This window comes from Parasteatoda tepidariorum, chromosome 8 (assembly GCF_982258835.1).
Source record: "Parasteatoda tepidariorum strain Cologne lab strain chromosome 8, Ptep-v5.0, whole genome shotgun sequence".
NCBI lineage: Eukaryota > Metazoa > Arthropoda > Arachnida > Araneae > Theridiidae > Parasteatoda > Parasteatoda tepidariorum.
The window spans coordinates 14094513-14671228 of record NC_141762.1 but is presented as its reverse complement, the minus strand read 5'-3'; the positions used below and the strand labels follow the sequence as shown (position 1 = coordinate 14671228).

At 29.4% G+C, this 576716-nt stretch overlaps 1 protein-coding gene and 2 long non-coding RNA genes across 4 annotated transcripts; 2 read left to right on the top strand and 1 right to left on the bottom strand.

Moving 5' to 3' along the window:
• Positions 1-93111: 93111 nt before the first annotated feature.
• LOC107456822 (dopamine D2-like receptor) lies at positions 93112-551101 on the top strand. 2 transcript variants are annotated; one of them, XM_071180682.1, is made up of 8 exons: positions 93112-93251; positions 295167-295217; positions 345977-346061; positions 404354-405446; positions 522494-522603; positions 537871-538123; positions 541785-542418; positions 550720-551101. In XM_071180682.1, exons 4-8 carry the CDS (start codon positions 405105-405107, stop codon positions 550941-550943), a joined length of 1563 nt encoding a protein of 520 aa, XP_071036783.1. In that variant the 5' UTR covers positions 93112-93251; positions 295167-295217; positions 345977-346061; positions 404354-405104; the 3' UTR covers positions 550944-551101. The 2 variants fall into 2 exon arrangements, with proteins under 2 accessions (XP_071036783.1, XP_071036782.1); XM_071180681.1 differs by lacking the exon at positions 345977-346061.
• On the top strand, positions 318005-327046 carry LOC147805746 (uncharacterized). Its single transcript, XR_015428647.1, has 5 exons — positions 318005-318154; positions 321264-321303; positions 322412-322554; positions 324512-324635; positions 326832-327046. It is a non-coding gene; the product is annotated as an uncharacterized LOC147805746 (long non-coding RNA).
• Positions 369075-437951, bottom strand: LOC107456823 (uncharacterized). Its single transcript, XR_011636745.2, has 3 exons — positions 437754-437951; positions 419469-419618; positions 369075-369781 (listed from the first exon to the last, which is right to left on the bottom strand). It is a non-coding gene; the product is annotated as an uncharacterized LOC107456823 (long non-coding RNA).
• Positions 551102-576716: the final 25615 nt, after the last annotated feature.

Below are 576716 nucleotides of genomic sequence, written 5' to 3'. Positions count from 1 at the left end.
GACGCACTCTTTTTCTATATGCTTTCGTACTCTCATCCAGTGAAATCGTCGAATTATTTTTTCCTCCGCCAAGCTAACCAATCACGCATTGTCTCCTCACAGTCGCTTACAGCAATGTTTGTAAGCAAATCGTTGGTTGCATTGATGATAATTTTCTCGATTTCATTTTAATCCTTTGAATTTTTTTTAAAATTTAAATAAAGGTCTCTTTTTAGAGCCAACTATATATTGATAACGCTTCATTTTCCCGCTTTACTGTTAAATATTTGATTTTCATTCCGAAATTCGAATTGTGCAGGCGGTCGCATTGAAATGCCTCTCTGACCTAATCAAAAATACGTCTCCGATTTTAAGATACAAAAATATATACTTTGGTTAAAAATGAGAAGGAATTATTTGTCCTATTTTAATTTTAATAATATTTGCTGAGTTACAAATTTAAAGGGGATATTTATCTATAGATCCCACCGAAGAAATGAAAGTATTGTAGTTACGTTAATGAAATGTTAAAAAAAAAATTTAAAACAATTTTCATTACTTTATGAAGATAAAATATTAGTTCCAAAATGTTTAAAAAATCTACATATTAACGTTAATGATCCATTATTCTTAAAAAAAATATTATTTTTGTTTCACTAACAAAGGTGCTATGGTAAGTATTGTTTCAAAAGATGGTTGTTTTGATGGCTTATTTATCCAATATCTGTGATATTAAACATTTTTGTAGAGTCAAGCGCACATCTTATATTGCTTGCATTTTAATTCTACTTAAATATTACTTCTTTTTAAACTCTGAATGGCGTATAAATTGAAATTTTTTTATTAAGATGTGCTTACTCGGAAAAAAGAAAACAAAACTTTTTATGATTTTTTTTTTTGCTCTTACAAAAAAGCTATAAAAAATACTCCTCTTAAATAAATACTACTCTTAAGCTATAAAAAAACTGTTAACTAATCTAAACTAAAAATAAATCATGAAATTTAAGGAAATTTATGTATGTTTTCTCTGTAGGGTCAGCAACAAGAAATTTGACAATTTTGTATTTAATCATTGAATATTTTTTTTAATTGAATTTGAAAACAATAGTGTAGATTCAAAACATGATTTAAACATTTAACTTCAGATATTGGTTTAAAAAATGTGTTTAATCAATTTTCCAACTGGCACTATTTCGAAAAATAGTTAAAGAATGTCTCTACACTTAAATGTAAATAAATTATTGAATATCAAACCATAATGAAATTTCCAAATATATTAATGTCTGGAATTATATTCTCTTGCTAAATAAAAATATATTCAACAATACCTGTCTAAGGTTTTTTGGAACACTCTGTATTTGTCTTTTGCTACACTTGCAAAAACTATTTGAAATAACACTTGAAAACATTTTTTTTCAATTAAAGCTGTGAATTCTACATTCTAAATATATTTTCTCTAAATCAATATTATTATTTTCAAAATTAATGCTGTACCAAAACATTAAAATTTTAAATAATAAAAAACCAAACTTTGTTAAATTGTTCAAATAAATTATGTATCAAGATAGTTCATTGCGTAAAATATCCGGTTTTTATATAGTAAAGAAAGTTTTAAAGCTTCAGTAAAAGACAGTGTACCAAGCAACAAATTAAAAAAAAATCAATTCAAATTTATTGAAAATTTTACACAAATGAAATTTTTTATTTTTATGTCAAACTGAATTTCAAAATATTCATTTGTATAAAATGATGGTTTTTTAGCTTACTAAAATAAGTATCGTTTTAAAAAATAAGGGAGAAATATCTCCAGATTTTTGAAGAAAATCAGATTATTTTCTGCAGGCAGCAGTTCTTAAAAAGTTGATGCAAATTTTAATTTTCACATAGTGGATGGAGGAAAGATTTATGTATTCTATAGAATTCAAGTTTTAAGTATTTTTACAAAAATAATATTAAAAAAACCTGAAAAATAATCGCAGATGCAGTATTATAACCCTTCATATTACAACTATAACTGTCATAGTCTATGTTTTACCTTTTAATAGTGAATTATCAAATAATCATGATTTAAAATGAAAAAAAAAAAGATTTTAAGATCTTGAAGTAACTATAATTTTATAAAAATTTTGAAGTACATACTTATAAAAAACTGTTAAGTGATTTAGCGCAAAAGAAGCGTGAACGAACGGGAAGCTATCGTAACATGCAGACAACTGCTTTTGTTCTGATTGGTCCATTCATTTCCAAGTGACGTCAAATTACGCTTCTCTTCGGATATTCTAGGGCAAAATACTGAATTCGTGAAAACAAAATAGTTCCTCATTGTTTTGATAACTTTCAATTAATGGCCAGTCAGATTTTGGAGAACTTTATGAATTTATGTTTCTCAGCCAAGATTGTGTTCGATTTTGGTAGAATAAAATTGCCCCTCAAATGTCGGAACGAAAATTAGTTTAGAGCTACTTTTGAGACTTCGGCCCACGGACTATTTATAGGGTGGGCGACATTCACATATCATACACACACACACACAACAGAGGACAGCACAAAGAGAGAGAGAAACATCCTTGCCCAGAGCGGGATTCGAACCCGCAGCCTATGGCTTCGCAGTCAGGCACGCTAACCGATCGGCCACCTGGCCGGCTATATAAAATATTAATATTATGTAAAATAAATTTTTATCAACTATGTATATAAATAAAAGTGAAAATTAATCTTGCGCATTAAAGTCACTTTTTAAAAAACAGAAATAATTAGATATTATTTATTCAACATAGGTTTCGCTTTAGATAAACGAATTTTTGTTAACTAATTTAAAAAACAACTGTGATAAATATGAGTATACACTAGCCACGAGTTAAAAAATAAAAAAATTTTCTTATTTATTTTTTTAAAAAAACTATGATTTTAAATCATTTAAGCAACTTTTTGTAACAAAAAATATCATGTTGATGCAAACGTTTAATTCGCCATTAAGATACATAACAGTATCATAATTATTGCGCTTTATACAAAGAAAAAAATATCCTAGGATAACTTGTGAAGCGTTTGCGATATTTAGTTAAAATTTGGTGGTTGAATGCAGATCTTGTCTAAGAGCAAATATTTTGAGAGCATATGTTGATTGTCCTACTTTCTGAGCAATTGCATGTGAATTATGATTCATAGAAACTCTGCGTCCGAGAACAAGCTCAAAACAACAAACGCACCAAGTGTTATAACATATAAATATAATTTGAAAAATTATCCCGCTTCTTGTTACTAACGAATTACTTCTTATGGAAATTGTCGACTGAGTACAAACTCAAAATAAACGGACCAATTGTTATAACGATAAAATGTCACAGTTAAAAAATAATTCCACCTCCTGTTACTAACGAATTACGGTTGAATACAAGGTTAAAACATACAGAGTATTATAACAATAAAATAACACATTAAAGAAATTATCCTTCCTGTTACTAACGAATTGTAGCTCATAGAAATTCCGGACTGAGTACAAGCTCAAATTAATTGGAGCAAGTGTTGTAATATTAAAAGAACACGTCAAAAAATTTATCCCACTTCCTGTTACTAATGAATAGCGGGTCATAGAAATTCTTTTCTGAGTACAAGCTCAAAACAAACAGATCAAGTGTTATAACAATAAAATAACGTATTAAAGAAATTATTCGTCTTCCTGTTACTAATAAATTCCGGCTCATAGAAACTCTTGACTGAGTACAAGATCAAAACAAACGGACCAAATGTTATAACAATAAAATAACACAGAATAAAAGTTATCCCACTTTCTGTTACTAACGAATTATGACACATAGAGACTCTGGACTGAGTACAAGATCAAAACAAACGGACCAAGTGTTGTAACAATAAAATGCCACAGTTTAAAAAATTCATCCAGATTCCTGTTATCCAAAGTATACCAGATTTTTAAAAAGAAAGGTTCTTGCAGAATGCTGCACTGATACATCAAACTAATATATTGACCGAAGTACTGAAATAATTGCTTGGATGGTGTATCCTGGCTTAGAAGGTTTTCAAGTAACAGCAAGTAGTTGTGGAACAGACGAATATTTTTTTTGTGAATTTTAATTTAAATAGTAATACATAAAATGAAGAAAATATAGTTTACGTTGCTGTACTGGAACTTTACTGAGCTATGCTAAATATACTAGACAAAATGAGCTAAACTTATTATTCTGTAACTATACTACAACTCAACTGACTTAACTGAATGTATGAATTGATAAAATTAAATCGAAAAGTATAATAAATTTACGTTAAACTTATGTCGAAGGAAAAAGGATAAATAGAATTTTTGCAAATGAGATTTTTCTTGTCCTAAGTTTAAGAAGAAAAAAAAAATTCTTTTTTCGATATCGAGAGAAAGAATAAATAAAAAATGAATTCCTGTCAAATGTGAACAACTCTTGGGTGATAAATTACGAAACTTGTTTTATATTTAGTTAGTTTTATCATATTTAGATTTATTTTATAATATTTAGTTAGTTTTATTGAATGTTCAAGAAATGAAGAGAAGAATAAAAAAAATATCTATTATAACATAAAATAACGGTCGAACTTTTTGAAATTGTAGAAACATTTTAATGAAAGAAATTATTTCCTAAAAAGTGCTGCTTATAAATTTCTCGCGAATTTCAAAACTATTTAAAAACACAAATACTTCTTAAAAGTGTAATTTAAAACATTTTTTTAGCTTTATTGTGCATAAGTTTTCCCAAATTTTAAGCTGCAAATTTTAATTTATGTTTTAATTATTGTAAGGAATTTTAAGAACGAATTTTATGTCATATTGTAAGGCAAATATGACGAATGATAACAAGAAGGCTGAAGGTAGAAATATACGATTTGCTGCATTTTTCGTAGAACACTTGGTTTATTCTCACCAAATTTTGGATTGATTTGGATGTTTGTTAACAGACGGTCCTAAGAACTCAGAACAGTGTTTCAAAATGCTTACCAATTCAGTAACAACATGGCGCATTCTGTTAGACTATATTGGAGCAGGGCCGCCTCGAAAGAGGAGGAGTTATAGTTTAGGGGGCCACGGCACTCGTTTTCTGACGTCACGCATTACGATCCAGATACGTTTCTTCACTTTTTCTTTAGTAGTTTGAATGAAGTCAAAAAGAGATAGCTTTATTCATAAAATTTCAAGCTCTGCTAGAAAGGGATTCTTCGTTTTAGCAAAAACATTGTATTTACTTAGAAATAATTTCAAAAGAATATTAATTTAGTTATTTTTATGTGAAGTAGTGCAGAAAAATAACTTTTTCATCTATCTGAATATTTATAAGTTATCAGTTAAGTTGACTTAAAACGAATTTCAAGAAATTTTTTAAAATATCTCTTCTGCCTAAATTACGTGACATTAATTAGAATTTAATTTATTCTAATTAAACATAATTTATTTTGTGCATGTATTCCAGCTTCTTTTGCATCTTAAATTACCAAACCTTTAACCTCATAAAATTTAGTGCAAATGAAATTATCATCCATAAGAAAAGTTGAATCTGAATGTATAGAGAGATAACTAGCCAATTTAATAAATGTTATGAGTTTCGTTAAAACATTTTAATTACAGATGGTAAATATTTCTTCTCCAAGTTATCTTTTTTTTAATTCAAAAAAATAAAAATGTGATTTAGCTATGATGTTGCTTAACAATTATTTATTGCAAATTATATTTTAAAACCATATAAGTTGAACAACCAACTACACTTTTTATGATTCAACTAAATCTTCATTCAATCTATTGATATTTACTAATAGGAAGTTTTGAACCAAATAATTGGAATACTTTCAGGTAGGAGACTAGTCACATAAAAAAAAGAATAAAAAATAAATAAAAATAAATAAAAAATAAATAAATAAAAATACAGACAAGATATGAAAAATTAAAATAACTGGCGGTGAATCATTTGTTCTTATAAATACTATCTTGCAATAATTTTTGTTTAACTAGCAAAACAAAAGAAACTATTCAAAAGAAAACATAAACCAGTCATGGTTAAAAACAAATATATAGAATAACAAAGAATAACAACCTTCTTTCGAGGCGGCCCTGATTGGAGGGTGCCCCTTGATTCTCGCCAAGTTGTGATCGCGGTTGATAGCCAAGCTGGGCAATGTTGTTTTATTTATGGGAATGTCTATGGTTTTTTTGGAAACCCAATCAAGCCAACACCTCCTAGAAAGAACAGGCCTCAGCACGGGTTACCATAAATATCTCTTAGTAGTCCAAACGTAATGACATATTTTGTATTTACAACCACTGCACAGCTCAGTACCCCTAACGTAATGACATCTTTCTTATTTTTCGTCTACTGCGCAGTTAACTTCGTCACATCGGACTACTAATTTGATCCGTGCTGAGGCCTTTCTACTTCTAGGAGGTGTTGATCAAGCTAAATAAAGTGAGTCGATTTTTTTCCTCTCTTTTCTGTGCTTACTCCATTAATTTTTTTTCCGATTCAAAATGCATCTCACAGGGTTTATTAATTTTGCTTATATTGTTTTCATTGCATTCTTATTAAGTTTCGGTAGATGTTTTATTTATTTACTTATTTTGTAACCGTCGTTGAACAGCTAACCCAATTTTATGGGTTTACGACTACAAATATTCAACTCCGTAGCCTTGTAATTTTGAACCCAATCAAGAAGACAAGGGAACTCCTGGATTGAGTTTTTGGAGAAATTTGCCTTCGTGGAGGACTTTTTAATGGAGCTAACACGCATTTGTGTTACATGGACAGGAAGACCACGAGAACCTCCCATGGTTAGCCTTAAGACAAGGAACTCTAACCTATGATCCGTCTTCCATTGAAGATATTTCACGTCAGCACTGTAGTCGGTGCAAGCCGGATGCGGAATTCGTATCGACTGGGATTCGAACCCGGTTCGCCCTATCCCCTGAGCCATCGCAGCTCACCTGCGTTTTATTGAAATTTTCTAATGGTTTATTGAGAGCTGGGATAGCCTGGTCGGTAGGGTGCTGGGCCCATATCCAAGAGGTCGTGGGTTCGATCCTCGCCGGCCGAAGACTCCCCGTGTAGTAAATGGTGACTGATGCACGTTAAATCTGTCGAGTCTCAAAGTCCTCCATGTTCCCACAACAAATCAACACCTCTGGGGGTACTGATCCAGGAGTTTCCTTGTCTTCTGGATTGGTTCAAAATTACAAGGCTACGGAGTTGAACGTAAGTAGTCGTAAACCCATGAAATTGGGTCGGCTGTTCAACGACGGTTATAAAATAAAATAAAATGGTTTATTGAAATCTCATTATGTTTTGGCCACCATTCCTGTTGGCACGGTGTTCCGCACGAATAGGAACGGCGCCAAACGCTGACACCCGCTCAAATATTTCATTTGGTTCAAATATTTCATAGCCTGACTTGCATCAGAAAGCATTGCTCTAACTCCTATAAACGAAATTTAAAGCAAGATTTAATTTTTTTAAGTAAACAACTACATCTACATACACCTTCAGCAGAGAGTAGTGAGCAATGAATTTCTATATCCTGCCGCTTTTCTTTCATTATTTTTTAAAATCATTAGCTATTTTTGGCATCCCTTTCTTGAAAACAGTGTTTTTATACTTGAGGACCGCTAAATTCTTTGCAAATACCTTTAAGAACAATGTTTTAAAAATGGAATCATAACTCGAACTTGATATGATTTTGTAAGAAACATTTAATTTTCACTTCAATTTTATAACTAGTTTCTTCAATATTTTAATTTAAATTGTCCTTCTACATCATCGAATGATATTCATTTTTTCCCTTACTCCATTTTTTTCCGTATATTTAATGGCTATTAAAAATCCTTTATGTTTGAATTTTTCATCTTACATTTTTTGATAAATATATCACATTTCTTTTAATAGTGCTTTTAATACTTTTGTAGAATTTAGTTCTCGGATTTTGTTACACTTCACAGATCAACCTTTCCCGCTAAAAATATTAAATTTCATATTACTGTTTAGATAGATTTCGGAAACTATGTACACAATTTTAAAGTTGTCTGCATTTTTTCACAACAAGCTTTTAAGAAACCTTAACAAATTGCTTCATCAATCAAGACCTGATACGTATATTTTTTCTCGGAAAATCGAGCATTCAATATTTTTAAAATAATTTCTATTTCGCTATTTTAAGCTTGAATATAATTTCGCATCTACCTTTAGATTAGGCAAACACGATTTCTTATAATCATTGCAATGTTCATAACAAATTGAATGAATCAATTAATTTTGATTTCTGATTGGATTGTTTAGGTTTAATGCGCAATTACTGGATGCTTCGAATAATTTACCGAACTCATACCACATCATGTGAACAAGTGAGTAAAAATGAATGATGGCGCATAATTTGTCTGACATAGAATATAAAAAATAATGGAGAAAGCATACAAAACATAAGTGAATAAATAAGAAATTAAAAAAAACTAACAAACAGGAATTATTGCAACTAGAATACATCGCGATCATGGAATCCGTATTTATCTCATAACGATAATAACCCCTAAAGATAATTTTAACTTATTTTATAACTGGTGTTCATCAATCAACCGAATTCTGAATTTACGACTATCAATATTCAATTCCATAGCTTTGAACCCAATCCAGAAGACAAGGGTACTTCTGTATTAAATATTGAAAGAAATTTGCTTTCCAGGAGGAATTTTTTTGATGGAGCTATCACGAATTTGCGTTACATAGAGATGAAAACTACAAAAACCTCACTCGGTTAGCTCGAGGCATGGGGATTTAAAACCCTGATCGGTCTACTACTTAAGATAATTTACGTCAGCATTGTAGTCAATGCGAGCAGGGAGCTGAATTCGTATCAACCTGTCTGTGTCATCTCATTAGAAGCGACTGCAGCTCCCTAAATATTATTAGTGCCTCGAATCGAATCGTTGCATCAAACTTAAATTGCTTGATTATTTCTAATTCAAACAATCGCAGAAAATTGTTTCATTGCATTTAAATTACATTTATTATTTGATTTTACTTAATTCTAGTGTCCATAGACATTAGAAAATTAATCTCAGATTTAATAATTAAGCTATACAGTTTTACGTTACGCTTTACAAATTTGAACTCTTATTTCATTCAGATGAGACTATGTGATTCTGAAACAACAACGAGTTCTTGATTCACATACCAAAACCAAAAAGTTCCACCATGTTTTGTAGGAGGCCTGATTTTGTGGGAGAAAAGACATCATTGCCTTTCATTTATTTTATTTTATAACCGTCGTTGAATAGTCGATCCGATTTTGAGGTCGACTGTTGATTGAAATGATTAATTTAAGACTATTAATGTTTAACTCTGTAGCCTTGCAACTCGAACTCAATCCAGAAGACATGGGAACTCCTGTATTAAGTTTTGAGAGAAATTTGTCTTCGTTAAAGACGCTCAACGATTTAATGGAACTCCCTGTTACATGTCAAGATATTATGCAATTCACATCACCCTGTCGAATCTGGTTCATCTTATTGGAAGACGAGCTCTCTATCCCCTGCTAAAATATATAGTATTTTCTAACCGTCGTTGAACAGTCGACCCAAATTTTGAGTTTATGACTACTAATGTTCAACTCCATAGTCTTGTAATTTTGAACCCAATTCAGAATACAAGGAAACTCCAGGATCAGATATTGGGTAAAATTGCCTTAGCGGAGGATTTTTTTATGGCACTAACTTGCATTGCTTTACGCAGAGAGGAAAACCACTAAAACCTCCCACGGTTCGCCTGCCAGCAAGGTTATTCTACCCCCCTCCCCAATCCGTATCACAATGAGGATATTTTTACGTCAGTACTGTGGTCGATGAGAGCAGGTCGATTCGACCTGCCATCTCTGAGATTCGAATCCGGATCACCTCATTAGAAGGTGAGAGCTTTATTCCCAGAGCCATCACTGCTGTTAGTGAATTCTTGGATATATTACTTTCAAATGCATCTAGAGCCTCAAAATTTCGGATAGGTAGATATGGTTTCTGTCCTCCATAATACCCCAAGTTGTAAAGATCACAAGAGGTACGCGATCTTTTAGTAGTCCAAACGTTGGAATGCCTTCCTTATTTTGCCCTCACTGCGAAGTTTATGTTAACTCCTTTAGACCACTAAAGTGATCCGTAAGACGGACTTCTCTCTGCTGGTTGACGACGGTTCTACAGTCAACGAGAGTGTTTCTCCTTTGCTGTTAGTTGTTATCGTGTGCTATTAAATAACTTAAAATTGTCAAGATTAGATTGTTCGAAAATGGTGCGTGGTAAACAAAATGTCAAAAATATACAATAAACACATATTTTCTTCAAAAGGAAATTTTTATGCCGCATATAAGTCGTTTTCAGATCCATTTAAAATAAATATTAATGGCATTTTTTTATTCAAATGGTTTTTTTTTAAAAAAGAAGAAAAAGAAATAATAAAAAAAAGGAATCTTATTTAAGAATTATTCAATGGAATTTCTTCCTATCTGAAGCAGAAGAAAGCTAAGTATGTCGCCTCTCTCTTGTATTTTATTTACCTGTGACAGCAAAAACGATTTCTATAGAAGCAATTTCCCTTCCTTTGACAATTTTTTTCTTCAAATCACTATAGCAACGGTTATAAATGTGCCCCACAAGACTGAAATAATATCATTCACTTTGATTTAAAAATAAATATTGCATGCATAAATAAATTGCTCGACTTCCTTCCAGGAATTGGTGTCCATAGAAATTTCAATAAAGTAAATTTTAATTACATTTTGCACTTAAGATTTCTAATTAATTTCATTATTTACTATGGATATTGCGTTTTGTGTCAACATATAAGGTTAATTTCATTTTAAGAGTAAATATTTTATTCGAAATTTATTGTATTTTTTGTATTGATTAAAATACATAACAATATTTCATCTGTTGATGAAATGAGATCCCCGAAAAAGTTAAATTCGACTTCTCATATTTATCATTGGTAAAAATCTATCAAAAATTTTTTAAATTTTTTTTAAATTTGATATATATATACAGATATGCAGGTTAAAATATATTTATTTTAGATATATATATAGTATGTAATGATGTGTGAGAAACTTGTTGTCTCTGTTTATGACAAACGCACGAATTTTAAATTTAACGTCCTGTTAAACTTTTCCTACAAATACCGCATTCTTTGATTTATTATTTTTTATTAAATTAATTAATAATAGTTGGAAAATTTTGAATTGCAAGATATATAATTTTTTACATTTTAACGAATTTAATTTTACCTGATAAATACAAAATTTGAGCGAAATAAGTCGAATAGTTCCTCAGAAATCAAATTTTAAAAAATGTTTTTTTTTATGACGTATTGTGCTGTGACGTATGTGTGTGGCAGAAGTCAAATTCCTGGTCATTGATGCCGTCACTGGCAAACTAGAAAAAGGGCACCAATCTGCCGTAAACTAAGCTTATTAGTATTAACTAGAGCAGGGATGGGCAAACTTTTTTAGTCGAGGGCTAAAAATCGAAAATTGGTAGGCCTAGTAAAAACTTCTAAAATAAAAATAATAAAAAAGCGATATGCAAGTTTTAATTTAAATATTTAATGAGATGAATGAAATTGCGATTTCATTTTTAAAAGTTCCTTTTATTGAGGTTCGAAATGATTCCTTTTAATGAGGTTCTTATTTTAAAGAACGAGGTCAAATGCTTGCATGTTAGTCTACTTCTGAAATGATTTCTTCTAAGGTTCATAGTTGAAAACATTTTGTTCACATATATAAAATGAAGCAAACATAGCACTGATTTTCTGGGCAAGAGATATTAAATTTTAGAAACTAGCTTTTGCTAATGTTTTGCAAAACTGAAACTTCGGCATGTTTAGAAGCTACAATAGTGTGCAATCTTTACATACTCAATAAATAATGTTAGAACTCGCACCGGCAGAAAAATCAGCTCGTTGGAGCTTAAAATGCGCTGTCTGTCGTATGTGAAACCCAATTCACCTATGTCAGATTTCATATGTCTGATCCTCGAGAAAAACAAGCTCTCGTTGGAGCTAGTCTGCGGCTATTCTATAAAGAACTTCTGCGTTGAAAATTTTACCAATTGACTATTTCAATCAATTCCACCAATAGAGAAAGTAAAAAGGTCATCAGTACTTTAAAATATAAAGATCAAAAAGTAATTTTAAACAAAGTAGACAAAATAATGGCTGTATAATATATCTTGTTTATATTCGCCACGGATCAGCAAGTTAGAATTCTATCCGCGGGCCGGATAAAATCTTCCGGCGGGCCATAGTTTGCCCATCCCTGAACTGGAGGCATAAAACAACAAAAACGTTTATAGGGCGGAGATAGCTTGGTTGGTAGGGCACTTGGCCCCTTTCCAAGAGATTGCGGGTTCGATCCCGACCAGAAGAAGACCACCCGTGTAGTAAATCGTTGCTATTGCACGTTAAATCGGTCGGGTCATAAAGTCTTCCATGTTCCCTTAACAAATCCTGCCTCTGGATGTACTGATCCAGGACTTTCCTTGCCTTCTGGAATGGTTCGCAATTACAAGGCTACGGAGTTGAACATTAGTAGTCGTAAACCCAAAAATTGGGACGGCTGTTCAACAACGGTTAAAAAAAAGGCAGCAACGTATTATTCTGTCATAAACTATTCTTACATGTTCTTAACTTAAAATAATATTAAAATTATAGTCTTTAAAAGGTAATGTTTTTTTTTTATTTGACACTGTGCGTATCCAATTTTCTTTTGCGAATAAATATTACCCGAAGAAGACTTATTTAAAATTTAGACTTCTTTTAATCAATAGTTTCCATAAATAACTTATTTTATCAGATTTTTTAAGTCGAGCAGTCGTCAGAAATAGGAAAAATGAGATTCTACTGCTAGGTTTCGTAAAATTCGATAAATTGAGTTGCTTAGAGTTGACAAGTTCTTCAGTGATTTTATTTATTACGATGTTAAAGAAAGATTGCTTCTGTAATTGCAATTTTTAGATTTAATGAAATTTCTAGAAATAACGTTGAATGGAATAGATTTCTAATAATTTTTAGTTACTTTCGCATTTGACACTTAAAATATCTATGTATAGTAATATCAGATTTCAAGATATTTTACGAAATATTTATTTGAAATGATCATTAGAAAATAAGGTTAACCTTTAACCTTTCGCTTTCGTATGGTTGCTCTCAGTCACCAGTCCTTAATGAGAAATAAAAATTGACAACGAAATGCGACCACTGAAAGTCAATTTTAAGTATGAATTATTTACGTATAATAATAGTCAGATGATTTTATAGAACACGGCAACAATAAAAGATTTTTTTGTTTAGTTAAATAGAAGGGAATATTTACAATAAAAGTCGACATTTAATTAAAATTAAAATCACATTTAGTTAAAGCCAGTTAAAATGCTCATATTTTGATAAAAGTTTCAAAGTAATGTTGGGAAAAAATTTCATATACAGTTGCTAGTTAATTCTTTTAAGTTTTATTTTTAATTGCGAAATTGTTCTATTTTCAAAAAGTAGAAATACTTTAATTTGTAAAGATACTGAACTTTCAAACTTTCAATCCAGGAGCTTTTACCGACCCGCTCTTCTGTTTGGCATTTTTTTTAATTATAAAAAACAACTTTATTTTTTACTTTTTTATAGTTTTGGTAATATATTTTAATAGAAATAAAAATACTTGCAATATAATTGAGGCCAACTACAGCTAAGAGTAAAATGTTCAAAAGCGAGAGCGAGTTATTTAAGACCACTGGATTGTAAATTAGCCCCTGTATTTTCTCCCCAATTGAGGCTTAAAGATTGATCATCAGTAAAAGGGTTGTAAAGGCGGCAGTGGCGCAATGGCAATCAAACTTCCACCAACTTGCGATTGGTCTCGAAATTGTGAAACCTTTACATCTATGGTTTCCTTGACCAACGCTTTTTGTTTTAAAGTAATTCAGTAAAAGTATCACTTTCACACTTTAAACTATTTCTTTCTTTTTTCCGAATTTGCATATACTAATGATTTATAACATGTTTCTTTTAAAAACATTTCCCCACAGGTGTTGAACCTGCAATTAAAATTATTTAGTAAAAGAAGCGGCCAGGAGAGCCTGGTTGGCAGAACGCTGGGCTAATGTTCGGCAGAACGGGAGTTCGAATCCAGCCTACCTAAGACTTCCCATGGCATTAAATGGTGACTGGTGCACGTTAAATCAGTAGAATCACCAAATCCTCCATGTTCCCATAACAAATTATACATCTGGGGGGCTGAATTAGAGATTGATTAGTTTCTGGTTCAGATCAAAATTACGATTTAGGGATGAATGAATGGAGGTATTAATGGGTCCGTCTTATAGACGGATATTGCAGAAGTCGAATTCTTGGCCAAAGATGGCGCCACTAAAAAGCAAGAATAATCATATACCTTGCTTTAATGACCTATGACAACAACAACAACAAAAGAAACTTAAATTGATTCTTATCACAGGCCTGCAAACAGTAGCTACTATTATGTCCTTGTGTAGAAAACTTACGAGACTTTTATGAATAAATTTCACGGAAAATTAATCACTTGAAAATTAATTATTGAAAATTAGTTACTCACATTATGAAAAGTAATAAATGCACATGTATGAGAATTAATAAATTTGTTTGAAAGAAATATCTCTGATGATTGAAATTCTACTAATTATTCACAATGAAGTATACTCAATTTAATCCTTGACCTAAACTGAACTTACTATGTATAATTTACCCAACCAGTTTCTTAAGTCTGTTAGTTAAATTAATCTCAAATAATCTCTGCTTTTGAAGTTTATGAGAAACATAAGGTCTTCTTGCTTCTGAATTAATAAGTAATAGTTAGGAATATTTGATTAAGGTGTTTATTCTTAACAAAAACGTTAAGAAGTTGAATTATTTGCGACGATGTTGCGTTAGTGTTTGGAGCTACTTTATTCGTTAGTATAAAGTAAATATTTAAGCTTTCAATATGTATGTTATTATTAAATTAAATTTAGTTATAATCATTAGACTTTGGATAGGGGAGTTCTTTAACGAAAACCCTCAAATTTATTTGTTGAAAAATTTTTTTGAAGCAAAATAGTCAAAATACGAAATAGTTAAACTTTGGTTGAAACTTGGTGAATTTAAGATTGCCTTAGCAATAAATAATAGGGGAAATAGAGATTCTGATTCGCGCATTCCAGATATGTATTTTGCTGTTTCCAATGCCACTTGCCAATCAACAAGCTTTCTTGGTGAAACAAAGCATATTTAAGACATAGGATGCGTTTGTTTTTCATTGTCGCCATCTCTGACCCTGAATACGACTTCATCCACACACACATCACATCCCGTTTATAGGGCGAACCCATTCATACATTCATTCATCGACAAATCGTAATTTTGACCAGAACCAGAGAACGACCAATCTCCGATTCAGTACCCTTAATAGAATGATTTGTTATGGGAACATGGAGAACTTTGTGACTCGACAGATTTAACGTGCACCAGTCACCATTTACTACAAGGGGACCATTTACTACGGACTGTGGAGATTGAACTCATGACCCCTTGGACATGGGCCCAACGCCCTACCAACCAGGCTATTACTGCCTGATGTGCATTTTTATTACATGTTTAGATAATTAAGCTTGATTTTAATTGTATATTTACTTAAATAGTTTTTCTGGTATTTAAGTAAAATAAAGTTTTGTGGTCAATTGTTAGAAACATGACAGTTTAAGAGAAAGTTTGCTATTTTGTTAAAAATTGAGGTAATGAGTCCTTTTTCATATATGATGGAAACTAAGGGCAGTAAAGTTTATTTTAAACTATTGTAGAAATGAGAACAATGAATAATTGAAACAACATTAATGTCCGAAATTTTTATTAAATGCTTGACACTTAATGGTCACTTACATGCAGTTCTGCCAACTATTTTACTTTTTGCAAAATATATTATACAATGCTTTCAGAATTTTTGGTAATTTTGCCAACATTTTAAATGCCTCTCCACGTGAGAGCTTGAACAAAGGGCCTCTGCTTATGAACTTTTAAATCATTTCTATGTAGTGTTGTGGAAAATAAGTTTAAATGAATAAAAAATAATACATCAACACAAACTTAGCTGCTACTAGCATAAATTATTACAAAAAGAGAACATTGGCCGCCTTGTATACGCGCATTTAATATTATGCAAATGAGAAAAAAATTATCATCCAATTGTTAATTAAAGGATTACAAAACTGTCATTTAGGCAAGTTAGAAGACTAAGAAACTTCTGAGTCAAGAATATTACATAAATAAAACCGAATTAAACACAGTAATTAAGGTTAAATAGAAATGTAATTGTCGGCATATCTTGTTTTGTAGCTCTCTTGTAGAGATTTTAAAGTTCAACATCGCAATCTTACATCGTACCAACATCGTAATTTTAAACAAATCAGAAGTACGAACTAAAACTTCAAAAGACATATTCTAGGAAATATTTATTGATATTTACGAGCGATGCATCAAAAAAATAATCTGTGCTAGCGCTATGCATCAAAACAAGCCAAGATAGGGATGCGCAAATCGATCAATCCAGTGTATCAAATCTAAATAGATTTTAAAAAAAAATACTTTATAAGTTTCTCGATTAGCTTTTCTTGGAATTTGGGGAGCTTACTTAATTATATTATTTTAATTTTCTTAGAATAGGTCCAGCGAGAGTCTCGTACGAGAAAATAATGAGCCCCATGAGAGATCCACGAGCAATGAAACCCATGAGCATTGATAAATGATCCCAATAAAATAGTTCCATTCACAATGAGTTGTCCAATCCATGAAAAATGAGGAGAGCAATCCATGAACAATGAAGGATGAGTCCGATACAGTGACGCCATGAACTTAAGTTGGGGGATAAACGTATCTTCTTGGCTAATTTATAAAGTATATAACATTTATTTGCATTACTCAAGAAGGAAGAAAAAAAATAATTGATAACAATGAACATTGCGACCCATGAAACACTGAACAGTATTCAATGACGCCGTGAACTTAAGTTGGTGAAAAAGCTTATTCTCTTGGATCATTTCAAGAAGAAAATAACTTTTATTCGCATTACTCAAAGTATCCCCAATGGAACACGGATCATGGGTTAGAGTCCATTGCTGTCGGGCTAACTATAGAAGGTTTTCACATTTTTCCTCTTCATGACATGCAAATGCGGGCTAGTTGCATCACAAAGTCCTCCCCGATGACTAACTTCTCCCAGTGCTTTGTCCAGGAGTTACCTTGCCTTCTGGCTTTACACGGATGAGGAGTTGAACATTGATAGTTGTAAACTCGCCTCTAAGCAGCTCAATCACCTATTATTTTTGCATTGAAGAAATTTAAACCAGGATAGTCCTGTTAGTTTTTTAAAATAGGATATTTGGTGTCCCGACAAAAAATAAAATAATTACGAAATCATTTTTCTTGTAATTGAGGAGACATTTTGGTCACCTATTGCTTCGCTCAGAAACTTGTTAGAATGCAAAAAAATAAATAAATAAATAAAATAAAATAAGTAAAGAACTGAAACAATAAAATAAATAACTATAAAAATAGATAATAGATACTCTCCATTTTTGATATTTACAGTTCTTAAAGTAACTATTTGGATTTTAAATTTAAACTTGTTTTAAATGCAACATTTCTATTATTTACATTGATTTTTTTTTTCAAATCACCAAAACCATTTCTGAATATGCTAATTTAATAATTATTTATTTTGATCTGTAACAAAAAGAAAATTTGAAAAAACAGTGTCTTCCGAAAGAAACACGTTAAAGAAAAATATTTGAATTAAAGCATTTGGTCTTTAGAAAACATTTAGTTAAAGATAACAAACCTTTTAATTAAACGTTATACTAGAAGTGCAAAAAAGAGAAATTATTCTTAGCACGTATGCAAATTACTTCGAAGTCAGTAACTAAGTTTAATTAACGTCTAAGCCTTACAATGGTCATGAAAACTAAATTCAGACATCATGGAGTTTGAATTCATGTCTTCTGAAATCAAAAATTCTAGATTGTATGTCTTGACTAAAGTTTCTTAAAATGTCTTAACCTCCAAGCAAAATATTTTCTTTTTCTGGATCTAAAAAGTTTAAAAAAGTACGTGATAGATGGTTTTGAAATTATACTGTCTGAATAAAAGTGAATTTAAAAATAAATGTTGGATATTTCGTAAATATTTGATCTAAAGTTCACTCAAAATTCATTCTTATATAAATATAAACGGACTGTTAGCGGTGATGGATCTTTTTTTTTTTTAGTGAAAAGATAAGTATAGTTTATTTAAAAAAATATTTTCTAATCATCAGTATTTTTGAAAAAAAAAACATTGTCTAGCTTTAAACTCTTTAAATCATGTTTAATGATTCAATGATTTCAAAGCCTAACGGCAAACTCCTGAAAGGAAGACTTATTGGCCCGTGTCAAGTTGAAGAGATAGTGAAAATTATAGAAGAATATCACAAACAAACATGGTTACTATGGGATTCAAACCCACTACCTCCGGTTTCAAAATCATTTGGAGAAACGGTGAGACCAGACGGCAACTGAGGCTCCATGTCTATTTATGTCAACATTACGTTATTTCGATGTTCTTTGCTATGAATAAACTTGCATGTAAATGCAGTAATCTAAATACAGTAAGATTGGCTTTTAAGCGCAACCTACATAGTGAGTTCCAAAAACAAATTTCTAAACTTGCAATCAATTTTCATTTCAGCTGTGAGTTTGATTATTACTGCAGAATTACTTACCGTTTCCAAAGTGGCCGTAAGGACACGGTTGTGAAGGAAAAATTAGTAGCCTAATATCCGAAAGTTAGCAGGTAGATAGAGTTAGCAGGTGAATAACATACAATAGCTGAGGCTAGTGCATAATAGGAGTATTACTAATTTCAGAAATACTTTATTACTGAACTATATACGTAACACTTATACTTAATTTACGTAGCAAAAGATTTCTACAAGGAGCTATAGGCGATGTTCGGGAAACACCCTAGAGGCTAATTTGGAGACAAAATTGTGATCCTCTTCAGCGAGGAGAATTCCTTTTGGGTATCCCGACGACCTGTGCGCTAAGTTTAACACTTTAGTGAAGAACGGATTAACGAGGACTGCTACTACGCACCCTCGTTCCCTTCGCAGGACGATCAAAGTAGTTACTCAACCGCTAACTGGCCGCCAGGGATGCTTGACTTGGTGATTCACTGGAAAACGAGTCTTATTATCAGTGTACTGCGGGACATACAAACTTCAAAATATACTGCATTTCGAAAATAAAGAAATCACTATAGCAGAAAATAATGATTCATTTTAATAACATTTCTGCCTTCTGATGAAAGTCCGGGAGGATACAGGGCGTTGGACTCATGCTTCGAGAAGTCATGACTTTGATCCCTTCCGGCCAAAGACAGAATTCAAAAATTCAAAATGGTGACTAGTGGATGCCAAATCTGCCGGGATCACAAATTCCTCCTAGTTCCCATAATAAATCCGCATCTCTGGGGGTACTGGATCGGAGATTGATTGTGCTCTAGTTCAGGTCAAAATTGCGATCTGAGGAAGGGGGGATTGTGTGTGAAAGTGCCCTTCCTGTAAACCGGGATGTGACGTATGCATGTTGTCTCTGGATCATCCTCACGAATGTGCCCCAGACCGTTGCCAATAACCCATTGTGCAGCTCTAGTGCGACGTAAATAAAAAGTACCCAGCCTTTTGGTAGAAGATTTGAAAGAAATTTTTACATCCATTTCTAGGATATTCTCTAGAATTTTACGTTCAGAAGAGATTTGAAATAAGTCCTCTTTTTCGTCATATGAAACTTGTTCCAGCAATAAAAAGTTATTCTTGGACAGATCATTAGTATAAGTGTGGTCCTTGTGTGGCATGTAGTTTCATCTGGTGAATGCTCTGGAACTATACTGTGTTCCAGAAATAAGACTTGAGACTAATAAACAACTAAAGAAAACATTTATTAGATTAAACAAGCATTTCACACGTCCAGCGTGCTCTCGTTCGATACAGCTAGCAGTTGAAGAAAGTACGTGGAAAAAAGCAATTATCGTATCCATGTCGTCACTTTTATACTCTGAAGATCTGTGCCACTTCAGTTCGCTTCACCTATAGTAATCGCTACCGCAGCGACGCCACATGGCACATATATAGTATATATATCACTGAACATTTCATTGCAATTTTCTTGCAAAAGCAAGCGGTTCGACATCCTTTTTTATAGGAACACAGCACCAATTCAGGGGAACAGGGAAGTTTTCTCTCCTTATTTACATACCCTCGGGTAATTTTGCAGAGCAGCTGAATAATTCAAACTTGCCAATTTGAAATTAACCTTCCTAAGTGCCCTTTGAAAGAGATGTAAACGAGTTTGGTCAAGAAAAGCTTAATTGTTTCCCGTATATAGATGGGTACTAAATTTGCCACCTGCATTAGAAATCTGATAAGATGTTGCTATAGAATCATTAAACACTTCGATGGCAGGTGTTCTTCTGCAAAAACGTTGACAAATCTTTATTTACCTTGCCTGAAAAAGACGGAAGTACAGTCGTAGCCGTACTTCATTCATTTTTCCTTTCATGACATTTTTCTCTAATAGTATTTATTGTTTCAATAAACTTAATCTCATGCCCAATTTCTCTCTTTCTTTAAGAAGGTGTTAATGATACCCTTCTCTAAAAATAAGCCCTTTTTCTGGAAATAAAATGTGTCAACAGCACACCTTGTCATATTATATGAAGTGTCGCTAGCTTCTCTCTCAGCAATTGAAATGTTTGGGCAGACACTTATTCGGTACTTTTTTTTTCTCTATGAAAACAGATGCTTGATCTTTTAGCCATATGTGATGACCATCCTTTCCTTTTCACACTGGCTTCAGTAATTTTTGTAGGGCACATTCCTTAATTATTTCTCTGATCCTTTACATATGAAACAAATAATGTTCTCCTTAAGAAACCACTATCTATGAAACATTTAATTTTATTAGCAATTTATGCTTGAATAAAAGAACAAAACCAAGCACAAGTTTGTTCGCATACAGAAGTGAGCAACAATTCCTATAAAGTAGTGAGACAGGCTGTGAGAGAGGTGCCTTAAAAGAGTAGGGCAGTTTATTTACAGAATGAATGGAACACTTACAAAATTGCGAACTAAATTTTTTTTTTTGTAAGTGTATCGATGATCAGGAATGAACAAAATTTTAAAATTGTACGCATTCTAAGAGCAGATTCAGATGATTTTTAATTTTCGTAATTTTTATTTTTATTTCGGAAGATAATTTTTGAGTTGCAGACGAAAGGTAAGCGTAGCGCTTCTGTTTTTTCCTTTTTTAAAAAAAAGCTCATTTTTAATTATTGATTTTAACCAAACAGCTAAACAAAATTTAAAGTTTAAATATAGTATTAGATGCGAAATTTACTGATTTGTAGTTTTGTTTTCTTTGAAAATTTGCTTACAAATCACCCTTTGCATGTCATACGACAAAAACTAGAAATAAAAAGTGAAGGCAATTTCACTGTTTTTTGGATCGCAAGCGCTGAGCTCACATCAAAATCTATCTCAAATTTATATTATTCAAATTTGGAATACCGCAGTCTGATCTGCATAGTTGCCTGATCTACGCGTCAGTTTGTGTCTATGCGTAAAAACTAAACAAATATAAAAATTGCATTCACCCTGAAAGCAGATTCAGATGCTTTTTAATTTTCGTAATTTTTTTATTTTAATGTGGAAGGGGATTCTTGTAGTACAGACGTTTAAAAATGAGCTTATGGCCGGGATAGCCTAGCCGGTAGGGAGCTGGGCCCATGTCCGATAGTTCATGGATTCGAACCCCGCCGACCGAAGTAGTAGAATGGTAACTGATGCACGTTAAATCTGTCGAGTCGCGAAGTCCTCCATGTTCCCGTTACAAATTAATATCTCTGGGGGTACTGGATTGGAGATCGATCGTTCTCTGAATCAGATCAAAATTACGATCTGTGGATGAATGAATGGATGTATGAATAGGTCCCCCTATAAAGGGGTGTGACGTATGGGTGTGGCAGAATTCAAATTCTCAGGCATAGATGGTGCCACTGGAAAGCAGGAACAATCGCACCCCTCTGCCTAAACAGACATACGAAAGAGAGCAAAAGAAAAGTAAGCTTAACGATTTTTCAAAAAAAAAAAAAAAAAAGCGAAAATTGTCAATCAATACTGATTATTGATTCTTACCACATAGCTGAGCTAAATTTAGGGTTTAAGTATCTCATTCGATGAGGAATTTACTGATTTTTGATTTAGTTTTACATGAAATTTGCGTACGAAGCACGCTTTAGATGAGGCAAAAACTAAAAAGTGCATTTGCGATGTCTCTTGACGTGAGGAAAATTCACATTCTTAAATATTTATGTATATAAATATTAAAAAAAAGTGTAAAATTCAGTTATTTCGCAGAATGACTAGATATTTCATGAAATAACTAGACAAGCCAGGTATGGTATTTAATCGATGAAAAATTTCATACTTTACCTAGCTATGAAAACTTAGCAAAGTTTGTGCAATAAAAACAGACTCTTGTGTATTTTAAAACTCTTACGTTTTATTGATTTTAGGTCAAACTAATTCAATGCTCTCTGTTATGATCCATCATGTTAAAGCATCTATTTAGATGTTATATAATTTTGATAAAAAAATTCATTCTGGCTTTGAATAATAAAAAAAACTTAGGAAAAATAATTTTATTTCGTTAGGATTCGTTGTCTGTTAATTTAATTCTGGTAGTCTGACATCTGAAAATAAACTCTTTTCTTAGAAATTTTATAAAATTTTACAATAAAAATTGAAATTAAAGTGAAATAGAATGAAAAAGAAACATATTCCAAGCAGAATTCTTACAGAGCAATTTTGCTATTAATTTCGTGATATATACCAAGTTTTATTTACAATTGTATAAATAAAAATTCAAAAACTTGCGACTATTATTAAATAATACAAAAAATATATATAATTATAAAAATAATTTTTTTTAGTTAAACTAATTTTATAGCTATATGCGTTATAGAGTCTTCTACTTTTTTTCTCAATTAAATGTTGAATTATTGTATATTTCTTACTAGCTTAAACTTCAATTTATTTAATTTTTTCAGTTAACTTGCACCAATTCACTCCAATTTCTAATCATAATAATCTTTCTATAAATTAATTTGCAAAGATTATTTTGTGTATGTTATTCACATACTCAATAATTTACCAGATATTGTCATATTTCTATTACGCATAAGAGTTTACATTTTTAACTCTTCAGTTTTAATTCTTATCAATTAGTTCATTAACTTTTTTGCTTTTGTTTGCATCAGTTCATTTTATATAGATTAGAAGTATTTTTAACATGTTTTAGATTGAAAGTTTGGGATATTTAGTTATCGTTTCACTTACCTAAATTCACATGCAGGTATTACATTTAATTTCGATAAACAAAATTAAATTTATTTTTAATAAAAACTTAAATTACTTTGTATACCAAATATCAAAATTATTAAATGTCATCTAGGTAAAATTAAAAAAAGAAAAAAAAATTCTGCTTGCCGCTTTGAAATCGAACATAACAATTAACTGCGAATAAACAAACAAATATTCTTGCAGCAAAGAAAGAGACTGTCGAAGTAATTTATTTTCTAAAAAAAATATTATTACTAGCTGAATAGAATGTCAAGCAGTTGAGTTCTTTGCAAGAAATCATTCTAATTAATGTTCTTTCAGTTTAAGTTAATTTTTTCTCCATCTAAAGTGTACTTTCTTAATCTTGAGTTATGGGTTATTACGCAGAAGAAGAGAGAAGATTTATCTCATAATTAATAGATGAATATTTTTTCGGGCGCTTCCATATCGGTGAAAAAAATGGTTGCTTTATGTAAAGGCAACTTCTAAATATACACTTTATTATTAATCTTGATACCCTATTTTAGATGCGCTTTCTCATACTTTTAAAAGTAAGAAAACTAATGAATAGGATATTTTATAAATATTAGGTAGGTGCGTTGGAATGTTGGATTTTTTAGTGAATATATAAAACTGCGTATCATTTTTTAACAGTTGTTTGTTTAATCAAAATATGCTCCCTTTGCTTCAATGCACTTTTATAGACGATATTTTAATGCACGGATTAAGAAATTCTCGGCGAAATAATAGAATTTCTTTATTACAGGACTCTTTAAAAATAAGAAGCTTGGAATAAGCGTATTCACGTGATCTTGTACTAACCGATTTTCATCTTTTTCAAATATTTTGAATAGTTTCTACGGGCGAAGCAGTAAGAAAATAAAGACATTTCGAAAAATTCCGTGTCAAAGTTTATTGATTGTCTAGAACGATTTTTTTATGACAAGCATTTATGCATTAAAATCTTGTTAGGAAAATTGTATTGAAGCAAATAGAGTAGAATTCGATTAAATAAAGAGCTTTTAAAAATGATATCATTACAGAAAAATTAGGAGAAAAAATATATTACGTATCTCCTTAAAAGTCCAACAATTCATACCTATTACTCTCTCTTTATATACATATATAGATAGATAAAGTTAAACATATATAGAAAACATGGAAAATAATAAAGTTTATTAAACGAGAAAAATAAAATAATATTTTTATAATTAAATTAAATTATTTAATCCAGCTTTTTAATTAAATTTAAAAGAACGGAAACAAAATAATGAAAAAATATAATCTCCTCATCAGCTCACACGATTATATCCGCAAAAAGGGGTGCTTCCTAATAAAATTATAAATTTTTATTTCTTATTTATTTTAGGTAATTAAAATATACCAATATGTCATTCCCTCACTTGTCCCCACTGTTGATTTAAAAAAAGAAAAAAATGTTTCTGAAATAAAAATAAAAAAAATTTACAAATTCGTGTTTTTTATTTCAGAATATTGAAATATAGAATTCAGAAAATCAATTTTAAATTTAATTTCTGATAAAAATATTAACACAGCACTATTTTAAACTTTGTCCCTAGTGTTTCGCGTCATTCCCTCACAACAATGTTCTTATCACCTGCAATCTTCTTAGAATAAAAATATTTTAATAAAAACTTTAGCAGCTAACAACTGGCATCATAGAACAAAATTGCAGTATGTTTCCATCTTCAACTTAAAGAAGCTTTGCTGTGGAATAAATTTGAATGAATCAAACCAGGAAAATTTTTTTACATTTGTCATTCCCTCATGTCGTTTTTTAGAGTAAAATAAAATACAACTTCATCGAGAAAGTGGATAATTATGTGTTGCTTTCTTGTATGAATATAATTGTATGTGATTGATTTCAGAAATTAATTAGGCCTAACTGTTATTTTTAAATTTTAATAAATTTGTCATTCCCTCACTAGTGTATAAAGTGAGGGAATGATGCTGAAGTGAGGGAATGATTCAAGATGAGTATATTATAAAAATGTTTTTTGTTCAATCGTGCCAGCCAATTTTATTTCCCAAACCTTTAAAAAGTATATAAAACTGAATTATAATAAATGTTAGATATACTTAGTATGTTATCATTTTCAAACTCGAGGTAGCTGTAACTTAGAGAAAAACATGTATTAAAATAAAATATCATTCACTCACTATTAGCGTCATTCCCTCACTTTTTAAACAGTGGAATTGATTAATTTATTTAAATATTAAGTATAATTTATAGGATATATACTTTCTTTATAATGCCATTACATATTTCTATTAATATAAAAAGTTTCTGAGATTTTTATTCTCTTCACTTTTTTGGGATTTTATGAACTGAAAAATGACAGTTTTCGTGAGAATACAGTTATCCGAATATACAGTTATCCGAAAAGCATTAACTAACACAATTATTTTCTCTGCTTACTTTTTCTTAGTGACTTCGCATTATTAAATTAATAAAAACATATTTCTTAATGTTCAATTCATCAAAAATCATGTCCTAGCATTATTCGGGATTTATATGAAGCTTTTAATCGTAGCCAATGCTTAGTAGTCAATATTTTCCACTATTACGCAATTTACTCTCTCAAAGTAAGCAACTAAATATTTGTTTTATTTAAATTACCATTGACTTTAAAGATCCTAAGTGTAACAATTAATAGAAAATAAATATGTACGTGGCAGTCAAATAGTTTCCGCTATAATAATTTGACAACTTGTGTTTACCCAACTTAATGAATTGAAGTTAAATTATTATTCTAAACATGTGCTTCCAGTCATCTCGTACTCGATATAATTGAGCTGTAAGCCAACAAAAAAATACTGATATTATCTTTTATGTGATTGAAACAGATTCATCTGCAATTTGTATTGAACGATGTGATTCTCTAATCCTATGAAAAAAAATTTCATGAACAAATATCCAAACACGCATAGACTGACTAATGAACTCTTCCTTTTATCTGCAGCATGTTGTGATGAATATGTTTTTAAAATATGAAAACTGGCATTTATCGCAAAACTAATTTAAAAACCGTAACTTCTAATCTTTGATATTACATACTAAAAATAAACTAAAGCTACTGAGCTAAAAACACCAAATAGTCCGAAAAGCTTTTTCTTGTCAAAAGCTATTTATCAGTGTTATTTTCAGAAATACTTAACTTAAAATTGCTTAAGCTCTTAAATACTTCAAGAGTTTATTTTCTTACAATTTTGAGTTCAAAGTACATGGTCTTAAAAGAATCAAAAAGTTGGAAGATCAATAATTCGAAAAAATAGTGTCTTGAGATTTAAGAATCCAACCAGGAATGCAATTAAAGAAATTACGCTGATTAATGTAGCCTTATTTATTGTCAAGTTTAATTCTAAATGAAGCCAAGATTCACGCAATTTATTTAGATTTACGGGGCTATGTTTAAGATTTAAAACTGGATTTAGTTGTCCCACTATTAGAATATATGTATATAGTATGCAAGTAATCCTTGCCTTTTTTTCGCTTCTTGTTTTAAAGGAAACTTTTAGTTTTGTGTATTACATATCGTGCTTTTCTTTTTCAAAACAATAAAAACTAATTTGCTATGAATATAATTTTTCCTTCTAATATGATTTTTCCTCCTCATTTTGTGATTGAGAATGTTTTTTTTAAAAAAGCATTATCTTACTCCATGTTATTAAATAGAATTGAATGGAATAGGAGAAATTTTCATATTTACTTGCTCAGAAGCTCAACGATTGAGGACTTATAAATGAATTAATTTATTCTCATTTTGTCATAAGCGTTTGAGCAGAATATCTCCTACTACTACGTAGTATAAAATTTGATATTTCAAAAACAGTGTTTCAAATCCCTAAGATAAAATTTCTCATCCTAAGACAAAATTTAACTCTGAGATAAAGTTCATAATCTTAAGACAAAATTTCGTATTCGTAAAAAAAGTTTCACTCTCCAAATACAAGATTTTATACTTCTAACACAAAAATTTCACTCTCCAAAGAAAAGATTTCACACTCCTAAGGAAAAATTAAAAACTCCTAAGACAAAATTACTTACTCTTAATACAAATTTTCATACTCTTTTGACAAAAACTCTTCACTCCAAAGACATGATTTCTCACTGAAAACACAACAATTCACACTTCTAAGACAAAATTGCACACTCCAAAGATAAAATTCCATACTAAGACAAAATGTCACACTCATAAGACAAAATTTTACACTCCTAAGACAAAACTTCACTTTCATAAGACAAAGTTTTTATCATATTATGAGTTAGATACTTACCCTTTGCACTCGAAGTCCTTTCAACAGTTAAAAAAATGAACGCAACCATTAGCATTTTGAAAGATGTTTTACAAATTTACCTTATAATACCCTGAGATCACTGATTGAATTGTTAACCAAACATTAAGATAAAAAAAGATTCATAATCAGTGGTGGGTAATTTACAGGTGACAGAATTGACTGACCTCTCGAGGGGAAAGGGTTAACCTCTGGTGCTAGTTGTCTGGTGTCTAAATGCAAAACGTCAATAAGGAGAAAAACCACTGTTTTGTGAATATAAAAAGCGTTTGTGGTCTAAATTTTTAATATTCAAAAACTTACTCCAATACTGCATAATCCGGGCTCATTTGTGAAAATTGAAAAGTAGGCAGTGATTTTGATAATTTTCCTCTCGGTGTGAAAATGTCGCCAAACATGTGATATTTAAAAAAGTTTAATAACTAATAAAATATTTAAATAATTTTTTCGTTCTAAAGATCAAATAATTATTTCCGCCAAGATGTTATCTATATAGTTTTTCTTCAATTGTAAGACATTTAAGCTGTGGCCTTTTTACTTTCCTTTGCTACAGACCCCCGAAAAAGCTTGTTAATATCGTACCACGAGCACATACTGTTAGCTATATTTTTTTCCTTTCTGTTCTACAGCAAAATTCACTTTTTTTGAAGGGGTTAAGGGAATAATTTACAATAAATAAAACATCCTCCGAATAACTCAAACTTTTTAACAAATCTCGATAATTACAGCAATGGGAGGCGTCGAACATTATCTGCTTATTTGTTCACACTCTCATTCTCAAGTATTTTCAAAGAAATTTATTTATTACTTCTATTTCAGATTTTAAAATCGATAACTAGAGCAAGGCATAAGTAAGAAAACAACACTATTTCCTCTGCAGAAGTGCTTCGTCTAACATGAACTATGCGGTACTAATTAAATGAAAATTAGAATAATATAAATACGATTCACTGCAAAATGAAGAAAATTGTGATCGCCGAAAAAAACTTTATCGTGTTTTCCTCTTGGACATCTTTAACTGTTAATCCTGAACTGCTCGGTACACAATTTCGCAGGAATATTTAAATACTGCTCAGGCAAATTCTGTGTAAATTCTTTTGACGACCAAATCGACATTAAACAGCCAATCGAGATCAATATTAAAATTTTCGGATTGGTACAATGGTGTTTGATGGAGATTGTAAGCTGCATCAAACACCCGTTTCGGATTCACAAGTTCGTACATGAAATATGATTTGAAAGCTAGGCTTATTTTCAATTTAACATGAATAGTGAATGGATCATTTATATTGCGTGGAAGATAGTCTACGGTCTTGTGCAAGTTACTGGGTTCGTTGACAATGGATCCTTTTATCCCTGACGGGTGATCAACTCCCAGTTCGCGTATTTGCATGAAAGTGATTCAGAGAGTCACCATTCGCTCTTCGGTAGGGTTCAATTCTCTCAACCACTTTGCTACTTTTGTGAGGGATGGGCTTCATGCTAGCGTTTGCGAACGGAATCCTTTCGTTTTTTCCGTTTGTGTGTAACGTTTAAGGTATTCCCGTCTGCGTTCTTTGGCTTTGACTTTTTCAACCTTGGTAAGTTTAGGCCTTGGGGTCGTTTCTTTCTTCACCTTAATTTATTGAAAACGATCCAGTTTGAACTGCAGATTAAAATTTCTGATTCTTAATTAAAACAATGAAAACAAAAATATCGTTCAAATGATAAAATTCTCTTTTATTCACAACTCAAGAAGTATTTATGGGATCTCTCTGGTCCCATATCTCAAAAATAAACTCACCAACTTAATGGATAACAAAACTAAACGTGAAAAAGAATTCTAAAAAAATATCAAACAGCAGCAGTTGCCATTGCTACACATGCGTACTGTTTACTATTACTATTGATTATTATTATTGTAGCTAAAAAGTGAGGACGCCATGAAGTCCAAACCAAGACCTATTTTGCCAATGAATAATGAAATGAAATGGTAATGAACATGTTTAAAAGTGAGAACATTAAATTATTTTTGAATTTTAAACTCAATTTTGATTGTCATCTCTTATTTATTTTAATTTGTTAGTAGACTTTAATGAAAACATATTTTTTGTATATCTTTATGAAAAAAATTATTGTTTTCTAAAAAAATACTCAGAATGCTTTTGATAATTTTATGTTTACTGTTATGCAAGACAAATATTTGAATGTTTTAGATGAAAACTAAGGAAATTATTTCGACGAAAAAACCATTGTTGATTTAATTGTAATAGTTAGGATTCGAAATTTTTTAAATTTTTTTTTTATTTCCAATGAGCTGCATTATCGGTCTTGCCGATGAGCAGACCTAGTGCGTTCTCCAGAGGTGGTTTCCACTCTTTCAGGACCACCACAATGGGTGAGATACCGTTGGTCATGTTAATTTGGACGTCTAGTTTCTGCCACACCAGATGGCAGCACCGAGACTCTATTTGGATGCTAAAGTGCACTAGGAATTTAATTTTGCCGGAAATGCCAAGAGTCAATAAGGCACTCCAGGGATCTTTTACATGCGACATAATCATACGACATGGCCGCTGAGGATTTTCTGCATCCCGAAAATCCGGTGTCTGGGCCGGGGATCGAACCCGCAGACTTGGGCTCAGAAGGCCGAAAACAACCCAACTGCGCCACCCAGCCACGGATTCGAAAAATTAAGGCTGACTATTTCAGAAAATTAAATTTTTTTCCTCTGTAATCCTTAGCTCTGTTTTTAAAACTTAAAGTAAAAATTAAAAATCTGTATATAAAGGTTTGATAGAAAATTTATTTCAAAGTACTAATCATAAGAATATTAATATTTTATTTTCAGGCAAAATGATTAAATTGACTGTAAACGTTCACAAAAGATCAGATGCAATAATGAAATTAAATATTAAAAAAGTGGTAATCTAAAACAAAAGTATTAAATAACTTTTATCTTTATGGTTGGATTTGAATGTGTTGAGCTGATTCACTAATGCATCCAGTGGCTTATATTAGTTAGTTTTAACTAATAATCAGGCTACGATATCAGGTCCCAAATGTACTAAATTTCCAGATCTCAAGTGTACTAGAAACAAATCGAGAAGTGTTTCTTTTGCCAGATATGGATTTTACAAAATGTAAAAAAAGCATGGTTGCTGGTATGGAAGTTGTGGTTTGATGTTTCTTAAACGTAAATGTAACCCTTTGCAACATCTGGGGCCCTATTACCAGCTTCACGGAACTTGATTCCGATCGAAATGAAACTCTCGTGACGTCATAAATCCGTGAATGTCAGTTAAGTCGTATTACGAGCTCTTGATTCCGCTCGGAACTAAATTCCGATGCGAAATTATTACTAATCCCATTCCGGCAGGTTTAAGAGTAAGCGAAATCTAGATTCCGATAAGAGTTTGTTTATTTCAGTGAACAAAATGGCGCTGTTTTCCGTCATACAGCCAGCTATTGCTGAAGAGAGTGATCGTAACACTATTAAGAGAAAGATCTATCGGCTTAAAAGATTTTGGGTATTCCAATATCCCGACAACAAAATTTAGGAATTAATTTAGGTTGGAAATTAGTTTTTTATTAAATGGTGTTACTCATAGGCGAAATTCAGTAGTGGAAATGAATAATATCGGATTGTGGAAATTAATAACAAAAGCTACATAAAAAAATTATGTACGAAAAACAATAGAATCTTAGCTAAAAAAAGGAATTACCAAAGTTAGCTATTAGAATTTCCTATATTGTTCGTAATATGCATGTGTGGAGATTTTACTATCGACTGTGCTATCCTTCAACTATCTAAAGGTACTTTAAGGTGGATGCAAGTTAACATGTCTTATATAGTAGTGATTCGGTATTTAATATTTATAGTGGTAATTACGCCAGATATGCCGGTAAGGCTTCCTTTATTTTAATCTGGATTGTTTTCTAAGTATTCCACAATCATTGTTTGGAGGCGAATATTAATTTTTGTACGTGAAGCCATTTGAAAATACGACGTTGTAATTTCACTCTACACTACTCTCTATACTTCAAATAAACACAAACTTGGCTTTTAGAACACAAAATTGTTGAAAATGTATGAATTTTTAAACTTTCAGTTCTAAGTTAATGCGATTTTAACTCGCATAGAAGCACAGAATACAAACATATCGTTGTCAGATTAATAAATTTGAATTATAATAATTTTCTAATTGGTCAAAGTTAGCCCCGCCTACTAACTTCAATTTCACCGGAATCGTGTGGAGTGGCGATTTCGATTCCGGATTCTGATATGCTCATGTTACGGCAAAGTGGGTTTTACGAAATTGGCAATCCGATGAAAGCTAGTTTCCGATCGGAATCGTTTCCTAGCGGAATAAGTTTCGATGAGTTGGTAATAGGGCCCCTGGGGCCCTATTACCAGCTTCACGGAATCTAATTCCGATCGAAATAAAGCTCTCGTGACGTCATAAATCCGTGAATGTCAGTTAAGTCGTATTACGAGCTCTTGATTCCGCTCGGAACTAAATTCCGATGCGAAATTATTACGAATACCATTTAGAAACTTTGACCAATTAGAAAATTATTATAATTCTAACTTATTAATCTGGCAACGATATGTTTGTATTCTCTACTTCTATGCGAGTTAAAATCGCATTAACTTAGAACTGAAAGCTTAAAAATTCATACATTTTCAACAATTTTGTGTTCTAAAAGCCAAGTTTGTGTTTATTTGAAGTATAGAGAGTAGTGTAGAGTGAAATTACAACGTAGTATTTTCAAATGGCTTCACGTACAAAAATTAATATTCGCCTCCAAACAATGATTGTGGAATACCTAAAAAACAATCCAGATTAAAATAAAGGAAGCCTTACCGGCATATCTGGCGTAATTACCACTATAAATATTAAATACCAAATCACTACTATATAAAACATGTTAACTTGCATCCATCTTAAAGTACCATAAGATAGTTGAAGGATAATACAGTCGATAATAAAATCTCCACACATGCATATTTCAAACAATATAGGAAATTCTAATAGCTAACTTTGGTAAATCCTTTTTTTAGCTAAGATTCTATTTTTTTTTACATATTTTTTTTATGTAGCTCTTGTTATTAATTTCCACAATCCCATATTATTCATTTCCACTACTGAATTTCGCCTATGAGTAACACCATTTAAAAAAAAATAATTTCCAATCTAAATTAATTTCTAAATCTTGTTGTCGGGATATTGGAATACCCAAAATCTTTTAAGCCGATAGATCTTTCTCTTAATAGTGTTTCGATCACTCTCTTCAGCAATAGCTGGCAGTATGACAGAAAACAGAGACATTTTGTTCACTGAAATAAGCAAACTCTTATCGGAATCTAGATTTCGCTTACTCTTAAACCTGCCGGAATGGGATTCGTAATAATTTCGCATCGGAATTTAGTTCCGAGCGGAATCAAGAGCTCGTAATACGACTTAACTGACATTCACGGATTTATGACGTCACGAGAGTTTCATTTCGATCGGAATCAGATTCCGTGAAGCTGATAATAGGGCCCCTGGGGCCCTATTACCAACTCATCGAAATTTATTCCGCCTGGAAACGATTCCGATCGGAAACTAGCTTTCATCGGATTGCCAATTTCGTAAAACCCACTTTGCCGTAACATGAGCATATCGGAATCCGGAATCGAAATCGCCATTCCGTACGATTCCGGTGAAATTGAAGTTTGTAGGCGGGGCTAACTTTGACCAATTAGAAAATTATTATAATTCTAATTTATTAATCTGGCAACGATATGTTTGTATTCTCTACTTCTATGCGAGTTAAAATCGCATTAACTTAGAACTGAAAGCTTAAAAATTCATACATTTTCAACAATTTTGTGTTCTAAAAGCCAAGTTTGTGTTTATTTGAAGTATAGAGAGTAGTGTAGAGTGAAATTACAACGTAGTATTTTCAAATGGCTTCAAGTACAAAAATTAATATTCGCTTCCAAACAATGATTGTGGAATGCCTAGAAAACAATCCAGATTAAAATAAAGGAAGCCTTACCGGCATATCTGGCGTAATTACCACTATAAGTATTAAATACCAAATCACTACGATATAAAACATGTTAACTTGCATCCATCTTAAAATACCACAAGATAGTTGAAGGATAACGCAGTCGATAGTAAAATCTTCACACATGCATATTTCAAACAATATAGGAAATTCTAATAGCTAACTTTAGTAATTCCTTTTTTTAGCTAAGATTCTATTGTTTTTTGTACATATTTTTTTATGTAGCTTTTTTTATTAATTTCCACAATCCGATATTATTCATTTCCACTACTGAATTTCGCCTATGAGTAACACCATTTAAAAAAAAACTAATTTCCAATCTAAATTAATTTCTAAATTTTGTTGTCGGGATATTGGAATACCCAAAATCTTTTAAGCCGATAGATCTTTCTCTTAATAGTGTTTCGATCACTCTCTTCAGCAATAGCTGGCTGTATGACGGAAAACAGCGCCATTTTGTTCACTGAAATATACAAACTCTTATCGGAATCTGGATTTCGCTTACTCTTAAACCTGCCGGAATGGAATTCATAATAATTTCGCATCGGAATTTAGTTCCGAGCGGAATCGAGAACTCGTAATACGACTTAACTGACATTCACGGATTTATGACGTCACGAGAGCTTCATTTCGATCGGAATCAGATTCCGTGAAGCTGGTAATAGGGCCCCTGGACACAATGGCAAATTAAATTCATCCTAAAATAGCATATCTTTCGGCTCCGAATAGGGCTCTGAAGGTGACCAATACTTCATATAAACATACCACAAAACCATAACCAAGCACCAAAGCTTATTTTTAAGGCTCTCTTTCTCGGTAGGTCGGTGTGGTGCACAATGGTCTGTTGGCGTTAGTCTGGGAAATATCTCTGGGGAGGATACGAAGACATGCAATCACAAATCGCAATGCCACTTCCACAATTCAGACATAGATTTGAAGGAAATCTTTCACCAGACCCCTTAACCCATGCCCCTGATCTGCAACCGACCACAAGATTGTTGATTCTACAGATTTTACAAGCACGCATATCACATGCATTCGAAGGGTCTTAGCGGCGGACTCTATATTTCAACGGTTATGTTAGTCACGTAATTTTGATTCTGATCAGACGAATTAAACAACATTTGAGCTGGTACTACTTTCTCAAAATTTCCACACCAAGGAGAGGAGTTTCAGACGCGATACTATAGATTTAACGTGCACTTTGCTGTACACGCCGGCGGTTGTTTTGATGGTTGCCAGGATCGAACTCACTACTCCAACTCTCAAACTAGTTGTGTGAGAGCCGCTTTAACCGACTGCGCCAGCGGAGAGCAATGAATGGATATCTCATGGACGAAAATGCAACAGTACATTATGCCAGAAGCGTACAAAATTGGTTCAACGAACACCAATCTGACTTCCTATGCCTTCCTTGGCTACCGCAAAATCGAGATCTCAATCTAATTAAAATATTTAAGCTATGTTGGAAAGTTGCATCTGGCAATAATCTCTTCTTGCATATAATTTACAGGATCTGTCGGCTAGGCATAGTATTCTCCAGTCGTAAAGGTACTCCAGAAACGTGCAGCTTCAATATCCTCAGGAACACGCACCATTATGTGTGTAAAAGGAACACATTATCTACCCTGTTCAAACGATCGATCCACCAAACGATTTGAGGTATCAAATTCATAGGGAAATGTGTAGATAAACAATAGTAAAGTTTTATACACTAGTGCAGTGGTTCTTAACCTTTTTAAGCAGCGACCCAAATTTGAGAAATATGTTCATGTCGCGACCAAACAAAAGTCAAAATTTTTTCATTGCTTTATTTTAGATCATATTTTTAAAAAATCTTCAATCCAACGATGATGATTTTTTTTAACTTGCAAATTTATTATTTATTTTTTTAATAATAAAGATAAACAAAAGTACTTTTCGATCCAAGGAAAATTTAATTAATAATCAAGTGTTTTTTATAATTTTTATTTGCCAAATTAAAATATATTTATAACTTTTTGAAAATAATTGACATGTTAACTTATTCCTAGAAAAAAAAAGAAATATCAATACATATGTTAAGTCTTTTAAATTTTAAATGCAAGTCATACAGTTTTAATGCTTGGTCATAAGTCGAACTTGGATCACATAACAGAGAGGCAAGGCACTATTCCCTGAGTCACCATGACTCCATTTGTGAAGTTTATGAATTTCGCACTATTGTGTGTTTTAAAAAATGACAATGACGTACAATGGAGATAAGAAAAGCATTAATATCTGTATTTGATTCTGCAACTAAGATATGTACTTTTCAATTTCCTATATATAAAGCGCAGAATGCTCTTTTTTACTTTCTCACCAAGCTGTTAATTGCTAGGCTTCGTTGTTCCAAATGTTACAAATATTTAATTCAGAACATGCAGAGTCCGCGCTAATCAATCACCACCCGCCAAATACGATAAAATCGCAAATTTAAAAAAAAAAATAGTGCGTGGAGTCCCTCCTCGCGGAAGAAGTTAAACTTTGCAACCTGTGACGTTAATTGTAGAAGAATCAGCAGTCGTAGAAGGATCACTAGTTCTATTCAACGACCCTTTTTTCCTGCTCCGCTCGCTTCCGTGCTCTGTAATCACGGTAATATTGTGCATTTTTCCCTCTTGAACCAGTGGAAGTGCTTGTGGTTGCCTCATCGTCTCGCCCTGGAAAATGTATTTGTATTAATAATGTATGTGAATGAGTCATAATGTAATCTCAGAAGAGAAAACCTAACAATCAATAGATATTCAGAAGAGACGTACCTTGACATAACCTTAAATCCGTCGCATTGTCCATGGGATTGTTTTCACTCATTTTTTACAATTGTTATCCACTAAATTTGAAAATAAAAAATACTACCCTATTAAATTATATGTGTATCAAATCAAACTAAAAAAATTTTTATAGAAAAACAATACTTTTATGACTTTTATTATTTTTATGCTAGTGAGAACCAAAACAATATGGAAATGAATGAGGGAAAACTGGATCCTGCCACGTGATTTCCCGGCCAATAAAAATGCGTTAAAATCGTTAAACGTTTAACGCAACCCTGTTGGAAGTCGCATAAGAAGTATAACTTCAAAATAAAATGTATATTCCCCCCTCAAAAAAATAATTAATAAATAAATAAGTAAATAAAAATTAATAAAAAGATATAAAAAATTTCAACAGAAATTTTTCGTAACAAATCCCGTAATTTCTATTCGATTATAGTAATTTCCGTTAGATACGTCGCATAACCAATTAAAATTATATTAAGTCTGGATAATGTGGGAAAACAAACTCCGGACAAGCCATGACTGCTGTGCATTTGGACACGTGCTCTGCACGAAAGGACTTTGACTGTATTGTTAAGAAGTACTGGAGAGATAGAAGCCTAATGACCTAATGACTGGCATTTGTTTAATTAATAATAATGTAAGCAACAAGAGAAATTATGAAAGCATAGGACAATTCACTGTAAAATACAGATTGCTATGTTCTTTGCTGGATCCAGCAATATCACGAAGTAAAATTTTTTCCTACAGTTTTTGTCAGTAAAACAGATAATGTTGCATATTATTAATATATTTTACCTGGAAAAATATTTCCATGTGGCAATAACATACACAATAATGTGACAATAAAATAATGTTTAACCTTACTGCTCTTGTTTAGGAAGTTATCAAAAATTAGCCCCTACCTATTCCCGTTTCTTTCCCTGAAAGACTATTAAAAAAAAACTACTTTTTTCATTCTCTCTCCCATTCACTGCTCCTTTAATCCCCTCCAACTGCAAAATAACTCTTAATTTGAATTTACATTTTATGAAATAATCCGATTTATATTAAATTTGTATTTTGATTTGAAGTGAAAAGAAATCATTGCGAAAAGAAATCAATTACAAAAAATTGTCAAGATTTGCGTTTGGCTAAGAATGCTGGCTTTGGCTTAATAATTGGCTCATTTACTGTCTAGAAATTTGAAGTCCTTAGTGCGGGATCTGACAGGGGTAATACATGTTAAAAGTGGAAAGAAAAAACTATTAAGTAATTCTTTTGGAAAATAGGACATAAATATTTCATTATAAAATTCTCGCAATTCAGTTTAATGCAAAATTATCACAATTATTTTAACTCTTACTTAAATTAAGTTTCATGTGAATTCAACTTATGTTTGTTTCGTTATAAGTTTTGGTTATATTTGTTGTAAAATGCAAGTTGAACTCTAATTTTAAATTCACACTTTTATGAAAATATTTGCAACATCAATCTACACTTATAGAATACTAAATCGTTTGACTATGGAATTCGGTAAATATTTGTGTCAGAACTTTTCCAGTAAAAAGGTTCAAAACACCTGACGTCATTAAAGTTGTTCCTCGAAGTCTCCATCTTAATATGAAATGCCGCTTTTTTGCTAATAATATATTTTTGCAACGGCTGTGAGTTTGCAAGTGACGTGCCAGTTAGGTCAAGATTAGCCTATCTAAAACCAGCACTGTCTACGCTTATTTTGATTTGATTTATTGATTGAAATTACATACATTTGCTGACTTGTGTGCTCAATATATAGGCTTATAAGTCATTGTCAAGTCGAAAATACAGATAGAACAATTCAGAGAAAGACATCACAAAGAATACATCCAGGGTTACGGCGGGATTCGAACCCGCTACCTCCACGCTTAACAGAGGCTTATTTTGAAAATGCTGCAAAACGTCAATATGTGGAAAAGCCACTATTTTGTGAAAATGAAAAGCGCTTCCCAAATAGCAAAATAAGGTTTATTTTCACTCTGTAAAAACCTTTTGATGTAAACCTAAAAAGGTTTCTTATGCGGTTTACGTGTAAAGCTTCTAAACTTAAAACTAGATATGTGACAATCTGCTCTATTCCATGCACGTTACACAAATCCGGAAACTTGGAAAACAACCTTCTATATAAAAACCTTAAATTGAGCTTGAGTTAGGGTTTTCAAGCGCGAAAAAATCCTTTCATAAAGCTAGTCTCAAGGTGAAAATAATCTTAAATCTAGGTCATTATAAGGTTTCTTTACGCAAAATCTTGTAAGTTCAGCTAAAATTCACCTTGTCTTGAAGTTTTAATGGACAATGCAATTTTATCCTGTCGCTAGTTTGACTTCAGCTAAAACATCATTATGGTGACCATTTTACCTAAGTGACAATACTTTTTAAAAAAGATTTAAAAAATGGTTTTTAATCCTTTTAGGATGAAAGGTTTGAAACTGCAATATTTTTGCTTTATCGAGAAAAGGTTTTTGGTACAAACATTTTCGTGACAATGAAGGGAAAATTCCGAAACAAGGTTGACGTAAGGTTACATACTTTCTGATTTTGTGGCCTAATTTTTTAATATTTAAAAACTTACACTGTTGCATTAGATGAACTCGTAAAAATTTGCAAAAACTGAGAATAAGGCAGTAATTTTGATAATTTCCATCAATTGGAGAATTTTAAAAAATTGGAGATTTTAAAAAAAAACGTTTAATAACTTTTAAAATATTTAAGTTATTGGTCTGTTCTAAAGCCGATATAATTCTTCACAGCAAGATTATACACAGTCCAGTCACATTAATGTGACCACCACCTACTTTCGACTTAAACCTGAAATAACCAATCACAAAGTGAAGGTGGCAGCACATTACAGTGTAGTGTATATATTGGATGTCCTAGGGCAGTAGTCCCCAACCTTTTTGTACCTAAGAGCAAATACCAGAATATTGGTCGAATGGCGGGCACCATTTATTTTTTCAAGATAAATTTATAGTTGGTAGACATAGGTAATATTACGCACTACATATAGTGCACAAAAAAATTTAATTTTAAAAATTAATTTAACATATGAATATAATTAGTATTAATTTTCTTGTGAAAAATAAATAATTACTAAATTGCTTTCAAAACATATGAAATATAAAAATTATTTATAAAATACAGTCAATGTGGTGTTAGGCATGGCATTTCGCTGGCCAGCGCTAGATAATTGGGAGAATATCATGCTATTTTTAAGAATGGAATTTATTCCTTCAATCATATTCCAGAATTTCTATCTTCGATTCTTCTCGCTTTACTCGAAGAAATTCTGAAATGTATGTTGCTATTACGGTAACGTTTATTTGGTTGGTAAAAGGATTAACAAAAAAGTTATCAAAGGCTCGATGATATTAAATTGTTGAAAGAGCTTTTTAAATTGATCTTTAAACAACTGGAGGTTGGTGACAAATGTTAATAAGTCAATTTCACTGTCACCTAACATTTTTTTCATGTTTGGAAAATGCACAAGAGACTACATTTTCAAATGTGATATCCACAAAACTAGCTTAGCTCTGAACGAGTTTATAGCCTTTATCATTTTTGCTTTATGTTTGTCTTTTTCCTGCAGCTCCAAGTTTAAATTATTTAGTTTTTTCCATTATGTCCATTATGAAAGACAAATCTGCTAGCCAAAGAGGATCTCTCAGTTCCAAAAATGTTTGATTTTTGGCTGCAAGATAATTTTTTATTTCTCCAATTAAATGTAGAAATCTATCAAGTACTTTGCCATTACTGAACCAGAGTACCTCAATATGTATTTGCATAGCATTTATTGGGAAAATGGAAAACTGAAATATTTTATCGTTGGGCACAAGCAGCGGGTGCACCTAGATCGATCGACGGGCGCCATGGTGCCCGCGGGCATAGGGTTGGGGACCCCTGTCTAGAGCATCGAAAAGCATTTCAGTCGTTGGTGCAATGCAGAAACGTAGCGATTTATCCGACGTCCAAAAGGGCATGATTATTGGCTTTCGGACCAAGGGTGGAAGCATTTCGGAAACGACTGATTTTGTGAACTGTTTGCGTGCCGCCGTGGTAAAAGTATACCGTGCATGGCAAAATGGCACTATACAAAACAAGCGACGTGGCACATGTGGTGCACCACGGGCCAAAGATGGCAGAGGCGAACGAAGGCTACGGAGATGCGTTCAGACGAATAGACGTGCAACTGTTGAGCAACTGACCGCCCAAATGAACCAAGGGGCTACCAAGAGTGTATCCTCAACAACTGTTCAGCAAACGTTGCTGCGCATGAGCCTCCGCAGCAGACGTCTGGTTAACTCACCTATGCTGACTGCTGTTCATCGGTGACGAAGACTGGAATTTGCACGCCAGTACCGCAACTGGACGTCCACAGAGTGACAACAGATGGCTTATTCCGATTAATAAAATTTTATGCTCGTCCGATTAATCACATTTTATGCTAGGCGTGAATCGTCTGAAAGCAAACACCCTGCAACAATTGCCGGAAGGCTGCAGGCTGGAAGAGGGAGCGTTATGGTTTGGGGAATGTTTTCCTGGCATTCACTGGGTGCACTCATCATTGTGGAAGGCACTATGGATCAGTACAAGTGCGTATCTGTCCTTGCGGACCACGTCCACCCCTACATGCAAATGATTTTTCCTCAGAATGGTGGCATCTACCACCAGGACAATGCGAGGTGTCATACAGCTCGCAGTGCATGTGCGTGGTTCGAAGAACACCAGGATGAATTTACCGCACTCCCCTGGCCAGCAAACTCACCGGATTTAAACCCAATCGAGAATCTGTGGAACCACCTCGATCGGGTTGTTCGTGCCATGGATCCTCAACCGCGTAATCTAGCGCAGTTGGCCATGGCACTGGAGTCGGCATGGCTCAACATCCCAGTGAACACATCCAGAAACCTAACCGACTCTCTTCCTGCACGTCTCGTAGCGGTTCGCTCTGCCAAAGGTGGTTATTCTGGATTTTGACAGGTGGTCACATTAATGTGACTGGACTGTGTATATATTTATAGTTGACATTGCTTCAAGAGTAAGGCCTTTAAACTATGTTTTTTTTTATTTTCCTTGGAGACATAGCTTCGAAAAACAGCTTTAGATCATCTTCCTATATGCATATGAGTAATAAATGCATAGACTTAAATTTAAAGTTTAATCTACTTCAGGGTTTTAAAAAAATGTATCGAAAATATTTCCCCCTATGCGACGATCTATTAACAAGGGAAAAAAGTGCTCTAGAAAATTCCGAGTAGATAATTAAAAACCATTAATCTGTGATACCTTAGAAACTTAACTCCTAACCACTAAGGATCGACAAATTAACAATTTGAATGTAGCAGTTTCAATAGATGTAACAATTGATTGAGATTAGAAAAGAATTTTTACATTTATTATTTTAGGAAAGAAAAAAAAACCGTAATTATATCGTAAATTCTTAGAAGCGTATCGCGAATTTGAGAAAGAAATCATTATAATTAATGTTTCTTCTCTTGTGAGTCGATAATTTTTCATCAGACTTCAAAATACATACAATTAGTTTAGATTTATGGGAGTTTTTTTTAAGATGTTGATTTGTATTCGACCTTTAGGAATTAAGGTAAGAAATATTGATTTATAGCATTTTATTGAAGACATTCTTTAATGCTTTTTCCTAGTGATAATGATAGAGAAACTGTGCGTAATTTCTTTCCTAACTATGCGATAATTTTTATAGAAAGTCAAAATCGCTTATAACGGGCTTTTAGTTAAAGAGATCTCTGATTTGACGAAAAAAGAATGAAATTATTTGGTTGGTACCATTTTTAGTCTATTGGAGCATAGCTCGCTTTTAACGAACGAATTCCATCTTTAGCGAACAATATTTTGTGATAAAGGAACAAGAATTAGACGCTTTTTGAAATTGGAAAAAGAGTTGATAAGCTTCGAAGGGTTTTAAGAATTTTACAGTTATTTATCCGTTAACGCTACTATCATCGCTTCCTGGAAGTCTATTCTCAAGAATGTTTTTACTGAAATTAAAACAAAATGTGAACCATTTATTTGGTAATTGTTTGGCTTCATTATGGTTACTGTTGGCCGGAAATTCTGCTTCTTCAAATTATAGTTCTTATTACTATACATTTAATAAAAATACAAAGCTGAAAAATGATTTTAACCAAATAAATACCATGCTCTAAGGGAGAGTGTCTTAAACTGTGGGTCGTGACTACAGTTGGGACTTCGGGACCTGCAGCAGGGGTCTCCTAAAATTTTAGCGATTATGATATTCCTTTAACTTGTAATAATTATTTAATAATTACACAGTATTTTTACACACTTTTATTTGAAAATAGATATTTCTGTGGGACGTTATTTTTGTCTTAAACTAACTGTAAAATAAAAGTGCTGATCAAATCTAAAAAAAAAAGTATTGAAGAAATGCTTTGTCCTGTGGTGCCGACTATTCTGTAATGATTATATAATCAAAGTCTGGAATCTATAATTAAAATTTGGTTAACATTTCCATTCATAATAATACTCACATATATGCTGTTAGAAGTAAGTGGATTTTCTCAGCCGTGACTTACCAAGTGGCTATACTCAGGTGGCTACATCAGTGGATTAATATAGCTGGGTAGATGTAGCTTCCATTATGTTGCTTCTTGCAATTCATGTAACACAAGGATTTGCGCTCGGTGCTGAACAAGGAGACAGTTCTGTATATCGTAGTACTTTTATACTGTGCATGAGAGAAAAAATTTAATACTTTTTTTCATCATTTTGAAGTGAATCGTATTTGGCAACTAATGAAGAAAATCTGATCAGAATATCCTAAAAATTAAAAAAAAATTAAATCAATTTTCAAACTAGTTTTCGCACTTTTTAAGGAAAGCTAAAAATGATAAGAGATTTTCGACAAATGTTATTTTGTATCATAAGACAGAAATAAGTAACACATGATACAAAATAACATTTATCGAAAATTTTCGACAGATGACAAATGTAACATAAGACAGAAATAAATAACACATGATACAAAATAACATTTGTCGAAAATTTCTTATCATTTTTAGCTTCCTTTAATTTTTATATTTCAATAAACGTTCATGCACCAAAGTGTGATTTAATAATAGGAGAAAACAGACGAAAGAAAAGATACTTATATGGGGGATGATCCTCAGCATTGCAGGTGTCAATTTTAATAATTTATTGTGTAATTGTATGAGACGGAATATCTAGAAAATCCCTTATTTCGAGCTTTATTTTAAAAAAGAAAGAAAATTACTTAAAATTGGTTGAAACTTTTAAAAATATCAAGATATTCAAATTGAACTTTCTTTATTCGTGCCAAATAGGATTATCTTCAAAACTAAGAAAAACAAATTTTTTGTTTCTTACGCCCATGCATATATAATTTAATTACTTGTATCTTGCGCTGTTTCAAACGATTTTTTTTCCAAATTTTAAAACAATTAATTTTGCAGTCAATCTTAAAATGCTTTAAAATTTCTATTTAATTTTATTGATTAGTTTTAAAGTTATAGCAAAAACACATAAATAAAAAAACTAGTTTTTTATATACACCGAAGAGACATTGCATTATGACCACCCTGTTAATAACATGTAGGACCACCTTTAGCCCTCAAAACTGCTAGCACCCGACGTGGCATTGATTCCACAAGGTGCTGATACGTAGTCTAAGGTATATGGTACCAAGCGCTCACCAACTGGTCCTGCAATTCCCTCACATTGCGAAGGGTTAGCGTGGCAGCATGAATTTGGTTTTCCAAGTAGGACCACAAATGCTCTATTGGATTAAGGTCAGGTGAATTTGGGAGCCAAGACAGTGAAAGTCACTGGAATGCTCCTCGAACCAATCCATGACGATTCGACCCTTATGACTTGGTGCATTATCCTGTTGGTAAACACCATCCCCAGCAGGAGAAACTGTTGCCATGAATGGGTGAACCTGGTCTGCAACTATGTTCAAGTAGCTTACAGACGTCAGGGATTGTTCTATGAGGATTATGGGTCCTAATGTGCCCCATGAAAACATTGTTCCTGGGCGAGAAACCATGAAAACCTGGGCGAGCCTATTGTTATAGATGGAGGAGGATCATAATGTAATGGCTCTTCGGTATAAATACCCATTGTATTTTCATAAATATGTAATTTAGACTTGCAAAATTTTGCGCAAATATTGCATATAATAACCAAAATAACTGTACAAAGCCATTTCTACATTTTTTGTCATAGGGTGTGTAGAAACATTTATTTTCCGTTTGTAATTTATTGTCGGTCCCTCAAATCTCTAAAAGCGTTCAGCTTTATTGACATGTGACCTGAAGTTATAAAATGATTCTGCTATTATTTCTGGAGAAATAGAAAAAAAAATATTAGTATAGAAACGTTTCCATTATTTTGTCCACCCACTGTATTTCGTCTTTTCAAAGTAGTCGAATTTTTAATTTTGACTTCTGAAGAATTATTTGATCGATTACTTATGAAATTAAGATTTTAACATTTAAAATTTGGATTTAACATTTACAATTTGAATTTCAACATTTACAATGTGGATTTTAACATTTAAAACTACAATCAAACATTCCAGAGTGTGGAACTCAATCATATTTTGAAACTGAAGTACCTGATTCCTTAAAAACACAAATAAAATTAATGTATATAAAGGCAGAAAGAGCTTTTGGGTCTAATTTCGTTATTTGAAATGACGGCCGAAACAAATTATCCACATATTTAAGATTCTCTCAAGCCACGTAAAAATCACATTATTAGATCATGAGTTATTCAGGATGATCGTTTTTTTGCGCTATGAGGGGTGTTATTAGTTATTCAGGGTGATCCTTTTTCTTTGTTTAAATAAAAAAAAATATTTGTAGATATTAAGTTTTAAAATATAAATATTGCTGGTTTTCATTTACCGATAGCTTTTTGCATAACTAATAAAAAAATAAAATTACTTGAAAAAAAAAATGTTATGATATATTTCTAAAATATAATAATAAAAATATATTACCCAAATTTCATTTTATTGTATTCAAATGATAAATTTATTTGGGAAATACTGTTCCTGGAATATTTCTAAAAACAATTTATAATAACATGATTAAAAAAATTGTTATCTGCAGAGTTATTATCATTTATAATGTTTCATTTACATTACGTCTGGAAAGGAATGAAGTTTCGCAACTTTATTCGCTTACACATTTTTGATGAATAATTTTCTGTCATGCAAAACTTTCAAAATGCAATTAAAAAAATATCCAAGGAAATATGTTTCGAAACATGAAATATTTTTAATGCATTTTCTGTAAGCCTAATCTTTCTTATGGAAGGTCTTTAGGTAGCTTTTTCTTGAATCAAAAAATATTTTTCAGAGGAAATGATTTATTTGAATTTTATCCTACCTTAAAGTATTCGTTTTAACCAAAAGTTTTTGGACAGATTTTATGCTTTGATGCACAGTTTATGTATGTTGACGTTTGCTGTTTATCAGTACTATATTATTTTTGTATGTATAAAATGTTTCCGAATTTGAAATATAAGCGATAAATTTACTGTACTAGTTCAGACTATAAATAATATTTATGATCCTGCTTTTTTCTCTGTAGCTTAGTGGTAAGCACTACTAGTTTAAAAAATATAAATATATATATTATAAAACATTTATAATTAAAAGTATATTATTGTAACATATTTGGTAACCACCAAACAATGATTTTTTAAATTTGCAATTATTTAGGTCTAAGAGAGACAGTTTATCATAATAAACAATTTACAAAATCGGTCATTGATAAATTTTTGAATACGAATGGAAAAAAAAATTCTAACTGCTTCTTTTAGGTTTTATATTTCAGTTTAAATATAATTCCGATAATATAACAGATTTCTTTAGTACCTATCAGATTGTTTTATGAAATTGAAAACCAGCAATTTACATATTTTTACTTGTAACAAGAGAGTCAGAAAGTATATGTTACACTGAAGAGCCATTACATTATGACCACCCTGCTAATAACATGTAGGACCACCTTTAGCCCCCAAAACTGCTAGCACCCGCTGTGGCATTGCTTCCACAAGGTGCTGATAGGTAGTCTGATGTATCTGGTACCAAGAGCTCACCAACTGGTCCTGCAATTCTCTCACATTGCGAGGGGGTAGCGTGGCAGCACAAATTTGGTTTTCCATGTACGACCACAAATTGAGATTGGATTAAGGTCAGGTAAATTTGGGGGCCGAGACACGACTTGAAAGTCACAGGAATGTTTCTCGACGATTCGACCCTTATGACATGGTGCATTATCCTGTTGGTAAACACCATTCCCCGCAGGAAAAACTGTAGCCATGAATGGGTGAACCTGGGCTGCAACTATGTCCAAGTACCTTACAGACGTCAGGGATTGTTCTATGAAGATTATGGATCCTAATGTGCCCCATGAAAACATTGTTCCTGAACGAGAAATCATGAAAACCTGGGCGAGCCCATTGTTATAGATGGAGTGTGGTCACAATGTAATGGCTCCTCGGTGTATATATATATATATATATATATATATATATATATATATATATATATATATATATATATATATATATATATATATATATATATATATATATATATATATATATATATATATATATATATATATATATATATATATATATATATATATATATATATATATATATATATATATATATATATATATATATATATATATATATATATATATATATATATATATATATATATATATATATATACGGATATATTAATGCAATTCGCACCAATAAATAATAATTGCAAAATGGTTAATAAGATAGCAGAATTAACTTTACTTTAAATAAATTTATCTTAATATATAACGGAGAATTACGTTATTCTAATAACAATAATAATAATAACAATCCTCTTAAATTCTTAATTAGGAAAAAAGAATAAAAACGCAATAATAACAGTACGGGGAACCTTTAAATTAGGAATACAAAAATATTTATAGGAAAACAATACCATTATGACTTATATCACTTTTATGCTGATAAAACCAAGCACCAATATGAATATTAATGTGGGAGAATTGGATCCTACTAGACTATGTGATTTGGCGGCCAATAAAAATGCACCATCAACAATTGAAAACTGTGACACCATCATTAGATTTTTATATATTGTTAGATAATCGCAGTGAAATATTGTCTCCCTCGAAATAATTCTCGTAATAGACTATATGCAGCGTCGGTGGCGATGGTCAGTTGATTATTCCGATACAAATACAGTGCAGGAACTGGAACGCTGGAAAATCGCTTTGGTTATCTGTTTAAGTAATTTAAGGTTTTTCAGTGTTCTAAAATTACACTCCTAGAGAGGATTTTTTTTCTCGGAAAGTTGCAAAGCTTAAATGTACTCAAGTAAAAAGATTGAAGTAAAAGATGAGCAAAAGATACGTAAAAGATGAGTAAAAAGATTAAGAAGCCATCAAAAAGTGTTTATTGACCGAAAATACATTTATTGACACCGCTATATGACAATATACAGTCATCTGAAGCAAGATGCAATAGTATATCTGCAAGTGACGTAGTGTGGATCTCTCGATCCTGATTTGTTGTTGAAACTTTGCATTTGTTTACTTTGTAGCGTATCTACCACTACAAAATTACAATTACAATTCACTAGTATATAAGACATGTTAACTCGACTCTATGTCGGGGTACCTTTTCATAGATGACGGTTGACATGGTCAATAACTACTCTCCCCACATTGGTGACCTTCGGACGTTATGTGAACACGCCTACCTTGGCAGTAACGCCCACTTCGATATGAACACGCCTACCTAGACAGTAACGCTTACTTCGATGAATGATCCACATTGAACAGTTGACTTGCTACTTGTGACTGCGACATTATCCACCTCCTCGCACTGTTGCTACTCAGTCTCGTCTCGATCACGCACAACGTCGGCTTGCATACTTGTGATTACTCGACTGCTAACGGCAACAGAGGAGCGACCACGACCGTGAAGTTAATACACCTCTCACATTCAGCACTCAAAAAATACGGTGATCTTAATACAGCTCTCCCGGCTTCTCACAAAACAGCAATGAATCAACTAGTGGTATTCGTTCATCGAATTCTATCACAGATATAATTCTAGTGGGGGAGTACTGTAGCGTATCTACCACTACAAAATTACAATTCACTAGTATATAAGACATGTTAACTCGACTCTATAATAAATCTAATCAAATAATAAATCTAATCAAATAATAAATCTAAGTTAAGTAAAAGAAGTAGAAGAGAAAGAAAAATATTTCAACTAATTCGATTTGCGATATGGCTCTGTATTTTATTAACTTATCTTTTACTAACAATCTAACTTATCTAGAGAAACTTCACTCAACTTTAATATGCCATTTTGCTGAGAAAGATTAGCTGGTGCTGACGTCATAGGTCAAATGTATGGGTATGAGAGACACAATTGTTCTTGATGTTTCGTATCAAAATCGCGATCCTTCCTGTATTTCAAATTAAATTTATTATTTAAACTCTAATGAGTTGTGGAGTGGTTCAGATTAAGCTGTTCTCCAATCACCCTGACCATCAAAAGTTGAGCATAAAACGCATGATCTCTGAGTCCATCGACTATTTTTTCCATCAAAATTTTCAGTTGAAGTCCTTTTGTTGCAGGATTTATCTTTCTGAAAATTCTTTTTACCAATGAATTTTTCTCCTTGCTCCTGTTGGAGTTTCGAAAAAGTTTTAGTTGACTAAAATCTGAAACAAAATCTGATACCAGACAGTTTCTCAATTTTAATGTCGTTAATTTTTATAACGCGCTACAAGAACTGATTTCTCCAGAAAAATTGTTTCAGAGAATAAAATTTTTCCTCCGAGTTCACACGGGGCTTAGAGTTGCCAGATCGAACGTTAGATTGCCAGTTTCATTATTTAATTTACGCATCTTGTAGCTGTATAATATCTTAGAATATTCTCAAAAAGTTATTTTCTACATACTCATGTCAATACAAAAGTCACTGTATCATTCTAGTTCAATGTATGCGTTTCTATTTATAAGTCTTTACTAAAATATTAAAACCATGATTATGCAGGTCATTTTATAACAACAACCCATAAGACATAGACTTTTATAATCGTCGTCGAAAAGACAATGGAAAAATAATCACTAAGTGTTGAAAACTAATAATTAAGCAAGGTAAAACCAAAGCTATCGAATCAGTATAGAGGCAGTTTGGAGGAAAACATTAAAGCCTGTTTGATTACTTAGTGAAATTTTTAGTGCTGGTAATAATAGCTATCAATTCCTCTTTGGTAATCAAACATATTTTGATGTTTCCCATCCTGCAACTATCATGTTTTCTCATCTTCCTCAGTAGTGACACGTTTGATTTGATAGGGTCCTCGCTTTTTTCTAATTAAATACTAATTGACTGTTCATTAAATATTAAAAAAGTTAACTTTTACTATTTATAATGGCATGGTACACAATGAAAAACACATAATACGAAAGGCAAAATGCAAAAGCATAAGGTTACAAAAGTAAGAGAGAATAACAATCGTAAAGAAAAGCTAAGTCAGTGCCTTAAAAGTTTTCTAAAAAGTACTGCATATTTACAGAGATGGTCTCAATCCCTTCTGGTCCTGGAGATGTTTTCTCTATTCATTGGATCTACTGAATTACAAAAATTGCAGCCAGTGTTCAAAAATATGCCGATATTCCAATTTCGCAACACGCTTTTCTGATAAATCCCTATAATAAAAAACGAAGAACTTATTTTTTCAGTAGAATTTAGCTTGTGGAACTTCAATGATATTAAAATGATTCAATAAAGTCTTTGTTTTTCTCCCGTCTACCCTCTACCACGAACAATCTAGGAAGATTGGAAAAAATATGCCATCGGTTGAAGAATTTATGCAGTTGTAATTGCTTCTCATGTCCCTGTCCCAAATTGTCGTAGTCTTGTTCTAGTTGAAAACGATGGATTCTGTTTTAATACCTTTTTTTTAAATTTCTTATTTCAATAAATATCATTTATATTATTTGGATCTTAAATCAATTTTTGGTACAGTAGTTCTAACGTTATACTTTTAATGTTATTGTACATTAAGCACACGAATATACAGTGACAAAAATTCGCACTGAGATGAAAATTTACGTATTTGAGTTTTGTTTTGAAAATGTACGCATAAGTACTCCTCAAGGTTAAGATTTAGGTTTTATAAAAAACTAAAAGTAAAAATAAATGTTTTTTTAAATGATGAAAATTATTTATTTCGTTATTGCGTAACACTCTGTAAAAAGGGGTTTCCCAAAATTGCGAAAAAATAACTCCGACGCAAATAATAGTCGAATGTGCAAGCCTTACGTATTCAAAACTGAAACAGCATTTACTCAAAAATCAAACCTTGTAAAATCACAAAGAAGAAAAGCAGAATGGAGGAAGATTCTAGGGAAGGCTCTGGCACACAAAGGGGCTGTCAAGTCAATAAAGGAAGAATTTACTCATTTTTGAGCAAATTGCATGGCTTCAAAAGAGATGTGGAGGGAGAAAAGTGTGAGAAATGTTCATTGGTTTCCGGCAGGATACCAACCAAAGACCTCCAGATTCGTAGTAGATTCCTCTAGCCACCATAGTTATACAGTCCAGTCCAGGGACAGTTAGGAAGCTTTATATAAATGCAACCCCAATGGCATATCATAGCATAGTAATTTCCAATTTCAATGATGCAAAGAGTTCTAATTTAAAATTTTTTGTCCCAATTGCTTAGAAAATAGGTAATTTCAATTTCACTATACCTTAACTTTTAAAAAAAGGGAATGTTTGTCATGAAGAGTCATTGCGTAACCAAAAGCTTCCTAACTCTCCATGAACTAGATTTTACAACTATAAGTAACTAGGGCATCTTTTCAAAAATGGAGGTCCTCAGCTCGAATCCTGTTGTCAGTTAACGAGCATCACTCTCGCATACTTCTCTTTCCACATCGCATTTGAGATTATGCATTTTACTCAGTGAGTATATGTTTCAATTTTAAGTATAATTCGACTATTTTTCTCGCAACTATTTTCAGATCAATTTGACTCATTTTTGCTCTATTTAAAAAAAAACCTTTTTTTGCAGTGCAGGAATGAACAATAAATGTTTGATGCGTATAAGGAGTAGATGGGTACCGCCGAAATATTCGATGCTTTCAACTCAAATTGCTTTCAACTCAAAGGAGGCACTTACAATAAAATAAATTGAAATATCATACGTTCATAATAATTACAACTTGAAGTAAAAAGTTAAAAAATAGGAAAAGTTAACAAAACAAGTCATATTTCACACTTTTTATTCTACTTGGAATGAATTGATGGCTAACATAAATTAACGAAGCCATAATTTCAATCTTACTTGGATTGAAATGATAGCTAATAGAATACAAGACGCGTACTAGAATATATATGTCAGTATAAGGCAAGTATTAATAAACTGGAGAACCTTGGCTAAGGGAGGAATGTCTTGGCATAGGCTTGTTGAGAAGGCCAGGGCCCATCCTAGGCTGTCGTGCCAATGAGAAGAAGAAGATAAGGCAAGTATTAATTTGAATTCAAAAGGTGTTATTATAATTGTTACAGTACTAGAATTGGAAAAATAAAATTATTGAAATTTGATAGAAAAAATTGATTGAAATAGATGAAAATAAGAATTTATTAGTTGTATATAGTTGAGTAAGTTACAATGCACTGTTTATGATGGAAGGTAGCTAACTAACATAAAAATTAACAGCTAAAATTACATTTAACTTTGGGGCACGAATTAAAAAATAAACAATGTTTTTTAATTTTCATATATTATTTTTATAAGATTTTTTAGAAATGTACTTTATGCACATTTTTTTTCTGAGAAAACCTCACTCTCAAATCTTTTTATAAAATTTAACTCAAGACTGAAGAAGAAAAAAAATTTAAGAAACAAAAATATTATAATAGAAAAAAATATTAAACATTGTTGCGAGGCTTTATTATAAAGGATGAGATTTTAATTTAATCACGATACTGCAATATTATAAGTCATGTTTAATGATTGTTTAAAAAATAACATTCAACAAAAATTAGGTAGCTTAGAAAAAGCGTTGAAGAAGGTTTTTTTTTTTTCGTTTTTTGTGAAATGAAGGGAGGGAAATACTATTTGTTTTTGAATAAAATTAAAAACTTGATGACTTTGAAGCTATAGATTGTGTTAGGGAAAAAAAATTAGCATAGTCAGTCTCTACATTTTCAAAAAGCATTATATGTGCCCATGAGTGGCGCTCACTTTCTATTACACGATACATAGTAAAACGTGAAAAAACTGATTTGGAAACAAATATTGCACTTTGAATAAAATTGTTTTTGATTCAAGCGTTGCTAGTTGAAATCTTTGCAATGCCTGGTAAATTCATGTACTATTTTCAACTTAAATTATCAGTGTGTATGATGAAAAACATCTACAATGCCGGGCAAAAATATTACAGCGCATGTGATGATATAATATTGTTTTTCATGAATATATGTTTTTAACCATGACAAATATACTGTTGTTAGAGAATAAACCTGCACCGTAATATAATAATTTTAGCTGCACTGTTCGAAATTTCTCGGTAGAAATTGCTAAATAGTAATTCGTTTCTATATAGATACAACCAAGACAGTAAAATAACCATAAAAAAAGATGATGTTCAAACTGTTAAGTGTGAGAAAAAAAAATTTACTGATTGTTTTTGCATAATACGGTTTGAAAACAGAATTCTTGCCTCACCCATTAGGCCTACCTTTTGAATCCATTTTGTTCCATACAACTAGGTAGACTGACAGGGTTATTCATCAAGTCAATCTCATGACCGACTGAACAGGGATTCGAATCCCAGCGTTGATACAATATGTCTTCCATTCCTTCCATACATGAAGAGTTTTAAGTATCCAGAAATCGTCAATCGTGGACTATTAGAATAAGAAACCATTATTCACGCATAAATGGAGCAGCAACAATAGAGCTCCAATGTCCATTTAAGTTTTTTTTTTGTTTTTGTTTAGAAACTATGCTAGTAATAAATGGTTACAAAACTGTACATTCACAGTTTTTTAACCATACCAGTTAGAAACTTTTTCAAAATTGTAAAGGTAACGAAATGTTCCTAACCATAAATACAGTGGTTAATTGGAGGAACATCCTGCTGCCGGTTACCGTTAATTCCTGAATGAAAATTCTAACCGTGTGGTAATTCTGGTTGGAGATGTTGTGGTAATCCTCTTTTTGCCTGATCGGGCACGTGCCCACGATCTAATTTAATCACTATCCACTCACTTTCTAATGATTGCAGGTAATTTTTTTAGCAATCAATTGCATCGGATACATGTCCTTTTAGGTAAAGTAACTGCTACACATGTTTTTCTCTCATGTTTCCTTGTAGACGTGGAGCTATCCTTGAAAAACTAGATCAATGAGTGCAAATTTTTTTGTTGTTGCACTATTTAAAAAAGCTGTTGACGCAATACTTCAAAAGCATTTACAAAAATCTGTAATACCCTAATGTCTTGCTTTTCGGCAATCATGCTAATTTTATGTGCTTAAAATAATGCGTTAACATTACAAAATAGTTTTCACAATTGTTGAAACATTCTAAACAGTACTGAATGTTTTTTTTTTGTCCTCCAGTTGCTGACGTAAAATCAATATCGTTAAATTGTATTTATGTATAAGTATGTAATGTCAAAGACTTACAGTTAAAGGCAAAAAGAAAATTATTTCGTTCTATAAAATTTAAGGTATCTGACTGTGTGAAAATCTATAATTTTGACGAAAATTCCGATTTTTTTATTATCCATATTTTAAACTTAAGTTCATTAGCTTTCCAAAACCGTTTAAAAACTTTTTCTTCTTATATTTAGAAATGCATTTTCGGTATTTAACAACTACCACGTATTTCTTATTTAATAATTACCACGTATTTCTTATTTAATAATTACCACGTATTTCTTATTTAATAATTACCACGTATTTCTTATTTTATGAGAAGATTCCCCATCTTGACGAAGTTAAGGATCGTGTACAAATGTTCAATCATAAATTAAAGAGGATTGCCAGAGTCACCTGGGGTCTCAACCATCATGTTCTAAAAAAGATCTACCTCCAGGCAACCGAGAGAATCATCATCTAAGCGGCCTGTGTCTGATTTAGAAACACAGTCAAAATAAGAGAAAAACTAAAATCAATTCAAAGAATTCCGCTTATTACCATTACCAAATCTTATGGGACTGTCAGTACTGATGCACTCCAGATACTGGCCGGGGTAAAACCAATCTACTATAAAATCACTGACGAGATCTACATTAAAAGAAATACCTCTAAATGGAGGATAGAAGATATCAATTGGCTTGAAAATCATCAATGTACTTTTTTGATCACCTCTTACTACCTCCCAAACTGGTTCATCCCTCAAACTCACTAGCTTTGCCCTGGGAGAAATTTCTTCCAACTAACCATGGCATTGAAATATTCACAGACGGGTCGAGAATTCAAACTGAGGACAATGGCATACTTATAAATAAAACTGCATATGGTGTTGTAATGAAGATAAGTGGCAAAACCATCAGTACCATCTCGGCGCGTCTAAGTAACAACAGCAGTATTTATCTGGCTGAGCTCCTTGCAATCCAGTCAGCACTCCAATGGCTTAAAAATCAGGATTCTCCAATAGCAAGCATTTACACAGATTCCCTTTCTCCACTCATGAGCCTGGAGGAACCACGTAAACATCTCAAACTTATAGAAGACACCAAAGCCATGTGGAGTAGTAGACCGCACTGGTCTCGCACCAACCGCAGTGCTGACGTATTATATTCTCAGTTGTAAATAGATCATAGGTTAGAGTCCCCGTGCCATCAGGCTTAACGTGGGAGATTTTCGTGGTTTTCCGCTCAATGGAACACAAATTAGGGTTAGTTCCTTCAAAAAATTCTCAAACGAATGCAAATTTCTCCCAATACTTTATCCCGGAGTTCCTTTGATTTCTGGATTGTGTTTAAAATTACAAGGCTACGGAGTTGAACATTTGTAGTCCTATACCTGAAACTAGGTCAGCCGTTCAACGACGGTTATAAAATGAAATACTATACTGCGGAGGCGTGGTGTCAGAGGGGATAGAGAGCTTTCATTTTTATTTTGTATAAAGAGAGGGTTGATAAAATTTTACTTTTTGTTAGCTCGCTGTCGAGAGGACACAAAACTGTTATAATTCTACCAATTTGAATAATTCATGATATCACAGTCATGGTCAGTAATGGACATTAATAAAGTGCTTTTCAAAATAAAAACAATTACTTTAATCTTTATTTTGCACTTAATTGTCTTAAACTAGCATAACAATTTCCGATTCAAATGGCATCCACTTTACTCGATTTTGGTATAGATTCAGACATATCTCTGTAATATTAATCCGTATAAGATTTTAAAATAAAATATTTAATAACATTTTAAATATTGTTTCAAAAAATTGTGTACATATTTTAAAATTTTGTTTTTGAAAAAAACACCTTTTTTTAAAGTAACAATTTATGTCGATATTTTAAATTAAAAATACTAGTACTTTTCGCCTAGAAAAGTGACGAAAGTATTAGTAAAAGTACCAAATTTAAAAAATATACGAATTTCAGGTAAAAGTACTGCCATGTATATTCTTAAAGATACCAAATATTTATTTCTATTGTAATTTATAGCCCGTACACATGTCGTTTTAAAATAAATATAACAATTTTACAAAGCTTTCATCACAGCTTTTTAAAATATTTTAGATATCTTGATGGATAAAATTTTCCTGCCGAATTGTAAGCAGTGAAAGTTCATGTTCACCTTTTGCAATCGCATAATATCTGTAATATTTTAGACTGACTATACCAGTGCAATCACTCAGACAAAAGAATTTTTGCTTACCTTTGCATCCTATTTGTAAAGTGTTTTGAAATACTGATTTTAATTATTGAACCCAGAAACATTAAATTTCCTTTAGATAACTATTTCAGTACTGGTGTACAAAAATGCATTCCCTTACTTTAAAAATACAAAAAGTTTTGCCTCGCAAAGATGCTGTTATAAATATGGAACACTTCGCTTTCATTGGCTTATAAATCTCAGCTGAATTCATTTGGCGGGGATTTCTTTTTATGTAAATAAATTGAATGCATTTGATATATGAATTTGCATTTAAGGAATTGATGCCTTTCATTTCTATTTTCGTTTACGTTAGCAAGATATTTCACATATAAATGGGAAAAAACTTTTTTTAATATATTAAATTTTGAATGTTGTGAATAAATAATTTATTTTGAAATGTAATTTTTATTTCTCGAAATTTCTTTTGTGGGAATTTTTTTCATATAAACATGATTAAATCTCTGACTAAATATTATTTGCTATGTAACAATGAAGAATGTTAAATATTTCTTTCATTGGTTTTGAAAAACAGGTAACATGCTCTTTACGTGATGGATAGAAGGACCTGGGATAAATTGTTTTGGATAAAAAAAAATAGTCGCTAAACATACAGGGTCATCAGAAAATGTTCGGACAAGGTTTGAAGGAGGTTAAAGGAGATGAATATGCAGTACAATGCTGGTTGGGAAACACCACGTGAAAGTGATAGAGGACGCGGTGTACGTGTGTACAGATTGATTGAGCTATAAATTGAGCGTAATTGAGCTACACGTGATTGAGCTATAAATACTACTGCATAACTTGGGCAGTCCGAAATATTTCCTCTTCTTGAAACAGGTCTTACCCGAACTGCTGGTTGGTGTTTCACATTGCATTCGGAGACGTATTTGGCTCAGTACGATGCTGCTCTGGCACACTTTAGCTGGTTTATTAGGAATTACTCGGACGATACTTATTGGCCACAGTAGATGAGTAGAGCTGGACCTGTTCCCTGGACATCATGCTTACCATATCTGCCTTGCTTGAATTTTTATCTGTGGAACCACTTGGAAAGAACTATTCACGATACCCCTGTGGTTTCCAACGTAGATGATTGACTGTTACTGCTGAGGATAAGCAAGTCATAGTTGAAGAGTTCGCTTTTTACTTTACGCAGCGCCATCTTTACGTATGCAGATGCGCACTTCACACATGCACAGTTCCGTCTACCACTTTCAGGTGGTGCTTCCGAACAGGTAATTTCCTGCGAATACTATTATATTCGTCCCTGTTAATCGCACTTAAATTTTTTGCCTTATATTCTCCTAGCACCTCCTTTAACAAATTAAAGGTAGGTGATAGTTCAATTATTAGTTGGTAGTTTATGAATGACACCGGAAATTAAACTGGATTATAGGTTTCCAAAGTCTTGATAAAAATTGAACTCAGTTGTTGAAGCGTGCGAAAAATAACTGAATAACTAAATATTATTTACGCATGTCTGGATAGCTAGGTGGTTGAAGTCATTGTCCTGGCGGGACAGAGATATTGAGTTCGATTCTCAGAGCTTGACTGAAATGGAAAAATGATTAAATGTTGGTAGTATAAGCTATTAATTATTATTTTTGTAACTTCTAGAATGTTCTAATTCGTCATTTCCTGTTCCGTTATTTAGTTTTATAAATAACGGGTTTCAAATCGAAACGCCAGATGCCTTATTCCTGTACGTGTGAAGGTTCTTAATAATTTTTTTGGAAACTTTCTAGGCTGTTTTATATTCATTGTACGTGACAATATAGTAAAAAAACATTAATTTCTAACATAGTAGTATAATATTTATTTTTGCAAAGATTTGCTTATTATTTAAAAGTATATATGTCTCTTATTTTCAAAGTATCATAGTTAAATTTACTAGAAATTCTCGTTATGAGATGTCAAAAGTAATGTGCATATTGATGGTAGTAAATTAATATTTGAGCAAAAACTTCAAAACATATATGAAGAAAAATGAATGGTGAGAATTTGCGGTTATAAAAAAACTCTCTCATGTTTCTCAGACAATTAAACTGATTTTTAAATGCATTTAATACCACTTTCTTGAATAGTGATTCCCCGATTTTGATATCTGTTCTTTTTCCAGCTTTAGCATAAATCTACGACCCGTAGTTTCTTACTTTTCAAAATCAATTTTGGCAAGATTTTTAAAAGATGTATATATTAAAAATGGTGATCATGGAATATACTACATATTTGCATAAAAATTAGGAATCCGGAAATTGCATAATTGAAATAAAATTTATTCGATCGAAATAAGTTTGGAATTTTTTAGAATTTTTGAAGTATTCTGCAATATGTATAATGCTTTGAAAAGTCATGATTGAATTTAATATTTTTAAAATATCTACTACTTTTAATAAAATATAAAATTTTAATAAAAAAAAAAACATATTTTCATTCTAGGGTTTCCTCCCTGCTCTTACGATATTTGAAAATCTTTTGTACTCCGGAGGATGAGGTTATTTAAAGAATACTTTGACAATATATGCATGGTATATGAATAAATGTTTGAGATTTATTCTATTTCCTTATCCACACGAGAGGGCATGCGATAAATTTGAAAAATGTTTTTCCTTGAAAATTGGTGGGTGGTTTTGAACAAATTTATATAAAGTGAGTTAGAAAAAACTATTCAATTCGAGAGAAAAAAAAATAACTATCCGCTTAAGAAAACTAAAAATTGAATACACATATCTTTGATGCATTTTCATCATTAAGTTTATCCGTAGTTGTTATACAGGTCGAATTATTTTTTTCAGCAGATGTAATACTCAGAATAATAAATAAAAATATAATTTATTTGCTATAGCGATTACCATTATAACATATTTAATAAAAAAAAGATTACGCAAAACACGTATTTAGAAGTATATCCTTTAAAATATATTTAATATTAAATATTATAAAATGTGTTCATTAAATATATTCAATATTCTTCAGCATGAATAATACTGTTGGCAACAGAACGCGTTTCATTTTCACGCTCAATCATTTTATTTTATTTTATGACAGTCGTTGAACAGCCGTCCCAATTTTTGGGGTTTATGACTGCTAATATTCAACTACGAGGTCTTGTAATTTAGAGCATAATCTAGATGACAAGGGAACTCCTGGATCAAGTATTGAGACAAACTAGCCTTCGTGGAGGACTTTTGATGGAGCTATCCTGCATTTGCGCAAAGTGCAGAAGAAACACGCGAAAAACTTCCACGGTTAGCATAACACCATATCGCGAACTATTATTTTCAATTTTAGCGATTATATTATTTTTATTATAGCGATAACGATATTAAAAATATATTCTCATGATAACTGTGATAAATAAAGACCCCTGATAAATGTCACTAACCCTCAAGAAATACCTAAATTTTCCGATATATGATGAAAATATCGACACTCGTTTAAATACCGAAATTATCTTGACTTAATGAGTAAACCATCTTCCATGAAGAAGAGAGAATATCTAATCCTTCAAGCACGGTACTTCACTGTTCAAGTACTTTGGCGACTAAGCTTCTTTGCTTGACGTCATTTCTTTTGTTACGGGTGGCGATAAAATGACGAATTATTATTATTAAACTATTACATATACTATTTTTCAAAATTCCATTTTTTTCTTCAAATTTTAATTATATTTCAATTTTGAATTTTAAAAAATAATACTGAAAATCATCGTTGACTTTTTCTGAAAAATCAAATCTACACATTAGAAAGACTGTATTTCTTATCTATTATAAAAAAAGATAGTGTTAAATTCCTCTCATATTAGTTCCTTTTATTTTTTATTATTATTTGTCTCGTGAATGTTTAATTTGGTGAGTTAACTTGCGATTTGTGATTCTTTTTAAAATTATGATTATTAAAAGGTTTTATGAAAGTTATATTTTTTCTTCTTCATTTGGCGGGAGAACATTGTCCAATATAAAAAAAAATGTGATAAAGAGTATTGACAATATCTGGCTAAATCGTAAAATGACCATATTTTCTAACGATATATCGTGATATTAAACATTTCGATATCACTCAGTGCCAGATGGATGACCTTTAATTATAGTTCAAAATGTTTTGCTTTTGATGAAACAGCTGGCATACGGCAGTCATATCTTTCAGCAAAAGACAGTCATATCTTTCAGTGGTAGATGGATCATGGGCTGAATTTCCCTTGTTGTTAAGCTAACCGTGGGAGTTTTTCTTGGTTTTTTTCTGCATGTTGCTCAAATGCGGGGTTGGTTCATCAAAAGTCCTCCACGAATGCTAGTTTGTACCAATACTTTATCTAGGAGTTTCCTAGTATTCTGCATTAGGTTCAAAATTACACGACTTCGGAGTTGAGCATTGGTAGTTTTGAACTCAAAATTAAGGTCGACTGTTCAACAATGGTTATAAAAAATAAAAATAAAAACTTTTGAGTCTTGTCTGTGTTCTTAAACATGCATTTTTAACTGTGTTCTTACTAAAAAAGTTCGAACATTTATTACATTTTGAAGAGAAAAAATGGTTAAGGGAAAAAAAGGTTTGAAACTTGTGGTTTAAGTTTACTTAAATATTTCTCGATCTTGAAATATAAGAAATAATTTAGAAATATACAAAATATAAAAACAAATAATTTTTTGCAAATATTATAGAGAATTATTGCAAATAAGAAATCCCATGAATTTTATATATTTTTTGGAAAAATCCATGTATCCAGAATAGTACAGTGTGCAAAATAAAATTGTGAAAACCCTGAATAACTTTGGATTTAATGATCGTATTAGGCATTGGATTTAATGATTGTTTCAAGTATTAGGTCTCAATGTTAATGTTTCGAGGGCTTTCACTGGAATATGCTAAATAATTATTACAGATGATATTTTAGTTAACGAAATAAGATGCAAAAACGTACTTTCTATAAATAACCATACTTAATTTGACTGATTTTTGTCCCGTTAAACAAGAAGTGTAGCCAAAATCTGAATTCATCAGGAGTGCTGTCGAAGGAAATTTGGAAATCTCTTAAACGTTTTTAAATGAATCGAAAAAAATTATACACATATAGTCATGAAATTTGCTGCTCCAAAGATCATTACTTGGAAGAAAAAAAATTATTTTAAATAAATTATTTATCTCTTAATCAATTAATAGTCGAAAAAAATTGAATTTTAAGATTGATGAATTTAAGATTAAATTGAATTTTAAGATGAATTTATTGATTTTTACACCATTTTAAAGATTGTAATTTTGGACGATGAAAAGCAAAATTTAATCGAAATCGATTGAATAGTTGCATCATCAAATTAAGGAAAGTCGTAAATTTAAAATTTAATTTTTATTTCGTTAGGTGATATACATCGTACGTTTAAAAATCTGACTATTAGATTGAAAGCAGCTTTCGTTCTAATGATCGGATTTTCACGCACTAAGTATAATGGCACTAAGCACATAATGGTTCTTGTGGGGGACCTCAAATGCGCTAATTATTTAGTGCTAACTATTAATTAAGATACGAAATTAGACACAAAAATATACTTTCTCTGAAAAAACATGCGTATATATATATATTTGTGTTCTAAACCTTCAAAATATAGGAGGTAGCCGCAATTTGAGAGATATGTTCCCCATAGTTTGATCAGGACAGCGATCCAAAGCTCGAACCCCTTAAAGTTAATTTTGCCTTTTGCGTTATTAGAAATATTTTTAAAAACTAATTAATCAAATTCCAGAAAAATTTCACCCACTCATAAAACCCATTTATCAAAAGATAATTCCATGCAAAAACAATTTTTAATAATTATTTATTATTTTACCTTATTCAATTTAATTGGGGATGAAAAAAAATTATGAAAATTATGAAAGAATTATGAGGTATGAATTTTTTAGACCATATTAATCTACATATTTTTCTAAAATTAATTATCTAAAAAAAATATTTAACGACAATGAAGAAATATTAAAAATTTGGCTTAACCGCGCGCAGCATAAAATTTCATTAATATTTTTATCGCTAATTACCAATTGCTATTATCTTTTTTTAATTATTAAATTATTAAATAATTTTTTTTAATTATACTACGATGTTTCTTTCTTAGTTGTCTAAAAATTTATTCCTAATTTAGTAAGGAAATTTGAATAAAACATTTTATTGAATAAAAACATTTTATTCAATGAAGGGTGAGTTTTATAAACGTGTGTTTCTGATAGAATGTGATTATACATCAGATTGTGATTATATTTTATTTTTTATTTTTTTCGCGATAAATGATACAATTTCAATAATATACATACATATGCATTGATTTGGAACAGTATATTTGCCAGTTTCTCCAATATATATATTATAATTATTAATACGAATACGTAGTAAACATTTTTAAGCATTTTAAAATTTTTCAACCTCTTATATATCATCTTAATCTTGAAATAAATTTTTTAATTCCAGTCAGCACGTGTTTCGTAAAACTATTTTATTAACTATTTAACTAAATTTGAGCATTTTAAAAATCTTATTCTTCACACTACCACGTATATTATTTTCCATTAACATACTAATGAATTTTTTTAGTGCTTTAATTTAGGTTCTCCATTAAATTAATATTCCTTTTTTAAAATATTGTCAAGTTTTTATTGAAAGAATTATCGCTTGCTAGCTGAGAATAAAATCTTGTTAAGAAATTAAAAGCATTCTGCTGTTTAAAATTATTCCATGCAATACAGTTGACTACTTACTGAGCAAATTATTTTTTCAAAAAATGAAGATAAATTGTATTTTTTTATTGTTTCCTGTGACTTTAACATAGATTATCTAAAATAATGCTGATATTTTATAAATCTCTACAAGGAGTATAAAGATACCGAACATAATATCTCAGTATCTTAAATGCCCTAACAGCTTAATTGTGAAATAAAATTTTTAATTACCTGGCCAAGTGTGATTAACAGAACTAGTCAATTAATTATTTCAGTAAATTTTTTTGTCTTTCTTTATGCTACCACGTATATTTTTTCCCAAAAATTTACTGAACTATTTTGTTTAGTTTTTATTGGTACTTAAAGTTTTTCTTTAAATTAACACTTGTTGTAAGTAATTGCTAAGTTTTTTTTTATGTCTTAGAACTAGAGCTAGTTAGCTCATACGATTGTAAGAACATTTTCTATGTTATAATTACTCAGTAGAAAACATCTGACTGATCGTAGTAAATAAGTTCAACCTTTTTCTCTAAGACTAAACAAACAAATTACGCATTTATTTACTTTATTGTTTCTTATTTGTTTGGTTTGTGAAAAGTAAATAGTGCAACGCAGAAAACCACAACTATTTGCTTTGTTTTTTAAATGAACAAATCTGTACTGCAATTTTATTTTGACGTTTAAACTCATATATGACACCGTTAATTGAAAGAAAGCCGATCTTTTTTTTAAAGAGAAGATGTTGAAAAAATTTAATTTTGTTAAAATTAGTTTTCAATTTTAGCACTATTTCCAGGATATTATTATAGCATAATTTGTTATTAAGAAAATGTCTTATATTGCTAAACAGCAAATATCAAACATTTAAATTTGTAAAAAGATTCCAAAGCCGTGCCAATTTCAGAATCATCTTCTGATTTGAAAAAATGTAATAAAAAATACTCAATTTTCCAACTTATTTTGATAAAAAGAATTCGCAGCGGGAAGGTAAACAAGCTTTTTACAGAAACTGTGAATACCAATCAATTTTTCTTGTATTTCTTAATAAGAGGATAAGAATAATATTGCTCCAAAGAACCTACTAAATAATTTTATTACTTTAAAAATTAAAATCTGTTTGGACCAAACATATTATTCCATGTAAGCTAAAGCGAGAAAAAAATTTAACTATTATTATTTATCTAAGCTTATTCCATTAATTAATGATAACGGTATCAAGGCTAAGCATATGCAATGGAAGCCCTGTTTTTCATACAATAAATGCATTATATCATTTAGCTTGAATAATTTATTTTAATCAAATTATTTAATAATTATAAGCAAATAAGGTTTAAAAATAAACTCAATCGAAGTACGCCTAAAGTGTACCCTAAAATATATGTAGAATGAACATCGGAATCGATAAATAGAAAAATACATTTCAGAACAAATTCGAGTAGGATGGAAACGCTAACTTGTTTGAAATAGCTGTCCTTGTAACTATTTAATTTTGATTCCGGGTGCTAGAGGACCAGGACCACTTCACAACGATTTTCACATACTACTTTTGAAATTTCAATTGTAAACGAAATTTTTCATATAATTAAACACTGTTATTAAAGCAGGCAGTTAAATAATTATAGTGCATTGCTTTTTATATAGTAATTAATTATTATTTTTTCAAACTAATAGCCTATGCCGATTTTTTAAACAATGCAACATATTATTTCAATATGTTATTCTTAAACATAAAATATTTCAATATTTTTAAAATTCCGCTTAACATTCGGCAATTTCTACAGTTATGGAAAGGAAATATAAATTATATAAAACCTTGTGAATGTGCATTAGAATTATTATACAATCTACCTCTTTTAGGGACTTTTCTTTGTTTTTTTAAAACTTTCTTGCCTAGAAGACTTGATTAAAGCTGTATAAATAAATATCTCTAATTTTTTGTATACATGTATATTTGATTTTAATTTGAAATCCTCGCCTATATGAAGTAAACGCAACATAAAAAAGCCAGTAATGTCAGATTAGAAGTTCAAGTACTCAAATTCTAAAAGCTTGGGAAATCATTAATTTATTAATTGATTCAAATTTTCTTTTTAAATGAGATAAAAAAAGAAAAAGCAACTTTGATCTTTGGTCAAAAATCAGCTGAAAATTGTCTATTTCCTAGAAACTTCGGGACATTTTCCGGTAACTATTAATAAATAAACTTCTTCGCTCCGAGCAATCACAGAGCATTATATAATTTTTTTTTTATAGTCTTAACTTGGTTGCTTAGCAACGGAGTAAAATTCAGTTTTCCTCTCTTGAATTAGTTAATGGGTTATCTTAAAATATTCGTTTGCGGTGGTGACTTTGCTTGGCTGTTTTTTGGGTATATCGCCAAATATATATAACTTGTTATCCATCCCCCCAATTTATGATCCAATCTTGTTGAAAATTTGTCAATTTTGTCTTGAATCCAGGTATGTAAAAATAAAAAAAATATATGTTTTTTCAGAGAAAGTGTGTTTTGTGTTAGTAATAGTAATTAGCATATTTGAAGTTACCCCCAGATACCATTTAATACACTTAATACGTGTCATTAGATCATTAGAACGAAAGTTATTCAATGTAATATCTTCTTTTTACACACTGTAGTACATACTATATTTTCTTTTCTCGCAGAAAATTTATAATCTCTTAATTATCACTAAAAAAGATTAATGGTTCTTGACAACCCAAAGATAAAGTTCTTCACAATAACTAAAAAGAGAAATTTTTAATGAATAAATGAGTTTTTTAATCACTCTCTCTTTTTAACTACTTTGAGCTGTTTTAAGGATTATCATAAAAATAAATTATTTTATTAAAATATCATTAGTACCAAAAATTATTTCTTAACAGATTTTAAGCTATCAATATTTCTTTTATCTTAATATTTTTTCAAATTTATAAATATTTTTTAAAACGAGAGGAATTAACTATATTTTTTTAGATAAAATATGTAAGAAAAAAGCACTTTATGTACATTATTTCAATCTTTGGTAAATTAACAGATAATACTGGTTAGCTTGTTTTCAGAGTTTTTACATAGAAAAATAACAAATTCTTCTAAATAACTTGTTTAAAAATATTGTTCTGAAAAATTATTTTGAAACTTTTCATAAAGCATTAAAAGTGCGTTATAGTTTGAAAAATTATAAGTAAGTTTTTTTTATAAAAACAATTTATGCTGTCATGAAATATTTTTTTGGAAGTATAATTTTCGGTTTTATTAAAACTTTTTAAGATTGAAAGATTGACATTGGATTATTATTTCTCTTCACCTCGTCTTCTGAATTCACTCAATTCTTTTGTCATTCCGTGTCGAGGAACGTAATTTTAAATCTCTTATAACTCCAGTGTCGCTAGAGTTCTGAAATTTGGTCATCGACTACAAGGAACATTTTTCCCCCATTCCGGTAAATCGTTTGAAAATTTAATTAGCCATTATTGTAAATTAATCTGTAGACATTAGAGTAAATTGGCTCCCAGATTAAACTTATGAATAAAGTCGCTCTTTAATGTACATTGTTATACAATGTTATATTTTACAAGTAAGTTCTGTCAAGAACGTGAATAGCATAAATATCTGTGCTACGTCATCAAATTAGCACTCCTAAAGCTATCTTTAACCACTTGTTTATTTTATTTATAGATGTGATTTTAAAACCAGTTTCCGGAGGAAAAATAAGCTGCAATTCTTTCTGACACTTAATGAATCCTGAGACGAAAGAATATGAAATAAAATAATTTGAAAAACACATTCCATCTATGGTTTTCCACGAAGAAGTAATCAATAAAATATTGACTGTAATTTTTAGAAATCGAATTTATATAGTTTCAGATAATTTTGCAGGTATTGTGTACATTTTATATGAAGTTTATGTTAATTAATTACAAGAATTTTTATAATTTTTTTTAAAAAAGGAAATGAAGAAAATTCGGTAATTCATTTGCATTTATTATTGTTATGCAAAAAATACCGACTTTTCATTTGATTTTTTAAAAAGTTCTTTTAGAAATTCTTGCAGTATAAAGATAAACTTTATATAAGATTTATAAGATACCTGAAAAATTAGCTGTGGCTACATTAACTAAATTTTTATAAGTTACGTGCAATTCCTTATTTATTACTTTTTTGCGGAAGCAAATAATTTTTTTCAAATAATTATTTTAAATTATTTTATGTTACTTCAAATTCAGTAACAATTATTTTGAAAAACGAAACATTATTTCCTGAACGACGTATGCATTGGGGTCAATAGTGACTTAGTATTTTTTAATACTTATTGCCTTGTTTACAAAAAGAAGTATTTCATAGAAATTAAATAAATATTTCCAAATAACTGAAATTAATAATATTTCATATTAACCTTTGCATACGTGTGGTATAACACGTGGACCACATATGCTGGTATGGCTAGGTAAACAGTGAGTAAAGGGTAAATAGGGTTGCCATACTCATAGCATTAATCTTTTAATATTAAGCAATTTGAGCCTAAATAGATTAAATATAGAACAGCAATTAAACATTTTTTGCATGCATTAAAAATAAAAACTCATAATTTTTGAAAAAATTTATTTAAATTAATCGACAGTTTTTATTTTCTAACTTCTCATTTTAAAAATTAATAGGAAAAGTTATCTAGATTTGTTGAAGTTTACACCTGTCAGGGTGAAAGATTATTTTCTAACTTTATATTGTATCCCTTTAAATCCCACTACATTTAAAATCTATTAGATAGATTTATTACATATTAAGATAACAAGTTTTTAAAATCAATTTGATGAAATTATAATTAAGTTAATTTAACACTTTCATCGCTGCCATTACGCATCTTTGTCTCACACTGTGTACTTAAGAGTTCCCCCGCAGCACAAAAATTGAAACAAATAGCAGATTCCTTTAAAATTTAATTATTTCAATCTAATAATCAATTGCAATCAATAACCATATTCACTAGTACAACAACATATCACAGCAAATATTCCCTGAAGACGAGTTATCTCGTTCGCCATAATGAAAAAGTTACATGAGCGAAATCGATTTTTTACATAAACAGTAGATCATTGAATCTTTTAAAAGGAATCTCTTCATTCTTTTTTAAAAACTAGACTTGAGATGGTATTATTGTTACTTAACAAGCAACATCGAATAATTTTAAGAAAATTTAATTAATGCAAGAAAATTTTTGGTGACATAGAAATATTATACCTCGAAAAGTAAATGCAAATTTTCATTAACCATAATATATATAATCAATGAAATTTCTTAAGAGTTATAGAATTTCATGTAACACTGTTAGTTATAGCATTCAATAATAAAAGTTTATTTTTTTAATATTTAATATCATCCAACTTTATGTACTTTAGAAGAAGAATATATAATCGGTATATAATTATTTTGGTTTAATGAGAAGGAGATTACCCACGAGGAAGGAGATATCGATTACTTTTTGTAATAAGTAAATTCATGTATTAATTTTTTTCAGAAAAATTATGTATGAATATTAAGAATTTTAAAGTGATAAATAAATAATGTTCCTTCAATTTCCTTAAAGAAAATTCAAAATGTTTGCTTGAGCATTAAGTTATATATATATATATGAAAGCATTGAATTCTAACCGAAAACGATTTTGATCGAGGAACTTGTAACATATATATTTAGCAAATAACAAATTTTTCAAATGAACAATAATAATCGATATATATATATATATATATATAAATATATAAGATCAAAAAGAAAATAAAACAAAGAAAAATTATAGACATATGAAGAAAAAAAGGGGGAAGGGGAATAGTAAGTAAAAAAATCGCAAACAACAGTTTAAAAAAAAAAAAAACATTAAATTTCATTTAAGAAACTGGAAAAAATAAGATATAATCTTTTCATCAGCCCACACGATTATATCCGCAAAACAGAGTGCTTTCTGATATTGTATCAATAAAGCTAAAGCAAAATATATTAATACAATAGTGTGAGGAGCACTCAAGAAATTTTTTTACAAAAATTACAACAAATAAAATAGAACACAAAAAATAAAAATAAGTAAAAATAACATGTAAAAATAACATAAAATATATATATATAACTATTGAATATTTTACTGTAAAACCTCTTTAACAACGTGCTCAAATTTCAGAATAATAAAAAATTCTCAAATTTAATATTAGTGTAGATGAATAATTTTTGACAAAGAATAATGTAAACTTTACTTGATATGTCAGTAGATATCCCATCCAAACTTATTTTTATTATAATCCATAATGCATACAAAACTGCAAAGATATTTTAATAGCTTACTCATAGTTTAAAATGAAAACAAAAAAGGCTTTAAACTTTAAACTTAAAATGAGTATAAAAGATTAATTTTTGATTAAGCATATTCAAAAATATTTCAATTGCAGAGAAAAGCAATAAATTCAAGTAAGCAGATAAACAGCACTTGGATCTCCCAATATTCAAGCAAAAACTACATCTAACAAATGCCTATAATCAATTAAACTGCATTTTTATCATATTTATAAATTATTTTGAAATGATCTTTTCATTCATTACACATAAAATTCTCAATGCAAATCACTTTTTTAGGAACTCAATAGTATGACGTAACTATTTCAGACAAACTTTACTTGATATGTCAGAAGATATTCCATCCGGACTAATATTTATCATAATCCATAATACATACAAAGCTGAAAACCACTTTAATAGTTGAATTCAAGATGATAATAAAAAGTACATAAAACATTTAACTTCAGTTCATTTTTGATAAAGCATGTTCAAAAACATTTGAATTAAGGTATGAAACAATAAATCCTGGTAAACATACAGACAGCATGAAGATTTCACAATTTTCACACTACCCTCAAAGTATCTAAATACAACTCAAATACATACTTTGAAATAATCTTTCTTAACATATAAAACTCTAAACTCAAGTCATTTTTTTAAGGAACGTAATAGTATGACGTAACTATTTCAGACAAACTTTACTTGATATGTCAGTAGATATTCCTTCCAGACTTATCTTTATCATAATCCATCCATGTCACTGAGAAAGGTTTTCTCCATAGCAAAGTAAGAATCTCCCTCGCTTCCAGAAAATGTCCCAAGCTTCCATTTACTCAGTGAATGGAAAGAGGCGTCACATGATCTATGTCAAGTCAGTGGCAGCTGTCATAAACAAAGCTTCCCAAGCGTTGCTGCGTCGATGTTAGAGAGAAGAAGCAATTTGTCCGATTATGCACCCTTCTTTGGCCCAACGTTCGAAAGTACGATCTCTATTGTAATGGACGTTCGATTTCAAGGACTATTTGGCTTATTCAGCATACCTCAGAAACCGACATCACATAACACTAGAAATTTCATCAACATCCGGCTTAGGCTTAAAGGAATCGTTTGATATACTGCGTTGCATTTAGTTATACGCGAAAATATTTACTATTCGATATATTAGAATACATGTTTAGGATATTCTTAAAATGCAAGTTATTTTGCATACATATTTTTCTTTAAATATAATGGAACATGACCGACGACGATATGATTATGATAAAATAGGCAGACGATTTTAAAAAGCAATTGAAATTAAATATACAATTTGATGTGTTCTGATTAAAAAACTAGGTTTTATTTAGACCAAATTTAGTTACTAAGTTTGCCAACCGATGGCACTGTTAGACAGAAGATGCAGTTTTTTAGATTATACATTTTACTTTGGTTCAACTCTTGACAGCACGATCTCATTTGTAGCTGACCGGAGGTTCGATTTCAAGAACTAGTAGGCTATTCGATGTACCTTAGAAATCGTAATCACACAACACTAGAAATTTTCATCAGCATTCGACTTACGCTTAAGGGAATAGTTTCATAAACTGCTTTGCCTTAGGTCATACTTAAAAATATTCATTACGAAATGCATTAGAATATATCTAGCTTATTTTTAAAATTTAATTTTTCTGCATACATATTTTTCTTCAAAATTGATCATGACCAACGACGATAGGTTATGACAAAAGATAGCAAAAGATTTTAGAAAACAATAAAAAAGAAATTCGAAAGAAATATACCGTTTGTTGCGTTCTCATAAGAAAACTTAGTGTTATCAGGGACTAATATAGGGGATATATCTATGGTGTTATTAAGACGAAATTTCAAATTAAGTTACCAAGTTTTCCAATAGATGGCACTGTAAGAGAAAAGAAGCGATTTGCAGATTAGGCACCCTTTTGTGAGCCAACGTTCGATAGCACGATTTCTATTGTAATGTAAGTTCGATTTCAAGAGCTGTTTGGCTTATTTCTGCATACTTCGAAAATCGTCATCGTACAAGACTAGAAATTTCATCAACATCCGTCTTAGGCTTAGAAAAATCGTTTTATAAACTGCGTTGAATTTGAGTGTACGCGAAAATATTTAATATGATGTATTAGAATATATCCGGGATATTAGGATATTCTTAAAATGGTAGCTATTTTGCATACACCTTTTTTTTAAGTACGAATGACATGGTTATGACAAAAAATTACCGTGATTTTAAAATTAAATGAATTAAATCAATTAAAATGAAATTAGATAGAAATGTACTGTTTGTTGTGTTCTGGTTAGAAAACGAAGGTTTATAAAGAACAAATTTCAAAGCTAGTTACTAAGTTTTCCAACAGATGGTATAGGGTATTGAAATATTTGTTAAGTAATCTGTTGAATGTCCAACTATTCCAGCTAATATATTCCCAAAGGAATTTTTTAATATTGCTTTTGGTCTTCAGTCCGTTAATGCAGCAAATGATGATTATTTTGAAAGTTTCGTTTTATAATTTTATTAGTTAAATTTGCCATATATCGACGAATTCCGTAACTAATTTTGAAAATAGTAGATAATGAAGCAATTTCATAAGCTCAACGCAGAAAACTGCGCAAATATCTAACCGTCCGTTTTTCTATAATCGATTTGGCAAGTTATTATTCCATTTTAAAGCACTAAGTACCAGCTTTTTCGAGGTTTAAATTTCTCTGAATAGAGTGATGTTTGCTGTGATTTTAAAACTTGTTATGTTTTCTTTAATATTAATACATGTTTAATTAGCAATACATATTTGTTTGTACATACAATACACTTAACATGTTTTTCACAAAGCCTTATTAATTTCTGATGATATTTAAAACTTGCATAACTTTCAGTAAAGTACATTCTTTGATATTTAAAAAAAAGTTGGGAATTAACAACTTTAATTAAATCCCTAACAGAAGCTTTATTTAAATAAAAAGGTATTTAAAAATTCCTGTGATTCATAAGAGTTCTTTTGGATCAAAGTATTTTAAAATATTCCCAAATAAACTTTTTGTCTTACTTGAACTTGTAAATGCTCTGACCATGAAAGCATTCCTCACAATCCACACTGACCCTAAAAATTTAATAAATAAAGCTTTCCTCTGCATTACTTTTATTGGCGAATGGGATGCAATTAAAATAAGCTCTTACCCAGCAAATGATCTTTCTCAAAGCTTAAGACCATAAAATCAGCAGGAAAACTGCACCAACTTTTAAGCCTTTTCCGATTGCTCTCCTATCCCATTAAGTGAAACAAAGTCTTCGAACAGATTGAGATTTAAGATTAACTTTTAAATCAGTTCCATTTTGATTCAGACTTGCAAATTAGGACAAAGTTTAAGACTCTTAAGGGAATATTGTTACATTTCCAAAGAAAAATAGTTTTTAACTTTTATATGTACAATGATTAACGAAATTTGATCTTTGTAACGTAACGTGATAGTTTATATATATATATATATAGTTTATATATATATATATATATATATATATATTAAAAATATATATATATATATATATAACATTATATATTTTATATTATATATATATATTATATATATATATTATATATATATATATTTTATATATGTTATATATATATATTTTATATATATATATATATATATATATATATATATATATATATATATATATATATATATATATATATATATATATATATATATATATATATATATATATATATTACTGCTCTACAATAATGGAGGATTCACTTTAAGTTTTTCACTTTTCTTAAATTTCTCAAGAATTAATCAGAGTAGTTGGTAACTTTGGAGTTATTTAGTCCATACAATTTTTCAAATTTAACAAAAAGATTTAAAACTTTCAGAGGTTTGTGGGAGCAACTATAAATAATGAGAAAAAAACAATTATTTCTGAGCACAATATGCCAGAAATTCCAGCAATAAGCTTGTATCCTGTATCGATGGCTTTGGTTTTTATTTGAAATAACTGTATAAAATTTTGTAAGCTTAGGTTAAATATTTATTGAGATATGGATATTTTCATAAAAAACTACTTTTTTTTCTTTTGTTTTTTGCTATAATTTGAAAAACATTCAGTAATATTTAACAAAATATTGTGACCAATAAAAAATTAAATACAAATATTTTATTTGAAAATTTGAAAAATAAATTGATTAAAACTACGCAAGATACGAGCATTTAAATTAGATCTTTTGTATTGCGCATGAGCGAAAATATTTTTAATATTTCTTTCTTAATTTTGAAGTGAATCGTATCTGGTAACTGATAAAGAAAGTTTTGCAAAAAAAGTCTGGTAACTAATAAAAAAGTGGAGCCCTGACACAGTCAGTGCTCCACTTTAACTTATTTGAAATGTTTTCCTTTTTGATTTTTCGTATGTTCCCGTTTTTGTTCCTGTTGTAACTTTTCTGCTTCTCCTGTTGTAGTATTGTATAGGTGATATTTAATATGTAATTTCCTGTTGATGTTTTTTGGTATTCTTCTGATTGCTGCAAACCTCTCAGTTCTTTTATGAGGTAGTAACTTTTTTCATCTTAAAATTTTTTATCGAAATATTTATCCAGTTCTGACATTAGAACCATACCGCCGTTAGAACAAGGGATTATGTACTTTTTCTGATCAATTTTTACTATTATAGCAATTGTATCATAAATTAAATAGTAACGCTAATGGATGTTATATGCTAAGATTTTGAATGAGCGTTGCAACAAAATATGAATAATCAAGATCTATAGAGAAGTGTTGAGGTCAAGTGTCTAGCTAAGGCATGAATCAGCCTTAGTATCATTTTAAAATTTGAGAGAACACGGAGCATGGAACATGGATTATTTTGTTCGTAATACTTAAAAAAATTTTCTGAGAAAAACGCAGGCAATAAAATTAAGTAAAGTAATAATTTTCCTAATCCAATTATAAAATTAATGTAAAAACAAAATTTTTTTTGACGATATGCGCCTCTTTAAGATAAAAGCAATATTTTTCAAATTTTGCACATTAACTAATTATCATAAAAGCGGCTAAAAAGATACTATTATTTGATGTTAAAAGTTTTAGTTCTTAATGGCAAACCCTAAGAAAGTTCAAAACAAGTTTTATAGACGTATAAAACTTAAATATCTCCTTTTTATATCAAAGTTGTGTGATGCTAGACGCTAAAACTGGTAAAACCTATTTTATTATTATAGAACTGAAAATAATAAAAAATTTGGTGACTTGTGTGTTTTACTTATGGGGCAATTGAAAATTTGAATTTCCTTAAAGCTTAATTCAATTTATATATATATATATATATATATATATATATATATATATCACTTCCCGGCAAGAAAAGTGAGGCAGGTCAAAATGCAGCAATTTTGAGGTTATGTCAATAAAAAATGTGTAAGCAGTGCCCCATCAAGCTCAAAAAGTGTCTCATCTCTAACTCGCAGTTTATCCAGCTGAGGGCAGTTGTGTCAGTTTTGTGTCTAATTCAGAAGAGTTATAGTATTCATTAAGTTGATATTTCTCAAATGCTGCATTTCAGAGCTATGGTATTTTTCTTGCTGTGGTGCTATATATATATACGCACACACACATATATCTCTCTCTCTGTCTCTCTCTGTATATATATATATATATATATATATATATATATATATATATATATATATATATATATAGATCCAAAATGAAGATAAAACAAAGGAAAATTACAGACATATGAAAAAAAGGGGGGGGTGAGAAAAAAATAATGAAAAATAACAAACAACTGGGAAAAAAAGGATAAATTGTTTTTAAAAAATCCGGAAAATAAAAGATATAATCTTTTCATCAGCCCACACGATTATATCCTCAAAAAAGAGTGCTTTCTTATATTGCATCAATATAGCCAAAGCAAAATAAATTAATACAATAGTGTGAGGAGCACTCAAACAATTTTTTACAAAAATTACAACAAATATAATCGAGCACAGAAAGTAAAAATAACACGTAAAAACAGTGAAAATAAAATAAAATGAAAGGAAAAACAGAATAAAACATAGATGAAATATACGCTTCATCTATAAAGTGAGTAGAGAATTCAAATGTACTTACATGAACGGGAAATTTTTCAAGAATGATTTAAGAAGTATTTTCGTAACAAGATTGCCAGATTGCAAAATATGAAAACAGGAGCGCAAATTGAGCTTAACTAGAGGAGTTTTATTTTAAAGTGCCGTTCTTACTGCATTGCTGGAGTGCGTTTGATTTGTTAGTTAGTTAACAAGGATGGGCCCGAAATGGATGTGCGCAAGGTAATATTATACTGAATAATTTAAAAAAGTTGACCATAAATAATTTTAGAAAATAAATATTTATTTAAGAAAAAAAAATATAAAATAGAAAAGAGAAACATGAATTGCCTGTTTTGGACTTAATTTTAGCCACGGATTTGCACGAAATAGATTTGCACATGGAAAAATTGTATAAATTAACAAAGAAATTTTCAGTAAAAAATTTTAGCCACGGATTTACCCGAAATGGATTAGCACATGGGAAAATTTTATAAATTAACAAAGAAAATATTTAGTAAATGTATCCACAAAAATATACGATTAATTCAATGATTTTATATAGAATTTTATTACTTTAGTTGAGTATCCATTGTTTATTATCAAATTTTGCAAGAGTTTATCGATTTGTTCTTTTAATAAATAAATATTACTACATATTCTTTTAATTCAATTCATTTCATTAAAAGTGGTATTTATATAGATGCTTCTAGAAACAATAGAATTCCAAGTAATTAGTTTATTTATATTAAAATTAAAATCACTTCTTTTATCGTATAAATCAAAAAAGCAGATTTTTTCATCTTTAATAATACCGAAATCCAAAAAATTGAAATTAATCTTATCATCATGATTACGAAGCAAGATTAATTCCTCGGGGTAAATATCATTTAATAAAATAATATAATCTTGAAAATTAAAGATAATTAAGTCATCAATATATCTAAAAACAAATTTAATACTAAGAGTATAATTTTTTGCATGATAATGCAAAAATAAGTTAGCTAAGAGAGATGAATAATTAGATCCTTGTGATATTCCATCAATTTGAAGAAAATATCCTTTTCATTGTGAAGATAATTATTAAAAAGACAAAAATTAATCAGAATTTCCCTATAATCAAAATCGCAACAAAGGATATTTTTAAAATCATAGTAATAATTCAAAAGGACATCTTTTAGTTTAGAAAGGGGAATGCTATTGAAAAGATCCTAGAAATCAATAGAATTAATTTTATTATGTTTAATGAATTCTGAAATCGGTTGATTATTAGTGATAATCCAAGAAAAACCTTCTTCAGAAATATTGTTAGTAATTTTATTAAGTAGTTAGTAGTAAAATGGTGCCAGGTTTTGTTAGATAAGTATTAGATCCACATGTGATAATTCTAAATTTTACAGGAATGTTTTGAAATTTAGGTCTAATAATTAAGTAAGGAAATTGCAGATTGCTAATTTTAATTTTTAGCCTTTTATATAAAGCTTAAAATTTTTTTAATTACATTATTATTATTGAAAATACTAAGCTTAAAATTTTTACCCTTTTTTAAAAGCAAAGCAAAAATTTAGGGAGTATTAATATATCCGATTATGAATGTCACTGTGAGGAAGAGAAATATTTTGATTTTGTTAATAAACATCATTAACATATTATTACTCTTAATTTAATTATTATAGAAAACCTAGAACTTAGGAATTTAATGATAGGCATCAAAATATTGTTTGATTGAATCAATACATATAAAACAATGTTCATGCTTATGAAGTCGTTTATTTGTTTTCGAGCATCAAAATTTTTTTTTTTATTAAACAAACGCCTTTCGGAAAAGGTTCATGGTTAGGAAGTCATTAATAAATTTTCTTTGATTAAATTAAAGTATTTTGAACTAATTTTATGTTTAAGAAGTCGTTAATTTGTGGCATCAAAATTTTTTTATTAAATCAATACATTTCAAACTAAGCTTATGTTGAGGAAGTCGCTAATTTATTTGAGGGCATAAGAAAATCTTTTGATTAAATCAATTCATTTTAAACAAAGTTCATGTTTAAGAGGTTCCTAATTTGGTTGAGAGCATCAAAAAATCTCAAGGTGAGAATAGACGCTTATTATTGAGTGTTCAAAAAATGTTGACTTTTCCATCCTTATAATTTATGAAGATAAATTTTTTTCCAGATTTCCATTGTTTATCTACCGAAAATAGAATTATAAAAATAAAGTTCATCACAATATTTCAAACAATCTGAAATTTCTTAAAAGGTCTTTTTTTAACTTTAGATTTTTACTTTCGTTAATTGATGTGCATTGAAATATATGTGTTTTATTCTTTTCATTCTTGAAAAGATTTATTTTGTTTTTTTAATCATGAAGGAAAATTTTTTATTAAGGATAATCCACATTATATTTTTCAACCCAAGGACCATAAACTGGTACCAGTCGGTAAATTATAAATTTTGTCATTTAATTAATATCCAATATAATATTGACCATCTTTCCTTACTTATTAGTGGAAATACTTTCGTTTCAATTATTTCATATTTACTTATTTCTTTTGCTAACTATACTCGGTAACATTAGTTTGAATTTGCTATTTTGTTACTTTAATATCAGCATTAATATTTGCGTTAGAATTAATATAAATTTAATTTAAATTTAAATAGGTTTAGGCTCGAAATATCTTTCATAGTAAAGAGTGTGAGAATGAGCAAAAACAAAATGATCAAATCAATTGCAAAGTAATTTGATGTACTTAAAAATATGCCAATAGTTCAAATTGGGAACCTTTTCGAACTAAAAGATGGAAGTACCAGATTGTACTAGGTCTTCAATCAAATCGGGTTGAGAAATATTGATTCTCACTATAATTTACAGACAAATCACCACAATATGTTGAAAAGTTATATAACTATTCAGTAATACTCCAATTTTAGATCTAACACACGAATCAAAAGATATGTATAAAAATATGCATATTTTATTCCGTTATGTTTTTAATTAAATCTATTATTAGTTCTTTATTTTAATTATCATGAATGCTTAAGGAAAGATAATTTACAAAATTATATACAAATAAGTTTACACAATATTCACGTTACTTTAAAAACTATTTATCAAATCTTTAATTGTAGTTTTTACGTATTACAATCAGTGTGCAAAGAAACTTACACGTTTTACGCTTTATATATATATTTAATTAATAAGCATTAATTATGATAAAGAACATCAATGAATGAAATTTTAAAAATGTAAAAATATTTAGGTTCAAAGTATTACTAAGCTTTATTTAAATGCAGTGTTTAATTTACAAAGTTACCCCTGACCAACATCTTTTGGGAGCGACTTATATCCTTAATTTTAAAATTTCTAAGGATAGTTGCGCTGTAAAGAATTCCGGGTAAAACGATGGCATTAAGTCTCGGCACTGCGGGTGAAAAAATTAAAATTCATTTTACAATAAAATTGAATTTTACAGTGAAATATCATGTGATAAATTTTACAGTAATATTTTCTTAATTAGAGTGATTCAGTTATTTTACGGAAATTTTATTACTGTAAAAATTACGGTATATCAGCTCTTTGTTCCATGCAATGTTCCGGCTAAAATGATTTTTACTGCAAAAAGTATCCTGACGATGAAATGCACGCAAAAAGGAATTACGCGTTTTACAATTGAAAATAAGTGCACTGTAAAAAAAATCCTGATCAAATTACATTAACAAGTAGCAGCATTCAGGGCACCAGTGCTTTTTAGCTTAAAATCCATTTTCACGTTAAAATCATTGAATCACTGTAATTAAATAAACATTACTGTAAGATTTCCGGATAAAATTTCACGATCAAAATAGATTTTACTGTAAAATAGATTTGAACACTCAGGGAGCATTTGTGCAGGTGCTTTTTACCGACAATTTTAACAGTGTAGTAGTGAAATAGATTGGAAGCTGATTCTAATAAATGTCATTACCATTTAAGATATTCAGCCTTAAGACTAAATTACGCACCCATTTAATAAGTTTTAAGTACTCTGAATTAATACTACTATTTAGGGTATTCATCTTCATGGTTAAAATACGCACCCATTTATTAAGTTTTAAGTACTCTGAATTAATACTACTATTTAGGGTATTCATCTTCATGGTTAAAATACGCACCCATTTATTAAGTTTTAAGTACTCTGAATTAATACTACTATTTAGGGTATTCATCTTCAAGGTTAAAATACGCACCCATTTAATAAGTTTTAAGTACTCTGAATTAATACTACTATTTAGGGTATTCATCTTCAAGGTTAAAATACGCACCCATTTAATAAGTTTTAAGTACTCTGAATTAATACTACTATTTAGGGTATTCATCTTCAAGGTTAAAATACGCACCCATTCAATAAGTTTTAAGTACTCTGAATTAATACTACTATTTAGGGTATTCATCTTCAAGGTTAAAATACGCACCCATTTAATAAGTTTTAAGTACTCTGAATTAATACTACTATTTAGGGTATTCATCTTCAAGGTTAAAATACGCACCCATTTAATAAGTTTTAAGTACTCTGAATTAATACTACTATTTAGGGTATTCATCTTCAAGGTTAAAATACGCACCCATTTAATAAGTTTTAAGTACTCTGAATTAATACTACTATTTAGGGTATTCATCTTCAAGGTTAAAATACGCACCCATTCAATAAGTTTTAAGTACTCTGAATTAATACTACTATTTAGAGTATTCATCCTCATGGTTAAAATACGCACCCATTTAATAAGTTTTAAGTACTCTGAATTAATACTACTATTTAGGGTATTCATCTTCAAGGTTAAAATACGCACCCATTTAATAAGTTTTAAGTACTCTGAATCTCGAATTAAGTACTCTGAAGTACTCGAAATTAATATTACCGTTTAGGGTATTCATCCCCGAGACTAAATTACGCACCCATTTAATACGTCTTAAGTACTCTGAATTAATATTAATGAAATCTTATTATGGTGGCTTATATTTAATTATATATTTATTATCACATACTTATGAAGGAGAAAAAAAGATAAACAAAAAAAAAACGGCTTAAAAATGAAATGAAGTGACTCTTATAAATATTATTCAATTGAGTTATGTAACTCTGGAGAGATGGAGTTACCTATTTTCATATAATCTTTTTTTAGTAAAACTTTCTAAGACTTATAAAATTTGTTTTATATGCACCAGGGTATTCAACGAAATAGTTATTCGTTTGAAAGGATGGGATGTTTTGAAATAGTTGTAGAATTTTTATTGATAATATTTTCATCGATATGAACAGAAAAAATTATTTTATAACTATGGAAAGCTACTTATTTATACTAATGTTCTACAAACTATTAATAAAATTATCTATAAACGGTTAACTATTATGAAACATTTTTTGTAAAAAAAATTAATGTATATTTGATGAATCAATTAATTATTCTATCAGTTGGACTGAAGAAAAAAGGCAATACTCTCCTCCCTAGTATTTTTTCGATAATTTTAAGAAAAAATTCTTTAAAAATAAATTGAATCAAACTAAAATATTTGGCAGTCCCCTTCATTATAGTAGCACAAAAATATTTTTTAAATGGCAGGTTGAAATAGCTTAAACTTTTCAAATTGTTAAACTGTTTTTAAACTGAAACTAAATAGTTTCGGCTTTTGCAACACAGGCTAAAGAAAGTAAATTTTTCAATTAAAATGCTTTATTTGTTTACTTAATTTATATCTAGTTCATACCCTTATTTAGCATACTAAGAGCAGAATTTTTTTTCCAAACTTCATGTGTTCTATAGATTAAAAACTTTTAAACTGTGGGTCTCTACTCCAAATGGGTTCGCAAGACCTGCAGAAAGAAGTCATCAAACATTTTATCAATTTTGATATTTCTTTAACTTATTTTAATAATTTTAAAAATACGGAATATTGTTACTCAATGTATCTGAAATAGATAAATATAAGAGAAAACTGACAACAAAAAAAACGAAAAGAAGTTTCGACAAATTTTTGTTATTGTATTATATTTTTAAGCTTGTTACGTATTTGAAAATATCACATTGCTCTAAGTCTTAAAATTAGAAGTTAAAGTTGATGACCCAGAATTGCGAAGTATACTACAGTACAAGCAATGAAGCTGACAGTTCACTGACTCGTGTGGTGAATTTGCTTAATCCTAATGAAGATACACGAAATTTTCATGAATTACAGAGGCTTCCCACGCTAAAAAGGAACCCTGCTATATATATTATATATAACTAGGAGGCTTCGCCCCCTGCTCGCTGGCGCTCGCCAACCCCCGGAACTGCTTTCGCAGTTCATTTCGGATTGCTTCGCAATCCGATGCTCGGTGGCACTCGCGCATTGGATACGTTCTTAACGTCTAGCTTTTGTATACTTTTTTGACCACTGAAGTTCCGAAAACATTAACTGTAGAAAACTCTAAACCTGTGCATTTCAATATTAATTTGGAATTGCAAACAGTTCACATATTTTTCTTAATCACACTATTCTAAATTTCAGTTGTTGAGAAAAGTAACTTTTGAAAGCTTTGTTTTAAAGTCTTTCCCATCAGAGGGCTAAAAACCATGTGTTGTAAAACAATATGAAATAGTACTGAAAGCCAGATGTAAAGCATCGGCTTCGATGAAGATAATTTTGTGAGAATTTTTTTGATAATTCGGTGAGAATTCACCCGATTAGACATATGATATGCTCACTGCGTACTCTTGCGCGCCGAAGCCTATCAAATAAAAATGAAAACTGTTGCCAACGCGAGAAAAGAAATATCATCGGTTTTATTGATACATACGTATTAGCGTTTTATATAATATAGATTCTAATTTTTAACTCTTCTACAGTTATTCTGTTTATTACTTCGGTCCACGTATGTGGATCTTCGCTTCTTAGCTTCTAAAAGGAGGCTATAAGGAAATTTCTAATTTTACCTTTGCTGAAACATTCGTGGATATTTAAGCTTCTGGGGATTTTGCATCAGCAGCAGAACATGCAAGTTATTTGGGAAGAATTCCAAAAAAACAAAAGTGATTTTCGAAAAATGATAACAAATCAACGTGATTGAAAATGTGACTAGTTTTAAACAATTTATAATTGAGTTATTTTGAAATTAATATTTTTCTCTTAACTTTATAGTTCTGTGATCTGCTTGAGGCTTTTAAATTTACATTTACTTAATATTTAAAAATAACACAATCAAGAGCATGTAGGTCCACGTCTGTGTACCATGTCACGTATGGTGAAATTTGTGACAGCGTGGTAGTCAAGTGAAATCACATAGTATTATGAGTATTTAATTTTATATCTACTCAGTAATATTTTTATGCGTATTATTCCAAATATGAAAATAATTTTGAGTTTAATACACTTATAACTCACAGCATATTAAGTTAGTAGATAATGTTTAAAAACAGTGTTCACAGGTAAGACATTGATCACGTTCCACTGCGTTGCAACTGTTAGCAGAAAGTATGCTAGTTCTAAAAGAGAGGTGTTATCAGGTGTTGAACTTCCCGAAAATAACTCTTCAAGCAATTAGAAACAACACAGTAAATTGGTAGGGAAAAAAATACAAATTTTTCTACTAAGAAATTTCAAAACATTCGAGTTGACTGCCCTTTATTCATCTACACCAAAAAATTGTGTGAATAGAACACTTTATTCCGGATTTGAACCAAACAGGGCGTTTATATACTGTTTAAGGTGTGTAATTTAAATCTAAACACTTAAAATTGAATAATTTTGCACCAAACTCTTACGTTTTTACACCATTCAAGGAATATTTCCTTTTTTTAAAGCAATGTTGGCGCGCTTTGAGTTTCAAGAAACGACAAGTAGAATATCGCGTGAAGTTTGTTTACAATCAAGAAAGAGCTGGGGAGTTCCTTTTTGTCATTTTCAACGCAGGTATTCATGAACTCAATAACTGCATGCATGTTTTCAATGAATGTTTTTAGTTGTGTAATAGAGATAACTTTATTTTAGTTTTTAAATATCTGATTAAATCTCAGAATTGAATAATTTTATTATGTATATTTTTTATCTACTTCTGTTTCGTTAAGTCTAATTCCAATTCGTCCAATGATTCTCTCGGTACAATGCGGATTTTTTTTTTCTGAAATTAATTTTATTTTAAGAAAAAGTGTAACTATGCATTCTAAACTAAAGATTCTCACTTTATTTACAATTATAATGCTCGAATACGCTATCTGTGGAGAAGACTGATTCCATGTCTTGACCCTTCCCCCTTTCCCTCTCCTCCTTTTTTTCAGTTGATACGATATTTTCACCCTTCTCAATATTTTTCGTGTTTAATCGAGAAAAATACTTTTTAAAAATTTCAATTGCGTTTTTTAGAACTATGTTCAATGTAGTTTTTAGTTCCATAGAGTTTTCCTAATTTAAAAGTTTTTAATCAACTTGAAAATTAAGATAGAAGCTTCCTTCTTCTATTACTCTTCACACGCTAATGGTGAAAGCATGCGAATTGTTGGCACAGATAGATAATTCTGCTGTACGCCGCTTGTATCCCTTTTTGATCGCCAATATTTAATTGCAAAAATTACTTTACTGGCTTTTTTGTCTATCCTATCTTACAGTAATTATAAATTTTAGTGTTACTGAATGAGAGTTATAGAGGCGGCTGCTTTAGAAAAAGTAGTGTAAGCAAACTTTGGTGTAGTGAAACGCTCTTTCCAGTAGTTAGGTATGACGTTTTACTAAACCACTTTGGTATAAAGTATTTGCCATCATTTTTGGTGCTGAGATGCACTTATTTCTTTTACAGGGTATACATAACGAAGACACAGTTTGCTACTAATTTTATGCAATTTCTGAAAAATGGCAGCAATATTTAGACAAAAATGCAAGGCAGTGGGAGTGTCCCTGCATGATTTTTCCATATCACTCTTATAGCAGACAAAGCTGAACTCGACCGTAACCTTTGGTTTACAGGCTGAAACATTACCACCGGTGAACTAGATCTACCAGATTTTGCATCTCAACTCAGAAGTTTCTATTTTTTTCCAGTGGGGGACATCAGCTCCTTTGTAAGTGTTTACATAAGTTAAGCGACTTTATTACCTTGAATATTCACATTTTGTTTTAAAAAAATTTTTAAAATTTTTAATGGCAATTGGTACCCGTAAAGAGAAATCTTTAATATGATATTTGTTTATTTGCTGCTAAGTGATAGCTGCAAATACAGAAACAAGTACAAAAAAATTCATTCAAATTGCACAAACAACTCTCTTCTAGAATTTAATATAGTAATTAGTCTTTCTAATCTATGAAATAAATTGGTTGTTTTTCCAGAAAAAAATGGTTTATTTTAAATAATTAATAAAATTTTATTTTTTAATTTATCCCAAAGGAAAATCGTCCATCTTTTATATATTTTTATTTTAATTCCTTTTATTTTAACATCTTTTATTTATTTTCATTTTATCATAAATTTTAACAAATCCTCATTTTTATAATAAATCTAATTTAATGTTTATTAACTTAAAAATCAAAATTTTCAATTTTACAAGTTTCTTTTTAATTTTCGAAAAAACGAAACTAGAAACCGATCAAAGCCTGTTTACATAGAGGGCGCTGTTAACTTTCCCTTAGCAATTATGGACTCATATGACAATCCATTTTGGGATATTGTAACAGCCTGTCCCATAACAGTTAAGTTACGGATCTAGTTCAGCCTTGCAACAAATAAAACAATTTTCATATTGGTTATCAACAACCTTAATGTTTTATAGAAACAATTCATTTATAACACAAACTAATAGAAAGCTATGTCTCTTTAAATTTATTCCAAATAAATTAAATTAAGTTTGTTTTTTGTAACACTTTAACATACTGATAATCAATTGCTAGTTCTGTATCTTTACAGATATTCTTGAATCAAGCAAACGGTACAACTAAAATCTTGTCCATCAAGGAAGATTAATGTCATTTAAAGTGACCTCTAGAGATTTAAGCTGACAAGGGGGCTGGGCAGTATAGTAGAACACATTCCTCATCCATGATATGTAGATGAGCTTCAATTAGTTACCAAGTGATATTAAAAGCCCATTCATCATACATATTTTTAGTCATCTAAAAATAAGATTAATTTACATAAATGTAAAAAATCGCAGTTTTAAACGCTACATTAACGGTGTGATGAATGAAATGTTATAAAGCAGCATTAAAGTTTTTAAATGTTAAAAAATACTGTAATAATAAAGATTAGAAAATTTAATTTTTTGCTTTTTGAATTTATTGTAAAACTATCGAAAAATGCATTATCAATTTCTGTGCACATTAATTAATTTTTTACAGCTAATCTGTCGTAGATTTTAACTTTGTTATAGTTTTTTATAGTTTTGATTCGTAATTTTGTTTTGTTTCCAATAAAAGTTTTTATATTTTAAATAGTCAATTAGCTGGTTATTGAATATGAGCTTCTAAATACAGTAATATAATTAGGGAAGATAGTAACAATGATTTTAGTTCTAGAAATTTAAATATGATGTCTCATCTGGGATTTGAACCATTAAACTCTTAACAAAAAGATGGATAGCTTAACCATTGTGTCATGAATTCACAGAATCTAAAAAGTTTTATATTTTCATAAGTAAATGAACTAAAACACTTATACACTCAAGGACAAGAAAATTAGCGCACCAAGAAATAATTGCGACCACCCATTGACGTTTGGAGTTTTGCCGCGCACTAGGAAACTGGACTGCAGCGGAATGGAACCAGGTCGTCTTTAGCGACGAATCCAGATTCAATCTCAGCAGTGGTGACAATCGTGTTTGTGTGTTGAGACTCCGGGGTGAACGCCTCAATCCTGCCTTTGCTATTTAGCGACACACTGCTCCCACAGCTGGTGTGATGGTATGGGGTGCCATTGCCTACAATATACGGTCACCCCTAGTATTGTTCCATGGCACCATGACAGCCCAGCGGTATGTCCACGAAATCCTGCAATTACATGTGTTGCCACTCATGCAACGGCTCGCAGGAGCCATTTTTCAACAAAACAACGCTCGGCATCATACGGCAAGGGTGTCACAAGACTGTCTCCGTACTGATACTACCCTTCCTTGGCCTGCTCGATCCCCAGATTTGTCTCCAATCGAATATATATGGGATCATTTGGGACGGCGAGTTGGGCATCCCACGGATTTGAACGAACTAGAGGCAATGTTACAGCAAATATGGAACGAAATGTCTCAAGACATCATACAGAACTTGTATGCCTCAATGCCCGATCGTATCGCATCGTGCCTTCGCACTGGAGGGGGTCCAACGGGGTATTAACTCCTCCGTTCTTTTGCCTTTTTCTCTGAACTAAATTATCCTATTTCTTTGATTTTCCAATCGTTTACTTATATCAAAGTAGTCATTACGCATGTAAAATGTGGTTTCATTTTGACTACTCCTTCTAGGTGCGCTAATTTTTTTTGTCCATGAGTGTATAATAATGAAGCATATTTTACCTTGAGGGTAACACTAGTGAAAACTCACATCCTATCTAAAGCTTTCAAACATTCTTTTTAATTTAAGCTTAACTTCATTTCAATACAGATTTTAAAGATGTTTCCCTCCCTTGATAGAGTTATTTGCTTTACGATAATGCAAATTCTTTTTACTGTACTCAGTTACTCAAAAAATTATTCTCGAATAATTATTTAAATGATAATCAATTTCAATAATCATTATTTCTATAACCATTTCTACTAAAATGTTTATAATCCTACAATGCATTCGTAAGAACTGATGTGAGCTGAGAATCGCAGGGAGAAACGCTTTCAGAATTCAAATAGATATATCATATCCAGAGTTCTCATAACCGGCAATGAACAGTCAACCCTATTCTGAGCTTATGACTATGTTCAACTCAGTAGCCTTGCAATTTTGAATCCAACCCAGAAGACAAGGGAACTTCAAGATCATTCCTTCCTTCGTGGTGGATTTTTTTGATGGAACTAGCCCTCATTTGCGCTGCATGAAGAGGAAATCCACGAAAAGTCAGTCAGACGACAAAAAGATTCTAACCCTTAATTCATCAACCACTAAGGATATTTTGCGTCAACACTGCGGTGAGTGAGAGCCGGGAGCAGAATTTGCAGGGGATAAAGCGTTCTTCTTCCGATGAGGTGAACCGAGTTCGAATTCTAACGATGACTGGTCGATGCGCACTTCGCATCCGGCTCGTACCGACCACAGTGGTGACGTAAAATATCCTAAGTGGTAGACAAATCATGGGTCAGAGTTCCCTTGCCGTCAAGCTAACCATGGGAGGTTTTTGTGGCTTTCCTTTCCATGTGACGCAAACACGGGTTAATTGCATCAAAGAGTCCTTCATGTAGGCAAGATTTCGCAAAATACTTGATCGAGGAGCTCCCTTGCCTTTTAGATTGTGTTCAAAATTACAAGACTACGGAGTTGAACATTGGTTGTCGTATACTCAAAATTGGGTCAGCTGTTCAACGACGGTTATAAAAATTCAATTACTGTCTACATAATTAACAATTTAAATACGTTTTACCACCGGCACCTATTTCTGCTTTTTATACTCCCGTAATGCATTTTGATTTATACAGTTCATTTAGAATAACATACGAGCTACTTTGGGTGGAGAATTTCTTCTAGAATCGAGTCCGGAATTTGCAATGGAACGTAAAGTAGCAACAAATTGCAGAACAAAAAAACACCAAAAGTCTTATCTATGGCTCATGGGCAATTGAGTCGCATGAAATGCGGGTTTGAGAAATAAACGAATCTAAAGCTTACTCTGTTCGAAGTCTTAAAGAATTTTATTTTTGATCTTCCTTTACTTCTTGAAAGAGGATAGTCACAAATCATCCTTCCTTCGTGATCAATATTCACTGTATATATCATCGTTTAACGAACTCCAGGAGTCTGATGCAGCTGTTGGATCAGGGAGGAACCGTGTTTTGTATGAAGTGCTCTCCTCCAAGTTAGTAGGGTGCATGGATGGAAGAATTACAAAGGAAAATAAAGCCGCATTGTTTACTGTAATCAATACTTTATTGGGATTTATTATAGACGAGATGGTATTTTTCATGGTTAGGGAAAAAGGCATGCACTATATGTTGAATTTCAGTTTATATATAATTTAACATTCGTCTACAGTTTTTACTTCAGAATAAAACTTTCTTGGTGAGTTTAAATCAAATTTTTGGGCAAGCTCTAGATAGGTCAATTTATAATCGTTTCGAATCATCCATTTTTTATAATCAATATTCGTTGCATTGTTAACGAATTTTGTAGTCTCTTGCAGCTGTTGTGTCGAGAAGGTAACGCGTTTTACTTAATGAGTTTGGTCTAAGTTACTATGATGAATCGGTTAAGAAGACAATGGACGTTTGGAATGAGAAAAATTCTTTACGTGCTCTAGATTTGCCTTTTAAAATATTTCACACTTTGCTAATTAATAGGACACAAACCATTTGTTGACATATTACAGGAGTTTAAATTTGTAAACATCGTTGAATTAATTTGTAGTTATAGTTAAAAATATTGCACAATTTTTCGAGGCTTCAAAAAGTTTGCATCAATTTCTGCTTTATTTTCAGGAAACATTTTTCAGATATACTTTTTGATTTTAAATGCATTTGATTGGGTCAATATTTTAGTTTGATTTCTAAATATTTAAACAACTATTGGTGTGTTTTATTTTGAAGAAATATTTCGGGCTATTAAAGTTAGCCCCTACTTAAGACTTTTGATCTAGTTAGCTGAATAACTTTTGATCTGAAAAACTGTTTGATCTAATGATGGAATCTTTACATTTCAGGACTCAATCCTAATGGTTTGATATAGAAATGATCTTTGATTGTAAGCAACAACTCGCAACGGAATGCTGACATAAATGCCAACTGCTCCGGACACACCAATATAATTAAAGAAACGGTAAATAATTACAAGCTCAATTTTATAAATATTTGAATATTTTTGCTAGCTTTTTGAAAGGTATAGAATGACATAACTACTATGAGGTGGTGAATTATAAAAGCGTGCGAATTATTTAGAAATAGTGATGGATAAAAATATACTAAATTGAATTTATTAAACCAAGAATCACAATTGATAAACTACCACTTTAAAATATTTATTTGCTGTCTGGAGCAAGTTGGCATCTCTGTGTTAAAGACGCTTGAGACAGGTCAATTATTGTTTTGACAAAAGAAACAAAGGATGTCTCCCAGACGTCTTCGTATGTCAAGGGGTTAATGCAAACGATATTTTAAGTTACGTAATAGGACTCAAAAACGTATTTTCTCTGAATAAACATGCCTTTTTTTTCTTCGGATTCGGAATTCTGACCCCCAAAATATTGGAGTAATCAGGGAAATATCGTCCTAATAGTTTGTCCCGGAGAATGGTCTAAATTTTGAACCCTACAATGTTGAATGAAGCAACAAAATTTCCACTTTTAGTGAAATCGGACGAATAATTCTAGAGAAATCAAATTTCGAAAAAGTGTGACGTTTTTTTTTCCTTCTTTTTTTGTTGTTGTTAAATAATACCAATATTTGGTTAAATTTTCAAAATGATCGAACAAAATTTGGTTCAATATTTTTATATAATTGATGATGTACATAATTCATGATTCAACTTCCTATGTTATTGAAAATTCTTAAAGCTTTTTAGAGTTATTGAATTTCATGAGAAATTTATTCTAAAACTACATATTTTTACATAAATTTAATGATAAATGATATTCTTCGTTATAAATAAATGATATAAAACAACACTATTTGATTTTAAGTTACTTGATTTAAAATTATTATCAAGTTAGGAAATTTTTAATAGTTTTGTATTAAAAATCACAAAATAGTACTTTTTGTTAATATTGTAAATTAAAAATGACAAAATTGTGCTTTAAAATAAAAGTTACTTAGCAATGAAAATTTTAAAATTAATTGTCATTAAGTTTAGTTTGGTTAAATTTACAAAGAATACAATGCCATTGTACTAATAAAATATCTTCGCAAGTGTTGTAAATATATCTGTAGCATCTTCAGCAAAGGAAATGATGCGACAATTTATTACAAAAGCTATGCTCTAATTACCTGATTAAAATTATGTGCCTTCAATTAAGGATATTTTATGATAGGCCTCATAACCTATCACTCGCTGTCATTTCAATTTGACATGTGAGCTGAACTAACCTCTAAACTAAGGATTCGAAAATAGATTACAGGAGTAAGTTAAATCGGATATTTCGGTATGCACCCTTACCCATAGTGGCATGAATTAGTTTTTTAGGTTTTGTAGTTATTTAAAATTATTTTGATTTTAAACTTAATAAGTTTTTTAAGGTTCTAAAAGCATTAGTCTCTTTATTACTCTAACTTAACTTCTAAAAACACGCTAGAAGAAAATTTATAGTGTCATCTTTACTGAAATATTCTCATATAATTAAGCTTTCTGGGGATTTCGCCATGTATGAAGAACATGTAAGTTATTTAAATAGAATTACACATTTCTGATTTTTGAAGAAAAAAAAAGAGTTACATCTGAAAATGTAACAACTTTAAATATTATATAATTTATTTATTTTGAAAATATTTTTTTTTCTTTCGTTCTGGGATCTGTATGAAGCTTTTAAATATATATTTGCATAACATTTAAGAATAATACAGTCAAGAACATGCAGGTTCCCGTGTGTATACCTTGGTACAGAAGGCAAAATTTATAACTGCTTAGTTGTCAAATGAAATCTCATTGTATTATGAGTATTCACTTTCATATCTATTTAGTAATATTTTTACGAGTATTTTAATTGTTTTGTGTTTTTTCCATAATTTTAAAATTTTGCCTCCAAGAGATAAATATTTTTTTGTAGTCAATGTTAGATTTTTTTTCAATAATTATTTATTTTGCGCGTTTTAACATAATTAAAATAGTTTTGAAAATGAGATTTCATGCAAAAAGGCATTGGTAATCCTTAGTATTGCATCTCATTAAAAATTTCTTTTCTTCAAATAATTCTTGCATTTATTCGTCATTCTATTTAATAATTATAAGGCATTCATTCTGTTTAATCGAAAAAATTATGATATTTTGAAAACTATATAGGGAAATTTTAATACTCTAAATTAAACCAACTTTATTATAGCAATAGTTGAAAACCTATTTTTAATGATATGACTAAGGTTCGAATCCCAGAGATGGCTGGCCGATACGAATTACGCACCCGGTTAGCACCGACCATAGTGCTGACGTGAAATATCCTCAGTGGTAGATGGATCATGGGTTAGAGTACTTGCAGTTAAGCAACTGTAGAGGTTTTCATGAAACGCAAATGCGGTTTAACTACACAAAAAAATCCCGCACGAAAGCAAAATTTATTCCAATGTTTGATCCATGAGCTCCCTTGACCTCTGAATTGGATTCAAAATTATAAGGCAGCAGAGTTGAACATTAGTAGTCGTAAACTCGAAATTGGGTCTTCTGTAAAACGGCGGTTATAAAATAAAAACATTCAATAAAATCATATTTCTGAACTCATGCAGGACAACTGTACGACAAGTTGAACCGAATTAAAGCAATTTTTGTCACTATTTGTTTCTGTTACGTCATAATAATACGGTTAAACTTAAAATGTGCCTAACCTGGTTCGAAAACACTTAATGACTGGCATTTTTTTTTTTAAATTTCAACAACAAGAACTCCACAAAGTCAAAAGTGAAAAACAATTTGGACACGGGTTAAAATTATAACGCTGACAAATTGAATACCGATTACAACAAACCTCATGTGAATCGGTATTTTAATTTTAGTGATAAATTAAAATACAATTCTTTAATTTTAACCTTAATTAAAATAGAGAAAATTATTAGGATTTAAAGAACAGTAGTAGTTTTTTAAGAGTAAAAGCAGCATATTACAGGGCTTAATTTAGATTAAAACTTGAACAATTTGTTATATTTTATTAAAACGATATATACAGGCGAAGTCACACATCCAGAATAAAAGTCGAAAAGACCGCAAGCAAAAATTGGATTCGAACGAATTTTTACACTGCGTAGCGTATTTTCAGCAACAAAAAAAAGTTATAACAGAATTTGCTCTAAAACAGCTTTTCCCGAAAGTTTTCAAAGTTTCTTTTAAAAATGTGAGAAGGAGGTAACTTTCTGTGTTGTTACCTTAATAGAAATAAAAAATAATAATAAAAGTTTTCGATTTTTTGAAGAAAAGTTGATAATTTTCTAGCAGAATTTTCCGTTCTGGCTTTATCAGTTCAATTGAATCAAGAGTGGAAAGTAAGGGCCGAGTTTCGGGAAAAGAATCGGGAAGCTCGTAAAGGAGAGGGCGCTCCCGGAGCCGGGAAAATCAACAAAAAAATTGTGAAACTCCCGTTACTGCCCGTTTCCTTAGTTAGAATCGAGCTGTTGCTCATGGCCGGATCACAGTTTCTCAGACTCCGAGAAACCGGAGAGAGAGTTCTTTCTTATCTTTAATTTGAAATCTTATCCCTGATAAACTATCGCTCTTTGCACATATTTTTCGTAATATGTAAGTAAACTTTTATGTAAAAATTCTTTTTGGATAATTTTTTAATATTTTTATATTAATATAAGTGACTGTAAATATAAAATTTCAGTCACGCAAAAATTCTGCTTTAACAAACTTAGCATTTTGTTAGAAACTTTATATTTGTTAATATATAACGGGATCATGAAATTAATGACTTCTCATATTCAGTTATTTTAATTTTCTCTTAATTGATTCCCGAATTTGCTATATGTAATGAATATTAAGTATGCATCTTTTTCTTTATTTAATACATATTTGTCATTAAATTGAAATAGTTAATAAACATTTTTATCAAAGATGCTTCACTTATTTTTAATTCATGTTTATATTTTGTTAATATTTTAATTATTTTTTTATCTTGCTCCATTTTTTTATATAAGTGCAAGAAAATTAGAAATGAAATTATACTTCTTTTAACACAGTTTAGACTAGAACTTATAGTTATAAGTTCTATATTTTGAAGTGTTTTTACCGTTAACAATTTTTTAACAGTTAATATCAGTATAATATTTGTGCATAGGTAGCAGAATAGAGTAGCTATCAAGTTCAAACTAAATTCGATATATGATAGCTTTTTTTTCTTTTAAAAAGAAATTGGGTTCCAAAAGGAAACATATCTCGAAAGGTTTCTTGTTGATCAAATTTTCCTAAAATGCATGTATTATATTTAAAAAAAAATACTACTAATATTAATTTAATAACTCTAAAAATTCCAATTACTAATAATAGTAATTTTAAATTACTATTAAGAGTTTTTAAATTCTTAACATATTTGTTTCGTTAAAGCTCTTACTCGTCATGTGATATTTTCTTTTGACTCGCATTTGATATTGACCTGGGCAAATCAAAATAAACTTCTTTTTTTTTCTCGAAGCGGATCAGTTTTAAATTACTTTACTGAGTATTAAAATTCTCTCCATATTTTGTTCCCGTCAAAGTCGATATTTATTTTTTAATAGCTTCTTCCAACGTTTTTGGCATTGACACCGAGAAATAAGTAATAAAAAGAAACGGTTACTTGCGACCTCGAGAGAAAATCGAAGTTTTCTATGAAATATACATTAAGAGAAGAAGTCAAATTTGAAGTTTTCATTTTAAAATAAACTTTTACCTAATAAGTATTTTGCGTAAAAAATATTTCTTGAAATAAAAAAAATAATATATTTTTTAACGAAAACTATTCTATTTAAAGCGTGCTTTTGTACTCATTCTCTTCTTAATTAATTTTATACTAATTAATATATTTCTGAAGTCAAAACTGCTCTATTTGGCGTATTTTTGAAGTTAACTTATGATTTAACTTATTAATTTTACATTAGTTAATAGATTTTCTTGATTAAAACTGTTATATTTGGGCGTACTCTATTAGTAATTTTCTAACTAATTAATATTATAAAAATTGATGTATTTTTAAGAATGAAAACAATTCTATTTTCATTTATTTTGTAGTCCCTCTCTAACTAATTAATTCTATAAACTAATTAATATGTATTACGTTAATATTTTAATAAATACAATAATTATAAAAATAAATTTTTCCTTATAAACTAGCTTAAGTTTATATTCTAATGTTTCTTTATTACAAATTCTCATTCTGCTTCAAATCTTTCAAAATTTTTAAACTTTTTAATTACAATAATTTTTTTGTTATGATCTGATATAAGTCTACATTAAATAATGCAGAATGTGTGAGAACAAAAAATATTGACGATTTTTTAATTTTTGCAACTTTTTAACAATTTGAAATTTTGAATATCATAAAAATGTTTTTTCGTAATTTATCTTATTCTTAAAGAATGTGGTCTAAATTAATCTTTCTTTTTAAAATAATATGACCTAGATATTTTTTCTAATTTATCTAAAAAAGAAATATTGATGAACTTTTATTTTTTACAAGTTTTTAACGTCTTGAAATTTTGAACTTCGTTAAAACGTTTTTCATAATCTTATTCAAATGGAGTTTGATCTAGTTAAATTATCTTTTGAAACAATAAATAGCAATAAACCCAATGTAATTCCTTATAATTTTTAACAAAAAGTAATTATGAAATACTTATTAAGAATAATGTTTATCTGTATTAGAAAATGTAATTTCTGAACTAAATAGTGTACTTACAAATACCTTTATCAAAACATCTTGAAATTAAATTCGAAATAAAATATTTTTCTTATTATATATAATTTCAAAATCTTCAATCGATATTAAATATAAAGCTACATAGACAAAGTGTTTCAGTAAACACTGATTCTATAAATAGATGTTTAATGATGGTTGATTCAATCTTCCTCGTTTATCTTTCCGATTACAATTGATTGTTGCATTAAATTTGATTTGAACTTATTTCAATCTACATTTCTTAGGAGAAATCATTTTGTTGAAATGTTTAAAATAACTAAAGTCATCTACTGACTTTTGTACTATAAATGTTAGTACTTTAAATGTTACATTGTTATTTGATTAAATAATTACTGCATGTATTAAGCAAATGTTGAAAATACATAGCACTGAATCATATATCAATTACAAATCATACAATAGCGACACGTTGTGATATTAAAATTGATTTAAACTTATTTCAAGGTACTTTTCTTAAAAGAACTCAATTTATTGGAATGTTTAATATAAGTAAAGTCATGCATTGGCTTTTGCATTATCAATATTAGTACTTTAAATGTTAAATTATTATTTATTAAATAGTTGTTACAGGTATTACGTAAATGTTGAAAATATATAGTACTGAAATATATACCAATGTTGACTTTATTTATCGAAATTGATTCTGATTGAGTCATACTAATAAATTCAGCACTGAATCAAATATTTATCTTCTCTTTCATTTAGTAATACGATTTGAATTTAGGCTTGAGTAGAAATGCATTACAAATTGAATTGCTTTCATTAAAATGCATAATATTTTGATAGATTTAAACAAGAATCTACTTTGCTTTTACTTCGGTTCATGTTTTGTTAAGCATTAAACATTTGTACTTGAATTACATTACTTTGTTGATTTTACGTAAGAAGCCGAAATGACTTCTTTAATAGATTGTTTTGAGCTTTTCGTAATTGATTTCTTACATTATTATTTTCTTTAGTAGAATTTGCTAATGTTTTCTAGTGTTAAGTTATTTACTAGTACAAGATATTAATATCTAAATTAGTTTCGTTGTGTCAATTTTAAGGATATATATGTGCCAAGATAGCGTTTTTTGTTTAATAAAAGAATTCTTTTTGTGCAAAACAAAATAGTTTTTACATAAGGCAACAATCGTTAAGTAAAAAGGAACTACTTTATTATTCACTATCTATTTTACGAAACTACCTTATTTTTAAAAAATTAATATTGCTGTAACTAGATAGAAATAGATCTAATGAATACTGTAATAAAATTCTTCTATTTTATTCAGAATTGCAACTGAAACAAGCGTCCGCAGAGTGCTCAAAACATGAGAATCTCGAGCAATATCTTATTTTATAACCCTCATTTAACAGTCGAATCAATTTAGAGTTTTCAACCATTAATGTTCAAATCCGTAGACTTGTAGTTTTGAGCCTAACCCAGAGGAATATCGGGAATTCCTGGATCATTGGGACAAACTAACCTTACAAAGACTGTTTTTATATAGAAATAACCCACAGTTGCGTTACATGGTCAGACAAACCAAAAAACCACCCACAGTTAGCCCGACGGCAAGGAGATTCTAACCCATGATCCGCCTACCACTCAGAATATTTTACACCAGCATTGCAGTTGATGCCAGCCGGGAGCAGAATTTTTATCCCTCAGCCACTGCTGGGATTCGAACATGGGTCACCTCAAACTTTGAAGACAGAGATTTTCGTTCAAAATGGACGTTCGACGACGGTTGAAATTAGATGAAGGATAGGTGAAAGAGTAACCAAAGTCGGACATTCGCTGGGCTATCAAATTTTTTCCTAAATATAAAATTATAGATATAAAATTATAAGTATTAAATTATAAATATAAAATTTACTAAAAATGAAACTCATCTCTAATTAATCTCATAAAAAAGTCTAATATATTAAAAGAAGACATTTCTTATATTTACAAAATTTTTTTACGTCATTACTTTCTTACCTTTTTAGCTAGTTAATCATCTTATTTGTGATATTTTATATAACATTCCCGATAAAAATAAAAACGAAGGTCCCGAATTATATAGGTAATACAGCTTAAGTTTAAATGCATAAACTATTGAAATGGACATAAACTGCATTACTGTGTCTTTACATTCTAGTTTAGGACATTATACTAAGTCTATGCAAAATAATTCATGTACAAACTCAGCAATTTAATATAATGGAACCGATTAAGTATTGATATTTATTTAAACTGCGAGTGGGATTAAAACTGATGAAACATTAATTTTGATTGCATAAGTTTAAATTATTATAAATATATTAGCATTGACAGATAATGCAAATTTTTTGTGTGAGTCTTTATGTCCAGCGCTTGACCAGTGTACTGCATGGTATCGATCGTACCATGCAATTCGAGCTAAATTTCATCTCATTCTGCGTCAAGCAATCTGAGATTACTTTCTTGTTCAGAAAACTTAACGAGCAAAGACCTCGTTTCTTCTTATTTGAGAAAGAAAAATATCAGAACACGATAAAAGATGTCTATTAGGATAGCTGCAAAGAAGATTGTGGTCATTTGAAGTTCGTGATTTTACATTTCCTCCCTGTTTGATGCATAGGTTTATGGTTAATGAATGTATAATTATGCAGTTGTAATGTTTTTTTTCCGAAAAATTATGAACCGGAAGGATATGAAATTTTTAACGTAAGTTTTTTTTAATAAATTTGTAGAATTGGTGCAAATTTTTAGTGCACAGTTAAGTTGTTACTTATCCCACTTGCCAATTAGCAGGCCTGCTATAGGAACCCAAGCAAAGTTTTAAGGCAGATGCTGCGTTTCTTGTTTTACAGTGGCGCCTTCTATGGCGAAGAATACGGCTTCAGTCGTGCACACATCCCAGCCCATTTCACAGGAAGAACCCATTCATTCATCTAAAGATCGTAATTTCGATCTGAACCAAAGAACGATCAAGCTTTGATTGAATACCCCCAGAGGTATTGATTTGTTATGGAAACTTGATGGACTTTATCACCGTGGCAGTTTTAACGTTCACCAGTCGCCATTTAATACACGGGGCTTCTACTACCAGTGGGATTCGAATTCACGATCTCATGAACATGAGCACAACATCCAACCAACCAGGCTATCCCGGCCCAGTGAACTACCATTTAGTGTAATACCATATTGTTCTGTTTCATAGTCTAAGTTAAAACTTTTTGTAACTTAGATTTCAGTTGACTGTTAATAGAAATGGTAATAGAATTTTTTCATTATTGTGGATTATTGGAATATTTCCTGACTAGCTGGAATACATAAATTTTAAATGTAACTTCCTGCCTATGATAAAGAAAGCTTCAATTATTTTCCGACCAATACGAACACAATTTATTGCAAAATAATCTTGTTTACGAATGGCTGTGACAAGTAATAAATAATTATTCAACAGACTGAAGTTTCATAAGCGTATTGCAAATCTCTCTTCGAGTTGCACTAAAACGAGAGAATCTTGTTTCAAAATGGTTACAGCAAGTAATAGATAATAGTTCTTCAAATAGACTGAAGTTTTATAGAGGTATTGATAATTCTATTGTATTTTACGCTAAATTTAAAAGTTGGGCATTTAAATCTTGCTCCTAAACGATGTGAATAGTGATGCGTAGTTATAAGATGGAATTAAGTTTTGTGCACATAAAACCCTAACAAACTCTTTGTGCTCATCAGTTTTTTAACTTTTTTATATATAAATTTTGTTCTTTTCTCTTGCTTTTAAAAGGATGTAAAGAACAGTAAATAGTCATTCAATACAGCAATACACCAACGTCTCTTAACGAAAATTATTAAATAGTTAATCAACTGACTAACGTATTAACGTAACAGTTATTATAAACTTGCAAATTCTGTCGTGTTTTAAGCAAAATTTATAAATTCTGCAATTAAATCTCACTTCTAAGAAATTGTGAATAAAGATGCACAGTTATAAAATGGAATTACGTTTTATACACATAAAACTCTAACTACTCTTTGTGCTTATCAAGTTTTTTAGCAAAATGTGTAATTCACTAGCGCTTTTAAAAGGATGCAAAGAATAGTAAATAGTTGTTCATTAGACTTAAGTCATATAACAAAAATTATTAAACAGTTAATAAACAGTTATTCATTAGGCTAACGTAATAACTCATCAGTTATTATAAACGTGTTACAAATTTATAAATTGCGTGACGTAGAATTTATTAATTGCTTGTAATTACAAATTTATAAATTGCGTGACTTAGTGTTATTTCGAAATGATTGTGAAGTGAGATAAATAAGTATTTATTAGACTAACGTATTATAAACGCATCATAAAACTGCTTGCATGTTTTGAAGCTACATTTATCAATTTTGTAATTGAATACAGATTCAAGAAGACTGCGATGAATGCTAAAACGTTATTCATTATACCACGATTTTGAAGACAAAATGGATCTAAAAGGAATTAAACCTTCTTTAAAGCAATAGTATCTCGAAATGGAAATTAGGGAAAATATTTTTATTGTCACTAATATTTTGATTACTTCTAATCGTCTAGTCCAATAGAAATGGTTGACAGTCTAGTCAAAAGTCAACATACTGCATGTAATATAAAGTGTTACGACAATGAATGCACAATGCTTTAAAATTTTCGTACAACTTGCATAACTTTGGATCTAATGGTCAGAATTTCACCTACCAGGGCTCAAGTTTAATAGTTAACGAGGGTTGCCTCAAATATAATAATCAATTGGTGCAGACGATATTTTAAGTTATGGAATAAGACGCAATATGTACTTTCTCAAAATAAAAAATAACTTTGAGAAAAATAGATTTCTGACCCTAAAATTCAGGGGTGTATCAGCAATCTGAAAAATATGGTCAAAATAATTTGTTTTGGAGGGATGTCGAAATTTGGGACCCACTAATGTTAACTATGCTTTTCGTATACTTCTCCACTACTCTTGAATTTGTTTAAGCGAATTGAAAAAATTTTGGAAGCAATTTGTTTTTGTAAACTTTATTCCATAAAAAAAATTTTTTGATACTTTATTATTTTATTTAATAAAAGTTGAAAAAAATTGGAATTGTAAGGCACTCAAATTCTTACACTGTTTTAACGAATGTAACTTTTTAAGTAAGAAAATCTGATATTTAAATTTTGGTATCTCGGGAACTATTTAACAATTTAAAAATTTTCATGCCTTATAATTCTAAATTTTTGGATTATTATTAATTAAAATGCTGAAAATATTAAATAATTATAAAAAAAAAACATCTTTTCGCGGAATTATTTTCGGATAAACGCATTTTATAAGTTGGGTGCGAAAAGTTTCAAATTCTCTTTAGTTCTCGGGATGTAATGAAAAGTGAAAAAGAGCAAAATTAACATTTAAGGATCTAAACTTTCAACCGCTGTATTCTCTTAGCTATTGGTACTATATTTTCCAGATTGCGGCTAGTCCAATAATTTGGGGGCCATGAATCCAAATCCGTTGAAAAAAAGATACGTTTATTCAGAGAAAGTATGTTTTTAGGTCCGATTTCGTAACTTAGAATATCGTCTACACTAATTAATTAACAAAAATTTGGTCACACCCTCGAACCATTAAGATTAACATTAAGGGTTAGAAATAACATCTGGTCGGAAAAAATGCATGTGCTTATTCATAAATTAGCATATGAATAGGCATATGTGAGGTCATTATTTTCACTAGCATATTTGAGTTCACTCCGGTGAACTATTAGGATTGAGTCCTAGTATTTGAATATCCGATCATTAGATAAAAAGTTATTCAAGTAGTACTATTTTTTTGCTGCTCAGAGCACCAAAAATGATTAAACATAAACAATTTTTTCGAATTTATTTTCCAAAGAGGAAAATTTTATACTGTGTGTTTAATACATTTCCTTATTCTTTTTCTGCTATTTTTGTTAAAAAGGAAGCTCACATAAAGAAAATAATAAATTTTTTTAAATAACTATCATTTATAAGAAAAACTTTATTTTTCTGACGATTTAGTAATTCTAAGAAGCTAAATTTCAGAAGGAGCTCATTAAAAAACCAATTTTCAATAATAATTCAAATAAATTGAAAACTGATATGATTTACTATTTGAGAAAATAAATAACACAGTATTTTTAGACAGTTTGCAATTTTTTCAGAAAATTGATTCCATATGTGCACATTTTAAGAGATAAGAATAAGCATAAAAATTATAGATATGCAGTTTCGTAGATTTGTATTTATATATATATAATAAAATAAAGAATTTATGTGTTTGTCTGGATAAAATCCTAAAATAGTCCACCTCTTGGTGACTTTTTGAAATCTCGCCAAGTTGGTGATTATAACTGAGATCAACGTTGCTTGTTGATTATTAAAAGAAAAATAATTATTAAAATTATTACGATGATTTAACAATAATAACAATGATTTAATAATAATAACGATAATTTAAATAATAACGATTATTCTAACAGCAAGAGATCAAAAGCATAAATGATGGAAAAATAAAACATTTCACCTCTTTTCTAACGAAATACAACTTTCGCGTAGGTATACATATCAAATAACCAATCAGGTTTAAGAATTTTGGTGCTGTGATCGGACGTTCAAAATAATCTCCCCGAAATATCTTTCGAAACCTAGTTTGCGAGATTTCAAAAACTCGATTGGCGAGAATTGAAAAAAATCGCCACGGGATGGGCTATTCTAGGATCCACCCCTGTGTCTGTTTACCTGATTGCGAGTAGACAGTAAACTCTAAGAATATGAAATTTAACATGAAGCTAAATGAGAACAATTGTAAACAAATGACGCACGCGCGCGAAGCCTGATTTCAATTTTTTTTAAAATTCAGAGACATTTAAGAAATGGAATTTTCTCATTGGTTTATCGGAAGTCATTGTTTTAAAGTAAACTATAAGCGATTCTGTTTTATCAAATATTTGAACAATATCATCAATGATGTTTTCAAGCTTATAGCTCCAATAAGAAATTAATTTATTGCTAGTTCTGTATTACTTATTTTTTATTTGTTATACCGGTAGGTTATCTGAATGTTCAACGTGATCATGATAGCATAAGCGGAGTACGTCACCTGATTAATATTTTCGAGATTATCTGAAACCACATGTTTATTTTGCTTATAGTTGCGCTTTTAAAATGTGTTACAATAAAACCAAATAATTAAAAACCAACGATAATTGAAATTAAATAAAATAAGGAACAAAAACGCTAATATTATTATTGACTTCAATGATAATTTATTGTTACAGATTGAAATAAAAAATAAGCTTTATACGAAGAATCAAAATTGATTAAGAAATTGCTCTAATTCGCTTAAAAGGGCACATTAAAGTCGCCTTACTATTAATGATATTTAATTTTGGTTATAGGTACTGCTGACATCATGGTAATTGGTGTAGTTTCAGTAGGTACCAAATATAACCTTATGCAGGCACGGAATATTTTATTAGTAAATCTGATGCAAATTACAACCACTCCAAACACTGAATATAAGTAAGGACAAAAGTAGTTTGATTGTGGAAAAGTTTAAATGCCATGAGTTGCTTCGAGCAACAGCATTATGCCAAATGATACTGAACACGGTTAGTCTATATTTTGATGGGATGAACTACGAAAAATGTGTTTTGTTTAATCTAACATCGTAAAGTCTCTGATAAGAGGAGCAAATAATCCATACAAAAAATAAATAATCGGTGTGTTTGTGTCTATCTGTGTGCCTATATATCAAATTGCGGTTATACCGTAATCTAAATAATTTAAATGAGTAAAATTGTAAACAAATACGAAACCTTATTTTTTATTTTTTTTATTATATTTTGAATTCAGAGACATTTTAAAAATAGAATTTTCAAGCATGCTTAGCGGAAATTTTGTCATTGTTTTAAAATAAACTGTAGACGGTTCAGTTTTTCGATTATTTTAAAGATAACACAGTAATGTTTGCTAGCCTATATTTTTAAACAAACAAGATGTATATCGTGTACTCTGTTACACTTGATTATAATTTGTTTGTTATGGCATTGTTATTTGAATGATCAATGTGATTGTCTTGAAATAAGCAAACTACATTACCAAATTATTATTCCTAACGTAATATGAAACCATATGTTTATTTTGTTTATAGTTGTGCTTTTAAAGCTAGCTTTTATAAATCGAAATAATTTAAAATCAGCAGTAATTGAAATAAAAAATACATTTTGTACTGAAACGGAAAACTAATGAAGAAATGAAACTAATTCGTTGAGGATAAAGATTCGTTGAGGAAAATATTATTGCTGGCGCTAATGACAATGAGTTTTGGTAAACTACTAAGTGAAGTGAGATAATAAGCATTGGTAATATGCACTATTGGCAGCATTGTAATTGGTGCAGTTTTAATACCAATAGTACCAATATAGGTTTATGTACCAAATATACTTTTACTTAAGTGCAAAATATTTTTTGAGTAAATTTGGTGCCGATTGCAGCTGTGTACCAATACTGTACATTTTTATGATAGATTTTCAGCCCCTCAAAGATGCAAGTACAGGAGAAAGTAGCTGGATGGTGGTAAATTTGAAATATCATGAGTTGCCTAGAGCAACAGCATTATGCCAGATACTACTAAATACATTTAATCTTTATTCAATGAGATGAACTACTGAATACATGTTTTGCTTTATTTAATAACGTAAAGCAACCGAGAAAAGTGAGAAATAATAATAAATATATTAAAAAAACAAAATTAGTTTAATAATTTGTTCCGGTATTTGTCTTAAAGTTTGGTGTGCGATTTTTTAGTGTAGCTCAGAACTGATTAATCTTGATGATTATTTTTTCACCATGTACGAGGAATGGGTATTCAGCTAGTAAATGTATATGTAATAATATGTATAAAAGTAAAATATATATGTTATAGCTTTCTAATGAAGGAAGTTGAAAATATTGTTCTTCATAGGATTTTTATAAGCAATTAAACATGGTTAAATTCTTCATAGGATTTTTATAAGCAATTAAACATGGCAAAAATTCTGTTAAAAAAACTGTATTTAAATAAATTTGCGAAAAGTAAAATAAATGGAAGAAAATTATTTTAATTTAAAACTTCTAAAACGTTTGCTACAGAAAGGGGAAAGTAAAAAGTAAGAACATCTTCAAATATTCTCCATACAATAATAAAAATATTTCTACATTAATTAAACCGTTTTTTATTAACTTTGTTACAATGTGAATCTATTTAAATTCGATAAATTAGAAAAGGCATACGTTTTTTTTCTACTTTTTCACTTTGAAAAAAGTTTAAAATTTTAAATCAGATTTATTAAAGCAGATATTAATTAAACAAGAATAAAAATCTGTTTTCAGACAGATTTAAAACGTAATTAAAAACAATTAATGAGTAATGATTAATAAATTTAAAACTATTAATGAGAACACATCGAGATGCGTTTGAAATTAAACAATGGGATGCCTACAAGTGACGTAGTGCGGGTATCTCGATCTTGATTGGTTGTTGAAATGCGACATTTGCTTACATTATCAACTGTCTTTCCATTCTGTCTCGAGAAAGCCCAAGTCTGACAAGTATCAATTCTCTTAAGTGACACATTCTCTATTCTTTCATTATTTCAATTCTCTCACTTTATATTTCTTACTTAACACCAAAGACAGACATGAAGCCATGTAGAATATAAACAAACTAATCATGCATCGAAGTTGCCAGGTACACAGAACAAAAATATATTATGGTTACAATGAAATACATAAACAAATAATAAGTAAACAAATAATAAATCTAAGTTAATTAAAAGACGTAGACAAGAAGGAATTATATTTCAACAAATTGGATTTGTGATACGGCTCGATATTTAATCAACTTAACGTCAATTAACATTCTAACTTATGTGGAGAAACTTAGCTCAACTTTAACACACCATTTTGCTTTTAAGCCATCAGCTGTCACTGACGTCACAGGTCACATGTGTGAGTATCTGTGGTTTTTTTCTTCTTGAAGTAAAAGTACCGAGTTCACTTCAAGTATTATATTTTTTTTAACATTAACATCAGTTTATAGAATTATATGAACTTATTATTTTAGGACCCTTAAATAGCAAACAAATATCAGTGTTGTTTTTTTAAACATAGAGAGTTCATATTGTTGGCATTTGATATTTATTGTTTCTTTGACTAATATAATCTGTTACCATTTTATTGAAATTGGCAATATTTATTCAATTGGAGTACGAATGTTAAAAAAAACCTGTTGCGTAAGTTCAGTTTACTTCAACAGAACTGAAATAACACTGATCGCCAACATGAACGCTATCTATCTGCTTGTATCTGAGGTAATATGCTCAAACACTTGAACGCAGCTTTCAAATAATTTATTGAAAATTTAGTGACTTTTCATTGCTTTACAGGAAGCATTAATAGAGAAAATACAGAAATAATTGCGCTAAAATAAATTGCGATTTACGGGAAATTTTAATTTAAAATTTAACATTGTTTGAAAGCTCATAAATGGTTTTGCAATTTCCAGAATTGCATCGTAAGTCAAGAATAAATTTGAATACAATTTTTATACATCATTTAGACTCAATTTTTTCGTTTATACATCCAGCTACTACCAAATTAAATTAAAAATGAAAGTTAAACAGCACTCTCTGATGAGCACTCCGGTGGATAAAATTAACCCTAAATTATTCATCGATAGACTAGTTTCCTTTTTTTTTTCATGAAATAGTTGATAGAATGGATGTCCCTTACTTTTACGGTTCATTTCATTGAATTCATATTCATTCAGTTATTTACTTATTTACGTTTGAATTATTTCCCAAATTATTGTCTTTATTTCTGCTCTATTTTCTTGTTAGTCTCATCGCAGCTTTGTTTCCTTTGTTCTTCTCATCTTAGCTTTTATTGTTTGCTGTTTGCAAACATAAGAAGTGTTCTCTAACCCTGTAGTTTTGTTTCTCTTGTTCGTCTCATCGTATCTTTGTTTCTTTTGTTCTTCTCATCTAAGCTTTTATTTTTTGCTGTTTGAAAACACAAGAAGTGTTCTCTAAGCCTGTAGCTTTGATTCTCTTGTTCATCTCATTGTATCTTTTTTTTTTCTCATCTTAGTTTTTATTTTTTGCTGTTTGTAAACGCAGAAGTGTACTCTACGCCTATAGCTTTGTTTCTCTTGCTCCTCTTATCCTAGCTTTTTTTTTGCTCCTCTGATCCTAGCTTTTTTCTTTTTTTGTCTACCTAAGAAGCATACTCTACACCTATAGCTTTGTATCTTTTGTTCGTTTCTTCATAGCTTTGTTTCTTTTTGCTCGTCTCTTTATAACTCTGTTTCTTTTGTTCGTCTCTTCACAGCTTTGTTTCTTTTGTTCGTTTTCATAAGAAGTGTTCGCTGCACCTTTACATTTCCTTCGTTCGTCTCTTCATAGCTTTGTTTCCCTTGTTCGTTTTCATAAGAAGTGTTCGCTACACCTTTACATTTCCTTCGTTCGTCTCTTCACAGCTTTGTTTCTTTTGTTCGTTTTCATAAGAAGTATTCGCTACACCTTTACATTTCCTTCGTTCGTCTCTTCACAGCTTTGTTTCTTTTGTTCGTTTTCATAAGAAGTGTTCGCTACACCTTTACATTTCCTTCGTTCGTCTCTTCATAGCTTTGTTTCTTTTGTTCGTTTTTCCAAGATGAGCTCGCAACACCTTTACATTTCTTTTGTTCATCGCATAGTATCTTTGTCTTTGCTTCTGATGTTTGTTTCCTCATAGCTTTTTTCTTTTGTTCGTCTCCCCAAAAAGTATTCTCTACATTTGTAATTTTGTTTCTTTTGCGCATTTCATCTTCAAAATTTGAAAGAGAATTCGAAATTTTCAGAAATGTAAGACCATAATAATTTTCATTTTTAAAACATATTCTCATTTAAATTGCGATTTTATGTAACATGGATTATGATTTTATTAAAAGATGATTTTGAAATGCTTTAATACTGTATCGATTCCACTGCTGTTATTTTAATTTTAAAAAAGTAATTGACATTATTATCTAGTGATTTTAGTGAAAGGCACTGTACTAATATTCACTTCAATTATGCTTAATTCTGATTGGTAGTATGACTTTGGAAAATAGGTGCTATTTCAATTTGTATCAAATATACTAATATGGGTATTTAATAAGGGTTTCTAGATACCTAATATAAGTATTGTGCTAAGAGGTTATGTACGGCTCCCCCCAAACGTCACATAACTGCAGAAAATTGTGACAATTGTATGAGTAAGGTGGCCGGCAGCAATAACATGTCACATGATATTGAATATATTTAAGCTTTTCTTTTTGATGGAATGAACTTCTAAAAACATGTTTTGTTTAATTTAGTTACATAAATCCACAAAAGAAGGGGGGAAATAATAATAGGCAAAAATATTTGGTATTATTTTAGAGTAATTTTTTTATACCTTTAAGTTTTGCTCATGGTTTCTCAGTGTTAATTAATACCAATTTATTTATTATTCATTTTTCTTTTACCTCATTTAAAGAATGGGTATTGCGCAAGTAATAAATAATTTCAGGTCTGTTTTCTTAGTCTAACATGGATACAGTTTTTCCATACTATTGCTACAATAAAGATAAGCGATGAAAAGAAAACCGTAAATAATTTCGCCATCTCATATTTCACCCAGCATGTCCGAAAGCAATGTAGTTGAATGAAGTGTGTCTATTCTGCGGTAAATGATGATGAGGATTTTGCATTTGCGATTAAGACACCAAAAGAAATCTTGCGTTTTGAGAATCTTACTCGTTCAAACTTATTTATTAAAGTGTGTTTTAATTATTTGTAGCAATTATTTGAATTTTTTTTTTTTTTTTAGGCAGTTAGACAATTTTTTTACGATGAATTGAAATATTTTATGTTAAAAAAAATAATAAACTTGTTTATTCGGGAAAAACCTATGGAAGAAGAAAATATTCGAAGAAAATTATTTTTAGAAAAACTTATATGCTAAACGCAAAAGTATTGGTATTATTGATGAAAAAATCTTATTAAAAATCTCCAAAACAAAAGGGAAAATATTTGCACCCATTAACGAGTTTTTGCAGATAAAGATGCCTACAATCGAGTTTTCTATAAATAAAAGAAAAAAAATTCAACCGAAACTTTAATTTTTCTTTTAAAGTCATCTATAAAATTGATTAAACAAAAATTATTAATCTTACGTGTACTGCAACTTTTTCTTTTCTGTAATTTCAATTGCTCAGAGTATATGATAAAATTATAATAAGGATTTTTACTGTAACACTCTCGTATAAATTCATAACCGCAAAAATACTGGAATCATCCGATTTGAACAGTGAGTAGTTATGGTAATTAAAGACTGGAATCCTAAAAAAGGCTCGATTAAAAAAATATACATATACTCCCATCGAGAAGGACGCATAAAAAACGAATTCTTTTTGTATTTTTTAGCATTAGGAATTGTAAAAGTATAACTCCACAGGAATTTATTTTTTAAAATTATTTTGACCATAACACCAATTCCAGCTTTTTTTACAGCTCTATTTAATCAAAAACGAGTTTCATTGGTGTATAACATGTTTATCAACAATTATTTTTAATTTTAATACCTCAAGAAAGCTCCGAAAAAATTAATTACAGTGCGACAGTCTTAAAACTATCTGGAAATACGTCTTCCGTCTGGAAATACGTTAGGAAATACGGTGCAATTGTAAGTAGTTTTAAAACTGTCTGGAAATACGCCTTACGCCTGGAATTACGGTGCAATAGTTCGTAGTTTTGAAACTATCTGACAATGCGTCCTTATTTTATTTCTACTTTCTGTTTGAAATCATGTTACTAAAAATTATATAATGCAAAATAGAGGCAACTGAAACAAAAGAAAAGTGTGAAATAATTGGAGAATATGCTCGATTGTTGTAAATCTATACTATTATCATGTTGTTACTATTATTATTCATTCAAATTACTTTTTATGCCAAACAATATGAATGAATTAAAATTTATCTTAACCCATTGCTTACGGTGCTTAGTGTGACGAAGCATGCCATTTTGGTTCACCTGTTATACCAGCCGTAAAAAAAAGGTTAAATTTAATCAGATGAATTTCACAACGAGAGAAGCACTTAGTCTAATAACGTTTGAGTGCAATAAATGATGATGAAACAAATGGAATTTTGAGACTATTTCTACTGTGTCGGAATATTTCTTGCAATTTTGTAGATGATTATGCGCTGATTAAGGCTGAATTTCACGCAATATGTATACTATTTAATGTAAAAAAATTCTAATGTGATCTTGATTTATTTGGAGGATAGCCTGACTAATATTGTAGACGAATATTTAAATATTATACTCAAATCCTGATAAATTCACTAAAACTCTAAGTTATACGTCTGGAATTCGGATTTGAAAATCTCTTTTTTTATTTAATGCAAGATGGATCTAGAAAATATATTTGCAACATTCTAGAGTGCTCAGACTTATGTATGAAAATATACACTATAAGAAAGGGTTTCTCAAAATTGAGGGAAAATCTGTCGAAATATCACTCAAGCAAATGTTGGCGAATTTAAAATCTCATATGTTCAATATTAAAACAGCATTTACTCAGTATTTAGCAAAATACATAGTCTCTAAAGTGATGTGGAAAGGAATTTGTTAGAAACATGTTAGTTGTCTGCCGATAGGATTCGAACCAAGAACGATAGGATTCGGAGTAGGATCTTCTAACCACTATAGTTGTATGACCTAGTCCAGGGAGAGTAAGGAAGCTTTATATAAGGGCTGCTGAAATGGCAAATCATGACATACTAATTTCCAATTTCAATGGTACAAGTTGTCGCAATTTGGAAAATATCCTTCCATAGCTTCTCAGTAATTTTAATGCGACTGCCAATTTAGCTACATTTCAAACTTTTTAACAAGATTGGGATATATGCTATAGTGCGTCATTGCGGCGACCATTAACATAAGTAACATAAAGTAACATAAAAACATAAAAAGTAACATAAAGTAACATAAGTAACATAAGTAACAAAAGTAACATAAAGTAATTCAAATGAAAAGAAAACGAAAATTGCTATAATTTTTTTTTTAGCTTATAACATTTTAAAGAATCTTCTTTTAGAATATTTAATATAGTAGAATAAATATTTAATATAGTAGAATAAAATAAGATTAGTAAACTGAAAATGGTCGATAGTACAGATTAAAATCTTTATTTGCTGCTGTTTTTATATTTTTTTCTGAATTATAGATAGATTTTTCATGCAATAACAAGTTTTGAAACTCTCTTGAGTTTTTATTTGCTAATTCTAAGTACTTCGGCACTAAATTTCAGCAAAACTAGATAATTTAAAAAATTATAAAATTATATAATAAAAATAAAACTAGATAGTTAAAAAATAAAAGATGATTTAAACTTATTTTAATAAATCTTATTCAACGCTGGATCAAAAATATAATAAATTTTTTTATTAATACCAAGCTATATAATTTTGTGTGAAGTAATTTAATTTTATTTATCACAAAAATTATGAAATTTAGAAAATTTTAGTCATGCGAATTTCTCTTCAAATTGTGATAGTTTTAAAGAACATAATTTTCTGACTTCAAATTGTGATAGCTTTTAAAAACATTATTATTTTGACTTTAATTGGGATGGTTTTTGAAAAAAAATTTATTATTTTGACTTTAAATTGTGACAGTTTTCAAAAGCATACTTATTTGAACTTTAAATTGCCATAGTTTTTAAAATGGTGTACCAGAAAATGAGTTAAGACTTTTTTCCCCCAATATTTGAGAATTATTTATTGGAGACAACTTTGTTGTTGTTGTTTCGAATCCCAGATGGAATACTTCAGCTATACCATCTCCACGCAAACAAAAATCTTTAAAAAGTTCAGAATTGGTTTCATTGCTTGTAGTGGGAAGCTTCAATTCCGAGGTCCGGGGGACCGATGGGAGAAATCTGACTTAGCCTTAACTATTAAATTTTCTAACTATTTTCCAACTATTCAAATTAATTAGAATTGATGAAAGTTAAAACTTTCAGTCTGAAGCCTAAGGCCGGCAGTCTCGAATATCCTAGAAGTAGCTTTTTCCTCAAACCTAATGAATCGTTAGGTTCTTTTCATTTAGCAACCACTTTTTTGCAAACTTTTCCGCTTTTTTTTCCCGCTGACAAAATTGTATTAGAAACAATCTAATAAATATAATTCAACTATGAAAATAATATGAATATGTGACAAAATTTAGTTAAACATACTGACTTTAAAGTACTTTATTCAAAAAAATCTGGGGACACAAAATAACTTTATGTATATGTCACGGGCAATGTAAATAATTGGGCATTGTTTATAATGGCCGGGCAATTTAAAAAGTGCATAAAATGATATGACAAAATGATAAATTATGTTGCAATTATTACATTGCCCGGTCATTATGTATAATGCTAAAAGTCAAGTGGAAAATTTGTGTCACACACAGCCAAAGGGTGTCTTGGGATATTCATCCACTTTTAGATGCACCTGGATAATTTTTTTTAAAATTCTTTCCAGCACATGCGCTGTATAAAGCAGCTACTTCAATTACTCTTATCTGGTGCAGTTTTTATTATTTTTTTTTAATTTGGAAGCAATAATTTCGGTATCAGTTTAAAATTGATTCAAAAGCTTTGTTTAATTTTTTTTAAATATTTAAGCTATAGCAAAAGTGGCACTAGACCTAGTATATATTTCGGACATTTACCAAAGGTCTAGTCATACTAGGTCTGGTTAAGTGCCATTGCCCGGTATACATTTGCCCGGTATATCCTACACTGATTTTTTTTAAGGTTCAGTGCCACTGCCCGGTATACATTTGCCCGGGGTATACCCTACACTGATGTTTGTTTAAGGTCAAGTGCCACTGCCTGGTATACATTTGCCCGGTATACCCTACACTGATGTTTTTTTAGGTCAAGTGCCACTGCCCGGTATATAATTGCCCGGTATACCCTACACTGATGTTTTTTTAAGGTCAAGTGCCACTGCCCGGTATACATTTGCCCGGTATACCCTACATTGATATTTTTTTGAAGTCAAGTGCCATTGCCCGGTATATATTTGCCCGATACTCCAAACACTGATGTTTGTTCTAATCTATCGTCAGTAAGTATGAAAATATCGAATAAATGCAATTATATCCACGAATAAATTAGTATCAAATTGGATGTAATAAATATTTCGGACATTCACCAAAGCGACTAATTTGATTGTCAGCATTCACCGGTGAACATTGGCCAGCCAGAATCACACCACACGCACGTGGTTGTCCCATTGCTGTCAATTAATCAAAGTGCCCAAAGAAATAATAGCGGTATTTATAATGACCGGGCAATGTGAGAAATTATCGTAAAGTAATTCAAATTCATCAAATTGCCCAATTTTAAAGGTCATTATTCATAATAACTAAGCATTATGAATACAGACCTAAATAATTACATTGCCCGTAACATATACATTGAAACTTTGAAATATTTAAATTCTTCAAGAACTCTTCTTTCGCATGAATATTTTTACTACATATTGATAAATTCTGAATGATCAAAATTTTGAATAGACATTGGACATTTTAATGAAATTTCTGTTACCAGAATCTTTCTGATATGATATACTTTTATTATTAAACGGTCTTCAATAAATAAAAACGATGGGAAACTGACCGGTTGCTTATTTAAGTAGTCGCCATTCTATTTTTCTGACTGGCCATGTGGCGAGCGGTTATTTTCATGTCCAGCCCAGATTGCCTGCTCTCTTTAGCTGAACATAATGGCATGGCCTCCACGCTTAGGTTGGCATATCAGGAGTATATTTCCAACGTACTTCGCCCATTTGTTCATGGCACATGGTTCCCATTTGTTCATGTACTTCACCCATTTGTTCATGGCACACTGCCAGGTTGCGGCAGTAAACAGGATTAGGGAGGGAGAGACAACTTCAACTCTGTTCATTAAGGGTTTTTGACTTTTTTTCTTGTTGCAAATGGAACATTTACGAATTTGCGAGTCGGGAAAAAGCGCATTCTTTATAATGTAATAAAATTTTAATTTAAAATTTAATAACTTGAAAAAGAGTTCTACTTACTAGGCTGATATTACGACATTATCTATGTTGTTGTTGTCGTTGCCCTTTAAGGCAAAGAGGTTGTGATAGTTCTTGTTTTCCAGGGACGCCATCTATGGCCAAGAGACTTTTATTTCGACTTTGCAACTTATCTTACAAACGTAAGTCCAGCGCCTTACCGATCAGGATATCCCTGCCGACATTAGCTATAAAAAGCACAAATTCCGCATTTTTATATAGAGGGCATTTTAAGTACATAATTAACTTCAAAGAACTAATAAAACTGGTAACATGAAAGTTGTAGAGGGCGTTCCGAATTACTTCAACTTTCAGAAGGCTAACTGTCGACGTTTTTGACAATGGTCAACAATACAGTTAACAAATTCAACAAGACGCGGGATTTTTGGATTTTTAATAATAATTTTTATTTAGATATCTCGAAAAAACAGAAATTCCGTGAAAAAACAGAAACACGCTATTACAGTATAGAATAAAATTTTAACGATTGGTCATTTTTAGAATATTAGGAAGCATTTTTACTAGATTTGATTTGTCTGGTGTGCCTGAGTGGAATGCCCCTTCTTCGTAAAGGGAAAAAATGGTTTAATATAGTTTGTTAAAAAGTTAACAGTTTGAGAAAAAGTTTGTTATTAAAAAAATAGCTCCAAATAATTTGTTTACAAAAAAGTAATGAAATAAATAGAAAAGAAGGGTGGAATAACTCCATTTTCTCGAGTAAGGTTAAAACCTTTTCAACTTTTTCAACTCTCTAAGTATGGCAAAGATTTAAGCCGCTTCAACGATTTGAAACGCTTCACAAGTTCAAAGTCTGGAAACTCACAATTAATAGAAAAATCAGGTGAACAAGGTTCTAAGCTAGTTTTGAATCAAATTAGTTAAAAAAAACTTCAAACGCTGTAAAAAAAGAAGAGTTGTAGCTCTCGATAACAGCACCACAAAACTTAGGCATAAAAACTTTATCTATTTCTAAGCTTATTCAATTACCTTTTTCCTTAAGGTTGTCGTCATATGAAATGATGTTTTTTTTTTAAATGATATGCTATTTCTATAACTGCTGTGAGTTTGCAACTGTTACTAATGACTGTTAGGTTATGTTTAGCCTATCTAAGACCAGCGCTGTCTACGCTCATTATCAGAATGGCGCAAAACGTAAATATAGAAAAAAGCTACGGTTTTGCGAAAATGTAAAGCGTTTGTGGTCTAAATTTTTTAATATTTCAAAACCTACTCCAATGCTGCATTACGTGGGCTCATAAAAATTTGCAAAAACTGAGAATACGGTAATAATTTTGATAATTTTCATCCAGGAGGAAAAAACTTCGCCAAATGGCGATTTTTTAAAAAGTTAAATAATTTTTAAAAGTTATTTGTCTGTTCTAATTCCCAAATAATTCTTCACGAGGCGACAAGGGATATTTTTTTTTGAAATTATCAGGGGATTTGCTTGAAATTTTCAGAATACATTTATGTTGTTAAAAGCAACTTTTATACAAAATTTCAAAAAATATTTCAAAATTTAAGAAATTAAAAAATTGAAATTTTTGAATTTTTTATGTTTTTTAATATTATTCCTCGCGTCTGAAATTTTGTCAAAATGACAAAATTCTTTTAAAATATTACATATTAGGTAATATTTAAAAAATTGTTGGGAGTACTTTTTTTTATTTTTTATTATAGAAACAAATAACATTAAAAGAACAGTAAAGAAACTACATTTTTAGGAAAAAATCATCATACCTCTATAAAATATCATGTATAAAAAAAATTCTATTCACCTAATTCAAAAAACTTTTCCAACAAAATGTTAATAATGTTCATCAATATATAGCATTAAATTCTCATGTCAATAGAATGAAAATTCATTACGCTGGAACAGTTTGAAATTTGTAAATTTGTCAAAAAAGACATTTTGAGAAAAATGACATTTACCACTTTTTCATTGCAAATTTTACTTCTGAACAAATATTTCTTGTTTTTAATATAAATACCTATAAATATTGTCTAATGAACTAGTTTAATAATAATATACTTTAAATTTCTTTAAAAAACTAACAAAATATTTAACTAATTTAAAATAATTTTAAACTAAACTAATTTTAACAGTTACCTACAGGCAAAAAAAGGTAAACAAAGGGGTGTGGTCAAAACTGAAATGGTCATAACATCATCAATTTTACTCTTATTCCGGAAACAGCTGTTTACTAAACAAATCAATTAACTCCACATTTGGAGTTATATCATATTTAAGCAGCACAAATACTTATTTTAGACACAGAATTTTATAATTATGTTAAGTTCCCAAATAAGTAAATGTTAACTCATTCAATGGACAGAGTTTTTTTATTTAATTGAAGAATTATATTGTGAAAATATGCATTTTTTGTCACAATTCTCTCATTAATATTTATTGAATTTTTATCTTTACGTAATCAATTAATTCACTGAACGAATCAAATTATGATTTTGTGAAAGCGAGTCAAATTAGTAATAGTGTTTAATTTTCTTAAAATAAAAATTGAAGAAATGAAAAATTAACTATATCATTTGGTTGATTAATATTGTTCTAATGACTTGTAATGTGTTTAAAATTTAAGAGTGTACTTAAAAGTGTGCTTAAAACTCAACAGATATAATGATTATAAAAGCATAAATTTTTTTATCGCAATAGTGATTCAGCTGCATTTTTTTTATCTCGTTATTTGGGTGTTTTTAAGATAAGTTTAGAAACTTTCGAAAGGTAACCTTTGAAACTAGATGGCCACTTACCTGTTATTAAAGAAGGATAAAGTTCTAATCAGTGATCGATAAAATAGACCGCGTTTGGTTCTTCGAAAATTTACTGAAATTAAAATAACAGCAATGAATTGTAAAATTATTTGCTTGTAAAAATTAGTGCTTAGAAAACTTAAAATAGTAATAGTTTAGTAATCGTACTGGTAACACCAATCCTACTACGGGCCATATGGACATTTTTTCATGTACAGTGCGGGACAAAAACAAACCACCATTAGTGACCTTTGATCTAATGATCGGATCTTCACGTTCTAGGACTCAAATTTAATGACTCGAGGAGTTGATTTCAAATATTCTAATTAATAAAAGCTGACGATATTTTAAGTTGCAAAATCAGACATAAAAATGTACTTTTTCTGAATAAACATACTTGTTTTTTGACGCATTCAGATTTCGGACCTCCAAAATGACGAGGGTAGCCGCAATCTGGGAAATATGGTCCCAGATAGCCAAAATTAGCCAATATTTGGCCAAAAATAGCCAATAGTTTGGTCAGGAGAGCGCTCCACAATTTGGCCCCCTTAATATTAATTTTACTTTTTTCGGTATTTCACTCTACCTCGAGAACTTATAAAGCGAATAAAAAAAAACCTTTTGCACACAATCATAAAATTCGTTTATCCAAAGAGAATTCCATACAAAATATAAGTTTTAGTACATATTTATCATCATTTTTATTTTATAATGATAGAAAAAAAAATTTGTATTGTAATCTATGAAATTTTTTACAGCATTTTAAGGACAGTAATTTTAAATGGCAAAATACAAAATTTGAGCGAAATTGGTAGAATGGTTCTTAAAAAATCGAATTTTCAAAAAGTCATATATTTAAACTTCGATTTCTCAGGCACTATTCGATCGATTTCACTTATATTTCGTATTTCGCATTTTAAAATTGTATTCTTTAATTTTCTTTTAACAATTCAAAATATTTTTTTAACAATTCAAAATATTTTTTACTATTATAAAATAAAATAATGAAAAATAATGAATCATTACTAAAGTTTATTTTTGCATAAAATTATTTTTGGACAAAAACTTTGATAATTCTGTGAAAAAATTGCTCAATTTGCTTGAAAATTTCGCGAGATATGGAAAAACACGCATGAAGTAAAATTAACTGTAATCGATCCAAACTTGGGACAGCTCTCCTGGCCAAACTTTTGACACCATGATTCCTCGATTGCTGCTCTCCCTTACATTGCGAGGGTCATAAATCCAAATCAATCGAATAAAAGAATTATTTTTCAGAGAAAGTACATTCTTGTGTCTACTTAAAAAATATCTACGTTTATTTTATTGCATATTTGAGGTCACCCTGTTGAACCATCAAGATTGAGTTCTTAGAATGTGAAGATCTGATCATTCGAAGAAAAGTTATTCTGCGTGGTCCGTTTTCCATGTTGCTCATTGTTCATTACTTTTTCATTACGTCCTTCTTTCCTTTGAAAGTTTCTGTCTGAAACTTCGTTAGCTTTGTACAAAATCTAATTTTTTTTAGAACAGTACTTTTATTTATCAATTATGCTAGTTTAGGGAAGAGCGTGACATTACATATCTAAATTTACGCATGAAAATAAGCTCTTTTTTTTAAATCTTTAGTTTCTTAGCTCGAAATATTGCAGGCTTTAATGCACATTTGTCATAATTCATGTAAATTAAGGACGTAAGGAGTGAACATTTGATTCAAGTGTCAACGAATTCTTTAAATGAAGATTTATCTCTATTGACGTAGTAAAAATCTGATTTTAATTGGAGGTTCTAACTTGAATTAAATTCAATATGGCTCTGGAAAACCTTTTAAGAATGAAGAAATGCAGACGAGGAAAATTTTTTTTTCTATTTTAATGCTATGAAATAATTTTAAAATGTGTAATAAAAGAATTTCAAACTAAATTGTGAAAGTTTTCACATAAAAATATTAACATTATACATTAACATACAAACAAAAATATTGACATTCACATAAAAATATTGACAATATACAGAACAAACAGTTTAAATATATTTTTGCATCTCCATTTTTTAATTATTTTTATTTTTACATTAAAATTAATATTGGTTTTATTTTTCCTGCCATTCACAGTTTGCTCTTACCTAAAAGGAAAAAAAATGAAACACATGTATTACGTTTATTATGAAAAGTAACAAATTAATCTCTAAAATTATTCAAATCTATATAATAATAAATACCACCAAAAATATTCAAATCTATATATTATCAAAAGAATTAACTCCATTTATGAAGAATATAAATGAACATGAATCTCAAAAACTTTTTAATTAAGAAATAATGGAGAGGATGAAAAATGCTTTTTTTTATTTTAAACTATTATCTGAAACAATTTTAAACAATCCTATTATCTGAAACAATTTTAAAATGTTTAATAAAAGAATTTCGAACTAAATTGTGAACTGATTGAAGTTTTCAAATGCGAATCACTGTAAAAATTTTAAGTATATATATACTTCCTGCATCTCTTTATTTTTAATTGCTTTTTGTTTTTACATTAAAGTTATTATTAGGTTTATTTTTCCAGTCCTTCACAGTTTGCTTTATTTGAAAAGAAAAAAAAAGGATGTAATGCGATTATTATGAAAAATAAGAAACTAATTTTTAAAAAATTTTTCAAATCTCACATATTTCAAGAACTTGAAAGAAATATTATAGAAGAGAATTAATAGTAATATTTTTCCGACTTAAAACTTTTTAATATATTGTTTTTCTGTTCGATATAAAAATGTATAAAATATACTGAAAAAAATTTTTTAGAACATTCTTACATCTTCAAAAAATGCCATTGTATAAAAAATTGCAATTAATTGCAAGCAAACCTGTTGATTTCCACGTAATTTCCCTATCGCCGTGCATTTTTTTTAAAATCTCTGTACATCTCAGTTATTTTAATTAATTATTTTGTAGAAGAAAAAAATCAGATATGTGTGTTTTTTGTCTGCAAATGAACAATAAATAAATGATATGTTTTAATTACTCTATTTCAATTCAGAAATAAGATATCGCTTTTTTAAGTCGTCGCATTTTTTTTTCTCCGAAAGAAAAATATATTTCGAAAAAATCAGAATAAATTTCGAGTTGCTCCGTTAATTAAAAAAAAAAAAAAAAAAATCATTAACGAGGATATTAAAATCTAGGTCATACAGATAAGACAATGTATAAAATTCTGAATAGATCGTTAAAGTTAAATGTATTCTAAAAATGCGTAAACAATAGAAAAAATAGAATTAAATCTTAAATTACTCGAAACTTCCTTAATTTTTTCATTTTGTCATCTATTTGAAGAAAAAAAAAGCTTGTTAAGATTTTAAATCTTATTATAATTGCATATGCCACTTGCCAATACCAACAAGCTTGCTTGAAATCAATTGGATTAAGGCAGAGAGTGTGCTTCCAGTTTTTCGGTGGGCCATCTATAACCAAGAATACGATTTTGCCACACACATACGTCACAGTCTTTTTCACAGAGAGGACTCATTTACACACCTTTCATACATCCGCAATTTTGACTTGAACCAGAACGATCAATCTTCAATTCAGATCCCCCAGAAGTATTAATTTGTTATGGGAACTTCGAGGTCTTAGTGACTCCGACAAATTTGACGTGCAGTAGTCACCATTTCATACACGTGGGGTCTTCGTCTGGCTGGATTCGGACTCTTGTTCTCACGAGTCCAATGCCTTACATACCAGGCTATCCCGACCCTTTTGACTCCTAATCTGAGTAATTGTAAGTTCGCCAAGCTTCGCCCATATTTGTTAAAGCTTTATATATTACCTATAACCGGATCTGTATAATATACCCGAACGCGCAAACGCTGTTTGTGAAAAATTTGTCACCATCGTGGTGAATTTTTTTATGAATACTAAAAAAGAAAAACAATCCTCCTCATGAAAGAAAAATTGTCTTTTTGAACGACCCAGAAAAAAAAAGATTCATTTTTACCCCTTTTCCAACCAATGCAAACACGATTTAAAATGACATTAACATGATTAAAGATTTAAAATGATTTAAAATTATATTAACATGATTTAAAATATGAAGCTTGATTTAAGATCGCTCATCGTGTTTCGCATTTTCACGACTTTGTAACAAATATTGTGTTTCGTATTTACGAGATTTAAAAGCCACTATTGTGATACGTGTTCAAGTGAATTGAAAATTAAACATCGGATTTTGTAATCCCTCGATTTTAAAATGACTCATAGAGATTCGTATTCACGTGATTTTAAAATCAAATATCTAGATCCGTATTCACGCAATTTTAAAACTAAAGGTCAAGATTCGTAATTACATGTTTTAAAATTAGCACATTGAGATCCATATTCACACAATTTAAATAAATAAATAAAATCTCGCATCTATATTTTTATTAAAGCGTTGATAATATTCCGTGAATAAATGCTTCCCTCGTACACTTTTTCTTGTTCAAATTTCAGTTTCTTAAAAAATATTTAGAAAGCGTTTTTGATCATAACATTTTTAAATTTCAGTTTTCAATTCTTTTTTTTCTTTTTTTTTTGATTTTTACCAAACGCATCCCTGTTTTGCGAATCAGTATAGAGTTCTATAAAAAATAGACAGTTAAGAAAAAAGCAAACAATTCGCGATTTCAAACAACGAAAGGGTAAAAACTAGTTATAAAAGATAAAAAGTGCTTGTAGAAAGTTTCTCCATTGAGGTTTCATGTTTGCGGAAAGTTTTCCATTATATATAAGTCTGCATATAACGCCTTAAGGCTGTTTCGTTGTCGTAATAAACTTTATTGTATAGGCTACCATCAATTTATGCCATCATCATAACACTCTATATATCGTGTTAAATGTAATAGTGTATTAAATGCCCTGCATTTTGTAGGTAAAGTACGAAATAGTAGTATTTTAATATATTTTACCTGTATTCTGTAAAAAGCTTGTAAGTTTTTCTGTATTCATTCCTTAAAATGCATTGTCTATGCATGGAATATAAACCTTTTCATGCTTTGCCTGATGATTTTAGGCTACCTATAGAAGGCTGATTTCATATATTAAAGGTAATGTACACGCTACTGTTAATGACCGAAATCGGCGGTTGTTTGACTTGCACCGGTGAATGTTCAGAATTGAATAGTCGAGTTGGTAAATGTCCGAAATATATATATACTAGGTCTAGTTAAGTGCCACTGCCTGGTATATGTTTGCCCGGTATGTCCAACATCAATGTTTTTTTAAAGTCAAGTGCCACAGCCCGGTATGCATTTAACCGGTACACCGAACACTGATGTTTCATCTAATCTATCTTAAGATGATATTAAAATATCGAATAAATCTAATAATATCAACGAATAAATAAATATCAAATCGGATATAACAAATATTTCGGTCATTCTCTAAAGCGACAATGTGATTGTTGACATTCACCAGTGAATGTCGTCATTCTCTTTATTTTAGTCATTCATGGTGCCATATACATTACTGTTATCGTGTCTTATTCACTATAAGAGAACTTTTTTAAGAATTTGATTTTTAAGTTAGAAGTGTTTTAGATGTTCAACAGAGTATTATATTTTATTGAAACGTTGATCCCGGAATCAATTTGGCATTACGATAGAGTGTAGAGAAAAGTGAGGTGAGTACGATGAATAGAATGCTTGATAGTTGAATGATAAAATTGAGCTGTCAAACTGACAGTTGGGAAAGTGCGCGTCACTTAGACTCGGGCGGAAAATTTTTCTAGAAGCTGAGGCCAAAGCAATTCAATGTTGCATTAGAAAAAAGTTTTTCTTTCCTTTCCTTTTTTTTCTTCCTTAAAGGGACATAGCTTTCTTGCAAATTCTGTCCCTTACAACTAGCTACCATTATAGAAACAATAGTGGAGTTACGAAGTTTCTTTGCGTGGTTATGTGGTTACTCTACTGCAGCGGTTCCCAAAATATGTTCCGCGGAATCCTATGGTTCAGTGGAAAACTCACAGGGGTTCCATGAGTTAAGGCTTTTTTTTTAAATCCATAATTATTTCTGAATCTTTTAATAGGCAAATTGAATTTATTCAAAGCTTCGATTATTTTTATGAAATAATTCGAAAGTCTTCGAAGACCTATAAATTCAATTGCTTTACATAAAATCTAATTTTTGGACTGTTATTGATAAAGTAATTAATAAATTTCTTTTTTCATTATAAATGTTTCCAAATTAACGTGTTTCTTTTCTTTTCTCACATCCTTCCTTTCTCACAAAAATCATGATCACAGCTGATCATGATTTTTTTTGTCGGGTTTCTGCCAAAATAAGCTTGATTGTTTAGGGTTCCGTAATGGAAAAAAATTGGGAGCAACTGCTCTACGTTACAATAATGAAACAGGCACTTTCAGTTTTATGATTTTTTTTCTTTATTTTTTTCAAGAAATACTTCATTCTTACATTTTACAACTTTGAAGATGGCACGTAGTTTCTAATACTTATCAATAGAGTTCAATACTTTCAGAGGTTTGAGGTTCCTACAACATATTATGAGCAAAAAAGAGGGTTTTTGGACTTTCTATGATAGAAAATATAATGAAAAGCTTGTAAATTGTATCCATTACTTTGATTATTAGATTCAATCGCTGCATAAAATTTCGTAAGCCAAGCGTTAATTTTCATGAAAATATGGACTTATTTTTTTTTATAAGAAAACAATAATTTTCGTTATGTTTTCTTTCCATATCTATAAAAATGTTCAATGAAATAAAACAAAAATTGTCGATAACTTTTACATTAATAACAGGAAATTTTAAAATTTCAGAATTATTCGTTAAAATTTGTGTAAAAAGATATGAACATATAAAGTATTCCTTTTATACCGCACATTCGCGGAAAACTATTATTTCTTTCAGAACTTCGTGTTTTTTTTTTTTTTTTTTTTTTTTTTGGTAACTTACCAAAGAAAGTTCGATTTTGAATTTCGAATATTTTGAATTTTTACAATGCTTCTAGCAATTTTTAAGTAGCTTTTGTAAATTGTAAAAGCAAACTGTGAATGGTAACGGGTTTTCCACAAATTTCATTTTGTAGCATAAAACAAAATTTAATATTAAGTTATTAAACCCTACAAAAATTGTCGAGAAAACGAAATGTGATTGTATAAGGAAATAAAACAAGTGAAATTAAACATACTTTAAATATGGGATGGATCCCCATAATGTCGGTGTCTTTTCTTCTAAATCTTGTCTAACTGTACAAAATGAAATTTTTTTGGAAAGCCCTTTACCATTCAAAGCTTTCTTACGAAATGTGCAAAAACTGAAGGAAAAAATTTCAAAGAAATTTTTCTAGTGAGAAAACATGGTTTTGGATAAACATTTTAAAATTGAGTTTATAATAAATTTAGAATTCCTGTACTCATAGTTTTCTAAAAATACTTTACGTTTGTTTGAACTCCAATTGTTTACAAAGTTGTGGCAGTTCTTGTGCAAGGTGATTACAGTGAATAGACTAATGATGTTAAGTCTTTAAATACGTTTATCTCAAAATCAGGGTTTTCCCCCCTTTTACACCACTTTAAACGCAATATTTCATGTTGTTTTTAAAGTAAATGTCTAAAATTTTTCATGAGTGTTTATGATTATAGCACACATGTTTTGTACTACAGACTAAGAGGGAAATGTAGAAATTAATTCTTTTCTTTCGCAAAAACAAGTGAGAATTTTTTAAAAATTTTCTTCTTTGACTTCATTGATCCCTAACTCAGTAGTATATACACTTGTTTTGAAAATAATAGTTCAAAACATAGTTATATAACATAGTTCTATATAGCCATCTATATAGAATCCTCGAGAGATTTTTGCTATGGGCGATAGACTTTTTTTAACACAATTTAGCATATATGCAAAAAATGCCTTTATCTAAAAATGGATATTTAAAAAAAGTTATTAGTAACAATTTTTTTTGCTAGTTTTATAAGTTTTTACACCATAATAAAACATATAAACTGGTTTTTGAAATTTAATATATTTTTAAAAAAAGCTGTCGGAACTAGTCGGATACCTTGAATTAAAAAAATATTCAAATCGAAATTTTTTCATTAACTGCAAAATACGATTCTCAGCAAAACTAAGAGAAAAAAACGTTTTCCGCGTATGCGCAAAATAAAAGAAATAGTTTAAAGTTTAAAGTCTCATATTTTACCTCATTTTTTCACCCAATTTTTAAGGAATTTTTTTTCTAATTTTAAAGTGATATTTTTAATATTAATTAAAAATTCCTCTAAAATTTTTGTTCGATTTCATTGAATATTTTTACAGTTATAATAAGAAAATATAAGGCAATTTTTTTTTATTTTTTATAAAAAGATCCTTATTTTCTAATTTTGAAACTAGGCGTACGGAATTTTATGCAGTTATTGCGTATGTTAACTTATGTAATCGATATAAGTTACAAGTTTATTGCTGTATTTTCTGGCATAGTGAGTCAAAAACATTCGTTTTTCTCGCAACTTATTGCCAGTCCTTCAAATCTTTGAAAGCTGTAAACTTTATTGATAATGATATGAAAACGTATACTTTAAATCCTCCTAAAGTTATAAATTAATTCTTTCAGTATTTCTTGAGAAAATTGAAAACAGAATGTCAAGAAACTGGAAGTGTTTTATTGTTGTCGAATAGTGTAGATGGTTCTGCTGATATGTCAGACACCTAGTTGACGGTTCTTTTATCATACATTTCTTCTTTTTATTTTCATTTTCAAGCAGAACACTTTGTCGATAGAGTAATAAATTTGATTAGTATTAGTAAAGGTCACTATATTTAGTAAAGGGGATACAAATGCAAATCAATCCCATTTACCGGCCGTTATTTTTACTTGCCAATGACTTTTATTAATTACTGGTAATGATCCATTCATGTGTTGTTCAGTTCTGATTTACTTATTATTTTTTTATGGCAACTCGCATGAAGAGCAAGTATTCTGCTAGTCGTCTTCATGAAACATTATGATGTATTAAAATATAAATTATATTTTACAATACTTAACATTTATCTAAGTAATTCCACTTCTTGTTGAATTATTAAATTCCTTGACCTAATTTCAGGGTCATATGCTTTTTTTAATTGTTTTGAGTATAATTAAGTAACTTTTATAGATTATAATTACAAGATATAAAACATAATCTGTTTTACTAAAGGCGGACTTTTACCTTTAAATAATTTGCAAGCAGAATTTGGCATCTTTTTCTTTGACTAGATTTGCGATGGTGTAGATCTGAAATTTATATTCTTATGAGTATTTGTATTATTCCTTTAATTTTCAAGAATAATAAAATGTTGAAATTAGTATTAAGTAAACAATTTATAAAATTATTAAAAGATTAAAAATATTAAGAGATTAAATATTTTATTGATTAATATTCGACTCTTATTTCACATACCAAATCTTTCCCCCTAACTGAAAATCTTCTATTCGTAAATTATCTAAATTTAGAAATACAAGGTAATAAAATCATTGTGAAATACATTCTAATCGCAACAACTTGAGTTTCTGTTTATGACAGTACATGCAGAATTGTATTTGAAAAGCTGAAAAATATGTATGATTCACACGAGAAAATAAATTTAAAAAATAATGCCACGTTAAAGCCCTATTCTTCTTTCTGTTGGCAATATCCTGAAGTTCCAAGTCACTTTAACAAATTTATTTTCCCAAAGTCGGCGCCAAGTTGCAAAATTGCGTCGCTCCTCTTACTTGGCAACCGTTTGCCTTAGGCCAAGTGGTTTTTCTTTTTCAAAACTGGTACAATCAGTGTTTTCTTATTTTGGGCTTGAATCAGTCAGTGCAAACATTAGTATTCAAGAAGACTTCGTTTATAAAATTTCCGTTCGAATACTTTCATTCAAATAAGCCGAATACTTAATGGAAAACTGTATAACATTCAGTAGCTTTCTTTCAGCTTTTATTTACTTTTCTTAGAAAATACAATCTAAAGTACTTAAAACATTTCTCGATAAGTATTTGCAAGCAAATATTTTCAAATATATTTCTTAATGGAAATTGAATCGCAAGCAATTTTATAATTATTTGCATTTCAGGAATAATTCGTCAAAAGCAAACTTTACAAATTGTTAATAAAATAATCAACCATCGTATTTATAAATATTCAGTTGCATTTTTTCAAAATTTTATTGTCGTTAAGAAATACTTAAATTTTATAGTTTTGGGAAACATATGCTAATGTTGATGGCTAACTTAACATACATGTTAATTAGAGTAAATACATTTTTTAACAATTAGGTTAGGAACTTTGTAGTGTTTAATTTATTTAGGTTCAAAATTTTAAGTTTCACCATAAACATTTAAAGTTTACTAAATCTATTCATTTAAATTTTTTTAATAAATATTCTTTTTAGCATTTGTATCATACATCTTCTATTTTCTGTTTTAATTTGAGAAATCCAGAACATTATTAGTCCATCTAAAATTTCATATTCGTAAAAAAATTGCTAGTGAAATTTTATTTAGGAAATATAATTTGTAATTTATAACTCAGATTTTTGCAATGAAAACTATATGTTTAGCCGTTTAAAATCATTAAAATTTTCATATGAAAAATTAATAAGTATAATTTTTGCTGACTCTAAATAATTGTCTTTTTAAAATTTAGTGATAAAAGCTTTTTTTTATTAAATACATTATATTAAATGTTAAATAAAGTTTAGTAAATGAAATAAATACATAGAAATGATACAGTTTTAGAAGTTTTAGTTTTAGTTAAATCCTTTAATCAAAATATAGCATTTGTTATTCATCGTTAATAGATATCAATTTTTTAAAAAGTAGTTATTTTGACAAACACATTTTTCAGCATATATTCATAAGAAACTGTTTGTGCTTCTGTTTACTTCTGTTTAATTTGATGAGTAAAAACGTAAACATTAAATTGTTTTTAATGAGCGCAGTTTGCGTTTAAAAGAAATAAAATAAAATTTTATAATACTTAATATTTTGAAATGATTAAATTTTCAACTAATAGATTTCTCAACGATATTTTTATCATTACATTCGAAATAAAACAATTGTAAATATGCGGGTGAACCAAGTTTACAAGGGTTAGAATTTAATTTTTTACGAGTTTTTTTCAAATGAAATTTTATATAACATGGTGTTATTTGTAGTTGTTTCTTGTACGAACCAAGCTTGTCAGCATTTGACCTTTTGAGAATTAAGTCAGGTAGGTGGGCTTTTAGTTTGACAAGAGAACATCACAAGGATGAAAGTGCGTTTTAACTCAGAGCCCCTATAGAGAGATGGCAGAACCACTCATACTTGAAGCCATTTTCTCAATTCAGACATGGATATAAAGGGGAAGGAAATTTTCTCCAGATCCCAGTACCCATGGTATTACTTACAGATGAACCACATGGCTCTACAGATTTTAAGAGTACGTATATGGCTTGTATTCGGTATAAAATAGATTTTGCTCTCACTGGGGTGGTCATTTTTAATTTCAAATTACTTTGCATTGTCTTAATTTCAAACTTGAAGGTTTGGTTTCAGCTTTTAATATCTTAAGCATGACATTTAATTTTCTTCTTGGGTACTTGCTTCTATACCGAAATTTAAATGTAACAGGAATTCAACGCATGTTATAGAGACCACATTTATGATAAAGGAATTTTATTTCAAAATTTTAAAATAAACTGCATTTTACTAAGTGTAATTTTAAATAGAAATGGGAAATAACCTGAAAAATGTAAATCGGTTCTTTATGGTTTTGGTTGAAAGGAATATGCTGTCCCCTTTTGTTAAAATTAATCGATCCACAAAAGCGAAATCACTATAACTGGTATCTTAGTGTTAAAAGTAGTGACGAATAATTAAATCTGTATCAATTAATGATACATATTAAATTTCTTTATGATAATTTCGCAGAATTAAATTTTGATGTACAAAATATGAATATACTTTATAATTCATATTATAAATTAATCCCATTTTAAATTACTAGGTTAAAAACTGTACAAAGTTTTATCTGATAATATCAAAACCTTATTGATTTAATACTAAGAAAGACTAAAACGTATTATCTCTTTCATCGAAGCAACTTTCAACAACAAAATATATTTTTGTTTCTTTTCTTCTTTCAGATTTCATCTTTAGGGTTACTAGAATCAAATTATATTTGGAACTTCTTATTAGATGTGAGCAATGTAAGACAATACTTCAGAGGAAATAGATTAATATTAAAAAAATTGCTCTAAATAGCTTGCTGTAATATTATACTGAAAATATATATGTAACAAAAAGAAGAAGTTGACTATTTAAAAATTGTATCTATAATTATAATTTCTTTCTGTCATCAAACATTTTTTGTTGCGAAACATCACTAAATATTCTTCAATATATATACAGATATAAATTTTTTTGCATCTTGCTTTGCATCTCATTATTTCCTTTTAAATATTCTTTAAAAATATTGTACTTATTAATAATTTTTCTTTTGTTTAAAAAAATTTTTTCTTCATGTCGTCGTCGTATTTAAAGTTAATGGAATTTATAATTTACATAAAAAAATAAATATACATTCGTGAAGGAACAGTTCTAAATTTTAAACAATACGAATTTAGATTAAGGTAATATATAAAGTACTATTTTTTGTTATTATGCATCGTAAAATAGTCGCTGGCTGAAATCCGCAGCTATAGCAATTGAACAATGGGCGTAACCGAAGATTTGATTATTTATGGTTATTATATTCCTTAATACTGAACTTGGAAATTTCAAAGTAATTTACATGACAAACGGCATGTGTAATTTTAGTATGAACATCGGAATTTAATGACAGGTAGCCATGAAATACGAGAACAAAGAGGTCATTTGTAAGCATGGGGCTCTCAGTAATCCTTATATATTGTGATTAGTTCTGAATAATATTGTTGGATATAACTAATCTAAGCGTAGTCAACTAATTTTCTGAACTTTTGGTTAATGTTTAGTAGTTAGAAACTTAGAATAGCAAGGGGAAAAAACAGCGAAATAATTTTCTTCCTTAAATGTTTTTATTATATCTATATCGGATATTCGGAATTCCTGTCAAAGAAAAGATAAATTTGGTCTAAAAAGATCTCTTTATGATGCAAAACTGAAATATGTATTTACTTATAATATAAAATACCCTGCTATGTCGATTATGCAAGTCCAATAATTCCTTTTACCACAGAAGTTAAATTGCATTTTTCTCTAGATAGTTCGAAACAAAACTAAATTGAATTTTGCTTCAGGTAATTGAAAATAAAATTAAATTGAATTTTGCTCCTGGAAATTGTTAATAAAATTTAGGAATTCTGAATAATGCAATTCTTTTTAAATAAAAAATAGTAGAAAATTAAATTGTAAAAAATCGGTATCACTTTGGGAAAATCTTGAGGTAACTGGGATTCCATAAGTTTTTCTTTACTGAGAAAAAAAATATTATCAAAACTTCCAGAATACGGTAAAATATAAAGTATTTCTGGTTCTATTGGATTACTAAAAATCTCGTTAACTAAGCACCAAAGCGCTTCGAAATGATTTTAGTAAAGTTAACAGTAAAATGTGCTTTTTTTTTTTGTAAGCAGTAAAATTTTGTAAATAGGGTCAAATCTGGTAGTTTTATCATCATACCTTAGAGAGCATGACACAAAAACCACTTATTCGTTAAAGTTTACTTTTCAGTTTTGCATTTTCTACTAATTGTGCAATAATTTGAATTATAATATGGAAAACCAAAATTTCTGGTAAACCGTTGTCAGGTGAACGGGAAATTAACAATTGAATGGTTTAAATATCATCTAATTTGGTTTTTAGGTTTTGGTTCAGACTCAGATTCTTTTATGAAATTAACTAAATGCCGTAATTTGCTTCGGAAAAATAAAAATAAATAATCCTATCAATTTAATACCCTTGCAGCAAGTATTTCGTTCTTTATATAACCTTTTAATTTCTTCCTATATCGGAGACTGTTGATTACAAGATGTTTAATCAGCTAGTACGTATTGGGTTTCTTATGAATAAATATTTGAAATAGTTTTAGAATTTCTGAGATGTTTGCTTTAGTATTGTTTCTGTCGAGTCCAACCGGCTATAGAGCACACATACCTTTTACTTTAAAAGTTAAATCAAAATACTTTATTGAAATCTGTAATTTATATTTGGAAATAGTTCACATTTGCTGCTTTTTCGAAGATTCTAATTTGAATCCTGGCTTTTCCCATAAAATGTTTCTCTCTTACCAATTTATTTTTCTTCCAAAGATTTTTTTTAAACGAAAAGCAAAACTCGCCAAAACATGACTTTTTTTTTCAAAGAAATTGTTTTTCTTTAACCAAAAATAATACAATTTACAACTGAGTTTGAATGCATAAAATGTCCCTTCTGTCTCTGTTAAAGCAAATTTTCAATTTAATTAAAAATTATGTTAAATATACAAAGCATTTGTTTTTGTTTCTCAATGACAATGTTATAAGAAAAGTATAATATATTTTCGCAAGCCTTATTATATATTCATAATTTATCAGACAAATACTGTCCCTCAGTTTATTCAGCAGTATTGTAACTTACCATAAAGATTATTAACTTGAAAACTTGAAATCAACAGATTGAAGAAAAAAAAAGTAATAAATTATCCGTGGAACTACTAATCCTTCAAATGCAGTTGCAATATAGATAATTTTCCGATTCAAAATAAGTAAAATGAAATAAAATTTTAGTCTCCATTTGGAATTAATTTGATAGATTTGTTTAGATTATATAATTAATATTTTTTTAAATTCTAATTTTAAGAACAGCACACAATGAACTTATGAAGCTTAATGAGTTTCTAATTATTTATAATGAGCTTAACCAGGTCTTATTTGAAGTGCTATATTTTTGAAGATTGTGTCCGCTCCTTTTTCTTTCCTTGCTGTCATTAAAATAAAAAGTAAATGCTTCATCAAATATTTGTGGTCCATTACCATAGTATATTTCATAATGGTCAGTAGTGGGTAGAGTATTGATACTACACTAAAATAAGAATTATGAAATATGAGAATATTGCAAAATTTATCGCATTTCTGGCTCTATGGGTTTCGGTAAAACTAAGAATAAAATATATTGTTATAATATGTGATAAAATTTGGTCAACAGCTCGTTGAGGGTCAGGGGTTCATGAAAGTCAAAACTCCACAATTTCGCACCTATCGCCATAATTGTGGTAATGTGGTCAATACTTCGAATGGGCAATTTTAATTTCCCAGACAAGATGGTATCCATGAATCTGAAGCTGGGTGAGCTTCAAGCCGTAACTGGGGATCGAACCTAATAAAAAAATCAGTGCCTTAGCCACTGACCGTTGTCTCGAAAAAATTTACAATATATGGTAAAATTTGGTAATTTTATGAGTATTCTTCAGAGTAGGGCATAAAAACCATTTATTTGGTTAAATTTAATTTTCAGTTCTGCCTTTTTCGCTAAATATGTAATAGTAAGAACTTTTTTTTCCAATGCTCACCCATTTGACACTTATCATTCAAATGTCAGTAGGGAAAATTTGTTGACATCTCTTTCAGAGGCACCATATTAGTTGGGCCAACGTTGCACCTACAGTAAGGAGAGACAGTACAGAGAATGAAAGATCATCCATGCATCTAGGATTCGAACTCAAGAACATTCTGGTGTGATGTCAGCTCTCTGATCTCTACACAGTCCTGTCTACTTCAGTCCGGAGAGATAAAATTTTGAAAACCTGAAATTGTGAACTGGTATGAACGGGAAAAGTACCGAATAAATGGTATAAATAACGAATATTTGGTTTTATTAACCGAAATTATGTTTTTTTTTATAAAGTATATCATTGCCATACGGTACAGTATTTTTACCAGAACTCATTTTTCAGTGTACCAATTTTAAAGATATACTTCATAAATCGTGTTTTACATTCCTGAATATCACATTTTCTGAAGAATAAAACATATCTAACACACACTTACAGATTCAGGAGAGTTGAAAATTTGAAAATATTTTACAAAAGGTATCAAAATATTGATCCAGTTTTCCAGCTTAAAATCGTCGCAAATCCATTCTAAATGCAGACTTTTTTTCAAATATTATTTCTCAGCTGGATGTGAGATATTTGCAATGAAGAGATAGATGGTTTTCAAAGGAACACCTTGAAATCAAAAGAAAGTTTTCAACTTTTAAGAGGATTTCCTTGATCCGTTTTGGGGACATTTTCTTTAAAATATAAATACGAATAGTGCCCATTGAGAACAGAAGCTCTAGAGTAGATATTGGAAATTCGTGTTAAAGGAATGATAAATTTGGCCTAAAAAGATATCTTTATGATGCAAAACTGAAATATGTATTTGCTTATAATTTAAAAGGTCCTGCTTCATGTATTATGCAGGTCCAATAGTTCCTATTACAATTGAAGTTTAAATTGGATTTTGCTGCAGGTAATTGGAAATAAAATTAAATTGAAGTTTGTTCCAAGTAATTGGAAATCAAATTAAATTGAATTCTGCTTCAGGTTATTGGAAATAAAATTAAATTGCATTTTGCTCCAGGTTATTGGAAATAAAATTAAATTGTATTTTGCTTTAGGTAGTTGGAAGTAAAATGTATTGAATTTTTCTCTTTGTAATTGGAAATAATATACGAGTCAATTTTTCTCCATGTAAATGGAAATCAAAATCAGGAATTCCAAATAGAAGACAGGATTTCCTAATAATGCCACTCTTTTTTTAAAATAATTTAAAAATAAATAGTTTAAAATACATTGCAAAAAAATCTATACCATTACTTGAAAATTTTTAGGAAACTGAGATTCCATAAGTTGTTTTACACTGATAAAAAAAGGTATGCTGAAAATTTCCGGAATATTGTAGAATTTACCATGTTTCTGCCTCAATGTTATTTAAAAAAAAGTGTGATAATTTTACCTAAGCTGTTTCGTAATGATTTTGGTAGGATATAGTTGTATTTGTGATAAAATTTGGTAATATTATACCATAGAATATGGCTTTTCAGCTGCAGTGTACTATCTCCCCGAATTTAAAGTTTAATTACTCAAATCGGTTAAAGTAGCACTTTTTCTTTCAAGTTAACATCAAATCGTGAGTAAACTTACACTGTAAGAACTTTTAATGTATCTCAACTCCAAAAATGGGACAACTTTACACCGAAACACTTGAACTTTTACGGAGATCCATAAATTTGGCTAATAATTATTTTATATTTGAACTATTTAACCACATTCCCGTGGGAAATAAGGGTAGGGCGTGTTTGAAACATATAAAAAATGTTGCTCCATTATTAGAAATTTAAACCCGAAATATATTGCAATTTTAAGGTAACAATAGTATGGTGACTAAGATGGTGGTTTGTTTATATCAAGTGGATATGTGAAATGCGAGTTCTTTTTTAATTAAATTCTCAAACCGGTTGTAGCCTATTTAAACCAAGTAAGTTTCAGTTTTCTTTACCGGTTGATAAAAAAAAAAATTGAGTTCGATTATATGACAAGTAATTTCAATATTCTTGTTGAATTGATATGATAAACTAATCACGTAAACTGTTATAAAATGCATGTATGATTTTAGCTGCATAATGGAGAAATTTATGTTCTCAAATTTACAAGAATGTGTGAGCAGTATATAATAGCAATATTAAATCTCTATTCTCTTCTGTGTTGTTCTAATTAATACAAATATTCTCTCTGAGCTGTTAGTATGTTTGATTAACAAAAAAATTTTATTCTAATAATTTGCATAAATACGCTTCCGAAATTTGTGATTCTGACTTTATATAGAATCGCAAAAGTCATTCTTATGTATATTTTGTTTTGCTGTAATTAAATTATACATTTTAGTGTTAATGAATAACAAACTATCATTGGTTTTCAAGTAGTGGAACGCTTAATGAAACACCACATAGGTGTAAAGTAGTTGCCACTATTTATGGCTTTCAGATATTGGAATTTCCTTTTCCAGTGTAGGTATTTTTCACTACACCAGGAACTATCTTTGGTTTTCGAGTAGTGGAACATTTAAAGAAACGTCACTTTGGTGTGAAGTAGTTGCCAACATTTTTGACTTTCAGATATAGGAAATTTTTTTACCGTGTTGGCGTTTTTGATTACAAGAGAAACTTTCTTTCGTTTTCGAGTAGTGAAACACTTAGTGAAACATAACTTTGGTGTTATGTAGTTACCACCATTGACGGTTTTCAAATATAGGAATTTCTTTTTACTGTGTAAATATTTGTCACTACACCTGGAACAATCCTTGGTTTCTAGCAATGAAGCACTTAATGAAACATCACTTTTGTGTAAAGTAGTTGCCATTATTTTTGGTTTTCAGATGAAGAAATTTTTTTTACAGTGTAGCTGTTTCACTGCACAAAAATTGTACCATAACTATAATGCAAAACGGCATTAAAATATTAATAAAATAATTTCACTTTTAAAGTCACTAAATAAGAATTTTCAGCAAATGAATAAAAGATTGTTTTGTGTAAACATATCCATTAAACTTATGAAACAGTATAGTTATTAGTGACATTCATTAAAACAATTCAAAAGTGCAAGAAAGATTCAATAAGACCTCATTTGACTTTAAAATGCGTTGTGAATGTAAGAAGAGAAAAAAGTAGATTTTCTGTAAGGATTTAGAAACTAGAACTGCAGGAATTCGTAGCTTAATTTAGGTATTTTAATGTAGCTTGTTAAAATATGCTTTTGAACCTTTGAATTTAAATTTTTGTTTATGGTAAACAAACGACGTTAAATGAATCAGAAGACATTTTGCGTTAATTTGTGTTTAAAAGAATTAAGTAAAAACTCACAGAAAATCAAATGCTCAATACTTATTTATTAAGTAAGTCATTTAAATTAAAGGAATTTGCGCTGTAACACTTTTGGTTCAATTTGTAATTTGTTTATCGTGCTTTTCTTTTAAGCAAGTACAACTCAATAAATAACTAGTTTTTCCTTATAATAATGTAATAAACTAAAAAAAATGCTGCATGTGTATTTAAATTACATTTTCTTACGTAGTATTAATAACAGCAATTAAGAAATTTCTTTCGTAAATGAAACGTAATTAGCAAAATATTCTATTACTATTTGTTATCTATTGTTTAAATCAATATTAAAGTATCAATTTATTTAAATAGGGATTTTACAATGCTTTCCACCCTCATCATTGTAAAGGTAATTACATAATTGCAATCTGCAAACGAGTCATTGCTTCTTTTTCAATCAAGAATTTTGAACTAGGCTTCATTCTTTATAATGTAATAGAATGTATAATTATAAACGTGTTTACACTAATTTTGAAAATGTTCTGAAATTGTAGCTTGTATAGATGTTTCAGAACCTAATTTGTCTTAACTGTTTTATCCCATACATTGCGGTAATATACACCGAAGAGTCATAACATTATGACCACCCTGCTAATAACAAGTAGGACCACCTTCAGCACTCAAAGCTGCTGGTACCCGCCGTGGCACTGATTCCGCAAGGTGCTGATAGGTAGTCTGAGGTATCTGGTACCAAGCGCTCATCAACTGATCCTGCAATTCCCTCACATTGCAAGGGGGTGGCGTGGCAGCACGAATTTGGTTTTCCAAGTAGGACCACAAATGCTCTATTGGATTAAGGTCAGGTGAATTTGGGGACCAAGACATGACTTGAAAGTCACTGGAATGTTCGTCGACGATTCGACCCTTATGTCGTGGTGCATTATCCTGTTGGTAAACACCATCCCCCGCAGGAAAAACTGTTGCCATGAATGGGTGAACCTGGTCTGCAACTATGTTCAAGTAGACGTCAGCAATTGTTCTATGAGGATTATGGGTCCTAATGTGCCCCATGAAAACATTGCTCTTGAGCGAGAAAAAATGAAATCCTGGCTGAGCCCATTGTTATAGATGGAGGGTGGTCATAATGTAATAGCTCTTCGGTGTATACATATATATATATAAACACTATAGCATACTATAATATAAATGTATAGTATAGTATAGTATAATGTATAGTATAGTATAGTATAATGTATAGTATAGTATAATGTATAATATAGTATATGTGTATAGTATAGTATAGTATAGTATAATGTATAATATAGTATATGTGTATAGTATAGTATAGTATAGTATAATGTAATTTTTTATACTACATTATACTAATACTATATAAATAATCTGCTGCTAATTTTTACAGCGCGATTCAGTTTAACAACTTAAATGTGCTGCTTATTTGAACCGTTTTATGGTTCTAAGGTACCTATACGTGGCTCAAAGGTTGTAGCAAAAATGTCTATGAGCATGAAAAATTTATGTTGGAAAATAAAAACTCAAACACTATATTTTTTGCTGCTATATAATCCATAGAACTGTTTTAAGTATACATTTCTAAACTGGCTTCTCAAGGTTGGGAGCAAATGATTCATAAGAGAAAGAAGAAATACGATCTTAGAATTTATACTCATAAATAATATCAAAACATATTTCTTTCAGGATATCAAATGGACGCCCTTTTTCAGATAAATTTTAGTTCGAAAATTCAGTTGACTTAAAAGAGAATATTTTTTTTCCCTTTTTAGTTACCCAAAGAAAGAGAGAGAAAACAGTTATCAATATAAATGTGTTTTCACGAATGTAGTTTTTATATTTATATTTTCTCAATTCGAATGATTGGTGTTCTGTTATATATATGTTTTCATCCATTTTTATGGAAATTATAGAGAATTATTGAAATATTAAAGTTTTTATATGCATTAATCAATGCAATGCGACATATAATTCGTTGTTCATTTCATCTTAAGATAAAGTGTTTCATATGTTTGCTCATATTTAAGATTTTGAAGAAACTAAAAAGTTTTCAGAGTAATGACTGCGAAATATACTGCCATAACAAAATAAAAGGCTTCTTTTTACTCACAATTACAATCACAACTAAGGAATAAATAGACCACTGCAGCCAAATAAGCGGCACTATTACTTGTTCGGTCCAATACCGTGCAAATGATGGCTCATCATCATCATCATAGTCGGCCAGACAGCCCAATGTGAGCCAATGCCTTCCTCTGAAGATTTCTCCATGACGACTTCTGATTCATCTTTGATCTCCAATTCTTTTCATTTGAAAAAAGAAATTTGGATATGAGAATTGGAAGCAAATGGTGGTTAAGGTTATTTTATTATTGTCATCATGCTTGTAATTAATTAATTGTTATTTATTAGAATTAGTTATTATCTTTAATTATCCTAAATAATTATAATAATTAATCCTTATAATTATATCTGGTAAACTTGAAATATTTCCGGACTGTTAAGGGTTGAGAAAGGGTTTGAGGGCCTTAATTATTTAAATGTCGGGACCACTTTTTAGTGTTTATTTTGAAAAACAAAACATTAAACCCTAATTGTCGAATTGTATATCATATTCAGTCTGTTTTGAGTAATCTATGTAGTAATTGCTTCAAAATAAAATTAGTAAATAATTGAATGAACAGAAAAGTGAATCTTACTTTATTTCTTAATTGAACAACTATTCAAATAAGGCCTTCATACAACAGTGAATAAAATGTAGCACAAGATACAAATGGTATATTTATCATAAAACATCGTGCAACCCATTAACTATCTTATAAATTTCAAGCAAAATATAAGTGCCTAATTTTTTATTCAAGAAAGTTATAAGAAAAAGATGTATGCACAACATATGTATTCAATTTGATTTTTGGAATTTTTTTATCCTGAAATTTAAAACTCCACACCTGACTACATAATTTACACAATACTAAAGCATGTTTCACAACTGAACAAAAACCACGTGTATTCAAAAAAACAATAGGTAGCTGACATAAGAGTACGAAATATATATCCCAAATGCATATATTTAGATAGTGCTGATATCTAGTTTAAAATGAGCTATCTCCAGTTACATTAAAGATATTTTTCTGTAGCCATCTAGTGTGTAAAATAAGAAACAAAAAACAGTTCCAGGCATAAGAGATGGATACATTTAAATCTTTTTGGTTTACATTGAACTCTAGCTCGGAAATATCACGGGCACGAGAAGTTGGACACGAAAGCTCAACCTGTGACTTTGACTGCAGGGAGGGAAGGAGTTATCTTATTAAGTGATTACGTTACTTTTTGATTCTTATGAATTTAAATTGCTCCTTCATAATTGTAAAATTCAAAAGTTAGATTTTTTTAAGCAAGCTAATATATGTTTGGTAATTTCTGTTAGTGAAATGGATGATTATGTTTTTTGTACCTAAAATTATATAAAGTTAAATTTGAAAAGAATGCCGTTTAACTAGTGTTTATAAATTTAGAAATTATCCTTAGTTTTTACTAGATGGTGCATCATACTCATTAAAGCAAATTCTTAAATAATTCACTTTTATCTCATTTTCAGTCTCAACCAGCTCATTGAAATTCATTTTATAGAAACGAAAGATAACTGCTCTTGCCACAATTCTTCAGATCTAAATGTTATAATAGAAAATATGGGTTATTTTTTTCTGTAAAAATTTATAGTACAAAATGACAAAATTTCTTCTTAGTAGAATTATAAAAGGCTAATCTTGGTGAAGGAATAATTATCTTTTTAACTCATATATTTAAAAAAATATTTAGGGTTGGTACAGCAGCTGCATTAAAATAAATATAGTATTAATGCAACATCTTCAGAAAGATAATTGATACGCATTTGTTAGTTTTTAAAACCTTTAACGCAGATGAGACAACTATGACCACTATGTATATTTTTTTCTATCGCTCTAACTACAAGAAAAATTTATATGGGCGTTTTTCATTTATAAGAAAAATCGCTTTAATAGCCAGTAAAAAAATCTGTTAGATTATTTGAAAAATATAAAATCCAAAAATAAGGAGTTTTGAAATAAGGAAAAGTATAACAAAAATAAGGAGATTTTTTTCATTCTTATTCAAACATTTTGTAAATTAATATGTAAATGAACGATTTTGTAAATTCGAGTTAGATTTCCCAAGGAAGTCATTCTGTTTGCTTTTTAATTGAAATTAGAAAAACAATGATCTATATAATGACACAATTCCTAAGAATTTTGTGACTTTTTGTACGACATATAATTTTTTTATTGTTAATATTTACTAATAACTTATTATATAACTGTGAATAACATAAAAATGTAAACAATTTATTTTAAACAAATTTCTTTGCACATTAGTTATTCTTTCATAATCCAATCATTTTGACTGCTTTTGGGCAATATAGGTATATACTAAGTTTCAGTCTTTCTAGTGTGAAGGAAATTTCAATGGTGAATAACTGTTTCTCTTAGACTGTTGGTGAATAACTGTTTCTCATTTGAAAAATTATTGCATGGAAGGGAACCTTTTTTGGAAGATTTTACCTTTAACGCAGAGAAAACAACAGTGTTTCATGTTGTATTTTCTAATCATAAATTATTAAAATCCTAAATAAATTTCTCTCTTATTTCGACCTAATTTAATACGAACTAATGGAGAAAAAAATTATAAAGAAATTCTGCATCAAAGGGTTAAGAGTCCTCGTGTTTTTTATAACATTCCGACCGGAATGGGTGGTAGTCAGGGAGCTGATATTACTTCAAAGGTCCTGGGTTCGAATCCTGGACAAGAATGTTTTTTCATTCTCTGCACTATCTCTCCATATTGTGGGAGCAACGATGGCCCACTTAATAGTGTGTCCCTGAAAGAGTGGCCAACAAATCTGCCCTACTGTTACCTGAAAGACGAGTGCCAATCCGGTGGACATTGAAAAATAATGTACTTAAAATAAATTTTTGCTTGTTTTCATCCTGATAATATTATCTTTAAAATAAAAATACATGGCTTATAGATCAAGTACTTTAAAACACTTAATAAACAAATTAAATATCAATGTAAAATAAATTAAAGAAATAAATATTTCATTCACGTAAATTTTTATAATAAAAATATTTCCATTTTCTATAATACTTAATCATGAAGGATTATGCCAAAGACATTGGTATTCTTTTCTCAAATCTTAAATAAGCTTAAAACTAGATGGTTTAAGATTTAATGAGCAAAGCTCTTCATTATAATTTCGAGAAAAGAACTTTATTGTGTACGTTTCAATCTAACTTCAAATCCCAGAACTAACGAAATCTGCTGTATTCTTGCTATAAAAGTTTTCAAAAGGAACAACAATATTCTTTCTTTGGAACTGTAAAACGGTATTCTTAAAGCAAGAAATAATAATTTGCATTTAATTTTATCATATATGTTTTAAGCATTTTATTTATGGTTGATGATGTACCAGAGTAATAGATATTACAGTGTTTAAATAAAAGTGCTAAGAAAGAAACAGCTATATTCTGGTGCGTATGCATTTGTCAGGTACATTATCTCTAAACTAGCTTGCCCGGCAGCTCGAATTGCCGACTTCATTTTCCTGACAGGTACTTTTGTTCGATAGATCATTTTCCCAACAGGTTCGTTTGCCCGACAGTTTGTTTGTTCGACAATGCATGTGCGCGACAAAAATGTTACGAAAAATTCTAACTGATTGACAGATGTAATTGATGGTATTGATGATTAATTTTAGAAAAATACTAATCATACGGCCACTTTCGCATTTTACAGTAGCAATCTCTTCAGCCAGGATGGTACAGCGTTGGACTCTTGTTCTAGAGAAAAAGAGTTTAAATCCCACCGGCTGAAGAAACCCCGTGTATTAAATGTTGAATAGTGTACGCTAAATCTGTTGGGGTCAGAATGCCCTCGAAATTCCCATAACCAATCAATGCCACTGGGGCTATTGAATTGGAGATTGATCATTCTTTGGTTCAGGTCAAGATTGCGATCTTTAGATGAATGTAAGGATGTATGAATGGGTCAGCCCTTCAAAACTGGCCGGAACGTGTGAGTGTATGGGACTGAAATAGTTTTCTTGGCCATAGATGGGGCCACTGAAAAATAAAAAATCCACCTTTTGCCTTAAATTCGCTTGGTTTCCCAAGCAGGCTTGTTGGCATTAGCAATTAGCAATCGAAACAACAGCAATAGTCGTAATGTCATTTTAACGCTTATTTTATTATATTTAATAATTGACGTCGAACAGCCAAAATAATTATGAGTTTATGATTACCTATGTTCAACTCCATGGCCTTGTAAATTCTTGAGCTCACCCAGAAGACAAAGGAACTTCCTGGATTTAGCTTTGGGTCGAAGTAGCCTTCGTGGAGGATTTTTTGATGGAACTAATCCTCATTTTCATTACACGGAGAGAAAACCACGAAAAAGTGCACCACGAAAAGGAACCTATAATCCGTTTATTACTGGGGATATTTTACGTCAACACAGTGGTCGGTGCAAGTAGGGTCTAATACCTATCAGAATGTTCACACTGTCATAATGTCCATTAAATGTAAATCACCTTGAAATACTTTTGCATTAAAGGAAAATGATGCGGCTCTTAGATTCTTATTCCAAATGACCGTAATCTGCAGTCAAAATAGCAATTGTATAATTATGATTAATAAGTTTTATAAGCAATTGCGAACAATATTAAAATCCGTAGTTATTTCGTTTACATGCCGGCCTTGTCGGGCAAGCGTACCCGACGGAAAAATAAATGCAATTGTACATGTTGGGAGTATGAATTGTCTGGCAAACGCCTTCAAGAAAACGAAATCGGGCAACCAAAGGACGGGCAAGTGATTCGCGTATTCATTAGTTTCTAAGTGTAATCATATTTTCTACAATATCATTATTTTGTCTTTATTATTAAGTAAATTAATGGATTATGCATAAGGTGTTTAAAATTTTCTAAATTAAATATCTAACAATAATTTGTGAAATATTTTGTTAGAGTTTGTGTATAAATTATATAATGATGAGTTGCAGCTTGCTAAACATATAAAAAATAAAGAAAAAACTAACTTTTAATTCAACAGTTTGCTATATTTTTTTACCTCCAAATATTTAAATCTTTGAAAAAACTTAATTTTCTTTTAAGTAAGCCGCTATTTTAATTTATATAATTAATAAAGCTAAACCAAATTGTGTGGGGGAGAAACTCTTAATTTAAAATAAAAGAGAAACTGTGGCCTGAACAACGCTTTTAATTCATAAATTATAAATAAAAAAAAACACTTTTTCCCTTATGGGTACAAATCGGTTGTGAAAAAATTACTCCCTTAATTTTAAAGAAAGAAAAAATCTTTTCATTTCACTTTTTTAAATAACTCGACTAAAGAGATAAAAAAAAACTAGAACTTACCAGGGTAGCGCTTTATGCTAGTTTAATATCTAAGAGAACGGCTGGATATAATAGTTTCTTCACAGCAGTAAGCACAAAGGAAGTAAAAAGTTTAATTAGATGAGCTGGAATAAGAAAGTTTAAAAAGTTAAAAAAAAAAGCGTGTATTAATTCAGGCGTGGGCTGAAGAAAAACTAACAATTCTCACCGTTTTATTGTGCCTGGGTATTTTTTAATTTAACGCCTCAGAAAATTTTTATTTTGCCATCAGTTTTTGTGATCGATGCACTAAGAAATAATGTTTTTTTTAATAGTTTTAAGCTTAGAAAATTTAAAAACAAATTAATGCGGGATTTTTAAACATGTTTGAAAAAGTGACCAATTGCAAGTGAATGATAATTTATTATCTAAAGAATTCTATAAATTTTTTTTTAATTACTAGGGTGTTTTTTGGTGTTGAATGCTAGATAATATTTTATCACTCAAGTCCTAGTTTTATCAAAAAAATGTCAAAATATTTTGAAACCTATTTTTAGCTTTAAAATGAGTGTATTTAATGTTTGGAAATAGTAGTTAAAAGAAAAATAAATAATTGGAATTAATCAAGAGCAGTTATAAAATTTTATTTTATATCCTTAAGACGAGTAAAATAATTTTGCTCCATTTAAAGCTATAAACTGGAAAACGGCATGAATTTAAAAATGTTATATAGATAGTATTGGAATTGCAACAATTTAATTTGAACATTCATATGCGGGAATTATAAGTGGAAAAAAAACTCCTAACAGATTAGTAACATGACAAGTGCAATTATCGTTCATTCAATATTTCTTTAAATGATTTGTTTAATCTTATTGTAGTAAAATTAACCGTATGAGATTTTAGAATTTTTTTCCTGTGTAACACAAGTTCTAATTAATTGCAAAAATATAATTTATTGCAATTTTAATAATTTAGCAAATTTGAAATTTAGTTCATTTATGATATATTTTACCATAAAACAAACTTTTTCGTCCTATTAATATCAAGCATTTTTTTAAAAAAATGTTTTAAGCGTCGTTGAAATACTTTTTTGACGAAAATAGTTTTTCGAAAATTTGATTATTATGCTCCCATGCCAAATTAAAATTTTTGAAAATGATAATCATGGTAGTATCATTTAATCATCATAATATAATTTCTCAAAGTTATTCATATTGCAAAAATTACCTTAAATGTATTAATTTAAATATGCAATAAATTTAAATGATAATTTTATTATAAAAACAAATTTTTTCTTCTTATTTATATTAAAATTATTTTCTAAGAATACTTAAAATTCCGTGAAAGTGTAATTAAATCAATTAAAGTTGATTACCACTGATCGAAAATACTCTTTGTACTCGGGTATATCACCAGATTGAATTCTTGCATATCGCAATTTTGTCATGAATTAATTAAGTTAATCATGCGAAACATGATTCGATATTAAATCAAAGAGGGAAGAAGCCAATATTTTAAGGTATTCAACACTCTCTAGAGATCAAAAGTCTAATTAATTAATTTAGTCTAGAATACTCCAGAAGCTCAAGATTAAATTTAGTTTCATTTGAAGTATTAGTTTTGGAAATCGGCGCTTTAAAAAGAAAATAGTCTATGTTGATTTAGAGGAAAACTAACGTACGAAAATAACTTATTATAACTAATAATAAGAAGAATCGAAGTATCAATTTTTAGTTAAATATTTTCAAATGAGATCGAAATGACTATCTTTGTTACTATTCACCTTCAGTATTTATATCAGTGTTTTTCGGAAGATAATAATTTTAAGTATTTTTAAAGTATTATTTTTAAGTTGTATTATTTTTACGTATTATTGCTTTGTTACATTTTGAATAAAATGTCGTTAGAACTGATGAAAGTGCTCTTTATATTAAAGCGAATAGATGCCCTGTATTTAATGGAACAAGTGTCCTTTATTATAGTGGCCTGTATTATTTAATCGAATATGATAGTCAGACTTTTTCTATACAATCTAATGATCAGCTTCTTTAATATATGTTCTTTATTTAGGGTTTGTGCCCTTTAATTATGGATTAATCGACCAAAATTCATATAGTAGCGAGTTCTAATATTTTTTAAAAACTATTTTTGAGAACTTTTTCTCTTTACTTGGCAATTCAATTACTTATGAAAACATTAATCATTTCATAGAAACAAAATTTAAACAATTAATTATGATTATAGCACGAAGAAAAGAAAGCAGGTAAAATTGCCATAATCTATGGTAGTGGTATTTCAGGCAAAAAAACATAATTCTGGGGAATAAAATCAATGCATTCAGTATTTATGCCATTCACTTGGTAATATTTCTGTTTATATGGCAACAGTTTATCGGAAATTCTGGATTTCAATGTTATATTTCTTATTGCCACTCATTTATCAAAAAATAAAAAATTGCAAATTTAACTGAATAAAGGATTCTTAAACCATTTTCTAAGGTAACATATTAAAGTTACGAAATTTTATCACATTTGCGCAACTTTATCAAGCATTATTAAACCGTATTCTATTGTTAATCTTACCAAAATCAATACCAAAGCGCTTCGGTAAAGATTATCTAGTTTGTTAGGGTTTCTACAGAGTCAGAAACACGGTAAATTTTACCATGTTCTGGTAGTTTTGATCATACTTTTTTTTAAGTGTACTGATTAAGTTATATTCTTCGTAATCAATTAATATCCTTGGAAATGAAGTAGATAGTTACGAAAAATTATTGAACATCACAGTTTGAATGAATAAGTTATGAATTAATGTTAGGTTGCTGTCCATTAATTCAGCAAAAAAAAAAAAACATTAGATCCTAAGGATGTACGAATTAAATTAATCCTACGAAACATGCTTTAAGATGAATTCAAAAAGGTAAAATTCTCATGTTTAAAGGTAGTTCATACTCCCTATAGATTAGAAGTCTAATTAATTAACCTAATCTAGAATAACCCTGAAACTCAAAAGTAAATTTATCTCAATGGGACGTGTTAGGTTTGGAAATTGACGCATTAAAGAGAAAATAGTCGGCGTTGATATAGAAAATGATTTACAGAGCAAAATTAATTTATTAACTCTTCATAAAAGAGCGAGGTAGTAAAATAACAGTTTTTAATTAAATATTTTTAGACGAGATCAATATGTCACGTTTAGTTACCATTAAATGTCTGGAATTTGAATTGGATATTTCGAGAAGTTTCAGTACGTTTCGCTTTTCAGAAGACTAGATCAGTTTTGACATGACATATTAAGTTACGCTAAGAAATTTTTTTATGAGACTTACAAAAAAATCATTAAACAAATGTATTAATGTTTTGTACTCTATGTCAATTCCGACGGTTCTGCTACTTTTAGTTACCATTAACCGTATGACTTAAATTAGCTTTTTTCGAGAAGTTTGAATTTGTTTTGCTTTTCAGAAGACAGACACAATTTTGAGATGACAAGTTGAGTTACGCTAATAAATTTTTATGCGACTAATGTTTTGTACTCTGTCCCTCCACATTAACAACTCCCAGGTTCTGATGCTAGTAATACTCTGTAAAAATTCTAGTTCAAATTACGGTAAATAGAACCAGCACTTTGTGTGCATCGTTTGTAAAATCCACTTTACCGAAAAATCTATTTGTCCTATATTTTTATAGTAATATTTATTTTATTAAAGTGATTCAGTGATTTTACAGTAATTATTACTTTACAAATTATGTTAGATCAGACTCTTTGTTTCGTAACATGTTCCGGTAAAAAATAATTTCACAGTAAAATGAACCGGAAATATGAATGCCGGTAATTTTTATCGTAATTTAATCCGGAACAGCTAACCATGCAGGTATCTTGATTCGTTCTGCATATTTTAGTATCACGCAATTTTTCTGTCCAATGAGAATGCACGAAACAGTAAGAGCGCAATTTTCTTTTTATAACTTATTGAGAGAAAAAATAAATGTAGCCCCTTCGTTCATTGACTATCAATAATCTTCCTGAAAAAATAACATTTAAGCAACCAATTTTAAATAATTGCAAATATAATGACAAAAGATCAGACAAAAACATCCTCCAAAAATTTATTACGCAATATAAGTCGTAAAATCGGGAAAACACATAATTCTGTCAACGTTCAAAAGACTATATATTACAACATTGAAATATACTCCATTAAATGGGTTGTCTTGGTATATACTTGATATATTTCTTCAATTTTTTTCCTTTAATTTCAATTTTTGGCTTTTTTATGAGCTTTCATCCAGACATTAATTTTAAAAGTGATGAGTTTATCACCCTTCTTTATTACTTTCAATTGTAGTTGTGAAGTCTTATAAACTTTTGATTATTTTCTTATTTTATATTACATCAAATGCTTAGATATTCATTCTTTAAAGATGTCCTGTGTTAAAGAAGACAATATCACATTTTGCAAAGTAAACTAGGATTTATTTTAAATACATGAATTCCTTACCATTTTTCTCATTCTTAAATTTACTTAAATGTATAATAAAATGCAATACTTTTTTTGCAATAAAATAAAAATAAAATACAAAATACAATAAAGAATAAAATCCGAGAGAAAAGAGCGAAGAATGCAGTTTCTCTCTTTTCTCTGCTTATAAGAGAATTTAAACCAAAATTAAATGGAAAGGAGTAAATAAAAATAAGATAGAAATACTTTTTACGAATAATAGTACTGAAATCTAAGACAAATTTCAAATCAGTTTCAAATATTTTTGTGATTCTACTCAAATGCACAATATGAGAATATTTTGAAACATTGATATAACTTAACGTAATTCTATAGTTTCAATAATTTTTACTGAAATGGCGCAAAAAACGTAACTTTTGATATACTCACGTTCATAAACGTAATTTATTCATTCATGCTAAGAAATTTTTATTTCTGCAACAATGGACATTATGAGAATAGTTAGAAACATTAATATAAATAACCGCAATTTTATCGTTATTTAGAACTTTTACTGAAATGATGCAAGAAACATTAATTTTTAACATTCAAAAAATTATTTCCTTTTTTCATGCTATAAATGTAATCATCGTTCCCACTATAATAGTACAGAAATAACAAAAATATAGCAGGGACACTAAAGTAACCGTATTGTGTTCACTATTCAAATTTATTGTCGTAATTATAACCGTTTCTTTTAATCAGTTATTAGAGGGCGCAGGGGACCGTTGGAGTAGCCGAAACTTTTAGAAAAGAGTTGCAAAGGCCTTCTAAATGGATTATCCTTAAATGTTTTAGTTCATTAAATTCATAAACCCTTATGAATCGCATCTTTATTTTCATTTATATTCCAAATACTTATTTTAAGCGTGTTTTTTGGAAATTTAAATAAAATTAAAACTCACGATAATCGAAATTTAAAATTTTAATTTTCACATTTTGAGCCAACTAATCGAAGAAATTTGTTGATTGAAGTAAATCATTAATGTTGTCTATTGATAACGCTTAACAGAATCATTGTTTGGTGCCTTTCGAGTTAGTAGAGGGAATTTATTCTTTCTTAAAAAATAGGTGTTTTGCTTCATGTAATTGTGTAGAATTTCTAGGTAGTATAGCAGAAAATAATAATTAAAAAAAATATTTAATGTGTTTTAACTGTGGTGATATATGACAATTTTGAACATGACTGCGTATTATTATTTCAAGTCCATAAGTCAACAAAGTAAATAAATAGTCAAAATTATTAGAATATGTTGACATCTACGGTGTTTTTGACTCTATTGAAACAATAAAAAACTCGGTAATGAAGAACCTGAGTAATAATTTTGGTAACAGTTACAATGAAATAAGTTTTCGTAATGTGTGATAAAATTTTGGTAATGTAGTAAAGTTTGGCAATATTGTCATGATATCTTAGAGCTTGGCATGAAAATTTTTTTTTGATTGAATTCACTTTTCAGTCTTGTTTTTTTTACTAAATGTTTGGTAATATGAACTATAAATTGAAAAATAAGAATTTCAGGTTAACCGTTACTAGACGAACGGAAAATTAACTAATAAACGGTTTAATTACTATATATTTTGGGTTTTTGAGTTTTGGTTGAGATTTTTTTTATTAGAAATTTTATGTTTACATAGTGCGGTAATATACTAATTTTTTTTCTCCCTATAACTGCTGTTTTGTAGCAAACATGGTAATTTTGTTTAATTTTGTCATGATACCTTGGAGCATCTCAAAAATCATTTATGAAATTGCTCTTCAGTTTCCTTTTTTTTACGAAATGCTTGGTAATAAGAACTATAAATTTGTAAAACCAGAATTTCCGGTAAACCGTTACCATATGAACTGAAAAATTATCAAATTATAGGTTTCAATTTGGTTTTATTACATGTTTTTTTTAACAAAATTGTCGTAACTATGCAGTATGGTAATTTTACCAGATTTTTTCTCGGTGTAATCGTAGTTAAATCAATTAGCTCGGGCACTAAATTTCCCATTTTACCTGTTTGTAAATGGTAAATAAAATGCGACAAAAAGAAAACGATTAATATATAAAATATAAGCAAAGCACACATTATGCAAAAAGACTTTTATTATTTGACGAAGTACATGTAAATAAATAAATCGATTATTTAATATAAAAACATTTGTTCCACTTCCGAAAAGTTTTAGGATTCCATAAGAAGAATTTATTTATTTTATATATAAATTGCTCGATGCTCTAAATTAGTCCCCCTGTTTTTAAAAATTTATGACATAAAATCGGTTAAAGTTATCAATTTTATTAATGATAAACCATGCAGAAAATTTGTATAAAAAAACAAACATTTTTCCTACGAGAATTTCTGTTTCTTATTCAAATTATTTTCAACTCCTGGCTTAGTGAATAGTTTGCTTAGGAATTTAAAATAATGAAATATCTTACAAAAATATTGCGATATGTTTTTGCGGTTTTGAAAAAGTTTTGAAATGGTGTTTCAATTCATTAGAAGATATCAAAAGATTATGCTGTGATTTTTAACTTTATTTACCATTATTATTATTTTGCTTTATATGTTTATAATATACAGTGCCTTCAGCCGAAAGAACTTAGACATTAATCAATCAATAATAAAAACATCAATCAATAAGTCTCCGATCTGACACATAAAGAAAACCACAGCTAACAGAACCATAAAGGATTTCTGGATCGTAGTAGCTTTTAAACAATAATTGTCGAAATTTCATGGCATTCTGATTATTAGTTTAGAGGTTACAAGTGGTTTTAGTGACCCTAGTTTTGTAATTTTTAAAACAATGGATAAAAACTTATTTCGTGCTTTGATTAAACATCGTTTTTTTGATGAGAAAACATACTGGTAAACAAAAAAAGGGGCTTGATAAGTGTTAAGGAGACACCTCGGCCACAGGGAAATAAACTATTAGTGACTGATATGCTGAATTTGATTAAACGTGGTTGTAAAAACACTGATTATGCTGAACACTCTGGTCGTCGAAATCAACCATTGTTCCAGAAAATGTCAAAAAAGTTCAATAAATAATTTTGAAGGAATGCAAAGTGGTGTGAGATATCTGACACCTTAAGAATATCAGAAGATAGTGCGTTTACGATTTTGCATGAAAATTTGAACATGCTCAAGTTGCTTTCGAAATAGGTGTCGTGTTTACTCACACCAAGCCAAAAAAAACATTGTGTCGACTTTTCAGAACGCTCATTGGAACTTTTCTTTAAAAAAAATAAAGGATTTTTTCCGTCGGTGCGTGACAATGAATGAAACATGAATCTACTTCTACACTCTGGAATCAAAAAGATCTTCAGCTGAGTGAACAGCAGGCGGAGAAAGTCATCAAAAGCAACCCAAAACTCAAAAATCGGTTGGCAAGATTGTGGCCTTCACTTTTTGGGACGAACATGATATTTTGTTCATCAACTATCTTGAAAAAGACATTGCATGGCATTATTGGAACGACTGAGTGAGGAAATCGAGATAAAACAGCCACACATGTGAAGAAAAAAAAGTTCTGTTTCACCAACAGAATGCCCCTTGTCACAAGTCGGTGAAAACAATGGATAAATTGAATGAATTACGCTTTAAATTGCTTCCTCACTCACCATACTCTCCAGATATACCTCCTTGGGGCTCTTTTCAAATCTAAAAAAGAAGCACCATTGAAGGAAGCTTGACTCAAGTGAGGAAGTTTGAGAGCAAAGACGAATCGTTCTACAAATAAGGCATCGAAAAGTTAGAGGGAATGTTTCTTTCTTGAAGGGAGTATGCTGACGAATAAAGTCGAATTTCTAAAAATAACGTTTCTAAGGCGAAGATAGTTAAACCGGAGACTTGTTGAGTGATGTGGTGTAAAAAGAAATTCTGGGAGAAAAAATTATGCACTTTAACATGAATTTGCCTTAATAATAACAATGATAATTTAATATAATTTTCCTAATTTAATCACATAATATTTCGTAATTTTAATATCAAATTTAACAGCTTAATTTAGAGGTTACTGTCCTTCCTCAAAGATTTTATTTGAAAAACTTTATTAAGAAAATTAAATTTTTATAAAACATTTTTAGCGTTTAGTATGCATTGGTAATAATTTTTGTACGAAACTTTTGTATTTCTGTAGAAGCAATTTATAAAAGATTGAGAACTACGTTGTCAATATATACACCTAAATGTTGCTTAAATTTCACTATTATGTTTAAATTTCATAATGTTATTATCATTTCATTCATTTCATTTTGTTGTTTAAATTTCAATATGTTATTAGTAATATGGCAATTTTAATTTCGTAATATATTATTGTTTGACATTTTGGAGATTGTTGGTTCCAGGAAGATGATCCAAATCGATTGTATTATCTGGGATTGGAAACAACAATATAAATTCTTGCTACCATTTATCCATTTTATATTATTAAATTTTAATTTTAATAGGAATTATTTGTTATAAGTTGATTGCCAATTTTATATTTAAAGGAATTAACAAAATTGATGTTGAAAATATATAAAAGATATTTTCTTTTCTTAAAAAAAAGGATTTTAATTCATAAAATTTTATTTGGTGCTTTTTTAAAAGAGTGTTTAACGCTATAGATTTTTTTTAAAACTGAAATTATTTAAAAATTTATTTCGTTGATGCTTTAATATTTTTTCTTTTAAAATTTAGTATATAAAATGCATGGAAGCTTTTGCAATAACTTAATTAATAAAAATAAACTTATAACTTAATGTGTGTGCTCATTAAAGTGCAAGGAATTTGGATTATCATTCTAACCGAAGAGAATATGTAAAGATGCAATAGGATATATTTTATTTTTCAGTTTAAATTTATTAAACTTTTTAAAAAGAAGTTTTAAATTGTATAGACGTATGCTTGAAATGTTAAAAAAGTTTAATTTTTCTTACCAAAATCTATTGAGCTAGAGATAACAACTATTTTTTTATTCTTTCTAGATTTAATTATTAAGTTTGCTTTTGTTTTGAATAATAGAGACAATACATTTGTTTGTTTCTTAATAAAAAATTTCTGTCAGTTTACTTTGACTAATTGAAATCATTTTGGCAAAATCTTTAGTAAAAATAATTTAAAAATAATTCATTTGTTTCAAGAAGCATTTAAAAGAAAAATGGCACAAACATTATTTGGCACATTTTCCATTATGTACAAAATGAATTTTTGTTTCATTTTTGGTTCTCTTTTTATCTAGAGAGGTACAAATAAATCTTTATTTTTTATTTCTTAGCAAATTCGTCGAACTGAAGATGTACTCCAAAAAAATTAATATTTTCTCACGAGATGATAAGAAATGATTTTTCTATATTGATTTTAACTTTAATTTTCAAAAGAGCTTTGCAAAAATAATATTTTATACATTTTATTCTATTTGTTCTTTAAATTCCATACAAAAATAGTTGTTATCTGAATAACAAAATTAAGTTAGAAGTTTATCTTTTCTTGAACAAACTTTTGAAAATTTTCCTCTTGTTCAGAATTTCTCATTTTTGATATAAATAAAATGATCCTTACCAGTAGCAAAATAAATGAAAACAATTATTTAATTCTGCCAGTTGACAATTTTAGTGGCCAGTTTAGTCAGTTTCTATAACACGTCTCATCACGTCAGTTAAAAGTTTTTGTTTCCCTGAATAAGGTTTGGAAAATTTTCTTCTTGTTCAAAATTTCTCATTTTTCGTAAAAATAAAATGATATTTACCAGTAATAAAATAAATGAAAACAATTATTTAATTCTGCCATTTGGCAATTTTTGTGACCAATTTAGTCACTTTGCGTCGCATCACGTTAGTTAAAAGTTTATGTTTTCCTGAATAAGGTTTAGAAAATTTTCTAATTGTTAAAAATTTCTCATTTTTCATACAATTAAAATAATCCTAACCAATAATAAAATAAAATAAAATAATTTCTTAATTCACCTCGCTTTTGACTACCAGCTGGGTCATTTACACGTCCCTTCGCATCTCCTAATTCTGTGGTTTGCCATTGTAGTAATATGTTATTTCAGTTCTTAATAATAAAAAACTTCAAAGTTTGACTGTCATCATCATCATCATAGTTGGCCAGACAGCCCAATGTGAGCCAATGCCTTCCTCTGAAGATTTCTCCATGACGACTTCCGATTTAAAGTTTGACTGTATCGGATTAAAAATTTTAACACTTGCCTACTTGGCGTAGAGATATTCTCGCAATTTTAAAGAAAGTAGATTTAACAACAGCCACGTCAAACAAATTCAAACATGTGAATAGGATGACAAAAAATAGCTTAGATAGTAGTTAAAACCAAATATTTTAATCTCAATTTACCAGTAAATCATTTTAGTTATATTAAAATGTTTTGGTTTGATATTCAGATAGAAATGTGACCCACGAAGAGCTTAAAACACTCAGATATTACGAAAGCCACATATTTCTAACTTTCTTACAATACAAGAATGGCCACCTTATTCACCAAACTGGGACTTTCCCATTTGGTTGTTTATCTTCAAGACAAAGTTTTGCACTATATCTTAATAATTTTTGACAGCCTATAAAAGATACATTGTAAGAAATGGGACGGAATATAAATTAGTGAATTGTAGATTGTATCCGAAAATCTTTGAGATGTTTGCAGTAGTGCGTCAATTTTAAAACTTGCAGAAAATTTGCATGTCCCTGTTTATTTGAAAGTTCAACTTTTGTATTTTAAAATTCATTAAAATAATAGTGATATGCACTCTCGGAAATAATAATCTCTCTTTCGATGATTCAGATATCCTTGAGCTATATTTAGTTAATTTTGAAAATAATTTCATCACGAAGTCACGAGATTTGTTACGGAACCAGAAACTCTCAAATATATGATGAAAATGTTTCCTCAACTCGAAACCTCATCGTTGGGTATTATGGGAGAACGTTAGCTGGAGTGACACACTAGGACGAAGAGTAGACAATCGAAAAAAATGCCCAAAAAGGCTGACCGGCAGTATCCCAGGAAGATCCCGTGTTAAAATTTCGCTTCGGACAAGGGTGTAGTTTATTCCCTCCGTTCTATTTGTTTTTCAAGTGTCATTAAGGTGACATTGACCCAGCTTAATGGTCCCGCAATATTAGAAAAATTAAACACTTAGGCATTTTTTGTACAGTAAAAAAATTGAATGACGAAATATATTTTTTACTATCTAAGAAATTCATTAACTCAAAAAAGGGACGATTGTTATTTAGTCACTTTGACAAAATGTTTACTCGGAGCATATAACAGGAAACGGGTTTTTCAAAAACAAAAAAAAAAAAAAAACAGTTTCGCGATATTTGAGTATCCATTTTTCATAGTATGAGTGTTCGAAGTATTTTCCGTCATTATTAATACAGATCATAAAACGTAAATCTAGTTAAAAATATTCTTAATCTGTTCAGATGTAGCCTAAAATTGTCAAAAGAAAATATGCCAAATTTCTTTTCATCGGCATAACGCAATTAATTCCTTTAAGCATGAACTATTTTTTCTGATACATGACATTTTATGCTTTTTTTATACATACTAAGTGCAAGATAACCTTCATAAAGGTTGCGACATCTAACCTTTAGAAGAAAAAAAGAATTTGTTCCAGGGACGTTTACTGACAACAGCTTATTTGTTGTTCTGGTGTCAGCAACGTTGTTCCCTTTGTTCCCGATTTTGATCTTTCTTTAAAGAGCATAACAAAGAAAAACATGTCGTCGTATCCTCATTTTTGTGTTGTTTGGAGAACATCCGTTTTATGACCTACACCGATATTTCAGTATCTTTAATGACATTAATGATCTTTATTATTGACGATAAAAGCCTGCAGAATGACTTTCATAATTGATTCCAAATAATCAGGGATCATTCGTCTCGTAATAGCCAAGAAGGTTTCATGGAACAAATGATTAGGGTTATCAAAATCCTTTTCACAGAGAGCAAATCATTTAAGTAGTTTTTTTTCTTCTCTCATTATACTTTAAAACTTTTCAGTTCGAAAAGTATCTCTGTTTCTTAAATTTGTGTTTAACTTTTGGATGTGTAATTTGTTTACTAAAACAAAATCATATAATTTTTGAAACGCTATAATTATAGCTTGAATATTTTAATTTTAGTTTTCGTCTGGTGATGTTAAAAATGTTTAAGTTGATTTAAACACTAATGTTAAAAAATTATCATTGTTTATTTATCTTAAAATTGTGTTATCTTGGTCTACAGTATATTCCACCTAATTATTTTGATTATTCGCGATTATTGAACTAGAAGAAAACCAATGTACACCAGACATGTATATTAAGTAAGTCAATATCTTTATACATCTTTACAAATAGTACATAATTCTTTTTTCCATTAGGGCCGGAAAAAAGAATTCAAAAAAGTAAAAGAAGGAGAGAGAAAAGTGTCACATCAGAATAAAGCCACTTCTGATTGTAGCCAAAATAGTCGCCAGGTTTATTTATGACTTGAAATATGCGATGTTGCTGACCATTTACCAAGTCCTGGGGCACCTGTTTCAATGATGGTAGCCTTCAATTCTGCCACAAACTTAAACTGACCCTTTTGGTATATACAGCTCCACTGAAGATAGTCACCCACGTTTTCCTTATTAGTGTTTAGGGAAAGAGCAGGTCAATCATGAAAAGCACCCTGTTATCCAGACACCACAACTGTTAATATTTTTCAACGTAAATTGAGGCATTAACCTACCGATAAATCAGGCTTGAGCCACCAATTCTCTCTAGAAATAGCAAAAATAGTTTCTAGCATTTTTTTCTTGTAGGGGGGAAGCTACGAACTTATTTCCATAGCCAAGCCTTTGCACTCCTTTAAGGAACCTCCAACGTGTGCAATGGAGAAGATTCTTTTTTTTCACATCGAGTGTTCTGTTTATCATACATACGGTTTGCGATATAAAATTATTAAGCAGTGAAGTTAAAAGTTATCCTAAAGCATTAGAAAGTATGAAAAAAATTAATGATTTAGAGAAATTTCCCTTACAACAATATTTAGGTTTATTTGATTAATAAATTAGGTTTATTTGAGGTTGTATTGAGGTGTCAACCTTAATTTGATGTTTATTTGAATTTTACTTCAAAAACAACCTTAGAAGATCAACCTCCCATGGTGTATAATCAAAGTGTATGAAGTTGTCTTATTCACACTTGAGGTTGTTTTGAGGCTGATGGAAATCTACTTTAGAGAAAACAGCATAGAGAGATTATTTTTGAGGTGCACGGGCTATGTTTTCTGCGCTTCAAGCAAAATAAGTATATTTGAGGTGTGTATAATTTCACCCAATATCAAGTAGACTTATTGCTGAGTTATATGTAGAGATAATTTTATGAGGAGTAAACCTGGTTGAAATTGAGGATTATTAATGAGGTTATTTTTGATTCAAAATATAATCTCATTTTATACCTCAGGAGTAAATTTTTACGCCCGTCAACCTCAAAATAACCTCAAAAACACCTTACTTTTTCGTAAAGATTGTGTGCAATAGGCTCGGCATGAGAAAAAATATTTTTTCTCCAATATACAGCATAGTGAATGTATATGCTGTTCAAATTAAACTGGTTTCACCCCGTTTAATTTGAACAGTATACCTTCACTACAGCAATATACCTTCACTACAATTATACTGTTCAAATTAAACTGGTTCCCCCACCTTAGACAGCCTAGTGGTTAGCGATCACCAAAATATGCTAAAATTCCATTTATTTTCTTTTGTAGAGAGAATTGGTGATCCAAGAAGGATTTTCTAGAAGAATAATTTACGTAAAAATTTTCTTCCTAGTTTTGGTTTTTGGATGAAAGAGTACTTTGCTATGTAAGGCATGTCCTTTCCTTTAACTTCAACCCCCCCGTGACGTGTTGGCTATCGTCAGTAAGGATGTATATACCAAAGAGGGCAGTTTCAAAATATGGCATAACTAAAGGCTACCATCGTTGAAATCTGGCATTATATGGATGTTACTGCCCTGCAGGTATTGGTAAATCATAAATGACATCGCCTATTTTTAAGCATTTATAAATGCGGTGGGTATTTTGGTTATAATCAGAAGAGGTATTTTTTCGATAGGATTTTTTCAATACTTTTCTCCCTTTTTACACTCATTAATTTTTCCTCCAGGCCACGTTGAGCAGGAATTGAGTTACTCCTTATAAATATGTGTTTGGACATCGACACTCTTAAGGGGTGACAGCAAAGTAAATGATTGAAAAAAGAAGGATTTTTTAAAGAACTTTGCAACTACCGTAATAAATTTAACTTAGTGCATTATCTTAATTTTATCTTATTGTAATTATTTTGATCTACATTTTACCATATCACAAATACAAAAATTTTGAAAATTAGCGCTTGTATACAATATTTTTAAATTATTTTTTAAAATTCTCTTTAACTTGCCGTACTTAAATACTCAACTCAGAAGACTACTATCATTATTTTTATTTGCAGTTTTTATAAGTAAATGAACTAAAAATAACACACATTATCATCATCAGAAACATTTAAGATAGCTTAATCAGTTAATAATATGGAAAAAAAATTGCTAACTAGGATAATTTTTATTAGTTTTATAAATGATGTATATTAAGATAATTGAAGTCTTGTAAAATATTTAATTCAATAGGGTATAAAAATAGTTCGGTTTTATTTAATTTTTTATGAAAAACAATATTAGTTTGTTTTTTTATTTCAATTCTTCGTTCAAATGCGGATTAGTTCCATCAAAAAGTCTTTTACGATGGCAAATTCTTTCCTATATTTAATCCAGGAGTTCCCTTGTCTTCTGTATTGGGTTCAGAATAGCAAGATTATGGAGTTGAACATTGGTAGTTCAACTCCAATGATTAGATCAGAGGATCAGAGGGTGTTCAGAGGGTATTGATCAGAGGATGTTCTTGGGGATAACCCATAAGATCCCGGAACCTGCACACTCCACCTTGGGTGTCTCATTTCTAATAATTTTTATTCTCATGTATTTTTTGGTCTTACCTAGCCGTTTTTATCTGCTACTATTTTAATGTTCACTATCGTATTTTATATTAACATTTTTACTGTATTTTACTATCTACTTTTTATTTATTGGAGGATTGTTACTATTGTATTTTAGCCTTTTGTTGCAATCCGAATGTATTTTTAGCCTTTGTATTCTTAATGTTTTATCCTACTGTACCTTTTATCACATCTCCTTTTAACTCATTTGAATCTTTTAAATTGTATTGCTTTTTCCCCTTTTGGGTATACATTCTATGTTTTGACACTGTCAACTTTTACTTTTATACTTGTCATTGCTTTTGACCTTTTATCTGATGCTTTTACTTTTAACTGCCTGTATTGTTTATGTTTTGAGTTGTTGTTGTCCACTCTTGGACCTGAGTTCAAACAGTCCTAGCCTATGTGCTGCTTTGTGCAGCCAACTAATTGCTGAAATATGTAAGGGTTTGTATAATAATACAAGGGTCCGTTGACCTCTAGACTTAATATTTTCTTAATTTATTAGGATCCTTTGACCTTATTTAAATTCGGTGGTTCCCCTTTTTTGTGTTTTAAATGTTTAATTATCATTATTCCTTGTGGCATATTTTGAACAACTTGTTGTGTATCCCTTGCTGAAATCAAATTGTCGGGCTGTTGCCATGTAACTTATAATAAACTGATCTGAATTTTAACAAATGCCACGGTGGGGCTTCGCCGGGTTCCCCGACCGGCACTGATTGAGCCTGCGCCCCCTCTTCTGGGTGGGCCTGCCGCGGCGACGGTACAGATTTTTAACGCATACCCTGAATTAATAGGGTGGGTCGTTATATATATTACATTGGTAGTTGTAAACTCAAAATTGCATCGGCTGCTTAAAAAACCAACGACGGATTTAAAAAAAGTAATAAATAAAAAATGTACATAATTTTTTTTAAAATGGTTATCTGTGGTCTAAAATTGTAGTGGAGTGCACTAATATACAGAGTTTGCAGTTTGTAGAGAGGCATGCTAATCTACATAGAATTGCCGTGAGGTACACTAATATAAATATTATTGCAATGTTGTTCACTAATATACATAGCGGGCCGGGATAGCTGGTTGGTTGAATGACGAGAGTTCGAATCCAGCAAGACGAAAACTCACCGTGTAGTAAATGGTGGCTGATACACGTTAAGTTTGTCGGGTCACGAAGTTCTCCATGTTGCCATAACAAATTATACCTCTAGGGGTGCTGTATTGCAGATTTATCGTGCTTTGGTTCTGGTTAAAATTACGATTTATGAGTGGGTCCGTCCTATAAACGGGAGGGGCGTATGGGTGTGAGAGAAGTCTAATTCTTGACCATAGATGGCGCTATTTGAAAATAGAACCAACCGCATCACTTCTGCCTTAATGGCCTACGACAACAATATGCATAGAAGTACACAGGACTGAAGTGAATGTCTGAATGAAGTGAAGGAAGACGTCTGTTTAACATCATCAATAATGTCAACTCCCCAGGTCCGGGCGGGCTGGACTTCATGATCTGGAGAAGGGTCTTTGATGCCGACCCAACAATCTTAACTAACTGGGTCAATAAATGTCTGGTGCTTAACCATTTTCCGAACAACATCAAATCAGCAACAGTAGTTTATTTCGCAAAACCAAGCAAGGATCTAACAAAACCAGATGCCTACAGGCCCATATGTCTTCTACCAACAATAGGGAAACTCTTGGAAAAAATTATTTATCAGAGACTGATCCATCACCTGGAAAAAAACAACAAACTCAGCGACTGCCAATTTGGCTTCAGAGAAGGCAGATCGACTGAGTCGGCTCTAAAAACTGTAATTAGCGAGGCCAAAACAGCCAAAAAGAATAAAAATTGTAAACGGCAATACTATAAATCTCTAATATCGGTCGACATCAAGGGCGCCTTTGACTCCATACAGTGGACACACATAATACACAGATTAAATTCTATAAACTGTCCGACTCAGCTCACAAACATAATCAACAGCTACCTCTCACACAGGTCAGTTGAGTTCAACGGGGGTACCGATATAATTAAAATCGATATCTACAAGGGTTGTCCACAGGGCTCCTGCCTAGGACCCCTACTATGGCTTATCATTGCGGATATCTTTTTACAACAGTTCAAACACGACCATGTTAAAACACAAGCTTTTGTAGATGACTACAGCTTCATTGTCTCAGGCAAAACAAGGAAACACCTAGAATCAAATGCTAATGAGGCAATGACACAATTCAGCAACTTTTGTAAGGCACAAAGCCTAAAGCTGTCAATTAACAAGTGCAACTACATCACTTTTAATAATCCTTTCAAGCAGAGACAACCAATAATCAAAATAGACGGTAACGCAATAAAACCGGTAAATCACATCAAATACCTAGGTATAGTATTGGATCACCATCTAAACTACCTAGAACACATTAAATCACTAAGAACAAGAGCCACAACACTACACAACAATCTCATAAAACTAGCCCCAAGGACCTGGGGCATTAATACTAAAATGCTCAAGCATTGGTACAAGACTGTAGCAGAAAAGGCCTTTACGTACGCTGCAGCAGCTTGGGGTACGGAACTAAATAAAACCGCGATCAAAGAACTGCACAAGGTGCAGCGGCCCCTACTAGTCAGAATAACAAGATCATTCAAAGCAGCACCCACACCAGGTCTGAATGTTCTGGCAGGTTTACCGCCATTGCACCTGCAAATCCAAAAAGAAGCACTACTAGCTAACACACTAAGATTCAATCAAGAAAACACACAATACAATATAAAAGCGGGTGATTATCAACAAAAGATAAAAACACATATGGTCCACCCGGCCCATAAGACTAGCCATAAATACACTAACCTACCAACAAGTACTAGTACTAGCAAAACAACGACGGTACAAATCTACACCGATTGTTGAGGTTTGAGTTCGAGATTAGTTAGATAGTTTGAGTTTCCTGTGCTGGCAACATCTTATTGTTTTTATATTCTTCTTTTATGTAAATAAAAGTTAAGTTTTCAGTTTGTTCTACGTGACTTTCAGTCTGATTTGCTCTCAACAAAATCCAACATTTGGTGCCGAAATAACTCGGTAAGTCATACTGAACCTTTTATAATTACTTTCGTCGAAAATCTGAATTGGAATGGCTACCGGTATTGAAAAACTTGTAATATTTAAACGCAAACGAACAACGCTACGTACCGCCATTACGAAACTAACGACGAAATTGAACGATGCTGCTAGTACACAAACTGAAAAAGAATACAACATTGAACGTTTACAAGATAAAATAAAAGAATTAACCTTGGCAGACGATGAAATACATAATTTTTTAAATGATGAAGAATATCAGGAAGACATAATAGAATGCGAAAGATACACAGAATATGCTCATTTGGCGTTATTTAATTTCAAAAGAACAGCGAATCGGAACACGAATTCAATTTCTGAAACATCGCCAACAGCTGCCAATATAAATAATTTTTCAGCTTCACCTTCAAATGTTACAGTAAAGTTGCCTACAATAAAAATAAATACGTTTTACGGCGAAATTGAAGAATTCCATAGTTTTTGGGAGCGTTTTGAAAACTGTATCGACAAAAACGAAAGTTTATCGCTGATTGACAAGCATGTTTTTTTGCGGGGATATTTAGATGGAGAAGCAAAACGAATAGTTGATGGAATTAATATAACTGCAGAAACATATGCAACAACAAAGAATATTTTGAAATCGAAATATGGCGATAAAGATAAAATAATACAGGCTCATCTCGATTATTTAGAAAACCTAAAACCTGTCAGAAATCACTCTCCAGCAGCAATAAATGAGTTATATATTGATTGTAATCGAAGAATACAGGCTTTAGATGCTTTAGGAGAAAAAACTCAATCATACGGAAGAATTTTGGCTCCTAAAATACTTCGTGCTTTTCCTCATGAAATCTGTCGTAACTGGATTGTACATGCCAAACGTGAAAATTTTGGTGAAAGCGATATTTCAAAATTAATGAAATTTTTATCAGAAGAGGTCGAGGGATCAATTACTGCAAGTAATATTAAAGGTTCACTTGCTCCAGACTATCCTATTAAATCCTCCTTAGAAAATTTTAATGTGAATTCTAAATCAGTTACCAAAAGTAAAATAATGTCACCATTTTGTCCTTTCTGTGAAACTGTCGGACATTGGCCTCAACAGTGCAATGTTGTAACGGACATAGACGTGCGCATACAGAAATTGAAGACTAGTAATAGATGTTTTTTGTGCACTAACCGAGGACATACCAAAAAAAATTGCCCCCGAAGAGAAAAATTTCGCTGTGCCAAATGCAAGAGAAAACACCATACATCAATATGCAAACCCCTAACCAATGAGCAGCCTGTGGCTACATCTACAAACAAAATTGATGTATCGTCTTCCAATTTCGTTCATTTGCAAACTGCACGAGTTTTCATAACTGGGCCCACTGGCATTACAAAACTGACACGTTGTCTATTGGATGGTGGAAGTCAATCTAGTTTCGTTTCTTCTAATCTTGTGGATACTTTAAAACTTCCAGTAATTTCAACCAGACATTTGGACATTCAAGCCTTTGAATCCCCAGCTAATGTTGGCTACATGCGAAGACAAGTCAAATTTCAGTTATCAAGTATCTGGGACAAATCTAAAGTTAATATTACTGCATTTGAAAGCTCCAACAAATATGCATCACACCTACCTTCAACAACGGATGTTTCACTCTTTGCTAAAAACAAGCGAATGAAACTTGCTGATCCAGATGATTCATTGTCGAACTTACCAATTGAGATTTTAATCGGTGCAGATTACTACTGGATTGTTATGAATTCTGAAGCTCCAGTCAGGTTGTCGGATTCTCTGGCCTTGGTCCCATCAAGTTTTGGTTGGGTACTTAGTGGAACTCGATCACACGCAACAGTTTCCTTCATTTCAACGGTTCATAATGTTGATGTGGATACTTCAATTCAGGAATTAGATAATGTGGTACGAAATTTCTGGAACTTAGAGAGCATTGGCATACAACCAACACAAGAAAAAATAAGTCCTCACAACTCTGAACTCTTAACGAACTTTCATCAATCTTTTGAAATCATCGATGGTAGAAGAGTTGTAAAATTGCCTTGGAAACCAGAAGTTCAACTTTCGTCGAACAATTATGAAGTCGCAATTCAACGATTTAAATCTTTAACAAGGAAACTGCATGCAAATTCAGAATTCAAAGTAAAATATATTGAGCACATGCAAGATTACATTGATAAAAAACACGTTGAAGTTGTCTCAGAAACACATAATGAAGAACGTTTATATTACTTGTCCCATCACGCTGTAAAGAAAATCACAAATGGAGAAACTAAGTGGCGTATAGTTTTTGATGCATCTTCACATTCTCCAGGTCACCCATCTTTGAACGACGCTCTTGAAGTAGGACCAAATCTTCTTCCTGATATCTCAGCCGCATTGTTGAGATTTCGACTTTCTAAAATAACAATCACTAGTGATGGGCGACAAGCATTTCTGCAGATGATTCTAGCAGAAGAAGACAGAGATGCAACACGATTTATTTGGTACAATACTACATATACTCCTGAAGGAAAACTCTGCACTGAAGATAAAATTGTAACCTATCGATTCACACGTCTTCCATTTGGACTCGTCTCTAGTCCTTTTTTATTAGCAGCTTCTCTTCGTGAATTGGCTTCAAAACACAAACAAGCATATCCTACAGCAACTAGACACATTGAGAATAACACCTATATGGATGATTTTGTTACGGGAACGTCTACGGATACTGAAGCTCTGATTCTTTACCAAGAACTGCAGCAACTTACATCACTTATTAGCCTACCATTAGACAAATGGACTACAAATTCTAAGACTTTGAAAGATATGTGGAAACAAGAAAACGTCTCGTTTAAGGATATCACGCAAGTCTTGGGTGTTAAATGGGATACTAACAGTGATGTTTTTCAAATTGATGTGCAGACAAAAATTGTTCAAGCATGTAAAGAACCAGTAACAAAACGCTTACTACTGAAGTTGATGTCAAAGTTTTACGATCCTCTAGGCTTGTTTGCTCCAGTTACAGTAGTTGTGAAGATATTATTTCAAGATACATGGCTTAGTGGTATTCAGTGGGATGAACTATTACCTCCATCTGTAGCACAGCAGTGGCACAAGTGGATAAATGAATTACACTATCTGAATGAAATATGCATCCCAAGATGGATTGGCTTTTCCGAAAATTCCGACGTTACCATACATGTATTTTGCGACGCTTCGGAACGTGCATATGGTGCTTGCTTGTACGCGCGTCACGCAGATGATATTTCTACAGAGACCCATCTCATTTGCAGTCGAAATAAACTAGCCCCAATCAAAAGGGTCACCCTTCCGAGACTTGAATTGTTAGCTGCACTACTAGGAGCTCGCCTACTCCAGTATTTTTGCAAGGAAACGAACATGAATTCCCACACTGCCTTACTATGGAGCGATTCTACTGTAGCTTTAAGTTGGATAAAGGGAAATCCTAACCAGTGGAAAACATTTGTCTGCAACAGAACAACAGAAATCCTTCAAAACACTACTTCAGCACAATGGCGCCACTGTCCCGGTACAGATAACCCAGCGGATCATCTTACTCGTGGTACCTTTCCATCACAGTTATCGATTTTAGAATCTTGGTGGCACGGTCTGAAATGGCTAAAACATGATCCAGAAACTTGGCCTATCAAAGTTTTGTCTACACGTACACAACCTTTAGTTGAAGCTGAATCACGAAAAACCAAATTTCAATCCTCCTACGTTGCAACTACAGAACCCATCATAGACATATCTCGTTATAGTTCTTACACGAAACTTCTTCGTGTGACTGCCTGGATACTACGTTTTGTATACAACTGTAAGACTCAGCAACGCATAACTCATGAACTGAATTGTAATGAAATAGAGAAAGCTAAAAACTATTGGATACAGACTGTACAGAATCAATGTTTCTCAGCTGAAATAAATGCCTTAAAAGCTAAACTTCCCCTGCCGAAAAAATCCAAAATTTCCTGTTTCTATGCCTTTCTCGAAGATAATTATTTGCGCCTTGGGGGAAGGCTGCAATTTTCAAACATTTCTTCTGACACTCGACACCCTTTATTGCTCGATGGTAAACACTATTTTGCCCACCTTTTGATCCAGCATACACACATACGACTTCACCACTTAGGTGTGCGTATAATCCTGTCCGAGTTACGTTCAACCTTCTGGATTTTAAGAGGACGTCAAGCTATAAAGCAAGTTATTCACAAATGCCTACCTTGCAAGCTGTCCAAAGCGAAATACTGAAAACAAATCGAAGCTCCTTTACCTCCTGAAAGAGTTGTACCTTCTGCTCCATTTACTACCACAGGAATTGATTTTGCTGTACCCGTGAATATTCGATGTTTGAAATCAAGAGACACAGCCTACATAACACTATTTACTTGCGCAACAACACGGGCATTACACATCGAACTTGTGTCGGATCTTACCACAGACAAATTTCTTTTGGCACTACAACGTTTTGTTGGCCGCAGAGGACTCCCACACACAATCTATACCGACAATGCTACCACTTTTCATGCAGCAAATAAGGACTTGATTCTGCTATGGCAAGTTCTGTCATCAGCTAAAACTCAGCAATACTATGCCCAAAATGGCATAACTTGGAAATTTATCGCCCCACGAGCGGCTTGGTGGGGAGGCTGGTGGGAACGCCTAATCGGAGTTGTCAAGCGATGTTTACGAAAGGTACTCGGACGAGCACTTCTTGACGAGGAAGGTCTGTCCACGGCCCTCATTGGAATAGAAGCCGCTCTGAACAGCCGACCATTGATATACGAAGATGACAGTTCCACAGCCTTAACACCAAGCCATTTCTTGACAGGACGGAAACTAACGGCCATTCCATCCAGCCCAAATAACAACACAAACCTAAGAAAAATCTACAAGCAGCAGCAGGACTTACTCGACTGTTTTTGCAAAAAATGGTCTAAGGAATATTTGCTTCAATTGCGGTCATTTCATCAAGTTCGTAATCAGGACAATATCATTAACATCCGAATTGGCGATATTGTACTTCTACAAGAAGATGTCCGACCACGTCACATGTGGAAGAAAGCTAGAGTGGTGAACTTGCATGAAGGACGAGATGGAAAAATAAGATCCTGTGAGCTGAGAGTTAATGGTCACAATATAACCCGTCCGGTAGCTCTGGTCATCCCCCTCGAGTTCGACCAGGGTGGGGAGGATGTTGAGGTTTGAGTTCGAGATTAGTTAGATAGTTTGAGTTTCCTGTGCTGGCAACATCTTATTGTTTTTATATTCTTCTTTTATGTAAATAAAAGTTAAGTTTTCAGTTTGTTCTACGTGACTTTCAGTCTGATTTGCTCTCAACAAAATCCAACACCGATGGCTCCAAAACAGACAATGGCGTGGGAGCTGCATTCTGTGTTTACCACAACAACCAACATACAGATACATACAAATTTACGTTAAAACAAGAAAACACAGTGTTTCAAGCAGAGGTTTTAGCCATCAAAGAAGCCATCAATTGGTTAGAGACACACAGCTGCAAAGATGCAACAATTTTCACAGACAGTCTGGCTAGTATACACGCTATTAGAAAAACGAAACAAAAAGACCCACACGTGGCAACAACACAAAGACAACTAGAACACCTAGTCAGAAAATGCAACACACAAATACACTGGGTGGCAGCGCACACAGGTAACATAGGCAATGAAGCAGCGGATTTAGCGGCTAAAGACGCAGCAGCAGGTCACGGGATTCCCAGCGGTGTTCTGCTTCCACCATCGAGCCTGAGAAATAAACTTAAAAACATCACACAAAAACTTTGGCAAGCATACTGGGACGAAAATGAAAAAGGCTATACAACAAAATCATATTATCCTAAAGTAGACACAGACCGACTCATAGGCCATCCAGCAGCAATACAATTCCTTACAGGACATGGCTTCTTCCCCTCATTCTTACACAGGATGCAGCGAATAAACACAGACACATGCCCATGCGATGACACAGGTACCCCAAGTCACTACCTACATGACTGCCCACTAACTGAATCATACCACCTCAAAAAACCCAATGAACAAGGCAGAACGATATTTGCAGACAGTTTCAAAAACAAGCATATTATGCAAAAACTAATAAATATTCTAGACATAACCAGAAACATCACAGACAATATGTCATAAACCTTATAATAACTTTGTAAAAATACTGGCAGCAAATACAATGTTGAGGTGTCAGGGCTCCAGGCAAACCATTGCTGCAGCATAAAAACACACTCTGGCCCCACCCCTGACCAGCAAGCATTTGGCAGGCAATCAGTCAACACAAGCTGTTGTCCGTGAGGCAAAAAAAAAAAAAAAAAAATAAATAAATAAAAATAAAAAAACTTAAGCTCGATCCACACAAACAAGAGATGGCTTAACTGTCTATAAATGCACACACAATAAAAAACAGTAATCTATATCATGATCCGCTAAAACACTGCCTCAACTACTACTCATAAGAAAAATAGGTAAAACACGCAACACAACATAAACAAAACATACATACCACACAAGCCTCACCACTGACCCTGCTCCCAGTCCCTGGGGACAGACAGTGAGTCCGGAGCTTTTCAGCTACCCGTGATGGCCATTTATGTTAAATGTTTAAAAAAAAAAAAAAAAAAAAAAAAAAAAAAAAAAATGCCTGTGACGTGGCTAGCTATTTTATATTGTACTGTTATTGTCGATGTCCATTCTTTGTGGCTGTAATGTAACGCTGCTGGTTATCTATGTAAAATTAAATTGTCTCTACTAGGCCGGGATAGCCTGGTCAGTGGGGTACCGGGCCCATGTCCAAGAGTTCGTGGGTACGGTCCCTGCTGGTCGAAGACTCCCCGTGTAGTAAATGGTGACTGATGCACGTTAAATCTGTCGAGTCTCAAAGTCCTCCATGTTCCCATAACAAATCAATACCTCTGGGGGTACCGATACAGAAGTTTCCTTGTCTTCTGGATTGGTTCAAAATTACAAGGCTACGGCGTTGAACATTTGTAGTCGTAAACCCAAAAATTGGGTCGACTGTTCAACGGCGGTCATAAAATAAAATAAAAATAATGTCAACTACTTTAATTCAATTCCAATTAAACAAGTCTTCTGGTTCCTAACATGTCACGGCCCTTTTCCTTCTTTCTTTCATTACCTTCATATCTCGGATACAAACCTTTGTACCTGTGGTCAACCAGATACACCAGAGCATTACTTATCAACTTGTCTTTACACAATATCATGGCATACACGACTTTCAAACATTAATAATTTACATATTTGGCAAAAACATTTTCTTACAAATAAAACATTAAACTCTAAATTAATTAACGTAATGAATTTTCTAGCAGAAAATGACGCCTTATTAAAATTTTAATTAAACCTGACTTTTTATGTAATCCTGATAGTGTTTAACAGTTTTTGATTTTGTCCTTCATTATACATTTCGTCCTCGCTTACATTTGCTTTATTTGCTTTCTTTTTGCTTCTTTTGTTTCAATTATTATGTATATAACAAAATTCGCTTCATTTATTGTTCTCTTTGCTTCAAATTTTTTTTTTTAATTTTTTTATTTCATGAATTTAAGTAATGTGATACGAATTATTGTCATCTTTATTGTCATCTGTATCATCTGTATTGTGCAGTTATGAGCTTTGTGCGAGCTAGACTGTCGTCCAGACGTGGACTATTTGGTTAAGGGTTTTGCAAACCTAGGTACGTGTCCACGTCTGGAAAAAAAGAAAAAAAAAGAAAAAAGGACTGAAGTGAAATACACTAGTATACATAGTATTGTATTGAACTACATTAGCAATTTAGTACTAGCTACAAGAAGCAAATAAAAAAAATATAAAAATAATAAATTTTTATCTTAATATAATTAACTTTTCTCTAAGGATATATTTAACTATAAATTTGTACTCTCAAGATTTATAGTTAAACTTGGAAACATGATATATTTATTTTTTTAAATCAAACTTTCAGGTATTCATATGGAAATATTTGTTGTGGTTAAGCATAAGTAAACTGAAACTTTTTACAAACCAATTTTTTGCAATATGCTTTGAGGATCCAAAAATAATTCTCTTAAAACTTGAAATATTGAGCCACCTGAATATTTCAAGTATTAGGTTTTAATCTTACAAATATTAAAAAAGAATTCTTTTTGTTTATAAGTGTCTAAGAGTTTGATATACACTTAAGATTTCTTTTCAACTTTAAAAAACATTTTTATGTAACTTTTACATTAACGACAAATTTTATTTAAAATGGACTCAAATGTATAAATTTATAAAATTTATAATATCAAGGTAATCACATGTATATACCACATAAACGATGAGCATTAATCTTTAAAATGCTTATTAATTGGATACCTGCAAGCGACGACATCGTAGTATATCTCGGCATTTGTTTATGCCGCAATTCAGAAGCCAATCAGGATCGACGCAAACGTGTGACGCCGCTTACGTGTATCCAATTAAATCTGATCCCGAAATTGATTCAGCTTGATATTAAACCAAGCCTAATTGTTGTTTTGTTGACTAGTTAAACATAACCACGTGATTAGACCCAACCATGTAATTTAAATCACATGGTTGGGCCTAATTACATATTCTTCATGCATACTGATATTAAAATTATTTATAATTTACAATTTTATACGAAATAATTTGTTTTATTTAAATAAAAGACTATTATTAAAATGAAAGGAAAAACAAATATTTAAAAGTTTTCGCTTATGTAATGATTGCGTATAAAAAGAAATTTTAATTAAAAAACGAAAACACTTTCCATTTCAAGAAATGAAGTACCTATTTTTTTTTGTTTAAAACACTTATTATCATCGATATTGCTGACTTACATTGCACAAAACACGCATTAAGATTTGATGGAGAAAAAAAAAACATATTTTAATTAAAATTGAATAGATCTCTTGAATTTATCATGTACAAGTAATATACATTAATCATTCTTTAAATAATGACCAACAACATTCTTTCAATTAATACTGGAGTTTCAAGGGGATAATCTTACGGATGATTAGATTTTTCTTTCCTTCAATGCAATTTCTAGTTGCTTCACTGATTTCTTTCTTTAGAGAGGAAAGGAAAAAAATAATAAAAAAAAATAAAGAAAGGTCCATTCTTTTCTTTAATAAAGCTTTATCTTTTTCTTGCTTCATCTCTCAGTATTATTTAATACAGTGCATTTTGCTCGGAGTGATATTTTCAAAACTTCTTGTTTAGAGGCTCTTTGCTTTTCCCCGAGGAAACAATTATCAATCAGCTGACGTCATTTTCCTTCAGATACAGATGGGAAGAAATATTTTCTTTTTGCTCACGTATTGTGAGAAATTCTTCTATTATTTCTTTATATATTTTTCATATTACATTTGGTACGTTGTTTGAGTTTCCAGTTTTTTTTTATTTTCTTTCTAAATATAGATATGTATTCTATACACATCTGTGTTTCTATTACACAAAGGAATAGTTATGGATAGAAGAAAAAAAAATGTTACAAATTAGTTGATCAAGAATTTACATTAGCTTATTATTAGATTAAATACACAGCTAATTAAGTAAATTGCTAGGGAATGTAATGTATTATGATATGGTGTGAAAAAAAGTATCAAAAGACACTATCCAAAAAAATGTTTGTAATAATTTCTTTAAAAAAAATAGAGCTTTTTTTTTCCTTAAGGAAACATTTATCAATCTGTTTTATCACAGAATATTAATGGAAGAATTGCTTGATTGCTGCTCTAATTTTTGTTTTCATTACTCAAAAATTTTGTATTATTTCGCTTAATTATGACGATTGAGGTGGTGTAACTCTATATTTTAAGCTCTTTTATCAACTCCAAATATATATATATATATATATATATATATATATATATATCTCATCCACATTTCATATGTATCTCATCCACATTTTGTTAGGCTTATTTTAAATAGTTTTACTAAAACCTAATTAAGATTAGACTAAACGAATTTAGTCTATGTAATTTATTGCTCAGTTTCTAACTAGCTACATATATTTAGGATAATTGTAATAATACATTTGGTACCATTCGACATCGTAATATTTTTTATATATCCACTCCTTTAAAAGGCAATAGACTGTTCCAGGAAAATGGTGGTTCAATTATCTATTGATAATTATGATCTTTCTTTGAAACGCTTAAACCATGAACTCGTAATCTTTATTACTTTTATTTGTTCCTTTATTTGTTTTCTGCTATTGAGTAAAATTTAAACAACGTATCTAATATTTTCTATCATTCTTATGATTGGTATGTTAAAAGAGTATCGCAGTTTGCTACATTGTGGTCAATTTTGGCACTTTCACCCTTAAATCTTGCTTAAACTCAACAAACACTCTACAAACTAAGATAAGTATTAGTTGTAAGGAATGCAGATAGCCTAGGAATTTAATTCTGCTTTGTGGTTTGGTGTTCTTCCTTTAGTAGATATCGAAGAATCGTAAGTTTTGAAATTTAAGTACTTTAAATTGTGAGGTACCATACAATTTTATAATATAATATAAAAAATAGCGTAAATTAAAAATGAAAAACTGCCTCTTGTCTATTTTCAGAAGAAATAAACATTTAATAAGTTGCAATTTTTAATCAAATACAGAAAGAGAAAATTTTATTTTTGTCAAGTATTCTTACTCTTTTTTCGAGTTTCGTTTATGAACTGTAATAATCCCCCATAAAATTTCTTTATTGAACCAATTGTTCTGTAAAACGGAAACTCATGCTTCAATTTAGTTCAAAATATTTTTTTTTAAATTTAACTGTTAATTAAAAATTTTAAATTACTTTTCAAAAATGACTATGCAACAGCATAAAACTTATATTTTCTCATAAGCCTTGAATCCGGAATTGTTCCTAAACTTGTATAATATTATGTATAATATTAGTGTAAAAGCGCAACAGGCAAATATAATTCTTATCTAATGATAATCTGGCTTATTTTAAAATATGTTCCTAATTTAAAAATGATTTAAAAATTTTAAATTAATTTTCATAAATTACTATGGGGTAGCACGCACGCGAGTGCACCGTCCCGTAGCTTGCTACTTAGTAACACGCACGGTTGATCACAGGCCCGTTGCAGCTTACAATAGCATGGAAGTTAATATTTTCTTAAAACCTCTAAACTGGGAATTTTTCTTAAACTTATATTTGCGTGTAACATCGGTATAGAGGAACAACAGGCAAACAGATTCCACACCGAATGATGATATGAATTATTTAAAAACATTTTCTCAATTTAAAAATCATTTAAAAATACTAAAATACTTTTCATAAATTGCTATGAAGTAGCACGCTGGCACACAGCTCCGTTGTGGCTCATTACGTAGTAGCATGGAACTGAAATTTCTTTTAAATTGAATTTAGAATTGTTCCATAACTTAGATTTACTTATAATATCTGTCTCGAAACGCTATATGTAAACACTTTGAGAAATGCTTCAGCGCAAACCATCTCGTATCTAATGATAGATATGCAACCCGCATATTGGAGATCAGATTATAGTTATACAATTGAAATATCATTCAAATCAGTTTGTACCTATGTTCGCCTAATTGACATTAATAACAACCCAACATCTATTCAATTTATTAACTTTAATCACACTGCCGGAAATGTGTCATTCAAGTGCACTGGCGTTATCTATTTTTGGCGCATTTAGTGACATTCTGAAGTAGACATCTCCACCTGCAATATCTGTAGCCAGGCAGCGGCCATGAAAGCGGAATTCACATTCAGTGAGCGGCGAAATTAGGGAATTCGGATCTCGGCATTAACTGATCTCTGATGCATGTCCGATCATGTTTGTGCTTCGTTAGTTCAACTATGACGTCACTTCCGAGAAACATCTTAGAACCAATAGATAGTGGAGTTTGTAAGGAAATTGTATTTGGCACCACATGCTTTGTTCTCTATCGGAAAATTCCAAGATATTATTGTTATTTTCGTTTTTCTGGAACTTTGTTTACGTACACGATGACGTCAGAGAGAAAGTTGTGAAAGGCTTATTATCTTAATGTGAAAATATTTGCAATAAGATAGTCATTACTTTTTGTTAATAAGTCTGTGAAGATGTTGAAACTGACGAGAAAGTTGGAAATATTTTATTAACATAAATTAATTTTCCGGACTGTGATAGTTTAGAACAAATTTTTAATATTTATATCCTAAATACTTATATATATATATATATATTTATAATTATAACCGTCACAGAATAGCCGACTAAATTTATATTTACGACAACCAATATTCAACTCCGTAGCCTTGTAATTTTGAACCCAATACAGAAGACAAGAGAACTCCTGCATCAAATATTGGGAGCGATTTGCCTTCGTGGTTCGTGGATAACTCTTTGATGGAATATCCCGCATTTGCATTACATATCGAAGAAAGCCAAAAAATCTCCCACGATTAGTCTGAGGGCAAGGGGACTCTAACCCATGCTCCTTCCACCAAAGAATATAATTTTCGTCAGCACTATGATCGGTGCAAGCCGGGTGCGGATTTCATATCGACCAGCCCTCGAAGCCGGTAAGCCTTACTGGAAGGCGAACGTTCTATTAACTGAGCCACCACGATTTGCTAAATAAATTAAAATAATTCTAAGAAAAGTTTGCAGAATAAAATTGCTGAAAAAAACTATAATCAGTAGATTGACAGCTCATGGAGGGCGAAGGCTTACTGTGCGTATCCCAGTTTTCTAGACATTAGGGTCTTGGATGTAGGAGCATATGTTCCAGTTGAGTGGTCAGCCGGATGCTGAACCTCCATTGCTCACTCCCTTAACATGCTCGGTACTTATTTAATAGACCCACTGAAGGGAAATAAGTTTGAGTCAACCTTCCCCAGTCTGAGTATAGCACCAGAGACCCATAGCACAGGAGCGCGAGGCACTACCACTCAGTCGACGGGCGCCAAAAAGTCAAGTCATTCTTTAACGTACATTATTTTATGAAACTTTTCAAAAAACTCTAAAATTAAGTTTAAAATCATTGTAATGTCCTACATGCTTAAGAAAAAATCTTATCTCTCACATGTTAAAACAGTAAAGATATTTAGATCAGTACTGATTTTTTTCCGATTATTGTTTGTAATGTTTGTTGCTTCTTGTTTGTTGCTAATATTGTTTGTTGCTTCTTCTTTCTAGAATTGGCAAATATACTGAATAAATACGTTAATAAATAACACATTTCTCACCAGTTTCACTTTTTGCTATAGTTTTTGCTAAAATAGTAATGAAACGCAATAAAAATGTTATCCCGCAGTGGTGAACTGATGGAACTCAGCTGATCACCGAAGTCAAGCACCACTGGTTGCGTTCAGTGTGCGGGCTTGTGAGGTCTTTGATCAACCCGCCTTAGTGCCGAGAGTGTGTGGTATTGGTACTCGTTAAATTGTTCTCCCATAAAGTGCTCGACTGCCGGCCAGGTGGCTGAGCTGTTACAGTTGTGTGTAATGTGTGAATGTGGCTCACCCTATGAACGGGCATTTGTGGCAGTGTGACGTGGACCGCCATGAATTAGGTTCACAGGTGCCCGTTGGGTAACGTTAAATGAGCAACACTTCCGGCATCTTCCGAGGTGAAGAAGTTCACTACCTGCCGTTAGAGAAAAAAGAATAAAGTGCTCAACCTCGCGCAGGTCATCGATGCACTGAAGCAGGGGTGCGGTTCCTTTTGCAGAGGATCAAAATTGTGATGGCATCTCTCCGGATCAATCTCAGGCATGCCTCATAAACCGTCGCTAATAGCTCATTGTGCTGTTCTTGTGCGACGTAAATAAATCACAACATCAGCAATAAAAATGCTTGACATAGAATTTGTTAAACACAATGCTTTTAATGCATAGCTTAAGACTATGATAGTACATACATTTCCCTACAATGATGGGAGAGACGTTTTCAGCTTTTGAAATTGTTTAATTTTTTCGAGAAATACTTTTATTATAACTTTAGAGAAACTTATTTATAAAAATAATATGGAACTTATGTAGAACTTACTTAGTAAAACTTATTTTATAACTTTAGAGATGTTTCGTTCCTTCGATTTTTCAAACTTATTAGTACGATTTGAAGCGTTCGGAGGTTTGGGAGATCTACAATAAATTACAAAGAAAATAAGTATTTTTGAACACCTTAATCCAGAAAATCAAGTAATGAGCTTGGAATTTGTGTCGTTTACTTAAAAGTGTTATTTGCAATAATTGTACAAAAATTAATTAAAATTGTAAGCGTAAATATTTATAGAGTTATGGATATTTTCATATTTTTATTTTTATTTTTTTTGCTTTATGTTTATTTGTTAAAACTTTTAAAATATTAAGCTGGGAATTAAACAAAATTTTTGGAGCAATTTAAAATTAATTATAAAAGTATTGATAAAAATTTTAAAAAGTACTCTAAAACTGCGCAAGATGAGAGTATTCATACTGCGCATGCGCAGAGAAATACGCAAAAAAAGTTTTTTTCTCCATAATTTTGCAGTGATTCGTATTTGGTAACTAATGAAAAAATTTGATTTGAATATCTAAGAAATTTAAAAAGTTTCACGCAATTTTCTGAGAAGTTTTTGTACTTTTTGAAAGAAAGATCAAAACCATAATGAATTTTCCAAAAATACTACTAAGCAAAACCGGCATTTTAATTGCTTACCTCCCTTAAAAGTAACTTTCCTTTCTCAAGTTTTTTTTCTTCTTATTATACTATCCCAGTTTGGTTTTTGTATGACTATTGTAAGGTATTATCGTTTGTTACTAAATTTTGTATTGTGATGCAAAATAAAGTTTGTGGAAAAGTAATAGCTGCTAGTATGCGTAAAAAAAATAAATGGACCCCCTGAATAACTTTTGATTTAATGATCTGATTTTCACGCTCTAGGGCTCAATCTTAATAGCTCAAGGGGGTAACTTTGAATAGGCTGGATAATCACTGATGACGATATTTTAAGATGTGAAATCAGATAAAAAAAAACATACTTTCTCTGGGTTAACTTACCATTTAATTATACAAATTTGAATTTCCGATTTACGTAATTTAAAGGAGAGCCACATTCTGGAAAATATGGTTCTAATAGTTTATATAATAATAGTTTTATCTAATAGTTTTCATAATAGTTTAAATAATTTTTTTTTTTAAATATTTTATTTCAATAAATAATTTTTTTCTTCGCTCTTCAATACTCTTTATTATTTTCCATGCTGTCTCCATATTTTTATCTTATTTTATGAGTTCTATATATTTGTTCTATAGACTGCAGTTCTCAGTATATAAAACTTATTAATTTTCTTTGTTTTTCTCTTTTTTCTTTTTCTCCTTTTGTCTATATATATATATATATATATATATATATATATATATATATATATATATATATATATATATATATATATATATATATATATATATATATATATATATATATATATATATATATATATATGTAATAACAGGGCTACATCCCTGTTATCAGTGTTGTATTTAGCTTGAAATAATGCAGTCGTAAGCCATCAGACGTTCTAAACAGGTTTATTTAAATGTAGGCTGGTATTGATAACAGTTCACATCCACACTCCCTACGGGAGGGGAATGGACAAGACTTCTGACAATTCCGGAACAGCTTATTAGGATCACATCATGATGAAAAGGACACGCAAAACTAGCTTTCTTACGTTTTATACCAACACAGATTTGAGGTAAAAAGGCACACTTCGTACATTCCTTGTAACCTTACGCATTAAGGAAAATAATTCACTGCTTCCTAATATGGAAGTGACAGAGGGAAAGATTCTAAAAATAACTCTTCCTTTGAAATATAAATCTATTTATATTTCAATGGTATGTTTTCAGCCTTGAATTCCCAAAATAGAATCTCTCTACGCTTATTCTTTAACAAAGACATTTTATGAAAACGAAAGAGTTTCAATTCTTTTATTAATACAAAAGTATTTAATTTTTTTATTACATATATATATATATATATATATATATATATATATATATATATATATATATATATATATATATATATATATATATATATATATATATATATATATATATATATATATATATATATATATATATATATATATATATATATATATATAAAGTGTGTGTATGTTTCCGGTTTACCTGACCCATAAATCAAATTTATACATTGCGGAAATGTATTTTTGAATGATAGGATAGTAAAATAATGGTCTGATATTTGAATAACCTGAGGAGAAATGGAATGAAATTTTCTATCCCCACTTTATGAAACGATCAAATATTGTACTAGAAAGTAAGTTCCTAAAAATAAACTCAACCCTTCTTTGCTGAAGTAATTTATGGGGACTCTATCAAACTTGGGAATGCGTCGAAAAGAAAATGGGTTACAATGAATGGAGTAGGGTACTCAAAAATTTCTTTCACTTTTAATGGAAAATGCATTTTTCAAAATAGAGTACCTGGAAATACAGCTCCTGAAAAAAAAAAAGCTGTCCTATCTTTCATACAATAGAAAAAAGTTGTCTCGAAGCTCTCATATTTTCAAGTTCCCAGTTCCTCTTCGTAACATATTGTTTTATTTTTCACAAGTAAAACTTGATTTACAACTTTAGTTGATAGTAATATTTTTAAAGTGCTAGTAGTTGGGGATGGTTTTATCTTTACATTTTTTAAAGTTCAAACAAGGTGTTTTCGAACCTTTTCTTTCAACCTCGCCTTTTTTTGTTCGAACGACGGATGTAGAGTATTGATGTTCGGCTGCCACAGAATATTCGACGATTACCGAGGAAATTAACAACGCTATCAGATTTATTTTAAAACTAAGTAATTACTTTTAATTTATTTCTAAGCCGGCGTTGAACAGCTGAGCTATTTTTGGCTTCACGACTTTCAAAACTTAAGTTCTAGTTTTGAACCCAACCCTGAAACAAGAGAACACCGGAATCAGGCTTGAGGGGACTTATGAAGGACTTTCTGATGGAATAATTTCATGGGTGAACAATAAATGTAATATTTTCAATTACATATTTAATGAAAAAATGCCAATATTTTATTTAGTTATGCGTGCTAATTATTTATAACAAGCTGCTCATTTAATCATAATTCACAAGATCATGCATATAGTTAGAAAACTTAACATTCACCACTTTCGCATAATAATTTCAACATTGCAAAATTTCTTTAGTTATACTTACAATACCTTTCTTGCTACGATATTTCTGGTAAAAAAGAACCTTAATTCTGGTAATAAAAGTCAAAATATACATTATTTAAATCATTCATATTGCAATTTTTCCATACATATCGTAACGGTTTACTGAAAAGTCCGGTTTTCCAAACTGTAGTTTTTATTTCCTTATATTTAGTAAAAACAAATATAAAACTAAAAAAAGAATTAAAACGGATAAATGATTTTTCTGCCTTGCCCTAACGTTTCATAATTTACCAAACTTTCATTACCAACATTTTATCACAGATAATCTGAAAGATTAAAATTCATATCAATAAATTATTCATAATAATTAGTTTTGTAAAGGCTATTCATAGCCTGTACATTATCTAAGTAGTCAAACTGAGAAAAAAATTCTGGTAAAATTGTCTTAATGTATGTTAATGACATTTCTGGTAAAAGGAACAAACATAATTCTGGTTAAAAAAGAAAATATACGGTTGATAATCCATCTATATGGTAGTTTTCTATTCATATCTGTAGGGTTTACTGGGAACTCTGATTTTCTAAATCATAGTTGCTATTACCACACATTTAGTAAAAAGTACAAAACTAAAAAGTGAATTTAAAAAAAAAAAATTGATGATAAAATAACCAAATTTTTCTACATTTACCAAAATATCACAAAATATAAAACTATATTTTATTGTTCAATTTTACTGAAATCATTAACAAAGCGTTTTTGAAAAATTAGCGAACTCTTTGGTGTTATCATCGAGTCACAAACACGTTATATTTAACCATATTCTGGTAGTTTTGATCATTCTTTTCTCAGTGTTGAAGTGTTGTTTTTGAGAAATAAATTATATTTAGTACTCTCCTATTAATTACCTATTACAGTTTTTCACACAGTAATATTATTTTATTTTTAAATATTAACACAGTTTTGACAATATTTTTTTTATCTCAGTGCATGTAATCAGTAGTGTATAAAAACAGGCAAAGTGCATAAAAAATAGTAAATATAAAGATATCACCCTGAATAAAGAATGATAAATATAGAGATATCACCCTGAATAAAAAATAATAGATATAAGAACATCACCCTGAATAATTTTTGTTTCAATGATAGTATTTGCACAAATTAAGGGCCAATAATACTGGTTCGTAAGACATACATCAAATATGCTAATTAATTACTACAAACGGCATTTAAAGTTACAAAAAGACAAATAAACGTAGTTATATACATTTTTATTCAAAAATCTAAATAATAACCTATTTTTATTCTCAGAAAAATAAATCCATTTTTATTCATAAATGAATTTTTATCGTGAATAGTTCTTAAAATCATATTCAATCACTTTATTAGTTGTTTCTTTTAGCTTGGAAATATTTTTTTAAATAATAATTATTTTTTTCAATAGAAAATACTTAGGATCAAGCGGAATTTTTGCGAGTATAGTCAAATATATACAGGTTTAAACACTTACCAAGAATCGAACTAAAAAAATAATCCTTTATTTAATTGATGAAATATAAATGTAAATGACATACATTTTAAACAGTATTAGTGCATTATGATGAACTAGTTTTAATTAAATTATTAATGTACACTAACGGTTCTGCACTTAAAATGTCGTAATTTAATCTGCACTCTTCTCCGCATTACATAACCGGTTTTTCCATGTCATTAGATAGGGAAATAGTGTATAGAGGAAAAACGTTCTCCCAATTTTGCCCATTTGCTAAACCGCCAGAGGACAATTTTTGCTTTTTAAAGAAAGTTGTTATTCTTAACTTAAGGATAATTTGAAATAAATAAAACTTTATATAATACATCATTAATTCAATCGATATAAAATGTTTATGATCAATGAATAAATATACGATTAAGCACTTCTCAAGAATAAACACAAACAATTTACTTAAATAATATGAATGATTTCCTGTGTTAAGTTCGTACGAAAGATTAATTGGTTCAATTAATTGGTTTATTTAAACTTGAAAATACTTCAAGTTGCTTGAAAGTAATATAATAGATCATAAAATTCTTCGATATTAAATTTTTATGATTAACAATGAATAATCATTAGAATGAAAACCTTCCAACACTAAACACAAAAAAACCCCACTAAAATAATATGAGTGATTACGCGTGTTTAGTTGGTACGAAACGTCGCTCAAACTTAAATCATTGTATTAATTTATATTACCATTCTAATGCTCAAATAAATGAACCTAATTGTGAAACCTTATTAGGTCATTCAATTAACTGACTCCTCTAAGTTTAAAAGTACTTTTATCCGTCATAATTAATTCCGTTGATGGTTATTAAATCCGTTGTCCGTTCGAATGTTGTTAATCATGCTGCCACGTTTATAACACTCTAATGAACACAAAATAATCACTTTCTACAAATAAACACATAAAATTAAATTATTTAATTGATTCCATACACTTAGTGTGAATGATACATTGTTTATACTAGATAGTGTTTGAGTTATTTTAAATCATTCGAATTAACAAATTAATTAATGAACTAAGTAAATTTCTAAGATAATTTTGGAATGTTCAATAAATTGATACTTCTGAACTTAAAAATATATTTAAACTAATAGGATAATATGTAATATGCAATGAATAACGCCAATACAAAATTAACTATTTATGACTAAAAATACTCGGTTAGCAAATTACTATTAACGATACTCGAATAAACAAAAATGATAAATACTTCCCAAGAATAAGTACACACAACTTGATAACTTGATTATTATTGATTTTTTTTTGTTTAGTTTGGATTTGGATGGTATATTATGTAAACTTATTATTACATTAATATAAATTTATACTCATACATAAATAAATAAACCTAATTGTCAAACCGTGTTTGGTTATTCAATTACTTCATTCTTCTTAATTTAAAAATACTTTTGCTCCGCCATAATTAATTCTGTCAATAAACCTGTTGTCTGTTCAAGTGCTGTTAATTGTGCTGTCACGATTAACAGCACTCTAATAAATACAAAATAATCACTTTGCAAAAATACACACATAAAATTTATTTAAATAATACAAATGATTCCATGCACTTAATTAGAATGATGCTATGTTTTCCCTTATAAGTGAATTTTTTTAATCAGTTAAATACTCTAATTGATTAATAAGCTGAATTAATTTCGAAGAGAATTTTTAAATGTTCAACAAAATTTATTCTTCTTAATTTAAAAATATGTTTAAAGTAGCAGGAAAGGACATAATAGAAAATGAGTTACGCCAATACAACAACTTACTATTTATGATTAACAATGCTCGATTAACAATTAACGATTAACAATACTCTAATAAACATAGGGATAAATACTCCCCAAGAATAAGCACATATAGCCTGAATTACATAATTAATCTCATGTGTTTATTTTAGACGGTGCATTGTTCAAAACTCACCGCTTCACCATTATAAATCCATTTTAATACATACAAATGAACTAATACACTGAATAAGGATCATGTTTGTTCATTCATTTAATGGATTCTTCATAACAAAAATATTTTAAAAGTAATGAGAAATTATTTACTAGATAATTAATTCCGACCATACCTGTTGGAGTGATTATGCAAATTAAAATATTAGCATATGCTAAAGTGCTTTATTATAAGTTCTCTCACACTTGCTACGGTGTTGAAATTTGGAATTTAGACACATTTAGACAGACAGCTCAAATATGTATAAATTAGAGATTCACCCAGCATATTTGCGATCATGTATCAACTAGATCATTAGACCTTCATAAGCTTCCTAGAGTTTGATAAACATGCTTACTGAGTCTAATATTCAAACTTCATAGTTAAGCTTAAGATAATGCGGTAGATAAATAGAATAACATTAAATATATTTTGAAACCTCTTGATTTAAAAAAAAAACATGCTTTTAAATGCTGAAATATACTGGTTATCATAAATTAAGGAAAAATCACAAAAATAGCGATAACTCTTTCAAAAGTAAGCCAAACCGTGCAAAATTTGCATATGTTGTTCACTAAGAGTAGCTGAGTAAAATTGCAATATGCAAATTAGTGGCGCTGCACTCGGCTTACGTCATCTGCCTGGAGCATAAAAGTCCAAGTTTGAGAGAAAGCACACAAATTTTACTGTGATTGCGACATTGAAAATCTGAGATAGCCAATTCGTAATAATGACCTCTAGGCATCATTTGCCTGAAGAACTACGATGGAGAGCCATCGGGAGACTAGAGGCAGGGCAGAGTCAATCAGAAGTGGCCAGATGGCTAAATGTGAGTCCATCTGTGGTTCATAGACTTTGGAGGCAATTTCAAACCACAGATTCGTCATCTAGGAGGTTCAGTCAAGGACGGCCAACTGTTACGACCAGTGCCGATGACCGATATTTGACATTAAGTGCACGCAGGAATAGAACCGCTACTCCGACACATCTTAGATCCTCTCTTGCTGCAGCCACCGGAAGGTTGGTGTCAACGTCAACTCTGCGCAGAAGGCTCCACGAAGGTGGTCTGTATGCGAGACGACCAGCCATTTGCGTGCCGCTCACATCACGCCATAGGAGAGACCGTTTGCAGTGGGCCCGACAACATGTCCACTGGACGTCAGATCAATGGAGGCCTGTTCTCTTTACGGATGAGTCCAGGTTTAGTCTAGAAAGTGACAGTAGACGTTATTTGATATGGAGAGAACCTAGGACCCGTTATCATCCATCAAACATCCGTGAAAGAGATGCATACGGAAGAGGCAGTGTCTGTGTTTGGGGAGGCATATCCTTAGGAGGGCGCACATACCTCCATGTCTTTCCAAGGGGAACCGTGAATGCTCAGGTTTATCGAGACAACATCCTTGATGCTTATGTGCGCCCATATGCCGGGGCAATTGGTGATTGCTTCCTGTTACAGGACGATAATGCAAGACCACACAGAGCTCGCATTGTTGATGATTATCTTCAACAGGAAACAATTACTCGCATGGAGTGGCCAGCTCGATCCCCGGACTTGAATCCTATCGAGCACGTTTGGGATGCTCTAGGGAGGCGTGTATCTGCCATCAATCCGCCCCCTCAGACCCTTGCCACGCTTGCAACTGCTTTACAAGAGCAATGGCTCTCACTTCCTATTGAACTGATAGACCGCATAATTGAAAGCATCACACATCGCTGTTTGTGCTGTATTGCTTCTAGAGGCAATCATATTCCATATTAAAGGTACTTTTTCTATTGCAAACCGATACTTCCAATTTGTTTATTTTATACATGTGCTAATTTCTATACTACTATTAATGTCTGATAATTTCTTTTTATGTTGTTTAATACCTTACTATGTGTTGTATATTGTGGGTAAGTTTCATAAAATTCCATGTGTAATTTCTTGAGTTATCGCGATTTTTGTGAATTTTCCTTAATTTATGATAACCAGTGTACTTTTTCAGAAAGTCCATTTTTCAACCTGTGAAATTTTATTAAATAATTGGAGATAAATTCGATGTTAATATTTAGAAATTTTCAAGATGAAATACTAGGCAAAAAAATATACTGTATAGTTAGAAAAAATCAAACAATCTCTAAAGCACTATATTGCACTCTATATTTAAGCATCACAGCATTAAATGAAGTATACTCGTGATGAAAACATTGTCAATACTTACATAATTATCACGATATTATCGTTAGACTGTAAGTATGGATAATTTCGGAGATATTTTAGTATTTGATACCTAACCTTTATCGATTACGATTTTATTATGTTAATAAAATGACTCATTTCGGCGGTCGGAAGTTTTTTAATACAAATTGATTTTAATTTCAGAAATTCAGTAAAAATGTTTTAATAATCCAATGTTAGCTTTTTAATTAATGTATTTAATTCTTAATGAATAGTTTTTTCGCAACGAAAAGTAAAACATGTGAGAAACGTTATAGTAAGAGCAAAATGAATGTTTTTCGTATGCTTCTCCAGTATAAAAGAGGCAGATGATTTAAGTATCGGATAAATTATCTAACGTATTGGCTATCTTTAGCCCTATATTAATTAAAAGTCTAGTAACCAAAGCATGATAGTCTCCGAAAAATTTAAATAATTCCTGACCGGCATCGTATTATTACATTTTTGCGACGTTTCTTATTAAATACTTCAGTGCGAAAAAAACCCGCTTTGAGCTAGAATACATTTTGGTAATATGAATTTTCAGGTTGTATGATTTTTAATGGCTCGTGGGACTGACCTCAATTGGGTACTTGCACTTCAAGAATAAGAAGGTCAGGGATACCCACACATGTGACCTAGTATGTCAGCTCCAGCTGATCGTTAAGAAGCAAAATGGCATGTTAAAGTTCAGCTAAGTTTCTCGACGTAAGTTAGAATTTTAATTAACGCTAAGTTAATTATATACATCACCGTATCACACATTGAATTCTTTGAAATATAATTCCTTCTCGTCTGCGTCTTCCTCTTAGCTTAGATGCATTCTTTGTTTATATATTTTATTATGACCATGATTTGTTTTTGTTTTGTGTACCTGGCAATTCCGATGTACAATTAGTTTGTTGATGTTCTTCATGACATCCTGCCCGTCTTTGTGTTAAGTAAGAAATATATAGTGAAAGAATTGGAATCTTTATGAAATAATATTGGATGTGCCACTTAAGAAAATTGATACTTCATTGGCTTCGCTTACTCGGAGTGGAATGGAAAGAAGTTGCTAATGCAAATAAATGCCATATTTCAAAATATACCCATTTTGCAAAATATTTAGAGCAGACGATACTTTAAACTAAAAAATCAGACACAAAACGTACCTCCTCTCACAAACAAGTAGGGGAGAGTCGGGTAGCCTCCCTCACTTAAGGAGTATTGCTTATATTTCTGTATAACATTGAGTAATAATCAATATTTTTGTATGTTTCCATTGTTTTATCATCTAATTTAATAATGCAAAAAGAATAAACCAAAAAAAGAGTAGTTTAACTTTAAAAAAAATCGAAATTTAAGAAAACATGTTTTTCAGCTCTTTTCAAAATGTGTCGGGTAGCCCCGCCCAATTTCAAAAATTATGTTTTTTGACTGTTTTTTCACGTGTAAGTGAGAATGACCAATGTATTGACAATAGATAAACCTCATTTATCATTTTTATCACAAAATTATTTTATTTATTGCTTATTTATATACTTTTAGATAATTCTATCATTTAATAACAACAAATGTCATACTTTTTATCATTATTAATGTATATTAATATTTCATAATATTAATATAAATTTATATTAAATATTTAACGAAAATTATTTAATTTTAGTAACAATAATTAATAACAATAGTTTTTTTTTCAATATAAATTTATTTGGTTGATCTCTTCTTATAAACTTAATATAAAATACTTCTTAAAAAAGTACAAATTTACTTTGTATTTTGATTACTTTCAAATGCTTCTGTAGACTGATTCGTTCACAAATAAGTGAAAATAAATAAGTAAGCGAATAGCTTATCATAATATTTATGATTTCTTGATATTAAATTTAATTTGGATATATCAATTACATTTTAAAAATATTTAATTTGCATTTTTAAATATATAAATTTATGTTTCATATGATATTAAAACATATATCTGTTGTTAAAAATGCATATATCATTCCAATTTAAAGCAATCGAATAATAATCTTTGCAACCGTACATTTATCGACGAAATAAAATTGGGCGGTGATACCCGACATTCATGTAAGCGGGGCTACCCGAAATCCAATTTTTTTGTAAATTTGTAATTACTCGAAAATTTTTTCACATATAAACTTCTTTCTTTGTGCAAATTAAACTTCAGACTACATACTTTAATGCTGTATGTATAGAAAAAATAATTTTTTTAGTATTAAAATGAAGTTTAATCTAAACATTCAACCAATTTTTCTTAATTTCTAGACTCCTGAATTCAAAATATTTTCAAAACTATTGTTTACCATGTTACCAGCTGCATAAATACTTGAAACTTTGAAAATAATATTTTTTCAATATAACAATTAATGTCCGATGGCCCATTGACTTGAAAAAATATTCTATACATATGAAATTCACAGTGAGCGGGGGTACCCGCTGAGCGGGGCTACCCTCTGGGCGGGGCTACCCGACTCTCCCCTCATTGTTTTAGGAGGGTTTGCATCTTTAATCCTCAAAATAATCGCAACTTGGAGGAAAAAAGCCTCCATAGTTCAGGGAAAAAAGTGATTGAAAGTTTGATAAAAATTTCAATTTTTTGCGTATTTCGCTAACTCAAAGTAGTCGAAATTTTGATTTCTGAAGAACTTTTCAACTGACTATTTTTAAAATTTCAAATTGCGTAGATTAAACTATTGCATAGCTTTCTATAAAAATTTTTATCGACCATTAGCAAATTAAAAAAAAAGGAAATATTATTGATTATTAATAAGTGTGAAAATTTAGTTTTTCGCATGTATTATCTTTGAATAAACAAGTTTTATAATTTTACACGAAAAATATTCGATTTTCTTAATAGCGATGCATAGTGAAGTACGCAAAAAAAAGAGGAAAAAAAAGGAAATAGCATTAAAGAGCTAAAAATTTTCTGTTCTCCTGCCGAAACTAATCGGATAATATTTTCCAAAGTTTAGGACTCTACTTTTTGAAAGTTAAGTATCTGATTTCTTAAAAAAGAAGTACGCTATTGTGTTAAATTTCGTAATTCTTTTCCTCTAATTTATGCGTATACTTAAGTTTAATATTTCAAATCATTAAAATCACGTAAAAATTCGATCATTAGATCATAAGTTATTCAGCATCATCACTTTTTGCACACTTTAAATTTATTGTTCTTTATTTAAATCCAAAATAAATATTAAGTTTTAAAACATAAATATTGCTGATTTTTTATTTATCGATCACATTTTTCATAAATAGTAAGAAAAATACTTTTTTCATGATAATTTTCAAAAAGCTTATAGTAAGAATATGTTTCACACATTTTGTTTTCTTAAATTGAAATAATAAATTTCGATGGTAAATGCTGTTCCTGGAATATTTCTAAAAGAATTTATAATAACATAATTAAATATCGTTTGACTTATTTCAATAATTTCGAATGCTTTATTTATTTTCCGTCTAGAATTGAGTGAAAATGTAAACTTTATTTGTCTGCACATTTTTATGAATAATTTTTTAATATTATGGAGTAGTTTGCAATTCTGTCATGCAAACATTTCAAAATGCAATTAAAAAAATACGCAAGTAAATGTTTCGAAACATGAAATATATTTAATGCAATTTTTGAAAGCTTAATTTTTTTTATAAGAGGTCTTTAGGTACCTAAATAAAAAAGATATTTTTCAAAGGAAAAGATTTATTTGAATTTCGTCTTACCTTAAAGCAGGGGTGTCAAACTCGCGGCCTGCGGGCCGCATGCGGCCCTAGATAAACATTTCTATGGCCCAGTCAATATATCCGAATCAAAATAAAAATAAAATACAAATGTGAGTTAGAAACGAAACCAGCATATAAAATTATAATATACTTTATTTATAAACTATACGGATCATTTTAAATTGTCCGCTCGAAAATGTAGAATTCTAATTGGCTGAAATGGAGTCCGTTTCACTTTAAGCTATCAATTAGATAGTACATAATCAGGTTTATCCTATTGTAGTGACGTAAGTGGGTTATCTTGCTCCAAGGTTCTCAATCAATTCTGCGATTTGAAAGAAAAAATATGTAAGTTTTTACAAACTATAAATTAACATACAAGCTTGTTCTCCGATCAAATATGGTTGCAAGATTTATCTTTTATGGTTGATATAACCAAACACTTATCCGATTTAAATTTATTGTTACAAGGAAAGTATCAGATCATTACGAACATGTTTGACATAATTAAAAAAGAATTCAAATATAAACTATTTCTTTTGAAAAGGCAACTGAAAAATGAAGATATAACGCACTTCCCAACGTGCAACAAGAACAAATCGAGCTTAGATGATACTGCATCGCATCAAAAATACGCAGAAAAAGATTTCGAATCTTAGAACAGAATTTGAGACAATGCTTAACGATTTTAATTCTTTGGAAGACAAATTTTGTTTGTTTCCTTCGATTTTCTCAATTAGACTCAGTACCCAGTAATATGCAAATGGAAGTGATTGAGATTCAGTGCGACTCAAATTTGAAGGCAAAATTCATTGAAGTGGGTGTGCCTAAATTTCACGAATATTTACCAGCAAGGTTTGAAAATACCCGAAAATTCGCGTATGAAATTATTTCCAAGTTTGGAAGTACTTATCAGTGAGAGCAATTATTTTCTGCAGTGAATGGAAGTAAATCTCCTGTCAGAAACTGTATTAATAACGCTCACGTTGGGTCAATTTTGAAAGTAGTCTCTGCCAATAAAATGTCTCCCGAAATAGAAAAGATAATAGCAGAGAAGAGATTTCAAGTATCAGGATGTAAACAATAATTTAACTTTATATATGTTTATTACAATTCAAAATAAAAATATTTGTTTCTATGAACATTGATTTTTTTTTGCGGCCCACCTAAAGTTAAGCATTGTTTATTTTGCCCAAGTTAACTTTTGAGTTTGACACCCTTGCCTTAAAGTATTCTTTTTAACCGAGAATTTCCTGGTACAGATTTCATGCTTTGAGGCACATAATCTATGTGTTGGCGTGTACTTTTTATCAGTGCTACATTATATTTTTTGTATACTAAATAGCTATCTAATAGCATGTTATTTCTGTATCATGCAACGTTTGAAAATTCCCGGGAAAAATGGTTGAATAACAATTTATTTAATTGTTATTTTATCATACTCCAACAAAACAGTCAAGTAATCATAAATCAGATGGTGTTCAAACTGTAAACTGCGAGAAAAACCGTATATTAACTGCTTGCATCTAATACAGATAAACAACCTGAGTTTTATAGTACCAAATAGGCCCATCTAAGGAAATCACTTAGTTTCTTGCAGCTGGATGCATATTATAGCCGAGAGAGCTAAAATCTCACTCTCCCGAACGACAGAATGGCAAAGGAGTCCCAGCGTTGACACCACAAAATTTTCTCTATTCCTTTCAACACATGAAGAGTTTCCATTGTCCTACACGCCACACTTTGTGACCCTGGGAAATGGGAATACGATACTCACATACTCGCATAGATGGCAGCAACATGAAGCTGATTCTTACAAAAAAAGTCTAGCATTTGTCATCTCTTACGGTAGGTGAAACAATCAGGTAAAATAATTAAGCCGCATTCCATGGTTCATTTGTTCGAACACAAAACAGCAACCTAATTCCAAAGCAGGCCCGTAGCCAGGGGGGGGGACCGTCGGGACAAACCCCCCCCCCGAAATTCTGGGATTCAAACTTTTTAGTCTTTCTTTGAGCCTTTCAGTAAAAAGAAAAACAAAAACTGTCGAATCAAACCTTTTATTAACTAATTTTATTTAGCATATTTCGGGATATTAAATTTTCTTAAAATCCCCGTCGCATGTCTTTGTAAACTTTGTTTACAAACTGATTATAATTATTATGTAATATTAATTGAAAAATAAAGTATTATGTAATATTTTTTAATTACTAGTTTAAGTTTTACAAACAACAGAATAAACAATATTTGTTACAGCGTTTTTCACCTACTTTGTATGTCTGAAACTGTCCTTGCTTCTTACCATATCCCCCCCCCGAAAAAATATCCTGGCTACGGCCTTGCTCCAAAGCCCATCACTTAACAAAAAGCCTAGATCCAATGACCAGTTATTGTAAATGATTAAAGAAAAAACGTCTAGTTTTGTATTCATGTTCTGCAACCGTAGGTACTAGTTGTAAACTTTTTTAAAATTGTAAGGATAAAAAATGTTCCTTACTGTAAACCTTACGGTTAATTGGATGTGACTGCTGCCGGCTATTTTACCGTAAATTTATAATGAAATTTCTAACAGTGTGGAAATACACGTGTAAACGTAGTTCCCTCTTTATGCACGCGTATCTCACAGCACACTCCATAACGCACCTCATTACGCATTCCATTGCGCACCTCCTAACCCATTAACTAAAACAGCTGTTAGATGTTCATTGTTTTTCCCGTGCAGCTAATATAATTGATAATTTACTGGGCTGACAGTCTCTTCATTTGTGTTAATTGTTTTGTGTTCGGTCCTGTATTTGTTAATATTTTTTTTGTATTTATCAATAATAGCACTTAAGAATTATAATACATCAGCTTATACAGGACATCCAAAATCTACTTAATAATACTAATGGCCTCCAAATCTTATGGATTAAAGCACATAATAACAACGATGGAAACGAACAAGCTTAAAACTTAGCTAAAGAGGCAATTAATAAGGGTCAATTTTTCAACATCAAAGTTCCACATTCATTCATTCAGCTTAAAGCTAAAACACAAATTAAGAAGGACTGGCAATCCTACTGGCATCATCACAAACCGTAATCAGGGATATTAATCAGAGAAATTTTACCAGATGTCTCATTCAAACCTTTAAAATGGAATAGGCAGCGAATCCTCTTCTTTACAGAGCATGGTCTCTTTAAAGAGTATCTAAAACGCTTCTGCCTAGCTACTGACAACACATGTGCCTCTGGAGGAGCAGGAACAGTATATTACGCAATAGAATGTCCGCTTACCACATCCTACCACTTTAAACAACCAAAGCTAGAATTCCTCATAGTCTGGAAGAGATCTGTTATAAGAATTCAAAGTTGAAACAGAAGGCAGCCAACCTGATTAATTTTCATTTAAAATGTTTGGTTATGGCCGGTTACTTTTTCCCATACTATTATAATTAAAAGAACAAATATACAACTATGTTGATATGTTTATAGCAAATTTATTTCTCAAAAGCGCTTGAAAAATTTGTTCTGAGAGAACATGCAATTCACTCGAAAAATAACACATCCCCCCCCTCCGTAATCTATTATAAATAAATGTTAATTCTTGTTATGCAAATTCCGAATTCAATTTCCTCAATTTCGAATGAAAAACAAATTCATTTTCAATTTTTATATGATACTAATTAATATGCTAGTTACATTTCTCGAATGAAAAAAATGGTTAAATCAGTTTAAAACTTTCAAAAAATATAATATTCAAGACGTATGAAATCTGCTCCGCCATTCCAATATTATTGTGCTGCAACTCAGTACACTAAAATTTCAGAAAGGTTTTTAATCTCCCAAAAGTGCATCAAAACTTTTGAATGCTTTTAAAAATTTTTTCAATGTTATTTATTCAGCCTTTAAAATCCTTTCAATTGTGCTTTCTTTGATGTTATTTTATGCATTCTTTGTAATATATTATTTCACATACACACAATGTTTTGAAATATTTCAATTTAATATCAAACATCTTTGGGAGGTTTGATAATGGATGAGGGAAAAGCGATCGTGAAATAAATGTTACATATGAATATTACAAGCTTCTTTGATGTGTTTGTTGCCATATTATTTTCGAAAAATCCATATTTCTTGAAAATAAATGTGTCTTAATTTTGTTTTCAGTATTCATCACTTGAATTGAACTATGAAATTTAAAAATTATTTTCCCCTTGTGTAAAAAAACTGCGCATTTTAAAAATCAATTTTAAAAAAAGTGTGCGGAATAAATATGTGTTTTGTTATATGTATTTTTCCTAGAAAACCAAATGATTATTCTTAATAAGTTTTAAAGCTAGTCAAAAGAGGAAGATGCTAGCTAAGAGAAACTCTAAATAACCTCCATAAGCAGCCAAATTGATAATAGTTTGGGGATAAAATATTTCACACATCTCAGAGAAAATAATTCCGTTGAAATGATCTGACTTGCAGAAGAAAAAAGTGTTTCATAGTTGTTTTTTTTTCGTCAGCAGCGCCTTTGTATTGCATATCGTAACTAATACGTTATAAAATTAGCGCATATTGTAACTAATCTTAAAAATTGGTAAAAATAAATTTTTGGTTTTCTGAACAAAATGCTGCAAGGCATACATTCCTATTTCTTTTCATTCCTTCCCTATATGTTTTATAATCATGGGCTTTAAAATTATTTAGCGAAACCTGTTGCACAAAACGCGTGTACCAAAATATGTTTTTGAGGAAAAATACAGCAGTAAACAATTATACGATAGTATTTGGGCTATAACTGCATGTCTATTACATTTCAAAAAATTTCTTGTTAGAAAAGGTGAATTTTAGTTATAATTTTTTTTTTGTATAAAAATAATTAGCACAATTGATTTATATACTTTCTTAAAAAAATTATTATGTCGTACTAGCCAGAAGAATATTATTGTAAATAATTAATGCCATTAAGCCTATCAAGCTCATAATTGTTTCTAAGCTGACCAAATATATCACCGATCTAATTTTATCTCCATTATCTAAAACCAAATTTATTATATATAAAATAAGGAAGCAAAACTATTATAACTTGCCTATCTTAAATTTTGACCACTGAAATAATTCAGTTGTGTCTAGAAATGTTATGGTAAGGTTTTCAAAATCTTTTGCAGTTCTCGTAGAAATTTTTTTTTTTAAATTTTTGATATTATTAGATCAAAAATAAACTTTTCACTGAATGAATGCAAATTTATTAGAAACTAACATAAACTCCTTTTTAAGTTTACCATATGAAAAATTACTGAAAGTTTTTTGAGGTCCCATTGTTAAGATAATTATTATAAATAAATGATTAATATAACTATTAAATTCACAGATACCATTCACAGGAAAAGATTTCCCTTTGTAGAAATAGGAAATTCTAAGCCATATAAAAAAAAAGAAAACGAAAGCGAAATCACAATGTCCCGAAATCACGGCATTGTTTAACAAGAATCACCAATTTGTCGTAAAAAAAAATTGCACTTTGTCTCAATTTATACGCAGACTGAAAGTAACAAGATTTGACAAGTGTCAAAACAATTCAGGAAGTGCAAGATTATATGTTACTTTTCGAGAAAAGCAGACTTTTCCAGAGCGATGACTAAATCCACGCTTTATACATTATTCAACAATGTCTTACGGTACATTGTGAGGGAAAAGAACTATCCTTTTCCTACAGAGTGTTTTATATGCTAAACTAATTTTTTTTGTTGAAAAAAGATGGTTTTACTTTTTACCTGAGAGAAAAAAAAAGAGATTAAAAAAAAGAACAGAAACTGCCTCAATTTTAAAAACTTCTTTTTTCTCGCATACGGGGTGAGATTTTTCAAAGTATATCAGGCACTACTTTGTCTCTTTAACAGATAAATGCTTTCAATCTAGTTTTAGAAAACTTTTTGAAAACTTTTGATAACTGAATTCTTTTTTAAAAACTTCTAAGGGCAGGAGAATTAAATGATAATATTTTATATAGAATTAGGGCTATCTTAATTAATATGTAATAAATGCACACTTTAGTATGTTATTTATATGTAATAATTTTAAGTCTATTTAAATAAAATTGAGCTTAGTTTGTTAGTTGTAATGCAATTGTTATTTGATGTATGAGATTTAAATGTAATGTAAGTAGTTTGCAAGAAATAAAAACACATTATATTGCAAAATTTGTGATAAGTGAAATCTTTTATTATAGCTTCTGAAAGCAAGAGAATTAGATGCTGATATTTTTTTATATAATTAGGATAATTGTAATTATAAATGTTCACTTAAAATTTTGAGTACATTCATATAAAATTGATCCTGGGATGTTAGTGTTAATGTAATTGTTATGTGACGTATGAGACTTAAATTAAATGTAACTAGTTTGGAAAGACTAAAAACACATTATACTGAAAGTTTTTTTATTAAATATCTCAGCAATTAATTTTCCTAAAGCTCACAAAAGTGCCTCAAAAAATGAGGGATAATATAAATTTTATCACTAATTTTTCTCATAGTATTAATTTTTTGATTCGAAATTTAATCAATTTAAACGGTTGATATTTAAAAGCACATTGTTTTTTTCGGTAATGTTTTTTTTTTAATTTTAAAGGCAATTAAATATAGATTGATTAAAAAATAATCAAAATGCATTTTGTTTAAAATAAATTCAAAATGTGAATCAAAATTGTATCTACTTTTTAATTTTATTTAGCTTAATTTCAGGGAAAATAAGTAACCCAAAAATGATAACTTGAACCAATTAATTAATTAAACTCAGATTATTTTAACCTAGGTTTGCTTTGAAAAATATTACTTTAAAATTATAAAACTACTCTTAAAAGGCAGTAGTTTCAAATTCTGCCTCTAAAAATTCATTTAATTATTATATAAATTTAAAATGCTTGTTTTCATTGAAAAATTTCGATTTTGTGTACATGTATGTTAATCTCTAAAATGAAAAGAAAATTTACAGAGCAAAGCTTAAATAATAAAATCAATCTTTTCCCTTTCATATTGTAATCAATATTGAGCACAGCGAGAAAACGTGTTTACATTTGATTAGGATTGTAAATAAAGTGAGATATTCTCTCATACAAATATTGTTTAATTTTAGAGAAGTTTAATGGGATCATATATACACTGGTTATCATAAATTAAGGAAAAATCACAAAAATAGCGATAACTCTTTCAAAAGTAAGCCAAACCGTGCAAAATTTGCATATGTTGTCCACTAAGAGTAGCTGAGTAAAATTGCAATATGCAAATTAGTGGCGCAACTCGGCTTACGTCATCTGCCTGGAGCATAAAAGTCCAAGTTTGAGAGAAAGCACACAAATTTTACTGTGATTGCGACATTGAAAATCTGAGATAGCCAATTCGTAATAATGACCTCCAGGCATCATTTGCCTGAAGAACTACGATGGAGAGCCATCGGGAGACTAGAGGCAGGGCAGAGTCAATCAGAAGTGGCCAGATGGCTAAATGTGAGTCCATCTGTGGTTCATAGACTTTGGAGGCAATTTCAAACCACAGATTCGGCATCTAGGAGGTTCAGTCAAGGACGGCCAACTGTTACGACCAGTGCCGATGACCGATATTTGACATTAAGTGCACGCAGGAATAGAACCGCTACTCCGACACATCTTAGATCCTCTCTTGCTGCAGCCACCGGAAGGTTGGTGTCAACGTCAACTGTGCGCAGAAGGCTCCACGAAGGTGGTCTGTATGCGAGACGACCAGCCATTTGCGTGCCGCTCACATCACGCCATAGGAGAGACCGTTTGCAGTGGGCCCGACAACATGTCCACTGGACGTCAGATCAATGGAGGCCTGTTCTCTTTACGGATGAGTCCAGGTTTAGTCTAGAAAGTGACAGTAGACGTTATTTGATATGGAGAGAACCTGGGACCCGTTATCATCCATCAAACATCCGTGAAAGAGATGCATACGGAAGAGGCAGTGTCTGTGTTTGGGGAGGCATATCCTTAGAAGGGCGCACATACCTCCATGTCTTTCCAAGGGGAACCGTGAATGCTCAGGTTTATCGAGACAACATCCTTGATGCTTATGTGCGCCCATATGCCGGGGCAATTGGTGATTGCTTCCTGTTACAGGACGATAATGCAAGACCACACAGAGCTCGCATTGTTGATGATTATCTTCAACAGGAAACAATTACTCGCATGGAGTGGCCAGCTCGATCCCCGGACTTGAATCCTATCGAGCACGTTTGGGATGCTCTAGGGAGGCGTGTATCTGCCATCAATCCGCCCCCTCAGACCCTTGCCACGCTTGCAACTGCTTTACAAGAGCAATGGCTCTCACTTCCTATTGAACTGATAGACCGCATAATTGAAAGCATCACACATCGCTGTTTGTGCTGTATTGCTTCTAGAGGCAATCATATTCCATATTAAAGGTACTTTTTCTATTGCAAACCGATACTTCCAATTTGTTTATTTTATACATGTGCTAATTTCTATACTACTATTAATGTCTGATAATTTCTTTTTATGTTGTTTAATACCTTACTATGTGTTGTATATTGTGGGTAAGTTTCATAAAATTCCATGTGTAATTTCTTGAGTTATCGCGATTTTTGTGAATTTTCCTTAATTTATGATAACCAGTGTATATATAAATGATTAACAGGCGTTTTTCTTTACTTGGAGGACAGTGTGCGTCAGCTTTAGGTATTACTTATTTCCTTGTTTTTAAAATTTCCTTAATTTAATAAATTAAGGAAATAAATAATTTAATAAATTAATTAAATAAATTAAAGGAAATAATTTAATAAATTAATTTAATAAATTGATCTCTTTTAATCATTCTTAATCCAGTTTTAATTAAATTAAACCAATTATTTAATTTTTATTACATTTAATAAAGAGTAAATATAAATTTTTATTCTCTTTCTAACAATCAACAACAGTTAACTTTCTAATTCTTTACAAATGTATAACTCATTAAATTGCTGCCGCGACTAAATCGAAAATCAAAATCTATTTTTAACTTTTTTATTCCTTAAGCTGCTTTATTTCTGTAACCACAATACTGCTTCTGTTACAGGGTTACATTAATTTCTCATTTTTGGTGATTAAAGTGTAGCCAATTTTTTCATATATTAACATGAGATGTCATGAGATTGGGTGCATTGTCTTTTCTTACGGCAGTGTCCTTTCTCTATAATGAGCCTATAATTGTTCTCGTCTATAACAAGAAGCGTTGATTTAATACTACTTTTAATATAACTTTTGATTACCCTAGAAAGTCATTTGGATGAAATATTCTTTTAATTTTGTATCTCGAACTTTACAACAACTACTGAATAAAAAAGTTTCATCATGATTATGATCCTGCTTACCTCACAATCTTCAATGAGCCATTTACACGCACAGTTCCGTACAAATAAATTTGCCATAGCAACTCCTAGTCAAAGTTTTCTGAATAATAGTGTTATGTTTAAAACGCTTTGAATTTAAAGCTATTTTCCTATAGGATTTATTTTGTTCAGTTTGAATATATTACTTTTGAACATACGTATTTTGTTAATCCCTTACAGTACTATGTTGATCTTACATTATTGATCAATTTTACTCACTTAAGTAAATAAACTTTGAAAAAGATTGAAATTCAAGCAAATATTTTTAGTAGTGTAAAAATGTTATACAGAAAAAGAACTATTCATTTTTTTCCCATAATACTGTATATTAGGCTCATCCGGGAAATAATAATTCCAGTCAGTGTCTTTTAGAATTACTATTCCGACACGCTTATGAATTTAATTCACTTTTGCTTAAACTTTTTATTTGATCAGTAGCATGCTGTTGCATTTTTAAATTATTCAATGTAGTACTTCTGTTCCGAACAGTGTCATATTGAAATACTATTCCGGCGTGCTTATAACATTTAATCCTCTTGCGTATAAACTTTTCATTTGATCAGTAACACGCTTCTACATTTATTACAAATAAGACCTTGTGCATTTTCTTTCACAAATTTGTTCTTAAAATTATTCATTGTAGTATCCCTGCTAAAAATAAACTGCCGAAAATCTACAAAAAAAAAAAATAGAGTTTGAAGACTGTGCTGATTTTACCAATTACTCTACAGAATTTTTGAAGTGGAAGCACTGCAATATTACTTCAGTTTGTATACTGCAGAAATTTTGTACTATTACCAACCTCAAAATTTTTACAGTAAATATACAGAATTATCAGTATTTAGTGGTGCCATCTACGTGATACTAAAAATTTTATTTTGAAGAGGAAAAACATTTTTTTTTTAAAATTTGATCTATTCTCTTGCATGATCTATTCTCTTATTAGGTGAAAAAAAGCAGTTTATAAATTTTCTCAGAGTTAACAGTTTGAATAGTGTCATTTTATTGTTATCTAATTGTTTTGTTTGCATACGGAAAAATAACAATTAAATGAATTATTATTTATACCTTTTTTACCAAAACTTAATAACAATGTATATTTGAGATTTTTCTTCCTAAGTTGATTATAACGTTGTTGCTTTTTTCTCCCTCTGATAAAAAATCTGAAGATCATAACATTATTTATGATTTAAATTCTGCAAGAAGTTTAAGAACATAATTTAGGTGTTACTTAAGAACTAATTTGAAATTTCATATTATTTCATAATAATTATTTATTCGAAAATATCATCTATTTCTTTATTTTTATAAACCATTTAAAGAGTTTTATCCTCGAGTGAAGAGTCATTTTTTTAAAAAGAAATCTACTTATTATTTCCAGATAAATAATTAACATTTTTTCAGATTTTATACTTAAAAACAGTACTAAGAACGAAAACCATTTACTGGCTAGATAGAAATCGTGGATGCATGAACTATAAATGATCTCGATAAAGAATGGAAGCTTACCATTATAATGTTCACAATACTTAAAATTAATTCAAGATAATTGAAACTCTTAATAACATACATATTTAAGCTTGCGAAAAAAATTTACTTACGCGATTATATACATTGTTTTAAAGACAATTCCTGACTCCCTTTTAGGAATAATTTGTATTAAAAATGGCTTTCAATTTATTATATATCCACTTTACGGGCAATTTCGAGTAATTTAAAGCTACCCATTGCTCATTTGGGCTTTTTTAAAGTTTTTTTTTTTATGTTTCGTTGTTGGTTATTGTTTACTGAAAGCAGGATTGCAGGGGAAAGTCCAATGCAATTAATCTCCACGTATACGTTTTTCTCAGTTTTTCTGCCATTTTCGACAACTTTTGTTACTTTGTCCCTTTCTTTTATGGCTCTTTTAGGACTTTGTTTCGTTTCTTCCCTTTTTTTTCCCTTACGAACACACCCCTCAAGGGATGAAATTGGATACAGAGTCAGGAAAATAAGTTACTGAATAGGTTTTCCTTCTTTACACCATTTCTTTCTCGTTTCTTACTTCTCATTAAGTGCAAGGTGTTGGAAGTTTAAGACACGTGTTTATGTGTGTGTATTTATACTTTATTTCAGTTTATGATATCTTAACCCTTTGACGCAAATAATATACTAGTGTCCCTTTAATATATTTTTTCACGCTCTACTTACAAGTAGTATATTTTGTTAATTTTTAATTATAAAAAAAGTCTAATAGTTACTAAAAAAACTGTTACATCATCGAAATTATATTGGTACTGAAATATAAAATCCGAAAAAAATTAGTCAGAATATTTTTTTATTCACATTTAAATACTTATAAATAATAGATTTCGAAAATTACAGAATTTTCAATGATATATAATTGCAGGGTCATCGCGGGGTTAACTAAAATGCAAAAAGTGCTGACTAATGAAATTCAAAATTTTATTTAAAGAAATTAAAATTAGCAACTTTTATAGTATATTTTTTTCAGTTAACTATTGAAAGTAAATATAAAGAATGTTTTTGTTTTAAATATGAATAATTTGAAATGCAAGTCGTAGTTGTTGTTCAAATTAAATGATTAAGGAGATAATAAATAAGTAAAAATGAATTGATTTTCTACCATTTTTTACAGTTTTACTCACCTGGTGTATCCCTGTAAATGTTTAGATTGCCACCATGTGATTTGGAACTAGCCCTTTATTGTATTTTTTTAAATCTGCTTTCGAATAACTAATTATTTAATAATACGGTTTGCAAATAGAAAGAAAAAATGTATTCAAATAAAGTTTATGCTCCTTCTCCGTATCGTTTTAAAAGTCTTAGGTCGTGCATATCTCAAGGTATTTAAATCGTTAAACAGGGACAAAAAGCTTTGAAAGAGGAAGTGTTAAATGAATTAGAGAGCTTAGAAGAAGAGTGAGATAGCGTCCTCAACCTCAAGGGAGAGAGCAATAAAATAAAACGTTAAAAAAGAACGTAAAAAAGAAGAAGAGATAGCGTTTAGAGAAAACGAAAGACAGAGAGAGAGTTGAGAAAGAGGAGAGATTCAGGGAGATGGTAAGAGACCGAGAGAATGTTGAGACAGAGAAAATGTTGAAGAGAGAGTGTTGTTAATAGTAGAACGTTTAGAAAAAGAGTGATAACGCGTTCAAAAATAGATTAATAGAACGTTAATAGAGGGAATGAAAAAAATATTGAAGAAGATGGGCAGAAAGCATCTAGAGAAAGATATTTTTCTGAGAGATAGTATGAGTCAGAGAGAGCGTTGAGATAGAGAACATGTTGGAGAATCTTGAAAAAGTGTTGAGAAAGGGAGTGAGAAGACGTTAGGGAGAGGAAGGCAAAAAGCGTTGAGTAAGAGAAAGAGACAAAAATTGCCAAGAAGAAAGCAAGAGAGTCAGGAGAGAAAAAGAAATCTAGAGAGATAGCTTTCAGAGAAGGCGGGAGAGAGAGATAGAAAGGGAGATAGAAAAAGAGAGAAAAAGCGAGAAAATGTTATTAAAGAGATATGACATTTAAAGAAGAGAGTAATTTGAGAGGGAGAGAGAGAAAAAAAAGTCTAAGCTGAGTGATATGGCATTGTGAGAAAGGGTCTAGAGAGAGTGTTGAAAGAGAGAGAGTTGAGAGAGAGAGAGTTGAGAGAGAGAGAGTTGAGAGAGTCAGTATCAATCGAAAGAGAAGCCACCGACCACACTGTTGGCATGAAACAACTTCAGTAATAAACGGATAATGGGTTAGAATCTCTTTGCTGCTGGCCTAACCGTGTGGATTCTTCCTGGATTTCTTCAAATTCTATTCTTGCAAACACAGGTTGAAGTATTTGCGTTACATGTTGAAGAATGGTTGAAGAATGTTACGCATGGATCAAAGTTGCTTGATCCATGCGTAACATTGTCTTCTGGGTTGTGTTAAAATCTTCTGGGTTGTGTCAAGTATTGGTTGCCGTAAACTCAGAATTGGGTCGGCTGTTCAACCCCGATTATTAAATAAAACGTTAAGAGGGCGTAAAGCGAGATAGTTTTTTACTCGTAATATATCTTTTTCTATGCAAGTCAAATTCCTAATTTGGAAATTACCGGGTAACAATTATTGAGCTATAAAATGTTTAAAAAAAATTAATTAAAAATGCTACAGAGTTTCGAACGTTTTCAGAAATTTTTCAAATTTAACAATAGGTGTTCGGATTCTACCGACTGGACAGTGCAGTGGTTAGTGAGCTGAACATACATAAGAAAGGCCCTGGATTCGAATCTCGGACAAGGCATAGATATAATTCTATTCTCTGTACTATCTGTCCTTACTGCGGGGTCTCTAAAAGAGTGGCTAACAAATCTGCCCTACTAGTACCTGAATGACGAGTATCAAACGGGTGAGCATTGGAGAAAAAAGATATTCGGATTTAAGTTTAGGCATATTTGATATGCTTGCTATCATTAGCTGTGATGTAAAATTCTGTAAAATTCGCTGAAGTGCAGAGGCTTTCGATGATCTCTTGAATGGCACTTATTGAATTGAATATTTGCAACTCAAAACGAGGTGAAGTGATTATACTTAACCATGAGATTTAAATCTGATTTAATTTGATGCTTGTAAACGACGTCACGCATGTGCGTCGAACCAATTTAGCGTCTGAATCGACAAATGCCACGATTTATCTACGACGACGTCACTTGCAGGCATCTAATTCAGAAATTGTTTTAGGGTAATTGCATGTACTGTGTCTTTAATATTTTTCCATAACAGTAAGTCACAGGAGTTGAAATCAGGAGAGAAAGGTGGCTTTGATGATTGATTAAAGTTTATAAATACTGTATTTAAAGTTGAATAACAATGCGACTATGCAAGAGCATTTAGTCTCGAAGATTTAACAAAAGTTATATAATTAGGACACGCAGAAGTTATATAATTCCTTTAGACTTTCTCTTTGACAACAACGCTAAAGTTTATTTATTTGCGTTACTTATTATTATTTTTTTTGAAGCACTATGCAGATTATTTCTTATAAAATAGAAGTATGCACAGAGATAAACATTCGTAATATTACAGTACTGTATGGCAAAGACTCTCCCGTTAAGAAAGTTGTAATTCTGGTTCATGAAACCAAAATGTTCAGTATTTAATGAGTTAATTTGGTATTTTTTTTTCATTTTTTATTATTATATATTTTTTCTCTTTTCCAGAAATTCTGATTTAAAAATTATAATTCTTATTTTCACAGATTTAGCAAAAAATGCAAACTGAAAAGTTAATTTCACCGAATAAGTTGTCTTTATGCCAGGCTGCAAGTTCTGATGATAAAATTACCAAACTTTACATTGACTAAATTTTGTCACATATAGTTTAAAACTATATTTTACTGTCAATTTTACCAAAACCATTACCAAAGTGCTACATTAAAAATTACCGAGCTTTTTGGCGTTTCTATTGAGTCAGAAACGCGGTAAATTTTACCATATTCTGGTTGCTCTGATTACACAATTTTTTTCTGTGTGAAGATTATTCTTCATTAATTAAACTTAGCCAGGACTGCTGTCTCCTCGGATTACTGAAAAAGACAAAACTGAATTATCTGATTTTTTTTAATTTATGGTAGCTTTTGCTTCTTGCAATATTTTTCGACATAATCAGGTGCAACATTTTGTCTAATAAGCTAGTTATATCAGGGGGGAAGGTACAGAAATTTCAGCAATTATTCCTTTAGGCACTCTAGTAATACTCATCCTGTTGCTAGATGTTTAATTTATAAGTACAATAGTGATTCAAATTAGTAATAATAATAATAATATATCTAAATTCTTTATAGATATTATTGTATAGTATTTAAATTAAGTATTGAGAAGACGTGAATTTTAAATCAATACTTGTTTAGCTATTGGAATATGGACTTATTATATTTAAAACAATATTTCAATGTTTTCTAATGAAAAAAATCTAATTTAAAAATTTAAAAAATATACTAGTGTTTAAATATCTTGCTTAAAAATATTTTACACTGTTTAGAGCATTCTTATTTGTTCTTTATAGTCTATTTGTAAACAGTTTATGTTTTGTTTATGTTTAATGTTTTATTATCTTTACCGCGATTATACTAAATCCAATTATTATTAATATTATATTAAAACCAACTGAATTATGTTTTTTAAGCGGTATCGAAAGTCAGTGTTTTTACAAAAAGATTGCCCTAAGGTATAATTTTTCAGAAATAATCTTTCAATTTCAAATTGAATATAACTTTTTGTGATTTTTTTTTAGAATTGAGATTTTGAAATAAACGAGCGAAAACTCTTTCTCAAGCTGAGTAAACTATATTAATATTTTAAAGTGCTTATATAAACTTCTCAAATTTTATGCACTTCAAAAGGAAAGTTATATTTTTAGTGCAGATAGTTTCAATAATTTTTCTGGAAAATATTTATTCAAAATTGTTCAAGATTCAATTTAAATTCATTTGTTTGGAATAATGTAGCAATAGAAATCAAAAATATATATATTTTTATAACCCAGTCAAATTAGATTTTCGGTTTGAACTAATTGTCAGAAGACTGAAAAGGATTTGATTTTACTTTAGGCTTCTCATATAAGAATTATATGAGTTAGCGAAGATTTTCTGATGTGAGCTTTACGTTCAAAAAAACAAAAAAAAAGGCAAAATGCGAACTTGTTTTTTAATTTATAACATCTTAAATTAAAGTGTGGAATTTTTCATCGAATGATATCCTTAAGTATTAAAATCGGTATTTTTTTAGGTTTAATCACTTATTCGATTAATAATTCCACTAATAATTCGATTTTTTTCTGTTAATTTTCCACTCGGTGCATTTGAAAGAGAAATCAAACAACATTCAATAGGAATAATCCATAAGTTTGAAAAATATCGTAAAATTTATTTTACTATTCTTTAAGATTTTAACTTATTTATTTTAGAGTTATGCCGGGATAGAATGTTTGATAACGCGTTAAGCTCATGTCTAACAGGCAGTGAGTTCGATCCGCTTCGACCGAAGATTTCTAGTGTAGTAAATGGGTAATCTGACACGTTAAATCTGTAGGGTCAAAAAGTTCTCCATGTTCTCATAACAAATCAATACCTCTAAAGGTACGGAGTTGAAGATTGTTCTTTCCCTGGATCCGGTTAAAATTACCATCTGTCGATGAAGGATTGGATGTTTGAATGGGTCCACCCTATAAATGGACTGTGAAGTGTGTGTGTGGCTAAAGTCGTATTCTTGACAATAGATGGTGCCTCTGAAAATTAAGAAATGCACCATCTGTCTTAAATTTGCTTGGTTTCTCGAAGCAGGCTTGTTGGTTTACAAGTAACATTAGAAACAAGAATACAACAGCATTTCAGATTTATGCTCTGAAAAAGAAATTCTATTTTTTTAGTGGACGGCACTGAACTTTCGTTCTTTGCTGTGGAAGATGTTGAAAGTGTTGTTCTTTAACGATACCTGTGGGCACATGTGAACTCTAGTCTCGGAGTTGAGTGACACTACCCACGCCACTGTGCCACAGATACCCGTTCATAGAGTGGGCCTCATTCGCACATCACAGGACAACAGAGAGAGAAACATCCATGCCCTGAATGGGATTCGCACCCGCAATCATTGGCGTCGTAGTCAGGCACTCTAACTGCTGGGTCACCTACCGGCTCTCTGAAAGGAATATTTAAAATATTTATGAAACCATTCTTATTAAATAAAGAAAATGATGTTACTTGAAAATTATGAAGGGAAGCAAGACGTTTTCGATGTCGAAAAAATGATTTTTTCAACCATATCGGCAAGCCATTTTTTCTTAATATTAAATGCATTTTAAAACTTTAAACTTTACATTTATGACAACTACATATTAATATCATTCAATAACAATAAAAAGGAATTTAAAATGTTCATAAATTTAATTTTTATAAATATTTGAAAATTTAATGTAAATATAATTTTTCTTTTAGCAGACATAACTTTCGGTACGCTCTTACAAAAAACAAATCATTGTAAAGTTATTAAAATTTTTATGCTTGTACATATACCTTATTTACATTTAATTAACTGTATAAAGTTTATTTTTTTCATTATAATTTTGTTATACAGTGGAAGCTTTTTAAAATTTGAACGAATTTTTGCATTTTTTTCCGAAATACTACATTTATTTTGCTTATATATAATATATTCAGTACATATTATGAAACAAACTATTTCACCTGATTTTTCAAACATATTTACATGAGTGTATAAATATAATATATTCAGTACATATTATGAAACAAACTATTTCACCTGATTTTTCAAACATATTTACATGAGTGTATGCCAACTTTTTGTTGATTTTTTATGTAGAAAATTTTTTGAGCGTACCGAAAGCTATGTCTGGTAAAAAAAAAATCATATATACATTAAATTTTCAAATATTTATAAAAATTAAATTTATAAACATTTTAAATTCCTTTTTATTGTTATTGAATGATATTAATATGTAGTTTTCATAAATGTAAAGTTTAAAGTTTTAAAATGTATTTAATATTAAGAAAAAATGGCTTGTCGATATGGTTGAAAAAATCATTTTTTCGACATCGAAAACGTGTTGCTTCCCTTGAATCAATCGAAACATCATCTATTAAGTAATTAAGTACCCTTAAAAGTTATACTATAAACTTATCAAAAGGTGTAGAAAATTTGAGCTGGATCTACTTATTGATTCTAAATTTTATCTGTAATAAAACTCTTTCTTTTTTTTAAAAAAAAATGAATGACGCAAGTAAAATTTCATTTTAGTTCTCTTACTTTTTACCTGAGTTACTTACTTTTGGCCTGAAGTTTCATGATTACAAAACAAAAACTCGCATTTAAATTTGCTCCATACTGATACTAAATTTTACGTGTAAAACTTTTTTTTAAAGAAAAAATAAAGGAAGAAAATTTATTTTTCATTTGCTTCTGAAACATACACTTATTCAAACAGAACTTTAATATAATATTTATCTTATGCGTTATTATTGCGCGTCAAACTTCGAATGATAATTTTAGTCACCTCGAATTACAATTATACATAAACAGGTGTAAATTATGAATTGAATCAATCGAATACATCAACTGAGTACTATTATACGATAAACTTTTTAAAAGTTTAAAAGAAGTATAAAGAATGTTTGATTGAGATCTAAATGCTCCTTATTGTGAAACAGACCCTATTTCAAATTAAAGAGCACTGAATTCCTCACCAAATGATATCCTTAAATATTTGATCAGAATTTCAATCGGCTTATTCGGAATTATTAGTCAAAAAAATGAGAAATTGTTCAGCTTTCGGTTTTCTATTTCTTTTTATTACTTTTGTTCTGTTTGTTACTTTTTCTTCTCTTAGTTTTTGTTCAGACACAGCTTTTAATTTCGCCACTTTGATCACATGCATAACTTAGTTTTAGTTTGTTAGCTTTTGCTTTGAATTTGGCGCAGTTGGAGGCCTGAAAACCTTGTTTTAAAAACTTTTTTTAACTAAAAAATACAATTTCAGAAGCCGTCTAATCGAATGAAAAGAAATTAAGTTTAAACTTACATTTGACCACTTACCTTTGTGTGCATTAATCATTATATCAAATATAATAAATATCGGTGTTAAGAAAACTAGATGGCATTTTCGTAAGTTAAAAAGTGATAGCAGTTAATTTTTTTTCCTTGAAAAGCCATATCATTTAAAAATGGAATGCAAAGAAAAGAAGCATGCGCTAAATAATAATAAATAACTTTAATGAGTGAAGTCCTCTTTATAGATATACCATTGAAAAAGTAATTTACATTATGGAAGAATTATTATTTTTTTTTAATGACAGAAATAAACTTGGCATTTTGCATATAAACTTATATAATGTTATTTGCATTTAATGTGTAATTGTATACACGCTTAGTAATTGGATTATTCTGCAATTTCTTCTCAACCCTTGAGAAGTTATTAATAATTTCAAATTTCTTTTTGAAATAAATGTCCGTTAAAGAAGGAGGCACATGATCAATTTGACCATAATATGAAAGTTATTTCTATAATAACTTTTAAAGTAAGGTATTCATATTTTGGTTCGATCTTCGGGTCAAATAAAAAAAAAATCGTTTGAGCCATAAATTGGTAGTGATGCAAAATAAAGTCGGCTGTTTTAAATAGTAGTTTTATTTCTTGGGGGGAGTGTTTAAAGACGCATGATTGTGAATCGTTTAATAAGTTAACAAATCTATTATGATATTTTTGCGTTGAAAATGTTTTTTTATTTATAGTTCTTATGATGTGTTTTGAGAGGAAACAAAATTTCATTATTTTCTATTATAGTTCTCTCTTTACTGGTTAGCTGTTCTTTGAGACTTTATCATAACCAAGGACTTTATCATAACCAAAGATTTGAGACTTTATCATAACCTTTGAGACTTTGTCATAACCAAAAGAAGCATATAAGAGAAAGAAAAGGAAATTTTATTTGTTACAGGTAAACTAAGAAGGTTTTGCTATTACTACACGAAACCGATATACTACATAAAATGATAAAGATTATTAAAACAAACGGTGAGAAAACAAAAAACCATAGAGTGCATTATTTTCGGAAGAAGTGGAAAAATTTTCAGTGATGATAAGAATTAATAGCAAAAGTTCCTTAAAGCATACGGGAAGCTGAAGTTAAACAATAAGATAACTGATTTAGTTTCCCTTAAACAATAAAGGTAACTAACTTAGTTTCCCTTAAACAATAAAGGTAACTAACTTAGTTTCTTTTTAACCATCAAAGAAACTAAAGTTAAGCAATAAGGAAACTACTTTCCTTTAAACCGTAAGGGAAACTAAAGTTAAACCATAAAAAAACTTAGTTTCCTGATCGTATTCATAAGACCAAGCAAAAGGGAAACCATATTCTTCGTTTTAGATTAATTGGGTGGCAGTTTTTTAATTATTTATATTTTTATTTAATTATTTTCTTCTTTTAGTGTTGAGTTTGTCTATTAAAAGAATATTCGATACTTAATGGGAACGGGATACCCGGTTTGTAGGACGTTGGGCTCGTATTCGTAAGAACGCGAGTTCGAATCCCGCCGATCGAGGCATACCCATGTATTAAATGGAGACTTGTACACGTTAAATCAGTTGGGGTCACAAAGTCCTCCAATTTCTCTTTATAAATTAATGCCTCTGGGGATACTGAATCGGAGATGGATCATTTTCTGGTTCGGGTCAAAATAACGATTTGAATGAACGAATAGAGCATGATTGTGTCATCACTGCAAAACGGGTTGTCTAGTGTATGTGGCTGAAATCGTATTCTTGGCAATAGAATTAACGCACTCTCTGTCTCAAAAATTCACTTGACTTGACGCAGGTTTGCTGGTATTAGCAAGCGGCATGAGTGTCAACAACGGCAATTTGAAACTTTGATTTGCAATAAAAGAGAAGAAAAAAATCGTACCATTAGATTAACAATTTCAATTATTTTGTCATCAGGCATAACGTTTCAGTAGAAGTTTAAATACTCTAACGTGCCGGAAAGTTCTAAGAATTTTAATTGATTACAAATAGTATTGGAATATAAATTATTTATATAACGGGGATAAAGTGATTTAAACTTATATTGTAATCCAAACGAAAGTTCAAATCAAAATTTAGGGCTCTCAATCTGAAAGGGGTTGAAATTTATATTTACGATTAATTCCTTTCTGCGATAGTTATAGAATATATTTATTTGTCGTTCATGGAAAACAATTCAAACGCGCTTTATCATCCAAAGCATAACTTAAGTTAAAATTTGATTATTTATTCGAGTGTTGAATTGATGATAAACTTTTGTCCTAATATCCTGTTAAGCTCTGTTTCTAGTGCTCTAAAAACGAATGGAATTTGCATTGTCATCTGACGCAGTAATCCAATTAATGCGAGTGCTTTAGAGGGTTGAAAAATTTCCTGAAATTTGATTACAACATTCCATCGTTAATAAACAACAAAAACTAGTGAAAATATAAACTCAGAACGTAAAAATAAAGCATATAGTTCTTCAAAGCCCTTAAGCAGTTTCAGAAAAGCATGGAAAAAATATATGGTGTATTAATTTTCTCATAAATATAACGTGTCAAAATTACTGTGCACAAAATTAATTAACTCTAATACCATCACTTGTTTCTACTTAACTTCGCAAGATTGAGTTTGCTTATTAACCACTCCAATGTTTCAGCTATTTATTAAACAGCATGTTCATCAAGAAGTTTCCTCGAAGTAATATACCCTGAAATCAATCCTCTGAGATATGTGTTCAACAGATCAATATCTTCTTAACTAAAATCTGAACAAAGGGGGTGACAACCTTCGTGTTCCTCTTAATTAACGAAAATATGAAATCAGAAAACATCTTTCATAATTTCCTATCTATTATTTATCCACATAGAAAACACCTCCCGCCGTGAATTTATTTTTAGCTTCCATTAAAATCTTTGCTGTACGTTTCACGCGTGATGGTTGGAGATGCTGCTTCTACTAAGAAAAATCAACAATTCCTTTGGTCTATCTTACCCTCCCCCATCCCCGACTCAAATTCTAAAGATGCTTTCGATCAAGCTACGGGATCGATATGGCTCTAAGGTACTAGCTAAAGCAAAGCCACAGAAGAGTATTTTATTTCCAACTCTTTGCACCTTTTGGCTGATTTTATTTTTCCATTTACCTTTCTGATTCTTAATCAAAACTTTTGGTTTTTTAATTTTTTTTAAAAAAAAGAAGTTTTGATCATAAATCAAATTTAATGAATTTAAAGTACTGATTTTCATATACAAACTTTATTAATAAGTTTTTAATTTAAAATCATCAATTATTATTTTGAGTTCGTTTTCCTTCTGATTCTTAATCAAATCTCATGGTTTTTCACTGAAAAAAAAAGAAGTTTTGGATATAAAACAAATTAAATGAACTTAAAGAAATGATTCTTATACACAAACGTAAGTAATAAGTTATTAATTTGAGATTATCAGTCATTAATTTTCGCTGGTTTCCTTTCTGATTCTTAATCAAAGCTTATGGTTTGTCATTTAAAAAAAAAGATGTTTGGGATACAAATCAAATTAAAAGGACTTAAAGTACTAAATTTTAAACGCAAACTTTATCAACTGATTATTAGTTTGAAATCAGTGGTAATTTACGCACGTTTAGTTCATTAATTATAAACCTAAATTCAGCAAAGAAGTAAAACCTTTGCAATGTTTCGCTGATTTTATTTTTTCACTTACCTTTTTAATTCTTCAAAACTTTTGGTTTATCTTCAGATACTGATTCTCATACACAAACTTTATTAATAAGTCATTAATTTGAAATCATCAGTTATTAATTTGCTTTCTTTTTCTTTCTGATTCATAAACAAAACTTACGGTTCATCATTTAAAAATAGATTTTTTAGATATAAATCAAATTAAAAGAACTTTACTTATTTTCCCAAATTGTATTAAAAGGATATTAATTTAAAACCCTCAATTTTTTAGCATTCGTTACCTTTCTGATTCTCTTCTTACTTAATCAAAACTTATGGTTCATCATTTTAAAAAAAGAAGCTTAAAATAGAAAACAAATTAACTATAATTAAAGTAGTGATTTTTATTAATAAGTCATTAATTTTAAATCATCAGTTATTAATTTGATTAGTTATTAATTACCGCTCGTAGAGAGATCAATAGTTATAAACCTAAATTCATCAATGAAATAAACTCTTATCGCTTTAATGCTTTTATTTTCCCATACAACTTTATGGATCTTAAAAAAGTTTTTAGTTTATAAATAAGTTTAGGAAAAAGATGACACAAATCAAGTAAACTAAACTGAAAGACTTCTGTTCAGCAACTGCATTAATGAGTTTCTAATTTGAGCTTATCAGTTATTAATTTAAGTTAGTTATAAATCTGACATTATTTGTTATTACTTTGAGGGTATTAGATATTATTTTAAGTAAGTTATTGATAGGAATTTATAACTTATTAAATTGGTATGTATAAACCAGAATCAAAAAAAGAGGAAATACTTTTTATACAATATTCAAAAATCCATTATTATTTTCCAAATTTCCACATTTTCCTAAAAGCAAAAAATGTATTATATTAAAACTCATTATTAAAATTTGATCTCACAAAATATTAATATTAATATTTTTATGACAAAACAGCACATTGAGATGGGATAGATCAGCTTCTCTCAAATGTAATGCATTACACAAAATAAAAAAGAAGCAGAGTATCTGGATAACTTTTAATCTAACAATCTGATCAGTGCCTGAAAAAAAAAACGAAAAACCTAAAAGGCTTTTGATTTGTTGATAGAATTTTCATGTACCATGTTGTTTAATGCTTCAGTTGCTAATCAATGAATGCTTGAATATTCTAAAAATTAAAGAAAAATAAGACACAATTTTTTTAATAATTGTATAAACGAACTTTCTCTGGTTGAAAATGTATGTTTTTTGACCGATTTAGATTTTTAGTTATTTTAATATGAATGGTAGAATCTGGAAAATATGCTCAGAAAAGTTTAAGCAGAAAAACAGTCCAAAGTTTGGTGTTTTTATTATAAATTATATGCGTTTCGTGAATTTTAATCCGATTATACAGATTTTATTTTAAGTTGAAAAATAAAACACAAAACGAACTTTCTCTGAATAAACATGAGTTTTTTTGACCGCTTAAATGAAAATTTTTATTTTTATTATAATATTAATGATAGGATCTGGAAAATATGCTCAGAAAAGTATAGGCAGAAAAACAGTCGAAATTTCGATGCTTTTATTATAAATTGTTCATTTAATCTATCTGTTGTTGTTGTTGTTGCTAATTCCCATCTGGTCTGACGGGGTCAGACCAGATCAATGAATCCGTTGATATTCAGAAAATCCGAAACCAGAATGGGAGAGGAATGAATGTCATTCCAGTCCAGCCCTAAACAGTTCAAGATGTGCTCAGGTGATGCCTGGTTTTGTTGGCATTTAGGGCAAAGAGGAAAGACTTTTTGATTTGCAGAAAATGTGAGACATTTCAGGTGTCCACTGGCCAGTCGGGATAAGCAGGTGTTGGTTCGCCTGTAACCAGGGAGAGATAATCTATCTGTAAAACTGTTTACTAACATTGAATTGTTTCGATATTAAACAATCTTCCTGTTTAGTACTACGATTTAGTACTAACTAGTTAAGAGAAACTACTTTTTTTCGTTTGAAAATTAAAGGTATAAAATAAAAAAAATCTAACATATAAAAACCATTTCTTATTCAGTAAATAACTTTGTAAAATTTTACTTCAGAAAAAAATTATCTTAATTTAAATAATATGCCTGAAGTAATATTACAAACTTTCGCTTAATATACAAAGAATGTCATTTTAATTTGCGTTAATGTTACTTTCTCGTCTAAAAAGTTTAATTGTGTTTTTTTTCATTTTTTTAAATACAAAATATTAAAATAAAATGTTTTATGCAGTTATAAACAGTGGTTATAGTTTAATAAAAGTTATTTTTAAAAATATAGTTCTTTAAAAGTATAGTTCTTTAAAAATCTTGTTTGAACTTTTACTTAATTTTTAGAAAAAAGTACAAGATTACTGAGTAGCTTAGTTGAATGTAATTAATAAACTTAATAGCAATTTTAACTTTATAATATTTCTTAACATTGCTCCTTAAGCAAATGTTAAAAAACTAGTTTGCTTTTTTTAACTAGTTTGGTTTATTTAAACTAGTTTGGTTTATTTAAGCAAAAACATATATATACAGAAAACAAAATATCTAAAAGTGTAACTTTGATTTCCTATTTTATTAACGAAATGTCTCGACGATAAGTATTATCGAAATGTTAAGTTCCAGCAACTTATTTTTTGATTATAGCCTAGCAACTAAAAATGATGGCTTTTAAAATTACTTAGTTAAGAATAGTATACATGTAAATATATAGTATAAAGGCGTCAATTTGTCAATCAAGGAAAACTTAAAAAAATAAATGACAGGATATGAAAGGAAGGTACGATTAAATATGAAAATAGAAGTCACATCTAAGGCTACATCACGTACATATATTTTGCTGATGATTTCGCGTGCACTGGAATGAAATTTACCACGCATAATTTTGTCTGTTGAAATTTTATATCATACTTCCTCAACTGCGTGAAACTATTAGCTAAAACTAATGATGGAATTTCGTGAAAAAATTAAAGGCCATTCAAATGATTTTTCTTGTATTTCTATTGAAATTTTCGAAGACATTTATATAAAATATTAAAAAAGGCAAACTCTAATTATCGGTTTGTCACATTAAAACTTTTCTAACATTTGAATGGTCGATAGGAGCATATTTCTGTCTTTTTATTTTGAAATTGTTGCAAAGAAAAAAAAGGGAGCTATATTATTGTACATGTTAAATATCTTGCTTGGCTTGCTTCAGAGACACTGATAGCATAGCTGCACATGCGTGTCCGTAATTTTATATCACGTGATAAAGCCTGACCATACAACTCCGGAAAGAGATAAACTAATAACCCAATTTATTTCTCTCTTCGAAACAATACATCGTCGGAAACGAAATACATTTCTTATAATCAATAAAAACAAAGTTGAAATTCCAATACCTTGTGATATAACACGCTCATAAGACACAGTTTTGCCTCTGATTATGCAGATATATATTGCGTGAAACATCCAATACCATCCATCAGAAAATAAGATAACTTATTTTCTTCTTTCGGCAATCTGAACAGACAACAGTCCAACTAAGTTTGGATTAGTGGGTAATAAATTGCTCACTGAGAAAAAAAATATGGTCAATTCTACCACAATATGGACAAATAAATCACCTTTCTATTGTATGGGAATATTAAAAATCGCTGTAATTTGTGCCAAAGTGCTTTGCTAATGATTTTTTGTTAAATTAACAATAAAATATGTTTTATTTACCATGTTCTTTAGTAGTAAATCTAGTAAATGCGCTAAATGGGGAAGTAAATGAGGTAATGCTACCAGAATATGGCAAAAATGTCCGTAATTGTGACCCTGTGGAACACCAAAAAACTCAAAATTTTTTACCGAAGTACTAAGGTAATGGTTTCGGTAAAATTAACAACAAAATATTGTTTTTTATTATATTTAGCATATTTAGCATTTGAAACCTATTGCCTTTTTTCTCCTATGTAGATATGTTAAATACGTATATATGAGTTGTCCATCCATTGCTCAATTTTGATGTATTATATTTTGTTAAGTTGAATGAATGCTCAAGGCATTTTTTTCATAAGGTTTTGCTTGGTCTCCGCATTCTTATATGTTAGTTTTTCGTAATCTTAATAGAGGGCAGCATGATCTCTTCCACGTCACAGAACTATGACATATTTGTTATGTTTAGTAGTTGTTCCAGATTTGTAAATGAAAGTAGGGAGTTATTAGGCAATTTTCTTAGTTGTTGTAAGATACAAAGTGAATTAATTTCAGTCGTTCTTCTCATATATTAAGTAAACGTTAATTAAGGAGAATGTATAGAATAATGTGCCCATTAACGAAAGATCAATACGGTATATAATTACAAGACTTAATGATTATTGAATTTTTTATTTCTTACTTAAATATGTTTCAAAAAAATAACACCCAAACAAAACTTTATTGATTATTAATATATTATACCATCATTATACTTATTTGTAGACACATATTTTTTTATCTTGAAGGACAATAAAGTAGATCGTTTGAATTCTAAATTGAGGGCATTGATTAAAAGTATTAAAAAATACATTGCATTAGAAAATAAAAAGAAGATAGACTGTTTTAATTTTTTTCTTTAATTTGGTGCTAGTAGTTATTCATATGCTTGTAAATATAATTATCTAAAAAGAAACAATTTATGAAAAATATAAGCAGAAAAAATTAAATATTGAATAAAAAAAAATCTATATAATATAAGATTGTCTGGATAGTAATTTCATTTTTTTTCCAACAGAGGACTTCATTCTGTATTTTCACAGTCAATTTCACATTTAAGCCACATAACTATTGCATATTTTAGCTGCAGATACAGCAGGGCTGGATTGGATTTTAGTAGCGTGTTTGGTTGGTGCCATTTCAAATATTTTTTTTAACGGCAGGAACTTATCTGATCGTTCTTTGTCATGGATGTTGTCGGAAGTGTTGCTCATTTTGCGTCGACTGGTGAGCTCCTTGTGGCCGTGAGCAACATTACCCGCGCCATACTACCACAGATACTTGTTCATACTCAAGTCAAAATTCTTGATGGTCCCATCAAAAGTTTGATGGTTTAGGTTGGTTTCAGTGAGATTCAAGATGGTCCAACATCATTTGATGGTCATCTTCATCCAACATTTTCCATTACGTGTTCATGCATTTTGATATGCCAACAAACTTCCATCGTTACATGATGAAAAATGCTACATTAATACTATGATGCTTAACTATCAGGAGAAGTTTGACTCTCATGGACCACCAATTCATGATGAACTGCAATAGTTCATGATTCTATATATTTCCATTAGATTTAATGGGAATTCTTGTTGGTTCTCAGGAATATACCATCAAAACAATTTTGATTTTTTTGTTTTACCATCATAAATCACTTCGAATTCTTACATTAGAATGAGGGTTGTTCATGATCATTCCAACATTGGATTTCTAAGATAGTATGATGGAAATTCGTGATGGTTTAACATGAATAAACCATTAAAACAAGTTGTTATTCTTATGTTGGACCATCATAAATCAGTCCGAATTCCTACATTGGGATGATGGTTGCTCAAGATCGTTCCAACAATTGATTTCTAAGATACTATGATGGAAATTCGTGATGGTACAACATGAACAAACCATGAAAACAAGTCTCGATTCTTATGCTTGACCATCATTAATCAGTCTGAATTCCTACATTAGGCAGATAGTTGCTTATGTTGGTTAACATAAAAAATATAATGGTCAGTGAGGGAATTATTGATGGTTAGCATCAAGATTATGTTGGTAAATCAATAGAAAACCACCAAAAATTTTGACTTTGGTAGGTTTGTCCACATTTGCACATCACGCACAACAGTGAGCAAGGCACAGCAAGACCCTGAGTGGGATTCGAACCCGCAGCCATTTGAAATATGGAAAGTTAAAACAGTAATTTCGGCATTTTTTACTTTTTCACTTTTGAAAATTCTGCTTAAGCAAGAAAATAAGCATTCGATAAATACGAAGAAGATTCGTTGGCAGTTAGCCAGTCCTGACATTGGTTTGCAAAATTTCGATCTGGAAATTAATACGCACGAAGATGCACCACGCCAGTTGAAGGTCATGAAACACAGTAAAGACATTAATTGATGCAAACCTGTGACTAGTGAGGTCGTTAAGAAGATAAATTTATTGAATTCTACCGTTCATGTTCATTTGAAAAGCCAACGGTCTAATCTGAAAGCTTGACATATGGATTCCTCATGTTCTTACGGAAAGAAATTTGTGTAGTTGTGTAGACATCAGGGAATTGCTTCTTAAGCATCTAGAAAATTATCCATCGCCAAGGATTAAAAATGAGTTGTCTAAAACAATGCTTTTGTCAGTACAAAGATCTTTAGACGGTAAGTCTTTATTTCAGGCAAGGAAGGCGTGTGGAATTAAACTATACTGTTAGAAATGCCATTTTAAAATTATGGTAAAATAACTGGCAGTAATCTGCCCATCCGATTAATCGTATTATTTTTTACCTTTATGGTTCAAAACCCGTTAACAACTAGTTTAATTATAAAACCATTAATACAAAATTATACTGTTTTTTAACCATTTACAACCACGTGCTTTTAAAGAAATTTAACTGAACTTAGAAACTAGGTTTTTGTTGGGGAATGGCATCGGAGAGTTCAGGAAACAAATTGAGGAGCGCAGCACACTGGAAACTCCTTATAAGTTGAAGGAAAAGGAGGAAATGTTGTGGTGTCAATGCTGAGACTCGAACCCCCGTTCTGTCTGTCATGAGACTGGCAAATTATCCCTTTCGGCCAAACTATGCACGCAGTTGAAAGAAACTAAGCAGTTTTATTAGGAAGGGTTAGTTTTTGCAATGAAATTCTGGTTGTTTAACTGTCTTAAGTGAAAGCAGTTAATAAACGGTCTTTCTCACAGTTAACAATTTGATTACTATCTTACATATATGGCAGTACTTTTACTTTCGTTACTTGTACCGACGGTGCAAGTAAAAAGTACGTAATTTTACTTGTACTTCGTTACTTTTTAACTTTAGTACTTTTACTTGTACTTTCGTTACTTTTTTAGGGAAAAAGTACAAGTATTTGTAACGGAAATATCGAATGAAATCGTTACTTTTTTCTAAAACTCGGTAAGCTTTCTAAAAAAAAAAAAAAAAAAGAAATTAAATTTAAAAATAAATGCTTATGTTTTTTTAATTTATAAAATTAATGTGCAATATATCTGCATTCACAGCTAACTTCGTGTTTAAATACCTTCAATTTCTTTTTCGTGCAAATCCATAAAAAGTTTGATACTAAAATTATATTTGATTTTAAAATTATATTATACGATAATATTATAAAATTATATTATAATATTCGTCCGAATTTAAAAATAAATTAATATCCATAAGTTTCAAAATTAAAAATAATTAAATAAATAACAACAATTTTGCAAAAACATTAAAGAACATAAGAATTATTCAATAAAATTTTAGGTTACTTTGAATTTTCGATTTCCTAGAAATGTACTTTTAAATCGTTACTTTTTTGTTTAGTACTTGTACTTTTACTTGTACTTTTTACTCGTTACTTTTTTAAATAAGAACTTTTTACTTTTTACTCGTTACTTTTTTTGTTTAGTACTTGTACTTTTTACTCGTTACCTTTTAAAATAAGAACTTTTTACTTTTTACTCGTTACTTTTTTTAAAAATACTTGTACTTTTACTCGTTACTTATTAAAAGTAACGTTGCCATATATGCTATATTATATAATGTTATTTGACTGCTATCTTTGAATATGACAAAATAACATTTAAATAAATTGTTAGTTAGCCATTTTTTCCTTGAAATTTTTTTACAGCGTACTACGCGAAAGAGGTCGGAATATATTTGACCACGATAAATAATTCAATAGAATATTTATTCACTATTAGAAAAAATAATAATAATGAATAAATAAATATAAATAAAGTTATTTTCCGAACAATCTATTGTACATATTTGTATAAAAAGTTAGCCTCTATTCTTTTTTTAAGTATGAAACTTTAGAACTAAGTATGAACTAAGTATGATATTAAGTATGAAACTTAGAAACTTTAGTTCGTAACAACAGAAAAGAAAATACATATTTGTATTGCGCTTACTTTATTTTTCTCTGCGAAGTTCTATTTATTAATACTCAAAATAGTTAAAATGGACGTTAATAAAAAAATTTGAAGAAAATCATTTATTGTTCTATGTAAAATTTTGAAATATTGAAAAATTCACACTTTACTAATTAGTATGCTAAATACCGTTTTCAAATCGAAACTCTTGTTAGCGATTTATTGGAGTTTCAATTTGTAAACTTGGACAAATATGCAGCTTTCGTTGGCAAGATTTCTTTTTTTCTCATAATAAAATAATTTAAAATTTTCGTAGCTTCAAATACTTCTTTGAGCATACTGCTTTGCTTAATTACTATACATTTTTTTACATACTCTTAGATTTGTCTTATTGAATTTTAAGTGTATTTTACTGGCCCAGGACTGTGATTTAGCTTCTAATTTTTGAAGCAAACATAACTAAATTGTTAGATAAATATCCCCAAGAATCCCCAATCAGCAAGATATTTCTTGTTTAAAAAGCTTCGTCAAAAATATGCAGACGGAAATAAAAGTCAAAATGTTCAAACGCGCAAAAACAGGCACGCATTCTCAAGACTTTGCAGTCGTGAATGAGAAGAAACAAAAGTTATTTAAAATTTAAAACGTAAAGCTACCAGTGAAAAAGGGAAAGAAAGATGAGGAGAAAACTAGATAAACCGCAGCAGCCTATAGTGTGACAGAAATAAAAATGAAAATATAGAACAAGAAAAACCATTATTGTCGAAAGAAATGTCTTCGGGTGAAATGCATTTCCATACTCTAGAGGTTGTGAAGAACTAATGCCGTTAACAAGGGAATTATCATTCATATGAATGAAACATGATTTCGGGGCAAAATTTAACATTAACATATATTTAATATCATAACCAGTAATCGACTAATAATTGTATTACTGGGTATCTATTATGGATGCCTCAATCCTTTAGCACGGCTTTACATTTTCTTTAAATGCTCTCATACAGAATAGTTAATCAGTTATATGTTAACTGCAGCGCACTTCTTTTTTTCTTGATTTATAATTCTGAATGACGGATCTGCTATCGCTACTATGTTTTTGACGCTATAAAGTTGTTCACTTTTTAATTGGGCGAACCTTAGGTATTCGAAAAATTCGAAACAGTTAATTTCGAAACAGCTTATTGCGAAACTCACTTAATTCCTATAACATAGTTCGCCTAAGAGCTTTTGTAATCAAACATTTATCTGTTTTAAGATACTGTAAACCGGGGCGAGTCTACCCATTTTAGTTTTATTTAATTTTCACTATTTTAAATTGCAAATAAAAAAGTTTTTACCGACGGAGGACTTAGTTCAGACTCTAAGGAAGATGGCGCTGTAGTAGTTTGATCCGTTTTTATTTATTTGGTGTCTTTTTAACCGACCTGTTCAAACGTCTTTTGAGAGATTTATATTGAAAATCAGCAAACTTTTAGTTGGTGCTCAGTAAGTATATTTTTATTATTACTATTTTCACTTTGGTTAAGTGATAAACTTATCTAAGACTAAGATTACATTAATTTTATATGAAAAAAAACCCAAACAGAATGTAAGTTTTGCTGTTGTAAAGAAAAAGCCAGAATTCGCGGGGCGAGTCTACCCATTCGTATTTAGTTTTAATAAAGCATAATAATATAATTTAGAACTTTGTTTATATTAAAATTAAGTCATTCTAAATGAATTTGAGTATATTATTTTAATTCTGCATTGATAAATTTATCATTAATAAGAAAATTTATACGTTAAATATAAATGTAAATATAAAATATGTTTATTTTACCTATTTTTTCAATTTTTATATTACAAAATTAAGTTTTTTTAATTTAATGCAAGTTAAATAAATTATTATTTATAAATTATTATTACCTACCAAAAGAATGGGAAAAGGATTTTTCATGATTCCCAATATTTGAATTTCGATTTTGTTAATAATCTTTAATTATTATTATTTATTGAATATTTAATTGTAAATTTATATTAATTTTAATTTATTTTTATCAACAATAATCAGAAAAAAAGTTATTTTATAATGTTAATGATTATAAAAACAAAACTGTGATCAAAATGTGATAATCGATCAAATACTCAATTTGTGTTATTTTATGAATAAAAAAATGGAAAATATAATAAAGTTATGAATTTTACTTCATAAATATCCTATATAGTAACTAAAATAACAATTTAATAGTAAAATTTGATTATTTACAATGTTAACATTCATTTTATTAGAATGGGTATACTCGCCCCATACGAGAGATTTGTCAGCAGTTCTATAAAAATATACAGTAACAGCGTAACTGTTAATATTTTCTAAAATCGATTTCACAGCTTTAAAGAGGGATAAATAGCGATTCCGAAACACCTATTAAAAGCCTTTTTTCTTTAATATTTACAAAAGTTTGACCACTTGAAAGTTGACAAACTGAAAAAATGGGTAGACTCGCCCCGGTTTACGGTATCTCTTTACTTTTGTTTTGTATAGTAAAAATATTTAAAACATTTTATAAAAATTTTATGCCGAATGCTACACGAAATGCTTCAAAAGTGCAAATGCCTCGAAAAAAAAACATATCATCGCAGAGATAAAAGCAGTAACAGAATTCAAAGTATGCATTGCATTATTTCCTGAATGTTGTAGAATAGTGTTATAAAACATTCTTTTTAAATAAAAAACGAAATTTTTTAATGTATCTAATATAAAATAATGAAATAAAAATTGAGAGATATACTTATGGTATAAAAGAAGCATAGGAAGTTAAAGTTTAATTAAGTCTATTTAAAATGGTAAATTTTAACTGCTGGAAAAAAAAACGTTAAAGTAATTCTGAAGTTAATCAAATATTAAATGAACAAAAACATATTTTTTTACCTCCTACACACAAATACATTTTTAACACTCAGAAAATAAATGATATACTTAAAAATAATAAATACAATATTCTTTTAATCTAAAAATATCCCTGGTTAAGATTAAACAAATTATAAATCGATCATTCATCTGGTTAGGAAATGAAATAATTATAGCTTTTATAATTAAAAGCAGTTTATAATAAATTCCTTACATAAACCAGTAAATTTCCAATAGTATATGGTAATTTTTTTTCTTTTTAATGCAATACTTCTTCCTATTACTATCCGATCCCCTATAGCGTTTGCAGATTTCACTGACATTTTAATTTCCAGTGATTAATGCCTCCAGTTCATTTTTTAATGCACTTCCTGTTACTGTCAAAATTTATTCTTCTCAATTCCATTACCAAAGCTTAGTTACCCTCTCTTTTAGAAGTATGCAAACTCAGAATAATATTTCCGCTGATTGGTAGAACTTTGAAAGAGGAATATTTCCTTAAACTTTGGCGAATTCATCACACATTGGAGATAATAGAATATATTTCGAGAAAAATAATAATTGGCGCAATTAAAATACATTGTTATTTCAAATTGTGTTTACTACAAAATTTAAAACCCAGTTCTCTTTATTTTTACCAGCATGTTTTTTTGAAAACTCTTATCATGTTATCCATCTTTTTCACTCTTTAATGCAGAAATTTGATTAATTATATTTTTGATATTTTTTAAAATTATTTTATATTAATTTCAGTCAAAATAATTAAAAAATATTGAATTTCAAGTTTTAATTTATGGCTATAAAATATATCGTCAAGCTCATACGTTTTTTTTAAATTTTTTTTTTTTTAGTTTCATTAAAGATAAAACTAAAAATAGAAAAATAAAAAAAACATAATAAAATCTTTTGCACTCAATTCGCTTCCGAACAACATTTTTTCACTTTTACCCTTATTTGCAGTTATTTAAATTTAAGTGAAATGGTTATTCATTAATAAAATTTGCAAAATTAATTATTGATAAATTTTTGATAATAAATGAAGTTATTTTCAAACTACTTTTTTTTGGATTTTATATTTTAGTACAAATATAATTTTGATAAACTTACAAATTTTTCATTAACCATTAGACTATTTTTTATAATTGAAAAACACCAAAATATTTCTTTACTTACAATTGGAATATTTGCCTATAATTACCTATAAATATATATTAAAATATATGGTTATAAAACATAGTATGAAACACCAGCATCTTTTTTGCTTTAAAAATATTATCTTCCAAGCACGGCTCACTTAAAAACAATAAATTTTTCTAATTTGCACTTATCTAAATCAGTTATTCATCAAAAACTTTCTAACCGAAACTGTTATTCATCAAAAAACTTCTTTAATTTGCAAAATGAATTATTAAATATCAATAAAAAAAGAATTTTCAAACTACATTTTTTTTATTTCTTATATTTTGGTACAAACATAATTCTGATAATCTTACAAATTTTTTAGTAACTTTTAGATTGTTTTTTATAATTAAATACCAATATTTATATATATATATATATCATAGAATTATCAGAAATCATAGAATGCGTGTTAAAATTATATGTTTATTGTACAGCTCATTTACTTACTTAAAGGACTTATTGTTCTACTTATTGTGGCTTATAATCCAGAAGATTTGATTGTTTTATTCTCAAACAATAAAATTTGCATTTCATCAATTGAATCCAAATTGTTCTCTTGAAAATGCGGCTCCTGAAAAATTTAAAATTAAACATTAGGTTTTTATTTTAATGTAATTCAGTTATTTTGGTCCAATTTGCAAACATTATGAATGGTATGGTGAATATTTAAAAACCAACATTTTGTTACAGTTACACTATTTTACAAGTTACGTTATGAGTTATACAAAAAGGGAAGTAAAAATATAACTTAACTTAAAAATATATAAACAATTATAATATATATAATTATATATATTTAATGATATATAATATATATAATGTATATATATATATATATATATATATATATATATATATATATATATATATATATATATATATATATATATATATATATATATATATATATATATATATATATATATATATATATATATATATATATATATATATATATATGTATATATAATTAATACATACAATAAGAATAATTAGTTATTACCTTATAAGAGAACTAAAAGGATCAACACAGCCGGAGAAAATCAAAATCATTAACTTTTTTTATTTCATCTTAAAGTATTCTTCTTCAAGCATTTTTCTAGTGATGACATTTTCAGTTTGGCGCTGTTGAATCTTTGAATTTTATATTTTATAAATTTTTCTTCCATTTTCATTGTTATTATATTTGCGTCTTAAATTTTATCTAATATATATAATTCTCTTACGTGGCTCCCAAATTTTGGCTGTATTTCTTTTTCGCCGGTGGCAACGTTTGCTTTGCTTTGTTTACGTTTTGAAAACACCAAAGCATTCTGCCTTTCAATAATGTGTTTCTGATCTAATATATAATTCTCTTACGTGGCTTCCAAATTTTGGCTGAAGTACTTTGTACAACTGAATAAGATTCTTTTCACAGCACTCAAATATTTACTTTATTTTCTTCATTTATAGAGAAAACAGTCGGCAAAGAATTCTGTTAGGTTAAAAAACATTTCGCTAAAAAATAACGAATTCTAAAAGAAATAAAAATAAACAACTTAAAAAATAAAAATGCTGTTCCCAGCCATAGAATTTTTTGAAAGTTAACTTAGCAACATAAATCAAAATGACATAGCGCAACTAGATCAAAATTATGATACCTGAGCGCTTGACGTAACAAATCCTTCAATTCTATAAGTGTTGTATCGCCAAATGCCCAAATTAACAGTTGTGTTTTTAAAGAAATTCTATAAAAAGTTTTAAATAAACAACCTACTTTTGCAACTGCTTCTCGAAGAACTTGGCTCATTGATTAAAAATATTGTTTTAATTTTACAGTACTAACTTTACTTCTTCTTTCATTATTGCTATGACCCTCTTTCATTACATTTTACAACTTCATGCTAAATTTGAGGACTTTAAGTTGTTTTGTGGTTAAATACTGAGATTTAGAAATGTGTACATAAAAAAAATAATATTTAGAGGTTAAGAGTTGCCTCAGGAAAATTTGAATTGTTGACATTGAATTTAACAATGGAAACAATCGTTTTTGCGAAAAATTGAATTGTATTGTTGACATCAAAACTAAAAATATTGTGTTTCAACTGAATAATACTACCTTAATTTATACTTTAGAATTGCCTCGGAGAAATTTGAATTGTTAGCAATGACTTAAACAAAAAGTTTTATTTTAACTGACAAATACTATACTATAATTTTAACTTTTTCTATGACTATACTCCTTTTCTTACTTTTTTTTTTGTTTTTTATACTTTTTATATTTTTATGATAAAATAAAAAACTTAAAATTGTTCTGCTTCTGAACACTGATGAAAACACAAAATGATGGGCATCATCAACAATCAAAAATATATACATTTATTTTACAAATTCATATTAATAGGGTGGCGCCCTTCGGAGAATTAAAAATACAAGATTATCTTCATAAAAGGCGATCAGTGGCAGACTACTATTTCATATTGTTTTACAACACATAGCTTTAGCCCTCTGGTGGGAAAGACTTTAAATCAAAACTTACAACAGTTACTTTTCTCAACAACTGAAATTTAGAATAGTGTGATTAAGAAAAATATGTGAACTGTTTGCAATTTCAAATTAATATTAAAATGTACAGGTTTAGAATTTTCTACAGTGAAAAGTTTCTTCAGTATTCAAAAAAGTGTACAAAAGCTAGACGTTAAGAACGTATCCAATGAGCGAGCAAAGCGAGCATTGGATTGCGAAGCAATCCGAAATGAAACGCGAAAGCAGTTCCGGAGGTTGGCGAGCGCCAGCGAGCAGGGGGCGAAGCCTCCTAGTTATGTATAATATAAAAAATTATAATTATCTTAAAAATATATTTTAGATTTAGTTATTTCATTTTATCCACCTCATACTTTTAATTAAAAACAATTGTGCACACGATTTGTAAATTGAGATTCTACTTAAAATAACTAAAAGAAGTTAAAGAGTATTAATATCAGATAGAAGAGAATCGCAATACAATAGCTGTTAACAATTAGTCAACATTTTTAATTTTGTGACGATAGACTTAATTAGAAAATAAAGTAAGCGCTCAACTTATCTTTCTTTTGAATAGTTCAATATCTCTTAATTTTCTGTGTATTTTGTAATCCTTTTCTTAACAAGTTTAAGTTTATAAAGTTTGTTTGAAAAGTGCTGCTGTAATCGCAATGTCTCTATATAATTAAATTAAAAGTAATTATATTTAATTTGATAATTTTTCAAATTAAATTTTAATAAAGGAAAAATAAAAAGTAAAGCGTTTGTAAAATTTAATCAAGTTAAAGAGCTCAGATGCATATAATCTAATTAAATTTCTTTAATCTGGATTTAAAAAATAAAATAAATCTATTTAAGAAATGTTACAAAAGCGGTATTAAGTAGGCACATGTTGAATTTTGTAACAGCTTATTTAAAACTCGTCTTTAATTACGTTAGTTTAAGCAATTATATCTAAATTTAGATAGGAGGACAATAGGCTGCAGATTGGTCGCGAATTCATAAAATGAATTTTAATTCTCGAAAATACTTGATGCTTTCTTTCTGCAAATGAACCCATCAAAACATTATAGAAAAAGAAATTTGAATAGATTTTTGAGAAATGTGTTTGCCACATGATTGCTCATTGAGTTCCTCATTGTTATTATATTATTACTATAATTATTATCATAATCATTATTATTAATCTTAATTACGATAATATTATAATTCTAAATTATGATAATTATTTCTTAAACTACGATAATTACCTGTGTTTAATTACAGCTAAGAACATAGAGTATGTTTTGTTCCCTTATTTTTCAAGAAAAACAATTCGTTAATGTGATTGCTTGAATATATTTTTCAAGCTTAAGCGTCTTTGTTTTTGGAGCTATAAAAAAAGTTAAACTGCAGAGTTCTTCATAGTTATTATATTATTACCATGATTATTATTATTACTAATCTAAATTACTATAATTTTTATTAATGTTCTAAAATTTAATAATAATTATTATTAAAAGACGACATTCTAATTGCGATAGTTATTTCTTTTCAGTTACCAATTTTTAACTTCAGTCATAAACATACAGTATGTTTCGTTCCCTTATTCAAAAGAAATAATTCGTTAGTTTAATGTGATTGCTTGAGTAGATTTTTCATGCTTAAGCTTCTTAGTTTTTGAAGTCATAATGAAGTTAAATTATAGAGCTCTTCATTGTTATTATAATATTACTATAATTATTATTATTATTAATCTAAATTACTATAATAATTTATATTAAGAAATCTAAATTATAATAATAATTATTATTAAATTATGATATTCCAAATACGATAATTACTTGATTTTAATAACCAATGTTTAACTACAGTTGTGAACACGCAGTATGTTTTGTTCCCTTATTGGTTTTTTAAAAAAAATAATTAGTTAGCTTCACGTGATAACTTGAATAAATTTTTTATACTCAAGTGACTTGTATTTCGATTCTGAATTTCTCATGATTTAACCAGTATGTTTACCTCCAAATATCAACCTCCTTGCCCCTATGTCATTCATACAAAAGCGGTGAATAGAGCAAAATTCCACAACAAACTCTGCATATATGCTTGTATACGGGAATGCATTATTCTGCCACAGTATGATTCTAAATATTTAACGCTGAATTCTCCAAAGCTAAATGCGTCGTTTGGATAAACAGTTTAAGCATAATATTCAATCATTTTCAACGTTTCATCTATCGTTCTCGAAAGAAAATTTCTTGCTTAATCAATCATTATATTTCGCAGGGAAGTTTAATAAACTTCCATATTAACTCAGTATTTCACCTCAGTTAATCAATACTGTTTGGCGAGAAACTTCACGCACAGGCTGGAATTTGATAAATTTGTAGCTCTTCAGTGTTTCGGACGAGCTTTGTATTGTGAGATGTGTGAAGGAGATGCATTATTCCCTTTGACTGAGCTAAATATTAAATTGGCGTTTCTTTTTTTTTTAAATATAGAAACAAGAATAGTGCAAGAAAACATGACAAAGTTATAGCTTTGGTTTTTTGCGTGATAACCTTTCTTATTTTCAGCCGAAATAGCATAAAAGATATCTGAAACGTTTAAAAAATTTTATTAAGTTAATCATAAAGCTTTTTATTTAGTCTCTAAACTATATAAACTGCCACTTTTCTGAAATCGTAGTTAAAGTTTTTAAATTACGCATCTGAAGCACAAAGTAAATAGTACAAAATGTTAAAAATATTTTAATAATTATGGAGTAAACATAATGTGCCGCCATCTATTAACAAATGAAACTAATCTACATAGCGAAGAAGGCAGAGCAAATTTATGTGAAATATTAGCAACCGATCTCCATTTTATTTATCTCATATCTCATTCATGAATGTGTGACGTGATATTTTATAATATTGTTTTACAAAGTGATATTTTAAATGATATTACGATTTTAAAATATTTTCTAAGATCTCTCATAATTGAATGATGGTGTATGTTCCTTGACATAAAAACTGAAGTATGTTCAAAGGCTTAGTGCTATGAAACTTAAGTTGCATAATAGTTAGGTAACAGAAAATAAAATGTTTAATAGGAAATGAGAATGTCGGTACTGTTTTGATTACATCGGAAAAGTTAATCTTTATTTACAAACTGTAAATAAATTACAATTAATTAATAGATGAAGTACAATTTTATCATTATGAATAACAATGATGCTTAAATAATAAAAATCTCTTTTTTTAAATTTTCCTGAAAAATTGAATTGAAAATGATTAAAATAAAACTAAAACTATTTTTTTGCAAAACTTGATGAATTAATAGGTTTTTAGAGACAAAAATATTTTAAATTTTTATGTGGAAAAAAAAATTTCAAATTTAAACTATGTTTTTTTTTCAAAACAAAAGTGAAGCATTTTTAAATTAAAAGATCATTTTAATCAAACATCTACATCTTAAAAAATAAATAAATAAAGAGAATTAACAGTATCGGACAAAAAGATCTAGCGAAATTCAATTGAGAATTTAGTGATATTTTTCTTGATTGACTCCAGTTGTTTCTTATTTTGCGTTGTCTATCCCAAATGAAATATCGTAAAACAAAGCAGAATTCAGTTGTCAATATTTTTGAAAGATGAAGCTCAGAAAATAGTTTCTTCTCAGAGGAGATTATATATATTGAGTAAGACATGATACGCATCACTATTCACGATAACTATATATACCACAATAATCGCTTAATTACTTTATTTGCTATTTATCGTCGTCAATGATTGATATGTATCTTGATATTGTAGGATTTTACCCACTGGCACAATAGAATGTCTCACGAGAGTCTTTTTATATTAATTCAAAGCTAAAAATATATTCTCTTATTAATTTCACGATCTAAAATTCGTTCTCTCACAGCAAACCAAAGTCACTATTCAAACTGAAAGATACTTTTCTGAAGTTAATGGAAAGCTCATTAAGGAAAGCCTAATGATTTCCTATAGTCTCTTACTGGGACTCCTCTGTTGATACGTTATCCACTACATACAAGGGCTGTGAGCCGTGATGGCTCAGGGGATAGAGCGTTCGCCTTCCAATGCGGCGAACCGGGTTCGAATCCCAGTCGATATGAATTCCGCATCTAGCCTGCACCGACCGCAGTGCTGACGTGAAATATCCTCAGTGGTAGACGGATCATGAGTTAGAGTGTCAGGCTAATCGTGGGAGGTTCTCGTGGTTTTCCTCTTCATGTACCGCAAATGCGGGTTAGCTCTATCAAAAAGTCCTCCACGAAGGCAAATTTCTCCCAATACTCTCTTGTCTTCTGGATTGGGTTTAACGCAATTTTTTTATTTTTTATTTATTTCTTTACAGCCGATTTTTTTCTTCAGAATCCCTGAGTAGAATACGGAACAAACTAATTTTACATAGCTTTTCTTATGATTTAATTACTAGCAAAACTACTGCCCGAATGGCCAAACCCTAAGACATTACTTTAAAATATCAAGTCTTGGTGGGAATACTATCACGATAACTGAAAAAAATATTGATAATACATGATATATGATCCAATTCTGCTTTTTTTACATTGTATATATATGACATGGTTTATCTATATAATATTAATTTTCCTTTTGTTTCTTGTTTGTAAGTCACGCAAAGAAAATAACTCATATTTTCGGTTTGTTACTTCTTAGAAAACTTTTCCACAGCTATACTATGTTTAAACTTATTTTCATAACAAATGAATTCAATATCTAATGAATACGTTATTCACGAATAAAACGTTCTATCTCTTATTCAATGAGACGTGCATGCAAACTACCAACTCATTCGAATAAATGTCATTAGTTATCCTTGGAATATATTATCATTCACACTTGCATTGAGTACGACAGACCTCTATTATGACGACCAATGGCATATCTCTTTCTGTTAAGCTTGTCTTATCCTAGATTTTCCTCAAGAAGTGTAAAAGTGGCCAAAAGCGTCGCCATGCCCATCGAGACTAATTGGATTTGTTATCACCCCAGGTTGATGTAAGAGTCGCAAAGTGGACACATTCTTGTTAGAGTGAAAATTTAATTTACATTTATGAGTGAATGATTAAATTCGCAGAATTTCTAATGATAATAGGGGCATGGCTATTATACTAAATACACGGAGGGGTAATATTTATTAATATAATAAGTTGAAAGGAAACGAGTTGCTAGAATTGATGAATTCATTGAATAAAGTTATTTGTATTGCCCATTAAGTAAAGTAATAGAATTTATGTAAGTGATATATAATAAACTAAATAGAAGTAAGAAAATACCCATGGAGTGATATGAAAAATGCTAAATGGTTAATTTAATGAACGCTTAAATGTTTTAATCTCAATTCATTTAATAAAATATTCTAGGAAAGAGAAATACGATGAAAGTTAAAGTACAATAATTTCCAATATGTTTTGATATGAACTATTTAAACCAGGGTTTCTTAACCTGTGGTTCATGAACCCCTAAGGGATCCATGAGTTATATTTTGGGGATCCGCTGACTACTCCTAATTTTTAAAACGTTTGGAAGCCTACCCATTGCTTGTAAAGTGAACTATGACAGCTATAATTCCGTTTACTACAGTGTATCTTTGCGAAGCTGGATTTTCCTCACTTGTGACAATAAAAATATAACATCGAAATCGATTGAATGTTGAACATGACATACACGTTGCTTTGTCGAAAACCATTCCCTAATTAAATTTATTAATTAAGGAAAAGCAGCAGCAACCTTCACATTAAAAATTTTAATTATAAAAATTTTGTATACCATTAAAATAATAAAATTAAATGTTTTCTAATAATTGATGTTTTTTGCAATTATTTTTTTTCACAGGGGGGTGGTCCGTGACTTCTGAAAATATTTTAGAATGGGTCCATTATATCAAAAAGGTTAAGAAACGCTGATTTAAACAAAACTAGCGGGAAACCTATCCTCGTCAGAGTGGTCACTAAATTTAGTCACGAAAGTTTTCTCTTAGTATAACCACATGATATAAAGTTTCTGCAACTACTTGAAAAGATAATCTTTACCGTGAGCATAGATGCTTAAATTTTAGACTTTTCAAAGATGAAACGGTTACTATCTGCAACTGATTGATAGTTTTCCCGGGGACAGTTTTTCGTATAACCGCTAATAGATTTGATCATTCACAAAAGCAACGCTTTAAAAAAGTTACTGATTATATATAACTGATTGCAAATCATCAATTGATGATTACCGAATCTCGCACCGACTGTTGATGACTCCTCAACTGACGTAATTGTCATATCCTTATTCAGTAGCAACAACATAGACATCAACAACAACGTCAACATAGTTAGAAATTCGAACCATTTTGAGTTACTTCAGTTACTTTTTTTATTTGTGAACTCAAAATACACAATCAAATTTACATTTGATGAACGCAAGCACCCACATTCAAAACTAAATGAATAAACAAAACTATAAAGAAATTCGTCAATAACTCGTAGTTAAAATATAAACAGTATAATATGCATTTACTTTAAGAACGATAAGTATTTTTTATGATTTAAATTGTCTCCTACCTAAATGCTTCCACAAAGCATTTGCCTACAATTATGCATACTTAACATTTTTTTAATGTTTTAGCCACATAATGCTAAAGCATTTAACTTTCTTTATTCTGTTTTTAAGGCGAATGTCATAAAATCTATTAATTTCTTGTTAAAAGTTTCTTATTGGCTCAGTTTTTCAAAAAAGTACATGTTTTTCCTCATTTTTCATAAATAAATTCAATAAAACTGAGGAGGCCACACCATTTTTGCTGCCTTCACAAACAACGTAAATTGCTTCCTTAATTTCTTTTAAATTGATTCGTAAACTAAGCTCGCTTTCCTCACTGATATAATTATAAGCCTCTTTTGTCTAGCGTTTTGTGATTGTAGTATTGAGTACTAGTGTAGGAAAACACAGCAAAGTTTATTTCTTTATTTAATCATAAATTTGTGAAATGTATAAGAAACTACAGGAATAAATAATTGAAATTTTTCTGGCACGTTTTTCAGCAAGTGTATTAGTACGCCTCTTTATATTGCATAATTTTATAAGTAATGTACATAAATTAAGTATATTAATAGCAAAAATATAGTTTATCAATTTGTCTATGTGAACAGTCATCGTTCAATTTTAACTTACAGTACAGTTTCTATACAGTGTTTTCAGCTTACTGTTGCCAGCACGAGTAAAGAAATGTTATTGGTCTTGTGACAACATACTTACAAAATAATGTTTTTTTTTAATACTAACTGAATACCCTTTAATACTTGCAAAATGAAAAGGAGAAAATAATCAGTTAATCAGTGTATTGAACAACACTATGAAATCATGCACAAAACTGAAAAACATATATTGATGCATTTAATGTGGCTAAACAATTCACAATTTTTAAAACTTATTATTATTTGTTGCTCCTTACGGTGTCTTTACGTTATTAGATTAAGCAAAACATGTTTTTAGTAGTTCATTCTATAAAATAAATATGAACTGTATTCAGCAACATTAAGCATAATGCTGTTGCTTGAGGTGAACTTATGATGATCAAAATTTAAGACAATCCAGCAATTTTCGCCCTAAATTGTGACTTTCGAGGGACTATGAAACACCACATTCCACAGTGTCTATAAAAAAGCAAGTACAACATTAATGAAGATGTGATGGACACCACCTAAATGTAATGCTTTGCACCTGTGTTAATACATTTGGCACATATTAAAACTGTACCAATTATCATTTAATAATAGTTAAAACAGTACAAACAATAGTATCTACTACCAAAACTAACCGATGATCCGCCTACCACTGAGGATATTTCATGTCAGTACTGTGATTGGTGCAAGCCGGATGCGGAATTCGTATCTAACAGCCATTGCCGGGATTCGAACCGAGTTCACGTCATTGGAAGGCCAACGCTCTATACCCTGACTCTTTTTGAGTTCAGCAACAGAAGGAGCCACTCATGCTCCCCTTTTTATTATTATTGATAGATTCTACAAGTAATACATTTAAACGAAACGCTAGTCCATCGCCATCAAGAGTAAATTTTAATCGGTGTTCTTAAATTATTGAAATAACTCTAGAAATTATTATTGTTTAAAATATAATGATTATTTTTCGGAACAACCTTATTAACGTTTCTGTAACTTACCGTTTAAAGCTCAAGAATACAAAATACTACATTTTAATCTCTAAGAGAAGAGAAAAATTAATCTTTCAAATAACACTCAAAACGATTTAATGCTTAATAAATTAATCAGAAAAAAAGAATACTACCACCTTAATTCGAAAATAATTTATTTCAAATATAGATAATATAAGTCTCTCAAGTGCAGTTGTTCTTGGTTAAAATTGTTCGTAAAACTTGTAATGGACACATTTACTTTTAGACACATGCTGACGATATCTGCCTTTGCTAGACCATTTATTAAATAAAATTTAGGCTTACCATTAGCATTATCTAAGAATACAAACATTACAGGATAAATATTTTTGTTTCACGTTAAGCATGCTTCATTTAATTTACGACTCTTTTACGAATCTTCCTATTCATTTCCCCTACTATTTTCCCTATGTCGTGTTTTTAGGGCTCTTCAGGGAAAAGTATTGGGGAAAAAGGAAACAATATCCATATCTTCAGATAAATGGCCTCAAACACAGCCCTAATCTCGCGTGGGTTTTGAATTGCATGAATAAGAATGTTGATCATAACCGTATCTGCAGAATGAGAGTTCGGTTCGGGATTTGGTGGATAAACTCATTTCGGGAAAACATATTTTCATAGGCACTCATTTCGTTACAATTTAATCTGCTTCTTTCGTTTCCAGTAATTTCATCGTTGGAAGTTTATTTTATGAAGTTAGTCGAATGTTTTTTATTAGAAATGTATGACTGGAACTGAATGTTTCACTTAATCTCAGAAAAGATTAATTATTAGAACTGCATGCTTTGTGTTAATTTAATATAAAGTTGCTTTTTTTACATGAACTTTTTGAGGTTGCATTAACTTCATAGTTTTCCTACTGGTTGACATTAATCTCTGTTGTAAAAACATAACGAGAAAATAATAGTTTCTTTTGAAGAAAGAAAAAGACAACAATACCCATTAACACAACTTGTAAAATAATATTTTGAATCGACTATTAGCCTATCGACTGATATTTAATCGAATGTCAGCATAACGACTTAAATGAATCATAGCAATTAGTTCGATAAAATCTGGGCATAACTGGGTTGCAGTGGTTAGGACTAGGACTGGGCTATAAATCGATATATCGCGACATATCGATTTAACGCCTATATCGGCAAACCGATACAGCGACTTTCATTCCAAGCGATGCATCAGAAATCTGATTTAAGCCGTCGAGTGAAGAAGACGATATAACGATAGAGCGATATAGCGATACACGCAAGGACTTTCTCTTACGTTCCGATGCCAACTCGCTCTGTGGAAGACGATATTGTTTCGTTATGTTGAGACGGCCTTGACTGATGAGCGGTAGAATCAGAATCACTTTTGAGACCTTATATCGTTATATCACATGTTCGTTTTCGCAACTTCGCGATTTGAAATCGTTTCTTGTAGATTATTTTCAATGGGATTAACTTCGTGATCGCCGTCGTAACCTTGTTCTGAACGCAATCTATTATTGAAAAGAATTTATAAAGAAAAGTTTCTTCATTAATTAGGTAAGTTTTTTATTTATTTTCTGACAAAACTTTTTTTATATTTTTAAATGTGAAAATTATCGGAAATCTAATTTAAGGCACCCATAAGGAATTAAATTACAAAGTAAATAAATTTGTTAGGTTATTTTTTTACTTTCTTTTAATTTATTAAAAACCTTCCGGATAAAACTTCTAATAATTTAATGGGCTTCTATTACTGATTTTAAATTTATAAATCTTGAGTTGTTTTTATTTTTAGAAATAAAGTTAAAACAAAACTTATTTTTTGGACATAAGTCAATAAACTTTATTTGTTCAAAAGAATTTGAAAAGTTTGCGAATTTTATTCATTTCTTTTTTTTTTTTTATCAATTACTACTTCGTTTTATTAGAGAGTAAAATCATTATTTTTTTTTAATTTTCGTTTTATATTATTAGTTAATTAGCTAAATATATTACCGAATATCACAATTCTTTTGTTTTTATTTTTAAGAATTTAATTAAGAAACTTTGCCTTACTTTACTTCCTAATTCTTTGCCTTACCTTACTTCATAATTCGGTCATTATTTAATTTAATTTAATTATTTATATGAAATAATAATAAAAATAGTGTTTAAGAAGCATTTTTTTTTTCTAAAATTTATTTAGCTCTTTGTTTTAAGCATACAAAAAATTTTTTAACGAACTTATTTTTTAAATTTTGTTCCTATGCTGTTAGGTAAATATATTGATAAATTTCACTTTTATTTATTTTTTTATTTTTAAACTAAGAAATCTTTTGTTATTTGCGTGATCATTTTTAGAAAATATAACAAAACTTGTGTTTACTTCTTCATTAAGAATGAACATTACGATCGAACTTAATAATTCTGTAATTATTTACGCATAATAGTACAAGCAAATATTGATTTGTTAAAAAAAGTTTCTTTTTTTTAAAAAAAAAATATATTTTTAACACTTTGTTTTAAGTGTATAATGAATTTCTTAACAAGCTTTTTTTTTAATTTTTTAAATTTTCTTTCAATAATTTCAGCTAGATATCTTTATAAAATTCCCTTTTTATTTTTAAACTGAGAAATCTTTCAGAGAACGAAAATTTTAAGAAATTATTACAAATCTTATGTTTACTTTTTAGTTTAATATTCGAACATTTTTAATTTTAAACTTCGGCTTTTAGTCAATCTAACTTTTATTTTAATTAAAATATATTTTGAAATTTTAAAATCATCTTTTGTTTAATAACAATATTTTTTTTCATTAAGGGTGTTTTAGGGGTTAACTTAAATTAAGACTGCTTATACCTTATAAACGATAAAGAAGTGCAAATATTTCATTCTGTATCTACACACATTTTTTCAATAAATATTTTAAGTAAGATTTGTACATCTTAGTCAATTTATTTAATATCTTTCTTTAGCAAAACATATATATTTTCAAATTTATAAATTGATTTAAATCAATATGCGTATGAAGTCTTGATAGAAATCTGACTTTCTGTGCCTTAAAGTAAATGAAATTCAAAAATACTATATCGCGATACATCGCTATATCGCGATGCAAAACTAACGATATGTCACGATATATAATTTCTAATATCGCCCAGTCCTAGTTAGGACCCGACATGCTGCTGAAACAGTAAAAAACTTTTTCTTTCATAAGATAGAAAAAGGGTAAGAGATACAAAGTATTTGTTAGATATATGTTTAAAAGTTAATATTAAATTATTATAGAGTATTAGTTATTAAATAAAATTTGACTACCCTTAGGAAAATTTGCCATAGGTTTGCCATAAAAAAATGCCATAAGATATTCCTATGGGTTTTTGCCTATGGTAAAACTTTGCCATACATGTATGGCAAAAATTTGCCATATAATAAAATGTCATATGATATTCCTATGGGGTTTTGCCTATGGTAAAATTTTGCCATACACTTTTGCCATACACGTATGGCAAATTTTTGCCATAAAACTAAGATGTGCTACAGTTTCTGAAGAAATATTTTTCCATAGGCTATGGTACACCTTTGCCATATAGCATATGGTAGCATTTCTCGTTGATATTTTACCATACATCAAAAAATAATTACTTACAAGTATCTTTCCCAATGGATATTAAAAATGCAAAACTTAATAATTGTAGAATAAATATATATCCAGAAAACCTTTTTTAAAATTTCTTTGATAAACGTCCCCTGTTTTACTTGCAGGATCCTTTCGGAATGCTGTTCTTATTCAAATAAGTTTTAAACGGTTAGTACTAACTGTTAGAAAATAGGTCTGGTGGTCGGAGCGAGTGGGAACAATATTGGTTATGTTGGTTAGGAACAAAATATATTGAGTACAGGCTACCAATATTTGTTGAAGCTGTAAAAAAACAAGAAAATAGAAAGTGGGTCCGGAGGTCGGAGCGAGTATAAAATTCGTTAATTTGATTGATTGGTATCATAATTAGTTAGATAAGCGTCAGATATTAGAGGAACCTAAAAGAAAGCGATGTAAAATAATGGTTCGATGGTCGGAGCGAGTATAAAAATGTTTTAAATTTTGATATGTGATTCTAAGCTAAAAATTAAACAGACTATTAAAACAATAAAATACTATGAAAACTCAAAAGATAAAGAGTGGGGCTGGTAGTCGAAGCGAAATTTGTTTAAAATAGACCAAATGGGACAAAAGCCGAATATGTAACGGTACAACCAGTGGTGGCATGTGAACAAAATTTTATCTATAAAAAAGATGGTTTTAGACTATGAAAAGCTAAGAATAGAAAACAGGCCAAATTAGTTGATCCCCTACTAGTGAGGGATATAAATCTCAGAAAATTTATGTTGAATAGTGTTAAGCACAGTTAGAAAAGAGAACGCAATATAGAAGCATTGGTAAATAGAAAACATGTTTAAGACATGATTAAAATTGGTAAAATTAATAATTGCTATTGACACTTGGTCAGGGATAGTAAATAAAAATTAATTGGGTATAGGGAATCGCTATGACAGAAAAGTTGCAAACTTAAGAAAAGATTAAATTGTTAAAAGCATTTTTGGTAATAGCAGCAGATGATATGGCCAGGGACTGTCCCGTTGATGATATGGAAGCAAAATAATTGTCAACCAGTAATTCAGCAAATCTAGTTAAGAGATGACCCTAAGCTATGTATAAATATGTAACAGAACATTGTACAAATATATGTGGATACTTAAGAAATATTAATTGTAAGATAGTAAAACACAGAGACATGTTTAAAAACAATTTAATGGCGAGCAAAAATTAAACACAAAATAAAATTATAAAGCCCTAACATATGTAAGATAATGTAAAAAAGCATTGCAAGAACCTAAGTGGAATTAAAATCAAAAACTAATGAGAATGTAAATACTAACTTTGATATTGATATATGACAGCAATAAAATGAAATTGTCACAGAACAAGTCAAAAGAATTTTAAAATTTTAATTATTAAAGAAATGATGATCTGGCTTGATCATAAGCACTTAACTGCGTTTTTTATCATGAAGATTGTTTACAAATTGCTATGGGGAATAGAACACCATTAATGATGGAGAAGTGATGTGACTTTAAAAATTTATATAAAATCAGAGGGAGGGGATAAAAAAAAAAGATGTCGTTTAATCAGAAACAGTTGGGAGAAAGAAATATAAAAATTTTAGATACAAATATAAACAGCAAGATATTAATTAAAGTGTACAAATTCAGCGTAAACAAATGGCAAAATTTAACATAGCGAAAACCTATACCCAATGGCGACATAATTTTAAAAAGATACAGATAATAAAAGTACCAGATAGGTGGAAATTAAAAACTTAATAAATTCAGATAGATAATCACATAGGCGTTTGCAATAAAATGTTTATGACCAAGAGTGAGATCGAAAAAATATTAAAATAAGTCGCGAAAGTTAGCGAAAGATTCCACTTGTAGCGGATGACACGTTAATATGGCGGACTCTAAGCCTAAAAGAATGGAACATCGGATTTCAAACACTCAAAAATGGGAAAATTGGCCGCCCGGAGGCCGGAAAACACTCACCAGGAATGCTTTGTGGAATTACATGTTGAATTTAATTAACTTCGGGGTGAAAAATGGGTATTTATTTCTTTTAGAAGATGTTTTTGAGTGCTCCATAGAAGTTATTGTTTCGTTTGTGGGGATCTAGATCAGCTTTTCTCTATGGCGATACAACTCTTTATGGTTACCATTGGCCTATGGTATACTGCCATAAGAATTTCTATGGTTGCCATAGGCCAATGGTGACGTGCTACAGAAATCCTTATGGTTATCATTGGCCTATGGCATACTGCCATACAAATCTTTATGGTTACCATTGGCCTATGGCATCTTGCCATACAAATTTCTATGGTAGCCATAGGCCTTTGGGGTTTTGCCATACAAATCTCTATGGTAACCATAGGCGTATGATATCTTGCCATACAAATTTCTATGGTAGCCATAGGTTGCCATAGATTACCATAGGCTTCTCTATGGCAAATTTTCCTAAGGGTATTGAATTAATGTGCTAATATTTAGTTCGTCAAGAAATTTCTGATAGCTTAAGGCTTTGCACAAGTGACCCAGACCCTTAACCCTGGAGAACCTTAAGGGTTCATTTTATGACCCCATGCAATCTTTAAGTTCTTATTCCAGGGAAACTACGAAATTATTCATCCCTTTTTAATTAGAAGCTGAGTTTTTCTTTCTTATCTGCTTTTCCTGAATAATTATAAGTTATTTCCCATATTATTCCTGCCCCCTATAGACGTTTTATAAGTTATTGGTGTCACACTCGAGTCTTTCCATTTGTTCTACAAATCAATTAATTTTTTGTGGATGCATTATTTTTCGTTCTCATTTAAAGTGATTTCTACTTGTTGCTTGTCTACAATTACGTTCACAGAAAAAAATTACAGAATAATGAATAAAACGAAGAAATTATTTAAAAAAAAGAAACAAAAATTAATAAAAATCCGAAAAATATACCGTTTTAAAACCATAGGAATGAAAATCTTCATATTATCAAATTAATAAATTTCTTTCTTAAGACCGATGAGAGCGTTAGCGACCAATATATATTATTTTAGAATTATAAGAATGAAAATCTTCAAAATAGCATTCATTTCTTAAAATCGATGAGAGAGTTAACAACTATATACCATTTTAGAATCATAAGAACGAAAATTTTCATATTTGCAAATCAATAAATTTCCTTTCTTAGAACAGATGAGAGCGATAACCTATATACCTTTTTAGAATCATAAGAATGATAATATTCTTATAAAAAATCAATAAATTTCCTTTTTTAGAACCGATAAGAGCGTTAACCATTTTAGAATCATAACAACGAACATCTTCATATCATAAAATTAATTAAATTTTCTTTCTTAGAATCGATGAGAGAGTTAACAACTATATACCATTTTAGAATCATAAGAATGAAAATCTTCATATTATCAAATTAATAAATTTTCTTTCTTAAAATCGATGAGAGAGTTAACAACTATATACCATTTTAGAATCATAAGAATGAAAATCTTCATATTATCAAATTAATAAATTTTCTTTCTTAAAATCGATGAGAGAGTTAAAACTATATACCATTTTAGAATCATAAGAATGAAAATCTTCATATTATCAAATTAATAAATTTTCTTTCTTAAAATCGATGAGAGAGTTAACAACTATATACCATTTTAGAATCATAAGAATGAAAATCTTCATATTATCAAATTAATAAATTTTCTTTCTTAAAATCGATGAGAGAGTTAACAACTATATACCATTTTAGAATCATAAGAATGAAAATCTTCATATTATCAAATTAATACATTTTCTTTCTTAAAATCGATGAGAGAGTTAACAACTATATACCATTTTAGAATCATAAGAATGAAAATCTTCATATTAGCAAATTAGTAAATTTACTTTCTTTAAACCGATAAGAGCAACACATACCAATGACAACTATATACCATTTTAGAATCATAAGAATGAAAATATCCATTATAGCAAATCAGTAAATTTCATTTCTTGACACCGGTGAGAGCGTTAAAAACCAATATGTATTAGAGTCATAAGAATAAAAATCTGCATATTAGCAAATTAATAAATTTCCTTTCTTAAAACCGAAGAGAGTGTTAAACTATATACAATTTTAGATTCATAAGAACGAAAATTTTCATATTTGCAAATCAATAAATTTCCTTTCTTAGAACCGATGAGAGCGTTAACAGCTATATACCATTTTAGACTCACAAGAACAAAAATCTGCATATTACGAAATCAATAAAATTTCATTTCTTAAAACCAATGAGAGCGTTAACAACTGCATGCCATTTAAAAAAAATTACATAAGAATGAGAATCTTCATATGAGCAAATCAATAAATTCATCTTCCTAAAATCGGTGAGAGCATTAGTAACTGTATACTATTTTAAAATCATAAGAAATAGAATCTTTATATCATCAAATCAATAAAAATTTCCTTTTAAAATTTCAAAATGTCCTTTTAAATGAATGAAATTCATCCATCCTTTGGAAAACAAAGCAGCGATTGTTTCATTCCATAGCAATTGCTTTGAAAATCAAGGTTTTCAAATTCAAAGTTAACATATCCTAGCAATTTAAATAAGTCGTAAGCATACATAAATCCATTTCAGCCAAATAAAACATTTGTTAAAATATTCAAAAACACCTTAAGCAAATCTCAGTTTTAATTAAGATAGAAACTACCACACAATCCTTGGATAAAGAGGAATTTTAGAAACTCTATCTTTGAGGGAATTAGGACTCTACAAGTATTCCAATTAATTACATCACAAAATGTCCAATGCAGCGAAGAATAATGATTGCATTATAATAACTTTCAACGAGTTGCCGTTATTCTTTTATGAAAGAATGTTTACTTAATAAGTTCTCTTTAAATGGCTCAAGTAATTGCATAGTTGAAGGTTATAAACGCTGTACTTTGTATACTCTAGAAATATTTTTATGAAGCTTGCGTTGATAGTAAATAACAGTTTACGAAGCCTTGTCAAATAGTTTTATAGTAAAACTGGGTTGTAAAAATGTATTGAAAATGAAATATATGCTATTGACTAGAAGTCACTTATTGCATCGTTTTGTTTATTTAAATCTTTGTCTTTTAAATTAGTTCTTCTGACAGTTTTATTTCTTGTTTCTTTCATATCCCGATATTAAATTCTTTTAATTTATTTTCTGAATGCTTTCTTTTTTATTGAGGCATAAAAATGTTGGTTACAATACTGTTTGCTTCCTTTTTTTACATTTCTGCTCATGTGCTATGTCTCCATGATTTCAGAAAAAAATTGGTTGAGGGAAGGGAAACGAAGATAAGTGTATATATAAATTTGAAAGAATTTTTCACAATATTTTTTACTACTTATTTTTTGAAAAAAGGCACGGTCCGTAAGTGCACTTTTTAAGACCTAATACACAGAGAAAAGTAAAATTATAGACATAACCACCGGAATGTAGAAAATTTTAACATGTTTTTTGCTCTATGGAAAAACCAAAAAACTGGGTAAGTTTTACAGAAGTACTTTCGTAATATTTATGAAAAAGTTAAAATTAAAATATGGTTTCAAAAGGCATGATAAAATTTGGCGAAGGTATAATTTGGTAATTTAATTATGATAACTTAGGTAAGGGCATGAAAACAATTTATTTGGTTAAATTTATTTCAATGCTTTGAATTTTCAACTGAATGAGTGGTTATTAGAATTAAAAGTTTGCCAACCAGAAATTTTGGTCAAACTTTACCATATGAGTGGTTTAAATACAGTATATTCATATTATTATCATCTAAACTAGCACTTCCATGCAATACGATAATTTTACCAGAATTTTTTTTCTCCGTGTAGTAGCTGAAATCTTTATTAAAAAAATTTTACTGACAATTTTTCAAATTACCAAAATTTGGTCTTAATGCGGAGCTGTAAAATATCCTACGAGATTTTCTTCGGTGAGCCGCAACTCCCATGTTAAAATTTTATCCCATTCAATTCTTTTAAAAATACGAAAATCTTAAAAGGTCTATTATTTCTCAGTTAATAAGAAGAACCAAACGAAAAAAAAAACATAGAAATTAAGGCAGGTTAACATTGAAGCTTATATGAAAGCAGACCACACTCTGAGGAAACAAGCGGTAATTAAGAGACATACGAAAAACATTGTCCCATACTTTTGCATTAGATTCTGCACATCACCTCTGCTCATCGTCTTCAACATGCAAGTATAGGAATTCTCTACCTGTACGCCTCTAACTTGCAGCTTGCGTCTTCAGTGCTTGGCCTGCCTAAGCCCTAAACAGTTCATGAAAATGTAACTTGTATGATTCTAGATGAAGCAGAATCCTGTCCAAAGGTTTATTTATAGTTTTTAAGAGACTCTTTCATCAAAAGAAGCGCAGCAATTTTGTAAGTGAGTTTGTGAGTTGCTGCGATAAAAATATTCAGTTTTAAACTTAGTCCGAATTATTTGCCTTCAGAATTTTGCATTTTAGTACAGTTTGTTAGTTTGCTTTGCAAAATGAACGCAGATACGCAGAAAAATGTTAGACATTTTCTTTTATTTTTTAAACAAAAATGACTAATGGAATTTTTTTTTATCTGTCCCATTAAATGATAGGATGTAGGGCATATGTCCGAGAGGTCGCTAGTTCAATTTTAGAGGGCTGAAGACTCCCCGTGAGTAAAATGGTGCCTGGAGCAAGCTAAATCTGCTTGGGTCAAAAAGTTGTCATAACTAAAAAATACTATTGGGGGTACTGGAACGAGATTGATTATTCTCTGGTTCAGGTCAAAATTACTATGTGCGGAAGGATGAATGGCCTGTTAATGAGTCCTCCCTGTAAAATAGGCTGTGATATATGTATGTGTGGCAAATGTCGAATTCTTGACCACTGGTAAAAAAAAGAACACCTCTCTAACTTAAATACGCTTGCTGCCATTGACAAGTTGCATAAGACAAAAACAACAAATCAAATAAAGCGAGATGTGCCTGTAGAGGAAAATTAAATTTGAAGCCATTAGTTAGTTAATCAAATTATAAAAGCCTGCATAAAATAAGTCGGAACAAATAAAATAATTCTAAGGATAACCAAATAATTTGAGATATTTTTAGGTCAAGTATGCTATAAAAGTTTCAATATAGTATCTTAACGTTATTTCAGTATACTGTATAATAATTTCGTAATAATGTTAATAGTAATGTAGCATACTGTTACGATAAACATTAAGGCCCAATGTTTTACTTAAAAGTTAACTTTTCCGACCTAACCTATTTTAAAAAATCGCCTAAGTATTTTTGAATCACAAATATATATATATATATATATATATATATATATATATATATATATATATATATATATATATATATATTCATTCATTGATACTTGGAACTACGCAAGACTCGTTTCTTAAGATTCATTTAAATTTCGACATTTTGAAACGTTTTCTTAAATTTCTTTCTTTTTACATACTTATAGTTCATTGCACTCACCAGTTGGAGTTTATCCGTATTTTATATTTAAGAAGGAAAAGAAAAAATAAAATGGCGCCAAAAAGCAATAGAAGTGAAATACTTTTCCTAAACCTCAATTTAAATGGGAAAACTCAAGTAAAGCCTGTCGACGTGGTTTCTCATGGAGGACTTTCCAACAGAAATCGTTTTAACGCAATCTTACCGTAGAGCGTAGACATGTTACTAACTTTTATTGAAAAAGAGAACTTAGATTGGACTTCAACATGTTCAACAGCTGTGTGTGGTTTTTCGAGATTATGTAGATATAAGACTCTAAGATTGGAAAAGAGCAAACACTTTCTCTCTTTATTCTTATTCCAAGATTTTATTTGCATTTCCCAGTATTCGGTGAAGAAAGAAAGAAAAATCTTGCATTATTCTTGCTGTAGAGTTAACTTTATTTGCCGATATATCTGTCAAGCTTTATTCGAAAAGGAAAAGAAAAAATGAAACCAAAGAATAATTTCCATTCGAATAAGATATTCTGCGGAAACTGCAATAATTAAGAAGATAGATATTACTCAGTTCCTGTAAAATGATTAATGTGATATCCCTTACAAAATAATAAGGTATTTTTGAGGTTGCTTCGAGGTTGGGAGATGTGAAAAATACACCCAGAGGTAGAAAAATAAGGTTATGTTTTGCACCAAAAATAACCTCATTCATAAATCTCAATTTCAAACTCATGCACACCTCACCAACTCAACCTCATATATAACTCAGAAATAATTTTAATTTAGATCGGGTGAAATTATTCACACCTCAAATATACGTATTTGCTTGAAGTTTGGAAAAAAATAATAATTACACCTCAAAAACAACCTCCCTAAGCTGGTTGCTCTAAGATAGGTTTCCATCAACCTCAAAGCAACCTCAAGTATGAATAAAACAACTTCATTTACCTTGACTATACACCTTGAGAGGTTCATCTTTTAAGGTTGCTTTTGAAATCAACTTCAAATAAATCTCAAATCAACCTTGATATCTTAATACAACCTCATATAAGTCTCAAGAATAACTTAAATTTTTTAAGAGATTCTTAAGTTAACTTTCAAGTTTAAATTTTGCATCTAAGTCTTTCTTTAAAATATTTATTTCAGTTGGGAAGAAACAATTTATGTTGTTATTTATTCAGGTTAACTCGGAAAAGTCAATTTTTTTAAACGTAGGAAACTGGATTGTACTAAACGTACTAAGGAAAGAATTCTCGAAGAGATTGGTAAAATTATGTAAGAAAAGTGAATGATAAAAGTAAAAATATGTTCTAAAATGGAAAACAAAAACTTGAAAAAGTAATGATAATAAAGATATAAGATTTAATAAATGATTAAACAATAAGGTGATATGATGGCGTGAAATAAGAAACTGCAATAAAATGTAAATCAGCAGAAAAAATCAAATACAAATTTAACTAAGATATATCAAAACTTCTGAAGTGTTCAAAAAATCTTAATTATGAATAAATTTCTTAATTAAGAATAGGAAGCAAAAGTGTTTATTAAGAAATATCACGCTTTATTGCTGTGCGTGATTCATAATATTTTACAGAAATACATATAAAATAAAAACAATGATCTAAAAATGGGAAACATGTGTTGAATACTGTAAAATAGATATAAAAATGATGAAACAAGTATAAAAATGATAAGTTAAGAAATAAGCTTTAACCCTAGTTGTATCTTCGTCCTTTATTTCTGAATTGTGCATCTTGACAAAGGTTCTAAAATCTTTTTTTTTATATTTATTTCCTATTTTTAAGAAAATTTCTTAAAGTTAAGAAATAAGCTTTAACCCTAACGCTTTTATAAGTTAAGAAATAAGTTTTAACCCTAGTAGTATCTTTGTCCTTTATTTCTGAATTGTGCGATCCTGACAAAGGTTCTAAAATCTTTTTTTTATATTTATTTCCTATTTTTAAGAAAACGCTTATTTCTTAAAGTTAAGAAATAAGCTTTAACCCTAACGCTTTTATAAGTTAAGAAATAAGCTTTAACCCTAGTTGTATCTTCGTCCTTTATTTCTGAATTGTGCATCTTGACAAAGGTTCTAAAATCTTTCTTTTATATTTATTTCCTATTTTTAAGAAAACGCTTATTTCTTAAAGTTAAGAAATAAGCTTTAACCCTAACGCTTTTATAAGTTAAGAAATAAGCTTTAACCCTAGTAGTATCTTTGTCCTTTATTTCTGAATTGTACATCTTGACAAAGGTTCTAAAATCTTTTTTTTATATTTATTTCCTATTTTTAAGAAAACGCTTATTTCTTAAAGTTAAGAAATAAGCTTTAAACCTAACGCTTATTTCTTAAAGTTAAGAAATAAGCTTTAACCCTAACGCTTTTATAAGTTAAGAAATAAGCTTTAACCCTAGTTGTATCTTCGTCCTTTATTTCTGAATTGTACATCTTGACAAAGGTTCTAAAATCTTTTTTTTATATTTATTTCCTATTTTTAAGAAAACGCTTATTTCTCAAAGTTAAGAAATAAGCTTTAACCCTAACGCTTTTATAAGTTAAGAAATAAGCTTTAACCCTAGTTGTATCTTCGTCCTTTATTTCTGAATTGTACATCGTGACAAAGGTTCTAAAATCTTTTTTTATATTTATTTCCTATTTTTAAGAAAACGCTTATTTCTCAAAGTTAAGAAATATGCTTTAACCCTAACGCTTTTATAAGTTAAGAAATAAGTTTTAACCCTAGTAGTATCTTTGTCCTTTTTTTTCTGAATTGTGCGATCCTGACAAAGGTTCTAAAATCTTTTTTTTCTTATATTTATTTCCTATTTCAAAAAAAACGCTTATTTCTTAACTTACAATTTTTATACATGTTAAATAATAGTTAATAATTTAATACTTTTAAATTTCGTTTCTTTTATAAACGGTTACAGTTACAGTTTTTTTTCTATTTTGGAAAGCCCCTTAAACTTTTTTGCTGTCTGCATTTTATGAGATTATTTTATGACGAAATGATTATGATGGGATTTAAATCACTATGGACATTAATTAACTACGTTCAAAGAAAAAAGGTTTTTTTTCCAATAGTTCAAAAAAAAATTTCTAACTCAACACCAACTGTTATTTGGTCTTTATAAATAATTGCTAAAATTTTAGTTATAATTCACAAAATTAAATAATATTTTAAAATTGACGTCTAATTTTTAAAATATTAAATTAAAGGTATTTGTCAGTTAAGATATAAAAGGTGTCATAAATACTGAACCAATAAATTCATTTAAACCGTATTAATATTTTTGGAAGAATTTTACATTTTTGTCAAAACACAATAATCATGTCTTTCATTGTATTATTTTAACATCATCTTATCAATATTACAAAAAGAAGAGTTAATCTATTTAATTTAGCATAATACTAATAAATTAATATTAATATAATTTTGTATATTTTACTTAAATTGAGTATGATTGAGGTATAACAGTATGTTGTATGGTTGATATTTTAATTGAATAAATAAATTCTTGATGCTTTCAATAAAAAATTCCCTTTTATCTATTCTTTTTCAGTTATAATATTGAAAGATTTTAATCATGCGTACTTTTGAAGTTTAATAAATTAAAGCAATCAAACTACGGGGCATATAAAAGGAAAAAAAATAAAGATTTCACTGAATTATTGCGTAAGTATTTAAATTGTATTAAATTTGATTATTTAACAATTTTAAACTCAAATGAAACAAAAAAATATTGAAAATTTTTTTTTTATACGTATTAATGAGTGATAATGTCAATAACATATCTCTAAGGAGAAAAATATATAATCATCAGCTTATTGAAATAGGCGCATTATTGTTATAAAAATAAGACTAACAAATGAAATTAATTTTTAGTAACTTAACTTATAACTAAGTTAAAACTTAGTTGTTACAATTAAAACGGTGAAATTCCGTGAAAGCAGAAAAATTTTGCGCAATTTAAAAAAAGGATAATTAATTAAAATGGATTGAAAATGGAATAAATAGTATTAAGTAAAGAAAAATATTAAATATCTAAGCAAACCATACCTATTTAAAACTAGCTCATTACAAATGAATTATAAAAAGAGGTTTAAAAAATACGGTTTAAAAATATTCAAAAATAAAATTTTACCGTAATAAAAATTCTTGTAAACAACACTGACAATAACAGGATTTAATGAATAAAATGTCCTTCGTGAGCTAATGTATGAATTTCTTTTAATGGAAAAATGAGCCACTTTGAAATAAAATAAAAAATTTTAAGTAAACATTTTAAAAAAAAAACTAAAAAAATATTAATAAGATAAAAATAAGCGAGAATAGAAATTACAAATCGAGCGTGTTGACACTTAACCATCCGAACTATTACCCAGAATGGCAACTGATCACACATGTGATCAGCGACGGCCAATCAAAATCGAAAGCGGCACAGAGGCCGCGGCAAAAAGAGTTTCGCCACGTGAGCTATGTATACAGGGCTTTAGATCAGGTTGCATGTGAGTTTTTAGTTATTGATTAGTAAACTGCAATGCTAATAAGCGATTTCTAGTAAATTTATGCAAAAATGTTTTAATATATAGATACAACTATATTCCGTATTGAGTCTAAAAAGTTGCAAAATATACAAAAAATATGCAAAATAATGCAAAAACATACGAAATACATAAAAAAATGTATAAGGCAAGGTAAAAAATAATAAATAAGTGAAAAAAGAAGAATTAAGTATTTAAAAAATAAAGCGAAAATAGTTTAATTCCTTGGTAAGAAATGTAATTAATGGAAACATACTTAACATCAAAATATAGGTGAGAAAAACGCGAAGAAATGCGAAATAAATATAATAAAAAATATAAGTACAAAGTAATACGATGGGATAATAGACTTTATCAAAAATGCCATGTTTCTGTCCTTGGCACTAATTATAATTAATATGTATATATATATATATATATATATATATATATATATATATATATATATATATATATATATATATATATATATATATATATATATATATATATATATATATATATATATATATATATATATATATATATATATATATATATATATATATATATATATATATATATATATATATACTGAAAATTCAGCAGCAAACTATTAGTAACATTTTAGTTAAAAAAGTGATTCCTGTCATATTTTCTTCTTTAACTATCATTTATAACAGCTAAGCCATTAAAAGAAAATACCGGCACAGTTTTCGAAAAAAAGTTTTAAACATTAAAACTACAAAGACGACTTCAAAATATCTTTTACGTCACTCTAACAAACTTTCAAAAAAAGAGGATTAGAAATTCAAAAATCAATATAAGGATTTTTCCCCCGTCATGAAAAGGGTGAAAACAAGCAACGATGTCTAAGTTTTTTTTTTCTTTTGCTACTTAGTATCTCTTTTTGACGTCACACATGAACCTGACACCTCATTAATGGTCCCAGAAGATTAAAAGGACAACATTTTGTTTGATTTTCTTTTTCTTTTCATATTCTGCCATTGTCTTCTTTAAGTAACATATTAGTAACGATGACCTTTTGATCGAGTATTGAATGAAAACTAAATTTGAAGTACATTATATTGATGGATCCTTTTTTTTTAAAAATTTTACAAAGCGTTTTCATATTACTTCATTTATAGATTAAATAATTTGGCTGCGAAATCAGATGATACTCTTATTTTTGGGAGCATCTGTTATAACTATTATGTATTTTTTACTTGGACAAGAAGGGGCAGGCTTTGTTCATAATACTAATTTTAGTCACAAGATATATGGGAATAGTCCTTCTTTTTCTCCAGTCAACTGCGTTTGTAGGAATATTGTCTTTCTTTTATAGACGTATAGAAATATTGCTTTTCACTACATATATAAATATGAAAATATTGCTTGTAAGCATATTGCTTATAGGAATATTGCTTATAGGATTATTCCTATATTGCTTATAGGAATATTGCTTATAGGATTGTTCCTATATTGCTTATAGGAATATTGCTTATAGAAATATTGAACATAGGAAATGTGAGAATATTCTTTTAAGTGTAGGATATATGTAAATGCTGTATTTTTCCTACAGGATGAATAGGAATGATGCCATGGAGGTGGGATGATGCCTATGATGTATTCGAATATTGCTTTGAACTACGAAGATGCATGGCAATATTAAATCTACAATGTGTATGAAAATAGTTTTTATCAATAGGATGTATATACACTGAGGTGACAAAAGTCATGGTATAGCACTATGCAAATACTCAGATGTCAGTACTTCAGCTTGCAAAATTTATATCTAGGTAGTGCTTTGGCAGAACTTTTATTTGTGCTTGAAGGTTATTCATCTGAGAATGCTTCTGGTGAAATTATGATAGCATGACGAGAATTAGCAGACTTTGGATGTGGAATGGTAATTAGACGTATGGGACATTCCATTGCGAAAATTGTGAAGGAATTCTACATTTCTAGATCTAATGTTTTTAAGTGTGCCGAGAATACGTAATTTGAGGCTGAACCTTCCACCATGGACAAGTCTACAGCCTGCACTTAATAACCGAGACGGCCGTGTTTATTGACAAGTAACATTGCATGACATAACAACAAGCATCAATGCTGGACGGGAATCGAGAGCCTTTACTAACAACACGATGTCAAATCCAGCACCTCTCCTAGGCCCATGACCATATTTTTTGAACCCTAAACCACTGGAAAACTACAAATTGGTTCGGTGAGTCATGATTTCGACAGGTCAGAGCTGATGTGAGTGTTCGAGTATGGAACAGAACAACACCTCCTAGGAGAAAGAAGGCCTCAACAGGGATCAATTTAGTAGTCTAACGTAACGATCATAATCTGCGCAGTGATGAAAAATACGAAAGATCTCATTACGTTTGGACTACTAAGGGATCAAATTTTTTGTTTATGGTAACCCGTTCTGAGACCATAACTTTTCTAGAAGTTATTGCTCAGACCCCATAAAATAATGAACCCAATTTGTCAACACAGCATTGAGCTATCAGGAAGTAGCTCCATAACGGCGTGGGCTCCTTTCTTATGGCACGGACTGGGTTCTATGATCCAACTGCGCCATTCATTGTTTGGTAATGGTTATGCATAGGTACATGAAGATTTTTTACAGTCATTCGTGGACATCATGCACAAACAAAGATACGAAATTTTTATGGGTGTGCAATGTGCCATGTCACCAGGCTTTAATTATTCGCGACAGACCTGAAGAACATTCTGAACAATTCCAGCGAATGTTTGGCCACCTACAGTCCCTGGCTAAATTATGAGACGCATGATAAGATTCTATGTGAAATCTTAATAATCAGGTAATACTATAGGGGAGAGTGGGGTCAATTGTAACAGGGTACGATTGTAACAGAGCAAAAATTTCGAGTGTCGGGTTCTAGATTTGGTTCCTAGGTGGCGCACAAGGTGTATTTAATAAATCTACATGTACACCCCTGATGTCAGCCATTTTTATGTACTTTTGAAAGAGTTACATCACAAAAGATATTTTCACGCTACGTAAGTACTTTTTTTGATATTAGAATATTATATTGCAACAAAGTAATTTTGCTTAAACAAATAAAAATTATTAACCGAATATGTAAGTGGACACCTTAATTAACATGTCAAAAAAGGAGATTAGTTTTGTTAATTAACTAGCATTGTTTTTAACAAATGAAGCTGAAATGGCGTCTTGGGGACGCATGTAACAGCAAGTAAAGGGACGATTGTAACAGCTGAAAATAAATAATTTTGTGTTTATAAACCATTACTTAACTCTTTAAGAACCACTAATAGTTTCCTATATCATTTATAATATGTTACATGTGGATTATTTTATTTGCCACCTTTCACAGCATAAATTAAAATTTTTAACCCCTTAAAGTTAAAAGTTTAACCCTTTAGGTTTCTGCTCATTATTATTTTTACTCCTAAAATATCACTACTATTTTGACCAATAAAAAAATATATCACAACTATGATAATATGTATAATTAACTATGTTTTAGTTGAATTTATGAACTGTTACAATTGACCCCGTAAGTGGGGACAATTGTAACAAGTGCACGACTGTCAAAAATTGTTAATAACTAATATAATAACATTCAAAATAAGGTATTAATTTTTTTTTCTAGTAGAGGATAGTCTACTTTACTCGTCTGTCAATTAATACTAATAATATATTGGATTTTTTGTTAGCTGAAAATAGTTAGGTAAAAAATGTTACAATTGACCCCACTCTCCCCTACAGTTTTATTGTTTTTACTTCGCTGAAACCGGTTTTCACTTGTATATGCTCGTAAATCAATTGGTTAACATTGTAATGCAGTACGTTAAAAATAAATACAAATAGGAAGGATATAAATGCGTCTAAAAATTTGGTGTAATTATTATAATATACTAATACATATAATACCTGATATAATAAATATTCTATATTTATACAATATATCGTCCAATTTATCCAATCGTCGAATTTATATTATACATCGTCTAATTCAACAAATTGATACACGGACGTAAACAAGTGCAAACCGGTTTCAGTTGGCCTAGAGACGATGAAGCTGTATTGTATCACCTGATAAAATAGATTTTACATAGCATCTTACAGTGCGTCTAATAATTTGGCCACGGACTTTAGATCAATGCAGCAACATCAATGAAGCTACATTGAACCGTTTACGATAAGGCATTTTAAAGGAGTTCCTTTAATTTTCATTTTTACTTTTGTTCATAAATTCCAATCAAGATTTTAAAAAATGTGTTTTTCAAAATTCAAAAAAAAAAAAAAAAAACACTTTAACTAATATATCATTTGATCTAGACATAATGAATACTTTTAAGCAAAGTATTTTCATCAAAATTTTTATAAAATTTTTTGAGCTATATAAACATTTCTCACTTTAGTCTGATCAACTTCAAAGATCGTATTTTTTCTCAAAGGAATAAAATCTGATTAATTAATTCGGAATTTTTATTTAAATATTTCATCTTCATTAAAATGTTAAGTAACTTTTATTTTGATTAAATTATTTCATAACTAAATGTTTTGAAATTGAATTAGGAAAACTAGTTTCCAGATAGATAATTATAAACAGGATTTTTTTTCATAATCTTGTAATTATTTTAATTATGAGAATTTCATCTTAGATATTTTTTTTTTACTTTTGTTCCAAATTAATAAGCTCAGTATGGGAAACCATTGAGCCTAGTCACGCGTGTAACGTGTCATTTACTCTTAAAGTATGAAGCTTAATAATTATATGAATCAAAGTAATAATCGTACGAAGTAAAAAAGAATAAATGCTTCTATTTTTTCGTAATTTGAAGAACGAAACTCATTTTTCTTGCATGAAATTTATATTAATTTGCAGCATCTGGCCAAAATCAAATAAAAAAATTATAGTGAAAGAAATGAAGAATGTTTTGATTAAATAAATAACAAAAGCTTTTATTTTTTGCATTATTTAGGAAAAAAGAATAGCGTGTCATTTTCATTAATTGAATAAATTATGCTCTCCATAATTTGAACACATCAACGCATTTTTTTTTTTGGTTTATTAAATAAATTGATTTTAGAACAGCAACAAAAATGTGGTATTATAGCTTGCACAAATTGCGCCAAAATATTTAAATTTACAAAAAAAAAAGTAAAGTGAAAGACATATTATGGGAAAAAAATTAAATCACTTGATATTTTGTTTAAAAAACAATGAAGTAATAAAATATTCTTAAGAGCACCTTATGGTATTAATGGTGGTTAATTAATGAGTTTCAGGCAAAAGGAGTGTAAAATTTCAAAAAGAAAAATATTTGGTTAAATTTTACATTAATAAAACTTTTTTTTAAATAAACAATATTAAAAAAATAATTCACTTTTAGTCGATATAAAAACTAGTAGAAACTGAAGCTTTACTGAAGTAATTACTTGCATCATCAAAATAAAATGTTTCCAAGTTTGTTTGTTTTTAAATTTTGTTTTCTTCATTTTTCTTTTCATTAAGCAATGAACTAATTGTATAAAGTAATAGAAGAACACGTTAAATGCCTTTTTTTTAAAAAAAAATCATCTATTTCAAGCGGCTAAAAAAATTCTGACCGTGAGTAAAAAAACGCGAATTTCTTAACAAAATATTTTTAAAGAAAAGAGGTTTTAAATGGAAATAGATATTTTGTAAACTTGCTCATTATGCAAACTGTTTTGTAATTGCTCTCTTTTGTACAAATAGTTATATAGTCAAAAAAACAGTTCAAAAAAGTTTATAAATTAAGGGTCAATTAGTATTTTGTCAGGAATAAAACAAAAGCGCTATATAAATCTTATGTATCAGCACAATGGATGATGAGACAGATAACCTCAAAATTAGTTCTGTAAGAAACATAAAGAAGTTGAAAGATGATTATTCGAAACATTTAAATTAAACCAAGCAGTCGAATTGATTTTGATGCTTTCCACCTCGCCTTATTCAATAGTGATAGGACAGATTTTGCTTCTTCCTCGTTTCAAATTTGATTTGTGGACGTTACGCGCTCTTAAGTATATACATTTTGGAAAAGAATTTAAAAACTACACTTTTATGGAAACCTGTATTTCTATAAATTTTTAGTTTGCTTTTCCTTAAAAATATAATGTCGCCTAGTATATTTATATCCTTAAAAACTCAAATAAATAGAGATTTCATGACCTTCATGTGCCATGAGGGTAGTGTTTTTAATTTTGCGTCAGAAATAGTATCTAGCATAATTCAATTTTTCTCTTTAAGCATTTTATGATATAGGGATTTTACGTTGCGTCTCCAGTTGCACAAGAAATTCGCACACTGTAGATTGTATACAATTCATCTATACTTCAACTAAAATTTTTTGTTATAAATGACTTTGATGAATGATTGGTTCCATGATCCTAATTACACTCTCTTCCTGTTCTGTTTGTTATTCCATTATTTGTTTCTGTTATACCCTTTTCATTATGTTACCTAAAAAGCATGATGCTGTTAATTGAATTTTATCTTGAATCTTGTGTAGTGTAATCATATCCGACTTTTGTGACTTATAATCCTACATTTTCTTTATTCCACTTAGTATTTACGACTGGTACTAGCGTGTTTGAAAGCATGTTTGATTTGTTGCAATTTATCATCGTCAGTATGTCCACGAAGAGGATTTTAATACAATAACGTTCACTTTTGTATAATTGTAGTTTTGAACCTAACTTAATGGACTAAGGAACTCGTGTATCAGATATCCGATCGGTAGAGCAACGTTGTGCAGTGAAAAGTTGCTGTTCTTATTAACGCCTTAACGATCGGTTAATTTTCAAGAAAACGGTCATAAAAGTGCCTTTTTTTATTCAATCAGAAATACACGTATTTGATTAGTGCTTACATCTAGTTTAAAATTAACTAACTATCTACAATTAGCTTAAACATTTCCTGGTGCTCCCACCTAGTGTGTAAAATGGGAAATAAAATGTTTTCAGGGCAAAAGAAATTCATTAGTTTTATTTTTAATGGTGCGTTACTACTGAACAATAAATTCAGTATGAAATACTTTGTAGCCCGGAAATATCACGGAAGCGAGAAATAGAGGACGAAATCTCACCCCGCCATTTTCACGGGAGCGAGAAGGAAGGGGTTAAAGAGATATAAGTGTTCCATGTTATGTAGGTTGAGTTTGCATGTTGCTCAAATGTATGTATTTCATATATTAGGAACTATGTTTTAAGGTGTCGACTGATTTCTGTGAAATGAGTCAAAAATCAATATTTTGTATAAAAATATGGTCCTATGTCTCCCTCTAATATTGACCTATAATATTCAAACTATACCATGTATTATATTACCGGGTACTAGTGTACCCCACCCGTGGAAATAATTATAGGCTTATTAAGGGGTACACAATGCGGTTTTATAGGTTACAATGCATGTGTATAAAGAATAGTGTGTTGAATAGCGTTAAAATGAGGAAATTCAAAGTCAATAGTCAATATAAATAATTAATAAATGAATAATTAAATAAATAAATAAAATTTGTTTTGATTGACAGAAAATGTATGCTTCGTTTGTTAACTCAGAGAGTTCAAACTCATAGAAAATATCAATCAATAAAGTTACAATTTACAAAATATTATTCAACTAAAATTTGTCCTTTGATGAAACTTAAAATGAAACTTTGATTGTCGGGCCATATTATTAGCTTTGTAATAACAAAAAAAAATTTTTTTCACATTTTCCTCTTTACCTAAACAAGGTGTTCTGTAATCGTCATTCTTTATGCATATTTTTACAATCATAGTTGAACATTTCGTGAAAAAGAATGTGCAGGGAACAAATGAATATTTAAAATGAGAAAAAAAAAGAAAGCTTATTCTAAGAGTAAAGAGATTGCCCAGAATACAATTTTAAAACTGATTTGACAGTCAGAGAAAATCGAGATTAGGTGAAAGTTAATAATTGAAAACTCCTTCAAACAAGTTTTGATGCTTTTAAACCCGCCTTCCTGTTTTGGTAGTTGACATATTTCGAGAGCTTATGTCTTATCGTTATTTAAATACTCATTTGTGATCCTTAATATGTATTGCATTTTTTACTTCACTTTTGAAAAGAATAATAAAAACAGATTTTAAGGGCGTTTATTTTTGTACACCCTACATTTATTTAGTTAAATTTTCTAAAAAAAATAGTTATTAAGTAGACTAATTATTAAAATAAAAAAAATCAAATCAAATAAAAATATCCCCTATCATACGTCAAACACTCCCACTCTTCCAGTATAATTAATTTATACTGCTTACTCTACAGTTTAATAAATCTATGATGTACGTCCGGTCAACGTTATCAAAAATGTCACGGATAGAGTATTGAAACAAATATCTGTTGCAAAATAATCTTTTAATGTCACAGGGTTCGTCGCGTTTCGAAACCTGGAAACTCTCCTCATTTTGTGAGAAGATACTCCCACAGAGCTTTGGAATGGCAGTGATTGATTGAATTACGGAAGTTTGCTTTTCATGAAAAGAACTAGATAAAGATACAAAGCTAAGGCTATGACCTTATCATCTGACCTTTTGAAGAGAACAGCTTCAATTTTAATATCCCTGCTTAAATGAATAATAGATTAATAATTTATGAAATGTGAGAAGGATTGGGATGTTAGCATAAATTAAATACGTCTAGATTCAATTCATAAATTTTATACGTTTTTGAAAAGAGCTCAAAATTTACGGGAAATCTGTCAAAGTAGTTTTATATGATTTTTCAAGAATAGAAACAAACTGAGGAAAATTGATTTGCAAAATTTTTTATAATATGCTTTGCTTGCCAAACTTGGAGTTGAAATTCGGGAATTATTGCCAAACTTCCATAACGCTTATTGCTTTATACACATAATTTTGTTTGAGATTTTTTTTCTTTCAAAAATATTATAACTAGCAAGATTTTTTTAGGAAGCACAGAATATATCGTCTCACTATTTTAATATCTTGTTATTGTTGTTGGTGTTCTTTCAATTGCTATTTGCCAAAGTCAGCAATCCTGTTTAGGAAACCAAGCAAATTTAAGGAAGATGGTACATTTTTTTGTTTTTCAGTGGCTCCATCTATGCTCAAAAATGCGATTTTCAGACGTAATTTTGGTCAGAACCAGAGAACGATCAATCACCAATTCAGTACCCCCAGAGGTGCTGATTTGTTATGGGAACGTGGGGGAACTCAACTATGCCAATAACGCTATGCGAACGATATTCTAAGTGACGAAATCAGACACAAAAACGTAGTTTCTCTGAATAAGCATTTTTTTTTTCAGAGGGATTACGATTCCTGACCCTCAAAATATAGGGGATAGCCGCAATCTGTGAAAAATGGTCCCAATAGTTTGGTCAAGCGATTGGTCGAAATTTTGAACACCTTAGAATTAATTTTTCTTTTTGTCTATCCCATATCTAGAGAATTTTTTAGGCGAATTAAAAAACTTTTGCTCATAATAATAAAATCAGTTTTTCGAACATTATTCTAAGCAAAAATAATTAAAACTTTTTAATAAGTATTGATAGTTTTTTATTATTTTATTAATAAAGCATCGGAAAATTTTTAAATTATAAGGTATAAAATTTTTACATCATTTTAAATAATTTAATTTGATATTAAAAAATACAAATATTCTTTCCAGCTCTAGTTTTTAAATTATGGCTTATGTTCAATGTGCTTTCTGTGTACGTCAAATACATGGTCAACATACGATATATAGAGTACAAGTGCAGTACACAAAGTGTTTTACTTTACTTGCAACAGCAATACATAGAATTCAATAGTATAAAAAATGAAATTAAGCCCTATACTGAATAAATAATCAATTGCAGCAATAGCAAAAGTGTAATTTTTGCTTCGAATGCAATATCATTTAAAAACAGTTTCAGTCATTTTTTTCCGCAGCGCACGTTTGATTTTCTCAAATTTAGTAATGGCTTCAGATTCAACGTTTGTGTACGAAAGGCACCATCTATTGTTCCGAAAGAGAAATATTTTTCTATGGTCTGTTTAATGTATATAAAAATTTTCCTCTTCACTTCGAACTGTCAATATGCTGGTTTAGACGGAGTAACTTTAATTGCAACCACCTTGCGAAAAATTTTTAATTTTATTTAGAATTGCAAACTCATCTGAACTCATCTAAGGGACTCATCTAAATTTATCTATTGATATTAAATAATGATGGCTGAGATGAAAGTAGTAAGATTACTTTTAACCCGCTGGCAGCTTACTAAATGAGGAAATTCAGAGAATGTTTTTCCACAATATACTAATTCTCTATCTTAAAACATTGTAAAACTGGTTTACTATGCAGAGCAGACTGCAGGTTCAAATACGACTTTTTACGCGCAGAATTGTTAGTGGTCTTATAGATATTAAAAAATGAAGCTGTAGTTAAAGTTATAAAATTACTTTTAAGTATCGTTATATTAAAAATGAAGGCCGTGATGAAAGTTAGATGATTACTTATAAACCTCTGACGATTCTGCACTTAATTTCAACTTGCAGTCTTCTACGCATAGCAAAACTGGTTTTCCCATGTCCTTCGATAGAGAAATAGTGTACAGGAGAGAAACATTCTCCCTGTTTTTCCTTTTCGCTTAATCACCAGTCTGTGTTGCTGACCGGCCTGTGTAGGGGGCAGGGAACTTTCCTTGCATCAGAAAGGTTCTGGGTTCGAATCCCGGGCAAAGCATGGATATTTCTTTCTCTTTGTGTGTTCTATGTCCTTTCTCCTTTGTCTGTGTGAATGGGACCCACCCTATAAAAGGATTTGTAGTTGTGTGAATGCTGTGGCAGAAGTCGAATTCTTGGCCCTAGATGGCGCCACTGAAAAACAAGAACAATCGCACCCCGTCTGCCTAACAGGCATACGACAAAAAAAAACAACAACAAAAAACACACACACAGTCTGTGATAAGTATCGATATTAGGAATGAAAGCTGTGATGAAAATTATAAAATTACTTTCAAGTATCGATATTAAAAAAATGAAGACTATGATGAAAGTCGGAAGAGTACTTTTAAGTATCGATATTAAAAATTGAAGGCCGTGTTGAAAGTTAGAAGATTGCTTCTAAGTATAGATATTAAAAAATGAAAGCTGTCATGAAAGTTATAAAATGACCATTAAGAATCGGTATATAAAAATTGAAGGCCATGATGAAAGTTAGAAGAGTACTTTTAAGTATAGATATTAAAAAAAAATTAAGGTTGTGGTAAAAGTTAAAATGGTAGTATTAATTATCGTTATTAAAAAATGAAGGCTGTAATGAAAGTTATAGGATTACTCTGACATTAAAAATGTTTTTTTTCTCATATTTTTGCTTGGGAAATTTATAAAAAAGTTGTTAGTTTTCAAGTAATGTTTGGGAACAGTTTTAAAAGATTTTCTACAGCTCTGTCGCTCTTAAAACCATTGAATTGGTGACTGTAAAGGTTAAAAGTCTTATACTTTTTCAAACTTTACGGACACTTCCACAACATTAGTTTCTTTAGTAGAAGAAAAAAATCTTTCAAAGCCTTATTAGCCTTATAGAAATGCTTCTAGACAGTTTAAGCAAAAGAAAATCCATCCCCAAAACAAGAACTCAAAAAATATTAAAGGGTATTGAAGAATTAAAGTTCAGTTTTCATCCTTTCTCGAGATGGGATTAAATAAAATTTATCCAATAGAGAAACTTTAATTTTTTCCCTCTAGACAACTATTTAACTAAAAAAGAAGAAATAAGGATAAAATTTGGAAATAAAAAAATATAAATAAAAGATTTAAATTATTGTTAAAAATTAAATCGCACTTTTACAGTTGAATCGCATAATTATGAAGTCCATGAGTCTATTTTTAATTAAAACTTTCTGAAAACTTATAAGCTTTAGAGTTAAGGGTATAATAATAAATAAATATATAATACTTAGATAGAATAAAATTTTATAATGAAAAAAATAAATCAAGGTAAACCTTTGTACCTTATGATACATTTTTGAGAGCTAATGACTCTTAGAAAACAACAACTATATATTATTAAGATAGAATTGAATTTTATAATGAATAACTACAATAAGATAGAACAGAATTGTGTTATGAATAAAAAATAATAATATACAACATAATAAAATAGAATAAAATAAGAAAGAATAGACAGATATAAAGAGAGAATTCATAGATAACAATGAATGTTCTACGTGCATGATAGTTCCAGAACTATAACAACGATAACAGAACTATCAGTTATTATTCTATATTTAGGCATAGAGGAGCACAGATATCGGTAACCGAAACACCTGTGAGGGTGCTTAAAATTATAGAACAGTTGTACTAAGAGAACCAACGTCCAAAGTTATAATTTTCAATGGCTGAAAGTGAGTATGGTGCATTAAATGTTTGCTGTTTAACGAGGGTTTTTTAAGTTCTGTCGTTAAGGAAAGTAATAAAGCCACAGTTTAAGTGCCTTACACTTGAAGCAAAACGGGTATTTTAAATTAGGCATACATCAGATGGCTGTGACGTATTATCTGGGTTTTAGTAACTATTTAAATATTTAAAAAGTTATGAAACTTTTTTTAAAAATTGCCAATTTGGAGATAATTTTCCACCCATAAGAAATATTTTCAAAATCACTGCCTAGTTCTCAGTTTTTACGAATTCTTATGAGCCCAGATAATGCAACATTAGTGTCAGTTTTGAAAAATTAAACCACAAACGCTTTTCATTTCCACAAAACTGTGACTTTTTTAAAAATTGACGTTTTCAGAATAAGCATGGACAGTGCTAGCTCCAGATAGGATAACTTGTCATAACAGCCGTGAGTAACTGTTGCAAACTTACAGCAGTTATGAAAATAGTATATTATTCGCATAAAAGTATAATTTCATATGATGACGAAGCTTTCGAAAACCTACCTTAAAGAGAACTCTTTTACAACAAACAGTGGTGAGAAAAAGCCCTCTGGAGTAGTGTGCATCATAATCCGGTTTACCTAGACCCAGAACAAGCAAACCCAGTGATATGTCATACATCCATTACTGACAAACGTGATAGCTAATACATTAAATACATTAGCGTTAGCAGCACTACAATATTATTTTAATATTCTTTATATTATTAATGGCAGCAATACAATATTATTTATAGCAAGACACATTATTAAATATTTCTTCTAAATTTTCTCAAAATTTTCAAAATCTTCTTTTTCTCTCTTCAAAATCAGTCGTATGCCTCCTGTTATCCACTTCTGTTGCCTATTGAATAATGGGAATGACTATCATCGCTTTCCTATTCTTGACGTTATCACGTATTTTTCAATTGGATTCACTTTTTAACACCTAAACTGTTAAGTTCATTGAAAATTAGAATAAAATAGTAACAAAAAAAGAAGAAGAAAAAACTCAAGTGATTTTTTGGAGCTTAAGGAAATAGATTAACATCAATACTTAAAACATGAAAGTATAAAATTTTCGGTTTCATCAGATACTCGAAAAGTTTTCTTACAACCATGATCATATTTATCAAAATCTATTAAACCAATTATTTTTTTCTAATTGAAGAATGTAATTGTAAGGGACTATAGCACGAAACAGTTTGATTGCATTTAAAAGGAAATTTCCTTGATAAATCAAGCTGAAAAAATTTAATAAAAAAGATTTTCAGTTAAAAGTTCTCAAAAACACAGAAATTATATTAAAATAATTTCTATACATGCTTTAAAAAGAGTCGTGTGCTATTTTTCCGAATTTGATGTTGAACAACCCAAGAAATTGTGTGAGGAAATACTTTTTTTTTCAAGCTAACACCAAATCGAGCATTCATATACAATTCAGAGTGTATAAATAAATCTAAAACACCTTCAATGGGAAAAGTTTTCGCCAGGCCCACGTGCTTTCACACTATACGCTAAATATTTTCACTCTCGAAAAAACAATGTTGGCTCACTTATGATATTGTTTTGTATTGTTTGTTTTCATTAGAATATAATACATTTACCAAAACAAAATTCCACTTTAAAATATGCATGTATGTTTCTAGTTGAGTACTAAGTATATTTATATTTTAGTTTTTAAGTCTCTCTAAACAGTATAAAAAATTTTATTTCGTATTATTTCAATCTACTTCGTTTTTGTTCAGCCTAATTTGAATTCGTCTTAATATTCTTTCTACACTACTCTTATGTTTGATTGTTTGTTTTTATAACGTATTATTTCGATCCACTTTGGTTCTGTTAAGCCTAGATCGAATACGTCTTAATATTCTTTCTATGCAACTCTTATGTTTGATTTTATAACGTATTATTTCGTTCCACTTTGGTTCTGTTAAGCCTAGATCGAATTCGTCTTAATATTCTTTCTATGCAACTCTTATGTTTGATTGTTTGATTTTATAACGTATTATTTCGATCCACTTTGGTTCTGTTAAGCCTAGATCGAATTCGTCTTAATATTCTTTCTATGCAACTCCTGTGTTTGATTGTTTGATTTTATAACGTATTATTTCGATCCACTTTGGTTCTGTTAAGCCTAGATCGAATTCGTCTTAATATTCTTTCTATGCAACTCTTATGTTCGATTGTTTGATTTTATAACGTATTATTTATTTCGAATAACTCAAAAACTGTTGTTGAAAGCTACAAAATGTCAGACCCTGAGAATTTCTCAAATAATATTTATTTTAATAATGTTAATAAAAAAATATTTCTACAATTGTACATTCTACTAACATTTTTCAACACTTTACATATTCAAGTTCTTGCGAATAAGTTTAAATGTGAAAATGTAAGGACAAAATTGTAAATAGGAATCTGTTATTTAAATTTCACAAAAAGTGTTCATATCTTGCTATGGCTCGTCTATATAGATAATATAAAGAGTAATATTTCCCTTAAATTTAGCCCCTTTACTTATTTAATTCTATGTTCTTTCTTACTTATAATTATTTCATACTTATTACAGTCAAAGCTACTCCCATACTTAATAAAGTCACATAACAGAAAATTAAAACTGTTCTTGAAATAATACTTGTGAAGACATTTAAAAAGTATAAGCTTAAGGAACCTTAACGGATTTTTGAAACAATTCAAAACAATACGGAAATTGAATTTAAGCACTTGAGATATTTTGTAAAAAAAATTTTTAAGATCTATTAACGAGTTATGCATTTTTGTATAAATAAAAATGCCTTTCTTAGTAGGATTAGCATAGACACAATTTCTAACATTTCTGGCTTAAATTCTTTCAAAAAGTTAAGTAAAAAAAATTAAGACAGATAGTTGCAGAAATTACGACATAATTCAAATAAAATTTTCATTTTTACCCTAGATATATAATTGCTTGAAAGCTTTTATTCCTTTTGAAAAAAGTTTTTCAACTATATTTTTTCTTTCTTTCTTAACCACTGAAGAGATAGGGCTTAAAATTGCAATTTCGAAAGAGATACTTATGCGGGATTTCCCTCTTGGGGAAATACACATGTTGTGTTTGTTTAAATTTTTTTCCAAGAAACTTATTTGGAAACTTAAAAAAGTTCTTTGAGTCTTATGGTATTGTTCTTTTTTTAATCTTTGTCTTTATTCGCAGTTAGGTTTAATGTTTAATTCTATTTCCTTAGTGATTTAGAGCCAAATGATCACGAGCATTTGGGTGAGAAAATTGTGTTTTTTTAATTTATATGATAATGTAGAGAAAATATGCATTTTATAAATGTGAGAAATAGTTATAAATTTAAAAAAATGTACGTAAAACTATTTAGTTTTTTAAAAATTGCAAAACCCCCATATGCAATTATTCGCAATTAGGTATAATGCTCCATTTTATTTCATCCGTGATTTGAAATCAAATGATCATGAGTTGTTTTGGGGAAAAATTGAACTTTAAGTTATTTTGTATGATGATGTAGAGAAAATATGGATTCGGAATTAAAGAATTAGGTTAAAATGTGAGAAGCAGTTATAAATTGAAAATAAAATGTATCAAAACCATTTAGTTTTTCTTTTCTGAATGCAAAATCCATATGTATATTTATTTACCGTTAAGTATAATATTTCATTTTATTTCATCCGTGATTTGAAACTAAATGATCATAAGTTATCTTGGGTAAAAAATTTAAATAAAGTTAATTTATCTAATTATGCAGAGGAAATAATCAAATTTCATTCTTATAAATTTTATAAATGTGAGAAATAGTTATAAAATATAAAATGTATCAAACATATTTTTGAAAGATTCATTTATTCGAAATTAGGTTTAATATTCCATTTTATTTCATTCGTGATTTAAAGTTGAACCCATTCTCCAATGTTTCATTTCGTAGCCTTCGTAACTTTGAAACAGACTTAGAACACCAAAGATTGCTTGGATTAAGCATTAGGGCAAGTTTGTTCCTTATTGGTATAGAACTAATCCGCACTTACGTTACCCGGAGAGGAAGGCCATTAATACCTCACACGGTTAGAACGACAATAAGGGGATTTTAACCCATGATATGCCAACCACTGAGGAAATTTTTACGTAAGCACTAGGGTCCGTGCGAGGCAGAATTCAAATCAACCAACCATCTTTGGGATTTGAATCTGGGTTTCCTTAGTAATAGTCAAGAATTTAAATTTAGAAAAGAAATAATATTCTTTTTTAGTGAACGTACGTTTTCATGCCTGGTAGAAAAAAAAAAGTGGTAAGTATTTCGTTAATAACATTCATTTCGTAGAAGCAAGATATTTTTTCTCTACCATATTATAATACGAGAGTTATTTTTTAAGTAAGGGCCTTTTGAAATAAAAACCAAACGAAAGAAAAGTTTCGAGAATAAAAGTTACTTTCAAATTCTACATATGTTTCGCTTTTTTTTCAGCATAGCTGCCAAGTTTGTTTAAAAACTTGTCATACCTTATATCTAGACTCAGAATGCCTTCTTTGTACAAAATTGCCGCCTGCTTTGTTAACCAAGAGGTCACGGCCGTTTTCGCGAATTCATAATCGTTGTATTGGTTGTCACCAAAATGATGTTTGAATTATTCGGAAAAGATGAAAAAGGCTCAGCGCAAGGTCTGGGCTGTAGAGAGGGGTGGTCCGAAACTTCCTAACCAAAAGAGTCCAATAAAGATGGGATCTGAGCAAAGGAGAAAGTCACTGTCATAGAGGGGCAAAATTCCCTGTTACCATGGCAGGGAATTTGGCTACTTCACAAATCTGCCAGTGAATGTATGTAGAAGGCTGGTTTTTTGCCTAACAAAAAAGGTTCACTAACCGTATCTCGTGTGAGATGGGCGATTTGATTATTTTAAAAACACAGAACTGACCGTAAAGTTTACCTACACAGCTACAGCTAAACACAGTTGTTCCTAAGGAATGCCAGGACACGACGCAACCACTATAATTAAAAGTTATCCAAAATTAATTCCTTTCAAACTAAATAGCTTTCGTAAATTATATCTATTTCTCATGATAAGTATTTCTCATAATAAGTATTGTCTGAAAAATAAATCAGTTTTCCATTATACGTAGATATTCTGGAAAATATCCAATATATTTTTCATACTACGTAGAAAAAGATGCAATTATTCAGATATCGCGAAGAATAATACAAATCTTTAGATTCCTACTTACTTTAGTGATACAAAATCCAAAAAGAAATAAAAATGAAGTGTAAAAAGGAAAAATATACTTAAGTAAACCGAATTTATTAATTTTAAGCTAAATTGTTTACTAAAATTATGCATATTTCCTATAATAGGTAGATATCAAGAAAAATGTCCAACAATTTTATAATATTTTTTAATAATAGGATGACATAAGGAAAAATTTTCAATGTATTTTCTGTACTGAGTAGATACAGATGCAGATTTTAGAATATTGCGAAAGACTATACAAATTTTTAGATTCCAATTTATTTCAGACAGACAAAATCTAAAAAGATAAAAAGATTGTTTCAAGCTAAATTGATTTCTTTTAATATATATATTTTCTACAATTAGTAAATATTATGAAATATATGCGATAATTTTCCATAAAGAGTAGATATTATGGAAAAAAAAGAAGTCTAAGAAACTAAATATATACTTAAGCTGTCCAGAGTTATTTACTTGGAGCCAAATAACGCTCTCGTAAATCATATATACATTTCTCCAAAATGTAAATATTACGGAAAATATCCCATATATTTTATATATTAAGTACATACAGATGCAAATCTTTATATAACAAGATGAATAATACTCATATTTTGATTTAAATTTATTTTGGAAAGACAAAATCCACTAAAAAGAAGAAGAAAAAAAGAAGCCGAAAGTAAAAATAAATTTAAGTTATCCAGATTCATTTCATTTTAAGCTAAACAGCTATAGTAAATTATTTATATTTTCAATAATAAGTAGATATTTTGGAAAATGCCAAGATCCCTTTGGATAATTATAATTAGATATTGATGATTAAGATATTATTGATAATATTCCAGAATATTATTGAAAATATTCAATATATTTTCAATTCTGAGTAGAACACAGATACAAATCATTAGATATCACGGAGAACAATACCAATCTTTTGATTCCAATTTATTTCGGAAAGAGAAAAAAATCAAAAAAGATGAACAAAAGAAGTTGAAGAAAGTAAAGATATATTTAAGTTATCCAGAGTCATTCATTTTAAGCTAAATAGCTCTCGTAAATCACTTTAATTTCTTTTTTTGCACCCGAAAAAGGATGAAAAGGACATGAGCATCCTCAGTTAGAAGAATTACTCGGTCATGCGAGAAAAAAAAAGAATATCGTTTAACTCGACATCGCATCTGAGTCGTGAATATTTTAGTATTATCGTTCCAATTGTTAAATGGAATAGAGATAAAATTACTACTGAATGCAATGGAATGCATAATCTGTTCTCTGCCTCCGGAAATTATTGCTTTCTTTGATACCTTTTCTGCAATTTAGAAACTCTCAGTTCTAATTCTTTTTTTTACTTGTAAGAAGCTTAAAAGAAATAATGAATTTCGTATTAGACTTTTTATCAACTTTCTTATTCAATTCTTATTCAACTTTCGATTTTGTATTTTTTATTGGATTATGGAATAGAATTGAAAATAAAGCTTTTATATATTATAATATATAAAAGCATTTTAGGATATATATATATATATATATATATATATATATATATATATATATATATATATATATATATATATATATATATATATATATATATATATATATATATATATATATATATATATATATATATATTATATATTATATATATATGTATATATATATATATATATATATATATATATATATATATATATATATATATATATATATATATATATATATATATATATATATATACATATATATAGTATATATATATTTCAAACACAATTTCAACTGCTTATTTATTAATTTTTTTAACGATATACATATTTTTTACTTTTTCTCAAAAAATTTGGTGACTGTTAAATTAGTTTATCTATTTTTAAAACATTTTTCACTTTTGCTCCAAGCTGGTAACTTTGCTTTCTGATTTATTTTATTTCAAACTTGACTTCGATTAACGATATTTATCTCATGATAAGAATTCTTTATTCAGAAATATCACATTTATCGTAAAGGATGTGTCTTGATGAAGACCTATACCTTTTTCCGTTTTCCCATTAAAAGTTTTTCTATTTTATTATTATTCTTTGTGTTATATATATATATATATATATATATATATATATATATATATATATATATATATATATATAACACAAAGAATAATAATAAAATAGAAATATATATATATATATATATCAATCATAAAATGTGGCTTATTGGCTATCAATTTATAGGAAAACAGGGCGAATAATCAAATAAATAGGCATATTATGATTTCAGATGACTTATATTTCACTCTAAAGAGGGACTGTTTTCATAGTTCAAGTTGGGTTTTTCCATAGTGAGAATGTTAGGATCGGCTACGAAATATTATAAGTCATGAAAATATTAAAATGGTACACAAATTTGAGCGGCCTCTTATTTTATCTGGGGATTCTGAAGGAAAATTGGTTACAAGATTTTCGTTAGCGTAATTGAACTTAATCCAAAATAGAAACTATAAAGATCTTGATTCATTTTAATAAATGACGCCATATATATTGACCATATATATTGATAAGGTTAAGTTGGTTGTACAATTATACCGATTAGGGCATTCTACTACGAACCAGGAGGTTCCTGGTTTGAAACCTGCCGTCAGTCAACGAACAATATTCTCTATCCATACAAATATTGAGATAGTGTATTTTTCTCAAAAATGAATATATGTTGCCGTTAAAGTATGAAATCCGTTATTTTATAGAATACCTAGTTATTCCATGAAATAACTGATCGTGTCCGTTAAAGTGTAAAACTCTCTTTTACTTTATGATTTTACTAGTTATTTCATTGAATAACTATCTGCAACCCGTTAAAGTGTAAAATACTGGTCGGTTGCTACAGCTCAAAGTTTAGGTACTGGTCAGGGATTTAAAAAATGTTCGTGTAAAACCCAGTGTGTCAACAAAAAATGTTTTTGCTTTAGAAATAATGTTCTTTGTAATTCCAAGTGTCATTTTAGTAATCCTTGCTGTAACAAATGATTTTATGGTACGTTTCCATAAATACCATTTATACGCTGCATAAATTAGATAAATTGCTTCTTTTTCATTTTAATTGTCTATCATTAGTTCATTTATAGAATACCTAGTTATTTTATTTTAGATAAATTGTTTATTTTACACTTTAACTGTCTCTCATTAGTTAATTTATAGAATACCTAGTTATTTCATAGAATAACTATTTAAAGTGTCAAATTAATAACATATTACACACTTTAACGGACACGATCAGTTGTTTCATGGAATAACTAGGCATTCTATGAAATAACTGCATTATATACTTTAACTGTAACATATATACTATATAAATTTTAAATACATGGGGTTTTCGAACTCTCCTATTATTTGGTAGGAGCTATTTTAGACATTTTCTGCTCAATTTTAAGAAACCCTTTTTTACAGAGGTAGTGCACTACCGATACAATTAAAAATATACTCAAAATAACAACATATTTTTTAAAAGTGGAAAAAAGTAATGATTGGATAATAATAATATCAGCATTCTTTTCCACAATTCACAACCTCTTTTTAATTTAATTTAAAACCAAATACTTTTGAGCTAAAATCTTTTTATTCAATGAAACAAAATTTATGTGTCATTTTATGCGTAACACAAATTTCTTTTATAGGGTTATATTTTGATACAATGTGATCAGAAGCTATCATTTAATAATATTAGACTGTAAGACAAAGGATGTCCATTACGCAGTGACAGATATAGTTTCTTTTTTTTTTTTTTGGAAAAAATTCGATTACGATAAAGAGTTAGATTCCAATCGATTGGCAAGAAAGCAATTGGAACAACATTTCCAGAAGTTCTGTTAAATGGAATAATTCACTTAGCAAAAAGCCCCTCCTTGCAATTTAGAACTCTGCTGCTAACTTTCCTTGCTTTTGTAAATTATGTCGACGGAGAAAACTGACCGAACGAAGTGGTTTCGGATCTTTCGGTAATTTGTAATGCACTAATATTTTATTTCTTCCCTCCATTAATTTTTCGTTTATATTTTGTTGCATTAAATTACAATTTTGTCATTGCATTTCGATGACTTCGGAAAATTCTTTTTTTTTTTCACTGTCTGCTTGTCTTTATTAGTGGAAAAGATGTCTACATTTGTCATTTTCAGTCTTCATATTTGTAAAAAGTCGAGCAGAATATTTTGAAACCATATTAAATTTCTAAACTTAGTAAGGAAATATTTGTGAAGCTGCATGCATTTTTGTACAGATAATAAGAAAATGTAAAAGTTTGCAAAAAATATGATGCGGTTACTTTTAAATCAGGGTTTTATAGCAGTTTAATCCAAATTCTTTATTGTATAGTGGGTGTAGTTTCGTAGTAGAATTTAAGTACAATTTTTAGCGTCTGAGATACAATCCATATTTTTTATGAAGGAGGAATATTTATCCCAGAAAAATAAATAAAACTAATTTAGCAAAAAATAATTTATTATGTAAATCGTTATAATGAAAATGGCCACATTCCAAAATTATAAAATAAAGAAAGAAAGTCCCTTAAAGGGATCAAGATAATCTTACTTGTTCTATCGTAAAAACCGTGAATTAGCCGTAAAAACCATAAAAACTTGTAAAAACCGTTAATTAGCTCTTGGGTTGACGGCCTGAGCCTCCAGTCCTTACGCCATGAATCAAAAATTTAAAGTAAGTGAATTGTTCTCAGCTGACAGTTAGGAGCACGAGAAGGGATCCATATTTGGCGATTTATCGAAGGAAAACATAACCAAAGGTAAAGTCCACACCCCGTATTCAATATTCAATTTAAAAATAGTTCGAGTAAAGTTAATCGCCAAAAAGACTGTGAGAATTAGTATAACCATGTAACGGAAGCATTTTTGTGGTAATAAATAAAGACTTATAGAGAAATATTGTTTTGAATTTAGTCACGACAGTGAATTAATGAGTTTCACATCTGTACTGAAATTAAAATGTTAGCCGTTACATTGATTGTTAAGAAAATAATAAAATATTTGCATTAGCTTTTTATAAAATGTAATAAAAATTAAACAATTAACTTAGTTAAAATTTGATTAAGAATTACTAAAAAAAATTAAGAAATTAAAGAAATTTTAAAAGCTAGGAAATATATAATTCACATTGTGGCATCACTCAGGGTATGAAATTTCAGTTTTAAAGGTACTAAAATTTTTATTGTGGCATCACACAGGGTATGGAATTTCAGTTCTAAAGGTACAAGATATTAAATTCTTTTTTAATGTTAGCCATAGTAGTATACAGAACTTTTTGGTGACCAATATCATAAAAAAGTGTCTAACTTAAAGCATATTTATTGTAGAGAATATTTTTTCAAAAATAATAAGGATACCATATAAGGTTTTTTGTAATTCCAATATCATAATTAAAATACGGAAAGTATAAGAAATGGTCTCATGCGATTAACACATAATGTTTGTATACTGCTGCTTTTTGGATTTAAAATATCACTTGTTTTGACCTTTGGGTTGTTTTCATTTATTTAAATTCTGAGTAAATCCTTCTAGCATATTTCAAATCCCATTGTCTCAAAGGTTTGCCAATGTTGCGTTTTCATATTTTCTGAGATTTTGCAAGCAAACGGTAATTCTGGGGAAGATATAGATGATAGTTTGATTTCAAACGCAACACTCTTTGTAGCCCTAAATATTGGTTCGCCAATTTCGAGAGGAAATTCCACGCCCAGTTTCAAATTCTACTCTAAAATAATGCATGTTCACCACTTATAAGAGGTTATTAAATAGATGGCTTTCACAGTAAACGTATGGCTGTTACAATTCAGTAAATATGTGGTAGAGCAAAACGTCGAATCCTAGATCAATTTTAATTTTATTTTTAAATACATTACACAGAAAGTACTAATTCAATAGACTTAACTAATTGTGAGAATTACATAACAATTTTGTCTACTTTTATGGTTTTTTTGTGAGCTAATTCAGTCATGCATCTCAATTTTTTTTTCAAGTTCACAAAACTCGGTCCTTGGATCAACCACGTGTTGTACTTTAGAACATTGGATACACTTTAGATAGCTTTCTTTTTCTGAGTTCTTGACTGTTACACTTAACAATTGATTAATATTTGAAATTCAAGAAATTATAACTTTTTTTAATGAAGTTTACAAATAGCCTACAATAGCTGCAAAGAATTAATTTTAAAAATCTAACTTTTTTGAAGTTCAATTTCTTTTGCTCTTTGCTTCTTTATTCAAGCATTTGGTTTGTAAAACAAGATTTAGTTATATTTTTTCTCCCCGACATCCTATTTACAACTCACGGTACATCCAAATACGTCTAATTCAATTTTTTGCTGTCTAATGAAAATTTAATTACAACAAGGTTCTCTGCTATTTGCTTTTACTCCTATTCTGTGAAATAAATGCAAACGAAAGTTTTTCGTCAACTTGTAATATGACTTTATTTTTTTTTTCAAAATAATTGAAGTTGTATACATAGATTTTGCTGTTTGCGCATTTTGCCCGCCTAATTTTTAGCATTTATAATTTTTTTAGGGTAATAGAGAAATGCTAATTTTTCACTAAACTTTTAACACATTTTGAATAATTTTTCTAACTAAGTAATTGATGAACTGGTTGACAGAACATATCCCACAGCTAATGTTTAGTCAGAGATATTTATTTAATTCCTAAAATATTAATTTAAGTATAAGTCGATCAAGTGCACATTCTTCCTAACTGTAAAATATTTTTAAAAATATTTCTCGTTAAACTCCTCAGTTAGTAATTCGCTTATTCTGTAAAGCGCTAAATTTACAAGTACTATGTATATATATATATATATATATATATATATATATATATATATATATATATATATATATATATATATATATATATATATATATATATATATTTATTTATTTACTTATTTATTTATATAATAAGAAATACTTATAAAAATAATTTAAAAAACAATTTTATGTAGTGAATTCTTCAAAATTATAGGAGAAAAAACGAATATCAGTTAGAAAGTATTTAAAAAAAGAAGGGAAAAAAAGAAAAGAAAATAACAGCGATTTGCAAATACGAAAAATCAGGCTTTGAGGAGAATAAAGAACGTCAGAAAATATTTTGCTCATAATATATAATAAGGAGGCGGTTTTCGTTTATTTATTAGTAAAAAAAATTCAATTAAGACCCTTACATCTGATTTTGTGAAGTAATTTGGACTTTAAAATTAAATTTTTTATTTATTTAATAGTATAAAAGGGCTTGTTGCACTTTAAGTATAAAAAAATAGTAAAATAGTGTTTTGCATTAAAAAAAATAAACATTTTATTTTAAATAAAAAAAAATTAAGTTTACAAATTTATGATAGTGTACAAAAACATGAAAAAATAATTTTATTGTTCGTGATAGAGTTTAAGGGTTTAGTTTTTTGAAGCATGACGGAACATTCAGTTTATGTAACCAAAAAATATAGTTTTTTGAGCATTGTTGTTTCGAATCATTAATGGATTTTGTTTACTCAACAGGCCAAGCAGTTTATGATTAAAAAACTTTTTCGAACCAAGACAACGAACAACTTTTTTGTTGTAAAGATGAAGAGCTCTTCCTACATTTTTGGACAAAATTGTGGGATGGCGTGCCATGAAAAAGTGTTGAGCAATTTATTTTCGGATAAAACCTTCTATGTTTATCGTAGTATTGAAAATACTTCAGTATTCTTCAGCTTTATACTAAATCTGTACTACACTTATTAAGCATTGTCACATCTGTATTACACTTATGGAATGATACTTTTATATTCTGCTTAATTTACATGAAACCTTTACCTATAAATTATTTACTTTTATTTATTTTCCTATTTAAATGAGTTACAAAGAAATCTCTTTAATTATGTTTTTAAATTGTCATTACATTTCTATTTTATCAGAAAGAAAATTTAACTTGCGTAACTTTTTGTTAATTTAGTTTTAGTTTATAGTTTTCGTGATTAAATGCATAGAAATCAACTTGTAAAGTTAATGAAACTACAAGCGAAAGAAACTAAACATGTTTCAATGTAGTGCATTTAAAGAAAAATATATTAGAGGACATTTGAAACATTATTAAAAATGATTAAACTGAAGGAGATATGTGAGGTTTATGTGTTTAAAAATAAATATGAAGTGCAAACTGGATATAATGAGTGTTTGAATAGTGCTTAAATATCTGATGAATTGGAGGAGATATATAATGCTTGAATGGTCATTTAATATGATATAAAATGAATGAAATATATAATGCTTGAATGATCATAAAAATATGACTAAAGGTGTATGAGATATATAATGCTAGAATGAGTTTTAAATATCTCATGAATTGGAGGAGATATATAATGCTTGAATGGTCATTAAATATTGTGTAAACTGGAGAAGATACATAATGTGTAAATGGTCTAAAAATATGAAATGAACTGGAATGAATATATGAGTCTTCAATATTTGTCTATAAATATGAGATGAACTGTAAAGAAATACGTTACGCTTGAGTGTTTGTCTATATATATTATGCGATTTTGAGCTTGAATGTTCGTCTATGAATATGAGGAACACAAATGGAAACATGTAAGGCTTGAATATTTTTTTATAAATATGAAGCGAAGTGTGAAAAGGTATAAGACACTTTCACACTTCGTCTATATACTTCATATAAGACACTTTCACACTTCGTCTATATACTTCATATAAGACAGTTTCACACTTCGTCTATATACTTCATATAAGACAGTTTCACACTTCGTCTATATACTTCATATAAGACACTTTCACACTTCGTCTATATACTTCATATAAGACACTTTCACACTTCGTCTATATACTTCATATAAGACACTTTCACACTTCGTCTATATACTTCATATAAGACACTTTCACACTTCGACTATTTGTCCATAAATATGTGTCAGATTAGGTAAAGGTCAGAAAGGCTGGAATGCTTGTATAAATATGAGGTAGATTGAAGAAGATATATGAGATTTTATGTTTTTCTGAATACAAAAGGTAAACTGATGGAGACTTACTTGAACGTTTGTCTGTGCATGTGAAGTACGCATTTGAAGGACTGTGTTGTAGAAGGAAAAAAATAATAAAGACTAATTTTAATGAATTTCTAATATCTGATTTTTTTTTCTTAAGGATATAACAATAAACTTCCTTTTGAGTTACGATAGTTTCTTTGGAATGTAATTTTCTTATAAAATGGAGATAGATGTGCGTCCTTGATGTGAAACAGTGACCGTTTTATTCAGATTCATTGTTTTTATAACACCGTTTGCATAATTCCATTTGCACAGCATAATTTCGTTTGCTTTATTTGAAAATAAGTGTTCCATATCCGGTTCATGTAGCATTAAATTTTAAATTATTTTATAAATGAGTTGGCATTACTTTATGACGAAGAACGTTTCTTTGAATTAACACACAGTACTAGTATATACTACATGTATATTACTATATAATGATCTTTAAAGCAAACTTTAGAATTTTCCTTTGTGTTAAGCTTTTTTTTTTAATTCTACGAAGTTTTTTTTCTGGTCTACTCAAATGCCATAACTTTTTTCAGCAAGAAAGTTTTACAATTCCTAATGTAAAATTTTGTGTTACCATTTAATAAAAAGTGAACTATGTATATACTGCGACATATATTTACTATGTATATATTGCTATATATTGCGTCAGTCATTTAAAACAAAAAATATAAAAAGGCAAATTACCGTAAAAATCTAAAATTGTTGGAGAGAGCACACATTTTGACAATAAGTTCTAACACTATAAAAATAAAGTTTAAGTGTGTGAAGCTTTATTTTAACTTTAATTATTTCCACATAAATTTTTCTACACATGATGTAGTTTATCTTGGAGACTTAGAGAATTGTTTTTTAAGTGGAAAAGTTTTAAAGCCTTTAACTGCTCTTAAGTAATTAACAAATAGTTTCAAGATATACGTTTCTACGACTTTTTTTATTCTCGAGTTAAGGAAAGAAAACAATATATGTATATTTGCGCACTTCTTTGTTATTAACATAACAATGCAAGCTTTTATTAGAGAGTAGTTCATCTAGTTTCGTTGTGCAAGAAAAAAATAAACAAACCTCTCGTAACAATAGATGCGGAAAAGACGCAAACTTTTTCTCTCGTAGATTAAACATTTTTATGAGATACTTTAATAAAAACGCATGAAAGAGATAAAAGTTTTCTTTATCATCCCCGTAACTCATTAAAGTGTAGGCTTTACAAATTGATAAAAAAAGGGTATTATTTTTCTATTGTGCCTGACGCTATAAAATGTGTGGGATTATTTTTAGATACACATAAAGTAATCATATATTATTACCTTCATTGTCTCTGGGTACTTTTCTATATGGTCAACAAACAACAGCAATGAATTTCATTTATGTTTCTTTTGTTAAGTGAGTCTGAATTATTTTTTTAATACTGATCTAAGAAAACAATATATTATAAAGAGATTTTATTTTGGAATGAATTTTGCGATTAAGCAAATTAACACCTAAAGTGGGCTCAATCTGATCCTAGATTTGTATCATTTTTTGTGCTTAAGATATACATGAGGAAACTATTATTGAGGAATGCTACTATTAAAGTTTGCTTTGTAATTATACCTTGATAGTAATTTTTCGATGTTCAAGTTGTGTTCAATGTTCTAGTTAGATAAATATGCACAAAATATTCCAATAATCTGTAGATATTTTGTGCCGATTACCGGAAAGATTAGTACGGAATTGAAAGTCTTTCTATTTCATTAACATGTTGACGCTGAATTCTTATTAACATATTTTTAATACTTTTCAAATTTTGTAAACATATTTTTAATACTTTTTCGAAATAATTTAGATCAAAATTATTCGAAAATATTATATTTAAAATTGAAATGATTTGTGGTTATGAAATACAGAATGTAACACCTGCGTCTTGATCTGTGCTAAAGGTAAAATTTGTCAAACACGGCTCGCTTACAAACAATAAATTTTCAAATTTGCCTTTATTTACAGTTGTTTAGATCTGAGAAAAACAGCTATCTATTCAATAATAAAATTTCTTTAATATGCAAAATCAAGAGTTTTCAATTTTTTAAATATGAATGAAAAAAAATTAAACATCTTCCTTTTCTTTATTTTATATTTTAGTACAAATATAATTCTGATTATCTACCAAATATATTTTTTGGTATATATGATACTGATTTTTAAAATTAAGAAACACCAAACTGTATTTTTGCAATACGTCAGAAAAAAAATATATGAATGGGACACCACCGGTGTTCTATCTGCGTCAAAAAATCTGATACTGATCTAAAATAGATTTTTTTTTTAATGAAAAGATTTTATTTAAAAAATATCGTGCAACAATTGGTGATTAATTAAATTAACACAATAAACTGAGATCAAAACTGATCCCCTTAATAAGGTCCATCTGATCCTGGATAGATATTCTGGAACTTTTCTTTTATTTGTCGTTTTGAAAATAATAAACATATATATATATATGGTTCAAAATCTAGAGAAAACAAGGGGAAAATTACTGAACGATGAAAAAAGGGGAAAAAACCGAAAGAAAAAAAAAATTCCGAAAAAAGGGTAAAAAAATTTCAAAAATTTTTTAAAAAAATCCGGAAACTAAAAGATATAATCTTTTTATCAGCTCACACGATTATATCCACAAAAAAGATTGCTTTCTAATATTGTATCAATATAGCAAAAGCAAAATATATCAATACAATAGTGTGAGGAGCACTCAAGAAATTTTGCCAAAAAATTACGACAAATAAAATAGAACACAATAAGTAAAAATATCGCGTAAAAACGTAAAATAAAATATAAAGAAAAAGCAGAATAAAACATGAAAAGAAATCTATAAAGCGAGTGGTTAAATCAAATGAACTTATATGAACTGTAAATTTTTCAAGAATGATTTAAAATATATTCGTAACAAGATTGCCAGATTGAAAAAAATGAAAACAAAAGCTCAAATTGAGTTAAAAGCGTAACTGGAGGAGTCACGGATTTGCCCGAAATGGATTTGCACATGGAAAAATTATATAAATTAACAAAGAAATGTTTCAGTAAATGACCAAATTATTTTTCTCAGAGCACCATAACCGACATTTTTCAGTTTTCTTTTAAGAAATTCACGATGAAAATAATATTGAGGAATGATACTATAAAAATTTCTTTTATAATTCCGTCTACTAGCATATTTTCACATTTTAATTTGCTTGTTAAATCCACTCTGATAACTAAAGACTTCCTTTAAGACAAATCTGGTGTGTTAAATATTTTTAATGCCGAGGAATTTCCGTTTTGATCTCTTTTATAAATGTTTTAACGTCTGACATTGTATCAATGATTTTTCTTGTTTCATTTCCGGATTAACGATTAACTACTTAATACGCAAATGAGACACTGGTGTCCATTTCACATATTTTTCAGACGGTCTAAGTAAAAGCAAAAATATATTTTGGCATTTTCTAATTATGAATAACAGTCAAATAGTCATTAAGAAATCAGTTAGATAATCGGAATTATATTTATACAAAAATATGAAATCCATGAAAATTAGTTTGAATTGTTTTTCACTCCAAAGCAAAAATTTATCAATAATTGATTTCTTAAATGAAAGAAATTTTAAAATAAGTGCAAATTCAAAAAACTTATTTGGTAGTGAACCGTATTTGGAAGATTTTACCATGAAAACAAAGAAAAAAGACAGCAGGGTTTCAGGCTGAATTTCGAACTTGAGACCCAGACGAATCGGGAGCCCCGAATGCAGTAAAATGATTAAAAGCGCATTTCATTTCACTGGTCATGCAAAAACAAAAGATTTCCATTGCCTCAAGATGTTGGTCCACGGAAAGTATTTTATTTCCTTTCTACCACCCAAATGAAAATAAATGGAGACGTTCCCCTATCCGCCACCTAGAGATGCACCCTACATTGGTTACAATCTCCCTCTACGGATGATCCTACTTTGCAGTGTGATTTTTTTTTAATGCTTTTACTTATTGTGCTGCTTATATAACTATATGAGGCTACTTAACACTCTCTTTTTAATCACACCACACATATCACATCGTTTTAAATATTAATATGACAGTCATTGTGGCTCAGGAGATGGAGCGCTCGTCTCTCAATGTGGACACCCGATTTTGAATCTCAGCTATGACTGGTTGAAATGGATTCTGCACATGGCTAGGACGACCACAGTGCTGACTAAAAATATTTCAGTGGTAGATGGATTATGGGTGAGAGTCCTCTAGTCGTCGGGCTATTCTTTTCCCTGTAACGCAAATGTGGGTTTTTTGCGTTAAAAAGTCCTCTAAGAACGCGAATTTCTCTCAATACTTGATCCAGGAGTTCTCTTGTTTTCTGGATTGGGTTCAAAATTACAACGCTACGGTAATGAAATTTTTTTGTCATATATATTTAAAATTGGGTAGGCTGTTCAACGACCGTTATAAAATAAAATAAAACTTCAATATGAGTAAACATTTGTAATATCAGTACTAGCGTACTTTAAACCATGGTTGAGAGATATCTCTATAAGTCTAAATTTATGTAGTAAAGCAATGTATACAATTTACACTTTTAGCTAATTTACCTCTAAGAGAAAAACTTCTGGGAAGATTGCTACACTGTATGGTAACGATACTTCTGTTAAAGGAAAACATATTGCCATCTAATTATGCCAAATATACCATTTTTAAACAATCATTTTATGGTTCCATCCGTTCATGTAGCAACGATTCACCGGAAATTTTAGTTTTCAAAATTATAGCGCTTATTATAACACATTTAGTAAAAAATGCAAAACTGAGAAGTCAATTTAACCGAATAAATAGTTTTTATACCATGTTCTAAGGCATTGTTTCTCAACGGGGGTGTTGGGAGTATGCTGAGGGGCGGTGTTTGGGCACTAGAGGGGCGTTAGGTATGTTTTGGGCGGTAGGGGGGCGATGAGCACTTTGTCAATCAAATTTAATTTTAAAACTTACAAATAAAATTATTAAATAAAATTTATTTAATAAATGAAATTTAATTTATTTAATGAATAAAATTTAATTTATTTAATAAATAAAATCTAATTTATTTAATAAATATAATTAAATTAGTTTAATAAATAAAATTAATCTAAAACTAGTATTCAAGACAAAAAAGACTAAATTAATATAATAAATTAAGAATATCCGATACACCTTTTGTACCACCAAAAAAAAATGAACTCATACGACCCCTATTCTCCGATCCGAACCAACGCAGCACAGCGTATGAGTCAGTAGTTTTTGCTTTCGACTGATTCAAGCCATTTGGCGAAAATCGAAGTACAATAGCTTTCGGTATGAATGTTTGATTTGACCGGTGCTGCTTAAGATGATTTTCGTTACCTTTCTTACAGTTTTTTCCCCAGCTTCGATTCGATCTCATTGTTTATATGGCCAGGTATGTGCGCGAATTAGTTCTTTACCTTGAATTATTAATTAATTTGGATAAATAGTTGATTTTCTTTCCTCGTGTGTATTTTGCGGCCATCAACAATATCGGTTAACAAAAAAAAGTGTCATCAATACCGTGCCACGTATTTGAAGTTAGTTTGGATTTGTTCAATCGCTGTTGAACTCTCAACTGCCCATGTGTTTACTTCGTAACAAAATTTTATCTAATGAGACAATAAATTCTTTCCGTTAGCAGGAGCACTTGCAAAAAACTCATCCTGACAAACAAAATAAAGATTTGTCATTTTTCACGAACATCCAAGAATTTCTGAAGGCACCTTCGGTTTCAGGATTGCTAGCAACCTCATCCCAAAAATGCGACGATGATTTGATAGCTTTTTATAATATATCAAAATTTACTGCTATTTCTGGGAAAGCTAATACCATCGGCACAGAGTTGATACTGACGGTTGTCAAGGAAGTTTCAGAAACAGTTTTATACCATCCAGCCACATCCTATGTAATCAAAAATTTCCCACTAAGAAACGATACAGTGCGGGGACGAAATGGTGAGATGGCTGAAGACGTTGAAGTTTCTTTATGCATACTTTTCATATCCAAAGAATTTTCCCTTTAAGTGGATAAATCAACCTTTCCATGCAATATAAGCTTTACTGTAGGCATAGGTCCGGTTTTTTAAAGGTAAGAAAAAGTATTCAAGAGATGCTTTTTGCAGGAAGCTTGATTGTGGATATTGAAGGTAAATCTATTTTTAATACTGCCCAAGATTATTTTTCAGAGAAAAACATTCCTCTTGCGAATATTATGTCGATTGCCACCAATGGAGCTCCTGCAATGATGGGTCGACATCGTGGGTTTATCGCCCTTTTGAAAAGGGAAATACCTGATATTTTAGCTGTTCACTGCGTGATTCACAGACAACAATTAGTAGGAAAATTCTCAGCGACCGTTTGCATCAGTTATTGCAATACATCATATATTTGTTGTGAACAAAATTCACAGTAATGCTCTTAACGATTCAGACAGCTGTGTATGATGAAGAATTCAATCGCTTACTACTACACACCGAGATTGTCTGACTTTCCAAAGGTGCCTGCCTCATAGGTTTTGGAATCTTTTCGACTCAGTGCTTGAGTTCCTCAAAAACAGAGATGTTTGAGAGACAGATTGCTAGAATTTATAAAAGACTTTAGCGGACTTATTTGCAAAATTTAATTGCATTAATTTACAACTTGAAGTAGACAAGCTCAATTTGATCCCTACAAAATCAGTCATTTCTGCCTTTCTGAAAAAACTCATTTTGTGGAAGCAGAATTTTGGTTGGAATGAGTTCAGGCAAGCAAGCGAAATTCGCACTGATGACGCGCAAGAATATTTTCAATACCTTGACTCTTTGTACGTGAACTTTCCTGACCGTTTTAAAGATGCTTTGTTCCCTGGAATTCCCTCAATGGGTTATGAACCCTTTTGTGATGAAACAGCAGAGGTTCAAATTTATGAGGAATTGGTTGTATTTTAAACTAATGAAACTTTGAAGTGGTGGATCGTCTTATAGAATTTTGGCTTCAAGGTAACATCAGTCGCCTCTTCTCTGGACTGCGGACTATCGTTAAAAATTTTTTAAATGCCTTCCCTTCCTCCTACCTTGTCGAGCGTGGATTCAGTGCTGTTACGGATCTTGTCATAAAAAAAAGAGAAATCAACTCGAAATTGTGCAACGACGGGATTTGTGTCCTCACTTCATTAAAAGTATTGAACCGAACGTTAAGGAACTAATGTTTCGTTGATACTACGTTTTAGTGTAAAAAATTGTTTTGGGTGTTTTTTTAATTATCTTAATTATACTTTTTAAGCATAGGCTTCTTTGTTACATATTTTTTTCCATTACCGTATTTATTTTAATTTTAACAAATAGACTGCAATTACCTGCCATGAGAAAATTATCGAGTTAATGTACACATTATTTAAAAAAAAAAAAAACAAATTTAATTCTTAAAAAATTGCTTATTGTTGTCTCTTATAATTCAACACACCTCGCTCTGTCACCATGCTCTAAAACAGCTGGATTTTCGCAAAGGGGGGCGTTGAAATGTTTTTTTTTGCGCTTTAAGGGGGCGGCAACGTTAAAAAGGTTGAGAATCTATGTTCTAAGGTATCATGACAAAAATACCAAATTTTAAAGCATTCACCAAATAGTATGACATACAATAAAAAGTATTTTATTGTTAATTTTTTCAAATTCTATACCAAAGCATTTCGATAAAAACTACCGATCTTCTTGGTGTTCCCATAGAGCCATTTATGCAGTAAAATTTACCATATTCTGGCTGTTTTGACAATGCTTTTTTTCTCACTGCAGTTCTTAAGTTAGATTATAAAGCTAAAATTTTAAGAATTCAAATTATTAACAGAATATTTATTGTAATTTCAATACGTAAATATTAAATTTCAAGAACGAAATCGCGTACGAAAATTTAAAATAACGAATGGAGTTTTAAAAGAAGTGATTAATTATCCAAAGTAATTCCCAATTAAAATTATTTATAATTGACAATTATTTATTTTCTGTAAAAAATAATAAGTTCTCTTTCGAAAACACTCATAAAATATTTCACTAAGAGAAGCAGTATGTGAAGTTTATTTATTAATGTCTTATAAGAACTTTAAGTGAAATGTATTAAAACATGCAGCACAGAAGAAAATTCAAGATATAATTTAATTTTAAACTTTTTTTCTCGTAGTTCGCAAGCAGTTTTGGAAATTAATGTCGTTCAACATTCTTGAATAACGAGAAAATTTAAATTAAAAGTCTCTCCATTAAACAAGTTTTAGCATTTTTGTGTTTATGACAAATTATTCACTTAATAAAACGTGACATTCTGTTACTTTAGAAGCTCCAATTTGTAGGGATTTAACTTTAAGTTTAATGGCAAAAACGTGCACTTTAAAAATTTGTAACCATACATTGAAAATTATTTTTGAAAAGGTTTCTTAAATTTTTAGCTTTTGCCGCGATATTTAGGAGTGACATTGGGAGTTATTACATTTAGTTCAATGTTACTTGATTAAAAACGTCATTAGCTTCAGAAATATACAAATTTGAAATTACAGCTGATATGTTAATATATTATTTTAATCATATAATAATTTTATAATTATTATTAGTAATATAATGTAATAATTTTAAAGCGTGTCTAGGTTTGTCAACTAGAGGTAAATTAAGACTCAAGGAATATGATCCGTTATAAAAAATACGAGAAATCATCTATCGCAGCACGTTGTTGGAAACTTGGGAATAAACCGGAATTCAACAATGTCAAATCAATTTCCACCCCAGTTACATCAGTTCATTTTGATGTCTTGGAATCCTATTTTATTCATATTAAGGCCGATTCCTTTGTTAACGGCATTTGTTCCTTATTTACTTTCCATGGCCCGTGGAAATGCATTTTACCCTGATTTGCTCTTTTCGGCCACTGTGGTTTCTCTTGTTCTGTTTTTTAAATTCTTTTCTCTCTATCAGCTACTGTGGCTTTTCTAATTTTATGCCACGCCTGTGTTTTTCTATTTTTCGCACGCAACATTACGTTATATTTCAAATAATTTTTTTAAATTTTTCATTCACATTTGGCAAATTTTGCAAAAGGGTGCCTATTTTTGAGAGCTTGAAGCATATGAACTGTTGCTTCCAGTTTGTATATTTTTGAAGCAGGTGAAATTTTTAATGAAGTATTACCCTAATGCTTCAGTTTCTTGAAATTATTTATTTAAAATTTAGTACAATGGTCTAGGTGTTATTATTTTACATAAATATTATTTATTCCTATATATTTATCCCTTATTTATCCCATATATATTTTATTATTTACATATTTTAGAATATAAGAAATTCTAACATTTTGTTTTTGTTTACCTTTTAAAAATTGTTTTTTTTCAGCAACCAAATAAAAAACAATAGGCAATATTTACAAAATTTTTAACGGAATCTAATAAAGCATGTTTATTATGTTTCGATTTTTATCTCGTAAAGTAGCTAGGATATTGCATTCCTATTTGGGTATTCTGCAAAATAATAAAATTTTGTATTCGAATGTCCAGCTTTATAAATATTGCATATGCTAAATATTTATTTTTAATTTAATAATAAGTATAGTGAATCGAAATATATTCAAAAGAAACGTAAAATCAGTAATTATGTGATAATGATTATTTCATTCATTTCTTTGCTGTTCATTTGTACACAGAGGAAAAATTAGTGGAATTTATGATAAAAAAATATAATTGTGGTTAATAAAACCAAATTATATAGCTCTTATTAGCATATATTAAATAAAAAATATAAAATTGAAAAGTAAATTTAGTCGAATAAATGGTTTTTATGCCACGCTGTCTAAGGTAGCAAGTTAACATTATTAAAAATTACCACAATTATCAAATTTTATCAGATATTATAAAACCATAACTAATTATTAATTTTACCAAAACCATTACCAAAGTACTCTGGTAAAGATTATCAAGATTTTTGATGCCTCCAGAGAGGAAGAAGCATGGTAAATTTTACCATATCCTGGTTGTTTTGACCATCCTTCTTTTTTTCTTTAAATTGAGAAAACATTCAGCCCAAAATTTTTCCTTTTTCTATAATTTCTCAATGATTTAAATTATTTTTGAAATCCTAGCGGGACCTTATGTTATTTTAATTTTTTAATCATGCAAATTTAATAAGAAATCGTTAAAATTTCAGTGTACTAATTTAATTTCTTATCTTCTAATTGCTAAATATATAGTAAAAAAAAAGCTATAAAAATTTTACGTAATTTCGCCATGAAATACTGCTTTTTTCAAAGTAATAAAGCTTCATTCTTTATTCTAGCTCATAAACAGAGAATATAATACACATCAAATCATTTCGTCAATACGCCACATAAAGCGCCAAGCGAGGGAATTCATTCATTTATGTCTATCGATTTTTAATTTCAAGAGCCACAACCAGAATCCATAAAATGTTGAAAGCGTTCGCAATCTTAACCTTGGGCATCATCTAAACTGAATAAAAGCACTTTCTTAGACATTACGTCATCGTTAAAGCACCATTATTTGAAACGTAATTAAGAAAGTAGTTTCCAAAACTTGTTGTGAATGAAAATATAGTTTGTCTCGGTCTCTTCCTTGTGATTGGATAAATTATTATAGAATTTAAATAATCGATTCTGAATATCTAAACTTTACATAATGAGTTTATTTATTGAAATACATTCACATTGTCCTACCGAAACTACTTTTAATAAATTTTATACACACATTTAAATAAAATTATTATGTGTTTTTAAAAATGTTTTTTTTTCTAAGAAACACATAATTTTAAAACTTTTATTGAATGAATCTGTGTTATAAGACAATTAAATCGTTACTGCAAAGATGTTTTTAATATAATTGCAAGTAAAATTTCCGCAGAAGTAAGCACATCATTATAATTTAAAATAAATATATTCTATATTTTTTCTAAAAGCTTATCTAATGCAATATATTTCCTTTTTGGAAGTTAAATCTTACAAGAAAAAAATAAAATATAAAACAGAATACTACAAGAAAATAGATAAATAATTGAGCGTGAAAAACCCAAACAATATCAGAAATGCATTATAGAGATTGGACTAAGATTAAAAACGATTACTAAAATCTTGAAACCTAAATGGATAAATTCGTATAGAGCTAAAATAATCGATTTTAACTATGTAAATTTTCATAATTCGTGCATTTATTAAAATGCATTCACATTTTCCAACCAGACCTATTTTTTTAAAAAATGTGATAAGGTCTTTTGCAGATATTTAAATAAAATTCATATGTATTTTTTGAAAAATGTTTTCGTTTTAATTTATTAAAAACAATTAAATTAATTAATTTTAACAAATCCAAAAACACTGATGTGGACACCGACATTTGGTAGTGCGCTTTTCGGAGTAACATATTTAATTGATTTCAAGATCGCATGCTAATGCAATTAAGAGAAAAACCATTTCGAATGTGAAATACTTGTATATTAAAACTGGTGTAACCGACAGAATTTTGAATGTAATCATGCAAGCGCGCATGCATAGCGTCATTCAGATGCCGTATGTCACTTTGTGGGATGAAGCTCCTTGTACGTTGCACTTGATCAATTAATACGGGAAAAGTTAATGCTAACTGTAGATGGCGCTGAAATTGTAATCCAGTGACGACCCATAAGTGCTCGATTGAGGAAAAATCTGGTGGTCTAGCAGGCCAAGGTGGCACGTAGACATTCTGTGGATCTACATTACTGTACGATGTTGGGTTACAACAGTAGTATGAGGAGGAGCGTTATCCAGTTGAAAATTCCCATTTAAATACCACTCATCAATTTCAACAAAACTGGTTGAATCACCAGGTTGACGAACAAACTTGCAGTCAAGGTGTGTGGAGTAATCATGAGAGTGCTCCAGCTGTCATAGGAAATTGCTCCCCTGACTATAACTCCAGGTGTAGGTCCAATGTGTCATGCCGGAAGCAGGTTGATGGCAGGTGCTCACCAGGCCTCCCTCTAACAATATGTGGCTATCACTGGCACCAAGGCAGAACCAACTTTCATCAGAAAACACATTAGATCTCCACTCTGTCTTCCAATGAGCTCTAACACGACATCACTCACGTCGTAAATGGTAACAGTGCGTTGTGTCACAGCAGTGCCAACTGCATCTAGAATTTCTGATACAGACGCAGTACGGTTCTCCAGAGCTATATGCCGTAAACTGCAGTCCTTCCTCTGAGTAGTGCGGCGTGGCAGCCAAGAAACCGGTCTTCTTGAAGCAGAACTTTCTCTTGACCACTACTGTCAATAATCATGCATAGTGGATATATTTCACCATAGTCTTTCTGTAATATCGCGGAAAGAAAATCCGTTGTTTCTCACAAGCCTATTACACGACCACGTTCTAAGTCAGTAAAAATGGTTTCTTCGTCTTTTTAAAGGCATTATTGTCTAACATCGACTCACTATGACGAAATTTAACTAAAAAATAACGCTTTCGAACTGTAGAACACGTATTTAGGGATACCCTGATTTGCAGGTTCACAGTTGAGCTGAAAGCGCCAAGCGCGAAATTAAAATAAAACTCATCTTTTAGTTGTATAAACAAGCCCATCAAATCTAGTTTATCAAGAAAAACTCCTTCCAGGCGTTGGGATTTCTTTCCGTCATTGTGTAATAATTTGGCTGAAGGAATCTGCATTCTGAAATACTTAAATGGTTTTTGCAAAGATGTTTTCAATATTATTGCAAATGAGTTTTCCGTAATGGTAAACACAACATTACAATTTGAAACGAATACTAATGAATTTAAAGGTTTAAATAATTTATTGCATTTTCTTTGCGAAGTAGAATAATACAAAAATGGAAAACTTAACAGAAAATTACACGCAAATAGATAAATCATTGAGGGGAAAAAAACCGAAAAATATCAGTTATGCAATATAGAAACTAAGCTAAAGATGTGATAATTTGGCTGAATGAATCTGTTTTAGGAGATAATTAAACAGTTATTGCAAAGTTTTTAATATTATTTCAATTTATAAATATCATTTTATTCATTTAATATTATTGCAAATAAGTTTTCTGCAATTGTAAACACAATAGAGTAGTACAAACAAATAAATAAGTCATTGAGTGGAAAAGGAGAAAAGTAATCCTGAAACAGAAGATTCATTTACGCATCTAAGTTTTATCTTCTGTTTCTGGAAAAAGTTTATATTTCTAAAATTTTCAATTCTTCAAGAATAAATGGAGAAAAAGTTTTTGTTTTTTTGACCTTATTATTGATTTACGCTTATTTGATTCAAATCTTTTTTTATAGTTTCTTTTGTTGCTTAGTTGCATAGTTACGTTAAAACAGTTTCCATTTCCTTGACAGGAAATGAAAATGTGAAGTATTTATGTTTTCTTTAGATAATAGTTCATAGCTGAAACACATTTTACTCAGTAATTAATCTAGAGCTAATACATTTTTTTCGGTGTATGCTTCTACAATTTTTGCATGTTTTACATTAATATATATTGCAAACTTCTAATAATTCTTAATCTATTGCCTCCAAAGTGTGTATAGATTTTACGTAAAAAACTTAAAAGTCATAAATGTAAACAATTTTCGATCGAATTTGGTATTTTTTGTCTTACTATTTATTGCAATATTGGAAATAAAGGGATTGAAGTGGAAGAAATATTGCAAAATAAATCTATATTTTTCCGTTTAGAATAAAAAAGTAATAAGTTTATAATAGCGTCCACTATACTTTAAGTGAGGTCAAGGTCTATAAATTGGATAAAAATAACTGTCAATAAGTTTACAACGATTTCAAAAACTAAGATTAAACTAGATTATCCAAATTGAAAACAAAATTCTGAATACGAATATTTTGAATTTTTTCATTTAAACTTACTTAGTTTAAAAGTGTTCGTAACACTAGAATTGTACATGCACTAAGAAATAACTGTAAATTCTTAAATAGAACTGTTTAAAGATAAATGCAGATCTTTTTCTGTTTTTAATAATTACCGCGAGTTGCCAAAATTTCTTTCTTCGTATATATTTGACAGTTCAAAGCTGTTTTTCATCAGACAGTTTTTTCTATGTTTTTCACCATAATCATATACTAGTCAATTCAAATTCTAGTTTTGGCCATTCAGTTTGTTTACCGTAAAATGGCTTCAGATTATTTTCTGTACTTGATCTTACTTTTCAGAAATTTTTTAGTGGTTTTAAACACCATAGAAATAAAATTGCGATTTGAATTGATTGTCGCATTTATACTCCACTTGATTACTATCTGTATTTAGATATTATTTTTTAGTAATTTAAATTGCCAGACATTTTTATAAGTATTGGCAGTATGGTTTTAGCCAGCCAATAGTATAAACAAAGTACTATTGGCTGTATAGTTTAGTTTTATCGGGCCAATTCTTATAAAAATGTTTATTATGCGTATACACTATATTTTTATGGGTTTTAACACTTAAATACGATTTTAATAGGTAAGATTTTTAACATAAAGTCATTTTAAGATTTTTCTTCATAACTTAACAACAGAGCTGCCGTGGCTCAGGGGACAGTACGGTAACTTTCCAATGTGCTTAACCAGTTTGAATCCCGGTGATGATTGGTCATGCGAATTCTTCTCTTGGCTCGAATCGACCACGATGCTAACATAATTATTTTTTTGAGCTTTTTTCTTAGTTAAAACAGTGTTCAGATAGAGTTTGCTTGTTGAAATAATAATACTCATCTGCACAAAAAACATTTAAACATAACCAACAGATTTTTTTTTACCGTGTAGTATGTTAATTATTATAATTATTCATAATTCTGCACTAATTCTATGTCTACAAGAGAATATAATTCTATATATACTAAACTATAATGGTTTATTCTTCTCTTGTTCGTTAACTGCTTAAAATTCAGAAAAGAATATACTTGAATAATAAAGCAAATATGAACTGATGCACAGTGCGCCGAAAAAAAACAGACCACCCTGAATAACTTTTGAACTAATGATCAGATTTTCACTTTCTAAGATTAAATCTTAAAGATTCGAAGAGGTGACCTTAAATATGCTAATTAATTAGTGCAGACTATATTTCAAGTAACGAAATCAGACGCACAAGCGTACTTTCTCTGATTAAACATACCTACTTTTAAACATACGACTTCTTCAAAATTTTATTTCTCAGGAACTATTCAACGGATTTCTCTCAAATTTGTATTTCCTCATGTACAGTTAGGTACTTTAAAATGATGTAAAGAATTGTGTAGCTTAAAATTTTCCGACTGTTATTTAAAAACATGTAAGAAGTAATAAATATTAACTAAAATTTAATTTTTTCATAGAATTTTCTTTGGATAAACGAATTTTATAATTGTGTGTAACTTTTTTTTAATTTTCTTAAAAATTTCTCGAGATGTGGTGAAATACGCAAAAGTAAAATTAACATTAAGGGGTTCAAACTTTGGATCGCTCTCCTAAGAAAGCTATGGGGACCAAAATCCCCAGTTTGCTGCTTACCTTTAAATTTTGGGGTCAGAATCCAAATCCGGCCAAAAAAGTGAATTTTTATTCAGAGAAAGTACGCTTTTGTGTCTGCTTTCTTAAATTCAAATATCGCCTGCACTTATTAATTAGCATATTAGAATTCACCCTGTCAAACCTTTAAGATTAAATTCTCGAACGTAAGGTTTTGATCATTAGATCAAAAGTTATTCAGGGTGGTCCATTGTGTTTGCCGTACTGTACGTCCCCATGAACTATAAAATGATTAATCTTACTTTCCTTTAAATGATCTCTGCCTTGAATATAATATTTATTCTGGTTAGCTATACTTAGATAATGAGATAAATTGATTAAATTCTGTTTGAATTGACTCTTCTAAAAGATTTTATGAGACCATATCTAATATAAATATGTAAAACTCATACGTAAAGTTACCACTTGCATAATATATAAAACAAAATGCAACTGGAAAATCAAAGAATAAGATAAAAGTTTCTTTAAGATAGTTCAACATTGTATTGAAAAAAATGCAAAAAAAAGTTTACTTGAATTTCAGATATTGAAATTGAAGAACAAAGAAAAACTATTGCAAAGTGTATAAAATTTTAAAATACACTAAAACTATCGTATACTTTTACAGCCGTGAACACCACAAATACAATATTTCATTTCGAAAGTGTTTTAAAGAATTGTTTTCTTCTTCCTAATCAAAAAGTTTCTTTTTAGGTAAAAGAATATCCGAATATTTCCAGTTCTCTATTTTTTAAATGTATTTTATTGGAGAAAAAGCCTGATAAGGAAAAGAAGAATTTATTATGAAAAATTCCAAATTAAAAAAAAAAATCCCTTTCAGGATCTCCCTTTGAGATTTAAAGAGTGTTTAAAATTTTTTTATGTCCATCGAATATTTTAGTTGTTCATTTTATTGTTTCACAAACAAGCAGAGTCAGTCGTTTTATATGCGCGTAGAGTAGATTTATGATTTTTCTGAAAAATGTCAAATTTTATTCATATGAAGAATGGATGAAAGCTTTTCCAAAACAATCTATTCTTCCAACTCATTTTTTTGAATATATATTGAGAAAAAAGTCAAAATATTTTGTTTAATGCTTGAGGGAACGAAACCAGTTTTTTTTCCAGAAAAAGGAAATCGAATGTTACCTTTTTTTTCTACTCTCCCCATACTTCTTATAAGAAATTAAATAACTCGAAAATCCAGGTGGTTTTAATGGTATGTAAAAACGATTTAAGTGATCAACACTGACTTTTAAAATTCTGAAATAAGTGATAGCCCACCCCGGGTGCATTAAAATTCTGAAAAACTTTGGGAATAAAAAAATGTGTTTAAATCAGGCTTGATTTAGTTATTAAGCATAATAAAGTGCTCATAAATCAGAATAAAAATATTGCGTAAAATATCTGATTAAATCAGTTATAAAGTATGCAAATGTAAAACGCATTATTTGTAAAAAATTATTAAGCATCTTTTCATTAGTAAGTTTTATTTTTTCTGAATAATGCACGCATGGGGTGACCTCGGGATCATGATAAAATATGTATATAGTTTTCAAGCTGGAATTGATTGATTTAACTATTTGGTATAAAATAATGTAGAAATTATTAGGTTTAAAAGTTTATTAAATATCTCTTCACGTGTAGATATTTTTTTAATCTGTTTGATAATGAAGTCATGCAATATTGGGCTTCTGATAAAGATTACATAAAATTTGATATTAGTTCTAAATTAGAGGAAAAGGAAGAAAAATCTTCTGTTTTCAGTCATAAGATTAGAATTTGTAAGCATTTATTAAATATCGCTTGAACCATAAGTATTATTTCTTCTGAATAATTCAGGTCTCGGGAGAGCTTGGGCTCGTGATAAGGCATTCATGAAATTTTTTATTACTTCAAAATTAAAAAATAAGTATAAAAATCAGATTTATTTATTAAATATAAAAATAAAATTTCATGGGGTGTGAAAAGTTTTAAAATTTCTCTTGATCTAGTTAAGATTCAACTCGGGTGAAATATGAAATCTTGGGGCTCTTCAAAAAGTTTTCATAAAATTATGAACTATTTTTGAAACAAAAAATTGTATGAAACTCTGCTGGATTTATTTATTAACAATGAAAAAATGTAAAAAAAAATATTAAACAGCCTTTAATTTATTAATATTGTTTAATTAGAACAAAACTAATTAATTTTTTATAGATAATTCCTCTAAATCTTGATATATTTTGGCTTGATATACACCGAAGAGCCATTACATTATGACCACCCTCCATCTATAACAATGGGCTCGCCCAGGTTTTCATGGTTTCTAGCCCAGGAACAATGTTTTCATGGGGCACATTAGGACCCATAATCCTGATAGAACAATCCCTGACGTCTGTAAGCTACAGTCCAGGTTCACCCATTCATGGTAACAGTTTTTCGTGCGGGGGATGGTGTTTACCAACACGATAATGCACCATGTCATAAGGGTCGAATCGTCGAGGAGCATTCCAGTGATTTTCAAGTCATGTCGTGGCCCCCAAATTCACCTGACCTTAATCCAATAGAGCATTTGTGGTCCTACTTGTAAAACTTAATTCGTGCTGCCACGCTACCCCCTCGCAATGTGAAGGGAATTGCAGGACCAGTAGGTGAGCGCTTGGTTCCAGATACCTCAGACTACCTGTCAGCACCTTGTGGAATCAATGCCACGGCGGGTGCTAGCAGTTTTGAGATCTAAAGGTGGTCCTGCATGTTATTAGCAAGGTGGTCAAAATGTAATGGCTCTTCGGTGTATACTTACTATATTTTGGGCATGGGGGTAAAAAACAATTCTTAACGTTCTCATGGTTGGAAGACTGGACCGTTAAAAAGGAGGCTGAGGTCACATTTTCTAAAACATTACGCAGAGAAAAAAAATTCTAGTGAATTGAATTTACTGTAAGGTAATGATATTTCCTTAAAATTAAAACTTTAATTCTAGTTACTGAAACCAAAATGCACGTTAACTCACTGGCGGTTTGGCGAATGGGCAAAATTGGAAGAATGTTTCACCCAATACGCTATTTCCTTATCTAATAACATGAAAAAACCGGTTTTGCTATTCAGAGAAGACTGCAATTTAAAATACGGCTTTTTACTAGCAGAACCATCATGAGTTAAGCCTTTAATTTGGTAATTTTTTTGATCATATGACAATAATTAACAAAACGTTTCAGTAGAAATTTTGGAGATTTTTGGTATTACCATAGAGCCAGAAACATGGGGAATTTTACCATATTCTGGTAGTTTTGATCACACTTAATTTTTTTTCAGGATGCAATTGCTTATGTAATAGAATGTATAAAAATACTACCAAATAGTAAGAAAAAGAGGTTCTGAATTTAAAAATTGAATTATCTAAGTAATGATGACTTTTTTGAACAGTCTTTCAAATGCTAAAGTACGTTTCGGACTAAATTGGAGCGAGGGAAAAACATTGAATGATACCAAATAAAATCGCTTACATTGTAACATAAAAGGTAGGAAAAATATGATAAAGTGGAAAAACACCCTTCTAAGTTTCAGCATTACTTTAATTTCAATTGGGGGCAATTGAAATTGAAGCAATGCTGAAACTTAGAGGGGTGTTTTTCCACTTTATCAGATTTTCCTACCTTTTTAACTTCAAAACGAAAAATTTCAAAAAAAAACTTTAAAACGTGTTGAACCATGATGTTGTTTAAATTCGCTAGAATAATCATACGGTCTTGGCTGAATCATATTATTGTAATCCTTTGCGAACTCAATAACCCAATGTTAAAATTCAAACTGTGAATGATTCGAGTTGAATTCAATTTATTTTTCTTCATGTAGCTTTTATACATATTCTTACTTACAGAATTTACTGATGTTTTAAGGTTAGACCTTGGACCGGTTTTTATGGTTAAATGCAGATGCAGCCAGGTTAAATTATAACAAATAATAATCTCTTTTCTTTCGACTAATATGTGATGACATTCATCTCAAGGGAATGAAAGGAGCAAATATGGCGCAAATACAACCAAACAAACAAACAAACTGCGAAATTAAGGTTAATACTTATTTGGTGATGCATAATACGCTTGTAAACAAAGGTTAATATATTTTAATAATGCATGTTTTAAATAATAAACATAAAAATAATAATTCAACAGTTTGCTATATTATATTTCTGTTTATTTTTATACCTTTTTTATATAAAATATTTATATAACCTTTCTTTCAGATCATTTTCAAGATGCCATATATATAAAAAAGGATAAAGTTAAAGTAACAGGTAATATTTTTGTTTGTAAATTTTGATGAATGAGTTTATATTTTAAAGTAAAGTATTTTGAAAAATGTGAAACTTTTGATTTAGATTTGTTTTAAAGATTTGTTTTAAATTCTCGTTATTTAGAAAAAAAAGTAAGTAAATTCACGGGGGGCCAAAAAATTTTCCAAAGTTTTTCAATTTTCTTTCTCAAGGCAAATTCAGACAGAGAAGCAAGTGCTAAATCAATGTATTCACATTTTATAGAAAAGTATTTCAAGCATACATCCATACTTAGAAAAACGTTTTTTACTATATTAATAAAATTTCATGAAATTATTTTAATATAATTAATGCATAATGATTTCTTGGGCCTAACTGTAACCAACTGTTGCTTTGCAGTTTATATTTTAAAGTTTGTTTCCAACTTTACGAGTTGAATTTGAAATTTGAGCAATATACATAACAAAATATGCAGTTAATAACATGAATAAAAATGCATTTTAATGCAGTTTATTTTCGAACAAAATCATGCAATTTTTACACTTAATTAATTTTACATGAATGAAAAGAAAAAAATTACTATTTTTTTCTAAAAAATATCCTTTATAGTTTTTAATAAAATTAATATCAATTAATTTTAACAACTAATCTTAAACTACGATCAATAAACCTAAATCCTATTTCGGAAAATGCAAACATTTATTTTCCGAAATATTCCGTTAATAGGACGTCATCATTAAATGATCAAGCAATTTATTACCCATTCAGAATATTCAAGTTTTATATTTATCTTACTTTAATTTATATTACAAACCACCCGAGTGCAAGAATAGAACAAAACCGTTTCAACTTTAAAGTTGATAATGTTATTTAGATGCAACATCAAAGTCAAATCGAATGATGATTCGGCTATTTACAAAACTACCACCAGATTCATTACAGCCATTAGCAATAAAATAATGGGTTTTAGAAATAACGTATGTATAGAAATGCATAATCGCATATTATCTCTAAATACATATTATCTCTAAATACATATCTCAAGACTGTTCAATTATCGCAGTCATTGAATGGCTGTCAGAAGATACATAATTTATCGTACAAAACTCAATTCTGCATGGTATAAAGATTTAATGGCCTGACAAATTTTCGTAATTGCATGTTTGATAAACGAAAAATAACGCTTACGCTATCCTCGGGAGCTTTACATCAAAAAATAATTGCGTGCACTCTCATTTGTCCTGTTTTCCTGTCTTTAAAATTCCTGTGCAATATAATCAGGTTATTAAAACAAATATCTCAGTAGTTGCTTTGTTGTAATTTGAAAGAAGGAATAATTTCAAGATGAATAATTATTCCTTTGAGATTTGTTTGAAACTGTGTTAATATCTTTTATCTAAAGTGGAGATCTGATTGAAATTTTGTATTACACTTATACCTGAGCAGAAATTAATTTAATTAAACTGATAGGTGTCGTTAATGAGTGTAGTCCCTTGGTCGTTCATAAAGTATGGTGCTTAGATTTCAGTTTAGAAAAGTATTTGTTCTATCAATTGTTTCTCTGCAAGGTTGTGAAAAAGAGAGATAAGTTATGCTTTCAGTTATGTACATTGTACAAAAAGAATATACGGACCACCCTGAGTTATTTTTTGAATAATCGGTCAAATAGTTCCTGAAAAACTGGATTTCAAAAACGCAACTTTTTAAATGATTGAATTCTCAGGAATATTTCGACCAATTTCTCTCAAATTTTGCATTTTGACATGCAAAATTACATTTTTTTTAAATAATGTAAAAAAATTGCCTACCTTGCAATTTAAAATTTCGTCTATTATTAAATAAAATTATAACAATAATTAGCATTTACTAAATATAATATAAATATTTTACATGAACTTACCTTTTGATAAAAGAATTTTATACATGTATGCAAAAAATTTTTAATTCGCTTAAAAATTTCTTGAGATATAGAGAAATGTGCAAAAAATACAACTAACATTAAGGGGTCCGAATTTTGAAATGCTGTTTTTACCAAACTATTTGGACGTCTATATTTTCCAGATTTCAACTATCCCCTATATTTTAGGGATACCTGTTTACTATTACCCTGCTTACTTTAAATACTAATAATATATATTGTACAGGAACTGTAAATTTAACTGTCAGGCATAAGACCTAGTTTAAGATCAGTAATTATGAATGGATGAAAAAGCTTCATATTAAGTAGTGGTTCCATCGAAAAAAGTTTTATAATTAGGGTTCTACAGTCAAAAAAATTGGGTACCGCAAGATAAACTTTTGGCTTTGGAAAGAAAATTATAGGGAAATAGTAACCTTGAAGCCTCCTTTATTTTTCCTCCAAAAAAGCTACGTGTATTTAGCTTCATATAATTAAGATTCATGACCAAAAAGTATTTCCAACAATTGGCGGAAAAAAATTTGACTCCAAGAAAATTATTATCTTTATAATTAGAACACTGATAAAATCATCTAACAAAGTTTGAGGTCCTGTTTACACTAAATACAAAATAAAAAAGGAAAATATCTTTCCAACAATGTCATGTAAAGTCAATTTGCTGCCAAAATGTCAAAATAAGAGAGAACTGTAACACCTGTTAAAATTTAACTAAGCTGAGGGCCGACGATGCGGAAAAATATTTTTAATTATAAACTATAAGATTACCTCGGCAAATTGTTTTTAAAGTTTGTGTTCTTCAAATTAATATTATGATTATTTTCTATGCATTCAATGTACTAAATGGTATGGATACAGCTGTTATGTGGTTTTTAAAAATTGAATAGTAAACAAATGACGTGACGTTTTGCAAATTTTCCGTGTAACCTATAAAATGTAAGTTTTATGATATTTATATATTTTTGTAATTGTGATTAAATATTAATTCCTTATCAGGCCATATACATTTTTAAATACACATTGTACTTGTTTATAATATATCAAACTTATATTATAATTATAAGCTTTTCAATTTTTGAATTTTTAAATTCAGCTTTTGTTTTCATTAATTTGTTAGTTATTGTTTAACTTTATTGTTTGGTGTTAAAACACAGTTAAAAGTCATTTACGACGTATATGTATAAAGACATTTAAATATAAAGTCATTTAACTCATCCCATTTTATATTGTTAATATTGAATTTTTCTGAAATGGCTTTTGAGTGATAAATTAGTTTTAATTATTATTACCCAAACATAGAATCTTTTAAATAAGTCACTTAAAGCTAGTACAGAAAAATTAGTTTTCTAACTTCAGATGAAGAAACAACAAGAAAACAGCCAAAATGTACAAAATTTTTTTTTAGTATATGTAAAATTGTTTTTTTAAAAAGAAACCTGGAATCCTGAAATAATTTCTTGAAACATACACCTCTAGTTTAGATTTGGTTTGTCACAAATCTTTTGACCTGTTGAAATATACAACATTAATATGCTAAAAAGAGGGATAAATTTGATAAAACAGAGAATCCATTCTTCTAGTGCGTAATTATAACGGAAACTTGTTAGTTAACTATACTGCTAAAAATATAGCTTTTAGAATAATAGTAAAGCGTTTACCATAAATAATGCGAGAAATGATGTCGAGATTACTATCAATCGAGTATCTTGTTCTTATTCGCTATGGTGTCATGGCTAGTTTTTCAATATATTTTATTTTTGAATCATTCACACTGTGAATATATGACAGAGGGGTCCTGGAGTTAGTGCAGTAACTTACATACCTAATTCCTTCAGTTCTATTTTTGATGAAGAAACTGTGTCGTTTAGTTGGTTTATTATATTTTATTTTGAACCGGCGTTGAACATCCAACCTAATTCTAATTTTATGAGTACCAAATTGCAACTATGTAACTATCTGATTTTGATCCCTACCCAGAATACTACCCGTATTTGCGTTACATGTAGAAGAGAACTACGAAAACCTCTCCCTGATAGCACAACGGCAAGGGGATTCTAATTCACGATCCGTCTACCACAGATGATATTTTATGTCGAAATCGATGCGATCCGAGAGCAAAATTCGTATCGGCAAGTCAATACGGGAATTTTAACATGCGTCACCTCATTGAGAGGCGAATACTCTATATCCCCTGAGCCCCCGCGGTCCAGTTTGATTTATAGGTAAAATTCATGAGGTGATTTATGTAACTGGAGTTTTTGCAGTATATATTGAGTTAATATTACGATTTATTGTTACATTGAGAGCAGACAGTAAAGTATACTGGCATCAAAAATTACTGAAACTAACTACCTAAAATCTATATATTTTAAAATAAATTTATTAATTTTTCCTACATCTACAGCTATTTATGTATTCTGATTTGCTTAAATGGGAAATGGCACATAATGTTAGGTAGTTTTTATAGTATTTTAAAAATAGTTTTTAAAATATATCGAATGTTCAAATAGTTTTTTTTTTAAAAAAATCGCATTCTTCTAGGTTTGATTGTGTTTATTAATTGTTTTTACTAAATTTTCTCCTAGTTTGGTTTCCTTTATCGAAAATTAAATTATGCCGTATATATGTATAAGCTTTATATTTATTTCTCTTGAGAAACTGTATGAACTTATAAAATGGAAACACTTCTTTTTGTTTAAATTTTTAAACTGATAGAGCATTATCTCTGATATATTTTAAAACAATTACTTATCGGAATATCGATTTATTATGATTATGAGTAAGTTGTTAAATTTTGTATTATAAATAGAATTGATATTGACTTAATACAGATGTAATACATATTTACGCTAAATGACTTGCTTTCCAGGCATATTAAGTTGATCTGAAAGACAAACATTTTGAGCAATTGGACAATTAGTTACGATTCGAAATGTTTAGTAATCACTTTAAAGACAGAATCTTCGTATGTTTAATATTAATTAGAATTAAAATTTTTCAAACTTATCAAGTTATTTCAAGTTCCTTTATGCAGCAACTGCGTATCAATTTTCACTTATTTTAAATTGAATCAAATCAAACTTTAAATGATCAAGCAGAGAATAAATCAACCTTAAATTCTGCCAGCAATACTTTTCGAAGAGTAATTGCAATTATTTATTAAAGGATGCATTAACTAAATTTATTAATGATTTAATAGACATTTAATAGATACTATAATAGATATTTTTTAGATATCAATATTAGGTCATTTTTTTAATATTTAATGTTTCGTAAATATTTTTTTAAACCGAAAAATTTAAAATATGAAGTTTAAAAAATAAAATAAAAGTTTTTAAAGCCTTTTTCTAGACCGAAAAACCTAATCTGCAGGTTCTCTCTTTTTTAAAATATGCATAATTGAATTTCAATTTTCAAGATACGAAAAAATCTCTTTTATGCAATTTATCGTGTATTTAATCTAGAGTAGGGAATGTAACAAAGTAAATGTCATGCTAGCTCACCGGGTCTGGTTTAAAACTATGGATCATGAGTGTAAAGTGATTCAGAATAATGAAGGATTATAATTGTATAGTGGACAAAAACTAACGGGACTAACTTGAATAACTTTTGATCGAATGATTTGATCTTCAAGTTTTAAGACCAAATCTTAATGGTTTGAGAAGGTCACCTAAAAATATGCTAATTAGATAGAGCACATAATATTTTAAACTACAAAATCAAACACGAAAGTGCACTTTTAATAAATAAATCTACTTTTTTCTATGATGGAGTCGGATTGACTCTGAAAATATAGAGTCTGATATCTGGAAAATGTGTTCCCCCAAGTTTGGTCGAGGGAGGAGTCTAAAAGTATGAACCCCTCAATGTTAATCCTACGTTTTACGTACTTAGCCATATCACAAGAACTTAAAAACATATTTTTTATTCATTTCTCTGGAAATATTCGACTGATTTCGCACAGATTTTAAATTTTGTCATGAAAAACTACATTCTTTAATGTAATGTAAATAACTTTAATACTTTACAATTCAAAATTGCTTTGACTATTATTGAATAAAATTACCAAAAAATAATAAATATTTCCTGAAAATTATTTTTTGCAAGGGATTATCTTTGGATAAGCGAATTTTATATTTTAATGTAAATTTTTTTTCAATTTGTTAAAATAGTTTTATTGTTTTATCGTACCTAGATTAAATAAATAACTTCTTTTAATTTCCTGCAGTACGCTTTTAATTAAATTTGAAAAAAAAAGTCCTTGGCCATTAGATAGTTTTAAATATTTGAAAGTAAAGCATAATGGCAAGTTTTTCAGACAACAGGGTCTTCCGAGTGCTTAAAATGGAAATCTGACAAGCTTTGATGCAAACAATATATATTCAGTGCAAAAATATGATCTAATAAGCTCACTAAAACAGCGTGCAATCTAATTAATGAAACGAAAATAGCACTTAATCTAATAGGTATCATTAATAGTTAGATAAAATCTAAAAAAGATAAATAAAAACAACATTATAGTGAAAAAAGCAATTACTGATCTCCTAACTGAGCTATTGGGTTCATATTTTCCAAATTGCGACCCTTGGATATTATTGAAATTGTAAATTAGCTCGTCATGATATCGCCTTGCAGCAACCATTACATGAAACTTTCCAACTCTTTTTGCACTAGGATGTATAAATATGGTGGTCAGTGAAACCCGAGGTCCTCGGTTCGAATCTTGCCGGATGCCAACGAACATCTCTCTCATACATTTCTCCATCCACATATTTTCTGAGACTATGCATTTTGCTCCAAAATAAGTATATACGCTTTCAAATTATTGTTTGCATCGACAATTATTTGTTTCGGAGTTACTTTGCTGAATTTAACCCTTTTTTGCACTGTATTTTTCAGTTCCATTTTCACATACCAAAAATAAACTTCATTAGCATCCGTTATTTAGATTTTTTTTAAAATCAGGATAAATTTTTTAAATTGAAATAACAAAAGTTCCATAGAATAAGCCAAAGTAGACATGTGTTCTCAATAAATTACTATATCATTTCATGTAAATATTTTTGAAATTTTAATTATAAGTGTATATTAGTTAAATTCTATATATTTTGTGAATGCGTTACATTAGCTTTTACAAGTAGAGTGTCATATTAGTTTGTAAATAACTATTTACTCTACAAAATATTTTAAGTTTTTAACTATTTCACCCCTTTTTAAATTTTCTTATTTTTTTAACCCAAACTAGATAAATATTAATTTACTTATCCATTTTACAAAAACGAATATTAACTTGACATTTTAAAAATAACTCTATAGTTCACAAACTACAATTTTGTATTTTTACATACAATAAATATGCAAAGTAGGTACTTTTCTTTCTTTTAAAAATTTAATTTCATATTTGCTTTCAATTTAAAAGGAATATTGAAAATTTGTCATTTGTTCGTTGCCTTTCAGCAATAAGTCATCCTTCAAACCTTGAAGGAGAGTCCCGCAGCTGCCTGTATCTGATTCTCTTTTCGAACGCTAACAAGTGCACCGAGATATGAAAAGATAATAAAAATCATTTAAATAGTTCATTAAAAGACAAGGTTTTTTGTTTTTATATTTGAATTAAAAACAATGAAGTGGTTTTATTATAAATTCAATAAATTTTCCAAACTTAAAGCAGAAAGATGAAAAGTTTCTAATATAAAATAAAAGTAAATAGTCTGCATGAAACATATTGCTTAAAAGAAATATTTAGAGATAGAAATAGTTGAAATTTTGAATTTATGAAGAAAGAAATTTTGAAAGGAATATTAAAGATTAAAGAAAAATAAGTTGAATATGCTTTTTGTGTATTTATTTTTATGTATTAATGTGTTTAAAGGCAATATCAACATTAGTATGAAATTTAAATAATACAAATGTAATAATCATTCACAAAACTTTCAAGTATTTCATTTTGTCAACCATGCCACACTAAAATGGAATTTCACATTAGTTTAAATTTTAGAAATTTCAATTCTGTAAATGTTATTTAACAAATAGATGTATCCTATATAGAGGACAATATAATGTATCCTTTATAGAGGACAATAGTAAAATCCCCTACTATAGGCGTCCACCTGAGAAACTCAATTACATCTGGGTTTCTATGAACATAAGTCCATAGTTTGCTTTTAGAATTACTCTTCATTGGACATAAGGTTTATTCACTTGATGGCGCAACCTTTAGGAAGGAAAATAATGAACTTAAAAGTGAGTTTTGTATTTAATGCAAAAAAGTGTCAAAATGAGTCGAAGATTTTTAACAATTAAGGACACTCATGACTAAGGCCCGGATTTTGATGACTTTTGCATTTTCTTTTTTTTTTTATTCAATAACAAAAAGATTCCTCGTGCACCACTGAAAAAGTACAACACGAGGCTTACAGACGTAAGTATGGTATCAAACAATGTAGGATATTTAAACAGATATACATATTAAAAGGGCATGAAAAATTAGGGAGAAAAAAAAATAATAATAACAATAATAAAAGTAAAAAAAAAAAATAATAAAAAAAAACATTTGCAAAAAGGATGAGAACAGGAAAAATAAAAATAGTACATAAAACAAACTGATTTATAAGATTGCATTAAAAACTGAATCAATGAATTTGCAGAAAAGTTTGAAGACGGTTTTGTTTCCCACAAAAGTGCGAAGAGGAGGGGGATAGTTAATATTGAGCGACTTTAAGGCAATTATTAAGTTTTTTCTATTTTTCTCAAAATGTGAGCATTTTACAATGAAATGCTCAACGTCTTGTGTTCCTCCAATATTGCAATCACACAGATCACTGGAACTTAAGCCAAATCTTTTCAAATATACCTTGAAGTTGCCGTGGCCAGTGAGAAATTGCGTCACATGAAAGTTGCAGAAAAAAATGTTGATTATTGACCCAGCAAACACATTAGGTCGGTAACTTTGCGGCCCGTTGTCGGTGATATCGGCAACTGTCGGCCATCGGACCGTCTTATATCGGCATTTTATTGGCATGGTATTGGTTGTATCAGAGTCGGTTCAATGCAAGATTTCTTATAAAGTGCCGATAACGTATTTCAGATAACAATATTTCAACGGAGTTAATATAATTGTGCCGATATCAAATAACGATATCTTATTTGTATCCATGCTAACGGAATCGGTGATTTTACTGGTGACCGATATTTAAAATATATATGATGGGATACATGAAATCAGAGCAAAATTTTAAAACACTTTTGTATTAAAAATAAATATTATTGAATTAGATATATATTTATGCTAAATTGCCTCGCATTTTTTATTTCTTTATAAAACAAAGTTTTTCTATAAAACTCAGGCAAATTAAGCTAATTTTCTAGCACAAAAGTTATTAACTATTATGCCTATTAATTTATTGTTTTATGTATTTTCATCACAGAATTTTGCTTTTATGTGATGGTTAGTTTATTTCATTGAATTTAGTAGAAATTTAGTAGAAAAATTAGTTTATTTTAGTAAAAAAATTAAATTAAAACTGCCAGTTATTACTACAGAACAAGTTTATAATCTTTAATTGCACCCAAAGAGGCTGCGTGAGGCTACTCTTTCTCATAAACAAAAAACAACGAATTTAATTATGGAAAATCCTGGGTATTTATGCGTATCGAATTTTCAATAATTAATAACAAAAGGAAAGCATGGAGTGGTAAATTTTACTTTGAAATGAAGCTTTATATAATAGTAGTAAATTTTAAGAATATTAACTCTTAAAATTAGCTACGTATGCAAGCCGGACAAGTTACGAAAACATCATACTTGAAAATTCAAGAGCGTTTTATTTAGGTGTTAAATTTAAGCGTACATGTCGTGCCGTGGCTCAGTGGTAAAGAACCAGAATAATGATAGGTCGTCCCGGGTTCGAATGCAGCAGCTAATTGCTAGGTATTTTAGATATTTTCGAATTATTTATTATTTTTATTCATAAACAGCATTATTTTACTTATTATTTTACGTTCAATTCTAATTTATTAACAATATTTAAATAAATGAAAAATAGTAGTTGACAATAATTTAGAGCAATTTTCTTAACTCTTTTTAATTAAGATTCTGCTTTAATATAATGTTAGTTTAAAAATAAATTAATTCCTTTTATTTATTATATTTTTTCACTTATTACATATTACCTGATATTGAAATTACAGTAATAATTTAATCTTTCACTAAAATGACATTAGTTTAATTTGCAATTTTTATAAACAGTGGTTATAAAAATTTCAAAATTATATTTTCAAATGATTTCTTTAAAATGCATTGGTTTCGAACAAGCTTGTCTTGTGATTTCTTTTTTTATAAACAGTCAAAAAAATCGAAAAAAAAAATTCTAATAAAGCGTTTACAGTTAATAGGATAAAATATATTTAATGGAACAAAATCAAGAAATAAATTTTGGTGAAGAATTAGTAAATAAAATCAAAAAAATCATTTTGAATGTTCATGAAATAAGTTTTTCAGCAAACCAACTTTAAAAAAGGTTGTTGTTAATATTTATGTGCTGTTAATTTTTAAAGGTAATTACTAATTTTTGTTTCCAAATTTTGCATTATACTTATTAAATCTATTAAATTAATAAAAATCCTTTTCTTCTTTTTGTAACTATTTAAAGCTCTGATTAAATATATTATTTTAAGTATTATTAACTTATTGAAGATTGAATTATTTATTTTATTATGTAATTTCAATAACAAAAAAATATCAAATAAGTTAAAAAATGCAATAAAATAAGTGAAATTATTTAAATTTATGTTCTATTTCTAATTGTTTTTTTTAAAAAAAGTAGTAAAAACTCTCTTTAGCCTGTAAAGAACTCCAAGAGCATCGCTGCTACGCAGGCATCACCAGTCCTTTTTATCGTTAATGATTTTGAGATTTAACGTATCTGTAAAGTATGCTTAAATTATCGAACGCGTTTTTCTTAAAATTACCTGACTATTTCATTTTATTATTAAGTTTCATTCCAAAATAAATTTTTCAATTCATGCCCTATCCTTTTTTGGTGAAAGAAATAATGAAATAAATAAATAATAATAATTAACACCTTTTAGTTAACAACACTACATGTAGATGGCAGAACTATATATTTTGCTTCTTTTATTTTCTTCCCCTTCTTTTTTTTCACATGAGCATTTTTTTATTATTAATTTTTGTACTTTTGACTAAAATATAAAGCATAATAAGAAACTTTTTAGCAAATTTAAAAATTTTCAGTGATAATTAAAATTATGTTTCAAATTGTACAAACTTTGGAAGCAAAATATATACTTGCCGATTTCTCTCATTTAAATGAAAGATTAGTTTTTAATATATAGGATTCTCGTCAGTCTTACAATTCTCTATATTAATTTTGGTTTAAAAAATTTAGTTTACAATGATTTTGACTACCGTCATATATGTAATCAATCGAATAAATATAAGACCTGCTACTCAAAATATAAAGTTTTCAAGTGCTGGCAAAATGAAACAAATTGAAATTATTTTAATTGTTATTCCGCTACCATCATAAGTTTTAAACAGTGCCATAACTTCTGCATTTGCGTCTATGCATGTATCTTATATTGCAGCGTGAAAGAAAATTATACTTAAATTAAAGCAGCTCTTACTGCTTGTCGATTACAAATTTTTGTGACATATTCCGGGTGAGAACTGTTGCCTAAAAACAACTCATAATTTTGCTGATAGTTTGAAAACAGTCAAAATGTCTACATATTATTTTCTAGTATTGAAATCAGTCGGTACAAAAAATCCTTTGCTTTACTGACGATAGAGACTTGACCTTATTTGATTATTTTAGTTCAAAAAAAAAAAAAAAAAAGAACGTTTAACAGATGGCGCAAAAGCAACAAAACCAAGACAACTCTCTAAGCTCTAACCAAACATTTTGCAAAAGAGGGTGCGATTTAATTTACTTTAGAATGACAATCAGGAATTTTTATTGAAGTACTTCTTTAGAATAGTCACCCATTTGGTAAAAACGGCTTTTGAAAATGTAGATGCAATTTACGCATTTTTCTCTTCAATCAGGGATTCAACCTAGGCAGGAACATACTCTTGTAGTGCGATTCTCATTGATAGTAGTTGGTTAATTGGATTAAAAAAATTTGTTTAATAACTAATGATAATTAAAAATTTTATTTTAGGTATTATCATTACACGTTTATCTATTAAATTTTACCTTATCTATATTACAATAATTTATTAATCGTTCAAAAGCAGGGTACAATAATTTAAAAACAATTAAAAATAACAAAGAAAAATAAATGTTAAGAACAAAAATAATAAAAATAATAATATAAAATTTTCAAAAACCTTAATATATATACATAAATTAAGTATAATAAATAAATGAAGATATATTATAAATTATATAAATTAAGTTATATAATACAGTATAAATTAAAATAAAAAATTAGTATATATTATAATAATAAATTAATATTCATTACAAATATCATGATATTTGTAACTATAGACTTATTTTTTAAAAAAAAAAATCCTAGTTAATATTGTTTTTTTATCATAAAAGCAATTTCATTACCATTCGGGCCGCTACGCCATCACTGTATCTACTTAAATGAATATGGTAACAGTTTATAATTTCCAATTTCCTTTTTTCCTCAGGAGAGGATAACTAGCGCATTGAATAATTATTTTCTAGGGGTGGAAGACATTCACCAAATTAGTCCTAATAACTTATTTTCCAATCAAGTACTTTCCGCGTTATAAATTCAAAGAAAACATGATTAAAAATTTAAAGGAATAAATGTTTATCTTAGAAATTTAAAAAGCAAGGGCAAAGATGTTAGAAAAATATTATTATTTAAGGATTTATTTAGTTATTTAAAGGATTTTCATAATTAGCTACATTTATTTAAATTAAATAGCTTAATAAATTAGTGACAAATCTCATTAGAAATATAAAACAAATCCAAATATATACTTATATATACATTTTTGAAGCATATACATAATCGCGCTAATTCAAATGCCATAGCTGAACACATATTTTACGAATATTTTACAAAAGTTATTGAATATTTTACAGTGAAAAGCAAACTTTTGTTACATTTTGTGTTAAAAAATTATTTTTTTTGTGTTAAAATAGCATAAACTTTTGGAAAGAGACATTAAAAAAAGATAATTTTCTTTATAAATAAGATAAATTTACTATAAATAACTATAAGATAAATTTTTTATAAATAAGATAAGATATTATTTTCAATTCCATATTTGAATTTATTGAAAATCAAATATGGAATTGAAAATAATAAAAAATAGTCAAGGACTACGCCCTCAGCTCACTTTGCTTACATTTACCCATGATTGCTTCGTGCGAGTGTTCTAATTTTTTAAGATAAAGCGATCAAAGTTAAATTAAAAGTTAGTCATCTAAAAAATTCTGAAATATTGTATTTTTGTAACGCAGATTTGATACGTTATTATAAATATTTAAGTTGACTGCGCAGATTTGTGAATAATGTTCATTGTAACTTATTAAAAATTACTATTTAATAATTCTAAATTGATTAAAAACTTACATGCAGTTTTGAAAATGCTTATTCTAAAATGTTGTGTAAGAGCATCATAGTATTACGTTTTAAAAGACCAGGCTTAGTTTTAAGCCTTTAATTTAGAGTTATTATCAAAATCAAAAAAGTAAAAATTGCAGAGAATATTACAAAGAAAGAATGATATATAAAGAATAAAGGAATATTTTGCTGGTAGATACCGTTAAATAAGGCATAGAGAATTATTTTACGCATAAAAAATACTTCTCTAACATTTACTAATTTAATGCTGATGATAACAAAAGAGATTTACCGTTTCTCTTTTAACTAACTAAGATCATCGCGTGATTTTTTTACCCAAGGAAGATGCATCAACAATAATGTGAATTATTTTTCACCATTATGTTAGATAAGAAATGTATATTTTTACTTCAATAGATAATCTTTTTACAAGATTAACGTTTCGCGTCATTTGTTCTGATAATTAATGAAAACTGTCCTTTGATTTAGTGTTTTCAAAGGGGAAAGTATCAATATTAGACTTAATAGTATTGAGATTTAGTTGTAAGATTTATTTTCAAATTTAACCCCTCTCCGAAACATCACGAAAAAACACCTACATTCAAACTCCTGCGAGGTGTTCTTTTGTGACTCTCCAGGTGTGCGGTTGTTGGGGTTCGTTGGGGAGGGGAGGAACACAGGATTGACAGTTAACATCAATTAGTTTACTCCCTATTCATTGTCGAAAAGTCTTCTATCAAGATAGCTATTCTTAACTCTGAAGTTCGCAGATAGAGCTCTTAGAGAAAGCATCAAATGCCACCTCTTCTCAAACTTAATTGAAAAACTCTGTTTTAGATCAACGTATCCTGTGCTATAATAAAATGCTAAACGCTCTTTTTTTTCGTATAAAAATGATTTTCAAAATTGGTGTTAAACTAGTTATTAAATCAATGCGAATTTATAATTATTTCAAATTAGGATTAAAAATAAAACACCATGCTTTTTTGTAGAATTACTATACTTCATTTGCTTTTTTTCATGGCCGCACCGGTTTCTCTTGTGCATGTGTTTCAGCTTATATTTTTTGAATAATTATAGACTACCTATTATTTTATTTTGTTTAAGCATTTTTCTTCCCATAAACCCGATTAATTTCGAATCGAAATTATTCTTTTAAACATCATGTCACAATAACATATATATATTAGAGGCAATTTGACTTTTGACTCTTTAAAAAGGAGCTAAATATAAGATTGGAAGTTTTTCTTTTAAATTTTGTTCGTTAGGTACTTTAACTAACGTCTTGTGTCCTATTTCTTTTTTGCCCTCTAAAACATATAATTAACTATTGACTCCAATAAAATAAAATATAAATAAAATATTTATATATAAACATGTCTGTCTGCATTAAAACAATCATGTCAAGTATAATATGATAATTTTTATGCTAATTATCATCGAAGTAAACATTTTGCTTAAAATTTTATTGCAAAAAATGGTAAACATTTCAAATAATTAAGCAATAATTATTCAACGTCTGAACCTCAAAGATGTTCTATTTCTAATATAAATTACAACGTTTTTTCGCAGCGCATAATTAATTTCCTTTTGGAAAACTCAATGGCTCTCGCCTGTTCGATTTCGATTAAGAAACATACGCTCTTTGAGGTTAAAAATACTGTTTGAAATTTCTTTAAACCGTGATAAGGGGCCAAATTAAGCCATACCATAGTAGAAATTTTGAATTGCTCGATGCTATGGTTAGAAGTGAATATAAAATGTGGATAACTTGATGTCTCATTGCGGTTGCATACCATAGTAGAAATTTTGAATTGCTCGATGCTATGGTTAGAAGTGAATATAAAATGTGGATAACTTGATGTCTCATTGCGGTTGCAGCAGATTCACATTTTATTACATGGCAATTTTAAAATTTCGTCTTCTACTGATGTTTCTGACATCATATGCATATCTTGTTTTTTTATTTTAGAAAATAAAAAATGTTTTTACTTCATTCATTGTTTAAATTTTTTCTGATATATTTTATTCATTTTGTGAAAAATTTTATCATTATTTTTAAGATTTTAGTTATTTCACTGTTATTAAGCTTGCAACATATTAATTTTATCCATTAAAATTATTCTCGGTAATATAGGACATTTTATATCATTAGATAAAATTTTAGTTTTAAGAAAACTAAAGTCAAAAGGTTTTACCTAAAAGATTTTTAAATTTCACGGGATTGATGGTTATATAACTGCCACGCTCCCTACTCCGATGTGCTGTTTACTTTAATATTTTTGTTTTCTATTTTTCAGACAATTGAGAGTAAAAAAAAAAAATTTAATTTAGTAAAAATCATCCAATATATAAAAATTGGTATCTTTAATATCTTAATCAAGTAAAAAATAATATCTTTAAAATATGAATTAATTTCTTTATCGTTTATATGCTTTTTCTAAAAACAACATTTAAAAACAACTGAATTTGTTTCGTTTTATTTTATCTAAACTTTTGCTTTCGCGACAATAAATATTTCGTAGCACCTATTCGATTTTTACATACATTCTAACGTAAAAAATAGATAAAAAAGTGAACAAAAGCAGATTAATTAATAACATTTGAAAAAAAATACGGCACTAACTATTTATTTTTTTAAAAAATTATTTTATTAAAATTATCTAAGACAAATGTTTCAAAAAATAGATGTAGAAAGAAGGCATACAGTTTTTTTTTTTTTTTTTTTTCCGGGAGGAGGCAGGTAAACCTCATTCACCTTACAATAGGGAAAGAATTTCCGGCATCTGTTTCGAATGAAACTGGTTTGAACCAAATTTCTTTTAGTTTTCATACAAAGCGAATTGACTGAGAACTGTAAGACGAATATATATCTGCTGCGTAACTGAGAAAATAATGATATACAAAACAAAACACTTCCATTATATAGTAAAAGCTACAATTTATTTTCTATTGACCATCCTGGCTGTAAAGGATTGCAACCAGCTAAACGCATTTTCTGAAACATAGCTGCTGGGCTTCATCTAACCATGAACTAACGACATTCTTAAATTTATTGTTAGAACTTTAGTGCGGCAGAAGAAACAAATTTCGATTTGTTGGCAAAATGGGTTAAGGAAAAAAAAAGAGAATGAATAAACACTTAAGCAAATTTATATACTTTCAAATCAAGAAAAAAAATCTTATTTTACTGAAAAAATGAAATGAGAGAATTTTAACAGTTTTATAATTCTTCTAATAAAAATGTCAAAAAATTACTTGAAAATATTACACTTATAAGGCTAAAAGTAAATTATAAATGATAATTATGTACATTTTAACTAAAATGGCAGTATTCTATTTTTAAAAAATGATTTCTTTAAACTAAAAAGAAAGAAAGAAAATACTAAATCTATCAAGCTTATTTTTAAATCATAAACTAACCATATATCGCTTACAATTCTCTCCTCGAATAATGATAAATTAAATCCCTCAAGTAAAATATGAGAACTTATGGCCAGGTGATGCAGAAATAGTTTTTGTTATAATTTCATATTAAGTTTAGGAAGGCGATGGCGCTATCCGAAGGCCGCGGAGTGCCCTTGTTGACATAAAAGGAGAGCACTTTATGTGAAGGCTGAGTTTTTAAAGATATAAAATGCAGGTCTTGATAATATTCAGTTTTATTAATAATTTATTGAAAAAGATAAGATGTAGTGCAATGAAACGCTCTAAAAAACGAATCAAATTTAATACTTTTGAGCGATGATTCTATTTTTTAATGATTATATTTTTATTCTAAGAAGCTCACTTAAGAATATGCATATATTTCATACAGACTATTGATTTTTATGCAAAATTAAATACAAAAGTGATTCCTCGGAATAAAAAAATATTTTTTAAAATAATGTTGTCAGAACGGTAGAAATAATTTGGAATATATGACCTTCATAGATCAGTGAAGAGAAAGGTTGAAACTTTTCATCCCTTAATGTTATTTTCACATATGCCTATTTATTACTCTTTCTGAATCTAATTGTGGGAATCAAAAAATGTTATTACTCAAATACTAAACTCTCTTACACTAAGACAATTTGCCCCAGTAATCATTTTGATATTGTATTACTTTATCATTAATTAAGATTAGAAATTGCTTTAATCTTCGAAAAATTACTCAATGAAAAACGGGGGATTGATCGTATTAAATTAGCATGCCTTAACTTTTTTAAGAATGAAGACATGATTTATTTGCTTATTTTTTATTGTTTATCATTTGTATTGATTTGCATCATTTGTATTAATTAATTACCGTCATTCGGGGCTACTTTGTGCAGGATTTCGCAGTTTTTGAACTTTGACATGTAAAAAAACTATATTAATTCAAACTTTAGTAAAATTTATCGATATTATATTCATAACTGGACTCAGACGAGTGAATTTGATAAATATTGGCATTATTTGTATGTAATATTTACGAGTAATAAGTTAAAACATACCTTGCACAAAGTAGCCCCCAAATGGGGCTACTTTGTGCAGCGATAGGAATTCAGTTTAATAATCATGTTTTTAGTAAAATATTGATATAAAATTGTTAAAAAAGTTCATTGTTGACATTTTTAAAGACAAAAACATCAAGATATGTAAAGATATTAGTTTGAAAATAATTTTCAGCGTTAAGAGACCATTTTTCTGAAGATTTTTTTTCTTAAAAATAATGTTTATTTCAAAACATTTGAGTTTAAACAAAAGCAAACTATATACATTTTTAAACATTGAAATGGATGAAATTTTAAAAATAATAATTATTACATATTCATTAACATTTATAATATTGTTAAATTTGAACATAACATCCTTGAATGAACATGACAGAACTTGCTCTTCAGTTTCTGTCAAAATTACCCGATGTCCTATAAAATATATTTTTATGTGTTAAATCGTTTGATTAAGTCATTAGAAAAATCTTTGTAGAAGAAAAATAATAGTTTACCAGGAAGTTTAACGTGTTTCTTGTGAATTTTTTTAGAGATAGTATTTCTGTGGATTTCGTACTTCCTAGAAGCTTCTGCAATCGACATACCACCAACAACTGCTTGCAAACATTGTTGCAGCTTTTCTAAAGTGTAATCACGGTAGTTTCTCGTTCCAGGTATTTTTTTATAACGTCTGACCATTTTTCTGTCGAAAAAAAAAACGAATGAAACTTTGCACAAAGTAGCCCCAAAATGCATTTTTTTTCATTTTCCATTTATTTGTTATTAATTTTCAATTTTTTTTAACGCTAACATGATATAATTGCTTATTAATATATAAATAAAAAATTTTGCCATTACGACAATTTTTTTATCAACGTCTTTGCATTTCACAGCTAAAGTTTCCACGCACACTTTTCGACATTCGACGTCTTCGGAAAGTTGTTGGCATTGGATGAACGAAACACACTCTGAGATTGTTTTAAAATTCGAATAAATGTTTGCAGTAATAAAAGAGACTTCTATCTTCAAATTCCACACATTTTTAAAGTGAAATAAACATAATACTCAAAAGCAGCACTTGAAAAATGCCAAATTCGAATTTGCACAAAGTAGCCCCCGCTACACAAAGTAGCCCCGAATGACGGTATTGTAGAAGCTTTTTAAAATTAAGAAACAAGACACTAAACCATACTTTAAAGTATAAATAATACAATAATACAACGGCTGGCGCCTTAACAGAAGAAACGTCCGTGCCACAAAACGGTGCTAATCTATTTTAGAGTAAACTAAGTTTTCAAAATTTGTGTCCGTCTTTGTAAATATGCGCTATCAAGTTTGTCTTTTTTTTAAAAAAAAAAAAAAAAAGGGGGGGGCCGATATGACCGTATTGTCAGAAATTTTTGAAGCAATAAATGCGATATTTTAGAAACCGTAATATGTCTCTTCAAATGAAAATTATAATAATAATCATGAGTGTAGTGGAGGGGGTATGTGGGCTAATTTTCCCCCCAACTCCCATTTATCCTAGTTTGCAGTTTTTTATTAATTGTTAGCATTAATTCTTTGCGAAACACTTATTATGTATTGTAATTTCTTTTCGTTCTGTTAAATTTTGTTAAAAAATAAAATAACAAATAAAAGTTCTATGAAGAATGAGTACCAAGAAAAAAAGTTCTCATTAACTCTAAACTCTGATCCCTTACTCCCCTCTACAAAACCATTCTAAACGTTTGATAACAGCACGTCTTATAAAATGTATAACGTTACTATGAGGAGCATCGTTTTCGAATGTAATTTAAAATCAGTTAGTCGTTGCATATGACTAGGTCAGACCGAAAAACTACTCCATGATTTAGATAATAGATATAATTCTTAGCTAGAAAAAAGTTTGTTCTAACTGTCTTTAAATGATTAAAATGTTACAAAACATTAACAATTTTGCAGCTGTACTGAAAGTTGTTAATATGGCAAGGATATATAGCTTGAGAAGGAAGTTTTTTTTCTTCACTTACTTCAGTAGATATATAATGGCAGCGGTATCCTGAAAAATTTGCATTTCAATATATTGGGATTAAGACATTTGTCATGACGTTTTATTTCTTTATTTATTTATTGTTTCTTTATCTATTTTTTGTTCGACTGTTAATGGTGAGCGAATGACGTATTTTTGACAAGGTAATTTTGGTTGATTGGATTGAATTAAATAGTGTTTAAGAACAGAAAAAAAAAAAGAATGACATATAGCGCTAAATAATAAGCATATCTTTAAAAAAATATTTTAAAATTAAATGAGGTTAATTCTTAATTTTTTTATCAAGTGATATATTTTGCATTACGAAATTTGCATACACTTGTGAATATTATATCAGTAATGCTTTAAGAAAAGAAAGAAAAAAACTAGTACTGTAACAGAAAATTTAGGATGAATGCATTTTCCTCTTGATGCTCCTTTAATCAAGCAAAAAAAAAAAAATTTATAATAATAAAAATTTTTAAAACAATTTGTAAACGATGCACAGACTCTTCCTTTCAAATAGCCAGATGTGCTAGCAACAAGGTTCTATTGCTGATTCTCAGAAAAGGATTCTACCTTATTTGAAGACAAGGGGGATCCTTTGCCCAAGGGGGGAATACTGGATACAAGGATGTAGACGTAGATGTCTTGCCAAAGGGCACAGAAACATTTCTGAAGGTCACGGCTAAAAGAGAGCTGCGTATTACACATGCTTTAAAAAGGAATGATATCAAAAACAATTATTATTATTATTATTACTATTGCTATGCATCACATAAATTTTTAATCACCAAGAAAATATAAAAGTTAGTTACGATTTCGAGCCATTTTTTTTTACATATAACCACTTCAAGAAATAACTTTTATTTTATTCAAAAAATTGGATAAAGAATTCCTCCATTTTCTATTTACTATTTTTAAAAATTTTTTTGCACACAACTATTTAAAGAAATTACTTTTATTTTATTCGGAAGATGAGATAGATAATTTCTTTATTTTCTGTTCAATATTTTCTAAAATAATTTTATTTTACAAACTTTTTATCTTGAACTCCGGCATTTGTTATCAATATTGCTCAATAAACACATAATTAGGTGAGAATTACTAATTAGTAATTAAAAAGGTAACGGAAGCAAAAGCTCGGAAAAAAAGTTACATGAAAGAAAAAAACTTTATTATTGGACGCCGAGGCCACTATCACTCACCGAACCTCGGTACTATTTTCAACCTCACAACAGTTCTTATGAGATCGCTTAATGATGTGAGCTGGCTCCGATCTCACAGTTTGCCTTAATTTTATTAAATACCCCACTTTTACGCTTAAGAATATTTTATGCTTTATTTTAAACATATTAAAAGGTACACAACCCTGTTCAAATCGCTATCACTCACCAATCTCAGAAATTCTTCTTGCAGTGAATTTCAGACTAATTCGCTGACTCATTTAATTTACCTTACCTACAGTGAGATTAGTTGGCGATAAAGTGGTCAAAGAATGAACAATAATCAAAATATTGGTGTGGAATGATATTTCTTCCTTCCGTCCTAAAACCTGTAAATTTCCTTAAAAATTTAGCTCCGTAAATCTGAATGTAACAGTTGTCTAAAGACAGCATACGAAAATTCTTTGAAGATGGAGGGACTTTCTTCTTTTGATATTTTAATTTTCAGGAAATTTTGAATTTTATTTTTCTGGAAACCGAGGGAGGTTTTCGTGGTTTTCCTCTCCATGCATATTCGGGTTAGTTCCATCAAAAACTTGATAACAGGAGATCAAATGGTTAATCTTTAAATATAGCTATGAATATAGTCATTTTAATCATATACAAAATTAGAGATTTAGATTTTAATCATTAAAAATCAATAGATTTTAATCATTAAAAATCAATAGATTTTAATCATCAAAATTCTTAAATATCAAGGAAAAAATAGCTACCATACTTCTATCTCCCGCGATAGGTAGAACTACCAGGACTGTGTCTCAATATACATTTAAAGTTGACACTTAAAATTTTTTAAAAATTTCTTTCTTAGTATAGTGAAAAGTTCTCTTACGAATTAGTATTTTGAGTTATATATGTGTCAATATTTATTCCCTAATATGGCTTGGATAATAAATAATTTAAAATAAATGTGTACTTAACAAGATACCAAGATTATCCACTCTAGCCCTGAGTAGTAGAGCTAGTGTGTGCGAAAACAACATTTAAAAAAAAAAATTGGAAAAAAAAAACTCCTTTTTATGTTCAGATATTTACCAGAATTTAGTAATGCGTTCAAGTCATTGTTAAGAAAATGCCTCATGAGTTAAAAATTTTATTTAATAAGCGCTTTTGACAAATTTGCATTAAATGTCTATACTAGCTCCCTTTCATCTAACGTAATTAATTTATTCAGAAATTATTTTATATTTCCTCTGTTTAAAATCTCTTATAAATAACGAATGGTTTTTCAATTATTAAAATAATTATTAAATCAATTCTTTTAGTATGAGCGGGAAAAATATTTTTTTTGGATGGGTGATTGAATTTCTACATGCTGGACATTTGGACATTACAATCTCACCGTGAACTTGTTATGCACCTTAAACTTTTCTTTTATATAAATATGAATAAACCAATTACTCTTCTTTGATGCCGAAAATAATTCTTATATTTAATTATTTTCGAAAATAAATAGTACTTTAGAAATTTATTCTAATGGATTTACTAATTACATATCAAAAGGAAAATATTTAAAAACAAATTTAAATTATGAGTTTAATGCTGGAAGGAATGTGAAAAAAAGTTCAAAATTAAAAAAAATACTCCTTGGAAGGAGACCCCTCCTCCTAAACGGGGTTTTTAAAATATACCCAATAGGAAGACATTCAAATGTGTGGTCCATTTGCGAACTGGCGTTGTTCAGTCTCGGCTGTACAAAGGGCTAATGTATTTTGGAAGAAAAGGTGAGATGCCCTGAAAAATTCTCGTCAAGGAACTTCATGGAAGAACGTTTATTTCGGGTAAGTAATTTCAAATGCTTCTGAATTAAAAATTGTTCGAAATGTTAAAATTTCTAAAATGTATGCTATTTAAAAAAAAAAAATTCCTTACTATTTTACTTAAAAGTTTTATAATTGTTTTGCATGCTCATGCAAAAGCTGCACTACAATGTTAGAACGTTTTAAAATATGCTATGAGTTTAATTCTGATTGAGAAATATTGTATACTTTTAATGTTAGAAGATATACTGTCATTTAATTAAAAGTAATTTCAATTAATTACATCAATCATTTCCAAAACATTGTTGAAATTAAGCGTTTGATTTCTTAATTGATTAATTAACTTTTATTTTATTTTATCCTCTCAAAATTGTATTGATAAACCGTTTTAAAAAAGATAACTATGAATAAGATAAGACAAACCATTCTTTTAAGAAAAAATGATTGTCATTCAAATTTGAAACTAAGAGAAAAAAAGCCTTGCATTTTGAATTAAGACTTATCCTCCTTTTATTGGATCATTTTTGTTTACTTTACTTAAAAATGATATTGGTTCGCCATTCTACTATCTAAACTTGAAATAATAAATTTGGTAATTAAAACTAAGATTTTTCCCTTTCAAAGCAATTACATTATTTTTGAAAGAAAATTAGATTGTTATTGCTGCAAAGTCATAAGACTGTAACGTTTGTAAATGTTTATAATGTACTATGTATATAAAAATGGACAATACTGAAATACAATGTCTTAAATTTTCTTAAAATTAATTTAACATTCACTATATGTTACGGTGCTAGGATAATATTGATGATTGTAGTTATCATAAACAATTGTTTTTAAAAGGAAAATGCTCAGTTTGAAGCACAAATTTAATTCTTCATGTTTGAAATGATGTATTCTTGGCTAAAGAATACCTATCTATCCTTGCTTGCCATGGATGTATTAATATAATTTCATGAATCTAATTTTTTTTAAAAGAAAATGTTTATTTTAAGTGCCCAAATTCACTTTTTTCCTATTTAAAATGGTTTATCATTAAAATTTAATCAATCTGATTATTGGTTTAATTATCCAAATTTGTTTTAATATTAATAATGATGTACTACATATTATTAAAATATACAAAATTTAGGAAACAAAATTCTATTCTGAAAATTAAAGACAATACCTAAATCTAAGTAAATTATTTTATTTATTAAAATTGTTACTGGTTTATTTAAAATTTAAGGGCCTGTCAAATAATAACTCAAAGTATTATGGGTAATAATCTTATGACATTGCATCTTTCAATAATGTAACTGTTTTGAAAAGGAAAAGACTTTTAACTGGACAAACATATTTTTTCATGTTTAAAACAGCTTACCATTACAGTATACAATTGTATAATAAAAATTGTAGAGTAAATAAAAATATTAAAGAAAAAAAGTCTCAATACTAAGTACAAATTAAGTAAAAATAAGTTTAAAGAGAAAAAAAACTTTAATATGTAATGGTACTATAATATTATCTTATAATAATAACTTTTCAGCAACCTATTTGTTTTCAATAGGAAAAGACTTAGTTTAAATGTCACAATGTAATTTTGTAATAGCAAAAAAATGAAGCTTTCTAATCAGCATTGCAATTTTTAAAAGGTAAATAAATACAATTAATCAAATATTAGGAGATTATAAGGCTTATTCAAAATGCAATGCTTTATTTAAATAAGGTGTGGATATGACATTCATTTATATTTTAAAAAATGTTTTACCTTACCTTATTATGTTTGACCTTACTTAACCTTATGAAGTTTTATTTTGTGGTTAACTATTTAAAATAATTTATCTATTGAATTTTTAGAAGGTAAAATATTTTTTTGAACACAGTTTTTTTTAAAAAAATTTTACGCTTAATATACAATACTTATTGAGTAATAGATGAACTCTATGCATTAAAAATATAAAGTTACCCTCATATTCTTGTTCATAAGAATTATTCTACCTATTTTTTGAAAATAATTAACACTACATTGCCCCAGGAAGTCATTTTTACTGCTTTTAATTTCAATTATAAAAACAATGATTTATATAATGACACAATTTCTTAGAATTTTGTGCAACATGTAATTTTTTTATTGTTAATATACTAATAACTTGTTATATAATTGTAAATAATATAAAAAATATTAAAAATTAATTTTAAATAAATTTCTTTATTTATTCTTTTACCATCCAGTCATTTTGACTGATTTTGGGCAATATAGGTATATACTAAGTTTCAGTCTTTCTAGTGTTAAATATGATAGCATGTATGAAAATAGATAAAAAAGAATAATAGTAAGTAAATATATATACTTATACACTAAATAGTACACTTATTGAAAGCTAAAATTGAGTTGCCGTATCCCATCTTTGTTCTTACGGCTTAGCATTAGTCTTTGATTATACAGTGAAACCTCTCGGGAGTGAACAATCTCCGTAAAATGGTTATTAATGGAAATTGGTCGTTCTTGAGCTTACCTCTATTGACTATGATTGAGTAAATGTTATGGAAGGTGGATGATTTTCTGCAAGAGATTTTAATTCTTAGATTTTAAATATGAGAAGAGGTTTGTTTGTTTGAGATTCTTAGTTTTTTAGAAAATATTTTTTTTTCTTAAATTTAAGTCTTAGCTCTTAAAATAAATAAATGATAGTATTGTCTTTAGAGCACAATGACTGCACCATGACCATATCTCTTGTAGAGATCGGAAAAAAGAGCGCTCTAAATAAGAGCCACTTACAAATAATATTAATACATTTAAATCTACTTATTTGTTTCGTTAAGATTTCTTCTGTTGATAGTTTTTTCGTTTTCCCCTCTTTGACCTTATTACAGTGGTTTGGGGTAGGTTTTGATGGTCTCGTTTAAAGGTTTTCTTTATTGTAAAGTCTATAGAAAAAATTCCGTGCTTTCAAAAGTGGTCGTAAATAAAAGAGGTCGCTACACAGAGTTGGTCTTTCTCGGTGGTTTCGCTGTATTTAAAAAATTAATTATTTAGTTAAATTTATTTAATTTACCCTTCGAATGTTAGATTTTTTGCTACATTTATTAATGTAACTTATTTAATAGATAAGATGTAAACTTGAATTTCTTTTATATCCATCTGTAGGTATATTGAGGGCAATCAGTATGGAATTTTTAAACACCGTGTAAGTAACTGATTATAATATTCGGTACAACTTTTTCTTATCTTTATTTTTCTGTCTTTATTTATTTTAACTTTTACCAATATTTATCTTAACTTTTATCAACTTTACCTTTCAAAATTAAAGTTAACGATTTCATATATAAGGTGTATAATTAATCGCATGATTACTTTTGGACGCGTGACTTGTTTTAGTAAATGTTAAGAAAATGTAGTTTTGTATACGTTGTTTTAATGCATACATCGTAAATTAGAAACATGTTCTTTCTGTACTCTTAAGAGTCTGTAAAAAAGGATTTATAAGAAAAATAATAAAAAGAAACCTGAAAATTTTCCCGCTAAAAAAACTTAAAAATTACCATTACGCAAAAGTTCTATACTGTCAAAAGTATAAAATAAAACAAAAAAAAAAACTACTATATCTCCTAAATATTGATATTTCTTACAAATTTTCTGTAATAAATTATTTCAATAATAAATGTAATAAATTCTAATAAATGTAATAAATTCTGTAATAAATTATTTAAGTTTTTATTAATTAATTCATTTATTTTTACTTATTTCATTTAGAAACTAATCAGATTTTTTATCTTTTTCAGTCTTAGTAATTTTTCTTAACTAAGATGATTGAAGCATCACTTTTCATTTCGAAATGTTACATTTATTTAAATTTGTAAGGAGCTTTAATTAAAATAATATATGTATTATCAATTCAGAAAGAATTTCTTAAGCATAATCTGATTTTTGTGTGTGTGTAAAGTAAAGAGAGTAAGAACTTATTCACATTATTTTCAAATATTTGACTAAAATTTAGAGGATGCATCAGGTTTGTATAATCTTAAGTAAAAAATAACAAATTTAAAAATTATTTTAGCTACTACTGGGGGGGGGGTAGAATTTGAATAGATTCATTGTTTTTTTTTTCTTCATTTTTTTATTATATAAGTCAACAATGGACAGTGATAGCACAATTGTTTGCAGCTATATTGACACCAAATAATGAGGTCTGATATTCTAAAACTGTTTTACGTTTTTCTTAGCTTAATGAAATTATTTTAGTAAGTTTAGTTTACTATTATTATTATTAGTAAGTTCAGCAATGTTAATTTCAGATGTAACACTTTGGAGCGATTGGAGGATTGAGCAGATAACTGTCGCAACCTCTTTTACAATGAATTGGAAAATCTCAATTTAGTTGGCATCCCCATGACAAAATCAATCCAGGAATATCTAAGGATCATACAATTAATTGCAGGTAATATTTTATGTCATAAATTTTACAGCTGTAGTGCATGTTATGTTATTAATTTAAGTTGGTAAGCTCAGCAAACATTCTATTTTATCTTACCTCTAATCTTTCTTAACTATTTTTCAACAATTAGATTAAAAAAATTAATATTTTTAGTTTCAAGTGCTTAATTTGGAGAAATCAAATAAAATCTCATTGCTTGAAAAGTTGTTAAATAAGGTGGCTGCCATAAAATAATTTTTGAAGTGAAATATATACCAATATGAAAGTTGAGTGAAAAAGAGTTTTGTGTTTTAATTTTTTAATTTCTAAAATATTACTCGAATGCATGTTACCATTATGTATGCTCATAAAAAGGTTTTTTAACTATTTAATGTTTAAGTTATATGTCTATTCTAAAGCCCAAATAATAAGTAAAATAGTGATTATAAATTGAAATTGAAGCTTTCCTTCAAATCTTAAAGCATTTAAAGTTTGACTTATTTACTATACTTCAAGAAAAAAAAAAAATCATGTTTACGGCAGCGCCATCTCGTAGCACATATTGTAAACATTTAAATATTTGAGTGAAAGAGATCTGATGTGCTTTTTTCACACAAAGAACTTGGGAGCTACCTACGTTACCGGTGGAAACAATGAGCTCAATGCAACTATGAGAACCCTCTGGTGTGTTTTTAATATTATTATTTTTTTTTTTAATATTGAGTTTGTTAGATTGATGTTTTTTTTCTTCCCTGGTGATCTAGTAAGCAAACTATTGAGTTTGTCTTCGAAAGATAACAAAATAAATAACGAAAAAGAATGCAAATTCTTGATATGCAGTAGATCCATGTAATGAATCGAAATTTTAAAACAATTATGCTTTTCACTTAAAAAAAAACTAAAAATAAAATAATATACAAGAATTTTATCATAAAAAAAGCTTAAATCATAAAAATTGTAAAAACTTAACTGAATTATATATAAATTTAAAATTAGCTATATTTTAAACGGAAAAGTTTGTTCCTTTGTTTCTTTTATCACGCAAGGAGACAAAATTTTAAAAATCAATCTTAAGAGTTGTTCAAAAATTTAAATTCGCTGAGAGATTTAAAGAATGGAATTTTCAGATTGGTTTATCATTAGGTATTGTTTTATTTTAAACTGGTCAATCTGTTTTTCAAATATTCCAAGAGCAACATCAGTGATGTTTGCATATTTATTTACTATTTACGTAAAAAAGTACTCATTGAACTTCTTTTTACAATCTATTCTCTATTCATTAAGTCAGATAAGCTTAATAATCAACATGAAGGTGGTAGCATATTTGAAGAAAGTCACTAAACTAATATTTCTGACATTATCTGTGCCTTCTAAAAGTGGTCGTAAATAGAAGAGGTCTCTACACAGAGGTGGTTTACTTATTTTATATAGAAACTAAACAGATTTTTAATTTTTTGCAGTTTTAGTAATTTTTTTTTAACTAAGATGATTGAAGCATCTCTTTTCATTTCGAAATGTTAAATTTATTTAAATCTGTAATGAGCTTTAAATTAAAATAATATATGTATTGCCAGTTCAGAAAGAATTTCTTAAGCATAATTTTTTTTTTTGGGGGGGGGGGTGAGTGTGTAAAGTAAACAGAGTAAGAACTTATTCACATTATTTTCAAATATTAGACTAAAATTTAGAGGATGCATCAGGATTGTATTATCTTATTTAAAAAATAAAAAATTTAAAAAAATTTTAGCTACTACTGGGGAGGGGGGGGGGGAGAATTTGTATAGATTTATTGTTTTTTTTCTTCTTTTTCTTACATTAAGTCAATGAATGATAGCAATATAGCTTTGCAGCTATATTGACACAAAATAATGAGTTCTGATATTCTGAAACTGTTTTACGTTTTTCTTTATTTAATGAAATTATTTTAGTAAGTTCAGTGTACTATTATTAAAATTAGTAAGTTTAGCTATGTTAATTTCAGCTATAACACGATTCGACAGAATTTTGAGCAACCTCTTTCTTCAAGATCTCAATTTGGACCCCATGACCCCCTCTCCATGACAAATCAATCCAAGAATATCCGAGGATCTTACAATTAATTGCAGGTAATATTTTATGTTATAATTTTACAGATGTAGTGCATGTTATGTTATAAATTTAAGTAGTTAAGCTCAGCAAACATCCTATTTTATCTTACCTATTATCTTAACATTTTTCTATTACTAGATTAAAAAATTAGTATTTTTTGTTTAACGCTCTTAATTTGGGGAAATAAAATGAAATCTCATTATTTGGAAAGTTGTTAAATAAGGTGACTGTCATAAAATATTTTGCAAAGGGAAATATATACCAATATGAAAGTTGAGTGAAATAAAAGTTTTTATGATTTTGTTTTTTAATTTCTATAATATTACTCGAGTGCATGTTATCATTATGTATGTTCATAAGAATTGAAAAGTTTTAAGAATTATTCTTTAATTTTGATAATTTTTATTTAAAAGAAAAAAATCTCAGCAAATTGATATTTTTTTTCAAAAAAGTTTATTAAATATTTAGTGTTTAAGTTATATGTACATTCTAACGCCCAAATAATAAGATAAAATAGTGATCATAAATTGAAATTGAGGATTTTCCTCAAATCTGAGGCATTAAAATTTTTTGCTTATTTTTGCTATACTTAAAAAAAATCATGTTTATGGCAGCGCCATCTCGTAGACATATATTGTAAAAATTTAAATATTTTAGTAAAAGAGGTCTTATTTGCTTTTTTCACACAAAGAACAGAGGAGCTACCTACGTTACCGGGGGAAACAATGAGCTCAGATGCAACTACTCAATAACCATATAAGAGCCCTATGGTATTTTTTTATTTTTAATATTGAGCTGGTTAGTAACAGTAAAGGTCCCCTGCTTCCCTGGTGATCTAGTAATAGTAAAGGAAACTATTGAGCTAGTCTTCGAAAGATAACATAACAAATAATGAAAAAAAAAATTCAATTCTTGATATACAGTAGATACATCCATGTAATAAATTGAAGTTTTAAAACAATTTAGCTTTTAAATCAACAAAAAAAAAAGAGGAAACTAACTTAAAATAAAATAATTGACAAGAACTTTATCATAAAAATAGCTTAAATTTTAGAAATTTTAAGAACTTAGCATGCTTATATAAACATTTATAATTAGCTATAATTTGAAAGGAGAAGTTTGTTCCTTTGTTTCTTCTATAAGTCCTAAATCATTTTAGCTACCCAGAAATTCAGATCATGGCTGGGGGCGAAATTTTAAATATCAATCTTGAAAGTTGTTCAAAAATTTAAATTCGTTGAGAGATTTAAAGAATGGAATTTTCAGATTGGTTTATCATTAGGTACTGTTTTATTTTAAACTGAATAATCTGTTTTTCAAATATTCTAATTGCAACATGAGTGATGTTTTCTCACTTATTGATCTATTTAAGCAAAAAAGTACTTCATTGAACTTTTTTTTACTCTCCATTCTCTATTCGTTAAGTCAGATAAGCTTAATGATAAACATGTAGGTGTAGAATATTTGAAGAAAGTCACTAAACTAATATTTCTGGCGTTATCTGAAAACACGAAATTATTTTTTTTAATGTTATGCTTTTGAAATCTGTTTTTATTATGGTAAATTTTGACTATCAGTCATTAGTAATATAACTTTCAAAAATGTATAAAACTAATAAATACTAATTATGTAAAGTTGCCATTAAATACAACAAAAAAATAGTAAGTCAAATAAATTTAAAATTATTCTTTCAGTTTTATAAATTTAGTGAGTATCGGTATATGCCTTTCGGTTTTGTAAATGATTTCGTAGTGCTGATTAACACCAATTTATAGATTATTTTAAAAAAAATTTTGTCTCGTGAGAATATTCAAGTAGTTACGCATTAAAAAGTCGAATTTTTAAATGCATTTCTAACATTAATTTTAATTGGCTTCGTTGCCAATTTAAAATGTTATTTAGGCCTGTTTTGAGTTTGGTTCATTTTTTTAACTATAATAACTGGTATATAACAACATTAAATAATACCATATAATGCTTATACACTAACTTTAATACCATTATCATACCAAAATTACAATAAAAATTACTTTTGTTTGCATTTTTTCTGGAATAATTTTTAAACAGACATATTGTAGTTTAAGGTTGGATTGTGTTCTCTTAATATTCGATAAGTATTGATTAATATTTTAAAGTGTAAATGATAATTTCTCTTATTTTTTTTTGCTGTTTATCTTATACAGAAATCATTAAACGCTAAAATTGAATTATAGGTGCTGTCGAAGTAAATTCCCTGACGTCACACAAGCATCAGTAACAAGGTGGCTGAGATAACGGAGACAGAGAAAGTGTTTGAAAGAAAGGAAGAAGAATTCTGAATAATATTGCTGAAACTGGAAATAAATAAATTTTATAATACTACTATATTATTACTATTATTTATAATACTATTGATGAAATAAATTTCTGAAAACATTTGTCAGTAAAAGCTTTTATATATTGTTGAAATAAATGTCCTCAAACATTTATTTGCTTATTTCCTTGTTAACTGACAATTATAAACACTAACATTAAATAAATATGCATACAAAAAGATATTAACCAGATAATTACATTGAAAATAATGTGCATTTTCAATTAACATGTAATCACCACTTAAAATTAAAAATTATTTAAGAAGAAACACAAACTAAAATAAAATTGTTTATTTAAATTTTTTAAAATTGATATTAATTATTAAATGAAAACAAAAAATTATATAACTAAACTATATACTTTACAATAACACAAAAGAATTTTACTTAATACCTAGAGAATAATTTGTAATAACTTTAAATTTTTTTATTTTAAATTGTTTATAAATAAGATTAGGAAAGTTAATACCTCGACTTTTTACAAGCGTAGTTAATGCAAAAAATAATAAATGAAATATAAAGTTCTAATTTAAACTACGGAAAAGAATGTAAAAAAAAATATTTAACTCTCTTTTATTATATTTTTGTTAGATGAATCGATCAAACTATAATTTACTATAATACAATCTCCTATTATAAAACACAAAAGGGTTAGTATGCTTATAAATATTAGAAAAGAAGGAGAGCTTAGTTTCATTTCAACAAATCATAAAAAATTTGATACAAAGCTATATTTTAAAGAAAATTTTTGTTGTTACATTCAATGCAGCCCTTTGCAAACCACTTAGTTTTTGTTAAAATGCTTCCTAATATGAGTATCCCAGAATTGAAATAAATATAACTATTATAAAAAAGTAAAAGTTTTAATTGTAATTAAATAAAAATGAATACTAGATCTACCAGGCACTAAGGAAAAAAGTAGCTGCAAGAATAACAAATCTACAACGATAGTCCTAAAAAGTATTAACACTGCAAAAAGTTAAAGAAGAAAATCTAAATATTAATGGAAATTTATTGGCTACTTGTTGGCTCAATATAAATTAATATCCTTTTTTATAATGGGTCACTATCGGAAAGCTGAAAACAGCCGATATTGGTCCATTATGGAAATTTATTGGCTACTTGTTGGCGCAATATAAAATAATATCCTTTTTAATGATGGGTCATTATCGGCAAGCTGAAACCAGCCGATATTGGTCCATTATAAACCAGCGTCATTTTAATGTTGGGTCTCTATCGGAGAAATTTTAATGTTTCTGGACAACTGAAAACAGCCAATACAATTCCGATATGCACTTGCCAAAAATGGCCCGATAAAAATGTGTCAAATGGCCGACATCGACCCGACATCATTGATCAGTATCGGCTCCAGCTGCCGGCCGGCCGGACACTTTTTTGCCGCAGCCGATTCGGCCAACTATGTTGGGCCGATGACGGTGCTATCGGTCACTGTATATTGGCCCGTTATCCCGCCTTAAATGTTGTGTTTGCTGGGGAGTCTTTGATTAACAGATGGAAAGAAGAGTTTAGTCAGTGAAGCATTTGTAGAAGCTTGATATTGTTCATTCCACACAGTTTGAACTTTATGTCTGGCTGAAAGTCTAAAAAAAGATTTTGGGGGACTTATATCACAAATGTTCTTTGTCCTTTAGAGCATTTTTTTAGATTTATAGGGCATTTTTCTTTAAATTTTTCGGCGTACTTTGCATTTTAAAGCACTTTTTTAATTTTTTGTTAACTTTTTCCAATTTTTATTATTTTGTTATAATTTTTTATTATTACACTGGCTTCCAAACAATGAAGAAAATCTCTAGGATATTAACAGGTGAAGCAACATCTTTTCAAATTGAAGAATAATTGTCAGTAAGTGAGACCGTCTTTTTCAAGTACACACATATAACATCAGTAGACGTTGAAAGAAGCTTATCCAGGTATAAAAATTTACTTTCAGACAAGAGACGCTGGTTTACATTTCAAAATATCAAAGAAAATTTAATAATCCAACGTAATTTTGATATTTAGTAATATTATGAGATGGAAGTTGTTATATTCATTAAAGTTTTTATACAAAATGAAAATGTTTTGGAGTCAATATATTTTCTTTTTTTTGTTATTTCAGGACATAAAACATATTTTTCAAACTTTAATGAACAAGTATTGCATTGCTTTATATTTTTTGAAATGACTCATAATAATTTTAAAGAGTAAAACATTGTCTTAGTTCAATATTTTTACTTTATTTAAGTCATGTCATAAGGCATTTTCAGCGCAATTTTCGCATTTTTAAGGGCATTTTTCGCACTTTTTAAGGGCATTTTTTGCACTTTTTAAGGGCATTAATTGAGATTTTTTTGGTCATCAAAATCCGGGCTCTACTCATGACTATTTAAGGCCATTATGAATCATTTTTCACATACAACCTCTCATGTGTGAAAGGAACATAATTTATAAATGCAACAGTAAATGCCCTACCACATTTTTTTTTATAAAGGCACCTTTTGCATCCCAGTGTAATAGGGTGTAATTTTCAGCGAATAGAATTTTCTTGTAGATCTAGTAATGTGCGTAATAGTTTAAAAATTATAAATGTTCAAAATACGAAAATTTATGTACGTAGGAAACTTTAAGTATCTAAGAAACTTTAAGTACGTAAGAAACTTTAAGTACGTAAGAAACTTTAAGTACGTAAGAAACTTTAAGTGCGTAAGAAACTTTAAGTACGTTAGAAACTTTAAGTATGTAAGAAACTTTAAGTACGTAAGAAACTTTAAGTGCGTAAGAAACTTTAAGTACGTAAGAAACTTTAAGTACGTAAGAAACTTTAAGTACGTAAGAAACTTTAAGTACGTAAGAAACTTTAAGTACGTAAGAAACTTTAAGTACGTAAGAAACTTTAAGTACGTAAGAAACTTTAAGTACGTAAGAAACTTTAAGTACGTAAGAAACTTTAAGTACGTAAGAAACTTTACGTACGTAAGAAACTTTAAGTACGTATGAAACTTTAAGTATGTAAGAAACTTTAAGTACGTAAGAAACTTTAAGTACGTAAGAAACTTTATATTGAAGAATTTTACGAAATTTTCAAACAAATCAGTGTAAGGAGTGTAGTCTTAAGATGCCTGGATATTGTTCGCATAATATGAGTTTGGGCTTTTGTTGAGCGAGCAAACTTTTACCATGATTTTTGACATACGCTATTAAGTAATTTTTCTTTCTAGAACAAAGTTTAACATTAAACATTGTTTAATGTAAGCATTTCCTCATTGTAATTTGTTGCCATTCAATATGTAAATCTCATACAAGTTTAAAAGATAAGATGTCATAGTTGTAGTTAATATTGTTAATTTTATTTTGTGTATAGGAGTTGAACATTATTAAGGAAACACTTCTTCTTTTTTATTATTTCTCAATTTAAATGTAACTCTAATATAACTTCTCATTTTTTAATGTAACTCTATTTTTAATATTTCTCTAGTTATACTTAGAGAATTATTTTAAAACTTTAGAAGTTCTCATACATATGGATAAAGTTAAGAACTCTGAAAAAATTTAAGGATCGAAAATAAATTGCGAACAAAAAATAGTGTTTTCAAAAAATATAGCAGTAAGATTACTTTGGTTTTGATATGCAATAACAGCTCATTTCGTACACTTAGCTTAAATATTCAAGAAGATATAAACATTTTTATGGAAAACTAAATTTAAACTAATCTGTGTAGTTTTTTACATATAATAATGAAAGTAATTCATACAAGTTGCGGGTTTATTGCAAGATGTTTTGTCATAGGGTGTTCTAAAGTATTCTTTTTGCGTTTGCAATTTTTTGCCGGTACTTCAACCCTCTAAAAGGTTTAATTGTTACGTGAGAAAAATCGCATGATCACTTCGAAAGTTATAAAATATTTTTAAATTATTTTTTGAGAAACGTGAAAAAATGTGTTAGTATAGTGAAAACTGAAAAATTAACATATATAAACAACTAACTATACTATATCAATGTTATCTCAAAATTTTAAATACATTTACAAACATTGTTAAATTACCAACTTTAAAAAAATTAAATTGAACTACCAGGAACTCATTTGACACTTTCCATAAGGATAAATATTGACCTTTAGAACTCAATATTTAAATCTCATAAGTTTAAAAGATGATATGTTACAGTTGTAGTCATTATTAGTAATTTAATTAGATAGAAAACAGGAAAAAAACATCCTTAATCACTTTTACTAATATTTTAATTTTATCTTAAATTTCGCTACATTTTTGAAAACATTGTTGAATTACGAACTTTAAAAAAATTAAACTGAACTATTTAGAAATATTTTGACAGCTCCTATTAGGACAAAAATTAAACTTTGGAACTCAATATTTAAATCTCATATAAGTTTAACAGATAAAATATCACAGTTGTAGTCTATATTAGTAAATTTTATTAGTTAAAAGTAGTTCAAAACTTAAGCTTGCTGACATTTGAAACTAGTTTGTTTCGAAAGGAATGTCAAAAAATCGCTATAAAGTTGTCAGGGATCATTAATCATGTCTGATAAATGTAGTTTACAGAAGCATTCGTATTTGAAACGCAGACACATCGAGATAAATAATACGCTACCTGAAATCCATGAAACAACTCTAACTTTACTAAAACACATAATATATCAAAGAAATCGAATTTTTATTAAAAAGCAGGAAGCATTTTTTTGGTGTTATTTGAAATAATATTTACGGAAAAAAGTTTTAGCATAAAAAAACATTTTTAAATATTATTAAAAGTTAGATTTAAATTGTTTTGATTATAAATTGTTTTGAAAAGATTAACAACTTTTTATTTTTACGTTTGAAAATGAGGCTATGTTTGGTAGAAAAATTGAAGTAGTTAAGAGGATAATTCACTGAAAAATGAAAGGATAAGTAAAGAGGATAATTTGAACTGTTCGTGTCTAAGTGGAAATATCTCAAGATAAAAAATAAGAAATGGGAAATATTTATGGAACTACTACCGCTTTTCGTATACACAGACTATATCAAAAGAATTAAATTCGGAACACAATGTTTTTGGACCAATATTTTGTCATCTTTTATAACGTTAGGTACACAGTCACTAAAGCAAAAGTTTAGTTTTGTTTGAGAAAAACCAAAAATTAGGCCAAAAATTGTTTAACCATTTATTTATTTGCGACACTAGTCGCACAATGTCACAAATGGATATTCTTGGAACATTGTGTAAAAGGGTTGTGTAAAAACCCATTGACCACTGTTTGGGTCAGTCCTTGTCTGCTTGAAACTAATATCTTAGAACTGATATTTTGAGCTCATAAAAGATGTGGGCTTAACATGATCTACTTTAAATAGGGGGTGGCTCAGAACTTTGAACATATCTGAATATTTACAGAAGTTCTTTTATTAATTTGGCAAAATGTGATCTGACTATACTTTGTTAACATTTCCAAAGACAGCTGATCATTGACTCCAGTTCTATACCCACAAAACAATTAATGCGTTTTTGAGGTTTATTTGAGGGTATTTTGATATGTCAAGGTTAATTTAAGGTTTATTTGTAGTTGATTTAAAAAGCATTCGTAAGAGATCAACCTCTCAAGATGCATAATCAAAGTGTATGAAGTTGTTTTATTCACACCTGAGGTAGTTAGAAATCTACTTTTGAGCAACCAGCTTGGAGAGGCTATTTTTAAAGTGTACAGGCTACATTTTTACACTTCAAGAAAATCAGTATATTTGACGTGCGAATAATTTCAGCCAATCTCAACTAAAAGTATTGTTCAGTTATATGATTATGGTTTTATAAGGTGTAAATGAAGTTGAGACCGAGGTTTTAGTAATGAGGTTATTTTTGGTGCAAAACACAACCTCCTTTTCTGTACTAGATGCACTTTTTTTTACATTTGTCAACCTCAAAATAACCTTACTTTTTTGTAAGGGTTACTAAAAAAACATTAAATAACGTAGTTTGAGTCATGGGTAAGAGGCCCCTTGCTTGCAAGCAAACCATGAGAGAATTTCGAGGTATTTATCTCCATGTAAAAAAAAATGCTGGTTAGTTCCATCAAAAAGTCAAAAGCAAATCTCGCCCAATACTTGTTTAAGGAGTTCTCTTCTTTTCTAGATTGGATTCAAAATTACAAGGCTGCGGAGTTGAACATTGGTAGTCGTAGACACAAAATTGAGGTGACTGTTCAACCACGGTTATGAAAAAATTTAGCTTTAAGATATAGCTCCTCCATTTCACATCATTTTCAAAACAGGATAGAATAGATTGATGACTGTCATTTCTCTTTGTTGTAATAAATAGGAATTTATTGGAGTTTTTTTTGTATCAATACTTTTCAAAGAAGGGTTATTTTTCAATAGATGGCACCACTATGATAAAATTTAAATGCAATCAAAATTATGATATTTCATGAGAAATTTTTATTTATTCTTTTAAAATGGGATTTTTGGGGTAAATTGTGGATATAAATTGTATTAACATTTAAGGAGGTTTAGATTATCACTTTTAGGGTGTATTAGTGGGTTTGTAGCTGGTTTTTCTTATGGATCTTTTTTTTTTGTTCTGACGTCCACTGGATGCGGGATGACTGTTGAGCGAGTAAACAGGTCAGTATGGATTATTCCGCCTTGCTGAGAAAAGTATAAGAGGCGAGAAGAGTGGCTGAAAAGGTAGTAAGACGGGAGTGCCTGAAAAAGTAGTAAGACGGGAGTGCCTGAAAAAGTAGTACGACGGGAGTGCGGATCGTGCCCGATGGAATGTTGAGTTGAAACATCACCGCTGACAGGATCTATCATGGCTGTTAGAAGTATGTTCTGAGCCGGTATCATCAAGAATGAGTTTAGATTTAGCTGGAATCTCGGAATGAGTTGGTCTAGGCGGAAATGCTGAAAGGTTGATATTTGGAGAGAGAGCCTGGATACCGCGACTAAGTAAGCCACATTGATCGGATGAGCTGTTGCCTGGAAAAGAGTTGATCTGAAGCCTCAGAATAAAACGGGATATGATAGACGGAGTGTCGCTAGATTCAAGACGGTTGACAAGAAGTGAGCGTTCCTCGGCAGCAAATCGAGTGTTTCTAAAGAACTGAATGGTGGTCGGAAGGTCGAAGTTCTCCTAGTCCACAAGTCTAGCTGCAGGCCCGGTGGGCGTTCCAGAAGGTGATCTGCAAGTTCCTTTGTATTTATAAACTCTAATTTCTTGCCTTTTTAGTAACTTTTTAGAAGAGCATTTTATTCCGTATTTTAAATTATTTCTATCCCGTGTTAAGATACTTATTTTAAGATGAGCCTTGAATATTTATTTTTAATTATCTGTCGTAGGAATATAATGACCTAAAGTTAAATGTTTTTGTAAATTTAGAATGAGCTAGTAATTTTATTTCGTAAATGCCTCGTTTAGTGTGAATTAATTTAATGTTATGCATATGAAATTTAAAAGTGCTTTTTATCGAAAAGTTTTATCTTGAGTATAACCATTTGGAAATTTAAAAGTGTATAAATTGAAATTTTGAGTGCACGTGAAGGCATCTGGAAATGATCGGGATTGTGTTTTTTGATAATTTATAGTTATAATAAAATTTACTTTTTATTGTTAAAAGTTTCATGTACTTCATTATTCAAGTGTCTATTTTTGAACCTGGGTAACCGTTACCAAAATTCAATTAATAAATCACAGCCTTGCCAAAGTTTGAAGGGTAACGGTACATTGCATAATATATGGTTGCATAAAAAGTATTTTCTCCAAACCAGAGTAGAGCACAAAAAGTTGCATCACACCATCAACTACATTTCTAGTCCATCTCTATCTTTTCTAAATAATGTAATCTTAGATTTATAGTCTTTACTTCGTAGCTTAATAACGAATTTTAACATTTGATTACCAAACTCGAAGAACAAATTAAAAATAATATTAAAAAAAATATTGAATTGGATTTCTTTAAATTTATAGTATCGATGTAAAATTGGTAGTTGTTACAAATAATTTTTATGAGTCTATTGATTATCGCTAATTATTCTTATTCTTATTATTACAATTATTATTATTTGAATAATTAAGAAATGGTTAGAATAATTTGATTCACATAAAAAATTTTAATTCTTTTTTTCACTTGTTATATTCTTATCTGTCTTATTATCTGTAGATTGCTGTCAATTCCTATTTGTTGATCTTATTTTGCACCCAATAATATTTAGGGATAAATAAATTCTTATAAGAAGATTTTAAAGAGGAATTCATAATTTTAAATTTTAAAAAAAATTTCAAGTAAAACAAACAGAAAATTTTAAATTAATCGAATCTATTTAGTTGGTGCTTATCTATCGATTCGAGCATATTAGTTATATGCAAATTAGTAATTGAAAACTATTGATTTGAATGCATTAACTTAAATTAGTTAAAATCAATTGATTCGACTAGGTAATTGGAACTAAATATCTATTCGTTACAGTCTGTGACCTTACCAACAAGCGTGAGTTAAAATGCGTGTCAAAGATTCTATAATACTTTAGCACAGTGATAAGACAGCACAGTGAGGATTTAGCATAGTTTCATTTCTTGCTGAAGTGGGATTTACAAACAACACTAAAAGGAGATGGTTAGTTCGTGCTGTAGTTTAGACCTTTTTTTTGCATATAATTTAGTGTTTTTGTTATGCCTTTGTTTAATTCTGTTTAATTCTTATCTAAGTTACTACTGTATTTGTAGTTCTAGAGATAAGAGTTTTTTTTTTTTTTTTGCTTCATTTTTATAAAAATTATTGAATCTAGATAGAATTGCGTGAATTCACGTAGAAGAAAATCAATAACATAAATCTCAAAAAATAAAAACTTTTTCATGACATAAACAAACTGCAGAGGAGAAGTCATAATTATTTCCGCAGCGGGGAATTATTGCCATTTTGCTGACGAAATGTGTCACTTTCTCACATGCTCACATGCTATATATATATATATATATATATATATATATATATATATATATATATATATATATATATATATCTCAAATTTAACAATCAACTAACATTTTCTGCTAAATATACCATAATATACCATAAAATATACAATTACCCAGGTGTTTTGGAAATATCTAGTTCTAATAATTCCCATATATAATTCACTTTAATCATCTGACTTGGTTATTACCAATGATAACCGGCCAATATTAATAATAACTGATTTATTAAATTGACCGTAATGGGCGATTGCAGCAAGTGTTACTGCGCACTGATGCTAGAATATGCGCAATCCATTCCAATGATTAAATTATGGCGAAAAGCATCATTTCACTTTTTTTTAGTATTTCACGTATATATTACGACACATTCATCTCATACTCTGTAAATAGAGCAAATTGTAAAACAAATATAAATAACATCGAAGCTTATACGCAGAAATAAAAAATAAATGATTTCCTTTCTGTACCTTACAACTAAAAAAACGTTTCAAAAGCCAGAAAGTTTAACAACAAAAAAAGACACCCGGATCAATTTTAAAATAAGCATTAAAAATTTCCTCTCATGACGTTTATTTTTTTCGAAATATACAATCCACTTTAAAATGCTAAGCAAACTGCTCTTAAAACACCTTAAAAACACTCCATACAAGATTACCAAATATTCTACATGGGAATGTGCCGCCATAATCACCTTTTATCGCTGGAACATATCTGCTCGTTTCGAGCTCTCTCTCTTTAAAGTGGAATGTTTCAATGAAAAAATAAAATAGAAGAAAAAGAAATGCCATTACTTTCACGCTAGAAGTCTTATGCGCCGATTGATAAAAGAAATTTCGTTTTTATCCAGACATATTTTCATTTTATTACATTTTTAAATCTCGTTTTCCTCTATCTCCTTTCCTTTCCTCATGGTTCTCTTTCAGAAAAAAATCGTTCTTTTTCGGTGACATCTAAAGCAGTTTAGCGCGGTTTTGTGGCTCGTTTTTTTCATCGAGAAAACATAGGGATAAAAGAAAATATAAAATGAATTTTTCCATTCTAGTTGCCGTGTTGCTTGTGGGAAAGATAAGTTTGTTTGCTTACGTCCCATATTTGTAAATTTTCAGTGCATTATGTGTGAGATTTTTAATATACGCCGCATGAAAATTCTGTAAAGAAAACATCATGTGTTCGCTCTTAGAAATTCCGGAGAGTTTTAAAGCGTAATATTATTCAAAGTTGCGTAACCTTTAGTATGGTGCTTAATTGAATCATATTATGGTACATATTAAACTTGATTGCTTTATATTGCGATACAATGAGAACGGAAACAAAGTTAGCTTTGGAAACTTAAACTCACCCTATTAAGTTTCCATGTTGAAATAATTTTTTCTGAAAATGTATCAGACGTGATCGACGGTTTCAATAATCACTTACAGGAAGAAAAAAGATAAAATAGAAAATTGCTGAGTTATCGATGTAAAACTAAGTAGCTTCTCCGCAATATATTTCAAATTTAATGAAAAGATCTTCAACAGATGGCGCTGCTGATTTATAAAACCTACGAGAACAATGCTCTCAAAATAATTTGCCATATGCAACAACAATGTGACTCAGTTGGAAGGGAAATCACCCACACTACTATTTCAATTGGGATTGCCTGATATGAAGCTTATCATTTTTTTCATAATTTACAAAGAAAGGCGCCATCTATCGTCATATTTTCAGCTTCAATGAGAATAAATACCAGGCTTCTTTCTTCCCATCCTGTTGCACAAAATTGCGTTTTTCTTTAACCTTCTGAGCTTTAGTCCTAACTTTTTCTGAATAAATAACTATAAACATTTTTATTACTTGAAAATCTGTTTTGCCCACGTTATTCAACGAAAAGGTGGTGCATTACAGGGAAACTTAAGTAGAATTTTTCCTTACGGCTCAATGCTTCGAGCTTTTATTCATTTTTCAAATAATCGGTTAGTTTTGAAACACCCAGTTGGTTAGAATGTTATTCAGTCCATTGAGCTGTGCGATCAACTCTAAAACTTTTGCTGTTTTAACTTATTATCTGAAAATCAGTCCTCAAATTTTTGAGATTCTGAAAAAATTTGAGTTTCAAACCGTTTTTTCCCCTATAAATAAGCTAAATATCATCAACCTTAAATACTCTATTACTGATATTAATAGCTGAGATATTTATCAATTTATCGACAGCGAGGCCTTGCGTACATCGGACAAACTAAACGTACATTTAAATTTCAACTTAAGGAACATAAAAGACATGTTCAATATCAGAATCTTAAACTGTCTTCCACCTATTCAAAATTCTATTTTGGGGTTTCAGTTTTTTTCCTACTAAATTCATTCATTTTTGCTCTTTTTCTGCTGATCATAGCTGCTGGCAATATTTCCTTATTTTCGAAATTTTTTTATTAATTTAGGTAATGGAACTTTCCAGAACCCCAACCTTTCCAAATATTTTGAAATTCGTTCTAGTTTAATTCCTTTACCTCGTCATCTGGGGCTGCCACTCAACCAACAAGAAAATTTCACAGTTCTTTAGTGACATCACGAAGTGTAAGGCTTAATTTTACTGTACCTATCATCAGCAGCTATCTTACACTTGTTACAGTCATATATATAGCTATATTGCTATATATATATTATCTCTAACAATAATAAAATCTTAGCAAAAAATTGGTTTACAATTATGAATTTAGTTCACAATGAAAAATATTCTTATAAAATACTCTACTGTATAATAATGACATTTCTAATGAAAAATACTAAAAAAGATTCATAATAATCCTGGTAATGAAAGCAAATTATACAGTATTTAAACCATTTTTTTTGGACATTTTCTTCGTTCTTATGGTAACGGTTTGCCGGAAATTATGGTTTTCATAATCATAATTCCTATTACTACATGTTTTGCAAAAAATACAAAACTTTGAAATACATTTACCAAATAAATTGTTTTTATGCCATGCTCTAAGTCATCATGATAAGATTGCAATATTTTACCATAAGGTACCAGGTTCTTTGCTCCTATAGACCTAGAAACACGGTAAATATTACCATATAATGGTAGTTTTGATCATACTTTTTTCCTGTAGGAAGCTCCTACTTCATAAACAAACTATCTCGGTGTTTCATTAGAATGCTCACAACGAAATTTTAATATTTAAAGAAAAAAGAACTTCGAATAGTTCCTTGCAATTCTATTTGAAATTTCAAAAAAATAATAAATAAAATTTAAAAAAAGCGATCCCAATTCACATTTAACACACGCTAACAAAAAGAATAGCAATAAATTGTATACATAGGGGAACCAAAAATAGAATTTACCTTCAAACATAGTGATATTTGTGAATCAGTATGTACTTATTTATTTTTATAGGCCTTTATCGTTCATGTCTCATTATAAGTTGACCATATTAAAAAATCCTTTTTATTATAAGTTGAAAATGTTAAAAAAGATTTTTTTTAATTAGAAACGATGAAATTTCCAATAGCAAACCCTTTCCTCAAAAGTATTAAGCAAATTAAAATTCTTTGACGTAACTGAAAGAAACATTTCGCTTGTAGGACGTATGAATACCATTTGCTGACGTCAAAGTTATTTTTGAACAAGGTAGTGAAGCTTTCTCCTCAATGAGATGTGGATCCAGCCTACTTCCATCTGTTTCTTATCTTCCAATTTTGAATATTTTGTTCAAGTTTGTTTCTCATCCTCCATTGGTTAAACATTTTTTTTTCATATTGCAACGTGTTTGTCTCGTTACATTTCTGCTGCTCTTTTGTGCTTAAACATTGTTTAAGTGTGGTATGGTTATTGATTTTTTTAGAAAATACAGACATAATAAATTATAAATACATTGCGAAGGAATTAATAGTTCTTTAAAGATTGATCCTAATCAAGCAAAGAGTTCAAAATCTTAAAAATGGAAGATTAGATGTTACAACAATTTTTCGTTCCAGAAGAATTAAACCCATGTTCATTTCGGTTCCTGCTGTTCGATTTTTACAAGGAATTTTATTTTCATACTTTCTTGAAATTTAGATTTCATCAAGTATGAAAAGAAGTTAGTTCTCGGAGAATAATTTTGCAAAAGAAAACAGCTAGCTAGCGAGGATATTCCTACCAAGCAAACATATCATCCTTTTGCAGCCAGATTGGGCAAAAAATCAAAACATCTGAAATTTAATATAATCCGTAAACATGCTTTGATAGCTAAGAAAGGAGATAGCCAAGAGGAGAAAGCAAGTACCGTCTTTCAGACTGTGTGTCTAAATTTTCCAAAACATTTACTGACTCAGAAAAGGATGAAAGAATTATTAATTGATTCCTGCATTAAAAATTTAAATGTACTCTTGAAGGTTTTCCAAAAGTATTCCGGTAAATATGCCCATATTCACAGTGGAAGACGAAAGGTAAAAAAGGACTTTAAAAATTCCATTGAAAAGAGACCACCTTCTCAGAAGGAAAATATTCATAAAGTGTCGCTAAGAAAGCAAGCGGGAGATAGACACAGCTTTATCGGTACAGTTCAACAAAAAATCCTTCTAAAAAGAATCCATCGATCAATTTAAAGGTTGAAATGCCACAGCGGTTAAGGCTACACGGTACCCTTTTTTAAAAAAATTTTTTAAGGGCTGTAATATTAAAAGTAATAATAGATTTTCATTTGTATTATATTATTAAACTGATTTTCAAAAAGAAAAGGGAAATCGACAAACCACAATTTAAAAAATTTAAATTTTTTTTAAAAATTCAAGATTTTTTTAAACTTTTATAACTTTTTTAATTTTCAAAATTTTTCAGTTATTTTAAATAATATAAATATCTTAGATTATTAGGAACAAAAGTTAGTATGGATTTGATGCTCTGATACTTAGTTGAATCTTAATTATTTTTATCGTTACTAAACACGTGGAAAACCCGAAAATTCTAAAAACTCCAACTTCAAATTTTTATTTAAAAAAATTTATACATCTCACACTGAAATCCATACTAACTTTTGGTCTGTATATACATAAAAGTTTCTACAAAAAATTTCAAGGCTTTATCTTCAAAGGGAAAAAAGCCTTAGGGAATCGAAAACAGTGGCATCAACAAAAAAGAAAGTCTGAGAAAATGACATTTAAAGTAAAGAGAACCATAAAACCAAAACTAAAAATGCTTGTACAGTTCTACTTTCTTAATATATTATAAACAAACTTATTGCTGGTCCAAAAACACTAATTTACTTGAATATTAATAGTATTATATTTTTTCACATTTAAAATTTATATGTAACCTGTATCGGCTAAAATACACGTAACATTGGTTTAGACAAACAAAGCAATAGGATTAAAGAAATAACTAGTATAATTATATAAATTTTCAATTACCTAAATGTTAAACCTTCAAAATTGAGTAGATTATAATATAATAACAATTTATATAATAGACATTATTGTTAATTATATGAAATAACCAGGTTTGTACACAACACCTTCTAATTGTTTTTCAGTTTTGAGGCGTCGCAATTTAGCAAGTCTAATTTTTTGCTGAGCTGCTTTGTACCTCATAGAGTTAATTTTGTTACGGAAATATGTTCGTCTATAATCCTTGTATCTAGCAATTTGCTTGGATGAGGAACTTGCAGTGAGACCATTCACATTCTGCAAAGCTTCTAGAGATTTTAATGTTCCAACGTTATATTTGGAAACAGCACTTGACACAGCAATCAACACACGATTTCTTGAAGCAGTATTTTCCTTAGAACACTTATTCCAAATTGCAGAATGCAATGCATCGTTAGAATTTTGAGTTTGGCCTCTAACACATCTGCTCAACAACTCGTTTGAGGCAAAGCGCTGGTAAACAGGTAAGATTTTTGGCAAATGTTTCTCATCTATTGGTGTCTTTACCCAATCTTTATGAACTCCTGGCGTTTTGCCTCGAGATAATGCTGACTGGTAAAAGCACCACGAGTCTGTACCAGTGGGACACTTTTTATGCTGAGGCTTCTGGTCTGTTGATATTGCATGATACAGGGTAGCAAATATTGCAGTTTTCATTCCTTCAACATTGCCTTTATTCTTACGAATTGCATTCGCATAGTACCTCGTCAGTTTCTTTATGGTCTCTTCTTTTAAGCTACCATGCTTCTTTCCACCTAATGTAACACCTTTTATTTTCCAAGTTTTCACAGACTGCCTTAATGCTGTTCCTAGCCTTTTACTGACGTGATTAATACATTCTTCTTTTTTTATCATGCACTCATCACCGCATCCAACAAACACCGAACATAAATAAACAACAATGCTTCTAGAAGTGAAAGTTGATAACTTTTGGAGAAAGTGAAAATTAATAATCATCGAAATAAAATAAGTCTTTTTTTGAAAAAAAAAGTTTTAAAATTAGATTTAAAAGAAAACGAAACTAACCACGCCCCCTCGCTTGTCAAATTGTGAGTCTGACACGACACGGAAAAATCCTAATATCTCTAAAACTAATTAGATCTCAGATGCAAAATTTTTCAACTTGCTTCCCAACCACATTAGCCACCCAAAAATGCAAAAATATTTTTTTGTATATTTTTGCGAATTTTAGGGTACTGTGTAGCCTTAAAAGAACAAAAACTAAGATAACTGAACTCATTCGTTTAAAGTATTTTCCTTGCGAATAATAAACAACAAAACTGAGCTAAAACAGTTAAGATAAAAACGATTCGGCGAAAGTGTGACGTGGCACATCACAGTAAAATTCATATTTATATAATCAAAACAGTAGTATAGGCGTTTCTATATCTTTATTGACGCCTAAATCACATGGCTTTGTTTTATTCATGGGTTGCTTTTATATTCTCAAGTTTCCTGTCTTATGTATTTTAAATTACTAGGAGGCTCCGCCCCTGCTCGCTAACGCTCGCCAACCCCCCGAGAATTGCTACGCAATCCTATGTGGTTCACCCCGTGAACCATAGCTCGCTGCGCACGCTCGCCAATGAACACAATGTTCTAGCACAAAGACATAGTATATTATCATCAAAGACATGGTATTTTATCATCAAAGACATAGTATTGTACTATTGTAGAAGAATTCTATCAATGTTGTTATTGGCTTTTAAAAAAGTATATTAGCTATTTAGATTGTACATGGTGAAAAAATCAAAACATTAGCTAAATGAGAAACATTTTAGCAAAATAAATTATCAAATACTGCAGTTACTCACCTAAATTCAACTAAATATGTATAATAAATTAGTTAATGCTGGAAATTCTGAAAGTTTTAGAAAAAAATTTTATTATTTAAAAATATAAACTTTAAACCCTAATTTTTCATTGAGAGATAATAACCCTCAAAAAGTCTTTCATTTTCAAGAACACAAATTTTTTTTTTTATCGCCAAATGAAATATTTTTTGGTGATCAGCATTATTGAAATCAATTTCTATATTAATTAACATTTGTGATTAAGTACAAAACATTTTAGAACAAAATAAGGATGTTTTACATACAATAAATTAAAATGCATGGCTGTTAGCATTACCCGAGAAATACCACGTGGAGGTCGCCATGCTGCATTTCTAATCGGTTGAGTTTTGATTTTGGCAGTTCCTCTTGCCTACTGCCATAGAAGTTTCAATTAAATTTTTTCTAAAAAACATTTTTTTCTGCAAAGCTCTAAGAAATTAACACTAAGTATTTAGAATTTCTTTGAAAACATAATTATAGATTTGGCATCTTGGAGCAATTACTGAAAGACTGTCAAATGACTTAACTCTTCACAGGTCAACATAAAGTTGTCCATGACTAAAAACTTGTTTAGTCAATACTAAACTGATTTTCTCAAAAGTCTGACCTTGTGACTTATTTATAGTCATGGAGAAGGCCAGCCTAATTAATTCCTAATTGAGTTTAAAGTAAATATTATCATGTTTTTAGGGCATGAATCTGAATTCAACAACCTGATAATGCTCACTCTGGTTATTATTTCCGTTTTTAAAAGCGCTATATGTTGAGCCATATCATGTGACATTTGCCATGTGACATTTTTAGCAGCAATAATTGGTCGATTTTCTAACGCTGCCATTCAGGGAGTTGTAATGAGGCTTTTTTTTTGGTGCCGTGTAAGAGAAATATATATATAGATGGTTTAACTTGGTTTGAAGCTAGGTATCATTTAATATTTTAAGTGGTAAATTAATCAATATTATGCTACAAATAATTAATTAATTAATTAATATGTAATCACTGAAATTAATTTCTCTGGGAGCGCAAATCTGGTCATACTTTCCCCAGACGCTTCCAGCCTCTAGTTGCTATTCATGGATTCTTTCAAAGGCTTGGATTCATTCATATGCTCAATTCTTGTGATATAACATATTTCGAAGTTTTTCACAACATATTAAGGTCTTTAAGTACGAAAGAAATTAATAATTGTAATTGTTTAAACTAATTTAAGACTGTGAATAATATTGAAAAGGAATGAAGAATCTTTATTAGTTATTCTGTCAGATTAAAAGGGAAGTTTATAAAAATTTAATTTGAGGATATTTTTTTAAATGATGGAATCAGAATGCAATATCAAAAAAATGTAATATCAAATGATTTTAAATTGGATTCTGTATAGCTTCAGAGTAGCGAAAAGATTGCTTGCATTAATCTCATATTTATGAAATATCTAAAGATTAATTTATAAATTTATATTTTACATTAATATAAAAAAAAATTCTTTTCAAAATAGATTAGAATACTTTTTTTAAATCAGCCAGAGTGTTACTTTAATAGATGGAAATTTAAAAATTTGCTTGTTCGTATTTCGAAAAATCAAAAGTTTTTATCGAAAGATTTTGCTTCAATAGTCATGGATAGATATTACGTAAACAATATCAAAATTTTTAATAAATAGCTTTCAAACATTATAATGAAAACGTTAACGACTCTCTTTATAAGAAAGTTATTCTATTTATTTTCTTCGCCACGTTTTTTGTCTATAAAATCAAACATAAATATAATTATGAAATACATATTATACTTGTTCGCCTTCGAATATTTTAAAAACAATAGATAGCTCTTTCATTAATAAATTTATTTCAAATTGTACCTAAAAATTAAGAAAAGGAAAATACTCATTAGAAAATTTTTAATGTCGCGTTTTAAAATTATAATTGAATGCTAACTATTTCTTTGATCAAACTAAATAAAAACGAAATTCTTTGAAATTAGTGAACTTTTCATTAATTTATAATTTTTTTCAATTTTAAAACGTGATACTACCGAACAATAAAGGAATATAATGCAGATCCGAATTTTTATTTTAATGCTACAAGTTATATTAAGATAAAGAAGATATGAATTATACTGTCAACAGGTTAATAATTTTAGGTACTCGTACGTGGACCTCTGGTTTTAACTAAGTAAAAAAAAATTTTAAATTCCACCTAAATGAGGAGCAAACATGCATGTTTTTATATTATGTTCTATTTAAATACAATGATGAATAGATTAAAAAAAATCATTTAGGAAAAAAATGAATTTAAGAAATATATACAAAAAAATACATATAAAAAATTATATATAAAAAAATATATGTAAAAAAATATATATAAAAAATATGTGTAAAAAATATATATAAAAAAATATCTATAAAAATATATATAAAAAAATATTTATAAAAAATTTAATGATAAGCTTTATATAAGCATAATACAATACTATATTAAATCTTAGATTCAAATCTATTTTTACTTATGCAAACCATGCAAAATAAATAATTATTAAAAATAATTTAACGTTAATTATTAATAAATATTTAGTTCCTGGGAGCAATATTTCAAAATTTTGAAAAGAAAAAAAAGTTTTAAAATGCATGTACGTACAGTGAGCACAATAACAATCGAAAATAATAATTTTTTAACTAATGATCGGATCTTTACGTTTCAGGTCTCATTCTTCATGATTCGAGGTTTGATCTCAAATATGTTAATTGTTTAGTGCAGATGATATTTCATGTAATAAAATTAGATACAAAAACGTATTTTCTCTGAATAAACATACTTGTTTTTCGACAGATTCAGATTTGTACCCCAAAACATGGAAAGTAGCCGCAATCTGGGAAATATGATTCCAATAGTTTGGTCAGGATAGCTGTCCAAGGTATCTAATTTACGTTAATTTCAAATTTTGTTAATTTCGAAATATCTCAAGAAAATTTTAAGCCAATTGTACATTTTCACGCACCATTATAAAATTCATTTATCCAAATACAATTCCATGGAAAAAATATTTATCATTTATATTATTCATTTATTAATAAATATTTATCATTTATTGAACTGTATACTCGATATATAAAAACTTGTATACTCGGCTCAGATAGAAGAAATTTTGATAAAGTTTCCTTCCTTTCCAAAAAAATAATAAAAAAATAAAAATCAAATTTTTGGCTAATAAATTTCGTTTTTATAAATACAGCAGCATTTACAGAGAAAAAAAAATCTGTTTATAAATGTTGCAACTTATATGAAGGCATATATTACTTGAAAAAATTGCTTTTATTTATAGGTGTTGCAGCTTTTTTCGAACAAATTAACATTTATAAGCTTTTTAATATTAAAAACTGTATCAAAGCTGTACATTTTACGCGGAGAAAAAAATTCGGGCAAAACTACCGCACTGCATGGTAATGATATTTCTGTGGGAAAAAAATACACGGTATTTAAATCACTCATTTAGTAATTTTATATTCATACTAGAACGGCGTACTAGAATTTATGGTTTTCAAAGTTTTTTTTTCTTCCAATGAGCTGCACAATCAGTCTTGCCGATGAGCAGACCTAGTGCGTTATCCAGAGGTGGTATCCACTCTTTCAGGACCACCGCAATGGGTGAGATACCGTTGGTGTTCAAAGTTATGATTCTTATTTTCACACATTTAGTAAAAAATACAAAAAAATTAAAAGTTTAATTTAACCAAATACGTAATTTTTGTGCCATTCTCAAGATTACATAATTACATTAATAAATTTTACCACTTTCTCCAAATTTTATCAAATACTGAAGAAACTTTTTTTGCTGTAAGTTTTACCAAAATTATTACCTAAGTGATTCGGTAAAAATTGCCATGCTCTAAAGATACTATAAAAATACAAAATTTCATCAAATTCAACAAATTTCATCACACATTATAAAATCATATTCCATTGTTAATTTTACTAAAACCATTACGAAATGGCTTCGGTAAAAATTACCGAAGTGCTTGTTGTTCCCATTGAGTAGTTAGTATAGTTTGATCCCAGTAGTTTTGACCATACTTTTTTATCAGTGTATAAAATTTTTCCAGTTAAATTCCTTCATTGCATTTTTATAAATTATGAATGTTTCTTGGCTTAGATCTCAATTTTCGTAATTTTTTTTAAAGTTTTCTGAAATACTCTTTTCATAATTTTTGTATTGAATACTTTCACGTAAATATAAAATATTCTATTTCTATTCTCAAAGAAAAAGGAAAAAATTAAAAAAAATTATCTGAATTTAATATAACGAAAAAAAATATTTCTATATTTCTTTTCAAATTGAAAATTTTGAAATTCAGCATTAAAGTAATTGTTTACAAAATCCAAAAACGCTATCTAAAAAAATGTACAAATAGTATTTTAAACGAACGGAATTTTTTTTTTTTTACCACTGAAGCGATTTGTGAAAGTGCTTCTCTTTCATTCTCTCCTTGATATAATTTGTTTGAAAATTGGTTTAGAAAGTAAAAACTATTTATGATTTCATGAAATGTTTAGAGGCTATTTTTTTTCTGCGAAGTTATTTTTTTCTGCGTGATATGTTAAATCTATTTAAAGAAATCGATCAGAAATTTAGGTTCTGAGAATTTAATTTATACTCCTCTCTTGTTGCCGGAATGGAGATACAATTTAAAGAAAAATAAATTATTTAAAATAAAAAAATTTTAAACTTTTTGATTTCAATTTATGATCTCCTCGAAAAAGTGAAATTCAAAAAAATATTAAATTTACTTTAATTTGTTTTATAATCAGTTATGACCAGAACAGCCCACACAATTCTGAGTTTACAACAATCAGTATTCAAATCCGTAGCCTTGTAATTTAGAACTCAACACAGAAGTTGGTCAAGCCTTGGGTCAAGCCTTGAAACAAAGCTGCCTTCGTGGAGGACGTTTTGGTGGACCTAAACCGCATTTACGTAACTCTGAGAGATAAACTATGAAACCCTACCACGGTTAGCCCGACGGCAAGTGGATTCTAACCCTTGATCCGTCTACCACAGAGGATATTTTTTGTCAGCACAGTGGTCGGTACGAGCCGGAAGTCAGAATTTGTATCAACCGGAAGATCCCTCAATTGGGAACATGGGACGTCATCTCATTGGGAGGCGAACGCTTTATCCCTTGAGTTACTGCGGCTATATCAGCATTTTTTACTTTTTTTTCATTTTAATAATTAATTGTATCTCCTGTTAACAATTTTCGGTATGCTAATAGTATTTTTATTATTATCATTATTATTATTTTATATATTTATTTATTTATTTACTTATTTATTTATTTTTATCTTGTAACCATCGCAAATACTGTATTTGTGTTCTTTAGAAATTATTTTCGAATTCTCGATTAATTTATTGTTCAAAATTTCGTAAAATTTTCTAACTATTCATGTTTCAAGTTTCCTCTTGTTTGTGAACTTTTCTTTACGGCTGCCTCGCCGTAACTCTTCCTTCGGAAATTGTATCTGTTTTCATGGGCTTTGGACAAATTCTTGTACTTTTCATCATCACAGTATGTTTGTTACCTTTCTTCAATGTTTTTATTTTTTTTTGATGCCTCGTCTATTATGTTTGAACACTCCAACTCCAAAATTCTATTTTCTGAGTAACTACTCTTGTTAATTTTAAGATTTTACTAAATTCTTTGAGGCCTTTTGGTGTTGCCATGGATCGCCATCAAGCCTACCTTTTTGAATCCTCTTTTTTTTTTACTGAGAGGTCACGTGCGTGCACTTAGAGTCTACAGTATTCTCCGGATGCCTTCTGATGGGGGTGGGACGGGTTTAAGCTTTGATATTTTTTTTTATAACCGTCTATGAATAGGCGACTCAATTTCGAGTTTACGACTATCAATGTTCGACAGACATTGGAACTCTTAGATCAAGTATCAGGAGAAATTTGCTTGCGTAAAGGAATTATTGATAGAACTAAACCGCATTTCGACAGTATCACCACGGTTAACCTGATGGCAAATATACTCTAACTGATGACCCGTCTACCACTGAGGATATTTTACGTCAGCATTGTGTTAGGAGCGAGTCGGGTGCGGAATTCACATCACTCAGCCACCCCAGGGATTCGAACCCAGGTCACCTCATTAGGAAGCGAGTGCTCTTTCCTCTGAGTCACCGCTACTCATTAGCATATGTTGATAGAAATGTGTTTGGCTATTATATGACAGTTTAATTTAAATAGAAGAACAATTAAGTTCTTGGGGATTTATATCCAGTGATCGTCTGAAGTTCATTCCTTCCTTAAGATCAGCACGGACCAGCTAACTGGATGTAAGGATGTCCGGTCCGTCATGTTGATCATTTAACTCCAAAATTTACCTCACAAAAATATTTTTATTTTTCTCATATGCATGGAGGTACATATAAGACTCAGCACAAAGCAGTTATATTTAAATATTTTAATATTATTCTTAAAAAAATCATTTGTTTACACTTTTCCTCATAAATGAAATAATGGTCAATTCTTATACCATAAAATTGTATAAGAATTATTAAAACAGAATAACTAGAATTAGCTATTTCCACCTTTTCAAAATGAGGGTAATTCCTTTACAAAAGGATTATTACAACAGCTAATTAAGCATTTTCAGATATTCAATGCTAATAAAAAACGTAGACAAAAATTTTTCAAGTTGTTTGTATTTAATACCATCAGAAACATAAAGTAAGCATAATCATTTCATCTAAATAATATATATTTAATAAAAGAGTAAATGTAATTGTTTTTTTATTTATGCAAGATTACAGATTTTCTTAAAACAGCTAATTTAATAAATGCATGATCAAACTCTAATTGAGAACACAGTCATTACAAGTTTATAGATAGAAATAATTCTGAAATACTAATGTTATCTAGAAAGCATTTGGGCTAAAAAATGACATTTCAAAACTTAAGAGAAAAAAATTCACTAGAAAAACGAACGAAAGAGTAAATCTTGCACACGAAAAGCATTTTGTAGCCAATAAATATCATGATTGCGTGATTCCACAAACAAGTAAATAGTTTTTAGGATTTTTTTTTATTTGAAATACTATTAACTTGTGGTTAATTAAGATTTAAAAAGAAGAATTTAGCTCATTTTTTTTACAAAATGAATACTTAGCAAAATTTATAGCCAGCAGTTGTGCAACAAAATGATTTAATGCTTATAGTAATTTGTATATTAGTTTATTGTTACTTTTTAAATGTTAAGCCAAGCTAAGTTAAAAGTTTCACTTTTCATAACTAAACATTTTCTACTAAGAATTGAGAAAAAAAATATACATTTAAGAACTACAAAGTAATGTTTAAAAGAAAGTGTTTTGAGGAAAAAGCATAAAAGCATTTTTAAAATCTGATAAAGTCTTTAATGGAAAAATTATTGAATCCAGTTTGATTGCCTGATAAAACTTGAAAGTATTGTTCAGGAACATCTTTAACCTCTTCAAATTTCTTACGACAATTAAACAGGTTTTGGCTTTTTTAAATCCATCCTTCTCAATAGTAATTCAGCTTTTTTCTTTTCCGTTATAACTGCGAATATCTTCACTTTTGTATTCTTTATTTTTAGAACATGATTCGAAAAATACAGATAAAAATGAGGATTATACCTTATAAGTAATGGTGCATAACTTTGTTTACGTTCCTTTAATTAAAGAAAGCTTAAATAAATTGACTAAAATTAGGGGAATTAAATTGTAATTTTAAAGACATTTTTATAATTAAACAATATATTTTTTGATCATGCCTTGATAAAATATACTATTATCAAAATTATTTAACAATGACAGAATTTTTTTAAAAAAAATTAGAATTTATAATTAAAAAAATTGATAACATTAAATTATTAATTATAAATATGTCTAGATCTAATGTAATTACAATATACTTTATATTGAAAAAAAAATTGTTTAGAACAAAAATGAAACCAATATGGTATCTTAAAATGTATTCAACTCTTAAAAAAGATTTCAAAAAATGTTGAAAATAAATATAAGGCTTAATGTGGGTCTCAAACCAGGAACCTTATAATCAAAAATATCAAAATTTTTTTGTCCTTATAAATTTTCATTTAAAAAAATATCTTTTATTTTTTAATATAGATTATTTAAAGTACGTACAAACTAGACAAGCTTCCTCAAAATATATAATATGTTATTATTGAGCTACATTGTAGAAAATTATAAATATACATAAAAAAATTGTCTGTTTGTGTGCCAGTATAAAACTGTTTATCTCTCAGAAAAATACTGCTGTTAAAAATCTAGCTCTTGTTTCTAAAACAGATAAATATTGTTATTCAAGAAAACTCCGTCATTGTAACAAAAGTAAACCCTATTATTTTAACAAAATATTTTATAAAACAATTTTGTTGCTGGTGTGAAATAATTATGCCTAACCAGTCACCACTGACACTCGAACCTGGGACACCTCATTAGAACGCGAACGCTCTTAACTCTTCTCACTATGAAGAAACATTTTAAACTACTTTCATCTTAAACAACTAACTTATAGTGTAGAAACGTTCAAAACTATAGTCGCCCACCCGTACAAAAATGACTAATTTTCAAAAAAACTGTATTTTAAAAAATATAACAATCAAGAAGATTTCCAACTTGGCAATAAAATTTAGTCACAATTTTATTTATACGAGGTTCAAAACAATACATTATTGATGAAAGAGTAATAGCAAATATAATAATAATCACAAAATTGCATGATAAAAACTCGAATTTTAACTGATGGAACTGAATTTTAACTTTGCGTTTATAAATAGGATAAAAAAAAACTGAGAAGAGCAGTTTTGTCGCCAAAACTGCTCTAAATTGCAAAATATAGTTAAAAGAAAGAGAATTTATAACAGGGTAGAAAAATCTACTAAAAAGGTTTCCTTTAATTTTAAAATTTATATAACATTTATAGAATAAGTGATGTTGATAAGTTGATAAGTACAATGATAAGTTTATAGAATAAGCTAAATTATAGGTATATAAAATAAGTTCTAAACTGAAATAAAACTTTGTGAAATTAAATAAAAAACGAAGTTATTCTTAATGAAGATTTAATTAGTATTTTTATATCCAGTGATAAAATTAACTTTTAATGTAAAAGTACTTTTTAAGGAAGAAGAAACTTTTTCAGTGTCAGTTTATTTTGTAATTAGTATAATTACTTACGACATTTTCGTCTCTAGAGGTTATTATTATTCTATTTCATTAGCTTGTTCACTTAGGAAATATTTCTTAAAGGGAAGAATCATGCATCCCTATATTCTTCAAGAGAATTGAATATTAGGAACTGAAATATATTTTGAATATTTTTTCTTTTTATATGCAAATTTCTTGGTACATTTTTACGGTTTTAAATTGAACCATTATTTTAAACTAAAACGCAAAAATTTTTGTTTAATAATATCCTCCGTAATATTTCCTTAAATGGTATGTTTCTTTATATTCTTAGATTTAATGAACAGTTTAGGTTATTATGTGCACTGTAAAAAGTTCCTGATAAAAGGACGGTATAAAAAAATACTAGCAATCATGATTTCAATACTTTATTACCGAAAAATCTAGCTTTAATTGTAAGATTTTACACCACAAAAAATCTGATATACCTTAATTTTTACAGTAATATTTACTGAATCACTGAAATGAAATAAATATCACTGAAAAAATTACTATAATATATTACCAGAGCCATGGCGGCTCAGGTGATAGAACGCTAATTATCCCCAATATAATATTTTACCGGCTCGTCTCCCAATGACTTGGTTCACATCATTGGGACGCGGCCCAACTATAGCTGGCCTATACAAATTCTGCACGCAGCTCTCACAGACCACATTGCTACCGTAAAATATCCGCAGCATATATGGCAACGTTACTTTTAAAAAGTAACGAGTAAAAGTACAAGTATTTTTAAAAAAAGTAACGAGTAAAAAGTAAAAAGTTCTTATTTTAAGAAGTAACGAGTAAAAAGTACAAGTACTAAACAAAAAAAGTAACGATTTAAAAGTACATTTCTAGGAAATCGAAAATTCAAAGTAACCTAAAATTTTATTGAATAATATTCTTATGTTCTTCAAAGTTTTTGCAAAATTGGTTTTATTTATTTAATTATTTTTAATTTTGAAAGTTATGGACATTAATTTACTTTCAAATTCGGAGGAATGTTATAATATAATTTTATGATATATTCGTATAATATAATTTTAAAATCAAATATAATTTTAATATCAAACTTGTTATGGATTTGCACTAAAAAGAAATTTTATCTATTGATTTTAATTTTTAGTTTATTAGTTTTATTTATTTAAATTGCCATTGATTTAAAATTGTTTTACTCTATAGAAACGCGTTTTAAAAGCACAAAAATAAACAAAGCAAGCATGGGGTTTCAGATAGCTTTGTGATCTTTGAGCTGGTAAAAAATAATTGAATGTGCAGTATAAGTTGAAACAGAACAGTCTACAGTTTTATTTGTAAGAATGGCTAATGCTGAAGTCATGCGAGAAAATCATTTTCCGAACATTTCTGCCAAACGGAATGATTAAAATTTGTAAACGAATTTTAGTATCAGTGGCTAAATTAATACCTTCGAGTTTTCAAGAGTTAAAATAGTAAAATAGTTTTCAGTAGCACAAATAGTTCCGAAGTTTTTAGAGATTTGACTGGGCGTTGTTTGACAAGGTCGGGCATAGACATAGTTTTAGGAAAAAATGTACTAGGTAAAAATGTATTTAGTAAAAAATGTATTAAGCCAAAAATGTATTATTAGTGAGATCAAAAAGAAAATTGAAAAACGTAATAACAAAATCCAACAATTTTTATTTAAAATGTATTAAACAAATGCATAAAACTCGAAAATGAATGAAAATAACTTCTTAATTAATATTTTTATTCATTTTGCAAAATAATTGCATTATGACAGCATTTTTTTTAGTCTTTTTTTTAGAAAGCTTACCGAGTTTTAGAAAAAAGTAACGATTTAATTCGACATTTCCGTTACAAATACTTGTACTTTTTCCCAAAAAAAGTAACGAAAGTACAAGTAAAAGTACTAAATTTAAAAAGTAACGAAGTACAAGTAAAAGTACGTACTTTTTACTTGTACCGGCGGTACAAGTAACGAAAGTAAAAGTACTGCCATATATGATCCGCAGTAGTTGACGGATTATGGGTTAGATTCACATTGCCTTTTGGCTAACCGTTGATGGTTTTCGTGGTTTTCCTCTGCACATAACAAAAATGTGGGATAGTTCCATCAAAAAGTCTTACCCAAAGGCAAATTTCTCCCAATACTTGATACAGAAGTTCCCTTGTCTTTTGAATTGGGTACAAAATCACAAGGCTACCGAGTTGAACATGGGTTGTCGTAAACTCAAAGATGGATCAGCTGTTCTTCGACTGTTATAATTAAAATAAAAGATACTATTTTACCGTAATTTTAGCAGGAAATTTAGTAGTGTACTTATTGATGATTTTCAATCCTTAGAGCTTATCCTGCTATGAGAGCTCTATCAGAGTGCTTATGAGGAAATCCTGAGTATAATGGTCAGCAACCAAACTGCAAACCCTACCGAATTTCCTCTTTCGGGAACAAGCTACACAAATAAAAATGTTTAATTTTTGTGTGCAAATTCTTTCGTTTTACTTACTCATTACTTTACATACACACTATTAAAAGCAATAGTTCTTGAACCTTTCATAACTGATTTCTAATTTTTTTTTTCTCCAGCGAGCGTTTTTCTTTTGGCAATACAATAATACAATATACTTATTATTGATAATATTACAAAAAAGTTCTTTTTAAGACAAATCTGGACTTACTTCTTACAGATAAGATTAGGGACCTTGATGCCCCATTAGTCTTTTTAGTGGGACATATGTTGTCTAACCAGCATCCCAACTGTGGCAAATAATAAAATTATAAACTTTCAGACTCATGCAAATTATGATTCAAAACAACGTAGAAGGGAATAAATAATACCATAAATAAATAATACTATGTATAATACTTACTTTTTCTTCGCTCTGTTTCAATTATTTTTCCCACGAAGTGAAGCATAAATCTTCAAAAACATGTGATTTCTTCAAAGCTATTATGCTGCTATTAAAACAGAATTTTGGAAATTTAAAAAAACTTCTGTGCAAATCTAATGTTAAAATTGATTGTATTTAGTCTAAAAGCCTGCCCAGATTGTCTGATGGGTCATATATCTCCCATCAGTTTCGAAAGGGGGAAAGTTCTAATTTTTTTTATTTGGTACAATGGTTAAATATTGAATATTTAGAAATCTTTTAACTTTATTGCAAGGCTGTGCAGCGAACACTGATACACGTATAGGTAATTGTTATTAAATTTTTGTAATTGCAAAATCAAACGGTTGCTCACAAAGGGACGCTAAATGTTTAATTATTATCGTTATCCTGGCGCATTTCTATTTGCTTATTATTTTAGTCATTTGAAGAAAAAAAAAGTGGGCCCATGCTACATTTTATGGAATTTTATTGTAATTCTATACTGTATTACATTTACGTAATATTTTTGCTTACATTTTTCTTATTTGTTAACAATTTTGTTTTTACTGTCTCTTAACGGGGTCTTATAAATATGCTTTGTCCCCACTGTGCCATTGAAGCAAAAGTAAAATCCACATCAATTCTCCCTTCCATTTTTGCACAATGACAAAGGAATAAAAACCCACTTTAACACGTGGTCTAACTTTATGGGTTATACTAAATCAGAAAGCTAGTCTTTTCGGACACTTGGATCTTAAAATGAGGTAATAAACAAAGTCTTAAAAGGAACAGGAAAAAGTGCTGAGAAACTTTGGAGATACAATTTCAACTTCATTTTATTAACGTCAATTCTTGTAGAAATTGAAGTTTTAAATTACTATCATCAAGACTGCCCTAACTATCTTCTATTTGTTATTTTTTAAAGGTTAAATATTTAAAGTTCTAAATTTTCTAATTCAGAGGTATCTAGGAATTCAAATTTAAATGATAAATTGATATTATTTAATAATTCTTTAAATCTTTGTTCTGTTTCTTACATTTATTTTATTGTGTTTTCTTTTATAGCATTTATTTTGTCAAAAATACGAAATTTTTTAAAATATGATTCTCAAGAACTATTAAATAAATTTCGCTTATTTTTTATAATATACCAAATTATATTCCAAAAAATAAAGTAAAAAAAAAATTTCACCTTACAATTAAATAAAATAATAATAAAAATGAAAAGAATAAATATTTACTAACAGTTATTTATTATTTTTTTATACGGAAATTTTATAATTGTGGGCAAAAAAACTTTTGAATTTGCTTGGAAAGTTTTTGAGGTATGACGAAATCTTCTTCGTCTTCAAGTGAAAGTACCCAGTTGTGACGTAAGTGTAAAAAAAAATTATGTAAGAAATTTCGAAAAATGACTTTAATTTTTTTTTCATTAACGATATTAATTTTTTATTTATTTATTGACAATGGTATGCATTTACTAATACAGATATAAGAAGTATGTAAAAATACACGCATCTAATAATTTATTCAAGTTTAGTTAAAAATTAGTAAAAATGACCAATTAATAATACAAATTTAAATAAAAAGACTTAATTTCAATGTTTTTCTTTTGCTTCCACTAATCTCAAGTTCAAATCAAGTTACTTTCTGAAAAAGTAGTTCAAGTGAGCGAATAAAAATAATGCATACGCTCAGCTTTGTAACTCGAATAATCGTTTACGGATTGTGATGATCCGTTATAATTTAAACCGGTCAGGTGGCAGAGCGGTTAGCGTGCCTAACTGCGAACCAATGGTTGTGGGTTTGAATCCCACTCATGGCATGGATGTTTATCTCTGTGTGCTCTCCTGTGTTGTGCGATGCGTAGTGTAACATGTGAATGATGATGGCTATGAAAGGGCTCAGTACCCTATGAGCGGCTATCTGTGGCAGTGTGGCGTGGGTATAGTTCGTTCACCAGGAATTGGCTCCCCCTCCACGCTCAAAGAGTTCCTTTCAGCGCGGTAGTAAGAAAGGAAACGTCTCCGCGCTTAAAATTTAAACAACCCTTAATGCTCACAAAACGCAAACAGTGAATTCTTTTTCAGTCACTTACTTCGCTTTATCATCTGCTATTACACCTTTCGTTACTCTAGCTAATTAAATATATTGCCGCAAACTATCTCAAAAAGGATAAACTATCCGCAGAAAAGAGAGAAATATCATCAAATTTATGAAATATTTGATGTTAACAAATGCCCATAAAGATTGCGAAACAAATAATTTTGTCATACGATCACCAAATAGCAAACTTTGTTTAGGATAGTTCACATCCTTCTCCCGAAAATAGCGAAATAGTATCGTCGGATAACACGTGCTGAAGGTAGAGCCAAGTGCCAACTCCTGGTGAACGAACTATAATGCTGCTCACCTATGTCACATGTGCCCACCGGGTTACGTTAAATAAGCAAGATTTCCGACATCTTCTAAGGCGAAGAACGAGAGTTTTGTGCCGGCCATTTAAATTTAAAAAAAAAGAAAAAAAGCGTGTAAAGGACCTGTGGTAAATTCGGTGACAGCTTGAAGCTCACACCCAGCTGAATGGATACAAATCTAACGAAGCTTGGTGAGGGTGCCAACAGGAAAAGGATATTATGTTTAACAGTAAGTAAAGGGATCTGGTGTGTAATGCAAACACTAGTGCTAACTCTGTTTGTCTTGAAATTATAGAGCTTCAAACTATATTAACCCCTGGGATGATAGCTGATTATTGTAGATTATTTTTTAATATTCGAATTATTAATCACTATTTAAAAACATATCTGCCAATTAACTAGAACTGACTAGTGAACAAAAAATAATTACTAATAATTGATTAGAGTTACAACAGTTAATATAATTAAGAGATTTAATAACTGGTAGTCGTTAATCAGGGTTAATAGCTACTACCCGTTGATTATAGTTTTTTACTAATTAAAATTCTTTGAGCAGCTTTTATTTTTCGTTTTTATAATTTTTTTTTTTCAAAGACAGGTTACTTCATAGTTTGATTAGAAAGGTGAAGATGCATTCATTTAAAAATTTAAAATTTTTACAAGCTAAGAAATTCAAAATAAGAACTTGAATGTAAATGCGCAATTTTCACTTTTTATATATTTTAATTTTAAATTAAAAGCATGAAAATAAGTAATTTAAAAAAAAATTAAAAAAATGTAATCAAAGTGAACACATAACAATTTTGTTAAATACACTGGTTAATTTAGTTTAAAACTTATGCATTATTATATAAAGCTCAAATGCAACTTTTTAAACATTTTAAGTCGGAAGGAAGTAACAAGAATGAAACGTCCGTGGATTATATGTCCACGAATAGAAATATATCTATTTTTAACAAGACAGTTGTTTTTTAATACGGTAGTTGTTTGATAAGTATATTAACGACAGTGTGAAAACAGTCATTTAATATATACGTGATTGTTAATGTAATTCCTAATATTATTAAAATAAGTTTTCAAATTTAAACTCCAGCAGCATTTTTAACAGATATAAAGCTGTTTCTTAATTTAACATTATGTATTCACCTTACGTGCCAGGTAATGCGTTTTTAGACATAAAAATATCAAAAGTAGTTTTGGCAGGCCAATAACTTTGTCGGAAAGTTCTTGAGTCACGCTAATTGCTCTGTAAAACTACAGCTAAGTTCAATTTCTTTCAAAAACTAGAAAGAATATTTCAAGTCTTATAACACTTACAGCACTTTCATTATAAACTGCGATAATGTAGAGTTTAAAATTATAGAAAAAATTGCTTTTTAATTTATTTTAAAAATAACCTTATCTAGAACTTTATTTGAATTCAAAAAGTGGAAAAGATTTCTGAATAAAAGATTTTAGGCCAAATATCTAATCCTAAAGCAACTTTTAATTTTGACTTCATTAGGTAAATTCAACCTTGGACAAATTTGGTAAAAATTTCAAAGCATAATATCGCCGTGCCTTGATTTTTAATATCGTGAAAGTTTGCTCGATATACAAATTGCATTGAATAGAATCTTAATACTGTTTCTCTTGAATGGTAAGTATTGCGAATTTTAGTTTAAGGAGTTCGAAATTTGTAGAATGCTATCTAATTAAGTTCGTCATGTTAAGCAAATTTTCTAGATTTTGATGAAAAATTTATTTTTTAATTTCAGACTCTTTTTAAATAAAGTGAACTTAATAAATTGTGACATCATCTAGTATAAGCTATTATAAGCATCTAGCATGAATTCTTCATTTGCCAATTGAAAAACTCCATTTCTTAATAAGTAAATAAGATCGACATGCTTCACTTACTCGAAGCAGATCACTCATTCGAAGCAGATCCTCCACGTTTTAAGGAGGAAACCAAAAAAAAGTGCTAACAAAGAAAGGAGAAAAAAAGTGAAGCAGAAAAACAAAGCGCTCAAACCCGCAGCAACTGAAGACAATGGCGGTGACTGAAAGAAGTAAAATAATGACAGGATAGATTTCCAAGCCGAATGAAGAGTTATGTGAAACTAATAACATGAACAGGAGAATAAACAACTAAAGGAGAACAGTTTTTTAGAGAAACCATCATAAGTTTATATAATAGTGACAGAAATAAAGGAATTCTTTCTTATGAATCGTCTCTTCATTCCGCTTAGGAAATATATAACCACTATATATTTGCTTCTGTTAGATACCATCAATCCCTTCGGCTACCCAGTTTTTTCTTATTCAGTTTTTTTCACCTTTAATTTTCGCTGGCAAGCTAACGTTTTTTTTCTTCTTCAAAATAGTTTTGAATTTTTTTCCACGTGATCTGAATTTCCAAAATGAATGCACTGTTTAAAACGCTCAATACATCTCGAATCTCTTCTTTTTCGGTACCCTGAAATGGGGTTACTTTGTTACATATTTTTAGTTTCGAGGGATAGTCAGTTTAAATTGCAAAAAAGATAATTTTAACATTTTACTAGTGATGTTTAGTAAAAAATAGTTCTAAATGGTAACAAAAATTTAAAAAAAACTGCAAATGTTTCTGCATCGCCTAGTTATCCTCTTCTGAGGGATAACTTTGGGTCATTAATCTGTCGCCTTAAACAAACTAAAATATTATTGTAGCACAAAATGATATCTGATTCAAGAAATCACAGTCACTGTCACTGAGAATGACAAAAAAATTGAAACAATGTATTTTATTTTGCAATGGAAGCTAATTAATTTCTGAAAATACGAGCGTCACAAAGTTGCCCCACTTGTCACAAAAATAATCTCATTTTACGGTTCTTTTGGAGAAAATGATGATTTCTTACTGAAAAGTTTATCTTACCGGTTTAGTTTCAAGGAAATCTAATTTCACTGAATACAAAAGCATGTTTTCTATAGAATTTTACTATACCCTGTAATATAACCAGTTGTGTTTTACATATTTCTTTTGAGATTGAAATGCTAATATTTTGCATAATAGAACACGCATAAATTTATCCTGAAAACCATAAGATTCATGCAAGATTCTTAATTAAACTTAAGTTTATTACATACTTGAAACATTGATCCAGTTACTAACTTTCCTATTATTCAAAATGAAAGATAAACCACTTAAATCACTGTTGTTTAATCTAAATGTAATAAACTGTTAAGAATTTATAAAATTCTTACAATGGATTACATTCATTCCTAAGTAAAATGAATATATTTCTACAGATCATCCAAATGCTGAGGGGCAAATTAATTAAATGCACAAAACTAATTTCTGAAAATAACACGTAGAATTTGAAATTAATATCATCATTCTACCATATTTTAAGTGGTATATGAACTTCTTAAAATTTAGGCATTCTGAGCGAAATTACAATTCATCTTAGCGTGAACAAAGGAATTACAACAATAGATCTCCTTCACTTTAAGGATATTACTGCACCGTTATAAATTCTTGGATATTATTCCTTTATATTACATTCTTGATATTAATTCCTCAAGATCAAAACAAGGCTTAAGACTTAGAATTTAATATCTAAGTTAACGGTTTACGTAATTTCGTCGTTCCAAGCGTAGCGGGATTTGTAATGCGGGGTCACTGCATTGTGAGTGCAGAAAAATCTCATAAATTTAAGCACAACTAAATAAATATTAGACTGAATATAAAAAAAAAATCTTTGCTATACTGAAAAATGAATTTAGAAATTAATTGAAGAATCTATGGCGTGATTGTTTCTTATGTTATAAAATGCATCAAAATAACTAACTGAATTAATACATTTTTAGGTGCAAAATATATATAAAAAAATAGTTCGTTATTTTAGCTGTAGAAAGCTTTGATAAATAACAATCGTTCAGATAATTGTGAAGAAATGATTTAGAAACAATAACATAGAAGGACGGAATGCTTTAAACAATTTATTTGAAACCTTTGTTAAATGAGCCATTGTCAAACTAAGCATTTTCTTTTTCACGCAAAAAAAATGCTTGTATTTTATTTTCGAAGTAATTTTCTTGGGAATAATGAAAAAAATGAAACTAACCAAATTAGAATAATAAGTTCAATGCGGATGTTTTGATGGGCTTTTAAATTACATAGCGTTCAATGAATGAGAATATGAACTTAATGGACCGTTTGTTATTTCAGAGGTGTCGCTATTATAGAAGGTAGTACTTATGAATGCAGAGTACATTTATATAAGCGTAAGCATTGTAGTTCAATCGTTTAGATGTCAATGTTCCAAAAATGGAGCATAATTTACTGAGCGATTAAAATCGGAATAATATCAGTTTTCATGCATTTAAAATTTACATTATGCAGAGTTGTTACATTTAGTTTGGTTTATTTTCCATCATAAATAAATTTTTTATGAATTTCAGAAATTTGATAAAACTTGAATTATTCTGTCTGTAATATAATTTACCGGAAATCCAATGTTTACAGTAAGCTTGGAATATTTACAAATGTTTAAACATATAATGTAACACCATGTTAGGCATCAAATTTAATATCTAATTTTTAAATTTTGATACCAAAATATTAGTTTAAAACCTAATGATCCATTAAATTTGATAAAATTTGAATTATAATGTTTGTAATATAATTTACCGAAGATCCAATTTTTTCAACACTCTTACAATGATCGCAAATTTTAAATGTATAATATAACCCTAAGTTAGGCATCAAATTTAACATTTTATATTAAAATTTTGATTTCAAAATATTAGTTTAAAACCTTATGTTCCATTTTTGGAACATTGGCATTTAAAGTGTTACATTTTCAGATTTCAAGTGATTCATTGAGTTAGATGTATGTGCTTCATTCAACTGGTGTTATGACACTCATTCAAAATAAATAATGATGTTTAAGTTGGAAAAAAATGGTTGAAAGTGGTTAGGTTCAATTTCTTTTGACATAAATGTGCAGGTTGCTAATAATAGATTTATAGTGACAGAATACTTGGAAAGTAAGACAAGATATGCACTTTTTCATACTCAGTGTTTTTCTCTTATCTCGAAATTCTAACTATTGAAGAAGAAAAAAAACTGCCTGATAAGGTAATGGCTTTCAAGGGGTTGTTATACTGTTTTGTATTATTCGAATTGTATAAAGTTGAAACTTAACACAACAATGATACACAATGATAACACTTCAATAATGATATTATATATATTTTTGCTATTGATAGTTTTTCCTTACTGATGGTGATTTATTGTACTTGATCCATTGTTACCTAGATGATTTGTTACCTAGTGATTGTATAATTATTTTATATGTTCCATTTGCAAATTGTGCTTGCTCACCATGTCTAAGATATGCATAACGGCACTACAAGCAATGGACTTGTTAGAAAAAATTTCTTATTCAGATTATGAAGATCTAGATATTCAGCTGGAGTTCGATGAACCACAAGTCTTAAGTGATTCAGAAAATTTAGAGGAAAATAATTTAGAGCTTCTCATTCCATTCTGTAATTGCAGAATATTCTTGAGTTAAAAGTATTATTCTAGAATATGATGACGAAATTCAAATTCTAGTATTAAGAGAAAATAAACAATGAAAATAAAGAAAGAAAGCTCTATTATGAAATCAAATAATAAAGTGAAATTTGATGAGCTAAGAGAATTGTAATATACGGAAGCAATTTCGTAAAAATAGTGTTATTACATGCATTTTCTTCTTTACGCATTAAAAACAACAATACCAGGAAAATATGTAGAATATCTCGTCAACATACATTCATCTTATATTTTTTAAAAAAATGCTGTAAATGTTAATAAATTTACCAAAATGATATTTTGCACTTTCTTGGTCTTCTAAATGAGTACCATTTTGTTCACCGGTTCATTTTACTAATGCTGGAACAGGGCTGAAGTGATTTTGATCGCATTTATTTTATTTTATAACGGTCGATGAACAGCCGATCCAATTTTTTGAGTTTACGACTACAAATGTTCAACTCCGTAGCCTTTTCATTTTGAACCCTAACCGGAAGAGAAAGGGAGTCCAGGATCAAGTATTGGGAGAAAATTGCCTTCGTGGAGGACTTTTTTGATGAAACTAACCCTCATTTGCATTACATGAAGAGGAAAGCCACGAAAATCAACCACGGTAAGCCTGATGGCAAGGGGACACAAACCTATAATCTGTCCATCACTGATGATATTTTACGTCAGCATTGTGGTCAGTGCAAACCGGATGAAGAATTCATATCGACCTGCCATAGCTGGGATTCGAACCCGGTTTACCTCATTGGAAGACGAACGCTCTATTCCCATAGCCATCACGGATCGATCGCATTTATTAAAAACATTCAATAACGAGAAACATCCATTCCTTGAGCGGAATTCAAACCCGCAGCCATTGACTTCGTAGACAGGCACGATTACCACTTGGTTGACCTTTAGAAACTGTAGTGTAAATTAAAAGTTGAAAAAAGTTGGGTAAGTTGGTCGGTTCTGATAATTCTTTCAAAAATCATCACTCTAAGTTGGTTTATGGTTCAAAATCATATTGTCCGCTGTTTTAATTTTTAAAAATATTGACTGTTTATCTATATTTGATGCATATCTTCCATGATTCTTTCCAGTAATATCTTTTTAACTGCTTTCTTTTTTTTATAAAAAAAATCTTACAAGCAAATACATATATGGTTTCTGAAATTATTATTTCTTTTATTTATATTCAGTCCTTCTTCAAATTTTCTTCAATTCTGTTTTGAATATTTTTCTTTCAACTGTTTGAAAATATTAAAAAGGAGAAAAAGAGAAAAGAATAAAGCGAAGTAAAGAAAAATAATTTAATTGCCTGCATAGAAACATTCTAGAAAACTACAGTGTGACGTTACACTTCATTTTGGAACTTTTTCGAGGCTTTTATATTCCTTTAACTTGAACTATCAAAAGCAAATTTTCAAAAATATATAAAGAAATAAAATTTTATTCTTTTTCTCTTAAGAATTTTAAGGAATAAACTAACATTCTTAACTGTTTTATCTGGTACATTCGAAAACGATATCAGTTTTTAATTGTGATAATTAGTTGAAAGTTATGATTGAAAGGCTTGATTGAGAGACTTTTCCATACATAAAAACTTTAAATTTTAATAACAGTGATGCCGCTAAAACTATTTTTTGTTGAAGTTAAATTTCTAATGGTTGCCTTAACATCCTAATAATTTAACATTTATTACCGTGATGGTTTAATGTAGACAAAAGAACTGTTCACGGGGTGATACGAAACGAAGCTAATCGGTAAATGAACATAGCATTTACTTTAGCTCACTAAAATGCTACAACACATAAAGATAGATCTTACCGAATTAAAGAGAGATCATGATACATATCTTACGGATTACAAAGAAATGCAAAGTGTCGATATGTTACGATTATCTCCGATGTTACTTATTTTTAAAATATCTTATAAAGGAAAATTTTCTGATTATTTTTCTTACTTTCAGCCTTTCATCCCTTCAGTGGCTCAATAAATGAGTACCAAGCATGCTTGGGAACTAAACACTGGGGGTTTCGCGTTCGGCTGACCACCTAACCGGAGCATCTGCTCTTGCACCCCAGAGCCCAAGGTCAAGAAAACTGAGAGGGGCACAGTAGGCCTTGGCCCTCTATGGGCTGTTGCGCCTCTGAGTTTAGTTTATTTTTCGTACACTAACTAAATGGAGGAACATTACAAAACAGTAGAAATAAAATTCAGTTAATGTTAAGAAGCAGTGCCTGGGACACTCTTAATTTATAATTTTTTAAACTTTAATCGTGAAAGACATATTTTATAAAATAAAAAATACATGAAGTTTAAAAAAAAGACAGGAGTGATAAGTTTTACAAGTTACTTTTTAACCATCTTTATTCAATGCCATCTTTTGAAACATACACTCACGCAATAAAGTATGTTCAATATATTTCAGTAAATCGGAGTCTGAAATATCCGAGGGATTTTGGTTCTGAAATGATAACCATTACAATAAATGAACGCAATAACAGAATTAACGTAAACGCAAATTTCAAGATAAAGTAATAAAAGATCCAGTAGAGTACTTTCAGTGAGAAAATGTCTTTACCCAACGGTAATTATAACTTTATGCATTATCTTCTTCCACTGACTTGGGACTTAAAAGCCTCAACAATGCAACCAATAACAGGGAAAATCGATTGCATTTTGGGGGAAAATCAGGGATATGAAAGATTCATATTTAAATATTCCATACGAAAACTTCCCTAATGGGGAAAAGTTTCAAATGTCTCATATAATCTGCATGAAGTCAGCTTTACTAATGCGTTTCGCAGTAATCTGATAAAAATTCACAGTTGAGTTTTCAAAAGTAGTTTTTTATATGTTTTAATGGACTATTTAATGCAAATGCTTTTGACTAACTGAATTAATGCTGTTTTGATTCTTTTCATTTTTATATAAAATTTTGAAAACTATTCAAGCAAATGTACTGAAATTATTTTGTAAGGAAAAACTGAATAATTTAGAGAATTCCGCATCACCATATAAAATTTTAATCGCAGCTGTTTACAAAAGAGAATTTCGCTCGGATTTAAATCCGAATAATTGAAACATTTGTTTCAATTACGAAAGTTTGGCTGCTTTTTAAGTGAGAGCAATTTAGAAAACTTTTAGCCACTAATGCAGTCTTGTTTACTACATAAACTTTTAATATCAAAATGAGCTTAATTCCTAGAATATTGAATTATTTAAAGCTATGAAAGCAACTTAAAATTTATGGTTATATATCTTTTCACAGAAAATATGTACCAAACTTAATGTCTCCTCATTTAGTCGATATTTTAATAACTTGAAAGTAGTTTAATTTATTTCTTATTTAAAGTTAAAATTGTAATTAAACTAAATTGCTCTTACAAACAAAATATAAAATCTTTATAAAGGCAATATGTATATGGTTGATTCTAAAACCGGGTGTGACAATTTACAGTAATTGCACGGAAATCTAATATCATACAGCAAAATTATGATTTTTAAAAGATTAGTTATTGCCATTATTGTTAGTTTCTCAGAATGATTTTATGCTGGATTTAACTATTATATACATTTAAAAATGTATGCTGAGTTTCAAATTGCCATTTTCCTGGCTTCGTATCACTGATATTTTCCATAATCAATTACTTTAAAATTGCATAGACATTTTTCTCAGTCTAATTTCTTACTTCTAAAATGTTAAAGGCATTTTTGTAGTAAGTGTACATGGAATGATTTCAAAATATTTTGTAAAAGTAAGTTTTTCTGTCATTAAATTTTACATCACATGCATATATATCAGTTTTCTTGATCACTTACTTTCATTTCTCTATCATCTACAAGATTCTATTGCTAATTTCTTTTTATTTAAATGCTAAGCCATTTTGTTAAAATGAATCGTCGAGTAGGAACAGAGAAAAATCTATTTCAAGACATTTTAAAAAGCAAGTATGCCATTTTCCTGCCTCCTCTAAATCATTCATAAAATTAACAGAAGTTTTCAGTCAGCGCTCTATTTTAAACCCTTGTTCTTTAGAGCACAAATTAAAATCTTAGACCTAAATGCAGAAGAGTATGGAGCTAAAATAAAATGTTAGCCCTAAAAGTCGAAGAACATGGAAGTAAAAGTAAAATGGTATTCGAAAACGTCGAAGAACATGGAAGTAAAAGTAAAACCTTAGGCCTAAAGGAAGAACGTGGAAGTAAAAAGATATAAAACTATAAAATGCCAATCTTGACTTTTATTTCCTGGCACTTCAGCGGCAGGAAATAATTATAAACTGCATAATGTTTGTAAACTGCATTACTTTCTACTCGCTATAAGGTATTAATTAGGGTTACCAAAAATATTTAAAAAAATAAGAACTATTTTGAAGATTTTAAACTTAAATTTTATTCAAAAGTGTAGTGAATCACCATTATAAAATAAATAAAAAATAAGAAAAAATGATTTTCCAGTAAGGATTATTATAATCACGTTAGCCTTCAGTTAGTTCAAAAATTTTAGTACGAAAAGGGTGATTAAGATTAAGAAAGAGAAAATTAAGATTAAATTTACATCCATTCTTATAACTTTTATTCGTATTGTAATAATAAAATAATTTCGTGGTATATATGTCTATGACTCCAGAACTAAAATTATAAAATTTAAACAGTGCCAAGGAATAATTTTGGTCACCAATTCAAAAATTTGTTCTAACATTATGTTATTTGTTCTTAATTACATTTTGTCATTTGTTCTAACAATGCTCAGGAGCGAAGTGTAAAAACTATTTTAAATCGTTTTTATTATTTTTTTGTAGTTTACAAAATGCAAATTAATTACTTTGACCTACTTTTCCAAGTGATCAACTTCTCAAAACATTTTCAAGAGTCGCAGACTTTAATCGCAATTACATTTCATAATTTTGTAATTATGGTCTCAAAAACTTTTGCCTATGTTTTCTTTCGCACTTATTGGAATAAATAACTCACACGATAACTTAAAGTCTTATTATATTTAGTTAACACTTAAATTTTATTACATGGAACAGAGGCGTTGGAACGAAATCTATCAAATGCGAATGTTCATCAATGCGTACAGTTTATTAAAACTCGTACATAATGAATTAAAAATAGCAATTTTTAACCTTTTTTTACATTTTCAAAATTGTATTTAACGAAAAATAATTTAACCAAAATATAAAAACGTATACTTCAGTAAAAGTCGTATGAAATTTATTTTGCTGAATAACAGATTCAGGGATAAAAATCAATGTTTTTTATTTTATTTTAATATTATGAAGTCTCAAAGTTTTTCCAACCAAACTAAGTACTTTGCCACGAGGATATATATAGAAATAAATCGATGACATCATTTTAAACAAAACAAAAATTTCAATAAATAAACTTTTTCCCTAAGACCTTATGATTAAGTTCCAATGCAAGTTTTTTATGACTCTCATCAAATGTCGAAGCATATGCTTCACGATATTTTCAAATAATTTATGGAAAAAAAGAAAAATATGAAACTCATCTTTTCAAATAAAACTCTTAAATTACAGAAGAAATAACAAAAATGAATTGTGACGTGAAAGAAATTGAAAAGAGAAAAGGGGACCACCCGGAGGCTTCGTGAGTTTTGGAAGCAACTCCCCCCCGAATGTATCATTCCCTTTTCAATACTTACCAGAGACAGAAATCTTTATTTTTATTTTGGAGAAATTTGCGTTTTGCCCTCAAACGCTGAATTTCAGCTCATTTTTTTTTCTTCTTGGATTTGCGAGAGGAAACATTGAGCTTTGTAGATGATGCACTTTTATGGCTTCCGGGCCTAGTGTCTAAATTTGTTCACAACTCTTGTAAGAAGAAAATGTCATAGAAAGAAAAAAGAAAGTTGTTTTTGTTTGCGTTAGAATGCCTTTCTTTGTTTTATTTTGATATCAAACTCGATTTTTGTAAATATATTGAAGATATGCGCGAGTTGACTGGAAACTTGTTTTTATCCCTTTTTTAGCTTTGAGTAAAGAAATGGTGCCCTCTTTGTTTGTTTTGTGTTGTTATGTTTTTGAAATTTTTGTCGACAATTTTCAATTTTAGAGTGTTTTATTTTTAATATTTTCTTAAAAAATGGAACTAAATGCAATAAAAGTACAATGAAAAAGTTTCAAATGCACCAAAATACACATCTTGCTTTTTTTCTTTCTTTTATATATAAAAACTTGCGTTTATTGAAATTCGAAGAAATTTCTCTCCTGTATTTACTCTCAGAAATAAAAATTTCACTTCCATAGATCCAGTAATCATTGAGCTGTATTTCATTAATTTGGAGAATTATCACTTGGTTTGTGGCAAAACGCCAATGACAAAAATATTTTCTCAAATCGAAACCTCATCCTAATGCATTAAGGGAGATTGTAAACTTGAATGACGAAACTAGAATAAAAACTAGAAGATCGAAAATAGAGTGACGGAACAAGTCGTCCATCTGTATGGTAGTCAAAGAGTTGGCAGCGTTCCATGAAGATCACTGGTTCGAATCCTACTTCAGGCATGGGTGCAATTTATTTGTTTTATCTGTTCTTCTTGTGTTGCTTGGGCAACAGTGATCCACCTCCTATATTGTACCTACGATAAAGTGCTTATTAGAAAAGTTAGATAAATTAAAGGCAACAAAGTTTTTTAATTACTTATTTTTTTATTAAAAGGAATAAAATGACGGAATATTAATTAATTTTGACAAAATTTGTTTTCTCGAGGAAGTGACGACGTATTCAATCGAACGAAACGAAACTTTAACGAAATTTTCGCTCGAAGCCTATACCATGAAACGGTTTCGCCACAAAAGAAGAAATTTTCGTGAATTTTTATAATGGATGTTGGCAACAAAGAAGGAAAACTGAATTATCATTTAAGTATGCAGACATAAGCACAAAAAAAGCATCTAATAAGAAACATTCATGAAATAACATTTGCTGAAGAAAGCAATATCAATATCTAATATGAGCGCATTCAATTACATTAAATAAATCTTTAATTCATATATTCCCTGGGTGACGTTCTTTAAGCCATTGTTTAATATGTATAACATGATTTCTTCGAGTTTAAAAATTTACAAGTGTGTGTGTAATGTTTCTTCAACAGCTCACTTTCATGCTGCTGATGTTGAATAACGTTGCTACAATTTCAGTCTAATTTAAATCAATAATTTTAATATATTTTCTTTATTTGCTTTTTCTTCGACTCTTATAAAAGATAAATGTAACCATTTTTCCAATTCGGGTGGTTGTTAAAAACTGACACCAGTGATATTTATAATTATGTTAACAGGTACTACAAGAACTGGTATAGTAGGTAATTAATATACTGATATATATAATAATAGATTTTAGATCATATGATTTCTCGGCTCGCAGCCCAAGACAAAAAAATTATGATTCTTTTCCATTGATAGACCAACATAAACGTGATAGTTACCATCTTGAATTTCCATACTAACCACTAAACAGCTTGATGGGACCAACAAATCTGCCCAACATCTCAAGTTAGGAATTGGCGCTTTTTCATGTTTGGTCAACATGGCATATCCATATCAACTTCTATAATGGGCATATCAAGAACATATCAATCCTTATAATGAGCCAACAAAAAAAAATTCCATCATAATCCAACCTACTTTACTGGTTATCAATATAATTTTTCATCACAAAATATCACGGTTTTTGTTGGCACCATCAAGACTGCCCAACACCCCGATATTTAAAATGACTCAGATTTATGTTGGTCAATCACACTCTCTTCGCTTCGGCTTTGGTGAGCGGGGGCGTCATTCATTGCAAACAGTGGATCTTACTTTTACAAGAAAAGATCCACTGTTACTTTGATAACAGTGGATCGACGCATGGTGAGATAATCAAGCGATAATTATTCTTGCTGCTCACCACAGCAAGCGAAGAGAGTGATTTCACCATTGCTGGTTTATTCTTTATCTCTCGGTTAAAAGAAAATAGACTTTTAATTTTACTGGTATATTCCGTTAAATGAATGTTCAATTTATTTAACAGACAATTGGTATTTATAACAAAACAAATCGATATTTGTAAAATATAGTTTTTATGTTAGCATTACTTTATATATATGTTAAAAAATATTAGGCACAAAATACTGGCAGCATGAGATGAAGAATACATTATTATTCATTGTGAAATAGTTTATCATTTATGGTTTATTTTAACTTATTCTATCATGAAATAAAGAATGAAGCTCCGATATTAATAGTAAGCATAACTTGGTAGGTTACTAAATGTTAAAATAATGCGTCCCATCATCAAATGATGGGTGTTGTTGGTTCACCAATACCAAGCATCTTTTGATGGTTGACCATATTAAAACAACATTTTCCATCATAAAATTATGAAAGTTGACCCAAAAATTTTGAACATAACTTTTCGGTTGACCATCATAGTACTAAAGCAATATTTCCATCATGAAAAGTTGGAATTTGTTCTCCAAAGAATTTCTAACATAACCATGTTGGTTAACCATCATAGGGTAAATTATTATTTTCAACACGAAATGATGGAAGTTTCTTTCTCCATCAAAATCCGTTACCACATGATGGGAATTGTTGTATGATGGTTACCATCAAATAATGTTGGGCCATCAAGAAGCCAACATTAACCATCAAAATATCTTGATGGTTTCATCAAGAATTTGGTCTTGGGACAAGAGTAATGGTAACCAAGTGTACACAAACCAAGGGTTTCCCAGGTTTCCCAGTGTTTTACATTTTTATTTTAAAACGAAATCAAATCTATACTGAAATATATTCGTATCCAATAAGCTAACAAAGCAAGTTCGACAGTTTTTCAAGGTTTTGCTTTCTAATGGGTTTGTTTATTATAAATTAAATAGATAAGAAACTGTATCTTTTTTTAAACCACTTTTAATATTTTTGTAAAATTAAATTGTTTTAATTGCGATTGCAAATACGTAAGCAAGCATTTTGCAAAAAATTCATGGTATTTTCAAGAATTTCTTTACTCAGTAATGCTAACAAACTATTAAATACTAAGATTTAGAATTTGTAAACAATAAAATTTTATATTGCATTTTTTATTAAGGCAAAGAAAAAAATTGCAATTTATTTGCTTGCTTATAATCAACTTTAATGCATTAGAGAAAAACATTTAATTTAATTTAATGAGTATCCAAAAAATAAGTTCTGTATGTAAATTGAAAATATATAGCATCAGAAATAAATCAACAAAACTGGAAATAAGTTTTAAGTATATGGAAGCAATTTGAAAGGCCTTAGTTGAAAAAAAATTATCTGGCTTTTAAAATGCATTTAAACATAAAGTGAAATTCGACTTAAATGTGTAATCGAAGTTATTTGTTAATATGTTGTTTCTATTAAATATTTAATTAAAAAAAGGATAACCGTTTTCATACTCAATGAAAAAATAAAATAACGTAGCTAAAGAAATAAAAAAAATTTTCCTGGAAAAAAAAGAAAAAACTCTTTATAATTAAATTATTTTTTAAAATAGAAAATATTTGTACAAAAGCAGGAAACAGAGAAAGAAGATTATATTTTCGAAAAAATATGCAGTTACATTCAATGAATTAGTGCTCTGTAAGGTCAAATCACCGTTTTATGGTGAGCTGTATTCAGGCAGTGATTAAACTGCTGCAATAATAAGTTTTATCTAATCGTAAATAATTTTTTATAATTTATCGTGTGCGCACATTATGCTACAAATTACCTTAGAAAAATTTAGGAAAAATTTTACTAAGGTATATACACCGAAGAGTCATTACATTATGACCACCCTGCTAATAACCACCCTGCTAATGACCACCTTTAGCCCTCAAAACTGCTAGCACCCGCAGTGGCATTGATTTCACAAGGTGCTGATAGGTAGTCTGAGGTATCTGGTACCAAGCGCTCACCAAATGGTCCTGCAATTCCCTCACATTGCGAGGAGGTAGCGTGGCAGCAAGAATTTGGTTTTCCAAGTAGGACCACAAATGCTCTATTGGATTAAGATCAGGTAAATTTGGGGGCCAAGACATGACTTGAAAGTCACTGGAATGTTCCTCGACGATTCGACCCTTATGACATGGTGCATTATTCTGTTGGTAAACACCATCCCCCACAGACTGTTGCAGACAGGAAAAACTGTTGCCATGAATGGGTGAACCTGATCTGCAACTGTGTTCTAATAGCTTACAGACGTCAGGGATTGTTCTATGAGGATTATCGGTCCTAATGTGCCCCATCTTTATATATATATTTCCTCTGTGCGTGTGTTTGTCACTGAACTCCTCCTAAGCGGCTGGACCGCTTTAAATAAAATTTTCTGTGTACCTTCAGAAGGATTCGAGAATGGTTTAAATTCACAATTAGGTCCAATATCAATTTTTTTAGTTAATTTTTTATTGAGTGGGAAAAATTCTACTTCTTAAAAGTTATACTTCTTATGCGACTTCCATCAAGAAAGCGTTAAACGTTTAAAGCTACATTTTCATTGGCTGGGAAATCACGTGGTAGGATCCAGTTTTCCCTCATTCATTTCCATATTGTTTTGGTTCTCACTAGCATAAAAATAATAAAAGTCATAAAACTTTTGTTTTTCTGTAAATATTTTTTTAGTTTGTTTTGATACACATATAATTTAATAGGGAGCAGGAAAAAGAGTCGTTGAATAGAATTTGTAATCTCGTGTTATTATTGTGTTTGAAAAGTTTTGAAGTGTGCAAATGGACAGCGTGTTTATTTCACCGAACAGAATGCACTACAACAAGCTTTAACAGCTCCAAAAACAACTCTTACTGAATTTTTCAACCTTTGTAATCGACAAGATATTGTTGGTGAATTTACAAAGGCATTAATGTATACTGATGTTCCTAAATTTTTTACATGGAATAAACAATCAAAAAGTTGGGAACCACGGAAACGAGGCACTCCAGTCCCAGGATTTGCCGACATAGTTATGACAAATACTTTAGGACGATTATATACAGTTCTTCCTAAGCAACGCGAATGCTTTTTTCTGCGTTTGTTATTGGTTAACGAAAAGTCAACGGTGCTTTATACGGCACTTTATTTGATGCGTGTCGTGAGTTACATTTATTGGAGGATGATAACCATTGGGACCTCACACTTGCAGACGCAGCACTGAGTTCATCTCCACAGCAAATTCGTCAATTATTTTCAATAATATTGACAACGTGTTTTCCGTCTGAAGCATCTGCTCTGTGGAATAAATATAAAGACTCAATGAGTGAGGATATTTTGTATCGGATTAGAATTACTAATCAAAATCTCAGTATTGAATTCTCCGCAGAAATATATAACGAGGCATTAATAATGATTGAGGATATTTGTTTTCTTATTTCGAACATGCCGCTCATGAATTTTGGTATGCCAGCGCCAAGCAGCAGATATCATCAACAGCGACGTGAACACCAGTTCGATATGACTTATCTGGCTACTTTTGTTGCTAACAATGAACGATTGCTTACTGCTGAGCAACGAAATGATCAAATTAACGTGTCAATTGCAGCACAACAAGGTGGATTTTTTTCTCTGGACGCACCAGGTGGCACTGGTAAAACATTCCTTATCTCACTAATACTTGCGCTCATTCGATCTCAAAATCATATTGCATTGGCAATTACTTCATCAGGCATTGCAGCAACCTTACTTTATGGAGGAAGAACAGCACATCCAGCACTTAAATTACCTTTGAATATTCATACCAATACCGAATCAATGTGTAACATAAAGAAGCATTCAGGCATGGCTGAAGTTTTGAGAAAATGTAAAATTATTATCTGGGATGAATTTACAATGGTCCACAAGCATTCGCTTGAAGCTCTCGACAGGTCCCTAAAAGATATCAAAGATAATACTCGGCTTTTTGGTAGTGCTCTACTGCTGCTTGTCAGATCATGTTTGAAAGAGTCTTATCTGTGGCGAAGTGTCAGTAAATTATGCCTTACTCTTAATATGCGTGTTCAACTTCAAAATGATCCATTAGCGTCAAGATTCTCTGAACAACTGTTAGACATTGGCAATGGTAAAATTCCATTCTATGAAGATACACAATATATTCGACTCCCACAGAATTTTTGCAACATGGTGCCTACCAAAGAGGAGTTAATAAAAAGTATCTTTCCAGATTTGCCACATAATTATACTAATCATGCATGGCTACGTAAACGAGCTATTTTGGCCGCAAAAAATTTAGATGTTGACGCAATCAATTTTAAAGTACAACAATCATTGCCTGGGTAGTGAATCCTGATGAAGTTGTCAATTATCCTGCCGAGTTTTTAAATTCACTGGATTTACCTGGAATGCCACCCCATAATTTGCGATTGAAGATTGATTCACCTATAATTTTGCTTAGAAATTTGAATGCTCCAAAATTGTGTAATGGCACGCGACTGGTCATAAAAAAAATCATGGGTAACATTTTGGAAGCAACTATTTTAAGTGGAAAATTTAAAGGTGAAGTTGTACTTATACCGCGGATCCCAATGATTCCTTCAGATTCGCCTATACCATTCAAACGTTTGCAATTTCCAATCCTCTTAGCATTTGATATGACTATTAATAAGTCACAAGGTCAAACAATGACAATTTGTGGCTTAGATTTAGAAAACCCGTGCCTTTCTCACGGTCAATCATATATTGCGTGTTCCAGAGTTGGAAAACCCTCGAATTTGTTTGCGTATGCTCCTGAAGGATTAACCAAAAATATTGTACATCTAATGGCATTACGATAACTTAAGTTTTTTTTAATTGAAAAAATATATCTGTTATAAAATAGTTTAAGTTTTCACTTTTTTACCTTTAATTAAAATAAGCTTAAGTTTTGATTTAAAACAACCTCTACATTTAACTTCGCTGATAGTATACACATACTCACACGCTATCGATTGGTCGAATTGTGATAAGATATATGTAATGACGTTAGATAATATAATAACTTTTTAATAAAAATTTGCATAAAAACGATCCAGATTGTTACAGCTTATTCAAAAAAATTTGAAATTTTCCAATTAAAGACGTGTGTACAGGACATCGTCTGTCGGGTCCGCTGGTATATATATATATATATATATATATATATATATATATATATATATATATATATATATATATATATATATATATATATATATATATATATATATATATATATATATATATATATATATATATATATAAATCTTTCATAACTGAAAATTTGAATGCTTTAAGACAATTTTTTTGATTAGCGACATATGTTCAGATATTATACAAATTACATTTATTATGAGTCAATCTGCAGTTTTAATCTTTAAAAAAACTCTTTGTGTCGCTTCTTTTTCCCCCATAATTTTCTTTCGATATTTTTACATGCCTGTGAGCTTGAAAAAAAATGTTTAAAGCCAAACTTAAAAATATTATACATATACATATTTTTAAAACTGAATTCGCAAAATCGTTGTCGAACATGTATTTAAACATGTCAACAAAGCATTTAAATCAAAAAATTTGAAATTGAATTTAAAAATTTCTCTTAGTTTTATGTAAATAATTATACAAATTTTTTTAAAATTAAAATTCTAATAAATTGCAAAATTGCGAAAAACAATATCCTTACTACTAGAATAAAATTCAAAGTTGTATATATTGTCAAATTCTAGAAATTATGCAAAAATTACTCTATCAAATTATTTCATCAACTTTTATTCTTACTTTATTTGAATAGCGTATTTGAAATCCGTTTTATATTTCAGAACTTTAAGTTTTAACAAGACATTTCATATTACAACTGAATTTTAAAGCCATTACACTAATAAACTAGAAATTTCGTATTTATATTCTTATCGTCAAATTAAAGAGTGAACAACAAATATTTTTGCCTTACATTTATTTCCAAAAAACTCTTCCAAAAGAAGTTTTGTGATTCCTGTCTTTGATTTCATGGAATTTGTATAATTTTAAGAAAGTATTTTTATTAAATCTCATTAAAAAATCGCATTTATAATGTTTTTATTTTTTATTTTCTTTAGATTAAATCTTTGTATTGGTGGAAATATTTAGTTTAATGCAAAACAATATGCAGAGTCGTATTTATTTCGAATTTTTTTAAAATATTCATTAAAAACTACATTTTTAAATATTACAGGCATAAGAATGAAAGGTTTTTATCATAATGATTTACTTTTAAATAACAGATATTCTTTCCCTTAAATATAAGCCAAGTGAATTTAATATTTAAATGTAACGAAAGATGATAAAATCCTTTCAAATCCCACCTTCTTCTTTTTAAATTACTTTAAGCTAACCTCTAAAGAACAAAATATTGTTTTGCATTTATTTTAATAATTATCTGTTGCGAGAAAAATAGCTGAGAATTCAAATAGTTTAGAGCAGCAAGTTCTTAAGAATCTTTCTGAACCACCTAAACATATAAAACTGTAAAATGCTGTAGGTAACATAGTACTAAAGTTTAACAGGCTGAATAGAGATAAAATTGTTTGTGAGGGCAGTTTCAACTTCTTTCGACGTTTGACATTTTTAACTTGCAAACAAGATGGACTTCAAAATGTCGACACCTTCAGGATGAGAAAGTCCTATCTTTCGTTTGAATCTCCTGCAGCGTAAAAGTTTTTTCGAACGAAACCTCATAAAATTTAGATGACTTTCTTATCCCATCTAGACTTTGCTGACAGTTTAGGTTTCGTAAGTTCAAAAAGTTTCGTTTGTACTATTACTATTGAGTTGTCTGCGTCATTTTCTAAGTTTACTTTAAAATTTTGGTTTTACTACACTGAGAAAAAAAATATGGTCAAAACAACCAGATTATGGTAAAATTTGCCATGTTTTTTAGCTCTATGGAAAAGCTAAAATTCTCAAGAGTTTTTGCTGGAGCGCTTTAGAAAAAATATTGGTAAAATTAAAAATAAAATATGGCTTTATAATGAGTGATAAACACTTATAGAGGAGAGATATAACCATTATGGTTACTCAGCCTAAGGTTGAGAGTTATGTCCTCCATCACTTTGCCACCCAGGTTTATGCAGACCATACAGACTTAACAAAGATCATACAGACTTGATTAAAAAACTTTTGACTTCAAATTTGCTTCAAAAATATTCAACTTTTGGCTGAAAAATTGGCTTCAAAAATATGCAAATGTGTGACATTGGCCAGTTCGTACAAACCAGACGCTTTTTAAAATTTAGATTTAAGGAATACGATAGATATGTATGTTATCAAGATTACGATAAATCATCAATCGCTACGCATTGTTGGATTCTTGGACATGAATCCAATTTCGACAATGCCAAAATTATTTCAGCACCAGTCACATCAGCTCAGACGGAATCGTGTTTCATTTATCTGACCACTGATGGCAATAGTTCCTCACCATCTCCATAGCTCATGGAAATGTATTTTACCCCGATTTGCATCTCTCAGCTACAGTGGTTTTCCTTGTTCTGCTTTTTTTTACCATTTTTATTTTTGCTTCGCTATCGACTAGTGCGGTTTTCTTTTTTGTCTCATCTTTGTTTTCTATTTTACGTATGAAACTTTATGTTTATTATTACAAATCACTTTTGTTTCTACCCATCCACGTCAGGGAATTATTTTTCAACGCTTGAAACATGTTGACTTTTATTTTGACTGCATTTATTTGAAACTAATGAAATTTTTAATCAAGTGTTATCTTACCGCTTCAGTTTATTGCCATTATTTATTTAATACAATGCAGACCGTTTTGTATTTTCCCAGATTCAATACATATTTTTTGAATGCTTATAGAAAAAGAAAAGAAATCACAAGTATGTATATATATATTATTAAAAAGAAAAGAAAAACTAATAACTTTGTTAAATTGAGAGAAATCATTAATAATAAAAAACATATGAATTGCTTTAAGAATCGAAAAGGATTTTAAATTTGTGGAAAAGCTTCTAGATACGTATCTCAGATTTATTATTTAAGTTGTTTATTGCCATTTTTTTAATTCGAACTAATTCGATAATTATTCCTCAGATTTTGATAATCTATTGGTCTTTTCCCAACCTAAATACTGATATTTGACCATACATGGCAATACTTTTACTTTCATTACTTACTTGTAAGGAAAGTAAAAGTAAAAAGTAGTACTTTTACTTGTACTCCATTACATTTTAAATTACACTTTAACACTTTTACTTGTTTTTACGTATTTGTAACGAAAATGTCAAAAGAAATAATTACTTTCTTCTAAAAGGTGGGAAATTTCTTAAAAATTTCCCATGAAAGAATTTTTTTTTCGATTTTTTTATTTATTTATTATTTTGTAATTTATAAATTTAATGTATTTCGCATTCTAGCTTACTCCCCCCCCCCGGAAAAAAACTTTTAAGGAATGTTTGCAAGGGTGAGGGCGACTCTTTTGAACCTTCAATAAACAACTTTTTTGCAAGAGTCACTACAAATTCCAAAGAAAAAATCAAATTTCCAAAAACGTTAAAGTTTTAAGATAAACATAATCTGAAACTCTTTTTGTACGCAAACATTGAATTTTAATGTTTGGTTTAGTTTTTGGATATTTTCAACGATTACTATTTTAAAGAACTTTATAACAAATCTTGGAAATTTATTTGCTTATGCTAAAAATTTACAACGATAGTTGCTTTTACAAATTCAGTTAATTGTAAAAAATATTTTTTATGAAATCTTAAGCAAACATTAAGATTAAAGATCAAAGATTAATTTTAAATGTAATTTACTTTAATTGATTTAAAGTTGTTTGATGTTACAGTTGGCATTATTCAGTATATATATATATATATATATATATATATATATATATATATATATATATATATATATATATATATATATATATATATATATATATATACGTAAAATCAGGCTTTTAAAAAAAATGGACGTACACAGTGCGTGAAAAAAACGGAGCACCCTGAATAACTTTTGATCTAATGATCCTATCTTCACGTTCTAGAACTCAATCTTAATGACAGAATTCAAATATGCTAATTATTAAGTGCAGGCGATATTTGAAGTTACGAGTAGTCGCATTATGGGAAATATGGCCATAATAGTTTTAGCATAAAGTTTTTACCCCTTAATGTTAACTTTACTTTTTGCATATTTCGCCATATTTCGAGAACTTTTTAAGCGAATTGAACATTTTTTGTACACAATTATTAAATTTTTTATCCTTCGAAAAAAACGCTTATTTCTAAAAGTACGGTTTTGTGTCTGATTTCATAGTTTCAAACATCGTTTGTACTTATTAATTAGCACATTTGAAGTCACCTCCTTCAGCCGTCAAGATTCAGTTCTTGAACGCGAAGATCCTATCATTACATCAAAAGTTATTAAGAGTGGTCCGTTTTTTACTTTACACACTGTACATTAAATAAACATTGCAAGGATTAAGTACTATGTTTCATGTTTTTCGCTCAGTACAAATGTATTGATTAACATATTGGCCGAATTAGAAAAATATTATCAGTTAAGAGACATGTTTAACTCGTAAAAGTTAAACAAATTAACATTTTTCTCATGGATATTACGAAAAGTCTGCTTTTGACTTTTATTTTGGAAAAGTCAAAGGAAACTTTTAGGAAAGAAAAACATTGTCAACGACTCATAATATTAATTATAAGAATTTGATATAATATTTATTACTACCTGATAAAAATTTTTTTGTTCATAAAAGTTTTTGATACAAAAAGAAAACAATTCAAATATATGCTAAAAAGATCATTTCTGTGTTTCTAAATACTTTTTAAAATGTTCTTAAAAATTGTCAGTAGTAGGTTAAAGCAACAAACATTCAGGTAAAATTTCCGTATCGGGATCTGCGGCAGAATAGTCGCCAAGTATTGGCAACTTCCGGGACGCTGCTAGCGAGAAACGAAAAAAACAAATCACAGAACGGAAGTAAGCTAGGTACTGTTTTACTATCTGCTTAGAGATTAACCTATTTAGTTACTAAGAATATAATTCATGAGATCTCAAAAAAACTCTATATTGGTAAATGTCGAAAAAATAAACTGAATTATGTTTGAAACTGAAATAATATATCAAATTTATATTGAAATTATAACTTTTTTAAATGTTCTTCTAAAAAACCATTTCTTAGCTAATGGATTAAAATAATCGAAAGTTAAAAATTAGTTTAAGACGATTTTAGTACTTACATAACTGTTTTGTCTACTTAATAATTAAGACTGAAATTAAACACGAGACACCATAAGCGCTAATAAAAATAAATGTCAAAAGAAAATAAATAGAATACATTAGATTTTAAACTGAAGACCTCCTATAAACTTGAACATGCGGGATCTCGAATTATTGATTTTGTTTCTTGTTCCGAAAGTAGTCTAGTTAAAGTTTCTCGGGCTAATTAAATTGCGCAAGTTCTTGGCAGCTTATGCCGACTTATTTAACATTTTATTTATTTACCTTTTGAATCTACTAATTAACCCTCAGCTAAACTTCCCCGCTAAAATTCTTGAAATACTCAACTCTAAATAAATTATTAAAAACTGCGGAATTTTGAGACAAGTTGAGAATTGGAGATGCTATAGATAATTATATCTCGCTCATTTTCCATTTCCTGCTCTGGATAAACAAAACTTAATCAAATAAGACACTGAATTAATATAAATAAATTATAAATGATTGATTACGATGTATTTGATGTTTAAATTTAATTAAAACAAAACTTGCTTTCGTTTGTAGTTTAGTTGATATGAAGTCCATTTATGAGTTGGTATATGCGTTAACGCTTACAAAAATTTTAAGTGTTTTTTAGGTTTATTTGAGTTTATTGTGAGATATCAAGATTGATTTAAGGTTTATTTGAAGTTGGCTTTAAAAACAGCCTTATAAGATCAACTTTTCGCTCTGTATAATCATGGTGCATGAGGTTGTTTTATTCACACGTGAGGTTGTTTTTAGGTTGATGGAAGTCTACTTCAGAGCAACCAGCTTAGCGAGGCTATGTTTCAGGTATACGAGTATTTTTTTCTATACTTTTAGCAAATAAATATATTTGAGGTGTGAATAATTTCTACCAATCTCAACTGAAATTATTGCTGCGTTATATATGGGGATGTAACGATAAGTTTATGAGGTGTAAATGAGATTGAAATTGAGGTTAAAATTAGCAGACATAATTTTTTGCTCTAAAACATAACCTTATTTTCTACCTCAGGCGTACTTTTTAAAATGTGTCAACCTCAAAAACACTTTATTTTTTGTAAGGGAAGTTCTCTTTTAATAATTTAATTGTATTGGTTATAAAAATTTTTTAGCTTTGGAAATGCTAAAAAAATGTTAAGAAAATAAAACTTTAATTATAATTTTAGACAAAAAATTTATCAGAATCTTTCTGAATTTAAGTTGTGTAACTGAATTTCTAGCTGCAGTTATTTTACGTATAAGACTGATGAAAATACGGTAAAAAAAACACTGTTCTTACAAAATAAATTAAGAGTAATACTTTTGAATAATGATTAATTATTATTATATTACTACAAATTAAAACTTTTCTCTAATATTTTAATAATTATTTATTTTTATGTTTTAGACTACGCAATGCGTCTAACTGAAATTTATATAAAAATGAATACTGGAATATTTTTTCAAGGTAATGAATAGAAGTGGTTCGAAAAATGGTGTTAATAATAAGCTAATGGTGTTAATAATAATTTGTGTTAAAAATACCCTGTGAGATCAGAGTTTTAAGCGTTATGGCTTTCTTTTCAACACTGCAATGCGATATTTATATTTCTGTTTCAATGTCAATTTTTATAAAATCTAAATTACTTACTATTTTACAAATTAGTTTTCTCAAAACAAAGAATCCAATTCAGAGCCCTTATTTTGGAATTTAAATTATTATCCAAATATGAAAAGCATTTAGCCAAATTTCAATATTTTTAGCTAAAGGCAAATCTTACAACATTTTATAATAGAGCCATGATGGGTCAGGGGATAGAGAGTTCGCCTTCCAACGAGATGAAACGTTCGAATCCCTGCGATGGCTGGTTGATACGAATTCCGCATCTGGTTTGCACAGAAAAAAGTGCTGGCGTAAAACATCCTGAGAGGTAGACGGATCATGGGTTAGAGTCCCCTTTCCGCCGGGCTATTCTTGGAAGGTTTCCGTGGTTCTCCTCACCATGTAACGCAAAGGCGGACTAGTTCCATCAGGAAGTCCTCCACGAAGCCAAATTTCTATCAATATTTGATCCAGGAGTTGCCTTGTCATCTGAATCGGGTTTAAAATTATAAGGCTACGGAGTTGAACATTAATAGAAATAAACCCAAAGAATTGGTCTGCTGTTCAACGATGGTTATAAAATGAAATAAAGTAAAAATATTTTATAGTTGATTTTTTCTCATTGAAAACTTTTAATCAAAATACAAATTTACTATAAATTGAATTATTTTAAAATCTGCGAATTCAAATCAGGAGTCCTTTTGCAGATGGAAATGAGCAATGAATTGGAGAGAAGATGAAAAATGTCTATGTTGTTTTACCGTCTTTTAGGAAAAGACTTTTTGGGCTAATTTTCGATAACTTCTTAGACTGAAGCAGTAATATAAGAAAAAACCCGAAGCAACATATTACATTATTGCATATGTTATTCTCACGAAACATATTTCCTGTAAAAATAGTTGGATGATTATATGCATCTAGGTACCAATCTGCTTTATAGCCACAACCTGTAAGAGGGAAAAAAAGGAAGAAAAAAAAGAAAGAAAAAATGGTCTCGCGATATCGCGTGTTTAGTCTACGAAAGTGGTAATCTGCATTTTACGGTAATTTGACTCATGATGAGATTATCGCTCTTGTCGCTTACATTATCTGAACTTAATGTAACCTTAATTGGTGATGCGACGTATGTAACAGAAAATACTTGTAATCGAATAAAAAAAGACAAGATTTGTCCAAAAAAATTCCTTTTGACCCTTCCTTTTATCTTCTTTTTTTTCAAGAGCTAGGAATAATATATATTTCTCTTTTCGGTAGAAAAATAGTCTTCCAAACCTTTCGCCAAAACAAATTTTTTCGCTAAATTCATGATTTTATCAAATTTGGCAAGATGGTGAATACTGAGCGGGTGCCCTGTGCCATTGAGTTGATTAGCCGCACCAACTGCTTGTGAATGGTTCAATTCTCATATAGAAAAAATACAACACAATTTTTACTGTTAATTTTACTTTTAATGTATTTCGTTACATCTAAAAAATTGTGTTGTTGTTACTTATCCCCTTGGTCTAGGGCCCTAGACCAAGTCCAGAAGATCATGTCGCATCAGAAAGTCATAAACAGTCTCTCCATCATTCATCAGTTGCCTCATAGAGGCACCAATGCAATCCAAAAGATGAGCTGGTGAAGCGATGGCCGAGCAAGGACAATAGGCGATTGCCATTGCTCGAAAATTGTTGGAGCGAATTTAAGAACAGTGCACACAACTATAAACTTAGTTTAGAAAAAGATAATTAAATGCAAAAAATTACTTTTACTAAGTATTTACTGTTTGTTGTTTTTTTATTTAATAATAATAAAAAAAAATTAGAATTATATTGTTTCACATCATTCTAAAGAATGTATTCTTAAATGAGAAAATACAAAATGTGAGCTAAATCGGTCGAATAGTTCCTGAGAAATCGAATTTTTAAAATTCGTTCTTTTCAAAATTCAGTATCTCAGAAACTATATGACAGAATAAATTCATATTTCGCATTTTGCTATTCAAAATTGAAATCCTTAAAATATAATTTTTAAAAAATTTATGCTTTACAATTTAAAAGTTTTTCGACTATTAAGAAATAAAATAATTAAAAATAACAAATTTATAGTAAAAATTATCTTTTGCATACGGAATTACGTTTAGATAAACGAATTTTATAATTACGCGCAAAAAATTTCCATTCGCTTAAAATGTTCTCGAGGTTCGGTGAAATATGCTAAAAGTAAACTCAACTTAAAGGGATCAAAACCTTGGACAGCTCTCTTGACCAAACTATTGTGACCCTACTTCCCAGATAGTCTCTATTTTTGCGGGTCAGAAATTCTACTCCATCGAAAAAAAGTTATGTTTATTCAAAGAAAGTACGTTTTTGTGTCTGATTTTGTAATTTAAATATCGTCAGTATTAAATAATTAGCATAGTTAAGGTCACGCCTTTGAGCCTGTAATAGTGATTCCGGAAACGTGAAGATCCGGTCATTAAATCAAAAAGTTATTCAAGGCGATCCTTTTTTTATTTCGCGCACTGTACATGTAAATGTAAAATAAAAATCAAATTTTTATTTTTATTTTTGACTTCAAAAGTAAAACATATTAAAAAATGTACATTTCCTGTCACTTCCTAAATAGTTTCAGCGACAAATTTATTTCAAGTTAAATGAACGTTATTTTATTCGTTCTGCAGATCATAAAAATTTTTATGCAGACATTTGTATTCCTGGTTTGAATTGACTTTGTCATTAGGTACATCGGAGCAAAGCTTTTAAAAGCCACATGGAAAGTTTCGATTACTTGCAAAAGTTGAGTCAGATAGAGAACTTTTACAGAGCTAAAAGAGAAGCAAACCTCTTTCAAATATACATAGCCACCTAGGCAGAAACTACTTTCGCTTCTAAAACGCTGCATCATTATGCGTTAATGCAAGAAAGTGCTGCTTTCATTACAGAATACCTGAAATGTAAGAGAAGAGAATGATCATTTGTTGCCATAGTAACGAAGCCTTACAACTCTTCAGTCCATTTGCACATTTTTCTGATCAAATTTTTCAACTTATTTTAAATTGTTGAATACTTTAGTCAAGAGTCAATGGGTTGGAAAAGGTTCATTATTTTCCTTGAAAATGTTCTTGGTGAACTTGCAGAGCTCTGTACGTTAAAAATAAATATAGGGATTAACAGAGTATTATTTGAAACTGCTCCAATAGAAAAACTTTTGACTTAACTTCGTACAATTATATGAAACTTTTTTTTTATTAAACATACAATATTTATTAAAATAAATATCTTATATTAATTCTTATATCAGGGAGTGGACCTTACATCAGAAAGGTCCTTGGTTCGAACCCCAGTCAAGGCATGGATGTTCTTTCATTCTCTGTACTATCTTTCCTTATTGTGGGAGCAACGTTGGCTCACCTAATATAGTGTCTCTGAAAGAGTAGCCACCAAATCTGCCCTACTAATACCTGAATGACGAGTTTCATTCGAGTGGGTTCACGAAAGAAAAAAAAACGTTAATGATAACAAAAAGAAACGTAACATTTTGAGGAACCTGGTGCGCTGCAGCCAGACCGTCCAGTTTATTTTTTTAATATTTATTTTATTGTTTACTAACCCATTTTGTTGTAAAAACTAATTCTAATTGGCGCTTCAGACATAAGAAATGTTTTTTTTATTATCAATCTAAACTGATTCTCTGTGAAGTTGGTTTACGACTTGATTAACATTAGTTGATATTCATCAATTTGAAGAATTCAATTTGGATAATAATTTTCTTCAATGAACTTCAACTTATTTCTTTCGCTCTATTTTCTCCGAACAACCATTTTTTTCCAAGAATCAAGAATGCTCTTCATTTAACAAGATTTTTTCCTTGATAGATCTGTAGGATTTTAAGGGGGGGATTCATGATCACAATCAATATTGACTTGATTTAGATTCTTGGAAATACCATTTATGTATCATAAAAAAACTTTAAAAAGCAAATCCATAGTTTACGATAGAGGTACAACAGACTAATTAACTTTTTTCAAAGAATTTGAAGCAAAATTTCTAATTAAATCTAACCTACAACATTAAAAATATTTTTTATTATCAGCTGTTACGTTTCTTTTTCCGATTATCCCACTTATTTGCCTATGTATAAATTTTACACATTTTTATTACCCTTAGTGTTTAAACAAATTTTATCCAGTATTTAAATATAATTTGAACGCTAAAGCCTATTTCATATTGAAACGAAATGTTGATTTATTTAATTTGCAATTGATTGTTAGCAAGCTGTTTAACGTGAAACAAAAATAAAACAGAAAGATAAAAGAGTTTTTTTTAACAGCTTCGTATTCATTCTATTTCTTAAACAATTTTAAACTGAAGTGCTTTCATTGTATGTTTAATTTGTTATAAATTGGATGCATTGAAATTTATGTTAGTCAAACAATGTTCGGAAGCGTGTAAATTAATGCCCACTTCAAAGGCTTAAGTGCTTCTCTTTAAGTATAAAATAAATTTAAAATAAATTTTAAGTACACAAAGAGCAGTCACAGAGTTCTTTTTTTTTATGAATTCTATTAATTCTAAAAACCTTTTGAAGGAAAATCAAGTTTTAATGACTGACTTAGTAACATCAAATTACTGACTTTGTTTCTGTTTTTTTGGAATGCTGAGATATTTTTAGAGAATATTTAGAAATTCTAAGTTTGCTCAATGTAATTATTTTTGCAAAGAAAATTTTCCTTTTATTTGATAATCGTATTGAATGTGAAATCCTTCATTACACTACTACAATTTTCATTCTAAAATTACGGTAAAATAACCGGCAGCAGTCTGTTTATCCGATTCTGGTTAAGGAGATTTTTTACCTTTCATGGTTTTAAAATAGTTTACAACTGATACGGTTAAAAAACCGTAAATTTAAAACTATACGGTTCTGTAACCATTTACGACTAGCATAGTTTCTAATCCATAAAAACGAAATTTAAACAGACATTGGAGTTCTGTTTGTACTGAGCCACTTCTGCGTGAAGGATAGTTTCGAATGTTTAGAGTTCAGTGACACCGATTGAAAATTGTCCTTTTATTTGATAATCGTATTGAATGTGAAATCCTTCATTACACTGCTACAATTTTCATTCTAAAATTACGGTAAAATAACCGGCAGCAGTCTGTTCATCCGATTCTGGTTAAGGAGATTTTTTTACCTTTCATGGTTTTGAAATAGTTTACAACTGATACGGTTAAAAAACCGTGAATTCAAAACTATACGGTTCTGTAACCATTTACGACTAGCATAGTTTCTAATCCATAAAAACGAAATTTAAACAGACATTGGAGTTCTGTTTGTGCTGAGCCACTTCTGCGTGAAGGATAGTTTCGTATGTTTAGAGTTCAGTGTCTCCGATTGAAAATTTTCCTTTTATTTGATAATCGTATTGAATGTGAAATCCTTCATTACACTGCTACAATTTTCATTCTAAAATTACGGTAAAATAACCGGCAGCAGTCTGTTCATCCGATTCTGGTTAAGGAGATTTTTAACCTTTCATGGTTTTAAAATAGTTTACAACTGATACGGTTAAAAAACCGTAAATTCAAAACTATACGGTTCTGTAACCATTTACGACTAGCATAGTTTCTAATCCATAAAAACGAAATTTAAACAGACATTGGAGTTCTGTTTGTGCTGAGCCACTTCTGCGTGAAGGATAGTTTCGTATGTTTAGAGTTCAGCGTCACCGATTGAAAATTGTCCTTTTATTTGATAATCGTATTGAATGTGAAATCCTTCATTACACTGCTACAATTTTCATTCTAAAATTACGATAAAATAACCGGCAGCAGTCTGTTCATCCGATTCTGGTTAAGGAGATTTTTTTACCTTTCATGGTTTTGAAATAGTTTACAACTGATACGGTTAAAAAACCGTGAATTCAAAACTATACGGTTCTGCAACCATTTACGACTAGCATAGTTTCTAATCCATAAAAACGAAATTTAAACAGACATTGGAGTTCTGTTTGTGCTGAGCCACTTCTGCGTGAAGGATAGTTTCGTATGTTTAGAGTTCAGTGTCACCGATTGAAAATTTTCCTTTTATTTGATAATCGTATTGAATGTGAAATCCTTCATTACACTGCAACAATTCTCATTCTAAAATTACGGTAAAATAACCGGCAGCAGTCTGTTCATCAGATTCTGGTTAAGGAGATTTTTTTACCTTTCATGGTTTTGAAATAGTTTACAACTGATACGGTAAAAAAACCGTGAATTCAAAACTATACGGTTCTGTAACCATTTACGACTAGCATAGTTTCTAATCCATAAAAACGAAATTTAAACAGACATTGGAGTTCTGTTTGTGCTGAGCCACTTCTGCGTGAAGGATAGTTTCGTATGTTTAGAGTTCAGTGTCACCGATTGAAAATTTTCCTTTTATTTGATAATCGTATTGAATGTGAAATCCTTCATTACACTGCTACAATTTTCATTCTAAAATTACGGTAAAATAACCGGCAGCAGTCTGTTCATCCGATTCTGGTTAAGGAGATTTTTAACCTTTCATGGTTTTAAAATAGTTTACAACTGATACGGTTAAAAAACCGTAAATTCAAAACTATACGGTTCTGTAACCATTTACGACTAGCATAGTTTCTAATCCATAAAAACGAAATTTAAACAGACATTGGAGTTCTGTTTGTGCTGAGCCACTTCTGCGTGAAGGATAGTTTCGTATGTTTAGAGTTCAGCGTCACCGATTGAAAATTGTCCTTTTATTTGATAATCGTATTGAATGTGAAATCCTTCATTACACTGCTACAATTTTCATTCTAAAATTACGATAAAATAACCGGCAGCAGTCTGTTCATCCGATTCTGGTTAAGGAGATTTTTTTACCTTTCATGGTTTTGAAATAGTTTACAACTGATACGGTTAAAAAACCGTGAATTCAAAACTATACGGTTCTGCAACCATTTACGACTAGCATAGTTTCTAATCCATAAAAACGAAATTTAAACAGACATTGGAGTTCTGTTTGTGCTGAGCCACTTCTGCGTGAAGGATAGTTTCGTATGTTTAGAGTTCAGTGTCACCGATTGAAAATTTTCCTTTTATTTGATAATCGTATTGAATGTGAAATCCTTCATTACACTGCAACAATTCTCATTCTAAAATTACGGTAAAATAACCGGCAGCAGTCTGTTCATCAGATTCTGGTTAAGGAGATTTTTTTACCTTTCATGGTTTTGAAATAGTTTACAACTGATACGGTAAAAAAACCGTGAATTCAAAACTATACGGTTCTGTAACCATTTACGACTAGCATAGTTTCTAATCCATAAAAACGAAATTTAAACAGACATTGGAGTTCTGTTTGTGCTGAGCCACTTCTGCGTGAAGGATAGTTTCGTATGTTTAGAGTTCAGTGTCACCGATTGAAAATTTTCCTTTTATTTGATAATCGTATTGAATGTGAAATCCTTCATTACACTGCTACAATTTTCATTCTAAAATTACGGTAAAATAACCGGCAGCAGTCTGTTCATCCGATTCTGGTTAAGGAGATTTTTAACCTTTCATGGTTTTAAAATAGTTTACAACTGATACGGTTAAAAAACCGTAAATTCAAAACTATACGGTTCTGTAACCATTTACGACTAGCATAGTTTCTAATCCATAAAAACGAAATTTAAACAGACATTGGAGTTCTGTTTGTGCTGAGCCACTTCTGCGTGAAGGATAGTTTCGTATGTTTAGAGTTCAGCGTCACCGATTGAAAATTGTCCTTTTATTTGATAATCGTATTGAATGTGAAATCCTTCATTACACTGCTACAATTTTCATTCTAAAATTACGATAAAATAACCGGCAGCAGTCTGTTCATCCGATTCTGGTTAAGGAGATTTTTTTACCTTTCATGGTTTTGAAATAGTTTACAACTGATACGGTTAAAAAACCGTGAATTCAAAACTATACGGTTCTGTAACCATTTACGACTAGCATAGTTTCTAATCCATAAAAACGAAATTTAAACAGACATTGGAGTTCTGTTTGTGCTGAGCCACTTCTGCGTGAAGGATAGTTTCGTATGTTTAGAGTTCAGTGTCTCCGATTGAAAATTTTCCTTTTATTTGATAATCGTATTGAATGTGAAATCCTTCATTACACTGCTACAATTTTCATTCTAAAATTACGGTAAAATAACCGGCAGCAGTCTGTTCATCCGATTCTGGTTAAGGAGATTTTTAACCTTTCATGGTTTTAAAATAGTTTACAACTGATACGGTTAAAAAACCGTAAATTCAAAACTATACGGTTCTGTAACCATTTACGACTAGCATAGTTTCTAATCCATAAAAACGAAATTTAAACAGACATTGGAGTTCTGTTTGTGCTGAGCCACTTCTGCGTGAAGGATAGTTTCGTATGTTTAGAGTTCAGCGTCACCGATTGAAAATTGTCCTTTTATTTGATAATCGTATTGAATGTGAAATCCTTCATTACACTGCTACAATTTTCATTCTAAAATTACGATAAAATAACCGGCAGCAGTCTGTTCATCCGATTCTGGTTAAGGAGATTTTTTTACCTTTCATGGTTTTGAAATAGTTTACAACTGATACGGTTAAAAAACCGTGAATTCAAAACTATACGGTTCTGCAACCATTTACGACTAGCATAGTTTCTAATCCATAAAAACGAAATTTAAACAGACATTGGAGTTCTGTTTGTGCTGAGCCACTTCTGCGTGAAGGATAGTTTCGTATGTTTAGAGTTCAGTGTCACCGATTGAAAATTTTCCTTTTATTTGATAATCGTATTGAATGTGAAATCCTTCATTACACTGCAACAATTCTCATTCTAAAATTACGGTAAAATAACCGGCAGCAGTCTGTTCATCAGATTCTGGTTAAGGAGATTTTTTTACCTTTCATGGTTTTGAAATAGTTTACAACTGATACGGTAAAAAAACCGTGAATTCAAAACTATACGGTTCTGTAACCATTTACGACTAGCATAGTTTCTAATCCATAAAAACGAAATTTAAACAGACATTGGAGTTCTGTTTGTGCTGAGCCACTTCTGCGTGAAGGATAGTTTCGTATGTTTAGAGTTCAGTGTCACCGATTGAAAATTTTCCTTTTATTTGATAATCGTATTGAATGTGAAATCCTTCATTACACTGCTACAATTTTCATTCTAAAATTACGGTAAAATAACCGGCAGCAGTCTGTTCATCCGATTCTGGTTAAGGAGATTTTTAACCTTTCATGGTTTTAAAATAGTTTACAACTGATACGGTTAAAAAACCGTAAATTCAAAACTATACGGTTCTGTAACCATTTACGACTAGCATAGTTTCTAATCCATAAAAACGAAATTTAAACAGACATTGGAGTTCTGTTTGTGCTGAGCCACTTCTGCGTGAAGGATAGTTTCGTATGTTTAGAGTTCAGCGTCACCGATTGAAAATTGTCCTTTTATTTGATAATCGTATTGAATGTGAAATCCTTCATTACACTGCTACAATTTTCATTCTAAAATTACGATAAAATAACCGGCAGCAGTCTGTTCATCCGATTCTGGTTAAGGAGATTTTTTTACCTTTCATGGTTTTGAAATAGTTTACAACTGATACGGTTAAAAAACCGTGAATTCAAAACTATACGGTTCTGCAACCATTTACGACTAGCATAGTTTCTAATCCATAAAAACGAAATTTAAACAGACATTGGAGTTCTGTTTGTGCTGAGCCACTTCTGCGTGAAGGATAGTTTCGTATGTTTAGAGTTCAGTGTCACCGATTGAAAATTTTCCTTTTATTTGATAATCGTATTGAATGTGAAATCCTTCATTACACTGCAACAATTCTCATTCTAAAATTACGGTAAAATAACCGGCAGCAGTCTGTTCATCAGATTCTGGTTAAGGAGATTTTTTTACCTTTCATGGTTTTGAAATAGTTTACAACTGATACGGTAAAAAAACCGTGAATTCAAAACTATACGGTTCTGTAACCATTTACGACTAGCATAGTTTCTAATCCATAAAAACGAAATTTAAACAGACATTGGAGTTCTGTTTGTGCTGAGCCACTTCTGCGTGAAGGATAGTTTCGTATGTTTAGAGTTCAGTGTCACCGATTGAAAATTTTCCTTTTATTTGATAATCGTATTGAATGTGAAATCCTTCATTACACTGCTACAATTTTCATTCTAAAATTACGGTAAAATAACCTTCAGCAGTCTGTTCATCCGATTCTGGTTAAGGAGATTTTTAACCTTTCATGGTTTTAAAATAGTTTACAACTGATGCGGTTAAAAATCCTTAAATTCAAAACTATACGGTTCTGTAACCATTTACGACTAGCATAGTTTCTAATCCATAAAAACGAAATTTAAACAGACATTGGAGTTCTGTTTGCGCTGAGCCACTTCTGCGTGAAGGATAGTTTCGTATGTTTAGAGTTCAGTGTCACCGATTGAAAAGTGTTAGGATACTAGAAACGCTTCATGTATTGAAGGAAAGAAAGAAATATTTAAGTATCAAACCTGTAATTCGAACCCCCATTCAGCTGCTCATGAGATTGACCAATTACCCCTCTCAACTACAATATGTACTAAGCTATACAGAACAAAACGGCTTTATAAAGTGGGCCTGTATGGTGCGGATAGAATTCTATATAAGTTGCTATTTAGCTATTTTTTCTCCGGATTTTTACAGTGTAGATCTATGTAAATTGTACTAATTTTAACAAAACATCATTGAAAATAAATACAAGAAATTAAACGAAAAATTTAAAATGTCAGTTTACTATGTCATAAAATAGTTTTTCAGTTAATGAAAAATTACTTACAATTGCAAATATTGCTTTAAACTAACATTGTTATAATACTTCAGTTGATTTCAAGAATCCAAGCTCAAACTGATTTGCATAAAAATATTTTATTTTCCCACTAAGATTGCCCTTACAAACTGTTTTAGACAATTGTTGTGGGCAACTTAATTAACTTAATTTAAAAATCCAAATGAAACTTTGTCATTTGTTTGAAGGAAATTGTAATTTCTTTCACCACATGCCTTTCAAAATTCCGAATTTAAACTAATTAAAAACTCTGTACTCACCCAATCTTACCAATTCCAAATTTAATAAATTCTGATCTAGGTAAAAATAATTTGAAAGATTAAGAATTTTTAGACTTGTATATATACAGTTAATTAAAATTATAATAATTGAATTAAAATTTTAATTCAATTTGTTTCAAGTTTTGGAGAATTTTTACAACGACATAATATGAATTTGTGTTTTTTTTTTTTTTTAAGTGAAGCCTAAATTCTCAAATTCTATGCCTCATTGCCATAGTTAAGCTAATGGTTAAATTTTTGTAATTAAATTAACAAAATTTCATTCGCGTTATTTTCGGCACTGATTCTGGATTTTAATAATATTATAAATAATAGTAAAATAAAAGGCTTGGAGGTGACAGAGGTTCGAATCCCAACGGTGGATGGTTGGTAGAGATTATGCTCCGTGATCTCACCAACCTTGGTATGGGCGTTAAATATCCTCAGTGGTAGACACGCATCATGAGTTGGAGTTCTCTTTGCATAGGGTTAACCGTGGATAGATCGTTCAGCTCGGCAGCGCCTTGCAAAATATAGAGCTTTTCCATTGGCTTAGAATTTGCTAGTAATAAAAATAACACTACTGCAGACTTTTTTGTCTTTCAAATACTTTTATAATTACATAAATGATATTTCCTTACTTGTAGCTTTAATTGAGAAAAAGGTATTTTTTGCCCGTTCTGTAATATTTTGACTGTAATGAGTAAGCCACGAACAACAACCAATGTTAAATGATTCTGAACACAGTTTATCTTTATTTAAATAGAATGAACTACTAACAAGTATTTTTTAACAAGTATTTCTTTATTATTATTATTAACAAGTATTTCTTAATCTAATAACGTAAAGTCACTGGTAAATACAATAATAAAAATGGAAATAGTTCAGCTTTATTGATTGTGCTGGCATATGTCTTTTAGTTTTATGCAGGAATTTGTAGTGTCGTTTAAATTGATATATTTTTTTTCTTAATGGCCGGCACTTGGGATGCATTGTCTCATTGGCCTCTTAATGCCAGAATTGCTACTCTCTTCTCGCTACCCAGTGGGCACCTGTGGCGAAGCCACGGCGGTGGAGCAGCGTCGCCCACGTCACACAACCACAAACCCGTTTATAGGGCGGTACACATTCACACAATCACACATAAAGGAGAAAGGGCATAGAACACAGAGAGAAAGAAACATTCATGCCCTGAGCAGGATTCGAACCCACAACCATCGGCTCCGCAGCCAGGCACGCTAACCACTCGGCCACCTGGTCGGCAATTGCTACATAATTGCTTAATTTTTTTTGCCCATTTGAAGAACATGGGAAATCAGCTAGTTTCAAGTTAAAAAAAAATTCTTCAATTACGATGAATCATAATTAAGATAAGGATATTTCTTCAACATATCCAATAGGTTCCGTTACTGTAGAAATGTTTTCAATCGATTGTAGAGCAAGATGGAAAATACGATGTAGCTGCTTTCCATCTTTTAAAGCTTGCGGTTTTGTTGTTTCTTACTTCACGCTCAATAACTTTAATGATTAGCTTCAATTTTATGACTTTTTAAGTAAAAGGTGAAGGTTTTATTTAAATGCAAATGGTGAGAGTGGCAAAGCTTGACAACTCCAGCAAAAATAATTCAAATCAAAATTCAGATCATTGGTTAGATTTCCCTTGCAAGAAGGTTAAACGTGGGAGTATTTCGTTTTTTTTCCGCTCTGTGTAAAGCAAATACGGGTTAGTTCTATCAAAAAGTCCTCCACGAAGGCAAATTTCTCCCAATGCTTGTTTTAAGAGTTCCCTTGTCTTCCGGATTAAGCTTAAAATGACAAGTCTACGGAGTTGAACATTAGTTGCCGTAAACCAGAAATTGGTTCAACAATTTTTAAATTGTTGAAAGTATTAGATATCTTTGGTTTTTTAATATTTATCTAAGCAAATTTTTTACATGAATATCTGCAACGTTAATCGCTAATCCAAGACAAAATATAATTGAGAATATATTTTTAGAACGTTACTTACCACTCAAGAAGTTTCAAAACATTGCAAACATTTGAATGGTTATATAAATCAAATTATAAATAAAATTTAATCATAACATTATCTATATTTTCTGACAGCAACATTATTAATTAAAATAATTAAAATGTCACTAACTCGAATGTTCTAAATTTCTATTTGTAAACATTTAAAAAAAATTTATATTGGACAGCTGATTTCACAACATTTTTTTGCTTAAGAAATAAAAAAAAACATTTGTTTCGATAAAAATTTAGTACTTTCAGGCTATATTTTAAGAATGTCTATGGAGAATACATATTTAGATAGTAAGATTAATGTTTTTGAGCGTCAGTTAAAAATTACGTCAAAGGCAATTAATTAATATTCTAAACCTTAAACTAAGTTGCGTATTTCAGTCCTTTTTTTTATTCGTCTTCAAGTGTTTAGTTGTTTTCTTTTCGTAGTTTAAAAAAAACAAGTAGTTTGGAAGTGACGATCATACTTTGCAGTGTTTGTCGGAAAGTAATAAAGAGAAGGAAAAAAAATAAGAATGCGATTTTTAATTAAAAAGAATAACTTTATTTATTTTTAGTTTGTCATTTAACATAATATTAAATTTTGTCCTCGGAGAAATAGCATGTTATACTTCATTAATCATGACTGCAGTTTGAAAATATTTATCTTAAAAGAAAGTCCCACAGCAATTCCAAGTATTTTTTTAAATTTTTATTTTCCAATGCTTGTTTAAGTGTTTAATTTAAGAATGAATTTTTATAATTAAGAAAATGCATTTTTCTTAATTAAGTTTCCAAAAAGATTAGACATATATAGAAATTAAAACAAGTATGAGATTTTTTATTTAAATTCGTGTTTCTAAGCTTTTCACAGATAGTGCAAAGAACTGATTGTATTTTGCATGCTTTACATTTTCGTATACTGATCTCTTTACAAAATACTCTCTTAAAAAAAAAGTAATGCTGCTGTTTTTATAGGTACACATTCGCGGACCTCCAGTTTTAAAAAAGTAAAATGATATAAATGTTTAAAATATTAAATTGCACCGAAAGTAGGAACAAACATGCATACTGTTACAGAATGGTCCATTTAAATACAGACTTAATAATTAGTTTGAAAAAAATATACATTTCAAAAAAATATGAAATCTTATCTAAGTACAATGCAATACTGCAATAAATCTCAGTTTCAAAGTTACCTTAATTATGCAAACTAAGCGAAATCAATAATTATTGAAAAGATTCCAACATTAATTGTAAGAAAATATCCACTCTATATGTTAAAGAATGAAACTTCAAAAAAGTATTTATTTAAAATACTAAATGAAAAAAATTGTGATCGCCTATTGGAAAAATGTTGGTTTTCTATTTTTTGTCCCTTTCCTGCTTCAACTTTAACCTTTGGGACCGTTTCAATCAGTTCGGGACCCCCTTCACTTGTGATATTCTCCTGAATTAGTATTGAAAGCGATCCAGTTTGAACTACTAGGTTCGAATTTCTAATTTTTAAACAAAAATGTCGTTCAAATTCTCTTTCATTCACAACTCAAGAAGTATTTATGGCATCTCTTTGGCAGCATATCTCGAAAATAAACTCACCAACTTAATGAATAACAAAATTAAAAGTAAAAAAGAAAAGAATTCTAAAAATATTACCAAACAGCAGCAGTCGCCGTAGCAACGCATGCGCACTGTTTACTATTACTCTTGAACACAGTTGAAAAGTGTGATGAAGTCCAAATAAGGTGCTCACGCCCTCAAACACAAAACAACATCCATTTTGTTAATTGGTAATAATATTTTATTCTTTGGGGTAATATTTTAAAATTATAGGACAAAACACAAAAAATTAAATTTTTTAAATGTATGCATGTACCTTATTTTTTTACAATTAATTAAAATACATAAAAATATTACTAAATAGTTGTAAAATTAAATACTCATGATATTATGAGATTTCACTTGACTACTACGCTAAATGTCGCAGTACCTACCAAGGTACACACACATACGTGGACCGTTTTAACTTACTTTAAACACGAAAACATTTCTAATATAGTTCTTACAGCCGAGATAGCATGGTTGGCAGGGCACTGGGTCCATGTCAAAGAGTTTTTGGGTTAGATCCCCGCCCGTCGAAAACTCCCCGTGTCGTAAATGGAGACTGGTGCACGTTAAATCTGTCGAATCACGAAGTCCTCCACGTTTCCATTATAAATCATACCACGGGGGGTACTGAACCGGGAGTTTTCTTGTCTTCTGGATCGGTTCAAAATTACAAGGTTACAGAGTTGAACATTAGTAGTCGTAAACCCAAAAACTGGGTCGGCTGTCAAACGACGGATATAAAATATAAAATAATATAGTTCTTGGGATCAGTGGGATGTCAGGCAATAGAGCTCTCGCCTACCGATTTCGTGAACCGGGTTCGAATCCAAGCGATGACTGGTCAAAACGATTTCCGCACCCAGCTTTTACCGATTACAGTGCAGACGCAAAATATACCCAGTGGTAGATGGATGATGTGCCAGAGTCCCCTCACAGTCAGGCTAACCGTGGATAGTTTTCGTAGTTTTTCCCACCATGTAACGCAAATGTGGGTTAGCTCCAGCAAAAAGTCGTTCATGAAGGCGAATTTCTCACAATACATGATCCAAGCGATCCCCTGTCTTCTGGATTGAGTAAAAAATTGCAAGGCTACGCAATGGAATATTAGTAGTCGGAAAACCGAAAAATTTGTTTGGCTGTTCGACGACGGCTATAAAATAAATTAAAAAAATAATATGTATTTCTTGGACGTCCTGGTGTCTCAGGGAATAGGGCGCTCTACTTCCAATGAACTGAACCCGGTTAGAATCCCAACTTCCGCACCCGGCTCGCACTGATTATGTTGACAAAAAATATCCTTTGTCATATTATGGGTTAGCGTTGCCTTGCCGTCAGACTAATCATGGGAGTTTTTCGTAGTTTTCCTCTCCATGTAACTCATATGCGGAATAGTTTCATCAAAAAATTCTCCACGGTAGCAAATTCCTACCAATTCTTGATCGAGGAGTTCCTTTGTCTCCTGGATTGTGTTCAAAATCGCAAGACTATGGAGTTAACTCGGATGTTCGTAAAATCTTAAACTCGACTGTTTAACAACGATTTTAAAATAAAATAAATATGTATTTCACATATTCAGAAATATAGTATTTTATAAAATCCAATTTTAACTTTATGCGCATTTAGCTATTTCAATTCTAAAATAACCTTTAACTATTTTCCAATGTGAACTATTACATTCCATGCCTATCTCAATACCGTCTAGTTAAGGTCAAGCGAAATATATTAATCAATGTTAACTTTTACATGCTTTCAATCTTGTGACTTATTTAAAATCTGTAATATATTTGAAACGTTTAATTTATTTTAAAGTTATGACTCATTTTTAATTCAAACTTGTAATATATTTTAATTTTGTTAATATTTTTCTATTATTAATAGTTATTTGTTAATTACTTTTCTTAAGATAAAGATTAAAAGACTTTTTATTTTTCACTAATAAAGAATGAAGCTAACTAAGAAAATTAATATAATTTTTCATGTAAATAATAATATATATTTATTTTATTTTGAACTTAGTTTCTTAGCTATACATTATAATTTTAAATTCATTCACATTCGAAGTAATTTGAAATTGAACCCTAAATTGAAATGAGTTGTAAGACATGTAAGTTAGTGTATGTATTATTTATGTTTCACATAGAAACTTGATTTGTCATTGTAACTTGAAATAGTCAATAGAATAGTCCAATAAATCCTTGAACCGGTTTATAGTTAAAATATTAATTAGGAAAATAGATGCAACTACTACATCATTTAAAGGTATCAATCAAAGTATCAAGTTAAGCATGTCAGAGCTAATTTCAAGCCAGATAGTTTTCGAATTCTAATTTATTTACATAAAAATACAGACATTGAATTAATAGTGAAATCCCTTTATTGATTTTAGTACAACAATGTGTAGCTATTTATGGAAACTTCTGTACTTCAACCATGGATGTATCCTTTCATTTACGTTACCCTACCGAAAAAGGTATTTAAAAGGACACAAAGTTAAATTTATTACCAACATGTTGTATTTCAGAGAATTTAGTTTTCTGAGGAAGAATACATGCAAGTATGAGTTCCACATGTATGGTAATGTTATTTTTGGCAAAAAAAATTAAATAAAATATAATTATGGTAATAAAATTGAAATATGCGGTATTTGAAGTATTTATTTAGTATTTTTCCCAATCATATGATAACGCTTTGCAAGATATTCCAATTTTCAAAATTATAGTACTTATTACCACGCATTTAGTAGAAAATACAAATCTGCAAAGTAAACTTAATAACTGTTTTTATGTCACGCTTTAATGTATCATGATAAAATTACATTTTTTATCATTTATCAAAAAACCATATTTTATTGTCCAATTTGCCAAAAACATTACTGAAGCACTTCGGTAAATATTACAGAATTTTTCGGTACTTCCATAGGACCAGAAACACGGTAAATTTTACCATATTCTGGTAGTGTTTGACTATACTTTTTTGTCAGTGCACATTTTTGAGAAATACTTCCGAAACAAAAAAAAAATAAATAGGATACTTTTGCTGTGTGAGATGTAGCAAGCGTTTGGAAACATTAATTAAATCTTGCATGCATGTTGTGAAAGTAAAGCTGTACCCGAATGTATACTTTTCACACTTTATAATATAATTTTCGTATTTCATAATGTAATTTTCATATTCTGCATAATTTTGATAATGAATTTTTCGAAACTTTTCTGAATATCTGTGTTATGAAGATTTTTTTTCAAAGTATGTATCATTGCTCTACTTTTTTAGCGGGTACTGGAAATAAACTAATATCTGAACTAGTTTGAGTGCTTACAAGAAGATGATTTCCTTATGACGTTATCTGATGTCTGGGAGTATTGTTGTTTTGAAAACCCCATTAAATATTTATTTACAGGCTTAAATTAGACGTTCTCAACATAGTTTTTAATTTTCCGTATGAATATACATCTAGGCCTCTCCGGATTAAATTTTCTCATTGTAAAAACATATTAGATCTCATTGTAAATGCATATCAGATTAAATTAATTTAAGCTATGGTTGGGGCACGTTTTTCGGCTTGAAGATTTGAACCTAGTTAAGAAACTTACCGTTTCGAAAATTGAAGGAACTAGAGAAAAGAAGAGGGAGACCAGCTACAAGATGGTTGGACAGTGTTGAGAAGGAATTAAAACTGTTGGGAATAAACAGGTGGAAAAATCTATCGCAAAGTCGCCCTCCCTGGAGGCAGCTAATCGAGAAAGCCTTGGCCTGCTTTAGGCTGCAGTGCTGACGAAGAAGAGGAAAAAGCTATTATTATTTATCTATGCACATTTTAGTCTCCCGATCTGGATCATACTTCGATGTAACGAGATTTCTTAAAAATCGTATTGAACATTCACTTTTGAGCTTTCACTGTTTTATAGAACAGTAATATACAAATTATCGTATTTCAGATTTCGATTGAGTGCTACAAGATGATGTTTTCATTAGAACAGTAAATGTTACTTGCTTTGTTAGTTGTTTTGAAAACTACATTAAGCGTTTATTTTTGGGTTTTCATAATAATTTGCCAGTATATTTTTAAGTTTCTCGATACGAATCTACATCCAGACATCCTCGAAGCATATTTATTTTATTGAGAAAAAAAAACATATCAGTCCTTTTTTTTTGGTTCTAATGGCATGATTATTTAACTACTCTAAGTTCATTTTCCCGAACTGGATCACGCTTATATGAAGAGAGATGTCATAAAAATTGTATTGAACATTCACTTATGATTTTTCACGGTATTATACTACTGTAATATACCAATCAATAACTGAATTGAGATTAGGATTAAGTGCTACAAGAGGATGTTTTCATTTTGACAGTAGATGTTTCTGGCTTTGTTAATTGTTTTAAAATCCCATTAAACATTTACTTTTGGGATTTCATAATATCTTGTCAGCACAGATTTGAGTTCCTCGATACAAATTTGAATCTTAATATCTCCATAACCCACTTATTTTATTAAAAAAAGCATATGAAACCTTCATTTTATGGTTTTCATGGCATAATTACTTATCTACCCAAATTTTAGTTTTCCCATCTGGATCATACTTCTAAACTCCTGTTTGTGAAAATTGCAACACCATGAAGGAATCGTCATAATTGAATGAAATTTACTACACAGTTGAGTGGTAGTGGTACAAATAAATTATTAAACATTCAAAGCAAACAAACAATAGCAAGAGATCGAAATCAGTATTTTGTGTAGCCACCACGCACCGCAATAAGCGCTGCTACACGACGTGGCATGGAGTCAAGCAAATTTTGAATATCTGTCTGAGGAAGAACATTCCATACAGTTTGTATGCGTACCCAAAGTTCGTCTGTATAAGCAACAGGACGAGGATCACGAACGAGGCACCGACCAACGAAATGACACACATGTTCAATCGGTGACATAGCTGGGGAATACGCAGGCCAAGGAAGAATCTGTGCCTGTCGCAATGCAAGGAAGCATTGAACAGTCCTAGCAATATGACGGGCATTGTCTTGCTGAAATACAGCGCCTGGAAAGGCTTGAAGGAAGGGAACAGCTTGGGGTTGTAAAACTTAATTGATGTTCCGGTTGGTTTTCAGATTACCCACAATTCGTAGCAATTGAGATCGTCCATGATATGCTATGGCACCCCAGACCATAACTCCAGGTGTTCGTCCACTGTGGCTTTCGATAATGCACTCCGGAAGGTGGCGTTCACCGGCATAGTGTCTGACACGAATGCGGCCATCATGGTACCACAAATTAAAGCGGGATTCGTCAGAAAACACGACACGCTGCCAATCAGCATGCCAGTTCCCATGCTGATTGGCCCATTGTAGCCGCAGGCGGCTATGGTTTAGCGTGATGGTGATCCTGCAAAAAGGAGTCCACGCTGCAGTTGACGTCTACGAATTGATGAAGCACACAATGAAACACCTGTAGCTATTGACCGCTGTGCTGCCAGTTGTCTAGAGGGAGCCGTATGATCTGTCAGCGCCATGCGGACTATCATCGCGAGCTGACGTGACATTTCGGGGTCCACTCTCGGATTTCCGAGTTGTCTGACACTCGTCCGTCCACTGCTTCCTAACACGCATCACTGTGCTTCTGTTACGCTGCACACGAGCGACTACTGCACGATAAAACAATCCAGCTTCACGAAGGCCGATGATTCTCCCTCTTTCAAACTCCGTAAGTTGTTGAAATCTCGCTCTGTTTCGTCGAAGTAACGTCGTAATAAGTAACGTCTGAGCTAACGTTTACCACTAGCAGATAACCACCGATAACCATAACCGCCTCGCTACAGCCGTCTATTTATTCGGATCCATCCGCCGTTCAGAGGGCGCTGCTTAGCATACGCGTGCGCTACGTGTTTGAAATTCAAATCATTTGCATATTATGCTCTACTTTGCATTTCCTGAAAATTTCAGCTCACTCGCGGTGTTTCAATTTTCACAAACGTGAGTTTATATATCGAGATTACTGAAAAATCGTATTGAACATTCACTTTTAATTTTCCATTGCATAGCGATCGTTTATCGTTTCATCAACATCGTATACCGTTTTAGCGTCTACTCACTCTATTTAGATGCTACCCTTTTAGGAGCCATCTTATCCTTAATAAAAACTAGAAAAATGTAGGTGAAATGCGAAAAATTGAAGTGAATTAATTCGATATCATAAAAACAATATCATTAAATTATGCTACCCTCGTTTGCTTTTAACATTTATTAATTAAACACTTAATCATTAAGTAGTTAAATAAGTAAATAGTTTCAAAACTATTTAGAAACTTTCATGTCCTGTATTTTGTATTTTAATACAAAATATATTTTAATACTAATTTAGAAATAAGAATTACTTTTTTTTAATATGCTTGAGAATGAACGATTCTCCTTTTTTAAAATTATGAAATTCTATTTGAAAAATGATTTTTGTTATAAAATTTCGAGTTTAGACGAATTTTTCTTGTATTTGAATTCATTTAGTTAGCATAGTATTATTAAATTCCGCTTCTTAATTAGGGCTGTGTAATGAAGATAATTATTCGGTATAGTTTATAGTAGTGTTTCACGTGTTATAATTGAAAATATTTAGTATCAGATGTGTAGAATACAATGCTTCAATATGTTTCAATTATTTAAATAGGCATTTTTCTTCTTTGCAGATTTTTCAAGTATTTGATATCTGCTGGTTGAAGAAAAAATTTTTTACTCACAATGAGAGGGAGAAGATGCAAACATATTTCCACCCAGGTTTGCTCTGTGTACATACAACAATTTAAAAACATGAATTTAATATACTGCAGTAAGTTAAACACAAAAACGTTATTGATGTTTTCGAAAAAGTAATACGGAAAAAGCAATGCTTTTCATTAGAATTAATGCTATGTTTGAATCCAATATTTCAACATTGAATCATTCGGTTGCATTGTGCTCTTTTTCTGTAAGAACTTCTCTTGTTGCATAGCAAGATCCTAATTATTTTTAAGAGCTATTCAATCATTGAAATTTATGTGGTTTAATAACTTGAACCTCACATTATTCAATCATTTGAATTTATATACGTCTTTCATAAAAACTTATGAACTGTAATCTTCAGAATTTGCACACTTTAATGCTTGAAATTCATTCTTTAAAAGCATTTAAAAGCTCAATAATTTTGTCCTTAAAATTTGTCAACTTCAATCCGTAAAATTGATAACCACGAGTGTGGGAGAAAAATGCTCCCGATGTTTGGAATAAAAATTAAAATCTGTCAATAAAGGATAATATTTGAAATGAACGGCAACGTAAGCATGTAGATGTAATTCCTTGCATAAAAATACAAAGTACATATTACGAATTACAAATCATGAATCTTCAAGAGCTTTTAAATTATTTTGAACTTTACTACTGACAAAGAAACTTAAAGCAGCTATGGAAACAAGAGGAAATTCCTTTTTCGAAAACTGCAATTCATCTGGAATCGAACTTAATGAAACTTTCCTAATATCTGACGATTTTAATCTCAGCATTATTTCGAGTAATATATCAAAGAATGACAGTTACCAAGAGATTTATAGAGGAGGTGATAAAATGTATTGGGCGTTGCTGTTACTACCGTTGCCACTTGTAGCTGTGTTTGGAAATATTTTAGTTATCCTGAGCGTTTATAGAGAGAGAAGCTTACAGACTGTGACGAACTATTTTATCGTCAGTTTGGCTTTTGCTGATTTGTTGGTGGCAGCCGTTGTGATGCCATTTGCAGTTTACGTTCTGGTGAGTTGAAACTTATTAATATCTTTTTTAACTTCATATTCTTATGATTAGTTATTTTTTAAATGTTGTTTCCAATGCCACTAGCCAAATACCAGCCTACTTGGCCCAAGCGAATTTAAGGCAGAGGGTGCATTCTTGTTTTTCAGTGGCTCCATACATGGTCAAGAATACGTTTTTAGCTTCACACATCACATCCTTCTTTAAAGAGAGGTCCTATTCATTCCTCCTTTCATTCATCTACAGATCGTAATTCTGACATGAACCAGAGAACGAGCAGTCTCTTATTCAGTTCCCCCAGCGGCATTATTTGTTATGGTAACTTGGGGTACTTAATAACCCGACAGATTTAACGTGCACCAGTCACCATTTACTGCTCGGGGAGTTTCGAGTAGCTGAGATCAAACTCACAACCTCTGGGACATGGACCCAAAGCCCTACCAACCAGGCTATCCTGGCCCATTTTTAAATACTAATTAATAACTGTCTTGAGATCGCCTTATAACTTTAATTTAATTAAACAAATAACTTTTTTAAAATTTACTATTAACTAAAAAATCAAATAAAATTCATACTTGATTTTGATTACTAAATTATTAGATTAAACCCAGATAGCACCCAACTTTTCGGCAAACGTGGTATTTTCATTTTTATTCGGTTGGCATAAAAAAGTTGACTATTTACTCCCAATTTAAATCTCGTAAAAAAATATTAGTATGTAAGGCATGTTTCCTTAAAGATTGATTAAAGGCATGCAAAGTCTTTGACAAAAATCACATTTTTTAGCTTTTATTGACAAGTATTGTAAACACCTGGTTTTTTTTTTTTATTTATTTTTTTTATTCTAGCTTTTTGCCCAGACTCTCAAAAGCATAAAAACTTAATGGTCAGGCCATTATGTTTTCAGCACAAAGTGTTAACGAAAATATATAAGAAACTAAGCGAAAAGAAAAACTCGTTTCAGTGATGGTCATGAAATCTAAAATAAACCTTGAGAAAATGAATTTAACCTCAGTTTTTGAACGCTTTCTACTCTTGATTTGCGCATGAAGATTAATCTACAATATTAGAAGGTCTTTCTATTCTCTTTTAACCCCATCCTTCTCACTCCCGTGAAAATGACGGGGCGAGGTTTCGTCCTCTATTTCTCGCTCCCGTGATATTTCCGGGCAGGAGTGTTCAGTAGTAACGCGGGAATAAGAATAAAACTAATTCATTTCTTTTGCCACGAAAACATTTTATTTCTCATTTTGCACACCAGATGGCAGTACCAGGATATTTTTAAGGTAATTGTGAAAGAGATGAAAACAATAAGAGACGTTGGCCTCTGTATCTCATGCTTTGAAATTTATCACACATGAAAAAATTGCAAATCTTTATTTATATTATACGTAAGTTTAATGAAAGTCTTTTTTAATATTTTAAACACATTTTTTTTTAAATTTTCCTAGCTTGCAGGAAAACCAACATTAAGTCATAGTAGCCCAGAATGTTAACTTTTCCTAAAAATTTAATTTTTTAAAAATTTCAAGATAAAAACAAATCAAAACTTAAAAATGAATATATATATATACACATATTTTTATATGATTTTCAGAGATAAAAAAAATAAACACTTTTATGACCATTTTCTTGAAAATTAACCGAACGTTAAGGAGTTAAGGGAGAAGCAATCACGATTCAAAAGGGCTATTTATGCAAGTTGAATGCGAAGTTTGTAAACTAGCATAATTAAATTGAACATTGTTTCAAGCTTGCATGGTTTAATTGGTAATTATTTATAAATTTTGTTGGGATTTGTGATGAAAGTTGTTGCTGATATTAAAATCAACCCTACGCTGACATTTAGGAAATTATTGTGCTGATTACATAATATGGATTACATAATGTAAATACTGATTAAAAACTTTGAATTGGCCATCTAAACTATTTATTCGAATTAATGTAACGGAAGATTAACCAATTAATTCCGTACCCCCTCACTTTCACTCTGCTTCTTAGGTGCATGCGATGGATCTTATCACATATGATGCTCTGCTAAATCTTTGTATGCTGCTCACTCTATAAATTGTTTTTGTGGTGTGGCATACCACACCGAGCAGCTCCCCATGTTAGTTACCTATGCGAGAATCTAGAGATTTCTTTTCCTTTGGTTCAGCATAACCTCAGAATGAGGTGCAGCTCAAGAAAAACCATGGATTATAAAATTAAAATTGTAGTGAAAATAAGAAGTTCGCATGGGACCCTATTGCCTTTTACCCTTTGTGAGTATTCAAAAACGAATTACTTTGTAAACACTTACGATTTCCAAAGGACTCAGCGAATCAGTGCCAGGAATAACGGATTATGACCTTAATTCATAAAGAAAACTAGTGTGAAGAACAACACTCAATTGCCCTTCACAAGCAAAAACCATTAGTTCCCATATGGTGCTCTGCGGAACCTTAGGGTTCCGTGGAAAGTTTACTAGGGTTCCGTGAGTTTCGTGAGGGGTCCGTGAGGGAGATTTTTTCTCGACCAATCCTAATTTTCGAAGACTGTAACGATGTTTTTACAATAACGACAATAAATTATTTATATAATATATTGATTAATTTCATGAAATTATCTAAGTAACAGACCAAAGAATGAGGAATTACAAATTTCAAGTAAATATATATATATTTTAAATAACAATATATTGTTATAAGAATGAAACTAAAAAAGAATAAAACTGAAAACTAGAAGCAATTACGAAAAGAATATGCACTTACGAATAATTGCATCGGTATTTATCATCAAACTTTATAATTCAAAATAAAATAATCAAATTCGAGAATAAAGTAATATTATAAAGAATATTTATGAATGTGAATTATCATTGAATGGAAATGTGAAGTATGAAGAATTATGACTTCTTATGAAGAATATTTACAAAAATACCTTTCGATTCCTTCCATATATGAGGAATAAAAAAAACTGATATCCATTCTCACAGAATATAACAGTTATTTTTCAAAAACACATAATTCAGCTTATTTTATTCAATTTTAGTTTACGCATTATTTATATATTAAGTCGGGGTTCTGTTGAAAGTAGTTCTATTATTTAGGTTTCCGTAGCGGAAAAAATTGGGGACCACTAGCCTAGGGGACATCAAGAAAATACCCACTTATACCTATCATGTTATTATAAATGTATTTCATGTACTGATGTTTTCTCTAATCTATCCGTAATCTACCGTAAGAAAAAAAGAGCAAAACTTCAAAGTAATACTTAATTACTAAGAACGAAATCAATGATTAAATGTAATGTATAATGTAGTTATTTATTTGGCGTATAAATCATATTTTGAAATTTGTTTTAAAGCCAAACTAGTTTGCATAGACATTTATGAAATCAGCATCTAAAACAGGAATACAAAGTGACTTGTTTTCCCTTCACCACATGAAAAGTACAGAAATAAGGAAATTCTGGTAAAATTACAGTGCCCGGTAATGACATTTCTGGTAAAATAATTCTGGTATTAGAAAATATATATGGTGTTTAAATCATTATTAATTTGGTAATTTTCCGTTCATATGATATTGGCTTGCGGGAAGTTCTGGTTTTCAAAATTATAGTTCTTATTACTACACATTTAGTAAAAATATGCAAAACTAATGAGCAAATTTAACCAAATAAATGGTTTTAATGCCATACTTTAAAGTGTCGTAAAAATTACCATCGTTTACCACATTTAGCAAATTCTATTACATATTATAAAGCGATATTTTCTTATCAATTTTATTCAAATCATTATTGATGCAATTCGATAAAAATTCCCGAGATTTTTAGTGTTCCCATACTGCCAGGAAAACAGTACATTTTACTATACTAGTGAGCTGCGCACCCTGCTCGCTGACGCCCGCCAACCCCGAAAATTGCTACGCAATCTTATATGGTTTGCTTCGCTCGCTACTAACTTAGGTACATTGCAAATGCACAAAATTCTGCGGATTTAAAACAATCATTCCAATCCATATAACAACTTTTTTTAAAAAAAAAATTACATCTCTTTTGTAAATACTAAGTCATTAAAATAAATTTGAATTCAAATAAATGACATGTTATTTGTTAAATCTATTAGAAATGTGCTATAGCATAAAATCTTAAGATAAAATTTCTAAAACAGATATCTCTTTAAAAAGGTTAAAATTTTGGCTATAATTAAGTGTATTAAAAATTGAAATAAGTGAATTGTAATGGAAAAGCCTGCATAAACAAAACATTATGTTTTTAATAAACAATAACCATGAACGATTCACAACTTTGTTAAAAACATAAGTATAAGTCTTAGAATAAATTCGTGATATAAATCAAAAATCGTCAAATAAATTCGTAATATATGAATTGGTGAAAAAAAGCTCTTTCGACCAAATACTAAAATAGAGATCTATCAACAAAGAAATGGTTATTTCAATTCTCTCTGGTTATTTCAGTTTCTGTTTTCAAAAGCGCTATATGTTGAGCCACCTCAGCTAGATTTGGCACGTGACATTTTTAGCGACAATCATTGGTCGATTTTCTAGCGTTGCCATTCGGGGAGTTGTAATGAGGCTTTTATTTGTCGCCGTGTAAGAGAAATATATATATAGATTTCGGTAATTTTTAGCACAATTCCTTTCCGCCTGAATTAAGACATCACTTAAAAATCAAATTTTGAAACCGTTAAAATTGTTTTCATCATCTGTGTCAGAGAATTTTACAAACAATTTCTTTTTTTAGTTTTTAGCGATAAATATTAGCCTACGCAATCGTATGAAATATAAACTACATTAACTATTAATCCAGATATTTTCAACGATGCACTGCTAGAATTTGTATTCCAAATTTATGGCAAAATAACCGGCAGCAGTCCGTCCATTCAATAAACTGTAAAGTTTACAATAAAGAACATTTTTTTCCTTTACGGTTTTGAAACCGTATCGAACTAGCATGGTTATAAAACCATGAATACAAAACCATATGGTTTTTCAGCCATTTAGGACTAGTTTAGTTTCAAAACCGCAAAAAAAAGATATTTAACAGCTTTAGCTACGAATTTCATTAGATAATAGGCATTGGAAAGTGTAGGATTCAAATTAAGGAGTGCAGGGCACTGGAAGTTCTTCATCTGTTGAAGGGAATGGGGGAAATTTTATGGTACCAACGCTGGGATTCTAACCCAGGTTCTGTTGGTCATAAGATTGACAGATAAGCCCTCTCGACTATAATGTATTCGCAGTTGCAAAAAACTAAGCGGCTTCATTAAGTGGGCCTAGTTGGTGCGATAAAATTCTGATTGTTTAACCATATTAGGTCAAAACAGTTAATAAACGATTTTTCTCACAGTAAACAGTTTTATTACCATCTTATTTATCAGTATTTGACTGTTTTGGTCTTAATATGGTAAAATAGCAATTAAATAAATTGTTATTCAACTATTTTTTCCGAGAAATTTCTAACAGTGTAATCTATTTTTTCCGTACACTCCGTTATAATAAATTCAGACCACTATTTTTTATATATATATATATATATATATATATATATATATATATATATATATATATATATATATATATATATATATATATATATATATATATATATATATATATATATATATATATATATATATATATATATATATATATATATATATATATATATATATATATGTATATATATATGTATATATATATACACACTCCTGAGCAGTTGAGCAGTTTGCTTCTCTTCCTATTATGGTTTGATTAGATAATAATATCTATCTTATTATATAAAACGCTAATACGTACGTATGTGACAATGAAACCGATGATATTTCTTTTCTCGCGTTGGCAACAGTTTTCATTTTTAATTGATAGGCTTCGGCAAAAATGAACTGCGAAAGCAGTTCCGGGGGTTGGAGAGCGCCAGCCAGCAGGGGGCGAAGCCTCCTAGTGATTTTATAATTCATGTTATCATAATGACATTATTGTGTAAGGAAATCTTTTTTCGTTTTCTTTTTATTATTGAAGAAGAATTAAACGTTGAATAAATATTCTAGTCAAATTCTGATTTATCAACTGGCTATATAGGTAGTTTTTTCTTAGAAAATTGGAAAGGCTCATATCATATTTAAATGGACCTGCATAATAGATTGAATTAAAAGATTTGGGATATTTGTTTCCATTGTGGAAATTTATTTAATCAAATATAATTTGATTACAAGAACTTTTTCTTGTTATAGTAATTATGCAGAACGAATGCACAAAAAGTAACAGTTTTTTTGCGTTTACTAGGAGGCTCTAATCTATCTATCTTTCATTTTTTTAAATTATCAATTCTTTCTGTTTGTTTCTTCACAAATCAAATAAATGCGGGCTTATAAAAGGAAAATCGCCACAGAAAATTTTTTCGATAATAATAGGTAAATAATTATTATTCAGGGAAAAAAAATTCCAAAGAAAGCACTTAGATGCCATAAATTTCAAACAAATCAAAAGTTTTGAAAAAAAACGCTCTCGTTAATTTTATAATTCAAAATAGTGCTGTCAGCTCGTTACGTTTAATCTCTGTAGTTACATTTCAGCTGGCAGAAGATTAGCCAGCATCGTTTATTTTACTAGAAGTTTAAAAATTAATAAGTCTCGAATCAATAATTGAATCATATTTTATAGAGTTCATTGAATTACTAGCTTTTTTCCTACACACTATTGTAATTTCAAAATTCCAAGTCTTATATTTTCTGCGATGTAAAATAAAATGTAACGCATATCAGAGAAAAATGAGAAAAAAATTCTCAAAAAAAGTAGTTAAAATTGCAATAACTCGTAAAATTTAGAATTTCAAAAATCCCTGTGTTAAGTTTATATAAAAATATGTTCATTTCATTATGCCGAATTTAAAATCTGCCTTATTCCTGTAGCTTGAGAACGGCTCACATGGTGCTTTACCCATCAAGTTTAACAGCTAATAATTCTCTAATTAATTCCTGAATGTTATTTTTTTCACCGTAATTTTTGTAAATTTTTTGTGCACCTGAGTAATTTTAAGTTTCTTAGCTCGATATTTTTACCAAAGTTGAAGTTTAAGTAAAACAGCGCTCTTTACTGTTTTTTAATATAGAGAAATATTTTCTATAGCTTTCAAACTTTTTGTTTTAACTAATTACGTTAAAACTCGTATTTGTTGAGATACGATAGAATAAAAACCGATTGCACTTGTACTATCAGTGAGAACTTTCCTGGTATTCGTTTCTAAAGTTCCAACTCTGAATGATTTTAAGAAGAAAATGTATGCTTCAAAAATGCATAGAAAAAGTTGCAACTTTACTAAATTTAATAAACTAAAGAGAAATTACTTGAATAAGCAAAGTATTATTTGAAATACATTTGAATAAGAAACCATTCTTGAATAAGCGAAGGCAAATTTTTTTAAAAACACCTTTTTAACTGCCACAGGGAACATATTTGAAACGTTTCAACACAAAATGTTTTGTTCTGATGTGAAAGATAAAAAATTGCTTAAAATCTTTTCGAATAGTTTTATTAAACTTTGCCTTTTACATAAATATCTCCGTTCATACATAATCTACTATCTATCAAGAGATATGATAGATTCTATAGTACACACACTATATTTTTATACATATTAATATAATAGTTATGTGTGACTACATTAAACCTCTTTTCACAAAGATCGTTGCATACTGAGATATGTTTCGTATAATGTCAATGTTTGTTTGTTAATGCCGAACACATAAAATGTCTCTCAGAGGTGATACAGTTACTCAAAGAAGTTAGTACTTACTTACTTATCCTCTACGTGCCTTGGCCTCTACGTGCCTTAAGGCCTCCAGCATATCCCTCCAACGCCTCCAACGTCTTTAGCAATAGATCTTGCTTCCTCCCAGCCAGATATTCCACATTCTTTTAATTCGCCCAAAAACATGCGCTGGATGGTAAGTCTGTGTCTTCCTCTTGTTCTTTTACCATCAGGGGCCCATGTAAGCACAACAGATGAAATTTTTTCTTTGGGCATTCTAAGGATATGTCCGAGCCAGCTCCATCTTCGTTTTTTAATTTCATCTTCGATTGTTTTTATTTTAGCTTTCTTTAATAGATTTTGATTTGATACTTTGTAAGGCCAGAAAATTTTAAAAATAAATCTTAAACATTTGTTTTGAAAGGTTTCTAATTTTGTATTTCGATCTTAGTCTGTTTCCAGGTTTCTGCGCCATATAATAGTACTGCTCTAACAATAGCTTTGTAAACAATTATTTTTGTCTTTATTTCAATATTTGACTCTCTCCAAAATTTACGTAATCCCTTAAAACATGTTCTTGCTTTGATTCAAAAGAAGTTAGTAGTTAGTAAATAATAGTTAGGGACAGTACCATGATAATATAAAAGATTTTTGCATAGTTATGTAAAAAGAATTTTACATTTATACATAGTTATTGTGAATTTTACATTGCAATGGATTTTAGGGAATTTTGCAACTGCATTTATACAGTTAGATGAAAAGTGTTTATCAAACTAAAAATGAAATGCATTTTACATGATAAAAGTTTTTTTCTAATGAAAAGATGTTATCAGCTTATTTGTTTCTAAGTTCCAAATTACGAGTCACGAGAAACAAAGATACCAACGAAAAGAAAAGTGCTTATAATAAGTTCAAAGTTCAAATCACAAAGACAATTATTTTAACATAATGAAAACTATCCATCAGTAATTAAATTGTCTTTTGAACCGTTGTTGTACAGTGCACAAAAGAAAAAGGAAAGCGGACCACCCTGAATAACTTTTTATCTCATGATCGGATTTTTACATTCTAGGACACATTCGTAATGGTTCGAGGGAGAGACTTCAATACTAGAAAAGAAGTGGAGACGATTTTTTAAGTTTAAAAATCAGACACAAAAGCTTTCAGTACTTTCTCTGAATAAACATAACTTTCTTTCAACGGATTCAGATTTTTGACCCCCAAAATATAGGGGTTAGCCGCAACCTGGGATGTATGGTTTCTAATAGTTTGGCCAGGAGAGCTCTCCAAAGTTCGAATCCCTTAATGTTGATTTTATTTTTTGCGTAGTTTGCTATATCTCATGAACTTTTTAAGTGATTTGAAAAATTCTGACACAGAATTATCGTTTATCCAAAGATAATTCTATGCAAAAAATAACTTTTAGTAAATACTTATTATTTCTTTATTATTTTACCTAAGAATAGTCGAAAAAATTGTGAATTGTAAGGTACACAATTTTTGCATCATTTTAAATAATGTAATTTTATATAGAAAAATACAAAATGTGAGCAAAATCGGTCGAATAGTTCCTGAGAAATCGAATTTTCAGTATGTAACTATTTTAAAATCCAATTTTTCAGGAAAAATTCGACCAATTGTTCCATGTAATTTTGCCATGTAATAATTACATTATTTAAAATGATGCAAAAAATTGTATACCTTCCAATTCAAAAGTTTTTTCACAAATATTAAATAAAATGATAAAAATAACAAATATTTACTAAAAAAATTTTTTGCATGGAAATATCTTTGGATTAATGAATTTTAAACTTGTGAACAAAAATTTTTCGATTCGCTTAAAAAGTATGCCTAACAATTCAAATTTGTTTTCGACCATTCTTAAATAAAATAATGAAGTTATTTCTTGCATCGAATTATCTTTAGATTAACGATTCTTATAATTGAGTGTAAAAAGTTTTCAATTCGCTTAAAAAGTTCTCGAAATGAAGCTAAGCACACAAAATCTAAAATTAACATTAAGGCAAAATCTAAATTTAAGGGGTCCAAACTTTGGAGCCCTCTCTTGATCTAACTGTTTTGACCATACTTCCCAGATAGCGACTATCCTTTTTAATTTGGCGGTCAGAAATCCGAATCCGTTGATAAAAAGGTATGTTTATTCAGAGAAAGTATGTTTTTTTTGTCTGATTTAGTATTTTAAAATATCATTTGCACTTATTTTTTAACATATTTGAGGTCACCCTCACGAGCCATTATGATTGAATCTTATATCGTGAAAATGCGATCATTAGATCAAAAGTTATTTAGAGTGGCCCGTTTTTTTTTTCATTTATTCTTTTTTGTTATTATAAAGTGCTTTAGGATATGGCATATTTCACTTAATAATGCCTTTTCCGATGTAAGTCAGTGCAATATAACTGAGATATGTATCGAATTATGTACTGATATATATCGTGATACAATAAAAGTTATCATAGGCAATTTTTCCATCTTGCGTAAACCATCATTATGACAAACGCATTAACCCATCGTTACCACTATCGGAAATCCTTTGAAAATGATAAGTATTTTACATAATTATTTATTAAAAATAATACTTAACAATATCAAATATATTTTTACATAATCATGGAAAATATATTTTACATGATTAGTGAAATGCATTTTACGTAATTGTAAAAATGCATTTGATCAATTGCATAAAATTTATCCAAATAAAGTAAATTTCATTTTACAAATTTCCATCAAAGGATATAGTTCCCTGCATAATAACTAACTGAAAAGTATTTTTTAATAAGGAAATGTTTTGCAGCCTTTTTTTTTATTTACAAATTCAGAGCTATAAGAAACAAATATTTTTTCCAGCGAAAAAAAAAGTGCTTATAATCAGTTTAAACTTTACGTCACAAAGACGATTACTTTAACATACGGAAAACTAATGATTTGTAAGTAAATTGCTTATTGAACTGATGTTGTAACATAGTTATTATAAAGTGTTTCAGGATATAACGTATTTCACTGATAATGCCTTTCAAGGCATAAGTCAGTGCAATCTAAATGAGATCTGTATCGAATTATCTGCTGATATATATCGTGATACGATAAAGAAAGGTATCTGCAATTTTTCCATCTCGCGTAAGCCATCATTATGACCTTATCATCAGCGGAAATCCTTTGGAAGTGATAAATAGTTCTTGATCCATGGGTTCCGGCGGAAAGGAACTAGTCTATATCGCTTTCCAGAACATTTATCTGTTGTCCCGGTGAGAAGGAGGAAAAATGCAATTTTGGGCGTATAGAATATCGAATCCCTGGATAGCGATTCCAAGCAAAACTTTAAGTGGAATGTTGTTGGCGATAAGTCGTTCACCAAGTAGGATTGTAGTGGTTTATTAGCGGAAGGAAACTGGTGTAATTTCAATTCGGATAAACAGAAATATCCGTTGTGAGAATGTTATTTGTTTTTGGCGGAAAAAAAAAGTGTAAGAAAGCCTCATAAAAACGAGATAAAATGTTTCTTCATAAACAAAGATTGCATTTCCGGTAGAAGGAATCATGTGTTATTAGTTTTGTTTCCTTGAAATTTGGAATTGTTGAGATTTGTTTGATAGACATTATTTGCCACTATCTAGAATCTCATAAACAGATTTTTTTCGTTTTATGTTCATTTTTTTCATTTCGAGGGAAAATCTAATGAAATAAAATTCAAAAAAAAAAAATCAATCTAATGTTAATTGGGTACTTGCACTTCAAGAAGAAGATTACAGATACCCACGCATGTGACCTATGACGTGAGCTCCAGCTGGTAACTTATAAGTATATCGGCGTGTTAAAGTTGCGCTAAGTTAGTCCACATAAGTTAGAATGTTAATTAATGTGAAGTTAATTAAATACAGCGCCGTATCGCACAACAAAATTGCTGAAATATAATTCTTTCTCGTTTATCTCTGTTCTTAACTTATATTAATTATTTGTTTACCTATTTTATTGTAACCGTGATATATTTTTGTTTCGTGCTCCTGGCAACTACGATGCATAGTTAGTTTCTTTGTGTACGAAAATAATGAAAAAATCGAAATATTTGTGAAGGAATATAGAATGTGTCGCTTAAGAGAATTGATACGTAATGGGCTTAGTTTACTCAAAATAGAATGGGAAGAACAGTTTCTAACGTATAATCCCACGTTTCAACAACCAATCAGGATCGAGATACTCACACTACGTCACTTGCAAATCCAGTGATATGCCAGCTTTGTTCATGCTTAAGCCAATTTTCTTCAAAAGTTATTTTTGAATTCTTTTTTCCTTCCTTAATCTAAGGATTTTATACCGGATATTTTTGCTAGTCTTTCCGTTCCCGAGGTAAATTGAAAGAGCTTAAATTTTAAGTTATTCTAAACTAAAATAAAATCATTGATGATTGCTTTTTTTGTTGTTTGTTGTTGCAAATAATTTTTATACCAAGTTATATAAATAGTTCCTGATCCATGGGTTTCAGCGAAAGGGAATTACGTTATACCGCTTTCCAGAGCATTTATCTCTTATCCTCGAAAAAAGAAGAAAATGCTATTTTTGGCGAACAGAATATCGAATACCTAGATCATAATTCCTAGCTAAACTTAAAGTGGAATGTTGCTGTCAATAAGTCATTCGTTTAAATGGATCCACTTCGAGTAGATAGAAAAATAAGTAATAAAAGTTTTATTTCTTTTTGGAAAAAAAATCCTCATAAAATTAGATAAAATAATATGTAAAATTGATAAATGCCCATGAATAAATAGTAAATTTCTGGTAGAACAAATCATAGGTTTATTAGTTTATCATCTTTGGAATTTGAATAGTTTAGATTTGTTTGTTTGAACATTATTTGTGAAATTTGAAACTGCATAAACAAATTTGCTCAACCTAATAAGCACCTAACTATATTTAATTTTTAACATTTAATTTTTTTCCTTCTTGTTTTTATTTAAATATTGAGATATTATCACTGATGGAGCCCATCGCGTTACATTACTCTTGCAGAGAATTACATTTAGCGACGTATACAATTAGCGAAATTTAGCGACGTTTTACATTTAGTAAGGTTACGTTTAGCAAAATTTAGCGACGTAGTACTTCATAAAGCAAGCTATTGCCTATCAAAGTTATGTGATCCCCTTATCCGTGAGACTTAACGCCCGTCGTAGGGCCCTACGGTTCAAAAGTTACGTCCTTCTTTCTTGTTACATTCACTCACATCGTTTTCGAATCTGTACTGAAGGAATGCGAACCACTCTCATCTAAACATAGATGGCACCACTGCTGTAATACTCTTTATCTCATTCACTTGAGGGCAGCACAAGTTTAACAAATTAAACTACAAATATGACTTGCAACTCAGTAAACAAATAAATTTTCAAACATCAAAAATCGCAGAACGCGCAGGTATACGACACATGACGCTCACATCCTCTCCCTCCCTTTTATCTTGTCATTTGGAGGGAAAATATCACAGCTGTGTGACATTTAATGAAGAAATTTACTCTGTCTAAGCTGAGTCAAAGATTGTATAGTAGGGAAAAGATGAGAAATTTCTAAAACCCGCAAAACTTCCCTGCACCGGAAGTATCTTATTATATAAAACGCTAATACGTATGTATCAATAAAACCAATGATATTTCTTTTCTCGCGTTGGCAACAGTTTTCATTTTTAATTCTTCATTTTCATTTTTAATGGCTTCGGCGCGCAAGAGCACGCAGTGAGCATCATATGTCTAATTGGGTGAATTCTCACCGAATTATCAAAAAAACTCTCACAAAATTATCTTCATCGAAGCCGATGCTTTACATCCGGCGTTCAGTACTATTTCATATTGTTTTACAACACATGGTTTTAGCCTTCTGGTGGGAAAGACTTTAAAACAAAACTTACAACAGTTACTTTTCTCAACAACTGAAATTTAGAATAGTGTGATTAAGAAAAATATGTGAACTGTTTGCAATTTCAAATTAATATTGAAATGCACAGGTTCAGAATTTTCTACAGTGAAAAGTTTTCGGAACTTCAGTGTTCAAAAAAGTATACAAAAGCTAGACGTTAAGAACGTATCCAATGAGCGAGCAAAGCGAGCATCGGATTGCGAAGCAATCCGAAATGAACAACGAAAGCAGTTTCGGGGGTTGGCGAGCGCCAGCGAGCAGGGGGCGAAGCCTCCTAGTTTATCTATTATTGCACAAACGTATGTAGCCATGGGTGGTTATTGCAATTTAAAAGAAAAAGGTTAATAATACTTTACCAAGTTGGAGAACAGAAGGCGCCGCAATTTAGAGAGGAACATCACAATGACACAAACAGGGTTGAGGCTGGATTCACCATCTCTACCTCCACACCCCCAATTGTTTGACGGAAAGGGGAGATCACTTGGCTAAGGAGACCAATCACTGAAAAAAGAAGGGAAAGTTTCTCTCTTATTCTGACAAACGCAGGCATTGTATGTTAAGAGAAAGAAAAAAGTTGTTTAGCATCCAAAGCTTAAAGCATGATAGATCTTACATAACATAACATAACAGAATAAAATAACATAATTGAAATAAATCGATATTATAATATCAATATATCAATATAAATAAATGAATGTAAGGGAGTAATGTAAATGTAGGCAAGTTATTTTAAAGAGTCTGGGCCTGCTTGTTGCTACGGAAGAAAGAAAAAACGCATTTTAAGTATCGTATGGCATTTTATTATTTTTTATATTATTTTATTAATATCCCGAACCTAGGCAAAATCTACTATTTTAAATGTTTTCCCCATCTCTCTACTTGGAATAGTTTATCCCCATAATAGTCGCCGAAAGAGTTCCAGACAGCTTATGAGGGGAGTTTTAAGTTTAGATAGACAGCAAAAGTTCTTTGGCTGGGTGATTACTGTGAGGTTTCTGCATCACACTTGTTCTACATCACGCTGTTTTAACCTTTTGGCGAAAACTTTTATAACCAGAGGAGCACATGCAATGCATAATTCCATCCAAGAAACTGACTCTCTGTTTGGACGTTATTTGAGTCTAAGAACTTTTATTTTCTCAACTTATTCTGTAAGAAGAATATACTTTTCCAAAACTTGAACCTTAGTCCCATGCTATGCCTGCAAAAGAATCCTGATCACATTTCCTGAGCCCAGCAAACTCTCTGAAGGAAGTAAGTAAGGAAAGTAAATAATATAAATGGATTCTTTTGTCTTGATTTTAATTTCCAGTCTTTTTGCACCTCTTTCCAGGATTCGGGACCTTTCAATCTTTCTGAACGAAGGATTGTGGCAATTTTTATTTCTTATTTTAAGAAATGGAAAAAACTGAACTGTTTTTAAAAATATAATTCATTTTTAGTTTTTCTTAAATATTTATATACTCATACAACGCAATGCTCATAAACGTAATTTTTACAATTTTTAACTTTTGATCTTGTATTAATATAGTTTGTTGAATTTAATTTATCCCACTAGTATAGCCATACTCTGAAGGTTTTATATATATATATATATATATATATATATATATATATATATATATATATATATATATATATATATATATATATATATATATATATATATATATATATATATAATATATATTAAACCAAATTTTTAAATTCGGTCAATAGTACGATAATTACACTTAATTGAAATACAAAGACAAGACTGTTGAACGGCTCTGAAGGTTGAGAGTTCAGTTTTTCAGAGCCCGCTACGTACATTCTCCTCAAATACGAAGCCATGGTTGTTGTTTCTTCCTTTTAACTTCCTTATTTACTTTTATTTTAAAATGATATTCCTTAACATATTAGTATTTTAAATATTAGTTCATATTATGATCTGTTACAAAAATGTAAAGTATTTTATCAGGAAATGCGTTACTGTAAAACCTTCAGGAAATACCATCTCTATGTAGCAACCTCCACTATTTACGACCCATTTTAGGAGGCGCGGAATTTTTTTTCTCCATACACTTAGTGATAATGAAGACCTTTAGAAGAGATCCTCAAAATCTCTTCCAGTGAAATCTCTTCCAGTCCGGGTAAACCTCAGCACCAAGTGTGGAAGTGGTCAAATAAAGACACACGAAGAAATATCAATGCAAAAAATATTAACCATACAAATATGTAGATTAAAATGTATTCAAAATGTTTGAGTGAGGCTCTTACTTAGAAAGCTCTTTTTGAAAAAGATCTTCAACCTCATGTTGCAGTCAGAGTGTACTAAGGACTATCATTTATTTATTTTTAGAGCTGAAAGTTAAATTTTTTAAAAACAAATTAAAAAAAACTAAGCATCTTAAGCAGACAAACTTCCGCTCATCTTTTAAAACTATATCTTATCATATGAAATTAAACGTAAACTTAAGCAAAAAAAAATTAAGTGCTTATTTATTTAAAATAGTCTTATCATTCATAATTAAATTTGTTTTTACACATAAGTATATAAGTAGGGGTCATTTTTATTGACGCTAAATTTTATTCATCAAACCGTATTTCATAAAGACTACAAAAGTGGCAAGTTAACGCCCAAAAATGAAACGGACTAAAATTAAAATTGCTTGCTGAAAATCATGTACCTTCCTTAACATTTTAATTTCAATAGAGGTAACCCCTAACAACGACCAATTCCATTAACGACCATTTCAATGGGGAACAGAGAGTGGTCGCTCACGAAAGGTTTCACTGTAACTAATATTCAGGCTACCAAGATGTTAAACGATGAAAAAAAAATAGGAGTTTAAGGTATGGGGTTCATTCACTATGCTTTTCTCAAAGTAATTTTTAAAAAATGACCACTATTATGTGGTTTTATAATGTTTCGCATGATGAAATCCTTGCAATTGAGAATCACATTCTTAGAAATTTTAATTTCCTTTTTCATACGATTTTATTTAAAAAAAAGATAGCTAATTATATGTTGCATCCATCAGTCGTTTCTCTAACAAAAATTAATAAATATTTTGAGCCTGAAGTACCCCTCTAAATAAGTCCAGTAAATTAAATTTTTTTTCCAAATGTAAAATACTGTTTAAACACTGTATTTGGAACAAAAAATCTCTAAATTGCATCTTTCCCCTACAATATTCCATAGTTTTTCTTGTAAGTAATAAATAAATGTCATTCCTTCTACATAATGATAATAAGTCTCCCGCAATGGAGGTTTCAATGGTGGCACTTTTTATGAAAGAGAGCTTATAATCTGAACACAGATAAGATTTATAATGTCAGCTTACGTTTTTCACCATATAAATCAGAGTAAGCTTTCCTCTGAGAAGGTAGATACTTAACGAACCGAGAAATATATTTTCCCCATAAGGTCGTTATCTACACCAGGGGTTCAAATTTGATTTTTTTCCCTTCCTCTAAATGAGAAAAATGAGCTTCTGCCTAAATACTTCTTTTAGTAGAAGCAGGTTCTAATTAGTCTCTTATGTTCGGTGGTTAAAATAAATTTTTTGGTACCTGCCTTTAAAATGTCATGCTCCAAAACGATATAACAAGCTTTGGGAAATTAGTTTCATTTTCGTGCGTGGGTTAGATACTATGCTGTATTTTTTTTTAAAAAAAATTCTATTCTAAAGATGACGAAACTCATTCAAACTTTTCAAACTTTCTTTAAAATTAAATACTAATTATTTTTCAGAATTTGGGTAATAGTTTGTTAACCAGCTCTTGAATTCTATGAGATTAAATGTATTGAGGCAATTTGAAAAAAATAATATTATTCTCTGTTAGAAAGTATGGAGTGTATTGTACCGTAATATCTTTCACACCTTCTCCAAGCTCATGCCAAGTAAACCATATTTTCATATCGTGAGGTGTAAATTTTTTTTAAAAAGTCAAAGTTAGTTGATAGTTTACTGATTGTTCAATATGTTAAAAATATCGCACTAATTTGGCATCCTTTGTCCATTGTTTGTTTTTATTCCACAACAGTAAAAAACAGTAAAAATCCAATAGCTTGTGCTTTCTCTTAGCACCGATGAAAATAAAATTCTAATACAATCCTTGGTTTTTATTAACTTTTTATCAAACGAACCAGCATCGAAATCAATTCAATTGGTAACGAACGCTGATATAAGGAACTATTCTATTTATCAAAGTGTGCACCTACATTTTCTCTAAACTTTTGATAAACAAGCAACAAGTAGGATAAAATACACTGGTGGACAAAATTAAGAGATGGAAAGCATTTTCGCACATTCATTCGAGCATGCAAGATACCCGCACACCGCTCCCTGTGTTTGACAATGGTTCCGTGAATACCCAGAGGTACAGGCAGGAGGTCCTAGAGCCCTGTGTGCATCTTTTCAGGGGCGCTGTTGGCAATGAGTTCATTTTTATGGACGACAATGCGAGACCACATAGGGCTCTCATGGTTGATGAGTATCTGGAAAGCGATGATATTTAACGAATGGATTGGCCAGCCAAATCTCCTGACCTGAATCCTATTGAACATGCTTGGGATGCTCTTGGGAGAGCTATTGCGACGCGCCAACCTCTGCCCAGAACCATTCTGGAGTTAAAAATTGCTCTGGTGGAAGAATGGGAGGGTCTTCCACAAGTTCTCCTTAACTCCCTTGTTAACAGCATGCATATTCGTTGTGCATGCTGTCTGTCTGTCAAGGGTGACCATACACCATACTAGAAGCAGCACACACTGTACAAGCCTCACTTTTATTGTCATCTTTTATCCATAAGTTCAGACTACATTGGATTTATTGGCAATAGGTTTTGCCAGTAAATGGCACTTTCATTTTTGTTTTGCATACTTTATTATCATGGAATAAGCTATATCCATACCAAATTTTATTTATTTATATTCAGTAGTTTTTTAGATATTTGAGAAAATGTCTTCCTTCTCTTAATTTTGCCCACCAGTGTATATGGCAAATGATAGTCAATAAATTCATTAACGACCAGTATCACAGAGTTTCGGAATTAAATTAGAAGTGGTAATCAATGAAAGCTAAAACCGGTGAGTATGGAGGGTGATGAAGAAGTTCCAAATCCTGTAGTTTGTCATAGTCATTCGAGCTGTGAATAATTTGGCAACGCTATTCAGAGGACAGAAAGTGATCTGATGACCAATATATATTTCTTGTCGTTGATTCAGTTGCGGCATTTTTCTATTGTGACTGATATGTCAGTTTTCATAAAACCATAACAGATCACATCTGTGCTTGCGCACCATACCCTCACTATTAGCTGGTTTTTTATATATTACGCTTTTGAGTGTATCTGATTCATTCTTATTCAACTATCATTAAAGCCAACTTTCACTACAGCCAAATACACTGGGAATGTTTCGTCTGACATGTGACGCTGAAGTCACCATAAAATCTCAAACTTTGTAATGGGGTGAATTTCCGACTGTTCTCTTTTAAATATAATAATTATTATTATTTTTAATAAAAATTCTTTTTAACTTTTTTAGGGCTTACAATGATTAAGAAAGTGATACATGTAACTTACAAAAAATTTGTTAAAAATTAAGTTAATGTCAAATATTTAATAATAAGCTGTTAAACTTAACACATCCATTCTGGAAAGTTTATCCTCGACTATCCACTAAGCTCGATTACTATGTACTTAGGTCAACTTTAACTGACACATGAATAAATTTAACACATTTTTGACGTCGGCAATAAATTTACTAACAGTTTTAGGGATCAAAGTGCAGATATTATAAAGCAACGTTGAATTGATATTTCTAAGAGTGAATGAGATTTTTTTTTTAATTTCATGTTAATTTGTTTCAGGGTAAATTATGTAACGCATAAATAATTTTTAATGCATGTTAAAATTTTTTTCCATAATTTGACAAAGATTATACGCAGACGAAACACTTTTTCAGTTAAATAACCGTTTTTTTAAACACTTACTAAATTTTTAAATTTTGATGATTTTAGTGAATTTTATTGAGCATAATATTTTTCACCAGGCGTTGAAACTCACTTTCTTTTATTAGCAAGTTTCTTTTTTTTTCTTTATTCCAAATTCCTACAAAAACTTTTAAATAGCATTCGCATCTTGCCATTAGTTAATCAAAGTTTTTAAAAGTTTTAGCGGTATATTTCCAGAATTACATTATTAAAAAATGCTATTTCATGTTTTTCTGTAAATTTGAGAATCTTATGGTGGCTCACTAAGATTGGCTAAAATTTTATTGTAAACTTGCATTATTTTAAGTTTTGCAGTGAAAAAGATTTGAAGAAAATCTGAGAAATGCAAAGCTAAAATTCTGACTTTCAGGGCATAAAATACACGGGAGTCATCTTTGAAGTAAGCTTATTATTTGTACATTTTTTGCAAAAGCAGTTAAAAAGCAGTCAAAATGACTTCCTTGGCCAATCTAGTGTTAAATCAGTAGTAAATCTTAAAAAGTAGCCAAAGTACGTAAATCCAGTTTGAAAGAAAAGTCACGTTTTGAACGTAACAAGCATTTACTTAAGGTAAACGCGTCATGAAATCTCCAGCTTCAGAAATCGGTGATGCAATAATCGATATGAATTTATATTTTTCGAAAAAAAAATATATATTCCAAAAGATATCGATTATTATATATAGTCTTGTAAAAATTCAGTAAAAACATGAATATTGAGGTAGTATTATAAACTAACTATAACTAATATTTTAGGGAAAGAATGATTCAGTAAAAAAGTTATTAAAACTTGACGAATCGTTAACAACTAAGACGAATTAAAAACACCAAAACTGTTTAAATGCCGGAATGAACTGTGGGGAGGAAAAAGCACTTAAGAGAAACACCTTTGCTTTATTGAGAAGTCAAATTAGTTTTAATGCTTTTAATCCCACATTCCTCAACAGTATTAATTCGTTAGATTTCAATAACATATGCCTGTTTTTCCTCGCTAAATACTTGTATGCCTTTTCTATTGGGCGTACTGCACTGGCTCCATTTTTAAAGAGGTTCTAACTGTATACAATAAGGATGATCATTACGGACCACACTATACATCTGATTCTTAAATCATTAAAATGCTTGTAAAATTAAATTTCCGGTAAGAAAACTGTAAATAACTAAATCTGACAGGAAGATCAATAGCGGCTCACGGTACAGAGCATTCGGCTTCCAATGAGGTGAAGCGGGTTCGAATCGCAGCGATGGCTGGTTGATACGAATTACGTACCCGGCTACGTAGTTTAACATTAGTTGCCGTAAACTCAGAATTGGGACGGCTGTTCAAAAACTGTTATAAATAATAACTGTTATAAATTAAAATAAAACTGTTATAAATTAAATCTGACAGGAATCAATTTAAAACCATGAAGTTGTGGTAACAACTCGATTTGGAGACTTTGTGTTGTTGACGTACCTAAGTTGATCTCTATTATCAAGGATCGAATTTATGTCAGATAACATAAGGTAGAAAAACCTTTGCTACCGAACTTGTATGTAAACCTTGTATGCAATAAATCAAATATGTCCAATAATGTTAGTGAATGCAACTCTAAGCCTTTCGTGAATTGACCGGAATTTTATCGTCTTTCTAAAACATTATTTTTTCCCAATTAGTTTAGTATTACAATTTCATTGAATCATTAAAATGGTATTTAAAAACAACTGAAACTTAAAGCTAACCTCAACTCATTTGTGATTAGCCCATGTCTGCAGTTTCTAACAATAAATTAATGGTCTTGTTCGTTTTGGTTAGAGCTTTTGTAATACATTTATTTTGTAATTCATTTATTTTTTAAATTTTAAAATATTAAAATTATTGTAGTGAATTTTAAAAATGCTAAAGTGTCTTGACAAGGATGATTGATAAGATGACAAAAGAAGTTTTAAAATTTTAAAATGAATGCATTAAAAAGTTTCCAAATTCAATAAGTTCTTGCATATAGCTATTTTAATAAATTATTAATAATAAATAATGACATATTAAAAAGTTTGACATAATAAAGTCATACTAAACTGTATACTTCTTTCTTTTTATAATATTAATATATTTTTATTTAATAATATTATTTTTTTCATTATTAATATTTTTAATATTAATAATATTAATAATATCAATATTTTTAATATTAATTATTTGTTTAAAATATTCCTTCATAATTATAATGCTCTTTTTTATAATATTCATAATATTATTCATTCTGGTGATAAATTCTTTTTAAATGCTAGATAAATTTTTTAACATTAAGATTCATCCATTATATATTTAACACAATTTTAAACATTTAGATTCATCTATCTATATTTTGATTAGTAATATAAATGCAATGATTTATAGAAAAACTGGCGCTCTACTGGCGATGGAGAGCTGGGGGTCGTAAGTTCGCCCCTTGCAGCCGACAAATAGCCGTCTTCATGCCAAACGTTAAATCTATCCTGAATGAAAGTATTCTCTTCTTCTTTTTTTTTTTTTTTTTGTGTGTGTTTTGGAAATTTGGAGAGAGTCATACAAGCTCTGGAACTTCCCACGTCGTCTGACTTGGGTCAAAACTACGCGACATGGCCATGGTTAAAAAATAGAGCCCAGGAAACGAGGGATAGGTGCTTGGCCATGGTTGGGTGATGTGTTATAAAAACAAAAGCAGTGACTCTATCAGTAACAGAATAACAGTAAACAATATTAAGTTTTGGCGGCAATGCTTAGTTTTATTGGCAATGCTTAGCTTTGTTACTTTGCTTTTTCTAGGCAATGCTGAGTTTTTTTATTTGATTGAGTCTGAGCAATGCTTACTTTTGTTACTTTGTTCAGTCTGAGCAATGATTAGTTTTATTATCATGCGTAATCTGAACAATGTTTAATTTAGTTGTTCTATGAATATATGTAATAGTTATTAAAATATTGCTTCTTAATTAAACATTCGTTTTTTCCCTGTTTCTAAAGGAATAGTTTCTTTAAGTGAGTCACGAAATATGAATCATTTAAATAATATATTTATATTACCAAATTGCATATTGCTTTATATAGTTATTATGATGCATTATTCTAGAATTAGTATTCGTAATTTTACGGTTTAAAAATAAATCAAGAAAATTTCAAAATATTTTCAAAATAAAAGCTTATTCTTTGTTATTATATAACATTATCATTGTACTGCATATTTAACATACAAATTTCAGTACTATATTTTTTCTCTCCAAAATATTTCACTAAAAATATATTTACGTAAAAATATACACATATTATGTTATATTTTCAAGTGCCTAAGAATAAATAAATAGAAAGTTAATTTGTAAGTTGTTACGGAACTGTAATATCAATAATGTGTTACATTTTATAGTATTTAATATTTTTTCAAGAATACATGTACATGATTTGCTGAGGAGAAATTTTTTCAGAATCGCATCATTAAAATGTAACCAAAAACTTTTATATGTATTCGATGTTTTAAACACAATATTTAGTTTCACTACTACTTCATAGATGGCAGCACCAAAAATTGAAACTTCTTCATTTTAAAACTTAAAACTTAGAAGTAAACTCACTAAAACTTTTTGAAAGTATTCGATGTTATTTATTTCAAATTAATTGAACATAAATACCTCACTTATATTGTGCTTCTTTTGCATTTAGAAACTTCTTCTTTATTGCACGTTTATGGTTTTTAATTTAAATAAGTTAATAAAATATTAACTATTTAGATTTTGACAAAAATATTTATTTTTTGGAGAGAATAAATAGTCATGTAACGTCATATCATTTTAAGCGAAATAAGACTTCATAAATAAATACTTAAAAAAAATACAAAGCCTTGGTTTATACGAATCGTTTTAAATAAACGATTTAATTAAATGTTTGATTAATCGTTACCAGTAATAAATCATTTTAATTATTTTGTAAAATAAATAATTAAAGCATTAGCAAAAGTCTTTTTAACTTCTTTTCTTTTCTTTAGTTTGAAATAATAGTTGTAGTTAATTTTATAAGTAGCTGATAATGGTGAATTATATTATTAATGGTGAATTATGTTATTAATCTCTAATTTAGTGTAATTTTTTATTTCTTTCACTTGCTGCAAATGAGTAATTGACTTTAAATTTAAAACATTTGTAAAAAAAATCTTTATCGAAATGCAAACACTAAAAAAATATTGACATCAAATGAACGAAAAAAAAAAAAAAAAGAAAACAGGGAGAAATTATTTAATTACGTACTAAATTTTTTTCACAAAGTATATAAATACAAAGTAGATAAACATAAAAATAGTTTATATATTTGAAGGAAAATGAAGATGAATGAATTTCTGCAGTCTCGTGAAATTATGAAAATTGTAATATTGTAATATAATTGTAACATAAGATGTATACCTATCAATGAGGAAATACAGCAAATATATATGAAAAATATAGCGAAATCATGGAAAATAATAAAATAAAAAATTTAAAAAGCTGGAAAACAAAATTTTTTTTAAATAATATATTTAAAAATGCTTTATTTTAATAATTTTTCTTTTTCTCTTTTCGTTATCCTTATTATATTATTTTCCATGCTTTCTCTATGTTTTTAACTTCTTTTATGATTTCTTATACTTGCAGCTTATGAGCAGTAAAAAAAAAAACGTAATATTTTTCTTAAATTTCTGTGATATATATGTATATATATATATATATATATCTATATATATATATATATATATATATATATATATATATATATATATATATATATATATATATATATATATATATATATATATATATATATATATATATATATATATATATATATATATATATATATATATATATATATATATATATATATATATATATATATATATAACGATATATTTAACGAAACGTTTTATGTAATTTTTTTGTTGAAATTTTCTTTTTCGATTTATTATTCAAACGAAGCCCGTTCTCAAGTTTTTCCCCTTAAAAAAAACGAAATCCCGAGAGAATCTTCTCACAAAGTACTCTAACCTATCATAATTGACACATTATCCCTTCTTAGAAACGTGAACAGATTTACTTGTGATCTTTTCCTTTTAAAATCCTTAACGTAAAAGCGATGCGAGTCGTGTTCAGTGTGATATAGATTTTGTTTCGAAGTTAAAAATACGAATAAAACGAAAAATGTATTTTTTTAAAGAGAAGAAGAAAAACTATTGCCAATTAATTATTTTTTTCTGAAAATTTAAAAATTTTAAAAAATTTTAAAAAAATGAAAAAGTCAGAAGACAAAGTAAGAAAAAGATGTAATCTTGTCGTCAGCTCACACGATTATATCCGCAGAAAAAGAGCTTTCGAATATCGTATTAACATAGCTAAAGTAAAAGATATCAAGAGTTTAGTGTGATGAGCACGAAAATAATGGAAACGATAATGAAGCATATTAAGCAAAAGATAGACAATATATAGAATACAAAATTATATATATTTATATACATATAATCTTCGACTGGTTGTTATTACTTTATAAAATTTGTAAGAGCGCCTATAAAATTGATTAAATGTAAAAAAATCATTTACATTTCTTTTTAACTCCAAACATTAGGTATGCCAAAAGTTATTAACATAATTAACTTGTTTTTGAAGTAATAGGACAAATGTGATATGCTAAACAATCAGTTTTACGTTTTATTTTAAAAAAATAAAAAAATTTTATTAATCAATTTAGGTTTAATAAATATTTATCCTTTAAGTGTCGAGTTAATTTGGTGTTTTACTATTATCTCTATTTAATTCATAACCGCTTGCATGAAAAAAAAGAAAGGTTTCACTAGATTCTTACAAACACCAACTTTAAATATATTTGAATACTATACAATGTGGATCATTAAAGATAATCTTACTCATTCATGTGAACAGAGGTACATCAGGTAATTGAATTATGATATGCATTTTGAAATTAAATTAAGTAAAATTACGGACCTATTAAGTAACATTACTAACTCTTTAACCATTTTAAGCTATACTAACATTTATTTATTGCCTTAACTCTTATCTGGTAGTGGTTGAATTCCTTTTTCGGAAATCACATATTCGAAGAATTTCATAGCTGGTTGCCCGAAATTGCGTTTTTCCGCTTTGATAACAAGTCCGTATTTCAGAAATCTATAGAATATTTCCACCAAATGTTTTAAATCCTTAGTTCCATTTTCAGATGCAACGAGTACGGCAATACTTAAATCTAACTCTCCGATAATCTCTAAAATGTGTTCGCGACATTGCACAACCCAAACGACAAAAAAAGTAATTCAAACAATTCTAGAAGAGTTAATACAGCTGTTTTTCGAACATCAAGCAGTAGCAACTGATACCGGGGGACTCTTGAATAATCAATAGTCCAAAAAATATTAAATGTATAAAATATGAGCAAAATCATACGCATGAGGAATCGGAAATCTATCTTGATTAGTTTGAGAATTTAACCGCATAAATCGCCGCATGACCTCTAATCGTTCTTTTTGGGTATCATGTGATCATATGTAACACGTGAGCAAGCAAATATGCTTTTTTTGCTGTTTACACCAAACTTTGGATACCATATACTGAAATTCTCGTTTTTCAGACTGTAATTTTTAAGGAGTTAATCTTCGAGTTTTAGAAAATAGACTGGTGCACCACTAGTTTCAATATGATGCTCAGGGTTTTGTTTTACCTGAATTGGAGATTTTTGGTGACGTGGTTTGGTTATATGACCAAATTTTTTAATCAATTCGATATATAGGGCATTACCCTGAACAGTTGCAATACTTAAAGATTTTAACTCAGAAACAGTTTTCCAAAGCTCAACTGTAAGTAACTTTTTTCGCTATTTGTCTAGCTATAAGCCATAGTGTCCAAGAAAATTTACCCCTATTATAGGTTTTAAAATTGCCGCCAGGATAAGCGGCCACTCAAATTTTTCTTTAAATCTTCAATTTAAAATAATAAATTTAGTACCAAAAATTTTAATTTTAGTTCCATTTGCGACTTACAAAAGAAAATGTTAAAGTTTAACTTTTTGATTTCTTAGTAAGATATTAACTGTCGAACCAGTGTCATTAAATACTCTTGACCTGTTATTTTACCAAAAATAAATAAGCGCTGCACTAAACCTTTACAGTCAGAATGGAAAGTTTATTTAGTTTTTCGAATCAAAAGTGATAGGTTTTGGAGTTTCTGAGCTTTGTTACAAAATTAAAAATGCCAAATTTCCGAATGATAGAATTTCGAACCCACCTTATTTGCGGGAAAATGGTCCAAATCGAATTTCTATTTTTTGAAGTCTCTGTTCTATTGCTCTTAAACGTTTTTCAATATTTTGAATGTTTTGAGTTTCAACATTAAATATAACCTTGGCTACAACATCCCCATTAGAAATTTCGAAAATACTATCAGCCATTTAAGATAACGATTATAGGTTATCCTTACTTACTGGCAAAGTTTGATGACTTTATAAAAGTAGGCGTTGTAACCATGAATTTTTTAAAACCTCAGATGAGTTTTTATCAGACGCTAAATTTCGCATTTCATGAAAAAGCTTTGAGGGGGCTTTAATCGTCTAACTCAATACCTGAAAGCAATTATTTTAGCGCAACGATTCAGAATCAGCATTTTCAGCAATTAGTCTAGATTTTAGTCTACATTTTTAGTATAGGCATCACAATCAGGTTAGTTAAGTACAATATCAGATACACAAGTTAAATCATCGTTTCATATTTCTGAAATGACGTAATAAAATTTGGTAGAATTATAATTAATAAAATTAGATCTAATATCTCGCAAGATATTTTCATTAGATCAAATATCTAAAATTATACAAATGCAATAAAACAAATATATTGTCTAAATCAGAATAGAATCTAAATGACATTGATCTAGACCGATTTCATAATAGATCAAATTGGAATGAATTAAGTAGACTATATATATGGATTAATAAAAAATGCAATCAAATGGACCTAACAAAGGGACCAAAGTTGACAAAAAATAAATTGAACTGGAATTGAGGCATCAAAATGCTAACAATCATAAAGAGTGTTCATAGTATATGGGAATGATCAAATATCTCGAAATATATACATTTGATCAAAAATCTAAAAAGGCACGAATCAAGAATTTATAATATTTTTAATTGGTGCATTTAAAGATGCTATACTCAACCCCACAAGTTTACATCAGGGTAGGCGAAGAAAACTTCCAAATCTGAAATAGGAACCCTTGTTCTTTGTTGCAGATTTGAATTTACCCGAAATAAAAATTCCCCAATTTGACGCATAGGATGTAGTAAGCAACAGTACCTCGGGGAATAGAGGGAGAGAGTAGCTAGGTGTTTAGGGGATTGATAGAAAAAATTTTCCGTACAAGTATTATTACATTTTTTTTCAATTTTAACGATATATTTCAATTTTAAATATAACGTCATGATAACCATTACCTTTCAATTAGAGCACCTTGTATTTTAAAAATTAAATTTTGAGTAAATAATTTAGTATAATTATTATTCATTCAAATAATTTCTCAGTAATATATGAATTTAGGTATTTAATGTATGCTGACAAAATAAAGCCAAATTTAAAAGTACATCTCCTAATTCAATATGCTAATTTCGAAAGGGTTCTTGGAGCAATTGTTACGCTGTTTATTTTGAGCTGTGAAAAATACCACGCGTAGCATTTCATACCAAACACACCATCATCAATAAACACAAGTCATAAATAACAAAGTTCCAACAACTCTTTAATTGCTGTGCTCCTTGGGCAAGATATATACAAATATTTCTCTAAGCATTGTTCCCCCATCGAATAACACAGAGGAAAACTGGGTTACTGTGCGGAAAATGATTCTCAGCCCATTTATGGAAAAATGGAAATTTTGGTCGCGTGGGATTTTTCCTTAACAGCAGTTCGAAACAAACAGAAAAGGAAAAAAAAATTAAGAAGGCAGGTAAGAATTAATAGACAAAAGCATCAGAACAAAATTCTTAAAAATATCCTGATGAGACATTTATTAAGTAGTGGCTTGACAACGCATATATAAAGTCGTAGGCTAATTAGAAAATTTCCAATTTCCAATAAAATTTAGGATTATAATAGTCAGCCTAATTTTCTTTCGGCTAATCAGCAGCAAACAGAAGAGGGAAAAAAATTAAGGAGGCAGGTAGGAATTAAAAGACAAAAGCATCAGAACGAAATTCTTAAGAATTTGTGTAGGAGACATTTATTCAGTAATGGTTTGATAACGAATATATGACGTCATAAGCTAATTGAAAAATTTCCGAAATTTTTAAATTTTCCTAACAAAATTTAAGATTACAAGATCTGTGACTTTAGGATATTTAAGAAATGAACAAAAAATTACTTCACTGAATTGTTGGTTATTTTTTGAGATTAATACATTTTTGGTTTCATATAAGTAATTTTCACTGAGAGTTTTCAAGAAGTAAGAGGGAAAGATAAGAGAGATGAGATAAGACAGATAAGATGAGGGAGATAAGAGCAACAAACCTAAGATAATAAGGCTATTTAAAATAAATCTTCACTATTCTAGGCTTATTTGCTACTGACTGAAATAAATCAAGCTAATAAACATTTACCTATTAGTTTCTTGACTTAATATAACCAGCAAATGTGCCCTTACGATAATTAGTAACTGAGCGAAAAATTACTGAACTGTCTTTGAATTAAACAAACCATTAATAAACATGTATGTTAGGTTTGTTTAATACATGTATTAAACGAACATAATATAATTAGGATATTTTAAATGAGCCTTTACTTCTCTTAGGCTTATTACCTACTGACTGATACAAATCAAGTTTTCAACATTTGACTAATCAAACATTTGCCTAATAGTTTCAATGCTTATTATAATCAGTAGCTCACGGGATAGAGCATTCGCCTTCCAGTTAGATGAACCGGGTTTGATTCCCAGCGATGACTGGTAGATACGAATTCTGTACCCGACTCACACCGATCAAAATGCTGACGTAAAATATTTTCAGTGCCAAACGGATCATGGTTAGAGTCTCCTTTCCATCGGGCTAACAGTGAGAGGTTTTCATCTTTTTCCCCTCCATATAACTCTGATGCGGGTAAGTTCCATCAAAAAATCCTCCATGAAGACAATTTACTCCCAATAATTGATCCAGTAGCTCCCTTGTCTTCTGGATTGGGTTCGAAATTACAAGGCTATGGAGTTTGACATAGGTGCATTTAAATAATTGGGAAATTTGCGAAAAATTACTTATACTGAATTATCTTTCACTTCTCGCAAAAACCTAATAAAATAAGGATATTTAAATTTAGCCTTCATTGATCGAGGCTCATAACAATGAAATGTATATTTTCTAATGGATAATTTTCCAACTAGTCAGCAATATTATAAACACCTCATTTAAAAAAGCATTATTCAGAAAAAAATATAACTTTACCTTAAAGAAACAAAAGATGAAAACTTTTTTGAGATAAGAGTTTCAATCAACTGTCTTACGTTTGAAATTATACCTAAACTGAAACGCATAATAATTTATTGAAAAACAATTTCTGTTATTGCATATTGATTTATCTTGGACTAGATATTTTATATGTACCTATCAGGAATATGCATAGCGAAATACATACAGGAAATAAATTTCCATGCATTTTATATTCAGAATCTATCGTCTTCAGCAATAACCGACATTGGAGCTTTTACGATTACGTGCTTTCCAATTTATTTACGGCCTTTCAATAATTTATCATCCTATTCTTTTGAACTTTTCCACAATTCTTTTGAATTTGTTTCGAATGCTTTACATCGTTTCGCTTTATGAAATAAGTATTTTGTTCTTTTTCGCTTTTCATATGATACAATGTAGTTTTGTGTCACTATGGGTTTGGAGCTGTTTTGAATAATGGAAGCCAAGATATGATAAATATTTATTGATGAATTATTTTTTTTTCCTGTCGCAAAGTTTAAAGTTTCACAATAAGTGTTTTGAAGAACTTGATATTAAAATTTTGCCATGGGAAAAATAGTTTATAGATTGATGAAATTTGTCACTGCTTTATTAAAATAGATTATTTTTAGACTATGCAGTTTTAAGTAGCAGTAAGTTTTTTCAAAACTATTTCTCACAAAAACAGTTACAAAAGTTAATTTATACATTCTCAAAATTAACTTTAGAAAACTTAGGAATTACTTACTTTTAATTTTATAACCGTCGTTGAACAGCCGACCCAATTTTGGGTGTACGACTACTAATGTAAAACTCCGCAGCCTTGTAATTTTGAGCCCAATCCAGAAGACAAGGAAGGTCCAGTACCAGTACCACCCGAGGTGTGATTTGTTATGGGAACATGGAGCACTTTGTGACTCTACAGATTTAACGTGTATCAGTCAGCATTTACGGAACGAGTCTTCGGCCGACTGGGATCGAGACCACGACCTACTGATCATGGGCCCAGTTTCCTACCAACCAGGCTATCCTGGCCTAGTTAAGTGACTTTTGTAATTTTTGAAATATATTAAAATATTAATAACAAATTTTATCACTCATAGCAATTATTATTATAAAAGTTTAATTGAAGTCTGGGTGCAAAATGACTGACCCATTTTGAACACAAATTCAAGCAAATATAAAAACGTATTTGAGAAATAAAAATTTTTTTTAACATACTTACTGCATAACTATTAGAAAATCGAAAAAAAAATAATTAATAAATAATTAAAAACAAAGTATTATGTTGAGTTAGTTCCAAATTTCGCCAAAAGGTGAGTTGAAATTTAAACGTTCTGATGAACTGTTAACTAAAAATCCTAAATTCTTCAAAAAATTTCTTCTTAAACCTTGACAGATGGTACTTTGTGTTCAATATGCTAAAATTTTGTTTAATAAACGAAAATAAATAAATTCCTGCGTGCAATCAAAATTACATCCATGATATTAACGATCGTAAATCTTTAAGGATACTAGATGAAATTTATGGAATTGTCGTTTCATGCACTTTTAACTATCCTATAGAAATCTTATAACATAAGTACTATTTGCATCACATAATTTATTTCTTTAACTTAAGTTTGAAACATGTAGATAAAAGGAATATTCATGATTGAAAAATTACTGTGAAAAACGTGTATTCTTAGACAATGATTTAAACTACATAAAACTAACACATGCTATTTATATATTTTTTAAAAACAATTTCATTTATATTAAGGGCATAATTTTCTTTGTCTAATTACGAAAATAAAAAGATAGAAAGGAAAAGAAAATGTTTGGCCAAAATACCATATAAATTTTAAGCTATTCTTACAAATTATGTGGTTAAAAAAAGACAACTTTTCTTGTACAAAATACAACGCATATTTTTTTTAAATCTTTATATTTATCATATATAGCATATTCAATGCTTCAAAATTGAATTAAAGAGGCAACTAAAAATGAAAACATTGATTCACTTTCAACAGTAAAATGCAATTCTAATTTAACTATGCACTTTTCCTTTCGTATAGATAAATAATTTTACGTAAAAAAAGCAATAAATAAAATTAATGTCTACTTTTTCGCGAAATATGAAAACAGTAAAAGCAGATTCTAATACTTTTCTCTATAAAAATAAGTAGATAAACTCATATTTATCCAAGTTTACTTTTTCACAGCAGCTGTTATTGAATGGCACAGTGATTCAGTAATTTGTTTTGGCGAAGAAAAGCCTTTTTCAAATTAATCACCATTTCTGGCTTCACAATCCGACCAACACTTAACAACATGAAAAATGGAGTGTTATCTGTGACATATGATGAATGATGTCATACAAGTGGTTTTCGAAATATTTACTTAGATTAAAAGGAGGAACAACTCTATCAAAAGAGATCTATTTATCTCAGGTTGATTCTTGCCAGCAGAAATTAAATCAGATTCTTTTCATAAATTTTGACTTTTGGAGTAAATTACAGTAAGAGTATTATAAATGTTTAAAGCATTTTTTTTAGTGAGGAATAGGGTACAGTTAACTAGTGGAGTAATAACTAATAGTTGAAAGTGCTCTGCTTTATAAGTTAAAGTGTTCATAAATGTCTTCTTTTAAAATTATATTACTTTTTTCATCGAATTAAGTACAATATTTTTTTTAGAAAATATTATTCAGTATTTATGGTGGTCCGTTCTCCTTTCCATACATTTTGCTTAGCCTTATTAGAAATGGAATGTTATCTATGACAAATGATGAATCATGTCGTACAAGTGGCTTACGAAATATTTACTTATATTAAAAGGACGAATGACTCTATCAAAGATTCATCTCAGATTGATTTTTTCCGGCAAAAAATTAAAAAAGATTCTTTCATAAATTTTGACTTAAGGGGTAAATTATGGTAAGAAGATTGTAAATGTTTAAAGTAGTTTTTTTTTATTAAAGAACAGAATACAGTTAACTAGTTAAAAGTGCTATGCTTAATAAGTTAAAGTGTTTATAAATGTCTTCTTTTAAAATTATATTACTTTATGAATCAAACTAAGTGCAATATTTTTTAGAACATATTATCAGTATTTATGGTGTTTCATTATCCGTTCCATATTTTTTTGCAAAATCTCATTTGAAATGGAATGTTATCTGTGAAATATGAATAATGTATTACAAGCGGTTTTCCAAATATTTACTCAAATTAAAAGGACTGGCAATTCTATCAAAGAGATCAATTTATATCAGGTTGATACTTGCCAGCAACAATTAAATAAGATTTTCATAAGTTTTAACCTTTAGGGTAAATTACAATAAGAGGATTAAAGTAGTTTTTAATTAGAGAACAAAGTATAGTTAGCTAGTTGAATGAGAGCTCTGTCTAATAAATGCTCTGCTTCATGAATGGTATCTTTTAAAGTAATATTAATTTATGAATAAAGTGCAATATTTTTTTGGAACTTAATATTCAGTATTCTAGGAGTTCTGTTTCCCATATCATATATTTTGTAAGTCCTTATTAAAAATGAACACAAATGAGTATGCATGCGAAGGATTCTAAATTAAAATTGCATATAAAAAAAAATCAAAAATGCTATCGAAATGTAACAAATGTAACAAATTACAGTTGAGGAAGAGGGTGTATAGAACCTCAAAACATATTTACTTACAGAAAAGAAACAGGGAGAAGTCAGAAGATGATGATTAAAAACACCTTCAAGTTCATTTTGCACTCAAAACAGTCAGTTTTTAGTGATTATGAAATATTTATTGACAACCAAAACTGAGAGTACTCTTTTTTAAATCTATTTTTAATAATGATTCAAAAAAATATTCATAATGAGTGGTCTTTGCGGAATACCTAGTATTTGGTATTGAAATAAATTTGTTTTCGCATGATTTGTTATTTCAAATTTATTAATCAAAAAAGAAAGAAAACTTTTTTAACGTTATTTATCCTAGTGTGATAGAATCGGAAAACGCTTCACAATATTTTCCAAGAGAAATATTAATGATAGGTTTTGTATTATATACAATGTGTATTAACTTTTATACAAATGCAATTTGAGTGTCTTTTTTTTCTCCAAATAATAATTTTCTAAATGTACTATACCTTAAGACGCAATTGTGTTGAAAATTAGAGAATACAATTTATTCAACACACTTTAAAATGTGTTAAAAAGACGTAAACAATATTGTTTTCTAATTATAATTTATCCTAAATTTACTTTCTATTTTTAAAGTTATTCAGTATAATGTTTAAATATTTAAAAATAATTAAGTAGATTTTTTAACATTGAATTTAAAGTAAACAAATTTTTATAAATAATTTTAAATAAATAACAGCAAAAATAAATTGTACGATCAGTTTCTGTACTACTAGTTTAATATGTGTCGAACAACACATATTAACATATAGATGTTTTTCGTAAAAAAATTCAAGGACTTTCAAAAATAGAAATTAATAAGCATCAGATGGCAGCACTGAAGCCAGACTTAACTAAGACTTTACTATAACATTTAAAATTTTAACTTTCCCTTATAAATAGTTAAGTTCGTACAACTGTTGCTACTATAAAATTTGATATTAAGATGCCTTTATAAAGTTAATTTATAAAAAGTAATCACGAATATTAAAGTACGTACAATTTTTTGACAAAAGTATGGTATGAAATTCGCGTCATAAGTAATTATTTTCACTAATTATTTAACAGTGATTCTTTTCATGAAAACAATTATAGTTATTTTTATATAAATGAAATATACAAACAAAACATTTTTTCTCCTTTTTTTTGAAATTTATGCTTACAAAACTTATAAAGCCGTTAAAAGGACTACCTTTAAAATAATATTTAAGCATATAATTTCAAGTGCGCAAAAATTCTTATATCTTCTTACTATTGTTATTGGAAACCGTTTGTAAATTAAAAGCTACAAATGTAGTTTTATTTTTGATATATTTAACTGGAATAATACTAAACGTCTCAGCACTATATGCAACATAAAATCTAAAAATGATATAAAATATTTCAAATAGAAATTTATATTCTGAAAGCAATGTAGAAAATAAGCCATAAAATTAAACTCGACTATTGAAATAGTATCAAGATTAAATAACATAATATTTTTGTCATTAAGACTTTAAGAATTACTTTAGGTCCTTATTTTGAAATTGATTTTGCTTAAATATACTTAAGTCATTTTAAATCGGGTTTGGTATTAATTTCACTTAGAATTCGAACTAATTTAATTTTACAAATCCTTGTGCAGTCTTATGTTTTCCTCCTAAAGCGCATTGTATTTAAATGTATTGTTGTTGCTTGGTCATATGCAATTTTTCAAGCTTATTAAAATTATCTTTTATATCATTACATTGCGTATGCAACAAATTTAATTAAATCGTTCTTTTATTTTTCTACTTTTTTTGTGTTTATTGAAAATTTTGTCTGCCCTTGTCATGGAACGTTATTTTGAATCTCTCATAACCCCCGATCCGTTTTGGGTCAGAGTTTTGAAATTTGGAAATTGACTACGAGAAGCGATTTCAGTTCCTTAACCGAAAAAAAAACATTTAGAAAGTTTAATTATTCCGTTCGGGAAGAGGATATAACGCTAGCCATTGCTATAAATAAAATTCTAACAATTCTGTTTAAGATTTTATCACCCGCTCTTCAATCTTAAATTATTTTTTACAAGTTCAGACATTAACGTAATTAGCGTGAATCACGGTACGTTACCGAATTTAGTATCTGTGAAACTTTTTGTAACCACGTGTTTATTTTGTTTAAGGTTGTGACCAGTTTCTGGGATAAAAATTGACTCACAATTGTTTTAAAAAATTCAAAGAATCGTAAGACAAAAAAAAATAATAATTTAAAAAAAATATAAAATCATTTCTAGGCAAGTTATGAATAAAATATTGGGTAAAACTTACGGAAATCGAGTATATGTAGTTTTTGATCAAGTTTAATTGAGTTAAATAATTTACCACGCATTGCATTCATTTAATACAAAATTATAAAGAAAAAGAGCTGAAAAAATTTCTTATAATATTTTTAAAGAAGGCAGAGGCAAAGTCGGTTGTTGATTTGGATATAATACTGTTATTAAAAAAACACTGAGTTTTTATTTACTTTCTTTATAAGCTTCATAAGAAAGTTTTGCAATACATTTTAGGATAAACCTTATAAAATAGACATAATACTAAGACAATTAGCCAAAACTGTATAAACTCTATTTTTATAAAATTTAAACGATATTTAAATTATAACTTTTTCGTGTAAATCGATAGAAAGTTGCTGTTTTTGTAAACAAATTTAAAATATTTTATTGCGCAACGAAACTACATACATATAACAGTAAAACTAATTTTGGTCAGCCATGTTTGATCTGAACTATTAAATATTGAAATGGAAACATTACCAGTTAAATTATCTTTTTAAAATATTTTACATACCAACTATTTATACGGATTTAGCGTTGAATAAAATGAACTAAAATAATATTTTAAAAATATTAGCAAACGTTTAAATTGTTTTAATTATATTAAAAACTGAATTTTATGAATAATTATTTTTTCATATAAAGAGAGTATTCTTGCTGTTGAGTTCTAAGTTCATTGACGTAAATCTTTGGAATTCTAAAAGTATTGTTACTCTTTCTTTAAATGAACAAATTGGTCAAATGAAAATAGAGTTATAAAAAGACAAAACGAAGTGAATGACGAAAAAACTAAAAAAATTCTTGATTATAATATTCTTTATTGAAACATTAACTGCTAAAATTTTCTAACTTGCTCACCCGAAAAGATTTGTTTTCTTTTTGGATTTTAAATTCTTGTAAGCAGTGAATGATTTTTCGCCTTTGTTAAAACTACAGAACCCGTAATTGGAGACAATTATTGTATATCAAATTGACAAACAAAGCGTAAGTTATGTATATGTTGCCAAAAGATCCCCCGTTACAATTAAGTCCTATTTTAAGAATTACAAAATTAAACTGTGACCACACATGAATTACCACTTGCATGTCATTGGTATATCTTCACATGTGAAATATTATTTGATCCATCAATTTTTAGCATAATATTTATATTAATATTTTCAAATAAATGCTAATAATTTATCACACATCTAGATATTATTTATCGATCATAATTTAAGCATAATTTAGCATAATTTATTACAAATTATATTCTATTGCAAGTTTGGAAGAAACAAAAACATCATTCCTATATGGGTCATTCTCACAAAAACAGTCATTTTCATGTCCCCAGTATATTTTATGTTTGTTTTACAACTTACGAAAAAAAAATTTTCAGGGAAAGTGTCCTTCAGAATGCAAGCTAACAAAAGAATAAAAATAAAATTATCAATTTTTATTTTTTATTAATTTTAGGTAATAAAAATATACCAATATGTCATTCCCTCACTTGTCCCCACTGCTGATTTAAAAAAAGAAAAAAATTGTTTCTGAAATAAAAAATTTTTTTTTACAAATTTGTGTTTTTTATTTGAGAATATTGAAATGCAGAATTCAGAAAATAAATTTTAAATTTAATTTCTGATAAAAATATTAGCACAGCACTATTTTAAACTTTGTCCCCAGTGTTTCGCGTCATTCCCTCACAACAATGTTCTTATCACCTGCAATCATCTTAGAATAAAAATATTTTAATAAAAACTTCAGAAGTTAACAACTGGCATCATAGAACAAAATTGCAGTATGTTTCCATCTTCAACTTAAAGAAGCTTTGCTGTGGAATAAATTTGAATGAATCAAACCAGGTAAAAATTTTTTACATTTGTCATTCCCTCATGTCGTTTTTTAGAGTAAAATAAAATACAACTTCATCGAGAAAGTGGATAATTATATGTTGCTTTCTTGTATGAATATAATTGTATGTGATTGACTTCAGAAATTAATAAAGCCTAACAGTTATTTTTAAATTTTATTGAATTCGTCATTCCCTCACTAGTGTATAAAGTGAGGGAATGATGCTGAAGTGAGGGAATGATTCAAGATGAGTATATTATTAGATTTTTTTTGTTCAATCGTGCCAGCCAATTTTATTTCCCAAACCTGTAAAAACTATTAAATATATAAGACTAAATTATAATAAATATTAGATATACTTAGTATGTTATCATCTTCAAACTTTAGGTAGATGTAACTTAGATAAAAACATGTATTAAAATAAAATATCATTCCCTCACTATTAGTGTCAGTCCCTCACTTTTTAAATAGTGAAAATAATTAATTTACTTATTAATTAATTTGAAAAAATAAATTAATAAATTAATAAATTGATTTATTAAACTAATTAATTTATTTATTAAATTAATTAATTAATTATTAATTATTATAAATTAATAATTATAAATTAATTATTTAAAAAATTAATTAATTTAAATATTAAGTATAATTTATAGGATATATACTTTCTTTATAATGCCATTACATATTTCTATTAATATAGAAAGTTTCAGAGCTTTTTATTCACTTTACTTTTTTGGGATTTTATGAACTGAAAAATGACAGTTTTCGTGAGAATGACCCATATAGACAGCCCTGTTTGCATATAAGTACAAACCAAATGTATGCCAAGTTCCAAGCGCGAACGTACATCAACGTCGCCAATTCTAATTTAAAGAAACTGATGAAAGAATAATAAATATTGTTTCTTGTAGGGCAATATACAATATTGTTACAATACAATATTGTTTCTTGATTTGTTAAGGGTATGTCAGTATAAGACGCGCCATTTTAACTGATCGAATCAAATTCAATGTTCTTGCAACGTCATAGTGTTGTTTCGTTTTCAAAAGCGAATGATCTTTTTATTTATCGAAATATGTCGCCAAGTCTAGGATTCCAGTAAGACTTCGAAACTATAATTTGTTTTTTGAACACTTCTATGATATATATTGTAAAAGATAGTACGAATTAAATATCTGTCTGGCGTATTTAACTGACTTATTTCTGATTGTACATTCATCTGGAAATAAAAGGACAGTTATTACTGAACTGCATTTAATCTACGGGGAATACGGACAAAGTCTATATGTACCCCAAGCAAATACAAATAAGAAGCACAAGTACACAACCGTTGAACTTGCATACTTGTACTTGTACATTCTGAAAACAAAAGCGCAGTTATTACCTATAGTTTGTCTAAAGTAAGAACTCCCCTATCCATTCGTTTGCACCCGTTTCGGTAACTATGGTAACGAGTGATAACTATTTCAAGTAGGGATGGGGGTCATTATTTGAGACAGGTTTTCGCTCAAGTCAGTGAGAGAGAGTGAATTTTTGTCATCAGTCTATTGTGTTAGCCCTATAGTGAAAAGAAGCTACCCTCCCTGAAATGCGCAATTCTTGCTTCCAGAGGACCAGGTGTCTTCAGACTTCATGGCAGGGGGGGGGGTTCTTACCGTAGACAAACTATAACTGCATTTAATCTGGGAAGGTAGAAGAGTTTATATGGATCATAAGCATTTTGTAAATGGAAATATTTTATGCCAATGGCCTAGGTATACAATTATTTGCAGTGTTACGTTTAAAATGTTCATAAACGTCTATCATTATAGCTACTACCTGCATCTATTTATTACGTTTGGTGCATACGTAATTAATAGATGCAGGTGCTTTGATGCTAGCAAATTTCGAGGCAAGTGGAAATTTTTTAAGTGTAAACTTCTTTTTTTTTTGTTGAAGCATATAAGTTGTTATGTTCAGCATTGTTGCTGGAGCCCACGCGCCAGTTTTTTAACTGTAATAACTCTTAAATCAAAGAACGCATAATGCGCAATTTTCTTTTTTTCAATGCATAATGGTTGCGTCATGATTGATAAATCAACGGAGAATGAGAAGAATACAGAGATTATAACATTTTAAGACTTAAACTTTAAAAAATAACATGTATGATATATTTTTGAATTTGAAATATGCTTTAAACTTTAAGTGTAAACTTTTAAGTTTAAAATATACTTTGTAAAAAATAAATAACTAATAAAAAATTAAACAAAATGGCGAGAATTTAGTTTGTCAACCTAATATTTTAAACAAAATTTATTTATGCAATAACTGTTATGCATTTTTTCGCAAGAAAACAAACACCACATTAATTTTTAATTACAGTGACATATTTTAAAAAATATAAATAACTAATAAAAAATTAAACAAACTGGCGAGAATTTAGTTTGTCAACCCAAAATTTTAAACAAAATTTATTTATACAAAAACTGTAATGCATTTTTTCGTAAGAAAACAAACACCACATTAATTTTCAATTACAGTGACATATTTTAAAGAATATAAATTGAGTACTGTGCAATGCAGTTTAAATATCTTTACAATAAGATTTCCAATTTTTTGAAATTGAAGAGACTGTTATAAAAACTGAACGTCCTTAATTTAATGCAAGAATAATTTGTTTAAACTTTTACAACTCCAATCAAATGGAATTCTCAGTTTCTTTGATCTTTGATTACAAAATTTTGCTTGTTTTACTAAGTTTTTGCCCTCAATATTTGCTTTTCATTTTTCAAATAGAATTTTTCCTACAAGCCTTTTATTTCAAACGGGTTAATTTTTCTTCATTTCATGTCCTAGATAATATTTTTCTTAAGCTGAAAGGATTTATAAGCAATTATAGCGTGGTTATTTTATGTGAGGACCATCATGTTTTGTTTGTTATATCTAAAGAAACTTCAATTACGTTCCTTTTGTCTCTAATATTTTTTTTTTTTTGAAGAAGAAGAGATAGAAGTCAAACAAAAGATAAGACTGAAGGAATGAAGGAAAATATATATATATATATATATATTTTATTTAATTTATATATTAATTTATAATTTCATTTTTTTGATAGAATTTGGAATTATATTTTATACTTTCTAATAATTAGATTTTGAATAGCTTGAAATTTAAAAAAATGACATAACATTGGATTATTTTGCCCTTTTCATTTACTCCGGAAGAAATATGCGTCAAAATACACTGCCGATTGTTTCTTAGGTAGTTAACTATTGTTTAAGTTAAGGAGTTACGCTTTGTTTGAAAAGTGACTTCGATGTATTAGATGTACCTTTTGGGGGCTTCTAAATCGTACCGGTAGGATTTCGAAGCCTATTCCAATGTCCACATCTGCAATATAAGTTTCATATATTTTATTATTAGTTTAATTTATTTCAAGAATTTGACTAGCAATGAAAAAAGTCACTCCACTTGTACGCGATTGAAATTCACGAAATCAAATAGTACTTTTGATTACTTATTTAATGAAATGCAAGATGAGATTCAAAAATACACAGAGGTAAATAAAAATTGAAAAGTTTCAAGCGCTCGAAAATAGTTACCCATTCCCAAGTATTGACGAATGTAACGGCACCCAGTCTAAAGAAATTATACCACTTTTGTGTGTGAGGTTTCAATTGAAGATATGGTGCAAAGTTTAGCACTGCAAGCATTCCTGTGAAAAATGTGCCGAACAAAAGTTAAAAAAAATTGTACGTTGTACCTAACACAAAACTAAACCAAAAAACCTATCAAACATTAAACCTAGCGATTCGTTTTCTAATTGTTTGTTTTTATATTTATGTTTTTATTTCCTAATGAAAATAATTGAGCTTTTTAGTAACAAACTGTTACTAAAAAGCTTTTAGTAACAAACTGTTACTACTACTGTTTTATTGTAACTTCATTTAACTTTATGTCATTTACTGAACTCGTCACAGTTCAGAAAATCAAGTACTGCATTTTGCATTATATTATCAAACACTTATTTTGTATTACTTACTCTCTAATTATTTGTTGTTTTTGTTTTTTGCCCAATTATTTCTGGGGCGGTACGATTTAGAGAGCTGAGGTACAAAGTAGACAGTTGGTTTCCTAAATCCTCCCACTTGCAACACTTGCAAAAATAATTAATTTTAAGCGCTTATTACAAAGATATTTTCACCAAAAAATAATATTAGTGGATGAATAACTATATTTCAGCATTGAAATATTTCAAAGTAATTGTCTGTGATTTGTGACAAATGAAAATTAAAATGTAAAAAGTAGTACGATTTAGACAACTCACCTCTACATTATTTTGCATAATAAAGAAACTCAGAAAGATAAAAAAAAAAGATCTGTGTTTTTATACGCGTCAAGTATAACCAATTACAACTTTTTTTTTGGTGAAACATATAATGAAATAAATTCATTTGTTTTCAATTTCAGTTTCAAGAAGATCTGATTCTTACGCGTGCGTGCCAATATCTATTAGTGTTTCGTGGGAGTTTCTTTTTCAATTGACTGAAAAACCGTTATTTAATGTATTTTATAAAATATAACATTTCTTGCATACTTCTTTTTATTGGAATTCAAAACAGCTTTATTGATCAATTTTCTGAAACGTTTTTTTATGTGAAAAAATTTCTAAAGAATCTTCTTAAATGTCAGCTCGTACTTTCAGTTGATGCTAATTTAATTTTTGTTCCAACCTATTTGCGGATGTCTTTATTTTTTTGTAAACAGGAGAGAAAAAAATGAGATGAATGAGAAATATTTATTTTCCGATTGAGTAAAGTATTTTCTATGGAGAAATATCAGTTTTTCTTAGTTTTATTTTAGAAATGTGACTTTTATTTCCAATTTTTTTCTATTTGAATCGTTTTGAGCTAGAACAATATTTCACTGCGAACAAAGATTGAAACCCAATAGTGGAGGATCGGACAACATATATTTCAAAAATTGTTTCATAATTTTGTGTAGATTTAACTAAATTAAAATGCAATGATAATTTGATTTGAAAAAATGTTTTTTTTTTTAAATAAATATTCATAAAGATGTTTTCCTTGGTCGTTAATGTCCATATCTCTAATCTGTTGAATATTTTGATTCAAGAGTTTTTTTTTTCTTCCCTTTTTTAAGACTATTTGGAAAAGGACTCTATAGTCATTGAGAAACAGTAATAAAAATAACCTATTATTCGCTTTTTAGTGACCTTATATCCTACAACTTTGATGCATAATTAGTTTGCTTATGTTCTACATGGCTTCATGTCTGTCTTTGCGTTAGGTAAGAATTGTATAGTGAAAGAATCATTGTGAAAGAATATAAAACGAGTAGCTTAAGTGAATTGATACTTGACGTGCTTGGCTTACTCGAAATAAAATGGAAAGAACAGTTGCTATTGTAAATAAATGCCACATTTCAACAGCCAACCAGGAACGAGATACCCACACTACGTCACTGGCAGGTGTCCCATTTAGAATTTTTTTTTTATTTGTTTTTTTTTTTTTTGCTCTTTTTTTTCTCACATTGATTTGATTAAGCAAGATTTATCCATTTTTTAAAGAAAATTCATCTCTCTGGAGAATTTTTTCTCTTTTTTCCTTTCAAAGCTTGTGCTTGAGTTGAGATTTAAAATAACAAAAAAGAGAGATTTGCCAGATACAAATTCTTACACTGAAATTTTTAAAAAAATTAAAAAATAGACTTTATTTAAGAAACATAAAAACCATTCACAATTTGAGCCGTTATATTTATGTAACGTTATCCTATACAGGGAATCTTATAATATCTTATAATAAATTCTGGAAACGGTCCAATATTTCAAAAAATATACATTGAGTGAAAAAAAATTGAAAATAATCACATTTAATATTTATTAAAAGCTATCAAATGAAACAAAACTCTATCTTTCGCCTCTATCTCCCGGGAATGAGACAGGGGGCAATTTTGAAATCTTAAATATTAACTCCTATTTTTTATTGCAGATTTGGATTCTCCAGAGTAGGTTTATGCATTCTGCTTAACAGAGGGTGATGTAAAAGAGTAAATTTAAAAGGGTAAAGACTGTTTGAAATGGTGGTAGCTCAAGAACCATCAGGTTGAAAATAAAAATTTATAAAATTAAAAAAAGTTCGGTATTTTTTCGAAGCAAAAACTAAAAAAACACTTAAACAATTTTTTAACATCTTTCTTTTGATTTTCTTATCATTGAATGTCTCTAGTTTCACATTTCGATCCGATGTATGTTTCTCGAGATATTAGACGGTTTTCAAACTTTTATACATTCTGCAAATCGTTAACGAGTAAAATCACTTACAGTTGCTTATTTTCCAAATTAATGAAAACGCTTGGTTCATTATAGTAACATAGTAGAAAAAATTTCTTATATATAAATTGAATAATTATATTCTTTCTTTAAAAAAATATTCATTGTTTTATAAAAAAAAATCGACTCCTACCACAAAAAAAAACGATTAATGAATGAGAAACAATCAGTGAAACAATAATGAATGAGAAACAATCAGTGAAACAATAATGAATGAGAAACAATCGCGAGGATTATGAGCTGATTGACAAGGACAGAGACGCTCAGTAGCTTAAAAAAATAAGGATCATAATTGTATACATCAGATAAATATATAAAGTGGTTTCGAGTTATTAAAAAATAAACCAATTTATAAAGTTATAAATCTTTGCTGTAAATGCCTTGAAATACGAGTGATTAAACAAAAAATTTAAAGAGAGATTCTATTATGTTTCCAAAATTGAAGATCATAATTATAGCATTTATTTAGCCCTACTATATTATGATTGGTGGTTATGAAATGATGATAAAAAACTTTCTGAAGCTATATCAAAAATTATGTATGTATCAAATATGCCTTCGGTTACATATTGTTATATATGCGTTCTAATTTGCTTAATATTTCTAACTTATAATAGTTAATTTGTTACTTGTTAATAATTATCGAAATTAGCATTTTTATTGCTGTTATTATAGTTTCCGATATTAATGCTTTTTTCTGAACTAATGAACATTTAAAATTAGTTTTTTTCGTGCCAGTTGTCGCAAATGTGTTTTGCTAAATAGCCACTGGAGATTTTAAATTATCTTTTTCGCTTAAGACTTTTTAGGGAATTTTTTTTCGTATCTCAATTTTTTCGTTCTCTTTATTCCTTTAGACAAAAATAGAAGAAAAAAAAACAATGGAGCAATTGAATTTTTTTCCAAACAGTAGAGAGCGAAAATATAATTCAAAGTTCTTGCATTAAAATCCTGAAAAAAACTCCGACAGTTTTTTTTACATTTTAAAGGAAATTCTTTTTTTTTTTATCACATATGCTTCCATTATTAATCACTTAGGAAAAAAAACTTGAAATATGCTATTTCAAAGAAAAAGAGTTTGTTTATATTCAAACAGCAAGAAAAACTCTCATTAGAGATTTTTTTCAATTACTGTTGAAATTAAGCAATCAGCATAGATCTCACTTATGGTACGTGCAATGACAACAATGCTTATTTTAAATCTAAAAATGATAAATTACTATAATTAGTTGACTTAAAAAACGAATATTTGCAATTGAGTTCGATGTAAACAGCTTCATACCGTAAAAGGATTTATTTAGTACGAACAAAAACAAAAATATAATTAATATAAGTAAATAGATTTTCAATTTTTTGAAGTGTATCTCAAAAATGATAGTACGAGCAAAATATAGCTTGACAAAATTTAATAACCCTTGAGGTTCTTTCTATCAACATAATATTTGAAAAATGGTAATTAAATGTTTAAAAAAACATGGAATTTGGCGTAAATGTTTTACTTAAATTTTAAATTATTGATGTTATGGCACCTATTATATTTAATTTTATAACCGTCGTTGAATAGCCGACCCACTTTCTGAATTTATGACTACCAATGTTCAACTCCATAGATTTGTACCTTTGAATCTAGTCCAGAAGACAAGGGAACTCAAGGACTATTGAGAGATATTTGCCTTCGTCGAGGACTTTTTAAGTGAACTAACTCGCCTTTGCGTTACATGGAGACGAAAAACACATAAACCTGCTGCGGTTAGCCGAACAATAACGGGACTCTAAACCATGATCTGTCTAACTGAGAATATTTTTCCTCAGCGCTGTGGTCGGTGGGAAAAGAGTGTGGATTTTACATTGACCAGCAATCGCCGGGATTTGAACCCAGGTCACCTTATTGGAAGGCAAGAGCTCTATCCCTTAAGCAACCACGGCTGCACCTATTATATAAAACGAATTATGAAGTACCAATATTCGTAGTGTGATGCTTCTGTCTAATCGTTAATTAAATTCGTACATTCTTTCCGCAGAAATGAAAATTTTTTAACACTTAAGATGTTTTAAACTTCGCAATTTTAAAAAATCATTCTGACCAGTATATTGATATAAATTGTCATTTTGAAATTTCGATGAATAGTTTGATATTTACTAAATTCTAAACTATATTAAAAATAATATATATATATATATATATATATATATATATATATATATATATATATATATATATATATATATATATATATATATATATATATATATATATATATATATATATATATATATATATATATATATATATATATATATATATATATATAAGTATAGCCGTACAATTTTAAATACATTTGCACACATAGCGTCTGTGATTTCTTAATGAAGTCCAATGGTTATATTTTAATATAATTTAGCATTTAGCAAACATCAAATTATTCATCGAAATTTCAAAATGACAATTTATATCAATGTACTGGTCAGAACGATTTACAAAATTGCTAAGTTTAAAACCTCTTAAGTGTTAAAAGTTTTCAACTGTGTCAATTGCATAAATATGAAAAATATTAGTTTTCAATGCAACCTAAAATTTATTTTGATTTAAAATCTATGCCTTTTTTAAGAAATTTAAAAAAAAAACAATACCTTTTAGAATATTTTTATGCAGGAAAAATAAGACTGATATTTTTTTATTTAACAGCAACAAGAGCTTTAAAATAAGAGAATAAATACAGAAGAAAATTAAAAAAACGTAGCCGATATTAATATTTTTTTTTTACTTAAGAGCAACAACAATATAAAATAAACATATTTAATATAAAATAAAATGTTAATTCAAAAAAAATGTCTTAAAATAAGAGAATAAATACAAAACAAGAAAATAAATAAAACGGTACTGATAAATCAATATATTTTTTTAAGCAATTGTCTAAAATATAGCAAAATTATTTATGTGTAAATATAAAATTTAGAATTTTTGTGTATCTTTCAGGAACATTTGTTTTAGTGTAAATCGTACTTTTAGAGTAAATATATTCTTATGGTTTGGAAAATTGGTACAAAATAACAAACAGTTAATATAAAAGATAATATCCTTAATAACTGATAAAGAAAAAAAAACGAAACTACTAGAAACAAAAGAGGGAAAAACAAATAAGTATATTTGCCTTGGCTTAAGGGAGTGAGGACGAGAAGCTGTTATGTGTAGTATTAAAAAAACAGCTTTAGTCAAAAAACAAAGAATTTGACAAATTGTTCTTCAAATATTTGTGGAAGCTCTATCTAATGACGATCTATCAAGTACACCAGGAGTAATTCCTTCTGCAAACAATGCTATTTTTCTTCATTGCTTGTTTATCTTCAGTGAAAAATCTCTTCCATTTTTTTTTTAACTTTTATCTTTTTTCTTGCACTAGTGGTGAAGATTTCTTTCCTTTTTTTAGAAAAAAACTAAATTGATGTGATTTATTCTGATTTTCAAGAGCATAAGATTTCCCAAGTTTTTTATTATTGGGATTTTTTGATGTCCATTTTACAATAAAACTAAACATTGTTTCACATTGAACTTTTTTTAAATCATTTGCAAAATAATGATGTTTTTCTTTACATTTTTTGATTTTTCAAAGCGTATTATTAAAATTACTTAAATATTTTTGATACATTCTGATTTTCAAGACTACAAGATAACCCTGTTTTTTATTATTATTTTTTGACGCGTGAGTATTTTACAATAGAACTAAACATTGTTTTAAAATAAACTTTTTGTGAATCATTTGCAAAATAAGGATGTTTTTCTTAAAACTTCTAAATTATTATTTATAGCTAATTGTAGCTATAAAGCTAATATTATTGTAGCTATAAAGCCTTTATAGCTAATTGTGTAAAATTATATAAATATATTCTAATTTTTAAGACTACTAGATTTTGCTAATTTTTTCTTATAGAATTTTTTTGATTTGTGAGTAATTTGCTATAAAACTAAACATTTTTTAAAAGCAACATTTTTGTAAATCCTTAGCAAACTAAGGATGCTTTACTCTAAATTTCTGAATTTTTAAAGAGTATTTTATTATTCAATTATTTAGATATATTCAGATGTATTTTGGTTTTCAATACCACAAGATTTCGCTAGTTGTTTTTTTTATTAGGATATTTTGTTGTGAGAGTATTTCAAAATCAAACTATACAACTTTTCAAAGTAAACTTTTTGTGAATCATTTGCAAAATAAGGATGTTTTCCTTCAAATTTCTGCATTTTTTTTTTTTAACAAACAAACAAATATAACTTTATTGAGAACAAAAACACATAAATACAAAGAATATATATTCGTCGTCAAGAGGAAAATCCTGTCCAGGCGTATTTTAAAGGCGTATTTCAGCATTAAAATTATTTAAACATATTCTGATTTTCGAGACAACAAGATTTCCCTAATTTTTTTACTAGGATTTTTTGATGAGTGATTATTTTATAATAAAACTAAACATCGTTTCAAAGTAAACTTTTTGTTAATTATTTTCAAAATAACGATGTTTTCCTTTAAATTTCTGAATTTTCAAAGCGTATTTTATCTCTAAAATTATATAAATATTCTCTAATATATTTCGGTTTTCAAAACGACAATAATTCTCTAAAATTGTTTTTTACTAGAAAGTTTTCTATGTGTTAATTTACCATAAAACTACCTATTGTATTAAAATAAACTTTTTTGTTAATAATTTGGAAAATAGGAATGCTTTCTTTTGAATTTCTGAATTTTCAAAGTGTATTTTATTAGTGAAGTACCTTTTATGTCCGTTTTCAGAAAGAGTATTTATGATTTGTATAATCAAGTCAATCGAAATTACTTGACTTATAAAGATAAAATTTTTTTCTACGCACTTGTATAGTTTTTGAATGAAATAAAAATTTGAAAATTAATTTATTAAATAGTAATACTGAGAATTTTATATAGCGATTAATTTATGTATTTAAATAATTATATATTAATGCTCTTTATAGACACATTTTCATTTTTCGATACTATGTGTATTTCGTCATTAAAATTATTTTTCCGGCTATCAGCTGTCCACTTTTTTCAATAAGTATAATTTGAAATATCTCTAGATGCAAAATCGTATAGTTAAAATTCAATTAAATATAAATATAAACTCATATTGTACAAGTAATGCCGGACGACATAATAATAACAATAAATCACAATAATATCGTATTTAATAAGGATTGTTATGGGTAATATTATATGATATTATCTTATTAACAATTGACAATGATCGCGATATTATCGTATTTAATGATTAGAGTTATCAGTTATTATCACGATATTGCCGTATGCGTATTAGCTGTGGTTTGTGACCTGAGAAGATCAGAACTTGGCACTGTTTTACTTGTTGACGAAGTTGGCACCATGGTTTCCATAACCAATAAGTTCAGATTTTTTTGTTTATGAAGTTTATGATATTTTCATTTAAAGGATAACGATATAAAGTTCACTAATTTGAAATACGTGATCAAAAAAGCTGAGGACAATTAATAAAATATTGTTAATAGTTGGTAATGAAATCTTTTAGAATCAAAATTTAATAAATTTAAAAACCTTGAAATTGAGATATCGTTAGAATAAGCAAATGCATGTTTACAAATACGATTAACAGAAAAATATAGTATTTCTTTAAGTTTTGAAAGCTTTTGTTATCCTGTATATTTGTTTCTAGCACGTGTTTTGACTTAAACACTTAAACTATGATTCTAACGAGCTTTAAGAATATTGAATTTTTATACGTTTTCTCTATATTGCATACAAACAACTCAACGCAGAGGTGTATAAATATCGCGAAATAATTCAAATAAGTATTAACAATCTGTTATTAAAAATACCGTGTCAATAGGTGATGCCGTTTTCAAAAGATATTAAGGTAAGTATAATCTACAACAATTAGTTGCAACAACGAAATTTCGAATAGCGTTAGAAATACGCAATGACCAAGAAAAGCGATTGCTTACGAACTACCCGATGAAAAATTAAAAGCTGTAGAAAAAAAGAGCACTATCCAAATCGATGCTTCCGGTCTCGAGTTATTAACGAACATCCATACAGGCAGACTTTCGCTTTTATTTATATCGAGATTATTCATTATTGTTTGGTGAAAAAGATTTCTGTATACACTTCACCAAACATAAAGTTTATGAACACAAAATTTTACCTGAAAATATGTTTCCAAGTTTTAACAGATTTATATGTTATTATTCGTTTTACTGATTTTCAGTACGTAAAGTTGTGTAAGAACAGAAAATGATCAAAGCGTAAAAAAAAAAAAACATTGGGGTCTCTTTATTTTTATTATCAACTTTGTTGTTTTGAATGTCAAAATGCAAAAAAAAAAATTATAGTTGATTAATAAAGGAAATATATTTACTAAATTAAATAAAAATTTATATTCATTCTTGGGGAAGTAAATCTTAAGAATAATTAAAGAGTCTGTCTCTGAGGCATCTGAATTTACAAAATATTTTTTTTCGAATTAATTAAACTAGTTTTATAATTGTAATACTTTTACACGAAGTGGGTGTAATAGAATTGAGTTTATTATTAGCACGAAAAAAATATCCTACGTATCGAAAACTACACCATAAACATATCTTAGCAGAAAGTTTCAACTCACTTCTTCTCAAGCCTCATTAACTCTAGAGAAGTAATAATTCCTAAGCGAACGCATGTTGCAAACAAACTCCCCTTTTACGAAGAGAACTTGTAAAATTCTAACCAGTGAAGCATATCATCGAAATTCCCCTCATTAAGAATTTCCTACTCATTTGAAAGGAGAAAAGAAATAAATATGCATTTTGAAGTGGTGAATATGCATCTAAAATCCTATGAATTAATGCTTTTTTTTTCTTCCTAAAAAATGAAACTCTTGCATTGTGTTTCAAAACATACTCCTATTTTCAAGTTTAAAGTGGTCATAAATGGCTGATGGCCTTGCTGAGAGCTCATATTGCAAGAGGCTTAAAAATCAAGTGCCTGTTTGAGCTTGTTCACAGTCCTTAAAATACGTGTTTACTTTTTTGATAACTTCATTCTTGTCTGCTTTACTTTCAGTATTTTTGCTCAAGAGTCATATATCTTGTATTTTTATTTTTCCACCTAGTTTCAAATTTATCTCCAAAAGTGTTCCTCTTTTTGTGAATAGTTTGGGGGGATTTAATGATGGATACAAAGAAAATTTAGAGGATGGATCTCTGTTTGTTCGAGCGAGTCGAATAACTTGAGCTGAGCTGGTAAAGTGAATGTATGCGCAGAGCTGCTATAAAAATGTCCATAAAAGACAAATGCTTGTAAGATGATAAGATTTGAAATTCGTCGGATTTCTTATTATTTCCCGGAATAATGTAGAATACATTGTTGAAATAAATGTTTGGTGCTCAGTTTCATGAAAGAATACGTTTTAATTGGAATGAAATAAAAAGGGAGTACTTATTGTTGGTTTACATTGCTGCTTTATATTTTTGTTCTTGTCCATAATATGAGTTATGTTTTATGTATTTTTCTACAATAATCCAATTATCTAAATTTAGTTTACCAACAATAAGCCATTCTCATCAAATTAAACTAGACTCAGTGACGTGTGCGGGCTATAGAGGGCTATAGTCTACTGTGCCCATCTCAGTTTTCTAGATCATGGGCACTGATGTGCAGGAGCAGAGGTTCCAGTTGGGTGGTCAACTCAACACGTAATCCACAGTGTTTAGTCCCCAAGCATGATTGGTACTCATTTTATCAACCAACTGAAGGAATGAAGGACTGAGTCAACCTTCTCCAGTCAGAGGATCGAACCCAGAACCTGTGGCTCAAGAGCGTGAATCGCAACCACTCAGCCACCGAACTTCATTATCATCAATCTATGCTCTCTTTATGGAAATGTGATTTTATTCAGCAACTAGCTGTTAAAAATGAAAGATCAAATTACATGAATTAAAAATGAAAATGAAGTCTGAACTTATGTTCAGAAGATACGGATAGTTAAATAAACTAAACTCAGCGGCACGACAGCCCATAGAGGGCCAAGGCCTACTGTGCCCATCTCAGTTTTCTTGAGCTTGGGCTCTGGAGTGCAGGAGCAGCCGAACGCGGAACCTCCAATGTTTAGTTCTCAAGCATGCTTGGTACTCATTTATCGACCCACTGAAGGGATGAAAGGCTGAGTCAACCTTGCCCGGACCGAGGATCGAACCAGGGACCTGCGGCATGACAGAGCGAAGAGCTACCGCTCAACCACCGGGCGTCGGATAGTTAAATAGTTTTTTTAATAATATTTGAGCCAAGAAAAAAATATAGCTAATATTTTCTGCAATAGATATTTTCTTTCTGTTAGAGAGTTACATTTAATATGAAAATAATAAATTACTTTTAGTCAGAACATTTCACGCTTGAATCTATCGCATTTATAGGCAGAAAACCTCTTCTTTATCGAAACACTATAGCCTTGCTATTTTGTACCCAATCCAGAAGGCAAGGAAACTCCTTAATCAAGTATTAAGAGAATTTTGCCTCCGTGGAGGACTTTTCGCTGGAACGTGGCTTATTTCTCCATGTAACGCACATTTGAGTTACATGGAGAGGTAAACCACGAAAACCTCCCACGGTTAGCCTATTAGTTAGCCTATTGTACTTTAACCCATGATCCGCCTACCACTGAAGATATTTTACGTCGTACTCACAATATTATAAATGACATGTTCTCTTAAACCATTAATTAGTTAATGTTTAGTAAACAATCAGCCCATATTAAGTATCGAATTAAAATGAAGCGTATATTTTATTTGAATTTTCAAAGCATATACGCTGTTGTATGCCTTAATCTATACAAAAAAGATGTAGATTATATGAATCTAGTACTGCATTGAAAAGAAAAGTTTTTACTATAATATATATTCAATTTATGAAGAATAATTTGAAAAACATACAGTATTGTCTTTTTTTATGCTCGTACTGCCGTTGTTATATTTTTAATTATGTGTTATGTTATACATTCTTAAAATGCTTAAAATCAAAGATAAAATAAACTGTTTGCTGCTTAAAGTTAAATACTATTATCTTTCAGTGGGTGGCAGTCGAACAATAATATTTCTTAAACCTAATAGAATAATCTTTATATAATTCCATACTGGTTTGTATTTTCCTTTACAAACAATATTAAAAATTTTTATTAGCATTTATTCAAACTCCATTTAATTTAAATTTTACAAACTATTTTTATTCATACGCAGTTTTATTTATCAAAGTAATTAGATTAAATAATGCTAAATTAAATACTTTCCACCCCTAAATCATTTATCGTATTCGTTTATCTGATTTTATTCCCAAATAATAAATTCTTTGCAAGTAATAATCATATTTTAGCCGTCCAAGCTGTTAAAAGCAACGTATAACCATTTAAAATAAATTGTTGAAAATGTGTTATCCCCCACAACATTTCAGGAACCATTTTGAATCATTAATACGCTTACAAGTTATTTTGTATGTCACAGATATACCCATATCAGATTTTTAATATCACTAACTACAGTTTTAGCGGAAACTTCCATTATCTTTGTGATTATTTCAGGCCGTAAATTGTGACTTAATTGCAGAAAGTTATCAATTATAATGTTTGTTTTAACGTCGACTAGAACTGATTTGAATATCCTGCAGTAAGTTTTTAAAAGAATAAAATATCTCAGTACTTTTACTGAGTAATGTACTTAGACATATTTAATTCCATTAATATAAATTACATATCATATAAATCACTTTATAAAAAATAAAATTAACGGAATAATCTTAACACACATATTTCTAAATCGGTTTACATTTATATTTACAAACAACATAATAAATTTCCATTTGCATTTATTTAAACTTCACTTAATTTAAGTTATATAAATTATGCTGAAATATTCATGGGTAATTATCTAGTATCTTATCTAGGAAATTAGTTTCAAATATTACTTGGAATTAAATATGTCTGTCATGTAAATCGCTTTAAATTAATTTAAATTAAATTAATTTTATTAAATAAAATTAATTTAATAATTTTAACACTTAAATTTCTAAATTGGTTTGCATTTTCCTGTACAAACGATATTATAAATTTCTATTCGAATTTTTTTAAACTCCGCCCAATTTAAGTTACATAAACTATTTTGAAACATTCATGGACAGTTATATTTATCAAAGTAATTAGTTTCATATACTATTTTGACTATTAAATTAAATATATTTTCCTCTTATATCATTTGTCAATTTTGTTTATCAAATTTTGTTCCCAAATATTATGTTCTTTGCAAGAAATAATCATATTTTTGCCGCCCAAACTGCGAAAAGCAACTTATAACTATTTAAAATAAATTGTTGAAATTGTGTTATCCTCTCACAGCATTTTAGGAACCATTTTGAGTCATTAATACGCATACAAGGTATTTTGTATGTCACAGATGTATCCATATCAGATTTTTAACATCTTAAACTACAATTCTAGCTGAAACTCCCGTTATCTTGGTGATTATTTCATATCGTAAATCATTATTTAATTTCAGAGAGTTATCAAACATTATGCTTGTTTCAGCATAGAAGAGGAGTTAGTTGAATAATCTAATAGTTTGTTTTTAAAAGAATATAAAATACATTAATACTTTCATTAAATACTGTACGTATATAATTTATATTATTGAAATTCAATATGTCTATCTTTTAAATCTTTTTTTAAGTTATGGTAAATAAAATAACCTTAATAATTTTAACACATATATTTCGATATTGATCTGAAATTTTCATATATAAAACAGTGCTATAATTTTTTATTAGCATTTATAGAAACTCGAATTATCTTCAAATATTGCTTTGAATATTAAATTAAATAAATTTTCCCCTATATCATTCATTGAATTCGTCTATCAAACTTTATTCCCAAATAATAAATTCTATGCAGGATATAATCATATTATATAATATGATGTACCATATGGTTGTTCAAGCTGTGAGAAACAACTTATTCCCTATTAAAATAAGTTGTTGAAAAGTTGTTTTCATCTCAACAGCATTTTAAGAGCGATTTTGAATCATTAATGCGCTGACAAGGTATTTTATATGTCACAGATGTCGTCATATCAGATTTTTAACTCATCAAACTATAGTTTCAGCGGAAACTATCATTATCTTGGTGATTATTTCAGGCCGTAAACTATTATTTAATAGCTGAGAGTTATTAAATATAATGTATGTTGTGTCATAGAAGAGGAGCAAGTTGAATAACCTTATAGTTAGATTTTGAAAAAACAAAATATCTTAGTACTTTTACTAAATACTGTACTTTTACTAAATACTGTGCTTTTATAGTTTATATTACTGGAATGATATATGTATATCATATAAATTACTTTATGAGAAATAAAATTAATGGAATAATTTTAGCTGATATATTTCTAAATTGATTCCCTATTTCATTTACAAACAACATTATTCATTTCTAATAGCAATTATTTAAATTCCGCTAAATTTAAGTAACGTAAATGATTATGAAAGATTCATAGACAGTTCTACTTATCAAAGTAATTAATTTCATGAATTATTTTGACAATTAAACTAAATAAATTTTCTTCCTTTACCGCTTGTCGATTTCATTTGTTAGATTTTTTTCTAAATAATAAATTATTTGCAAGTAATAATCATATTTTGAGCGTTCAAGCTGTAGTGAGCAACTTATAACCATTTAAAAGAAATTGTTGAAAATGTTTTATCATCCCAGCATCATTTTAGAAACCATTTCGAGTCATTTATACACTCACAAGTTATTTTGTATGTCACAAATTTACCCATATCAGATTTTTAACATTTCAAACTACAGTTTTAGTGGGAACTTCTATTATCTTGGTGATTATTTCAGGCCGTAAAATATAACTTCATTGCAGAAAGTTATCAAATATAATATACGTTTTTAGCATAAAGGAAAGAGTTAAATAACCTAATACGAGGGTTGCTATTTATATTTCTGGCCTAATAATGAAAAAACAAAGATGTAGGATCGAAATTGGTTTTATTGTTTTTCAAAATATTCTCCATGATGATCAATACACTTTTGCAAGCGTTTGAACCAATTTTCAAAGCACTTTTTCCAGTCCGATTGAGGTAACTCCAAAACATGCGTTTTGAATGCATCAACCGCTTCTTCGGGGGTCGAAAATCGCTGTCCACGTAATTTATTTTTGATGTGTGGGAATAAGAAGAAGTCATTGGGTGCCAAATCAGGGCTGTACGGCGGATGACCCATCAGTTCGATCTTTCGCTCCGTCAGAAATGCCTTTGTTTGAGTCGATGTGTAAGAGCTCGCATTGTCATGATGAAGAATGATTCGCCTGTTCTTCTGCTTTTTTCGAATTTCTCCGATGACTTCTGGCAAACAAATGGTCGTGTACCATTCAGAATTGACCGTCCTGCATTGCTCTAACGCCACTGTTGCCACATGACCGTTAATGCCGAAGAAACAGGCAATCATTTGTTTCGATGTGCTTCTCCCTCGAACAACTTTTGTTGGTTTTGCCTCGTCTTGGAAGACCCATACAGTTGATTGCTGTTTTGTTTCCGCCTCATATGCATAGATCCATGATTCGTCACCTGTGTAGATGTTATACACAACCTTTGATGTACCTTGAACGTATTTTTCTAACATTTCCTTGCACCAATCGACACGAGCCTTTTTTTGAGCGTTTGTCAGATTATGCGGGATCCAACGTGAACAATTTTTTTTTACGCTCAAATGTTCATGCAATATTTTATTGATGCTAGTCATACTAATGTCCAAAGACGCCTCTATTTCACGGTATGTCACATGACGATCTTGCTTTATCAGTTCACACACAGCATTGATCTTTTCTGGCACAACAACGGATTTTGGACGACCTGCACGGGATTCGTCCTGGATCGATCGTCGACCACGATTAAATTCGTTATACCAATTTTTTACAGTGCTGTAGGATGGCGCTTTATCACTGAATAAGGAATCAAGTTCATCGAAGCACTCTTGTCTTGACAATCCACGTCGAAAGTTATGAAAAATAATGGCATGAAAATGTTCACGATTCAATCCCATTTTTTGAAAGAGAGGAACTTTTCAATTTACTGTCAACAACACAAATGAAGCTATAATGGTAAATCGTCTGCTGAATTTATGTTTAAAAATATCAAACTTTCGATTAAAATCGTCTGCGGTCGCCTAGCAACACTTACTGTTGCCAAGGCCAGAAATATAAATAGCAATCCTCGTAGTTAGTTCTTGGAAGAATAAAATATATTAATACTTTTACTAAATACAGTGTATTTTTACTAATAGAATTAACAGTGCTAATCATACAAATCACTTTAAAAGCGTAGAAATAGAGCGGCTTTAAAAGTTATGATAAATAAAGTTATTAATTTGGAGATGGATTTATTTAATTTCAATTTTTGTAATGGAATATAATTACATGAATGGAAGTCAATATACTTTATGTTAAAATTTAAGCATATTGATAAAGTATTATCCTACTTTTATAATGTGAGGGGGGAAACTTTTTATAGACATTTGCACAATTTTTAACTGGTTAGAGAAATCAAAGATCTATTGTAAAGCTTAGTGCTTGATTTAAATTCATGTTTAATTTTTTTTGTCGATACGAGAAGAATTTATAACCATTTATAAAAAGATTTTCAATCATAATTTTGCCTATTCTTTTCAATGATTAGAGTGCTTAAATTTTAACTGAAAGTCTGTGATAGATGATAGTAATAGTTTTAGTCATTTTCTGACTGTTACAATCATATTCTTATATATTCACCAACAGATAATATGGTGATATGATTATTATGTGATAATTTTCACCCATAAATAGAGTATGAAAATAATTGTTTATTGATTCCATTATTGTTCGTTAATCTAAATTTCAAAACAATACCCATTAGTTACGGCAGTTGTTTCCGAAAGGTGTTCTGCGGAGCCCTCAGGTTACAGAGTCTCAGGGTTTTCAAGAGTTAAAAATCTTTCTAACCAGAAATGATTTTGAAAGCCTGTAATTGCCTTTATATTTAATCAGTAAGCCGTTATATATTTTTTAAATAAATTATCTATGTAATAAACCATTGAAAGAAGCAAAACTATGAAAAAAATCGCAATATATTGATTAAATTAGGGGAAAGATATACGTTTATAAAAATATATATTACCATTTCCTAATTATTAATTCAAGATAAAATATCCAAATTCAAAAATAAAGAAATATGCTTCTCTAATAAGCATTCTCAATGTTTTTGAAAGTTCTTTTTCGTTATCATTTTATTGAAAACTTCAGCTTGTTTTATTCAATTTAAGTTTATGCATATGTTACAATAAAATCACGAAGTTTGGTATGTCCTAAATTTTACTAATAAAACCAAGGACGTAACAAAATATGGCTTGATAAATCACAAAAATGTGCTTTAATATGATTCCGTTTTGGACTTTCGCTAAGGCTTTGCGGTACATTTAGAAATTAAGCGACAACCGGTAAAAGCCCAAACGAGGGATTACTTATGATAGGATTATAGGTTGAATTCGACGTTAAAGAAGGCACTGAAAAAATCTTCAAATCGAGGCGATCAAATTCGAGGATATCCTTCACCACAACCGACAGTTTTGGGAATACCTGAGGAAATAGCACTAAACCTTACAAAATAAGTGCTGAGTATACCGGAAAAACGTATATCGGGTAATGGAACTTAACCTTAAAAACACATCAATGCGGGGTTTTCCGGCTAGAGGGACTTATCCTTAGAAAACATCAGTACTGGGTATCAGTGGCGTACGCAAGGGAGGGGTTTAGGGGTTTGAACACCCCCCTTGAGCTCAGACAAAATGACAAAAATAAAATATTTTAGTAGAAATTATGCGGGTATTATTTTTTAAGACTATATATTTTTTTTGCCTTATACCTACCTTTTTTTCTCAAGGTATTTCTCAGAATACTGAAAAAAACATTTACTATAATAGGGTTGTACTTTTGAAACCAAATTCACGTGATGCTGTTATGGACTGTTTCCTTTCTGTTCTGCCAGGCGCGATAGTTTTCGAGACTGGCTGTCATTCTCGAGGTCTTTACGCGATGATTATGGAATCTTAGACGTTCTGTCGTCTTTGAGACAATTCGAGAATTTTGGAGATGCGGTGAAAAATTATATAAAAGAGGGGACGAAGTACAATGTAAGTTTTTCTGTTGTACAGAAATGTGATACTTCCGTTGAAGAAAACGTTTCGAGCATAACAAAATCTGATGAATGTGAAAGTGGCCCTCAAAGTGTTACTTCCCACCCATATGACATTGGACTTTTTTCAGAAGATATTACATGCGAGAAGATATTACATTATGTTCTTAAACTTAAAAAATCAAATCAAAATTTAACTAAGCAATGTTGTCTAAATAAAAAGTCAAAACTGTCTAGCTGTCTAAATTAGGGAAATAATAGTGCTTTTTTACATACTCTAATTTCTTTTAGTAGCTTCAGAAAATTATGAACACCCCCCTTGAAAAAATTCTGCGTACGCCACTGCTGGGTATACTGGTCAAATTTATACCGGCAGTGGCTCTTGGCATTTTACCTTAAAAAACATGAAATAGTAGAGAATACCGGGAAGAGGCACTAACTTTATAAATCAAATTTTTAGAAATAATAAACATTACTAATTATAAATTGATTGTTATGATTTCTGATTAGTTTGACTCAACAAATTTAACCAACGCCAGCGTCTCCTTTTATCGTCTGTAAAATGTCTCAAAAAGGTTAAAACACACTTCAATTTTTTATTGAAAATATAAAGTGCGATTAAAATAAGATATGATTTAAGTCGAAGGATCTGTCTCACTTTTATTATTAAAAGAGTTACAAAAAAAATTTAAAAAAAGAACAATTCAATATTTTGGCCATTTCACCAATAAGATCCCATGGGAAATAACTGAACTAATGCACAATTTTCTCGATATCACGCGAAAGAGATTTCAATAATTTTAAAAAATAATTTTGGCAATAGTTAAAAAAAATATCCCTCGTTTCGGGCTCTTGCAGAAAGGCGTTGATAAAATCAAGGCTTTACCCCAAGAACTTGATTTAATTCCAAAATAGAATCATGTTAAGGCATATTTTGGGCTTTAAACAAGTCACTTTAGTAAATACTTTGTTTTACTTGTAAAACCTGGATAATACCCGACTTTGTGCTAGAAAAAAATATTTATACACTAAATAATTTCAAAACAATTTGTACTTTATTTGGATTATGTGTATTCAACTTATCCCTCAATTATCTAACAATTCAGCGTATCCTGTGAGTATAACAAATCTAGAAAATAAAATTGAAACTAATTAGTTTTAGTGCTCAACTTATCCCTCGAATATGTATGATTTCATCGAATCCTATGAATGCAACAAATCCAAAACAAAAATAAATAAATAAATAAAAAATTAAAACCCTCGAGTTGTGTTTAACTTATCCTTCAAATATCTAGTTTTCTTTTTGGAACCTATGATTACAACAAATCCAAAAAAAAAAAAAATCAAAAATGATACATAAATACCAACGTATTCATATTAAAGCTCGCAATGAAAGTTATATATATATATATATATATATATATATATATATATATAAATGAATGTCTGTGTGTGGGAGTCCTTAATAGACTCCTAAATCTTCCGACCGAAAGTTATGAAACTTGGCATACAGATAGTTCAAAGCACCAGGAAGGTCACTGTCAACATTCGAACGTTCTGCGACAAACCGTTCGAGCGTGATGAGAGGAAAACGAAATGAAATTTTCTGATTGGCTAAGCGTTAGCCACTGTTTTAAATTTTAATGATTCAATTTTCACATATTAGATAACAAGATAACATCAGTGGTAATTGCAAGCTGAAAGCTCGATTTGATCAAAAAATTGGTTATTACAAGTATTTAAATATTTAATTATTTTATATTCGCTATGTCAGATAAGTTCAGTGAACGTTACATGGTAACTCGTGTTGTTTACGTCACCAAGTTTATTTGTCTGATACCATGTCTGATACTTTTATTTTACTTATATCAATTCGCTTAAACGTTTTTCTAAAGAATTACTTACATAAAACCAACAGGAATGGAATAGAAAAAAAATTATTTATGTATTCAAAAGATAATTAATGGGAAAGGGATACTAATTCGCTTAGGAGAAACATACGAAATCGACGCCAATGATGCTTAATTAATTAAGGTAATATATGCATATTGATATAAAAGAAATAAGCAACGTACTAGAACGCAAAAGTAATGGAGTAAAGATATATTATTTGTCTAAACAAGACGAACAGTAAGAAATCGTCATACTATCATTAACGACAATGATACTTAATTGATGTTGGTAATATGTATTAATTGAAATGAAAAAAAGTAACTTCCGAACTAAAATGCAGAAATAAGAAAAAAAGATACTTATTCCCGTTTTGGGTAACCGTAAAAAATCTACATATTATTATTGAAATTAATACTCAATTAATATTGATAATGCTTATTAAATGAAATAAAATAAGCTATCTGCTAAAAAGCCAAGCTCGTGGAGGAAAGATTAATAGAAAATTCTTTTAAAAAAAACCGTAAACGATCACAATTCACAGATAATTCTCAATTCATTTGTATATCACTGACGGTAATATGTACTACTGGTATTATGGTAATTAGCGAATTGGATTTGATGCGAATTCTACTACGGGTTCTCTGTAGTTTCGGAAAATATGTTTTCCTGTGTTAACTAAGATAGTGTATTAAAACTTTAATGAATTAAAGAACTTTCTTCCCCCACTACTTTAAGTATTTTAATAGTAAATTAAAGTTCGGACAGAGAAACGGCCATGCTTCAAAATCCTTATAAAGTTCTTATCTTTTTTTCTTATCTCTTATTTTTTTTTTTTTTAAATAGGCTTTAGTTGGTTGCCACTCACAAATATGTATAAACTCAAATATTGAAGGGTTATGTAATAAATACCAAATAGACTAATATAGGAATAAAATATTATACAGATACATATGGTGATTATTATAACTGCACCAATATTAAGCAGTTTTAATGCCAATACTTTGTAATTAATTGTTTTACGGCTCCATGAATTAGCCTCGAGCAAATACATCATACCAAGTGATACTAAATACATTTTATATTTATTCCAATGGTATAAATTACAATCAACGAGCTTTGCTTACTTCAATAACGATAAGCCATCAAAGATTACAATATGTAATATTAAATTTAAAAAAATTGAAAATATTTTAGCTGTATAAATTGAAAAACTTAGTGGAAGAACCAGGTAAGTGATATTTTCAGATCGAAGAATGAAATTGTATCCGAATTATTTTAATACCAATTTATTAGAAGGTGGTACTAATAATCACTTGCTTTATTTTATTTATCACTGCCTAATTTGAAATAAAAACCATGCAAACATACTAAAAACTAGGATGGATTAGTTATGTTAAAATAAATGTGAAAGCAAAAACAGTTCTGTTACATGAAACATACCCATATCGACGCAGCTGCTTTATGTTATTTTCTCTAATTCATTTATTCCCCTAAAAATGTCAATCGCTTGGTTCCTCCATCAAGCTCTTTAATTGTGTCGGTATATGCTTTTCTGTTTTGATCATGATTGCGTTATGTTTCTCAGTCCTGATATATTGATTCTTTTCTTTTTTTTTACTCACCCCGTGATAAGATAGTTATATTATAAAGGTAAAAAATTTGATGATGAAGTGAAAAATTTATATTTATTATGTTCTATTTTGAATGATTACTTAATAACCATATTTGAATTACGAAATGAAAACAGTAGACATATTATTAAATATTTCTTAAGCAAGGAATAGTAAATTTGTCATAAAAATAAAAGTGATAACAATAAAGAAAGAAAAATTAATAAAATATTACAATGTTTTTCGATTTCTTATGTTTTTCCTTTTCTTTCTGCCTTTTCATATGGAAATCAATATGTTTTGTATTCTTAACTAGTGCAAGAAAATTCGAATAGAACTTGTGCAACGAATTCATAACCACTATTCAAACTTAATATGATGGATAGTGCTGAAGTTGACTTAAAATTTATTCGTAAATAAATTGAATTTAGAAATAAATAATAGACATTGCTGAATATTATTTTTCTTATTCTAAGCATGGAAGATATAAAAGTAATTCGCTTGCCAATGAAAACGAAATTGAAAGTAGGAAACAAATTATGGTTTGGAATGTTGTAACAATGATTTAAGAATACATGACATCTTCTATAGTGATTGTATTAAACTAATGTGAATCTATAAGAAAAGATATTCTTATGATTTATGAATGGCATGATAGAACTTTTTTCTTTCAAATTATTTTTAGAGTTGAATTCGATTAGATTTAAAATAATTTAGAGCTTATTAATATTCCATAATAAAACTGATAGCCATATAATTATCCTTGGAAGACATTAATTTGTAGTTCTTTTTCTTTCTTTCCTTTTTTGAAAAAAGGTAATAAATTTTAAAGTTATCTGCATACATTAATTAATATATATAAATATATAACACATATCACAAAATGTTGCATTTACACTTCCGAGTGGTTTCTGTAAGCTTTCAGAAACATATCTCAGCGTTACTAAGCTTATCGAAGATTTCTATAAACTAAGGCATTCTGGTTATGTATTAATCTCTCTTTTAAGGATGTAAAATGACAATAAAAATAGATTTAAAAGACACTGTAAACTTTATTGTTGTGTCATGGACTGTTATATCATGTAAGCCGGCATTGGATATTTATTTGGTATATGATGGCCAGGAGGTTATGTATCACAAAGAGTGTGATTCAAAAGATGCCATTTATTGTTGAATTATTGGAGAAAGTATTGATTTTTATTAGTGATGTTCGTATACAATTATTTTTTTCTTATCCATGGTATATTAGTTTTGCATCTAATCGATAGATGGCAGCACAATTTTTCGTTGGTCACTTGCATCGCAAGTATTTGTGACGTTTCAGCAATTTTAAAGAACACATAAAGTTGCTTTTTTATTTGTTAAAAGCAAGTATTTCTTCGTTTAAGGTAGTTAGAACGATCTTCAGACTTAAATATACAGTTTGTTCCGTGTGGGTAAGAGTCCTGTGATTTCTTTTGCAGGAATGTTAAGACGTCGAGGAAACAATAATAACCATAAGAAGAATATAGTTTATTTTTTATTACCTTCAAAATAGAAGTGCATTCGAAGTCTGAATTTCATCAAAGTGCACTCTTTTAAAGTGCCATATAAAAATTTTCTTTCAAATAATATTATAAAAATAATAATGATATAAAAATAATAAAAATACAACCTTTTTGCATGAACATTTTAAGTTTATATACAATTATAATACATGAAGTTTATACACAATAAGCTTATATTTTTTTCGTTTCGTTATAAAATTCTAATAATACAGGGTTCAGGGTCGAAACTTCGAGGCAAAATCTTCGCTGGACAAATCTTCGCTGCCAAAACTTCACCGATCCATACAAAACTTCTTCTATTCATAATATCGCGAGTGTAAAACTTCTTGCTGATCTAAAACTTCCCCAATCTTCAAACCTTCGCAGGCAGGGCAGTGGATAGAAAGTTTTTTGGGGGAAGATGGCCTAATTTTACTTTCTAGCTATTTTCTGGAACGAGTTAAACACTCTAATAAGCAAATAAACTTTTAACAAATTATTTTGCTTCATGTAAATCATAGATTTACAACCTTTTTTAGCTTACCACCCTCTTTGTAAGTTTAAAAGTTTTCAACTTTTCAACCAAAGAATTTCAAAAAAAAGCTTTTTTTAAAAATTCTTTAGCATTTTTGATACGATACGGCTTTATTTATATCGATCAATAAATTATTTTGATTCAAATAGATCATAAATTAACAACATTTTTTAGCTCACCAACCACTTTGCAAGTTTAAAAGTTTTCAACTCCCCGTGTATAGAAGTTATTTAACAAAAGTTTAAGCAATTAAAATTTTTTTTAATTCTTTAGCATTTTTGATACGATACACTTTTATTCATATCGATCAATAAATTATTTCGATTCATGTAAATCATAGATTTGCAATCTTTTTTCGCTCACCGCCCACTTTGTAAGTTTAAAAGTTTTCATCTCCCCCTCTATTGAAGTTCTTTAACAAAAGTTTAAGAAATTAAAAATACAAATTTTTAAAGATTCCTTAGCATTTTTGATTCAATACACTTCTATTCATATCGTAATTTTAAAGAAAACTTCTACTGATCAATAAAGATACAAATAAGTACACGCCTATCGTTATACGTTAAAAATTATTCAAATATATATTAAAAATATTATATTTAACGTTTTTACTTTTATTAAAATTAAGTTAATTATTAATTTGAATTCATTAAAGCTATATAATATATAAAATATCTTCATTAAAATTAATACATAAATTAGTCATAATTTAAAGTAAATTATTAATTTTAGATTTTGTCCACGCGAAGTTTTGGCAGCGCAAATTTGACCCATTGACCAATACAGCTTCAGTATTGGTCAATGGGACAAATTACCAGCATGGATCAAACTATTATTAACCAGCAGCTTCAAGCTTCAATACGGATTGATTTAATCTTACACTAAGTGGGGAGGTCCATCACAGATCTCAGGATTTTTTTTAAAATTATTATTTTTATTTCTTATTAAAATATTATTGGAGCATATAGATTATATGGTGTTGAAATTGTTTTATTAAATAAATATCTGACCCGAAATTTTTTAACTGGAGTTTAGTTTTGTATTTAATTTAAATATAAATTTACTTGCTCCATATTATCTACATCGAGACGGGTGAGCCATATATACTTTCTGTACGAGCGCGTACTCGCCCATCGCGAAGTTCTTTAAATTAAAATTTGCTTAGCGTTGTGTTCTTAATTATATACTCAGCATCAATTTTTTATTCAAAGTTTCTTTTAATGACCTTGTTAAGATGTATTAGTAACCATATTTTTTTAAAAATTTTATTATTATATTTATTAATGACAGCAGATGTTAAACTATTCAGAAGCAGTGTTTTGGGACCGACAATTAGTATAATTTATTTAAAATAAATTATTTTTATCACTATTCATAAAAATTTTAAATTTTATTTTCTGGTCTGTAAAAAGAAATAAACCCTTTATCTGCTTTAAAGAATTTCAATTCTTATCCTAAATAATTAACTATACTTGATTATTATTAAAACTTTTTTTTAAATATGTTAATTCCTCAAAGCAATTATTTCAGTATATCATATATTTACCCATGGAAGAAGAGATTAATAATATCATATTTTTGTTTATGAGAGCTTTTTTATAAAATAAATTATAAAAGGCGCTCTCATTAAATTTTAGCTAGAGATTTAATCACATAAAAGCAGAATATCTAATAGAATATTTTTTTTACACTTTTGAAAAAAGTTGTTTACTTTAAAATATTTTGATTTTTCTAAGAAATCATCTAAAGGCCTAACAGGAGATTTATGATTTAAAGACATTAAAGTTGAAAAATATTACTTTAATAAAAAATATGCGATTTTTGTATTTAATTATAAACAGGACAGCAAGTATTACTAACAAGAAATTAATGCATTTTTCTTTTTAAATACACGCTTGTTTTATGAGAAAATGTATTTTTTAATGTTGTTGTAATTTTTTCATTAATAATTGTCTGGCTGAAAACTATCTTTTATACTATAATTAATCATAAAATACAATCATAAGTGTAAAGCTGAATGGATGAAGTAGATAAGTGACACTTAAAAAAGATTGAGATTTCAGGAGAAAAATTCTTATTATAGTTTTATTTAGTTATATAACATTCATTTATTTGGCTGAATCTCTTAATTCTAAAGAATCTCTGTGGATAAGGAGGTAAGTTACAATATCTGTTTTCGGGTGGAAGAAACAAGTAAGTGCGCTTGGCAGCAAATAGTCAACAATGGAACTTGGCATCAACCACTAAGACGTGGGAAACTCTTGAGAAAATTGAAAGAAATGCTTCTGTATATTAAAGAGGAAAGAAGATTCCTTTACGAATCATTAATTGAAAAATAGAAAAAAAATAAATGGCCCTTAAATTTTTTCAACATACAATTTCATGAATTGATTAAAAATCTTCATTAGCTTCAAAATATACAGATTAGATGTAATAGTCGACATGTTTCAAACACTCTGAAATGGGCGCTCATTTTCAAGACTTGTCAGACATGAATGAGAAGAAATAAAAGAGATTTGAACGTTAAACGTAAAGCTGTCAACGAAAAATGAAAAAATGAAGATGAGAAACAAAACTAGAAAAATCAAAGTAGCCAAGAGGAAACAAAAAAGAGGTAAAACAGAACAAGATGGCCGAAAGGGAGAAATCAGGTTAAAATGTATTTACATGCACTATGGAAGGGTGGCGTTATCATATATTTCAAATCTCTTTTGTTTCTTCTCATTCACGTCTGGCAAGTCTTGAAAATGGATGCCTATTTCTGAGCGTTTGAAAAATTTTCACTGTCCTATCCAATCATTATATTTTTGAAGAGGTCATATAATTTTAATCAACTTTTTTGTCCGATAATGTTGTATCTGAGAAAAAACGAATTACAAGGATATTGGGAACCGTTTATTCTGATTTCTTTAATTGAACACAATACAATAATATAATTCATAGTGTTGTTGTATATAATGTATCAAATAACTATTTTTTCTCACAGGTTACTTTTGCGATGAGTTAAAAATCTTGACAAGACTTATGAAATGTTTGATTTCGATGCAACTTTTTTTTTCTGTAAAAATATCTATGATAAAGCATTGCTACGACAAGATTAGTGCAAGTACACGGAATTCAGAAAAATCATAGAGCTTCTTAAGTATACTGAAAATTTTGTTAAATACAAAGTTAAGTGCACAAAGTTTTTTTCGTGAAAACTTTAAATTAATCCTTTATTTTAAAAAAAGATATTTAATTTCATTAGAATAAAAGCTTAATTACTATAAAATAGGGCTTAATTCGCTCTTCAACCGGAATGAAATTGGACAGAAATTCATATAACTGGTAAATTGTTAAATTTTTAAAATATTTTTTGGGTGCTTTTCTTCTAGAGCTTAGGTTTAGGTTCTTCTGGATGCTTTTTATAGAGAGCTTATTTATATTTTTTCCAAAGATGTATTTTTCGTTTACCATTTGTAACTGTGTAGATATTTAAAATGTAGAACATTGAAGTACACTTCAGATTACGGATGTATTTTCAGAGGGCATGTATTTTATGTGCTCAATAATTTGAACTAGATATTTCTATATATGTGATGTGACTTAATTTGACTGTTTCCATAGCTAATGATGCGTTCATGAGCACTTAATGTGACAGTAAATGGCTCTATACACCGTTGCAAGTTAAGAAAAGACCATTGTGGTCTAGGATTTCAATAACCTTCCGCGAACGCATATATTTCCTTTGTATTTTGCTAACAAATTATATAAATTCGCTTTAGAAACAATATAAAAGCTTTTAAAAGTCAAACTCATCAGACAGAGATTTTATTCGTGCTATGTTTTACGATACATAACATGGAATTATTGAAAAAGGGTTATAGTTTCGTCATCTTACTGGTATCCTAAACTTGGTGACACATTTCGATAAATAAAGAACATTCCTTCTCGAAAAAAACTGTATGACGTTGCAAGAACATTGGATTTGATTGGACCACTAAAAATAGCTTGTTTTATGCTGACATGCCCTTAATAAATCAAATGCGAGAAAAAGATTTTTTTTTCTCATACTTAAGTTTCGCTGATGAGGAAAATTGTCTGCGAGAAACAGTGTTTGTAATTCTTTCATCAATTTCTTTAAATGCGAGCAAAAAGCCGTCTATTTGTTACAATTTATAGATATCATATTAATTAATTCTTACATATTTTGAATCTGGTTTACATTTTGAAGTTGGTTAACATATTTGTCTTAGAATATATGCAGGATATTAAGATATCAAACATTTACTGTCCAGAGTATTGTCTTAAGAAAGAAAACTACTGATAACTCTTAAATTAACACTAGTCTTAAATTAAAACGGATGTTAATTAAAACGTTTTTTCTTAATTTTGCTTTAATAAAGCATTGTATTCTGAAAAATAAAATTTAAAACTATACAATTATTTTAGAACGAAAAATAAGCATTTTTATAAGTTCAAACAAATTGTATTCCTAAAAATAAAAACATTCTGATATTTGGTCAGTATTTATGAAATGAGGGCTTGCAAATCTGAGATAAAACTAATCAAAAATATATATACCATTAAAGTAAAATAAATAAATCCGTTATAAAAATATTGTTATTAACTTTAAGCTTTTCTCATTGTATTCAATGCTTTTGTAATTCAACCCAAAGTCGATAAGTAAGAAAATCGGAACAAACATATTCAAATGCAAAACTTGTTTATTCTAATCTTATTTTAATTAAATATTTTTGTTTACCATTAATTAAAATGAGGTTTTACGATACAAAAGCTGATATTCAGCAAATCAATCCTCATTCCATTGTTTGTTTTAATGAAGTTTGAATAACAAAGAGCTTAAAGAAAGTCTTATGGCTAAATCCATAAAAATATCTTTTAAAAGTTAATATTTGAAAGTGCTTTTAAATGTTGTCTTTTAATCTTAAAATAAGTTGTTTGTTAGGATTTTAAAATTAATATAAAAATTCGCTAGCAACTTTAAGTTATGTAAATAAATCTAGACACTAAATTTCTATTTTTGTTAAGAATACATTAAGTCAATTTTGCTTGAATAGCTTAAATAAACCTATTCCTATTTGAAGTAAATATGCGCAACCTAATCTTTTATTACTATACTTTCTACATTTTATATCATTAAGCTATTAAAATATTGTAGAATAAAACAGATTCAAATTGTATGAAGCTAATCTATCTATCCATATACCTATCTATCTCTTTTGTCATCGATCTATCTCTATCACTTTTCATAGAAAATTCATGCATCGCTGCTTTCTAGTAAATGAATTTTTTTTTGTAAAACGTCAAACCACCCGATCTCATCTCACTATTAGACCGGCTGCACATATAAACTTGATGATAAATTTAGAAACCATTGAATTTCAGTGAAAAAATAGCTGATGTTTTTAATTTTTACTACAATAAAGAATATTATGCATGTAATTTACATGTAATGTAATTATCTTCTTCCTCCTTTGTAGCGAAGATTTCGTGGGCGCATGAAGAGAGCTGACAAGGCCGAGTAGAACCATCACCTCCAACATCAGAAAGCCTAAACACGGTTTTTTATAAGTAGTCTGCGCAGACTATTTGAAAAGTGAACCGGTTGTGTGCATGAATACTAATAAAGTATAATTCAAAGTAACGTTAATTTTAGAATTAGAAAACAGAAATAATTTCCACCCAATCATGGTATCCGGATCTCACCCCACTACCCGGTATTACCCCAATATCCTCAATACTTTAAATAACGAATAAACGAACATTATTTTAGACTACTTAAGAGGGACATTCACGTTCTTGTCATAGGCACACAGAATACCAATTATAAAATATTAATCAAATACCATAGAAAGCTTTTTCTTCAAAATATAGTGCTCGAACCAGTGATCTGAGGAAGTTAATAAGTAGACGGTTGGGTACGTCGTGTCTTAGAACGCGTTTACAACAAATTTGGTGCGGGTATTTATGTGTGTTTCCATAAAGAACATACAGACACCCATAAATACATGTTGTTTGCTACAATTTCATAAATCTGTCTCGTGACAGACTTCTAAAACTTCATGTCATTTCGAAATGTTTGAAGAAAAAATTATTTACTGAAAAATTTAGTTTAATACATGACAATTACTAAGAGACACCGGAAGTACTTATACTGTATAAAAATAAGTCTTATTGCAATTTGATCTAGTTATTAACTTCAAAAGAAAACTCATTTCATTCTTTGATATTTATTATTTCGAATAGGTTAATACTTTTGTTTAACAACAGAATTAATCATATTGTGAAATATTTACTAATGCTCTGTAATTATTTTATTTAATGTAAATATTTAAAACCATTATAGAAAATTAAGGCGTGCACATAATTTCAATACAAGTCTTAAACTATGAACAAAAGGAGAAAAAAATTAAAACATTATAGGAATCTAACAAATCCTTATGAAGGCATTTTGAAAGGAATTATAGTCCAATTTACAAGTTACAAAACCAGTTTAATCGCGAGATGCAACTGAAAAGCATCTTTAATTACTGTCTTTTAGTTCTAATAAACGATCTATTTTTTTAATCACAGATTTATTGTGATTGACCTCTTTAATAAATTGATAGACTTTGTATTTTTTATTTTTCCATTTTTTGTACTTTATATTTTGCGATTCCACAGCAATAATAAATTAAGAAAACGTAAATGTTAAATAAAAACTATCAGTCTTATGTCATTAATAGACATAGCAAATTTCTAAGGTTTTTTATTCTTTAAATCTTGAATTTATATTTAATACTCTTATTTAACTAGGCTTAATTTACTTTGACACCACTTTTGATGAATAGCCAAATAACGGATTTCTCTAAAATCTAACATTTTAATAGGGATTAAAAATACATTCCGTAGTATGTATTTTGGAATACCTATAGTATGCACGCACAGCTAATAAATTCTTCAACACAATATTCGTATTTATGTTTTAAATACTATACTTTTTAGCTTAAATTAAATTTTAAGTACCATTATTTCAAGCTATTTTACTTAACCTCCGCTTAAATAGCTTTGACTCCACCTTTGATGAATAGCCAAATAATATATTCCTCTAATAACAAAGATTTTTTTAATAATTTTAGCTATGTTCTGTAACATATATTTTGAAACACCTATGGTATGCAAGCACGGCTAATAAAATTCCTCAACACATTATTCTTATCGATAGTTTAAAAACCATTCTCTTAAGCTATCTTACTGTCTCACTTTTTAAAGTTTTTTGCAATAGTAAAATTGCAATCTAAAAACATTATTTTTATGTTTCTTGGATGCATGACAAGCAATCAATTTTCTATTTTAAAAAAAGGAAATAACCATATTAAAGAATAAAAAAATCATAGCATTTATATCTAATTAAAGAACTAGCAAAAAAGCATGACGTTCAAAATAATACTAATAAGGTTTTCAGAAATCGATAACGCAGTCTGTTGTACAACAAAAAATCAATAAAAGAGCGTCAATTAGCTGACTTATGTCTTTTCTTTTTTTTCTTTAATTAAGGATGCTGTCTGTAATATTTTTTAATGGGAGTGACACCAACAACATGTGCCGCAAGCTTTAACAATTTTTTTTTACTCTCAAATTTCGTTGAAGTGTAGTTTAATGTAAAGGAAAATATGATATTCAATTTGGGATACAGATGTAAATTCTTTTAAGTATGCTATTAAAGTTATGAGATGAGTACACTAGCTGCATTGAAAACTTTTCTTTGTAATATTAAATACTTACATTTTTTTTCCTTATTATCATATCCAGTTAAATATTTTTCTTAGCTATTGAAAAATTTCTTTATTTTCTACAAGCTCTAAGTAAATATATGTTCAATTAATAAGCTAGATTAAATTTATGAATCAATAAAATTATTTTACTAATATTACTTAATATTCAGCTCAGTTTGTTAAAGTTTGGAAGAAACATTTAATGCAGCAAGTTAAAAATAAACTTACTTTAAGAATACATTTTAGCTTTAATATTTGGTTTGAAAATAATATATTATAGTTTTCAAGCAATGGACAATTTTGTTTGATGATGTTTGCATTTGTTCTCAAATAATTATGTTTTAATAATAAGTTGTGCAGAAAAAAATAGCTGGCTCAAACGAAATAAAATAATATGTAAAATAATGTCCATTTTATCATTCATAAAACTTACTTTCAACGTTTTATTATTTAAACGCAACATTAACGTAACGTAAACGTTAGCGTAACTTAAATTTAAACGTTGCTACAATTTAAATATTTTTTTTCCTCTTACTGACTAATAACAGAGAAACTAAATAAATCTTTATTAAATTTTTAGTAAACATTACAAGTAATGTGTCATCTGCTATTTAGGTACCTTGACCAATTCAATATGCTTTAGAGATAATTTCTCTTTTAGAAATTCGACGATCATCTGTCATTTGAATTGAAGCAATAAAGAAAACAATGAAAATAAAAATAAAAATATGACCACCAAAGCTGACGTCTTCAGGGGGTACCGGCCTTGGAAGCCGTAAAACAAAACCTTTTCTATTGAGAGAGAGGACAAATGCCAAAATTATTTCTCTCAGTGCCCCGAAGGTTTTGTAGAAAACCAGGAAGAACATGAAATACATAAAACCTAATCAGAAAAGAAATTTCAACAAAATCTTGAGAAAATAAAAACTTACTTTAAACCGGGTCAAACAGCGATTTCACAAATAAACTAAATGCAAAGGAAACTCTAAAACAAAAGAAAACAACGCCCTCTATGAAAATCCGCAAAATGAAAACAAAAATGGTACATTCTGCGATGGTTCATTGTTTTCTTTATTGCTTCATTTATTCTTTCTTTTGAAAATTCTGCTGTTTTTACTTGCGTTTATTTCAAAGATAGTTTTGTCAATTTAGAATTTAATATTTTTTATTCCTTTACTACTGTCATTTGAATGTTATTGTATAAAGATATAAAATGGTAGTAACGTTATGGAATTTAACATTAGCTAATATAAATCAAACAAATAATAAACATAATGATAAATAATATTTTATTACGACGTTTTGAAATTGAAATAATGAAAGGAAAATACTTGAAAGAATAATAACATAAGTTAATAAAGAACTACATAAAGCGTTTTGCATCTCGATTTTGCACGTTAACGTTTAAACGTTTTGCATCTAAAACAGAATTAAGGTATGTTTGCAATCGTTCACATGGAATTAAAAATTATGTTAATTGGTGTTCATAATGCATACCTTAGACCAGTTTAAGATAAAATTCTGATACTTGTCCTGGGGGCAGCAATCATACACTTTTAATTTTGTTAAAGCTAGTTGAGAAGCTGTTAAAGCTAGTAAAGCTAGTAAAAATAACAGAAAGAAGTTATTTTTCTCGAAAAACTGGAATTTTATCTAAGAAAAACCGACATTTTATTTCTTATCCTTCATGCTTTTTTGCTTAAATTTAATAATTTTTTTACAATCAAATTATTCAAATTATTCAGTGACTGCAAAATCAGAATGAAATCTCTTTGGTTCTTCTGCGCAGGAATTATTAGAGAGCACTTATTAATTATTTATTATTATAAGCATTTGTCAGATACTATAAGCATTTGTAGTTGTTACAAGTATCAACTACAGATACGGAATGTAGAATTTATCTTAACTAAAATTGGCAAATATGTACTATGCAGATATATTCAGTCTAGGATACATTTTTCCTTTTACGTATAAAAATAATTTTTTGTAAGGTATACTTAATAATTGCTTATTAAAGCATACTGCTTTAGCAAACTATCGGATAACATCGTAGCAATGCGATAGATTTATTAAAAAAGAACATTTAGCATAGAAAGATTTTAAATAACGATTCATTTAAGTCACTCGTTTCTTTTATTTCGATATTTAACTATAAATAATAATATTGTATTCTTTAAGAATGGTTTTAGCTACACTAACTTATTGATAAAACTGCTGATTGTTTGATGCAATTTTAATATTTTTTTAAAAATAATATTTTCCACTTATATAAAAAAAAAACATGTTTTTCATTTAAAATTCAAGTGTATGGGAAAGGCAGTATTGAATTGATATTCGAAAAAGCTATTTTGTGAATCGATTCCAGAATGCTTGAGTTTCCATCATGTCTCTACAGCTGTGTAGATCAAACTCAAATGGGAAATGGAATTTTCCCCGCAATATCCGGAATGTTAACCAGCAGATATTCATGTGACCCGATTTCGCATTAGAATTGTTTGCATTTAGCAACTGCTAACGCACATGGAGTACAAAGACTAATAGAGTCGGTAGAGGCGATGCGAGAAATTCAATTTCATGTGCATGCAATGTCAAGTATATTTCTAAACTATATATATATATTTTTCATTGTTGCTTGCACTTCTCTGCTTCTTGAAATCTAGCTTGAATCAACTGTCATTTGCTTTCATATCATTCTTTAGTAGAATTTTCCAGAAAATTTTTCTGAAATCGAAGTCTTTGTAATACTAATATGCATGCTTAAAATATAAATATTCTTGACGAAACTTCTTTAATTTATTGTTGGGTATTTTGAAATAGGTATATCAAAGTAATGTAGTGCACAGTAAATGCATTATAATTAAAAATTATTTAAAAAAATAGTTCATGATAAAAGTAAATTAAGCAAATTGAAGTGATATGGCCCTTATGAATATTCGGTTATTATTAATAAATTATGTGTTATATGTGATTAGATTATATATGTCTCTTATTTATCTTGCATCACGTTAGTCATTATGCCCTGTTACGTATGACATTAATTGAACATAATAACTGACAATTATTAGCATCATCTTTATAACTTTTAACAATAAATGACAATTATTGCAAACATTAGTAATGATTAACACCGCTGAGCCGCTATGGCTCAGTGGTTTAAGCACCGAAATGTAATTGGTGTTAAATTTCTTGCATGGAAAATTGTTATAGTCACCACGTGAAAGATATAGCTCTCCGATAGTTGTAACCGTTTTGAATGATGTTCTTCTGTTCCCTTTATTAATTCCTCCTTATTTTTCGTTGATAATTTTCTATGATGAGCGCCAGGTAAGGAAAACTGTGGATATTAATTAAATATTTTGTTAATTTTGATGTTATTTATTATTTATCAATAAGAACCAGCATAAATTAAAAATGTATCGATAGTTAATTCGACAGTTCATTCTTCAATCTACAATTGTGGAGAACTGGTGCTCGATTCCCAGTAGCGGTTGAAGACCACAAATCTTCAGATCAACAGGCTCTAACTTGCCTGGGAAGTAAAGGCTGGCTGTGAGCAGTGATGACAAGATTACAACAATCCTGTAATGTACTTACCCTGTTAAAATGGCAGTAGAAATTTTAAACATAAGTGGTACTATTGTTCAGCATGCCACAATATACCAATTACAGGTGACGGACCATGCTTTTTTCAAGCAATCGCATATATATTATACAATTATAAAGTTGCGGCTCGAGAGGTGAGATGTGTGAGGAAATAATACAGCGGAATTAGGATGAATTTTCTATCTTATCTCATGACAGAGATTTAAGTAACTTCAATATTTCTGCTGCCTGTTATGCTGATATATACCAAACTCATACTTTCGGTGGTTTGGTTGGCTTAATGGCTGCTGTACAGAAACTATTACTAAAATTCAATGCATAAAAAACTTTGATAATATCACGAACATCTTGAAATCAAAGTAGTTCAGTGCGGTTAAAAAGAAGACGGTGAAAAAATTCGGTTAACATGTTGCTTGAAACTAATTAAGGTGTTAGGATTAGAGCAGGGTTGACGAATTCGAATATTCTAATACCGTTGCAGTGTGCATTTGACTTTGTTTCCGTTAAATTTTATATGCTATATGTAGTGGTAGATACACTGCAGTGTTCCCCCATGTGTCATCAATGTGGGGAGAGTTGTTATCGATAATGTCAACCTTCATCTATGAGAAGGTACCCCACCATAGAATCGAGTTAACATGTCTTATATATAATAGTAAATTGGAATTATATTTTTGTAGTGGTAGATACACTACTAGATAATTTTGAAAGGTGACAAAGCGGATCCCCAAAGGTGGCTGGTATTTTTTTTAAATGTCTGCGCTTTTATCTAAAACACATTCCAACTCGTCTAACTTTCACAAAACGGATACTAAAATGATGGTTATTTTTCATTTTACATTCCAATATAAATAAACCGCAATCATTTTCTTAGACTATTTCTTTTTGTTGGAATTTCCAAAGTTCACATTTATAGACTAAAATATGAATTTGCGTTCCGATTTATTAAAATTCAAAACAAAACGGCTAGAATTATCGCATATATTCTAACAATTGCTATATATGTACTACTGAAACAGTAAAATTTATCTAAAAATGCATACTAAATTCATACAATATTTTATACACATGCTTTCTCTTCGTTCATATTTCACAAATTTTTAAAGAGCATTTTTAAATATTACTTTACGATTTATCTAGAAATAAGTGTTTTCTTTAAAATGAAAAGTAATGTAGGCGAAAAAGAACGTGCACTCTAGTCGAAAACAGAACATGAGTAGCGAGAAAGCTTCATTTTAAATTTGGTGGTAAATTTCAGAAAAATTCCCCATAACTGTTTAAGAGTATATTTTTGTAGAAAATAAGTAAAAGTATCTAGAGAGTATTTTTTAAATATTAAACCTAAATCACCAACATATTCTTCTTTAAATTCCAGCAGAATCCACGGTGAATGAAATGGAGAAAAAAAAAATCTTACTTGTTTTTCCCTTTCATCACAAGCTTATTTGTTTAAACTTTCCCCGCTTCGAAAATAAAAGAATAAAGTACCCCATACGCCATTACAGTGTTTGAAACAAAGTATACCCTTTTTTACTTCACTACTTACAAAAATTTTCTCTAGATATAGATAAATGATTACTTTTACTGCGAGGTTCCGCCTGATAATGTGCCATTATTTCTGCACCTAGCGAAGGAAAAAGTCGTCCAATATTTTTCAAAGTTTTTTTTGAATAATTGGATTTACATGATGTAGATATGGTTCCTGATATCTTTCCAACAAAATAATCCAAAAAAATATTTTTTGTATCCCCTGAAGTTTTGACTTTACCACCAGTTATGGGAAGTTCGTTTTCTACAAAATATTAAAGGGATATCAACACTTGCATGTTTAAATATGGTGCTTATTTAAGAAAAAACTGAGAAAATAATACGTTTTATTTTTAGCTTAACAGAGAATGATCATTTTTTTACATATGATATTAAGAGAGGTATATAATATCATACTTTGAATTAAACTGTTTCATTTATACTCATGAAATTCTTATGAGTGCTCTATTACTAAAATTGTCTGTACTTTTTTATTATCTTAGGAACGTGAAATATATATCGCATGTATTTAATTGTTAAAATCATTACAAATGCATTGGTAAATAAGGATGAACTGTGTTAAGTATTTTTCTTGCAGAAAACTGTAATTTATGCTTAAAAAACGTAACTATTTTCTTGTAAAAACTTCACGATTTTTAATTTTAACTTATAATTGTTTTTTTTTTAATTATTATTATTCTGATTTTCCTTTCCATGCAATGTTGAAATCTTTACATGCTTTAATATATTTTTTTATTTTTACTTGCTTTATGGTATGTATATTTTTACTTAATTTACTTTCTAACTTACTTATTTTACTATTTCATTATTTAAATAATTTTTACCGTGCACACGAAACATGCATTTTATCCATTTACTCTTTTTTTCAGTAAATGTGTAGTTCAACTGTTTAACTTGTTGATCTAATGGAAATTGATTTTTTAAAGAAAATATTTATCTTATAAATAATCTAAACATTAATCAATCAAATGAAGAAACGGTTAATTTTTTGTTTTCTATGATTAAAGTGAAAGGATGTAAAAAACATATATTATTGCAAAATTAAATTTTAATTCTTCAGTGATCATCATTCATCTGTAATCCAACACACAATGAAAGAAAAAAGGAATAAAGTAGAACAAAGAAAAAAAAAAGGAAGGATGGTTAAAGAAGAAAAAAGAACAAACTTGAACAAACAAGATAAATAAAAAAAAGAGAAATAAGAAAATGGTGCGTGTGTATGGTTAATATCTCATGTGTTGCAAGACTGAGAAATAAAACAAAAATAGATTTCCAACCAAAAAATAAGCTTTAATAGATTTCAAAATTCTTTATTAAAGAATGAAGTATTTTCAAACTACGAAATGATTCCTAGAAATCTTAGTCAGTAAAAGAGGAGTTAGTGTTGAATAATTACAGCAGAAAAATGTGATCGTTTTACATCTATCAGCTATGAAAACCACGTTATATCCCAAATTTATACTTACACAGCTATCAGTTTTTTTTTGTAAATCTAAGTTTAAAGGTACGTTTAGTTTGCACTCAGGGGATAGAGCTCTCGCTTCTCAATGAGGTGGCCTAGATTAGAGCCATAGCGATGGCCGGTCAATTCGAAATTTGCTCTCGGTTCACCCCGACAGCAGAACTGACGTTAAATATTTTCTGTAGTAAATGGATAACAAGTTAAACATCTACAAAACTTTAATCAGGCCTATAGCTACGTATGAAAGTGAGCGCTGGACCCTAAGCAAAACAGAGGAGGAAAAACTGCTAATTTTTGAAAGAAAAATTTAGAGGAAAATCTTTGGATCTCTTCAAGAGAATAACTTATGAAGAATTCTTTACAACCACGAAATTTACAAAAAATATGACAAATTCGGTGGGACCGACATTGTGAGAACTATTAAATCATCACGCATTAGGTGGCTGGGCCACCTCTTCAGAAATTCTGATGCCGTCCCTGCCAAAAAAGTGACTTTTTCCACAATTGAAGGGACGAGACGTAGGGGACGACCACCTACAAGATGGATAGACGACGTTGAAAAGGACCTCAAGCTATTGGGAGTCAACCTATGGCGGGCCGTCGCACCGGACAGGGCCAGATGGAGGAAAATCTGCGAGTCAGCCTTGGCCTGTGAAAGGCTGTTGCGCTTATGAAGAAGAAGAAGAAATGGATAACGGGCTAGAATTTCTTATCGTTGGGTTATCCATGAGATGCGTTTTTTTTTTTTTTTGTTTTCCTCTCCATGTAACACAAAAATGTGGATGAATTCCATCAAAAAATCTCCACGAAGGCTCTCAATAGAAATCGGAAATTGAAATCGGAGTCCCAGTTTACCAACTTTAGTTATTCCGTCAAATATAATATTCTCTTATCTTGATTAGAATTGGTCAAAACAAATCATCAAAGTGATTTGGATCAATTCGTATAGGTGATTCAAATTACATATTGGTTCACATAATTTGTTAATTTGTATCTCAGCCAGTTGTTGACTCAAACCAGTTGTTGACTCGTATCACGGGTTCAAATCAGTTGCTGATTCGAATCACTTGTTGATACAAACAAAAACGAATCAGCAATTAGAATCACTTGATGATTAGGATCATTAAAAGATTTGAAAATGAAATTGATAACAATGATTTATCTATAGTTAAAGTGTTTCAAAAATATTTTTTTACATTTTCTGGGCAGTATATATAAGTATTAATACCAGTTTATTGTCTTTTATAGAAAATACTGTGAATAGCTAATTGAATTCAATATACATCATAATTTAATATGCATCAAACATATTGCAAACCAATTACATAAATATCATAAATAATTAAGATATTCCTGTAAGACTTAAAGTCTCCCTTTACCCCGTTTTACCCAACTTTTTTATTATCTAACTTACAACGATAAAAAATAATGTTATCTACAACAATAATTTTACAAACTAATTACACGAACAACATAAACATATAATGCATCCCAGTAGTCTTACGAGTGGCATCTATTTAATCTTACCTAACTTTCTCCTAAGTAACTTATAATAAGATAAAATACCTCATTTCTAATAATTATTATGCGACTAATTACATTTGTAACAGAAGTAACAAAATATATTCCTGTAGGGCTACAAGCACCAGGTTAGCTGATCATACCCAACTATTACATATCTAGCTTACAATGTCAAAAATAAATATTTTTCTCTAACAATCACTTAACAAACTTATTACACGTAGAAATATAACATCCAAGCTAACAAATTAATCAATGACATTTTATCGTTACAAGATTCACGTCTGAGAATTTTTTACTTGCGAGACTGGTACAAAGTTTAAAGATCAATCAATTTTATTGATTAAACTATTCATTTCACTTATGCTTTCCTAAGCACTAAGTTACATTGACTGCTACGATACCGATGATACCTAATTTGTATTAAGCTCTAGAGAATTAAGTTGTATTTGTCTAACACCGATATGACTTATCACGAGCCTATTCAAGGCTCCAGTTCTTCATCGACCTATTTCCCCATACATGTATAATCTAATTCTCTAATTTTATCATTTTTCCAATTTTCTCACCATCACCGGTTTCTTAGCTACAGGCAAAGAAAATCGACAAGGGGGAAAGGGAAAATGTATACATCTTCTAAAACTTTCTTTACTCTTTGATAATTTGTCTGTTGGAAAAATTGTAAGTGAACTTCACGTATATTTATAAAAGCAGCTAAGTGCTGCTCATATTGACAAGTAAAGATGATATATGTAGCTTTGAGTACACGCATTGGTTGATAATTTATTTATGCACCGATTTGAGAAATAATTAACACATGCTAAATCATAAATATTTTTGGAATGTATGTCTATACAAGGGTTTTGACTGTGTCGAAATGAATGTTGGAAAAGTTGTAAGTGAACTTGAACTTTATTTATAACTTATAAAAGCAGCTTAGTGCTGCTCATATTGACAAGTAAAGATGATATATGTAGCTTTGAGTACACGCATTGGTTGATAATTTATTTATGCACTGATTGAGAAATAATTAACACATGCTAAATCATAAATATTTTTGGAATGTATGTCTATACAAGGGTTTTGACTGTGTCGAAATGAATGTTGGAAAAGTTGTAAGTGAACTTGAACTTTATTTATAACTTATAAAAGCAGCTTAGTGCTGCTCATATTGACAAGTAAAGATGATATATGTAGCTTTGAGTACACGCATTGGTTGATAATTTATTTATGCACTGATTGAGAAATAATTAACACATGCTAAATCATAAATATTTTTGGAATGTATGTCTATACAAGGGTTTTGACTGTGTCGAAATGAATGTTGGAAAAGTTGTAAGTGAACTTGAACTTTATTTATAACTTATAAAAGCAGCTTAGTGCTGCTCATATCGACAAATAAAGATGATATATGATTCAATAGCTTTGAGTACAAGCATTGGTTGATAATTTATTTATGCACCGATTGGGGAATAATTAACACATGCACAATCATAAAAATTTTTGGAATGTATGTCTATACAAGGGTTTTGACTGTGTCGAAATGAATGTTGGAAAAGTTGTAAGTGAACTTGAACTTTATTTATAACTTATAAAAGCAGATTAGTGCTGCACATATTGACAAGCAAAGATGATATTATACTGGAAAAGTTGTTTAGATTTTATTGGGAAATCTTTGTAGCAATTCTACAAATTCTTGATCTTGTCTAATTCGGATATGGGAATTTCAAATCTGAAATTAGTTTTGCTCATCAAGCTACAAAATGTTTTTAAATGGAATTTTTAGTCTAATTTTTGCCGAAATGTACAAGTTTTAAAACGCAGCGGGTCACATAATTATTGCGATACACTTCATGTGGAGTTAGAGCATATTACTGGAATTAAAAATGCATAGGAAACCATACAAGGAAATTTCGTCGTACGTAGCTAGCTTCACTCCCTTATTATGACCTGTTCAGAAGGAACAGTTTAAAATAAGGTACGTAACTGCATTTCCGGTCATGTGTTTCTATGCCGTTTTTAGTCTGATGATGGGCTTTAACTCCCCTAGGAGTTTGTTGTAACTTGCGACTTTCAGTTATATATAACAATTTTAAACTTGTACATTTCGACGAAAAATGTACTAAAGATGTCTTTAAAAAACTGAAGCTTGGAAAGAGAAACCAAATCAGTGTTAATTACCCAAGACTTTTTTTTAAAAAAAATAAACAAAGAATTAAAATTTCCTAATGTTATTTACGCATCACTGTATCTTTCTCATCCGCTATGATGTCACGATCGGAATTCCAACATATCCTTTTCGTAATTCTGAAACCGACCCATTCTGTGACAACGGACTCGGAATTAGTGTTTTAACTCCAGTTCTGATAATTTCGCTTTTTTTTTTTATTTCAGTTATTGCGTATTTCACCATGTCACAAAATTTTTGAAACATTTTTATTAAAAAAATTCACGCAATTGAAAAAAATCGCTAATTAAAAGTCATTGCGCAAAATTCCTCTTATAGTCTTGATTTTCCTTTATTTTCTAATTTCATAACGGTCAAAAAATTAAACTTCAAGTTATTCAAATTGTGACATAATTTCAAACTATGCAAATTTTGAGTAAAAAACAAAATTTGTACTAAAGCGATCGAAAAGTTTCTGAGTTGTGAAATTTCAAATGGAGTCATGCTTTGAAATTTTGATTTCTCAAAGAACTACTACTTGACAGTTTCCACTAAAACTTGCTTTGTGATTTAAAACTTCAAATTATGTAAAATTTCAAAGTTAAAAACTACGTAATTCCTTTTAAATTTTTCAACCATTCCTAAATAAAATGAAAAATATTTATTAAAACTGCTTTTTACTAGATATTAGATTCATATAAACAAATTAATCGCATTCAAGATGGCAAGATGAAATTTTAAGTAAAAAACAAAATCTGTACTAAAGCGATCGAAAAGTTTCTGAGTTGTGAAATTTCAAATGGAGTCATGCTTTGAAATTTTGATTTCTCAAAGAACTACTACTTGACAGTTTCCACTAAAACTTGCTTTGTGATTTAAAACTTCAAATTATGTAAAATTTCAAAGTTAAAAACTACGTAATTCCTTTTAAATTTTTCAACCATTCCTAAATAAAAAGAAAAATATTTATTAAAACTGCTTTTTACTAGATATTAGATTCATATAAACAAATTAATCGCATTCAAGATGGCAAGATGAAATTTTAAGTAAAAAACAAAATCTGTACTAAAGCGATCGAAAAGTTTCTGAGTTGTGAAATTTCAAATGGAGTCATGCTTTGAAATTTTGATTTCTCAAAGAACTACTACTTGACAGATTCAACTAAAACTTGCTTTGTGATTTAAAACTTCAAATTATGTAAAATTTCAAAGTTAAAAACTACGTAATTCCTTTTAAATTGTTCAACCATTCCTAAATAAAATGAAAAATATTTATTAAAACTGCTTTTTACTAGATATTAGATTCATATAAACAAATTAATCGCATTCAAGATGGCAAGATGACATTGGCATAGTTTTTATTTCTCGCAAATAATTACTATTTCAAAATTTTAATTGAAAACTTAAAATTTAAATTTTTTTTTTTAATTTTATATTTTGGTTTTTAACCTATTTTTAAATTTCTTTTCTGAGTAGTAACAATATACGTCTTCAATTTATAACTGAAGTTCTATATGATGCTAATAATATATGTAATACAAAAATTAAATACTTTTGTATTAATAAAAGCATTAAAACTTCACTCGTTTTCATAAAATATCTTTAGTGAAAGATAAGGGTAGAAATTCTATTTTGGGACTTCAAGGCTAAAAACATGCCAATGAATAATAATTAGATTTATACTTCAAAAGAGAAGTTATTTTAAGATCTTTCACTTCCATACAAGGAAAGATTAAACGATTTGCTATGAGTAATAAATAATTTGATGAGGCGTAAGAATACACAAGGAAGGCAATATGACTAACCTCTTTACACAGTTTAATTATCGTATAAAATTGAAGAACAATGTTTTAGCGTGACTTTTTGGTGTATATTTACCAACTAAACTTCGTCAGATCTGACTGTAACTCTGTCTCTCCCTCTCCTTCTGGAGAGCGGTGAAACTGCTATTTCACCATCGTTTAGGAAAATAAAAGATTATGCCAAAACTGGACTCGTTAATCATGCTGCTTTGACTGTAAATAACTAAAAAAATAACGGTGTGGTTCCTCCGTTATTACAAGCCAGGCAGAATGTTGGCTTCGCGGAAGAAACTTAGCAATTCTATATATTGAGAACTAGGCCTAACGTAACTGCTACCTCGTCGAGAAGGAAGGATTAGTTTTTCACCCCCTTGGATTGAAGAGAAAAACTTACTTCATTGGATTCCTGATAGAGGTAAAAATGTTTTCGATTAGAAATCCCATCCCTTTACAAGTGACCTACGGAAAGTTTAGTTATGCCAGTGCTACTTTGGATTAATCGTCGATGAAGTGTTTTCTCACCCCGGAATGGTTTAAGATGGTCTACTTAGATGTTCAACATTCCCTCCCTCCCTCCTACTCAAAACTCAAAGAAAAATAAGCTTCAATTTCTCCTTCACTATCAGTGTAAATTTATGGAATCATTTTAACGAACAGAAAAAAGAAAAAAAATAATAATATTTTTCTCCTATCAACTTTTATCTGATGTTGTGGCTATCAAGATATATTTTGCATTAATTCGAACTTTATCCAGCTACGTATCCTTTGAGTATTATTTTTTTAAAACAGTTATTTCGTTGATTTTAATGATTAATAAGAAAAAGAAAGTGAAGTGCGCGAATGATTTTTTTTCCTCTTCGCCAAATATTGAAGAAGAAAAAGTGATATATAAATTAATTTTTTTTCTTCTTTCTCAAAATTTGTGATACTGTTATGATTACATATTTTAGTGATCAAAAATTTTTTTTTATTTTGAATAATTGAGTATATTATTAATGTTGGAGTGCATTTCTTATATTTATATTCGTTTTATTTTTAAATTATGATATATTTTTTTTCTCTTCAACGAAATTGATGAAGGTCGACGTTGGAGAGTAGGGTGTTCATATTTTATTGAAATTAGATATGAGTAATGATAAAACTTTTTATTATGAATAATTGAATAGAATGTTTTTAAGAGTTAGATTGCATTTCTTGTGTTTATATTGCTTTTTTTAAAAATATTATATATTGTTTTTATAGTGCATTTAAAATGTTTTTGAAGGAAATAACTGCGGTTCAAACGTCAATTAAAGTAACAAAGGCAAACAAAATTAAGTTATTATTTAAACTTTTGTTTCTTAATGATTTATCACGATTAAATCGAAAAAAAAAAAAAAAACTTAAGGGAAATTTGTAAAAATTTTGCTTTTTCGGACTTGGTCAAAACTAAATATTCCTATGAAAAAAAATGTGAAAACTTAAAATGTTACCCAAACAAAAGGACAGTTAACACATAACAAAATTTGTGAGCTTCCCTTATTACGATAGGCGAATTTAACTCAGTTAAGTTTTTATACTTGATACTGATTTTCCATATGCTTTAGTAGGGTTGTAGACTTGCAAAGATTTTTTTTTGTTTATTGGTTGTGTCGAGCCAGTTGTTACTTAATTTGGTAAGAGATTGATCACCTCTGCTAATTCAAACAATGACAACTTATCTTTGCACATTTAACAGCAAACTTCTAAAAATGTTAAGGTTAAAAATTGTGGAGAAAAAAAAAAGTTTGATGTTTCAGTAAAAGTAAACATCGAAAAAATAAAAAAGTTGAGGATGTTTCAGTAAAAGTAAACATCGAAAAAATAAAAATGTTGAGGATGTTTCAGTAAAAGTAAACATCGAAAAAATAAAAAAGTTGAGGATGTTTCAGTAAAAGTAAACATCGAAAAAATAAAAGGTTTGATGTTTCGGCAAAAGCAAACATCGAAAAAATAAAAGTTGAAGATGTTTCAATAAAAGTAAACATCGGAAAAAAAAAAGGGTGAATGGTAACAAAAAGAAAAGAAAAAAATAGGAAAAAGAAAGAATGACCAAGAAACTGATTATGAATTAAATAAAAAGAAATGTAAGTAAACAAAATTTTGAAATAGTACATGAGTCAAAGCTTAGGAAATATCACAACCCACAAATGTTAAAATTAAATCATGAATAATGTCCAAAATAAATGTTTTTTACTTTCTTCAAGGGAAAAAGTTACTCCTATGTTTTTGAGAGATCCGAATCGCGTGTGGAGATGTTTGGCAAGGAAACTTGAACTTTTTATTCTCAACACAGTGAAAAAAAAAATTTTTAAACAATTTTTGTTTTATCCAATCTGGATCTCTCAATTTCACAGTGCTTCATGAAACTCTGTTTTCCTCCATTTTAACGGGGAATACAGAATTTCATCAAGTAAAAAAAAAAAACCCATTAACCACACAGAATCTTAAATTCTGATTAAATGACACTTAGTTGTCCACCTCTTTCACATAAAAATTGTGAATATTTTTTTTGACCATACAGAATCGTAAATTCTGATTAAATGACAATTGTTGTCCAGGTCGTTTTGCATAAAAATTTTGTATATTTTTGTGTGAAAATTTTTGAAAAGTTTTTAGAATAGTTATATAAAATGTTTCATTTTTTCTTTCTGTTTAGTTCACTAAACAGATAAATTTTATTATTATGTTTTTATTGTTGCTGTAAATAATTTTTTTTCACATATTGGAAAAAGGTTATTTGTAGTAGGAAAGAGGACAGTCATACCAGCATAAAGTTTATGTATTCATAGTATTCTGAATTTTTATTTTGGCTTACCAAAATTTTTTTTGGGGGGGATGTAATACAAAAATTAAATACTTTTGCATTAATAAAGGCATTAAAACTTCACTCGTTTTCATAAAATATCTTTAGTGAAAGATAATATCTTTAGTCACCCTTCTCCGTCTGGAGAGGGGTGAAACTGCTATTTCACCATCGTTTAGTAAAATAAAAGATTATGCCAAAACTGGACTCGTTAATCATGCTGCTTTGACTGTAAATAACTAAAAAAATAACGGTGTGGTTACACCGTTATTACAGATTTCATCTAATTGCAAAAGATGTGAAAAATGGCTTACATTATTTAAATTAACATTACTATTGTGTTCAATATTGTCAGGAATATCTAGGGATAACAAATAAGCTTCAAAGTTTAAGGTGCCTTTTGTGTATTATATCATAATCATACATACTTAATAGTAAAGACCATCGGAACAATCTACCTTTCAGATTTTTAACATTTTTTAACCAAACTAAGGCCGCATGATCTGTATGTATGGTAAATTTATTTCCAAATAAATAGTGATAAAATTTGTTTAATACATCAACAATAGCAAGACATTCCAGTTCTGTGATTGCATAATACATGCTTATATTATAATGCTTATAATCAGGAAACATTTTTTTCTGATTATTTGGAAAAAGAATTAACGATTCACTCCAAACAAAGGTGTGATAAGTAAATTGAATAATACGGAGAGTAATAAGAGTAAAAATATTTGCTAACACTATATAAATAAAATTAACAATTTATCTGATACATATGGAGACAAATTGTGCTGAATTATAATAAATTAAGAAGAAGCATGATGAAGCACGTATTGGAACTTTTTTTTCTTCATTTTGCTAGTGTTTTAGCTTATTATAGAGCGCATTCTTAAAAATTAGTCTTCTTTCGTTAAATAACTCATTCTTTTAATTAGATATAGTTTAAATTAAGTGAGGTTTGGAAAATATATAATTGATAATATTGTTCAGATTTCCCTTTTTTAATGTTAGTAAAAAATTAATTTGTGTATTTTTAAATAGTACGTTCCTATTGTAATTCAAGAACAACTTCAAATACCGAATCAAACAATTTGACAAAAGATATTACGAGTTATAGAATTCATAGATTTGTCAGCCGTTTTTAATCTCTTAATCATACGTTTATGTCATTATGTATGAGACTCGATGAGACCGAAAACAATAATAAAATTAAGAAATGTTTTTAAAGCTAATGAGGATTATTAAACCATTCCAAACAATACATATTCTTTTAATTATAAATCTGCATTAGTTCAAAAGCGAATGCCGATTTTAGTACAATTATTTTTAACTACAATAAGCACAAGTCTACCTTTATTATTATAAATCATATATTGTTGTAAATTCTTATTTTACTATACATAAAAATCTATTGATGGCGTCGCAGTTTGCCATTGTAGTCTGTGCATTTTTATTGGCTGGAAATCAAGCGGTAGGATCCAGTTTTAATTTCAATATTGTTTGGTTGCCATCAGCATAAAATTAATAAAAGTCATAAAGGTACTCGCGATCGCAACGAACTATAGGGGGCGTTGTAGTATGAGACGCATACCTGCGATTTCTATATGAACCGTCATTCAGTTACTCTGGAGACGTCGTTAATGTAGCGTGTAGCATTGCAACGTTCCTTCTTTAATGTGGCTTATTAAATTTAATAAAGAAAAATGCTTGATCTTCTTTCTTGTACAACCGAAAACAAAATGGTATCTCTTTTTATTAGAGAAGGAACATCCAAAACACATCGGAAAAATATTTGTACATTAACAGAAAAAAATATGTATATTCTTATAAGAGTTAAAACCTAATGCCCGAGAAATAGTATTACTAAATTAATTGATATAACATGAAAGGCCCATTTAAACTTTACATTCTATAGTTTTAAGAATCATATTAGTTCAAAAATTAAAATGAACAAAAAGTATACATAAGACTCATAATTTTATGAAATTTAATTTTGTAAACAACGTTTTTTGACAACTTTTTTTATCAAAAAATTTCAAGTTTCAATAAAAATCATTATTTAGAAACTAAGAAACGTAAAATAAAGAATGCTGACGAAACAAAAACAAAAAAAAAAAAAACAATTCTTTTTTGTCGCCATTTTTAGTGCTACGAATATTCGTCTTTGGGATTTGCCAAAAACAAAACAAGATGCAATTTTATTTTTTCAGGAGGGAAATATTTTACCGAAAAAACGAAAATGTACCAATTCCCACAACATAAAACTTTATCTTGGTAAACGTACGTTTTGGAAATGTTATTTCATTTGGAATCTTATTCATCAGAGTTCATATGGCGATATGATTGTTTTCAATCTATGCTAAACTCTATATCGGGTCATTTTCCACCGAAATCCGATTAACTATTTTGATTTTAAATAAAGTGTTTTATTTTATGAATTGTCGCAAAAATTTTAAGTGTAGATTGGCGGCACTTAAAAACCGCCAAATCTGTAGCGGCGGTGGCGTTAATACGTTAGTACCGAATTTTTATTCCATACTTTTCTGAATCATATTATTTCAAACATTGGAATATACAAGAAGTATACATAAACACATAATGTTATACCATTTAATTTTTCAAAAGTATTTTGAGAACAATTTTTATCAAAAAATTATAAACTAAAAAACGGAAAATAAAGAATTCTTAGGATAAAAAAAACGATTTTAAGAATTCTTAACATTGAAATAAAATCTTTCATATTGTTTCTTTTTTTATTATTCTTATAGTTCTTAATTAGACGTAAAAAACCATTCTGTAGAGAACCATTATCAAATGAAAAAAAAAATATTTACAAGCAAATTTTTTATTGTAAAAATCATTGCACTTACCTGATTTATGATTCCCGGAGAATTCCAAAATGATAAGTTCCTTGTTTGAAAACTTTATTCTCAAATAATAGATACATAGTTTATCCCTTCATTACTATTAGATAACATACTAAACAGCAAAACTTTATAATTGATATGAATTTGAATATGTAGCTAAAAACAGAATAGCTGAATTCTAGTTGAACTTATTCTTTCAAAATTAAAAAAAAATTACCAAGAAAACGATTTAAATTAATTAAGAATCGTCACAAATGGCACTATTTCAAGTAACTTGGATAATTTTTTATTGTTGTTTTCCGAATTATATGGATACAGAAATATATACTATTCTATAACGAAGAAGAATATGCTATAACTATTACAATCCTGTATGTTCTGAATTCATATTTATTCACTGGAATGACGAAAGCAATGTTGACTTCACTTTAATTCGTAATGAATTGAAGACAGAAGAAATGCATTTTACCTTAATACACACATCTGTAACAGTATCCGAAATCGGAAGTCATCAGTTGCAAGTTTGTTGATAATAGAAATTAAAAATTATTGAGGAATTTTTCTTCAAATGTTTGGCGTGTTCTGTTCCTGAAAGATTTACTAATATTCTGGAGATTTTTTTCAAGTTCTTCGGCCTTTTCCTTAGGGAAATTTTGCTTCTTATTTGCTGCTAAAAAATGGCGTCTGATTCAGTCAATGACTTTGATGGAACTAAATGAAAACGTGATAAATTAATGTCCGATATTTACAGGCTCCCGCTAGACGGCGTACTCGAGCGTTGCGATCGTGAATTGTTTTTCTATAAATATTTTTGCATTCCTAATACATAGTTATTTTAATGTGCTGATATGATTACACTTTTAATTCAAGAGTTTAAGACTAAGAGAATTGTTGTTTTGTTATTATTATTGTAATGTAATTCTGTGACATATTTTGAGAATTAAACTATTCAAAAAGATGGTCTAATGAAATGAACAGTTTTTTTGTCGCAAGATTAATAAGGTTTATGTGAAATTCGAAAAATCTAATCTATAAAAATATGAAAAAGTAATACGTTCTAATAATTTAAATTAAATATGTTTTCTTTAGAGTTTTTATGTTTTCTTCATTCGAGATTCGTGTGAGTAAGTACAATCCTTTGCGAGGTTCAAGATTTATTCCTCTACCTCGTGGTATTTCTGAGAGAAAGGCAGTTGTAAATGTTACAAATAATGACAATGAATGTTTTAAGTGGGCAGTTCTCTCTGCTCTTCATCCTGCACAGAGGAATCCAAACAGAGAATCCAATTATGCATCATTTGCTGATACATTGAATTTCTCGAATATAGCGTTTCCCGTTAAGCTTCAAGATGTGCGAAAATTTGAGAAGGTAAATAGTCTCTCAATAAATGTGTATGGATTGACTGAAAAAAATGATGTTTTCCCTTTAGTTATTACTGAAGAGGAAAAATCTCAGCACATCGATCTCCTATATTTGAAAACTGATTCACACTACAGCTGGATAAAAAACCTTTCCAGTATTCGCGAAAGCATCCAAAGAAATTTATTTGCCGAAGGTGCTTACAATTTTTCAAGACCGATGAAATTCTTCAGCGGCATAAATTAAGTTATAATCAACATGAAGTTGTACGAGTTAAAATGCCTACAGATAGATGGCTCAGCTTCAAAAACGTCAAGCATACTCAGTCGGTACCTTTCGTTATTTATGCGGACTTTGAATGTTTGACAAAACCTATTGACTCTTGTGAACCCAATCCAGATGTATCATATACAGAAATGTACCAGAAACATGAGCCCATTAGTTTCTGTTATTACGTTTGTTATATGGATGGATTTTACAAACCGCCTTTTGTTTATCGTGGTAGTGATGCAGCGAAAATTTTCATGGAAAAAAATACGAGGTGAAGCTGAAGAAATTTAAAATTCTTACTAGAATCCAAAGCCAATGCTACCATTAACCATGGAACACGTCGTTCGGATTTACGGCTATCATTGTAGTCTTGTCATTTTTGAACCCAGAAGACAAGGGAACTCCTAGATCTTGAGACAATGCATGTCTTCGTAGAGGACTTTGTGAGTACCCATGTTATATGAGGTGGAAAACCACGAAAACCTCCTACACTTTGTGCGACGACAAACTTGGGGATTTGGCTTCGTTAAATGCTTCATCATTTTGAAGAATACTAACATAAATAGTAGACACGAGAATTCGTTATTCATGTGAGAATTCGTATAGTATAATGTCATCTGCTTTTAATGAGGGAGACTATTACGTAATTGATTAATCCATAAATTACTTTATCTAATACATAATTTATAACATAATTAATTAATCTATGATATAATTAATCTATTACGCAATCACACTAATGAAGAAAAAATTTATATGATATTAGCAATGAGTGGTTGTTAGTTAAAAACTGGACTGATGCCTTTGGTTTCACCTAATTTTTAGTTTTGCTATTTTGCAAGAGCTTCAACACGCATTAATATAGATATTTAAGAAACATAAATTTTATTAATTTTCTATAAAATCATTTATAAAAGAAAAACTATTATCGAATTAAAAACTAATATATAACAATATATCTATGGTGTTTATTCAATCATATTTTAAAATACAATAAAAAAACTTGCTTCATCTTTAAACTTATAATTTCATCAACTAATATAATTTAATTATTATATTAAAATATGAAAGTACTTATTTTTTTAATCTAATAAAAAAATATTGAATTAATTTTATTTTCTATTAGAAAATGAATAACGACATATTTACATAATAGAATCAATTATATATTAAATTTCCTTAAAATTACAAATGAATTAATTTAAATCTAAAAAACATATAAAGGGAATTTTTACCGCTATAAATTCATTTATATTCAAAACATATTCCTTTTATTATTTCATATTATAATAATGCAAATAACTTACTTTATTTTGAAAATACGAGTAAATTCAAAAGTATATAACCTTTAACGGACACTGATTACAGAACTTGGGAGAGTCAAGTTATCTATTTTCTCACAAAATTTTACAACGATAATTTCCGCCCAAAATTTTGCGTTTGGGGTTTATCCACGCCTTATCAATTACTCATATTATAAAGTATAACATAGTGGTTCATACTTATTATAGAGCATGGGAATATAACTATTTCTCAGAAAATTCAATTCAATTACCACCGCATTTAGATGTAAATAAAAAAATTTATAGTAAAAATAAAATTGTTAAGAAACTTATGATGCATGCTCGCAGAAGTGTTTGGGTGAAACTTTGAATAAAATTTTATTTACTTTATAGAAATATATTTTGTCTTTTTTGATCATTTTCACAGGTGAAAAAGTTTATATTATCAAGAAAAATTACACCCTTTAATAATTAATGCAAAAAGTTTTAGAAAAATATATAGAATTTTCTGAAAAACTAGAAAATTATTGCAAAAATTTAAAACATATTTTTGAAAAACTTGAAAATTATAAATATTATGAATTATTTCTTTAAAAACTGGAAAATTATTTTCTCAAAAGAAAAATTTTTTTGCAAGAACATAAATATTTTTCTAAGAGATAGAAAATTTTTTTATAAAAATAAAAATATTTTCTGAAATATTAGAAAGTTTCCCTCAATAATAAAAATATTTTTCGAAAAAGTAGAAAATTGTGTTAAAAAGTTTGAAATATTTTTGCGAAACTAGCAAATTTTTAACAAAAAAAAAATATATTTTTTTAAAAGAGAAAATTTTTTGTGAAAACATAAATATTTTCTTAAAAGAGAGAAAATTTTGTTAAAAGGTTTGAAATATTTTTATAAAATCAGCAAATTTTTAACAAAAAGTAAAAATATTTTCTTAAAAATAAAATTTTTTTGTTAAAACATAAATATTTTCTGAAAAAATAGCACTTCTCTTTATGAATACTTAATACTGCTTTTTTGGTTGCTATTTTGTTTGGAAGAGGTAGGTAACTGCTTGCTCTCAAAAGATTATATGTTGCTGTAAACATCTCACGAAAATGACCAGTAGTAGTTTCCTCTTCTCCATCAACGCTTGTACGAATAAAATTTACTTTCCATAGCACATACTATTTGATAGATCGATTTTCCATTAAATCACTTTCAATTATCTGTTTTAAGTTTTGGATGCGTTTCATCAAGGAATATAAGTAAATCTCATGATGCTACCTCACTAGGAATAAGAGTCTCTTTCTTAAACACTTCGAATGCATTTTGACAATTCTTTTTCATCTTTTTATTATTATTTGTGGAATGATCTATCTTCCTTTTTCTTGAACAAGACAGTGTGTGAATGGATCGGATATGAGTGATCAAGTTAGTCAGATATTAACTTAAAAGATTCACTACACAAATTAAATTTATGCGAAACTAAATGAGTCAGTAAATGTCTCTTTAAATTATCATTTCGAAAAAAGGTATTTTTACAATCTTAACATTCAAAAGTTTCTTGATTTTTCATGAGTTTTTAAATGTCTATTCAAGTTACACTTTCGATTAAACACTTTATCACATAAACGACATTTAAAGTCTTTTTTCATTAGAGTGAATTTTCAAATGTTGAACCATATTCTTTTTATGCGTGAGTATTGTTCCCAACCCCCACCGAGCCCTTACGGATCCCGCATTCGACCACGCCCCCTACAGATCCCTCGGATCCATGGATCCATGGTGCAGAACTCTCATTTCTCATCTACTGGCGTGGGCACCTCTATAAATTTGTAATTCCATGAAAAGATAATTTCTAAAAGTTTAAAGCAAAATACTATAAAAATAAGTTATTCTGCACAGGAATTTCTATAAAGAGTTTTTCGATTTGTTTTAATTTATTATCAATATAAAATAAAATCATAATAATATGTAGACAACAAAATGTTTATTTTTCCAAAGCGTAAAAGTTTGAGTATTTTTACTAATTTAGCTAATTGTTACTAATTGTTGTTTGATTATTTAAGTAGTCTACTACAAATAAAAGGCAACCGAGCTTTCTTCAGTCTAAAGAAAACATATTTAATTTAAATTATTAGAACGTATTACTTTTTCATATTTTTATAGATTAGATTTTTCGAATTTCACATAAACCTTATTAATCTTGCGACAAAAATAACATTATAAAAAGTACATATGGTCGCTTTATATAAAGCTTTGATATTTAAATTCAAAGCCTAGATATTCTAATACCTTTGGCAAGAGTACAATATATTATATTAAAAAAAGTTAACGCAATTATATTTATTAACAAAATAAATTTTCAGGTTCAAGTCTAGTTTAAAATATAATAAATTTAACATCATAAAAACGTTTTTACTCAAAAAAATGCGTTACCTGTTATGCTGCAAGAACTAATCAGAAAACCTTTACTTTTGAATTAATGTACGGATTTTTAAATACTATATCCTTAATACTTACGGTTTTTTAAATACTATATACGCATTATTTTGTACGAACGATATTTTGAGTAACTAAATTGGACTGAAAAACTCTTTTTTTTCTTCTTTTTTTCATGATGAATTAAGATTCCTAAAAATAAAAATAAAAAAGGGTAACCGTATTCTGGAAAATATTTTTTTTCCAATGTCCACCTGGAAAATGACATTTTAATATAGGCATTTTCATATAGCATGGTCATATAGGCATTTAAAGAGCAGATTGGTTGGCTACTCTTTCAGGAGCACTATATTAGGTGAGCTAACGTTGATATCACAGTAAGGACAGATAGTACCAAGAATGAAGGAACATCCACTCTTTGCCCGGGATTCGAACCCGCAATCTTTCTGATGTCAGTTCCCTGACCCCTAGATCTGGTCAGCATCTTCAAACTATGGTTCCAAGAATTTTGTCTTTAAAATTGTTAGAAGTTTAAGAATTTTTTAACAATTTTTAATTATTGTGTATTTCGCCATACGTTATGAAGTATTAAACAAAATGAAAACATTTTACCTTAATTAAAAAACCTGATTGTCTAAAGATAATTTTATGCAAATCTTCAAACAGTTCAATGCAATTTTTTAAGATTATTTCAAATTACTTATTTTTCGATTCATTAATGATCGAAAATGTTAAGATTTTAGAATTATGATAGAAAAACATTTCTCTTTTTTACTTTAGTGTAATAAAATTTAAATAAAAAAATACAAAATTTGAAGGAAATCAGTTGAAACTTTCTGAACAGGAGAGTTTTAAAAAGTGTATTTTTAAAATATGTTTCCCAAAATCAGTTTTATGCCTCAAGCATGTACATAGTCTTCAAAATAATTACATTCTTTAGAGAAATAAACGGTTATTATGTATTAACTAGTAATATTTAATTTTCTTACTAGATACCGTGTATTAAAATGGATTGCAATAATTTATTTCAATATTTCAACTGGAATGCATTGCATTTGAATGTCTGTAAAATTATTTTTTGAAACAAATGCCTGATTGCTTATTTTTAAAGAAACTCATACATTCTAAGTTAGCAGGTCTTCTAGTGCATTTTCTTTTGACGTGCCTCTCCAATTAGCCCTGACAACTTTCTAATCAAAAAGCCCTAACTAGTAGAAAAATCTGTATGTTTTTTTGTTTGTTTTTGATTTCTATGTTTTTCTAATTTTGTATTTGATTTTTTTGTTGTTGATGTTTTTGCTATTTTTTTCTTTCCTCTTTGTCTTGTCCTTGAACCTTAACCATAAACTGACACTTACTAACATAGCGTAAACACAAACTAACGTTTAACCATAAATTTTAATTTTTTCGCGCAAATATCTTCTTTTTCTTTTATATCATTATCCATTCTTCTTATAATGATGAAAAGGAGATTGTTCTTCAGAATCTTACTTAATCAATTATTTTTTTTTCTTATTTGATATTCCTGGAGTTTCCTCTACTTTGATATTTTGTTTGTTAGGGATTTTTAGTGTATAGTTGTATTTTAAATTAAAGTATTCTTCAGTAAAAGTTCAGAGTGACGCATTGTATAACTGTTAAAAACATGTTAACATGTTATTTTTAAATAAATAAGTTGATTTGAAACATACAATGGATATCAATTAATAATATCGTTCTATGTTTGCAAACAGTTCTATGTTTGCAGAGGGTGCAGCTTCATCCCTGGTAACGTAATTGAAAGTCTCTTTTTTTCTTAATAAATTTGCTAAAAATGTCATCTTTTCTTGTGAAATATTGGAAAGAAAATGTCCTTTTCTTGACTTTCAAGCTTGAATAATGGATTTTGAAAGATTCGCGCTTTTTAGGGTATCTGGGAAAAGTTAATTGTGTGATTGTCAATACCTGAGATAGAAACCGATATTAATTTAATTTCTTTGATTTATGAGTTATTTATTGAATCCTTGCAATAAGTCAAATATAATTATAAAATATCATAAAAAAAACAAGTTAAGATTATTTTTTTTTCTATTAGGATTTAAAATTTCTTTGATCTGTTTCAATTAAGAATTAACTAATTAAGAATTAACAAAAAGAATTTCAATTAAAGTTTTTATGTTTTCCTCAGAGTAAAGAGATATTAATTTTGTAATTTATAATTCCAAACTTTTTTTAGCTTATATTTGTATGAAAATTCATTTTGAAAGGTTTAATTATCTGTTCGAGTAATGGAAAAAAATATTTAATCAGCTTAAAAGTATGTAATTCGAATATTGCTAAAGTCAAGTTTTTTTAGAAAAATAGGCATAAGTCTTAAAATAAAAATAGAGCGAAAAGATTGCCTTGTGTAACAAGAAAATTGAAATATTTTTTTTAAATTGCTTATTATCTTCCTGGTGCCATTGCGCTTAAAATTAAGAAAGAAAAAAAGCACAGTTGAACAGCATTAGCATTTGGTTGCAAATAGCATTAATATACTGTTGTTGCCACTCACTTCAAGTTTAACATTTCCGTCATGTTTTCGTTTAGTTAATTTTGTATTTGAGTTTGGAAATCTGGCAATTATTTTTTTATGTTCTATTTTATGTTTATAATATTAATTTAAAGAACTTACGATACGTTGTGTTTAAGAGAACTCTATACGATTTTCATCTTAAGGATGTACGATTTTGCTTCCAACATACATGTAAATAATGTCTTTTGTAAATAGTCTTAATATTCTGAGTGTTGTATTGTAAAATAAAGTAATTTAGAACAAAAGAATCTCGAGTCATAACAAAGTGGCGTCCGTGACATAGACATTGTACTCTGCATTTCGATGTGAAATAGAAGACGGCAAAATTACGAACAAGATATTACATTGTCAAGGATTAAATAGGTTCTGCTTCTGTTATATCTTTTTTACGAAGTCTTCTTTTATGTACAGTTTATATGTTTGATTTGAATTAAGTTTAAGAACGAAAAATAACTCGAGATTTAGAATAAGTAGAAACTGAGGGCTTATTAAGTGAATTTGGTTAATAAACTGACTAAATAATATTTACATTAAGAATATGGATGCTCTTAAAGTGAAAAGAAAGTCATTAAGAACAACTTTTACGACCACATCGAATAAGTTGGCGCACTAAGGTCACAATTGCAAGATAAATTTTCTCGTTTGAATGAAATTCAAAATGAAATATCCTCAGTACTTTTAGAAAATTCTGAGACTGTTGCTGATTACGAAACTGATTTTGAAGCAGCGGAAAATTACAGAGATAATTATCTTGAACTAGACGCAAAAGTCGCAACTTTTTTAAATAAGGACTCCGGTTCCATCGCCAAAAGTTCTTTAGACGATAGTGCCGTGAAACTAAAACTACCGAAATTTGAATTGAAGACATTCTCTGGTGACCCTAAAGAATATCTCACATTCTGGAGTATATTTTCAAAAATTCATGAATCCGGAGATTTATCTGCGATCGACAAGTTCCAATATTTATACCAATCTATGGTACCCGAATCCAGGGCAGCAAGATTAGTTTCCAGTTTCCCAATAACAGCAGAGAATCATCCGAAAGCCATTAAACAATTAAAATTAAGGTTTGGCCGAGAAGATCTTTCAGTACAAATATACGTTCGAGATCTCCTTTCTCTTGTTATGAAAAATGCTACTGCCGGAAAGAATTCTCCTGATTTAGCAACCCTCTACGATATGCTGGAAATAAAATTAAGAGCTTTGGAAAGTTTGGGACATACGAAAGAGAAATTTGCTGACCTTCTAGAGCCTCTTGTAGAGTCATGCTTACCGGATAATGTTATGCGAGCCTGGGAACGGAGTAGAATTTCTGAAAATACTAATGAGGTTGCCAGTCAGAGATCCCTCGAAAAACTAATGTGTTTTTTGAGACATGAGGTCGAATCTGAAGAAATGATCAGTTTAGCTCGTGAAGGGTTTGGTAGAGATAAGGGAAGTGACGAGAAACGAAAAGATTACCACAAATCGATCCAAAGAGATGAGCCTACTGTTACTACACTGATCGCCAACACCTCAGTAGGAAAAAACAATTGTATTTTCTGTGACTGTTCACATCCAAGTCAAGACTGTCAGAAAATAGCAGAAATGAGTTTTGAGGACAGAAAATCGCTAGTTATACAAAAGAGATGCTGTTTTGTCTGCCTCAAATCTGGTCACATGGCAAAAAGATGTCACAGTAATGCAAGATGCTTAGTTTGTAAACGGAGGCATTACACAATACTTTGCCCAGTTCTACGTAAAGGAATTAATTCTTCATCTAAGGACAAAATAACAGATGATGAACAGAAATCAACAAAAATATTGTTTACGAATCGTCCATCCGAACGTGAAATATATCTCAAAACAATTACGATCAGACTACGAAACAGAGACAAGGAAGTCTGTGTTCTAGCACTAATGGATGATGGATCACAGCGTTCCTATATTGAAAAGAGTTAGGCTTAAGAACTGAAACTTTCTCCCTCTGGTAGCGAAGTGTTTTCTCAAGGACTGTTTGGCGGAGGAACTTCTCCTGCTTCAGAGCATAAGAGATATATGATAATTGTTGAAAGTTTAAATCGCAAATATACAACTTCAATATCTCTTCTTGACCAAGCAAAGATTTGCTCAGAGCTAACAAGGATACAGGATAGAAGTTTACTTACTGATCTAGCTTCGCGAGGAATAAAAATAACAAATGTTGGAAAAGATACTCCTCCTATTAGAGTTCTTATAGGAGCTGATGTACTTGGAAGAATTCTGACTGGGAAAATAGAAGTGTTAACATCGGGAGTTTCAGCCATAGAAACCTTACTAGGTTGGATAATCTTAGGTCTAGGAAGAAGAAAGAAAAAGGTTAACTTAGTCGCATTAAGTTTGCAAAATATGGAGTTGCCAAAAGTAAAGGATTTAGACGTTTTAGGCATTGCAGATCCCATGGAAAGAAAAAATAAGATCCAACTAGAGGAAGCAGGAACAACTCAATGTGTACGTCGAATAGTACCCGTGAAATGAAAGAACTTGTGAACTATTCGTAACTTTTAATTTCTTGCAGTGTTACAGCATTATGTTTTTTGTATTGCTTCAGAGCAATACAAAGGTGGGAGTAGTTGCCACACACTTCAAGTTTAACATTTCCGTCATGTTTTCGTTTAGTTAATTTTGTATTTGAGTTTGGAAATCTGGCAATTATTTTTTTATGTTCTATTTTATGTTTATAATACTAAGTTAAAGAACTTACGATACGTTGTGTTTAAGAGAACTCTATACGATTTTCATCTTAAGGATGGACGATTTTGCTTCCAACATACATGTAAATAATGTCTTTTGTAAATAGTCTTAATATTCTGAGTGTTGTATTGTAAAATGAAGAAATTTAGAACAAGAGAATCTCGAGTCATAACAACTGTTATAAATTACAGTTAAAGAGATCTGTTAAATTATTTAGAGCTTAACGATCAGATACATACACAATGAGATGCAAGCAAAATAGTATTCAATATCTCCGTCCGTTCAGTAAGCAAAAATATTAAATTATGGTAGTGAACTCATCAAATTTGTTTAATCAATATAATGTTATATAATAATATAACGATATAAATGCTATTCTAAAAATTTATTACTTAGAAAAATTACTGTTCACCAAAAGATCTAAATATTTATAACAATAATAGATTATAATATTTAAACGTGGGAAGTGGTGGCACAAGTATAAGCAAATATAATTACTTTTAGTACATATTTGTTAAGTAAGTAATCTTAACTTTAGTAGAAGCACATTTCTGCTAAGAAACAACTGTTATTGCGAAGAAATCATCGGAGTTGGTGAGCGGCAGTTAAAAAGGGGCTGAACTATGAATCCAATAAACAATAACATTTTACTGAGCGTTAGATAAAGAATATTTAAATTGGACTGCAGATTTTAGAATGTCTCGTAGCATTCTTCTTCAGAGCAAACAACCGATGCATGAATATATTTTTCCATGATGAAATGTATCAAGCTGCTTACGAAAGCTTTAAGAAGGAAACAAATCTGCTTTTGAACGCGTCTAGCTTTTGCTTGAATAACACTTTGTCTTAAACATAATTTTATTCCTAGGACTTTTCATTTTATTCCTAAGATTTTTTCTATTCATTTCCTAGGACCTGTTATTAGTTGAATAATTTTGTAGTTAGACTCTGCAGATGACATTTATATGTTTCTTTATACAAATGTTTTTCTAGACAGTCCTTGATTCTGTAGTGAAACGATCGTGTTTGTTATTTATTTCTATTAAGAATTTAAATTTCTCTTGAAAACAGCATCGATAATTTGCTCTGGAGGAAATTCTTCCCGGTTCCAGCTCTGATAGATTCAAAACTCTGCCTTATCTTCTTTGGTGCTTCAGATGATAAGCCACCCCAACAGCTGATTAGCCACGAACTGTGTTAAACTTGAGAAAAAAATAGTGTTATATTTCGTTTTCTCAAAAACATCATGATTTGAAATTATAATATCTCAACTTATTTCTCTTTTTAAGCCATAAATCGAGCTTAATAAGCTATAGCATGTCGTTTGTGCAATTTTAAGTGATATTTTTAAGAAAAATATTACATTTTGTCAGTTTTTATAAATTTCCAGGGCGATGAGTGACCGGATGGTATTAACCAGTAATAAAAATTTCAATCTTCTTTTTACCACTTCTTTTTCGTAATATAGCGTTACACATCGATTTTTTCGGCCCATCCTAGTGTATATGTTTCTGCAAATATATAGAGAACCAACATTCTATAGAATGCTTATCTTCTACTTATAATGCTTATAGAGTTAATTCATTTCTAACTGATCACCACCACTGTCATTTGGCAAAATTTTACTGTCATTTTAGTTTTTAGAGAAATTTTTATAGTAATAATTTTATTTTTATCTCCGTATACCCCTCTGGGGTGGGTTGGAGTTCAACCTATCTTATAATGCTTATAGCTTATATGCTTATACGCTTTTAAATGCAGAAGAATTATTAAAGAAATCATCAAAACTACACTTGAGGGCATGTTAAATCCACCAGATTCAATAAGCAATGTACCCTAGCTGTCACTCCGTGTCAACAAATTCTTTCAACACATCTTGCAATTCTCTGGTTATCCATGACTTTTCGAACTTGTATTTCAAACTTCTAATATTTTGCTTCAATTAATGATATTCATTCTCTTATACTTAATTTTAGAGTAAAAATGCTTTTTAACTTCTGTGCTTTAGTTCAAAGCTACGTTAATATTATTTCCTATGCTTTTTGTTTAGGGCATTTCCCTATGCCTTTGTATTTTATGTAGTAAATATTTTCAGATTGTAATTTATTCTTTATATGTCATTTATACTTGCTGTTAATGTAATGTTTTGTGTTTTATGTATGTTTTGTATGTAGAATGCTTGTTCTACTCTCGTGTGCCCTTGAATAGGGCGGGTCAAGGTATAAATAAACAATTACTTTATAATGCTTATAGGTTTTTCACTAATCTACAATGTCATGACAATGTGTAAAATTGTAATTGTTTCATCCTTGACTTGCTATTATTCATTCTGCAGAATGCCGTGGAAATGAGTGCAATAAATATTTCATAAATTGTCTGTCAATTTCAGGCATTCTATACAATGACCAATGCAAATAGCCAATAGCTAACTAGTTTCTGAATAAATAGTTTTATATCAGAAATAGCTATTTTATTCCTTATTTAACAAAGAATAGCGAAAATTGTAATTAAAAACGGTAAAATTTTAATTAAAATTGTAACAGAATTTTAAACATATTGTTAAGAATAGTTTTCTTCTGGAATACATAACTATTATTAATTTACAAAATAATACAATGTAAAACTTTAATTAATTATTTCAGAAATTATTTCGTGGTTGCAATTAGATATAAAGAAACTATGCACGTTTATATTGAATCCTTGCATTGTTTTATTTTATTTATTTATTTATTTATTTATTTATTTTTGAAAAATAAGGTCAGTAATATCTTTGAAGTGAACTCTTCTATACCCGTAACTTAAATATTTGATGTCAGCAAAATATCTCAAATTAAACCTTTTTTTAAAATTTTTCTATTATAAATTATTAAATATTGTCACCTTTTTTAATCGTATAAAAATAAACATTAAGGGCTGTAATCTCATTCAGGTAAAATATTTTGTTTAATAATTATTTTCCATTAATTTTCTTCAAGTTAAAAAAAAAGCAAAATTTATCTATTAGGGGCCAAAGCTCCCTATGCGGGAACAATATTTTTTTAACTTGTCACTAAATATAAACTATGTATATCTTAGATTTTTTTTTTAATGAAAATGTAAAAGATTTCTTAAGCATCATAGTTTTATAATGAAAATAGACATAACGAACAAAGGTTTTTTTCTGTTTTCTTTTTCAAGTAGAATCTATGAAATAGACGTGTTCAATAAATTATAAAACTTCTTTAACATTCATGTGAAATGTATTCTTAAGTATCAGAAATATAAACTTACATTAAAACCGAATAAGTTATTATTTAGTTGTATACACATTTCTTTAATATTTATTTAACATAATTAAAAACTAAAAATATTTTGAATAAATTACTCAAGATCGTAATGCAGAAATTTTAATAACTTCATACTTTTTCCTTTCGCTGTTGTGTTATAAATCATCTATCGTGTTAATTTTCAAAGTTGCAAAGCAATCATGCTTTAAATTTGCAGAAAATTTGGAAATATTATTTGTAATACTTTTTTTAGTTTATTTTACGATTCTCAGATTCTAAGAATCTCAGAATTCAAGCTTCAGTTAATTATTACTTTTTTTCTTAATAAAATGTAACGTTTTGAACTGACTTTCCAAATAGAAGGATTTAATTTCTAGGATACCTTATTATTACATTCTAAAGCAAAAGAAAGAAATTTTTCTTGACATGCATGGTAGGAAAATAAGAGAAAACGACAGCAAGTCAAGCGGGAACAGATTTTTTTTCCTTCAGTTTAAATTCCAATAGTTACTAGAAAAATATCGAATTTTTCTTTCCTCATGCCCGTATTGAATCTTCGATTCCAGTCATTTCATTTAAGCAAATGTTTGGAAAAAGGCACATAACAGTCATTGATCATGTTATGGAAGAAAACGTTCGTAAATTTCGACTGAGGAAAAAGATTATTTTGTTGTTGCCAATCTTTAAAAGAAAATCCATAATATTGATATCGTTAAGTGAAGTTTAAATGAATGCATAATTCAAAGGAGTGTTGATTTAATTTTAGGTTAACGATTTTAGTGGAAATACATTTATAGAATCCATTAAAAAATTGCATAATCATGCAAATACCAACTTTTTTAAAATCAAATAATTAAACAATAACAATAAATCTTAAACATTTTAATACATTAAAGGGTGTCTTTTTTCACAAATAACAATAATAGAAGATGCATCCAACAATAGTACAGTCAAAACTACCAAAACAGAGTAAAATTTACCTTGATCCTGGTTCTATGAAAAGCATCAAAGCTCGGCAATTTTTACCAAAGAGCTTTGGTAAATTAAGAATAAAATATTGTTCCGTTTTACGTTACAAAATTTGGTAAAATTTGGGGTCATTTTATCTTGGTACCTGAAAGCTGAGCATAAAAACCATGTCTTCTGTTAAATTTACCTTACAGTTTGTATTTTTACTAATTTTGTTGAAATAAGAACTGTAATTTTGAAAACCAGAATTTTCGTAAAATCGTTACAAATATGTACAGAAAAATTACCAAGTGAATGGTTTAAGTAACCTATACTTTGATTTTATTAAGCAGAGTTATGGTTATTTTATTTGAAATATCATTATTTTACGGCACGGTAATTTTATCATTTCATCATAGTAATTTTGTTCTTAATATTGTGTGGTAATAAGAACCATAATTTTGAAAACCATAATTTTCTGTATTTCATTACCACAAGAATGGAAAAATAACTGAATATATAGTTAAAATACTGTATATTTTTATCTTAAATGTTATTACCAAACAGTAATTTAATTTTACTACAATTTTTTCCATGTAGCATGCCCTAGACAATGGTAGGATAATATTTTTGGAATGTACTTATCGAAAAAAAAACTAAGTATATGCGCAACATTAAAAATTTCCATCATCCTAAAACAGCGATGAAAAATGTTTTTTTATAGACACTGTTATAGAGAAGGCTTTTATGCAAATATACTACAATTATTTTTCTTCATATAAATTTAAGTAGAAAATATTTTAAAAAGAAATATGTACTGAACAAATTAACGTTGCAAACCAGGTTTAATGGTTAATCAGATTAGGTTACGAAAAACTTGATTTACAAATTATTTTCAAAAGTCAGTTCGTTAAATGGCTTTGTTCGTTAAATTTGTTTTTCGACACGACTAAACTACACAGCTTGACAATCGTTAAGGAGCATTTACATTTTTCGGAATAATTAATAATAGACATTGATTGATCAAATAAAAGTAAGTACATTTAGTAGAGCATTTATTATTAAGCAGAATGGTTCAGACAAATTGAAAAATAAATAAAATTAAAAATAAAAATATACTTATTGGACGATTTCCAAACAGCCATTGAAAAATTGTTCTTGCCAGAATGAAACATAAAGGAGTACCTCATTAAGATGTGTGGTTATCTCTGACACTAATGCACATGTTGCATCTGTTATTTATGCTGTCCACCAAACTATTCACGAGTCCTTAGGGGTATTGTCCCACTCCTCTCTCAAGGCTGTTTTCAGCTCTTTACATGTTAAGTAAAGGGCGTGTTTCTAGAAAAACCGGCCTGTCAAGGACAAGCAAACAACTAGGCATAATCTATAGGATTTAGGTCTGAGGAATACATAGACCATTGCATACGATCAATATCATTACAATCTATTGTTCCCTAAACCTCAGCGCACTTGTGTAGCCGCGCATTGTGGTTCATAAACAGAAAGTCTGATAAACGACAAACATGATCCAGAATAATCTATTTGCAATACCACTGCGATTTAACGTTACCTCGCTCAAAGATGTAAAGCGGTATTCAGCCACTGAGCTTAATGTCTGCCCATACCGGCACGTCTGAGCCATATTTATGAACTTATTGTTCTGCACAAAGTAATCCACTCTCTCCACACCAACTGATAGCCGGAATCACTTTCGGATTCGGGATTCGTCGCCGAACATCACTCTAGATCTTTACTGGTTACCCCAAACAATACGTTCCTTACACCAACGTAATCTTTCTCGAAGATGGCGTGGTTAGAGAGGGATGCATCGAACAGTTTTCCGTGCATGCAAACTAACTTAACTTTATAGCAGTGTGATATTTCTGGGAGAAACATGTGTACCAGTAGTGGCTGCAAGGTCTGCAGCTATCTTTCATTTCTGGGATACATACGGTTACTCTTGAGGTGTGGTGTTCCTAAATTGACCACTGGCATGCTATCGTATAGCATCTCCGCCATCAGTGGTCATTTTTTTTCTCGCGAGATGACACTTTTTTAACTCCCGATGCTGCGGCCTCAGTGGTGACATTTTGACCTGCTTCTAGTCGTTTAACTACTCGTCCACGATAGTAAGAACTCAATTGGTATCTTACTAACATTTTGCACTTAAATATTTCGAATCCACACTGAATTTCACTGAAATAAGTTCAACATTCTATGGTGCTATTTATGAATTTCGAATGAATGAAGAGATTTGTGCACTGACTTTTATACAGATAACAGGTTCCGCTTTCTACCACGGCCTCTACGTTTGATTTTCTGTTATTGGTCGGATGTCAAGAACGCTGCTTTGCATAACTCATTTAATCCTTAGTAATTGTCAAACAGTGTACATTAGGAATATTTCTTGGCTAACAAAATGAACCGTTGTGGGTACACATTAGTTCATTTCGAACTATGTGGCTACGTTCCCGTTAATAGTTCAGCTCAAAACATCGGGCAAATTCCATTAACCCGACTACGATGTTTTACCAAATTGCTGCGAACTAGTGTTGTTATGTTCAATAAATTATGAGTAGGATTATGAAGTTCCAGTTAGGGGTTTTATTATCATTTAAACATTTTAAAACTGTTCCTTTTTAGGGTACGCAAGCCATGGTTTATCTATCTTTGTCCTAGCAGCTAGTACTGTTTTTAGGGCTCTTTCTTTTAACGGTCTTTGGTAGGAATGTACATTCCCCAGTCGGATAGTGCATATAAATCCTTAATTGCTAGACATTTCTCCAATTTTCTAGATGTTATACACTCAGGTTGTTTCGAGATGCACCCCATGGTTGAATTAACGACAGCCAGCTCTGGATATTAAATAACAGTTGAAACATTAAAAAAACTGCATGAAAAAAGTTTATACTGGTGAAATTTTGGGTACAACTGTTTCATGTATATGCCAAATAACTTAGTCATTTCATTACCTCTTTAGATATTACTAATTCAGATACTTGTAAACATAAAGTTACCCTACCATACCGCGAAATGTCTACTTGCCAGATAAGCATACGTTATTTGGTAATTGAAATTGAAATGCCGAGCTTTAAATAAAACTTTATACGCTTGTATTATGGGGTCTCGGTTAAGCGCCGTGCGACGTAAAAATCAAGCAATGATGATTTTCTTCGATTTAGATGAAGATAGGCTGAATCACCCACTTATCACATAGAAAACCATTCATGCCTTTGGAAACATAAATATCTTAAGGCAAACATATTTTTATTTAATAATTATATTTTTGCAATAAATAGGTTTTAATTTTAATTTTATTTCATTTATGGATGTGGTCACAAAAAAGTTCTTTATTCTATTTAATAAATTGTTCACATGTTTTCGAAATGCAAAGTAGTGTCGGGAGAAAAAAAATCGAGAATCCTTTGAACTGAACATTGCTTTCAAATAGCATTTTAAAATTTAATTATTGTTTAAAACAAAACTGAGACATTTTAAAACATGACATATATGATCATGCAGTGATTAAAAATATTTTCCTCATAATATTCCTTTCTTTTACATAAATTTCAGTTAATTTATTAAATACAGATCAGTAACAATTTAAATTATTAAAAGAGATCCTACTTATTTTTAATAAAGGATGTATAAAATAATCTTAATAAGCAGTGTCTGTTCAGATTTAAGACAAAGTATAGGTAAATTTTTGCGCTTTAGCTTTAAGTTTGGTTTACAGTAAGCTTTCTCTGTATCACAATTTAAAAAGATCATATGTTTTTTGTGTTACAATTATTATGACGTCCTTAGAGGATATCGTTAGGGATATTTCGCAAAGAATTTGTGTTACCTCCAACCTTGTTTTCTACATCAAGTGACACTGCGATTTGTAGAGAAATTTTAACCCATGCGATGTGAAGTGTTAACATTAGAGCTGGAGGACCCATGCGTGTGTTAGCATTAGAGGTCGAGGGAACCGTGACGTTTAGCAAAATTTGCCTATTGATACTGGTTAAATGATTGAGATTTTAAATTTTATTTATTTGGAATAGGGGAGAGATGGACACATCCAGGTCAGCGGATAGAACTGAAACCTGGTATTCTTGACATGCTCTTATTAAACAGAAATTACTTGTATATTGATTCTCAACAAACGTCATGCTGTTTTAAGGAGACAAAAAAAACGAAAGCATTTTTAATAATTCGATTAGGAAATTTATGGTATTTAATTAACCAATTTAGCTCTGCATAATCTATTTGCTTAAAGAATTATTTTCATACATTCAACGTCTGATAACGTCTGTTTAACATCTAATTGGCCTATTTCTTTATATTTTTTGAACTGTTCAAACAGGTTTTACATCATGTGCAGAATATAATAAACGTTTTCTTCCGTTAGAGTAGAGGGAAAAAATCGTTTTTTTTTTTTTTTTGGACTAGAAGAAATTGGATAGCAATTCTCCCACAATAATCAAAAGTCAAAATTTCTGGAACGTTGAATGCAATGACTCTACTGTAAACGGTAACTGCATGAAAACTATAGCATTGCAAGGAGTATGGTTTAAGTTTCGTTTGTGATTTATTTCATGCATCTGATCAACTAACTAAATATAAGATAAATTTCCAAAATATTCCCTATTTTCCTTGAATTTTAAACTCCTGCATCTTTCAAAGCACAGAAAAATTATTGATAGATTAATTTGTTGCTATAAATAAGTATTCCAGTAAGAAACAAAAAGTTTCTTTTCTAATATATATATATATATATATATATATATATATATATATATATATATATATATATATATATATATATATATATATATATATATATATATATATATATATATATTTCATCTTGGTTTCATTCGAGCAGGTAGGATCACCAAAAAAAAAAACGTATAGTCAAAGCTACCGAAAAAAAAAATGGTAATGATACGGTAAAAATGGTATGGTAAAATGCTTCGTGTCTCTTACTTTCAGCAAAGCATAATGATTTTTATCGAAGTGCTTTGGTAATTACTTTTAAAAAAGTAACAGTAAAATATAATTTTATTGCTACGCTGTTTAGTAGTAAATGTAGTAAAATTTGGTAATTTTATCAAGATACTTTATAAAAGCATTTCAGAAACCATTTATTTAGTAAAATTCACTTTTCATTATGCATTTTTATTCTGAATGTGTGACAATAGGATCATCAATTTTAAAAACCAGAATTTCCGGTAAACCGTTGCATTATGAACGGAAAAAATACCAAATGAATGACATAAATACCGTATAATAATAATAATAATATAAATGCCATTATCATACAGTGCGGATATTTTGCCCGAATTTTTTTCTTTATGATGAAACTGTGCTTAAGCATATTTTCAGACAATTCTTGATTTAACCTCATAAAAAATTATGTCATTTTCTAAAATTCAAATAATGCATATATTTAGATATAAATTACTACTTCATCTTTCAAATGAGAATTACAACAAATTTGTATTCATAAAGTACTTCAGGAAAAAAATTAAAAACCTAAAGAACCCGGTTCTGTAGAACTTTCTTCCATTAAAAGTAATTAGAAACTTTTTCTGTTAAATTAAAAGAAAAATATTTTTTTCTCTTAAAATATGCTATCTAAATACAATTTATTTTGAGCAAAAAATCAAACTCTAAAACAGTAAGAAAATATTTAATTTAAATGGAAAAATAATAATTAGATAATGAAATACTAGTATGTGTCTTTAGATAAAAAAAATGAATACTAATGCTATAGCTGTTTTACAAAAAGAATATTCAGTTCAGTGAATAAAGTGTTGTCAAAAGGAAAATAACTTTAAAGTAAATAACGCAAAAAAGCTTCAAATAATAATTTGCTTTCCATTTCAAGGTTATAAAACTCATTAAAAATAATTACAAAATGCAAATTTCTCTGGGGAGCTTCAAAAAAAGCTATAATGAAAAAAAGTCATCATTTTTCAGAAAGGTAATTTTATCAGTGTCAGCAAAAAAGCAATAAAAGGGTTTTACACTTCCCAAGTGACAGATAAAAACCCAAATAAAATGAGATGCAAAATTCTTTTTAAGTGCATATAAAATACTTTTAAAGAAAAAAAAATCGTGATGATATGCTTTTTTACACTACTTTAATAAAAAAATGACAAATTTACAAAATGTATTTTTTGTTACCATTAACACATTTTTTTTGTTTGAAATGCTTAAATTAAATTTGATTTTTGTCATAAAAGATTGATGATATCCTCAGTATTGTTTCAACATTAATGATAGGTATCGAAATAATAGGGGGAATTTGCAAAATTACGTTTACTTAAGTACGCTCCAGTAAGTAAAATTTCAAGTAATTGCGCATTGCTCACTAGAGTTGCGCATGTGTCAGTTCTGGTGAAATGCACATGCACTCAGGATAAAAATATCAAATTTACTTATGAAATATGAAATTTTGCAAAATCCATGACAGCAAAAGATTTTGCAAAAATCCGTTAGTTAAAACACTAAAGTAGTGGACTAACTATAACCACAAAATCAAAACGAACATCTATAATGGACGTTGACAATGTCTTTAAAGCTGAGGCATGCGATTCAAGATGCTTGCTTTTGTGGAAATAAGTAGTTTCCAGTTATAAACTTTAGTGTTTGAGTTTTTTTTTTTTTCAGATTCGTTTCCAGGATGGAAGTAAAGGGAATTCAAGAAACAAGCATTCAATCAATGTGACGTACGAAATCGTTATCTATAAAAGAACGAACAATTTCTTCTTTCATGCCGGTGGAGAGGGATAAGCAGCTAACTCATCTTTTGAGTCTTTGGCCGATTGTAGATGATGATCCTATATATATATATATATATATATATATATATATATATATATATATATATATATATATATATATATATATATATATATATATATATATATATATATATATATATATATATATATATATATATATATATGTCAGGTATATATGCCGAGTTACTTCAAACTACACCATAATGCGATGATGGTTATCATCAACTAATTCAATCAACCATATGATCAATAACAATAACAATAATATTTATTCCTCAATAATAACATGAGTCACATAGACTCTAACCACTTAGGTTCGAACCACGCAGGTTTCAGGTTTTATCTAAATACAACCAGTTTCACTTAGAAACTACACATCAACTGACTCACTCTTGATTTACATCGAGAAAGTTCCAATACATTCCTGTTCCTGAGAGCGACATCTGGCGGGATAACATAGAGGCTGTATTCTCGCATGTTACAATGTTACATATATATATATATATATATATATATATATATATATATATATATATATATATATATTTGTATATTCAATTAGAATTTTAGATTTAAGTTGACCATTGAAAGTAATAATAAATGTGTTCCAGTTTATTTGAGTACTTCATGATTTTTAGCATACTCTTCTTTGTGAGTTAAATCCACAGCTTTGCGTAAAACTGCGGAACTGTGCGCAGAGAAATTTGGTAGATTATAGATTTTGATGAAATCAGCGATAAAGAATGCTGCTTATTTTTATTATTATTATTGTTAATGATATTTGAAAAAATATTATTGAACTTCAATTGATTATTTAAATTCTTTTAACTAAGTTGCATAGTTAAAATTTTTTTTAAAAAAATAGCATCTTAAATCAAAATGAAATAAAAGTTGTGATCGCCTTATTACTATCACTGGGTTACCCATTGGTCAATTGCTTTTTTCTTTCTGAATTGACTCCGTTAAACGTCACAGCATTTCAAATCATGGGTTGCAAAAACTGTCTCAATGGATGTTTGTCGTCGGATTGGTTTTCAAATCTTGCCTATGTACGTGTCTCAAGACGTCATAAAATACTTTTCCCTCGTCAGCATTCATATTTATATTGAAATCACTGACAAACCAGTAATTATACGTTAATAATAATAAAAATATAAAAATTATTATTATGTAAATACATTAAAAATGCCTGCTGATGAAAATAAGACGAAAAACAGCAGCGGTCACCATAGCAACGCATGCAATGACAACGCATGCGCACTGTTTACTATTAATCTTGAACTCAGTTGAAAAGTGTGTACTCGCCATCGAATCCAAAGCATGACCCATTTTGCCAATGGGTAATAATTTATAATTTTAAAATAGCTAACATGTATCTAGTTTCTTATGGAACTAGTGCAATTAGATTATTTCCTTATTGAATGAACCAATTGTCATAAAATCACACGATTCATATCCTAATTTTATCAATACATTTCTTCAAATTGACATTCCATGTTCATGTTTTTAGATGGAAGGTAGGTTTAAACAGGAAGCAACATTTAACAGCTATAAACAGCGTGATTGTAGTTTTGCCTTTGCAGAGTAAATCATGCCAAGTTACGCAGCATCTAAAATAAGCGCGAGGAATGCTTAGTTGCTTTAATCTTAGGTACGGGAACGTGAGCAGTCTATCTATGTTATCAATCCATGAATTTTCCTTGGCGAACACTTCTAACGTATACATATCACTTGCATTTTTGATTTCGCGATGAAAGGTGCATGTTCTGTGGGTCTTGTTTAAATAATATAACTGCTTGTCTATATCACTCTTAATTGGAAAAGCGAACAATTGGAAATACATCATCATCTTCAATCAACCAACCTTCTCCATATGGTATTACTTGAACCTAATTCACATACTTCGGGGCAATTATTTAGCAAATTTTTAATTTGAAAATCATCTTTACAAGAGACAAATATTAAACATGCCCATAAAATATGATTATTATATTACAGCACATAATCAAAAAAGAGTTAATAGTGGAGTCTTAGTAAGAAAACGTTTAAAAATTGTATTTAAGTTAAAGTAGTCTACTCTAAAAAGAATAAACAATACTTATCCCTATGCCTAATTTAACAAATAAAGTTTACACGTGACTTCGATTCGAGTAAACAGCTTCTTTTTTTAATTAGTCAGCATTTAACGCAAGAAAAACGCAATTTTGATTTGAAAATCATTTTAAAACCTACAAATGAAACAAGATTATTTCAATATTACAATGTATTTATAAAAGAGGTATTTTTAAAATATTTGTAAAAAACGCTTAAAACAATATCTGAATTAAAGTAGTTTACACCAAAGCGAATAAACAACAAGCAATCTTCAGAAAGTCTAATTTAACAAATAAAGTTTACACGTGACTTCGATTCGAGTAATCAGCTTTTTCTTTAAGTAGCCAGCGTTCAATCTAATAAACTCACTGTTCTGTTTTCGAGTTCTGGGTTGAGTACCCTATGTTCTGATTTCTTGATAAAACGAAACAAATAATAAGTATAAACAAGATTAAATACGAAATCTCATGTTGTCTTTTTGTTTGCTTCCGAGAAAAATCCATTCCTAAAAAGGTCGATATAAAAGATTAAATACCATTCTGTAAGTGAGTCGTGCCTAAGATACAACATTTAGATACTATTTGAAGACAGTTTTAAGAAAGTAATGATGACAGAGGAAGTACTTTTGAAAGAGATCTTATCAAGAGATTGTAAAAAAAAAAAAAAAATACACTGTATAAAGTATCGCTCCACCAAAACAGTAATCTTTTCTAGAGTTTATTTTACGAAGTCCCAGTAAAAGTTAGATTGGACTCATAAAAAATGCTTAAAACTTCCAGCTAGATTCCTGTAATCTAATTAAAGTCTTTAAAAATAAGTTCTTTAAAGAGGTTTAAAAGATTATACAGGCCACTTCATTAAAAGTCACCATTTGCATTAGAATAAAGAAGAAGAAGAAAAAAAAAACATCTCTGAAATCTTTTTGATGTTGGTGGAATGAAAATCATACTAGATGGAAAACGATGTTTGTTTAAAGAGAGTGTTTAATGGTGGCACCGTAAAGCTGATTACTGGTTTGAAATATAAAGTGGATATTGTGTGGGCTTCTATTGTTTTGTAGTTACTTTTAATGAATAACATCTTTTTGCGGAGAAAAAAACATTAACATTTCCTTCTCAAGTTAACTTGTTGTATTTAAGGAGAATAATTAATTAGAGAGAAATTTTTAAGATCTTAGATTTTGTTTCTTAGTCAATTTTTCCGTAATAATTTACTAAGTGTCCTCTAGATTATACCCCTTGGGTTTCTTGTCAGTGTATCTTTTTATTAAAGCAAAATATAGAAAATATGAAACTAAACAGGATATCCCATAAAGACCACACTTAGTATTTGTTTTTAGAATTATAATAAAAAATTAAGAGCAGGAATTATACCTATTGGGACACTCAAACTGTACTAAACTAACGTCTGCTCATAGAGGACCAAGACCTACTGTGCCCATCTCAGTTTTCTTGACCTTGGGGTCTGGGGTGCAAGAACAGATGTTCCGGTACTGTGGAACATTCGATGCTTACTTCCCAAACATGCTTGGTACTCATTTTATCGACCCACTGAAAGGATGAAAGGCTGAGTCAGCCTTGCTCAGCTGGAGGATCGAACCAAGCACCTGCAGCACGAAAGCGCGCTGCACTACCACTCAGCCATCAAGTTATAATTGACTAAAAAAAAGGAAAATCTTTATCGATATCTCACCAATTACATAGAAGGTAGGCACATGAAATGAACTTAAAAATGGATTTATTTAGCGTGTTTTTAATAATTGTTTTCGACGCATTGCTGTTTCTCGCAATCAAACCTATCTATTTATTACTTTTTCAGCCTGATTGTACAGTTTATCAGATTTCGAAAGTATTTCTGCTTATTCCTCGGCTGAATATTAGTTTGACGCCCCAAATACCTAATTTTCCGTTTTCATTTTTGAAAAGAATTCCAAAATTGTACATTAAGAGTGGTCTTCACGAAACATCTGATAAAAAATGCTTGTATTCCTTCTTATAACGATACAAAGTTAATACTTAATATTGCAAATGCAATTCAAAATGTTACTTTTTCATTGTAAATTCATCATTCATTGTAAATCTGTATTAATCGACAACGTAAACGAGCAACTTTGCTTCTAGGATTAAAAGCGCAACATTTTCAAAATAAATTCACACTCTAATCTGAGATAAATAGTCAAAAAAGACAATGCGCAGCGCTGTTAATTTAATTTACAACATTAGTTTTCAAAAGCTCATTGTGCAGCTTTAGTTCGACGTAAATGAAGCACCACCAAAGCTACTAGTAGATTGCGATTAATTCGGCACAAAATTAACTCTCACCATTGTAGCAAGGAATTTAAAGTGTTATTTTCTTCTAAATAAATTCACATTCAGAATCGGATTAATTGAAACAACAAAGTGAACTCACAGAACTCCTACTAAGATTTAAAATCCTACTTTTTTCAAAGTTAAGACTCGTTTAAGTTTAATTAAATAATACGTTAACACGCTATGAAAGCAAATGCAAGTGCAGATTTGAATTAGAAAAGTGGACACACGGTATTGCTGCACCGACAAAGTATTGTAACCTTTTTCTTCTAGATTAAAGGTAATTGGGAGTTAAGTAATACTCTATGCGATATCTATTATGTCGCAAATTCATATTAGTTAAATATTAAATTAACGTGCTAAGGGTTGAAACAAATAAAAGTGCAGATTTGCTTTAATATGACAAAAAGATCTGAATCAAAGTAATATAACCTTTTTTTTTTCTAGGTTAATGGTGATTGGGAATTAAGTAATACTCTATGCGATTTCTACATTGCACTAGATGTTACTTGTAGTACTGCGTCCATATTCAATCTAGTTGCGATAAGTGTGGATAGGTAAGTTTTGATTTAATTACTTTATTTTTAAACAGGGTTTTGTTCAATTTTAGGAAAATTGCTAATTTAACGGAAAAAATAGTTTTAATACTTATCATTTTTAAATCTATTTAAAATTCAAGCATACAAAGATGATTTTGATTTTTTTTAAATGTTGTTAGATCTTAAGATTAAATTTAGCTGCAATATATCCAATTGTATGCATTTATGCTGATAAACCATTACTACAAAACATTGTTAAGAAAAAAGTTTTAAGTAATTGCATTCTACAAAAAAGAGAAAAAAACATAGATCGATTTTGTTTTTAAATTATAGTTTATATATTCTCAATGTAAAAAAAATAATTTGTATTATTATAATTAATAAGACGTAATCCAGATACTTCCAAAAACTTTATTTCTGTCTTATTTTTAACACTTACTTTTTTCTATTAGTATTTTTTTGTATTTTTTATCTTATATGTCTAGAGGTGATATTGAAGTTAAAAGCTATCATTTGTCTCCTTTTGCAAGTCCTTTTGTTGTAATTTGTCACTAACCATTCCCCAGTTTTTTTGTAACAAGAATCAATAAGAATGTCTGTATGCTGTCTCGTCTATCATTATTACTAAAATAATTTGCGTTGATTAGTTTTAAAATTTAAAGTCACTGTGTTAAAAAATCATATAACTATTAATTTGTTACAATGGCACACTTTACTTAGCTGCGTTTTTCAAACTCGAAGCTAACTACCTTTTGTAAATTTTCTCCAATTTTTGAAAATTTTTAACATCATGTGTATACCAAGGTATTAATCATTACACATAGATTTTTTAATTATGTTGATTGAAACTTAACAGTTTTAAAATTAAGATGATTTGAAAACAGACACTTACTACTAAAAATGTAGTTAAATTAATTGAAATTTGAAAAGTTAATGTGTTAGCAGTTTGGAAAAATGTTGTTAGAAAAATAAATGAATTTTATTTTATTCATTAGCGCAATAATGCAAAAGTTTCGATCCTCATGAGGGTTTCAAATGTTATTCATTGGACTATATTTTTTAATATTGCGCAATACCATGTTAATACACAAACATTTGTACATATTGAAAAAAAGAACTATAAACACGACTGCCCATAGAGGGCCAATGCCTACTGTGCTCATTTCAGTTATCTTGACCTTTGGTCCATCGTCTGCAAGAGCAGATGTTCTGGTTGGGTGGCCAGCCCAACGCGGAACCCCCATTGTATAGTTCCCAAGCATGCTTGGTACTCATTTTATCGAACACTGAAGAAATGAAAAGCTCAGTAAACCTTGCCCGACCCGAGGATTGAACCAAGGACCTGTGTCACGACAGCGAGAAAAGCTACCACTCATCCACCCACCGGGCGTTTTATGCATAATATACTTACAATTTATTTGCTTGTGAAATTTCCGTGACTGTTCTTTCTTAAATCTTCTGCTTTAAATTAAGATTGCACAAATTTTAACAAGACTATCATAGCAAACGAGATAGTACAGAGGTTACTGCATCAAATTATTTGAATGGACCACCACTGGGGATATCCCCGGTGGTAGCTTAAATTCTACCCTGCAACAGAACGATGCGTAATGACTTATTTGCCAATGCGCAATGCTTATAAAATTATCACCTTCGTGCTGGTAGTCCAGAAATTGTGAAGCGTTTACCTGAGGCGCTGGACCAACAACCTGGATGACTTGGTAGTGATTTTTTTTACCACACAAAAATTTTCTTTAAAAAACAATGGACACTGGGGAAGTTTTTTTTTTATATATTTCTGAATCAAATTTAACAAATCTGAGATACTTTTGTACCACTAGTTTCAAACCTAAAATCAGTTTCTCACTCCAAGCTAAAGTTTTTCTCTTAAAAGATATTCGAAGTCTACTTTTTGTCGAAACATACAACATGTTACATATAACAGGAGGTCACATAAAAGTTGAGATAAACTTCTAGCAAAGTTGGGGCTTATTATAAGGATTAAAACTGCATGCAAGCGGAGGATGAGAAATGTTATCATGTAAATGTTATCTAGGGGTGCTTACGTATTATGAACTCTTTCTTACTGCTCTTCTAAACAGGCCACGATAGGGAAGCGTCCCTAGAAATCTAAATCTCTCCTAATCTAAATTTTAAATCTCTCCTAGTCCCCTGTTGTATATTGTTTATTTGTATCTCGACCTGCCCTATTTAAGAGCATACGAGAGTAGATACAAGAAACATATATTAAACATACATAAAACACCAGAAATTATATCAACAACAATTATTTTAAAATCACAGATGTCAGTGGCAACAGCCCGACTGAAAAAGTACAACATCACAAGTAACAACACAAAAAAGGTATAACATCAATGACATCTGCTAAAATTGAGCCATTATGGAATTAAAAGTAAAAGTTATTTGGTCCAACAGGCCCTTATGATGACTTTATGGTTAAAAATAGGTCAACAGACCCTTATGATGACTTTATGGTTAAAAATAGGTGAACAGACCATTATTACTTTATAACTTAAGATAAGGTCAACAGACCCTTATATTTAAAACAAACCGTGGCTCAAAAGTTAAAACCAACCTGCACAAGATCATCCCCAAATTTGTCGACAATTGTGGTGTCTCTACAATACAAAGCATATGATTGACCATTTATAAGATGAGCTAAAGACGCAAACAAAATCGACATGGCCACGCAGGGCCAGTAGAGATGGTCAATCAAAGTCCCCTGTTATATATAATGTTTTTAAACTTTTTCATTTCGAAAAAAAAATAGATTAAAAATGTCATTTAAAAAACAATCCGTAGCTATCCGTAGCTTTAGGAGCAAAAATAATTGCAGATTTGCAATATCCACATCCGAATTGGGCAATATCAATTATTTGCGGAAAAGAAATTGTTTCGCAGTGTTATTTTAAGTATGCAAATTATAAGTTAAAAATATTTTTTTTAGTTTCAATATATTACAAATAAGAGAAAACTCTTATTTTTAAAATTTATTTTATGTATATATTCAATTATAGTAAATTAATTTCTTATTTACTAGACAGTGGATTTTATTTTTTTCCTTTTCTAAGTGCAAAAATTTAAAAAGAAACACTTTATAGAACTAATAAAAGCTAAGCGTTTAATTAATATATATTATATTAATAAAATTTCTCATCCTATTCTCAAATAAACGTCTATTTATGCCATAAGTTTTATGAAACCAAATAAAATATGTATGAAAACATTCCATTTTATAGTTTATCATTTCTATTTACATCTGATAAAACTGAAATACGATTTAATAAAAAATGAAAGGAATAAACATTACTAACAACGAATGTTTAGATGCAATTATAAATAAATGATGTGAAAGAAGATTGAGAAAAAGTTTCCCTATTTTTATTGCTTATAGCTGATTCGTGAATGCAATAAATTCTCATACATGAAGATTGAATCATAACAAACGATTGTAGTTACAACGAAATGCTTTTCTTTCTAAAGTATAATGATTGAAATCTATAAAACAGCGGCAGTTCCTGAAATGTACGGAATACAAATAACGTGAGAATAAAGTCGTAAATTTTTAGACCTAACATATATTTTATTGAAGTATGGAAAATATGTTTTACTTTCTTGTTTCTTTGCATTAATAATGCATTTTGCATTAATAAAAATGAGGATTAAGATTATTTCTATCGAAATCTAAATTAGTGATGAATTCAGTTATAAATGTTAGGTAAGAGTAAAACTAACAAAAGTTTATGGACATTTACAGGGTTTTACTTAAAAAAATGATTAGTGCTCAAAACCGGTACAAATATATTTTTTATAAATTTCAGCTAAAAGGCAAAATAACAAGTTTCTGTTATTGTGCAAACTCCAAAGTTTACAACTAAACACAAATCAACACCAGAAAAAAGTTGTTTTCACGCTTGAAATCATTAAAACAGTACAATTACTCATTAGAACAATACAGTTAGTTATTAAAATACTGTCACGAATTTGAAAATATGTGTATAATTTTTATGGATGCTCTTTATTTTGAGGCTAAATATCTCAGACGCAAACTAAATGAGCAGTTTTACTGGAAAATCTGCAAGAAAGTAGTGAAATTGTTACGTAATCTAGAGAGAAAATAACACCTTAAATGTATTTCTTATGTCAAATTCTGTTAGGCGGCATTTTTATCAACTTGGCGATAACCTTGGCGATACTTTCCGACTCTTTTGGAGACAAAATGATCATTCTGCGATATACCAATATTTATGATATCATAGAGTCGTCTAGAATCATGTCGAAAACTTCTGGTTTTCATTGCCAAGCCCATATAAATAGGAGAATGCCTCGCAGAGTAGAGTAGTAGTAATTTGCTTGTGATTGTAGTAGTGTTCTGACCTAAGTTAGCACATTGAACAGTCTGAGGCCGTAAATCATGCGCGTTGTTTTATTACGATGTTATTAGAGCTGAAATTGAGTGCTAGAAATAGCTGTATCTTTTAAAAGTTTCCACCAATAAATTTTTTAAATCTTAATGACTGCCGGGATAGCCTGGTCGGTAGGGCGCTGGGCCCATATCCAAGAGGTCGTGGGTTCGATCCTCGCCGGCCGAAGACTCCCCGTGTAGTAAATGGTGACTGATGCACGTTAAATCTGTCGAGTCTCAAAGTCCTCCATGTTCCCACAACAAATCAATACCTCTGGGGGTACTGATCCAGGAGTTTCCTTGTCTTCTGGATTGGTTCAAAATTACAAGGCTACGGAGTTGAACGTAAGTAGTCGTAAACCCATGAACTTGGGTCGGCTGTTCAACGACGGTTATAAAATAAAAATAAAATCTTAATGACTATTTCATTCATCTCCAATCGAAACGAACCCCTGTGCTGAGTACAATACACTGCAACTTTAGCGCAACTCAACGTCGAACTTGGTTTTAATCTGCGTATTCGTTTTGATTGTAGAAGGTTTGCTAAAATGAAAAAGTAGACTCGCCTGGTAGAGTTCAGACTTATATGATTAAATAAGAAATGTGTATACCGTTTATATCGAATAACTGATGTGCTTGTTCTCATGATAGCATTGAAAATAATTGTAATGTTATGTTACAATGGGATGCTGTAGAAAATAACAACGCGCATTAGTATGAGTTTCAGTATAATTATAACCGTCGTTAAACAACTGACCCAATTTTTGGGATTACGGCTACTAATGTTCAACTTCTTAGCCTTTTAACTTTGAACCAAATCCAGAAGTCAAAGTAATTCCTGGTTCAAGTATTAGGACAAACTAGGCTTAGCGGAGACCTTTTTGAAGGAACTAACCCGCATTTGTGTTACATGGACTGGAAAAACCCTGAAAACCTCCCACGGTTAGCCTCACGGTAACGGGACTCTAGCCCATGATCTGTCAATCACTATGGACATTTTACGTCAGTACTGTGATCAGTGCAAGACGGGTGTGGAATTCATATCGACCAGTCATCTCTAAGATTCGAACCAGGTTCCTCCTAATCGTTTTCTCAATCGTTCACCTAATCGGATAAAATAAATCCTTGAAGGGTATATATCAATATTGGATTTGTGAAGGCTCAAGGTAAGCAAACATTGCAATCGCAAATAAATTCATTGATGAATTGATCAAAGTATTCTAAAAGTAATGACTTGTGGCACTTGCACAGACTCTGAGATGAGTAAAGGTACGTTGCAATACCCAATGCTACTCAATATTGTATTACTTAGTCTTGTTTTGCTCAGGATGCATCTTTCTTAGATCGACTTTATCTTCACATCAATTACTCTCATGTGAACTGGTCAATCAGGTGCACTCTCCTTTTCATCGTTTATTACTCAGCGCAAAATTTGCTACTGCATTTCTAACGCTGTCACACTAGTCCACAGTACATTTAAATAAACCTTATTTTTAAGTTCCTGTCTTTTATTAATTTTAATTTTGTTTGATTTAGCTAAAAACTAAAGTTAAAAAGTTTTTTTATGCGACTTTTCAGAAAAAGAGTTAAAGTAAAATTTTAGTAAAGTATTAATTGAGATATTAAATTTTTTTACAAAAATAATAATTTTTATGAAAACTAAATCAGCTTAAGGTTGATTTTAATCGTATTTCATGGAAGCCAGATTTTACGTACTTAATTTTTGCAACCTTATTTCAAAGTGAATATATATTTATTAAAAGAAAAGAAAGAATTCTTTATTTTCTAAAATTATAAACTGTAAATTGAAAATACATAAACAAAGGAGCTGTTGTTTTTACTTAGTAGCAATTTTAATTTTAATGGAAAGCGAAGAAAAAATTTAAAAAATGGATAAAGAATAAAAAAACTATTAAAAAAATAACATAATCAATGATAAATTATTTTTTTAACTATATTACTTTGCTGATTTTGAAATCAAACGAAGTTGATATATAAGATTTAGATATATCTTTATTTATAAAACACAATGGAAAATATGGAATAAACCACTCCCATAATTTCTAAGCTTACTTTCCTATCCGATAGTAAGTATCCGTTTTATCGACTACAACAAAAGTCAATACATTATATCACAAGTCCAAGAAGTAAAATATTGGATAAATGATTTGTAAGAAGTCTTTCTTTGTCAGTGCATCGAAAACTTATTAATTTCCTTGATTTCCCTTTACGTAGACATTGTTACTTTGTTTTTGTCAAGTGAATTGCTTAAATAGTTTTTAATACTTTCTTGATTTTGTCAAGTGAATTGTTTAAATAGTTTTTAATACGTTCCTGATTTTTTATTACTTTCTTGAGTTTTCAAATTCAAGAGCAGTTTTAAATGAAAATGTTGATTTGGTAAAGTCACAAGGAATTTAAGGTATCCGACTTGTTTCGACAACTTTTTTTTAAATATTAATATAAAACTTCAAAAATAAGCTAGTTTATTTGTTTTATTATCTATAAAAGCTTACAAAACTAGCAAACAAATAAGTATTATTTTTTTAAATGGTTATTTTTAGGTGAAAATAAGGCGTTTTTTGCATGCACTTAACACTGCAAAAATTTCAGATCTCCTAAAACCAAAAATTCATTGAGGATTTTATTTAGAAGGCTATCGACTATGTTTTCAACTATCATCTTAAGAGCAAGTACATACAAGATCGTTTACCAGGAGTTGGCACTTGGCTCCGCCTTCATCACGTGTTATCCGACGATACTATTTCGTTATTTTTGGGAGAAGGATCAATCCTGAACAAGGTTGATATTTGGCGATCGTGTGACAAAATTATTTATTTCGCAATCCATAAAGATTGCGAACTAAATATTTTTTTAACATTAAAAATTTCATAGATTTGATGATATTTCTCTCTTTTAAGTGAATGGTTTTTCTTTTTTGAAGCATTTTGCTACAATATATTTAATGAGCTATAGAGTGACGAAAAGTATTATAGCAGATAATAAAGCGAAGTAAGCGACTGAAAAAGAATCCAATTCACTGTTTGCGTTTGATGCGCTTTAAGGGTTGTCTCGATTTCAAGCACGGAGAAGTTGCTCCTCTTACTCCCGCGCTGAAGTGAACTCTTCGTCCGAGGAGAAGGGCCAAGTGCCAACTCCTTTGAACGAACTATACCTCTTAAATAGGGATCGATGTATTTGAGTGAAGTCGGTAGGGCATATATCAATAATGCTGAAACTGACATTTTTCGATGTATCTATTCTAAGAAACTTATGATATCGCTTTGAGATTTTTTGGGGACATTTTTAATTATTTAAGTTGTATGATGTGATAATGTTTTAGCCCTAACAAGAATACTCTTTAAATTAAAAAATATTTTTGCTCAAAAATGATGAAACTGCTAAAAAAATGTTCTTAGTTCATAATGTTTTTAAAAAAGTTCTGTTAATGTTATGTATTAACAGTTATCACAGTGTAAATATGTATACGTAAATATTCTGTGAAAACAAAACTGAAGTAATCTTGCTTAGATGCTGAGAAAAGGTACACCGAATAAGGTCAGTTTTAGCATTATTGGTATATGCTTTAATGATATGCGACTTCCCTTAAAGAAAAACAACTTTCTAAAAATTTAAACACTGTATAATGAAAAAGGAGATTAAACTTTGTCCTTTAGCCTGCAGTTTATAAGACATGTGAGCTATAATCATAAGCACTCATGAAAAATTTTAGACAATTACTTTAAAATCTACAAGAGATATCGTGTTTAAGGATTTTTTAGGAAAACGCAATTAAAAACTTAAGATCATTAGTCAATCCATTGTTATAACCTTGCACAAAAACTTCTATAATTATGGTAAATAATTAAATTGGTAAATAATACTAACAAAAGTAAAATATTTTTAGAAAGCTAAGAGTACAGGAAAAGTAAATTTATAATACACTCAATTTCAAAAATTTTGCCCAAAATCATGTTTTTGCCCTAATTGTACTGTTACCCTTGAAACTTTGGTTAGGCTGAGATCGCTAAATTTAACTTTGGTAACAGATACCCAGGTTCAACAATGGACAAATGACCAAGGAATTACAGGAAACACTTAACATTTAAAACTAATTTTATTACAACTCTAAATTCTCAGGAAGCATAACTCCAATCATTTCCAAATGCCAACATGGGCACAAATATCTCCAAATTATACACTATTTCAAGTTCCAAAATTTTATACACAAGATTAACCTTTTCAATAAAATGCAATTTTAAAATTCTAAGGCATAACATTCCACTAATCCCAATCAAGAAACACAATTAAGAAATAAAATGCACTCTCATTCTAACTCTACTAAAATCACTTGAAATTTAGATTATGATATCTCTATAACCTGTAATTATGCTTAAGTATCTATGACTCTCCTTAAAATATGTATCTAAACACACAGTAGAAACAGTTTAAAATTTAGGGTAAATTATTCTTCTAAAATGGTATCCAAATCTAAGAGGACATAATTCTTTTTTCATTGCAATTTGTACCGATTACCGAAATTAAACACCATTAACGTCAGTAACAATATGACAATTTCTTACTGTTTATAATTGTTGCCGTGAATGACCTAAATCAAGAGAATGTCGACTTCCACCGGTGAATGTCAACAATCACAAAGTCGCGCTGGTGAATATCTGAAATATTTGTTATATCCGATTTGATATCAATTTATTTACAGATACAGTCGAACTCGTTTATAACGAGCACGGATTTAACGAGAACTCGGATTTACCGAGAGAAACGAGAATTTTTGGTAGGATCAATGTTAAGTCTGTGGAACAGAAGTCGCTTTGAACGAGCAAGACCCGGTTTTAGCGAGCAATATTTTTCTGTCTTGCAATCTTTTTTCTCATCTTTCTAGTCTTTCTGTCTCATCTTTTTTTTAAAATGATAAAGAAATGCGAGGGAAGGGGGTTAGTTGTCATTAAATTAAGAAAAGTATTTAATTAAATTAATTAATGTAATTAAAGTAAGTAAGTATTAATTAAATTTTAAGTAAACTCAATCATTTGACCTCCCAAGCCCCCCCCCCATCTTCTGATTGCACGTCTGTCTTAAGGACCCGTTTATTACGAGCACTCGGATTTAACGAGTACATGTTACGGTCCCTTTGTGCTCGTTATAAACGAGTTCGACTGTATTATATTTACGAGGGTTGCTATTTATATTTCTGGCCTAATAATGAAAAAACAAATATGTAGGATCGAAATCGGTTTTATTGTTTTTCAAAATATTCTCCATGATGATCAATACACTTTTGCATGTATTTGAACCAATTTTCAAAGCACTTTTTCCTGTCCGATTGAGGTAACTCCAAAACATGCCTTTTGAATGCATCAACCGCTTTTTCGGGGGTCGAGAATCGTAATTTATTTTTGATGTGTGGGAATAAGAAGAAGTCATTGGGTGTCAAATCAGGGCTGTACGGTGGATGACCCATCAGTTCGATCTTTCGCTCCGTCAGAAATGCCTTTGTTTGAGTCCATGTGTGAGAGCTCGCATTGTCATGATGAAGAATGATTCGCCTGTTCTTCTGGTTTTTTCGAATTTCTCCGATGACTTCTGGCAAACAAATGGTCGTGTACCATTCAGAATTGACCGTCCTGCGTTGCTCTAACGCCACTGTTGCCACATGACCGTTAATGCCGAAGAAACAGGCAATCATTTGTTTCGATGTGCTTCTTCCTCGAACAACTTTTGTTGGTTTTGCCTCGACTTGGAAGACCCATACAGTTGATTGCTGTGTTGTTTCCGGCTCATACGCATAGATCCATGATTCGTCACTTGTGTAGATGTTATACACAGCCTTTGATGTACCTTTAACGCATTTTTCCAACATTTCCTTGCTCCAATCGACACGAGCCTTTTTTTGAGCGTTTGTCAGATTATGCGGGATCCAACGCGAACCAATTTTTTTTACGCTCAAATGTTCATGCAATTTCTTATTGATGATAGTCATACTAATGTCCAAAGACGCCTCTATCTCACGGTATGTCACATGACGATCTTGCTTTATCAGTTCACGCACAGCATCGATCTTTTCTGGCACAACAACGGATTTTGGACGACCTGCACAGGATTCGTCCTGGATCGAACATCGACCACGATTAAATTCGTTATACCAATTTTTCACAGTGCTGTAGGATGGCGCTTTATCACTGAATAAAGAATTAAGTTCATCGAAGCACTCTTGTCTTGACAATCCACGTCGAAAGTTATGAAAAATAATGGCACGAAAATGTTCACGATTCAATTCCATTTTTTGAAAGAGAAGAACTTTTCAATTTACTGTCAACAACGCAAATAAAGCTATAATGGTAAATCGTCTGCTGAATTAATGTTTAAAAATATCTAACTCTCGATTAAAATCGTCTGCGGTCGCCTAGAAACACTTACTGTTGCCAAGGCCAGAAATATAAATAGCAACCCTCGTATTCGGTATTTTATTGTCCGCTGAGGATGGTTTAGGAGAAACATCAAATCTCGGAGTACTGGTTAAATGCATACTGGACAGTGACATCAAATCAAGTAGGAGCTTAGATTAACATCATAAGATTTTGATATTCAAAAAAACAGATATTGATTTTCGATCTCTATTGAGAAAGCTTTGAATCTATTTCTTGCAAGAATTCTAAAAATATAAATTATGAGTGGCCGTCGTGGAATATCTTAAACATAAATAGAACTTTTTCAAACCATGAACCATAAGATTCAAATATATAAAAAATGACTTGTTTTTTCTTTTGATGGAAAAACAATTTCTATTATAATAAAGTTAATACTTAAATGGCGAAAGCATTTTTAGGGAAGATAAAATAATATACGTTCCATCGTAAAATATTACTCACTTTAAAAAACAAGATTATTAAAACAAAGTGCTTTTTGAGAACAATAATTTAAAATGCTACAAAATGTAGGAATAACTAAGGCCTTGTATGAAACCGAAATTATTAGTATTAATCATTTACCCATTATTAAAATGGTAAAACTAATGTTAGAAAAGAATGCTATATAGATCATGAAGAATGTTTAATTTCAATGAAAACTGCCCAATATATTTCATTGTTAAATATAATGAATATTTAATTTTCACTTTGTCTAGACTGAGAAGATCCATTATGTTTAAGAATAAAAATGTTACCAGTTTAAATGCCACCAATTTTTTGTGATCACTTTCAGGAAGAAAAAATAATTTAAGTGTCAAGCAGAGAAGTACTTCCAAAATGATTTCTTAAAGAAATAAGAAATAAAGTTAAAATAACGTAGAAAATCTATGATCATAAATAGCAGAAAATTGCTGTTATCTATATTACTCAATAAATAAGATAGTAAGTTCTTATCTAATGCGTGTTTTAAGTCAATTTTACTCAAGCTAAAACATCTCTAGTTTGAAAAAAAAATTTAAGATATTATTTTATGTATTTCATAAATATCCAATATTGTATCCAAGAGTTTTGGTCCAAGAGTTTTAATACAGATATTCAAGCATTGTAGATTCATATTTTTCATTCGTTTCTGGCTCTTCAAAGACAAGAAATATTCATTTGTTGGTTTTTTTCCCAATAGTTTCGATGAAATAATGAGTCCAGTTGTATTCGTAACTGCTATCTTATTTCTCGGTTTTCAGGAAGATTAATTGTTATCTTTAGAAAGTAGTTTCTTTGGAAAGTATTTTCTGAAGAAGAGAACAATAGGATTCCTAGTAATATATTTATTCCAACAGAATTCTAATTTGCATTCGACGATACAATATAGTATAGTTACTTAAAATATATTTAAATGTTACTTAAAAATTGTTGATAATTTCCATAAGGATAATCAATTTAAGCTTTCTTGTAAGGAAATCCCAGAGAATTTAAATTATTTTGCATAAAATTCGTGTTGTTCAAAATCTGCTAAATGTGTGTGTCTTAGAATGTTATTGTGTTTTTAAGTTAAAGGTTTTCAACAAATACAGTAGCTTGAAAACATAAGAATTAAATATTAACACTGCAACAATCAAACATTTATGACTCGTACTTTTCATTCCTTACAGGAACTTCATAGAAAGGAAATATTCCTTTTTCGGTTCTTTTCAAGAGATTTCGATGAAATAATGATCCAGGGATGTTATCTTATTTCTCGGTTTCAAGAAATTTCGATTAAGCGTAATCTTAGAAAAGTAGTTTCTTACTAAGAGAATTACATAAATATAATTATTTAAATAGAGTTCTAATTTGCATTTGACTTCGTATTTTCTTAAAATAAATTTTAATGTTAATATTTAAAAATTGTTGCTGATTTCCAAAATGATAACCAATTTTTTGCTTTTTTGTAAGGAAGTTCCAGACAACTCAAATTATTTTGTATCAAATTCGTGTTGCAAAAAAACTGTTAAATGTGTGTGTCCTAGAATGTTATTTTTTTTTTAAGTTCAAGTCTTTCAACAAATACAGTAGTTTGAAAAAATAAGAATTGAATATTGGAACTGCAATAGTGAAAAGTATGAATAACGAATTTTTGATTCATACTTTTCATTCATTACTTCAGAGAAAGGAAATATTCATTTTTCGGTACTTTTCAATTATATTCATACATATTCAATACATTCATTTATATATTCAATCTATCCATTATTTCATTTCTATGAAATAATGATCACAGAGATTGTTACATATTATTATTTTATTACTCGGTTTCCAGAAATTTAAAAGATTAAGTGTTATCTTAAGAAAATAGTTTCTGAATAAGAGAATTCCTATAAAAATATTTCTTCAGTAACATTCTAATTTGCTTTTGATTTTGTAGTTTTTTTAAAAATATATTGATACTGTGAATGTTTTACTGAAATTGCTGTTTGCTTCCATAATGACAACCAATTTATGCTTTTTGTAAGAAAATTCCAGGCAACTAAAAATATTGTTTATCATAAAATCATGTTGTTGAAAACGTGTTAGATATGTTTTTACTCAGGATGCAATGTTTCATGATCCCAAAAAAAAAACTGATCGTAATCGTAAATCGTACAAATAATTATTATTTGTTTCTTTGTTAACGTCTTCAAGAAACTAAAGTAGTAATGAAAAATAAGAATTAAATTTTAATAAAATCAATTCGATTTATTTCTGTTTCATGAAGGAACAGACTTAGGATTAAAACCCAAAGCCACCCGTGCGTTATGGGTTCATTACTGTAAACAGGCATCTCTCTAAGACTATTTTACCACTCCGTATTTAATTTTTTTTTTCTTGGCGTCTATTATTAGATGTTATGCTTTTTCTTCTTCAGGATTTCTTGACCAACCCAGCCACTTTATTTCCTGTACAGTCATAATAATCAGTATTCGTCATCCTCACACAGCAAATTTTTCAATATTCCACTTATGAGAAAGGCACGATCACTCCATGTTCCAATTCTTAAATCCATATTCATGCCAGGTCACCTGGATCGAATCCATTTGGTTTTTACTTTTTAAGATTTCATATTTCAATTTTGTTACTGCTCAAAAAAATAACGTCAGGGGAATTCTTTACAACCACAAAAATTACTTAGCAACCAGGTGTAATAAAAGTCATCAATTCGAAGCGAATAAGTTATCTCCGCTACTTTTACGGATAGAAGGTAGCAAAACCACTAAGCTGTTAAACTTTAACAGGCCAAATGGTCTTATGAAACGGAGAATAGCTTTCAGATAGTTTCATAATGTCATTAAAGGTTTGAAAACATTGAAGCAGGTCTTCTCTCGGCTTTTGAGCAAGGAAGAAGACATGCATTTGACATGCAGACATTTAATAGACTCTGGTTGAAAAAAAAAACTTGCTTTAAGAGCCCTAGTATTTTCCCATCTGGAATGTAACGCCAAAATTTTTCCCATTATATATTGTTGAAGAAAGACAAGCACAGTACATCGTAAAATTTGATGGCAAATGGTATTCTCGATTGTCTCACCAAGTTCTTCAAAGTATTTTAATTGCATCTAATATAATATTATGTATTATATTAGATGCAATTGCCAGCAAATATATAAACGCTGAAATACCCTCAGCAAAACGCATTCGATAAAAAGTCTAGAAATACATGTTAAAGATGCAATAAATCATATCACAATTTGAGCTCTTAACATTCCATTCAGGGTGTGTGGATGAACCATAAAATTCGAAGTAGTAAACCACTTTTTTTGCAGATTTGAATTCTACAGAATAAAGTACCCGATTTTGATTTGAAATTTAAGGCCATTAGGCATTTTATTTTCAGAAAATCAAATGCGACTATTCTTTCTTCTCGATCCGGAATGAAGCTCTTGAAATATTTTCATATCAAGCAATTTATAGCCCAATTTTCATTTTGAGATTGCAGAGGCAAGTTGTTAACAGAAACACTAATATATGTTGCTTGAATTTTGATAATTTTTCTAGAAAGTTTAATTATGAGTTAAAGAAAAGTCTATTTAAGATTTTGAATGTCTCCACTGCCCTACCATCTAGGATGTGAGATTAGGATTGTGGAATTTCGGTTTAGTCGAAACGAGAAACTATACACGAATAAGTACCTTTTTTTCCATTAATTTAGCATTTTCATCTTCTTCTTCTTCATTGGTGCGCCAGCCCAGGGTAGGTCCCACGAGTGTCTTCAGATTTTTGATCAGAGGCATGATTTTTTTTAAAATCTAAGAGGCGTTAAGAAGCGTAAAACTTATTTGCGGATACCTTTTACATAGCTAACTGGTTTAAGTTATTTTCATAAAATGCGATCATAAAATACTTAAATACATTACATAATAATTAAATGTGCAAATTTTTTTAGCATTTTTACATGAAAAAAATCTTTTTTCTTTGCAGGTACATTGCTGTAACGCAACCAATCAAGTATTCGAAGCATAAAAATACGAGCAGAGTTCTTTTGACAATTGCTGGTGTTTGGTTAATTTCAGCAGGTATTGGATCTCCAATTGTGCTTGGTTTAAACACATCTCCCGAAAGAACACCGGAGCTTTGTATTTTTTATAGCTCAGATTTCATCATCCTTTCTTCCATTGGCTCATTTTATATACCATGTTTCATCATGATATTTCTATATTATAAAATTTTTAAGGTATGATTTTTTTTTTAATTTTGTTCTTGCAAAAGGTACTTCTTAATTTAAAAACCATGTGATCCGTATGATTTTCCTCCCTTTTTTCATAATTTTCTTACATTAAAAATTATTTTATTTAAAATTGGATTGGAAAATTTAAACATATAAAGCAAACGAGTTATACAGTGAGCAAAAAAATAAAACGGTCCACCCTGAATAACTTCTGATCAAATAATAAGATCTTCATGTTCGAGGATCCAATCTTAATAGTTTAAGAGGGTGACCTAAAATATGCTAATTTATTAACCCAGAAGATAATTTAAGTTACAAAATCAGACACAAATACTTATTTTCTCTGAATAAACATACCTTTTTTTACGACGGATGAGGATTTTATTTGACCCTCAAAATATCGGAAGAAGCCGCAATCTGAGAAATATTGTCCAAATAGTTTGGTCAGGAGAGCGATCCAAAGCTATGTCCCCTTAATAGTAAGTTTTCTTTGTGCGTATTTTGCCATATTTCGAGAGACTTATAAGAAGAATTGAAAAAATTTTGCACACTAATATTTTTTTTTTAATTTAATAATAATCGAAGAAATTTTAAATTGTAAGGTATGCACTTTTTCACATCATTTTAAAGAAATAAACTTTGCATGGCAAAATAAAAAAAATTGAATGAAATTGGTCGAATAGTTCCAGAAGTCGTATTTCCAGAAATTGTAAGAAAAAAGAAGTCAGAAAATGTACCTTTTTGTGTCTGGCTTTGAAACTTAAGACATCGTCTGTGCTAATTAATTAGCGTGTTTGAGGTCACCCCCTTTAACCATATAGATCGAGTCCTAGAGCGTAAGGATCCAATCATTAGATTAAAAGTTATTCAGAATGGTCCATTTATTTTTGCGCGCTGTACCCCAAGCTTTAAAGATGGCATGCTTTCCCCAAACTATAACTTAGTATTATTTCTCGATAGAAATATTACAAATTTCCAAAATTTACACAAGATTTTAGAACAATACCCTGATATATAGTATATATCTATTTTGTTGTTTTTCATGTGAAAAATGTTATCAAAGAAGATTTCTACTAAACGTTATGAAAAACAATACTCATTATCAAACGTTGTTCCATGCTCTTCAAATAAAAATTATTTAACGTGGGAGTATTTAAGCAAAATTGTCAGAAAGATACTTTATTGAATTGCTGACTTTAGCAAATCAGCAAAAATAGTTGTATGTAAAAATATAGGGGTTTCACATGAATCAAACTTAAAAATTAAATTTATTTAATGGTTGCATAAAAATTTAAAGACTTTGATAAACATAAATTTTCTTTGTCTTAAGTGTATCTTAAAAATTATTAATCAAATTTTTTTTCTAGATTTTAAGTTAATCATTACAAATAAATTTAATGAAATAAAATACATTTCAGTTACAATAACATTCAAATACAGCGACTCAATCATTCATACTTAAGTACATTAATATTTATTTATCATTTCTTATGTCATGCTCAAACAAAGGAGATCATGTACTTCATAGTTATGTAATTTCTAAACTACAGAGTGCTTATTAGTTGCTGTTAAGTAGAACCACTTTTCTAACACTGTCAAAGTACTTCACGTGCTGAGATCACTTCTCAGTCTTAAGTACATTTTTCTATCCGTTAACTGTGACATTAACACGATTATGATACCAGTTTTCGAAAGTCATTTGGAAACTGAATTAGCACCATCTAATCAATCATTTTTTATTTTGTTCATTTGTTAACTATTATGGATAATCTTTGATCTGAAGCAATCTAAGTGATTTCGTGCCTTAACTTTTCTTTCTTTCGATTTCAACTTCACAATATGCCAATGAATAATAAAATAAAGTTGATATAAATTCTTTTGTATTCAAAGTCAAGTATAAACTTGTATTATTTATTTAATAAGTAATGAATTTTCCTTGATTAAAAAAACTGAAAATTGGCATCAATTTCAGAATAGTTATGTAATTAAAAAATATTTAAAATGGACGAAATAGCTTTTGCAGTGGTTTAAGAATCTTACATACATTTTCAGCAAATTTTTAGTTGAGTAACATAATTTAGTTTTCTTTTCAAAATTCCTTAAAAGTTAAACTTTTAATGAAATGACTAAGCAAGTTGGAAAAAAAAAACAATTTTAGAGCTTAATGCTATTTTAAGTGACATTTTAAAAATCGTTCGTTTTCTGATTTTAATAAATGATGTGGTTAATCATGAATACATTGGTTGTCTTTAAATAATGTGGTTTACAATGAAAATATATGAGTTTTTTATAAACTGATAAGCTGGTATTTATATTTTTCCCAAACCGAATTTCTTTTATTCTACCTAAAAGATCATTTATTATAGTTTCTCGACATAGTTTAAATTTTTCAAAATTCTCTTAAAATGCTCTTAAAATTAAACGTGCATATATAAACTCACATTACTTTTGAAAATTATAATAATAACGATGCAGTCAGTTATTAGGAAAGACAACCTTCAGATAAATAAAAGGAATAAAAAAGATTAAAATTAAATATTAGCCTACGTAAAGACTAATAATAAATAGAGTATATATTAACTGCAATTTTTAATGTAATCGTATTTATTTTAGAAAAGATGATAATAACCCAGTTTATATTTAAAAGCTGGTTCAGAATCACTTAAACGAAAACTAAACACATTCCAGGCAAGTATAACATTAAGATTAAATTACATAAGTAAGAAGATCTTTTACGAGTTGAACAAACTATTTGACGCTTTCTAATCTCGCAATTTCAAATAGAAAACATTTATCTTTTAATTAAACATTCATCTGGGTAGCATTTAATGTTTCGATATATTAACGATGTCGTTTTATTTAAAATATTAAGTTGCATTTATCAATGTGCGCATTCTTTATATCTCTTTTTTATGAGTGGTGATAAAAGTGGTGATAAAAGTGGAAAACAACACTGGGGAACGAATTTTTTTTTGCATTTATAGAAATTTTTGATCTCGACTAATGCGAGAGTGTTGATTTCAAATCAGAAATTAGTTTTGTCCTAAAGCTACATATTCTTTTTTAAAATGACTTATTTAGTCTATTTTTGTCGAAATGCAGAAGTTTAAAAACGTTATGTATAACAGAGAGTCGCATAAATGTTGCGATAAACTTCCATAAGAGTTAAGGAACATGATCAGGATTAAAATTGAGGTATTTGGCTCGTGGCTCTTTCCTATTATAACCTGTTCAGAAACACATGAAGAAACAGTTTGTTATGGAGAAGCGTCCCTATAGGCGTATGACGACTTTTTCGAGCATTGGTTCTTATGCAGTTTTAATTGTAATTATATGCCCTAAAACCCCTGGAAGTTTGATGCAACATCTACTTGACTCCCTGTTATATATAGCGTTTTAAATCTCTTACGTTTCAACAAAAAATAGATTAAAAATGTCATTGAAAAAACTGTATCTTTTGGTGAGAAATGATTGCGTGTTTGATATCAACGATACAAAAAATATCTAAGACCTGTAAAATCTCATGCAACAGAAAAAGGAAATAGATCCGCAGTGTAGTATTAAAGGAACTCTTGAATTGAATAACTTTTCTTGAATAAATGCAATTTTAAACTGAACAGTAGTTTCAATTAAAATTACAAATGCTTTTTTTCCCCTCATATTTCAGGCTATACACGCGAGGGCGAAGAAAAACAAACTAAGGCAAACGAATTCTGAGTCCGGTGGAGCCAGGAGTAACGAAAGTGCAAGTTTGACAAACGATCCACCGGCAACCATCTCCAAACGTCAGGAAGGAGAGAATCAGGTGACAACATGTCTTCAAGTCGTCATAGAAAAAGATGGCTTCACTACAAACACGGGCAGTGGCAGCCAAGATGATGAATACGATGAGGACACAATTGGTGAGGACAATTTTCGGCACGAAGCCGCTGTCAAGGGTGCATCTGCCATGTTGCTAAGTGCTTTTATGACAGAAACAATCAGGATTGAGATTCCCATTAATGGAAACACCGATTCTGGTTACGGGACTTCTCATGTCGAGCATGAGACACAGTTCGCTTCGATGGTGGAACATGATTCACCGAACCATGACGGAAAGGGGGGATACCAAACGAAAAAATTCGGACAGCAGAAAAAAAATGGTGTCTCCAAGAGAAACGAAGGTAGTGACATTTCCGGTGGGATAAGGAAGAAGTCTAGATTTAATTTAGGCAGAAGACACAAGAGTAGCAGGAAAAAAAGGGAAAAAGCTTCTGCTAAGAGAGAAAGGAAAGCGACTAAGACACTGGCGATCGTATTGGGTGAGTAGAGATATTTCAATTGATATCTGGGTGTTTTCAATCTGTTCTTTTAGGTTTATGATATTTCTGTATTCAATTTGAAATAGACAAGATTTTTTTAAAAAAAATATTCCTCAAATGGTTTTATAACTTGTTTTGAAAAGAAAAAATTTATAGAATCTCATCAGGTGAACGAAATTTTGTCCCATTTATACAAATACTCGATCTTGCTTTATTCGGGTGTGGGGATTTCAAATCTGAAATTTTGTTTTTCTTCTTGAAAGTATAGATTTTTGAAGGAAATTGTTAGCTTATATTTTGCAGCAATGTACAAGTTTAGAAACATTATTTGTACCAGAACGGCTCGTAAGCGTTGCGATATACTTCTAGAGGAGTTAGGGTACATCATCAGGTACATCATCAGGTACATCATCAGGCAGGAGTAAATCTCCGATACTATATGTTCAAAAGCACATGAAGAAAGAGTTCATAGTAGGGGAAGCATCCCTAGCCGAGTATGACGACATTGCGGTCATGGTTTAGTACCCTTTTTAATCCTAATAGTGCATCCTAACTAGTTCATTTTAACTAAAAATAAGTTAAATACCTCATTTATAAAAAACTATCTTAAACAGAGATACCAATAGCCGATTTGTCGTGCATTTAAAATTTGTCTATTTAAAATTCGATTAAAAATTATATAATCGAATTAGTATTTGAAAGATGTTTAAAATTGATGTTTAAAATTTAATTTCCCAGGAGCTATTCCACCGATTCTACTCACAATTTATATTTTGCCATGTAAAATTACATACTTTAAAATTGCGTAAATATTGCATACTTTACAATTCAAAATTATCGAGTATTATTAAATAAAATAAAAATAATAAATATTTATTAAATGAATTCACTTTAAATTTCTTAATTCGCTTACTCGCTTATTCGATTAATTCGCTTACAAATTTCTCGAGACATGGCGCAATGCGCAAAAATTAAAATTAACCTTAAGGGGTTCAAACTTTGGATTGCTCTCCTGACCAAACTATAGAGACCATATTTCTCAGATTGGGGCTGCGTCCTATATTTTAAGGGTCAGAAATTCGAATCCGTTAAAAAAAGGCATTTTTATTCGGAGAAAGCACGTTTTGATTTAATAACATGAAGTATCATCGTCACTTATTAATTAGCATATTTGAGATCACCTCCTCAAACTTTTAAGATTGAGTCCTAGAACAGGAAGATCCGACGATTAGATCAAAAAGTTATTGCGTTTGGTTCATTTTTTATTTTGTGTGCTGTAAAACATTTCAGGCATAGGTTCCTATGCTGATGATGTGCCTTAACTCCCCTAGAAGCTTGTCACAACATTTGTGCGACCCCTTGTTATATGTATGTAACGTTTTTAAGTTTGTACATTTCGACAAAAATAGACTAAAAATATAATTTTAAAATGTATCAGTAACTTTAGAAGGGAACTTTTTTTTTCAGGCTCAAAATCCGTACTCCCGAACTAAGCAAGATCAGAAATTTACATAAATGAAGCGAAATTTTTTTTCTCGAGGGCTGTAAAACTTTTTTTTTCTTACAATTTGGACGAAAAGCTTATCTAACGATTCCAAATAAATTGAAATAATGCATACCTTATAAAAAATATCAAACTATCTAAGATATTTTAAGAGGTATCAATAAAATCCTCATTCAACCTTTTCAACGGTCTATATATTTTAAGGGACAATCGTCAAAAAATAGCAAAATTATTTCTTTACGACGTTTTTATTGGTTGCGGAAAAAAAATATTTTTCTAAATGATTAATATCTAAAATGGAAATGTTTTTTATATAATATCCAACTGTTTTTATTTTGTCAAAAGAAAGCATCCTTTGGTTCAAAGCATTTGAATCGAAATATTAGTGATATGCAATAATTATTAATCAAACATTAATTATCAAATAAGAAATGCATATCTCACACAAATAATTATTTTAATGCCTGATTAATAATCATTTATTGCTCAATGACGGGCGAAAAAAAGAAGAAAAAAATCCTGATAACTTTTATTCCGTCATTATCTTAACTAAATTAAGCATTTCCTTTTCTTGCAAACAGTTTCTCTTATTCCGAATGTTTGCATAGTTACGATACTTCTTTCCTAAATAGAATTTTATTGCTTTTACCTTGGAATTTCTTAATGTGTTTTTCCGGCCTTTTGTTATAAAAAAAGAAAATGTTTTAGGAAAATAAGCGTATTATAATAGGTTTTTCCTTCGAAACAAATAAGAAGAATTTCCATATAGAGAAGAATTTCATTTCCTAACTCGATACTAATAATTAAATTAATTACAATGGATTTATTGCATTTTGTTATGCTTGAATTGTTAATTCCAGATTTGTTTGAGGAAAAGAATAGATTTGAAATGATGCTTAAACTTTCAACTTAATGCGTTACTTTAAAATTTAAAAGCAATGGAGGTTTTATTTGAGTTTGTTTTGTGCTAAGCTGTGAATAATAAAGCTGTTTACTGTTTATTGAGCTTTGAATGATAATATTGTCTTTGGTTGTTAGGGATTTTCATTTGAATATTTACCAGAATTACAAAACTCTTGATTGTTTATTTAAGAAACAAATAACATTCTCTCAACAATCCAACTTTTAATATATCTAAATTAAAAAAACTTACCCAAAGGAATATAAAGGAAATACCTTCGGAATGCTTATAATTAGAGAATGCTAAATAATACAAAAGGAAACTTAAATTAAGAATTCTCTTTTATTGTATTAAATATAAAGAAAACAATTTAAACAACTGGCTAGGGTTTGAAAATCATTTAAACATAGCTAACTCACACAATAAGTATATGAAGAGAAAAATATATCATGTTTAGAGATGAATTTTAAAGGGAATCGAGCCCACGCAAAAGCTAATTTTCTGCTGTAAAGTTCAAGTGCTTATAAATGCTTAATAAGATTTACAGAAATTCTGTGAGATAACGCTTTTGCAAGTGATATCCCCACTGCGAAAGGCGCCGCTTTTGTTGACAGTTACTAACAAATACTTATTATAATGGAATAAATTATTCAAACATTATAATTTTTACAGTTTGCATTATCAATGTGCATCAAATTCAGCATATGAATGTGAGCATTAAAAAGAATAAATTAGAGTTAATTTATGAAATACAATGAGATACAAGAATTCCCTCGATGAACCTTTAACAGACATTTTGCGAAACATGCACAACAGGCATTTTAAAAATATCTCGAAAAATATCTTTCTTTTTCTAGCCTGGAATGAACATATTTTTACTAATTTGTATCTGTCATATTTAAAGAAGTGGTTTCTTTCCTTTTTACAGTTTAGAATAAACAACTAACCCTTAGAGTAGCTACATGCATTAAAATAACCGGGATTCTCTAAATAACTTTTGATCTGATGATCGGATATAAAAGTCTTAGGACTCCATCATAATAGAGTGTGGTGGGGGTGACATTAAATATGCTAATTAATTTGCGCAGACGATATTTTAAGTTACGAAATTAGACTCAAAAACGTACTTTCTTTGAATGAACATACCCTTTTTTTATGAATTTGGATTTTTGATCCCCAAAATATAGGAGGTAGCCGCAATCTGGGATATATGGTCCCGATAATTGGGTCAGGAGAATGGTCTATAGTTTCGATCCTTAAATATTATTTTAAGGGAGACATTAAAAACATTTCGAATTGAAACATTTTTGTGTGCAATCCTAAAAACTGCATATGTAAAGATAATTGTATTCACGTTATAAGTTTTATTGAATATTTAATATTTTTTATTATTTTATTTAATAATAGTGAAAATTTTAAATTGTAAGGTATACAATTTTTACATCATTTTGTAGAATGCAATTTAAATGGCAAAATACAAAACTTGAGAAAAATTGGTCGAATAGTTCCTGAGAAGTCGATTTATTTTAAAAAGAAAACCTTTCCCCAATTCGTTGAAATCTGTCAAAGAAAAGGTTAGTTTATACATAGAAATTACGTTTTTGATCCTGATTTCGTGACTTACAATATCGTCTGCGCTAATGCACTAACATATTTGAGATTACCCTCTCGAACAATTAAGATTGAGTCCCAGAATGTTCTGATTGTTAGATCAGAAGTTATTCCGGGTGGACCGTTTATTTTTTTGCGCGCTGTACATTGTCAAGAATAAAGTCTTTGAATGAAGTTTTATGATTGTAGCATCCATTCAGTGCCTTGAAAATAAATGACAATATAAAAGAAAAAAAACTGATAAAAGATGAAATGAGATAAAAATATGCAGCTCAAAAGAAATTCACTAAATTTAAAAATTAGTTTTAAGAGTTTGTCAACAGATAGTACAAATGACATGACTAGATAAAAACAGGGGTTGGAAAAAATTATGAAAACACTTTGATACAAACTCAATTTTTCATATTTTTAAGGAAATACTTAGAGAATTATTTTAAAATTTTAGAAGTGTTTAGGTCATGCGATGATTCATACATATCAAAAAAGTTTAAAGCCTTAAAGATTTGAAGTATCGGCAATAACGAAAAAGATTGCTTCCGAACACTGTATGCCGAAAAATATTGCCATCAGCCAGAAAATCGTGAGAAATGTTTTATCATATGCAATAACTGCACAAAAGTTTGTAAATCTAACTTAGATATTCATGGAGTTATCGACAATTTTATAAAAAATAAAAAAAAAAAACTTTTTTTTGCCTTACGTTTACTTAATAGAACTGCAAAAATATTTAATAAAATGAAATAAAATTTTTAGAGCTATTTTCAATTAATAACAGAAACATAATTTAAAGAAAAATAATAAAAACAATTTTTTTGGAGAAAGAGCAAGATATGAAAATTTCAAGTGATCTTGTGCATGCGAGGAAAATATTTAAAAAAATAAACTCATAGTTTTGTTCTGAATCGTAGTTGATAAACCCGATTTAAATATTGTGGAAACAAAAAAAACGCTTTTAGTATAATTTTAAGCCGTTTTTTTGCAAATTTAGAAAGGCAGCTAGGAATGTTAATGGATTTTTCACAAATTTAATTTCGTGCCATTAAACAAGATTGATTTAAAATGATATATTAAAATCATGTATATAAAAACATCCCTTATTAAAGTATGTTTTATTTCACACTTTTTTCTTCTTTAGATCATCCCAATTTGTTGTCTGAAACATTAGAGTAGTAACATTGTAAGCAATTGATTAACAATGTAATAATTAACAAGTAATTAACACAGTAGCGTATAGAAGTTTATAGTAAAGTAGAAAAGTGAGATTGTGGACAACTCCTTATCGCTCAGAGCTTTTCTAAAAATGCCATTTCGGTAATTGCAAGAAGCATTTTAAATTTTTTAGACATTCATATCGGACATTTCGAATAGATTATCAGACATAATTCTGAACAAAATTATGAAAAAAAAGTTTACCACGCATTCGTAGTATTACAGAATTAATTTTAATTCTCACACAATCTCGCACAATTTTCAACGTTTTTTTTAAATGATATTTTTCTTATTAAATAAAAATTACTCTAAAAACTGTGTTTAATTTTATTGAATATTTCTGCAATTATATTAAAAAGACTTTTTTTAATAAAAATATCCAGAATTCCGTGAATATTTAAACTAGATTTACAAAAATGCTGTGCAGTTGCTGCATATGTTAACCAAACAAATTGATCCCAGTTACAAATTTATTGCAATATTTTTGGAACAGGATGTTCGAAAACACTATTGTTTGTTCGTAATTTTTCGCTGTCCCTCTAACCTCTAAAAACTTTAAAGTGACTTAAACTTTATTGATATATAAAGTATTTTTCTACAGTATTTCTTGAGAAATATTATAAAAGTAGTAAGTGTAGAAATGTTTCCATAATTATGTCCAAATCCTGCTATATAAACTATTTTTTTAAAAGCATTTAATTTCAACTTACTTATCAGGCTTATTCAAAAACATGATCTTGGACAAAATTTTCGAAATTGAGTTTATAATAAATTCAAAAGTTCAGTATTCTTAGCTTTCAAAAAATATTTTTTTTTGTTTGTACTCTAATTATTTACAATATTATAGAAGTTTTTGCGGAGGAGGTTTTGTGATGAGTGATTAATGATGAATTAGATTAATAATGAGTGATTAATGATGAATTGTGTTTATTTCAAAAGCAGCTTTTTTTACATTTCATACCACCTCAAACACGATATCTCATGATGTATTTAAATTATTTGTCTGCAATTTTTCATGAGTGTTTATGATTATAACACACGTGTTTTGAAAAAGAGACTAAGAAAAAAAGTAGAATTTAATTTTTTTATGCATGTTTTTTCGCAAAGACAAGTGCGAAAATTTTTAAACATTTCATTTTTAGCTACATTGATCCCTAACTATGAACTATATGCACTTGCTAAGATAATATTTTAAAATGCAGTTGATAGCCTTCTAAATAAAATCCTCAAAGGATTTTTTGTCTTATGGTGATGGAAATGCTTTACTGTTTATGAAAAAAATGCCTTTTTTTAACCTAGAAACTATTTAAAAAATAATAATTATTGTTATTTTTTGCTAGTTTCATAAGCTTTTACATGTAATAAAGCAAATAAACTAGATTTCTCCTAATCATATATTAATATAATAATATAATAATATAATATAATATAATAATATAAGAAATTGTCAAAACTAGTAAGACACCTTAACTTTTCAACCCAACCCGTTTCTGTTGCAAATTATGATTATTTTGTAAGCATTGTTTTAGTATTTTATTAGGTATCAGCGCCATCTAATGATAGACCTTGAAGCCAATACAAAACTTGATTCCGAAGTTTCTTGGTTGTGTATGAAGAATATAGCGAACCATACGATTTTATTACTTTCCATTTCAGTATTTTTGTCTGACTGCATTGTAGGAACTTTATGTCAAACTCCAAAAGCAATTTCGCTAGAGTTCTGTAATTTGAACATTGGATATACGAGCAAATTTTAGCTCTCGATCCTAGAAATCGTTTAAAAATTTTAATTAATCCGTTCGGGAGAGATGTTTGAAAAATATTTTCATGTTTTCCGCTCCGATTTAAAATTAGCCATTGTTTATAAATAAAACTACAGACGAGTCTGTTTAAATTAAATAAAGTACAATAATATCTTAATGTGATTTTTAGGTTTATTTAGTTATTATTTTTGAAACTTTCATTCATATAGACCCTGGTTTTATCGTAATTTATTTATTGATGGGGAGAAGCTACCAACGACATGCGCAGACATTTCTATACATGGGTAACTCTCATTCCGTATGATGTACTCTACATTTCCATTAAGTTTGTCACCACTGCATACCCTCCAACTTATGAGGATTTTAAAAATAATTCTTTCTAGTGGTAGCGATTCAGAGTAGAAATTTTTAAAGCAAATGGATCTCTCATAAAACTTTTATCAGAACTTAAGAATCTAGCCATATGGCATGCACTTTTATAAGTAATAGTGGACAAGTTACGCCTAAATTAATTTTTTTTAAATATTAAGACATTAATTTTGCTACCGTCTGAAAAGTAGATTTCTGAAACTACGAAAATTCCGTAGTAGTTGGAGGATATGCCACTGTGTTAAATCACTCTCTATATTATTTTGGTAAATTAATAATTATTTTATGTCAGTAATAATTTAAATTTGAAACTTATTCTGCTTTATACGGTCACTGGCCAAATTATTAGACGCGCTCTAAAATTCTATGTAAAATACTAGTAATCAGGTGATACTATACAGCTCTGAGGTTTTTACGCGACTGAAACCGGTTTGCACTGCTTACGTTCGTGTATCAATTGCTTAACATAATAATGCAATGCGTTAAAAATAAATACAAAGATGAAGTATATAAAAGAAATCTCCAGAATAAAAATCCATTACATTTATGTTTAAATTTTAAACTATTGCATACAAACGCGTGCAAATCATGCAATTTTTAAAACGCTGCATTGAGTCTAAAAATTTGGTCTAATTAATTATAATATACTAATATAATACCTGATATAATAACTATTTTATATTTATATAATATATCACCTGATTTATCCAATCGCCGAATTTATATTATATATCGTCCAATTTAACCAATTGATCCACGAACGTAAGCAAGTGCAAACCGGTTTCAGTCGCGTGAAAGCAATAAAGCTGTATAGTATCACCTGATAATTAAGATTTTACAGGGAATCTTATCCTGTGTCTAATAAGTAGTTTTTAAGAAACCAACTTAAATGTATCAAAGTATATTTTTACCAACAAGATCAACTAATGTTTTATTTTTTCTAGGCATGTTTCTCTTTTGTTGGGTGCCCTTTTTCTCTTGCAATGTGCTGGATGCTATTTGTATCAAGTTAGAAAACGACGACTGGAGGCCTGGAATGGCCATGTTTCTTGTAACAACATGGCTGGGGTACATTAACAGCTGCGTCAATCCGGTCATTTATACTATTTTTAACTTGGAGTTTCGAAAAGCGTTCAAAAAACTGTTGGTGGATTACTGGTGGTGCTAGCATCACGTGTTTCGACGAAGAAAAGAAATCTCATCCCAATAAAGAGAACTGATTATTTATTTTAATGAAACTAAATGCTCATGTATTTTCAAAATTGTCTATCATTACTAAAAAAAAGTGTTTATGTTTTGTGTATTTGAATAAATGTATGATATGTATTTGGTTTTGTTTAGTCTTATATATTTTAGTGTTTTTTTTTAGGAATGAAAGTAATAAAGTGAATAGCTGTTTCTAAGAGGAAAATAGTTAAAAAGAAAAAAAAAATAGAAGCGCTATTTTGAAAGAGAGTCATGGAAATTATGCTAATCTATCAGATAACAAACAATGTATATTTTTTCCACTTTGAACAATACAGCACGCCTCCTATTCAACAACACTGGATAACACTAATTCTACTAAGATGACCACCAAATCTACTAAAATGAACACTAAATCTACTAAAATGACCACTAAATCTACTAAAATGACCACTAAGTCTACTAAAATGACCTAACTGAACGCCAAAAAGAACTTCGATCGCTTGCAGAATCGAATCTAACCCAGGAATGTGCTTAATTGCATTCCAGACAGTCTAGACATGATATACAGGATAAATAAAACAATAAAAGTAAATAAACCACTTTTAAGAGTACTTCGCTTCAAAATAATTTTATAATTCATTTTGAGAGTATGAAATTTACTAAATTATTCTACAATTATTATAAAATTAAATTACTGTAGAATAACCGAGATAGGAAAATGTTAAAATTTCTACAAAGCGTATCTTTCAACCGTATACATGATATGTCTAATAACCAAAATAAAAATATGTTTCAAGTTCTCAAAAATAGGTGTCCATTATCAGGACTTGCCAGACTTGAATGAAAAGAAACAAAAGTGATTTGAAATGCAAAACGCAAAGTTGCCAACGAAAAAATTAAAAATAAACAAAGCTAGAAAAACCACTGTAGTCGAGAGAGAGAAAGTATAAATCATAGAACAAAAATAAAGTCTCAGTAGCCGAGAGGGACAAAATAGAGTAAAATGTATGCCCACGCTCTGTGAACCGAAGGGGAGAAAAAGAATGCGGTAAACAAAAGCATTAAATTTCATGTAAATAAATCAAAATTACAGAGCATCAAGATTAGTTTGATGTGACTGGGCTGGAAATAATTTTGGCATTGTCTACATTGGATTTATGATACATGATTCCAATGTGCAGCAATTGATGATTTCTCCTATTCTTGATAACGGTCATATGTATCGCGTTACTTAAGAAATTTAAAAGTGTGTCCAGTTTGTCCGATGTAGCCAAGATCGCATTGACAAGGAATGCGATAAATGCCGGAGCGATTATCAAAATTAATAGTACAGTACTAATAATTATGATTAGATGTAATGTCAACAAGCTGTTCTTTAAAATTATTATCAGTTGAAGCAAAACTCCGTAAAACTCGTTGAAGTCAGCAAAAACTTAACAAAATCTTCAACTCATTTGTTTCATCAGAAAATAAAGCTAACATTTATTACGAGGTAAGGTGATGCAGTAAGGAAGAGGGGTAAGTTAAGTTTAAAGAAAGAAACATTGAATATATAAGCTTCGGGGACTTGCTGTTTTCGATATTCACATCTAGAAACCAGTTCAGTTTATTCTATTTCTCTTCAAATATAGTTTTCTTAACTTACATAGTTACAAGTTCAAACTATTTATTCAATTACATTTTATTAAGCTGAGTTAGTTTGCCTGTAAAGTTCAATGACATAGACGCTGAGAGCTTGAAATGCTAGGACAATGCTTCAAGCTTGAAACCTGAACAGGAGTGAACGGTAGAATTCTAATTGTAGTCTTATTTTGCTAAAGAATGCCATTCTTGGCGAAGATTCTTTTCAATAACAATAAATGAAAAGTGGCCAAACTCCAGTTTTTTGATAAATAAGACTGAACCATAATTTCTTCCAATAGTCCTAATAATTGGAAATGTCAGAACTAGAATTATATGAGTAAAATGACATTTCTAATTTGTTCCAAATAAAACAATTCGGTAATTTTAATATAACTTTTTCGGAGTTGAATCATGCTCATTGATGTTAATGTTATTAGTAAGAGCTAAGCCTAAACTAGGTGTGATATAGCGAATTCGGCTGACTTTAATTCGATTTCTCAAGTTGTGAAATATAAGCAATCCAGTAATATGTACAAATAAGTGGGCAGGAACCGAAATCAGTAATGCTACGCCTAAGTTCCCTTGTCTTCTGGATTGGGTTCAAAATTACAAGGTTACTGAGTTAAACATTAGTAGTCGTAAACCCAAAAATTGGGTCAGCTATTCAACTTTATAAAATATTACGTTTAACATCGAATATATGTATTTTATTTTATAACCGGTATTAAACAACCTTCCTAAGTCTGAGTTTTCGACTATTACTGTTCATCTCCAATGCTTTGTAATTTTTAACCCGACCCAGAAGACAAGCAAGTATTTTGACAAACTAGTCTTCGTGTAGGACTTTTTAAGGGAACTAATCTTCATTCGCGTTACACGGAAAAGTAACCATTAAATCTCAACCCGCCGGCCGGGGTATTCTAACCCATGATCTGTCAACCACTGAGGATACTGTACTTCGGCACTATGGCTGGAGTGAGCTGAGAGCAGAACAAGTATATCAACCAGCGACCGCTGGAAATCGAACCTGGGTCACCTCACTGCGAGGCACACCCTATATCCTCTGAGCTGCCACGGCTGTAATATATGTATTTTATTTCATAGCCAGCGTTGAGCAGCCATCCTAATTCTGAACTTACAACTTTCAATTTTCAACTTTGTTGACATGTACTTTTGAGCCCAGCCCAGAAATACAATGGGAACTATTGGGTCAAGCATTAGAATTAGTCTTCGAGTATTAGCTAGGTCAAGTATTAGTCTTCGAGGAGAAGTTTCTGGTGAAACTAACCCGCATTTGCGTTAGAGAGGGAAACCTCTCACGGTTATCCTGACAGCCAGAGGATTAAAACCAATGATCCGACTTCCACCGAGGGTATTTAACATCAGCACTATGATTTGCGCGAGCAAGGAGCAGAATTCCATAGAACCAGCCGTTGCTGGGATTCGAACCTGGGTCACCTCATTGGAAGACAAATGTCCTCTCTCCCAATTTATCTCAGCTCAATTATTTATTTTTCGTATCTTATTCTATTTCCGTATTTTATTTTATTTTATATCCGTCGTTGAACAGATGACTCAATTTTTTTGCTCACGACTACCACTTTTCAACTCAGTAGCCTTGTAATTTTGAACCCAACACAGAAAACAAGGGAACACGTCACATATATGTCTAAAATATATATTGTGTTAGAAAATCAATTAAATTTATTTTAATATACTAAATACTCAATTCTGTTTATGAGATTTTTGAACACAAGTTTAATGTAACACTCTTCTAACTACACAACTAATGACTACGATAACATGCCATGACTACATACTGTTCATTAAAATTAACTTTAGTTCAATCAGAACTCTGCAGTACGCTATAAAGTTAGTAGAATTCGCGAAAACTTTACTAAGTGAATCGTTTGATCAGAAATCAATGCTAGTAATTTATTAAGAGATTTCTGGGAAGGTAAATTTAAAGAACGAATAATTGAATACAAGCTTTTGGGGACATTGATGTTTCAGATAGTCGTATTTGGAGACTGGTTCAATTTAATTTATTCCTCATCGAATACTGTTATCTTAGCATTTAGTTAAAATTACATTTCCGATCTTTTAAAGCGCAGTACTAATGATTTTTCGCTTTGTTGTTTAAAAGATTGATTACAAAGCACTACACTTTTGTATAGTTCGCTTAATATTTCTAACCAGAGATTGGTTAATAGTTTTAGCTTTGTGAAAATTAATATTGCAATAGTTTTGCATTAAATTACGGGCATACATTTACAAACAAAAATTCTAAGAAAGCGGAAATGTTTTAAGAAAATTCTTTTTTTTTTTTTGAGGAAAAGCCGAAATTTCTTTACAAGTGTTGAATAGCGTTTTCATCGATCTAATTATTTGAGATTCCTGTTGTTTAAATAAGTGTTTTATTTTAAATTTACTAAATTTTTAGCGGTATTTTATGATTTACAATTTAAAAATAAGATATTTATTCGATTTCTACACTGTAAAAGTTTTGGTGTATCTTAACCTCAAAAATGGGAGCAACACCAAAATGGTGTTCCACTAAACTATTCACTCATGACTTTTATAGTACTGTGAAACTCTTAAAATGTTTCTTTTTCATGACTTGGTACAAAATAGTCGCCACCAGTCACTCTGTTAGGTATTTAGTAACACTAAAATTCATACATTATGATGTGGTGCACATAAGAATAAATAATATTATTTTTGCGAGACAATACAAGGTGAGAATCGGAAATTTTAAAAGTTGCATGCATGCACTAATTTTTAAAATATAATTAATTTGTGAATCAAACATACGCTTAGCACAAAGAGAATATTAAGACAAATTTGAACTAGGCTTAGGAAATCGAAATCGGATATAAATTATGCATTATAAAATTATTTAAAACAGTTCACAGAGACTTATAATTTAAAACATAAATATCCTTTTTGCACAACTAAAAACATAAATACTTATTGTTAAAGACGAAATTTAAGTTTATACTGATGAAAAGTATAGTTTTTTCACCAGGAGTTGGTACTTGGCTCCGCCATCATCACGTGGTATCCAGGGATACTGTTTCTCTATTTTTGGGAGAAGGATGTGAACATTCCTGAAGAAGGCTGTTTTTTGGCAATCGAATGATAAAAATATTTATTTCGCAATCGTTATGTGCATTTTTTTAACATTAAATGTTTTATAAATTTGATGGCATTTCTCTCTTCTGAGGGAGTAGTTTGTCCTTTTTGAGACATTTTGCTGGAAAACAGCGATTTTTAAATTTAAAATTTATTTAATTAGCTATGGTAACAAAAACTATTATAGCAGATGACAAAGCGAAGTAAGTGGCTGAAAAAGAATTCTCTGTTTGCGTTTGGCACGCATTAGGGGTTGTCTAAATTTCAAATACGGAGATGTTTCCCCTCTAACTCCCGCACTGAAATGTACTCTGCGTTCGAGGATGTGGAGTCAATGCCAACTCTTGGTGAAAGAAGAGTAACAATGAAGATATCTGAAAAACACTCACCAACCGATGGTAAACATTCAAAGACGAAATCATAACGAGTCAAGAGTTGCAATTATCGTAAGCGAAAATATTTAGGGTATGCAGTGTTGTCAACTTTCTACGATTTTTGTAAAAATTTATTCAATTTAACTTATTTTCCACACCACTACATACAAATGATTTAAAAGCTCAGATGCAACACGCCACTTTGTTCCTGTTCTTTAGTGGTAAGGCTTTTAAAATGTTGGCAAAATTACAAAAATTCCGAAAGCTTTGGTTTTAAAATGTCTACCATTCTATTAAATTTTTTTCAAAAATCGTAGTAGTTGGCAGTCCTGGTTATGGTATAAAGACGAGTGATCTCAGTGTAAACTTTTTTGCATTTTCGGAGTTTTGAATTTTCATACACCCTTTAAATTGTATATGAGCGCTCGATTTGACGTTGTATTAAAAAAAAGTGTTTCTTCACACAACTTAGTTCGGCATCAAATTCGGAGAGCTATTACATTACAGTGTTTACTTTTAATGTAATTACTTTTTTAAGATATAAAAATTCGCAAGTTACTAAAATTACAAGCTATTTTTTTGATGTACTTAATTTAACACTATCTATATTTTTGTAAGCAAAATAATAAATTTATCTTAAAAAACATGTTACGAAGTAAGGAAACTTAAAAAAAATAACAATTTGAAAAACTAATTTTTGCAATGATAGCATAGAATCGCTAAGGAACGGAAGAAGTGTCATAAACAATTTTAAGGGAAAATGATGGATTTTAGTTTTTATATTGCATGATTCAAATTTTACTTCAGTTTTTATTAACATTAAGGCATTCTGCAAATTCATTTTATTTTTCTGATTTCAATGAATAAATTCACTAATTGTCAACATTTGAGTGCTTTGTTCCAAGTGCATTTAGTGAAAAACAAAAGTCGATGTGTAATTTTAGGTAATCTCTAATTAGCAAATTAAAATTCCAGTTGTGCAAAAATGTTATTGAGTTGGAAGTTTTTCGGACAATAAATAGTCAAAAAGGGAAAATCTTACTATCAACGTTTAGAATTTAGAGCTATTTTATTCGAATTCACTAAAGTATCTCTTAAATCTGCTCAGGTTATTGATTGTTCGACAATTAGTTACAACAATATTCCATTTATTTGAGGAATGATTCTCAATCATTATATTTTTTCTAATGCCAAAACATTTTCCAGTAAAATTCCAATGATATCCATGCTCATAAGGTACTTTTTTTAATCACATTTTAAATGTAACTCAGTTTATAGCATAAGGAAAATGCAGATAACGTTTCGTAAAACGTATAAGTTTAATGGTTTACGTAGTTTTGAAATATTTTTAGATCATATCGAAGTATGTAAAACTTCTGAAGAGATAGAAAAAAAAACGAAGAGAAAACAAGGTAAGAAAAAATTTCAAAAATTACTCTATTTAAAAGGTTACTAATTTATTAATCATAATTTAAACTAATTTTTTATTTTAATAATTTGACAATCTACTTTAAGTATTTTTTTCTTATTTCGGGGCATTCTTACAATGTAGCTCCGGCCCAGTGGTCAGAAGAACTACATTATTTTTGTAGTTTTCTACAACTACAACTACTTTGCTGCAAATGTAATGACGTAAATACGATAATTTAAAGGTGCAGTCAGCTAAAAATCAGTTCTTCCATGCACATAAAAATATATGATCTTCTAATATGACTTCTTAAAATAACTTTTTCTTGCAAACTGAGCTATCGAAATATGTAAAACTTCAGGAAACTTATGCGTATTTTATTTTTGAAGTCTTTTCAAAAACATTTCGTGCGTCATACAGTAACTACTTTCCGTCACAAAAAAGAACTGATAAGCAAAATAGTTTTAAAAAATGAGTTATTTCAAAAATTACTATTTTTTGCCATCATTGCAGACAAATGCAGTTAATTTTCTTTTGTGTGTTCGATTTTTTTTTTAAAAAAACTAAACAAAATATCAGCATTAGCATTTTCGATTTCAACCTATCCTAACACACACACACACATCTAGATAAATATATATATTCGTTTCATGGAACATTTCTGTTCTAACGTATTTATCTTATCACATTATCACTGTTACAAACCATAATAGTCGCGAGATCTCTTTGTACGTTTTAGAGACATTCCAAAGAAGTCTTTTCTTAATTTCTCCCAGCAAACGTTCAGATCATCGAAAAGGCCGTAAAATGATCGTAAAACTTTCCACTGCTCCAACAAAAACGGAAATAAATAACAACTTTACCCGCCTTTTACAGCCGATTCTGTGCTACTTTAATGTCGTTTTCCGCACGAGAGAAACACAAAAAGGCAATGCCAGTAGACCATCAAAACTGCAACCCGGAAATCAGCGTTCCCACTGAATCCGCTTGAAGCGTTTGCGTCAAAACTCTCTCGGCGGCTGTGTGTACATAAAATACTACTTATTGCAAGTAGAATGTATCACTTATCCAAGAATGCTTTTATGAAATGGCACAGTTCTTATTATAGAAACGAGGTGGAAAGAAATTAGATGTGAAAGTCTGGCTGTTATGGATAAAGAATTTCAGACATTTCATCGCGAGAAACTTGTGATAATTGAGTTCAGAGTGAAATGTACATTTACGAAAGAATTCACAAACATGTCTTGAGTTACATTATGTTTACGGGACAGTAATTATTGTCTTAATAATTATCCGGAATTTTATAAGTCTGAATGTTTACATATTTCAAATATTACAAGTGTGACAGGTGAAGTAAATATTACTTGGCCAAATTAGAATATTAAAGTATTATGAGTCACGTAAAATTTAAAAAAAACAACATATTATTAAGTTTTTAATAAATATATATTCAAAAATCAATTACTATATGCTGCTAAAAACCTGTTCAATTAGTTTTATTCGTTATTAAATTTTGTGAATATTCATTCACCATATGTTATTCATAAACATGTTTTTCAACATGTGATGTGGATACCACGTCGCCATGTTATGTTCAATTTATATTGTATTAACTATCAAATCTTGTCTATCGTCATGAAAGAGTTCATGGATAAGGTTTAATACATCATCGAGTTAGGGTAAAATGCAAAATGTTTCAGTAATTTAAATGAATCATAGCTCAATAGAGAAGTAAAGAGGGACGTGTTTTCAAGAAAGTGTTGTGCACTTTAAACCTGAAAATAAAAAATTTAACTTTTTTTAAAATTCATTATCGCTTACTGTAAGTGGTGAAAAAGTAAATTTTTTTATTTATAGTATGCATTTTATCATTTCTTATGGCCGGATATGCATTTAAACAGTAAGCACCAACTATACATAAATAAATATTAGCACCGTCATTCTTGCTACAGCCAGATGGAAACCACGGGGTCATGGAAGTTAATACTCCACAATTTCATGACCAACTGTATAATTGCGGCAGTGCAATCAGTGCTGTGCACATGTCGCATTTATTTCCCAGACAAGCAGGCGCCCATCCATCTGAAGCAGGGTGGACTTCAAGCCATCATTGGAGACCGAGCCTCAGTTTTTCTCAATTACAAATTAGTGCCTTAAACACTGAGCCCTCCTGGCATGTCAGAACACAATAAGAAAATACAAAAGTCATAGTGAAATATGAATATCAGTTGCATGGAGTTTCTGGCAACTATGCAGATGCTTTTCGTAGATACTCTCAGAACAAATAATTTTGAAATACCAGAGTTAGTAGCATGGAGTAGCTTACATTTATGCAGATGTATTTCAATAACTTGTTCAGTTAAAAAAGTTGTGATTAGAGATGGTCACTCACACCTTTACACTGTGTTTTCCTAGACTGTCCTGTTAAAATTCTGAATGGAAACTGTATTCCAGCGTGAATTGCCTAGTGTAACAACCAGCTTTGCCTCGCTCCAGTTTTTACTTTTCGCACCAGTTTTTTTTAGACAGCGCTGGCTTTAGATAGACTAAACTTAACCTAACAGGTATGAGTAACAGAGCAAACTCACAACACTTACAACTTATTATTCCCAAAAAGCATCATTTTATATCACGACGGAGCCTTTGATAAACAGCCTAATAGAAAATTAGAACCAGCTGTCACGTGTATGTCAGAATTTGTAAAGTAGTTAGCTACTATTCATTTGGATTTAAAATAGCATTTTAAAATGGCTTTAACGAATTTGTGTTTCAATGAGCAATAAACAGAAGTTACATTGGTTGATTAACGGCACTATTTTGCATAGCTTTCAGATCGCACACTGCAAATTATAAAAAGAAATTCTTAAAGCTGCTACATTTCTAATAACTAGTGCTTAAAATACTTTTGAATAATTTATATTAATGACTTTAAAAGAAAAACATTTGTATAAATCAGCATGTGAAAACCGAAAATATTTCTCTTAGTTACCTAAACATGATTATTTTTGATATTTTGTTTATTTATAATGACAAGCTCTGTTTTCTTATTTATTTATGGTGCATAAATTTTTCGTGATACTTGAAATTTATAAACACATATGTAAACATTTCAAATATTGCTTTACCAGCATTCTATTTTTTTAATAGTAAATGGTTTCTTTTTTACAAAATTCGCAAACAAGGAAAGAGTAATGCTGTTTAAAAATGTAGACTTTGTGTGAGAAAACTTACAAATTACCATTTATTTTTTATTACAAAATCATGCATCTCTCAGCCCTTATTATTTTAACTCATATTCACCAATTTTGGGACATCAGTAAATCTTCAATTTAATTGAAACATAACCTTTTATTACATTGCAAAAAGGTAAAATTTTTTATTCGGCATTAAAGCTTTTAATTTGCAGTTGAAAGACTTCCAACTCACCTTAAAATTTAAAAAGGTCATAATATTAAAAAAAAACTAATTTTTAAAGTCTTTCGAGGTTTTTCAAATTCCTTATTAAGGTAAAATTATTATGTGTAAGAACCATACTTATATTCGAAGCTTTTATTATATTCTCAAATGAATGAAGAAGTAATTTTTATTACTAATTAACTAAATGTGATTTGTTTTACTATTTAATTATTTTTCTCGAACACTAATTAGCTATTAACTGCATTATTACCACCAGAAATGCATTATTACCATCGAAAGTTAATAGTGCACCAACTTATTAACTTTCGATAATGTGCAAAAACGTATATTTGTTTTCGAAGTTTTTAAAATTTTCTCAAATAAATAACAAATAAAATTACTTTTTATCACCAATCAACTAAATTTGATTCTTTTTTTTTAACTATTTATTAGACAGCAGTTGTTCTTCTGATTTAATTTTCTTGAACTATACTTTATTACTTAAATGCATATAAACGTATGCTAAATATATGTACTGTATACAATTTAATTGCTTTTTCTTTATTTAAAATGTCTGCATGATTAAAATTCTTAAATGATTTTGCTATCTGTAAAACATATACTATTATTTTTTTTTATGATAAAATTTTGAAAAGGCAGTACTTTATTGATACTCTCATATATCTTTCAACTTTTGAGATTTTTCTTAATACCTCAGCATATTTCACAATCTTTAACATCTGTAAATCTTCCAAATAAATCGCAACAATCTTATCAACCGTTGTAAAGAAAAAACTTTTTTTTTTCGCTTTTTACAACAGTTAAGCCTATCTATCCTAGCCTATCAGATCTAGAATATTTTTGTAGCCTTAAACCTGTGCTGCACTGGGTAAACAAAACTTTCTCTCTAAGCATTCTATTCCAAAAAAAAGTTGTCCGTTTTTATTTTTATGCAATAATTCTTTTGTTTTTTGAAGGACTTGAGCCATTTTCGAAAGTTCAAGCCTCCCGTAATTCTTTTCTTTTCGTATTTTCCGCTTTTATTTATCCCATTTTTTGATCACTTCTAGGCAACTCACCGCATTCCACGCATTTATCCTATTCTTTATATCTCCTATTTTGTTAGCAACACATGGTTTACTTATCCAATAAGTTGCGTAGAACTTTTTATCCGATTGACGTTTCGATGCATTTATATGCTCAGGAATTTCATCTATTTGTCTGATGGCCATAAATATATCAATTTATGTATAAAGAAAAGAAAATAGAAATTCTTATAGGCAGTTTACACTCCTATTTATTTTTCAAACTGTTGCTAGAATTTTATATCATCCAAAATACTTTTGAAATATATTGGAGTGTGCAGCTTTTACGAAGATAAACCAACGATATTGAAAACAATCTTTACAGATATGCTATGTCAAAATCTGTTATCTGTTTATAAAACGTAACGTGTAAACGTAAACGTGTTGTAAGTTATGTGACTAAATATAGGTTAAATGCATCAAATTTAAAGAATAAAAGTGTATTAAATGTGAAAACACTGATTTTAGACTAAATAATGCCTCACTATGTAGTGATACATCATAATTAGAAGAATTATTTATTGGATTTCCTCTATGATGCATTTAATCCATGTATAAAAATTACATTTCTAATACATTGCTGATTTATTATATTTAAATAGATGGACATTTTTTATCGATCTATGTGATTCCAGCAAATAAAAATTGTGCTTGGACTTGAAAATAAATATTCTTTATCTCCTTCGCTAGCCGACGTGGTCCTTATTGTTTTTCATCGTCTTTGACTCTGGGTCTTGTGCCGATGGGATCGAGATTATTTGGTCTTGCGTGCCGTTCTCGATGGTTTTTGCGACATCAAAATATTGGCCTATGGGCTCTATGGGCATGGGTCACGATATCAATTTCCTTATGACAGGTATAAGAAATTCATATAATCGGTTGAAAAGAACGAATTTGACTCAAATGTGATTTAAATGACATCCAGGAATGCCGATAAACAATGAAAAATTATAAAAACATGATTCAAATAAATTTACTCAAATACGAATAAAAAATGAGTGACATTCACTCAAGTTCGAGTTTAATCGTGTACTCAAAAGACGCTAATGGTCTATCAAAAATCAGTGAAATTCATTCAAATTCGAGTTAAAATGATGCTTTCGATAATTAGATAATTATCAGTCAAAAATTATTGAAGTTCGAGTTGAAAGTATGAACACAAATTATGCAATTTTTTCAGTTGACTCTTTGACTCGAGTGAATGTAACTCAAGATGAAAAGGCTCCTTTAATTCAGATAAATAAATAAAATTTAACTTGAGTTATTTCAACTCGTTCATTTTAAGTGAGAGCAAACCTACTTTTCACGGGATTTTAGTTTTAGTTCAGATTTTAGTTTACAACTTATTTCTCTCAAAAATTTAGTTTTATAACCTAATTTCCGGAGGTTTTAATTTTGATATCCGGATATTCTACCGGATATACTAATTTCCGGATATTTTATCTTAAAACCTATTTTTCACGGGTATTTAGCCTACAACCTATTTTTCGGGGACTGTTTTGCTCACAAATGCACGAAATTTATTTAATAAATTGTGATTGATTGCAATTTTAAAATTAATACATTTTATAAGGGAAAATCTTTTAGACGCTTGTTTTATGTGTCTGCAAGGTAAGAAAGACATATTCAACTGTTAATCATAAATATATCAATTTGTAAATTTAGGAAATACTAAGGGGAGACCAGAACAGCACATGCATCAATAATTCTGCTCAAAATATTAAAGTGAGTCTTATATTTATCACACTCGAACGCTTTAGTAACTCTGTAAAATAGATTGCTCATTATTGGGTTCGTAGTCGATCCCGGCCAGACAATGAAAGCTCTAAATAGTTGGATACCTTTTAAAAACGGCTGAGAAGCAGGTTCGTAATCTCCAAATTCGGTCAAAATTTTTTATTAGCTGAATGCAATTTTCTAATATTGGTTATTATAACTGAATGGCAAAAATCAACTTCAAACTTCCACTTACTCAAACTCATTTTAATAAGTTAGAATTTTACACGCTATCTATCTTGTTTGTATAAATGAAATTTAGCGAAGTTTACATAGTTTTTAAAACTCTTTTATTCGATTTTATTTATACATTTTTTGTATATATATTTATAATGAAACAGTTTTATAATTTCACTTTGCATCAACAAAATAATTAAAATAATAAATTTTTTATTTCAAACATGCACGCAACCGTATAACACTTTATAGTTAATTTTACCGTAAAAATAAATTTTGTATATATTCGCGAAACTTTAAAATTTTACTCCAGACTTATATTAATTTATTCTCACAAACTACATAATTATTAATTTTTTGTGCTAATTTGTAAATTATATAAGGTTGCTAGTCTCAGTACATGCATATTACGTATGTATATTCATTTAGAAGAAACATTGAACTATTTTTATAATAGCACTGAATGAAAAATTCATTTATGTCACATTTGGTACTTCTAAATCCGATTGAATTTGAATACTATCAACAGTAAAATTAAAAATTTATAAATCTAATAAACGTTTTTTTGTAATTTCGCATGTATATTTATTATAGGCATTAAAAGTAAATTATAACTGACGTGGAAGCTTATTTCCAATGTCTTCAGTACAGTTTTTATAATAAAAAATTAATTAATAGTAATAAACAATAATTAAATTAGGCATTGAAAAAGCTATTTCCTCTAATTTGAATAGATTTTTAATTTCCGATTATTCATTTATCATTTAAAAGCACATGTAAATAAATACATGTAAGCATGATTTAATTATTCACGAGGAATTTATATTGAAAGGGAAAAATGAAATCTTTCCTTTTGCAACAAAGATACTAATAGAATTTTTCATTTCTTTTATTTTATTGTCTCCGAACGATTCCGTCTGGTTTGATGAAGGAAAGTTAGTAATAAATATAAATAACCAGAAACCCAGACATGCAAATTATTTTTTCTTCCAACATGTAATGAAATTTTTTTTTCGTGCTAAATTTTCTATTAGTAAAATTTTCTATCATAAACTGTTTACTTATGTTTATTTTTTTTTACTAATCAAATCGGAAAATATTTTTAGGAATACCTGACAATGAAATAAATTAAGCAGTAATAATTTTGTTTGATATTCATAAAAGAGAATAACAATAATAACAGAACAATAATAATATTTTTTGGTTTCAATAAAATCGAAAATATTTTCAGGAATACCTAGTACTGGAATTGAACAGTAATAATATTTTTTTGGTATTGAGCAGAAACTACCATTTTTCGATATTAAACAAATAAATGCTCCGTTTTTTAACAAGTCAAAGAATGTTAATTTCTCCCTCATGTGTGTTTAATGGTTTATCTTATAAATAGTGATTGAGACATATTTTATCTAAACACTCATATAGTTATTTGAATTTTTCTGTTGTGTCAATATTAAATCTGCATTAAAATTTTTTTCTAAAATCCCATAAAGAGATTAAAAAATTTGCATTACGAGCTAAGATTTTTAAAAAATAACAATTTTTTATAACTTTTAAACAAAAATAGAAAAGTTGTTTGACTTTTAGCACTTGTCAAATTTCAATTTTTATTCAATTTTCAATTTTTACAAATTACTGTCAATTACATTTGAAATAATTTTATAATAAAATACAGTCTTCCAGCTTCTTATTTCAGTCATTTTATTACAGGTATTTTATTTCAAATATTTAAGCATTAAGTACAGTCATATAATAGCTTTTGAACGGTCTGAAAATTGTACTATTTAGGAACCGGTTGCCTAATTTGTACCATCTGCTCCCTAAATAGTACAACCCACAAAAATATTGAACATTTAAGTGAGTAAGCAGACCATGTATAGCAAAAATCAAAACGACTTAAAAGATAATAAAAAATTTAATACTAAATTTTTGAACAGTTACTAGTATAATAACAGTATTATAAGCATTCAGAAAATTAAGGGATTATATAAAATTCTATAATTGTAGTATTAATATTTGTGCATTAAGTACAGTCTTATAATTGTTTTCGAACGGTCTATAAATGGTACGATTAAGGAATTGGTTGCATAATTTGTACAATCTGCTCCCTAAATCGTACCACCCACAAAATATTGAAAAAAAATATTGAGTTGAGAATTTAAGATTGAGTAAGTGGATCATGTATAACCAAGAACATAATGCGAAATTTAATATTGAGAAATTTGATTATAAGCATATTAACAGTTTTATTAGCATATGGAATATTAAGGGAATATAATGTTACCTGCTGCAAAGTTCAATTATGACATGATATGCGTGCCTCAAATTTACTGAAATAGTTTCATTTCTTTCAGAATGATACACGTTTAGACTGAGGCTATCTGCTGTCAAAAAGTCATTTTCAGGTATCCGACTACATTCTAAATTCTTTATTTTTTGATTTCGACGCTTTTTTTTTATTTTTCGTTAATTTTAAATTTAAAAAATAGATAAATTTGTAAAAGAATAAATGAAAGAAATTTTTTTTTTTAAAAAAAAAGGAAGAACAAATAGTTGAAATATAAGAAAAAATAATCCAAACGTGGGAGAGTTTAGAAAAAGTTTGCCAATGAAATCTACTTTTTTAAAGATGCATATATTATTTTGATATTTATCTTTGAAATCACTTAAAATATATGATATTCAGGCAGTTTTTCCCAAGATAGGACAATTAAATCCTTGTTTCAAAATAAATTTTTCTTCAAAACCTCAAGTCATAATTAATTTAAATCGCCATAAAATTTTAATAATTCAAAAATTCCCATTGATTCGGGTCAATTAAACACTAATAGTACTCAAAACAAGTGGAAAAAAAAATTTCAAAGCAATACCTCTAAAACTCTTTTAGTTACCGCATCCCTCATTTTAAAATTTTTGTAAAAAATACACTTGAAAAACTGCGTTTAAAGTTTATCATTTAAAATTGATGATTTATTATAGAATAAAATTTAAAAAATTTAAACAATGATCCAAAGCATTGCAGTCTCGTAATAAGTCTCACTAACGAAATGAGAAATTTGGCAATGAGTGAAAATCAGTTAGGAAATAGTTCCTAGACACTTTTAAAGCGGAAAAAAATTTAAGCAGTGTTAAGAACAGCTTAAAGAGCTAGAAATCGACTTGTTCCATAAGTTAAAGTTGATATGTTGCTCTTAAAACGTACTGGTGCGATTTACGCAACTATGATACGGTTTACAAGAAGCGTTATTCCGAACTTTGCTTGCAAAGTTTACTAAGAAGAAAAAGTAGAACATAACAGAATAAGTTGCTTCATAACTATATAATGTCATAAAAAAATGTGTGTAGTGTGCCAAAGAAATTGGATTACCCTGAATAACTTTCGATCTAATGATCGGATCTTAGCAATTTAGATGTCAACCTTAATGGCTGAAGGAGGTGACCTCAAATATGTAAATTAATCAGTGTAGTATTATTTTTAGTATTACGATATCATATACAAAAATGTACATTCACTAGATAATCATACTTTTTTTTCTCTATGAATTCGGATTTCTGACCCCCAAAATATAAGGGGTAGCTCCAATCTGAGAAATATGGTGCCAATAGTTTGGCCAGGACAGAGCTCCAAAGTTTGGAACCCTTAATGTTAATTTTACTTCTTCCCGTATATCGCCATATCTCGAGAACTTTTAAAGCTAATAGAAAGAAAAAATTAGCACACAATTATAAAATTTGTTTATCCAAAGATAATTCCATGCAACAAATAAATTTTATTAAATATTTATTATTTTATTTAATAATAGTCAAAAAAAAAATTAGAACTGTAATTTATACAATTATTAGGTCAGTTTAAAGCATGTCATTTTACATGGCAAAATACAAAATTTTTCTGATTTCGTAACATAAAATATCGTCTGCACTAATTAATTTGCATATTTGAGGTCACCCCTTGAACCATTAAAATTGATTAAAACGTGAAGATCCGATCATTAGATTAAAGGTTATTAAGGGTGGTTCGTTTTTTTTCTTTTTGTGCACTGTACATTGTGATAGTTCTACTATATCCTCATACAGGATGTTCAAATTTTACAATTAAAAATTTAAGAAATATAGATTAAAAATCTGATTAAAAATCTGGTAGTACCTGATTAAAAATCTGGTAATTGAGACACCATTACGCAATCAATTAAATACGATAATAGAAAAGATTGCACTGACATGTATAGCAGCTTCTTCCAAGGGACCACACCATGCAGTTGATTTAATAGAGGAAGGCTTTCAAGGGGGAAGTAATGCTTTAGTATTATGATATGGTAGGTTGAAGGTTCGGTTGGTGAGTCTTGAAATATAATTGTGTGCTTTTCTATATTTCTAATCGTTTAGTTTAGTTTTTTTTCCCAGTTTTTCTCTCTCCGAACTTCATATTTTCATTTTGTTCGGACGTATCTCTCTTTCGGTTTTTCTATGATATTTCAGACATAGATTTATGGTTTTTGAACTGGTTGATTCATAGCCTAACTCACTTCACAAATTTGAGACTTTTGACAGTCATCTAAAAAATCGAGTTCCCTTGGGTTGAATAGACATACTAATTCTACTCCGATTTTCAGTACCTTCGGTATATAAGCTTCATTTGACAAGTTCTTGTTTCTTTTTCTTCTCGAGATAGTCGGAGGATATGGCTTTTCTTTCGTAGTATTCAGCCTCCAGCATGCAGAAACTGCTCCTGCACTGAAAGCAAGATACGGTCAAAGAATATAGACAGGGAAAGAATGCTAGCTTCCCTAGGCATAATGTAAACCAGTATCCAAAGGCTTAGTGCTGTCCCTGTATATAAAGGAATAAACAACATGTAGAGGCACAGCTGTAGAGATTCTTGAAATGGGTTTGAACCATCCTCTCCTCCCAACTGGAGATGGGGAGAAGAAAAGTTCTATTTTTATTTATTGTTGGTTTGTTCTGCATTTTCACACTATTGATAAACAGTAATGTACTATTAATTAATATATTTCCTTGACATTTATATCACCCATGTTAATTAAATCTGTTAAAACACTTTTTCATAGAAAGAATGAATAAAACGGCGGTTTCAGGGGGATTGTGTAGCTAACCATACATGTAGAGTTGTCCAATAACCGGTTCACGGGTGACGTAACTCCATTGTCACTTTGCTTCGTATTCTCATGAGCTGGACCTTAGTACGTATGATGCTCTACCAAATCTGAATATGTCTCCCCCAGTAAGTTGTTTTTTTTTTTTTTTTTTTTGGTACAGCATCCAGAACCGAACAGTTCCCCGCTACAATTACGTATTCGAAAAGCTGAACTTCTACTTCTCTCTCTATATTTTTTGGTATAGTTTCTCAGATGAAGCTGTCATGCTTGTCAATACATTTCATCATTTTATTCTGTTCTTTATTTGATTGCATATTGTTGTCAGTCAATCAGGTATTTTGTTTTGAATTACAGGTTTTTTTTTTTTTTTTTATTTTTTTTTTTTTTTTAAAATTTACATTAAAGGCAATTTAAAGTATTATATTTTGATACACATGATTTTGAAGTTCAAAAAATATAATTATAATGGAGAATCAAAATTTCTGCTTTTTGAAACATTTAAAAGAGGAAAAATAGCATTTTTTTTTTCTTCAAATATGTAAAAAAAGTAATCTAAAAGTGCTTGTGATTGTATCCGTAAGTGAATTTAAATAATAATTAGTGAGCATTAAGGTTTTATGAAGAAAAAAACTTGATAAGATTAAAATGTAAGTTATTCAAAAAATTAAGTATAAAAAATGTAAGTTCTTCAGAATGATTACTTTTAATTATTACACATTAGTAATAAAAAAAGCTTTTATCACTTCCTTAAAATCAGAGGAGAATCTTTTGATAACTGTTTAAACTTTTTATATTCAATTTTTTTATTAAAATACCTTTTATCAGAGACTCGTTTCAAAATCAGGAAGATCTACTTTTTACGAAATTTAATTTTAGCATGTTCCAATGAAAAAAGCAACTACTTTATTTTTCAAAAAACTTATTTAATTTCTTTTTTATAAACTCTTTTTACTTTGGTAGAAATATATTACACGAAGAAATAATAAAAATTTTATTTATCTCCAGAAATAAGCACCTTTTTTAAACAATGTAAAAATTTATATTAAAATTCATCCTTAATTTAATTTCAAATACCTTTTAGATTTTTAAGAGAACATACTGCTTTTTTCCGTAATCCCTTTAATTCAGATACAATTAATGTTTTCCGTTACAAAAAATCATGAAAAATATTACCTTAAAAAGACAATCGAAAGAAATTTTGTTATATTTCCTTTGTTAGAGATGCAACAATATTTTTTGGAAAGAAATTCATAGTTATATGAAACTAGGAATGGAGAAATTTTTTTCTTACAGCTCATCTAAGAGTTTAGCCAAATTCAATCCTAAATTATTTTTTCGAGACATCGAGAACAATATATATTGTCTCTATCTATCTGAAAAATATTTAAATATTAAAAACTTAACTGAACCAAATAATAACTTCAGAAAGCTGATTCTTTCCAAAGTACCTTTAAATTTACTAAAATTGATGAGAAATGGTTCCAGTTTATTAAATACTGCTTTTAAAGAAAAATTAAATAGTAAAGTGCAGCAAATGAAGTAAACAAAAATGGAGATTTTTTTCCATTAAGCTTGTGTGAAAATGCACAACTTCTCATTAACTTCAATACATCAATTATTTTAAGATATTTCATGAAATACACAAGAAAACTCACCATATTTTTCCTTTAACATAAACAATTTTCCTCGTGCATTTGTTTAGCATACAGAACAAAGTTTTGACTTAAAATATCTCATAATTAAGTAAAACCTTTCAACAGCGATCATCATACATTTTCCAGACATTTTATTTTTGCTAGATTGTTCAAAATATTGTTTCAAAAGACATTGAATCATCTTATAAAAATGACTTTAGCTTGTAAAATTTATGCGCTTAAATCTAAGTCATAGTATTCATTTAACCTTTTAAATAAAGAACATATAAACAGCACTTAAATAAAAAAATTTATAGGTACTACTTAAAGGAGAACAACTCAGTAAAAGCCTGTAAATAAGGAAGAAGGTTTTATTGGATTTTGCAGCTATTGTTATAAACATAATAATATTTTCATTTCATGGTACATAACTTAATCTTCATTTTGTAATGACACTAATACAAAAATTATGTAATACAATGTTTATAACTAATTTTTTAAACTATCCATAAGTCGAAAGAAAATTTATTTGTAAATCTGATTCAGTTTGAATATTTTTAAACTACATGAATGTAACTTTCTTTGTACTTAGAATTTCTAAAACAATGATTTTACTAAATAGTGAACAGTTTAGAAAACAAATCGAGAAATGACATAAAATAAGTTACTTCTTCGTGGATTACCCGAAAATAGTCAAAACATTTTTGCATACGTGATACGAAAACTGGACTGTCACCCTATGTCAAAACCTGAAAAAAACAGTCAGCCTACGCATAAACATCAATGAAATTTGAGAATTGAGATAAACATCATAACGCATAACATCAATGAAATATAAAACGTATAATTACCACTAAAATGACGATTGGTTTTATCACCACTTAAATTAAGAATAAACATTAGTTGAATGAGGAAAATATAAACATCCCTCAAATAAAGAATACATAAATACCACTTAAATGAAAAATGTAGAAGTACCATTCAAGTGAAGAATCACTCCTTTTAAATGAAGAGTATACAAAGAAAATATCTACGAAATTTCTTCTCTTCTTCTCATTGGCACGACAGCCCAGGATGAGCCTCGGCCTTCTCAACAAGTCTATGCCAAGACATTCTTCTCTTAGCCAAGGTTCTCCAGTTTATAATCGTTAAAACTTGTAGATCCTTTTCAAAGCAGTCTACGAAATTTACAGAAAAAAAAAACAGTCAACTGGCTGGTGTGCCAGTATTAAACCGTTTACTTCAATGAAAAATACTGTTTAAAAACGGACACTTATTTTTGGAACACATAATTGCTGCATAAACCGTCAAATATACAAAAATTTGTAGAAAAAAAAAACTGATTTTGTTTTTGCATTGCTCAGGTAACGATTAAAAACAGGAAAAAAAACTGATTCTGTTTTTGCATTGCTCAGGTAACGATTAAAAACAGAAAAAAAAACTGATTTTCTTTTTGCATTGCTCAGGTGACGATTAAAAACAGAAAAAAAACTGATTTTCTTTTTGCATTGCTCAGGTAACGATTAAAAACAGAAAAAAAAACTGATTTTCTTTTTGCATTGCTCAAGTAACGATTAAAAACAGAAAAAAAAACTGATTTTTTTTTGCATTGCTCAGGTAACGATTAAAAACAGAAAAAAAAACTGATTTTTTTTTTGCATTGCTCAGGTAACGATTAAAAACAGAAAAAAAACTGATTTTCTTTTTGCATTGCTCAGGTAACGATTAAAAACAGAAAAAAAAACTGATTTTTTTTTTGCATTGCTCAGGTAACGATTAAAAACAGAAAAAAAAACTGATTTTTTTTTTGCATTGCTCAGGTAACGATTAAAAACAGAAAAAAAACTGATTTTCTTTTTGCATTGCTCAGGTAACGATTAAAAACAGAAAAAAAAACTGATTTTCTTTTCGCATTGCTCAGGTAACGATTAAAAACAGAAAAAAATTATTTTCTTTTTGCATTGCTCCGGTAACGATTAAAAACGGAAAGAAAAAAAACGGATTTTCTTTTTGCTTTGCTCGGGTAACTATTAAAAACAAAAAAATCTATATTAATTTTTAAACAGCTTTTTTCTATAAAAAAATTACATTTTTTTCTTTAGAATTTACAATTTTTTTACAGTATGTAAGCATCCCTTAAATAAAGAACTGTTATGCACTATTTCTCATTAACAATTCGTGTAATAATCGCATTTTGTAAAATAATCGCTTCAATAACGCATTAAACTAACTTTTAAATAAACAATTTAAAAGCACTTAATTTACAAATTCAAATAAAACTTCATTAGAGGAGAATGGAATTAACAGAGAAAAACATTAAAACTCTATAAGTCGAAATTCCCAGGTGGGGATCATGCTAGATAATTGGTAAAGATCCCCCGGGCTATAATACGTCTTTCAAGTCTTATACTCTTCTTATACATGGCTTGCTTTGCCAGCGTAAAATCCGATTCTCGTTATTTGTCATTTGCACTTTAAAATTTAGATATTTGAAGCCTTGGGAATTTGCAATCTTATTAAACTAATACACATGTAAATCCAACTGACTCTGATAACAAACTGTAGATAAGGTTTGTTTTTAAAGAGAGCTGATTAAAGTGAAGGTAAAACCAATATGTATCCGTATGTCTGTCTAAGTAGCATTATTTGATCTTGTTTTCCCATCATTCAGCTTTTTTAATAAGTAGTACAAAATTTGCTCCTTTTCTTAATTAGTTAAATATTATCAATCCATAATTTTTAATACAAATTTTTTTTGAGGAAAATATAGTTTCAACAGAAGATAACGCTAATACTAAAACCCCGAAAAAATATACTCAACTCTATTAATTGTACTACTTAATTTACATACTATACATAGTTAATTTATGAATTAATACTTAATTCATTCAACGTACTTTAATTATTAATTATATTAACTTTTATCTCATGAGGAATATCTGGTGATATGCAGTTTCATTTCTTCGATAGCATATGTTTATAGTATTTTTTTAAATGAAAACTTAGAACAGTGTAGTTAAAAAATTCGTTTGATGCATAAAAAAACAAAAAGAAAAGAAATACAAACGATAAAAGATTAAAATAAGAAATGCCAAATAAAAAATACCACCAAAATAGATTGAAATGTATTTTTTTTAAATATTTATATTTAAACCTTTTTCTGCGTTATTAATAATATTGGTGAAAAATAAGTTTCTACGATAACTGTTAGTAGTAATGCAAAACATGCATAAACAAAATAATAACATTTTATATTCGTTGATAATTTTCAGTCTAAAAACTTAGAAAAAAATATGCAAGTTTTTAACAATGAAAATGAATTACTTTATTATTTCAACATTGTCGAGATTTTGTATTGCTTAGTATAAAACTTTAAGCTATGCCTACAAATTCTAAACAAAATATATTAATTTTGCTAAATTTCAATCTTTATTGCAGCAACTGATTACAAGAATTACTTTACTTAAGACTAATTATGCTCATTTATTATGACCATACAAAAAATATACATTGTACAAAGTGATAAATGGAACACGCTAAGTACCTTTTGAAAGGTACTTTGCGAGTTCTACTTAGCGGAAGGTACTTAGCTGATGAGTTTTTGTGAAGTGAAAATTTTAAAATAAAACATGATTGAAACATGATTACACGGATTAATTCAACTGATTTCTTTCAAGTTTGGATAGAGTTATTCAAAATAATGTAGTTTAAAATGTGCAGAAAATCATAAACTTCAAATACTTTTATTATTTTGCTGTTGCTACTAATGCTACAGGATAATACCAGCAATAATGCGTGAAATCAACCGAATTCTTAAGGCAGAGTGCATTTCTTGTTTTTTCAGTGGCGTCATTTATGGCAAAAATTACGTCTTCAGTCACAGCCCGTTTCACAGAGATGACTTAATCATACTCCATTCATCCACAGATCGTAATTTCAGCTTGAACTACAGACCGATCTATCTCCAATTCAGTACCCTTAGATGTTTTCATTTGTTATGGGAACTTGGAGGAGTTTGTGACCCCGACAGTCTTAACGTGCATCAGTCTCCATTTAATACGCAGGGAATCTTCGGCCAGCGAGATTCGAACTTCCGTTTTCACAAAACGAGCCCATCGTTCGGCAAATCAGGCTTTTCTTTCTCGTTATTTAATGATATCAAAACATTTTTTTCGGAATGAAAATCATTTTATGATATCGAAACATTTATTTTTGTAAATAATAAAAAAACAGTACTTAAAAAATAATAAAAATAAAAAAGCACTGCATTATTTTGATGGAGAACTGTGAATAAGTGCTTTGATTCTCGTAAATAGTTCCCGTGATATAACGAAATACGTGAATAATTTAATAGAAGAAGCTCAAATTTTCGACTGCTTTCCTGACTGGATTGATTCTATTTTTTAGATTCGTCCATCATTACGTTTTAAGAGTCACAAATCTCAATTCCGGCAAATTTATTCAGAAAAAAGACTTTGTTGCTTGCACTGCGCGTTTACATGCATAAAAAGCTCAACTATGGAGAAAAAAATGCAATGGGATATAAAGGGTGAATAAAATTAAAATGTACAACATTATATAACAGTCAACAAGGAGTTGTCATGCGCTAGATAAAACTAAACTAGAAAAATCAAATTAAGTTTCATTTCTAAAATATCTGTACTAATATTTTAAATATTGGCTCTGTGTAAAAACATAAAAACTTTTAAAATAAATCATTTAACGATATATTTTAAAATAAATCATCTGAGTAGCCATTAACACTAGAAAGACGGATCATTGCTATATACCTACTAAGACTGAAAGATCAGTTTAGCCCTTACCAAAATGTTTTCGCGTAGATCAATTAGGCATCCAAAATCTGGAAATATAATCATAATTATTTTAATAAAAACATATTAAAAACTGTGTTATTAAAAGTCTATGGTATTTTACACGATTTGGCTAACAAAAATATTTGATTCAACGGAACACTGGCTTTTCAAACTTATGAGTATACATTAGTTTCTCAGATAATTCAATTTCCTTTTCTCTTTAAAAAATTATAGATATATTGAAATGCTCTTGTACTCTTGTTTTTTAAATGAAACTGGGGTATCTTTATATTATATATATATATATATATATATATATATATATATATATATATATATATATATATATATATATATATATATATATATATATATATATATATATATATATATATATATATATATATATATAGATATATATAGATATATATAGATATATATCTATATATATATATATATATTATATATATATATATATATATATATATATATATATATATATATATATATATATATATATATATATATATATATATATATATAGATATATATAGATATATATATATATATATATATATATATATATATATATATATATATATATATATATATATATATATATATATATATATATAGATAGATAGATAGATAGATAGATAGATAGATAGATAGATGGATAGATATAACTCCCCTCCCGTCATTCTAGGTAAGATTGAGGCATTATAACGATAAAATAATCATTCAAACTGGATCAAAATATGAGAATTCAAAAATACTAAAATACTTACATCTGGTTATTTTTCGTAGTATTGGGCAAACAAAATACGAGACGGGCCACATCCATCTTTCTAGTACTAATTCTCTTTGGAATAAATAAATATGAATATTGCAAACATCTCAATCAAAGTGAATAGTTTATGTGAACTTTAAAATTCGCAATCATATAACAATCAAATAATAACTGCACTTATTAATAGATATTTTTTTCATCAGTTATTTTAAATCTTAATACAAGAACTGAAAAGTACTGTGCCCATTGTAATCAAGCAATCCAATTGCGAAACTATAAGACTCGAGGCTCTTATCAAGTAAAATGCTCTTTGTGTAATTGCTATCCAAAAGAAGAATAGCATTTTTTTTAATCTTCTTTTAAGAAACGTTTTTTTTTTACAAAATGGCAAGTAATGGCCTGAATTCGAATTGCCGTTCTCTTGAGA

Coding starts and splice junctions, on each gene's coding strand:
- LOC107456822 (XM_071180681.1), top strand. CDS start 405,105: ATGGAAACAAGAGGAAATTCCTTTTTCGAAAACTGCAATTCATCTGGA. Junction 538,124..541,784: donor TATATTATAAAATTTTTAAG/GTATGATTTTTT, acceptor CTCATATTTCAG/GCTATACACGCGAGGGCGAA. Junction 542,419..550,719: donor GACACTGGCGATCGTATTGG/GTGAGTAGAGAT, acceptor TATTTTTTCTAG/GCATGTTTCTCTTTTGTTGG.